This window comes from Bombus vancouverensis, chromosome 14 (genome assembly GCF_051014615.1).
Source record: "Bombus vancouverensis nearcticus chromosome 14, iyBomVanc1_principal, whole genome shotgun sequence".
In the NCBI taxonomy this organism is placed as follows: Eukaryota; Metazoa; Arthropoda; class Insecta; order Hymenoptera; family Apidae; genus Bombus; species Bombus vancouverensis.
The window spans coordinates 5974922-6396909 of NC_134924.1; the positions used below are offsets into that span (position 1 = coordinate 5974922).

Here is a 421988-nt window from a genome sequence, read left to right on the forward strand (position 1 = left end):
AGATCACCGAAGTTCATTTCACGCTCATCACGGTAAATTACTTAATTATGATTCGCTTAATTATGAAATCTTTGATTTAATCTCATTCTATCATTAAAGTTACTTAACTACGATCGTTTTGATCCTCGACGGCGACGTGATATTACACTAGAAATTATGCTTCGTTTGCTTCCTCCTTAATTTATATGAATTATGCATCGTATTATTATATCACTGCGTTCGAACAAGGTCCAAACCAGCAAAATATTTGTTTTCGCTTCTATCAGGTCGTCCCAAGAGTTTCTTTCGCTTTAGAAACAAGTAACAGATGCACAACATTTTTTCCAATAGAAGAAAATGGATCATACGCGATCGAATAAAATATTAGGTTGCCCGAAAAGTTTCTTTCGTTTTACGAGGAAATAATAGACGCACAAGGTTTTTCGTTTTATATTATTTTGTCGAATTACGTACGATCCATTTTGTTCTGTCGAGATAAACACCGCGACACTTCACAGACTTGGTTTCTCGTTTTGTATGAAGGTGCACTGTTGTAAAAAGCACGTTTGCGAAAGAAAGACACTTTTCAAACAACCTAATATTATAAAAGAATAAATGTTGTACATCTATTATTTCCTTATAAAAGGAAAGAAACTTTTACCTTAACTTTAATAATATCTGACAAAAGTAATTACATTTCTTTGTCCTTAGCAATGCCAAGGGCTATTATCTAAATTACACGACGTCCTGCTTAACCGCAACGATCAGCATGAAGGTTGTTAACGGAAATACGATTATTGGGCTGAAGTTCTTGCCAATTCGACCGACAGTGGTTTCGTTCCCGCAACTTTATCCCCCACTGTTTGCGCAAACATGGAAATTCGCTGTGAATCACGGACGAGCTCGTCATATACGTACATTCATTTGATTACAATTCCAATTAAATCGTGACGAAACGGAAAACCACGCCGTGATGGAGAAATTGGCATGACGATTGGTACAATTGGATTATTCGTAGTAGCATGAAGCGAGCAATCCTTCACCTGCCCGAATCCTAATTTGGCATTCGTGTTTTTACCTACTTGTTCCAACGACTGTACTTGAATAACGCTGTTGTTTAACGCTTAAAATATTTCGTCCTAAATCTACAAACCTAGTCTTCTAATAGCCACGACTATTATGCACGAGGAAGTCAACAACTTTGTGAAGACACGATCGATGTGGTGTTTTTCAACCGTATCTCCGACATCGACCGTGTCGTTTAAACGTAATCGTTAATAAACCATCGACGTTACGCTTCTATTGGCGTTGCGTTAAAAGGCAGCGCATTAGCCGTGAAGCAGCGGCAGACAAGTCTAAAAGCAGTCGTGTCGTGGCGCGACGTCAATTAACGCTCGGAACATGTCTTTGAATGAACCGAAACATTCCTCAATGAGACGGTTCGCTGCTAACAATCGATCCACTCGTCACCGTGGCAACACGATTATGGGAAAGTCGAATTATCCTTCAGTGCAGTCCATTTCACCGGGATATTCGATTGTTTCACCTTTCAAGCACATTTTCTCTTCCGTCTAAAGAAATACGATCGATTTCTATGTCATTCAGTCGTTTAACACTTTGACCGCCACACCGAAATCACATGTTTCACTGAGGATGACATGGGAGTATTTTTATTATTCAAAGCATGTAACGGCAAAATAATAATAAATTGACGATGTAAGACAACATTCTTCCCCAATCGACCGTTTATCTTATTGGTGGTCACGGGTGACCACCGTAGCGCCTTGGTAACAGTTGATAGCGACGTATTATAACGAGGCTTCGTTTATTTCGACAAACCATTCGCATTCGTTGTTTCGTCGTAAGCAAAACGTGCAGAATATATCGTTGAAACCTGTAGAAGATATTAGTAAACAGTATTTGCTCGTTCTATGTATAATAGTAAGGTATGTGCACACTTCTAACTTCAATTATACGATTATAAAGCAGCATTTACAATTCTTTTCTAAGGTGTGTTTATAATAATATTCGTAGATCAGCCCTCGCAGATATGGATGCAAACACAGTGCACCGTTAGATGCAAGATTTGTTCTCATTTCCTTTTTATTGATGTTCTAGTAAAAATGTTTAATCGTTCAATGGGGCACTTTTTATTTCAAAGCATCTTCTATTTATCGGTTATATCCAAAATGCCCTAACTGTCAATTTTCATTCAATTTTTACAATTGCAACAAGTTGAAGCGCTCCGGTCACCAATGACCAATGTGGTGTCACAGGAGAAACCATATTTGACCAACGTGGCAGTCAAAGTGTTAAGAGCGTCGCTTGGTAGCTAAGGTCGATGCTTGTCCAAAGTAGTTTAAAGAGTCTTCCAAAAGTAGACGATAAATTTACTATACTCTGATAATCGATATTTTTGAAACGTTCCATCTTCGTTTCCTAATCCCACGATCAAATGAAGAGACAGCTTCGGTAACACGGACTTTATTAATTAAAATTGCTTATCAATTTTATGGATTTGTATGGGAACAATCGATCTTTCAACTGTCCCAAGTTGTTTCCTTAAGATGCAAAGAAAGTTTCAAGGTATAGTTGCTCAGTGGTAGGTGAAGTTTTGATCGACGATGGCGAATCCCGTGTTCGCAAGGCTGAGAGTTTCACGCGGTTAGAGGCGAGGGCCGATTACATTGGTCGAATGCGTAGCGACGATGACGAGGGTTCGTTCGAGCATAATCAGAAAGCCCGCGGAGAACTTGTTAATGAGGAATATATCTATCGTTCGTGCTATTTGCGTCGGGTAAGCGTGCACGTGACGTTCCATTAGAAGTTTACTCTCGCCTCCTGTGGCTTCGTCCCAGTTAAACGAGGATTATCGCGGCTCAACATCACGATCGCGTTGTCTGCTTGATATTATAGTACATCCCGTGATTGACATCGATATCCGCTTTCAATTTTCGTTACCATTTGTACCAAAATGAAATACTGCGGATAAGACGAGCAGTAAGAATTCTTACATCATTTTTATTACATGGATACATCTTCCATTCAAACATACAATATCCGGTCTAAAGGCAACAGCAACTTGGAAAAATCCTAAACTAAAAACCTTTAAATAGCTGGTACCCGATGGTAACTGTGGTGGCTTTGCCTAGTTTTCACAAGATTGCCGGTACCGTAGCACGCTATGAGACGATATAATTGATTTTTACGAATCAATATGCACTAAGAAAATTACTTCTTGCGTCATATGGTCGCTCAAATACGAAGATTCATCAAAACCACAACTTACGGAACTTTCTAATTACTTATTCGAGGTTCATCGACGTGGTTGGTCGATTGTACTCGCTCGCGCTTCCGTCAAACGTAACGTACATTTTAAGAATACGTCGGGAATGTAACGTTGAGATTTAAAGTTTATTGAGTCCAGAAAATACAGTTTTAGGTACATTATTCACAATAAACATGAATTTTTGTAATGGTATGTTAGGCAAAGGTACCGATACGCGGCGGTACGACGTAGCCATGCTGTATTATGTGTCGGCGCTTTACATTTTTCGTTGTATGATACAGTTTTTGGGTTTGAGCGTCTGGGGAGCGGAGCTTTTTTATGTATTTTTTTTTTATTTTTTTCTGTCCTGAAAATTTGGTCGCAAAACTGAAAACTTGGTCGCAAAACTCGGGAATGTAACGTTGTACCTGGTCCAGTGACTTTTCGCGGCGAGGGAACAATGGCGATGAAGGAACGCGGCGAGCTATAAAATGTACAAGTTCGTAGACGGCGCGTATGCGGGCATTGTGTACAATTCAATAACCACGGATCGCTTAAATAATATGCAAATTTGATTTGCGCGAATCCGCGGTCGAGCATCTATTTCGAACGTGCGCACCGTGGCGCCGGACACGGCAAATAATTTATCGGCGAACTCGAACGGAAATCGACTGAATTCGATAATCCGCCGGCGGTCTGTGTAATTTCGAATGGAGGATCGTGCTTTTTCATATTGATGAGTCGTTAATGAGCATCGCTTAATGCGCCACGCTTCATGGATAAACTATACGGAAGGAAACAGGCAAACTCTTGTTCGAATGTTAAATCAAATCGCCGTCTGGAAACCTCGCCTACACGAGAAATATGTAGCTTTATCCATCGGCACGAACACCTCCGACACGATCATCGAAAATTGCCGATTGTTTGAACTGTGATCGATTCTGAGATCAATTATTCCACCGGCACAAATATCAAATTATTTTACTCTATTCGTACGTGACCAATATTCGATGTATTAATTTCAACGCTGGAATAAATCAGCATTTGCACATTGGAAATATTCGCCGTGGTGTTATCACGCGTATATCGTAGAAAATGCAAGCCTTCACGATACAAAGAATTTCGTTTACGTTGCGATTTATTTATCGTAGGTGAAATATAGATAGCACATTACATCGCGTTATAGCTTCACCTACCGATAACAAATATCAACATTTCTATATGTAAATTCTCGCGATTTGAATCACTATCCATTTACAGACGAAGCATTTATCTTATATCCTAATCTATGTCGTTCGAATCAACGGTTAAATTCCCGCCAAGAGCGTCTAATTTTCCTACGCTTAGTATACAACATTAATCAGATTCGAAGCGTGGAAACGCTGAAACGTTCTAAAACACGAAGCGCCGCATGGTATAGAGTTAGAAACTTCTGTCGAGTCGACTAATCGAATTCTAGTGACTCGAAGATGAGCAGTGCCAACGTGGCTTTAAATAACTTTCCACTTCTCGAATATCCAGAACCGAGCCGCGAATACTTCAAGCGGCAACGAACGTTCGTTGCAGAGAAAACCAGCGAAACCAATCGATCTGCCACTCGATCCTGACCAAAAATTTGATTGAAATGCCTTTCGGATGCGAAACGATACCGACCGGACTCGTCCCAGTCCACGATGTCGGATGCAAGCGAATTTCTCGCGTTGCATCCGCGAGAACCTCCCGGTAGCCAAACAATCTGCCGTGTTATTGCGATGTTCGGCCACCGATCGTCTACGATATTTGATTCGAGCTTTCGCGAACACGCGGAGAGGCTGCTGCAACGTGTGCGCACGAGAACCTGGCCATTCACCCCGGCAGTCTCAGAATAACTGCATACCTATTTGCCCCGAGTAAGCAGACAGTGGCGCACACGCGAAATTATCCCCCGAGGAATGCGCGATGTCGCAGGCACAAAGAACAGCCGATCGAGCAGCGATACGTTGCTGGCTGAGAGAGGATGACTCGGTGACAGCAGCGAATGAGAATCGCTGACAACGACAACGAAAGGGTGCGAGGGATTATTTTTACTGTTGTTTTTCTTGCAAACTGCGTATCGAGGGACGCACCCCTTGTTCGCGACACGATTTTCTTCGCCGGTGAAAAATTCGTTTCGAGGCAGATTACGGTAAAATATTGATTTTTGCTGTTTACAGGTGAAAGGTGCTAGGATTGTGAAATTGAATATATTTGGAAATACGAGCTGGGCAGTTTCACGATACAGGGTAGCCTCCAATTGGTGGAAACGGAGTAATTCTATATGGGAAAATTGAGAACACACGAACACCATAGACGAGAAGCAGAATAAATCGATGTTTCTTGTTTCCCGTAAAGGAACAGCTTCACAATTCGTTACGTCGCCGAGCAATTCCACGAAACCATTTCCTTCTATGATTCTCCATTTGATTGGAACATTTAGGAGATATTAGTAATCTCTCTAATTAATCAGAGAATTAACTTCGCATCGTTGTTATCATCGATTAGTTGGATGGAATCGTAGAGATTTTTTCGTTTCGGATAAATCTGATAATTCTCAGCGATCTTCGTATTGAGGCTGGTGAAGGTGCCCACAAAAAATACTCTTGATGTTCAACAAAAAGGGTTTATTAAACCATTAGCAATCAACAGTCAACAATTTACGATCAACAATCATCGATCAACTATCAACAATAATTAACGATTAACAATCAAGAGTTAATAATCACGTGTCTCGGCTTGTGTTTGCTTCGCTATGACGCTAAACCTTTCGCACTTCGCAGCTCGGGGCAGAATGAATCTTTGTTCGAAACTAAACAGATTCTTCTGTTTCTTGCATTCTTTCGAATGTTTGGCGAAAGAACCGTAGGGATATCGATGGTACATTAGGCATGTTGACCTTACGCTTTGAAGCCGCTGGAAAGCTCCGTGGTCGAGTGCCGCCACAGTATTACGGAACGATTCCTGTACAGATTTCGTCTGATTTCTTCAGCTTCTTCATATCCGTTTCTTTACAAGAAACTGACATGTGTCGAAAAGTTAACGGGCATTGGCGCGCGTTGCAACGAGATGGAAGTATTCTCTTCAAGAGGAATTCTTCCGCCAAAGGATAGAAGCATAGACGAACAAACTAACTTAGTTGTGCAACTTAATCGGTCATTTTCGAAACGCTTACGAAATGGGACTTATCCGAGAAATCATGCTAGTTCGTTGCTGAGTGAATTCTCGCTGCTCCGTAAGACGAAACGAGCTATCGCTTTGGAGATGTTAAACCGCGTGGACCGGCCACCACACTTGGACAAATATTCGGTTGATTTTGAGTGAAAAAATTTGAAATCGGAAATTGGAGCTGAACGAATAACGGGAACAGGATCAAGGGGGGAGGTGGGATCGTGTCGGAGTTCAAAGAGGGTGACAGGGGGATGAGAGTGGTATCGAGTGGCGAATGTAATGAAACGCGGTTTCCGGTAACGCGGTATGGGAAAACTTTTGTGTAATTTACTGTGCAAACTAGTCACGTGTTTGCCCGTGGAAAATTCGCGGGATAGTATAACGCATTCCGCTCTAGAAATCAGCTCGACCGGCACTCGTCGTTATTTGCTCTAATGAAACAACCGGCACCGGTAATTAAATCTAATTCGAACCGGCCCTGAATGCGTCCTGCGCAAAATGCTTTATCGTGTTTTGTGTAGGCCACGTGAACAGAAACGAATCCCTATGGCTCCGTGAACAATTCGCGTTTCCAACAATGGGATCCTCTGTACACCCTTCATGAAACAATAAAATTCTCTAGTTTACGTGGTATGAACCTATCGTACGTTATACGTACTGGTCCCCTTATTTAAAATGTCCCATCTTTTGAAAAACCATATAAGAAAATCAAAGTTAAAGTTAAGTTGTTACTTGAGACGTTAGACGCACAGGACATTGCAAATGCTTTAATCGTATTTTGAAAAACGAGCAAGTGCTAGATGGGACGTTTTAACAGAGAAAGGTAGGAGAGTATTCGATGGACTGGGATCGTTTGAACATCTGCAAGATAACGTGAAAGAGGGAAGCCATAAGTTTGGAACGAGTACCTGTTGCGTAACTTGTAAAAATTTGCAAAATATCGACGTAGAACTTTGTTACCATTAAATTGATGTCGGCATGCGTAATCTTGAAATTCTTATAAAAATCGATTCGTTAGATAGGATAATTAGTGACAAAAATGAGCACAAGATTTTCAGCTATCTCGACTAATGTTTCTCACCGACTAGGAAAGTGTTGCTAAATTTTTCATCGATAGATATATGCGGCGAACGACTGAAATCGAAGGAGGAAGTGTCAGAAACATTTGGGAGACCAGTCGGAACGATATCGAAATTATGGAGGCAGTGACAGACTGTAAATGAGAAAATAAGGGATAGAGAGATTCCGATGCGTGCTGAGAACCTCTAGGCATCAAAAAGACCACGTGAAACCTGTCACGGACATTGCTTGAGACGTATTCGAAATACAATACACCGATGGTCTTCGAAAAGCACCAACGTTGACACGTTCCGATAGAGGAAAAACGAGATTGTCAGAGGCATACGACGCGACTTGAAACTAACGTTGGAACGTTCTGCTTGTCTGAGTTGTGCAACGGGAAAAAATGCTGTTCTAAGAAAACACGCCTAGAAACTATAAAGCTAGAGACCTGAGCGAAAATCGTAAAAAATTCTTCGACAAAATACGTTTGTTGATACCGGTGAAGCTTCAGCTTCAGCGATAAAGCCTTCTCTCCTACGGCAGACAACATCGTGTTAGATTACATAAATATACGTGTCGTGTCTTAGATTATATTGCACCTTCAACATGATAATTTTAGTAGTAAACGACAGCCAATCTGTTTCTTTCAATTTTCTGATAATATGGCAGAACAGGTATCTAAAACTTGATCCTAGTCATTAGATTCTAGATGTAAACTCTAGATACGAATCACGTTTCGTATTTTCTGTAACGTTCCATTTTCTGCTTTCTTTCGTCTATTATCTTTAAACGCTGTAACGATCGACGAATCACGTTATAAATTTTGTATCGGACGAATCAAAATGAAAGGTGTACGAGAAAGTAAATAACGCAAGGAAAAAGTCAGTCCGGTTGCAAAGGATATTTAATTGTTTAAAAATCTTGGAAAACGTTCTTTTATAAATGTGGAAAGGAAACATAGCGAGCCATTGATACAATAAGTTTGGAAGAGCCACTTAGTTGCCAACCCAATACAATGAATTTGGAAAGCGATTCGAACGAGTGGAAATTAAATTAGATTTTAATTAGAATTAGAATCGGAAACTAAATTAGACTTCTCGAATGTTTAGTAATTCAGTAAGAAAAAGGGGTAAAAATTCTCCAGAGGATCGTAGACAGTCGCGTTTTCTTCATTCATCAAGACTGAGGCATCAAGACATTCATCTGGGACGAGACTCTTAACGTTTGCCTACTCACTCGTGTTAAATACACGCGAACTTTCTTCTCTGGGCGAGAACTCAAACATTCGTTCTGCTAGGAAATTCGTAATTGAATTTTCGAGACGTTTCACCAACGAGAAAAAGTCGTAAAATGTAAATCCACTGGCTCATCGAATATGATATTACCCGATGAAAGATATATTTGTAAATGTTATTACGTTGCTCTCTTATTAACGTAGCTTCAAAAGCAAAATAGGAATATTCTTAAAAATTGTATTGTCGTTAGTATAGTACAACCTTGGATGCTTCATAAATGGAACCATATCGCGATCTTCAAATCAATTTTTCTATCTCGTTCTCACTTTCAACGAATAATAAGATCTTTCACGTTTTATGAAACGCTGCTCGCAAGTCACGCATCAACAACGATTCCTTCGTATCTGCCTCAAAGTAGAACGCTTTTCAACGGCAGAAAAATCAAACTTTTCAATGACAAACTACCCAAGGAACGGTGGTAAAGTTAAAGGATAAACGCATCAAGTGAAAATTGACTATCTAATACAACGTGTCTTCCTGTGAACCTGGAAACTTCCTTGTAGCAGAACGTGCATCGCTGTACCAAAGTCCAGAACCTCTTTCCTCGAATCCAGTTACAGCGACACATATGTCCAGCAAACATCGAGAAACTCCGTAGCCAACTGATATTTAATGTACAGACAACGACTAGAATTTAATCTGCTGCAGCGGCGAGTGTCTGTAGCGACTAAATACAGCGAGGAAATACTGGCCAAACAGAGAGTTACGCAGTTGAGAATCGCTGGTGGCTGTGAAAATGAAATTACAGGCAGGACATTATGCGAAACGCGTTTAAAAGCATTACGAGAGGCTGGCGACGCGACGGTCTAAAATAAGCTGCTTTGCCCGTGGCCGAGATCGTAAAGCTCCGAGTTGAAGACCGCTGCCGCTTCCGCGACGCGATATTACGCCGAGCGTATTTCAATCCTGGCCATAGTGCACGCGTTGCGTACACGCGCCCTCCGACGAATTTCCGGGGTGGTGTCGATAAACCTCACTCGAGCGTACAACCGCTGAGAACCGCTGGGAGCATCCAAACGATGCGACGTAGCCGTCTGGGACGTCGGTACAAGTTCGGAGCTGTCTCGACGTATCGGTAGAGGAACAAATAATACGCAACCCTCTATCGACGAGTTGCCTAATGCTCGTACGAGGGATGGAAAAAAAGAAAAGGAAGATGTGGAGAGAGGCGACGACGACACGGTGAAAGAGGGAAAGGTTACTTCGTGAAATTCTGCGCCAGGGCTCGATGAACTCGACTGTTATCGGTGAGCTAGGACACTTGGTTTTTACGTATTTAACGTTACGTAACGTTGTATGCTTTAAACATAGAAGACTAAATGAAATGGTATATTCTAAGATTAATTATCATTGAATCGATACGAAAAAAGGAGAGAATCAAAGAGTTTGTCGTGAAATTCTCGCATTTTGGAACATAGGACACTTGGCTTTTGGATATTTCATTTTATTTAATGTTCCACATTCCAAGTATAGGAAATTGAATAAAATCCTATACTCTAAAACGAAATACTCAAACTGCCGCGATCAGTTGATGATTCAATGATACAAATTTTGTGAACAGTCTTGTTCTACATACTTTCTGCACAATAACTTACCAATCTATTGCACTTCTCCGATTTTATCGAGAATTTCTAGCTTGTGACTTACAATGTGAGAACCAGGGAGATGAACATGAAACGTTTGCGATATTATTCGCGACGAGTACGAAGAAGTCACGAAAACGTATCGGCGATCCGTGAAACGATGAAAAATCGGGGCACGTGCAGTTTGCACCCCTCGTATCCTTCAAGAATGGTGGCTCGCTCGAGTGTTACACACGAACGCTAACAAGGGGAACGCAGACCAACTTGTTCGAAATTAATGAAACTTGGAAGGTTCGCGCACGTCAATGCCTACAGTCGGACGATCGATATAATCGTTCCTTTTCTGCATTATTTTTACCAGCTACATATTGTATATATAAAACGGCCTTTCCTTTTCCGTTCGATTTAACGCTTCGTTCAACATTGCGTGACATGAAAAAATCACGCGTGTTCATAGAATTGATTACGATAGGCGTTACGTGGATACACGTGGTAATAAGAGCGGAGGAAGGGTAACAATTTCTCTGGCAATGACATCAGCGGCAAGGAAATAGGTATGCCTTCTGGCCTAGTCGGGAATAACTCATCCCTAATTACGTCATTAGACATGGGACGGCGGGGCTGTGCAACGTCTTTCAGTTCGTGATTATGCGATCGATTTTCCTCGACGCTGAAACGCACAGCCTAACCGTTTACCGTTTTACAATCTTTCACGTTGCTTCGTTTTCCTTTACTTTTACATAATTCATCGATATTTACGTAGTTAGCGTTCATTTGTAGAGGATGGTTGGTCGTGTCGTTTAAATGACCAGATAACTCCATGTTGAAACCGTCAAATATATTTAAAAATAATTAATAAATACAGAGAACGTTCGCTAAGATGCTTGCTGCTAACTGATTCGCCAAAGACTGTGTATTGATCGCTAATAAAATCGCTCGAGACTGAGACTAAAAAACTGATCACCTTACGAACGCGTTCGTTTATTTATACTGGTCGCCGAAAAATTTAAATTCGACTTTGTTTGGCGGTTGCACGTAGTGGCGACATTGTTTTGCTCGGAGTTTATTTATTATTACATTATGTATGTCCTAACGATGTTGATACTCCAAGGTAAAACAACAACATGATTCGAATTGTCCTCTAGCTCATGTGTCGCGGCACATTTAATATTTTTAACTTTGGCAAACTTGGTACATCGTGTCGATGCTATTGAGCCTCGTTCGGATTAGTCAAGCTATCTAAATTCTGAACTCCATGTTGAGTCGTATGAACGCAAAGTCGAAGTTCAGTTACTTGACGCGTATGAGCATAAACTTGAAAATTAAGGCTCCAGCTAATCCGAATATGGCACTACGTTCCTCTGTTTGCTCGGATTATTAAACCTTTGCGCGGTACTGTTACGAAACAGCATTTTACATAATCCAGTATTTATGTAACGTCATGGTGGTTTGAAAAAGACGAGAAAATTTGATTTGTAAAATTTGATTTCAAACTATCTCTGTGCGAAAAAACTGAAAAGATCTTGCTTTCAATTGTAAACATGAGATCAGTTTTCCCTTCGTTCGACAAACCGCGTGTATAAACAGTTTCTACGTGGAAAAATTTAAACGCCAAACCGACCACGAATTCGTACAAGCGAAAGAAAAAAGAGATGCGAAGAGAAACATTGATTTGGAGATCACACTGTAGACGATTCCGATGAAAAGTCAGCGGGCTGTTGCACGCTCGTCTCTCGTTTGCCGCGGGATTCTTAAACGTTTGCGTCGGTCGCGCTGAATACTAAAGATTGCCGCATCCGCCGCACTTCCCTTTAAATTCTCGCGTATTCATTCGGGGGAGCTTTGTTTAGTGTCTGCGCAGTGCCGTCTACGCAGAGGCCTGTATCCCTCACAAATCTCGTGGACCGTGAATACTGCGATTCCTTTTCATCGTGGAAACCGCGCGAGCAAACCGCGGCACGCGTGCACGCGTTTCTAAAGTCGAAATACGCTTTTCCACCGGCGTTACGGTTCGCAACTTCGTCTTTCGTTGCACGACACGTTCTACTTTTGCCGCAGACTCTATTCATCCCGCCAGTTCCAAGAAACCGAGCCCGACTTTGGCAGACCATTTATGAGCTTCGCGAAGTTTTCCACTTCGAAGGTCGTCCCTATGTTCCGCCAAGTTGCTTTGTTTCCTAGCCACAGTTGAAATAATTGAGATATTTGTACCTTGGAGAAAATTGAAATTTTGTACCAGGTTTAGGTAGCATTTATATCGAGGACTTTGAAGCTTTGCATATGTTGAACGGTTAGAGAAGCAGAGAGCAGTTTGTTGGTTAACCGGTTAAGGAATTACCAAGCAGTAAAGTACCGTGTAAATATTGGGCAACAGCTACGGTAAAATTTTTTACATTACAGAAGCCCGTTATGCGGCATAAAAAGAATTTCTATAATTTGATGAAAAACTCGATCGCATAAAACGAAGCTTCGTAAAATTGTACGACCAGATGGAAGAAGAAACGGCAATGGAAAAATAAATGTAGTGGTCAAATTCTCTAAATTCCTTTTCGTAATTGCTAAGCGGACTAAATAGAATCTAATTGTGTGCACTGTACATTTGACCGAAAACGAACGGAACGTTGCGTTAATGGAACTTGGCTCCTTAATGGGTTAAACAAATTAAGCGGAAGGCACGATGTGTGGGCACCTTAATTATTTTGCGTACATGTTGGTATATGTACTACGTGACTCAAGACCAGCTCCGTTATGTGCAGTTTACTTGAGGCGCACGGTGATTCATAACGAGCGAACCGTGATACTTTTAGATTCCATAGCGCGGGGTTATATTTGAAGCTCGCGAACAACGAGATCGGCGCGTTTATAAAGCACGAGAGATAGATGAGGACAGGCGGAACGACCTCAACTTTCAAGCAGGACCGTGGACAATAGCAACATTGGCGAAATAACCTCTTCTTTATGCCCTTTCACGAAATTTCTCGCCAAAGTGCTTGCATGATCATCGTCGTCCAAAAACGATCCCGAGTCCACTAGGGGAACCTCGATTTATCTATTTGCGTATTAGGTCGTCCGGAAAGTTCCTTTCGTTTTATACGGAAATAATGGATGCACTACATTTTCCGTTTTATATTATTTTATCCAATTACGTATGATCCATTTTGTTCTATCAAAATAAAGATCACAACGTTCGACAGATTAGGTTTCATGTTTGTCTAAGGATGCATCGTTGTAAAAGACGGGTCTGTAAAAGAAAGACACTTCTCGGACAAGCTAATACAAGAGGCTCGGACAGAGAACGAACTTGCCGTGATGTCACGGCCGCGAATTAAAACATTCGCAACGTTCTTGCGGTTCTTGAGTTCTAGCGCCGGAAAGTTAAAAAATATCTCAAATTTGAGCAACGTACGAAGGAGTCACGTAGAGTTGCTTGTTCGAACTGCATCAAAAGATGAAATATTACAAATGACGATGACATTGAAATATAAAGAATCAAAGATCGTAGCAGGGTTGAACGTATAGCCTAAGTGTAGCTTGAAATATAATTAAATATACGCTTCAACATTGAATACTCGACAAAGCTGTGCGTCTCCCAAATATAAATTAGTTGAACAACGTTCATCGATTTCCAAAGTCGTTGAAGTAACTACGAAGGGTAGTACGCGTGATTTACGGCGAATAAATTAAACGACCATCTCAAAACGAGAAAAACAAGTTATTTTCAAAGGTCGGTTAATGTTTCCTCGAAACTTCAAAGAGACAGAGACCTTCCTACGAAATCCTACGAGTTTACACCATCAACTTCGTTATTTCGCTACGTCGTACAATAGCGTCTCGAGTAAAGTATAGCGCGAACACTCGATGACGCTTTTCCTTGCCGAACTTCTTGCTCGAGACGCGTCTGGCCAGAGTGCGCGTATTATTTATGGTTTCTATAAACGTTGGCTGATTCATTAGACGGTTCAGAGTTCACGGGAACGATCACGTCACTGGGTGAGAATTGGTTCAACTCGAGACGCTCATCTCGAGCGTTAAGTGCCACTGCACCTCTCTTATCCGCCCCTCTCATTTTCCTTCCAAGTCTCCCTTTTCCCCGGTGAAACCTGTCCATCGTTTCTCGCTTCTCTTTCTCCCTGCCCCGTACCTTTTTGTTTCTATTCGTTCTACGCTTTACTCCCCTTCGTTTTCACAGTGAACTCCCACCGACACCTACGCGTCCTTTCTTCCCTTTTTCCTCTCCCTATTTATTCGTACTTTTTCTGCGCGCTCTCTTTCCTTTTTCATCTCTTCCTCTGTATAGTACGTTCGCTACTGGTCGTGTCCTCCGTCACGGTTTCAGCGGTTTCACGCGGCAAGAATGTTTATGACGATGCCAGATGTCCCAGCCTGGCATTGACGCATCGTCGTTTTTCTGCTCCACGATTCGGTTTCCGTTCGAAAAAATCGGTCCGACGACTACATATACATCTTCGATCATAAGTACGTATTTGGTCACATGACAGACGCGTTATACTCGGTTGCTAGTGTCAAATACAGCGTACACAATTCATTTTCCCTTACGGTGGACCATGTCTACCGTAATGCACTCTGAATTTTGGAAAATATATTTCTCCGGGGATATGAGACAATGAACTCGCCTTCTGCTATCAAATACGGCGCGCATAATTCGTTTTGCCTTAGGTGTACAGCGAATATGCATATGCAGTTAGGGAAAGTCAGAGACGAACACGGGGAACGAAATCGTGGAAATGTGCAAGATCATCGGCGTTGATAACTCGTAGGTTACGACCTGTGAAATTTCACTGACAACGCTAACCGAATTACGCAAGAGAGACCTAAGCAAGTGTCCTAATATTTCTGAACGAGAGTGTACGCGTCGCTCGTCGGCGAAGGATGACAACGAAGACCATCGCACACGATGAAGAGGGACGTGGACCGGCCGAAACAGAGGCGAACGTTGTAGGACCAGACGAAAAACGAGTGAAGGCGTCGAATGAAGATAGATGAAAGGCAAAGGATGGTGTAATGCATCTTGTAAACGTCATTCCTCTTTTTGTTGTCGCCGCTGATTAATTATACAAGCAAGATCAACGCGCAGATGTTTCACGATATTCGTAGGTGGTTTTAGAACGCGACGAAAATCGACCGTTGTTATTTATTGTGATTCGAAGTACCGAATCCCAGAGAGAATGATGTGACTGTAAGTTAATAACGTAAGAGTGGAAACGAAATACTAAGGGTGGAATCAATTAGCGGGTATTAGAGAGATGGAATCTTCGTAAGCGAGCGACGATAAGCGATCAGGGTTAAGTGGACAGCGACCTAATTGCAATAGCCATTCGAGATTTTATGATTTCACCGAGTAAGCAGTGCTCGTAATAGTTCTTACGTAGACGGCAAGCGCAGCGATAAGTGTTTTTTGGTTAGATTTGCAATTAATGGAAGTTCTTGCTGTGAGAAGCTTATACCAAGTATAGATCATTTATGGGGCTAAAAGTGTTGATTGAATTATGGTAAAAAAAATGTAGTGTCAAAGTAATGGATTCAGAATGAGGATTTAAAGTTAAGTGGGAAAATAAAGCATACGAAGTACGTGAAGCGTATACTACTTATCATTATCCTTCTTTCTCGCCTCTTCATTCTCTTTCAGATACGAACGTAAATGAGGACATTTCCTCTCGTAAACGTTACTCGTTTAACAATAAATACCAATTAAATTGTGAATAATTATTATTTAAAAACATCGTTGCACTGTTTACGCGTATCATACGTTTACTCGCGTCGTCCGCACATTGTACAATATAAATTGAAATGTTCTGTATACGATATAGGAATTCGTGGCCAATATGAAATTTAATTTCAACGTATCGTATCGAATGAGAGACATTTCCGATGAAAATATCCTGCCATTGCACGATAAGGATCGAGAATAAAACGCGAAACGCGTTCTACGAATACGCGCGCTAACAGTAATTAATTCACGACGGACGCAGTGAAAACGCGAGCAATGCGAGCAGATGCCAAAAGGGAAAGACCGACAGCCAACTCTATTGCTTCATTATGCCTGGAATTTGATTCGAGTCCGCGCGCAACGGGCTTGCAATAACATTCCATCCAGTCGATATAAGCATTTGCGGGCTTAGCAACGGCGTAAAACATAACCGTTATGGCCGTTGCAAAATAAAATCTCACGATTGAATCAGGCAGCTGGACGAACCTTTCTACCGGCTTTCGAAACTCGATAAGGCAGCCTCTCTCGGCTGCTCGTAACGAGATCACCGGGAACGAGTTATATCGATGCTTCTAACGTCGTGTTTGACCCCGTAACAAGTATCGTTGTCGGCCACGAACAACGGACAATTTTATCATCGTCCACTTTCATCCGAACTAGCGTAACGAGCACCGCAAACTAATAAAGAATTTTATTAGCCAACGATAACGGGCGAATTTTATGGGAATGTTAATTATTTGAGAAACCAGACACGAAACGCGCCATGTCGTGACGCGACGCGATGAAGCATCGCCGTGGGAAATAACGTCGTCGAAAGTTAATCCATCATCCGGAATGGCCATGCCGAGCAACGTAGCGAAAATACGAACGCTTTAGAAAAGAGCAACCTAGGAAACATAGAGGCACATATACGATTCTCTGTGTATACACCTAGAAGATTGAATTCAACCTTTGGCTCGCTTCAGGAACGACGGGAACGACGTCTACTTTCTACGTGCAAGAAGAAAAGAAGAAGCGTCTATCGTGATCCAAGGAGTCCTCGAGGATTCTAAGACTTGAATCGTCAAGCGGTTTCGAGAAACCAAAGTACTTTTCGCGGACGGAGACAAGAAAGCCATCTCCGCCTCGCGTGCGGCATGAAAACGTGGTGGTTCGCGAATAGCGCGTCCCTTCTTTGGTGGAAAGTAGGCGAAAGTCGTGGCACGATGCGCGATGAATTATACTTTTCAAACAGGCGTTAACGTCGTCTAAACATATTTCGTCGTCTTAGTTTAGGTAACGGTACGTTCGACACGCTAGGTTCGTTGCTTGTGTCAAAAGTTTGTAATAAATAGACCGCCAATGCTTATACGCTACCCACGAAAAATTTCAAGCCACTGCGTGTTTCATAAAGCTAAAGCATCTCGGAAGAAGTCAGTTTGAGGATTGTTTTATGTTGGAATATTTGTTAGCAGACGGAGAAAAAGTTTAGAATTTTGAATCGATGGCGATATCGATAGTGAATTCCATACGAGTATGAGTAGGTACGTGATCATCCACGAGTCATGCAGATCAGTTAGAACGAATCCATTTCCTGGTTCTGTTAAAAATAATGGAGCTATTTCAGCATGAGATACAGTGTAGTACTACTATTCTTCTATCGAAGCTGGCGTTCCAAAACGTAACTCACAGGACGACCTAATGCTTCAACTGCTGGTAATCGCGAATGCAAAAGTATTGAAATTAAAACGAGTCCGAACTGGGTCAGCTATTCGGTCCATTCGATGTTCGATTGCCAGGTATAATGAATGCAAGCGTGTCACGATGGGTCGGGTAAACGACTCGTTGAACAGAGAACGACTTACGCGCCGAGGATGATAATAATGGAAGTCTTCAGGGACAATGGACTCGTAAATCTGAGAATTTTAATAAATCACGTTCTGCATAACTTTCGACGTTTCGAGCAACTTTTTGTATTAAAGGAAACGTCAAGATATCGTATCTATGGGAGCCGTAACTTTCGGGCCCTTATACATACATAATCCTAGATTACTTTTCTTGTCAGGAAAACCAACAACGAAGAAGACGTAGTAAATCTGCACCGCAGTTTTATGCTTGTTCCGCATATTACTTTTTACGAATGTACATATCGCAAGATGGGAACTGAGCAAAGCTTCTAACAGAGGCAGTATTCATCCGCGACTCTGCTGCGATCCTACCTTCCTTATAACAACGTATCGCTTCACCACGTTCACGGCTGTGAACAGTTAATTGTCGAGTTGGTTCGAGACTCGCGTAGCTCCATTTATCTGTATTCGAGGAACACAGATCGATTAGCAAATCTCTCACGACTGTTCAAGCTCTGCACCTTGTAAATCTAACGATGGAAAAACGGTTCGCTTCGAGTATGAATTGCGTTAAGGAAATAAAATTCGGATTTTTCAGTTACTCCTGATTCTCCGCATTTTCGTCGAACTACCTGAATCACAGCCCCTTGCAGTTACAGGTAAGTTAGAATTTAGGTCACACGGAGGAGCGTACAGTTAGACTTTAGCAAATAGACTTTCGAGAGATTGTGAATTTTATTTCAAAAAATTGTGTCTTCTCAGATTTGCGTTGTACCGTGAGACTGAAAAGTATCGAGTATAGGAAACTCAAATTCTCGAAAGGTTTCACGTTCTGAACGTCAGGAACATTATACACACGCTACGAAAACGAAAGAAACCTTCGACGAAATGTAAGCGTCCGATTGCACAAATCGTAAAAGAATGAGAAGCGGAGGCAGAGACGAAGGTTTTCTCACATTTTCTCGCGTCGGGTTTATTTCTGAAGGAAATAAATAGGTCGAGCATCCAGCGGCTGAAAAATAAATCGTACGTCTTCGTTTCTTTTCGACTAACGCTAAGCAGAATATTAAAAAGTATGCAAGTGGAAGTTGAGACGCAACAACGTAACTTCTATTTTGGCACTTCCAGAAGATAACGGAGCTTTTAATCGAATTCAACGCTTCACGGTGCATACATCGAGCATACGACTATCTCAGCCGAACGATTGAACGTGGTTCGTAAACTATGGCAAACGTTGTAATCTTCTTATCGAAATTAATTACCCGATACTAATTATCTGGCCGGAAAACCGATTACGATTTGGAAAGTGGAACGCCGGAGGTAAACGATGCTTTTGTTCGAGAACGCTACAGACTGTTTTAGAATCACTGTTTGACTATGAAAAATCACCGGATACCGCGTAGACTAACATCAGCTCTTATCTGACTATTCGACTCGGTACAATACCGGAACACATATGTATTCGTTCACTGCACGATACACAGCGAACTTCAAAACTGCAAAAGTACAACGCGTAACATTTAAGTTCTACGAGAACTGAATCCGAACTATGAGATAGCAGTGAAATATCGATCAATTCATATCAATTTGCACAGTTTTATTTAAAACCACGAACCAATATCCTGTCCACGAGGCTCCGGAATTTAAGCGATTACTCAAGACAAAGAATATTCCAATTAATGATACTTACGAATGCAGAAGCTCGAAGAAGCTGAGAATCAAGTAAGAGAAAATGATTAAAATTACTATTCTGCCCACTGAGACGGCGAAACGCCTGTTCCTAAGCCCTGTTCACCATATTGTACGTCGATCGAACTTTCTCGCTCTCCTTCCATATTCTCTCTATTGAGACACGAAATTTAAGCAGTTCGATGCTACCGTTGAATATCGACGGAATATTTAAACGATTCGACGTTAGTCCCGACGTTACAAACGGACCTCCGCATTCGTGTCACGCGCCACCGAACATCCGGTCATAGTTTCCTGCCGGTGTACATCTCAGCCACGATTGCCGCCTATTTTTGTATTTCGCTCGGCGACGGTCTCGCGCAGCAGCCTCGAAGGGCGATTCTCAATTGTCGCGAGCAACCGCTCGGCGTGCATTTTAACGATGGCGATTTCTTCGTGGAAGAAATGGAAGAACCGGACGAGCGCGTGTGCCCGCACTATGAAAAACAAGAAAACCAGCAGACCGCTACATCAGTCGATTTTATCGCTCGAAACGAGCGTCCCCGTTCCTTCGAGCGAGTCTTTTAAAGAGGAAGAGGCTGCCAGAGGAGAAGCTGCAGGAAACGATTCCTCTCTGTTCGAGGTGGTTAATTGTTTCGGACAGAAATTCACGACTGCGCCGGTTCCGCCGGCCTCTCCACCCGATTCGGATATTTAGGTCGCGGATGAAGGGCTGTGAGAGCGTTTCTTTCCAGGTGAAATCCTGAGAGACGCGCGCCTATCTACTGGTAAAAAATTTGTGTGCCGCGATAGGGGATATCCATCTTCGGCGAGAAACGATGTTCCATGTAGGCTCGAACGCGCAATTTATGGATACGTAAGAACGATTACTTCTCGTGTTCCATAGAAAACCATGGGCTCGAGCGGAGATCGAAATCAATGTAAGAAATTGCGGAGAATCTAAGTACATACTCCTTGAATTTTAATCCACAGCATTTGATAATTGTTCAAGTATAAACGATTATATATTGTATCTTAAAATAACGTGTACAAACGCGTTGATATTTGCTTGCGGTTTATCCTAAACTATAGCTGCGATTAAATCGCTATTCTACGAAATTCTATTGGCTTGGTAACTAAGTGGTTGCGCATTTTGTCAATACCGTCTAATGACAAAATCCGCAATCACTTAGTTGCCAAGCCAATATATACGTCTTATCAGTAGAGCCTCTTAATCATTTTTCTATCGTTCTTTAAGTATGATTATAGTCATCTAATATTATTAGGTTGTCCGAGAAGTGTCTTTCTTTTACAGACACGTCTTTTACAACGCAATGCATCTTTATACAAATATGAAACTCAATCTGTCGAACGTCGTGATCTTTATTTTGATAGAACAAAATGGACCATACGTAATTCGGTAAAATAATATGAAACGAAAAATGTTGTGCATCTATTATTTCCTTATAAAACGAAAAAAACATTTCGGACGATCTAATATTCAATTAGTAACATGAACAGTTAATATCAATTGACTATTTACATACATAGCGAAACTTGTGTATGTGCTACTAATGTAACTTCCCTACATCGATCGACAACGACTATACAAAACGATCATCCAAAAAGACCGCGGGCAAACCAGCTGGAGTTCATCTCATTGAAAAATCTTGCAAACAAAAGAGGCGTTTTGAAACTCGAGGCACGCATTCGCACGCGTGGCCTCGCGTGCGAAATAACGCGGCCCACGTTTGTAAAGAAGCGTTTCGCGGAATCGTTAGGAAGATGGTCGAAAAAGACACGCGATTAAGGTCAATTCCGGTCGCGCGGTTTTAATAAACGAGACCTTGTGCCGACACAGGTTTTAACGCACCCCAGAAACGCGCGCACTTAATCGGAATGACCTGTATTTCAACGTCGTTTCTTTCTATTGTCTCTTTCTCTCTTTCTCCCTTTGCATTTGTTCGAGCAGCACAGCTACGGTTTTTATTAAAGTCTCTTTCCGATTCGCGGGGATATAGCCGTGCCGTGTAAATAGCGTCGATAAGAGGCAGGCACTCGCGACGAGAACGCGAAGTAACCCTTTGCGTCTTCAAACGAGCGTATTCCGGCTCAGGGACGCATCATCGAGAAACGAGTACAACCGAGGAACGTTCAGCTCGCAAATTAATTATACTTTTGTAAGGAGTTCCTTTTTCTTTCTATGACAGTCGCTCGTTTGTAAATCGTGACACAATTCCTTCGTTGACGATTTACTAACTCGTTATGTTGCACCAAAACGAGAGGAATTTCGATAACACAGATCCCCCACCCTCCTATCCCATTTATTAACAAGTTTGAACCGTTGCCTCATCGATGATCGATATCGAACTTGGCGTTTCAGTCGCGTGCGTGACCGATATCGGACGGTTTAATTAAAAAATTTTGCAGAACGGACGATTTCAGCCGCGAGTGCTGCCAGCGATAATAAAAAGATGCATCCGACGTAAAATGCTTCATATAGGATATAGATTGCCTCGGTTTTTCGAAAATTAAAATGCTTTTTTTCGTAAATATCTATTTTCCAAACTGAAGCAACGTTTGATACAAACAATTCGTTCCATGTCGACATATTATTTTTCTATAAAGGTTATATATTCTGAACTGCCCTCTGTAGGTACGTAACTGACTGGTTTCTCGAATATCGATAACGTTCGATAATCGAAATAACGGAATAAGGAATAGAGTTTCCGGTTTTGAATGCGTATTGAAAATATATACCTTAACTACACGTATACACGTGTATTTTAGGTATGCGTGAAATCGAGATCTGTAGTAAGGAAGATTTGGCGCCAAAATTGTTAATGGCGACTTCATATACATTCTGCATGTACATATATATAACTAATGTCATATTCACGCAAGCTCTCAACTTTCAGAAAGAGAAACTTTAACAATTAATCGAACGAAGCTGTTTGTAATATTCATTTGGCGCCATAATATCATCCCAAGGGTTGGTTAAGCGCATACGAATCGCGTACGAATTGCATTGTATATCCGTTGTATTGATGTCACGTATTTTGAAATAAACCGCACGACCGATATGCATGCCCAAACATAGTAAAGAATCGGCAATCGTGTGCTACGTTGAATTATCCGATTCTTACATATACGGATATAGAGAACGAATTATTCTTACTTGGCTTTCAAATTGCCTTCCAGCACATCGGCGCCTCCGCCTTTCCTTGTGGTCGGGAAATTCTATCATGGAAACTTGCGATCATACGTGCGTGAAAACTTGTCACTTGCATTTCATTCCGCATTCGATACCGTGTACGTAGTAAGAATAAAACTACACCTTACTCGAGTTTTAACAGAAACATATCGCCATTTCGGAGCACTCTCGAATGTACTATATCGCCATCTCTCGTAGCGAGTGAAATTACAGTCGATAGATTGGCTATGATCGATACGGTTTCATTTTACGGTGCTTCTCTTGAGACGCCATTTTCCAAAAATTTGAATTTACAACACATTCGCGGGAGTATCGTGTTTGGTAACGGTTCGTGACTCGACAAAGTGGATGCTATTGAAATTGTAACAGAGCGTGACGACGGTGCTGAATTGAAATGTGTTGGCGTTTATGTTTGTAGTCGCAATTGGGTTCAAGTGGTAAAGGTAATTTAATGAAATACTTAATTCAAGAAATGTGAATACAGCTTCTTTTATACTTATGAAAAGTTCTCGAACATCTCATGTTGCTATATACGTATGTATACCTACATTATATGCTCTCCATATAATATTACCTGGTATTACATTTATTCCTTTTAAGCTAGACGAGAATATATATTTTTTATTATACGTACGTACATAACGTACACAACGGCATAATTATAAGTACATCTTGTACGTATTTTTAGAATATGGAGATTGTTAAATAATTTCGTTATTGATCAATTTCAGTATTTAAAGAAATGAAAATGGAAAATGAGAAAGATTCAATTCTTTAATTTTCAATGATATTCAATTCAAATATGAAAATTTGCAAATTGTAGTTCCTTATTCTTTAATCTGTATTGAATTGCGAGCGTTCGATGCATACCATATCTCAATATGTAGAATTTTATTTCTTCCCAGTTTAGAGGTCGCCATGTTCCATGCGCACGGCGCCATCTGCCATTCGTCGCGAATTATCGTCAAGAATTCATTCAAGTTGCGCGCGTTCTCTCCATTTGACAAGTGTTTCATGTTGTGTAGCCCGGTGAATTCTAGCGTAGAACGATCCAAAAGAAAATGGGTGTTACTGTGTAAGTAAATTTACAACTAAAAATATTTCTCCTGTTTACCCTTATTTACAATTTGAACGATCGTGGACACTTAATTTTATATACTATACGTATTCGCTTTAACTTTTGACATTTAGAGGTTATGTCGAAATAGCACATGTTAGAATAGAACGAGCGTTCTAGAATGTTTTGTCTCAATTGTTATGATATTCTCTTAATATTGCGGTCGTCACAAGTATTTTTACTTCTCTAAATACAAAACTAACGCTCTTCAGTATCTCGTTAGTAACCGGCGTTTTGTATTTATCAGTTTGCAGCAATATCCGATGACAGAAAACAAAACCGGACCGCAAACGATCGAGTTTCTGACAAAACGAGTCGTCGCTCTTGGTGCAGTGCAAACCGGCCAATTTTTAGTGGACTGTGAGACGTACGTTTCGGTGCCGCAGTTGGGTGAGTGTTTTCACATTTTGAAATTGAATTTTCGTCATGTTAGTTGCTCAAATGCAGCGTAGTACGTCGTCTTGAGCACAGATGGCTATAATTGTACGTCTGCAGAAGAAGCTTCACAAAATGAACAAAATTTATCATCTTTTATTGTGATATATTGCGATATACATATAGGCAAAGTAATAAGGGCAAAAAGATCATATCTCTTAATCTGTGAAAGTATTATATGTCTATGAAGATATAGGATCGTTTAGTATACTACATGTAGGAAATGTTGGTAAGAAGAGAATAAGAAAAACGATCGTTTGACGATTATATCTGCTTTTTCTTTTGGCATTTTATGTAGGTGTATATGGATTTCTATACAAACACGCAAGTAGTTGGTTCCGCCGAAGGTCATTTAGCGCTTGGATCATCCGTTATTTCTAGAGAGGTACAAATGCAGACGCTAACGAATTACGATTTTTAAGTACATACTCATTCGTAGCTCAAATACAAGATATACTCGTTCGATACGTGCACGTCTTTTTGAATGCAAATTCTCATACCACCGTGTCGGCAGGATTGTTTTGTGCTATTATTCGTATCTCTTCGATCGACTTTGCCCCGTTCAAGAAATATCCACAGATAACGTGTGATTACTTCTGTCTATTTTTAGAATCGTTCTCGTAACTAAATTAGCCTAATTATATGTATGTATGATGTAATCAAAGGAATCCGTAATAGAAATGTGATAAGCATAAGTCGAAGTTCAATCGAAGAACCACGAACTCTTACAGCAGCGTATTTTATATTACAGTTTGCGTATCGTGTTCGATCGTGGATCGCGATCTTTTTTACGGTGGTCGTAATGCGAATTAATCGTCCCGCTTTGATTCGAATTCCGCGCATCACTGATCGATCGTAAAGATGATGCGCGAACATATAAACGCGTTTCTTAATTCGCGAAGGTACAAACGAGCTACGTCTAAGCGTCATTACAAAAATATTAAATCTAGCAAGCGAAGCTAGGCGCGGACCTTCCAGGCTAGGTCAGGTATATGTTTATATATATATGTCGGAGATGGAAGGATATCGGGGTTTCCCTTTTGGAATGTTGGGAAAAACCCCAATACCCTAGTCCAGATTTTTACTATAGCTACACTTAAGTAATAAAACTAAGAAATAGTTTTAATGTTCTAATTCAATTTTATGACGATGGGCTTGGGCTCGAAGTGACATAACGGATCACTGGACGTAGCCATGGTCAACGGGATGACGAATGCGATGTGATACACGTCTGACTCAATGTATAAGTCAAACTTATCTGACTGAACTGATCCGCAGTCCAAGTGGAACTGCCGTTATATATTCTTCTCCCCACCTCTCAGGTCAATCTTTGTTTTTAAGAAGAGCTATATAATTATTCCATCCTCTGTTTGGGACACGTCCCTCCCTTGACCGTCCAGTGACCCGTTATGTCACTTCGAGCCCAAGCCCATCGTCATAAAATTGAATTAGAACATTAAAACTATTTTTTAGTTTCAACATTCGAAAAGGGAAACCCCGATGTCCTTCCATCTCCGACATATATTATATATATATTATATATAATATACATACATGTAAGTTCATATTACTCTATATATATCCTTAATGTATGCAGCTTTTGAAAAATACGTTCTGTCGGAATATTCTCTTCCCTGATTAGCTTTATCTACATACAAACGTTCGAACATCCCATTCGGTGACGGCCAGCGCTTCCTTCGAATGTCCTTTCTTCTTTTATTGTCGATAACTTGTAAATAGTTCGCGTTTAATTTATTGTCGATATATAGAAGACGTAATTATGTATAATGTATATAGAGGCTACTTAACAGACCGTGGCGTTCTCAATGCCCGGATGCACTACCATTTTTGCTTTGCAAATTTTTCATTCTTTAACATATTCCATTAATGTTTCTATTTCTTTTCTCATTTCATAATAACAGACTTTCCAAACTTCAGCAACTTGTATTATCCTTATATCAATTTCAATGCACACATTTACAAGCAACTTTCATTGTCCTTGTTCTGATACATGTATATACAGCGTACACGCACATACACACTCACGCACGATATACGCACACAAATATGTATACGAACGCGTGTTTGATGCGGGCCACAGAATTTTTCGAAATAAATATTTTTATCCAAGCCGTGATGAAAAAGATAATTCGATCGGCCATTTCACCAACTCCATCGATGCGTTAATAAATTTTTTGATTGCACTTTGCTCAATGTGTACCGTAAACCCAATGTTTCTCCTTGCATTTTTGCCTTTCTCGCGTTTTTTCTTTTTTTGTTTTGTTTAATGAACAAATCATTTCCGCTAAATGTCAGTATCACACCACGGCCTGCGTCATCAAACTCACGGTCTTTCAAATAATAATTGCATAGCTACGCGTGCATTATGTAATACGAATTCTAATCTGACTTTCCACTCGCTGTTTACTACGTCTACGGATTACGATAATACCTTCAATTCACGAAAGTGCACAGTGCAGATTTTTATTTTTTACTCTTTTTTTTTTTTTTCTTGTTTCCTTTACGTTATTTCGCTCGCTGCGTGTCTGTGTATATTATTTTACTTAGCTATTAACTAGCCGAAAGAGAGGTGTTCCGATTAATTAGGAAAGATGTGAGGGTGTTTATCGCTACTACTTGTACAGTTGTTCCGGAGAATTTATACCTCTACACCTATTCAGCCCTTCTAGACCATATTCTTAAAACATTTATATACTTATCGTTCGGCGCAGTACACTAAGGAAAAAGGAGATAGTCTCACGATGGTCGAAGAATTATTCTGTACAATTTATAATGTGTATATATTTATATATTCATATATAGAATCCCGGAGTATCTTTTCTTTTTTTTTTTTCTTTTTGATTTATTTTTATTCTTATTCTATGTGCACCCGTTTCACGAGTATTGCACCTGCGTTAACTTAATTGTAAAGTTTCATTTATTCAATACTGCGTCCAAGCCCTTGAGCATTATAAGGTTCATTTAGATGGTAGGTTTGAGATTCGAAGATGCTGCGCTCTCGTTTCTATTTGTAGACAGTGACACGCGTCAGGAAAATTTGATGAAACTCTACGTTAACTTTTGAAGAAATTTATTTTTATTGTTAGTATGCTCGGTATCTAACGGAAAGGTGGCAAATGGAAGTAATTGGAGTTACGTTTAAAGCGAAAGGGAGAGACATCGATCACCGTCCACAAAAGTAACCGATCCGTTCTTTCCTTCCCTCTTTCCTCTGAACATTTTAAGTACAAGTTTCCCTATTTCTATTGTACGTCGGAGGACCCAGCACTCTTCGTTAGAATATTGGATATGGCAGGGATATGACTCACGGGGTTATAAACGATTACAGATATAAGAAATCCTGCCGATAGACTACACGGAAAAAAATATCGTTTGACTCTATTATTTTATTACCAATGAATGAAGCATCTGTTTAAATGAAATTCGTAATTAATTTGATGAAAACTAGATGCTCCTGATATGTCGATATCGATTTAATATCCCTGATATCGGGCGCTTAATTAATTGGAATTCGTTAAATCTATGATTAAACAGCGACATTTTTTAGAAAAATATCAGAACGACTGAACGTAAACTCTTAACGAATGGAACTTCTTCGTTCTATAGATACATGGAATCTCTTCTTTTCTCACGTGAAACGATAATAACTCGTGATGAATATTTTCATCCGTGAAGACCAGGCGTTCGATCACAGAGTGCAGAAATCATTTCTGCAAAGTCGACGCTGACGAGTTCTACAAACTATATAAAAATACAAAATACAAATGCCGTTTTCTCGAATACCTTCCCTCAAAAGACTCCTCTCTCGGGTTCCAGATTCGACGATATCATTGCACGAATCTTACCCTATACACCAAACGCTTATCTCATCGAAAATTGTAGAAAAATTCATCATCGATCACAGTCGTATCCTCGATCGAACTCGCATACTATGTTCAAAAGAGTCACGACTGTCATCCACGTTACAATAGGACAAGCTTTTCAAGTTTCCATCTACGCACGCGTGTCTCGTGAGTTTGGCAATGGTTAGTTACAGTATTGTCGCAAAAATGTTGTTCACCACGTCCGAACAGTTGTACGATCGGTATTACATAAGTGTTCGTACTGGTAATATGTATATAATGTACAATAATAGTCGATTTATACAATAGGTACTTAAGTATGAAAGATAGTACGCGTAATATGTATAATATATCTACAGTTAATAATATTGTCATCATTAAGTCAATAGTGGCCATTGTTAGAAACGTGGAACGAGCCTCCCTCCTCCGTGTGTTTATACTTATAGCCGCGACAAGTAAAATATTCTCTGTTCTGTCGTGTCTAAGTTATTTTCTCTCTCTTCTACATTCTTTCCTCGGCGATAGAGTTTACGTCACGATTTACGTTCACGGTGTATATAATACACCGTATATCAGGGTCGTGCGAATAGCGTTAAATTGGCGGAAAAGCAAGGAACACTTCCTCGGCCACGCTCAGTCGATCACATCATCTGGTTACGTTCCAGTCGTTTCGTTTCATACGATCGTCGTATTGAATAAAAAATACATATATCCTTCGTTCGTTGGTGCACGTTCATCACGTGGAGTAGAAATTTCCATTATTTTCCCATCGATTTAACAGGAACAGCGTGTATCGTATTTCAATGGAGAAACAACTTGTTCCACGTTCTCCTTGGCGTTCTTACTTGGCCAACGAAACTGCTAAAACCACTAGGTTTGAACATCAGTCAGTCATACGCGCTTTCGAAACAACAAGAACTTGCTTTCTGGAAGAAAAGTGGAATTTTCCGTTTGTTATACTATCACGTTCTATTTAGTTAATTAGCTTTTCACGTGTTAGCCACGATTCGAAACTCGAAGACGTAAGTTGAAAATATCACGGTGAATCTTGAAGTGTTTAGAGAAACGTCGACGACAATCGACGGACCAGTCTATCGATTCTATTCTAAACAATTTATATTAATATATATATATATATGTATATATATACGACTATTATTTTTTCCTGCTTGTTTCTTCTTTTGTTTATATATATTTATACATGTACGTACGTATTCTGCGTTATTATCTGTACGTCTATATTTGCGTGCTCTCAGAAAAGGCACGTTGCACGGAAGAGCGTTCTTTATCTTTTTTTTCTTTTTCTTTTGTTTTTTTTTTTTTGTATTGTTTCGACGAGATCCATCTTTCTTTTCGGGTGCGTGTAATTCGCAAGTATTCGTTCTACGTAGTTTCGATAATTACGGAAAATAACGTATGCTAATTTAATGCGCTTCTTGGTCAAAATATCGTTCAACGTTTCACAAGGCAAATCACGAAGATGGTTATCTAATACGAATTTATGTAATTCAGTCGTGTCGTTTGAAAACAGATCTTATTCCTTCATTTAACGATTTATAATATCGAAAGTGAGCATAAAACTGGTCAGAGAGAGGAGAAATTAACACTCGAACGTCTCGCTGCGTTCTTCAATTTCTAACAAGTTACCCGCTATTAATCGTTAACCTCTATTCTACGTTCATATAAATTGTACCTTTTTTGATTACTCGATACAAGTCTTTTAGAATGTTTTACACGTCAAGTATTCGAAGATGATTAGAAAGGGAGACTCGACGCGTTCGTTCGATCGAATGTACGCGTTTCTGACCAATCTTATACGCTAGCTGATGAATCATGAAATATTACGTACATATTCATTTCTATCATCTCGTCAACTGAAAAAAGCTCGTATCAAATCGATCAAGGAACTCAATAATCTAACGTCATTGCTAATGAGATCTTGCTGTGGTAAAAATCAAGTCGTTTCAATACCCTTCGATGTAGCAAATAAACAATTATCTCTGTTACCAGAGACTCTCGGTGGTTCGTCGTGGAAAGAAAATCTTCTAATACTTAAATATATTCTAAACGTCGCGAAAACATCACGATTCCAATTCGCGTCAATCGAAAGCTTAATCGGAAAAATACATCGGAAGAACGAGCGTCGTGAAAATCAGGTCACCAAGCTTCCTCGTTCTCAACGAATCATTAAGCATATCGGGTAGACGATGATCCATCGACGAAGAACGTTTTGATCGACTATTATCGTCAACCCTATTGCGTTTCTTCGTGCATCACAAGTAGCACGTTTTGTAATAAATGAAAGCAACCGTGTCCTTGCCAAATGTCCTGCATTCTCTCTCGTAGTGTACCTGGCCGGGCTCGTACTTGCCACCCTGCGGATATCTGTTCAGCCTGGACAAACTTCTGTAGAGTCTCAAATAATCATCTTCGAGTTGGTCCTCCCGATATCTTCGACGTCTGTAACCATCGTCCAGCAGCCTGTCGTTTCTCCATTCCCTGTTCGACGATAGAAGAGACGAATCGCCTGAATCTCGTATTCTATCGTCCAGCTCGAGGTCCGAGAGGTCCTGCAAGCTTCTCGGGTAGCTACGCCGCGATTCGAGGGAATTGGCCGGCTGATCTCTGAAATTGATGGTTCTACTTCGTCTGGGCAAAGTCGAGCTGTAAAGCCTCTCGCCCCTTCCGTGACTAATGCCGTTCCTCAGGATCGGCTTAGACCCGTTTAAATCACTCGAGACGTCCCTCCAGCTGTTGTCCTCGTACGCAGCCGTGTAATCGCGATGCCTAACTCGTCGAGGCTGCATCTCCATGTCGCGATTTACGTAATTCGAATCGATGCTTCTTTCTTCTCGATACGTATCCTTTGGATATACGTCCTTTGGGTAGGCACATCTATCTCGGCGATTTCGTCCGTTCCGACCATAACGATGCTGATTCTCCTCGAGTACTTCAGGTCGTTCGTTCAGCCGATCGGAGAATCGATAATCGTTTCGGATCACGTCTCCGTTGCTTCTATGAGTTGTGGTCGCGTTGCTGCGCGAACTTTCGTCGGTGGAACGACGCGCCGTGAAGAATCCACGGGACTGCATGAAACTCTCCACGTTTCTACCGATTCTGTTAGTTTTCTCGGCGAAGATGTTGCAATAATCGGATAATTTGCGATGATTACTCCTGTAGTTCGGTATGTGACAAGACGTCGTTGGAATATCCGTAGCTGGATTCGAATTATACAGCTCTCTCGGATCGTGTTGATTCGGATAAGCTCCTCCTGGTAGGGGTTTGTTGGATTTCTCCAGGTTCGACAAACCCCCCGTTAACGAGGCCTTATACTACCGTGCCTGTGCGTAGTCTGGATTCATCTCGTCCAGTTGTTTCCCTTTGGTCTCGGGCACGCAGCATACTACGAAACATAGTCCGCATACCGCGACTGCTGCGTAGAACCAGAATGCTCCGTGTAGACCAAACGTCTGTAACGTGATTTGGAAATATTTAACGTCGTGTCACATATGAAATGCCGTGATACGGTATATGAATAATATTATCTAATCTCGTAAGATTCTAATCCGCAAGACGACGCACAGACCCATTTCACGATATCAGTTTCAAGAATTACGCAATGAGAATAACGACAATCGGTTAAAGAAGCGTAATCTCCGTTAGTTAGCTAGTTTTAGTTAGTTAGTTAATCAGGCAATAAACTACTGCATTAATGATATTTTAGTACCATACACTCATTTGGATACTATGGCAGATAAGTACCGAGGTATTTCAATTACGCACCGAAGCATGATCAGATACTGCGCTCGATTGTAGTTTATCGATCGAGCTTCTAATTAAATACCATATAGCTGGAATACCCAGACACTCGATATGCGTTAACCCGAAAGCGGTTGACGTTCTGCGCGACGTTGCGATCATACGTGATTAGGGCGTCTCACCTGCTGAAAATCCATGAAGAGCTTAATGCCGACGAACGCGCAGAAGTAGTTGAAGCTCATGCTGATGCTGGAGCCGAGGCCACGATACTGCAGGGGAAAGAGCTCGCCAATCAATAACCACGAAATTGGCGATATGCCCAAAGCTAGAGCGGTCGTGAAGACGAGCACGCAGAGCAACGGTATCCAGTCGTGCTGACCGACCACCGCCGTATCCGGATAGCCCAGATTTTGCGTCTGCGACATGTAATAGGCATAACTGCCGAAACCTGCTAACGCCAACGACATGAACACGGTACTGGCAATCAGCAGCGGTAGCCTACCCACGATGTCGATCAGGAATCCTGTAAAACGCAACAAAACGATGAACGAAACGTTAGGAAGTCGATGGATTTCGTTGTGCGCGTGAAAAATGGAATTTCTCTCGAATATTTTCTTTTATTCTCGTCGTTTGACGAATGCGTACAACGACAACCAGAGGCTCGGGCTACCGTACCTGATAACATAGAAGCCAATAATTGCACAAAGCCAATTGCAATGGTCGCGCCGTGAGGATTCATGCCGCCCAGAGTCTGACGGAATATAATGACCGCGTAATAATTGAACGCGTTCGCTCCAGAAAATCGCTGGAAGAACATTAACCCGCACGTGATGGCGATTGGCTTGTACAGCTCAGGTGTGAACATGCTGTTCTTGAGCGTCTGCTCGTACTGCTTCGCTCGTGACGCCAGGATATTCGTTTTGATCACCTGCAACAATCGGATAATCGAAGTTTGTAGTGCCGTGATGAATCGCTTGAAAATAGAGAAGCTACACGAGCGAAGTTCCGTTGAATCGTCGTCTGATTACGATGTAATACAATTTGCTGTACGACGAGAAGGAATGCCGATCGCATAAAAGAGGTATTCATAAGGCGAAGTATCTTTGAAATTACCTGCAGTTCGTGACGTATGTCGACCTGATCACCGCGCAGCCATTGCAAGCTCTTGGCAGCTTCGTCGTCTTTGCCATTCAGAACGAGGTACGATGGCGTCTCGGGTATAAAGAAAGTACCTAGAAAGAGCATCGACGGCGCTATGGCTACCAGCAGTGCGCTCTGTCGCCAGTTCAGGTACGTGCCTGCGATGTACGACAATAACACGCCAACGTTACCGACCACTTTCAGCATCGCCGATAGACAGCCCCTGATTCCCGGCATCGAGATTTCTGATATGTATACCTGAACGAAACGATTATTTGTTAGTAGAGGCCTCGTTTGCAATAATAAACCATAAACGGAAGAGTAAAACCGGCGAAGAATATGTAAGTACCAGAAGAGAATATTTTTAACGAAAAGAAAGGAAACGTAATCATTTCTGTTAATAATTACTTATTCAATCTCTGTACATCGAACAGGTTAACAGATTTAGAAAAGCTAAATAAATATCGTAAAACATGTCTAATTGGCACTTACGATTATAGTTCTATGTTATACTGGCGCTAACAGATAAATTATAGTCTAACATCATTTATACGATCTCCGTTTATTGGGACGAGACTTTAGTGTCCCATTAAATGAACTCCTGCCGATTATATCCACTTGTTCGAACGCAAACTCGTATTATATGGAGGGAAAGTCACAGATAATGGGGAAATTCAGTGAACTTTTACCACGCGTATGGACTCTAATAATTATACAAATTGTTTGTCTTCTTATATCGAATTTCTATACGCCAAGTTACATGCACCACGTGAATTAGCTCCGTAAATTCAAAGATACAGAGAATTAAATGACACACTGTGTGTTTTAAATGTTACTTATTTCTAGTCTTGGTATCGTATAGAAAGATAAAGGACGCTATACCTGAGCTACCATAACGATCATGCAGCAGCAAAGGCCTCCGATGAAGCTCGTGACGTATACCAATTCCAAGCAGGGTGCGATGCCCGTAAGGACCCATACGGCGGCCAGAGGCAAAGACGTGACACGGAGCGCCAATCTACGACCCCTCCTCATTATCCAATCGCCGATCATAGCACCGAACCATGCGCCCAGCATCGACAACGACGCTACCCACGAGGCTTCTTGTTGCGTCACCGAGAAAGCCGACCTGCGACAAATGGCAATACGGTTACAGATGACAGGAACTAACGTTATGCGAGGACCTAATCGTTCCCTAATACCAGGCCGCCTACTCTGGCCCTCTTCTCTCTCTCTCTCTCTCTCTCTGTCTCTCTCTCTCTCCTTCTGTCGTGTGGTTTTGATTAAGTCGCTGAACACGATCGATCGTTAGATCGGTCCTTGTAACGCATCGATCTTCGTAACCGGTTCAAGGATAGCTAACCAGTTGATGTGCTCTATTCCGACCAATATGTTGCCTTATTCGTCGATTAATTCGAGCCAATTATGCATCGTTTATGCGTTATAACCTATTTTATATGGTAAAAGAAAACCGTGAAAGGTTGTTAACTGAAGGAGTTGATATAATACGATAATGATGATGAGTTATCATTTTTGGAGCAGAGATCTGTGTATCGTGGTTGAATGTCATCTTAGACTCGGTGCAAATTAGTCGTGCAAATATTTTAAAATGTCTTAGATTGTCCGAAAAGTGTCTTTCTTTTACAGACACGTCTTTTACAACGACGCATCTTTGTACAAACATGAAACCTAATCCGTCAAACGTTATGATCTTTATCTTGATAGAACAAAGTGGATCATACGTAATTTGTAAAATAATATAAAACGGAAAATGTGCATCCATTATTTCCTTATAAAGAAACTTTTCGGACGACCTAATACTTAAAGATTTCTCGCATATATTCGCTGAATCTATATCTCAATTACAGTGACGAATGAAGCGTGTGACAACCGAAATGCATATACCGATAAGAAGCCATATATTTGTTCGCCCTGACATTTTCATTATAGCTTTATAATCGATTTTGTAGCGTTTAGTTGCGATTAAAAACACAAATCGTTCGTCGTAAATTTCGTGGTTACGTAAAGAATGTAAACAGTCGAATAATATTGAAGGCATATAGCTAATGAACACAGTATTCTCGCCACTTTATGTGGCGTGCTTCGTTTATAATGCAACGTGATAAAACCGAGCACTATCGCGGGGAAAGTGTGCGACAGCCAGCTCGAAACGGAACAGAGTGACGTTAATGCATTTGTTAAGTGAATTATCTAAGACCCAAGATATTCGCCCGCGCTTTATTACGACCCGGCGAAGTATCTCGTCGGGTTTATTTAATTTGCTTATCTACCGACCGACGCTAATCGTTACCGGACACGACACATCTAACTCACAATTACTTATGAAGTTTCACTTTTCCTGTTTGCACATTAACGCCCGTGTTACGCTGCTCTGCGTCTACGTCGTTTCTTAATGCAACTTACACGCTGCTCGCTATGATCTAAATCGCGTAGAACTTTTGCGCGTGAAAAGATTACTTACCCAGTGTCGTTGTTTGATGTTTGATAAAGGTGAGGTGGTTGGTTGTCTAGAATGGAGTCCAAGGCTGGTGAGGTGTAACCCTTTGCCAGGCCTGAGGACAGTGTTCCCATAGACAGCGCTAGGGTGGCCAACACCTACGAAGATATGCAAATTTGTTATGTTAATTCTTCGCTTGCCAAATCGCTTTAAAGTGTCTGTCGTTTTGAGATTACGCGTGAAATAGGAACTGCTGTGTTTTAGGTATTCAACGGTTTAGGTTTTCAGTTTTATAATCTTTACTATCTTTGATATATCTCGTAAACTGTGGTAAGTGTGTAAACATTATTTGTTTCTGGTGGTAGAGTGTATAAAATATATTAGATCAATTTAGTTCAAATTGGAAATACAGAAGAACAAAAAACAGTTCGAATAAAATAGAATCTATAACAGAATTTCTTTTCCATAGACATTACTCCCTAATAGAACTTATAGAAAATATCGTAGGTTACCATAAACAAAGTCATTCCTAATATTCTTCATCTGTTTACTAAACTTTTCATTCTCTCCCGTTCTTTCCACGTCTATTAATAACAAGAACGTCACTTGCCCCGAACCAAAAAGATCCAGTAGGTACGTAGGCAAAAATTGTAAAAAAATCTCAGCGCTAGAAATTAATCAAGACACAAATTTCAATAAAAAAAAAAACACGACAAATTATAGGTCGGAAAGTACTTGTGCGGATTTATCAGAAATTTAGGAATCCGGAAGGATTTATCAGGTCTATGAAGATCGTAAGTTTCGTAAGTTAAGGGTAGTCGGAGGGTTGCGAATTCCTTCATTGGCAAATATAGCAATGCCAGCGATGTATATCGCGGAGGCTGCATATCGCAGGTTGCAATCGTCGGACAAATTGTTGGCCGCAAACTGAAAGCAGATCTCTACCCTCGCAAGGAATACTGAACATTTCGCATTGGGCCAGGCTCGTGCACACGCATCCTCGGCAACGATCGAGCCGAGCGCGTGACAATGCTCGAGAACGCTCGAGTTCCTCGTGTGTAGAAACCACCGATTTTATGGTGCAGGGAGCCGAAATTACGGCGCGATGGAATCTCGCGCGGAGGAATGCGAAACGTTGTTGCAACCAATCTCTCTATCTCTCTCACTCGCTCGCTCATTCACTCGTTCACTCATTCTCTTTCTCATGAATCCTCGAGCCTTTGCGATGAAAGGCTAGCGTTCGCGCGTTTCGATAAACCTCAGAGAACAGATTTCCTCTGCTGGCCGATCTCGTTTCCGCGTGGAAATGGATCGTAAAATCGTTGAAAAAGCAAACCTGCGTGGTTGTTGATTAATCGCAGTAGTCTAGTTACTTAGGAACGATGGATTTGCGACACGGTCGTTTATAAACGTTGCAAATTATTCATCCCATGTGTGCACAGATCTAAGCGCCACGACCGCTTTTCACAATATCTCTTCCTCGGTTGCGTCACCGCGCGTGCCTCGTTTGTGTTACTGCAAAGTAAAATACACAAACATGGTGGCAGTAAAATACACTCGCGGATAGCCACTGCTCGTGCTGCAGCTTCTGCAACCATTAAGTTCTTGAAACTTCCGGGATTCTCCAGCTTTGCTGCCCTTCATACCTACGTCTGGAATACCGAAAATCCTCGATATCCAAGAGGACTCTGCACGTAGACTTCTATAGAATTCTCAGTTATATACATAATACGTGTGTCTAGTGTTTAGCATCGTCAATTCGACCTCCAAAGTCGTAATTTCTGTTTCCTTTTCCTTACTTTTCAGCGTGTATAGTTAGACAGTGTTTATACTCGAACAGCTACTGTAGCGTAATATACATTCGCACCTTTGATTTTACGATTTGTTGAATGACAACAGAAACCCACTCGACCGTGTAAATCATTCTCGTGCTATTCGAATCTGTACTTTTTACGCGGGAAATCCAATTTTATTGGCAGTATCTGTTCCGGCAAGTCGATCTGCTAGATAGTGTAGAACTACTTATTCGTGCGAATAAGAAATAGAGATGACATCAACCGCTCGAGCCAGACAGCATGTGAAAAATATTCGTGTCGAGGTATTCGATATTCTTTTCCGAGCGAATTTTTCCGCTCTTATGTCGGTCAGCTCACCGAGAATATAATTATTTATGAGCTATAATTGTAGGTAATGCAGGGTGTGCCTGCAATTATTGTGCAATTTCGTGATCTCGACGAGGTTGCTTCGCGTAAAATAAATTGCCACGTTTAAAGATCGCGAGATAAATGCATTAATTCATCGTGAAAGAGGGCAAAATTGTCCGCTTATTGAATTATGGCCAGCAGATAATTCAATTGCCGCGTAATGCAGTATTGATCGGTGGCTGTCAAAAATAATGATCGCTGCCCCATTCGATTCTCATCTCCGATTGCGGATAGAGACATCCGCTCTTAATTAGTCGTTCAGTTAGTTCCTATGCTTTCAAATAATACATCATTTTCTTGCGTAATTCGGTCATAAATTTGAAATAATTAAAATAAACTAGACTTAAGACTAAATGAAATACTCTTGTACACTGTTCCTCGGTTGTTGTCTCTGTTAACTTATCGACTACCTTTAACGAACTTTTCTAAGGTGACACTAATATCAGGAAAGTAAGAAAAAGATTTGAAACTCTCGCAAATCTCTAAAATTTTAATCCGCCACTTCCTCTCGCGATAAATCTCCCGAACAAAATAACGAACACGTCGGAAGCAACCGGAAGGCGTGGCGGAAAAATTGCAAATGCGATGGTCGCGAACGAGTTCACCGTAACGCGGTGTCGCGGTACAGCTTTGCCGCTGAATCCGTAAAGCCGTGTCACTCGCACCTGTTCTAAAATCCTGTCGATATTTTATATTAAACTCTAGCGAGCACACACGTGTCGCCTGTTGTGTTTCATCCACACACACACACACACACACACTTGTGTTTCGTCGCTATTTGGACGTTGAATCTCTGTTACAGTTCGCAGCATTACTTAGGAATTTTCTGTCGCGTGTATTTTGTTCGTGAACACGTCCAAAAATCACACGCACACTGCGTGTTTCATTGCTGGTCCGACATTAAAATTTTGTTCTACTGTGGAAAAGAAATTTTGCGTCGCGTGTCTGGCATCCGCGAAAATATCCAAAAATCACACGCGCACGGTATACGTCATCATAGTTTCAATGAATTTCACTGAGATTGTTATAGTTCGCAGCGTCGCTTAAAAGGAATTTTAAAAGACACGCGTCCTATGCCGATCCCACATAAATTTGCATAAACTTTCGATATTCCGCCGGCGTATTAGAGGCTATTAAACGCGACACAGCGATAACCTTTCCGCCAGAGACGTCGATATGCTGGCTCTGCGAACAATGATGCGTGGGTCGCGAACCGCTTTTCAAAGCTTTTTATTGCAGCGACATGGATCGTGCGAAAATCGTGCAGCTACTTAAATACGATCTTGATTAAACGACCAATCATTCTGGCGTGAGTCACTGCACTCGCGGAGTCTCGCTGGTCGATATTTCTGATACCCGTTATCAGTCGGGATCCGAGCTTTGGCTAGAGTTGCTGATCGAAAAATCGTAATTGATCGGGTTGATCTATAATTGAGTCAGTCAGAAGCTGTACCGGCCGGCATTATACATTGAGAAATAGAAGAAAATAATACGATACATATTATTGATATTTATCTTGGAATTTATCGTTATTCACGCTACTTGCTTGCGAAAAATCGTGATCGATAATAATTTGGTTTTTCGGAAAGTTGAATATTAATAACGCAATAGTATTGTTAATAATGGGATTACGAGGCTAAAAGCGAGGCTGAGCAATTTTAGTTTCTCAAGGAATCAATTACCGATAAACTGTTCCTGTTTTATCGTTATTTCTCATATTAGCTTGATCTGCGTAATTATTTTGGGAATGCAACGATCGATAGCTGTATCGTTACACGGCAATTGATACTTGTGACGTTAACTTGCAAAATTTTGAAAGTATGGAAAATCGTAAAGAATTATCTTTGGACATAATCGATCGCCTTCATCCAGGCTGGAAATTGCCTGAAAGCAGTGACACGATGAACGCAGCGTGTCGAGCGGATCCCGGTAGTAGCCAGTTACTCTTGTCGACGCGTTAGTCTGGTGCAATTACTCGAATACGAAATCGGGCATCAGCATGAAGGAGAAGCAACGACGCTACGTGACTCACCAGCGGTTTACGACATTCGACAGTGCGATGCTGCTGTAAACCAGCCGGTGGCTCGCGTCGCTCTCCGCTAGTATCGCGTCCAGCTGGTGACCCAGCTTGGGCCCAGCGTTTAACCCTTTTGATGCTGACTTTCAATCTAACACGCTGACCATTTATAGTCACAGCGCGTTAAACTCATCTGTCAAACGTTCGTCTACGTACGTTGAAACGCCACTTGGGGGAAACGCGATCGAACAATCCGGATCGACATTAAACTGAAACTCGAAACCCCGAGTAACCGAATTATCCTATCTGTTAGGTTTGATAGGAGAGAAACAATATAGATCATGTTTGTTGTTACTAACTATAATATTGGATCTGGCAATTCCGTTATAACGTTGCATGTAGACTAATTTACATACGACCTCGTCGGCTTTATATGACGTACGTGGCGTGTGCAATGAGCAAGATGTCGTGAAATTAGAGCGAGACGTATTGTCGTTAATTGAGCAACTCGCGGTGAATGCGATATAAATGATAGAATCTTTGATTTGGCAAAATTCTGCATATACGTAGATTCTAATGATTTAATGTCGTGGTTGTGGACGCGTATGGTGTGTCATTTCGATTACACAAATAACACTGCGAACGCTTGTACGACTCTCAACGAGAAAAATTTGTTGTAACAAACGTTGCTGAAACGAAGCACAAAAAAGAAATTTGTACGATTCCACACATTAAGATACATTGGATACTGCGTCCAGTAAAGTGAAAATTTGTAAGATAATTCTCTAGATAAATATGGATCTTGTCTTTGAAAAGGTATGATCAGTTTCTTATTTACTAATTACGAAAACTAATTTACGAGAAATAACGTAACGAGTTTATGAACCGAGCAATAGCATTGTGATTGTCAGCCAGTCGTACAATTATACGGGGCTCGTACGTTGATAATCGAATGAAAAGCTGCAAGATATAACGAAACGAGGTTCGCTTTCTACTCGAAATCCAATAACACGGATACCTAGTTACTATGCCGGATGCGATTATCCTCGCCGACTAATTGGTGTATAATGGACAGCGTCAAAGTTAGAAACAGCGTGAACGAATCCGGGTAATTTCAGTTCGGCCGTATCGTGGAAACAGGGGTTGAGCCACGAAGGGCCGGCTACGCGATTCCGTTTTGATGCACGACCTGCATTCGATAATCCTGAAATCTAATTCTCGTTCGCGTGCACAGCAAGGATGGTAAATGGATTTGTATCGCAGCGCGTACGTTCAGTTTGTTTTCGGTGTGCAAATATTGATGGCGCCGTTCGAACCACCAACGATAATAAAATGGCGTTATACCGAGCGCGAGCCTTTTATCGGCCGCAATATCTGGCCGACCGTTGATCGCGGCAAGATGCGGCCTAATGGAAATCGCTTTAGCACCGACCAACCGCTTCCATAATCTGGCCAATCGATTCCACGAATTCTCAACCACTTTCCCTTTCTTTTCTTTTTGATTCTACAGCCTGAATATAGTGGGATCGAAAAAGGGCAGAGGTAGTTCTATGTGAAAAAAGAAGTGAAAAGTTCGTAAAAGAAATCGTATATTGTGTACGCTATGTCATTATTCTCTGATATAATCGAGGGAAAGTTCTTGATCGTGAACGAGAAAATCAGGCGAATCTCTTCAATGGTAGGATTAACTTAGGCGAATAAAGCGATCGACTGATCTTTGAAAAATTGACAGAGACTGGGAAACTCGTATCCCTAGGAAACTGTTGGAAAACAATTGAGAAATTGTCAACGTGGCAATCCGATACGAGTTTTCAAAGTAATTTGTCAAAAGATAGATACGAAGAGGATTGGAACGAAAATGGTAGCCTCTGCGGGATCTGTCGCGAGTCTCGTAAAGCTTTCGCGGTGACCGCGGTTAGTCGAAGTGAAATGCCCCGGTGCAAAAGCAACTTCGACCCGCCGTCGCAGCACCATTTCACGCTGAAAGTTCGGATGAACAGTCTCTGCTAGTGGTATGAATATCCCTGTTACGTGGAAGCTTCCTCCGTGCGTTTCTTCTGCTACGACGTTAAAAGCTCGTTTACGCGGCCCAAGGATGTGCCCCGAGTTAGGTCAGAGTTAACTAGGAGAGCCATTAGCTTAAAACTATTAGACGATGGTGCGCGGGCGAAGCAGGGGAAAAGAGGAAAGAAGGAGGGAAATAGAGCTTTGAAAGTCTTTAGAGTGGCGGTATTATGAAAATGGCTGGTCAGTCCGGGATAGCCAAGTGCACGTCATTGTATACAGGCGAGGAAGAAAAAGGAAAGAAGGTGGAAAGAGAGCTTCGGCCGAAACAGCCCGCTCGATATGCATTTTAAGCTCGGGACACTCGATTAAGCTAGCGGGTGTCTTTGGTATTTGCATATCAATATGGACCTATGCCAAGAAGGAGATGTTCGCTACGCTTACTGGATTTGGATTATTCGGCAACCGGAGTGCACGGCGAAATGGGTACGAGATAAAGTCCATCTTGATTGCTAATAATCGCGCTTGCACCAAATTTTGACTCGCTGTTTGCCAACTGTTCGTTTACTACTCTCACGCAAACTAGGTTGGAAACTATTTTTAAGAGTAGTAAATTTTATAAAATAGAATTTCTGATGCATTCGTGAGAGAATATGATCTACAGGGATTTATGGTTCTTACATTTCCTACAAACTCAGAGCTACTACACGAGAAAAAAGAAAAGCAGTTCGAGTGTATCCATTGAATCATTGCGTTCTGAACGAATAAACAATAAAATATAACAATTCGGATAAGCTGATAAGAAGAGAAGGATCGATACCTGCGACATGTGCTGCGGTCTGGTCGCCGTCGAAGTCATGTGTACCACAGAAGCTCTGGGCATTTTAAAACTGTTCTCGCCCTCGTCCGGCACAGTCGTTACCTGCAACATAAAAAAGATACCGATGATACAACCGATACGAAGCTTCCACGATGGTATTTCTTACGCAGCATCCTGCATCGAAACACTAAGCCAAAAAAGTTTCCTCCTTCGACCCTGTGTGTCCACTCGAGTCTTCCTCAAACGGACGCACTTTTATCGAGAGAATTTGATTTTCCACTTTCGACCAACTATAGATCTTACTCAACAGTCAGATTAGTCACGCGTTCCCTGAATACCATTAGTCCAGCTCTATGTTATCTTCTGCCCTCTTCCAAAGAACGCGTCCACGTATCGTCCGGGTGTACATTGTTTTCGCTATTTGTACACAAATATTGACACGATATTCTATTGTCAAGCGAGATCCGTCGTTCTGAAGTCGCTCGTAAATTTCCATTTAGTTGGCGAGCCTATGCGAATAACCTTAGTAATCGAATGGCATTCGACGAGAAAAACGGCGACTTGAACTTTACGAGCTTCCAGAAACTACAAAGGGGAACGTTGAACGTGTTGCGAGTAACGCAACCAACCCACGATAAGGCTTTCCGTGGCTACCATTGTCTAGGGGAGCCGGACAGATAATTGTCCTCGGGTTCTACGTCCAATTGTATCGCCTACGCGGTGTTCCTGGCCACGGAAAACGTGCAGAATCTTTTTTGCGTCTGGCAGGCCGTCAAGTTAGTCGGCCGAGGACCATGTTACGTCTAAATCCTCTGGCGGTGTCCACTCTTGGCCGCTCGAATGCGGATTGTTGCACGCCTGCCGGCCTGTTTATTTACATCCACCTGACCAGCAAATCGTAGTCGGGACTGGTCTGGTTTCGCGACTACGCGTGTCCACCGGTTGCTGTACGAGCTACGTTCAAATCCGTGACACCGGGGACGCGTGTGTTTTACACGATATTGGACGAGAATGGTAAGACCCCTGCTGCGATTCTTTGGCCTTCTTAGATATCGAATGAACGATGGTAACGGTTGTCCGACCTGTCCGTTCCATTCACGCCTTTCGTGATTTACTGCCAACTGGTTTCGTCGATCGACAAAATTTTGTAGCCGTTGTAAGCCAGTACCCGCATACTCGGCAAGCTACCGTAAAATTGTATACATAATACTTTAGAATTCTGTTTTTCGCTGTAGGCTGTACATACAGCGATTGGTAAAAGCGTCCTGACAAACCAGATTTTCTTGTAAGCTAACGCGCGTATCTGTAAGACGAACGATTCTTTATCTAGATTTTTGTGAAGTACAATATTCGTCATTCGTTATCGCGAAGCAACCGTACGAAACAAACGATAAAGATAAATAATGAAAACTATAAAACGGACACAACGCTGAGAAACTTCTTCCTCGCTTATTTACCTTGCTTATTTATTTAATAACAAAGTGGCACGAAATGGATATAACTATTTCCAACCTTTGTTCTCGACTTATGCGAATTTTAAACTCGAAAGTTGTGTTTCACCTAAAAATTCCATAAAAAGAATCGTGATCCTCATCCCTTCCTTATTTTATTATTTATTTAAGTTTATTTAGTTAATAACAAAGTGTCCCAAAAGTTGTGTTTCACCTAAAAAATTCCATAAGGAAAATCATGTTTCTCATCCCTTTCTTATTTATTTAATAACAAAGTGTCTCGAAATGGATATCATAACTATTTCCAACCTTTGTTCTCGAGGTATGTGAATTTTAAACTCGAAAGTTGTGTTCCACCTACAAGATTCCATAAGAAGAATCATGTTCCTTATTCCTTCCTTATTTATTTAACAACAAAGTGTCTCGAAAGTTGTGTTTCACCTAAAAAATTCCATAGGGAAAATCATGTTCCTTATCCCTTCCTTATTTTATTATTACTTATTTATTTATTATTTATTTATGTTTATTTATTTAATAACAAAGTGTCTCGAAAGTTGTGTTTCACCTAAAAAATTTCATAAGGAAAATCATGTTCCTCATCCCTTTCTTATTTATTGAATAACAAAGTGTCTCGAAATGGATATCATAACTATTTCCAACCTTTGTTCCCGACGTATGTGGATTTTAAACTCGGAAGTTGTGTTTCAGCTAAAAATTTCCATAAGAAAAATCATGGTCCTTATCCCGATTGAAACAGAACAGCTGATCTGTAACGATACTTTTGTTCGCCACTGCACATGAATACGGTTGTTTCGCCACGTTCGCTTCTATCGATCTTCGTATGATTTATGTTAGAATGGTTCTCCAACTCGTGTATCGTTCCCTCCTTTAAACGCGTGGGCTCTGATAAGGAAATTTAGGAGGCGTGTACTCGCACGCCGACGGGAGTAGTACGTCTGCGATATTCCCTTTCCAGCTATCTCGCGTCTCTCGCGTCGCGAGAGGAACGCGCCGCGCCGCGCCGCGCCGTCTTTTTATAACCATTGTTTATTGCGATAGGTTCAAGTTCTTCGACTTCCCCCGAGATACTCGACGAGGTCGGATAATTATAGGCGAACGTTCAAGACGAGGCTAGATACCTCTTATAATTGAGATACCGCTAGAACTACGGATATTCCTTAGTCCTGCGCACAATGGACGGTTTAAATCACTCGCCCGTACTCTCTACCACCCACTCATGCCCGCCTTCCTCCCAAGTTGAACACTTTCCGATGGTCTAACGATTCAGGCCTCCTTCACTCCCGATTCCGAAATCCACGAACGAAAATCGTTACGAAGAAAGCACGACGAACGTACTCGAGCCTGAACCCACGAGAATCGTAAACACCTACAGGTGCCACCTTTTAGATATTCTATTATGCGAGCAAATTGATAGTTGATGGTTTCTAATGTATTCTGACTCGGATGATTAGTGGGATATTCATCTTAACGCGTTGATTCGCCATATAACAGTCACAATGCATCGGTTTCGCTCGTCTCGTTGTTCCATTGCTTTTAGCAATTTTTTGTAGGAAAAAGCCTGTTGTTTGACTAATTTTCTCGTTAGAATGGTAAGAGGAAGTAGATTAGATCATTACGTATATTGTAGTACTATATTATGCACATAGTAATTAGCGAATACTAATTAGACCGTGAATATTTATGCATATTCAGGTTTTTACGAACGCCGGTAAAAGATCAACGCCTAGATAGAAATTTGTTCGTCTACTAAATGCACGTGCAATCAACAAGAATTCGTTCAATCAACGACTAAAATTTCGTTGGGAAAAATGAAGTTATCCAGATAAGTGGGATTCCCCTGTGTAACAAAATTTCCTGCGTTGCATTAAAATCCATGAAAATTGGTGGGCTAACGCTGTTACTTGATTATTCCCTCGCGAGTAATCTCCCTTTCCATTTTTCCCCTCTTTATCCGCACTCCTGCTTGATGCTCGCATATTGTCCCGCTATCTGCAGTCCGATTCGACGACACTTTGTCCCCGGTTGCCGGTTGGACTAGCAGAGACGAGCAACCCGATTTTCAATAACCGACAAGATAGCGGATAAGCTCGTCGGCTACCCTCACTTGCGATTTCTCACGTTTTCTACCGCGCTCTCCCGAGGGATTTATCCCTCGAACGTTCGCCTCCAGGTTTGTGGAGCACCGTGGCTCCGAATCGCGGCCGAAATCAATATCTTCGAAACGCCTGGCAAGTTCCGAGCGATCCTGTTGAAAACGATTTCGCTGTCTAATCGAACGAAGCCTCGCTCCCTCCTCACCGAGGGTTTCTTGCACAAGGAATGTTAAATGAAAAGCTTCGTGATTCTGTTGACGAGCTGCGAATTTTTATCCGGCACGATGAAATAAATTATGTTTTTTTGTGACAAAGGCACCAGATATGCTGTGAATTTATTTTCCATACAAACGCGAGCTTTTGCTCTTCTCTGGATTTTTGTACAAAGCCGAAAGTACATGGGCATGAGAGGAAAAAGAGGCGATTGGTACGGCTTTGTTGATATTCTGATTTTAATGTTACTTTATGATTAAATGGCAGCATTTTAATACGACATAATCGAATACAACCCTTAGCTCCGAAAATGTGGCTCTCTTAGATACAGTTGATAAATATAGTTTGATAGTGCCGAGTGTCATGGATTTATCATCTAATTATAGCCAAAAAGATATACATATATATTAGGTTGTCGCAAAAATTTCTCTCGTTTTCTAAAGAAAATAAAATACTGAGTTGGCAACTAAGTGATTGCGGATTTTGTTATTAAGCGATAATGATAAAATCATTTAGTTGCCAACCCAATAATATAGAACAAAAGATGACGTGCTATTTCCTCGTGAAACGACCGAAACTTTTGGGACAACCTGATGTATAGAATTATACACGTATATATAACCTGTATTATTAGATATACGAGAGGACTTGTATGTTTGGGATGGGAATGTGAATGGGTGTGGATGTTTGGAGGTGATGGATGCTCTAAGAGTTGCATGGGAATGAGTAGGAGTCAGAAATATACAGCTAAGCCAAGTTCTTTTTTCGGACTGTGAGCACGAAAAATAAATTATATATATTTCTAAAAGGATTACATATATCTCCGAACCAAATGGATTGTTCCTTTCTCTAACCATGTTATATTATGGTACATCCTTCTAATCGCTAACCAACACGGAAATAAAACAATCAACAAAATTCTACTCGTCGTATTTTTCTCTTTCTCTTTCACATACATCAGTGTCGAACGTGGATACAGAAAATCGTTACCTATCGGAAGATAAAGGACGAGAACGTAACGCCTGCAACGTGATAAAAAAATGCATCAAGGAGGGGAAAGTTTACGTAACGTTAATCGTATCGGGAAAGATTGCGGAAAATGAAAAGGGCAGGCTTGGAATTTATATCCGCAGAGGGAGCAGGGGGATTAATCTGAATAGATGAATCTGAATTCGAGGGAGTATTCCAGGGCACGGCGCGCGTGCATACAGAGCACTGAGTTGGATAATATTTTCCCTAGACGTTAGCCCCGAATAAAGGCGAAGCATGTGCCTGGAAGGATCGTCGACGCCACGATAGTGCACGCTTAATAATAATTTCATGCCGAGATTTAATAAGAGATGCCTTGGAGAACGACTGCCGCGAGCCAAGCAGGGGTTGGGCCTCGTGTTGTCTTCGAATCGTTGCATCGGCCCCTATACAGGGGGAAACGCAACCTAATTACCGATATTTCTGATAAACATAAACGCTTTCGTGCTCTACAAGCACAGGAAGTTACGTATCTGCTAAGAAATCATAACGCTTTCCCTGGAAAGGTAAATTGCTATCCACAATTCTGTCTCTGGAATTCATTTAGTTTCTTTCGAATAAAATTTGATAAAAATGTAGCTTCTAAAAAGCATCGAATATATGGTCAAAACAATTGACACGTAATTGAATGTATTTTTCCAATGGTTCATTAATTTCATTATTTCAGATGATGAAAACTGTCGGTTGTAGAATTCAAGAGCTTTCGGAGTACAGTTATTCGTGCAATAACAAATTGTCTATCAACGTTCGTCACGCTTCTTCCAAATTTCAACTCAATTATAAAAATCACACGAATATTCTATTATTCGTAACGATCGTTAACGATGTCTCGATTTTTTCCATTATAAATTTCTTTGAAATTCATTACACCTGACTTATAAAGGTGTATGCCAATATTCGTTCTCATTTCCTTTCTCCACTTACTTTCATAGGTTCTGTGCGAATCGCTGTATGGGTAAATTATAAACGTTATTAAACCTGTGATCGAAACGATTCAGGATGCATCAATACCGATGGGATGAAACGCATCAAATTATCGAGCATAATAACGATACTTCATGCGAGTTAGGAAATCGAACAACCAATTTGTTCGTTCAGACCGTTGCATTGCTCAATTACGATGCTCTCACGGTACTTCTGCCAGCCTTACGCGGACTCTTTCCTCTTTCACATAGATTTTGCCTTATTGAATACACCGGCACTACTTCAGATACTCATTTATAATCGTCAATGTAACCCTGGCGATATATTAGCATCTAACGCCACTTTTGACTACGTTAAAATATCTCGACGATAAAGTGTCACTCGTTAACTCGATAATTCCCTGCTGGCTTTCTCATTTTCGATTTCGACACGGCGCGAAAATCCACGCACCAATTATCCATCCATCCATCTATCTATCTCTATTGCGCTGTACGTCTATCGTTGCTACGAACGGGTTGCTCAATAACGAGCGTTAACGCGAATGCATCGAGCAATCGACAACGATTCGAGGCGCCATTAATTATATCGAGTCTCGACCAACGAAATAATCCGTTCTCTGGATCGTAGGCGGTGTCCGGTACCAGTCGCCGTGTAATTTCTTATAATTGTAGCGTGTAAATTGGTTTGTCGCCATGAATCAGTGCTCAATAAGGACAGAAGCGTTCGATTAATATACCAAGTCTGTCAGGAGGCAGAATAACTGACTCGCTGTCTCTTGTACATATTTCTCAGTTTCGTTACCCAGGTACTCTGTTTAATGTTTAATTTTCGAACACTTCCGTCAGTTTAGTATTTATGTCCAACCCTTTGAAACGGCCTATAAAGCCCCATAAAGCTACTACAGAGCCATATAGATCTCGAGATAAATTTTGAAAAATGATACTTGCAAATTTTCTCTGTTTCCCAGTTTTGGAGTTGGTCAATATCGTTCATAGAATAACAAATTGTCTATCGACGTTCGTAAAGCTTCTTCCAAATTTCAACTGAATTAGAAAAATCATATGAAAATTCTACGATCGCTAACGATGTCTCGATCTTTTCCATTATAAATTTCTTTGAAATTCATTCCACGTGACTTGTGTATCCTCATTTTTTCCCACTTACTTTCATAGGTTCTGTGTGAAACCACCGCTGAAAAATTCTACCTCTCATTTTTAATAAAACTTGGGTATTTGGCGTGGATTGTGAGTGTCAAAGTGGCTGCATCTTTTAATAAAATCGTTAATATATTTAGTAGCGTGTACTCTCTTCGTTATATAAAGTCGCACATATAATTGAATGCTTTATCTATCGCTGGATAATTCATCAATCATTTTTTCCAATTTTCATACGAGTAGAAAACTTTCGATCCGACTTGATCGATGGAATACGAGACTAACACTTTTGAACAAGCGTGTACTCGATGCAAGAAAGACGTTTCGCAGACAGAAACATAGTCGTGCAATCCTGGCGTTGATTCCGTCACGAATTTCTCTCTCATCGCGACCACTTGGCGTAAATGAATCGCGGGTCCATCCCATGTGTTCACATGGAAGAATCGATCGTTAGGTTTGCCGAAGCCACCCATCCCTAGGCTAGTCGTATGCAAAACGCGAGTTCTGCATACGAAGCGCTGGCCGCTTTACGGAAGCGGTCGTTCTCTTGTTAGTTAAAGTACCAGGCTTGAATATTCGATCGAACTGTGAAGCAGGAAGCGCGATGCTGGGTGTCAGGCCACTTCTGAAACGCCGTTGAAAAACACGGACACTGTTTTTTCACCGTTTGCGCCGTGACTCGTTCTCATTCACTTTGCCTTCGCACCTGTTCTCTAAGCTCGCACGTTCGCGTCTTGTTCGCTCGTGCTTGTCAGTCGCTCAATCAGGTCGGAAAAACCACGCGTAGCCACGGTCCGCGGTTTGCTGCATACGTGAGTGATTTTGAATTAGTGTCTTTGATAACGTTTGCTTTGCCTCGCTTATATTCTTTCAAGTCTGCGTGCACGCGAGACAGCCTTTCGTTTCTCCAAAGCTCCATTCTCATCGCTCACTGTCCGGATCCTAAGAGCACGTCGTCGGTTCACGTTCAAGAGAACCTACTACGTCTCTCTCTTGTCAACCACTGCCGTGTGCACGCGTGCATTCTCTTGTCCCTGACTTTCCATATAAAACAGCTAAAGTTAGCCGGTCTTCTTTCTTCCTCGAACAAATTTCGTTCTTGCTTCTCCGTAAAGAAGAGGCGCGATAATACGATAAATTGGTATATTTATTTATTTATATATATTTATTTTACTGGACCACAATTTTCTAATTTTCAATTCCCATCTTTCTACGTTATACGTGTTTCTTGCGTCACAACGTGGAGTCGAGTGATGGCTCGACGAAGAGACGGATTTCATTAACGAGAGCGGCCTTTGCGTCTTCCACGAAAACGCGAGTCAAGGGAACGCCGGATCGTTCGCCGAAGCTCTTTATGAAATTACAGCCGCGTTTCGAGAAAGAGAAAGAGTGTCCTCCCGACCAAGGACGCTCGTTTAATTTCTTTCGAAAGAACGCCACCGAATTTTTCTACGTTCCACCGACCACGTTGCACATCCTGGCAACCCTTATTCGGACGATGCGAGGGCAGACTAAAGGGTAGAAGACGAAAAAAATTGAGAAAATTAATATTCACGGTCGAACTGGCACGAAACGTATCGAAGTGGCCAAGTTATCGCCACGTTAATTAAATACCGCGCATATTATCAGCCGTTGCGGTGCTATAATTCTTCGCGACAAGATAATATCGCGTTTACTTAATCGTAGCTCGCCTTTAAACTCGTACCAATTAATTACCTGCGCGGCCCCTCTCTCTCTCTTTCCTTTTCGGTTGTACGTTCGATTAAACCCGGCCATGATCGCCGCTGATTTATTCGAAAGTTTCGTCCGTGCTCGCGCGCCAGTTTCCACTCCTACCTTCCCCTTTCACGGTTACTAACGATCGTTCTTTCCTCGACGAAGAGGAAACAACGTCGTACATTTCCTCCGCAACGTTGAAATTCGCCCCCGTGGCCAATCGATCGAGCCGAAACCTCCGCAGGTCGCTACCTCGCGATCGTTTCTCAAGTTTTTCTCGTGGAATCTGCACCGGTGCCGTTCTTCGTCTCGCAACTCGGGTAAAAAGAGACGCCGATATCAGGCCGTGGTTTTGCAACTGTGTAACGAAGTGTAGAAAATTTCGGCCGATTCGTTACTAACAGGTTTTTATAAAACAGACATTGTCTCTCTTATAAATTTGATGGGATTTCGATGTTCTTGTTTGACGCTGGGATTATCGAACTTGTATGTTACGATAAATATACCAGGGTTAGGTAATCACAATGAAAATGACGCGACGATGATAATCACGCTTCTATGGAAACATTAATTTTACCGAAAGTAGCTGTATGTTTCAACTAAATGCAAAGACAAAATACGTAAAAAGATAGTTTCAGCTATGAAGCTACACAATTTTATACACAATCTTCTCGACCCTACACCGTAGTAATTTCTTCGCGTGAAAAATTAAACGACAAAAAGCTACGATATTTTCGAAAGAAATAATAGCTAACGTGAAGTGAAACAAAACCGAGCAGAGGATACGGTGTACTCCAGTGTGGTTGAAAGAAACTGTGTGCTCGCTATAAAATGCATCCTTATTTTAACCGTTCCACTTTTCATCCGTGGGAAAAAAAAGGAAAAAAGAAATAACGCTAAAGTAAGGAACGGCCACGATGAATTTTCCCGCGATAAATCGTCCAGACGAATTTTCCCCGGGATATCTCTCTGGTCGTGTTTCGAGTTGCAACGCGATCACGATCGATCTACTGGCCGGGAAAGGGAAAAAGGAAATGGTCAATAGAGAGGAACGATGTGCGCGAAGGAAGACGTATCAATTCGAACCGGGAGAAAATGCACCCCCGTGCAGTCAGCTCGCAGTAATGAAATGCAGCTTACACCCCGTATTTTATGTTTTATTAGGCTTCTCCCTCCCCCGCTTCGCTGCTTTTGCCCGAGCATTCGGGTCAAGTGGCTATGAATATCTGTATCCAACTGTGGCCGTCTAAAGCAACCAACCAATTTGTCTGTCGTATTTCACCGCCTTCCAGCCACCCTATTTTTTTCCTTATGGTCCTTTTTTTTTTACCTCCTCCGAAGGGTCCTTTTATCGCGTTCTTTCGCGAGACGTCCGTCGTCGTCGTCGTCGTCGTCGTCGCGGCAAGTGGGAAAACAAGCAGCGGACAGGGTATAAGCTATTTCCGGTCGTGTAAGCAAATTTCACTGAAAAACAGTGCATTAAACGGCGGAGATAAAAATTGTTCCACTTTGAGGATAAACTTTTCGTCGGAAGCAGAAACAAAGATAAACAACTAATCGATGGTTTTTTAGTTCCATTGCTCTTTAAACGAAATCATTCTTGCATGTCATTTATCTCTACGTTTCTAGTATCATTTATCGTCGATTTCTTCGTTTCGTAATCCTTGTACACGCCAAAGAATTGCAGAATAGTTTTATATTACAATTAAGTACTTTTTATAACAAAAATTGGGTTGGCAACCAAGTGGTTGCGGATTTTGTCGTTACCACCTGATGACAAAAGCCGCAATCACATAGTTGCCATCCCAATAGTTTTGCTTAATCAAAAATTTCTACGATCACAGGATTAAAAGCTAGTAAAAATTGAATGGAAGATAAAAGTTTCGTTTCAATTCTATGAAACCCGTTCGGAAATTTGCGCGCGATGGTATCGTTGCTAGAATGGCTCATCCATCGCAGCCAGAGCTTAATTGGCCGCGATAAACTTTTATTCGCCACTCGAACACGTCTTCGAGGAACAATTAGCTCCCACCACCTCCGTGCACCGATTTTGCTCCAACTTCCGCCCTCGGCCGGGAAAGGCAATCGAGAGAGGTGGACGAAGAGGTAGAATGGAAAGAGAAGAATCGTTTCAAAGTTAAAAGGAGGATATATCTCGGTCTACGGGGTGGTAATAAATTCTCGTAGAATTATGAATCCACGCACTAAGGATGATTCGATATACCAAGAGGTACATGTACCCGGTAATCCCTGAGTGGCGCGATGCATTTCGACTGGAACTCGAAGGGTAATGACCAGAACTCGATCGAAGTCACGATCCAGGGTTACGAGCCTTACCTTAGGCTCTTTCAGTCTGCATCTTACGGCCTCTGTTGTTGTAGCGCCCCCTCGTATTTTTCCTGGACGTTTAAGAACCCATACGACATTCAAAAGAAGCGAGCTGCGCTTGAAAAAAAAAATAGAAAGGTCCCGTCCCTGTTTGATCTCTTAATCACTTTAACTTCTTTCCATATTTTCCGAACTATCCTTTTTATTATTTCTTTAATATACTCAAATACTTGTTGGTTAAAAAATTATTACGAAATTATCGCACGAGTCATTGACAAATATTATTGGAAGAATAAGAATAAGACTAGTTTGTAATTTTGGAGTATAGAGAAAATATAAAAATCTCACGCGATTCGTATCATTCGTATTCTTATCCGCTTTACGCGTGTCAGATTTTTAACACTTTGACCACTGTTACTACTCCGATTAATTTTAGAAGATTTCAACGTTTCTAACGAGACGAGATCGTAAAAATTCCACAATAATAAGATCTTAATTTACCATCGTCCATAATTTCTGCGTCCATAATTCCTTTCGTCGTACATTTATGTCTTTATTGATATAACTTTTTATTAAGATTCAATACTTATCGATATATAAACGCAAAATTCTACTCGACTAATAATCTTCGTGACAATGTGGGTTAATCGTCAGGTTTTGAACGGGACTGAACCGTCGTAATTCTCGTACACAGGGTTGTAGGTGTCGTTTAAGAACAGTTTTAGTCACGCTCGTTTATCAAGCGTCCGAACATTTGCTAGGGTAATCGATCCAAGAAGAGAAACGACCGCTAAAATGTTGGTCATTTCGCGCGACCGCGCAATTTAACGGCCGCAGCCAATTTCTGCCTTGGATTATTCTCGACACACCTTTTGCGTGCGCGACAAGCTCCAGAATACAATCTCACTGTTTGGTGCACCTCTCTTGCCTCAGACGTGATACAATCGCTAGTTCGCATAATCCCTCGATCTCGCTGCCATACGGTTAATTTCAACCTTTGGCCTTGAACAGTCGCGACCAGACGATCGTCTATGAATAATACAAGCTACGTGTCCAGTATTCCTATGCTTCGAACCGAGTACGGGGTATAAATCATCTTCAGTAACTCTACCCTTTTCATCGCTTCTATTTCGGTATATTTCGGTGTACTCTTAGGCAAACATCATCAAGACTCACGGACCATTCATCGATTTATACGAAAATATACTGCGAGAAAGTCTCTGCCGGACAAGTTTCATTTTTTAATTTAATTTTAACGAATTACTAATATTTGTTCCAACTATCGTCGGTATCCTCGCTACCCCGAGATCATTTTCACATCGGTTACTTGTATATTCGTATTAAATTGTTCGAGAAGTTAATGATGCAATTCGAGAAAAATTTACCGCTTTATCAAATACACAGTACATTTTCGTGATAAGAAAAATATTTCGTAAAATCTGTAACATCGTGTCGTTGGCAAATTCCCTTCTCGTGAAGTGTGTACAGGGTGTGAATAAACAGGCGAAACACGCGATGAGAGAATCGATTCCACATGGACACCATCGCGAAGAGAAAAGCTGATACGTAAAAGTATCGATGAAGACTTACTTTCAAAGTTACAAATATTTTCGCTAGAAGTTACTCTCGCTACTCTGACTAAAAAGTAAATAAGCTTTGTACGCTGCTAGAAAGATCGTTTTCCTAGTGACTTGATAGAACTTGGTTGCACTTGGTCCGCGTGGTCACCGGCAGCCAGCCTTTTGTTCCTCTACCAAAAAGAAGCTGCACTGCAGAAATCCGAGCCAAGAATAGCTTACGTTGCGGGTGCCACGTGCCGTGTTACTCTTCTACTAGTCGTCTGTAGACAGCTGAAACTTGTACTCGCGCTGTTACCGTCGCGCGCCACTACGATTTCGCGCTCTATTATTACGAGTTTCGCGAGACTGCCTCACGAGTGTCTAACAGTCTCTTCCTCTTCTTCTTTTTCATTCTCCATCGTGTTTGACTCTTTGATTATCGCGTATCGTATTTCCATAATTTCCCGCCATCAATTTCACCCGTCTGGAACGTTTGGATCGTCGCAAGACTAGCGAGCACGCAGCTTAGGCTGCAATTAAACGGCGAGATGGTATCGTTACTACGATATCGACTAAGTATAATCTTCTGCTACGAATAGACATAATGGTATGTTCACACTGGTGCGGGTAATCCGCTAACAGATCGTGGTCGTTGGCAGTGTGGACACTTGGACACTTTCGTGAGCAATGAGCAGCGAACACTGGCCAGGAAACGATACATCAAACGGTCTGCTTGCGACTGTGTTCTTGCCTCGCTGTATACTATTGTCTACTTGTGATCTGCTCGCAGCTATTTGTAAGCATCAGCGTGGATAAACGAGAACAATTATGAGAGTAGCATGAGAGCAGTATTAGAGGAATTTAGTAGCAGAGAGAATTTATGAATTTAATGGATTGACTCTACGTTGTTAACACGTTCAATGCACAAAGCGTTGCATTCGTTTTTCATATAAATGTAAGATGTATGTCGACCGCACTTGAAAGTACATTTCGGTAACTTCATTATTCATATCGTTAAGATACTACGAACGTTCAAAAAATAAGAAATTTCTTCCTGTTTAAAAAATCAATAATCTTCTTAAGGCGAATTCGATAAATTGCACGTTCGTCGAATACGGAATACAACCTGCCTTTGTCTTCTATCTCTAAACGCAAAGCGAAATAAAAACAACGCTGGATGCATAGGTGGGCGTGCACAGCGCGTGGTAAACAATTTTTCGAAATTCATATATGGATTCACAGTGACGAAAGACTATTCAAGGCTTCCGGGTATAAGCCGTGACCAGAAGGAATTATAAGCATCGTAGTTAGCTTCTTCAGCAGGTCGACCAACACATCGACACTTTCCTGTAGTACATATACATGTACGTATATGTGTATACCTGTATATATACCAATATATTACACGTATACACAAACTCACGTATTCGTCTGGCGAATCATTGATCGATCAGCCGACGTCATACTAAATTACTCACATGAGTAATTAAGAAACGTTGGGAAACAATTCTGGTCACGGTGAAGCAGGCATAACGATGCAAAGCATCGACAGTCGTATACTGGAAACGTTTCCACGACAGAGAATTCATCAACACGTACGTTTAACGGACTCGCGACGGGTTCGCGTGCAATATTTAACTGAATCCGCTTGGCATGCACACGAGACTGGTTTCAAGGCAAGACACGAGAGCAGAGAACAAGTCACACGTCCGAGTCTCGAGCTGACCGTAGCGACGAATTATCCGTCCACGTGGCTCCTGATCCATGAATAAACGGCCCGGTCTACCGTCGTGGACGTCGCTTTGGGCACCCGGTGTCTCTTCTGCCGATAAGTAATCGCTGGTCCGACCGCGTGAACCACCGCGAAAGAGAGAAAAAGCTCGTAAAGCGAGTGCTTTGCCGTTTGTCCCGTTGATACATCGAGGACTCTGCTGCTGCACTCGGTTGCTCGCGTAGAAAAACGAGTCGCGTGCTGATAGCAACACCGATCGGTTAATTAATTATCCGCGCGAGACAGCCGACTTCGTTCGAACCTTCGTTGTTTTTAGCATACTTTTTGCGTTTGAAGTTATCCTCGAACTGGAGGCTCGCGGCACACCCAAGGGTATCAGGTTTGCCGTGCTAATTGTCAGCTTGATATTACGATCCTGTCGTGTCAGTCTCGTTCAAGTCGCTGAATTCGTTGAAAGAACGTTTACTTGTCCTTTTAAAGAGCCTGCGTTCGGAACGACTTGCGTTGCTCGATGATTAATTTGTTAGCGATGTTGAAGTGGCTTTAACTTGTCGTGAAGTTTTAACTCTGACACGAGAGAAATTAATAGGCAGTTGTCTTCGTTGGTTCCGAAGTAAGAAACTGCCTTTGTTTCTCTGTAGAAACTGCTTGTTTCCGCACGTGGTCAGACAAAACAGTTTACGCGAACTTGGTCGTCGAACCTTTCTAGCTTCGGCTCTCGCGTCGTTCATTTTTTCCAGCAAAGGGTCGAAGAAAGAAGAACGTTTGCTGCCTTCGAGTTCAGACTCGTTAGAACCCTACATCCTCCAATTATATCACGCCACTGTCGAAACAGTCAAATCGTTTCGATGAAATCCATCGAACGATCGAACGACGTTAATTGCTTTGACTAAAAATCTACGGCCCAACAAACCATCCCGAAACTCTCCACCAATCAGCGTGCCAATAATCGATCCTTCCATTCTTCTAATTTATTTTCGCCACAAAACCAAAACGACTCATTAAAACGTACAAAAGTCACACGAAAGCGACGAGTTAATACGTCTGTCCCCAGTTAACAGTTTAATTGCGCTACGTGAGCTCGAGTCGTGGATCGTTGAATCGACGAGTGTTTCTCGTTTCACAGGGCCCGTTAGACGATCGCTGCACGGTTCCACGCTTGTTTCGCATTCTACCGGCGCGACACACCACGCGAGTATCGCTTACAGCGCACGTAACACCACGTAGCTATGTAATTTCTCTGTCAGCCAGGGACACGCGGCTCTGCGTCGTCGTCGTGGTCGTCGCGACGCCCTTTCGTTCCTCTTTCTCCAGCTACATTTCTAGGGTTATACCGCTGGTCGTCGACGTCGTCGTGTACGTACGGATTCGGCACGTTCTTCGTGCGGCGCGTCGACCTTTCGCACCCACGTCCGGATCGGTGTTCCATTTCGACGTCTCTCGTGACGCTCGCTGTCCAAACGAACGTACAGCCAAGCCATTCGTTCTCTCTAGTTCGAATTACGTCGCTGGTCCGCGAAATTGGACGGATATCTCGCGGTCGGATCGCTCGAAATCGACGACTGTGACGCCTCTTCGATTACGACCCAACCTGGAATTCGAACGCTTCCCGGTGTTTCCAGCGAAATTAGAACGAACGTTTACAGAGGTTTGGCCGCGGATGCTTCTGAATCGGTCGTGAAATTTTTTTCTTTCACGAGAATCAAACACGTGCCGGTTTGCGTGTTTCGATGGAATATCTTGGATGTTGCAGGTGCAAGCGAAGTGATATCGGTTTCGATTGAATTAGGTGACCCGTTTTGTGTATAAATGTAAGCTTCTTCGAATCCGACCAACATTTCGACATTGAACGTTGCGTGTCTCTGCTCGTTGCGTAAATGTCGTACTATTGCGTGCCTATCGTCGATGAGTTCGTAAGAAGATGTACCGCTTTTTGTCGAATTGTATCTTGTATTTTTAATCGCGATTTGTGTATACATTAGTATCCAATTGCTTGTCTCGTAAATTTTTGTTCCATTTACCACAGAGGATGATTAAATTTGCCTTTAGCGATAAATACCATTAACGATAAAAATGTGCGTACACGAACTACTATTAGATTGTTCGAAACGTGTCTTTGTTTTACAGGTACGTCTTTTACAACGATGCATCTTTATACAAACATGAAATCCAATCTGTCGAACGTTGTGATTTTTATTTTGATAGAACAAACGTAATTCGAGAAAATAATATAAAACGGAAAATGTGCATCCATTATTTCCTTATAAAACGAAAGAAACTTTTCGGACGACCTAATACTTACGGGCGGAAAATTTCTTAATTTTAATAATTGAATATCAATTAATTAATCAAATAATTCACTACGATGAAAATTATCGGCTGGATTTTCAAGCAGTTCGTCTTTCGTGTAAAATACGTATATAGCTGATGTTAGCTTGAATGCAGAAAGATCAATGGATAAAACGATTGACTAAATCAAAGACGAACTGCGTTCCTATATATCAGAGTGGTGAGCTTCGAGCGGTTAAGAGAGTATCTGAATCAGAGCACGCATTCTTCGAATAGCGACACAATTCTGTCCCATCTTTTCTCTCGTAAATTCTCCTTCCATTTATGAAAATTCCCAGTTTCAGCGAACATAAGCGATAAGTCGAGGGGCAACGTTAATCGCTTCGAACGAGAACAGTCGGACTGGAATTGTGACAAACAGTTCGGTGTTGCGTTGGGCGCCTATAGGCGAACTCGTTTAAAAATAAATCACAGTAGCATCTCAGCAGCACATCACAGATACGAAAGCGACGGAATGTCGAGTTGCTCCAAATTAGATCGCGACTTATCTAAAAGCGCGGTTTAACCCATTTAACGTTAATTTGATGTGTGCACCTGTGCGCAAGGGGCAATGGATCCCCGGGATCCTGTTAAAGGTATTAAAAATCCGCGGATTTTTCCACAGCTTCAGCGCGGAAACGCGATCGCGTTCTCCTCGCCGAGGCACTTTGTCAGCAAAAATACGTCGAACAGCTACTTTACCGAAACGCCAGTCTTTGCAACAAATCGGTAGAAATGGAATATTCCTGTGTGTAAGATTAAATCGTAGCTTTTAGTTTCGTCATCGACTTCTCTTAGACGCTTCGTTTGAAAAATAGAAATAATAAAGGAAATAAAATATCGTACTTGAACGCGTAATGGACAGATAATGATTTCAGGTAGCGTATTTTGCTCGTTCACTCGTGCAAAAATTGATCAGCAATAACAACTCAATTATAGAGTGACAACAGGTGAGAATATACTTAATGTTCAAAACATGTGCAAAAACACGATTGGCTAGTGGATGTGGTTAGCTGTAAAATGGCTGATTCGTAGTGTCTTAACTTTCTCATCTCGCGTGATAGAACAGCAATAGGGAGCCGCTGCTTTCGCGTTTGATGCCTCATTAATGCGTAGTTTGCGAAATACGCGAATATATAAAACGAAATAAGATACTTGCCTATCACTGTATATCATCTAAATCCACTTCATAGAAAAGTAGTAAAGAAACTCGTTTACTACGTTCTATGTGTCCCAAGTTTACGTTTCGAAGAGAGAAAGCAGCAGACAATGCGTGAAACATAATAGAACGTTCCACCTGCAACTCCGTTTAATAGAAGCATAGTAAAAGAATTTCTATTACAACGTTCAAAAATAGACCATTCTGCCAAAAATTTCGCAGAGAGCCAGAAAATTTTTTCAATTTCAACGAACTGTATCTTACTAAAAAAAAAAAAAAAAAAAAATAGCCAAAAGCTTCTAGTAGTATTACGTTCGATATTTCCTAACCGCAAATTCCGTGAGAGAAAAAAATACTGAAAATAACGATCGAGATAAAATGTTGCACCGGAGTGTTAGCAAAAATTTCACGGAAATATTGTCCAATTCCAACTTCCAATTCCACTTCGTAAAAAGATAATAAAAAGCTTCCACTATCGTCGTCTCTTATCGTAAAATTTCGAAAGAAGGAATACTGCAAATCACAATGCGTGTAAAATATTCTGTATTATTAAAAATTTCGCGAGAAACCAAGAAATATCGCAATATGCCAACGATCGGTTCACCGATCGTTTCGGGCAGTTCGACATGAAAAAATCCTGCAACGCGGTGTTCGTACGTTTTCCACGCGGCGGGCAAATATTTGCGGCTTCCGTAGCCAAGATGGTTTCCTCGTGTTTCCCAAAGAAACACGGAAATCTCGGTGGCAAACAGCGGCTTTCCTTTCGGAGACGATCGAGTCGTTCGCGGTTTTTCACGAGTCTCGTCGATCATCCTAAAATTTGTTAGAGAACGCCCACCAGGCACAAGCGCTTCCACCTCGCGTGTCTTGGATATTTACACACGAAATTAGACCCGAGTTCCGCGAGCATCGCTCGCAGACACGTCCTCTTCCTCTTTCGCTTCTTCTTCTTCTTCCTCTTCTTCTTCTTTGTCTCTGGTGTTCCCGCGCCAGTTCGTTAAATTTTCATTAGACCGGACCACAATACGCAATTTGTCAGCTTTATAAATATGGAGCGACGCGATGGCAGAACGTTTTTAGATGGCTCAAAGAGTGGTAATGAATATGTGATTCGTACGTGTTTGAATCGGTCGACGACGCTTGTACGTGGGTGTTCCAGTTATTTATTCTACATTCTTGCATTGATTCATTGGTGTAAGTTGATTAGAAGTTTGTTAAAGCCCACGCGTCGTCTCTTTAGTTCGAAATAAAAAACATAATTGACAAAAGTTTATCGCTTTGTGTTGACTCATCTCGTAAATAGTGTGGTTTTTCTCAGTGTTTGTCGTAAGTCATCGCCGTAGACGTTTTGTGAAATTTGTAGAGAAAACGTTCACAGAGGAACATAGAGTAGCATAAGAAATGCCGGCCGATTGCCAATAGCTAATTTTCTGTTGGCGCTGGTAAATATTTACGAAGTGTGTGAACTTGAAAAGCGCCTGTACCGTTGCTAAACTGCCATTTATGTAAAATTAAACTGCAATAGACTGCACGACCTATTCGCCAATAAGAGAAGCGATATATGTATTTACACGAAGGAGCTAATGAATCATATTCTCTTCATATTGACTCGTGCAGAGTCCATTTTTGGCTAAGTGAAAGTATCTATCGTGTTTTTATGACGCGCCAGAGAAGAGGAATTATGCAACAGCAGATATTACGTTCGTAAATCAAATTCGAGAGATTTGTTATGCAAATATGCGTGACATGTAATTTTGGAGTAGACGGACGTGTTCTTGGGCGTGGAGAGATGGAAACCGATGCGCCGATGTCGGGTGTCACGCAGATTAAAGTGAAATGGCGTTCACACAGCAACGGAAGTCATTCACTAGCTGCGCAGACGGGATACACTAAATGTGGAACGTCGAGTGGTCGTCGACTTGAATAAATAATCGGCTTTTACGAGCGGAGAATTGTTTGCAGCCGTTTCTCATCGATGACCGTCCATCGAATTTCCAAAAAGTAACCTTGACGATCGTTCCATCACGATCTATCAGGAAAATAAACTTTCTCGTTCATTTAAATCGTGAATATGAAATCTCACGAACTTACGTTTAAAAAAGTGACTTGTTGGAAATACAAGTTAAACATTTGAGAAATCTCAGAAATATCTTCTATCCCGTCTAGACAATGAACGAATCGTGTAGAAATCTCTTCGATGAAATACACATTGTTCGAAAGGAAGCGCAATGAAATTTTTATTTGAAAAAGGAAACCACGTCCCACCGACCTAATATCTTCGAGAAAAAAGCATCGTGTTTTTTTTCATTTCGAAAAAATCCAGCAGCAGCGTGGAAGTTGGTAAAATCGATGGAACGTCGGTTCCGAGCGTCATCGGGCCATCGTCGCGCCGACAGATAACTGCTGAGAATAACGTTTTCCGTGTCCTCGTTTGAATGGTAATCGTACTTTTGGTTTCTTCTATTCAGCATTGTGCAGGGCCGAGCTATCGTGCGCATAGGAACGCCACGCCACGTACATACACCATGCTCGTACAATCGGGAACTTGCAAATGGCAGTGGCACTTTTACTCGAGACCTGGACGCGCAGCCCCTATTGTTCTAGCCGAGTTTTAAAGTGCGCCGTTCGAACTCTGACATTGGCCTCCGCTCGACTCGGTTTTAGTAGCCAACTATGCGGTTATAAGCGAGGGTGCTCATATCGCCTGTCGAACTTGTCTCGCGGACCCCTGCCGTACCAGAACCCTTCCTCGCCGTCTGAATGCAATTTGCTCGCCAGGCAATTACAACTGTTTCCTTTCGGGGTGACAGCGCGTGAAAAATTGCTGGAAATATCCTTTGCTATTACTCGCTTGTGCTATTCTAGTCACTGGAGATAAAGATGAGAAAATATTAGCAAAGATTTTACTACCGATGACTCACCGCCTTGTCCCTGGGCCATAATAGAAATAGAAAGCAGCAACTATAGGAAGAGAAACGAATCAAAGAGGAAAACGTTAAAGATAACGAAACTACCGTCTATTTAACAGTTTCCACGGTGAATAGCTATGATCTTTCAATCACTTGCAGCTGCCAGTGTTCCTCAAACCGAAGCGAAAATCTATCTCGACCAGCTACGTGCCCGTGTTATAGAAAGTACGAGTAACACTGGCAGGATCTTATTTTCCTGTAAAACGATACAGTTGCACGTATCCTAGACACGTCTGAGCACCGCTGAACCCTAGATACGTCTCGTATATACGCGTCCGATGTATTCAAAGGTGCAACCCTTTCATTAGCGTGTGGGCCACGCGCTCTATTATCCCCAACAAAACATCCGATTCCATTGTCAGGCGTGGAACAATGCCGTGCCGCGGTCACGTGTTCTACTTTCGATCATTATTCGCGAAGTGTGCATAAAATTGGCAAATTGCGCGTGGATCCTCTTCTCCTCGTCTGGCTTGTCGTCCGAGGAAATTTTTCCATCGATACTCCGCCGCTTCTTCTTCTCCCTCGGCCGATGACAGCTGTCGCGCCTTCGTCGAGATCCTACTCCAGAAAGACAAAAAGATCGAAAGACAAAGATCGAGGAGAAAACGATCCTCTCTCTACGCTCTACACGCCTCTTCCCCTGTCCGCGTCTCGTTTCTCCCTGTCGACTCGGATCGATTCGAGTGCTAGCACGCTTCTGGGTTGCCGCCCCTTATTCCGTCCGACGATACAATGGGCCGTGTATCGAGAATTAAAGGTCGATTAAATGGAAAAATCGTCACTGCCGCCGCTGGCAGCGCCGCGCGGGGGTACAATTTGCCCGAATAAATTGGACGAAGTGTTTGATTGATCGGATTTTATTGGAGCGCATTGCCGCGCCTCTCGCCCCGGCCAACCTACCCCGACTTCTCCTGACAGTTTTGACAGCTGTCGCGGTGCAGTCGTGTCTCCTGGTTAGATAAAAGCCTTACGAAACGATCATTTCCTCTGTTTCGATCGGCAAACGCGTCGCGTTTCAATTGGACACGTTCAACAGCCTCGTGAGATCCTTCCTGGAGGCCGCGTTTTCCAATCGACCTGTCGCCGTCCATTGAAATTCAAACGCCGACGAAATCTCCGGGGGGTGGAATTTATTTGTCCACGATGTTTTCTTGATAAACGTTATATTGGCCTTGTGTAGCCTGATCTTGTATACGATCTTGTACACGATGCATGGACCGTTCAAGGGTTCGACCGGTTCCAGATCTCTCTGCCCCTCGATTTCGAATAAAAGGGACCCGGAGAAGAGGGTGGGCGCGCGAGCGTCATCGACGCGATGAATATGCAGAAATTTCGTAGCTTTGTCCCAGTAATAGCAGTGGCCAAAAAAAAAGAGAGAGAGAGAGAGAGAGGAGCGAGAAAGGTTTGGAAAAAAAAGAGGCAGAACGAGGAGGACGCTTCCTAGAAAAGCTTGGCACGTGCTTCGTTTCGGACAAGAGGCAAATTACGAGGAGGCGACCAGTTTGCAAACATCCTTCTGTCGTAATAATTAGAGACAATGAAATCTGCAAAGGGAGGAGGAACAACGAAAATATTAGGCCACAATACGAGCGCATTCTTCCACGGATTACCTGTTTGCCTCTCGCTTCCATACCGCTCTGTCCTTTCTACGGTTTTGGCCTTCGAACGAATTCACCGCCACTTCAGCATCGATTGTTCCACTGTTATGCAAATTTCACTGGCGCGCGCTGTCGCCACTGATTAACCAAGCGAATTCTATTTCCCCGTAGGCAGTTTTAGCCAATTGTCTTTCATCGATAGTATTTCTTTTTTTCTTTTTTTCTCTTTTAATTCCTCGTAAATTAAACAAGACTCTGACGCTTTAAACGTTGATCCACGTATTAACACGTTGACCGCCACGACACCCGTATTCCGGTGTCAGCAAAGTTTCTGCTCAGGCCACGCAATCCATATTAGGGTGTCGCTTATTTGACTACTTGCGAAGGATCGTCGTAGGTATTTGAAAAGATATTCCATAATAATAAATTGTTAATTAATAATTAATTGTAATAATAGTTGAATTGTTATAAAATAAAAATACGAAAATGGTTTGTTAAAAGAATTATTTAGAATGTAAAACTTTAAAGCATTCTATACATAATCGAAGTTGGTCGGCACAATTTGGACAATAAGTTGTTGTTTTCTTCAAATTCTTTTGTGCCTTTGTTCGGTCCATTCGACGTCTTTTATTTGCATAACATAGTTTACACGCGCTTCTAATGCTTCTTCCGGAATCATTTTTCCGAACGACGATATTATGCTGACTCCGTCGAAGACAAGGATTTTTTGCATTTTCGGACAACCCTAATAATTTTGCAACTAATAATCGTCTAAATATTCTAATATTTATATTTTTTCTTGTTGCAATTTTGTAAACCGTCAAAGCGTTTACAACAGAAATTCGCAGAAAGAATCGAATGCCAAGTTTTCTGTACCATTTGATTCCTTTTCTAATTGTGGTGGCATAAGAAACCATTTGGTCGGAATAATCTATACCACACTTTCCTTCGTTATATTCAACAACAGCTAGTGGATTTAATGTTGCGAACAAATGAAACGAAAGATCATTCTTGAGACCTCCGCTTGAGCGATTCGCATTACTAAAATATCGATGGGAGCACCTAGCAGAGGACGCTTGGTACTGCTGTACGCGTGGCCTGACGGAGATTTCTTTGAAAACACGCGTGGCATTCAACGCGTTAATCAAACCCTAAAAGTATGTCCTAGATTCGTTAAGAATATTTCAAGTCAAATTCCACGCGGAAAATTGAAACAAACTCACCGTAACAATTTATCAAATGGAATTGTTTCGCAACTTTGCTACCCTCGTTCGTTAACGACTACTATTTCTCCGATTTATTCACCGTTTCCGCCAGCGTCCATCTCCAGGCAACGTTTCACACCACGTAACGTAACGATGCGAGGATCAAGCGATACGAATCCACGGACACGGTTCTATCACAATAGGAAGCGGTCGTCGAGTGATACTTCCGACAAGGCAATCCACTGAAATAGATGAAGATACTCGTCGCAGCGCGCGTCACTCCTCGCCGTACGCACGTGCGAAAAGCGATCTCTCCTCTTCCTGATCGTCTCCACCGACTCTATTGCAACCACTATTATCGCGTAATCTCTTCTTCGCGAGCCTAACACCGAGCGTCATTTACCGATAAACGAAAGATTCTTTTACCTACATACTCCTGAAATTCCTCATTTGCCAATTATTAAAATCTTAATGTCAAATTTCCAACGTTACAAATCTCTCATACTTGCAGCGTAGATGGAAACACGGCCAACACCTTCAAACCTAAATTATCGAAGCTATCCATTTTGATCGAGAAAATACCAAACGATTTAAACCTCGTCAATATCCATTAAAAAAAAAAAAAAAACAACATCGATAAGTTTCGATAATGGAAGGTCTTCTCCAGTCGCTAATCCGGCAGTTTCGATCTCGATAATTTTACGATACAAAGGCGCCTATAGCTTCGATTATCGGATGCTTTGTTTCCCATACGAAGCTTGGATTCCGTGATCGAAGTAAATTCGTGGAACGTTCGATGCAACGACCAAGTTGCATTACGTAGCTCGTTCATTCACTGGTTTCATTCAGCGGGGTGTTTCACTGGCCGAGCCACAGCGTCCACGTTGAATGAAAACGCGTGGAATTGATCTGGTTGATTTATTCGCTCGGTGGGAAGTCTGGTATTAGAAATACTCGGTGAATTGTTCTTGTGATGTTTCGCCTGCAAGATTTATAGTAGCCATCCTGCCTCTACGTTTCTCTGATTATCAATAACGGAAAAAGACGAGCATAAGTATCAAGAGTAGATGAAATTGATCGACTATAGACGTTTTCTTGTCGTTACAGCAACGTATGAAATTAATCTGTTTTAATAAATACCGGCGCGAGCAAGTCAGATATCGCAGGATTTATGGAGTTGTCATTAAGGCAAGGGACGAACGGGAATCGGCGAGTTTGTTTTTGTCGAACGAACGAGCAGATACAGCCAAGTGCAAGGAATCGAATCGGTTTGTTTGTGTTTTCTCGTTCGCCGTGGCTCGCAAGATTTATGGAATCGGCGCTGTCAAACGAAATTTAAGATACCGGGGAATTTATGACGATGATGCTTTAAATATCTCTGGCCACAGATAATTTTGGAAAACTTGGTTACAAAGGATCGACTCGCTTTCGTTTATCACGTGCAAGTTTGCTTAGAGAAAAGATCAACAACAGAATTCTCGTTACGCTGTGCTTTTTTTTACGAGGCTCTTGGGCGAAAGAGGTTTTTGCGTTCGAAACACAGGAAACGACGCTCATTGGTTTCGAGTACAGAAGTGTTTTCGACTGCGGTACATGTGTCTTGAGGAAAAAGTTCGACAGCCAACCGGCAGCCGCGCTCTCCCTCTTTTTCCACGGACTCCGTGTTTTCGGTAACTTCACGGAATCAAAAAATGTAAACTCTAGCGAGAAATTACGTCCGCTTCTTGTTGACAGTTTTTTCTTCCTAGTCGAGAGCGATGCTCGACGTTTGTTTTCCTCGTTGCAACATATTTTATCGTTGGAACTAGCAGCTCTAAAATATCAAGTAAAAATAAGCTTAATTGAATTAATTGAAAGGAGGAAGTAAGACATTATCTATACGTAGACTTTACGGATAATTATTCAAATTATCAAGAATGTTGTAAATCTGTGAAATTTCTAGGAAAATTTATGAATTGGTCATGTTGACACTCTGATAATTTTGGTGTTAACGAGACGCGAGAGCTTTCTATACGACAAAACCGTCTCGACACTTTTTTTTCAGTAAACACGGGGCGACACTGTTTTCTGTTAAATTAACAGATTTGCAGCTTTGAAGATAGCTTCGTTTGATCTACTCTTTAGCGTGGCGTTCGCGAGATTACTGAGAAGTAGGTTACGACATTTTTCTTCAAACGATTTATGTTCCACCACTTTGTATCTCGAACCAAAAGCAATTCCACAGAATCGATAAATATGGAACTCGATCCGGTTTCACCGAGTATCAACGTGTAACAAGATTTTTTACGTATTCCCGGGTTTAGAACGTTTTTAAGAACACCGGCAAAAAGATTGTCGATTAAAAATTCGAAAAAAAAAAAAAATTGTACAATCTCGATGCTGATTCGATCTCAGAAAGCAGAGCATCGGTCAATTATATCGGCTGTTTTCGTACGATTGTTCTAAACACGTGCGCTCGAACGTCCCCAAGGAACCTGACTCACGAAACCCTCTCATATCGCATTCCAAAGGAAAACAAGTCGAATTCAGAAGCCCGACACCCTTGCCTCTTCAAAGCTTCCCACAGTCCTTAATCTCCCTCGCTTACTCGATAAATTACGTACAATATTGTACAAAAGTCTTAGACCATCCGTGATACTAGTCTCGTAATAGCGACTAGAGATACTGTTAGGGAATATTTCACGAATTAGACATTTCTATTCGGTTTGTACGAAATTACTCCAAAAAGATATTCCGCTCAATTTGCTTAAAATAACAGAACCGAATACCTTTCTGTCTATGAGCTTGTCCCAAAAGTTTCTTTCGTTCCATAAATGAAATAATAGACGCACAACATATTTTATTTTATACTGTTTGATGGATTTACGTATCATCCATTTTGTAGCAATAGAATAAAATGGATCAAACGTAATTCGATGAAACAATATAAAACAAAAAGCGTTGTGCATCTACTACTTCCTTACAAAACGAAAGGAACTTTTCGGACAACCTAATGCGCGTAAAAGTAAAAAATTTAGAAAATTCCAATTCGTCGGTTGGACTAAAACTATCACGCGACATCGTGTCGTATATTCCTTTCACAGGATTTCAGGATTTTATAGAAAAAGGACTGTTCGTTCAAATAGCCTGTCGAATTTCATCGCTTTTTTTTCACTAGAGCGAAAGGCAATTGCTTTTAATCGACGATCGGAAACGAGCATCGTCGATTGTGCGTGGCGTTCGCTAATTTCCGCCGTCGAACGATATAATATCTACCGGGCGACAATTAAAAGCGAAACCACCCTGTTCGCGCGTGAACAGCCACGGAAACGAACTTATCACGTGATATAAGTGGGAGTGCGTTAAATTACGTTCGGCCGAGAAATTATACGACCGAGTGGACTGCTAACTAACGCAGGCCTCGGAACAGGCCATTCACACCGAGACAGCCGTTCCTTCTCTCCTATGTAGATCGTACCGTTTTAAAAGCCTGCCCGCGGCTTTTTCAGCGACACGATCAACCGAATCGATCGCCACTCGTTTCAAAGCCTCGATCCGGCCTGTGACACATACAGACACACCGTCTGCAAGACAGTCTATCTTCTCCTTCTCCTCTCTGGCTCTCTTTCGAGCTTCCTTCTTTTTCTTCTTCTTCTATCTAGCATCGCTTCACCGCGACGTTTTAAGGTCGAGTCAAAGTCTAGCTTCTGTAACTTAGTCGTTCGAACCAGATCGATTCCATTAACAGTCGACTAGCGAAGGTTCGATCGATCGTCACGAACGTCGAACGGTTGATTTTCGAGTAATACGAAGAATTATCGTTGTAATGTTTCACCAGATACGCGGCAATTATTCAGGGACACCCTAGACGTCGAATCGACGAAGAAAGTTAATGTATTAGGTTGTCCGGGAAGTGTCTTTCTTTGGCAAACGGGTTTTTTAACAATGCACCTTCGTACAAACGTGAAATCAAGCCTGTGAAATGTGATTATCTCAACAGAACAAAATGGATCGTACGTAATTCGACGTGTGAGGGTTAAGGGCGCCAAGGAATTATAATGGCCAAGGATCATAATGATGGGAGAATGGAAAAAGATTCGTGTCACCGTGGTAGAATTATTTTTCTCGATTATCGCGTTATCGCCAGGCCAGTCGAGTCGCTCCGTTTCACGATAACGCTGTATCTTAATACGTCTCGAGTACGTAATTATTCATGCCGCTCTTAAATAATAAGATTACGTATCGAGACGCCGCCGCGCCGCTCTATCGCGAGACGACGCTTCTGGAGGATAGCAGGGTATGGATCGACTGTTTGTACACGCTCGATTTTATACCAGTTACAGTTGTCGATACGTTTATAGTATGTTGCGCGGTGTACCTTTGATCCGGCTAACTGCCGTGCCAGAAAAACGAAACGTAAACTACAGCATAACGCGCGACAATATTTACAAATACTCAAATACATGTAAACATACATGTATTTGCAGATACGCAAATACATGTAAACATACATGTAAAAATACATTTCATAGGTCAAACAAAAAAGATGTTGTCAATTTGTTGAAATTATATCGTATCGTCATGGGAAACGAGCGCGTGTGCCAAATTTCAGATTTCCAGTTGGTCGGGAAGTGGGTGAAATTTCGCTTAGAGAATTCAACCCCGTTGAATCTAACCCCAACCTAACCCCGTCAGACAGACAGATAGAAAACTAAGCCAGAAAAAAAAAGGAGAACACTCGTAGGAACGAAACGCATTTCGTATAAACAACTTACAGTGAAAAGCAGTCTCGCTGTCACAAGCCACGTGGTTTACGCCGGAATACGCCGCAAGCACGTGTTACTTTGCCGCTGGTACCTAGACTGCTCGGTCTCGCTCACGATCTTCAACCCTTTCCAGTCTTTTACCCCGATCTATGTCCAACTACCCGATGCTTCCATCAAACACCAAGTTTCCCGCCTTTTTTTCTACGCACTTTCGAGTGAAATCCTCTGCTTCGCCTCTGCCAAATTCGATCCGATTGGATCCGGTAGCGCGACCGTACGACGAAGGATTCTGCCGTTGTTCCTCGCGGCTCACTGTTTTCCCCCGTTAATCAATCCCGCGGCGACGAAAATAAATTCGTATATCAACCGTGACACAATTACCCGGCATTCTGCCGGAGGGAAGCACGATGATTTACGAGCCACGGACCGCAGACGGTCAATGACAGTGCATGTGCGCGGCCACGGCAGACAGCGAATCGTCTTAATTAGGCGCGATTAAGCGAGACACGCGTTTCCCTCCCGCTGTATCGTGTACACGGCTGCCTTGCTTCGTATTCCTGCGTGTCTGTCCCCGTGCCAGACGACCGATGGATGGACCGAAGCGCGACAGAAACGATGGAGCCTCGTTGCACCGCGCGACTTGTCCGCCTGCTGACCATCGTAACACTGAGCTCTCTTTCCGAGCGACGAGCATAGGGCTTCGAGCAACGACAGCCTCACCGTCCCGCGCTGCCACCGAACTACCGCCGTCTTGCTCGCTCGTAAACGCTTAACACGCCCGTCTTCTCTCTTACTCTATGCCGGTATTTCTGCCCCACGTGTGTACGCACGTGGCCGCGCGCACACCAGCCAATGCTCCGTCAAGTCGATCGTCGTGAATCCTTCGGAACGCCATCAACTCCACGAGGACTCTTCCGGGACGCTGGGACAGGAACGCTGTTCCAGGGAGAGGACGTTTTGAACAAGGTGACTCGAGAGGTACTCTACCGAGACGTATTCGCCCGCGTGGTTACGGCAGATCGATCGTGGGTGCAACGCTGGTTTCGTGGTACACGGGGCTTATTATCGTAACATTTGTGGGTTGAATTCTTTATTGCGTCACTTTCAGCGGGCGGGAGATCAGGGTGTTTGGTATAGGTTGTGCTAGGTTTTACGGGCTAACTGTTTAGAACTACCACATCGGTCAAATTGACTGCTTTTACAATTTTATTTTAAAATTCCTACTTAATTAATTCCTAATATAATGAATTTCATTTTGTTTTTTATACATTCGAACTGAAAATAATTTTGTATCGAGGCTACTTATACCAATACCAGTCAAAGTGGTACTTGTCAAAGTTTAAAAGGGTCCTGCAATCTGTTTATCGAACCTCAATTAACCAGTTTCCTCGTTTTGCACAACTTTCCACACGTTTTTACAATTTTCACTGCGTATCATTCGATACGACGATATCGGTTATCAGGAAAATTCCCGGTCGATCGCTAGATCGCTAGATACTAACGCTAGAAATACCACACCAGTCAAAATGATTGGTTCTACGATTTTATAAATGTGTCAACCATCGTTTAGGGATCATGGTCCCAGATGGATTAATAATACCAAAAATAATGAATTATTAAAATTAATTAAATAACAATTAATAATACCAAACATAACATGGAATTGCTTCTGTAAGAAAGTAATAAATCAATAAATATACAAATATTCTATTATTACGTATTTTTTAAAGGCCAGTCATTTTCACTGGTTTTTGGTAGAAATAGCTTCGTGTTGACTATCGCTGATTCTAGCGTTAAGTTGTTTTGGGTTGCCAGATGCGTGAATTTTGTTTATGGTCGCGTGGTCTTGAATTTCCACCGTTTGCAAATATTTATCGCAGGTTGTGATAGACTTTCGAGTAGCTTCAGATATTCCCTCGTCTCGCAAAACCGTGGAATATCGAGCGATCTGTTGTGCGCGAGATGTTCTGCCATTACGTGTAAGCTTTAGGATAAGTTTAAATATTCTGCCGTCTCGGAGTTACAAGCATTGTCTCGTACGTCAAAGCTGAAACAACGCGCGAGGACTCTTGTGAACAATTTGCTAGACAAAGAAACACGATGTCAGGTATCTTCTCGGTTTCGTCGAGGGATCTGACCCGTTTAATCCGAATATATCTTCGTTTCAGAAGATCGACGCCTCTTTCGAAACAAAGAAAACCTTTCTTCTGGATTTACGAAAGTCTTAATCGCGTTTCACCCTGCTTGCTTCGATAAGCAAAACGATTTTGATTTTTCGAGAGAAACTTTCTCAAAATTACGCGCATTATTCTCTCGTTTTCAATAGTAGAAATTGTTCGATGTATCGAGACAAACTTGAGGAAGATAACGATTCTTTCGTTTCCAACAAAGGAAAATGCATGATTGCAGATGATAAATTACTTTAAAAAGAGTTTGAAATACTTTACTCGTCTCTAGTTATCGTATGTCACACTTTGAATGCGCATCTCAAATATGAAACCAGGCATAATCGCGTGAAATTGCTTGAAAGTGTGCGACACAAATTTCCATGATACATCGTCTTCGAGTTTAACAAAACCGATACCCAAAACTTGCCACAATCATAAAAATATTCTTAACACTTTAAATATGCTCGATCTTGAACAACGTAAAAGCAGACTTTGGTCTTTTCTTCTTCTTTTCTTAAAATCCTCAGTCGGCCGAACGACTGTCTAGAAATTCTTGAACTTCTTAAATTATACGCATTCCCCGGATGGCGGCAACTGTTTCGCATCGAACTGGCTCAGGTAACTCCGATTGTATCAATAGACTTTGCCCAACCTCGAGCGAGACTGTACCTCGGACGAAATTTAAAAAATCGTCAGATAAATCGTTAGTCCACGTTCCTTTTTACTTCGGTTCGTGCATCCGACACCGAAAGACCTACACCCGTTAAACGAATAAAAAGAAATAATAATAAATGATGCAAAGAACGTGGCTTAGAAATTTCGAAGATCTCGAGAACGTTTGGATGTTTCGCTTTAGTCGTAGAAAAGCATCGAGTTCCGGGGGAAGCAACCCCCACTCGAGAAAGATATCGGCACAAACGGTGCAAAGTTTGAGGACACAGAACGTAATTTCCCGTGCAAGCTATCATTACACAAGAACTCGCTTTTTCGTGGAAACTTCGAAGCGAGCGGCGGGAGAATCGTCGGTATCTGAAAGTTTGTCGACAGTTTCGCCGGGGAATCGATAGTCGAGCGTGCAAAGTCGAATCGAAAGGTTCCGAGAAACCCCTGCGAGCTCGTGGCTATTCCTCGAACGAATATACGTTTCATTAAAGCGACTGGCCGCCCCCTTTTTTCGCAAACTTTCAATTACTCCGATGATTAAGAGCTTCGAACGCGAAATTATCAGCTATCGCAACTCTCGTGCGATCGAACACGCGTGAAAAGCTTCCTCAGACTAATAGCTTCATTTCTAACCGTGAGACACGAACGTTCATAATTTTCGCGGCTCATGAAATTTTCATTCGCCGCGAATAGCATCGATTCGCTTAATTACTCGATACAGCACGTTTCATTACTCGACTGTCGCTGTGTAGATCGCATAATATGATAAATTATTGACGTTATATACCCGAGAGGACGATCGCGAAGTAACTGGTTTTATTTCGCCAATTAGCATTATCCTGATTAACCTTCTTCAGATAGGATGGCTATTTAAGCCATTTTAATTATGAGAATTTAATTAATCGTCTAATTCAGAACTGGAGGAAAAATTGTATTATTTTAAGAAATATGAAACGACGATTCGAAGTTATCGTGTGAGAAAAATAAAAATCTGATGAAAATCGTAAAAACTTTTGCGAGAATATTACATATTGCGTTGACAACTAAGTGATTGCGGATTTTGTCATTAATAATCACTTAGTTGCCAACTCAATAATATTCATCTCGTAATGGAAAATAAAACGAAGCAAATCTTATTAACAGCTGGTAAATCGAGAATATAATATCAAAGGTCGATCGTGCAATACTGTTATTTTATTCGGCTCAGCCTGTAATCGTTTAATAAAGACCGTACAGCTTCGTTTTCGCAAATCATTCGACAAGCCATTACGATTCTCGTGCGCTCGACGATGCACGCGAATAAGTGGATACCTGTTCATTAATTATTTGTACCTCACAAAGGAGGTTCGAGATCGCAACAGTTTTCATTCGTTTCAGCCGCCAGACTCTACGCGATCGTGTAATTGCGATTACATCAAAGCTTGTCGAACGGTGAAGAGCCTCGTTTCTGCGTATCACTCAGCGATTCGTCGAAGCTCGGCTGTGACTACTTTTATTAATTGTTCGGATAAACGTTATATTCGAAGATAAACAACTTCATTCTCGCGAATCACGCCATAATTTATTTCGTACGTTTTACCGTACTCGATGATTAAACGTGTTCATCGTCCGCTTATACAACGTGTCAAGAAATGTTTTGATACTTTCTACAAAAGTAAACCCTTTCGGATGTGTCACGTTCCTTGTGGAAAGCATTTTGAAATGTTGTTAACACCAGTTTGAAAGAAGTCTGAAGACGCAGGCGAAAGTTACAAAATATTTGTCGCGAGCTGTTCGCCATAGGATTAGAATCGCCAGTCTTCCGAGTCTCTTAGCTTCCGAGGAAAAGTCATCAGTTTCTCGAGGCCCGTCGCAGAATCGGCCGTGTTTGGCGTGCGCCGAAGAATTCCTTGAAACGTTAAAAGTCATTCTGTTGGTGAAATATCGCGCGCGTTTATCAAACATCGAGCAACAAGAACGACATTGGCGCATCAAAATTCGCTGGCAAGGTCAACCAGAGGTTCAGCGCTGTTCGTTTTTATCCATTTCCTGCGTCATCGAGCCTCGCGGAGATCGATAAGAAGCTTTGAAATGGAGAATCAATGGTTGGTCGCTGCTTGCATCGATCGAAACCTGCGAGTACATTTAACAAGTATCGAGGGAGAACGGGACGACGCGATGCGGCCAATGAATCATCCGCTCGATATGCGCGCGAAAAGGCGGAGGATTGTCGTGCGAGACGTCGGAGAGAAGAGATTCCTTCTTGGCGAATTTTTGCGCGAGAACTTTGATCCGTCTGGTATCCCGACGTTTCCACCCCACAAGGATTAAAAATATTCGGTGAAACCGCGCGTGAAACTCGAATCGCGCGGCGTGGCCCGACCGCGGTGATTATGCGACGCGGACGCACGACAACCGCTCACAATGGGTCGACGCATCGTGACAGGACAAATCTAAATGCAAATCGATAAATACTCGCATAATCTCGAAAGGCGGCGAGACGTTATGGATGCAGCAACGAGTTCTGCAGACAGACGTCGCAACACGTGCAATCGAGTTTCAAGGAGAACAAGAGAGGAAAGGGAATCGCCGGGCGAAAGATCGGCCAGAGTTTATTTATAAGAGACATTTGTTTAACCATTAACAGACGATTGATCAGCGTTACGGCGAGCAATTACGTTAACAACGATAGCAACATTGTCGTGAAACGTGCCAAGCTTTTGGAACGAAGAGCAGAGTTGGTCGGTTTGGGTTCTGAGAGATTCGATCATATTAGGTTTCGTTTTATAGGGAAATAATGGACGCACTATGTTTTAATTTAATGACAATTTAAACGACAGAAAGGTCATTGTCGGTAAAAGACAGTCGTCTGATCGCATTTATCAGGTTGTCCGAAAAGTTTCTTCCGTTTCGTAAGGTGATAATAGATGGACAAGAATTTCTGATCCATTTCGCTCTGTTTCTATCGTTACGTTCGTGCATAATTCAATAAACTAATATAAACAAAATACAATGTGCGTCTATTATTTCCTTATAAAACGAAAGGAACATTTCGAACAACCTAATATGTTCCGTAAAAAATAATTAAAATGTCTCATCGATAAATAATCTGGATCGAATATAAAAAATTAAGCATTGGAATTAGATATATGAATACGATAAGAGAAAGATGTTTGCGAAGATGAGAGACGTAGAAGTTAAGTCACAATTAAAAGATAAAGGTTGAATCGAATTGACAAAGACCGTGTCCATCTAACTATCGATTGTTTCGAAATCGATTTGACACAGAGCGTGAAGGAGAAGCTGTCTGAAATGAAATTCCATTAACGACGGTAACTCGACGAACGTTCGTCGACTGACTGATGGTCAACCTGCTGGCTGATATGTATGCGCACCTGTGCCCTTTTACTTATGCGTGTTGCGCTCTCCGCGTTAAACGCCTCGCGACGAAACAGACACGCGATTTCCGACCGACGCGCGACGTCTCAACGTCAGGATGCCGTAAAAACGGATTTTCACCACGGGGACGGATTTTTTCGTTGCTACGTCGGATGCTTGTTTTCCTTACTCCTTTTCTCCTGCCATTTCCTCCCTTTTACACGGTCTATTTTTGACCAAATATTCGTATAGTCGATTCGGAATTTCTCAAAGTGTTGTTCGTTGATTTTTCACTGAACGTTCGTCCGATGGTTCTGTGATAGAACTTTGACAAAATTCCATTAGAAAGAGGGAGAAAAGAAAAAGATGGCATACAGAAACATGGTTTAATTTTCAAATTAAAAACAATTTTACTTCTCGCTCGCGAGCCTTGTATTTTGAGCTTCCTGTTTGCGATGAAATTTCTCGTTAAAAAAGAGATTACAAGCGTCGATGGATTTTCGTGTATACGCGGTAGCCCTCTTCTCGATTTCGTTTCTTACCGATAAAAAGGAAAGCAAGTGAATAATTCACGCGTTATTAATGTCGTCAAGATATCCATGATTGGAGTGTAAAGGGTAAACCGTCGGTGTTTCAGCAATAAACGGATCATAAAGCGAGCTGTTGTGAAAACATGCGCGTGAATGGCTCTAGTCAGAATAATCGAAACGTTTGTTTAAGCCATAACAATGAAACAAACGCAAACGCGATTACTTCTCCCTTTTGTGCCCTCGCCAAACCTTCTACAGTCTCGTTTCGCATTCGGTGTTCGCCCTTAAATTTCACCCCCAAGTACTCGTAGCTGCCACTTAAACCACTCTGTTACACCCTTGCCGAATCTTTCTGCTCTAAACGTGGCATTCATACTTGGTGCTTAGAGAGAATGGCGTAATTATCTGCAGACGCGTGTTATCGATCCGCGAACGAGGTTTATCTTTCACCTAAAACAGCCAAGCGTCAGAGACTTTTGAAACAAGCGGCACAACCGTTCTTCCACTATTCCTCAACATTCGAAATATCCTCACGTCCAACTGTGACGAAAAATCTTGACATCGCGTGATACGGTTCACGCGGCACTGACTTTCGATTTCTCGCGGAAAGAAAAAATAAACGAATGGCGGTTGTCAGCGGCGATAAAACATTTGGCACGTTCGAGAACGCCGGTAGGATTGGCGAGCGAATGCCACGTGGCTGGCAGCTGCAAAACTGTTGCTCGTGCTCAAGTTAATTGCTTCCAAATCGTCCCGAAAAAAGAATCCTATGCAGAATAAACAGAAAAATTCGTGGAACCCTCGGTGCCCACCTTTAATTCGAGAGAAAGTAGCGCGTAAACCTCGAGGCTTTGGTATTTCGTCGGGACATGTCGCTGAAAGATCGTGAAATATTATTAAAAATTGCAAATGGAGGAAAGCTTGCAGCAAGCGAGTAAAGATTATGTCGTAAATAAGCAGAGAGAAGTTGGTACGATTTTTAATTTGATTCGGTATCGCTCGAGACAAGAAGAAGCACGTAATAAGAGAGTTATATATAACGACGATCGCCGGTAGTTATGGTATAATACATAACAGTGTTTCGTTTATCGCAACAACACGTGTGGCGATTATATCAATTTCGCGACTGCTCTAATGGATTCGTTTCTACGTACGTACCCGCTATGTATCTGATGATATTAAGTCGTCGGAAAAGTTTCTTTCGTTTTGTAAGAAAATAATGGATTCACAACATTTTCCGTTTTGTATTATTTTATCAAGTTGCATTTTGTTCTATCGAAATAAAGATCACAACGTTCGACGGATTAGGTTTCATTTTTGTATAAAGATGCGTCGTTGTAAAAGACGTGTCTGTAGAAGAAATACACTTTTCGGACAATCTGATATTTTCTTCGAAAAAAAAAAAGAAAAAGACGATTAATTAAAATCCCCATCGTATCTAATCCATCGCCTCTTCGCGAATACCTCGTACCGCTTATTTTAAGAAGCATACCGCGCCTCGAAATTATCGAGGAACGTGCGAAAGAAAAATAACCCGAGCAACGAGCTTCCACGAAAATGTATACAAGCCACTCGATCGCGATTCGAAGACGCTTTGGAAAAATTTCTGTGCAAGATGGCTTCGTCTGACGGAATAATTGGAATGTTCCGAGGAAAGCTTGGTTGCGCGTTCCATTCATAGGCTCTCAGGGCTTCTGTTTTCAATATTTCCTGCTTAACGATGGGATGTAGCGCGAGTATCGACAGAACGTGACAAGGAGTACGAAAACTGACGGAAAAATAACGCTCTCGAGTTTCCACTCGTTTGGCGAATAATCCTGAATAATCAGCGTACACACAGAGAGAAAAAGAACAAGTGGCGCGGGTTATTACGAGTTAACCTTTAGCCAAAGCTCGAAGTAGTCGATTAATCTTACTAGCAACGGTTTCTTATTTACCGGGTGTCGCCTTTTCTATTTTAATCCCGTAAGCAGAGTGGGTCGGTGTGGCTCGATCCATAGATAAGGATTAACCGCGCGTGCCACACGCGGATTAAAGGTAATTGATCAAGATGATCGATGCTGTACGCGTATACCACCGTCCTTTCTCTTGCTCCGTTCAAGAAAAACGTTCCTCTCCTTTTCGGCGCGGATGACGACTGATTTACTGGTTCAACGAAATCACTCGCTCGCCTGGTTAAATATATCCCTGGAAAGAAAATAAAGAGCGGCTCGGGGCCACAAGGTGAGAGAATCCGTGGACCACGTTCGAGGAATCGAATCGCGCTTTTTCGGTCCACCGAGGGTTTACTCGGGTTCACCGAAGCTCGTTCTTTCGAGCGTAGCCTTCTCTCGCGTTCAAGATCATTCGACGTTTCCTTGGAATTTCACAGACTCTCAAAGCTGCTCGATATTCGTCACAAGTTCTTTGCAGCTCGCGTTGCAAACGATCGTGCTGTATCCTATTTTCTTATTGCTGCGAGACCGGGCTTCGTATCAGGGATCGTAATCAGCCAGAGATTTCTACGATCCTCGTGGATATCGCGCTTCTTCCATCTACGCGTTTCAGCGATCGTAAATTTTCTCCAATTGGATCTTGTTATCCGGTGTTCTCTCGCGATGGACATCGAGATCGAGGCTCGATCAAAGATGAAAACGATAAATGTCGGTCAAAGGGGATCCTGGTTGTTCACGGCGGAACGAAGGCGCGTAGATACGAGTTGGAACGTCCCAAAGATAATATTTGTCGTAATAACATCTCTCGACTTGTACGCGTTTGAAGAAGCTCGACGAGCCTCTTGGAGAACCGCCCTTCCGGAACGCTTTCAACGCTTGCAACACGCGGCTCGAGCCGGTGTTTGATTTGATTTTCTGTCTCGAGACGAACGTTGACGAGGGTCCTATCGCGGCAGCTGAATTACACGAGACCCGTTGCCCCATTTTCTTCGTCGCCGTGTCGAAAACGGAAGTCTCGGCAAGAGCCTCGGACCAAGCAATCCTTCGCTTCGCTCCATCCGATTCCCAGACCGCGAGGTCTCAAGTAGCATGGTGAAACTAGCGTGTTCAGGATGGAACGCAACGTATGAGAGACGTGAAGAGCAGCTTGCGACATTTCTGTGCTTTCTCCCGTGACTAGCGGCAATTCGATTCACGGTCCTCGAATAGGGAAATTAACCTCTCAGCTTGGCGGAAGTTCGTGTCATTCGCTGATTATCGTGCGCGGTCGTTTCACGTATCGTCGTCTGTTTGGGGAAATTCTTCCAAGGAGAAAGTTGGGATGTTGAAAGACGACGAGAAAACCAAACTTACAGGGTTGGTTTCCAACATTTGAAATTTGAAAAAAAAAACGAGACGAGAATATTCCACTTGGAGATTCCTCAGAAGGAAAAGGAAATCCTACAAAGTCATCCGATCGCGAATATTTGTCTTCGTTAAAATCGGACAAACTATTCGGAGAAAGATCGCTGATTTCGCAGAGTTGTGACTTTCTGGCTCTTTTATACCAATGGTATGATATCGTTTAGCAAGGAAATTCTTCGAAATAAAATGTAGAAACGGCAGGATCGAAATTCAGCGAATTAATTTTTCTCGCTAACTCTTAAACGCGTGCGAAAAATAGCTGGTTGATTTCCTTACAGTACGTTCGAAGGATATTTCGATCGCTGCCCAGAAGATTCGTATCGTCGTCGAGTCAATTGCCTCCGAAAGAACAAACTTATCGCGCTATCGTACTCGAATATCTATTCACCAAGCGTGCGAGCTGTTCATTTCACGGTGGAACGAAGAAGACAAGAGAGAAACAGCTGTATCGCCGGGCGCATTTTTTAATCGTCTTCGCAAGAGAGGAACCCATCGAAAGAACGGGCCAGAAGGGTGAAAGCCCTTCCCTTTCCCCGTGTTTTTAATATCCATGCCGCGTGTAGTCGTTTTCCGTGCACGTGACGACACCGAAACGATGGCTGGCCTGGGTGCAACGCGTGTTCCATGAATATTAATTACTTTTCCGTCGCTCGATTCTTCGGAAACTCGTCCACCATCGAAATCTTGTTCCTCCAGGCAGAACGTAATTTACGTAATAATCTTTCGAGATAATGGGACACGCGTGATTCGAATACGCTATCTTTTTAGCCTAACTCCTTGCCAACGAATGACGTATTGGTCCTCGTAACGTCTCACCGGTCATTTTTCTGAACGACGTGTTGATACGTCGAAAGTTCGCCGGTTATTTTCGTATAGCAACCACTCGGAATGATAACCGATCGATTCTAATAATTTAAAAAATACGGTAGAACGTAGATTTAACCGACGATCTTTATGCATTTTCATATTTTTATGAACGTAAGTTAAACAAAAATTCGTGAAATATTGTTGCTACGAGCATTTTATCTCCGGATATTTTGTCTTCAAATATTTTTGTGTATTTGCGCACGTCACGTGCATTTTCCAGGCTTTTACACTCTTGAATTTTTCATAAACGTACGAATACGATCCACGGTCTAGCGTGGATGTTACAAACGTTATCTTTTTAAATTCAATTGGAAACTTACGATCGTTTACCCGTGTTATCTTTTTACGAGCGATACAGGCGCTCATGGAAGTAAATCATTCGCTTTTCTTTCGTTTTTTCTCTTTTTGCGAAACTCGACAGATGCAGGCACTGTTGCTTAGAATACACAAGGCTGGAGATAAATTCAAATCAATTCACTTTTACTTGGGAAGGGAAAAAAAACTTCATTAACAAACACGCATAGTAATAATAGCTGGCAATCAATTCTCAAGTAGCGACTGCGTGTTTACACTCGTTACGCTGTCTCAGGCAGCACGCTATCGCTCTCGTTGCGAATGGGTTAACGCGCTTACATAAACGACCAAGCTTACATAAATAACCGGGGGAGAGTTTTCGACGGACGAATTTATTTCCAGATCGACGTCCCCGCTGACATTTACCGTTCTAACGATATTTCACCCGTTCACGTGCATTTATCCTATACGCAAAGTTCATCAACATTTTCTAAGTTTCCAGCGTGTCCATGTTCCGTGAGATCGAAAGGAGAAAAAGAAATTCAAGATTAGAATTGATAAAGTATATGATAGGAGTTTTAGCGTCTTCGTGTTATTCAACTGTTGCTAGCAAGGCTATTAGTGTTTCTAAGATAGAATATTGTTACGTGGCTGTTAAGACCAACGGTATATACGGACAGTTACACGCGTGAACGGAAACGCCTGAATGGAAAATATATGGGTGTTAATTGGTCGTCCAAGTGAATTCACTATCGCTTATGTAGCTACGTATGTCGTTGGGTTCAGCGGAGAGAAAGTAGGATACAATGGGTCTTTGTCCTTTTACGTTTAGTTTATTATAAAATATCGCACGAAATAGGTTACATGATAATTAGATGCGGTTCAAGTCGATAAGATTTTGGGTCGCGTGCCTTTCGTACGACTTAAAGTGCGAATGATTGGACGATAGCGCGCCAACAATACAGCGCAATGCATTTTTCGTGAAGCCAACATGATACGTTTGATAAGGGTCCGATTGCTATATCTTAGACATAATATGTTTTCTTCCACGTGCTGTTCATTTCTGCTATTCAGAGAGTTTCACTTCTCACTAGCTGTCTTTGATACGCTTACAATGCAAGACCAGTTGTTAGTCAAGTTGCATGTTTGTTGACTCTTAATTTATCGCTTATTTATCAACGACCTGATTGCACTGTGTCGGTTGAAAGTTGATCGTGCTTCTTATCCTCGCACGAGTCCTAATACGCTGTATACTGCTAATCGTTCGCAAACTCGCCATACACGAGAGTCAAAAGTTTCTCCAGTGAAACTGTAGTTACTGGAAGGAGATTTCAGTTATCGGACGACTAAGTAAACTGCTGCGTGGATTCTGAACTCTTTTAGAATAATTTTTTTTTAATAATTAAGAGAGTCGTGAAACTGAAAATACGAATCCTGAGGAGCGGGCAAATGGAACTGTACCGTGACATCGAGGCTGCTGATCGGGTTCTTAAATGGTTGTCGCAAGATAAGAATCCTCCGTGACTGTCATGAGCCAAAACCGGAAACTCGAATCTTCCATTTACCTGGACGATCTCTTCGGATTCGAAGATGAAAGATCGTTCCTGTCATGGCAAGCGCAACGTCTTCCAGAAATAGAGCGATTCAAGAGCACCTTTTCCTAGAAAGAGAAGGAAGTAGGAAAATCTAACATGCCACTTTAGCGTGGAGGAAGAAAATCGTCCGCGATAAATAAGCACCGTTAAGAAAGCAGAAACGAAAACGAAACGTCTGCAGGCTTTAATCCTCGAGGGAACGCTACGTTCTGGACAAATTGATTCGTATTGTCATCTTCGAGGCTGTCCAGGAGTGTGCAGAGGGATCTGCATCCACAGACCACTTTGGCGCCGGCTAAAAGCGAGCCTGTCAACCAAACGAACGATCGTAGCCAGTGGAAAACTTGACGGTGGCGGCTTCAAAGGTTAGCCGCGTTCGATGAAACGCTTGTTCGCTCGCTCGTGAGCATAAGTTAGACTGTTTAGCGACACGATAATTCCAGCTTCTTTATTACGAGGCTGAAAGTAAACGCGTATTCTCTCGATAATCGCAGCCACCGCTACTAAATTTTATCCGGTTTGGATTTCAGATCAAACGACCAGAACATCAATGGTCCACTGGATTTCCTTTCTGAAATCCTTCGTGTTCGTTTGATCCTACAATGTTCGCTACTTCTACACGATTCCGACAGCTTCTTCTTGTAGCGAGTAATATTTTTGGTTACTCATTAATCGTCTACAACTGGAATTTTTTTCATTTCCTTACAGTTTCCAATAAACTAAGAGTTACCATTAGATAAACCGTTTCGTGTTAAGATAATAGCTGTCAGGATAATAGTTCCGAGTCACATTCGTCACGAGGGTTTGAGGCAAATAAACATGTTAGGCTGTTAAATCATGGACAAAAGATAAATATAACGATCTAGAGAAAGTGGAAAGTGTCAGAAAAACTATGGAACAACGTGTGTGTTCCAGGGCTAAATATGATACCCTATCTTAAAGCCAGAAAAAGGACCACTGCTGCATTCTCTAACGTACTTGAATAATTAGACGAAATTCTTAATTTAACTTGGAGTTTCCCGATCGTAGAACGAAATCAGCAGTCGCACCACACCTCGCGCAGAAGGTCGTGGACAATCTTGGCGGTCCGCTTCTTACCTTGACGCATGAAGATTTCTAAATCGTAAAGAAATCGTAAAAACGCCCCGCCACGCAGTCTGGCCTGGGCGTATGATTTTTATTTCACCGAACAGACGAGTTTAAGCGTCCCTGTGTGTCTCGAAACGATCGACGAAGGAAATACATAAAAGATCGAAGCTGTCAATATATTCCAGGCAATAACGAGGATATAGCCCTTTGTCCAAAGGAATCATCGATCAACCACCATGGGACAGAGACGAGTGGTAATGCTACTTTACGGCCTGTTTAAGAGCCGCGTTGAAACGCGCGCACCAGCCCTTGACCTTTGGTCAACTGTAATTTCGAACGCCGGTTTGACGACCCCCTCGTCAGCTCGCAGGAAAAAATCAGAGGCAGACAGCGAACGCGGTGACAGAATCTTAATCGTTTCTTAACGCATTCTATACCACGCTGTTTTCACGTCGCCGTTGAGCCAACAATGGTGTTGCACATTAGGACGACAAATTGTTGTTACGTATAGAAGATCGTCCTCTGTCTTGCTTTTATCTTTAACTGCGCTCCTTCTACTTACTACATCATTCTCTGTTGTTATTGTTTGAAAGTGAACCTTCATTAACACTAGAGCTACCACACCAGTCAAATTGACTGGGTTTACAATTTCATTTTAAAATTCCTACTTTATGTTATATTTTCTTCCGCGATGATGTAATGACTTTCACAACGATAACCAAAAGGATAATATAATGAATTTCTGGTTTCATGTGTTTGAATTGAAAATGATTTTGCATCGAAGCTACTTATACCAATACCAGTCAAAATGGTACTTGTCAAAGTGTAAAAGGGTTCTGCAATCTGTTTATCGAACCTCAATTAACCAGTTTCCTCGTTTTCTACAACTTGCCACACGTTTTTAAAATTTTCACTGCGTATCATTCGATACGACGATATCCAGATCGATTGCTAGATCGCTAGATGCTAACACTAGAAATACAACATCAATCAAAATGATTGGTTTTGCAATTTTATAATTGTGTCAACCATCGTTTAGGAATCATGGTCCCAGATGGATTAATAATACCAAAAATAATGAATTATTAAAATTAATTAAATAATAATTAATAATACCAAACATAACATGGAATTCCTTCTATAAGAAAGTAATAAATCAATAAATATAAAAATATTCTATCATCACATATTTTTTAAAGTCCAGTTATTTTGACTGCTTTTGATAAAAATAATTTCATGTTAACTAACAGCAGTTCTAGTGTTAAATCTCACAGCATCGAATAATAACGTTGATCCATCGAGTCTACAGAGATTCTTTATTTTCGTCTACTTGGTTTGATAATGGCGATCCTCCAATTGTATTAACGCGTTCATCATCCTACAATCGTTTGTATTAGACACCTACACCATGGAATTGGTCACATGGTATTGAATTTCTTGTTTACGTTCGGCAATTGTTTGTTTACATTTGGGAATTTCTGTTTACACCCGGAAGGTGCTATTTGGAAGTTGTCTGTTTACATTGAATGTTTGTTTATATTAGGGAATTCACTGTTTGCATTCCTCGTGCGTCAGAGGGTAGTGGATGAAACGCACGTACACATTTAATAGTAAAGTCTCGTCACTCGAATGACTCAGGGGAGTCGAATCGCCATGGACGATAGGTGGTTCGAATGAAATACGAAGAGGATGATAGCCGCGTGGCAAACGGGAACTTTTCAACGGTTCCACGGTTCAGGAAATGACCGATATCGTTCTCTTCCGTTCCCCACTGTACGTTCCTCATTATCGCCTCTCTTTTTCTTCGCACTTCCCTCTCGTGCAGTTTCCGCGACTCTGGTCCCACTCGTTAGCGAACGACGACCGCCGCTCTGACACACTTTTTCCCTTGATTACCGCGATGTCGATTGATTAGTCGACGCTAAGGTCTTCCTTTCTCCATTCTGCCCTCGCTCAACGCCCTCTCTTCTTCCTCCCGCCAACCACCTTCCGACTTCTCGCAGTGCCATTGTCGTAAAAGTTTTAATTAAATCCGGCCGGCGAAACCGTAGCCGATTTCACGATCGAGAATAAACTTTTCCTCCTGCGCTCGACGCGACCAGGCTAAACGACAACCGTTTCCAGCCGGAATTCACGGTTTCTACGACGCGGAAGAGGACCTCCAGGCCGCCGAATGCGATCTCTTTCGATAGGTCGGTTCTTCCCCGGAGCAGCCACTGCACTTTGCCCCAAAATTATGTCCACGTGGCTTTCCGAACGTTGCTGTGAAAATTGCTGCGCGCATCGAGCGAAGGAACGGGACGATATTCAGGACGAAGCGTATGCAACGTGCTCTCGCTAAGAGAAACTTTAAAGTCACATTACGACTGCGCGTCGTATCTTTCCTGAGAAGTTGACGAGCTTTCGCATTGTAGCATATTTATGCGAGTCAGACGTAGACACCACGTCATCACTCGTTGGCTAACTAGAATTACGAGCAGCGCTCGTAGTACTACGTTTATATAGCGAGTAACAACGAGTGATTACATACTACGGCGACAGTTTCCAAGGATCGAACGGAAAGCTTTCGACGACGATAGTAAAACTTGGTAAATTATCGGGTACTGGTATCATACGTAACCGTTGTGCTAGGAAAAATTTGCAACGACGACACAAGGTACGCGATACTCGGAACCTGAAGAATACGAGCGTGTTGGAGAATATACGAGCTGTACATGCTTAACAGTAGCGTGGCCAGGCAGGTACCCATTTCTGAGCTTCAGCCAGCAATTTCTTTTATTCTCTACCCACAAATTTTACATTAGACGTATTTTTGAACGTTTGCGCGTTGAACTCTGTACAGGAATTTTAATCGTCGCATTCACTTGTACATTTTAGTCAAACTCGAAGACGGTATCCCGCTGGAAGTAGCCATCCACGCGTTACTTAGCAATTAAGTTAGAAAAATTGACCGAATGTCCAGCTGGACAAATTGTAAAGTACAGATTAAATAATAAAAGAAAAACTTGTACATTTGTCGCAGCGTCGCAGTATTTCCATCGCCCAACAATGAAAACGACAAACGTATGGCAAATTTTTAACGCTTCTAATTTCAAAGGCAGTCTGTATATTTGCCTGTCTTCGTGGACAAGTATCGAAATTTTGGAACACTGCTAACTACAGCTATTTTACGATATATCTTCCTCGAAATACATCACACGTTTTTTCGTGTTCTCGATACCGTCCAGCTGGCAGACGTTTGACGAGTACGAGTTTCCGCTGTTCAGTTTTAAGAGCTGGCCAAAGATCGTTCGAGTGGGCAGGAACGAACGGAGAGAAAAAGACGAGTCGAGGGATTCGGAACGCAAAAAGAAGGGGATTTTTATAGCAAGAAGCCCGGAGAATGATCCACCGGCTCGATTGTGTTATTACACGTCATAAAGCTGAGAATATCCAGGCATCAGGAGCGGCGGAGATCCTCTCGCGACCACTTTTTTGTATCAGCGTGTATAATCTCAAGCGTGAAATGACCTATAAGAAAGAGTCTCGGGCAACACGAGTCCCCCGTCGTTGTGTGCGCACGGTCGTTTATTCGCACTTGAGAAACGAGTCGCCATTCTTCAGCGAGCGCCAAGTGAAATTTCTTCATTTATCCGGTCATTAAGCATAGGCACGCGCGATCGTTGATGTTATCGTACGTCAAGCAGACGCGTGGTTTATAATCGAATTGATCAACGAGCCTTTCGTTTCGTATTCATTCTTTACAGGATTATGTACTTCTTTACATCGTTTTCGATTTTTACGTTTTATCGTTTAATCGTACTCGTGTAGAACACGTAGTTAAGGCGTGAAATATTTCCCGAAATATCTCACATCTTGAATTATAGAAAGAAGACTGCGCATGACGTTGTGACAGGTTGTCTAACAGGTTGTAAGTTTGCCTCGACACTGTAACGTACGAATAGAGAAACCACGAGACACTATCTCTATCAGAAATTAATGAAATACATGAAATCTGGCAAGTCATCTTTCTGCTAGCTATTTATAATTGACCGTTAGCCATTCCCACTTGTAACACGGCCGCCTGCTACGAAATATTGGAACATCGCGCGCCATTTCCCTTCAGAGATCATCCATGCGAATGATCAAATTTTATTCCCAACTTTCTTACGAATTAACATCAACCTTTGTAATTACGATCGCGTATTTGACACGTTTGACAAGGCAAGAGGTTAATCGTGCCAATCAGAAGCCAAAGTGACCACAATTACGCGATAATAATGGGACGGATCAATTTCGCTTCCCGGTGACTCGATTATAATTCTAACGAACACGAACGATATATTCGTACTTAAACAGTGTTGATCTAACGACGATCTAATCGTCATAATGATGATCTAACAGAGATTCTTGTTACTTTGTCGGACATGGATCAGATCGAAAGACTTTAGTCGATCGATGGTACCGATCCCTCCCAAATTTTATTCTCTCGCTAAAGAAGATCTTGCACGAAACCGTCCTGAGGGGGCAGGCGAATAAGGCCGTGCGTCGACGTGAACGTTTCCATTAAGCTGAGTTTAGGGTCCGCTGCGTGACTTTGACGAGGATATCCGTGCCAGTCTTTTTCTTCGCCTCTACCTTTTTCGTAGCCGAGTTATTCGGCAACTCGCCTGGGAGGTCTATATTATCCAGGAATTCTTCTTTCCTTCTGCACCGTGTTCGTGTATTTTCTAGGGCCTGACGCTATCGTACGTGTATCGTACACAAACGTTCTCGTTGGCGTTTCGGTGTCTACCGATAACGACGAGCAGATCGTCAGGTAACCGCTTAGCTCGCTCAAAGGTCCCCCGGGGTTTCCATTCAATTTCACGCCTATCCACTTGTATCCAATTTACTCGGCAGAATATTCCGTCACGAAGAAACGCGTGACTTTGATAAGTGTGCACCGCGACGCGTCGCGTCCACGGATAGACGTGGAAACCTGTCTGTTGATTCAAGTAGATGCGTCGCGCGTTTCGTCCTCCACGTAGAGCCTTGGAATTCCACACTCGTTTAGAATTCAGAGTTCAACGACGGATCTACGCTTCACCGTTGCCGGCACTCTCCGTTCTACGTGAGAGACGTCGATTCAAGGTGGCACTGTGTCATCGAATATCTTCTACGTTCATTTGCATAAGAGGGAAATAGGATGGAAAGGCATTTGGGACGCTGAGTCGCGCGCGCTTATATTCGATCGTGTTAGAAACAGGTTAGATTCGCCGTGAAAAACGTGGTCCCAATCCTGCGCCGGTTCGCTGCACCGGCGAAATGGAAAACGTTCGTCGTACCGGCTAATCCGCTAATAATCCCGCGTAGTCGTCCAATAACTTGCGACAGGACACGCGAATTCCACTGGTCAAGCACGAACCGCCAGGAAAACAGGAGATTTGCGCGATATTACTCGGTCTGTCCTGATCCTAAGCACCGTGTATCGTCGCAAATCTTGCAATATTCATCGACTCATCCGCGGTATCTTTTCATTGTTAGCTGCAGATCAGTGTGATTCATGAAACGATGCGTGCTGCAAGACTGGCGCATCTGAAAATAGAATCTTTCGAATGGGTTCTAGTGGAAGTTACGATGTCGAGTTCTTGGTGAGTCACAGAAGGGCAGAAGAATCCCTGGGACTCCGTCTTTCACTCGCTTGCAGAAAACTACAAACTGGAAGTAGAATTCTTAACAACTGTTCCTCTAACCATCTTATCTTACCCATCCTGTAACGCGCCTGCTACAGTAACCGCGAGTCCAATAGCAGTTTATTTCACTTGAACCGTCAACATCGCTGATACTTGCAAGCTTCGTAACATTTAATCAACGCGAGAAAGCAATACGATAAAGCGTCATCGTTACAGATGCAACGCCGTATCCAACACTCTTTCTACACTGACGCATAGATAGGTGCGAAAGAAGCATAGCCAACCTTGGAAACGCACTTTTCCTTGCTTCGATTCTATCGTTACACCGCGATCCGACGAAATTCCGATAAATCTGCGCAAAAGCTACATCGTATTTGTCTGGCTGAACTCTGTCGATACGGAGAGTTGGATATATAGAGAAGTTGGTAAGAGTCAGCCAACAATTGGAAAGTGGTGCGCAGTGCGAAACAGCCGCGGCGAAACGCACCACGGTGAAATATACGAAGAAAATCGCGTTTGCCATTGGCGTACAGAGGATCGGAAGAGGCGAGGAGTACGCAGGCCGAGGTGCGCCATCCGGCTGTTAATATCGCGCGAGCTGGTGCCATTGTCGGCCTGCGAAACGGTAATTGGTTACAGCGATAATACGAGAAAAGAAGGCTCGTTCAACGTACTCGCTGAACGGCCATTATGCTAAAACGCTGACAATTAAGTCAGCGGCTCTCCGCTTTTGTTCCACGCTAGTGAAACTCGACGAGCGTTTTCCAAGAAGCCGCGTCGCTGACGCGCGTGCTATTGACAGGTGTCGACGGGTTGTTGGTTGCTTTCCAGCGTTCCACGCGGACCAACGACAATGGAGACACGTCCCTGATGCCGTTGTGTAGGATTCGATGTGTCGTAGGAGAGGACTGAGTGAAACCTGCCGGGTGTTTGAAGAGCGCACATGTTAATTTGCGTTTCGTAAGCCGTCACGAACGCATCTGAACAAACCGAGTTGGAAAAGATTGCCAGGGTATGGGCGTTGACTTCGACGTATAAAGGAATAATTAGCTACTCCCCATGCCGTGTACACGAAATGGTGTACGCTTATCGCGTGTGCGTGTTGGGTAAAACGAGGGGATAAATCGAGGGTGGGCCGTGTGCATTGTATCGTCGTGGTGTTTAATGGATAGTTGGTGGTGTCGTAGCTGGGCAACTGCAATATCCTTGTATTATAGGTTTACGCGTATTATCGAATGTATTATAGCGGTTAAAGAACATTGCTAGCACCTATTCCATGTTCTTTGAAACACCCTATTAAATCTATATATATCTTAGGGTTAACGTATGTGAACGTTATTGTAGTATATCGTTAGGTAAATATTTAAATGCATAGTACAGTTTAATAAATTCGTGGTACAAGTAGAGATAGGCAGACTGTACGGCACGAAATAAGATGAAAATCGAGAATAACAGGACTGCAGGTTGGAGGGCTCGTTTTCGATAAGTGTCGGATATGCTCCTATTGAATATCGAGGTTCGTTAGTGCAGCGAATAGTTATCTGTGTTTAAATACTTCTATGGTTTGTAATCTTTCGAGATATTTTCAAATTTCTTTCAAATTATACCAGTATGATCGCGATAGTCGCGTCTCGAGTAGCAGTGCTAATAAACGTTCAAAGTATTTCCTACAGTGAACATAATATTAGCTTGTCCGGAGAGTGTCTTTCTTTCGCAAACGTGTTTTTTACAACAGTGTATCTTCATAGAAACGTGAAACCAAGTCTGTGAAATGTCTCAACAGAATAAAATGGACCGTACGTAATTCGACAAAATAATATAAAACAAAAAACGTCGTGCTATTATTTGCTGATTAAACGGAAGAAACTTTTCGGACAACCTAATAATAACGTATTCATGGAAGGTGTGCACATGTGTTGGGATATTGTCGTAAACCTACGTACATCGTTATTATCTAGACATTTGTATCTACCGATGTAATTGCTCTGGATCGAACGTTGCCTCGTAATAAACCTACTACTACTCCGTCGTCATAATACCGCGAAACAATGCCACTTGGAGTATTCATCGCATTCACCCTCGTATCAAGAACCCGTAATAACGATCAAATAATTTTCAGAGAGCCCTAGAAATCGGCATGATAAAACGCTTGAATTTGTCATGGAACGCGTTCGACCGACCAGTTGGTCGCGAGAAGATGAGAACCCCAGTCGCATAATCGACACCGCCAGCGTAAAGCCTCTTTCTCTCGGGGGGCGTCTATTTCTCACGCTGAACTATTATCGCGTCAAAGCTCGTGCCCGACTGTTTTTTCATGGCTGGCACGTCGCGAGCCACGCTAAGGTCGAGCATCGCGTAAATTTTCAAGGAAACGAAGATAAGCTGCTGAATGGCGCGGTCTGTCCACCGTCAACGTCCAAATAAAAGTGTCGATCGAGTCGTAAATATGGCCAGCTCCGAGAAAGACGATACGGTTTCGCCAACACGTTCGCTTTTCACTCTGGTTCTGCTCGGCACTAGCTTTGTCTTCGCTCCAGACGCGGCGCCTCTAATAATCCGGACCACCCGGATCGCTCCAGAAATTCTACCTTTCGCTCCAACATACGAGAAAACGATCCGATTGAAAAAAAAAAGAAAAAAGCGCCAACTATCCGGAAGTCGTCATTATCATTTTCGGCTAATATACCGTTCGAAGGAGAACGAGGTCTCGTTCCGTGATTTCTCTGAATCTTCAAAACGGAATCGAACGTCTTGCGGTGAGATGGAATTGTGAAACAGAGTTCAGTTACTGTGCCGAGTGATTTAACGTGATATTCTCTTGCTCGAACGCTATAAATGCTAAGATCGTTGGTATGTCCAAATTGTAAAATGCAAATTAAACAATAAAAAGAAAAAAAACGTGGTTAGTAGACTGCAGATATCGATGCGATTTCATATTTTCATCCTAAATATTCATCCATATATTCATCCTAACAATTAAATCCTAAATAATTTCGTCCTAAATATTGCAACGAATACTTTGCCCTGAATATCGAAGGTATTTTCGCCCATTGTGCGCATTTTCTACATTTTTATGCAAAGTTTCGCGTAAGTGCATCTACCGAGTAGCGACCAAGCTCCATTGGAAAGTGTTAGGATTTGCGAGAGAATAGCCTGCGAATAATCGATATATAGAGGGCGTCGCTCATAGTCGTTTTCGAAGAACGCGAAAAGAGAGCTATTTAAGTCTCGCCGTTCGTTTTAATCAGAGACCTATTTTATCTTTTTCCTCTTGAAATTAAAGAAGTCACAAAGGAATACCGGACACTAGTGGAAATTTTACATCATCTCCGTTTCGTTCAAAACCCAACGGTGGAAAATTCAACGAGGGACAATTACAGTCGCTGGTGGTTCTTGAAGAACGCGTATAAAAATTTGACCCTCGCCATTCTTTTTAATTAAACACCCGCCCTGTCTTCCTCCCTCCGTCGCATTAAAAATTCTACGTGAAAAATTCTCGATATTAGCGTAGTCTTCGTATCATCTTCGTTTCGCTTAAAATTTAAACACAGAGTTTGGGAAATTAGAACGCGTATAAATATTTGACCTCGGCCATTTTTTCTTTTTTCTTTGTTTTTTTAATTAAACACCCATTTTATCTTCCTTTTTTTTATCGCATTGAAAATCCCAGATGAAAAATGCTAGATATAAGCGCGGACTTTATATCATCTTCGCGACGCTTAAAACTCAACAGTTTTCACAAAGGCAATTACAGCCGGTGGTGGTTGTTAAAGAACGCGGCTGAGAAGTTGGCCCTCGGTCGGAAAAAATTCAAGTGGCGACCGACAAGAGGGACGGTCACGTAACCCATGGAGAAAGGGAGAGAATGACTGGGGATTTATAAGACGCTTAAGGAGATTTCCAGAAGTCCCATTCAGAACCTTTGGCGTCGTCTTACGAGCACTGTAAAGGGACGTATTTCAACCGAAAATGGTACTGTTCGTCTCTCTGTTCCTCTTGCGGCACACGCACGCCGATTTCTTCCTCCGTCTTAAATTATGCACCCTTATCTCAAGGGCCGAAATAAGCTCGCGGCCGTTTCCTCGCCGAATTTATAGGCTGCCGGGTCTCGGTTAAATAAATATCGAAGATATCTCGCGACTTACGAAGCGCTAAATCTGTCATTGCGTGCGCACCAAAGAAGTTTAGAAAAACAAGGTTCGACGAAGGAAACACGAGAAACGATGGCCGTGCACTGGCAGAAATTCCGTGAGTCGATCCTATCCAGATTTCTATGCCACATCCGATCCCTTAGCGATGTATTTACGATTGCTCTTCGTCCAGTTTTGTGGATCGATTTCTCTCGCGCGATCATTTAGTTTCGTTTAGTTTAGGATTTTTATTTTAGAATTGTACGTCGAGTAAAACGATCGAATGACCGGTAGTTTTTTTCAATTTCCTTTGTTTTATCGACAAACTCGGTACCTTTGTTCTTTGTTCGCTTGTGAACTATTCGATTCGTAATTTTTTCATGGAAATATTATAAGTTCGCCATAACGCGTACTCCTTTTCTGCATCTTCTTTAACACTTTTACTGCCACGCCGAAATCACATGTTTCGCTCAGGACGCCGTGTATCTCGAGACTTCTCCGTTTCTACTGTAGCGACACGTGAGTCAGCGGAACATACGAATCGGGAGACACTCGCGTTATTGTGCTTTGGAATGCCAACGTTGTTTTGGCTTGCCAGGTTCAAAGGTAAACAAACTCCGGACAAAATATTATTTGTAATCGTCAAACGGAGTTACATTTGTACTTTGCATGGTAACACCTGTCGATACAAATAGACGAACGTGCTCTCTAGGACAGTCATAACAGCGAGTCATTGAATAGTACTGTGCTTGTACTTGAAGTGATTTTAATATAATTGACTATTACAATTTGATCACTCGTCTCTGTAACACCTTGACTGCCACGCCGAAATCACACGAGGACGCCACGGGAGTATTTTTATTATTCGAAGCATATAATGGCAAAATAATAATAAATTGATGATGCAAGACAACGTTCTTCCCCGATGGACCGTTTATCTTATTGGTGGTCACGGGTGACCTCCGTGGCGCCTTGGTAACAGTTGATAGCGACATATTATAACGAGGCTTCGTTTATTTCAACGAACCATTCGCATTCGTTGTTTCGTCGTAAGCAAAACGCGCAGAATATATCGTCGAAACGTGTAGAAGATATTAGTAAACAGTATTTGCTCGTTCTATGTATAATAGTAAGGTATGTTCACACTTCTAACTTCAATTACACGATTATAAAGCAGCATTTACGATTATTTTCTAAGGTGTGTTTATAATAATATTCGTAGATTAGCCCACAAAGATATGGATGCAAACACAGTGCACCGTTAGATGCAAGATTCGTTCTCATTTTTTTTTTTTTTTTATTGATGTTCCAATAAAAATGTTTAATCGTTCAATGGGGCACGTTTTATTTCAAAGTATCTTCTGTTTATCGATTATAATTCAATATTCATTCAATTTTTACAATTGCAAGAACTTCAAGCGGTTACCAATAACCACCGTGCCGTCGTAGGAGAAAGTGTTAGTGTAGTAGATAAAAGACTTGTTTGTAATTCCATTGTAGTAGAATTCGTATACTTCACTCGGTAGTATTGTTGGCAGATTTTGCGTTAAAATCGCAGTTGCTGAAAATTGCGAATGCTTAATTGTTTTAATGTTCTCGTCGTTGTGATTTCTCGCTGAGGCTTCTAATCAGAGTAAGTGGCAGTTTCTTTATGGAGTGCTACTTTTCCATCCGCGTTCGCGGGCTTTCCGTCGCAAAAAGGCTTGCACTGGAATACGAAACGTCGTCGCGAGAGACCTGTTATCGCGGTTGCCTTTTTCTCAGCCGAGGTAAGGGGACTCGAAAAGAGAGAAAATGAAAATGTCAAGGAAAGTTTTCGCGAGGGAAAAAGACGCAGTCGTTTTGCTAATGAACAAAAAGCTACCAGAGCCCCTTTGAATTTTCCACGAGCCGGTTTCTTGTATTTAATGATGCTCGCCAGCCGTGAAGGAACTCCGCCAACGATAATGGATCGAGGAATGCTCGTTGCTTACGTGCTCCTCGCGCCATGAACTTTTCCTAATAAAAACACCGGATATTAATAGCGCAATTAATAGAACGCCCCATTGGATGTTTCTAATTTCCCATAGATATTTATTATCCATAATCAAACCGCGCTCACGTTAACATTGCTCGTTCATGTTGTGAGTTCGAATTATTTAAGAAGCAATTAGCCGCTTGAAATACGCGTGATACCGAAAAAATATAAATTAATAGAACGTCAGTTTGCTAACAAGCGCATTTGTTGCGAACTTTCATTCGCTTTCTGACGGCCGCTAATATTATTAGCTGAATCGACTATGAAAGAAATATTTTTCTTTTCGCGTTTGAGTCCAAGCGACGAGAAACGTCGGCAAAGCGTTGGTAAAAATAAAAGAAAGTCTAAGGACTGGGAATTTATTGAACATGCACAAGGATCTGAAACATCATGGTAATGATTCGCTTTCCATAAGGTTCAGAGACCCTCCTCGCGCGCCCCATTGCCAAAATCTTCTAAACGTGTCTGCGTGGAATCAGACAGCGCCGTTGGCGGTACAAAACGAAGGGGGATTCTGCGAAAAGGGCTCCGACAAATTCTAATTGCCGCTATTTCCAAGCTTCTGCTCGCGGCAGTCTCGCGAACGAAAAAGGAGCGAAAGGTACAATGGGCTGGCCATTTGGACAAATTGGCCCATCCCGATGCACCTTAGAACCCCTTTTCTTGGTCGGACCGGGTCGTAATTATCGAATTATAAATGGATATTTACGAGGCTATCTAATATTCGTCGTGCACCGAAGACCGCGTTTCTGGCATTTTTATCGGCTCGGTTCCACCTACCATGCGACTCCTATTCGTCAAAAATTGACAGCCATTTGTCTTCATTCGACGGAGAAGAATCGATTTCGCGTAGGGAGGTCTGCCGTGTTTCAACGATACTTTTCCTTAATCCTTTGCACTCTGAATTTTATTTCAATTTCGTTACCAGTAGCTCCTAACGTTTTTAAGTGTTTTATTCGAAATTTACTTCGACTAAGATATAAGACAATTTAAATAAATAAAGGAAGAAAGAAATTCGCTTAAATACCAGTTTTATTCACACTATCGTTGTATTTTCTAATTTTTGAGTGTATGATATATCTTGAAGCAATTTCCAGGATGCAATCCTGATTTTCTTTCACACGTTTCACGAAGAAAAGGTGGCGCTCGACGAAGGAGCTCCTGACATAAAAACTAGGAGTGCAAAGGGTTAATGTTGGAACTGGCGACGACTAAAGTATGACAGCAAATGTATATGAGAAAATACAATAAATAATACGATAGAACGCGTGTCTTTATACGCGTAGTTATTTTATCAAAAGTCATTCGAATCTCCAACAGAGTATCGTAATTGTAAGCCCGTAATTGGAAGTCTCTTAATGATAATTCGATTTGAGCGTTTGATACGACGATTGGTTCGAACAGATAATTTTCATCGTCGTCGCTTCTAACAGGACGAAACGTCCATTTAAGGAAAGCAATTAAGAACGTACAAGACGAGACCCGTTAAGAAACAGTGTGACAAAAGCTCTCGCCCAGGCTGACAAGATGAGAAGCTCTATACAATTACCTCGTTAATTAACGAAGAATTTAATTAGCCAGAAACGACGGCCGGACCCGGTTCCTACGGTCAAAAAGACACTCGGCGGCCTGAAAGATCGCAGCCAGAGGAACTCTGCCGCTCTTGGCCATTCGAAACGCTGCAGAAAATCTTGCGATCCGCTTGCGATTCCTCAACGCCGCCCGATTTCTGCGGAATTTCCGCAGGCGCGCGTCCTAATTTCCCAGTTCTCCTGCTCTACGAGCGCATTCGCTACTCCCTATCCTCTGTTCTATTGTGGAAGCCAGGATTCGTCTGGATGACGATCGAGAATCGAACGAACATTTGTGGAATACGAGTCGCGCGAAAGTAAAGATTTAGGTAGATCAATAGAGAACTTTTATGGACATTCGCTACAGACTACGTTGATTGTCGATGGGTACAATGGCGACACGATGTGATACATCAAATTTCGAGAATTTATTTGGCGGAGAATTTCGAGAGTTGGCAGAATTCGGAAAATTGAGAAATTTTAGGCAGAAAAGAGGACGATGGAAATTGCCAAATTTAACACGAGTCAACGATGATAGAATAAGGATAACACTGTTCGAAGAGCGGTATAAAAATCACTCGGCTCGCTCGTTCGGTTATTTTCAGAGTAGGAAGCGAAAATATTCGAAAATTACAACAATTCGACGGGGAGGACATCGCGAATATCCTAGACGCCGGAGTATCGGTAACAAGTGAGGAGAGATTCGAAGAATGCACAGATGCCACGTAGGATAGCGCCGCAAGAAAATTCGGCTGCATGTGGCAAGAATGCGTGTTATGCTTGTGAGATGTATAAGAATGCGATGTGACCAAGACGCGACACAGTTCTCTATGAATCGTTGAACAGCTGCGAGACTCGCTTGAAATCCAATGAAAGATTTTTTCTTATTATTTAATTTGTACTTTACAATTTGATAAATTTTTCTAACTTGATCGTTAAATAACATGTGGATGACTACTCCCAGCTAGATAGTCGAGTTTGACTATTTTATTCCTTCAGTGAGGTCAGTGGGGTGTTTTCTTTTTAGTCTTCTTTCTATGAGAGTTTTGCTCGCTTCAACAGCCAGCTGGGAAATTTTTTTTTTTGTTTTCTTCTTATTTGGTAGACTTTTTACAATCAATTCTCATTGAAAATTATAAGTAAATTATCTTGGCGTGATACTGTAACTTGGATTGTAAGAGTTTATAGTATGTTTGATTCTAGTTGAATCTAATGCTTCGATCTAAAGGGTGTTGTCTTTTTAGTCTGCGGATCTGTCAAGTAATTGGGTAACTAATAGGTTTTAGTTTTTATCTGTTTCTCAATTTCGATATTTCTTCTTTAACTGTGGCTATCTTAAGGTCGCGATGTATTGTTTCGTTGGTAACATACTAAGGTGCATCTATTAAGAATCTTAGAGTTTTTGATTGGAATCGTCGGAGATTTTCTACCTTGGAATTACTCGCTATTCCCCATAGTTGGATCCCATCGAAACAGGTTTCAATATGGCTTTATATAGCATTATCTGGGAAATGAAAGATGAAAGAGCGAACGACAGTTCTGATCACTGTCAAAATGATCGTTATTACATTGTTTTTCAATTCCACGAAATATTCGGATTATTAATCGAATATTATCAGCTTCAACAAAGTCTACAGACTGTGTACGTTTGGTCGAAGCTTTCCCCTTCGGCTCGTTATTTCTAGAATGCCAAGTGTACACATGCTTGAACGAGTAAAGAAACGGAAAGCTTTAATCCGCGCGACGATTGATTCGATTTAACCAGCTCCTTTCGAATTCCAGACGAATTTTTGCCGCGCTCTCCATACGGTTCTAGCTCTGTCGCTCTTAATAATTTAGCGTTGATAAATTTGCCAAGCCTCAAGCCCCAAAACCTCTACACATTCTCAGTTGCCCCTAGACGTTCTAATCTCGCGTACTCCTCGTGTGTTTATGGAAATTGTTATGTCTCGCTATAAAAAAAAAAAAAAAATGGAAAATACGAGCGAGTTTCATTATGGAGAATATGTGTGGCTCAGGAGGTGGATCGTTAAGATCTCCTATCTCCTTAACCCCTTGGAATTCCTTCACGATCTCGCCTATTCCTATGACTATCCTTTTTTTTTTTCGTTTTTCTTTCTTTCCACTTTTTCTCGTGTCTCTCCGCGTTGTCAGAAGTCTTTAGATTGGGAGAAATTCTATTCCTCCGTGGATGTGTTTCGCCCTGCAGAGAAATGCCGCCGCCGCGTTTCGCCATCCGGTTACGCCAAAGCGAGACGAGCAATAGAAAGACACGAAAAACGCGTAAGAAAGTTTTTCGCTGCTCGAAGCGTCGCTCTATTTTCTGTTGGCGCAAAGCTCACGACGCTTGGATAGCGCACGCGTGTGTTAGCCCGCGTAGAATCCGTGTCATTAACATCTCCGTTCGCACGCATTCCGCGGCAATATCGCTCGCGAATATCGTTATCCGCCTCGTGAACAGCGGTTCAGTCGTGAGAACGATCGAAAGTACAGTGAATAGATTAAAGGGAAATTTCGCGTGCAAGATACTTTCGCAATTTACGAGGTATCGCGATTGCAATTATGCAGAGATACGTAAAACGTACAAAGCGTAGTGAGCAATCGTTATAATATTTCACGAGTGAAAGTGCTTGGGTACTTTGGTATTCTTAAAAATACAAATTTGCATAAATATTCGCATTCTAATAATCAAACGTGAAAACACTGAATGCATAGCAGCTGACACACTAATAACTTATTCTTCGGGTTCTTGTCGCTTTCGTGTCTAGGACACGACCACGATAATCCAACCACGAAGCATTTTTATTTCCATTTCTCTGTTAATTCGGCAGTGGAATACGCAGGATGTCAGCGATAAAATGCTACAAATTGTTTCCCCTTTGAGCGTAAGAAATTTTGCGATTGAGTCTCCCAGCGGTCTTCTCTCGTCCAAAAATTTTCTCAAATGGAACGACATGTTAGCTTTTCGTTTGTGGTGGACGGTGAGACGCGTTGTCGGTTAAATTAATAACGAGACGAGTTGATTTCGTTAACTATATTTACAGATATTCTAAAATGTAAAATACAAAGTTAATCGCAAACGTTGCTCGCTCGATGATATTCGCGATACCGCGGTACTGATCCTAATTCTTATGCCGATTCGCTAGACACATTCGTGATACTTATTCGCTCGATTGATGATCTTGATGACTCGATACTGATATTAATTCGCGCGACTGACTGACTGACTATGTCTGGAGAACATGGTCATCTATTTATACTGATCGAGAGAGGGAGTACCGGAAGGTTTGAACTTGTCGCCGGTTGTCGATTGCACGTAGCAGCGAAATTGCTTTGTCCAGAGTTTGTTTATTACATCATGTACGTCGTACAGTGTTAATCCTCTGTGGCAAAGAACTACGCGAGGCCTCTTCGAATCGAAACGTCCTTAGACGCTTATACCGCTACGCGTTATTCGGATAATTTATCCGAAACGTTTTCCTTTTATTCTACATAGTTGATCCTCCCTGTGCAACCTTACTTTTATCGACGTGATGTGCATACCAAGTGCTTCAAATCGGTGCATTCATTTTTAGGTCTGCGTGTTTTAAAAATTCGCAGAAAATTCTTGAATACCCTCCAAGCTTCTAGAATAATGAAAATTTATTTAAAATGTCGGAATGGACATAACAAGGTATACCTCTTTCCCCGGAGTAACTTTTGCACAAGTGAAAAGATGTGGAAATTAACATTAACGACTAAACAATTCCTAACAATATGTACTCGCGATGGAATCGATGAAACAGCCTGTACAACAAGATGGTTTGACACAGAAGCACACGCGCACACATCGCTTCGACGACGTGCAAGCGCAAAGCGCTTATACGCATACTGTGATTATAGCCGTGAGCTACAGCGCGTTAGAAGACCGAGGTTCGCTTTGATCTACGCGTTCACCGACATTACGCACCGTATTGATCCTGTAAACGACTGTCTTAAACGCTCTCCGCCGAGCTCCGAATTAAGACGAAAAGACGCGCGAGTTTTGCCACATGCTAATAGCAGGCGAATAAATTTTGCTCCGCCTCTCTACATGCTAACTCTAGACTTCTACCCTCCGGCGTAGAAATTGAGACGCTTTTACGATAGTAATTTCTGACGTCTCTGGATCATCGCAATAATATTTTCATCTTAATTGACACCGTATATTACCGTCATAAATTACCACGCAGTCAAATGGATACGGCGATTATCGTAAATTGGGAACGGAAATCTGAAAGCTGTCCTTTCGCCGCTGTCCATCGAATATCATAGCGGAACGCTGAATTCACTGATTAATGTGGTTTTAGCTACTTCTAGCATATGCTGGATTTTTCTTATTTATGTTTCTTGGCAATATCCGAACGCGAATCGAAAACCGCTCGCTAGGTTTAAAATCGTTCGAGGCGTTTTATCGATAAAAGTATGTTTGTCGTTCGTTTAATGTTAGAACGACGGTGGCCAAGTCTCTTTTACTTTACTTTGCTTTGCTTCGATCCTTGGTAATTTAGTAAACGCTGAAAATAAAAATATGAAAATTGGTGTTTAATCCCTTGCATGTCGAGGAAGGCAGGAAACGTCGGTATCGTCGGAAGGGTGGTATTTTTCAGCCGGGGTAAGTCGGTTCGCTAGCAATAGGGGAACGTGTCGGAACTTTAGGGTGTATTGTTCGTGACTTGGTAGCTTGCCAGTTGCGAGTTCCTGGCCTGGTGGCCGGCACCACCGTCTCACCCTGCGATCTCCTTATTAATGAGCTCTACCCATTTTCACTGGTGATTTACCGTTTCCCTTTGTATCGTCATCCCCCTTTTCCTAGCTGCCACGATGTTCAATGCGTGTTCGCGTGGCCCGCCGCCAGTGTCATCGGACATCGAATATATTTTCTCTCGTTTGATCGTTTGTTTTATCAGACGGTGCTTGTCTTCCAAATGACCACGAATCTTCATCCTGTTGGTGACTTGTGTAGCTTACCGAGTTCATGTTGCGAATAAATATCTGCAAATTCGCAATCTCTTCTTTTTTATTCCTCTTTGTCTTTTTAATCGAGTTATCCCTGAACAAAATTGTATAATTAGTATAATTAGGAAAATTCAGAAGTGCAAAACAATATACACAAAAATATATGAAACATGTGAAAGATTTTTTTTCGTTCTTATTTAATTTGTATTTTAGAATTGGTCCAGCTGGACATTTGGTCAATTTTTCTAACTTAATTGCTAAATAACATGTGGATGGCTACCTTCAGCGGGATACCAGCTTCGAGTTTGACTATTTTATTTCTTTAGCGAGGTCAGTGCGGTGTACATGAAAATTTCTCCATTTCTCAGTCTTCAGAGAAATATAAATTTGCATAAATATGCGCGGTCTAACGATTGGATGGAATACAGAATTGAAATTCCAAAAGTATATTGTAGTATCGTAAACTATTATGATTAGTTTATTAATAATAAATGGATTAAGCAGATTAGATGTTGATTAACCAGGAAACGATGGTTATTTAACACGAACAACGTATTATAATTAATACAACTAGATAATTAATTAACAACTCTCAACAACGCTAGCAACATTATCTCGACAGCGCAAATCGCACTCTCTGCTTTCTCAACTCATATTGCTATTAATTCGTTTATGTCCCTAATCAACCCCTCGTCTTTTGTCTCAGCCCCACCACGCACATGCTCAGCAACCGCTTGTTTATAATTCGCACGACACTCCCCCCCCCCAGCCCCTCGTTCACGATACTACAATATATATATATTTTAATTAAAAAAATTATTAGGGAGCTTCAGAGGAGCTACGATGAACGTTGAAAGATAAATTTATGCTGGGTAAAGAAACGTCATCGTGGACGCCAGGGACGTAATAACGATCGATCCGAATTAAGGTACAAGTTTTGGCTGGGAGGCGCGCGAAATGGCGAGATGGCATGGACGAGGCGCTTTGTATTTCCTGCGGCAAGGAATCGTACATCGAGGCGAATTAACGCGGCGACACGTAATCATCGCTCGAATTCACATTTATCGGCGAAACGGTGCGCGTGCAATTTCGACGACGCGATGTATCCGTCTCGTTCTACCGGCAATTGCAGCGTAAAAATGAAACATTTCTCATTCGCCACGCTGCTATTCGAACCGTTGAATAGATTTTTATTCATTTTTGAGCGTTCTCGCAATCGCCACAACCCGCCGTGCAATTATTAAAAACCAGGTCGCGGCATTGCGTAGCTTTATTTATCCGATCGCGATGAAAAAGCACGAGGCGAAACGGAATGATTAAAAGCAGGCAAACGTTATTCACGTGCTCGAACCCGATACACACCATTATGTTCACCAGAACGCTGGTCATCGTTTAATCGGCTTTTTTTTTTTAGCAAAAAGATGTACATTATCCTAGATTTTACCTTCTCTTTTTCTCTATTCGTTTTTCCTTTTTGCTCCCTTCCCTTTCTCTGCGTATTCCATTGATAAGCGTGAGCTTATCGGAGAACAAAGTAACGCGAACAGGAGTCTCGCTACTCGATGGTTTTAATCCTCTCAGCGCGTGTTTCGGTTCATTAAATTTACGGAATCGTAACTGAAAAGCCCGGAAACCCGGCCTGCAAAGGGATTGTTCGAACATTTCCCAGGAAATAATTAATACGCCCCAGTAGAGAGTCCGCCGCTGGATGACGCAGTGGTACAGTTTTTAATATGAAACACCGCAGGTCCTTTAAAAGCTAGAATTTCTCTTCGCCAGTTAAAATACCTTTAATCTAATTCTCTTGAATAGCCTGTACCGCGTGTTTACGTAGACGACTCGTAAGTCAGATATTTAGGTGTGTATTTATAGTCTACTATGTCGGTTCTAAGCAGATAGACGAAGAGCAGAATGGCTTATGGCTACTGTATCTTCCATCCATAATCAGATTTAATGCCAGTAATTTAATACGTCTTTTGTTTCACTCGATTCCTCCAATTCCATCTTCCACCAATACAATCATACATTTTATTCGATATTACAAGCATGACGTTTAATGTAGTACTAGATGTGTACTGCACATAATACTACGTTCGAGACCGTGGTACTATAGCTTGCATTTTATTCAACTCCCAATTTCCATTAACACAATGCAAAACTTTCGTCCGTATTACAGCCACGATCTCCGGCATAATACCGCGACTACCGTTTTATTCATCTCTCAATTTCCATTAACCCAATACCAAACTCTCTTCCACGACGCAACTTCATTACAGAAATTTATTAAAATATTATTAACTTATTGCTCGTTCTAATTAATATTACATTCGTTCTCGCAAACTTCATCCACACTTGCCGATTTATGCTCATCGCGATACGCTTTGTTACCTGCCAGGGGATCAACGAACTAACGACAAACCAGTAAACATACATAAACGACACAATGATAATTCGTTCGGCAACCAGTTTGTTAATATTTTAAATAAGCATCGCAGCATGTATCTCGCGTTTCTACTGTAGCGGCACGTGAGTCAACGGAACATCTGAATCGGGAGACATTCGCGTTATTGTGCTTTGGAATACCAACGTTGTTTTACTTTGCTAGGTTCAAAGGTAAACGAACTCCGGACAAAATATTATTTGTAATCGTCAAGCGGAGTTACATTTGCACTTTTCATGGTAACACCTGTCGATACAAATAGACGAACGTGCTCTCTAGGACAGTCATAATAGCGAGTCATTGAATAGTACTGTACTTGTACTTGAAGTGATTTTAATATAATTGACTATTACAATTTGATCACTCGTCTCTGTAACACCTTGACTGCCACGCCGAAGTCACACGAGGACGCCACGGGAGTATTTTTATTATTCGAAGCATATAATGGCAAAATAATAATAAATTGATGATGCAAGACGACATTCTTCCCCGATGGACCGTTTATCTTATTGGTGGTCACGGATGACCTCCGTGGCGCCTTGGTAACTGTTGATAGCGACATATTATAACGAGGCTTCGTTTATTTCAACGAACCATTCGCATTCGTTGTTTCGTCGTAAGCAAAACGCGCGGAATATATCGTTGAAACGTGTAGAAGATATTAGTAAACAGTATTTGCTCGTTCTATATATAATAGTAAGGTATGTGCACACTTCTAACTTCGATTATACGATTATAATGCAGCATTTACGATTATTTTCTAAGGTGTGTTTAGAATAATATTCGTAGATTAGCCCTCGAAGATTTGGATGCAAACACAGTGCACCGTTAGGTGCAAGATTCGTTCTCATTTTCTTTTTTATTGATGTTCTAATAAAAATGTTTAATCGTTCAATGGGGCACTTTTTATTTCAAAGTATCTTTTATTTATCGGTTATAATTCAATTTTCGTACAATTTTTACAATTGCAAGAAGTTGAAGCGCTCCGGTCACCAATGACCAACGTGGCAGTCAGAGTGTTAACAAACCAACCAACATGTTTAATAATAATATCCTTTATTTCTATTCTGAATTAGGTATATTCACACTGATCTTAGGTACTGTATAGAAGCAAAGGGTATATACAGTATAATAGAACAAGACCGGTTTATTAAGAACTATAATTTCTCTGTTGTATGATCATACAATTTAAAATTACATGCTATACAAAGTACTTAATTTCTGCTAGTTTACATAAATTGCAGAAGTTAGAATTAAGTTCGATAGAGTTATTATTATTTCAACTCGGATGATTTTCTTATACTGTACACACCATTAATACTTAAAGAAGAATTGTAACAGTAAGATTTTATGTTTTACGTATTTAGATACATTTTTCTAACTCTAAATCTAACTCAATAATAATATCCACCTCACTACGAAAGTTCCTTTCCAATTCGTCCATCGAGAAGATTTATGCGTCGTCGTTCGCCCCCATGTTTTACGCAAACGTATAAAACGCAACGAGCACAGCAAAGTCCGGATCCAGTGGACGACGATATTCGATCCGGCGAATAATAGCGACACGAGGTGGAATTGTCTGGCGACTGGAACACGAGTTTAATCGCGCCTCACCGGTCGGATAATTAATTCCCTCTCGTCGTGTCTCACTCGCTTGTTCTTCTTCGCCGTATCCCCGATCGTTCTTCACCTATCACGCTGGCCATTGCTAATTAATCGATTTCTCGTTATGGAGCTCGCGGAAATTAATCCGTCGCCTTTGTTGGCTACGCTACGCGCAGCGGGACAAAACGATCATCTCGCCGCGGGTTTCTTCCAGTCTAACGGGACACGATGATGCGATCCGACAGCTTCTCGCTTTATTGTCCGCGGGAACGTCTTAAACACGCTATCTCCCGTGAGAACTCTGACCTACCTATTTTTAGAGTGCATTAAATTCTGCATAATTTATGACTGCTGTTTTCTGTTATGATACACCGACGAGTAACCTTCCCGCATTTTCCTGCTTTTATTTAATCCACAATTGTTACGAATGATATCGCGCATATACGTACACCGAAAGTTTTCCACGTCTCTGTACCAAATCTTATAGAGCGCAATTGAAATTCAAGAGAAACATCGGACTAAAATTCTATTAACTCGGGGAACGCCTTCCAAATAAAAGCTCAAGTTCTCAATAAGAAGGTCTGCGTTATCGAACGTTGAAACACTTACAGGCAAATCAGACAGAGGTATCTTTCAAAAATCTCCGGATAGATACGAAATTTATTTAGCAAATGTCCAGCTGGACAAATTGTAAGGTACAAATTAAAGAACAAAAATATATTGGTACATAAAAAGAAAAGAGATACGAAATTCACCGTTCATCCAGCTTCAAAGGAATGACACACTCGCGCTGCTTTTCGACCAACGCATTGTGAACAGGAAAACGAAGAAAAAAGAGGGGAGAAAAATTAGACGAAATGTACGATTCGTTAATACGCGTGTTCGTGCGGATAAAGAAAGTGGAAAAACGGACGGCAGAGGAAGAAAGCAATGGAAGCTAAAACCCGAGGAGGAAAAATGGCTCGCATTGGAGGCTGCGTTCCTCGTCGACTGCCGGCCCGTGTATCTGACACGTGTTTTAACGCGTATCGTTCGACGAGGCTCGTGGCATCTGGGTCACGCTCACCCCAAAGCGTTTTCCAAAGTCCTTCGTGCTCTGCACTGCGGCGTTTTTACGGCCACTGCGGCGCACGACCGCCAGGATCGCGACGTCGGCCGGTCGTTGGAAAGCCGGCTGCACGGACAACGGAGGTTAGGGAAGAAGATGGAAGGTGGCGGAAGGGTAAAAGAGGGTTGATATCGAGGGGTGGAAAAGTGTAAAACAAACCGTCGTTGGAACACCCACTTTCTCTCGTATTCGCGGTGAAAAGCTGGAAATTTCTGTCGAGAGTCAGCGAAACAAAAGGATCGCGGAGATGAAAGGGTGGTTGGTCCGGGCAATTTATAGCGTTTTCAGGAGTGGAGCAGCGGTACACGGGTATCGAACAGTTTTAAGGATAATGGCGGAATATGTTTCCGCCGCGTTCGTTGCTGTACGTCGAATATTTGTATCGTCGACGACCGTAAAAATATTTTCAAAATATTCGCACAGTACAGTCGTCTGTGCGAAACATTCTCGGAACATTCGTCCTTCGTGGTAGTTCGTCAGAGAAACGATAAAAGGAGAATCATCTTGTCCATCTACGTGTGTCCTCGTTTCAAGTCGTATCGTAAACGCAATTTTAGTTAAAATTCGTATTTTCTCATTAATGAAATTTTTCCGGCGGAATATTGTTTTATCTATTCTTATAAAATTGCCATCTATGCAGCTCTATATATATACCTATTAGGAGATAGATTTACAGCATAGATAGCTGTAGCGAAAGAATGGAAGATCTACGATAGAAAACAGACCCGAAACGAGCTAATTCTTGTTCAGTCGTGCGTCGAAAACGTCGGTCGACTTCGCTGCGAAACCCATTTCGGGTACCTGACGGACAAGTTATCGAGAAAAATGTTCCATCACGACCGAGTCGTTCGAAATTTCCACCTCTACGTGCAGGAAAGAAAAGGAAGACTCAGCAGCTTGCTTGGTTCTCCGCATCTGGGAATATTTGTGACGCGGCGAAGCCGAGTTCCAAGGTTAATATCACCGAAGATACATTTCCTGGTGATTTATATTTAAGAGAACGGAGCGGAAAACCGCGCAGTCAGGACAGCTCGTGCTTGCAGCACGGTGGCCACGTACTTTTTACATTCCTCCGCGCGAGTGATAACGATTTCTTCGGTGGCGGTCTTATCGTCGCTACGTCGTCGCCACAACGTCGACACGAGGGGACGAGAGGCGGTGAAAAACGAGGCAATGCGGCTCAGAGGAGTCCCTTACACCGATACCAGAGGCCACAGGAGCGTAGACACTTAGAACGAGCAACGGAGACGAAGAAAAAAGAAGCTGCGAGAGCTTAGGACAAAGTGGAACGACGACGAACGATCGGGACGACAGAGAATGGAGGAAACTGGAAGGATGAAAGAGCGAAATGGAAGGGTTAGACGAGCTTAGAGGGGACACAGCGTTTGCTTTGTGCGATACTTTGCCTTGTTCTCCCCTTTTTGCGCGGGTTAAACGTGACTGCTGCTTCGTGCCCCAAGAAGGGACAGAAATAGCGGTAGAAATCGTAGCGCGGAAACGGAAGAACAGACAGAGAGATCACGCAACGATACCAAGAGACAAAAAGGCCAAGGGGAGAGTTGCAAAAACCAATAATTAATTCGGTCACGCGGTGCTGCCCCATTCCCCTAACTGTACCACCCTTTCATCCTCTCTTCTCTTTGTTCGTTCTTAGTGCTCTGCCTCTGTTCGTTTAAAACCGAGCAAATCGTCGGCGTTCCCCCGCAGCTCGATTGAAACGTCCAGTCGTCCATTCCGATTGGAATTCGAAAGAGTTTGCCGGCTAGCCCTCCATTAGGCTGCTCTAGAGGACGCCGTCGAATTATCGCCGGACGCGTGTTCGCCGATCGATTTTTTTATGGGAGTTTGGACGTTCTATCGCGTACACCGTTGCCCGGCTTTGTCCGCGAATCCTCTTTGATCCTCCGGTTCAATTCTGGCTTCGACGGTCATTTTTATTCAACGCCTCTCCCTCTTTACTCGCTGAAAGTCCGCCCCATTCGAGGAATCGCTCGCGACGAAACACGGCGCCGATCACCGATCCGCCATGCATATGCACGAGCTCCGATCGTTTAGGCTGCAGCAGCCTATCATCGAACATCGAAACGCGCTTAATTGTTTTTGGGTAATTCTCGTCCTTGCAAGTGGATGCTGTGTTATCCGTGTGTGTGTTGGAATTAGGACACCAGAGGCTGCAACTTCAAAGGGTTTTTATATCGTGTTTGACATACTTCAGGATTCGGGAGCTCAGCAAATTTCTTGGATACACGTACCTATTTCTATGCTCTTTTCCGCGTAGCCTAAACCTTGTCGTAGATGCGCAACATTGAAAGCGTCGCTTTTCCTAGTCGATAATATGATACGCTAATGTTCGGCTTAATCCAACTAATTAGCATAAACTTGGAATCGAGACGAGCCACCTCGTTAAGAATTAATCCGTTCGATAATCTTTCTTTCCTGCGTATCGTAAGCTTCAAGCACGTAATTCACGAACAACGTAAAACGTGCGATCTATCGATTTGAAATCTTGAAATCGTACACCGAGTTTAACGCGATCGTAACATCTGTCACCAAGTTCGAGAACCATCGTTAAAAGCTGGCCCGCTGGTTGTTCGTTCCGGATGAAACTGAAACCTCGTCGCGAAAGCAGGTCCACGCGACGTCCACCACACATTCGCTGTTCCGGAGGCCAGGATATTAGACGCGTCTCCGTCCCACCAGCAGAAACGAAAGTGGACGTGCAATTCCAGCGAGATTCCGGTCGTAAAACGGGGACCGATCGATGGACGAAGGTCGAGTGACCCGAATAACCCGCCGATTGAATTTCAGCGCGATTATTTATTTAGGTGAGTTTCTCGTCGGGTAGCGAGCAATCTCGAGGCGTCTCGATAGCAGCAAGATGAAGACAGAGGCCGGAGAAAGGCTGAAGAGAGGACGGGGAAACGATCCCGCGGAGATACGGCCGGGCAATGATCGATTTTAATTTCCGTTCCGCCCAAGGGAAAATAAATTGAAATTGTCTGTAGCGGGACCTTCGTACCGACCCTATGCGACGCTCTATATACACCAAGCGATACACGTTCAGCAGTCATTACGCGTTTACATCTTTTTCTCTTCATTTTTCTTTTTCATCTTTCCACCGTGATAGCTAGTTAAAGTTATGTTCTTCTTCGTGTCGTGTTTTCCTTCTTCGTTCGTTTATTCTAAGATCTTCGTACGGGCGATAAGCGAAAAGATATTCATGGAACAAGTTACTTAAAGGAAGAATATGCCGAGGAACAGTAAATTGCTGTATCGTTATCACAATGGCCTTTTTTATAGATTCTAAATAAGTTATGCAGAGGCTAAGAGATTATTCGTCTGCTTTTCGAAGAATCGAACGTGAATCGTGGAGCTAGAAAGATGTTAAGAAGATGCAGAGGAAGAATCGTTTAGAAACGTTTGACTAGGCTAAATCAATTCTCTGCGAGCTAATCCAAGTCTGATCGAGCCAACGAAATTTGGAAATTTTTACGGAACAAGGTTAACGATTTATAGTTCGATACTTCGCTCTTCCGATTTTTATTATCGGACGGGTAGCTTGATTTCTGCGAAACTAAAGCTATTTCAGCAACAGTTGCGTATCTGCGATCGCGGTTACGACGGGCAATGGATATCTCGCGCGCTAATTCGCCACTTATCAGCCATAATTTCCACGATGACGCGGTCCCGGCAAAATGTTTACGATCTTTTACATTCTGTCGATAACAACCGAATCGTGTTTGCGGATTCGAGTAACAGATACCAGTTAAACAGGTCATATATCAACGGGATGGTGTGCACGTTGGTTTTACTGTGGCCGACGATGGCCGGGCAACGCAATCATCGGCGGATGAGTCAGTGAGTGGGGAAATTTTCAAGCGACATCGCGACACCGCGAACTCCATTTTCCCTCGGGGCGTAAATTTCGTTTCGGCCAGGAAATAGCTTGACACTGAGCGATTTAGAAATAAATGAAGTCGCGAAAAAGGTTAAACCCTGCGGTGCTCGTTCGAAATAGAAATTGTTATTGGAAGAAAGTCGTTGCCAGCATCCTATTGCCATTCGCGCTGCTATTAGTACAACTAACAGCGTTCTAATATTATCCCGATCGAATGGAGTTCGGCTTTTGTGCGAAAAATCGATTGGATTCCTCCGCTTACGACTTCCTGCTTTCTAGGAATATGCAGGAAAATTACCAACGCGCTTCCATTTCTGTCATTAAAAAGTTAATTAGAATTTGGTGCAACTACGATTACCGTAGCGTGTACTCGTAACGTATATCTTGTACGTAAGCGTTTCAGAATACGCTTCCACCTGTTGTTGTACGAATACGAACTTTCAAATATTTCCTTTCTGATATCACCGATTTATGGTTTCCTCCATTTTGCATTTTTCTTCTTTTTTTTTTTTGAGAACGTCGCAATATTGCAATTTTCTAAAAACGATCTGCATATTCGTTATAGTGAGAATAAAAAATAATAAATCGTAAGTCGAGCACTGCGTATTCTCAAGAAAATGTACATCAACTTTAGCACAAATGATCGCACGAATCGAAATATTCGCAGCTCTCGTAAACGACTGGTTTTTGAAACTCTGTTATCGAGATGTCGTGCCTCACACGGGAAGCCTTCGAGTTTAGAAAGCGTTGGAGGCTTCTTACGAAAAATCGTGCACGAGCGTAGAAACGCACGTTACGATCTACTTTGCATTCTGCAGAAATAATCGTAACGAAATAACAAAGAAGCGGACCAGTTTGCACGGTAGAATGGCTGGAAGCGTTTCAGCGGTGCTTAAACAAGGAAATCTTGTTTTGCAACCGCATACATCTGCGGGGAGTTGCCGACGAGCCAACAGGACCGCGTTCTGAAGGAGCTTGTTGACAGACACACCCAGCCCGCTATATTCGCAAGTTCAAAGCCTATCGTACTAGATTCGAGGTTCCGCGTGAAATATTTGCTGTGTAAGTGCACGACCGGACTCCACCTCGATGCATTCGTTCGTTTGCTCGTGCAAACACGACCAGCACGTGACACCAACTTACACTTGTCGCGTTGAAGACAATCGATCCATCGAATCTGTCCGTGTAAATTACGAAATTCCAAAGCGTTCAGCCTCTTCTCATGCACGTACGCTCTTTTCGTATACCTGTCGCATTCCTCTTTCCTCTAATAGATTATCTGCTTGAATCAAAGGTTAATCGACGTCGTGCATACTTTATATTCGTGAACATACACTTAAGTATCGCGAAATGCGCTATTCATTACCCAAAGGGCGAAGCTACTAAGTCTGGTCGGTCTAAAAGTCCCGCTAACGAAAGCTCTTGCATTCTCCACGCCTTTGTATTTCATTCTATAATATTACGAGGATTAGCACAGTGGCTGAGCAAAATGTGCCAACTTGTCATCGGATGGTAATGACAAAATCAGCAATCACTTAGTTGCCAAGCCAATAATACCCGGAGATCGATGCTTTTGGAGAGGTTTGAAACCGATTATTTCTGATTCAAAAGTATCTTTCAAGAGAATCAACCAACGTAAACACAGTTTTGGTAATATGCAATCGATCGATCTTTGCCCTGTCTTCTCCGCGATCTTCGTACGTCTATCAATTTAATAGTTGAAATGTGTATTTTCAACCATAAGCGCGTCAACGGGAGTCGTAAATTCCCGTTACGATATACAATCGACGCTACGAAACTGATCGATCTCCTATTTCGTTTATGACGATAGAGTCAGTCGAATGCTTTGTAACGCTAAGGTAACAGATTATAATGTGTTCTTTATTCCAACAACAATTGTAGACAAGATGATTACGCTCGTTGCGTGTATATATGTCGGAGATGAAAGAACATCGGGGCTTCTCTTTTGGAATTTTCGGGAAGATCCCCAATACTTTAGTCTAGATCTTTCATTATAGCTGTACCTAAATAATAAAACTTAGAAGTAGTTGTTTATGATTTAATCCGATTACGTGTGCCGAGATTTATGGCGGTGGGCTTGGACTCGAAGTGACACAACGGGTCGCTGAACGTAGTCACGGCCACGGGGTGGACGTTTTTACCTAACAAAGGTATGGAGTAATTGTATAGCTCTTCTTAAAAATATAGTTGAAGGGTACAGAGAGGTACGGAGAAAAGTATATAAGTGCAGTTCCACTTGGACTGGCAGTTCAGTCCAAGAACTGTGGACAAGTAAGTTGAGTCACACTTGAACTGTGGACCAGTAAATTCAGTTCGACTTAGACTTTGCAAGAAATCGCACTTGCTATCCCGTTGACTGTGGATTCGTTATTGAACCTAAGATCATTGTCAGTAGCATCTCGAGTATCTAATTACCACGGTTACTTGTCAAATTCTGTAATAATCATATTTGCACTAGTAAATATCTTCTCTATCGCATAACAACAATGTCCAATCCAAAGGAAGATTCGTTACACGCCCCTAACCCTAATGACAATATATATGTTAATATATATGTGTTAATTCGACATATATATGCTAATTAGATGAGTTATCAAAAGTAGATATAGTTAATGAATATTATGAACATTATGATATATAATGAATGTTGACAGAGTTAAAGTAGTGAACCCAAAGCAGAGATGTTGACTGATCTGCAGTCGTAGACCCATTAAAGTAAGCTGTCGCGGAAGGAGGAAAACTCTCGCTGGGTGTTGGCCGCTCCACCACCGGTCGCTTACAGTGAAAACCCACGTTTCCCCACTTTTTATGGACCAATAACCATAAGAAAGATCTTGACTGCAAGGTGTTTTGTACCACTTAAATCAAATGGAAATGCTTAGTTTTACGACAGTTCCTTATGATTATTACGATCCAACTAATTACATTGACGTGGCCACTTCGACCGAGGGATGGTTTCTCGGCTAGAGTCCGGACGAAAGAAAATACGTTTAAAAAGAGAAGACAGAAGTTGTTTCGCGAGAGATTCAACGTTAAGAGACCGCTCTTGCTCTCACGGTGGATAAGTTTCAAGGTAGATAAAGTCTGGGGCTACGGGAAATCGTTCCATAAATCACGTGTTACGTTCTCGGCCTAACCCCGTTCCTCCTGCTGTGTAGACCTCGTTACTTTGGCGACGCATCCTCGCTACTCGCACAACCGTCGGCCTCCTTTTCTCCTCGGCGAACCTTTCAAAGGACTCTTATTCCCCGTCGAATGGAGATGATAACGACCTCCGTGGACAATGAGCGAAGAGGCCTCGTACAATACGCGAGCCCGCGACCCGCGAACAGCCGAGATTGGAAAAATCATCGGATCGGCTGCCATTGTGGTCCTCGTCGATTGAATACTTTATCACGGCAACCAGCAGTATTTAGAACAACGAATCAAAGGATCGATATCGTGGTTTAAATTGATCGAACCTGGCGATCCTCGTTTAAATTGGAACTTCTCGTTAATTCTATCGGCGTTTACTCGTTCCTTCGTCTTACTTTCTTCTTTTTTTCTTCCTCTGAGAAGATGGTTTTATAGAAAGACGTGGCTCGATAAAGGTGGAGAAAATTTTTGGACAAAGGATTGCAGTACGGTGATTATCGAGCGAATCGTGGATTAGTTCTGTTTGAACGATCCACTCGTTTTCGACGTGGAAATTCGAAGCTCGCAGACCCGGGAAACCGCTGTGGATACACCCAGAATTTATCGGATTTCACGTTTTCCATCGAACTCGTTTTTGCTTTCTATTATTTCCCAGCGTGCAGCTCTTCCAATGTTTACCACGCCACGAGCGTTCGTTAGTATTTTGTTCTTTGCTGCTTTTCATCGAGCGGAGGATAAAAAGAAAAAATAGGAAGAATGCGAGCTCGATTTAAACGAGTCGATCAAAGAGTGGTGTGCTCGTCAAGAAGCAACTCGGCTTCTTCTTCCTCTCTTAGCAAAATGGAGTAACGAGAGCTCAGGAAAGGTAATCTGGACATTGTCTGGATTTAATTGGTCCCGAAACGATTTCAGAACTTCCTTGTTCTCGCCTCGTCGCGAAAACGCGATAACGACCAGCCGCCTCTCTAACGTTCTCCTTTAATCTAATTGATCCTCCGGCAAAAGCTTGATCGAGTCTACGGCACGATTTTCCACACTCCAGACTTGTTCTTTGTCTATTATTTTTGAAAAATGTTACGTCTCTGTTGCACTGGAATTCTACAGAATGATGGAAACGAGGGTCTAAAACATCTAGCGAGGTTATAAAACGTTTAATCGATATGGACTCTAAGAGAAAAGAAATGGCCAATTTTATGTGAAAAATATAATAAGATTTATAATAAATAGAGAATAGATAGAGAAATATAATAAATAGAGAGCTGATCTATATTTGTGAGTCGTAGATCGACGTAATTTCGGATATTCCTTCCGTGTCTCGTATTACATGACACGCGTTTTCCATTCGTTGCTTCAAGTCTGGCACGTTATTTATAGCCGATGAATAAAGCAAAGTCTAGGGTCGTCAGGTAATGGAGGAAATTTTGCCAGATGTCCTCGTTCTATCAATATCTTATTGGACGTCCGATTACAATGAAATTAAACGTTACGCGTTAATTGAGAAATATGATACAATTTTCGATACGACGATTCGAGCGAACGATCTCTCAGAATCCATCGTGATTACACGTTCCTCGTTGTTTTCGATAAATAGCAGCGCCAGAAAGTTGCGAATGCTGTTTCTGCTCGTCTTACGCAATGTCTATATAACTTCGTTAATAAAAAGGACAAAGGAGGATTCTTCATCAAAGATTCATCAATCAGAGCGCAAAAGCAGATATTAAAATTCCACGCTGTCCTCGATACCGGGCGCTAAATAAAAAGATGATTCGAAAATAGCGTTAAAGACGATCTTTGAAGTCACCGATCCGCCCTGGCTGCTAATCAACCCAGTTATGTCACAGACAATCGCCGGCCGTAAATCAAAATTCCATCGACTGCAATTAACGCGCAACATAGTCGCACTTTCTCCCCTTTCGATCGGTGGAAAATATCGCCACGTGTATGCCAGTTCGTCGTGTCGTTGTTATCAGTCATAAAGTGGACACTTTCACCGGTGTCAGCGTGATTATCCGGTCGAATTTGTCGGGCGACGAGCTCGCCGTAGATGGGCGAATACTCGTCGATAACCGTCAGACCAAGAGATCGCGGCTACCACTTTCACTCTTTATCGCGAATCACGCTGCTTGTTTATCTTAATTAGAAACGATATTCTGTATCGCTTTTCTTTCAATTACAAAACGCCACGATAACCGCTGACGCATAATTCAATCAGGCCATAAGAGGATAAAGAAAATCGTTTCCGCGAACGTGTTTCTCGCGCTTTAATTCGTCGCCTGATTTTTTCTCCTCTCACGTCGTGTAAACGTGTACCGTTGCGAGCTTTCAGCAGGAAATTCTAATCTTCCTTTTTACTGTTCGATCGTTTCGGTTGCAACTGACAGTTACGTAAAAGTAAAACAAATAAATATAGAATAGCAGGTAGTCGAGTAACCGTATGGCTAGCGTACAAGTACGCGAACATCGAGTATCCAGTCTAAATTAATAAACAAAGTGTCAACGCACTACCCTGGCTGTTAAATACCGTGGAACCAGAATGACTACATTCTGTAAGGAAACTGTAATTTTATCGAGCGATTCGAAAGCAGATAATTATTGATCTTAGACCCCCGCTCATCGAACGCTCATTTTAACTAGATCGCAAGTATATTTTATTTCATGATACACACGATATAAGTTGATTTGTCCTAATCATGTCACGTATCAAAGCACGAGAATTAATATGCCAACTCGTAGCTCCGGCTCGATTAAGCACTCTTTGATCGATAACCGCATTCCAGTATCGCAACACAATCCATTGCATTCATCAAGTATGATAAGTCTTAGACTTTCCATGTCAAGAGATTACTAAAAAAATGCAAATAACAATGCTACCGTCTCTTACAACGAGAAACAGCCAAAGCAAAAAGTAGCGAAAAAATGCGATACTCCAAGGTGCCGTTCCAAAAATAACAGATCTAATGTAATATCGTAAATTCTGTAACCAACGAAGCTTCTTCTTATCTTCGTAGTTTCAGGAGCCATGATCCTCGAAGAAATCGAGTCTCCATCCTACAAAATTTTACTTGAGAGACCAACGTCTTTTCGTAGACTGTTCCACGCTAGATGCAACTCACGAATGAAATAAATGTAAGGGAATGTAAATTAATTAACAGCGCGCCTAATCGGTTGCCAAATACCATCGGTTGTTGGCAAGCTGGCCACTGTCCCATTCTCGTCGCCATGATGGTACCGGAGGTTGCAGAGAACAGGAAGAAAATTATGAACACAACCGTGGCAAACTTCTAGTCGTTCCTCCGGTTAGGATCCAGCTGTTCACCGTGTTCCTTTCCGGCGTCGTTCGAACGTTAACGGGAGCAACCCTCTCGACGTCCTGACCCAGCTGCGCTGGATCTTGGCACCCTGGCCAATCCCTCGTTTCCTTTTTTTCCTCTCGCTCGATGACCCTCTAGGCCTATTATCGACAGATTGTTAAGGCGGGATTACGTCGACAGGTTCGCCTCGTCTCGCGTTTTCTTTCTCTCGAAAGCTGAAGAGAGAGAGAGAGAGAGAGAGAGGTTCGCGTTTAAAGCGTCACGTACCCGCGCGACGTCGTGCATAAGAAGCTAAATTTACGAAGCGTGCCCTAAATTTCGCACGAACGTCGCAGATCGAGATTTATCTTGGGGAAATCTGGATGAATTCTACGCGAATTTCAGAAATCTGACTGGTCATTTGATCTTCTGTTTTTGCTCAGATTTTCAGCGATAGCTTCTTTGGTGTTTCATAGGATTAGGGAACGATATGATCGGCGTGTTTGACGAGAAACTAGGTAATTTCCCTGCAAAGAGATTTCATTTTTCTTGCATTTGTAGATCACCAGGGTAACTCATTGGTCCGGTTGCACGTATTCACCGTGTTCCGCAACACTGACCTAGTCCAATCTTGGCACATTGACCAATCACGTCAGCGATTTCGTGCTACACGAAACTCGTGTTTGCGGTTTTCCCTGACGATTCGACGTCGATACCTCCGGAATTTTAGATTCTGAGAGAGGTGGTCGTGCCTGGCCATCGACGAACGCTCGATTTTCTGCGTCGCGAATGGTCTTCGACGATCTCACGGGCTCCTTTATGTCACAACCAAAATTTATACGGTCGATGAAAGAGAGCGAAGCTGTAAGATTCGTCAACAGTTTGTAGTTAACGTGTGTGATATCGAAACAAACAATTCGAAACGTTATACGAATACAACGTGCAATTGAAATCACTCAAACAACAGGTTCACGGACGTTTCAAGCTGTTTCAATTGAAAGCGTTCGAGTTAAGCAACTTGTACGACCACAACCTTGAATTCCAGTTACTTGAAGCGAAACGACTTGACCGACCGAACCAGACTCTTCGAACTTGTACGATGCCAACTGGAAATTGCGTGTTTCGGTATGTAAAACGTGCGTCTTAATTTTTAACAATCGCAAATTAAAAGAGGAACTAACAAGAACGTACCATCGTACAGATTTTAGTGAAACTTTGTAAGGGCTTTTCCAGCCTATTCAAGGGACTTGCATAGGACGCGTGCAATTTCAGAAACTGCTATATCGATGCTCTGTCGTTACTCAACGCTCCTTTTATTTTATTTGATTTATAACTTCGATATATCTTTCCCGCTGACTATACGACGCGAGACTCGCTTATTTGCAGAAATCAGTATTTCACAGAGAATATAGCGAAAGTATAGGAAGAAAGTAACGAGAAAAATAGTTAGGAGCATCGTGGTTACGACAACGCAGATTCACCCTGCCACGATCTTGCACGTAACGGCATTAAATTTTATAAGATACGAAGTCCTATAACCAAGCGCTACATTTAGAACAGTAATATGCATAAACGGATTGTCCCACAAACTTGTAAGGGTTAAGTTTACCATGACGGCTGATTAACCGGGAGCAGAATAGCCGGCGTTAAAAGTCCGCGTCGCTGGACTCTGTCCAGTCATCTCGTTAGGCCAGCAAGTTTATGATTATCATAACTTGCGACCGCTTGCTTAATGCGTCTGCTAATTGGCCACCGCAGGGACTCTATTTCATTTATACATGAACACATCCATATAGAATTACAGAAGTATTTCATTTTCGAGGGATAAGCGTCGTTGCTTTAATTAAAGGGACAATCCGATCTCCCCTGTGATCCACGAATTTCCATATCATCTTGTTGCCATTTTAGCAAACAGAAAGAATCTGTAAGAAAATTCAACATGAAATTCAAGCGACATATCGTGCATACTACCTAAGAGCGTTTTTCCATCCCTGTGAGATTATATTTTTTTCGTCGATGGAGAACTACGAGAAAGGACGAACGAATGGATGAAAGAACAGCGTAAAGAAGTCGTAAAATATTCGAAGACCGCAACACGTTTATCTGTCCCAAGTTATAGCTCGCGATAGTACGCCATAAACTAATTACATATAGTATTATCGCCTCGTGTAACTCGTCCTCGTTCCGTCAAACCTACAAGATACTATAGTCACGTTACAAGTTTCAATCTGAAGGAAATAAAAAAAAAAAGCTTAATTTGTACTACGCCGTGAGTCACGAAAGTGCGAACACAGAAATTGCATGGCAGACCGACGAGAGCCGGTTCGAGCGGTCGAGGCGTCGAGCCGCGCGATTCTATTTCGAGCGGCACGCACCGCTCGAATCCTCGTGTTCCATCAACTTCTTCCGCGTTTGTCGCGCGGGTGGAAGCGCGCTCTTCGTTCATCCAGCCCGTAGTATGCGTGCGCGTGCACTAGAGCGAGATAGAACGCGCGCGTGTCCGCGCGGAAGATTTCACGGCGCACGCACGCGCGCCTACGAATGCGGCATTTGCAGGTTTGGCAGGCTGCATCGCGAGTTGACGCCGCTGCTGTGCGATGAAATGTGGGGCTGGACACCGGATCGAAATTAAAGAGCCCAAGAAGTGGCAAGGAGGAGGAGAGGAGGGTGAAAATGGAAGGAAGATTAAGGGCTGGATTGGGAGGAGGTTGCGGGAGATTTCCAGCTTTCTAATAACTTTTCCGCTATTTTACTTTGCTCGGCGGACAGCTAAAGTATAAAATTCGTACTGAAGAAGAGGGAAGATCCTCGTCTACGTGCTGAAAAATCGCAGCATGTGGTCGAGAATGAGGAGATACGATAATTGCAAGTCCATGCAATTTTTCTGAAGAATTACCAGTCACGAAGAATCACAACTAAGCTGTGTATGTCGATGCAAATTCACATTCTCGTGCAGACGTTTGAAGCAACTGAATCCGAACGTGCAGATAGACTTAACAAAGAGTATTCCATACAACAAACAAAGGTTTCCTACAAACGCTTCTACGAAAACACCGACTGCGTAGGAAACGTTCCGACGACAGAACCCTCTTCTCCGGCGATCATCCGCCAAGAAATTATAATTTATAAAAGAAGAGAAGCGGCAAGAGTAACTAAGAGCTGTAAATCTGGGTGACGACGCGCGTTATCGAAAGCAGAATCCGGGAGGATGAGTAGCAAGAAGCGGAGAAGTCGCAGTCGATGAGCGAAAGAAGGACAAACTCGACTGAAGAAAGAGGGTGAAGAAATAGGAAGAAGATAGAAGACTCACTGTAACGCAGTGAACGTAACACAGGGAGTGGGCTGGCTCCCTCTCTCTCTCTCTCTCTCTCTCTCTCACTCATTCTTGTTCCGTCTCTGTCTGGCCTTCTAACTGCACCCTTTCTCCCTCTGGTTATGTGTGTCGGTGGGTCGATCGGTATCTGGGTCGCGGGTTTTGGCAGTGCGAGCCCAAACCCCCTCTTTCGTTCGCGATCATCCCTCCACTTGAGGACGCGCCACTCTCTGCTGGTACTGCCGGTTGCGGATTTACGCAGAGTTTCATTTCGCTTGTTCGCTGCTCTGTGCCGCGCACCACTGCCAGCAAGATCGATTAATCTCGGTAAACAATCGAGCTTCGACCGGAATCGACGAGTGCCAGGCTCGATTTCAGCCGGATTAGCGAGTCTGCTGTTGGAATACGTGGTCGTGATGCAGGTTCGGCCCGAGGTGTGCTCCAGAGTGGCGATTTTGGAAGTTGTTTAGAGGATCAACGGCGGATAATTTGCTGCAAGTTATTAGGGCGATCGGAAACTTCTGACGCCAGATTTCCAGCGTGCAAACCATCGAAACAACAGCGAAGGTGCCGGAGCAATGAAACGCTATTGAAAATTCGATCGATGAATCGTTACAGAAGACAGCGCGTTCTACGCGACGCAGCATAGAGAAATTTCCTGGCAAGTTTTCTCTTTCCGATGGATCGCTGGTCTGCTTAGAGTCGCGGTCAATCTCTTGTCGAGAAAAATATTTGGTATCGAGGACTTTGAAATGTGTCAGTCCAAACAGATTAAAAGACGTAACAGAGTAAATATTGGTACGAACGGATTGATATAGTCAGCAGAAGTTCATTGACGCGGAGACATGTTCCGCGAGGAAAGCTTGAGATTTGTCATCCGATGGAGGAAACTTGACAAGAATTTTCTTATTTACTGTTGATTGATTTATTCTTTCACCAGAGACTAATCTCGTCGGACGTCGAGCACGACCGAAACGAGGGGCTGTTGATCCCAGCACGGCCGCTTTACAAACACACGTCACACTTTGAAACAGCTCCTTAACAAGATTAATGATTTCCACCGGGGATCAGCGTGACGCGGTCTTAAGCGATCGATGCGTGAACTTTTTAGCCGGCGCCTACGATTAATTTATTAGCGGTCGATACCTTCACCTCTCCTGTTTCATCATTCGCGGGATTTCCTTCGTCGCCGTTCAGGATTGCTCATATCGATCGGAAAAATTGCGAAATATCCAGACTTTCCCGCTTTTAGACGATTTTAATTCCATCTTAATCCTGGAATTATAAAAAAATATGCAAAAAAAGAAGAATATCTTTGCAATTAAAAATTACAGAAGAAGAACGGAGATTCGACGATTTTAAGATACACGAAATTCTCTATTTTCGTTCCAAGGGTGTGAAGGAAGTCTGAATCAAAGTCTGGCATTCTCATAGTCCGCGACGTGAACAGAAAAAGAATGTAATGTCGTCGGAATTAAAAATCACGGGAGGAGAACGAAAACTCGAAGATTTCAGGATTGAAAAATTGACGTTCGAGGTTGTCAAGCAATTCAGGATCTCAAAATCTCTCATTTTTATAGGCTGAGACGCGAGTGGACGCGAACGGTGCTTGTAATCATATGGGCGACCTTGACATCGACAGAGAACGAGAAACGTCGCGAAAGGATCAACCGGACGACTCGAAAAATCTCGCTAAAGGATATTTCCGTGATAGAGAACGTACTGTACGATCCTACTGTTTCGCTGGATCCAAATTTTCCTGCTCCTAGTCGAAAGTTCGCATTTTGACGCGCCAACAGTTAAACGCAGCGTGGCGTAATCGTAAATTGCTCGTTGCGCTTTTTATCGTTTCTGGAGTCGAATGAGATGAATTTAAGGGGGAAAGGCAGGGGGGAAAGATAGAACGAGTTCGATTGGCGAGAAAACTCGGAAAGAAGCGGATGAATCGACGTGCTCTCAGCACGAACAAATACTATGAAAAGCTTCGCTGGCAGACTCGCAGAGGATTCCGTTGGATCTCGTTGGGGAGAACAGTTCTGCGATCGTAAATTAAGTGAAATATTCCACGATGGATCGAGGAAAAAAGCTAGAAAGAAGAAAAAGCTGCGCGGATTTCTAGATGTTTGCGGATCTAGCGAGGAGGAAAGAAGGAGAGAAGAGAAAAGTCTCGTTAAAGATACATTTCCTCGATGCCATCGCGAGTATGGATCTTCTTGCTTCCTGGCGGAAGTTGGAATTCCACTTGGTCAAACTCGACCAAACTTGGCAATAAGCGCTCCTGGCGATCATAAATTACTCCGCGAGCCTACGTATCCTTTGTTCGATCCAACAGATAAGAAATGAAGCGTTAATCCGCAGCACGGCCAACACGCGAGATAAATCAGTATCGTGTATCGATTTCATTGCTCGTTGTATACGGCGAAGCGAAGAGGCGCAGCTGGTCTCCTTCTAAGGAAACCTGGAAATCTGATGACATTGAATAAATTGGAGAACTTTCGAGGCTTCTCGTGAAATGCTAGAAGAGGTAGAATTATTCGAAAGTTCTTCCGGCTGAATTCGCGATGGATGCAGCCGCTTTCCGAGCTAGTCACACGGTCCGCGATCATCCGAGATTTTCCACGAGCAAAGGATAAACTCGTCGTTCGTAGGTTCAGCGGTTCTTCTCTGAGAATTCGATTCTTCAGTTTCGATTTTTCGTTACAGCGTATGTATCGTCGAAAAATGTTTGGGAAGGACGCTTTCACTCGCGCGCAATCTGGCACCCATTCTCGCGTGCGAATGACGAAAGAAGGTACAGTTGTACAAATGTCAGCGACTTGTTTTGTCAGCGCAGTCGCGAGCGGACTAATTCTCGCTCGTATCTCTCGAGATGCGACAAACGGCGCGAGTAACTCAGAGAAGAAATTCATATTCCCGACGATAAGCTCGGCTTAGTGTCGTCTGCAACAAATTCACCTCGTAGTCTGTCTGGTCGTAATTCATCTGGTCTAATTGGTCGACGTAACGCGAATCAAACGCCAACAGACGTTCGATCGCGCTTCTGACAAAGCGAAAAACACAGTGCGTCGAATATGGCAAGAAGAAATTATACGTTTGATCGACGATTTGTCTCGTTCTGACAGAATTGATAGAGCTATAGCGAATTCTACCGAGAGCCTCGAATCAATTATTCGACGATCAATCATCTTATTGCGCGTATCGTAAAGAACATTACGCAATCGAATCTGTTAACCAACAACTTTCCCCACCGAATAATCCAACGGCTTGTCGCGTTAAAAATCGGTTATCACCTAAATCTGTCGCTCGATTTGTTGCTTAATCAACCGGCTAACACAACGATCGGACGTGGCAGGCGGTCGATGTTCGCCGAGAGAAACAAGGGATTACGAGGAACGAGCAAGCCGATTAATTCACGAGGCGGTGGCAAAAAGAAGTCGAACGAGGCGCTGGCGATGTGTCTGGGGCCTTGATGGTCGCGAACAAAAATTCTCCGACCGGCGGACGAGCAAGGAAAACGATCGCGTAGGCGTCTACGAATAGAGGAGGTGATTCAGTACGGTCGATGGTTCAGTCAGCAGCAAAAGGAGAGATCGCACGAGATCGCACGTGCGTTTTGTGCCTCTCGGCGATGCACGTGAATCGACGCTATGAATAAACCCGGCCACTGCATCCTCTGAATGAATCCATTTCTTCTTTTCTCTCGTACTGTGATCTGCTTTATTAGGAGGCGACTTTTAAACAAAGTTGCAGCGAATTTCTCTATACTTCGAATCTGTAGATTTCTGTTCATGGGGTTGAGCAAAAATTAGATTAGGTCAAGTTTCCTGTACGGCCATGTTGCGTTCTCTGCAACACGATAGATCAATTCTGTATTTTATCGGCGATATTATAAAGCTTTTATATATACGAGATATCTGGCAGCCAGACGAGCGTGCTACGAATTCTCCGATGAAATCTATGCGAATTCCGAAGCGGATGTCTAACAATATGATTGCAAGCGCAACGCCAAAATTGCTTCTGAAGCCATTGGCCTAGAAAATCTGTTTTTCTTGCGCGCCCGCCAGGGTGCCAAAGGCCCCACCCAAGCCTCTGATTTATCGCGTTACAACGCGTTACCGTGCGGTGGGTCCCAAGAAATTGTAACAAACTGCAGACCAGTTTTCTCGCTGATGGAGGACGCTTAAAGTTGCTAACTGAAGGAAATTTTACAGACACCAGAGTTCGATTGTCGTTTAGATATATGTCATAGAGCAAAGGTTTCTCTCTGCATCATTTTCTATGAGAAATAGTTAGACACGTTGAGATTTAATTTTCGTTTTAATATGATCGCAGAATGCAATTTCATGTTGCGTCTATTTATTCTTTTTTTTTTTTATTACCAACATAGCGAAACATAAATAGAAGTAATAACCAGCCTGGCATTGATAGATTATGGAAGAGGCTAGAGAAATTTATCCAATCTATTTATTCAAAGCACTATAACTCGGAGACATCTATTCTGAGATTTTCCTTCGAGCATGAAAGTCGTATCCCTGGGAAGCTAGTCTTACCTCCCGCTCCCAGATCGTTAAATTTTACATCTCTCGATCTTTCTTATTGCAACTTTCGAATAGTCAAAGAGAATATCTTGATTATTCCGGTAACCACTTTTTTTTGGAATAATTTAAACGTCCATAAAACAATAAAGCCTGGACGATAAAACGGGAAAAAGGAAATATTCGAAGCCGGAGAAACATCGGTCGCAGCCTTTAAACGAACAGCCGCGCGAGATCCCCTTTAACATCTTGAACTCGGCTAGAAGGTGAGCTATAAGAGAAAAGGGGTAGCCATATATCAATAATTTATTCGCCCAGAAACGGTAGTGATTTTTCCAACGCGTCAGCAATACTTTTACCGCCGGTACTCGCCGCATTTTTCATGCTCCACCTGTTCCCTCCATTTTAATATTATTCCCTTTTCTGCCGGCTCAAATAAAACCACAACCTCTCTATTTTTCTTTCTTAAACGTATAATAGATACGTCATTCTTCAGCTTCGCGTATCAATCCTTAACCTCTTAGGTTGAATTCTCTTTCTCTGTACGGAAGAGTTTCACGCGAATTACGCGTAAACGACACAGCACTGCAACGTGTGAAGGATAATGCTGTTCTCTACGCAAGCACATTGGAAAGATGTTTTTGATAATTAAATTATAATTTTTCTTAAACGTACGGCGCATATACTTGAAGTTTAATCATTTACTTTAATAATTAATAATACAATTGAGTGTGATATATTTCAAAGCATGTTGACTCATAGACCCACGTCACAATTTTCACACTTATAACGCGACAGTGTTTTCCAAATTGCTCTTCGTTTTCTATTTTGTAGCGACATTTTGAGCTTGAAGATTCTACAAAATTATAAGGATACGGATCAGCATGTTGAAAACTTATTTGAACGGAAAGCAACAATTGATATCTGACACTGGTGTATCAAGAGCAAAGACTATATATTCTGTCTGTGTATTGTTAACACTAAAACTGCGAAGCAAGACGAATGAAAAAGATCGTTTAGTTGAAACGGTGAGCGAATGAGTAGCAGAGTGAGCCACTATAGTGGCGCATCGTACCTAAGAGGTTAAATATCCATCGATCCGATCGTTCAAACTAAATCGTGTTAATTCCAACTTGCGCACTGCAGTCCCTTTGCTATTTTCGAAATCGATGCTTAACGCGCCGATCCTTCAAACCTACGATGAAGTCTCCTTTTTTAATTTACGAAACGATAAATTCGGATGAACGCAATTAAAAAGTTTCGCCGTTGTTTTGCTGTTTGCAACGTTTTAAAATTTCCATGATATTTTGAACGACGACCACGTTCAAACAAAATTCGTCGAGCTTCGCGCACGGTGTCCATTGATTCCTAAAAGGATAAAGCGATCAGTTTCGCTCACGACAGTTCGAATAACATTCGAGGATGATTTTTCACTTTCCTAGAGGAAAATTATTTTATGACTGGGTTTCTTCCAGTCACCGGACAGCGTGATACGGTAATGTATGATAAAACGATGCAAACGACGAGGCAGTTAGTGCAGCGGAAACCGTGACGCGTTCCGCTTTAACTTGGTTACGCCAGGATCTGATCCTCTGACAAGATCACACATATGCGTGCGGGATACCTCGGATCCTTAGGGATGTAATTTATCGCCTGGTACGCGATGGTAAGTGTTCCAAAGCATCAGCCATACTCTCGCTACTGTGCTTTTAACACTGACGCGCAGCGTGTCTCGAAACGTGTAATAGAATTTTGCGAGATAATAGCGCCACTTCCTTGATACGTTGCGTGGAAAGAAACCACATATGGTTCACCGTGCAAAAACATAACATTCCATGCTAAGATTGCCATCTCTGCATTTCGATCGGTCAATCACTGTGGGATGCAAAGTTTCATGCGAATGAAATGAACATCCAGCGATCGAGAGATAAATTAGAAGCGCCATAGTACATAAAATATAATTTCCACGGTTTCCTTTATCGAATCTTCGTGCAAATCCATATCTTTACGAGCGCACCGAAAGAGATCTTAAACGAGTCTAAATAGAATCTAAGGAATCTGAATAGAAATCTCATTCGTCGCCTGCTAAATATTTTACAGCGAATGCTTTACTTTCCATATCATATCCTAAACGTTTTCATTTCTCCGCAATCCATAAATATCCAATTTATTTGCCGATTATAATATTCGATAGGATGGAACTTGCAGCGGCACATGAATCAGAGGACAATGTTGTTGTTTTGCCTCGGAGTATCAAGATCGTTAGGATACACGTAATGTAAGAATAAATAAACTACGGGCAAAACAATGTCGCCGCTACGTGCAACCGTCGAACAAAGACGAATTCGAATTTTCCCACTCTCCCTCGACCAGTATAAATAAACGGACGCGATCGCGAGCGAATCAGTTATACGAGTTATACGAGTTATACGAGTTATCGATTAATATCTACAGTATCTTTGCGACTTTGGACATTGTCTATATTTATTTATAATTTATTTAATTTATTTCAAATATATTCGACGGGTTGCAGCAGCAAGTTCTCGTTACCTATTTATCAATCCTCTAGAATTCCACTACGAACTTTCAGTGAAAACTAAGAGGATATTTCATACGGTTGTTGTTAGTCAACATCCAACAGTAATTCTCTTCATCCTCGTAGCATCGCCGTATGCTTCTTCGCTAATTTTCGTCACCGGTGGCCACTCAAATCGTCTTCAATTTGTCCCTGGGAACGGTACGGTCTCGTGTCGCTACAAGCGTAATCTCGGCAAACGTTTCGTTCACTATAGGGTCGTGAAATTACACGCCGAGCGACAAGAAGCTCGCGCAAGAAGCCCAAGAGGAATTCATGCACGTTCGTTGGCACAATGGATCCTCGAAGGATTAGAACGTTGCTCCGGCGAGATAACAGTTTTCTGTTATCCTTCGGCTTGTTTAATTTTCAAACACAATGGAATAGTAGGTATCGGGATATCGATCGTCTAGGAAAAGTTCAGGGTAGCGAGTTTATCCGACGATCAAATTGGCATATTGCTGACTGACGATAAGTTACACCTTTGTTTTTCCGGCTTCAGCGGTGAGCAATGATTTTGACCGCACGAAACCTGTGACTCAGTTACATCTCTGCTATTCGGTGCTCCGATATCCATTGTGTCGTCTCTTATCTTCTCCTCGCACCTAGTAAATCGTCAACGAGGAAAGGACAGTATCTGGACAGTGGGAAAATTGTTCAGATAAAAGCGAAATAGGATAATGGTTATACAAACAGTACGAATAATTGCTTCGACGAATCTAATGGAAACGGATATCTCTTCTTCGATGCTTCACAGATTCTATCACGCAGAGTAAATAGAAACTCATCGTTTCTCAAGAATAGTCATTTGGTCGGATCCAAGACCAAAATCTTGATAACATTCGACAAATCTCGATAAACAATTCCGTTGATTCGTTGGTTTATCGTAGCTGACTAAGAGCAACAACTTTCTAAACAAAGCGACAGATCTCACCGCGTAATCGAAGATGTGTCTGTTAAAACTCTGTTATCACAGTGTATCGATTCTCCAGTTACAAGGAATTCGCGTTGTATAATTAACAGAAAGAAAAAGAAAAGGGAAAGGGAAACGACTAAACAAGACAAAAAATTATATAATTCCAGAAAATCTACTATTATTCGTAATACGTTGGTACAATGGACGTCTGTTTAAAGTAAAAAAAGGAGAAAACATCGAGATAATTTGGAACTGCAAATCGATGTGGAATTCTACCAGGTTTCTGATAACTGCACGTTAACAAGATGGCTGGCTCCGCGAGGCATCATCGGAAGCGAATATTTTAGTTAAACCGCGGCAGCCAGCGTTTGTCTTTCGCTTTCGGAACGATATCAACCCAGTAACCGACTTTCCAGTTGGCGGCAACTCCTTCGGGGCTCTTAAGACTGAAAAGTTCCGCCTACGGAAAGAGGAGAAATAACAGCGGTCCTATCAATCCGTGAAAACATCTTAAGCGTGGGCTCCGCAGTGAAGAAGAAATATTATCGGAAGTGGAATAACGTTTATCGGAGCACGGCTCCTTTATTCCCGTTCGAGATTCGCCCAGGAGGATGAGTAGCTGGCGATTTTTCTTTCGTCGGCAAGCTAATGGCCCTCTCATCCTTCGTTTTCTCTTATTTTTTTCCATTTTTCTTTTTTTGTTTTCGTTGTTAATATCGCGACACCATTTTGTAGACGCCGTGAATAATACAGGCATAAGTAGGATATTTTATTAGGAAAAAAAATTCATGTTTATATTTTTAAGTACTCGCTGTACTATCATATTTTTTTATTGTGCGCGTTCAAAATTTGAAAATTATAATTTTATTAAATAAGGCAGATGCGTTAACGCTAAAATTATCGGCGATCGAAACGTAAAAAAGAACTTGCAGCCGGAAATCAGGAAGAGAAACATAAAAATACACAAAGTTTCATCCATAGTTATCGTTAGACTATCCGTAGGTTATCGCACATCGATAAAACATCTATGAATAGTGATGAACGTACAGTTGCAGCGTTGAAGGGAAACAAAAGATTGAAGAGTACTAAAACTAATTCTATTTTCCAATCAAAGGAAAGAAAGAAAAAAAAGAGGAGGAAAATGAAAACCCCTGAAAGAAACCATGCTCGATACTCACGTAATATCTGTGATTCAAAGACATCTCTTGGCTTCTATGGTTCCTCTTGCGCCGTACTTTTTCTAAATTAGAAGCCTCTGCGGAAGTTTGGCAAGATGCTCGCAGAAACGTTTCTGTACATCTTCTTTCTTCTCTAATCCCTGGCGCATCCGCGCTGTGTCTTCTCCTGTCGAAAATGGATCACGAAAATATACGACGTTTCTTATCCACGGCTCGCTACGTCCTCTTCCTCTCTTCTCTATTTTCTCTCCCCGTTTCCTTCGCTTTCCTTCTACTCCCGCCTGCTAATCGATCCGCGTCAGTCTTACGTGTTTATTGTCGAGGTTGCAGTTAATGTCTGGTCTCCTCATTATTGTCGTTTTTTCCCTGGAATTCGTGTCGCGTGCGCATCTGGGTCACCTGGGCCGCGGCTCCCTTCCGTCGTTGGCAATTCGGCTCGGATTTTCCTTTCAGACCCGGAGAATCCTCCTATGGAAAGCATCCACCGTTTGATAACGTAAATTGGCGAGCCGATCGGGGCCGATCGAGTCGCGGAATCACGAACGAGCCAACGATTCTCAACGCCGACTATGTAAAGTTACATGAGCATAAACGACTGAAAGAGAGATTCGGTAAATTAGAAGGAGCAAGAGAGACGAGTTGCAAAAAGAAAACAGGCTCCTAGTCTCGGTGGCTCCTGTGGCGTGGCCATGACTCGAAGAAGAATCAGGAAAGCAACGTGACTGGAAGAAATCCGAGGCGAAACAGTCGGAAAAGAAGCTTAGAATTAATCGTACGGCGAGGCAAGCTACCGAATTTCTAGCCTAGTTACCGTGCACAGAGGAGTTCGCGCGAAACATCCTCGAATCTGCTTCCGGATTACACAATGAAAATTTGGAAACCGACGAGGATCGCAGGATTCCAGTACGAAGATGGAAACGAAATTAATTTTGCCTCGTGGCAAACAGTCGAACTTGCTGTTTTCTCTCTAATTCTAACTGCATCGCTTAAAGAATCTTCGCAGTGTACTAACAGGAAGATTCCAGCAAACGAACGTAACTAGTCTAGCAGAGATACTTTTCCCAAGTGCACTTCTCGCACGAGCGAGTTCCACGTACACCCTCGTTCGTAAGCAGCTTTCTCGTGTTCTCTAGTTGCTTCGATCAATCCTGGCGCTCGTCTTGTTAACATCCCTATCCAATATCTCTGTCTTTTCGTATTTCGTTGCAACCTTCGATACGGATTCTACGCCGAACCATCCGGTTCGCGATATTTTTCCACGGGATGCGAGCTAGAAACGACTGCAAGGGCGAACTCGCGCGATTCTTAATTACGTTCCTCCTCGAATTCTGGCGGATAGATTTTCTCGATTGTTTTGCATCGTTGTCCCGCGTGAATGCTAGATCGTGGTGAATCGATCGCGTTAAAGTTCTGGAGACCAGGTGTTCTAGTACTTGTGAATGGAAGAGTACATACGCCACGCGGTATGAATTCTACTTAGGTGGCTCGTTCTTCAACTAATCTTTCTTCCGACCATTGAAACAAAAAAAATACCTCCACGTATGCCGAGAGACATCTGTCCGAGTTCCTTCTGAAAACTCGCTCGATCTTGTCTCGCTGTCTCGCTTGGCCTTCTATTATGCGTTCGCCGCGCGAGAATGTGCTCGTTCTGCCAAGTCGATCCGCATTCTGCAGGTCGACCGCTCGGCCGCGCGAATCTCTGAATTCCAAGGCGGTTGTCGCGCGGCTTGGAAAAAAATGATTTTAAAGGACGCGTTCCACGACTCAAGAACAAGATGCTGCCAGCGGAATGCATATTTACGGTCATTTTTCCATACCACGACCGGCTCGAGCTATCCTCTCTATGTGTGTGTGTGTTCCTTCTTTTTCGTCGCGAATCCGCCGCGCATTTCAACGCGATTCCCAGGCAAAATATGGAAAATCGTCGTGTGGCTTTCGCCTCGTGCCATAACACTCTTGTAGGATAGTGAGCTATCCATAGCGAATATATGCATCTTCCTCTTTTCTTTTTTTTTCCTTTTTACCTTTTTTTTTTTTCAAGAGCATTTCATAACGAAAGCTACGGGCGAATGTAATCGGTTATTGAACGCGGATGATCGCGCGCAAATATAGAGGCGAACGCTGGTTAAGAGGAGAACGCGAACTTTGCATATGAAAGGACCTGCAAGATTCTAGGCAAGCTCGAAAGTGTGACGAGGAAACGCGTTTTCACGATAGAAACGCGGATCTTTGCTTTAAACGAGGCGCGGACGAAAAAGCGTTTAACGGTGGATGGACGTTAACTTTGCACGACTAATCGTATTTTGTTGCAAAGAACGACCGGTTAGCGAGTTTCTCTGATGAGAGGAAAAATTCACGGTGTGTCATTTCGGAGCCCTTTGAACCGCTGCAAGTGAATTTTCTTTTGAAAGCTGACTGCGCAGCCAGTTTTTTACGACGCAGTTTCCCTTTTAGAAGCAGCTACCAGCGAGAAGGTGCTCTTTATATTCTAATTTCAATGGAAAGAACGTTGGACCAAGGTGCCCTGATAATACGTAACTCTTCTTCCCTCTGTGTTTGCGGAACATCTTATCGACGTCGTAATAGCTCGGAATTATCCTAAAGTTCAACCTTAACGTCAACTCTCCTTCTGTCCTTTCGCTTTATTACACCGTTCGAAACAATTAGCGGACGTCGCGAATGATTTTATCGCGCCATTCACGCGTATAGAAGCGGAGAATCGCTCGCAGACTCGATAAGTTATGTATTATTCAGGCGATGGTTTTACGCTGTAGCTTCGAAAGAGGAAAGAAAAGGCGAGACGTGTGGTCTAAATATTCTATCGTTGCCGCTATAATACGTTCTATCACAGTTGGAAGTTGTTTCATGACTGTAATAAACTTCGACTTTAAGACGATCGTTAAAAGGATATCAATGCGAGAATCGAAACCACATAGAAAATAATCCTTTAAATCTATCTAATCCTCCAAATAAGAAAATAATCCCAAGTCTATGATTCTTCAAAATACGATATTTGTCTAACTTCTTAAACTGCTGTAAATTTGCCTAAAAAAAGGAAACAAAAATACACGTCGCGGAAAGTACGAGCGACCGCAATGTCTCGATCGAACCTGACACGAATTATCTTCAGCGGTGTATAATTCGACGACGTTTTTAAACGAATGTCAGACGCCTTTTGTGTAAAGTAATATTTTATCGACGTTAATCTTCGCTTTTCCAATCAAAATAGAGGAATCAAGGGAGAAGACGAGTCGTCGACAGGATGCTGGAAATTCCTACGGCTCGATCGAACCGGAAATCGCGGCCTTTGGACGCTCGCGTTCGCGCGCTGTCGCGAGCTTATCGCGCGACGAGCAATAGCAGCCGGTCGCGAACGCGCTGTGCAAAGAATAAATAGCTTGCACGCGAAACGTCACTTTTATGGGCCGGAGCTTTTAGTCCCCGCTGTAAAAACGTCGCAGTCCATTAGTACTCGCGACGATACGAACGTCACCGCGGCTCGCTGCGCATGCAAAAATTCACCGGCCGCTTAATAACATTTTCTCGTTCGAACGTCTCGACGGATAGGCCATGACCATGTACCGGGTGTTGGGAATACTTTTTCGTAAGTAACTACATAGTAAAACTGAACTTGGACACGTCTGCTGTAAACAGAGATTTCGCGTTTAAATTTTAAATGTCGATACTGGTAAACGAGGGAAGATGGTAATCTTTATGGCTACTATCTTCGCATTCGCATGCAAATCTCGTCGATCGTTCACTGTTTTTAAGTGAGCGAATGAGTTATCGGAAATGGAAACGGGATTTTTAGTCTCCGCGTGTGTTGCTTGCTCGATGCTTTAAGGCTATTTATACTATCGCTCGTAAATGTTAGGACATTCGTGGAAAATGAGCTACAATCATTAGGAAATTATTGAAATCTCTTAGAATTACTATCCCGGTTGGCATCTTAGAGTATAAGGAAGTTGTGTACACCCGGAGTATGAAGAAGTACACGTTCAATAAAATGTTGGAATAAGTATCTCATCAACTGTGTATAACAATAAAATAAAATTCTTGCTCGCTTCTACGTGTGCACACACCGTGACACATTCAGCTTATCCGTTTCAGTTTTCTACCCTATTTATCCTCAATTTCTCGCACATTTTATCTAACATTTATCCTACGATTTCTACCAACTTTTTGCTCCCGCAGCTTCTCAATACCATATTTCAATTACCATATTTTCTACTAAACCAAACATCTCGATACTTAGAAACGAATATACCTACATAATTCCACGTTAACTCGTGGATGACTCAAGGGAGCAGCGAAAGCTCAGTCCGCGATGCTACCAATTGCGATCAAAGAACGCACCAACGTCGCAAAATCGATGACACCTTCCACCCCCATTTTCACGATTCCCTAATTTCCCCCTAAAAGACGAAAAAAGCAGAAAAATACGTAAAAAGAGGGAGAATTGGCGTGCAAAGGGGGGGGAAACGTTGGAAAAGGAGGAATAGAATCGAAGCAATTTTTCTGCGATCTCTTGTGTGTGGACGATGCAACGAGTGCTGGCCCATATCGCGTCTATTTTCGCGCACGATGCGATCGTTTCGCGCGAACGAAGGTCTCGAGGGTGGTTGGTCGGGTGAGCCGCGAGGCAAGGGGTTGGTTCACGGTGGCCCGGTGGCACGATCAAGGGGAAACTCGACGGAAAGTTGGGCAAAAGCAAAAGGGAGCGCCGCGGCCGGAGATAGCGGTGGCACACACGCCGCTGCTCCTATTGTTCTTCGTTTCTGAGAGGCCGAAGCGCTGCCAATATCGGAGCGTTCCGGCGCAATATCGGGTCACGAGGTCCGGCCCTGTTTCTGGCAGACGGTGATAACTCAGTCGACGACGCACCCACGCCGCACAACCGTCCTCCTCGCCGTCGCCGTGATTCAATTTACCGTAATTACCCACGGATTAGCCTTTCGATACGCGACCCTTGCAACGCGTCCGCCGGATTAGAGAAGAACGAGTCTTCCTCGACGAGGATCATCTTTGGCAACAGTGGCAACTTTGGTCCTGGTTTTCAACTTCTCTCGGTACAGGTGCAATTTGTAATTGAAAAGTTAAATAGATGCGAGCGAAAATTTCGCGCCATGGCAAATAACAGGAATTTGATCGCACAGCAAACTTTAATCCCCGAGTTTTCAAGTTTTTGGCTAATTTTTTATTTAGATATTGCATATGGAAATTAAGCGAGTCGTATGATTTGCACGTACATGGAATGGTAACAGGGCGAACGTTCGTTCTATCTTTGAAGTTATTTTTTAGCAGATCGTTGAAAATCAAACAATGGGACAGAGTGAGTTTTATGATACAGTACGACATTAAAGTTGGAACTCTCGAACAAGACTCGGGACCTACACGCTTGCTGTATACCGAAATCATTCGATGAATCCGCATCTATTTATCAAAGTCGACAAAGAATTCTCTGTCTACCTAACTAGAACCTCATCTCTGCTGCAGCTCACGATCGTGCGACAAGCAAAGATCCACGCTGTTAGTCGCCAGCAGCTATTTCAATCTCGTCGTCCTCCATGCAAACTCGATAGCCGATGTTATTCGATTGGGGGCGAGAAGCTCTCGCGTCTTCTTAGTCGACCGATCGGTGGTGGGTCCTTGATCTCCCTTGGCGAAAGAGCGAGAGGAGGAAAACGAGCAGGAGACGTGGGTGCGGCTTAAGACTCTCGTTGCGGGAAAGAGGGATCAAAAAGTTTTTATCCAGCCGCCGTTTCATAACTTATTCCTGTGTACGAGCGACGGGTACACTTTGTGAAGGCTGGCAGCGAGCACAAAGAGGATCCTCTTTTTATTCGCCGCGGCCCCCGCCACAAATCCTACAAACGAGCCGGGACAAATTATGTTCTCTCGCTCATTTTTTCCTTTCTCCCTCGTTCTCCGGTTCCTTTTCTAATTACCCATCGGAAGGAATTACTCGTCGCAAGGATAGCGTACGCCAAAGGCTGAAGAAACGATGACTGAGCAGAGAATAAGCGCGGAAGTTTAAATTTCAGATCAAATTGTCGTGTCTCGAGACAGATGCTAAAAAATAGTATGATTATGGGGACCATTGTTTAAGCGGAAGAACGTGATGGATCCGTTTGAAGTGGAAAGTGGAATATCTCGAGCATTTTTCTTCCGTCTTCGCTTTAAAAAAGATAACTCGACCTAGTTTCTCACAAGTATCTCTGTATATGCACGCATGCTGGATAATAAAAGACGAAGGAGATAAAACGGTGAATAAAAAAATGGGGGAAAGAGGGAATGGGATGATAATTAGGACGAAGGATGAAGGAAAAGTGAAGGAGTGGGAGGAAAGGAACGAAAGTAAAGGAGACGAGATATACTGACGGAGAAAGTCCTAGGAAGTAGGTAAATTAATCCTAAGTCCCGAGGAAATTTTATGTGCTGCAAGTGCCTAAAATAAAAACCCACGACTTACTAGCTTCATGGCAGAATGGTTTAGTTCGAGACTACCACGAAGAAAACCAGTGTTCGAGCCTCGCTTTTATAATCCTCCGAACATTTTTCACGATAATTAACGATCCTAATCGAGGCTTCCGACCTTTCCCACTAACACTTTTATAGAGCAATAAAATCTCGGCTATAAAATTTAATTGACAATCTAAATGGCGAATTCAGTTCTAAAGTTGCTGCAGAGTTTCTGTATCTAAGTTTCTCACGGAGTAAATTAAGTCCAAGTTCCGAAACAAGTATCGCGAAGTTGGAGTTGCAGAAATTTCTTCGAATTAAAATACCGTAGTCTAACAAGATAGTAGAAAGGTGGTGTACGAGGGAGGGGGGTAGTAGAATAATTCTAAACTACGACTGTAACGAGATCTCGAAATTTTCAGTTAAAAAAAGTATGCGAAACATGGAAGGAAAATATTAAAAGCAAATAAGAATTTCTCAATGAAGTTAAGGAAAATAGAAGATTTTCTTCTCAGATCACTGGCGGAATTGCGAAAGAGCACGAGATAAAAGAGGATTCATTTAGAAAGAACAAGTATAAAAAGTTTTCAAAATACTTGAGAAGAAAATAAGAATGAGACGAAGAACGAGTAAAAAGTACAAAATATATTAAAAATGGAAACGAGCAGAGAGGGGGGGGGGGATAGAACCGAGCAAAGTGTAAAAAATATTCCATGTACAAGAGGGAAACTAAAGACAAGAAATACAAAGCAGAGCATCCATAACTGGAGAGTAAGTAAAAAATGTAAATGTAGAAAAAGGGAACAAGAAAAGCAGGATAAAATAGCAAGAAAAATGGGGAATTTAACGTTTATAGAAAAAGATAATAAAACGCACCATTAAATGCATGCTTTAGATACTGTAAAAAATTTGAAAAAGTAGCGGATCAAAGTGGAACAACGAAATACGATTGAAAAATAAAAATCGTGAGAAATACGAGTTCGATAATGTCCTGATTAACATGCAAACGCTTACTTTAATACGCTTGTTTTTAAAGCGGTTCGTCTCGACGCGGGAAGAATTTAGTCCGAAGAATTCGACGAATTAACGATCAAATTTGCCGGTGGATGTTGCAGAAAACGTGCTCTGTTTCTGACAGGGTCTCCTGCCTCGTGTAATTGATGGGCTCTGATCGATGCAATTGCAGTCACGAAGACCATCTTGTTCAACGCGGCGCCATTCAATCTTTCATTATGCAAATTCATTCGGTCATTCAACGAAAATCAACACACTTCATAACTCTTGCTTCCTTCTTTATTCTAAAAATAGCACTTGCTCTTTTCTTAAAATGAACTTTCATCGCAAACATTCTGCGAACGTTGCGAACGTTGGCAAAAAAAAAAAAAAAAAGAAAAAAGAAAATTCGTGACAGCCGATCGACACAGTCGAAGGCCAACAAATAACGAGAAATTCGTAATTAAAGGCTATTCAACGGCAAAAGCGGAACGATTGGGCGCTTCAGGAAACGGCTTAATGAACCTATAACGCAGCGGTTTATTGGCGGAAAAAGTCTACTAAGCGCGTCCCTGAAATTGCTTCCTGATCGAAACTAATTGACCGTCGAACAGCTGCGCTGTCGCGCGTGTTTTTCCACGTCGAATCGAATAACGCGCGACATAAACCGCGATTATGTCGTACGATGTTTCGCGGATTGACTTCCGCGTCGCTTCATTCAGCAAGCCGACTTTGATTCACTGTAACATTTATTAAATCGTTCGTCGTCGGGAAGATATATTAAATACTTAGAGTACATCCAAATAACGAACAGAAGCTGAAGCACGATATTATTTAATGTTCGGTATATATCTCGGCCTTATACAGGACAAGGATTCAGAGTGCTCTCTTTACCAGGAAATTAAACCTCGCTTCAAACGAAGTCTACAAAGTGCCTCGTTCCTCCAGATTTACCTATTAAACAACATAGAAAGATCTTCCGATACTTTCAACACAGGATTCCAGTCCTTTGAATATATTGCCTGTTACTAAAGTTACCTTTATTCCTCACCAGCAACATATTCTTTTAGCAACTCAGTTCTTCGCAGTAAACGCGTCTTGCATTCACATTGTCGTATCAGTTTCAAATTTTACGAATACGATCAGAACAGTCGTGTTTCGTTACAGTGCTGATCAAGTTTCACGATCTTCCGTACAACACGAGCTTTCTACCATAAGAATCGAAATACTTTGGCGAGTCGCTGTATATGTATACCTCTGGCTTGCCGTTTTCTTTCGAAAAGAGAGAAGAGAAAAGTTCGAGACACTGGTTATCCGGCGCGCAATGATAGCAAGTGTGTCAGAGGGGCAAAGAGGCGCGGGTCGAAGAATTTTCTGACCGCGGCACGCTGATCTTGACCCGCCCTAAGCCAATGTAAAACGAATGCACGCTTTTAGTCTCGTCTGCCTTTGCGAAGCTCGACTTCTTCTTATCGTCGAAGAACCACGTCTCCCCAAACACGTTGCTCGAGTGAAACAGAATTCACCAGGAAACTGCATCGTCCACGACCACAAATCGGGAATTTATGGAGCGCGCACGAACGCTTCCGGTCCTCCGCGTTCGTTTCGATTCGCATCGATCGACCGGTGCCAAGCGCAATTTACGCGCCGCTATTCGCACGCGAGTCCACCGATATTGTTGTCGTTTCGCTCGCAGCTACTCGTACCAGCTCGTGCCGAGACCCTTTTAAAGGGAATAGCCTCGAAAGAACGAGCCCCGACCAGCCAATTTTCCCTTCACCCTCTATACCGGGTGTGACGTGGTTTAATCTGTAAATGGAGGTACCTGTGCTTCGGAATACAGTGGAAAATGGAGTGGAATCTGCTATTCGAATGTTCTACCGCTTCAACAAACTGCTATTTCGTACTGCCATCTCTCTCTCTCTCTCCCTCATTTTTCCTGTGATCGTAGGTTGCAGGATTTTTCTCCTCCCCTGTTTTTTGACACGATAAGGGTGGGTAGAGAGTTAAAAAAAAAATAAATAAAAGAAGATAAACGCGCGAGAGTGTGTTCGGGTGTGTTTGTCAACGAGTGAAACAGAATTTTAGCAGATTCACCGATGCACCGGCAAGTTTTAAAGAATTTCCACGTAATCTACGCTGTCTATCTGCTTTACGTTCGTCGAATTTAAATGTGAAAGAATATTGCTTTAAACGCGAAAATAAGTAATAAATTATGAAAATTAGCAACATCTAATGTTCTGTGGAACGTGAAAAGTATTTCTATTATGTGAAGCGCGTCAGACTTTCTATAGGATAGTATTAATATTAATAAGCATATTCGATCATCATAATTCAAAGACATTTATGCAGATGACTTTGGATAGGCATTCTTTCTCTATCGCCGTGAAATTTTTAATTAAATCGAGGAAGAAAGGAAGTTTCACGGTCTCGCGCGGGCAATTCGCGCGGACAGCGTGCAACGCGGCGAATTCTCGCAGGTACACCCTGTGCACGGCTAATCTGTAAGTGTCTCCATTGTAAATGGATGCTGTCTTGCGCGTGAATTGCCGTAACTCATCGTGAGTCGCGCGCTGAACGTGTCAGCGCCTAGATTAAGCCGCGCATTAAATCAGTTGTATCTGCGCCGGTGATTAATTTCAATTATTGTACGCCGCTGGGAATTCCGTGGCCAAGTTCGGCATTCTGTAATTGAACGGGCCTATTTGAAAAACCAGAGACGATGACGAACAACTTTAAGATCGAAAAGTTCTGCATCTTTCATTGCAGGTTTCCTAGACTTTCGAAGACCAATGTGCACTTTTAGTCACAGGAAAATAGTAAACCTTCGCAGAGATTTCAATCTATCTAATAAATCTTTCGAAAGGGAAAAGAGACACCGAGGAATTTGGCAGTAGAAAAGCTTGGAACAGTCGTCATTTCCATTTTCAATAGCTGATCAATTAAATTTCTATAGGCTGACGTGCAAAAATTTACTAAAAATAGCAAAATCGTGGAACTTTGTCGGCAGAGATAGAGATTGAAAATTTGGAATCTGTTAAATACAATCCATCTGGAGATTTGACAAATGTTTCGAAAAAGACGATCGAATCCAATTGATCAGATTTCTATCGATCGAAACTCCGATTAATAATCGATGTATTAGGTTGTCCGAAAAGTTTCGTTCGTTTTTCGTTTTATATTAGTTTATTGAATTATGCACGAATATAATAATAGAAATAGAACGAAATAGATCATACGTAATTGAATAAAATAATATAAAACAGAAATTGTTGTTCATCTATTATCACCTTACGAAACGAAAGAAACTTTTCGGACAACCTAATAAACGACAGTGTTTGCGTAGAACGTTGTTGTTGAACAATTTAACTGTCGCGTGCCGACTGGAAGCCCGTGTCAAGGCTTACAGTCGTAACTGCGACGAGAACACAATCGAAGGCTCGTGAACCGTAATCAATTATGTAATCGAGTAAAATTAGCTCGTAGTGTGTTCCACATAAATAGACTTGGCAGGAAGTTCTTGAAAGTTGGAGAATCTGCGAGTTCCGAACGGTCCAAGCGATTCTCCTCTGTGCTTCCTAAATAAGGACAAGTTAATCGAGATATTCGAATTCTGTCATCGAAATACGTAATACTTTTGATCGTAATAACGTTACGAAGATTTAAAGAAGCTCCGCTGATGTAATATTATTGAGCGACTCTTTCGTAACTCTATTTTCACAGCCAGGACTGTAAAAAGTAAATTAAGCGAACGTTCAACGATATGTAAAATCAGCTAGAGAGTTTGACAGGGAATCTCTTGAAAGCATAACCGAAGGCGCGCTTTCACCGAAGGATCCAAAATGCAAACAATCGTCACGGGACGACGAATAAGGGGAAGAAGCAGATCAGTGGCCGCTATTGATAACGCTAGACCATCCGCTGTTTGCGCAGATTAAATTCATCGATCGATCGTACAACGCGAAACGAAAGCCTCTCTGCACAACGTGGAAGATGGCTACGGTCCTCTCTCGCCAACGTTCCAATAATCCTCCCATACGGTCGTTAAATCGTATAATAAACGCTGTTCCATCCTCTCGTACAAAATAGGAAATCCCTGCGTCTATGTAATGATAACAATGTCGAAGAAAATTCCTCAACTAAATAGGTTCCTCGACTAATCTGTTTCTCCATGCTGAGGTACTCTAATTTTACATATTTGATTAGTAGAATACGATAAATTCAAACCGTTAACTTTCTTTAGTCTTTGCTTAAAATTATTATAGTTTTGTCTAAAATTATTTAGATAAACTAAGATACTGGTACGTTTGTTACGTAAAGCTCAGAGAATTATATGGAATTCTTCTCAATCAGAATTTATATTTTCCTACAACAATCGCCTATTGACCTATTTTTTACTCCAACTTCTAATTGAAAATTTCGAACGAGAGTATCGAAGCTCGAACGATTTTCTAATTGAAATATCCTTTTTTAAAAATCTATGGATCGTATATACCAGTTTGTGCTTTGTTTTCGTTCAGCTGTAAACTTCAATTACAATCTGTTACGATAGAATCAAATGAAAATTTAGTTTTCAATTTCAAGAGGCTTACGGGCCAATGGAAAAGAATAGCAACATCATTGTCTGTAAATTTACTTCCTATAAAATCCACAAAACCGAGATTACTTTCCCATCGACCCGATATTCCTGTACTCCGGATGAAACATTAAAAATGAAAATACATTCCATCGATAAATCACCATCGTTCGTTCGTTCAAACGTTCAAGACAGTATTAATCGTGCAATGCTTTAAAGATCTAAAAAGAGTCGTCACGAAATCGATCTTCGTTCGTGATTCCACGCAATTCCATGATTTCTTGCCTTTCCGTGGACGTCATTCAACCCGCAGTCTGGGTCAGGCCGTTGACTGATTCGAAAGAAGCACGAAGCTGACGAGAATCACGTCGACGAACCGTGCAGTCCGGCTGCATCGACTCGTCAACGTATCCGCAGTGACGATTAATCACCTCGCCCCGGTTTCGATAAGACGCACCACCCCGTATCGGCATCAGAGTTCACGGCGAGCCACGCGACAACGATTCCATTTCATTTTGGAACTTCCACCAGTGATGTCCTACTAATGTTATATTCTAATACGATATTCTACGCTACACACTTGAACTCCTTACGAATATCTTTTTCCCAATTTTTCTCCAGTTTTTTCGATTCTCAGCTCTCAACTCGCAGTCCTCGGATCTCTCAGTTCCCAGTTTCTTAATTTTCAATTCTCAGACCTCAACTTTCAATTCCCAGTTCTCGATTCGCAATATACGGTTTTCAGTTCTTAATTTTCAATTCTCAGCTTGCAGCTTCGAGTTTTTAATTCGCAGCAGTCAGTTCGCAATATACAGTTTTCTGTTCTTAATCTTTAATTCTCAGCCTGCAACTTCGAGTTTTCAATTCTCAGACCTCAACTTTCAATTCCCAGTTCTCGATTCGCAATATACGGTTTTCAGTTCTTAATTTTCAATTCTCAGCTTGCAGCTTCGAGTTTTTAATTCGCAGCTGTCAGTTCGCAATATACAGTTTTCAGTTCTTAATCTTTAATTCTCAGCCTGCAACTTCGAGTTTTCAATTCTCAGGCCTCAACTTTCAATTCCCAGTTCTCAGTTCGCAATGTACAGTTCTCAGCTATTAATTTTCAATTCTCAGCTTGCAACTTCGAGTTTTCAATTCTCAGGCCTCAACTTTCAATTCCCAGTTCTCGATTCGCAATATACGGTTTTCAGTTCTTAATTTTCAATTCTCAGCTTGCAGCTTCGAGTTTTCAATTCTCAGGCCTCAACTTTCAATTCCCAGTTCTCAGTTCGCAATGTACAGTTCTCAGCTATTAATTTTCAATTCTCAGCTTGCAACTTCGAGTTTTCAATTCTCAGGCCTCAACTTTCAATTCCCAGTTCTCGATTCGCAATATACAGACTCAGCTCTTAATTTTCAATTCTCAGCTTTTCACTCCGAATTCTCAACTCTCAACTCTTTTGACAATTCTCTCGATTCTCAAATTTCTACCAGTTCTTAATTTTTCCGGTCAATTCTCGGCTCTCGCATCTCAATTCTCAAAATTCTCGATTCTTAGTTTTCAATTCTCGGTCCTCCCGAAAATATTCCCCCAATGATATTTCTTCTCGCAATATTCCGCGTAGAATCGTCGTGCAATGATTCGTATCACGAAGATTCGGGTGTAAAAAGTTTTATCGTTTACGATCGGACGTTGTTCTTGCATTTGCCAAGCAGATGGCCCGGAAAATGTTTATGCACCGTGTTCCGTCGATGCACTCGCCACCAACGTCCCTCAAGTTCGCCAGTTACGAACTTTCTTTCCCCCTCGGTACTGACCTACTAAAAACGATGCATGTTCGACACACGTTTTTCACCGGGTGCACCACTGTGTCTTCAGATCGACTGCCTCCAAACTTGTCTCCTCTATATTAAATTACATCCAGACCATCTTTCTTCTCCTATCAAGAGTTTTACTCCTTTTCTTTTCCTTTTCTTTATCTACGTTCTACTTTTTGTTATTTTTTTTTTTTTTTTTTTTTAAAGAAAAATGAATTTCATGGAATTTTCGAGAGACACGATGCAGTTACGTTTGTTTATTCAGCGGTGTGTGCTCGATGGTAGAACGTTTTCACGGCTAGACGCGTACATTCGGGCCTGTCCGTTGCAGTTGCGAGAAAAATCCGTCTGATATGTTGACTGAAGCGTGGCGAGCATCTCTACCGTTGTACCAGATATCCCAGGATATGTAAAAACTCTGAAGGAATTTCGCGATCTTGCGGAAATAGCAAAAATAATACTCCTTCTGATATTTCGAATCTCGATAAATAAAATTGACGAAGAAAATAGACAAATCTATATCGTTCTATCGGTACCGTAACCAGTTCGTTCCAGTGAACATGTCTCGATAAATCAATTAAACGCTGCAAATAATTTGACGTTATTAAGCGCACAGTTATTTACATAAAATCGACCAAACGCACCGTATTTATTCGTCGACGATTAATCATTGATCCGTCAAACTACCATCGTACTTCCATCATTCGAAGCTGTCGTCAATATCATTTAAAAGAAAATCGTCGATAAACCGTTCTCCGTTATCGTTAACAGCGACCCACGATCATTCGTATCACTTTAAAAGATCCTCCATTAACATCTACATTCCGATCTTCAAACGCAGGCCACTTTCCACTTCCTTGCCCTTTTCGAACGTAATCTCGACAAACTCGTCGATGCCTCAGTCGATGGTCGCTCGACGATTTCCTCGCAGGTCACTGGAACGAAACATCATCTAAGAATTTCTCGTCGATAGAACATAAATCCCTCGAGATATCGCGTGTCTGTTGCACGTTCTACAGAAGAATAAACGAAGGATCGGTGATCGATCGGCTCAGGAATCGCGCGTCCCTTTCATTCTCGAGACGATCAGCCGCGACGTTGTTCGAGCACGCAGTGCAACCCTTTCACGATGCATTACCGGTAGAGAAGCGACCGTTCAACCGTGGAGGAGACTGCTGCATCGGCTTTAGCAATTATCGTCGAAGCTGCGATCGATTGTTCGATGTGGCCTCTTCCTCCAGACGTCTCATCCTCTCCTCGGGCTTGCAGCTCGGCTGTGCCTCGAGTTTCCACCGGGATATTCCGCTTCCGCCAGTTCAACATTCCCATAGCCCTGACCCTGTTCCGTCCATGTTGTCTTAGGTCCCGTGGCAGCTCGGCAAACTCGATTTTATCGAGCTCGATGATAGACGACGATAGGCAGAGACTTCATCGTGGACAGGTTGAGATTGATACGAAGGAAGCTGGCTGATGTTCATTGATTTCCTCGGTTCGGTTAGACAACTCGATAGAATGCAGAGGATTTAAAGAAAGATTCGCCAGCAAGCAGAACTGTATTTAGACGAAGGAAAAATAAATCGAACAGCGTTACGATTATTGACCGGTTCGACGGGGTTAATCCGCGTAACGGACGGCCGAAATTGAAAATTATTTCGCTGGCCGAAATGCACGTTCCCATTCGAGCGCTCTAGGAGAGCAGCGGATCGGAACGGGTTGGCAAACGAGTCAAGCGATCGCGCGCTAGTTCCTCTTTAACGCAATCAATCTTTCGCCACCGCGTATACCCCGGAACACACAGACAGTAGCCGCGACTGTGCGTCACGATGGAAATAACTGGCCCGTTCTGCTTCTTATTTATACCCCGATCGGCTCTCGTCGGATCCTAACCGATTGGGATCCCTCGAGGGCTGCCTTGGCTATCTCGGGATCAGTCAAACTCTCCCAATTATCCGTGACATTCGTGACTTATCCATCTAGTTAAATCACCGATCCAACGAATTTGAAACATCCGATAACGACCCGAGTATAAGGATACGTAGATCCGGCACCACGTATCACACCGATCTAAACGTCCTGCGATTCTCTGATCCAATAGAAACCCCTATCCTGTTTCTCTTACACTTCCCTCTTAGATACTAACTGCGCTAACACTGTCTCCTTCGACTCTCGCACACTTCTCTACGATTATACTCGAAACGAGCCGCACCAACAATATCAGTTTTGGAATAAGAAGAACGCGAACTCGCCGATATTCGATTATTCAGACGTCGACGCACTGTGATTTACTGTCACGAGAATACGCAAAGGAAGGGAGCGGGATTTTCGACGAAGAAGACGATCCGTAGGAAACGTTGCTCGTGACAATCGCCGTGTTTTCGCGTCGGTCGAACCGCGACGAGCGGGACATACACCCGACGCTGAATCGCGGCCAACTGAGAGGGAGAAAACAGCCCCCTAGATACTAGCGTCGGTTGGCTGTGGCATCGCGCACAGAAACCCCCTGCGCAACGTTCGCCCCAACCCTCGTGCACGAGAGCGCGACGAGCACCGAGTTACTACGGCGAAACCGGGAATCTTCGATGCTCACTTTCGCACTCGTTTATGATCAGTAACAAGTGTAGCAGATATAATGGGGACTGGATCGACTGGTTCGGGGAAACAGGGTGCATCGTGTCGTATCGACGTCGAAACCGACCGGTGCTACAGAGGTGATATTCGTATTTTTAATTTCCGACTTTCGAGGGTGGGTTCTTTGAGCGAAGATTATTTAGATTCCCCGTTTCTTTCGTTTCGATTGTGAAATATCTCGTATAAGTAGGTTCTCAGATTTTTCATCACGCAGTGAAATGTACGATGTATGATTGTTAACATCTGTTAAGTTATTAATTAAGTTAATTAGATAGTCATTTTTGAATATTGAAATTACTAACGTGGATCATTGATACTTAATGATATATATTATTACGTGCTAATTATTAATAGCAATGAGAGTAGGAGAAGCAGTAAAACTGTATACTTCTATCATTCCATCACCTGCACTGCAAAATCTTCAAAACAATATCCGACTGTTCATAATGGAACTACAAAGCACTTTCAAGGTACGATGTATCCCATACATAGTTGCAAGATATTTTATAAAGCTTGGAAACCAAAAGAATTCTTCGAACGTATAAGTAAGAGGCAAACCCCTTTGTCGTTTCTCCTCGCGAAACAAACACACATTGGAGAAAAAACTATAAAGCGCAAGAGGCTTCAGAGCAGCCATACTCTCGAACGTCCCTTCAAAGGAAACCTATCAAAGAAAAATATATGGACGGAGAGGCGAAGGATCTGACAGACGCAATTCCCGCAAAAGCAACGCAATCTCATGCACGCGGAATCGCGGAACCAGCGCAATGGACTTAGCAAAGCAATCAGTGAATGAAGCTCGTCAATCTGGAATCGGTTTTAATACACTCGATTGTGCCGGATCGAGAGAGTTCAAAGCGGCCGAAATTCACCGCGATACACCGTGGATTTCAACGAGGTTTCACCCTCGAATTGCCGGTGAAACGCGACCAGCTCTTGATGTCGACTCTCCGTGGTGCAACAGACGTTGCAACGCGAACGATGCAACCGAGCAGCGAGAAACGTGGAACAGAAGGAGAGGAGGCGGAAGAGCTGAATGGCGAAGCGAACGTTGCGGCTTTTCACGGGGTCAATCGGTTTTAATTGCGTACTCCGGCCACTTGACTAATTGCTTAGATTGCTTGTCAGATGTTATGGCCGGCCTAATGAAACGGCGGCCTTGCTCCATGCTTTTCAATGGACTCAATGGAGGAATCCGAGGATGAAAGTAGCGTCTCTCATTGGAAACTGCAATTTGCCGATCAGTGAAAAAGGGACAATTAGACGACTCGTCGACCAACCGACTGAATGTACGTTACCATTCGTAAAATCTGGCTACTTCGGTCGTCTTGCAGTCTCGGTGTGTGCGAGTTTTACCGGAACGTACAGTACAACGTCAGCAGAGAGTTTAACAATTTGGATCAGCTGTTGCACACATTCAAATTACCTGAACTGTTGCATCTATTTGCATATGTTCGTATCGAAAGACTTCCCGTCACCGTGCAGATATACCCTCGATCGTCTGGTTTATAAATAAGAAATGAAAAACGCCGAAGATACGTAGCTTGTCAAATGATCGCAATAACAGCAATCGCAAACCTGACTAAGAGGTTGAATTGAACCTGAAGAATATACCCGGTCGAACATATGCATACGCTCTTCAACGTTAACGCAATTTGAATATAATCGTCATCAGAAAAAGGTAACATCCTGGCAGAAAATTCGTCGAAGAAAGAAATAAAGGGAAGAAAAAGTGCAAGCGTTGTTTTGCATGGAGACTGCAGCGTCCGAACGATGGAGCGACCGGTGCGCCAAACATTGAAAACGACCCAGGAGCATCAGCGCGTTCGATCGAGCGAAATCACGAGGCTGCACAACAGGGAACGAGACCGCGTCGAATTAAGGGCCGCAATAAAATACGATTCCACAACACTCATCTGGCCCGGGGCACGCCCAAAAAAGGATTCAACGTATCGGTCGTACGGCTGAATGCAGGATAAATTGCTCGACAATGAAGTCCTCCCCCCTCGTTCCCCACGGCACCAACCGACGAGATTTTTCGTTTCGACCCCGTGCGGCGGAGGGATGCCAGGATACAATGGAATCGTGGTCCGGTCTGTTTGCGTCACGAGAGCTCTCTGCAACTAGGGGAGCCGAGCAACGTGGAAACACGAGAGCCACGTCGACGACTGTGACTCGCGCGCCTCTCGTTGTCCATGTTCCACGGAACGAATTCCACAAGCCAGAACGAAGGAAGCGACACACGAGTGTGTCGGACTGTGCCGTGGCGCTTTTCCCCATTAATCATCGACATCGACCCCGATTTGTCAGGATTCTTAAAACGACAGCATAAACACGCAAGCAAGCAATGGGCCTGCAGGTTCAGAGAGAATAAAACGTAGCCGATAGTCGTTACGATCTTCTCTTTCAACCGGAATATCGATCTTTCGACGGGCCTACCTCATTTTCCCAGTTGCTTAATTTAACGTCAAGGTGGTACGATGATAATAGAAGGATTACGTAAGCCGAAGAGGAAACATAATCTCGTGTCGGTGGTTGATTTAGAGAGACACAGATTTAAAAGGATAGGCAATAGGTGGAGCGAGGCTGGTGAGAAATTAGAAGGCGTAACAAACACGAGGTCCTTATCGATCAGCCGGGACGCTTAACTCGGTCCACGTCGTTCCAACTTTCTCCTTAAACCCTAACATTATTATCAAAGTCAATAGTTGGCCAAACTATTCGTACAAATACCCTTATGCCGGTGTAATCGAAGGGAGAATGAGACACGGTGGTACGGTGAGAAGGAGCCGATGATAAAGAAAGGAGAGAGGGTCGCGTTTCAAGAGGGTCACTTTTCTCTTGCTGCTCGTTCGATCGGCCGACAAGATTTGCGATCGCTTTATTAAAAGTTGCAGCTGCTGCCAGCCGATCGACGATGCCCGGTCAAAGTTTATAAACTCGATATCCTTATACTTATTAGCGAGAAACAAGAGAAAGACGAAAATGATAAAAGGAATAAGTTTGCTCTGTGAAAGCCTCTGTCGGAAGTATTTCGATATTCCCATCTCTCTTCTTTCGTCGATACGAATGCACTCGCGGAATTTCCTCCTCGGCGTCATACAAGATATACTGTATTTCTGCAAAAAAAAAGCAAGAACAGAATAGAAGCTTGGTTGTCTTTTTGCAACTTTTAATATCCATCGCGTTAGTGGATGGAAATTCTCGCATTGGAAGGACGAAACGCGCTCATCTTACGATTTGCCAAATCCGTATTTCTCTTTTCTTCTTCCACTCTCTTTCTGCCACTGTATCGTAAAATGTTTAGTTTGAAAAATAATAGCGATCACGAGGCGACGTCGTGAGAAAACGACCGTTTAAGAGGGTCCATCGATGAACGACAATCTCGATAGATAAGTCTCAATCTTCTAGTCGTTGTTAACGAGAACACGAAGCTGTTGGTTTACTTGGCTCATAAACCTACATAAAATGACAAATCGACTATCTCCTTGCGAAATATCTTTACAAGCGATAATATCTTTAACAGCGTACACTGGTCGGGAGAGCCTATTAGCGATCTAATATCAGGGATAGACGTTATTCGTTTCGCATACCGAGTTAAATACGTTACCAGCCAAAGATAGATCCGTCTCGTCGATCTTAACAAATGACAGCCATTTGTCAAAGATACTTTTCAGCCTAATAAATATTACGCCCGTAGAAATGCTGAAATGTAAAATTAAATCCTACGTCATCCCACACCCTGAATACGCTACGTGTTCTTCGTGACTCAACTAGCGTACATCGCTTGAATTAACACGTCCGAAACCATCTGGCAATAGGACAACAATGAAACAACATATACATAATGTGTACCGTGTGTTCCGTGTGGTCATTGAAATCGTATTTCTATCGCATCGTTGATTTACGATTTATTTTCGCACAGGACAATGCCACCATTATTCGACCCACAAAGCTGTCCGTCTACGCGAAAAATACCGCTGCGCGTACTTTTAATGGCGGACTGCCATCCGAAGCCAGCATTATTTTTATTTAAAAGTTACCACGAAACCAGAACGTATTTCAGCCTGCCACGCGCGCTTCTAAATTCGACGCGTTTGAAAAAAGAAAATCGATAACTCGATCGTAAATTCGTTGGAACGTTGAAAGCCCGCGAAAAGATAGCGTGACAAAATGGTCGAGCCAGGGCCAGCGACGTCGTAGCTGAGAAAAGGCCCTCTGAGAGATGAGAAACGTCGAGGGGCATTAATTTACGTCCGAGTTTCGCCAACGTTTCTCTGTTAAAGAATATAAATTCGCGATCTCGCGCCGCGCGGTTAATGGAGCATCGATACTTGAAACGCATAAAGATTAAGCATCGTCTACCACTGTCGCGTTCCTTCTCAAGTCCGACGCTTTTAGTCGTCCGTTCAAATTCCTCGAACAAGTCGGTTTCGTCTGTAAATCGTTTAAATTTCTATTGTATCTCCTGCAAATAATACGAAGATCTTATTCTTATGATAGCACGATTTCCGAAACACAGTCTCAATTTGTACGGTACGTGTCGAAAGCAAAGAAAAAGCGTTTGATCAGAATGAAAAGTCAAGAAATCGATATATGACAATTGTTATTTCCATCTCAATCTATTTATTCTGATCTACGTAATTATATAATTCAGCCTTGTTTCATGCTCCTAGGTAAACTATTTCTTATCGCATCGTACACAATTGAACATCTATTACGTTTAATTCTAACTGCTGCAAGTGAAACCACTTTAGAAGCGACTTGTACACAGTGCAAGAACCTCTCCGCGTCCAGTTGCAAAACTCTCGGCGAACAGCCAGACTTCGGCGTGACTATCGAGGCAGCAATATTACCGATATTTTATCATAGACGTTTCAAACTAGAGCGACGCGATCCGCTGACCCGATACGTGCAAGTGCCTCGATATGGACAATAAATTAGAGATGGACGTTCCATCCAGTGCGTATTAATTCGTCGACCGCGGCACTTGAACGATTCGGGGGAAAGATGAAAATTCGCGGGCCACGTTCACGCGATCCACGGTGCGGCATTTGAACGAGGATCCGGGACAAATATCGAAAAACGTATATTACGTGCAATTTTCCTAAAACTTGATGTCGGAAGATCAGAAGCGAGTGAAAGTATGTTTATCAAATCTCTGTTAGTATTTTCCCCAGTCTCTGGCTCGGTTCAAATATCCTGGACATTTATTCCTTCGTGTAACCACACACGGTGACGTTCAAATTGATAGCGCGGATGTCGGGAACGATATTCCCATTTTTTCGTAAGTACAGAAATCATTTATCCTCTCTTTCCTTTACTTAGATATCGCGCTGACACTTAGTAAAGCACAGAGTTTCGGCGTAACCTTTGCAATTTTCTTGCAATACATCAACCGAGTCGCGAGTGCGAATGGATTTTATTAAAAAAATAGGAATGAAATCCGGTATGAAAGTTTACAGGAGAAAAGAATTACATATACAATATCTTCTTGACACGTAACAATCAAAATTACAGGGTGGTTTGAATCGCTTTTTAAAACTGCCCTTCAAGGAAAAAGGGAAATTTTCAATTGGAAATCATATTTTCCAAACGATTAGATTTTCATGTACAAACGATTTTTTACTAATCCTCTATCGATTTTGGAATTGTTATATTTATTTACATTTATATCATTCACTTACAGACTGGTCGATATCATCGATAATATAATAAGATGAAAATCGGAAAAGCCGCATTGTGAGCCGGGCCAGCACGTAACTCCATTTATCGACCAAATAATTCGCCGCTTCGTACAGTAACGCTCCGTTAATAATTTCCAGCGGCCACGTGAGCAACCGTGAAGCAAAATGCTCGCGGATCCGCGATGTTCTCGCCCCGAAATTCGATTAACGCGGCTGATAACTGCGGACAAAGACAGGTGCAATCTCAGCGGCGCGATCGCTCAATGAGAGTAATAATTAATGGCCACGTCTGGACCTGCATCGTAACGATAAAACTCAAACGCGATAGATTGCGAGAATGGTGTATAACAGGGCGAAGAAGAACAACCCTGGGATAGAAAGTGAAACGATTTCAGATAAAGGCAAGGATAGAACGGAAGGAAATGGCAGAGGAATAAAAACAAAGGAACGAAACGCGATGAGAAGAGGTAACGGATCGCAAATACGTTTGGCGGGGTGGTATTACAGTCGAAGAATTTGCGGGCTGAGATGGGAACCGCGTGGTCGATACCCTGACCAACTTTATCTCGTAATTCGTTACTAACTGCCGTTTTTTATGAGACCTATTTCACGGCTATCGGACGTGCTGCGATAACGAGCTGCAATTGCGAAGCTGGACGTGCAGAGTGCCGAATACACCCGATATCCCCGATTACCTTCTCTGGCGATCGATGGACAGATTAATTTTTTGCCACACGCAATTCAACGCGTGGGTGGCAAATCTGCGTGCCTCTTTCGTTTTTCCCTTTCGCGATTGCAGGTTGTGGTATTCTTCCAAACTATTGAACTTCTCAAGTTTCGTTGTACGAAAATTACGTTTAACGTGTCTTGTAATAATAGTTACTCTTCGATCGCAAGCTTCCCTATTTAAAAATATTTATTGTCGAAAGATATCATATGTCAGATACGTGCGTACTGCACGACAGATCAATCGCGACACTCGCAAGGTTAGTCAGCAATTTCCAGGAATTTCTACACGTTGCCACCGTTTGTCAGGACGTTTACATCTACAAATATCTGGTCATCCGAATGTCTGAACATCGTCATTTATAAGTGGCTCACTCAGAGACCAGGCTGATCAACCCTGAGAATTGTTTCTTTTTCAATTCACCTTGATATTTACTGTTCATCGTATGACAGATACGTGCGTACTGCACAACAGATCAATCGCTACACTCGCAAGGTTAGTCAGCAATTTCCAGGAATTTCTACACGTTGCCACTGTTTGTCAGGACGTTTACATCTACAGATATCTGGTCATCCGAATGTCTGAACATCGTCATTTATAAGTGGCTCACTCAGAGACCAGGCTGATCAACCCTGAGAATTGTTTCTTTTTCAATTCACCTTGATATTTACTGTTATTTCAACTATCGACATACTTTTTTATCTTTCTTTTTTTACGTGGGTAAATCCTCATGGAAACCCCGCCGCTCCCAGAAGAGCGGCGAGGTGATGTCGGACTCTCACCGACTAAAACCCCACAGTGGCCTACCTAACGCCTGAGAGGAGTGCTCCGGGACCTCTTTCGAATTGCTGCCGGAGCACTCCTGCGTCTTCTCCCTTTCAAACTATCGACATACTGCATGTAGAATGACTCCTTGTACGGTAGAACCTCGCTCATCCGCACCTCGTTCATGCAAACAAATTCAGACGCAACTTCCGATAAACGAACTCCTAAGTGAGTCTCTATTATCCCAACTATCCGGTTATGCAAACTACCGTCACCCTCGAACTATTCGGACAAACGAGGTTCTACCGTAATAAAATAAATTCACGAGGTCAACCCGTCTATCTTTTAGAACGCTAAATGCAGTTATGTATTGATCTAGACATTTTTTAAACACGCTGTTTAAACATTAAGCAAATTACTATCTAATAATTGGGAATTTCGTCAAAAACGAAGCAGACACTGGCTACTGGCAGAGGCTGAGGTATCTTTGATCGAACAGAAACGACTAACTGATAACTGTACTAATAACTTTGATTAAATTGTATGAATTAGTCGAAGGATCAGTTTGGCTGTAACGTAGCCGCTACAAATTTATTTCGGGGTCATTACACCGATAAGATGTTATTGCTCCTGTTAGCGATCCTTGCGGATGCTGGGGGTGGCGGGTCACATTTGCGGCTCCTGCAGCTGCCGTACATCCGTGTCGCGATGCATACGTGCGATGCAGACGATGCGGAATGCGGCATGCGGCGCGTCACAGGGCCGTACACGGTCGCTGGCGTGAATTACCCCGCAGAAAGCGGCGGAGGAGCGGAAAGGATGTTTCTAATCAGCCTGTTCGTTAATCCGAATTGCCGCCCGTGCGTTCCCATTGTTTTCGGGAAATTATGGAAGCGGAAATAGGTCGCAGCTCTTGCACGCCGCGCGCGTACGTTGTATCGACAAAATCTCCCCTTTCGAAGCTCACTTTCGACGAATCCTTCTCGTTACGCAACGCACGATTCTGACGCGTACATCGTGCCCATGTGATTATCTTAATTATTACATTGCACAGGCCTTTCGTTTAATTACCTGTACATGGATTTTATTTAATTTCCACTTCACTTGCTTTTACCACATTTTCAGAAAATTACGCGTATCTTTCTCACACTTGGCTTCACGCGCACGAAGTTCATTAAAAACTAAGGCTGTGTAGCAGCTTAGACTTTTCTCAACAGACGTATCTCTGTAAAGACTATAACACGATATCGATTACCTTTGGCTTAGATTTAGATTATTCCTTGTACCCGGTTTCACACCTTTTGCATAATTAATAACGTTCATTGGCAAGCTAAAGTCAAAATTCAACTATCACCAGTTTCGATCCTTAAGAGTGTCATCCATTTAGCTTCGTAATTAATTCATTTTAATTTTATCATCTGTCGCGATAGGTTTTCGTAACCTGAGAAAATACAGCGAATCTTTACGAAAGGTAATCCTCAGCTATCGATTTGCCAGGTTACAAATCGACAGTTTACAGACCTCTCGAACGCAACTCTACGCTTTTACATCTCGCGTAGACATGTGGATAATCAAACGACTATTCTATTCGTAAAATCGATGCGTTAAATATCGCCGTTTGAAACAAACATCTCATCCTGATATAAGATAAAACGTGGAAGGATTGTGGGCATCCTTACTTCGTATCTTACTTCGTATCTTGCCAGAAGACGCGGTCGTCCCTTTATTAAAGCGAGAAAACAGATAAAAACGATTACGTTTACGTTATTATGTACAACCGGCGGCAATAAATAAGGGCGTAAAGTGGTGTGCAATTAAAGAGCATAAAACTGTCCGCGGATTCCGCGATCCGTAATTAAGAATTTTGTCATTTGACGGCGCGTAGAGGGTGTGTTATAATTTAAGCCGTAAATAATTCATGCGTTTGCACGCGGCAATGGCCTGTTATTATGGTGGACAAACCAGGTGAGGGGTTATGTCGGATGAATTATGAATATTCAGTGGAGTTCGCACGTCGTATGTCTCTGTCTGGCCTGGTATTAATCTTGATACACGCGAGATCCGGCGCATCACGCGGCGAATTACTCGTAATCGAATCTTTCTTTCACCTCGTTCTATCGTACGAGATTTGAGGGAGGATCGTGGCGTCGCGTGATTACAAAAAGTAATACGGTTTCGTTAAACAAAGCACTAACATACCACAGAGTAGAATTTTGGATCCCAACAAATGCCACCATGTGTCGGGGAATTAATTTCATTGAGAGCAGAGACGCGCACCAGCTACCATACGTAATTGCAAAAAACGTTACGAATCTGTTGAATAAAGCTGGACGAATTTAGCGGCCGTAAAAAGGGAATTTATACGTTGCACGATGGAAAAAAAGAAAGGAAAGGCGTAGAATGAAAAAGTTGTAAATGACTGACAAAAGCAACGCGCGGCGCTGCATAGAATTGTCATTGTAAACGCATTATCGCTTGCTGTTAATTTCAATTCTGAAAACGGCAAAATAATCTCATTTCACATAACGAAATGCAGCTTCGAACCTGTCAGATTTCCATTTCACCCCGCGTATAAATCGATCCTGTCTGATTTTATTATTCGCTGCATCAAGCTCCAACTACATTATCATCTTCTGTCGGCTTCAATTGATCGACTTTAATCCCCTCGTATTACGCGAAATCGCGGATGACGGTATAATTGTTTACATCCAACCGACTGATTGAAACGTGAAAATGATGGAATCGGCTCGTCCGCGCCGCGTTTCTCGTTTTCTCTCGATTGTTCGCCTGAACAGAATCATTTTTTCACGGAATTTGTATATTCCAGCGGGTAACTTGCAATAAGAAAAACTTGACGACAGTCCTTAAAAATATCGAGCAAATTAGCGACAAATACTGTGACACGATCAACGTGACCGATATTGCTTCCTTCCAATTAATATCGAGCGTCGAGTATATCAAAATATATAATCCGTGCAAAGGGAGGATTAATAAAAATTGCTTCGTTTTTTAAAAATTATTCAAAGGCAATCTCGATCTTGCATGAAAGATACGCCGAACTTACGATTCCAAGTTCCCCGAAAAATATCATTTCCAGATATTTCCCTAGCTTTGGAAGAACATAGTTATGATAAATCACTGACGGAAAGCGGACGAGAAAGTTTGTTTTCCTCCTGTTAGGCAGAGAAGAGGAAGTCGCAGGAAATAGGCGAATCGACTAAACCGCGGATATTAGTTCTCGTTAACTAGCCGTCTGGGGAATTGGAAATTTATCGGAAAACGAGGGGATAGAGATCGTCGTGCCGGCCAATCCCGATAGTTTTCGCGTCCGGAGATTCATCGTACAAGTTGACAACATACGAGCCCGGATAGAAGTTGCACGTAGCCTCGGCTGAACTTCAAGTTGCGTCCAAGTTTAGCTCGGTCGCGTTATATCCACGTGCATACCGGTGTAAACAGAAGCAACTTGCAGCATACTAAGCCTGGACGTACATCATCGAGCGCGATTCCACGTCTCTGTTGCACTTGCTTCCCGTACAGTCTATCTTAAGAGCAATTGTCAACGCGCTGTCATACGTAAGACACGAACGTCTAAGAAGTGACCTAAAAGTTTCTACCGTCGCAGAGCAAGTCGTTACAGCGTATACGACAAAGTAACACGAGAAAATGACAGACTATCGAAATAAATGTACGTATGAATTTGTCGGATGTTAAATCGGCCAGCTGTGTCTTTTATCAATTTGATTAATCTCGTTAGACAAACGGGTACGCGATTGACACTCGATTGTGAAAGAACAAAGGAATTTTCAATGGAGAATCGCTCGTGGTACGAACTGAAAGTTCACGACTGTGTCTAATATCCGCACGAAAGAATTAAACAATTTATCGAATATCCTCGTAGCAAATTATTTATATTTGTATATTTGCATTTATACGAAAAAGGAGGGGAAAAGCTGGCTTCCGTGCATGTTAGAAAAGTTGATTCTATGTTTTTCTTTTTTTATTTGTCGAAGGTGCTCAACGAACTCTCCACGTCCTGCACAACTCGGAGCAGCCAGCGTCAGCCTTCGCGATTCTAGAATCGGGGAACAAAGTGGTGCCACTGATAGCGGATGGTCTGTTCGATCTCTTAATGTACAAGATGTCGAGCGTCTACACGAACAAAATGCAAAAGATGGAATCGAAGGGACCGCGATTCGAGATCGGCGATTTCTGCGTGAAACTCGGCAGCGTGACGATTAATCAGAACTTCAAAGGCGTTCTGGTCGAGGTAAGCGATATCTACAAGCGGAACCAAATGAGATTGATGGATTCTAAGCGATCTTTAATCCCGAAGGAAGCTAATTAACCCCGAAAATAAGGAAGAACTCCGAAATGAAACGACGTCTTTTCCATTTCTTCGCGGTGGCAGAGTTTCGCAACTTTTCATAGCAGGCAGAGAGAACTTTCGGCCAGATAATCGGTTGAATTAATAATCGCGGCAGATGTCTAGCTCGGGTGATATTCGCGAAACTCGTTACCAGGCTAGCCGACTGCCGCGTTGCCAAGGGATTGCGAAGGATCACGCCAGCTAATTAACTGGCGATTAAACTTGGAAACCGGCGAAATAGCCTGCGCTACTTCACAACGCCTTGTCGATCACACGACGGTCGCAGTAATATCGATCGACAGTTTTAGCCCACCGTGAGATTCGTTGTACACGCGTGAATTACCTCTGTTCGTTACGAGCGTCACCAAAGGCGGACCTTCCTTTTCTATTTCGATCGAGCTTCGATGAAACTTCGATTAAATGTTCGCGAAAGCGTGCGGACTATCGAGAATATTGGAAGGATTCGATTTGTACGATCAATTGGCCGCAGATGATTGCCCACAACTGCAATATCGCGTCGACTGACAACGTCGAAATATCACACGTTTGCCCACGAAAGAATATCCCAACACTTGCAGATAAATTTTACGAATATACAACGTTACGTGGCTTCGTAGGAAACATTAAGAGATTTAGAATAAAATACGAAGCATTGAAATACTGTCACGTCGATAGAGCTTCTCTTTTAAATTGCAAGTGCATCGGGTTTGAACAGAGATTTAATAAAAATTGAGTTTCCGTAGAACGCGTTTCGGTTGCTCTCGACTCGTTTCTGACCGCGGCGTTTCATACTGTCGCGCACGAGGATTTCGTTCGCCTGATACCGCAAACGCGTTTCTGTGAAATTCTAGCTGCGAACGTACGATAGGTGCACGGGATAGGTGAATCGATACGAGGAAATATCAGAAAATTTGCGGTAAAATACTGGAATCTCGTTTGAAGGATATTCGAAAATATACCCCCGTCGATGCTCCGAGTTATAAAAGAAATCTTCTTTAATTAAAACGAAAAACTGAAGTTACACGCTTCTTGTTTTAATTACTGCTATCTAGAATTCAGTTAGCTCGAAAAATTAATTAAACGGCATCCGGGCAAATTCTAAGTGCAAAGAATTCAACTTTTGAAATTTCCATTATTAACCATTTGATTTACGGTTTCTTTAATATTATTTAATGAATCTCGTTGTTAAAGAAGTTGAAAGAACGATGATTAATCCACCTATAGTAACCAGAGTTTTTAACGCGAGGATGTTTCTCGGTCATCGGACGTCGCCTCGCAATAGCGTGAAAATGGTGTAACTTCCATTCTACAAGGTGGACCAACGATGCGGTCCTTCGACCGATCCACCAGCCATTTGTATCGGTAACAGCGCCGTTTGTACTCTACCACGACGTCGAATATGTTACGATAAAGCCCCTGTTCCCCCATTAATTTCCAGAGAGAAAATACCACGCCGTAGAACCGTACTAACTCACGCTCCTCCGCGTCACCATCTTCCTTGTTTCTACGTTCTTTCGCGTTCTCTGCGACGCAAGAAAAACCGTCGCGCGTACATGTTTACTTCTTCATAAAAAGATGATCCTATGGTCGTTGCAGGTTTCACGACCTGTAAACTTGCGATGTTTCTTAATTTACGATTTTGAAAGCTTATACGTTTAAAAAACTGGGAATAAAATGATACGAAATTTATAGCTCCGCAATTTCTTAGCTTCGGATTCGTAATTTTTCAATTTGTTAACTTCGACCTCGTAACTTCTCAATTTGTAAGCTATGACTTGATAGCTTGGCGATCTCTGAGCTCTGAGCTCGGAATTCGCAACTTCCCGCTTTCTAAGTTTTGAATTCGTAATTTTCCAATTTCTAAACTCTGAATCCGTAGGCTGCCGATCTCTGAGCTCTGGATTCGTAACTTCCTGATTTCTAAGCTTTAAATTACTTTTAAATTTCATCTCGAATCGCAAATTGATAAATAAAGATGAGATAAAAATGGAATCGATTTCGATAAAAATGATACCTGAGCTGATCTTGATCGGCGAACGCGAAGCAAAGAGAAACGAGCAACGAAAAGAGCGAATGGTTCACGGTCGCGATCGATTCTTCCCGCAAACTGCATTCAGAGGGACGTTGTTTCAATTTCTTTCAATTTCAATTTCAATTTCACGCGGGTAACATAATACTCCGCGACATTTACACGCTTTCACAATATCGACGATTTTGCTGCGATAAAAGATGAAATATTTCACCTTTTACGTGACGACTTTCTGTCACCACGTTCTTTATTGTACATTTAAATCAGCCTCATTTGCAGTCAAATCAAATCAGCCTGTTAATCATAACGCACCACGAGGCGCTTTCGATCAGAGAATTACTTGCTAAACAAGTTCGTGGAGCAAGAAAAGCGTGTCGGTGGTTGACGTATGCCGCAAACCGGAAGACGTTCCCTCGAGCGTTCGCGCTTTCTTCGAACCGGAGATATCCTGTCGTCAGGGCGAGAAACAAGCTTAACTTTCGATTGCGTTAATCACGTCCTGTTATCGTTTCTTTCCACTTGCATTCTGTGTCTTTACTTTTTCACAGATTTCCTCTTTCCGTCGTTTCGATTGCGTCTGGAAATAATTTCTCTGAAAATAAGACATATCGAGGCAAAATAAAAGAACCGTGGTGAAAAATCGAAAAAGGTACATCAAGTACCGTGTACCTGTTGATTATTTCTGAATATATATTGAATAATTGTTTTCCATGTTTCATAGGTGGAATATAGACCCTGCGTGGTTCCCGGAAGTGCATGGGAATTGATGCGTGAATTTTTACAAGGATTCCTCGGATCTACCGTGTCCAATCAAGCACCGCAGTATTTGCAGGTAATTTAATGAATAACATGCTTTTTCGGAGAGACAGCGTGCGTCAACACTGTTTGCTTTCGATAGTCAACAATGTTCTCCGCTGAAAAAATAATTCAAGTTTCTCGTCTTTTTATAGAACCGAATGAACGATATTTATCAACCATTGGATACGATACAACAGTATCTGGAACATTTCGGTCAGTATAGGAAAGCCACTGGTGTAATTTAAGGAAATTTTAAATTTATCGTTCTTCGTATCGAGATAATCCGTATCAAGAACGCGTCGATAATTTTAATGGTCGTATCATTTGGTAATTTTATGCTACCAAATCTTACTGGTAATCTACTTCTGTAACAATAAATTTCACTTAACAAAATATCTCTTATTTTTATCACAAACTCTATTAACAAAATCCTTATTATTTTAACTAACAAAATTATGAAGATGATCTACTCTCGGCTCTATATGCCATATATGTGTGTATATACATTTACATTTTAGCATTAAATTAAAAAATATATATGCATGAATATGTGTACCGTATACACATAGTCTTTATCAAGTAAGTAGTATTCTTGACAGAAACCAGTTACCGACGGAGCCATCTCACCGCCAGTTATTGCCAGTCATTGAATAAATACATGCATTGACTAAGGACAGGATAAACGTAACATTAAGTGGCATGTTATACATACGAATTATCACAGACGACTCGTCAGTGATTATACCAGCAACCTACAGAATAGACGTGACTTTTGTAACATCAGCTTACCGACGTCATGCTGTTTTATCGATATAATTACTAAGAACTTCCGTATCTATCGCTGCTCCTTATTTAAACACCCGAGATATGCAAACGCGAGCCCTGATATCAACAATCATCAAAGAAGAAGTTGTACCTTCATGTAGAGTCAGGGCCGGCGCAAAACAGGTTTAGCGCGTTTGCCGGAATCCGGTAAAAGGTGCGAAAAAAGGCAACGCGACCATCGAGTGGTCGGTACAAATCGAAAACAGTTTTCGCGAATCGAAACGTGCTCTCGCTGACGCCACAATGTTGGTACATCAAATTCAAATTGGCAAATCCATAGGAACGGTTCTACAACAACGCGTCAGCGACAAATGCCAGCCGCTAGGATTCGTTACCAAATCCTAGACCCTCGTGCAGAAAAAATACAGTTGCACCCGTAATCTTGTCATAAAACATAATCCATCCCTCGACTAAGATGGCCATCAGCTGTCAAGATATATCAATTCAGGCTCATAATAATCCTAAGGAACCGCCATAAAATTTAGCATTTTTTACAGTCCATTGTTACAAACATTTTAAAAGTCGAGAAGTTTCTTAGGGTTATTGCTCATCGCTATAAAACACGGGAAAAACTTTCCCAACTGCATCCTCGAGTAACCGTTGGTGGAGAACGGCCAATACTTATCAATATTTTTGTATAAATATCGCCGTCACAGACTATATTCTAACTTGCTATTGTCCTTTCGACTAGAATACATCTCAGTCTGTTAATCAATTAGTCGACATCTAAACTTGTTATCTCTAAAACTCAGACAGAAAGCATCTCAGAGCGTTTTATGTAAAGTTGTTATAAAAGGAAAAGTAAAGCATATCAAATTTGACAATAATTTTGTATTCCGTACATGGTATTATTCCGTGATAAATGTTTACCCTAGACGTGTGAAGACATTTAAAAAAAAAAATTATTAAAAAAAAAATTACGGACATAGAAGAAGACCGTTCAGTGTGCGATGAACAAGAAACTTCAGCAACTGAAGACGGCATGGAAACACATGAAAAGCTATTTACAACCGAATCAGAGTTGAATATTATAAATAAGTCCAGGGCAAAAAGGAAAAAGGAAATTATCGTTGACAGCAAAAGGTGAGACTGATGTAGAGAACCAACGTATCGAAACTGGAACCAATGGGACAGTTTGGAGAGAAATAGATGCAAGTCCCAAACCTGCCTGTCCGTTTGAAAAATCTTAATTACCGAAAAAACCCAGGTTTTATAGCGGGTCCTCGGGCTAACTGAACTTGTGCTATGTAAGTGCCTCAACATCTGGTATTCATTGTCCGAAGGAACCGTTGGCATGTTTTACTGCCAGGTACCTCTATGGGTATTTCCTTTAATGAGGGTCATAATATCACTCCATACCTTTGTTAGACAAAGCGTCCGTCCCGTTGACCACGGCTACGTTCGGCGGCTGATGGTCGCCTTGAGCCCAAGTTTATTATCACAAATCGCAACCAAGTACAATTGGGCAGAATGACGGCAAATTGTTTAATTACAACTGTAAGCTTTAATTACAATTTTACGGATTTTCCCGAAGTTCCAGAGGGAAGGCTCCGGTGTCCTTTCATCTCCGACATACAATTAGTTATAAATTAACCATTATCTAGGTTAAATTATAAAAACTATTACTTCTTTAATCATTATTTTGACCGCACACGGTAGGAATAGACATACACGAAGTGTCGATAGGTTTAGTGTTAAAAACCCCTGGCACTAAAACGGTTAAAGAGGATCTGAATGCAACGGTTGCTATCATATCTTTTATAGTCTTATACAATATTTTACTAGAAAATCTAATGTTTTAATCTTAATTTAGTTATAATATATTAAAATTAATGACACAAATATGTTTAGTAGAAAAATTTCATTTTATTGTATCTCATATATAAATAAAGATGAATATAAATATTATCCAATTAGCTATTTCATTGTTGTTAATCCAGCTGTAAATAAAAAGAGATTGATTTAGATATAATATTTAATCGTTATATATATTAGAAATATATCTGTAAACATAGAAGAATTCAAATTTTATACCTTTTTAAAGCCAATGTCGGCAGCATATTCGCGAAAACATTGGCGACAGATGTTTAATCCATATTTTCTTATCAAACCATGCTTGTTCGCACAAGCACGACTGTAAAATAACATAATATGATTAATTACACATTGAAAGAACGCTATTATAAATAGACTACGGCAGTCTAATAATAAGTATAAATACTATGCATAATACATACTACATTGAGGTTATGGTCGAAAAATGTAGAAATCATATTTTTAAGCAAGATATGAATTTTCTTTTTAATTATAGTGATAATAAAGTAGTTCATATTTTTAAATTATCTTAAATAACCTACACTAAAAGCTATAAAAATATCTTCTTTTACTGGGAAAATATAAACGTGGACACACGGTCTATTGCATATATGTAACTTTATGATATAAATTGATTTGTCTACAATTTAAAAATATAATACAAAATAGTAATACTTACCAGGATCTAGATCCTTGTCCATATTTTCTTGGGTGCGAGTACCAAATATTTTGAAAACCCATTTTTCAGATTACCAAACTGTAATCGTCTAAAATTCTAACCTCTTCTTCTAACGTCCACTTCTTCGTCTAAAATCGAAATGGCAAGAAATGGCCAGAAACCTCTGCGACGCAACGTTAGGCACACTAGCGTACTCTAGAACGATTCTCGCCAATGTTTGAACGTTATTCAATATAAACTTCTCAACGCGAGAATTGATTGTAATTTTAATAAATAAATAAAAAAAAATTCAATATAAACATCACATAACATCAAAAAGAACTTGTACTTATTACATGTCTTTATTGTTATAATATACATATATACTATTATTATTATTATTGAACTGTGGATATTTATGTAATTTTATACTTTTACGGACCGTCATTTATAACAATGGAACTTAGCAGAGATTTTTCCACATTGTAAGTATCCTAAACTTTTTTACATTTTTAGGTTTTCTATAAATACATAAAAAGCCGCAGTCTAATTTTTATATAAAAATATGTACATATAGTCAGGGCCGTCGCAAGGCAGGTTCAGCGCGTTCACTGAAACCCAGCCCCGCATTTTGAGAGACCCCGCGGTCTACGAAAATTACCCAATTAAAAAACACCGATTTTGTTTAACTTTTTACAGAATGATGATACCATTAACAGATGCAAGACATTTTTTTAGTAGCGATGATTCAGTTTAAAGGAGTGACAAATATCATCGAAGTTCAGTGTAACTTCATAAAAATTCAGACGCTTTCAGAGAAATATACTTTTTATAGAAATTAAACTACATCAATAGTTTTTTGCAAAAGTCATACACGGTCACAGATTTCGTAGTTTCATTGAATTTATTGCCCCTTGAAAGTGAATTATGGATGCGAAAAAATATTACTTGGATTTGTTTAAAAAACTGTTTAATAAAAAATAGAGATAAGAGTCACCCAATTTTGGAATTTACGAGTTTGGATTTTACGAGTTTGTACCAGAATTACGACTTTAATCAGTTGCAGAAGTATAGGATTCTATACTTTCTTTGCAAGCTGTCCTATTATACATCTTATTTGTAATTTCATAGGAAAATATAGTTTCGATTCAACCCACTACTATACTGAATCGATAACGTCACATGCAACACGAAGAAGAATCGCATATCACATCTATTTTATTGTCTATGGTCTAGTCTTCGATGTCACCGTAGAAATCTACATTGTGAAAGGTATAGTAGCGACATCTAAGAATAATATCTTAAACAATTTATATGCATATTATCAGTAAAACATTGCAAATTAATAAACATACATTTCTTAACATATAAGAAATTCTTATTAATTCTTATATATATATATTAACTTTTTTAACTACTCTAAATAAATTCCATTTGCATCAATTTTTGATTTTCTACGCAATCTATAAATACCACCTTCGGTGTTAATTAATGTTAACATATTTTACAAATACTTTTGTCGTAAGAACTCTTATATGTATGTCTCAGACACAAAAATAACATAAATGTCTTTTTGTGATCGTCTTATATCAACTTTAGAAATGCAGAATATGAAAAATAGTACAATGTATTTACAAAGGAAATATCATTAATATAAATTGTTGCAAATATTTCGAAATGTTAAAGAATATAAGTACTGACAATTTTCAATAATATCATGAATGTCATTTTAAAAATTATACGTGAAAAGAATTCATTGGTCATCAGAAAAAAATTGAACTTTGTACAATTGAAATTAAACGATCACAGCGCTGCATTATACATTTTTCTCTGACCTGGCCGTAAGCGCAGTATGTAGTGTAGTGTTCTGGAAGTAGTAGTAGTCGTTCAGTTCTTCACACAGTGGAGTTACAAAGTCTTTATTAATTAATAAAGAATTATTATATATCGACAATGGAGGTATTTATTATATGTATAAATATGTATATGTATTAAAATCAATAATAAACGAGTTCTTATTTAAAAGAATCTATAATTCAATGTATCTTTTTTATATTTTTAGATTCAAATATTGACCGCGAAGTCATCAAAATTCATAACAAATGTATCCGTAAGTAAATGAACAAGTAAAAATGAAATAAATATTTTCATACATTATTATTTGTAGCTTCTAACAAATATATTAAACTTATCAACCATTACTTTTATGTAATAGATAATGTATGCGATACTCAATAATTCATAATAGTCTGATTAATATGCATGAATTTCTAGCGATATACATAAACTTGAATTTCTAATACAAAAGTTTTCTTGAATGACGTATTTTACTTTACATTTTTATAGGTGAAACCTACTACAACTATAAAAGAAATTAAAGAAGAATTATTTAAACTAAAAAAAGCACCACATATTCACAGACAATGTTTAAGACTAGATGCTAAGGGAAAAGCTTTATCTGATTCAGATACATTGAAGAATTTATCTATTTCTAGTGGTGGAAAGTTATACTTTAAAGATCTTGGACCACAGATTAGTTGGAAAACTGTATTTTTAGTGGAATATGCTGGTCCATTATTTCTATATTTATGGATATATCAACGTGCATGGATTTTTTATGGTGATGCAACTGCATCTGAAATTAATAATGTAGTCCAGTAAGTTTATTTAACAAATTCTTCTTAATAAATTTTATCCTAATATTTCATTACCTTTTTTTCTTAGAGGTTGAATGATATAATGATAAGAGATCAATTATTATTGTGTAAATATAAGTTACAGTTAAATTATCAGTATGTTACTTTTAAACTGCTATATAGCTGTATGAAACTAGTTATGATGCTTATAAAATATTAACACAAAACCAACAAGAATAACTATATAGAGTTAGAATATTAAAACCTAAAATTGTAAATTTTTATTTCAGTGTAGCAGCAATTTGTTGGTCTATACATTATGCAAAAAGACTTCTAGAAACATTGTTCATACACCGTTTCAGTCATGCAACAATGCCACTGCGCAATCTCTTTAAAAACTGTTCATACTATTGGCTGTTTGCTATGTATGTAGCATACCATGTAAATCATCCTTTGTATACAGCTCCGAATCAAATGCAGTTTCTGACTGGACTAGTAATATTTGCACTTTGTGAAGTGGGAAACTTGAGTATTCATGTGGCTCTAAGAAATTTGAGACCAGCAGGAAGTACTGTAAGAAAAATACCAGTACCCACTGGCAATCCTTTTACTATATTGTTTAATCTTGTATCATGCCCAAATTATACTTATGAGATTGGCAGTTGGATTGGTTTTACTATCATGACCTCATGTTTGCCAGGTATAAATATACTTCTTATTCTATCAGTAAAATACTAAATATAATGTATACTATATGTAACTATCATATTCTTTCAGCTGCTCTCTTTACCTTAGCTGGTGCATATCAAATGACTATATGGGCATTAGGAAAACATAAAGCGTATAAGAAAGAATTTTCCCAATATCCGAAAAATAGAAAATCTATCATTCCATTTGTTCTTTAAATAAGGCAATATTAATTTAAGAAAATTGTGTTGGTAATTATTGTTATAACATTTCTTCGTTCCAATTTGTTAATAATATTTCTTTTCCTTAAATAAATAATTTACGATAGGAAAACGATTTAATAATATACTACACATAACTTGTATAAAAAAAATTTATTTAGTATTTAAAGCTTTCACTTACTCATGGTAAGCACATCTAAAAAGTTATTTTAGTTTCTGCTTCTTCACAAGGTAGTTTGCTTATCAATTTATACATATCGTCTTTTAAAGCAATTATTATATTTTGGCACTCTTGCATTTGAAATCTGTATTCAATTCGCAATTGTTCATGGTCATATAACGCTTCTTCCATCTTTCTTTTTGCTTCTGACGGCTTTATATCCTTTACCGTTAAACCTAACAGACCTTCCATATGCTGTACGTGTTTTCTTGCATCTTTCAATTCTTCCCTCAAAGCATTTAATTCTGTGATCAAAATAATATTTTCTTCCACCGTTTTATCTATATCTTTGCCACTGCCTATTCTGTCTTGGAAAACTTGTCTCTTAAGGGAAGCTATTGTCCTTTCTAAATGATCCCTCTGCTTTATAAATTCACATTGCGCATCTAAATCCGCTTTTCGGCTACGCAAAAATTCATCGCTTGAACTATACTTGTGATACAATTTTGTGATAGCAATTTTTAATGCCTGTGGTTCTTGCACAAGCCCTGAAGCATCATGCAAATCTATCCGTATCCTTTTTAAAAGTTGTTGACATCTTTTATTTCGATGCATTTCATTTTGAAGTTCATGTCTTGCAGCTCCTAATTTTTCCCTCAATTCATGTAATTGTAATTCTAAACTAATAGTTGTTTTATGCAAATTTACAAGTTCCGTTTCCATATCTCGGATTTTCTCTTTGAGCTCTTTGATTTCTTGATCCCGCGGTTCTATTTGATTTTTCAATTCTGTAATCTTGTAATTCAAAACGAATTTGAACTTCTCCAGTTCCTGATTTGTACGCTTTAATTCATATATCTGACGTTCTCTATCTTGAATCGTGATATCCCTTTCATTTATTTCGATTTTCAAATCATCTTTATCTTTTTCTAATTCTTGAATAGTCTTTTGGAAATACCCATATTCGCTTTGAACTTGTTGCAGTTGTCTCTTCAATTCTTCAACATCTTTTAAACTAGCCATATATCTATTGCGCAACATCCCAGCTTCTCCTTTCAGCCGTATATTTGCCTCCTTTTCTTCATGTAGCAATGTTTCATAATTTGTTTTTAGCTCCAATATTTCCTTATCGACATCGTCTTCAACTTGCGTCATCATCTCCTCGTGTACTCGCGCCTGCTGTGTTATTTCATCTTGACTTTCTTCTAATTGCAATTTCTTCTCATGAAGAAGAGCCTCATATTTAGTTGTTGCATTTTGTAATTCTTCAATGCCATGCTTCTCTACTTCTTCCAAACGTTTCTCATAATTTTGACGCATATTATTCATTGTATTTTCAAGCGCTAAATATCTATCGTATTCTGTAATAAGTTTAGCATTATAATTTGTTTCCATTTGCTTCATAGTTTCTTCGTGTTTCTCTTTCATTTTAAGTATTTCGATGTTAATAGTGTTCAGTTCATTCTTGTGATCTTCTTGTAATCTACTTATCCTATCTCTTAGCTCTTCGATAGCTTGCAAATATCCTTGATGTATATCCCGTACTTTGTCATTATGTACTACCTCTATTTGACGCATTTTATAAGCATGTTCAGTTTCCAGTTCCCTCATTCTAACGTTCAAATCGACTATCATTTGTATTTTCTCTTGCAAGTCATCTTTATTAATTAACACTTCATTCGTATATGTGAGCTCTTTTGCAGTCTTTCCTTTTCCTTCAGGGTATATTACTTTCCAAATACATAAACTACCATCTATTCCAGTAGATATCAAGAACTGCTCATTATAAGGAAGGACAATCTGCAAAATATACAGCATGATTACTTTATACTTTACTTTATACATTTAAATCATTTACTATACAAGATCTTACCTTTGCAATATTAGCAGAATGAATGTGAAAAGTTATGTACTGTACTGGATCTTGAAGTGGACATACTACTGATAAAATAATACCACCAGGACAAATAAGAAACAAAGCTTGATCTTCTTTTCCTAATACCATGCAATACATGTTTGCATCTGGAATATTATGTTGTCTCGTCTAACATGGATAATATACTAAATTATCTTCTGTTTCTCTGTTCATAAAATTGTAGAAAAATTAAATTATGTATTACCGTATTGTCTTTTATCTCGTATATATTATTATCATCAGCAATGCAATAGGTAATCTGTTCATCAGCAGAAAGAGCAATGTCATGTAAAACAATCCCTTTTAAAATTATCTCAGCAGAACGGCGACCAGTACTCATATCCCACTGATATATAGTACCTTCTGCACCTAACGTAAGTAGCTTTGTATCTGTTTGTGACCATAGTAAAGTCTTTACTCTATTAGTATGCCCTTTTAAAATGAAAGTGCTAATAAAACCAATAGTGCAATAAATCTGTACAACATTTCCATTAACAGCGGCAAAGAAATGACCAGCATTACTAAATTTTACAGTTTTACAACATCTTATAGAAAATTCCTCCATAGGTAATAAATCATCTATTAATATGCTCATGAAACGTAATTTATCACTAAAACCAATCACACAGAAAAGGCCTGTAGGATGCAAAGCAATTCCACAAATATCTTCTGTATATTGTTTGTGTAGAATTAATCTTCCTGATTCAAAATCCCACAACCTTACACTATGGTCGAGTTCTCCGCAAGTCATGAAAGTTGATTTCCAACCACAGACAGAAATATCTCTTATAGGTCCAAAATGCAATGATTGACCCATGATCTTTAATTCTTGTGGTTCTGGATCTACATTTAAGTCTGGTCCCCATAACTTTGCATAAAATAATTGAGGCCAACCAGTTGTAATTAACAAACGATCTGAACTTAAATTAACACTTATGCTGTTGATTTGATATAAATCTTCATTCTCTTGCTTTGATATTTGAGTTGGTATTATATAAATATTTCTTTTTGTATATTTATGCAGGCCCTCTGTTTCAAAAACCACAATTGTTCTTGAGCCAAATGCAAATGCAAAACCTCTGTGAAATGCAATTAAACAACGAATATTGTTTTCCCATGGAATGTCTTCTTTTGAGTCCATGGCTGTAATTGAACTACTAGCTTGTATAACATATTCTTCGCGAATTTTCAGATTCATAAATAATGTATCAGTCATATTATAGATATTTTTTAAATCACCATTCTCTAAGTAAAGTATTTTACCATCCTTAGTTCCAAGTAATAATCTATCCGAATCCAACCAAGTCATAGAACATGTAAGTATATTGTCTGCTTTAGAAAATCCATATGGCCTCCATATAGTATCAGAAAGAGTTAAGAATTTAAATGTGTGTAGACCACCAAGTGCAACTACACCTGCATCAGATGGATTGCAAGCTAATACTTGTACAATGGCCAATGGATTCTGAGGAGTCCCTACTTTTATACTGGATTCTACTTTTCCCTTTTCCCAATTATAAAAAAGCATTGTTTGATCAGGTTCTCCTGTAACTGCTGCTAGATGCTTATTATCAAAAGTAAATCCTATGCAAGTAAATTTTGTTACATCAGGGGCTTCATATGGTATCCCAAGAAGTTTTCTTCTTTTCAATGTTTGAACATCATAAATAGATATAGTAGGTTTTTCTCCAACTTCACATGTTGCAATATACTTCCTTTATAAAAAGGGATTGGAAAGATAATGTGTAACTTTATATTAGAGGATACAAACATTAACTACATACATAAAAACCTACTTGTTGTATGTAACTGTAATTATATTTATCTGTTGTTTATCAGATAAACGTATGAATCTTTGTCGATATTGCGGAATATTATGAAGTGCTATTACATTTCCAACGGGATACAGAATTTCTGCATCCGAAATATAATGTGCGTTTGAGATTATATCAGTTTTTAAACCATAAAATACTCTGCTTTGTAAATGAATAACCATTCTGAGAATTCTTTCTACCTTTTTATTTAAAAAGTACGAAAGTAATTTTCGAATTTTATACACAGAATATATACATATACATATTTTCAAAGGTCTATACCTCCGTTGTTTATACTTCCATAGCAACAAACATGATCAATATCCAGAGATTGTTATTTATGAGACTGAATACAGGAATGCTTGACTTACTTCTGATAATTAGAAATAACATTGTTAATAAAAAGTCAAGTCATTCGTATATTATAATTATATTATTATATTATTATATTATATTATTATTATATATATTATATTATTCGTATATTATAATTTACATTAAATAAAAAAGTTTACAATTTCTATTTATATTTTTTATATTTGGTTTTATATTTGAGTCAACACTCATTTATAAATTTCCCGCCAATTGTTATGCGCGACTATATTCGGATAATTAGAAGTAAAGTGTGAACTTATTGCAAACTATACAAAAAAGTAACCTCAATGTGATCAGTATATAAATAATAATTATTAATGATATAGTATCTTAAAATATTCATATTTTAGAGTAATAATTACATTTTATGGACAAATGTATTTAAATAAATGGGTGCATAAAATAGACTGTTTTATTTTAAATATCTAACTTAGATCCAGAAATTATATTTTAATAAATAAGCAATGGCAGATATAAATAATGAGAAAGACAGCAAATTTAAAACAGAATCTGTTGATCACTCTGCAACAGAATGTTGCAAGAATTGTGGACATTTATGTGATCCATACAGTAAACCAGCATTATGTTGCAATGAATGTTTAGGAAAGATCCATATAGAATGTTTAAAACGTGGGAGCGTTCCAGTATCATTTATAGGGGATGTATTTTTTGACTTGACTTGTTTCCATTGTAGTCCTTTTGGTGAAGAAATAGTAGCACGTAATAGGATGCCTTGGCTGAATGTAATTATATTAACATTATATAATTTACGTGAAAAGTCAAGTGGTATTAGTAAAAGAGGATACTTTCATTGGAAATCTGACATTAGTACATTTGTAGATCGTAACTGGGATTGTTTGTTCAAGAAAACAGTGTAAGATATTGTACTGGAAAGCTGACCAAAATTGAGATTCATCATAAAATCTATATATGTAATTTAATTTTTATTATTTTTTAGTAAAAGGAAGAAGAATTGGATTGGTACAATATCTGGAACTCTTTCTCATTATAGCGGAATTTTTTTTAAATCGGGAACTACAGAATTGGGAGAATCTGGATGGTGGAGACTGATAGACAATGATCCTCCTGAAGTTCTTATTGCTAAAAGTAATCAACAATACCTATAATTTTCATCTAACATAGTTATATAATATTCAAAGATTATTTATATTTTTTAATTATAGATGAAAAAATGATATTGGATCGTAAAAAACAAGTTGGTAATCAAGTAAAAACAGCAAGTAAATTACATGTTAGTCCAACTCCATCAGAATCAAGTATTTCAGTTGGGGAGGATAACAGTTATGGAAATGGATCAACAAAGAATCAAGATTGTCCTGCATATTCACAAGCATATGTTCAACCTGATAAAACATTATTTGATCTTTTACTTGAAGAAGATGAGCTAAATAGTATGTACTTGTACAATATAGGTGAAATACAATATAGAAAATTCTATAATATTAATACAACATTAATATTATTTGACTTTAGATATGGAAATTGAAGATGATATAATGTCTACTGAACAAAGTGATACACCATCATTGTCTGATTTAATAAGAGACTGTCAGTATCAAACCAATAATTTTCACTTTTCACAATTATTGGATGATTTTACATCAGAATGGACATCTACTACAGATGCTGTATCAGAAAATCTTAATATTAAAACAGATCAGATAAAGGAAGATGAAGAAGATGAACAATACGAAGAAGATAGTAATGATAGTTTAAGTTCTACTCAAGAACAACCACCCGTTTCTTTATTTAAGATTACGCGACGACGCCCATGGCCCTGGCAGAAAAATCACACTAATAGTATATATATCTTTTATCATATATTTACAATATAATTCATTTCCAATAATTATTTTCAAATATCATTTTAGAAGAAAAGATTCCACGTATGACACATCAGGAAGAAGCATATTTATTACAACAAGTTAATAAATCGACTCTTAATTCTGCACCCTCAGAGATCAGACGATTTTATCGAAAACTAGCTGTACGAAAATTAAAACGAGAATATGGTTTACCAATACTGGATATTGATAATTTTGGTTTTAAGACAGAAATACTTGAGAAACCTTTAAAAGATTCTGGCAGAGTTTTGGATCGATTTTTTGGCGATGATCTAAGTTTGTTTGAACAAAGACTACAAGGATACAATGAACCCACATCTGTGCATAGTCCATACACAAATAGACTTTTAAAACCATTTATAAGAAGAGATACTTCATGCCGTCCTTTATGGGTGAAAGTAATGGAAGAGCTTCGTGTTAAAGTCAATAAATCTAATCCTAAATGGAAAGCACCGCCGACAGCGCCGATTGATTACTCATATGTGAGGCCTCAGCACATTCCCGCGATTAATAGTCTGTGTAGCCAATTCTTTTGGCCGGGCATTGATTGTGAGTGAACACAACGATTATATAATGGTTTGATGCAAGATTATCTTTTATAAAAAAATTTATATAAAAAATTCTTATGTTTTCAGTGACAGAGTGCTTGCAGTACCCTGACTTTAGCTGTGTGGTTTTGTACAAAAAGTTAATTATAGGATTTGCAATTTTAGTTCCCGATGTTGGTTACAACGAAGCTTACATATCATTTTTTCTAACTCGTCCTGAATGGCGTAGATCTGGCATAGGAACATTTATGCTGTATCATTTAATCCAAACGTGTATGGGCAAAGATGTTACGTTACACGTTTCAGCTACTAACCCAGCGTTAATTTTATATCAGAAATTCGGTTTTAAAGTAGAAGAATTTGTTCAAGATTTTTATGACAAATACATGCCACCGAATTCACGAGAATGTAGACACGCGCTGTTCTTACGATTGAGCAGATAAATACATATATTGAATAGTGTATTTGTTGTGCATATATGAAATACACGTGATGCTAATTAAATCAATTTGACTTTCGTGTAATGATGTATGTAATGTATATATAAACAATAATACGTTTATTTGTTACGTACAAAGGAATATTTTCGATTTTGTACGGGATATGAACTATACTATGTAAATATTCGTACAATAAATGCAATCTTAATAAATTTATTTTAAAAATTATCAAATTATTTGTTCCACATGATAATGCAGTACGCTCCTTATAGGATTAATTATAATTTCTGCAGAGGAAAGTGAAATGGAATTTGTACAAATGGCCAGTACTATTAACTTACTATTAAAAATATAAATTATTAAGTACTATTAAAAAAAAAACTATAGTTTCTCTTCTAGCAAAAACAAATCTCAGTTATTATTGCATCTTGTATAATTATTATTATATTACAGAATTCAACAGTTGGCGCAACTAATAAAATAATGATCCATATACTATTTTATCGATTATAAAAATTCATTCGATGGTAATATTTAAATGTCCTCAAACTTCATAAATGCATTATATGTATGTATGCATAGAATTAATATCCACAATTACGTTCATCAAGTATATCAATAGCATACTCGGCTAAGTTCAGATCGTAACGAGAACAATATTTCACTTATCTTTTTCCGTCCAATAGAGTTAAATGTGCAAAATTATTGTTATTTGCCAAAGTAATATAAACTTTATTCAATATATATTGCTAGTATATTATTTACTGAATATATCGTTTATTTATCATGGTGTCGATATTACGTTTCATAAAGCGCGCGCGATTTTCGGTCGCGTTTTCGATCTATAACTAGGAGTGGGGATTACTGACGTCATTAAATAAGTGCTACGGAACTGCCGTCGACCCATTCTCGAAAGTTCCGGAAGCCACTAGAAGGAAAGTTTGTATATATGGACTGCACAGCTTACGCGACACTTTAGTACGTAAAGAGAGGTGTTAAATGTTGTTTCATCCAATCTGTCAGAAACAAACATTTCATCAAACTGCATAACGTTTTTTCAGAAATCTCAGTGAATTTAGTGCCAATTGGATTTTCTAATTTATCAAGCGATAACAAGAACAGCAACGGTAAGTGTCGAATGAAAATCATCAACGATAAATACTACCGTAGGGTGTTCCTTGGATTCTGTCAGATGTTCGTGAGGAAATAAAATGGGCGATCCGCGATGGGGAGTCATTCGAGTATATTCGTAGCATAATTTTATGATAGATAAATGCTTCAAGGTGGAGATTAGGGAAGCCATCGTGGACACAGTAGAATTTATTTTTACGCTGCTCGCAATCGTTGCACGTTTGTAGAAGCGGACACGTTCGTCGCTTGTACGCGCTCATCATTGCCAGAAATAGATATCGGTGAAATACATACGTGGGTGTGCGTTAGAGAGACATCCATACTTCTTTTCTCGAGAATATGCGAAAAAATGGCAGATCATTGGCATTATCGTATTTAGTACCTATATACCATTGTTCAGTCTCCGTCTCTCGATAGTTGGGAGAACGGAACAGGTTTTCTACTCTTGTGCTTTTACCAGTTTAATTCGATAATAAATGCTATCTGATATAAAACCAACTGTTCTTCAAACTTTCAAATTTCCAGAGTTATGTAGCCTTTTCACAATTACTTGTTTTCTCGATTGCAAAACCTATACGTCATATAATAGTAGTATTAGTACTAGGATGCAAAGTTTGACCGTACCGTAAAAGATTTCGATAAAGCACTCAAGATTTCGTTTGATAAATTTTTGTAGACATTTCGTTAGTCTAAATCAATAACCTCCAATACAATTATGTAAAGTTATGTAAATAGAAAAGTAAGATGGAACTGAAAAATGATTTTGATATATGTATATAATAAAAAAGAATATATTTTGTATTTCCTAAAGTGATTTGTAAAAGACAAAAACAGTTCTTTGTGTTGTATGACGTCGAATCGTACTTGAAACTTCAGAAAGAGCCGCACTTTTATGGTCACGTTGCGTTAAACATCGTTTCCCAAATCGTCGATATAGAACATTATACGGACCCTCGAAAAACGTGTTTTGCAATGATGTAATATTTCACTTGGATCACACATTGTTATGTATGTAATGTTCGCGATATATGCAACAGTATAATTTTGAATAGAATGTAATATGTATGATATACTTTCCATAAAAAAATAACTTACAAAATGCTTCATATATGTCATAAATCTACTTATAGTTTAATAGAAAACAATTTAAGTAAATTGAAGTAATTTCTTATAATTAGATGATATAATGATTTAGAAAAATACCATAAAAAGGGATCAATGAAATGTAATTTGATAATTGTAAATAAAAGACAATAAATTGATTCTTTGTTTCAACAAATTTGTATTTTTCATTTTTACACAAACAATATATCAATCTTCCTTTTATTTAAATTGTTCCAGATCTGTAACCAATGGGGAAAGATTACTATAAAATATTAGGCATAAGCAAAATTGCCAGTGACGATGAGATCAAAAAAGCCTACAGAAAGTTAGCTTTAAAGTATCATCCTGATAAAAACAGGAGTGCTGGGGCAGAGGAGAAGTTCAAGGAAATAGCTGAAGCTTATGAAGTACTTTCTGATGCTAAAAAGAGGGAAGTATATGACAAGTTTGGAGAGGAAGGATTAAAGGGAGGAGCTGGAACAGCAGGAGGAGGTGGCGGTGGCACGACATATACTTTCCATGGAGATCCAAAAGCAACGTTTGCTCAATTCTTTGGTTCTGCTAGTCCTTTCCAAACATTTTTTGAATTTGGAGGCCCTATAGGAAACCGGGTTTTCACTTTCCACGATGATGATATGGACATAGACGATCCACTTGGATTGGGAGTTGGACCACAACGTCAAGGTCAAGGTGGAGCTTTTAGGTCACATTCTTTCAACTTTGTGGGGTCTAATTCTGGCAGAGGAGGCAATAAAGACCGCGCTCAAGACCCTGCTATCGAGCATGATCTGTATATCAGCTTAGAAGAGATTCTACGTGGTTGTACAAAGAAAATGAAAATCTCCAAACGAGTTGTTCAGCCAGATGGTTCTACCAAAAAAGAAGACAAGGTTCTCACAATTAATGTAAAACCTGGATGGAAAGCTGGCACTAAGATAACGTTCCAAAAAGAAGGTGACCAGGGCCGTGGAAAGGTTCCAGCAGATATTGTTTTCATCATCAGAGATAAACCACATCCTCTTTTTAGAAGGGAAGGAAGTGATATACGATACACTTGCAAACTAAGTCTGAAACAAGCTTTATGCGGTACTATCATTGAAGTTCCTACGCTTACTGGCGAAAAAATCAACTTAAATTTGACAAGAGAAATTGTAAAACCCAATATGGTTAGGAGGATTCAGGGTCATGGCCTACCATTCCCAAAGGAACCATCAAGGAAAGGTGATCTCCTGGTCTCATTCGACATCAAATTTCCTGACACATTAACGCAAAGTGCGAGGGACATATTGTACGATACTCTACCGAATTGAACACAGAATTGAGAACGAAAAAAAGCATGGATAATTGTCATCACAACGACAGTCCTCTAATCGTCCCAATTGACGAGAATAAACACTCGTGTACGTTCTAGTACATAAATGCGTGGTTAGAGAGCTGTGAACAAATATTTGTTGAGACGATGCAAATAATAACTTTATCTTCTAGCTAGGAAAATGTGGTTTTCGATTAGTCAAATGTAAATCAGATTTTTGATTTGGGTTTAGGCAAATTTATGTTTGTTATAATTCGAAAGAGTAAAACAAATGACCATTGCTTTCGTAGTGCAGTGAAACGTATTTTGCCTTTACATGCGGGAAGAAAGATCCTAAAATATTGAATAAGACCGAATATATTTACGTTAAGTTATATGATTTAACAGTGCGAGTCCGTTAGAATGCAGCTCTGTATGAATGTGACTTGCTTAATTTTGTTTATTCTGTACATTCAGAGTATGTATTATGTATACAATTATGGTGAATGAATGCGTTTGCGTATGCGTATATGGTCTGTAAGTATTCTTTAATGTAAATGTGTCTAGTGTGCCTGGTTTGTGTGAACGGTAAATCTGCGGAAGTATGACAAATTGCCACCATCATTGTGTTCCAATCATCTTATTTTGCCTTTTGTTCTCTTATTCCATCATTCATATATATATTGTAATTTGGTTCTTTCCCATTTTCAATGAATTACAAGTACGTACATAGATACGTAAGTATATAGTAGAACAAATTAAATTTGTATATTCAAACAACAAATTGTACCTTGCTCATTAATTTCCTTCAATTTCACGGTGACTGGATGGAGGTTTTTGTCATATGAAAGCACATGTATGTATAAACAACTATTTGTAATATCGAGCTGATTGTTTTCTTATGTAACGCGTTTTCTTAATTTTAATGGTTGGTTAATTATTTGTACGCTAAAATAATATCGATACAATTAAGTGACACGATTTTGTATTTTTATTCAATCCTTTTGTCTCATGATCGCTCCTACGCTGGATATAACATCGGGACACTCCTAAAATAGACAGCGAAGTAGATGACGTCATCGTCCTATCTCCCGAGGCCTGAGATACTTTCACATACAATTGCGTAGTGAAACAGTAGAATTTCTGTGTAAATATGCATATACATATATATTCACGTATGAGGTTTACACCCTTCATTTTTCTACGTGTGTTTCTCATACCTACATACATATGTATATTGGTGTATAATTTATTGGTATATTTATATTTATACTGCATTATATAAAGTAGGGAATACGATTGAATAATAATGAGGAGAACACTTGAACACTTTGCTTTTAATATTAATAATTCGAATTCTCTTAGAAACTTTTCTTTTTCTTTCTTTTTTATCGATCTTTTTTACATTAATCAGTAATTAGACTTGATATCGTTATCTTATCAATCACCTATGTTAAAGATTGACACGATAAAGAAATACTTCAATAACTATAATTTATCAAAATTAGATGAAGGTACTGAAATCAATAAAAAAATACTTAACAAAAATAAATAAAAGAGTTAGACAAAATGAAAAAAAATTATTCTCTTATCCGATACGATGACTCAAAGGAAGTTTCTTCCGTTGGTTTCATCAGTTCTACGTAATCTTTATCGATCCACTCATCCTCGTCTGGCGGAAACCCAATACCGTACGACAAGGAAGTCAAGAGGGGCAACCCGTCGGGGCCCAGGCTCAAATACTTAATCACCTGATTGTCAAGACGAAGCCTTCCGGCGTGTGCATTTTGAGGGCCGAACTCAATGTCGTCGTTCCTCTGTCGATCATTTTGCAGCGTTTTATCGGAACGAATACTCTCTGGTAGACAGTGGTGCTGGCGACAAAAATAATTTTGTCCCTCCTCGACATGACACCATGTCCCATCTGGAAAGTATGGGTCAAGGCCAAGGTCGTTTAATTCCACGCGCGGCGTGTAATAAGATGCTATGTCTTTTCGCCGACAGAATATAGCGCAGGCCATCCATGGCCTTTCGCGTTCGTGCGGCGCTTGTAGCCCGCCACCCTTCGCATCCAATTCTGGCAATCTTTCGCTGAACTCTCCGCACCTCAGTGCCGCGAACTCGCTCATGCTCTTGCGCTTCTTCTTGCATAGATTATCGTCTTTGCAAAGAACTACGTCATAGTGCAATCCTTGGCAACCGGTTTCTGTGTTCTTTGGCATTGGCCTGTCGCAGTATCGTCGTCTAGTTTGAGCGCCGGTCGATTTCATCAAGCATCCACTTTTACAGGACCCTGTTTTCCATTCACTCCATCCTCCCTGTTGAATAAAATCGGGGTACATTTGTAGGGCGTTTTTACATTCACCACCGCGGCACTCTTTGCCTGGTGCACAGTAAGTTCCATCTAGAGCAGGTCCAGCGAAATAGTATCCGTTTCTATGCGGAGTCTTACACTGTAGCGACTCGCAGACTTTATACAACGTGGCTACAGTAGCGTCTTTATCGCGGAGTAGCACTTCACATTGTCTTTTAGCGGTCCATTCTCTGCCTGGTAGATTGAAGAACTTGCTGTGATCCAATCGACTGCTTATAGGTGAAGTTGGCCTGTCTTTCAGACAGGGTTTCGTATATGGAAGATTTTGAACCACATCGCGACTGCATTCTGACCAAGCGGTCTCGCCATTGATACCTCTACTAGGAGACATTATGTAGCCATCCCTTGGACACGTGTTTCCAACCGAATCGTGATGCATCCCTAAACTTTTTAGGAGAGAATCGTTAATCAATGTTATCCAGATATTTCTTCTTAACATTTTTGTAGGAAAATGTCGTTTAAGTTCGTTCGTGTTGAGAGATTTCAAAAATTAGAGAAGAGAACTAGATTAAGAGAACGAATGAACTTACTTATGTCCGATTTCGTGAGCTGCTATATAAACAGACGTGAACCCTGCCGATGGAAATGGTTTTCCAAATTGATTCGTCACGCCTAACTCAGCAATAACGCAAGAATATTGTTTGATGCACAATCCACCTACTACTGCCAGACCCATAGTGGCACTATTTTTTTGCCCAGCCTCCACAACATAGAAATCCAAACCAGAAACGTACAAACCCATGTCCCAATGATCAGGATGAAATTCATCCTCCGGATTCTCCTTCATCGCGTAATTGCAAAAAGAATCCAATAATTTTCCTCGTTCGCCATCGTGATGCGGTAGAACACGTGGCTGTTTTTGCATAATCTCCAATCTAACGAGGGAAATATCGATTGCAATTCCTAAACTGGGATGATGATAAATTGCCTGTACACCGTTTACGTAAGCTAATAGCATGTCGATGATCTTCTCGTCGTTCTTATCAAAAAATGGTGAAAAGATATTGTAGCCAGTCTCGTCAAAGAACAATGCCAATTCTAATGTCAAAGCATCGTTTATGTTATTTCTGTTGACATTTTCAAATGGTTCTCTGATCTCATTTCCATCTGTTAAATAATTATGAAGTTGAGTAGAATAATCTGAATCATCTTCGAAAAACGTGAAAGAACTGTAAGTTCTTCTGACGATATGAGGCTCTCCCAACATTTCTGAACGTCGTCGTATGTAATGATCATGGAAAAATGAGATATCCTGACTCTGAAGCGGTGTAATCTCTAATGTGGTGTTATTTAGAAAAATGAGACCATGCTGTGATAAAAAAGCGCTTGTTTTACGAAATGTCTTTCTTTTTAATGTTTCGGAATTTCAATACTGACCACACCATGCTCTCCACAAAGACTCACAGCAGCGGAACTAAGATCATCTCGATGAAGGTAATGACACGAGATTGGTTTACTAAGCTCTAACTCTTCCATGATATCTGTATCGCTGTGCTTCCAAATTTTAAATTGAGGTGCTGTGATTTTATCGTTTCTGTGTAACATTAGTTCAACCGATTGGTCGAACGCTTTGAAGCTTAGAGGCATCTGTAATTTACCGATGAAGTAACTTATAACGTACAATGATGTTAGCTTTATAGAAGGAATATTATTAATCTAATAAACTATATTAATAAAATTATTTTACTATAAAACTTATTTTGAAAATGTCGCGTTTTTTAATTTGCGTATCGCATGCAAATTACAAAAAGGCAAGTGTTGACTTTAATCCAATGCGCATACAGTGAACGTGCAAATTTTGTAAATTATATACGTATATAAAAATAAAGATGTTGCAATAGATAACTACCTCTGCGCTATCTTCCGCATTCCATAATGGCAATAAAACAATTTCAATGTCCTGCATGTTTCGAGCGTAAGCTAATCGGAATAAAAGCAGTAGAACAGTTTCTAATACGAAGGCCATGGTGCACGTTATAAAATTCAAGTTCAAGTACATAGAAGAGCGACAAACTTGTTCTTATATACGCGCGTGAGTGCATGGGTTGCGAAACCCGTATATCATTTATCTTTTGCAAAAGCATAATATATATACAATACGAGATGCATGCTGGCACCTGTATTGCCAATGTCATTGACACTGAGATTTGAATGAATTATGTAATAATAATGTAGGAGTTCTACGTGAATGTTCATCGAGGTGCATAGGAAACGGAATTCATAGGAAGTTGATAACTTTTTTTTGTCGTAAATACCGTTTTCTATATAACTTACATGTATACATTAAATGATAGTACAGAATATACAGCTTCTTTTTTTTTTAATGAACGTGATAATAGCATTGTCAATGGAACGATTAAAGATTTAATAAATTAAGATAAAAATGTGGTATATTTCAATGCATTGGTTACTCGATGTACAAAACAGATACTGTATGAAATATAATCTGTTCAGGTAGAACTTTGTACTTTGTTGCATTATATCTACAGATACTGTTTACATCTGTTTCTCGGTTCTATAAAATCGTGTTATGATCATTTCTTGTGTATATATGTATATTTCAACCATTGTTCGCTCACGCAGCAAATCAACGAATTACCCTAACAAACCTACTAACGTGTCCTTTCGTTTACAACAAAAGTGTGTATTATTGCATAGATAACAATTAACATAATCAGGCAACATCGTAATAAATTTCTTTTACCCCCATTGATATACGCTTAAAAATGCATTTATCATTCTATACTGTTTTTCTCTCTTATTACCTCAACAAAATGGTAACAATACAACATCGGTATTATTTTCATTTTATCACCATTCCTTAAGTTTCGTTTTGTTCTTCTTCTTTTATTACTGCAGTGATAAATCACGCAAATGGAAGGTAGGAATGAAAGAGAAAATATGCTTGTTACAAAAACCTTAGTATTAAAATATTTCAATAGAAACAATAAATAATAATAATGATCAATAATAAAATTAAAGAAGTTTTTCGGCAGTGTATATAACATGCTAAACTTGGCAGGTGCCTACATCGTTATTTAATTATATCGTACTAATGTATAAGAGGATTATTAAATAATTTGATAACTAATTACAATCATGTACGAGGAGTGGTCGATTTTCTTCTAAACTCCATTTTGTTTTCTTTTTTCTTACATTTCAATTGTTGACAGTTACTCGGTTGTTCCTTTCTCTCATTTTTACAAACTTTCTGCTATATTTACGACACAATGACTAAAAAATCTTTTATACAATGTAGATGCGCGTATTTTTTAAAAGGTACGTCGCATTTTATTTACACGTCGAATCTCGTATTCACCAGCGAGATTATTTCAAGTCTGATCAAACTCTGCTGGGAAAATTTCTTTACTTAAACTCTCATGGAGAGGTCGTTCTTTGGATTATTTTGCACAATCTTAAAAATCAGTGGCTAAATTTGTGCCAAAAAAAGAAACAAAAACAAAAAAGAAAGATGAGTTAGATTTAACTTGCGGTTAGTGAAATGACTATTCTTCGCTGTCTGTCGTCATATTCGTTTATGAGCAACAGTGAACACTTCGATAACTGCATCCTCCGGAAACAATTGGGGGATACAGAGCTGCGTATAAAATATGCAGCGAATATTTGCTACGAACACACATAGGTTTTGGTAGCTTCTTTTCTTCCCTTTTTGTGAGCTAGTTACGTTAGCTACGACGCCCATAATATATGTTAGATTTTTTACACAGCACTTTTCTTTAACTTACTACATTTTATATGTGATAGTCACATACCATAATTATAGACGAATCCATTTACAAATTGTTTAACTTTTCCTTTTCTTTTTTTTTACGGAATATAATCTCTATGGTATTAGCATATATTTTATGAAGGCAAACACATTCTCACCGTATGTCCATATATCAAATCGACAATGATTATCTTCTAAATTGTTTTTTTTCTTTCATCAAAAAATGTAGTAGTTAATATTAACTTCAAATGCTTATCAGTGAGTAATGTATAACAGCGTCTTTGACGTTCTTCGGTACTTCACGTTTTAATATACGCGTGAGTATACAGTTAAATATTAAATAGATTTTACTATCGAAATGTAGCATTCCGAAAAAATTTCATAATACTTTTAGCCTTGTGATCAAGGCCTCCGTTAAATAAATAAATATTTGGATGAAACATATAAAAGGCAAATTATAGAACATCTCACTTCACTGAGTCATTTCTTATTCTTTAGTCCAAAGGAAAAAAATAATTAAAGAAGAAAAATTTTTAAGTCGAATACAAGTACCACTTCGAACTGAATCACAAAAAGTGTCTTATACTGCAACAATATACATGTATGTTCCAAAATAATTTAGAATTGTCTTAAACGCTACATTACGAAGAGCAAAAAGGAAAGCAGAAAATAATATTTCTACTATGAAATGAAATAATACACGAATAAAACTCTATTTATCTGAATCCACGTAGAAACAAACAGTTCAGTTCAATTGCAGTTATGCAGTTCACTGACTCTTCCTACTACCTACGATTTCATTCAAATAATATGATTTCATACTCATGGATAAATAGAACGTAAATAAAACTCGGATACATAGAATCGCTAAATAAAGCTTCGTCGCAAAGATGGTGTTCGATAAATGGAGTTTTATTGCATCTGTAAATAAAGAAATATAGACTTGCATTCAACTTATTTCTGTCAATCAAACCATAAGGTACAACCCGTTAAAAAGCTTAACATACTAGCTTATGAAGACACGCTGTATAAAAAATTGATTAAGATTGTTCGTCATTCGAAGGCCATTGTCCTGAATGATTCCAATCCCAATCCTTGCCTTTAGGACGAAACTTACTGGTACTCCCAGAGTTGTTCCAATCTCTATGAAAAAACTTTTTCTTAAAATGATGTCGTTCCGGATCTGGATGACGTTGATATTTTAGAGGCACCGAAGATGTGCTACTGCTACTACTGCTGTTACTGCTCGTACTACTACTGTTGGAGGGATTCGGTGGGCGAGGACTGGTCGGTGAAGGTGTACGTGGAGGTCCCAGTGCTTCATCTGGCGACGGAATCACCGGTGGAGGTCCCGTCACCGTGCTGTCCGATCCTAAACCGCTGTCAGGACTTGTATTTACTCCCTCTGTAGATCTTCTTCGCTTGTCCAACTCCGTCGACGCGAATGCAACCAATCTATCAAATCCAGAACTGATACGATCTTGCCAATCCGCTTCTCCGTCTGCAAAATGAACTCCACTTAGATACACTGCTTACACGCTCTAAGACGGTACAACGTATTTTCATAAAAATAAGCCAATAACCCTTTTCAATAATCGTACAGTAAAGTATATTTGTATAATTGTAATTGTTACTTTGTCATTACTTATATGCACTATGCACATACGTGTTAAATCATAGTTATTGTGTAATAAAACGATTCTATTGGTAAAATAGTATATTATCTGTATTGTGTATGGAGATAGTAAATATTATTTTAAAGATAGTGTATAAAAAGCAGTACTGCTTGAAATATAGTTGTCATTAAAGATAAATGCTACGATGTAAATGTTCATCATGTAATTAGTAAGTGTCATTTGTTTTATTTTTGTTATGCAAATAAAAAATATGTGCGATATTTATCATGTACAGTACCTTGTAAAATCCACTTCATCTTTTCTTGTACAACGCATATAACTACTCAATGAAAGAAACACTACATTAATCGCATTTTATATATTATGCTATCATGCAGAAAAGCATGCACCAAAAATTACAAAAACCCATCAAGTAAAGATACAGTATTTTTATATAAATTTAACATGCTCCATCTGTTCTTAAGTTCCTTGTTATGCATAAGTAGGCTGTAAATTGTGAAATAACCTTTATTATTGTTTTTACCAAAAAAATTTCTTGAGTCTGGCTTATTTTCATGGAAAATTTATTATATTATATAGATAATATGTCTAATATTTATATAATATAAAAAATATATAAGAAAGCTAAAAATCTAAATCTGCATTTTATCGAATGGCTGTAATAACACTAATATAAAAAAGGAATTTTGGACAACTCCTGTGGGATAACTCACCAGCAACCACGAACCAACCCACAGGCAGCCGTACTTTTTGATTTCTCCCTCTGAATGTGTCTCAATCTCTAATAAAACAAGCTTCAAGGGTTGTGAGTGAGATTGAGTATGTGACAGACAGATCTAACCAACAAACAGCTACAGTGCATCTAACAAATACAGCAAACAACAACAAAAATAAATATAAATAAAGATCAAGTACCAGCTCCATAAGATAAGGGAAACCATAGACAATGATTGTAAACCATTAGTGCATAAAAAAACTAATAAAAGGTGCGTAGCAGAAATTAATACGATAGTATCTTAAGAAAGATAAAGCAAGGTGTTTAGAGTATAGGTTCTATATAGTAAAGATTTAGAGTATTGATGAGTAGAGCAAATACACTTTGTGTACAGTAAAGTCAAAATGCTAATTGTGGAATGTAAAAGGGAAATATTTGCATTAATTTCAAGATATTTTTTTCCATTTTGTTGCTGGATTGATAACTTGTATTGCTATTTTATATTGCTGTGATCACATTGTAAAAATTAGTCTTTAGTATTTAGAAATATTTCAAAATTTCAAATATACTCATATTTTTTCTTACAGCCAGTGTGAAAAGCATATTTTAAAACTTAGATATATACATTCCAAAGCATTTCCTACTCTAATACTTTGACAGAATGCATAATAGAAGGAGTAAAATTGAAATATAGAACGTTCTGCTCACCGTCATCGCCAATACCATTTCGTTGTCTCTGCGTTGTCATTTGGGGCTCATCAACTAGCGGCGTGGACGTATTAGAATGTGGTTCCACAAGAGGACTCAATGGCGCTCCGCTTGTGCTTACTGATGATACCACTGCCTCTGTTTTTAGTGACATCGAAGGTTGTGATTGACAAATGGCTGTCACCATACCATTTGTTGTTGTACTGCCATTATTGTTGCTACTGGTTGCATATCGAGGATATGGTTGAAATCTATTACGATAGAACTATATGGGTCAAATCACTTTTCCTAACACAAAAGAAAGGAAAAGGAAAACTAAATAAAATTTTAATACCTTCTATTTGTAGTCAGTATTGGCTCGGTTTTTGTGTTGTGATTATTTAAAATACGAGCATGTAAAGATGCAGCTAATCCTTCTACTGGCAAAAGCTCGCCGTTTGATGTTGCCTGTGATGTATGTAATGGTGGTGGCGGATGGGCCTGTGTGAGTGACTGAGAAGGATTGTCAGAGAAATACGATTCATGATACGGTTTGATATCTGCACGAGGTAACTGGACTGGTGTGTATCTAAATAAGGAAAAATGAATTATAAAATAGAACTTCTAATTTATAAGAACACAATTACTGCTAGATAAGCGTATAATATAATACCTTTGTGGTTGTGTTACTGGAGTAAATAACACAGATGATCTTGAAGTAGTGGTAGGAGTACATGTTGAAATGGCAGAAGAAGTTGGAGCGTAACTTGCTACGTGCGCCAGAGTTGATAAGCCAGCATCACCTTCTGCACTAGCTGGTCTACTGATAGGAGAATATACATTTTCTGGCCTTACAATTGCGCTCATATCAACAGCAGCATTTATTATAGATTGGTTGGATATTTCTAGCGTTCTCTCTATTTCTCCACTGACTAAATCACCGATTGTTCTAGTGCCGAGCAATCCATTTCCTCCTGTTACAATACGATTATCATGACTCGATTGCCTCGAGTCGATTGTTGGCCTATCAGATGGTGTTAAATGAGAGGAAAGACGTTCTTGAGAGAGGTGACGACGAAGTGCTAACTTCGCAGGTGAAACCTATAGAAAAATGGTTTACATATTAGATAAAATAATTGAGATAAAATTATTATAATATTACCTGTGTATAATCAGGAGTAGAAACATTTTGTGGCAATGCAATTCGTTTTCTATCTTGCTCAGTCTGATTTTGTAATTGCACCTGTAGTTGCATTTGTTGTTGCTTATTTCTATTTTGCTGATCTTCATTTAAAACACTCGTAATGATACTCTTTAATCTATCTTCGAAATTTGCAACCCTAGGAGGTTCCTGAGTTCTATTTGTTGTCTCCTTATTATTTATTTGCGATTGTGAGGATGAAATGGATGGTGAAGTAGTAGAAAAACTGAGAGATGCTTGTGGCAGTCTGGTTCTAGAATTAGTACTGGTATTAGTATTTTGTCTGTTTAATATTCGGCCAGCTTCTATTTGTCTGCCGGTTTCCAAGATCTTTTGCGCTAATATTTCTGGATTATTTTCCTGTATTTTCCCAATATCAGGAACATCAGGCCATTCTTGCGATCTAGAACGTCCTTCTCTATTTTTTCGTGACGATCCGCTCTTTCCATTTTGCTGCTGATGATGATGTTGACTTTGCGAGTGTTTAGAACCTAGTGCCTCTCTTTGTTGCTGAGCTATTGCAGCAACTTGTTTTTCATTACTTGCTCTTTCCAGAACATTTAGTTCATGTTCCAATTTGGATACCTGTAAATTTATTAGAACTCAATTTATGTATTTAAACATTTGTTTGTATTTAATTGTATAGTATATATTTTAATAATAAAAATGATAATAAGAACATTCTACCAACCTGACAATGTAATCTTTTACGTTGAGACAAAGTTGCAGAAATTTCTTTCAATATGTAATCCTGAGTAAGTGGTTGTGATGGATTTGATATGCTATTCGTATTTGTGAGACTACTATACTTTTCTTGTAATTCTTGATGTCTAAGCGCAGTTAATCTCGATTGTTCATTTTCCATAGATCCAACCTGGGCCTGTAGCTTACTTGCTTTAGCTTGCAACTGTTTGTGTCTAAGAACTATCTCCTTAGCCTTTGCAAGTAAATCTCCAGGCGATGTCGCATTTATACCTAACTCGGTCATTCTTGCTTTTAAAAGTGCTACACTATCATCAATTAATACCTTTATTTGTTTTTCTAATTGCGCCGCTCTCGATTGTAACTTTGAATTTCTTTCTCTTTCTTTTGCAATATCTGTATTGACTGACACTCTGTACGAAGGAGTTCTCATTGATTCTAACATGAGCATAAATTGGTCCCTGCGTACGAAAATGTATTTGTATAAAGAAATACGTATACAAACAGCATACATATATGTATATTTTACAGAAAGCAAAGATACCTGTACAAGTCCAAAAGTATTTGTAATGCGTACGGAGTGGCGGACGGAGCAGGTGGTATACTAAGTTCTTCATGCACAGAGGTGGAATGTGACTGTAATGAAAGTGATAATGAAGACAGCTGTTGATCCACGCAACCGGGTGCGGGCGGTGGTTTCTTTCCCAAAGCTTGTGGAGATGTACTCAGTAATGTTTGACTATGCAATAAGTCCAAACCAGAAATATTAATTGCTTTCTTGGGCTTTGATTTCTTCACGCCTCTTCCCCTCTGTCTCCCTCTAGCTGGGGGTCTTATACTATTTGATTTTCTATTTAGTTTTCTACGGATCTTATTTGATTGCCGACGATTTTTAATGTTATTCTCATCTGCATCAGAATCGCTATTCGTTCCTTGTTGCTCCGAATGATTCGGGCTTTCTAACTGCCTCGAAAGATCCCGTTTAGCTCTATCACCTCTCTCACCTCTATTTGTAACCTTATTATTATTGTTGGCAGTGTTGTTTATCACAGAATCAGAATTTTCGTCGCCACCTTGTTTGTTATTCTTTAAACGGTGGAAATAACGTTCTAACTTAGTACGATCAATTACATGTAAATAATAAGATACCGGTTTACCAGTCCACGAGACAGAACCCTTTAGTGGTGACATCTCTGATACATGCATTATTGTACCAATATCTGTAAATAAAAAAGATATGTTTGTGATGTAGCACGTATATTGCGTCTTTTATAAAAATATGATACATTACCACTGAGATTTCTATCCGTTATGCGAAAGTTGAGGGGGCAAAATGATTTTGACGATACGATTCGTGCTCCATCCCGTAAATCAGCAAATCGTTCTTTCAGTTGATGGTCCACCGTTGGGCCGAATGCAAAATTATTAACAAACACTATCGTAGCTCCAGTAATGCTTTCACGATGTTCATCAGCTAAAAAATCGCCTTTTACCAAACGATATTCACCGCATCTTTTCCCATACCAATTCAACCATTTACGAAAGTTTACTTCCATACTCTAATATTTGACAAAAATAAGACTTGTACAGATAATATTAATTATTAATTCAACAGTACCGTCTCCAAAATATCTTAAAGAAGTAATGTACCTGTGCATATCTTGATGGTACATCAGCTCTTTCAACTCCAATACAAATTTTGCATAAAGTTGCTGCAGCCATTTGAAGAACCACTTGCCCAACTCCAGATCCCAAGTCAACAAATACATCATCTTCTGTTACATCAATTTGATCAATCATTTGACACACAAGTTCATAACTAGTTTCTCCATACACTTCTGGTGAAAATGGCTCATACTGATTTAATTTGTCTGGTTCCACTACTGCTTGATTATATGTTTGCTGAAGTATATGCCTAAGTAAACCTCGACTAGGTCTTTTATTCAATCTTTGAGATGGTAAACTAGTGCCTTTCTCCTATGTCAAATTATGCTCAATTATTATAAATAAATTATGGATTTAATTAAATATAACTAATTATTTTACTTACCAGTTGAACTAAACTATCAATTGCTCTATTAAATTTGTCACATAAATTTTTCATACTTTCATAATCTCTTGTGTCATAATCACATAAAATGTTATTTTCTAATGGTAGCTTTAGATCTGGCAAATCCTCACAAACCCATCTCATTGTTTCAACAACATCAAGTGCACCATCATGACGATCCTATAATTAATTAATAAAATCCATTTGATTCTCTTTCAAATATATAATTTTCATAAACATTATGTAAAATTCTGTTTCATCTTTTCCTTTTTTAATAAACTTATTCAGTAACTTAAACATAAATATAAAAATATTTTTTATCTGTCAATATTTTCCAACTTTAGAATTTATACCCTAAATATATTTTATAAAACCATATACAAAAGAATGTATAGGAAATAGAGAATATGTTATATACTAATGAAGATTTATAACCTGCAATAAGGATGACCTCCTATTTGAGATTTCCTACTGTCATAAATCAGTATCCTTTGATTTATGACTCTAATACAAATGTTTTTAAATGTATTTAAACAAATAAATGTCTACAAATTAAAGTCAATAAAATAATCATTATAACATCAAAATTATATTACTACATTTGTAATTTAACACAGATAACTTATAATTTATGACAATATCCATATTTTATTATTATCTTTATTTACAATAAAGAAACGATTAACCTACAATAAATAATTTATACGAGGAATTTAAAGGAAACTATTTTGTTTGGAAAAACCAAAGAATCATTTTTTTCTCTACATACATATGTACACAGAGTATACAGTGAACAATTAAGAACCTCATATATAATAACAAATAATTACAAATAAATACACGATGTAGAGAATTCGATAATTAAAAAAACTTTCCGACAGAGTAAAATAAACGTGACAACGAGATGAAATAAAGGTGGGAAAAAATCGCGTCGTGCGGTACATATACGATCAGCTGTGAGAGTGAGGGATAAAAGACAGGTCACGTACCAGCATTTTATGTATTTCCAACAATATCACGTAGTATTTCCCAAAGATAGAACAATCACAAGTACGTAATTAGGAAGGTCCACTACTCACAGATCCGGATCCGGAGGTAAGGGGCCATTGATAGACGATCGGTTCTGCTCCGGCTGGCGAGTGCAGGCGCAGCTCCATTTTAGCAGGCCCGTCGTCCTCGTCCCCGTCGTCGTCGCCTTCCACTTCTTTAGTAAGTCGTTTCTTTCGAAAGCCCAGCTCAGGATCGTGTGTGACGTAACCACTTGGATTAACCGTTCGGTGGAGGATCGTGGTCGCTCGTCCTCCCCGCACTAGGACACTACCACCACGTAGACGACGCTCGCGGATCCCCCCGCTCTGCGGTTACATCGCCAGACATGAAAAGACACGAAGGGCCACCTCCAGCGACCGTCAATCCACGAGGGCAATCGTTAGTCCAAAAGGCAAGCATCCAACATTCGACGCGACGATGGGGAGGACGAAATGGAGCACGCCAAAACGGCCACCGAAAGGAACACGGAACACGAGGCGCACAACAGAAAAACACTGACAGACTATTGTGCTACTCGAGAAACAGCGGTTTGGGGGGGGATGACGACATCAAAACATGGCGTCATGTCTCTTCCTTCTACCGTATCGTGCTCGTGCGGCAGCACATCCGGGTGTTCCGCGCTAACTTACTTTACTGCGCATGCGCCTCTGGAACCGTTGAACTTTCGACCGCGGATACAACTTTCTTGTTGTGTTGTTATTATTTCACATTTTTTTTCAATGTCGCTTTGTTCATTTTACATTTACAAGGAAATAAACTGAGTAGAGGTGAATTTTCGTCTGTTGATGAAATTAATCAGACCACCAGAGCATATTGTTTTTTATATTATATATATATGCTATAATATAAGGAGTTAATAACGAATTGACGATTAGAAAAATTCAGTTTACTGAATAAAGTTTGGGATGTAATATACATATAATGTTTAGGACCGTTATTCCTTTTAGTATATATAATAATGTTTCGTTTTAAATAAGAGGATAATCTATATACATGGTTACGTATATATGAGAGCGAAAGTTACGATATCGATACTTCTAGAAGCGCAATTACATTTACGGGATGACCTATTGATAGAACATGGTATTTGTCACGTAGGCAGTCCACACAAGAATCAGCGCCTCTGTAGATAATGTACAGAACTTTAGTTCTGCTATTTAAGGTCATCATGTTGAGTAGTAAAGTCAAAGATGTACTGGACGCCGTATGTACATTTGAAAAAATTGTGTAACATGAGGTCAAAATAAAAAGAACATATACTTAGTAAAATATTAACAAGAAAGTTGTACTAAATGTTCCATATACTTGTGAGAATATCTACCGATGTTTTGATTCACCTTACGGAGTTTATGCGAACTAAAAAGTACAGTTACCACTGAATGACGTGTTGCACATATTTTTTGATTGTAAATTGTAAATATATTAAAACTAGGTTAATTAGGTAACACAATAAACGTGTAGCCATGTCGGACGAATTGAAACTAGATCACCGTGCGAAAAAAAGGATCAAAGAGGTTAAAAGGAAAGCTAGACCAGGTAAACATGTCATAACCTAATTTTATAACCTATACGTTGACGTGATATGGGCGTAAATTACTTTTAACAGACAATTATTCTTGACGAATTATTTTATATTGCTAGTATGACTAGAAGTAATTGAGACACCGTTTGTCTTCTTGTGACGCTCGTCGTTATAAACAGAATTTGGATATGTGATACAAGACCGAACTATCTTTGCCGACCTTGGATGATGTAACTCCAAATTTCCTGAAAGTATTGCGATAATAATATAATATAATGCACTTATACGTAAATAGTTTACCGTTTAAATTGCTGTATAAACATTAAATATAATAAATTATATAGTGTCAGTAATATATACAAATCTTAATAAACCTTCATTGTTTACATAATATATTTTATTATTTTTATATTATTCAAACGTTTCATTCTTTCAAAAATCGTTCCTATTCTTTTCTTTACAATAGTTAAATGTTTCTTCTAGAACTTGGTGATAAGGCTGCTTGGATCCAACATGGCTATAGTAAAAAATTTGAATCATTTTGGAATTTCATTGATAACGTGGATCGTATTGACGAATCTAAAGTATCTACAGAAGAATTTATAGAAAAATATGAGAAACCTTACAAACCTGTGATAATACAAGGTGTTCAAAATGGTTGGAAAGCCCAGTATAAATGGACTATAGAGGTACATGTTTTTTAAATTAATTACAAAATATATTATTATCTATGACTAATAATTTTCCATTAAAATGCAGAGATTAGTAAAAAAATACAGAAATCAAAAGTTTAAATGTGGTGAAGACAATGAAGGATATAGTGTAAAAATGAAAATGAAATATTATGTACGCTATATGCTTAATAATGAAGATGATTCACCTTTGTATATCTTTGATAGTTCCTTTGGTGAACACCCTAGACGAAAAAAATTACTAGAGGATTATGTTATTCCTAAATATTTCCGTGATGATTTGTTTCAATATGCTGGAGAACATAGAAGACCACCATATCGTTGGTTTGTTATGGGACCTGCTAGGTCTGGTAAGTATTTTAATTACTTTCATAAAATCATAAAAAATTACAGTAATGATATTACCTGCTTTAAAAGGTATCTATATAAATAACTGCTTTATCTAAACAATTATTTTAGACTACGTTATGAATAAGTAATGTGAATACAGGTACAGGCATACACATAGATCCATTAGGAACAAGTGCCTGGAATGCACTGATTTCTGGGCATAAAAGGTGGTGTTTATTTCCTACACATACTCCGCGAGAACTTCTTAAGGTATCTGCGACTGAGGGTGGTAAACAAAGAGATGAAGCTATTACATGGTTTTCTGTTATTTATCCACGTACAAAATTGCCTACCTGGCCACAAGATTGTTTGCCAATAGAGATTTTACAAAATCCTGGTGAAACTGTTTTTGTTCCTGGCGGTTGGTGGCATGTTGTTTTAAATCTTGATGAAACTATAGCAGTTACTCAAAATTTCTGTTCCCGTACGAATTTTCCAGTAGTGTGGCATAAAACAGTAAGAATTTATGTATAAAACAATGAATTTACAATAAAATAATATACATGCTGTATAATAATATACGTATGTTTTAATAATTTTGCTATAGGTACGGGGGAGACCAAAATTATCACGTAAATGGTTAAAAGTACTCAGGGATAAAGAACCAGAATTAGCAGCATTAGCTGAAACTATAGATGTAAAAGAAGATACAGGTGTTGCCAGTGATTCTTCTAGTGGTTCTTCAAGTAGTTCTTCAAGTACTAGTAGTAGTAGTCAATCAGAAGACAGTGCAGATGACAGTGGTCAAGAATCATTGACAACACATAAAAAGAAAAAAAGGTAGGAACTTGTTGTTTTATTATATGTAGTTTTCGGACTGAAAGAAAACCATATTTAATATTATTATTAGTCCATTTATTTTTTGTAATTATAAGTATAATAAGACATAATACTGTTTTTAAATTTTTAGAAGAAAACTAAATAACAGCCAACCCTGACAATATCAAGCATATGGGACCTACAGAGACCTCAGACTGTACAGTATTAACCAACAATTGTTTGTACTAAGAATAAATATTATAATTATTACGACCTTTATGTTCATAATAAAATAAATGCTAGATAATACCAAATTTGTTCTTATTAAGTAAATTTGTTTAAATACTATACTTAATCCACGATAATGCACTTAATTTTTGCTGAATCAATTTTTTTAATAATACATCTTTGGACTTCATATTTCTATATACTATAGAATCGTTTTGTTATTTAAAAATTACATTTATAAATTTTATACATGTGTTAAATGCTTATATCCATTAAGGCAGTACACGTAAAACTTGTTATAAAATATTTAAAGTGTCAAACACATCATACATATATGATCTCAAACATAAAATATCGAAATTAACACATCAGCAGGCAATAGTCAGGTGCATTATCATTACAAATCCTCGAATTAATTATCCATTGTGTTATAAATTAATACAAATTAACAAATAAATAAAAAAATATAATTACAAAATAAATACAACATTTCCAATGAGTGCATGTATTAGCTTTTCAATGAGTTGCTTCTCTGGAAAGTTCTTGCATCTCTCTTATAGTAGCTCCACAGCCTCACTGTTGCATCACTTCACGTTGACATCATATTGCATGCACCATATTGGAGTGTAAATAACATAGAAGCAAAGTAATACAAGAAATTAAATTAAATTTTCATATTCGTTAAGTTATACAAGTCAATGATTATGACAAGTATTATTTTCTACTACAACTTCATTCAATCAAACAAATGTTTTACATAGAATACATTCATAACTGCAACCACACTATTAATGACAAATTTTTGCTAAAAACTTGCATAAATACTTTCAAAAAGCAATACACACAGCTTTGATAGAAACGAATGAGAATTGATCAGTAAAAGAAATATGAAATTTTAAAGAAATATCATTACGTTATTCTTTCATGTTCAATAACTAATCTACCATGTAATATCAATAAACAATTTTACAGAAATTTAAAGCGCATTTCCGATTTTCATTACATTCGATGGTAATTACATGTCAAAGCGTTTGAGGCAGAAAATTAAAGTTACTATTATTTTATGATTTATCTTTTCATTGTATGGAATAATAATTTCGAAACTATAATAAACAAGTATGTAGGTGTGTAAGCAAACGAACTGTTGTCTGTTTTTTTATAAATATTTACCAGCTGAAAAGTTAAAATTTTATCAAATAAAATTCATGGTATGTATTTATGATAAACATGTCCACACACTTTTATAAAACAGCTGAGTGGACAAGCATGCGCATTACCACACCAAAAAATTATAAATGCAAAGGAATATTATGCAGCAAAATAGAAAAATAAGTTAAAGGGAAACTGTGGAAATAGACATGGATAATGAGGAATCGGGAATACGCCACAGCTTCACCTCTCCAGAGCTGCAATCAACATTTTAGATGTTATTCCGTTCAAGAAAGTTATGTCAAGTACTGAACCCGAGCACATATTTTAACTTAAAATAATTTATCTAATAAAGTCCTCAAAGTTAATTTAGAATAATGTAAAATTTGTATGTTATTGCAGCTTATATTTCCAATATGCTTCGGGTCAGTTTAGTATGAGCAACAATACAAAAATGCATACTTACTTGCTTGCAGTAAAAACGTGTTGCTGATTAGTTGTTACAGCATTGATAGCAGTACCGTGTGCTCGAACTTCTCCTATTGGAGTACATTCTGCTTGATCCTTTGGTACAGACCAGGCTTTTAACACACCCCCTCTGCATCCAGATATCATTACAGATCCATTATTAATCATACACAAACCCAAAATCCAATCTTTGTGAGCATTATTTAGTGATTGAACTAGTTCCATTCTGCTCAAATCCCATCGTTTAATACACATATCCCTTGATCCTAAAAAAAGTTTATTATAAATTTTAAAAATATCTCGAATGTATTAAAGGCCATAATTATGTTAGAAACCTGATTTTAAAAATACTTGCCAGAAAACAATGTCGATTCGTAAGTTGTCAAACATTGAACACCATCATAATGTGGAGGTGCCAGACTGACCGATTGCCCGGATGCATTTGGTTCAACAAGAGATATCAGATGATCTTTGCTACCTGTTATCACCCTTCCATCATCTGCGACAGCTAAACACATTACTGCTGCCGTATGTGGTGTACTTAATCTTCCAGTGTGTGTTAATTTACGGAGATCCCATACTCTGACTTTATCGCTAGACGCGGTATATAATTCTTGCTCATCTATACTGAGCACTAAATCATTGATGGTTGTTTCACCAACAGGAACTTGAAGCACTCTAGATGGAGTTGATAATGCGAGTGGTCCACTTTGAGCTTGACCAGATGAAAATAAAGTTTTCACGCAGCTGTTTCCTGTACGCAAATCCCAAACTTTTACATATGCTGAAGAAACACTGAATAATAAATTATGCATTGGTGAATATTTCACCGCTACGACGTTGTTCGGATGACCACTTAATGTGAGATTCTCAATTCCTGTCCCTAAATCCCATACTTTGACAGTTCGATCTAAAAATTTTATACATAATTAATGTATAAAGAATATTAATAGAGAGAGAGAGAGAGAGAGAGAGAGAGAGAGAAATGTAGGATACTTTTAAAGATGTTAAATATTTGTTTTACGTCTGATACCTTTTGAACCACTGAAGAGCAAATCAGAAGTTACACATATAGTCAGTACTGCTTTGCTATGTCCTTCGGCAACGTGAGTGCATTGCAAAACAGCTCGTGGCTGTGTCTGAAAAAAATATATATCATGTACAACTAATAGAATGCAGTATTCATACTGTATTTACCTTGCCTTGATATTGAGAAATAATTCCTTTCATAGGTTGTGGATCTGTAGATGTTGGTTGTCTACTTGCAGTTAGTCTAGAGAAAACGTTTTCTTCTCGACTATTGAACCGTCGGTATGTAGTCGGAGATCCAGGAGGTGATGACACATCTGTATGTGCTACTTGTTCCCTAGTTGAGGGTTTGTTATGTTAGCGTGTTAGTTAGCCGGAAATCTTGTCAATTTTAATCCGAGGTAAGCTATATTGGCTCAATACAATATGGATCATGCAAGTGCATTATTATAAGATATAATTGTAAATTGATTTTATTATAATTAGTAACAGTGTTGCTGAATTATAAATATATTAATCTGTATAACATTAAATATATTACTGTATAAGAAAATATTACACATTGATATTTGGAAAATAAAAACTATAATAATAAATGGTTAATTTATGAGAAAACTGTAATTAATGCACATCATGATTCATTACAGAAAATGTTTAAAGAAATTTAAACAAAAAACAAAAAACAGAATGATCCACCAAGGGGCTTTTTAAAAGTATTTTCATAGAACAGTGTACCTTAAGTGTTTGTGCTTTTATTTATTAATTGTCATGTATACAAAATAACTGCTTACATATATACAAATTCATGATTCTTTTGCGAAACAATGTGTTTTATACAAATAGAAAATTTTGCGACATTTATACATATTTATATTAGAGAGAGATAGAAATGTATATAATACATTGAATAAATTGTTTGGCATTAAAACAATCTTAATAAGGTACCTGTAGTAAGAACAATAAATAAAATGTTATTATTACCAAATTTCCCGAAAACTAACGAATTTTCAAATGCATTTCGTATGAGATATAAAATTTTGTACAAATTGTATCTTCTTGCCTAATGCAACAATTTGTATGTTAGTAATCTTATTTTGTAAATTATTAACGTAAGCAAAATGTGAAAAAAAAACAAAATATAGAATCAAAAGAAATAATTTTTAATAAAGTCAATTCCATTAATACATACTTTCTTGTGTTTATAACAAAAGAAATTATGTCACTGGTATACCTTTTCTGGCTATAGTTCAAACAAAATTAAAATCTCATGATGAAAATATTATTAAATGCACTTGTCGAGAATGACATAGATCTTTTTAAGAAAAAAAATTAACCAGTAGTGCATGAAACAAGGCGTCAAGACAAAGATATACAAAGAATATAAAAATTAGGACGTGCTGCAGGATTATCACTCACATGGAGCCTCCACCAGGATGAAGCGGTCGTCGCAGCGGCCTTGGCGATGTACTATCACGTCGACTTAGAGTCGGGGATCCACCACTTATGCTACCATGACTTCTGGTTAAAACCAATCCTCTTACGAAAGAAAAATGTTCATTTTATATTTCACATTACATGATTATGTTATTGGAGAATAACTGTACTTACTTTAAACTACCAGGTGCACTAGGCACCCTCGTAAGTGGATGATTATGACTTTGATTTTGTTCTTCTGTCTTTAAATTATCTGGATTAGCTTGAACTCCATAAAGGAGCTCTTGAGGTTGTGTAGTCCTTCTGCGTACTTTATTGTTACGTTGTTTTTCCTCTCCAACAATAACTTGAGTGTAATTTTCACTAATATTTCAAATTAAATAAATATTACTAATAGATATTGCTAAGAGGTATTAAAAAAATAGTGTATGACTTACTTATCTGGTGATGAACTCCTAGAACTAGGTGGACTATAATTCATAGTACTATGATTATTCGTAAGCGATAAAAGATCTCTGTCTCGCAACACGTGCTCCAATAATTGATGTTGCACATCACTTTCTTGCGCAACTTGATTTAGTCTTGATTCCATGTCTCGGACTTCAAGCTGCTTTTGTGCAGCCACGCAACTTTGCTCGACAGTAAAAGCTAGCATTCTTTGTAATAAATATTGAGCCTCATCTACCGACTGAATCGTTGATATAAGAGCTTCAACACCAGGTTCCCCTTCGCCTTCACCATCTCCCATTTCCATCATATCACGTTGACATTCAGAGATACTATCCTGTAAAGAATAACTTGAAGAACAAAGCAACATTAACTTGGCTAATATAAGAAAAGAAAGTTACCTGTAGATAGCTAATTTTACTTCTCACATTATCAATTTCTTCATCTATGTCGATTGTGTCACCTCTCGAACTTTCTATAACATTTCTGTGTTTTTGAAGCTTTTCAAGTTCTCTACCTAGTTCTTCTCGTTCTTGAAGAAGTCTTTCCATTTCTCTCTCCGTTTCTGCAGCTGCCTGTTTAGCCAATGCTTGCTTAGCAATGGTTCTTTCAAATGTTTGCCACCTTTGTTTTAATGCTTTTGGGTTAATTGGTTTAGGTGGTGCTCTACCGGCAGCCTTTTGGCTTAGACCTCTGTCTCGTTTTCTTAACGCTGAAACTTCTTCTTGTTTGCGTCTAAGAACTACTTCTTTCATTCTTTTATCTGCCTCAAGCGTTCGAATCGTATTTGCATTCTTCCTACTTTCCTTACGCAATTGTGCTATTTCTCTATTACGTCTCAACTCATTTTCTTTATGTCTCTGTGCTTCTTCGCGCATTTTATTCAGAAGTTTTACTTTTGCTCGCTTCATCTCTGCCAGTTCATTTCGAAGCCCTCTTAACCTGTTCTCATTCTGAGATTGACTCTTAAGTAGCCTCGCATGTTCCTTCTTTGCAGATTGCAAAAGTCGTACTTCTTTTTGCATAGCAGAAAGTTTCTTTTCATATTCATCGCGTAATTTTTTCACTTTTTCTGTTGGTGGTATTGGTTGTTGTTGTAATGATTGCAACACCTTATCTCTTTCTTCTTGGGTATTTCTGATTCGAGCTTGTAATTGAGCAAGTTTATCTTCGTAATGTTGCTTCATAGTTTGTAAACGTCGTTGAGAAAGTTCAAGTTCTTGTATTAGTCGTTGTTTTACATCAATATCTGACGTTAAAGCTTCCAATTCACGACCCATAGCTGCTTCTTCTTCGTCTTCTTCTACAAAACATTATATTATATATGTCGGGTTTATATTAGAATTAGAGTTAGGGGCGTGAAACGAATCTTCGTTCGGATTACACGTTGTCGTTATGCAATAGAGAAGACATTGACTAGTGCAAATACGATTATTATAGAATTGGACAAGTAACCGTGGTAATTAGATACTCAAGAAACTAATGACAATGATCGTAGGTTCAATAACGAATCCGCGGTCAACGGGATGCTAGATGAACATGCTCACAATATCTAAGTCGGACTCTTTGTTAAAACGTGGAATATCCACTAAGCGTACAGACACTAAGTAACTCGCTAATACAACCTCACGAGAGAATGACTTTCCGTCGCGATGATGCTGCGGAGGAAAACTATGATGGGGTGTGTCTAAGGACACAAGATCATCGGATTCGTCGAGGATAGCCTTCGTTCAGAAGGCGAGGGAAATTGGCATTGCTGCTAATTGGTCAATCTCCATATTGGTGGTGAGAAAAAGATGCTAGCCGCCCTCAAGGGAAAGTTGCTAGTGGGAGATGCCGTTCGTTGAAAAATAGGTCTCTCCTATCTTCCCGTAGCTGGGACAAAGACTGTTTGTTTGAAAGACTTTAGTCAACTAAATCTTAAGATTTATAACGGGCCCTCAGGCTAGCTGAACATGTACTGCGGAGACGCATCGACATCTGGCAATCATCTTACTCGAAGAATAGGGTCTGCGTGTGGCGACCCACGGGACAGAAACCGTTGGAATGTTTACTGTCGCGTGCCGCTACAAATATTTCTTTTAAGGAGAGCTATAGAATTACTCCGTACCTTTGTTAGACAAAGCGTTCATCCCGTGACCGCGGCTACGTTCGGCGACTGGCTGTCGCCTCGAGACCAAGCTCATTATCACAAATCTCGAACAAATACAATCGGATCGAAAGACGACAATTGTTTAATTACGCCTATGATAGAATCTAGATTACGGTGTTAGGGGACTATCCCGAAGTTCCAAAGGGGAGGCTTCGATGTCCTTTCATTTCCGACATATATATGTCGGAGATGAAAGGAAAGCCGAAGCCTTTCCTTGGAAATTTTGGGAACATCCTCTAGTACCTTAGCCTAGATTTTATTATAGTTGTAATTGCTTAAGATTTGTAATAAGCGAGATTGGGTTCGAGGTGACAATCGGTCGCTGAACGTAGCCACGGTCACGGGATGGATGTTTTATCTAACGGAGGTTTGGAGTGGTTGTATGTGTTTTCCGAGAAATGTGGTTGTGGCGGCATGCGGCCTCGAGAGCGGGCCTAGCCACGTGTGATGTTGCCTTGGAGGTGCCGATGCAATGGGACATACATTGTATTAGTAATCAAAACTCCAGGCAGAAACTGCCTAGCAACGGCGTTTGGAACTTTCTCGATGCTTCCAACGAGTGTGCCTAGCAACGGCGTTTGGAACCTTCTCGATGCTTCCAAACGGGTATAGAAAACAAAATGCAATTGTACAGGGAGAAAAATCTCCACGAGGCTGGCATTCTTGCGATTGCCTTGGAGAGTGATACATCGAGCATTTTCGACGATCGCATTTGCGTCTAAGTTAGTTTCGCTTAGTAAGGAGTTATCCCGGTAACCGTGGATTCGTTTGAACTCAAACATTGCTAATAGTATTATTTAATTTAATTATTCGTAGATCGTATTATTCATTAGGCTTAGTGTTTGTTAGACTTATTATTAGTTGTACTTATTATTTGTTAAGCTTAGTGATAGACCTGTATATACGTGTAAATAAAATCTCGGCTTTGTGAAACGATGGCTAGTCCACATGAAGAGTCGTCGCGCGCCCAAAATTCGAATCGTGATCCGACATATAATTATATATTATCTAAATTATACATATAATTATAATTATATATATATACCTTTTCTATCGGAATCATCATCTGAATCATCTTCGCTCACAGAATCCTGCCCTGCTTCTGTATCATCACCTTCTGTTTCATCTCCTGTTTTTCCAGCAATATTGGAAGTATGTCCATGCTGTTCCTTTAATGCAGTTAATGTTTCAATTTCTTTTTGTAGTTCTTTCTTAGCATCATTTAATACTGATGTAGAGTCACTATGAAATATGTATCCAGAATCACCATAAGGGTTGGCAGCATTAACCTGTGTGAATTGAAACACCATTCGAAAATCAATTGCTACATAGGTTAATAACGTATGTATCTGCTATTACTATATGCCTTACAACTATCTATGTGCTATTATACCTGTATTTGACGTTTCTTCAATTGCTGATACATAGCTTCTGCTTCTAAAAGACGAGCTCTTAGTTCTTCTATTTCTTGCAAATATCCTTGTATTAAACTCGTCACTTCAGGATTTTCACCTGTTGATGACAACCATTGACCGGTATCTTTTTCTGCCTGCAGAAGAACATTCTTTGCTGTCAATGCTTCAACTGTTTCTGAAAGGGCTTTTACTCTAGTACGAAGACTCTGTAATTCACTGTTCAACATTTGATTTTCATGCCAAGCATCGTTTATACCATCTTCACCAACAACTCTTTTTCCTAATAAAAAATAAATAACAAATTAAAATTTTAACTTTTCATAATAAATTTGATATGTTATAAATACCAATTCTCCATATCCATATAATATTTTACACATTTACCTTGCCTATATTCCATTAATTCTAATTGAAGCTGCTGTATTTCTCTTCTAAGAGAAGCAATTGTTCTTGAACTCTTATCTTGATTAATTGTAACTTTATTCTTTATGTTCCTTGCTCTGTTTGCATACTTCAGAGTACTTAAAGTTTCCATAAAATCTCTATCACTTGGTGATACACAGGCTATCATAACAGTTTGACTGTTACCTACAACCATTGTACATAAATATTTATTGATAAATTAATACAATTAGAATAAAAGTATGTATTTTATAAATATATTTATGATTCTATTACCTCCTAGTGAATCTTGAAGCAGCCTTGTTAGCTTTGAATCTCTGTATGGTACATGTAAAGCTCTTTTCGTCTTATCGCCAAGTGCAGAAATTACATTACCTAAAGCCAACTATAATGCAAAAAATAATTGTTCTGATGGTAATTACAATATTGTGTAGTTCTCCTATAAAATTATCAATACATTACCAATCCACAATTTATAGAAATCCCTTCTTTTGCTCTATCTCCAGTAGCACCAGTTCTTTTTAGCCTTTCTGATCCAGCTAAATCTACAAAATGAAATTTTGCAGTTAATGTTTCAAATTCACCAGCAGGTTCAGAGCCACTTGTATCAACATCAGCATCTGGATCTTCAACTTTTACGTATCTTTGCTGCTTTATATATAGTGTAAATATTGCATGTGATCTTGATGACTGGGTATTCATTTGGGTAGATCCAGTTGTACGTGACAATGCTCCTAATCTTAAATACTCTAATGCTTCCTCTGGACTAGTAACAATTCGTGGTTCCACTCCAGCTAAATGAATATTGCCTGAGGGATCTTCATGAATACGAGCACCACCCCTAGGACCACCAGGTCCTAGTAAATCTTTCAAGTCCTCATTATACAATTCCAAAAATTGTGCAGTAACCTATTATAACACATAAAGAAAACAATTTATATAGAAGAAACATTTTATCTTATGAAATATTAAATTTCACTCATAAGTAGAATAATTTATTTCAGTGAAGTAACATGGATTTAGAATTGTATACAAATTTTCTTTGCAAACCTTAAATTCCGGAGGCATTTGTGCACGTTCTCTAGCCTGCTGTTGTTTTTCCGCAATACCATTGAACAGGTGTCTAATAGCTCTTGGAATAATTCCAACTACAGCTTCACCTACTTCCACATCAAATCCAGTACCCATAGTATATGTTTTACCAGACCCAGTTTGACCATATGCAAGAACAGTTGCATTATATCCATCTAATGCACCTTCTACCAAACGTGCAACACATGTTTCATGAATTGTGCTTTGTCCAACACCAGTATCAAAAACATAATCATATGTAAAGGCCTTGTCTGGTCCAAGAAAGACTTGGGGTTCTCCTGGAGGTACTTGAGTACAAATTCTACACATGTCAATTACTTCACGTGCTACTTGAGGCCTTATTCTGTGATTAATAACAATAAATTATGAATTACCGACATTTCTTAATATTTCGATAGAAGAAAATTAAATATTAAAGATTAAATACGAATATAAACAATGAATATGAAAAAGAAAAAGTACAAATGATTTTTATTTTTCATATATAAATTATGTTTAATCAATTCGTATTCGTATTCATATATAATGTATTACGTTGTAGTCACATTTAATGTGTTATAATCAACATCATCGTACATAACGCATCAGCTGTTACTGTAATAAAAATCCCGCGCGATGGTAAGAAGAAATATATACAACAAAATCCATAAAGAATGCAGCTAAAGAGCAATTTGAAAATATTCAAATAAGGAAAAGACCAGATGGTTAAATGTAGGAATGACTAATATAAACAATTGGAAATTGAATAAATTATGAAGAAACGAAGAAAATATGGTGGGGGAGGAAAAATTCATTCATCAGAAATCGAGATGCATGTTCGTCGTTCGGTATACAACCGGTAATAAAGCCTACGACCTACGCATCCAATTCTTTAAAAGGAGATATTATGCGATTAAAGTACGCAATGCAGTACTGCGTAAAAAAGAATGCTGACGGCATTTCAATTATAAAATAACTTTATCGAAAAATAACAGGGAGATTTGGAAGATAAAAACGAAAAATATTAATGACAAATATCGCATTTACATATCGTTATGAGTTTGTTAATAAAATAAATAATTTTAAAGAAGTGAATAAAAAATTAAGGATATTAAGAAACATATGAATATGTCGATAGTTAATTCGTGTAACTGTTTTAGTAAGGATATTCGGAGAAATCTGTAATCATGTTGAAACGGTCTAAATAGAGGAATTTTCTAAAATCGTGAAAGTGTAACAGGAATCAATGCCTTTCGCAATTCTAATCATTGGATTCGTAACAATGGATCCCAAGTGAAAGAAAAAATACATATCTATAGTAATAGATAAGATACACCGGGAAAGAATATATAATGACAATACGCGTAAATTACGGAAACATTGGAAAAGTACAGCATTTTTTACAGCAAAATTTTTACGTTTTGAATTCGAATAATACTTCCCGCGAATCTTACAGTTATTATTAACTGTATCACATCGGTGATATAAGCTGTCACCGCGTATGTCGTTTTAGTAGCTTAGTTTGCGACAATGTAGCCTACTTGACAGAGTGTCTTGCACAAAAACAATTTGATGAATTGATGTTTTAATAGAAAACCTGGACTTACCGTACGGCAACGCGTACACTCGTATCATCAGACATCTCGATATTGAATATTGTGTAACTCTTTAGGATGTGAAAGCAGAAAGAACAAAATCTCACTGGAGAAATCAACGAGAAATTGGTGCGATTAGGCCGAAACTATTAGGCGATGGGGCTATAATTTTTCGATATACAGATATACTGAATGCGCACGCGTTATTAGATGCGGCGACCGTGAAAATTCCGCATTTTTCGTCGTGGACGCGCGCACAGACAATTGTGAAATCCACTCAAACATTTCTCATAACGAAAGAAAAATCTCTACGCTAGTCGCGTCGGCCCAAGGACTGTACAGATCTTGGATTGAAATCATACGTGACAGACATCTTTGATTCTTTATGGCATAAACCGATTATGTAGCACTATCTGTTGACAATTCTCGAAACTGTTAACGATTCTCTGTCACTCAGAAATTATATTACATATATCATTTGTTGGTAAGTTCTTATTTGTTGTATATTGAGTCGATAATACTGAGAATGATGGTAAAATAATAAGGGGCCTCTATTCCTTTGTTCTATACTTTGTGTTATCGTGATATTATCCAAATTGTAATAGAATCCGTCTATATTTAATAACTAGTATTTTTCAATTACATTTTTAGATTTCCAGCAGTTATTTAAACACTACATTGATTACAACATATGTACAAGAGATAATATATTCGATGATGTAATTTTCTACCTATCATGACTGAATTAAAATACAGTGTGATTAGTATTTAAATCTGAAAGTGTATATCCTATTTATAATATTAAAATTTTACTTCAATCAAACTATTTTCTTTTTGGATGAAAAAGTTAGTGACATTAACATAAGTGTAACTAATTACTGAGTGACATCGGGTATCAAACTGCATAGTTCGATTTTGATGTCTAATTATCGTGAAGTGAATTATACATATAATATACGTAGAAAAGATAGTAGAACCACGGTTTATGCGACCGTGAGTGGAACGTTGTGATTCTCCTATTACATTATTGGGTAATCAGAAATTTTCTTGTTATTTTTTATTTCAAATTAAAGTTTATTATATCTTTTTCTTTATTTTATCGGTGACTGTGCTTCATTTTTTCAGGCTTATATCGTCTTTGATTAGAAGTTTAGATAACGTAGATAATGGATCATCAAATATTTAAAATATACAACCAGGAAGACTTTAACAGAATCACAAAGGGTATTAAAGTTGCACAATGTATGCAATCGCGATCGTCATCTGGTAATTAAGCTTAGGATATATATCTATTTTTATTTAAATGCTATTTGATACGAATTTATGTTTGTATGTAGATACTTACTATTAAAATTTTTATTTATATTTTTTAAAGCTAAGGATATCTATTAATCACTTTAACTATTTTGTTTATTCCCTGTTTAATTACGTCATTCGAGTTGATTGATGTTTCAGAATTTTCAAATATATAGAAACCATATGTTTCTAAGGTTAAAGCATTTTCTTTCTACGAATTCGAAAATTGCAAATGATTAAGAACGATATTATTGATAATATAATAGACGAATTTATGAAGTGAAGTTAAAAGCACTATTATATTAGTTTCAGGAAGTGAGAGAATGATAAGTCAACTTGATGATTTAGTTGTATCAGATTCCTTAAGTTGTTCATTTTGTAATACTATATTTGAAGACAAAGCACAACAAAGACTGCATTATAAGTTAGATTGGCACCGGTATAATTTAAAACAGCGTTTGAATGGATTAAGACCTATTAATGAAGATAAATTTAATCTTTTAGCTGATGAAGGTATTACCAAAGAACTTAGCTTTTTTTGTATACTTAATGTATACTATGAAAAACATATCGTTGTTAACATTGTAGGCAATGTTTCGAGTTTATCTGGAAGTGATGTAGAATCTGAAAATGAAGATGAGACATATGCCTCAGAAACAGGATCTGGTCATTGTGAAAGTAAAATCTCCATTAAAAATAAGAAAATTGAGAAAAAAGGAAAAAATACAGAGTCAGTTTCTGATAGTTCTGATACAGAATATTGTGATGATATTATCAAAGAGAAAAAAGTTGAGGCTTTATTAGTCATTGCAAATCGTCATTCAAAAGTTTTTTTTGAGAATGATGATGGAAATATATTTAGTATATATAGATGCTTACTTCACAATAAGAAGGTCTGTTTATTTATAGTAATAGACATGCTTGTCTATGATATTATTCTGTAATTTGATCTACTTTGTTAGAATCACTTGGCGTGTCTATACTTGCCAGATCAGGAGAGATGCAATTACATTTTAGGAAATTCCAGAGGTAGACAATGAGATGATTGCTCAGGCACTGGACAGTGGGAGAAAAACAACATGGACTGTCATCATGATTGGTGGAGGACATTTTGCTGCAGCTGTGTTTCAAGGTATTAGTTTTAATATATAAAGAAATATTTTATATACCGGAATTATAAAGAAGTATCTACCTGCTTTAGATGGAGAACCTATTGTGCACAAAACATTTCATTCTTATACAGTACGCGCAAAACAGGGCTTTGCTCAAAGTTCACGTACAACAGCTAATCATCCAAAGAGTGCTGGAGCTGGTTTACGTCGTTATAATGAAGCATCTCTCCTTCAGGTATATAGATAGTAAATTTAGATAGGGACTATTTTCATCATATTCATTAACTATTTATTTTCAGCATGTGCAAGATATACTTGAATCATGGTCATCTCATATCAGTAATTCCTCTCTAATTTTATATAGAGCAGTTGGTCCATATAATCGTACTGTATTATTTGGAGGAAAAAATCCACCTTTAGATAAGAATGACTTAAGATTGAGGCCACTACCTTTTCCTACTCGTAGAGCAACATTTAGTGAAGTTAAAAGAGTGTATGACATTTTAAGTTCCATGGAAATTTATGGTATGATTTTGACATTGTGTTTCAAATATTAAAATATATTCATGTTTATCTTACTAATGATGTATGTTACAGGCTCTGCATCTGATTTTACAGATTCTTTTCCTATTTCACCACGACAACCTCTTAGAAAAAAAGTTTCAAAAGCTGATGTATCTAGCGAAATTCCGGAGAAAATAGAGGATGTAGAGTATGATTCTAATGCTACCAATAACGTACGTAATCCACAAGATAGCGATAAGAATAAAATTCCCGCTCAAGCATCTCCCGAAAGACAACATAAGAATTCTCGATCTCATATAGATAGAGCAAAACCAAGAAAAAGTCCATGTCGCCCTTTACCCGGTACGAAAATTAAAATATTTTGAATATGAGATACAATTAAATAATTAATTGAATTTTCATTTGATCTTGTATTACAGATATCATTGCTAGGTTAGCACGATCGTCTTCAGAATCAGAATTGGATCAAACAGGAACTTCTAATATTCCAATGGATGTTTCATTAATTGAACAAGAATTGGAAGTAGAATTTAATGAAAATTTACTCGCCTTTCAAGATACTGTGCCAAGATATATGAAGAATAAAAAAGCTCGTCGTCAGAAGAAAAAGACGAAAAAAGATGGTGAATACATGTATATATATTATGTTCTTTTAATGATCATATCTTTTTACATATATAAAAATACTTGCATTTTCAGAATGCGTACTGAACGAAACTTTAACCAATGCTAAAGTTAAATTATGGTCTGCATGTAAATTAGGTGATGATGAATTATTATCATCTGTAATTAATGATCTCGTAATTCAAGTAAAAAAGTTTGTGAAGTTGGAAGAACAAAATCAAGAGGACGTAACTGTAGATTTTAATTCAATTGTAAACAAAGATGATGTGAAGAAATTGGTAAATGATGCTAATGAAGATGGTAATACGATGTTACATGTAGCAGCTTTGGGTGGACACTTGAAATTAGTGTGGTATATTAGTAGTTAGAAATTAGTATGCTGATGTAACTATTGTTTTGTTTCACAAAATTTTTATCAAGTTTACCTGTTTTAGGCAATTACTAGAAATTGGATCAGATCCTTGCAATAAAAATAAGAAGCTACAAACACCATATGCTGCGACAAATGATAAGGAAACCAGAAATACTTTTAGAAGATTTATGGGCGCTTATCCTGACAAGTTCAATTATAGCAAAGTATTTACTATATATTTCTCTATATTTCATTTATTAAGATGTTATTATTACGTATAAAATTATATGTGTTTGTTATAAAGTCTCAAATACCTGGCCCACTTACTGATGAAACAGAACAAGAGGAATTAGAAAAAAGGAGACAACAAAAAAAAATAAAACGGAAGAAAGATAAATTGAAGAGAAAAGAATTTGAACTTAAAAAACAAGAAGAAGATACAAAGCAAAGATATCTTAGTCTTAGTGACAGAGAAAAGGTACATATTTTAAAGATTAATTGTACAGCTATTTAGTACTAATAAATTAAATCGTTAAACGTTTCTATCACAGAGAGCTTTGGCTGCAGAGCAACGTATTTTAAACCAAGGATGCACCATAATTTCACGATGCTTTCAATGTGGTGTGAATATGGCAGGTCAAGTGCCTTTTGAGTATAATTCCAATCGTTTCTGTTCTATGCCGTGCCTAAAGGAACATCGCCTTCACAACAAAGTTGTTATCTGATGGCGCTTTTTTGTATTTGAAACCGCAATTTATGTACGTTTTCACGATCTAGCTTTATTTTTTTATCAAGTACAGGTTACGAAAATGACGTATTTCTTATAAAGGATTAGATTTAAATGTATGTATACTTCTTTCAATAATGAAAAAAGAATTGAATAATCATAATATAATGATCGAAATTTAGGCACTCTGTGTTCAAAATAATATGGATATGTAAATTTAGAGTATTGTATGTTCTGCAATACACGTGATGCATATTTATTGTGTTGTTCAGATAAAATTTCTTGCATGTATGTTTCAAGTTTTGGGAAGAGATTATAAAATGCCACTTGATGTACGTACAGGAATTTTTATAATAATATATGGATTTTAGCAAGAATATGATGAAATGTTTTATAATTCATGAATTTCATTCATCTTCCTTTTTGAAAATATGAGATATGCCGAACTCATATTTGTTAAAAATTAAATACATTTCATATACTTTTCACTTTGGTTACATCTTTGGTATAACATTTTTAATTATATACTAAATGACATACATAAAGAACTAACATTTTATGTTTACGATAAACAGTAACTAATTTTCACATTCATGACCGCAATATTACATTCATTCCGAGTTTACGATATTATAACATTACATCGATTACGTTTTACCATTATAATATCATAACATTGCAGTACATATCAATATATAATGTAACGTTCATGCGAAGAACGAGCCATTTGGATTATTTTTATAAGGTTGAAATTTAATAGGAATTTGAGATGGCATTCACACGTGAGTCTCATTGTTGACTAGTATAGAAAAAAAAGAAAATATAAATTTTCCAACACTCATACTGTAAAATCGTGGGAATTTAATATCGGTGGTATATTGACGAGAAAATGTACATTTCATACGGTTTATGTATCTGACGTGCTAACAGTAGCTAGAATATGCTTTCATTGACTTTTCATTCACAGCAGTAAGCGTTAAAAACTTTTATGTTTTAGACACGAATTATGAATAACGAAAATAAAATAGAAACCGGTGTTTGGAATTCCTCTAAAATTTGTTAGCTATGCATTTTGTAGTAAGCATGATTGAATATAATTCAAGTATTTACAAGTTATCTTAATTTTATTCGGATAGAAACAACACTCTTTGATTCGAATGAAAATAATACATAGAAATCCAAAAGTTGTCTTCATAAATATAAATCTTTTTCCAGTTGATTTCTATCGGTCGCAATTATTAGTTCATGGTGTAAATAACAATATGGGAAAATATTTGAGATCAGCATGTCAGTTTTCGTTATTTCGTTCTCAAAGTGTGCTTTAGGCTAATCAAACTGTTACCTATTAAAATGGTCTTTGATTGGTAACTACTGAAAATATTAATTTTCATAAAATTGATACCGTTTGAATGGTTTAAGTACAGAATACGAAATTTTTGTTAATCTTTCACTGCATCAATTTATAAATGTCATAGATTAGTTGGATAAAATTTTCTTGTTTTATCTATTCTATCGTTATGATTAGTATCGTTAGTTCAATTTAAATGGACGTGGAATCATCGGAATCCGTATCGTCGCATTCATCGCCATACAGTCCCTGAATATTTCCATCGATCCAGTTGTTATCTACCTTTACTTCATACTTGTTCTCTTGAATTTTATTCGAGGGGAGAATTCTTACGTACGTGTTCTTCATGTTCTTCAATTCGGACTGTATGCCGGTGTTCTTCAGCATCGGACTCCTTTCACCGCTACTCACCGACTTCGAACGAACTTTATCTGTAATTTTCTCGCCTTCCACCGATTCCAAAGAGCTTTTCCTTCGACTATTTCTTCTGTTAGACTTTTCTTTGTTGCTCGTCGTCTTTCTTCCTACTTTTGGACTTTCGCTTTCTAAATACTTTCTAATCCACTTCGGGGTCTCGCTCGAGTAAGACGATTTCTTCACGTACTTTGGATTGGCTATAATCATTGGTACGTCTGTTTCTATCACCGTAGTGATTACCTGTTCGTTTTCATCAAAATTACTTTCTAAATACTTCTTCTTCGGTATCGCGGACATGCTTATCTTTCCAAGTATCGAGGAATTGTCATCTGTTTCGTACGTGTACGAGTAATGTTTCTGAATATGTTTAGGTTCATCAACAATATCGATAAGAGCTTCCGAATTCGAAATTTCGTTCTTCCGATTTTCTTCTTTCTCATCCTTGCGAAATCTTTCCAGAGCCTCCTCGAATAAATGTTTCGGTGATTTTCTGCCAAAGTCGAGAGGTTTGATCGGAGAAATTATACTCTGCCTCAGATTGCCTGTAATACTGTGTCTTTGCCTTGTTGGCGGATCAAGCAATCGACGCAGACTCGAATTCCTTATTTCGGGCACCGACATTCTTTCCCTGTTAGGAATCGGTGAGACTGATCTGTGAAGTTTGCTTGTCCTAAGCGTCGTCTGACTCTTCTGTTGTGTTGTAGCTGGTGGTGTCGAAGCAATTGCAGTCGTTATTTTATTTAATTCAGCTGATAATAATTGTCTTTCGCTTGATGGTAGGATCGGAGTTGTGCTTGCCACAAGTACACTTCCAAGGCCTTCTCTAGCGGGACTTTTGAGTTTACCTCCAGGAATTCCTACTTGTTCGTCGATCTTAGGTTGCTGGTGTTCACTGATAGGTGAACTAGCTATCGGTAATAGTCTGGACCGAGTCACATCCTGATTACGTGTCAGTTGACTGTCCAAACTAAATCTTTGCTTCGGCGTGCCTGCTATTAATCTAAGATCGTTTTGCGTCTCTAGTTCCGGTATTGAAAATCTATCTCGATTAAATTTCGTCACAGCCGACTCCTTGAAGTTCCTATATTTAGCACCAATGTCCAACTGCGACAGACGATCCCTCTGGCTAGCGTGTATGGCAGGAGAAAATCTTTTATGCTTGGTAGGCGGTGGAGAGGGAGAATGGAAAACCATTGTGGGTAAATTGAGATCTTTCCCTGTACTTAGGCAAGGTTGAGATAATCTCTGTTGACCACGACCAGGATGGTAATCACCGATAACTAAAGTGGATTGAGAAAGGCGATCTCGTTTCCCTGGTACATCCTGACGCAAGATAAATCTTGTTACGTCCGGTTGAGACAATCTCGAGGTACCTTGATCCATCGTTAAGCTTCCTCTCGAGCTTCCTCCGCCGAACGGCGCGCTTCGTGCTGATAATCTCTCTTCTTCATTAATACTATTATCCCCGGAAGCTGCTTTAAGACTTGTGTAAGACAATCTAGAGCTACGATTCATTCCGACAAAATTGATACCGCTGAAGCTCAAGTTCAACGTAGGTTGAGACATTCTTATACGGCGGTCGGCCGAACCTCCGGATCTTTTGTCGTGGGATATCAGAAGAGTGGGTAGATTCGGTTGAGAATAACGACTTCGTTGACTCGCAGGAGAATAACTCGGTGGGCAAGGTGTCGTTGATTGAGTTCCTTCGTATGTTACGGAGTCCTGAGACTCGATACTGGACTGCGATTGAGGTGGTGGTTTCACGGGAGTAATATGAAGATTCGGATGAGACAGTCGGTTCTTACGACCTTGAGTGGGTTTCTTTAAGTGGTCGATAAGGTTGGGTTGCGAAAGACGGATATAAGGAGTAGGTGGTCGGTTCAGGTACCAGAGGTCCCGTCGGGAATACGGTTCGCATCAAAGGGTACCCTCTTCGCGTAAACGGCGTATGAAAACTGGTCGCACATCTTCGAAGAACGAGGGCAGATCTAATTCCGCTGCCCGTGCGATTCCGCCGTCTTTGCATTCCAGCCAGTACGTATCCATTAATCCCTTCCCCTACGAAATTAATTTCATTCAAGGGCGTTGTCCGATTATAAATTTTACATAAAATATCTACCTTGACATCTACCAAACCGCGATGTGCGATTTTGAAACCTCCTACCGCATCCAAAGCTTTTTTCATTTCTAGGCTAATATGTATTCGTAGCGCTTCGTATAAAACAAATGAAAATTAAAATTAAGTTGTAGAAAAATATGCGTTTAATACCAAAAAGAAAATAAGGAACTTGACGAGATACCTTCCCCAGTTGATTCCATACGACTGGCCGTATTCACAGTATCCCCGAAGAGACAATAACGGGGCATTTTGCTTCCCACGATTCCAGCAACTACGGGCCCTGTATGAGCACCGCTTCGTATTTGAAGACGTTCACCGGGCCGCTTTGGTACTTGAAATACCGATGAAGCTGCTAGAAGATCGAGGGCCATTGTCGCTATTTCAGATACGTGTTTGTCCCCTTTAAAATTTCGTGTCATAAATTTTTTTATTATATTATAATAAGTAGAATTTAAACAACAAACTTGTGTAGGAAAGGATTTCACCATTTCTAACAGGCAAGCCAGAGGCGACCATATATGAATCGCCAATAGTTTCAACTTTGTACACGTCGTAACATTCGATACGCGCATCGAATAACTTGTAGATCGAATTTAGAAAAGTGACAACCTGGAAAAGCGTAATAATTTAAAATACAGATAAATCGAGGATAATTTTATACATGGTAGGGAAGAATTTTACCTCTAAGGGAGTATTCTCCGCAGCAATTTCTGTGAACCCAACAATATCGCTGAAGTATACGGTTACTGCTTCGTAATATTCCGCTGGAACCTGCGGAACAAAGGAAACGTTTGTATATCAACAACGTAATATTTTTCAAACGCAATTGTTAATTACCTGTTGAGTTTGCTTCAATTGCTGTGCGACGCTAGGAGGCAACATTTGAAAAAGCAACGTGTCACTCTTCCCTTTTTCCTGCTTCAGTTCCCGAGCCTTTTGCGCTAAATTGGCTGCGTACATCTAAAATATTCCAACGAAACATCTAATTACCAACGCATACGGAATCGGTTTATCACCCATTAGAATCGTTAATGGCGGTGAGGATTAAAAAAAATGAGATCAAGCGGTGATGAAAGTCTTTAATTTCATTATCTTGCTATATTGCGAAGTAAAAGAATTATACCGTTGTATCGGTATTCGATTGAAAGGAACAGAAGTACACATCACTTAATTGGAATTGTCGATGCTGCAGCCAATAAAATACTTCTTTCGCTTGGAACATTGAATATTTCCAAACGTTACAAGCAGATAAATAAATTGAAGTTTAAACCTAATTACATTACAATTATGAAAGGAATCAATTATATAAATACTATATCAAGTAAATATGTGTATTTACTTACTTGTATCGTCGCAACCGCATTACGTACTAGCATTATAATGATAGGAGAAACGACCAATACTAGTGCGAGTATAGCTATCCCAGCAACTTCTTTGTTACTCGCATCTTGTAAAGTTGAATTCACATAATCCCTGTTCAATTACAATTACACTATTCAAGTTATCATATAAAAAATATATTTTTCCATTACTCTTATAAAGATTTACCGGATCATGTGACGTAATTCTCGTTGAAGTTTACGCAGCTCATCCACATAAGTAGCCATTGAATCGAAATAAGCGATAGCATCATCAACACTCGGTTTCCTCTTCTGGTTCTGGAGGATTTCATCTCGTCTGTAATGTATGTTTTCCAAACAAACCTTTCTCCCTTATTTCATGCATTTTATACGCCGACGCTCCAACTTTTCACTCATTCATTCTATTATAGAAGTTACGCTTATATTTTGAAAGTCTTTTCTAGCTGTTCGACAAGTCGAAAGTTTGCCTAGACTTAAAAAGCCTCTTCCCTCTCTCTCTCTTTTTTTTTGCTCTTTTAAATAGTTTTCTTAATATGGTCGTTGCATACCTAGATTTAATTCTTCCATAGTCTGACATGGAGTTGGTGAGTTCGGCGTAAAAATGTTTGAGAGAAGGCACGTATGTGAGAGATCCAGAGAGGAGATCACGTCCAAGAATATCGTGGCGAACGTAGCTGACGTAATTGTCCCCCACAAGGGTTCCACGTCCAAAGTAATTGATTCCGTACACGGAAGAAATACCCAAGCTCTCAATACTCTTCAGCAAATTTTTAAAAGCAATCAGATACCTGAAATGTGCCGAGATATGTCCAATTGCACGAATTCAAATATTTTTTACGTAATTCTTGAATCGTCAACATATATACATATATAAAGAGGAAAAAAGACAAATTTTACTATGTTACGAACTTTAAAATTGATTTTTATTTTCGAAAAGCTTCGAGAAACTCGATGCACTTTATAACTCTCTATCCCACTTTTATAAACTTTCTTTCTGTTAACTGAAAAATTGATTTACTTAACTGAATCCTGAAGTTATCTACCCTCCCCTTATACTTTCTGTCTCATGTTACTAAAGAAATGTAATAATATTGGTATTTTACGAGAAATGTGTATGTAACGTACACGTGCTCGGTGTGTTTTACGATAATGTCAACGATAAAATTTTTTCTTTACCTCCAAACTCCACTATTATCCGTCTCTTTGATCTGATTAGTCAGATGGTCTAACATCGCCGCGTTCACGCTCGTATACCACGCCATCACTTCGGTAATGCTGCTCTCTTCTGAACTTATCTTCTGCCTGAGAAATGAACAAAACTTTGTACTCAGACTCGGCTAACTCCCACTATCCATAGGTTAGAAATTGAATGATGGTGTATCCATCGTTTCTTATAGACGCTTTAAGGATGAAACCTAACAAGTAGGGGTTGTATCGATTTTCCGAATTCTTTTATTGCTGGACAATATTTTCTCTTTCATAGAATTCCCTGCTTTTCTCTCAATTCATTAGGCATAGTAGAATGTACGACTATCATGAGTAATGAATGGGAACGGAACTCTGAACAGAGATTCTTGTTAAGGAGAGATACGTGGCAGAGGAAAGTTGAATCGAGTCGACAGATAGTGGAGGTATTCGTTGTATCGAAGTGGGCTTTTAGTCAGAGACATGATAGTCATAGAACGGCAAAGAGAAAGCAGAGGAGAAGTGGAAAGAGGGAGGTGGGCAGAGGGGTCTAAAAATATTGTCTACTGCTCCAAATGGGCGGTCACGCGCTCATGTGTGACAACCTCATCCATTGCTCATAAAGGTAGTTCGACAGAGAAGGCCGAGGAGCGAAAGAGGAAAAATGACGTACGATTTCTTTGAGCCAATTTATTACAGCTCCGTACTTGTGTGTTATTCTCATTTGACATTTTAATGAGACGCGAACATCCACTATACGGGGTACAAACCTCAAACTTCCTTAAACATTAGTATTCTAAACGAGTGAGTACTTAGACTGCCTGTTATAGGTATGGTAACGCAAATCAAGATTTTGAGAATTTAGATTTAGCCATCTGTTTCAACTCCTAAAAGTACCATTACCCTTTAGGTAATGTGAGGTACTAAATAAAGTACAATTTGTTTGAGTTTTCCAATAAATGAAACAAGTAAGGGTTCTAATATTTACGATTAGCAAGAATTTTTCAGTTTGCACACTTTCCTTAATTAATACCCAACAGCATTTAACAATCACTGCAAATTATGCGACTAATTGTTGTTTCAGAAGTTGTCGATAGTTCAATTACATGTTGCAGCCTCCGTTGCACGGATGCAGTATGAAACAAATGTCATTAGATCGTTAATTGGTCGAGATGAGACTAGCCATGACGATAGAAGCTAGTTAGTACATTGAAAATAATCACTTAAATAGCTATCCTAATTAATTCGGTTGACAACTGATGGATCGACAAGCCGAAGATTAATAGAACATCGAGAATCGAACTGTGTCATTTCGTCTTCGATGAAATCGAGTTAACACGGATCCTTTTCCTCCTCGTCATCTTTGTCAGCCACATAATATCTTCGCTGGCAAAAGAAAAGGATTGTTAGCAGCTTGTTACCGGTGCTCCCGCTGACAGAAATGCGTTCTATTATCTGACATATGTTCGTGTAATAGCCAACGCGAAAACCACAAACCCTCGAGTCGATCAATGGAGAATTTCCTATACAAGAATGCCTAGAATCCGATTTCTAGATGCCTAGAAACCGTTTTGGTATTGCAAGAAATCAAAATCCTTCATATTCTTCGATTAGTTTGTTCCTTAATCGAAATTCTCTTTCGGGTCCTAGAGAATTTTTTATACAAAATGTCGGAAAGTGTATTTTTTTGTTTAATATTCGACAAGAATTTGTAACAGAAATTGTTTGTACAATGAAGGTAGATGGAAAATGAAATAAATAAGGGTTGATATAATATCTGTCGGTTATTAACGAGCTTCGAAAATTGTTACATGAGAACAATGTACATTTGCGGTCACGTAGAATGGGAAATTTCCACTACATTAACACGTCATCCTACATAATTTATACGGGAAATATGACGCCCTTAATTAGTATCGTTCGTGGGATAGATTAGTAATGTGTTATTACTAAGGCTCTAAATCTAATTCTTTCCTTAATCTCTTCTCGATATTTTGTAAGAAGATATCGTAGACCAATCTTTATTCAAATTTCACGAGTTTTCATGCCTTTGTATAACAAATCAATTTTGGGAACTACGGGTGGAAATTATTCATAACGGATACTTTGACTCTTGGGCTTTTATCGATTTATCGGGTACCCAGTAACGGAGCCTCCCGTCGTTTTCAGTTCGACAGAATGAAAAACATGTCTTCTGTAAATATTCTTGTATTCGCATATTAATGTCATTTCATCGTGTTTCCGTTGAGATGCAATGAGATGTAATCTTATTTTTGTATCTTGGCAACCTTAACATAGATATCGATGACACGATAGTTCGAAGAAAACGAAAGTTAATAAATTTTCGATAATGGAATGCTTATTTGCTTTTTTCGTCGAGATGTAGCGATCGCTCGTCTTAGACTCGGTCTTGGAAAAACTGGATCCTGGTTACGTATTTTTATAATCGATCGATATACCAAGACAAATGCGACACGACGGTGCTATTATAAAAGCATACACCGTTTTACCATACGTTCCACACCATGCGGATTATCTTTGCCGCACCTTTTGGCTCTCCCCTTCTAATTAGATGATCGAGTAATATCTACTATTGTAATATCACATGCTGTATTTGTAGGTGTAGAATAATTTTAATACCCTAATATTCTATGCGACACGAACAGGGGAAATATGATCGATTGGTGAAATTTCGTATCGCTTGATGTATCAGCATTTTTTCTTCTTTTATGTATATACACGCGATATTAACGTTAAAATATCGCTATTTTTATCGCATCATGTTTCATGTATCGTGTCTAAATTATTAATATTATTAAAATTTCTTCAATTCTATTTTTGCTAATGAGTACTAATTATTGTTGCATATATCGTAGATTATAATAGAAATGAAAATTTACGAGCGTTAAAAGCAAAATACTGGATTGATCGGATATCGAAAAAGGAAGTTCTTATATTATCGAGCTGCAAGGAGAGGTACGCGGAAGAGGAAAATTGTCCACTTCGAGGTTGAATGGAAATTCAACAAGTGTCGGAACGGAGACCGGAGGGAATAGAGGATTGCGCCGTAACTTTCCATATAATCATATGTTGCTAAGACAAAGACTAACATCAGAAGTGCGCGAGTATACTTCCATTAAATCCTTTTTATCTTGCTATCAGCTTTAAAATAATCTTCCCCTTTGACACATCGCGAATGACTAAATCAGATCCTCCGCTTTAAATTTCCAACAGCTTAATTTAGCAGTGGTTGCCAAAAGAGATGTTGAAGCCAAGGATGAAGAAAATCGTTATTGTTTAATCGATTACGTCAAGGAAGTTATGGTAATTCAGGTAAAAGCCATTAGACACATAACGGATCTTCTGACGTCATTAGTGATGCACGTGGATTCTGTCTGGAGTAAAGAGGGCCGGTGTCGAGTATTTGCTAATCGATTCCTTACCTGAAATCCTCGAGGCGTGCTTGGAAGGCCTCTTTGCTGACCACGTCATAGGTTTGCGTCTTGCTCTCATCCCTCGGTACCGAGACCAGGGGCCACGTAGTCATGTTATGAAGAGCTTGATCGGTTATGGCGAACCTCTGCGTCAAGTTCGACCTTCAACAGACGCAAGAGACCATGGCGTATTAGTACTGCGTCGATAAATTGGCGGAGAGGCTGTGGTTATTTATTTGTTTTAGTTCGCGTTGCCATTCACAAAGCCGAGACGTTCCTGAAGGATTATGGAATTATTTTTACCAGGGAAATTTCGTTAATATTTTACAGAGTTTCCCTCAGTTCTATCAAAGAATCGAAGCGGAAGGGTCAGGTCAATATGTCACGTTTCACCGATCATGCGACTCTAATCGCTGAAACCTTGAATTTACGAATACCAATAAGTACAAATCGAAAGCAAATTAAGATTTAGAAAATCGTTTAGATTAATCTCATGTGATTTCTGTACTCGTTATAATTCCCCTGGCGTGAATCTTTATTTCGATTGGAAACTATTTAGGTCGAAGACTGTTTTCGCATTCTGTGGAGCGACTGTTTTCTCGAAATGCTAAGAAAAGTGTATCGCGTCTGTGGTGCCTTGATTAGAGGATATCCTGCTTGCTCATCTGTTTTCATTGGCCTGTACGTTAAAGGGTTCCTCCTCTTTGGACAAATAGCTTTTGTCACTAAGTCACGTATACCGAAAGATCAAGCGATCTTAAAGGCTTCTGGTGAACAGTAAAACGATTGTACAGCATCGTGTACGAATCTAATGCATTTCGTATGATACTTTGCGACACAAATTCAAATCGTATATCTTTGATATTGATTCAAGAGAAAGCTTAATAACAGGCTGCATGATAATACCTTAGAGTGCTGCCATTAGTGTAAATAAAGAATGCAACCTCAGATCTTTCGAGCTGCATCCGCGTGACAACCTTCCCTAAGTCTGTGGCGATTGTTACCTGTAAAAAGTTAAGAACCATAATCAATCAACGTTTGACAAGAAAAGAATAAAAAATAAACAAATTATTAGAAGAAGTTGCAAACACGTGACAACATCGAGGACCAAATATCCTCTTAAAAATTATTACATAGTGTATTACCGTAACTATATCGCTGAACAATTAAAATATCAAAATGCATGAAGACCAAAGCCTTGTCAATGTTGCCGCCGAGCTCGTGAAACTTCCGGAAGGAGATGAAACTAATCGTAAGGGAAGGACAAAGTGGACAGAATAGGGCGAGTGAATACCTCTTAGGTACACATTGTCTGGTCACTCGAACTTCTAAGTACCTAAATGGCCTTCTGTTATACTTGCGACGCTTCTACGTTTCATACAGCATTTCAGCAATTATAGATCGGCTGTCGTGATAAAGCGTCGCAAAAAATGATGGTGAAATACCGCCTCTTTTTCACATTTCAGGATACGAAGAAGCGACATTTTAAAACGAATGGACGTTGGAATTTCTCGATTAATGCATAATAATGAATAGTCGACGAGTCTCTAAAATTAATTTAATCTTTATCGTTTTCAGTGCCATCTAACAATTTTCAATAATGTACAGAGTGTTGTTGACACATTCGTTCATCGAGAATGGGGGAAATTCGAACGAAATAATGTCAGGTTTGCACGTCTGGTATACTAACGTTTTATAGCCAGTACGTCAGAATTAATCGCGACAACAGACGTTCTCCGACTGTATCGACTGAATACTGAATCTCCGTCACGATAATCTCCATCGTGGATTAAAAGTTGCGAAATTATTAAAAATTCCGAAAGCTTCTCTCTTCTATAATACGCACTTCTAAAAGTGAAATTGAGGTCGTTATACAAAAAAATGATCTCTCCGTAAACAAATTTAATCATTCCGTGGTATCATAAACAATTTAATTTTTATCAATAAAGTATAAGAAAAGGGCGATGACTTTAAAAGGCAAATGAAATTCGTTCTCTTCGGTTTTCCTATAGGTTTTAATTATGGAGGGCGTGGCAGAGCGGCAACGCGAACGAGTATAAAACTCTCGACACGCTTAGCAGGACGACAGCAAACACTGGGAACGATGAAGATAGGGACGAGGACAAGCAAGGAGGAGAATGCGTCCATTCTTTTCTGCCTTTCCTCATGCCACGCCACCGTGCTCGTCAAACAAGTAACTCAAGATCGAACGGTGCACTCGAGACTACACCCCGTTTCGATAAATTTCGATCGGATCTACCACTCTCCTTCTTCGTCAACTTGTCCAGTACTACGCTACAATAATGATCATCCAAGAACCAGGCGAGGCTACTTCATTCTAGTATGGAAATTTTTTCGACGATAGCTAAGGGTAGAATTGACATGTTCACTGCGTACGGCGTGGATCTTAATCGGCATGTATCTAGATTATGTATAGTATCGACTGGCATGTGAACTAAAAATCACGGAACTATGAAAAAATATTTTATGTCGATCTACATCAAACGCATATTTAAAGTCTCACGATACAAAGACGGGTATTGTATGAAAATTATTTGTCAGCATATAATATTTTACGAAATGAAAATCGTATCTTTAATTAACCATTATCGATTACTTATGTAACGATCGGCTTCTCTGTTGACAAGATTTTTGATTTCATGGAAGACAAGAATCGAAACTCGGAAAAGGGGAGGGAAGTTCAAATAATTTTTCGGGTCTGTTTCGAAAAGATTGCACGCCATATGTTTTTATAGTTGTGACGAAATAAAAGAGTAAAAGAGTTGTTGACTCCTCCATTAACTGGAATTCCATTTTCGTGGATCGATCGTTTACTGGTAACAATACGGTTCTGTATGAAGAACCATTGTGAAAAACTCGATGCACCATGAAACAATACCTATGTACCCTTGTTGATGACCAATGTATTGTGTTATGATAGAATGGGCTATTGCTAGTTATTTACATCACAATAGAAAATATCATCGTTGATGGTACGTAATCGATAGATCGATATTGACGACTAACGAATCGGAACGAAAAAGTATCCTTTCCTAAAGAACACTGTCACCGATCGTACCATAAAAAAACTTATTAACGCATTTTAATTCCCCCTGAGAAGGCGATCATGCCTCTGGATATGTTCTCTCGCCGATCAGTATATTGAGAGAGAAACACCAGCTTCGACGCGCAATATTCGTTACTGTGCACCGTTTTAATTTACCAACAACATGCCAATCGAAAGAATCGCTTTAAAAAACAGATTGATTAGAAACTCAAGTATCGATTACGAGCATTGGTAATCAACCAGTGTAACCCATGGCGTGATTATTGAACTCGCTATCGAACAAATATTAACGCCAAAAATCGAATATTACCGCGTTTCATGTTTGTAGAACTGGCAATGAGTCTCGTTAAAATTTAGCGTGGCCGGCATTAAGGAAAACGAATATGTATTAAAGAAGGTACTGAGCCGGAAAATGAAGAATCGGGGTCAACCATAAAAGGATTTATACCGATTTGATAATCGTCCTCTGCAGTAAGGAGACTCTTATCCGTTTAGAAGGAGCGCAACGCGGTATGGCGGATAGAATACCAGGGAATAGAGATAAAAATTTCCTAAATTACATCGTATTTTTCATGTAAACAGAACAGTTGTATATCCGATATTTTTCAGTGTAGATAACCCCACACCGAAAAATATTTCCGACCATTTTTGATAAACGCATGGAATCCTTGGAATCACGATAAATAACAGTTGACAGGCATCCCCAGTCGTGCAACATGCAGTGCCACGCAATTTATGTCTCCAATTTAACAAGTGTGTGTAATCGATTTTTGAGAAGTTACTCCGCTATAAAGGTATTAAAAATCATTGTAAATTATAGGCAAAGGGTTTGCAAACCGATACGTTATCATGACTTATATGCCTTTTTTGTTGGAACAATTGGAGAAATGGATGTAGAATGCATCGACCACGCTTGAAAGAATGAGTACGTAGGTGTGGTGCATATTTACTCACTCCTTCGTTACTGTTGGATAGTTCGTTGATCGATTATTACCATTAATCGTACGTAATACTACGCCACTATGTGTATGCCGAGAAAAAACGAATGTTAAGAAATGCTACTTTCCGATCCATAAATTTACGTGATCTTAAATCTCGGATGAATTTAGAAAAACTTAAGGTGAATTGAAAAAACAATTACGAAAGTTTAGAAAACTAATCCACGGTGCGAATAAAATATTTGGTTTAAGAAACATCTAGCCCCTAGATTACCTGCGTTTCAATGTCAGAGACCTCCTGCCGATAGATCAGAATGTCATGGAGGGTGTTAGCTGTCTGAACGATCAACGCTAGGATCGGTATGAATGGTAGCGCCAGCATTTGTAGCAGTTGAATTCGTCGTCCACGGCGATGAGCCGGATTCGTGGCACGTGTCCAGCAGGACTTCTTTCGGTTCGTCTTCGTCGCCGAGACATCGTCCGACGAGAGACTCCTCACCGAGCTTACTTCCGCCACGCACGAGCCATTACGCGGTGACATGCTGAAATAATTTCACCGTTTCCCTGAATTCCTAGCCGAAAGCGAGTCATTTACTTTGATCGTGGTCACAACAATACAGTAACTACGACAGACAGCATAGTGCGTTTCATTAGAACAATACTAATGAAAAATATCAATTAAAAATTCCGTGATGCCTTCCCATGTCACGCACGATATTCGATTTTTCGTCTAAAGGAGCATCGTTGATGGTATAACGCCTTGGTTAATGGCAGGTGCAGAACATGCATATACGCATTGAAACGTTTTTGAACACGAAACGATGGTTGTGTAAGTGAGCGTGCGTGTACGCGCTGCAAGCGGGGCAAGTATTGTAATTAAACTATGCAAGCTATTTTACACTTAACTACATTAAAAGAAGACTATTTACGCTCAACTACACGACACACAAGAGCTAACCTGTGAGAGTAGATTACGAGTAGTTCTACACCAGCGTGCGCGTGCAACGTTATACACTACTCTTGCGCTCGTGTATAATTCGATACGAGGCCACGAATTTAATGGCTGACAAAATGTCACTATATCCGTTGAGCTTTTGACTATCGAACTATCACATATCGATGTTTTATCCTGTACGAATTTATATCAATTTATTTTTCCAAATTATTTCTTTGCCTATGCATAAAAATATACATGTCGTTCGTGTCGTGTCCTTTTAACGCTCGATTACGATATATGCATCTTTTGATGACTTTTCAATGCCACAGGCTACCTTTGTTTCCTCCTAATTCGCTAGGGAAACTAAATAATCGAGCAAACGAATAATGAACGGGGATGGCCTCGAGAAGAAAGGAAGCCTTTGACATCGGCGTGCACGAGCGACTCCTTTGATACACGTGTCTTTCCTCTGTACATCATGAAAGAAAATCAAGCGTCTAAGGAGAGGATCGAACGAACGGTTGAATAGTAGACTGATTGTCACAAGTATACCGTCAGACACAAATTAGTAAGTCTACTCCCACCTTTTTGATCTCTAACCAAATGCTTGCAATCGCGGCGATTTGTTTTTATCTTCTTCGCTGCGAAACGCAGGCTACGAACGATAGTTCAGTATGAAAACACGGGATGTGCATTAAAGCTTCTCTTCCCCTCCGGTTTGCTTTTCCAGTTCGATGCATCTTTCGATTCAATTAATTCGCAGGATCGGGAAACAACGTTTAACCATCGAAGAACGCGCGATAGAACAGCAACAGAGAAACATTGCTTACAGCTGACTTCCGTAAACCGCAGCCTGAACAAAATGATCGTCGCTGACGCGCATTGCCTGTTGTTCTCTGAATACAAGGTAATAGTCTCACAACAGCCAAGTAAGTTTAAGACCATAAGACCCTTTTCTTTCTCTAAACTTTGCACACAATGAAACTAACTGCCGTGAAATCAAATCTTTAAGGGTGGAAAGCTTCCACAATACTGTTATTACACTCTCTGCAGTTTCTTTAATTTCCGGAAATAACGATAAGGATGATTCGAGTCAAATGGACCATGGAAAAGGTCACAGGCTTGTCTCTTTCGTAAAAATTTCTTCTAACAAAAAGCTCGTCGGTGTAAAAATTTATAGACGAGCTATTATCCAGCATCTTAAGCAATACTTCACAATACATATTCCTGCAAACGACTGCAAGTGAATTGAGTATTAATTCGAACAAATACGAAAGCATCACGCGAAGCACTTATTGACACAGAACAGCAACGAGGCTCAAGAGACCAGGAGAAAGACAAATTCACCTGTACATGTATTAGATATATGTTTAATGGAGAACAAAAACTTCGATGCCAGGAATAGGTACTGTGCCTCAAAGAAAATATGTCAAACTGTACGTTGAACAGAGAAAAACGATTGCATAAAGCGAGGGAAGAATGTAGGAAGCAATCTTGTGAACTGCTCTCGTCGTAGATTGCTTCTACTATAAATTTTGCATAGTAACCTGTAACATAGTTTGGAATCTTTCATGAATTCGGGCGAATTCCAATATAAAGACTCCCATGCATTGTGCAAAGCAGAATCGAAGTGGAGGAAACTCGATCCACGCATGAATTATTATTATCAGACACGACGGTCGATCAACGTCCTCATCGAGGAAGAAACTGGAAGAATAAAAGGGATCCGTAACAAAGAAAGCTCATAGCCTCCTACAGGTTTCCTTCGAGAATGTAGACATGTTGCAGATACGTGTAACGAGGCTTTCCCTTCCAACCCCTAGTTGTTGTTGTCGCTTGGACGATCGGAATAACGCCATGCTAGTCGAGAGAGCAAGCTGCAATTAATGAACCACAGGGAGGCATGGTGCAAGCCTGTCCCATACTTGTCGTAGGAGGCAACCCACCATTAGATTATGCACCGTTACTGTAGTGGTTTATTGCCATGTTACTACACACGATGTAAAGGGAATCCACGTCGACTCGAAGAACCACATCACGGTATCTACTCGGAACCGCACCTTTATAATTGCGTATGTCGTGTTACGCTATAAGCGAAACCTCGTGAAACGATTTACACTCTACTAAAACTTCAAAACATATGAATGACTCTAAATGGATCCATGATTTACGTGAAATTTGTCGAGTGACGGAGATTAAAAGGCCAGAATAGATGTACAACTTGGAATAAGGATTTGCTAGATTTTATGGGAACCTGTAAAAAAAAAAGTAGGATTATCGGTAAATGGCTGGGTTGAAATATCGTTATTCGATATACCGGTTATGAAGGAACTAACTTATCGAAAATCGTATAATCGCAAAGCCACGTAATCGGTTACTTCTGAGGCTTTCCACGTACTGGTTTATGAGGTCTATCGCTAAACCGCATAATCACCACGAAACCATAAATCCATCAACAAAGAAGGTAGACGAGTATGATTCTTTCATCGCTGAAAGGAAGTTTAAAGAGTAGATGAATGCATTGAGCTAGGCGACGCTGCTTTATTTCGTGTAAAAAGAAGATTCCCCTCTGCGGAAGGGGAAAGTCGAAATTAACAAGTGGAATTTTCTTAAAGTGCATATGCTTGGATATTAAGTACGTGGAGTACCAAACTTTTAGATAAGTGAAAAGTAAATTCGTTTAGCAAGCATGAACAACGACGCGTATAAAAATAAAACGAAGGAAATTACGGGAGTGAAAAGTTTGGACAAGAAATCGTCAAGGGGAAGCCTGCTGTTCTCGATTTAGCCAGAGAATATTTGCTTATTCCTCGGCTGCATAAGCTTGGTAACTGTTGAAAAGTCACGAATCGACCGACGACCCCTGAAACCATGATCAAAAGCTCGAAGCAGGAAGCATCGGTACGGCAGCGATTTCTGAAAAGCTAGAGGAGGTAAAAGCACGATAGTGGAAGATATCCACGGATGCATCGATGCAGCCGAAGTATCGTGTAGCTACTCAATCGCATGCAAACCGATATACTCACTCGTTTTGTATGGTGAGCATGACTGCAGGGGCCACGGTGTCCACCCTCACCTCGCGCGATCTCTCGCGATTCGATGGATCCGACTTCGGGCCTGAATGACTTAGGTACAACCAGGCGTATTATCTCATAGAGGAGGCTGCTCTCTCTGTCCATTCAGTCTCGATATAAAGGTACGCGGGGAAGGGGCTACTATCAAACCATCTCAATGGCAACGACTACAAATAATCTACGAGCTGCAATCTTACGTACATTCGTTGCGCTCCGCTATCTTGTATGCACGACTAAATGCTATCGTTTTTTTTCATTTCGGATTCACAAGATTCTCCTCCATTTCTATCAATTCGATCGATCGTCGTCACATTACGCATTTCCACGGAATCCCGTGCCGTTAATGGGGAAAATCATTGTTATCCTTCCTCCTTCCTCTCCTCCTTTTTTGTCTTCTTTTTCTTTTCTTTTTTAATGAAAGAATTCTGATACCAGGGAAAACTCGGCAGACTCGCGGGAAAAATATATCAAGTAACTTTTTGCCTGTGATTTATGTCACATCGGAAGAAGTAAATAGAATTCGATATAATCAACTTAAATTTGATTTTGTTCTCGGAAGAAATTTAGATTCATCTGAAATTTGACTCGTAAGCGGAGTAACTAACAAGTGATCTTTGAATCTAGGTATACAAAATAATGGCCGTTTTGTGGCGGTTTTACATTACAATTAAAAAAATATTATAGCTGCAAGAATTTTGCGAAACTCAAGAATTGTGAGAAAGAACAGATAGAAGGAAATAGGAACAATTATTTCACAGGCATTAACGAGGTACAGTTTGATCCGCAGCATGCAAAATTTTAGAATTTGGCTAGAATATAACAACACTTAGGTTAATTGCATGCTACAGTGATAAAGGGAAAGGAGAATGTGAACGGGGTAAATGATTACATTAACATCGAAGGAAGATACATACGAAAAAAATTAAATAGACATTTGATTTTAAAAAGATCGCATGCCGGTTCCTATTCGTGAATAGATCCGTGGCAAAGAAACAAGAGTATCCATCAGTACGAGCAACCACGAACAACCGGTGTACGTCAATAGAGAAAATTGCTCTTACGCGTGTTTAAACGAGGACCACGAGAGACACGTGGTTGAAGTCACGAGGACGTTCCTCTCTCGTGGTTAAAACTATCCTCGTCTCCTTCGCTCTTTCTTTCAGTTTTCGCTTCCTCTTCCCGCTCAACGGTACTTTGTACCTGTATTTTGTTTGTTATTCGGTTACACCGATCGTATCTAATAATTCTTTCTCTCCTTTGATCACAATGGATAATTTTCAGAACTATTCTGTTAATTCTTTAATCTTCCTTTTAAGCATTTAATAATATTTAAGGATTTTTTGATCGAAATATTTTGGTACTTTTCTTTTTCTCTCACCCTCTCTTTTCTTTTCGATTGTTCTCTTACTTCGATCTTAATTCAAAGATTTTGAATATAAATATTCTCTATGATTTTTTCTTCTGTTCCTGATTTTTAAATATTTGGTGATTGTATTAAATTATAAGTAAACACGATGAGAAGTATTCGACGTGATTTGAGATTAAAAAGCCGATGTAGAAGCCGAAAGAACAAACAGGTGCTTCCGCATGGAATGCGCGACCGCATACTGACGATGTGATCCAGGAACGTTAGCTGATACACGATAGACTCCTTCGACGTCCAATGCGCATCCACGACAACCCTACCGAACACCAACGTGTTCCAACCCTCTTTTCTGACTTTTACATCGGATCCCTTCGACATAAGGCTGACACAAGTTAAATTATAAATTCTCTTGCAAATTCAATTTATCTGTAATGTAGTAGAAAATAAAAAAGTATAGTACTCCTCATTCCCAAACTTCCAATTCTATTAATATAACTATTAAAAATCTTACTTACTTACTTAGCATATGCATCGGAACATCATGCATAGAAATATTTTAAGAAGTTTGTAACACATTTTTCTATTTGTATACATAAAAGTGCATAAACTGCAGGATTGATTTGAAATATAATATTGTAATTATCGATACGAGAACTTATAAACAAATATCAATATCATTTAATGAATTTTTATTTAGATTTCGTTGTTTGACACATGCGAATATTTCAATACTCCAATAAAACTGCATTGTGTTGCCATCTCTGAAGGAAACTATAAGTAATTTATAACACGAAAGTTTTTGACGTCAATCGACAATTTTGCTATCTTATCTGTTTTGTACTTGACATTTTCTCTTTGTAAACTTCATTTATCTTTTTTGCTCGCACTTATTTTCATCTTCAATAAAAATACAAGACTGTATGGAACTTCCCTATACTTATTATCTTCAATATAATTTAGTTATATAATTTTCTAAAAAATTTGACAAATATTCCATAGATCTGCTTCTGCCTTATTACTATATTATTTGTTTTAAATTGTTTAATTCATTAATATCCGAATTTGGTGAAACATAAAAGCTTTTTATTCTTATAAAAACTTCAAAAATTATTTTTTTGATTCGGCAGTGGTAATGTCATGTAAATCTTTCGCCAATATTTTTACATATTAAGAAATACACGTTATATTGAACATAACTATAAATTATTCTACATATCTCTATAACGGAGATTCCGTATAGGACTTATTATAATTGAATATATATATGTATATGTAAGGAACTGATTTATTACACTCTTATGAAATAAAAGGTCATGCTCAAACACATGATTAGATAAATCAAGTTTCGCTTGACGAACTACATTCAAGATCTTATATACGTACTACGTTTCTTTCATTTACTCTCTTTAATTCAGTTCTTATTTACAGGTAACTTCAACTATATTTTTACTTATATTTGAATTATTACAAATCTATAGTAATATCGTAAAAACAAACTTTTAGGTAATTTTATATATCAATATATCGATTATGACTACTTTAAATCCCAATGAACTTACCATAGTAAAAAGAGACCTACATGTTCCTTCTCTTGATGAAATAAAAGATGGTAATTCATAACTGAAATATAATCTCTATTTATAAAAAGATTTTGTAATGTAATATAAATACACATATTTTTTTTAATAGTCTTAAAAGAAGGATTGATTAAAAATTTCGCGGATGTAGAAGTAGAAGTTGTTGATTGTCCAGATTTAACGAAAGAACCTTTCACACTTGCTGCGCCAGGTAACTAATATTTTAAATATTAAATATCTTTTGTATTATTTTAAATTAATATATGAAGTTGAATATTCAGGATTAGCTGGCAACCCAACATTACTAGAAATTGGTGGACCAGCATTTCTTCTTCCTACTGTACAAAAAAATAAATTATATGACATCCAACAACTTTTGAATCACTTACAATACAAAGAAGATTCTTTTGTTGTTGGAGCAGGAGCTGGTCCATGGCCATATCTAAATTCCAATTGTGAGGTATAACAATTACAGTAAACTCTTAGTTATAAATTTACATATTCAATTTAATTATTTCCTTGATAAATAATTTACTTTCTTCTAGCTTATAATGAATTTAAGTGTTTCACCATCCAGTGTGCAAAATGAAACTCGTATTTCATCTGTCAATACAACAAATGGAAATTGTGTGCTTCAAACATTACCTAATACTGAAACAAGACTCGCTTTATTAGCTAATTTATTTGTTACTGGAGGGAAACCAGGTAAAGTTTTAAAAGTCCATGCTACAAGACGTACTGGAAATGATGATTTTATTGCATCTATGCAAAAAGCAATTGCTCTGCATTATCCAAATAATCTTGTTGGTAAGAAATTCTATTATTAATAAATATACTTGTGATGGATGCAGTTAAATTTTTGTATTAAATTTGTACAATTATAGGATTAGGAGGAACGTTTTTAATGAAAGATGGAAAAGTTAAACAGCATGTTATGGCAGACTTCTCAAAAACTCCATTAAAGACGGAAGCACAACTTAATAATTGGTTACACTTCTATAATATGTCAACACCCCTAATAGCTGTTGGTACATTTGTCAGTTCTGAAAGTGTAAGTAAAGTTATATAAAAGTAGATGTTTTATAGTTACAGGATAAAGTATCTAAACTTCATTTTAATATTGATAATAAATGATCTAAAATCTTATTTAATCTATTATGTGTAATTGTTTCACATTATATCGCGTATGAATTGTAATTTTAGGATTTAGATCTTCGTGTTCAGCATTTCCACAGCTTTTCCCATCACGGAGAAGGTGGACATTATCATATTGATACAACACCGGAAACTATTGAATACTTGGGATATTTCAACTTGGGTATTACACTTTACCGTGTAGATAAACCACTAACTGGTATTCAGTTTGGAAAGGATTAATTGCTGTTATATAATTGTATATACATTTTGTCTAAAAAGTGATGCATAAATGTTTATGGTATAATAATCTTATGAACATATTTCTTTTCTAACTATATAATTCAAATTATTCGAAAGGAAAAATATATTTTTCAAATTATTTTACTATCATAATAAAAATAATCACTGAAATAAATCTATAAGGTGTATGAATGTATCTACAGGCTCCTTCAATATCATAATTCATTTAACAAAAAATATAGATTCCAGTTATTTGTATTAAGTTACATAATTATGAATAGATGTACTTATTTCAGTTATATTAATGAATACATTAATTTTAAAATAAAAAATATCTTTAAATAAATGTAAAGAGAACCATATTTTTATAACAAATTTGATCTTATAATTAACATTTTTTTACTGTTTTACATACAGACGAATTTCAATTCGATCATTACATTTTCCAAATCTTCCTACCAGCATTAATCTGTAATAAGCTGTTTGACGTGCAAAGCTGTATGTTAATTTTATCAGACAGCAGCTGTATTAGCGGTAAACGGTAGTATATCGCAAATGTCTCGTTCAGTATAATCGTGTATTGTAGCTGTAAAATAGCCAAAGAATGAAGTTCAGCATTGAATCTACTGCTTCTTATAACAGTATACATCCAGAATATCATTACACTGAACAATTCGCCAATAATGCTGAAACATATCAAGAGGGTACCAAATGGTATGGAGTATTTTTGGCATTTCTATCAGGTACATTTTTTACAATTAGTTCTGCATTAGTCAAAGCAGTAGAAAACGTACATCCTATGGTATTACTGGCTATCAGATCTGTTCTACAAATGTTAGTTATGGCTACTGTAGCACTTAAAGTTTCCAAAAGTCTTTTTGGACCCAAAGGGCAAAGAATGCTCTTACATTTGCAAGTATGTTAACTATAAAATTAATAATAGTTATATAATATTCTATATAATAATAAATAAAAATAATCTAATAAAGTATATCATCTTTTCTTAGGGAATAGTAGGTGGTGCAACTTTATCATTATTATATTATAGTTTTCGAAAATTACCTATAGGAGATGCTACAACAATCATATTTAGTTCTCCAGTGATTGTTATTGCACTATCTTTCATTTTGTTAAAAGAACCTTGTGGAATATTACGTGTGATAGTTATGTGTGCACTCTTTGCAGGTGTTGTTTTTGTATCTAAACCACCATTTCTATTTCAGGTAAAAGAACAACATTTTTTATACTTCTGTAAATAAATAATTTGATATAAAGTATTTCTTTTTTAGATATATAGAGCTGAATCGTACAATGTGATGGGATATGTATGTGCTATCTTAGCAACCCTGTTTACAGCTCTTAACATAGTTATTATGAGGAAGTGTTCGAAAATCCATTATTCAACAATAATCTTCAACCTATCTTGGTATTCACTCATTACAGCAATATTTTTCTTCTTCCTTGTGTCAGATAATCACGAACAAAAATCAAAGTTGCCACATGATTGGATTACCTGGAGTAAAATATTGTTAGTAGCACTAACTGGATTATCAGGTCAAATTTTAGTAACTAATGCATTAAAGATAGAAGGTGCTGGAAAAGTATCAGTGACTAGATCTTTAGATATTATTTTAGCTTATATTGTACAAATATATTTTTTTGGAGATCAGCCTACATCAACCAGTATCATTGGAGCATTTCTAATCATAGTCTCTGTTATATGTATGGGATTTGAGAAAGAAATTTATAATATTTGTGATTTTATTCCCTAATTAAAGATACAGTACCTTAAATTATATACCTGCTCTTAGCATAAACATAGATAATATTATACATATTTTTATGAATGGTGAAAACATTGTTGTTATACTATTATTATGATTTCCATAATATAAAGTTTTAAGACTTTATACAGTATAATATTAAATTATATATAACTACCATCCATTTACATAATTTTTTCAACCGCATTAATTTGTATATTTTGTATAAGTTTTAATTCAAAATAAAAACAAAAGCAACAAGTATTTGATAGTGTAACTTAAATCGATTCTATCGAATCTGTACCATTTTTTTTAAACTTGTCACTAGATAGAAATGACACAACTTTAAAGTATACAAATGAATACATATTTACAATTGTACACACATCATTACTATATGTACTTCGAATTATCCGTGACTTTGTGCGGACGTAATTAATTATATCTTTATTATTGACGCGGTTTGTTAAAAAAAAAAATATATATATATATAACTACGATTAACAACACCATACCATATCCAAGATAATAGTATGTACACTTTCTTTCTTTAGCTACTTTATCTCTGATAGATATAAACAATTCTATCGAGAAAATGCTAATTTAGAGCTTATAGATCTATACATATTCTTAAGTTTTATATAGTTTACAACTTAAGTAATACATATACGAATTTTTCAGCAACTGTTTAAGATTTTATCATGCAACATAGTATTGTATGCTACACTATTTATTTTAGATTAATTATCGGTAGAAAGAAGCCACGGATACTTACATGCAATCAATCTTCTTATAGTTGAAAAAACAAAAAACTTATGTACATGTTCTTGTCTGTACCACTTTTTAAATATTTTATTTCGAAATTTCATCCATTTGCATTTCTTTGCAATTATTGCCACCTGCACTAGCTGCTCTATGCACGCGTTAACTAAATCAATTTTCGAATCTTTTGTGTTATGCTTAAATAATATTAAAGCTACCGTTAAACGGGAATGTAATTATGTGTAATATTGAAATAAGAATTATTTATACATAATATATCAACCTTTGTCCGAGATTTTTGATGTTTTTTTATGTAAATTTATATTTACATAGTTCTTACCCAAAAATTGTAACTTTACATTGGTCACATATGAATTTTTCTAAATTTATAAGACATCTCTAAATGTCTTGTATCATAATTCCGAAACAGTACAAAGTCTAGTTTGTATTCTGTGAATTTAAGTAGTTTTAAACTGGGTTTAATTGTTTCTTTAGCATTACATCATTAATATGATTACATATACTACTAAAAAAATTAATCACTATTCAAGTATGTACATAACATACAAAATATGATGCTGTCCCATGAATATAATTATTAAACGCATTCTCTATTACTTTCTCTCTGAATGTTTCTCTCTGAATGTTTCTCTCTTAATGTTTCTCTCTTAATGTTTCTCTGAAAAGTGTCTTTTTTCCTTAAACAATATTACCAATATCTTTTAATTTACTTGTTGAATTTTTTCAAATAATTTCGTTTATATATAAAAATATAGAAACAAATGAATAGTGGGCATTGTGCACCATTTCTATAAAGACAGATAAAAATATCAAATAATAATATATATATATGTATATACACACATTGTTTTGCAAAATGTTACAAATGGTATCAGAATTTTTATTATATTCTTCATTATATTCAAAATATCTCTTAGTTATAAAAATAGAGCACACACTGGTTTTGATTGATTGCCTCATATAATGCCATTGAAATACAATTAATTTAACTTTTGAATACATATATACATATATATATACGTATATATATATACAATCACGCATATACACATATATCACCTCGAAGCTAAGAAAGATATTACAAAAGTCTACAGTATCTTGGATTAAATATAATAAAATTATTGTATGTTACTTTATACAAGAAAATATATATATATTTTAAATAATTTTTAAAACATAATATTCAATTATACGACCTTGCAGACTTTACACAATTTGGAACATTAATTAGATGTTTTTTTATTATTTAACATAATACTAGATATTAATTAGTAAAATATAAAACATCTGCAAAGCAATAAAAATCTTGAATATTTATAACATGTAATTTAGTAAACAGCAAATATTATTTTATATAAAATAATTTCAAATTTAATTTAATACAACTTTTTGAGATGAAATATGTTTCTTATTAATAAAAATTGTATTCAGAGTATTCGAACAGAAAAAAAAATGACAAGAGATAATTAAAAATTAATTGAACTATTTTTATCTGAAAATAAATAAAATTATTAAATCTCTTTAGTAATAATTAGAAAGAAAACTTTAATATCTGTGTATAATTATTTATTTTTATGGAACAAAAATGCGATGTTGCAAAAGCTACTTGTCAATATATCTAAAATATTTGTATGATAGTATATACACTATCTCCAATACTCAAATCTTTACTCTGTAACATTAAACTTTTATGAGCTTATAGTAATATGTAAATTTATATTAACCAAAACAAAATATAATTCTGCTCTTTCCTCTATGGTACTGTTTAATGTAATGCTATAATAGCATTCATCAGTTATAATAACATCATCAGCTATAAATAATATACAACTGATGAATGATATCACATCTAATGAAATATATATTTTCAACATGTAATGTAAGTAAATAAATAAGATAATAGATACACTAGAATTTTGTCCTTCTTTTAAGTTTGAAATTCATATTTGATTCTGCATATTATACCAGCATTTAAATTAAAATAATTAGGGAGCTTATAACATTTAAGCTTTAATGTTTCCTTTTTCATCAAATTCTACACGTTTCATATAATTACATATAATGCCAAATGTATTAAAATGGTTTTCTAATTTTAAAAAACCATTCAGATATGTTAGTATAAACAAAGTATACCATAATAATAATTATATTTTTATTATGAATACTATTAAATAGTAATAATGCTTTCGTGTTTCTTGTGTTACAGAATGCTCCAAAATATGAAAATTAATTTGTACAAATATGTTTCCATTGCATCTTGTGAAAAGTAAATGTATTATTACATGTTACAATGTTACAGGTATTTGATTCAAGACAAATTTATAAGTATAATCTCTTTTTTCTTCAAATATGAATCAAATAGTTAATACCTAATTTCCCAATTATGCTATGTTGACTTCTACGTATTGTTATAAGTAAAAAATTAATGAAAAACAATCCGGGTTCAGATGGTAATATTGCATACAAATTATTTATCATAACACTTCAATGCATTGGCTGTCATGTATCTAATTACTTAGGAGCTAAAAGCAATGTACGAAGTAGATTTAATTCATATAAATGAATAATATATATTATAAAATACACTCGCATTAATATTTAGAATATCTTAATATTTTATGTACACAGCGTGCCATTATTTCATTTTTTGTTAAATTTCATTATAAAATTGTGGATTGTAAAAGAATGGTCTAAGATTTCAATCCTTTGACAGGGGTAGGTGACTTTGTAAATTGTAAACATATAAAATATTTATAACATTACTCATTGTATCATGATTCAATATGAATTTTGAGCCAAACAGCTTTGTTAAAGAGAAACACGAATAGTATAAAAAGGATATAATAATAATGTTAATTGAAAACGATTATGTTTGAAAGTTTCTGCATACCATACATAGAATGACGTAATATAAACTAAAGACAGCATCAACTTTTAAAATATATGTTAAACACAAACATCTGGTGCACTTCATAGAGCAACGAGTAGAGGACATTTTGGCATAATAACATAATGTCAATTGAAATAAACATATAAACTTTCATTGACCATTGTTAAAATATTGCTTAATTAATCAAATATTCTTAAAATTGAACAAATTTTGCATACCTCATTAACTTCATTGAACAAATTAAATCAAATGTGTATTGGAACATGGACCAATAATTCTGCCCGGCTGGAAAATACTGCAGAACACATTTCACATGTATATTCTACAGCATCTGGTATTATAGTTTCTGGAATATCATCCACAGGGGCTATAACGCTATGAACAGCCAACATTCTTTGAGGTGTTGACTCAACTTTTACACTAAGTTTTACATTTCCAGTACCCACATCTTCGGTATTATTTGCTTCACCTACATCAGGAAGTATATTTTCTTCCTCGGTTGTAACACTTGCCTCGAACGCGACTTCTAAATTACTTCCATCCACTGAATGATCCATTAATCTTTCTGAATCCGTATTTTCTGTATTATTATTATTTTGTATTTCCTCGTGGTCAATATCTATTGGTTCTTGCTTAATTACATCTTTCTGTTTTTTAATTTTTCTCAAGACACCTGATTTTTTTCTAGGTGTTGGCTCCATTTTTTCATTATTAATAGCAAGAATATTGCCATTATTATTTCTGTGATTATTATTTGACGTTTTTTGTAAGTTAGGTTCTATTTTTATATTGGTTAATAGCGATTGATGATGTATTGGTGTTGGAGGTAATAAAGTTTCTTCCTTTTGTTTTGGGAATGTTGCAGGTGTTGGTTGAAGTTTCCCTTCAATGTGATAACTAACGTTTTTTGTTCTTGGTCTGTTCCTTTCCCCGCCCGGGAAAACACCTAACTTGTGCTCTTGTGGCATCATTTTAGGTGTCCTTGTTACCATTGTTTTAGTTTTCTGTCCCTTTTTAACTCCATCACCACCAATTTCTACAGGCACTCTTGTTTTTTGGGTATGAATCATTTTTGGTCTACCAGGTTGACACGAAGCTTCAGCTTCACTTTTTTTTTCTTCTTTCCTAAGCTTCTTCTTAGAAAGCTTTGATTTTCCAGGATTTAACTTTGAATTGCTGACGATTGAATTTATATTTTGTAAAGAGTTTTCAAAACTTTTAAGAACATTCTGATAACCTTCTTCAACGTTCGATCGATGTTGCTTATTTTTTCTTCCAAGCTTTCTTTTTGTATTATCATCTGAATCAGAACCTCCTTCCATATCATACTGCTCAGTCATACGCAACATCGTGTTGGTTTCATGGGTTTTTAATTTACGTCTTCTTTTATATTTACGTGGTCCAGTTTGTGGTTGACGTCTTAATGCGGTATTATCATCACAATGTTGCACAATATGAGCAACTATTTCTTCCGATGTTCCATATGCATCACCACATACTTTACATAAGTATGGTGTAATACTACCTACACATTTTGGATCAGGACCTGAATGATGAGCACGAACATGTTCTCTAAGAACAACCTAAGGTAATAAAAAAGAAGTAATAGAAAATTAAGATATAATGTATTTAAATGGAATAGTAAAGTATATTTTAATTAAGCTGCCTTACTCTTTGATTAAAAGCACGTGGACAAATTGCGCATCCATATGGCTTTTCTCCTGTATGGATACGTTCGTGTTTTCTTAAAGTTCCGCCATCAGCAAATGCTTTCCAACAAAATCTACAACCATATGGTCTTTCTCCAGTGTGAATGCGAATATGAATTTGCTGTGAACTACGACTACCAAATGTTTTTCCACATTCTCGACATGGGAAAGAACGACCACCTAGATCTTTATTATGTGAATGACGGTGGCTAACCAAAGCTCTACCATCAGGAAACTCTTCTCCACACTCGTCACAAGCTACCATCTTATTGCGATGTGATACCATATGTCTAAAACGAGGTTGTAGTAAGTAAAAGATTGGGGTTACAGACATATAAGAACAATTACAATAAGTACCTTCGTAATCTAGCTTTGCTATGAAAACGTTTCCCACATTTTGTACATCCAAAAGTTTTATCGACATTATGAACCCATGAATGCTTTAATAAACTGCGTTTATCTTTACACGTTTTTCCACAAAGAGTACATGTATTCGGAGGAGCATCTTCAGCATGATTTTGTCGAACATGTTCAGCAACTTCAGCATCATCACGACATCTTTCCCCACACAGTAAACATCGATGACCGGGTGATCTAGACAGGTTAAACAATCTTTTATAGTAATATTCATTTAAATATACAATATAAATAAATTTAGAATAATATAAATTTTCAAAAATATTATTATCCTACAGATCCAAACTTTAATTAAAAAGAAATCTTAGTTAAATAGTACCTAGCATGAAGTTCAGCATGTGCTAACAATGCCAAAGCTTCCTCAAACCATTCACCACAAACATTACAAACATGAAGTCGACTTGGACCTTCCATCATATCAGCAGCCTCCTGTTTCACATGAATCCTAATGCAATCAACATTAAAATTAATATCACATTGTAATTAATTTTCTTGCAAATTGGTCAAGCATTGAGACAAAATGCAGTTTTAGCCAGTATATGCAATCTTAATAAATAAATATAGTTTGTCCACTAGCATAAAGTTATCTTACTTTTGATGGCGTTTAAGTAAATCCAAACGATGAAAAGGAACACCACAAGTATTACAATAGAATTCCCCAAATCTTTCATCTCCTGTATATGTGGCATCATTATCATATTCCTCTGTATCAGATTGTACTGTACCACCATGTTTGATACGAACATGTTCCCTTAAACTATTAACATCCCAAAACATATCACCACAAGACGTACATTCAAATGGACTATCACCACCATGTATGCGTGCATGAGAAGCAAGTGCTTTTTCCCTTGCAAAACCAACACCACAATACTGACACACATATGGTTTTGTTGGATCAGTTATAGGCCACCGTGGTGTTTGAACTTCATTTGATACAGGTGACATCTGTTCAGTCCATCTTGAACTTGAAGCATAGTTACTAGTGCGCGCAGAATTTCTACTAGTCATTTCCTCCAAAAGGCGCATATCTTCGTCAACATAATCATAAGATTTACTGACGTACTTGCCCATTTCCATTTTATTATCTTCCATATTGCGTTTTGAAATAGAATTATTTTTGCGTTTTCTTGGTACGCTTGATTGTACCTTTTTACGTCTACCTTTAGTAGATTCCTCTTCTTCTGGTGCCAATGAATCATCATCATTTAAATCATCTTCTAAACCATCTCGTGGTGGTGCATAAGCATGAATCTTTAAATGATTCATAAGATCACATTTTCTTGCATAACGTGCTCCACATAAATTACAACCATGAGGTCGATCTGTTTGATGTGTTACCATATGATTCATTAAGTTTGCTTTCTTTCTGAACCTCCTACTACAGAAATCACATGGATAAGGTCTGCTATTTGTATATGAATCTTGATCAATTGGCAATGGTATCTCCATATCATCATATTCCAGTAAATTTTCATGAGATACTTTTACTTCTGATATTTCAATTCTTCAAAATGTAAAATTAATTCATTATTCAATTTACTAAATTTAACTTAAAAAGATATTTTATTTAAACTTACCCATCTTCTGGTCCAGATCTATCCCAATTATCTGCAATTACTTCTTCTGTAACCTGTATGTTCAAATAATCATGACCTTGATCTTGTGGAACTATGTAAATAGATTCCATGTCGTTGGATTGTGGTACCATTAATATTTCTGACCCTGTCGTAGAAGTAACATTGGGAACTGACTCTACTGTTTCTTCTATTGTAACTTCTTCGCAAGCTCCTATCACTTCCTCTTCTGCTCCAACAAGTTGTGCTTCTAAACCACATATTACCTCTTCGTGAATAACATTTCCTACCTCCTCCACCCACTGTAGTGTTAAGTCTCCAGCAACATCCATTTTGTTATAATCTAAACTTATTTGATCACTGAAATCACTAAAATATAAAAATTACTCTTAATCTTAAAGTTGTTATAGTGATCATTTTAATTTCTTTTATTTCATTACTTTGATATGTTATTTATACAATATCTATATATCATCTACCAGTATATACATAATACACAGAACATATAAATACATAAACATCAAAAATGTATTATATGAGGTTAAATACTGACACAATTAATTTAAATCTAAAGAGATATGGTTTAAATTCAAAAGAAAACTTTCTTTTTAATAGATGATTATCTACTTAATTTTTAAGTAAAAATAAAACATTGTGAATTAAAGAATTGTTTTCACAGAAAGTCTTCTATCTATAATAACTATCTTTGTAGTAAGAAAATAATTACTTTCATTCTTAATTACAAATTGTTAACGAAAGATTCCTCTTTACACATTTCCTATCGAAAATGAATTAAATTTATTTAATAATATATAATATTAAATAACATAAGGTGCAATGTTGAAAGTTGCGTGTGAAACTAACTTAGAAGATACAGTAAGAGTCATTCAAAATTATTTATCAATTATGGATTTAAGATTTTCTAAGAGCGTTTTCACTAAACTTTTTAAACAACGATATTTAAAATGTTGACATCTAAGGTTATATTATATAGGTTATGACTTTAGAGGTTATAAGAAGCATTTCGAAATAGAAAATTGTTTTACGCGAATGAACCAATTGATAGAAGTGCCAAATAGATGGGTAATGAAAAACAATGGGTGGCCGATAGGGTAACAGTATTTTACATATGATCAAAGCAGTAGCCATAGCCTCTCTTTATTCTGAGCCTCCTTCCATCCAATTACACATTACGAACTATGCTAAAGTGGCACTTGTTCGCGTAGAAATTTTCTGTCTCAATTCAATGTTGATAGAAATAGACGCAATCACAATAATTTACTTACTGTTAAATATCCTCTACACAGCTATTAACCTAACCAAAAATACTTTATCGAGATTAAGAACAGCGTCAACCTTCGGTTGTTTTCAATTTGGAGGGGATACGTTTAGAAATAAATTTAACAAAATGGCCGACAGATGTGACTTTGGGGAATAGCCAACTATAGATAAGAAATCTGCGCAAAACCTTTCACATTTGCATAGTACTTGCCTGTAACAAGTAATTAATCGTGTAGTGTACATTATATACATAAGTATCCATAAAAAATATTGCTATTCAATATATAACTTTTATTTCTATCTTGTGGATTTAGAATTATAAATTAAACGCGCGATATGTAAAATGTAAGTTCACAACTTTTCATTGGTGTATGCCATGCTTGCACAATGTAAATGCGCCATTCCATATAACTAAAACATGATTTGTCGCTTACGAATCTATTCATTATTGCGTTTCATGATTAAAATCCGTTAAATTCTAAGAAATTTGAATTTGTTTATATACATTATCTTTACATTTGTACTTTATTTATGTTTATAGTGTAATTGTTAAAAGCATTTAATTATTGTAGTACATTATATGAAGTAAGAATGGATAAAATAAGTAAAAAGCAACTTGTGGTATAAATTATAATGTGAAAGATATAATATTTTGATACATTAATACTCAATCCAGAATTAAAAATAATGCCTATTACATCTAGTTCAACAGTGGGTGTAAATTAAATTTTGTAATATATAAAAAGTCTACATAAATGATATACATGATTACATATTTTCTTTCAGGGTAAATCCAAAGTTAAGCGACCACAGTCAAAAAGGATGACAGAATATTCAACATGTTCAAAATTACTATCAAACAGTGTACATAAAAAAGGTAATTTCGCTATAATATAATTTTCGTACATAAATCAAATAGTCCTACTAATTAAGTTTTTATTTTATAGACTATGAAAGGCCTCAACCAATTAAAATTGCACAATTGCTTCGTCTACCTGAACATGTAAAAGGCATTCCTCAAGACAGTGGTACATATATATATTCTGTCCTTAATCTTTTTTATGTAAGTGTTATATATTCATAAAAATAAACGAATTTCAGTACGTAAAAGAACACAACCAGAAAGATTGGGTGCACTTTCAAATAAAAAAAATATAAGGGCAAATGTGGAACAAAGTGGTTAGTATATATTAGTATCTTTAATTAAATATTTATAATAACATACAATTTTATTTTTGTTAGGTATTCAAATTGAATCCTCTAAGAAGCATGTACGTAGATTTCTTAATTTTAATGGTACTCCTATTAATGCTACAAAAAATAACAATGAAAATAAAACTCAACCAGACAAATCTGAGCAGTTTCACCATAAGATTTCTAAACCAATAAAGAAAAGAAGTTTATTACTACCACCAAATGCTATAAAAGATAAATATTTAGAAAAATGTAATGTGAATATAACTAGGCAGTCAACAATATATGAAATATCAAAAGAAATAGATGAAGTAAACACTGACTCTAAGAATGAAAATAAAATCACAAGTGAATCCTTAGCTGTTAATATTAATTCTGCAGTACCATCTAAGAATAGGCAAATATATAATGAACAGAAAATTGTTCAATGTTCTAATCATTCAAAACCAAATCCTATTGATGTAAATCATGTACAACGTTTGGAAACATCGCATGTAGCATTAAAATCCTCTCAACAAATAGTAACAAATAATGAGAATCATGTGTTTACACAAAATAATTCAATACATGAGAAATTTATTCCAAACAAGAGTGCTTTAAAATGTGACATATCATCAAAACCAAAAGAAACAGATAACTGTATTCAAAATTTATATAATGATATTAAAGATATAAAATTAGTGGCTTCTGAAAAGTGTACAGATGTGGAATCATCTGAAATGATCTGTATAAATAAAGATAAAATTATTCGATTGGAACATGACTTAAAAGATTTATTAAAAGAAACAGAGGAAAGCATAACTAAATTAAGATCAGTGTTAATACATGTCACAGAATTACTTGTAAAAGAGAGAGATATTACTTCTGATATTGAGAATAGAAGTAATAAAATGATGGACAAAGGAGTTCAAGTAGAAGCTTGTTGCAAATCAGTACAATATTCAGAAGAACAGTTGAAGACACCTATTACACATATACCACAAATTACAGTAATAAACAAAAAGGATTCAAATGAAAGTAAGTCAACTGCAAATGATGAAAATAAAGAAAATGACAGAGGTTTCAATATAAGAAGAATGTCTGATACTGCAGTAGCTGATGGAAGTTTTCTAGAATTAGAAAATCAACTTAATATTATGCACGCAAAACCTATTCAGAATTACTTATCTAAACCAAAGACTCCTAAAAGTCTAAAAAAATGTAAGCAGAATCGATCACTCAGAGAATATATGGCTTTAAAATCAAATATAAATTTTTTAGAAACTCCGGATGGTAAAAAGTTCAGATCTTTATGCCAAGTAGATAGCATAGACAAATCTGTTAATGTATCATATATATCAAATAAACTGCTCACGGATCTTCAGAATTTATACTCTGAATCACCAGATTCTTAAATATGAATTTCTTTACTTAATGATATTGAATTGAAAGATATTGATAAATATATGTATTTAATTTATATACAAACGCTATACAATAATCTAAAATATTATATGTAGTAAAATTATGATTAGTTAATGTAAGTTTTATAATTGTGTATGTGTATGTTAATGTGTGCATGTTTAAATTTTAATGAAAAAATTGTTGCAAATTTACATAAAAAATTTAAATATAAAATAAATATATGTATATTTTTTATTAAATAGAAATTAATAAATATATTTTCGTGTATTTATTAAAATACCAATTTTAACAAGAAAATTGAAGTTATCATTCAAATTTAATTTCATAGATTTTGTATAAATTACAAATATAAGTATAAAATAAAATTTCTTATAATATCGTTAAAAATATATAAGTTTTTGAAATACATGTAAAAAGAATATTTAATATAACGTAAAAATGGAATAGGTTAGAATAAAATAATGTAAGCAAAAGTGTATCGTATGATTGCATATCTTTTAGGATGCTCGATCAATGGTGCCACTACCTCAAGCTAGCTTGGGATGATTTCTGTCACAGTGAAATCATTAAATATATAATGACATCCAAATTAAGAATTCTTATTTCTAAATTGGTTTTCGATGTTATTATTTTTAAAAGAACCTGTGCATTATGTTACGCCTTTTAAACTTCTCATAACAAGTCTAACTACCGTACTTTAACGAAATAAAGGTAAAGAGAATGGCTCGGCCAAAGCATAGAGTTAACACGGATATATGCGCTGATTGCGGAGCACTCGGTAAATGCATTCTTTTCTTTTAATGATTTATTTCACATACGATCTTTATTAAATATATTTAATTTCTTACTAATATTGTGTAATCACATGTTAATAAAAAATTGTTTTCAAATTGATTAAAACTAATTACATTTTCTATATACTTTTTCACATGTCTATGTTATATAAGGTAACTAATTTATGTACCAGAAAATTATATTTTATTCATAATTTTTATGTAATTACCGAATTTTATAATGTATATTATATTAACTTTGAGAAAAAATTATTGTTATTTGTGATTTTATTCATGTAATTTCTTTCTATTTATTACAATTTTTATTTATATTTTATCATAAAAATTACTTGGAAATAAATTTTAAAATTGCTTTTAGAACCAGGATGGGCTTCATTGAACAGAGCAATTTTATTATGTGATGACTGTTGTGGTGTACATCGTAGCCTTGGTCGTCATATATCTCAAATAAAATCACTTCATAAGAGCATTTGGCATGCAAACCTTCTTAATGTTAGTAAAGATAAGTACAAATTTAGTCAGAAAGTTTCTAGTTTAAAAAATAATGATTATTAACTTATAGATGGTACATACATTGAATGATAATGGAGCAAACAGTATTTGGGAACATTCCCTTTTAGATCCTAGTAATTCGAAAATTAGTAGAAGAAAGCCTCAAGCTAAGGATCCACTACAGTTAGTATAAAATATTTTATAACAAAATATGAGATATAAAATTTTAATAGTGATTAAATTATTTTTATAGCCCAACAAAAGCTGATTTTATTAAATCAAAACATCAACATTTAGCATTCATATTACGTCCAAGTAAAGAAGAATGTTGTAGTGAAGAAGAATTAAGTAGACAGTTGCATAGTAGTGTTCGTACGAGTAATTTAGAAACTTCTTTGAGATTACTTGCACAAGGTGCTAATCCAAGTTATTTTTACAAGGTAGTTTTAAACAAACCATTATTATGCAGTTTAATGGTAGAAACATATCATACAATATTTTATTTTACAGGAAAAGGGTACAACACCTTTACATGTAGCTGCTAGAGCTGGTCAAGCTTTGCAATTAGAGCTTTTAATAGCTAATGGTGGTAATCCTAGCATAATTGATTCAAATGGGCAGACACCTGCTGAAATTGCCAAGTATGTAACTATTAGGTTGGCAACTAAGTGATTACGGGTTTTGTCAATACCACCTAATGACAAAATCCGCAATTACTTAGTTGCCAACCCAATATATGCATACGCTTATTTTGCATATGAAGAAACATTACTTATATATGATTGTCATATTTTGTTATTTAGAATGGCAGGACATATGGACTTATCTGACCGCCTAATTGAATGCATGTATGAATTAACAGATAGACTAACATCCTTTATATGTTCACGTAAACCAAACCATAGACTGGATGAGCATATAATTATACCTGAATGTACATTATTATTGGAACAAAGTGATCTGTGTTTAGAAGGAAGGAATAAGTTACAAATGGTAAGTGTACTTTATCAAAGTATAAATATATTTATTATATGAACCTCCTTTTTTTAGTTATCGAATCATTTGTTGGAAGAATTGGCAATGGATGTTTATGATGAAGTAGATCGTCGAGAAAATGAAGAAAGTAAGGACATAATTGCATTATATAAATCATTTCCAGAAATGAATAGATTAGTATCTGAAAATAATTCTACATTATTTATAATTTTGAAGTTTTATATATAGTTCTTTGTAATATACGAATATATGTATATTCATATATATAACTGATTTTATAGAAATTAAGTATACACAAAACAAATATATTACATTAATTCATGTTTTTTCATATATTATGCTATTAATATGCATGCTTTTTTTATTGCATCATTTTAAAGGAGAGGTGAGTTGAATTTAAAAGTTTTAATTTTATTTTAATATATGCATGATTTGAATAATAAAATAATTGTTATAAATACATATTATATTTTAATCACTTGATAATTGACAATATTAATTATTTTTTACTTTATGTTCTTGAAATAGTTTGGTTTGCATCTGCATCCTTACCAGAAAAATGTACAGTGCCTTTCCTACCAGTGAACCCACAGCTATCATCAACAAGAAATCAAGGTAGACAAAAACTAGCAAGATTTACACCAAAGGAGTTTGCTACACTTATTATAGATTTTCTCATTGAGGCTCGCAGAAGACATATGCTTGCAAATAATGCACCATTACAAGGTTTGTAAGAAATTGTATAAATTAATTTCTTTAATTTATTCATTGTATCAACATGTGTAGTATTTCTAGATCCAGCTATTTCTATACTTCGTAAAGAGCAACATGGAAAGTATGGATCACAAATGTCTGATGATGAACCATTGTATGATAGTGTTGCTTCTGATGATGATTATGCATTGACATCATCTGACAATGCAGTGCCTGAATATTCCGCACAGTTTAAAATGGATAACGAGGTACGTATTAAATTAACTTTAATTAATTAAATTAAATTACTTTAACATAAAGATAAAAAAGTAGTTATAAATACGGAAAGTATGGTATAAGATATAAAAAAGATGGACAATAAGTTACATGCTAAAAATAGATAAAATTGTATGGTAACGTATTAAAGGTACCAGCTCTAGTAACGAAAAGAAGAATAAGGAATCGGCTAAGTACATGGCTCTTCTGTAGACAGTGCTATTAGGCAAGTGCACAGGTCTGTTAGTGCATGTGCAGCCTTTGCCAGAGAATGCTATATAGTTCACTAAAATTTATAACATGATCATACTGATTATGTGTTTTGTTTTGTAACAACCATATAACTTCTAAAAGTTCTCTCTTTTTTTTTTACTTTTTTCTTGGCATAGAAGTGAAATTTCATTGTGTATGTTAAAATGTTATTACAGGAAGCTTTTGCACCATTAGCTAAGGGACTTCCATCTGTCGTTGAAGTTTTAAAAAAACAATTAACTCTCTCCGAATCTACTATCAAGGATCTCCGTGAGCAGATTCGTACTCTGCAGAGTACTGTAGAACAACTGACACATGAAAATAATGAACTGAAGCAAATGATTCATGTAAGATAAATATTTAATATCTTTATGATATATTGCAAATTAAAATCTGATGTACAAAAAATATAGGTAAAAGAATCTACTGATGGAGTTATTAATGGTCATGTTAGTGGAGAACAAGAGCCAGAACTAGAACCAGTGCTTGATATAAAAACATCTCTTAATAGGAGCAATCAACGTCCTGCGTCTATGTATGAAACACGAGAAGGTTTGCGAAAACCAAATTCGTGGTCAACGTCTATTTGTCAGGTAATAATTTGATGAAAATTTCTTTGATTTATGTTTCTTAATCTTATTGCATAAAATTTGATTGATACAGGCAAAACGAGATTCAGAGACAATATCTCGCAATAACACACAAAGTTTATGGGAATGCGATGCTCCTAACCTTCCCCCTAGCGAGGAAGTTACTCGAAGAACTGAACAAGTTACAAGAAGAATTCAGGAACTGTGGATGGCCATGCAAGATCCAAAACAACGAGAAGCTTTTGTACCTTGTGCAGAAAGAATTCGTGTTGCTGTTGCTGAACTCACAGCTATATTTCCCCAAGTAAGATGTGCATTTCTTCTTTAAATGTAAACATAAATTTATATTAAACACATTCAAATTATGTTGTAGAATCCTATTGAGGAAAACATCAGATCTGCTCTGCGACAATTAAATGGTAATACAGGTAGACTTCAAGCAGAATGTTCTGGTCTTCAGAGATGTACTAGTGATATAGAACATATGGACAGATGCCTTCAGCAAGTACGTTCATGTGCTTATGATATTGCCAAAGCAACAAAGCTTCTTGTTACCCAATTTTAAACATAACAGATCAAAGGCAAAGTATTACAAATTAAATAATTCTTTCATATTTGATGTATATAAATTGTACAGACGCTTAATATCCTAATACTCAAAATCATCACAGATTAATACATTGAATAAGTATTCGTCTTATATTACATAACAATAATTTGTTGTCTAATATTCTTATTTTTATTGTAATGTAAATAAGAAGCAAATTTTAACACATGAATATTCTTATAGTTTGTTAAATCGTATAAAACATGACACGTTTCAAGATTCGATATAATATTTACGTAACTTTTAACGTATGATAAAGACTGAATAGCCATGAACCAATGAATTTTATTAATATGCAATTTTAGTTTCTATACTTGGTTTTACAAACATACTTTTTGCTCATATAAGCTGGCATATAAGAAACAATTATAAATGTGAAAAAATTTATTGCATTCGTGTGAGTAAAAAAAGTATTAAGTGCAATACCAAAAGATTTAAAGTATCTTAAAGTTATTATTAAAACCAGGTAAAAATTTTATGCATTTTTAGTGCCAATAAAAAAATTTATTTTGCGATATCACTAAATAATTATTTACCATAAAAATGTATAATTAAAAGATTAATTAATAAAAATGTGTTTTTATCGATAACTTATAAGTGATGAAATATTTATAAAGAATCCATTTTGTACGTTTAAATATTATATTCTATTATATATGTTGGAGATGGAAGGACAGCGGGATTTCCCGTCCGGAATGTTGGGAAAAACCCCGATACCCTAGTCCAGACTTTTACTATAGCTGCACTTAAGTAATAAAAATAAGGAATAGTTTTAATGTTCCAATCTGACTTTATGACGACGGGTTCGGGCTCGAAGTGACATGGCAAGTCACCGGACGTAGCCACGGTCACGGGAGGGGGATGTATGAAATGATTATATGGCTCTCCTTAAAACAAAGATTAACCCGAAAAGCGGGGACAGGAGTATATAAGGGCAGTTTCTTTTGGATGAAGAGAGTTAGTTTGTTAGTTAGTCATTGGACGAATTACTGGTTGAGTTACCCGGATCGAGTAGTACGTTGATACTTTCCCTCCCGTGAACCGTGACTACGTCTAGTGACCCGCTATGTCACTTCGAGCCCAAACCCATCGTCATAAAGTCAGATTGGAACATTAAAACTATTCCTTATTTTTATTACTTAAATGCAGCTATAGTAAAAGTCTGGACTAGGGTATCGGGGTTTTTCCGGACGGGAAATCCCGCTGTCCTTCCATCTCCGACATATATATAAAAAACCAGCTTATATTAAAGCATTACAAATAAGTGAGAATTTTGTCGCCAGTAAAAGAAGAAATGTTTTACTATTATTATTATTATTATTATTATTATTATTATTATTATTATTATTATTATATTAATGTGATCAATACATATGTAACAATGAAAGTTTATATTGATAATGCATTAATTATTTTACTTCAGGTATTTTCATCAAGAATTGCTCTTACTGTATTATTGGTATTAAGAATATATGTTTAATAGTTAAATAAAATTTAAATATATTATCGTTGATGCAAACTACATGATATATTTACTGGCAAATATAATTATCAAATTGAAATCGTTTTTAAATACTTTTATTTATCCAAAGACTAATGTTTCATATTTATGAAACTGCTGTGTAATGATAGTTTAAAGTGCATGAATCATCATTATTTCTTATAACATAATCGTTTACATTTTTTGACTTCAGAATATTCATTTGGCGCGATGCGTTTTAAAATGAACAATAAAATCATCTTACATATTGTAAATGTTTCTGTAGACTAACCCTTATTTATATGATAAATGATTGTACTTTACAATATAGAGAGTGTATAGATTATACAACCTATCATAATTTATTTGATATTATTTTAATTATTTCTTAAATTTTATTCTTTTTTTTATATTTTAATCTTAATAGAAAAAAATGAAACTTAATAACAATTATTTTCCAATGTGATATATATTTCTCATGGAAATGACTAAAACATAAGTTCTCAACTATTACATATGATATTAAAATTGATTAGTTTTAATGATATTAAAGATTTAATATTAAAGATCATTATAGTCAATTACTGTCACCTTGTGAAGGATAAATAATATCAACATTGTATTAAGAAAAAATTAAAATTTAATGGAAGCGAACCTTAAAAAAGTAATTGTCTAGTGAATTTTGTAGGCCAATGATTCACAAGCGTTTTCGCGCTACCTGTTATGAAATCTTCGACGGATGATACAAAAACACGTGTTCTTTACACTTTAGCTGACAAAGTTTTGAGTAATTCGGGTAAATTTAAGAAAGTTTAGGTGGGTAGGTAAAAGAAAGTGAACAGGCGTGAAGCAAGGGTAGTTTTAAGTAAGTCAATCGGTAGAATCGGAAAGTTTATGTGGATGATTGAAGGGAAAGTAGTGAAGCAGGAGAGCGGCCATTTTATGTTAGTATGACGTAGAGGCTGGGTGTAGCTTCGCGTTCAACCGTCCGTGTTCTTTGGAAAAGGCGAGAAAATCTGAATTCTGATGCTGGGGTCGAGGTAAATGCACGTACCACGCACTGAACGTGTGAACCGTAAATTAAGCCGAAGGAAAGTAAGGAAATTAGTTAAATAAGGAAGTACAGGCGTCGTGAAAGAGCGAGCATGAGCGAAGAAAGCAATCCGCGAACGCTCTATGTGGGAAATCTAGACACTTCGGTGTCGGAGGAACTATTGTGCGCACTTTTTTCACAAATAGGTGCAGTTAAAGGATGCAAGATTATACGAGAACCAGGGAACGACCCATATGCATTCGTCGAATTTACGAATCATCAATGCGCGGCTACAGCGCTAGCCGCCATGAACAAGCGATCCTTCCTGAATAAGGAAATGAAGGTTAACTGGGCAACGAGCCCTGGAAATCAGCCGAAGTTGGACACAAGTAATCATCATCACATATTTGTCGGCGACCTGTCGCCAGAAATCGAAACACAAACTTTGAAAGAAGCATTCGCGCCTTTTGGCGAAATTAGCAATTGTAGAATTGTCCGCGATCCACAAACTATGAAAAGTAAAGGATATGCTTTTGTATCATTTGTCAAAAAGTCTGAAGCTGAGGCAGCGATAGCAGCTATGAATGGTCAGTGGCTTGGATCTAGAAGCATCAGGACAAATTGGTCGACTAGAAAACCGCCACCACCAAGATCCGAAAGGCCACGACATTCAAATAATAGTAAACCTAACTATGAAGAGGTATGTTTCAAATTTCAATAGTGGTCACCTATCAATTTCCTTACCCTTGTTTCTAATTAAGATCTATAGAAGTTACATATAGCTCACTTGTTGACAACATAACTAATTTTGTTTATTTTCTAATTTGTGTATATTATCATTAATAGGTATATAACCAAAGTAGTCCAACTAATTGCACAGTATACTGTGGAGGTTTTACAAATGGCATTACAGATGACCTGATAACCAAAACATTTTCTCCCTTTGGTACTATACAAGATATAAGAGTATTTAAGGATAAAGGATATGCATTCATAAAATTTACTACTAAGGAAGCTGCAACACATGCCATAGAATCAACACATAACACAGAAATTAATGGTAGCATTGTTAAATGTTTCTGGGGAAAAGAAAATGGAGATCCTAATAGTGTGGGCCCAAATGCAAATCACCAAGCTCAACAGGTTATTTTAATGCGTATATTTTTTATTTTGATGATCCATATCTCTTTTCTTTAACAAATTAAAAAAATAATAAATATTAAAATATATATTGTCTTTTTTGTTTAATAGGTTACAGCTGGGGCTGGACAATATGCATATGGATATGGCCAGCAAATGAGTTACTGGTATCCTCAAGGATATCCACAAATGCAAGGTCAATTTTTACAGCCTGCTCAGTACTATGGTCAATATTATGGACAACAGGCTCAATATATGAATAGCATGCGAATGCCTGCTCCTGGTGCAGGTACATGGCAACCAGCACAAGCGACCGCCGCACCGCCGACTGCAACTGCACCATTGCCACCAGGTCAGCAACCTGCAATGGTAACATATACCATGCCACAATACCCCACGCAATGAAACTGATCATTGATCAACATCAACTAATTGTTACATATGATACATTTGCCCTTGGGGCGTTCGCAAAATCTGTTCTGTCATATACCTATTCCAACAAGTTTATTGGTATTTTGACTGCAGCATCATATGTACAAATTTTCCAGTTGTACTTCGATTGAAGTATTATACAAAAAGAAATCCTCAAATTTGGTTGTATCAATATCGATTGGTATTATATTTCAAAAGACTTTATCAAAAGTTCAAAGTGATATATATATTGAATATATACACTGAGATATTTAAATATACATCTTTCTTATGTTTTCCTTGCCAAACAATAGAAACGTATACCATTGTAACAAATACAAATATATCTTGCAATTTTCATTGAAAAAGGAAATATCATAGCAGTCGATCCATCAGTGTAATATAACAATTTTTTCAAGACGATTTTTATGCTGTTGAATGAGGTATATTTCTGAATTTAAAATTGCAGCCCCTTGATGAGCCCTGCATTCGTTGTGCTGCGTAAGGTGTACGTATGTATGCGAACATTGCGTTGTTATATTTTTAATATTTTTGCCACAATTACCAATCTTTAGTTTATTTCAAATCATTAATGAACAGAGATAAATGTTCATTTATGGTAAACACAAAGTATGACATTGAACATAGTATAAGATAGGGATTATAGGTAGACACGGCGCCTGTGATGTAGCTAGATTTGGATGCATGCTTTGACGTGTGCAGGGCCCTTAATTAAAGTAAACTATGCGAGTGGATAAACGAGTTGTAAACTTTTCTCGTTTTGTGATATTTATCGTCGGTGGTAAATGTACAAAAAACATTCTTATAACAAATTTTAAGAAAATACTTCTGGAAGTGTCAAAAATGAAATATTTTATGCTGAATTTAACTTAATTGAATATACTTTGTTATATTGCTTAGTGACTCCTCTCCATTTGTACAAAGAAATAGCGAATCTTGATGTAATTATTACAATGTAATTTAAGTATAATGGTAATGATAATGGTGAACACTTCCACTAAGAGTTGGAGTCACTATTGTTCTACCTTTATTGATTTGTATATCAATAGTTGAAATTATGTTCCTTTAAATACGTTGTAAAATATTCAGTTCTTTTCTTGTAATAATTAGTATATCAATTGACAATCACATTTGATGTTATTTGATATTTTGACATTATTGCAATTATCACATGGCACGATACATATGCCTTCGTGTCTTCCAAATACTATACAGGTGAAAATTATTGCAGGACTTTAATATTTTCAATTTTCAATAAAGTTAGGTTTAATATTTGTTTATTACGTTTTTTAAGAATTTATCATTTTCATTCTGATTATTTCTTGAAAACTTATTTTCCAAAATACGTTTCATTAAGTTAATAAATAAATAATAAACAAATTAGAGTGAGTTAGAGTAAAATTTATCGATACTTCGCTTCACCACCGACGATAATAAGCCATAAACCTTTCAAAACCAATTTGTATAAAGTCAGTACTGAATGTAATAACAGAAGAAACATAAAATCGAATATAGCAATGATTGACTGCGATAAGTGATATCGAACTATGGAGAGCCAATTTAAGAAAAAAAACTTGTCTATGGATTAATAATAATCAGTGAACCGATGGAAGACATAAAAAAAAATGTTATATAAAAAGTAATTTAGGTACAGTAGGGTGCGAAGCCCTCGAAGATGCTTAGGATAATGTTATCTTATAATAAAAACAAATTGTCCTTTGAATGAAAAAAAAGGAATAAATATTTAAAATACACAATATTTTGTATTATTTCATAGCCCACGTTATTATAAAATATAAAGTTATGAAATAATAACAAAAGTGACTTTTTAAATTTATAAGAAACGTAGTACCTTCGTTTATAACTGGTTAAATGTAAAAATAATATAATAAGTTTTTTAAGTACATACAAGGTAATTTTATTTTACAGCCGACATACTTTTACAATAATTGTTTACGTTAACCGAGCATATTTTTTTCTGCAAACTATCTCGTCAAGCACTTAAAACACTTGATGACTTATGTAGAAGATATAATTCTGACTGATTTTTTGACACAATAAAATTTAACGTTAAGTACAATGTTTGCGATTTATTGAAGGAAACACAACTTCTGTATAAAAGGGGCGTCGTTATGTTCGATTTAAACGGAAAACATTACGCTGGTTATACCATTACTATAAAATAAAAATATTTCTTTGGTGAATATTATAGCAATGTCAAGTTAGAATATTTTAATACTTTAATTAAAACTGAATTCGGTAATACTGTGAATAATTTAATTAATTTTCACGTGAAAATTGCGAGCATTCCTTTTCTAAAATGAAATGCGCTAGAATAATTTGTACTGTACACTTTATTACACAATACATGCGTTCCTCGATCTCGATCACACGGCGGCAAAATACTAAGTAGGATATCTTGTATTTTTGTACAATAAGTGACACTATACTATTCAGTTACATTCGAAAATTACTATTTAATTGCATGATGTCACTGAGTATATAGATGTTAATTAAATATGTATTTGTTAATTGTTTCATCAAGCGAACTAGGATATAATATATTAAAAGAAGGAGTTGCTCAACGAAAATTTTAGTTTGCAATCTACAATTATAATCTGTCTACCTTGTTCTACATATTTTTTTACGTAATTTATGATATTGTTGAGAAATATAGATTTGGCATTTAATCAAAGTATAATTGAAAAAAGATCTATGAAAAACATCATTCACGAAATAAAAATAAGTTTTGTAAGTTTTATGTTACGTTTTATCAAATCAGTTACTACTTATTTTGCAAACATCACTATCATTTTAGTAAAATTGCATATTAGTGCATATTAAAAGTGGTTTGAAATATCTTAAAATCAATTTTATACCAAATAACTTTTATCCTTTTGTAATATCGAGAAAAAGAGGGTTGAAACTTACAATTAAGGAAACATAATTTGTGTAGTCATGCACAGACATTTCTTATAATTAATTCACATTTGATTACTTTTAATTTACGCAGCAATAATTAATATTAGCATTATTATTTGCTTATATTCTTAAGAAATTTCCTATTACAAGTTTTTATAAAAGTAGCAAAATAACTTAATTGAGGCTGAGCGTGTTTTTAACATGGAAGGCCAGGGTTGTAAATAGAGATATACCCATATTAATAACAGTCTGTTGTGCAAGATCATCGATAAAATTCGGGCAAAAATATTTTACTTATGCTTACCATAAATTATTTAACGCCGAAAAACTTTACATATAACCAAAACTTCAATACAGTTCATATTATACTTTTGCAACATAAATGGTTTTAACATTGACTTAACATCAAGTTCATAAATTTTTCAATCAAAATTCGTTTCATACAGCATTCAGCAATACATATTGAACTTAGTACATCTACATTGATATAATGCTGAGATTGGACTTTGACATTATTTGTAACTTCAGTTATGTTCGTATATTCAATAATAAAGAGGTGCGCAACTTTGCGCAAGTGCAAATTTATACTTTGTACAACTATTACCATTTTTCTATCAGTGCATCAGTCGTAACTGATATTAAAAATTGTAACAAGTGAAACGGGCAATCCTTGTTTCATTACATGACAAAAATTAAAAAGAAATTTTTAACATCATTTTACGTAATATGTTATGCATAGATTATACTATACTACATGGGTCAGTATTAACTAGTGATCACACAAGAGAAGCTTCGAACTCGTTGCATTATCGTTATTGAAAAGCAAGGATTGTAACGAGTTACAAGGTGAAGAAATAATTACTCCACGCTTCTCTTATAAGCAAATACATGTACGTCGAGTAAAATTAGGAGGTTCTTATTAACTAATTTCAAATTGAAACAATATCAGACTAGTATCGAAGCTTAGTATTATGGTTTTGCAATAAATGTGTTTTTAAATCAGTGATTATATCGTACAAGCACAATCACCTTTTAGTTGAGCATTTGAAGCAGTAGATGAATATCAAAAACTTTTATATATCCAACTTCCTTTTGTAGCATACCTTTATCATAACATTAATTTTTTACTGATAATATTTACCTATAAATAATAAATATTTTTAATTTCACGAAGTTCAAATATATAATTCCAGTTCGTTGTCTCATAGAAATCTCATCAAATCAAAAATTGATATATATTTTGATAAGCATAATACCCCCTGTTAAAAGATCTTAATTATATAATTTCATTTTAACAATTATCAAACGAATATCTGAAATGTTACCAAACATAACATGAATAATATTTTCCCCCAATATGTTATACAATATGCAATTTGTTATTTTTACAAAACTCACGTGCCTAAAACGATTTTATCTGCATACTTTACTTTTAGCACGTGCTTGTGCAAAACCAAGATATTCATTCATTTTTATGCTTATTTGATAACATAATTATAGCAGTAGTTAATCCTTTACACCCAATTACAGTAATTGTTTTATTATCTGATTGGACGTGAGCTGTTTCATATGCAAATACAGTCTTCCTGCTAACATTATTCAAATCAATTGTGCTTGAATGGTAATTAAGTATTTACATTACTCTTTTTATTATAAAGTGCATATTGTAATTGCTAATTGTAGAATTACATTCTTCTTTGCATTATTAGAATAATTTATACTAAACTTATTAGCGCATAACCGTATAACAAGAAAGTAAATAATAATAAATTAATGTTCATGATTTACCAAAATATGAAATAAAAAGTTACCAAAATCTACATAGACAGTATAACTACAAACATTGGAATTCTAATATCAACATCTTTAGAGTGTAGTAATATAAGTATGAAGTAATATCAACTTAAACTTAAATCTATAATACCTGATTGCTGGATGGAGTATAGAATGTATTATATATGTAATATAAAGCTAGTAATATTACAGTGTTACTGCTGTAATATGATTTAAAAAACAGTACTTAGCAAGAGTGCCTTTTGCAATATCATAACATTTTCTTTTTGTATATAGATGTCATTTATAAATTAGCTTAGAAAATGTAAAAGCTGATATATTTACACTCTGTAATAATTAATATCGCAGAAAATCATTTTTGTTGCATTTTCCGTCATTAAGTTCCTTTTTTCTTTTTTTTTTTAGAATGTGCAGATATTTTAGTGTAACTTATTTTCCAGCCTTGTGCATCAACTAATTCTTAAAAATCATAGACTTACATCACCATATTCGAAGCTCCACTTTTCATAAGCTGCTAAACTTGCAGGTGACACTGATCTACGAATTCTTTTAAGCGAATCACGAAAATCTTGCATTGTAATATTGCGTACGGAATTAAGGTCCAATTCTTTTACTTGATCTGGATTAAGTTCTGTACAATATTAATACATCTTTTTTTACAAACTTTACGATATATCGTTTATACATACTTAATAATGATTAATTTATTTGTTAGACTATCTGGTCAAAATCTTTCATATCCATTCAGTCTAAGTAAGCATAATGGAAAATGTGTAATAGAAACTTTATATTTTATCTTACCTCTAATAGGGCCAAGTGCTGCATCCTTTGCTAAACCCGTTAAATCGCTTCCAGAATAGCCCTGGGTTAAAACTGCCATCTCATTTAGTTCTTCTGGTGTTAAAGGATCATTATGTTTAGCTAAAAGTCGCTTCAGTAACATAATTCTTGTTCGTAAATCTGGCAACGTAACATATACTCGCTTTGTGAATCTCCTTAATGCAGCTTCATCCAATTCTTGAGGTCTATTTGTAGCAGCCATAACTAATACCCTTTCTTCTGGATTACATGGCAAACCATCAAATTCAACTAAAAATTCCGTCTTCAATCGCCTATGTAATAATTGTCAATTAGATAAATATTAATCATTTTACATAAATGTCAAAACTTGAACAGATCTACCGTGAAGCTTCATGTTCATTATCTCTACGTTCACTTAACAACGAATCCACTTCGTCAACAAAGATCACAGATGGCTGTAATTCTCGTGCTATAGCAAAAAGAGCTCGTACTAGCTTTTCTCCTTCTCCAACATATTTCGATGTAAGACTAGCAGCAGATATTGAAAAAAATGTAGCGTTGCACTGGGTAGCCACAGCACGTGCAAGCAATGTCTTTCCATTTCCTGGTGGACCAAATAATAATAAACCTCTTGCCGGTGTTCGTAAGCCAGTAAATAATTCTGGTCTTAATGAAGGCAAGATGACTATCTCTTGTAATGCTTGCTTTGCAGTCTGTTTTATAAAAGAAAATATAAAATTGTAAGTTTATCTACTATATTATGCATTTTTCCTTATTTAACAATTTATAGATATAATAGCTACAGACTTCTTGACCAGCAATGTCCTCCCAATGTACTGCTGCACCTCCTTCTAAAATCTCATCTAAAATTACTTGTGCAAGTTTCGGATCTACACCTTTTAAAAGAGGTACTTTTCTTGTAGGTGTTCCTCTATTACTGTTTGATGTAGTTGGTGTTCCTGGTCTCCTAACAGGTGAACCATTTCCAGGTACTGATAATTGTCTTTTTACAGAAGGTGGCGTAGATGATGGTTTAATAGGTGTAACTCTATGACAAGATTGTACTGGTGTTGAGCGTCCCATGCTGCGTGGTAATGTTTGACTTTTGCTTATAACTGTCCCCACTCTTTTTCCAGGAACAGATAATTTTCTTCCAGATGCTATAACAACATAAAACAAATAATACCCAAATAATAAACACATAAAAATGAAACTATTAGTACTTTTAAATATGAATCTCTGTTAACTCTATTATATAGTACTATTACAAGGAATAAAATACAAGACAAACGCTTTGCAATGAAAGAAGTAATTATTAATAATTTCAATCAATATAAAAAGAATTAAATATATTTGTCAAACTAGTATGCATGTGATATAATTAGACTACATTTATAATACATATGTAATATATGATTAAAATATTAAGAGCATACATTACATTGTTAATATTTCATATATATAAAATATTTTATATTGTTAAAAAGTCATATATAGTAGTGAACAAATGATATCTGAGCACTAAATATGAGATTACAAAATAAACATAAAAATGTTTTTTAGAATATAAATGTAACAAATACTTTTTAGACTACTCTAATGTTTTTTTCAAATAAAACTTTAAATGTTTATATGAAGCATACATTCATGCATATAAACTAATTTGTCTTCTTAATTCATTGTTTCATATAAAGTATATATACACATGCACATAGTATCATATATATATATATATATATATGTATGTATGTGTGTGTGTGTGTAGTCTCATATATACCTACATATAAATAATTCTATTTCTTTTTAAATTACTTCATTCTAAATTCAGATAAATATATTACATTACAAAGTGTGGCAAAACTATGTTAATCATAGCAAATAATATAACATGCTTGCATTTATTACTTGTTGTATTACATCAAAAACTAATAATAGATGCATGTGTTAACAATGGAATAGAAACAACAGTTTTACAGAAGCAATTATCAAATTTACATTCAAAATCTGCATTGTAAGCCCAAAACTTCAGACAAACAGTACCTTCAGAATGGGCAGAATAGTTTTTTGGTGAACGTGGCCTTAACTTGGGAATTTGGGTACATGTATTCTGCCCTATGTTCACTGTTTGTGTACTGTTTGTGTTTTTAGTATGATTTGTATTTAAAGAAGATCGAGTTGTTTGTAATGTGTGTATATTGCGTCGGACCCTCAGATTCTTTCCTGGATGTTCGTTGTCCATTTTATTTCCAGGAGCACGATATTCATTGCAGATATCCAGTTTTTTCAGCTCACACACACTCACTACAAAAAGGAAAAACATTCTCTGCCATGCTGCAGTAGGCTAAATAGCTAAGTACAGTTTGAACCCATAAATTTCGTTAACTTTTGTCCAAATTGTAAACTATATAATTAGTACTTAGATTTGAAATGAATGCTCAGATGGCTGTTAGGAACGCTACTATATGAAGTTTGGCTACTAATTTGTACATAAAAATTTGCGTCGCTTATGAAAAAAACATATTGTGCCAAAAATGAAACCATTAAAAAAAGGGATAACGCGCGCATGCATACACGCACGAGTACATTCACGCATAAATACTCTCGCGCAGACACACACATACACACAGATGCACACATACGCGTGAACAATATAGAACAATTAACACATGAGCATGCTAAATACATAAATATTGTATTATTCTTAAGCTGTACCATAACTTTATTTAAGAATACGTTATAATTATAAAAAAAATTTATAAATAAGTGATATATAATTTTGTTAATGCAAGTGGAACAGCTTAAGAAATATGCCATGTATTTAAAATATTTGTTTACAAACCAAGAAAATCAAGTCTATCCTTTGCCATTGCCAAATTAGTGCGCATTTTATCATGAAGTCTTTGTGCATGTTCCCATACTTCTCCTCGACCACCATTACATTCTATAGCTATTCCTTTTTCTAATTCTCCAATTCCCTTCTTATAAAGTTCAATTGCCATTTCTTTCTGGCCTAATAAAAGTAGTATTGAAAATGAAATATCAAAAAGAAACAAATTATAAGAAACAGGTAATCTAGATATATCTAGGAATACCTTCATTATCTTCGTCAATCTTAAGTGCTTTACTAATAAATTCAAAAGCTCTACGATGATGATGTTTTTGTTTTGCAAGTAATGGGTCTCCAGGGCCAGGACCAACCTGCCTTCTAGGCACTTGCGACATTCCCTCGTTCTCGGTTTGCCCAGGATTATTTAAATTATTATTTAAATTTTCACTAGACTTTTGACCAACTACGATCTCTAGCTGGCAGGTCTGCTTGCAAGCTTGTCTTCGTTGAATCAGCTGAGATGTAGATGTATATAAGTACTTAAATACCACAAATAACTGATAAAGAAGTGTCCTCAGAACATTGAACAGCAGTATCAAAGGAAAAGAAACAATATAGAGATTACGTTTGTGTACTGACGGCTGAGGGGTGTCGAGAAAGCGATGATTATGATGGTAATGATTATGGTGATGATTATTGCAGTTAATGGTTGTTGTTGTTTTATCACTATTTTCATTCTTCGTCACGCATAACTTTTTCGGCGACTTTGTGCCATACTTCCGAATTGGACGCCCGCCATCACTGTAAGACATTTCCTATCGCAAATTTTTGAATTCGTATATTCGTATGCTACAAAATACACACTTATTATCGCCAAATACAGGTTGAGTTAAACATTCTGACATTCCCAATGTTGCATAAATGTTGAAAATGAAAGACGATTTTCAAGTTGTCTTAGATCATCTTCTTAAAAAACATTTCGGAAGCTCAACAACTTAATCTTCCTAGAAACAGTTGCAGATTGAAGACGACGATTGTTTTCACTGGCGATTTGGCGAACGAGATAAAAGAAAAGAACGACAAGATTCGGAATTCCGTGGTGTTTGGGATTGGTAAATCATGAACGAAATAGAATGATCCGCGATCTTCTTCAGCATCGCTTGTTTTGATTCACGTTTAACTCGGAACATCAACGTGTAATATGGATTTACAAACATCAACAAACGTTGTTTTACAAAATCGTGTATACAAAAATATATACATAGAGAATCTTGTATTACATACATGCACCTCTGTATTTACTTCGTTTAATATGTGTTCTACATTCCACACGAGATAGATTACTTTATGCACTTGCGCTCTTTATCGGATTCTCTTGCACATGCGTGTATTTGTATATCCTTAATAATCCTGCTCAAACAATCTTTGATTCTATATATATATATATTTTATTTTTACTCATTTGTTATTTCATTTTAAAAAGTTTTAAGGTTTGCCCAGCGAATAGGTAATGGGGTTTTTTTATATTTATGAATGCATTTGCATATATATGTACTTTTAAGATGCAACTTTCATAATATACAATAAAAATATGTAGCACTAAAAGAATTATTATTTTTTTGAATTCTTTGATTCTTTTAATTTTTAAACATATGAAGTCACAAAAAAATAATGTTTATAATATGTACATATATGTCGGAGAGGGAAAGACAGCGGGATTTCCCGTCCGGAATGTTGGAAAAAACCCCAATACACTAGTCCAGACTTTTACTATAGCCGCCCTTAAGTAATAAAAATAAGAAATAGTCTTAATGTTCCAATCTGACTTTATGACGATGGGTTTGGGCTCGAAGTGACATGGCAGGTCACCGGACGTAGCCACGGTCACGGGAGGGACATGTACCTGACAGAGGTATGAAATGATTATATGGCTCTCCTTAAAACAAAGATTAACCCGAGAGGCGGAGACAGGAGTATATAAGGGCAGCCTCTTTTGGATTAAGTGAGTTAGAGTTAGAGTTAGAGTTAGTTAGTTGGTTAGTGAGTCGTTGGACGAATTGCCGATTGAGTTATCGGGAAGTTACCCGAATGGAGTAGCATGTTGATACTAGTCCTTCCATGGACCGTGGATTCGTTATCGAACCTGAATTCGTTGTCACCTCACCTGTCTCGACCATCCTATTACCATTACTCGTAGCCTCTGGTAGTGTCCACATTATAAATAACGGCTGATAAATGTCGGCTACATTCGCGACGGTAAAGTAAGTAAAGGTTCATCAAACGCCCCAAAATGCCAACCTGACTCCGACATATATATACATACATGTTTTCTTATATTTCCCGGTACAATTTATTATTGATTGGTGATAAAATGGTTTGTCAGTTTATCATTTGTATCATATTAGTTCATAAGTTTCTGAGAGAGGGCCTCTCTTAGTATTCTGCCGCCATTTTCTTCATCAGTTCTGCGTTTTACATTCCAGAGATTGTATCAAGGCAAAATGTCGTCCGCAAGTGGTGATGAAAGTGAGATCACTTTAAATGAACCCGGTAAGATGATATTTCTGAAAGAAACTGTATACAACATGACATAATATTGTTATTCATTTATATTTTTATACATTTACATAAAACGAAACAAAAATATTAATACACCCGGCAGCTGAGCAAAGACTTGCGAACCGCCATTAAACGAATGGCGTCTCGCACACGCATCTAACGTAAATATTTCATTCAAATTTTGCATTTTTTTAAATATTTTTATTTTTTTTAGTACGACGTACGAGATCTAGCCGTGCACGTAAAACTACTGTGGTAGCGAAAAAATCTCCTGTAAAGAAACTTCTAGCAAGAGCTACACGTTCTCCGAAAAAAGTGCAAGAGATCGAAGAAGTGGAGGTGCGTAAATTCCATAATACTGCAGATAGTTCTAGCAATCATCAATGTATGTAATCGACATTTTATTCAATAGAGGTAACTAATTGCAATTTTTCAGGAGGAGGTGCCTGTATTACAAGAAGAAGTTGTAATGGAAAGCATTCCAGAGAATGGAGTGCAAAGATTTGGTGACATTATCATTGAACAGCATAATGAAGAAGATTCTTCTATGTTACATTTGGAATTGGAAGATTCTAGTGATACTACTATTCATGAAATTAATATGAATCAGAGTGTACAAATAGAAGTTCAAGAAAATGTACCTGATTTAGAAACATCTACATCTCAAATTGTAAATAATACATAATATTTTGTTCTTTTAAGTCATATATACAGAATTTTACCTCGGAGGAATTATGTTTTATTTTTACTTTAGGATCATTCTAATACAGTATCAGATTGTATGATCATAGAAGAAAGTAGTATGGATAAAGTTGATATGTTGAATGAACGCGAACAAATGGATATGGAAGGACAAGATATTAGTAATGATGAAACAAATCAACGTGTATTAATAGATTTCCAAGAAGTTATGAATGATGATGGGGAAACAATAACACAAGTAACAGAAATCTTAGAAACAGAGGAAATTGAATCTGAAACTGTTATAAATGAAGGTACTGGAATTGAAGTTATGGAGGTAGATAGTCAACAAGAAACATCAGAAAGTATAGAAAATATTACGGAAAAAACTGTGCCTGATTATGATATGACAGGAATGGTGGAGATGACAGAAACAACAGAGGGTGATATGGAATGTTTACCTGAGAATGCTATTAAGAAAACAGAACCCGATACAGAAGCTGTATCTGAAGACGAATTGCCTACTGAAGCTGCAACAAAGGTATTTTATTATCAAAACGATAAAGAGTAAATATACATTTTTTTGTATCTATTTGTATATATACATATGTGTATCTGCAGTATATAATATTTTATCATTAACATATAGGAACCTGAAACAGAAGCAGTATCTGATGAAGAATTGCCAGCAGCAGCTCCTGCAGATTTAGGAGAAACTGAATCAGTTTCTGAAGATGAATTGCCATTAGACAGTGAAAAGAAGAAGAAAAGTGGAACAAAGACAATGAGTAAAACCCTGGAAAAGAAGAATAAAATAGAAGGAACAAGTAAGCGCAAAGAAGAAAATGTTTACTTAACAAACTTTTTTATTTTGTACTTAAATCTTTTTACCTTGTGCGACGTTCACTTTTACAGATAAACGTAAGTTAAATGCAGAAGGAGAGTATGATCCTAGTTCACCAACATCTGAAAATAATGACGAAACACCAGCAAAAAAAGTTGCGCTTTCAACGGAAGCAGATCCAGGGGACAATAAACAAGAAACTAAACCAGCATCACCAAAGAAAAAGACCTTACCGGAATTAGAAAAATACTGGAAAGCTGTTAATGAAGATCCATCAGATTTCACGGGATGGACATATCTTCTTCAGTATGTCGATCAAGAGGTAATTCGAAAAGCAAAAAATATATATATTGTCAAAATTATATCAAAATCATCCGTAATACTTGTTTATCATACAGAATGATGCTGAAGCTGCACGTGAGGCTTATGCGAAATTTTTGGAGCGTTATCCATATTGCTACGGTTACTGGAGAAAGTTTGCAGATTACGAGAAGAAGAAAGGCAACCCCGAAAATGTCCAAAGGGTGAGTCAATTCGTTTACCATATCTATTAGGTCTATTTCTCATTATGATATCATTTAATTAACGCAATCTAATGAAAATAGCTCGAGTTAGGAAGACGCGTGGGCAGTGTGCACGCACGTAAATATGGTTTTCCCTTCCAACAGCCTAGCACGTCTTGCGGCACCTATACGACTCTCTCCGTTTACCAAATAGCTAGTTACTTAATTATTCTGCGATATCTACAATATTATTGCGTATATTAATGTTTTACTTATACCGTTATATCAATATTCTACATATGATACGTAAGTCAAGCGAAGGCTAGTTGTTTCAATTTGCGATATTATCGTGCAAGAAATTGTGTGTAATATTTACTGTAAGCATTTGTACACATAGCTTACTACAGAAAGTATTGTAACTTAAGCATAAGATGCGGTACCTTACTTAATGTAAGTAAGATTGGGTTGGGTGTTAAATCAAAGTCAGAAACAAAGACTTAGGACGTGAACATGCCAGAGAGGGAGCAAGAAAAAGTGGCGGAAGACACAGAGGCACCCAGATCGGAACACTCCTTGACTTTAAGGTGAATGCACAATGCTCTGCAATCTCTGTGTTAATTAAATCTCTTTATTTACAGTACGCGTATGATATGTGAGTATACGTTGCTAAAAAACTGTAATGCTTATCGAAAGCTAAAAAAAAACAAAAAACAAAAAAGAAATAGGTATAAGTCTACCCACCACCAGCCCAATCATTTGTAAATCGTTCTAAGTGTGATTGCAAACCATTACTACAGGTATTCGACCAAGGTTTGAAAGCCATTTCGCTCAGTGTCGACCTTTGGCTTCATTACATCAATCACTGCAAAACCGTCTATGAAAAAGATGAAGAAAAACTACGAGAACAATATGAAAGAGCTATTGAGGCTTGTGGTCTTGAATTCAGGTACAAATTGGTTTCTATTTTATATATATGCTTACCTACTTGGATACTTATAATATTCTTTTTTGTTAAGATCTGATCGTCTTTGGGAAAGCTATATAAAGTGGGAATTGGAGGGCAAACGTCTAAGCAGAGTAACAGCATTATATGATCGCCTATTATGTACTCCAACACTTGGTTATATTTCTCATTTCGATGCATTTCAAGAGTTCGTCTCTTCAAACTTACCCAATCGTATTTTAAATGTTGACGATTTTCTTGCATTGCGTGCTGAAGTGAAAGCTCTTTTGAAGTCGGATGACAGTACTTCTACTTCAGCAGCAGATGATGCACCACCTGGAGAAGAACCGCCGCCACATGAACTTCCACCAACTGATGAGGAGACCCGTGCTATTAGAGAAAAAATCATTAGTAGTAGACGTAAAATGCACAAAGCTAATATTAATGCAGTTGCTGCAAGATGGTCATATGAGGAAGGTGTAAGTATGCATATTATATAATTTAGTGTAGCATTTATTACTTAATATTTAATCTCCATTCATAGATTAAGAGGCCATATTTCCACGTTAAACCTTTAGAACGATGTCAATTAAAAAATTGGAAAGAATATTTAGACTTTGAAATTGAACAAAAAGATCAGAATCGGATAATCATCTTATTTGAAAGATGTTTAATAGCGTGTGCTTTATATGATGAGTTCTGGATGAGAGTAAGTTTTATTTATTTTTCTCTAATTGAAAAAATCTCTACATTGAATGCTTTAAATATTTTTTAATTTCTTCATAGTTCGTTCGTTATCTGGAATCTTTGAAAGGTGATAATGTGGAAAAAATTAGAGATGTATATACGAGAGCTTGTATGGTGCATCACCCGAAGAAACCAAATTTACATCTACAATGGGCAACATTTGAAGAGGGTCAGGGCAATTTTGAGAAGGCAGCAAATATATTGGAAAATATTGATAATGTAATACCAAATATGTTACAAGTGGCATATCGAAGAATAAATTTGGAGCGTAGAAGAGGAGATTTAGATAAAGCTTGTACATTGTATGAAAATTATATTAGCAATAGTAAGAATAGAACCATTGCGAATAATATTGTAGTAAAATATGCACGATTTTTGTGTAAAGTAAAGAGTGATGTGGATAAAGCAATTAAAGTATTATTGAAGGTATGTTCATGTGAATTTCTGAAATACGTTTTACAAATTTGTTTTTTCTCATATGACTACATTTTATGCATTATGTAAATTATACATTTTTAGGCAACAGAAAAAGATAAAGATAATCCAAGGCTTTATTTACAATTGATTGATTTGGGAATGCAAAGGACTCCTGTTGATACTCAAGAAATTGTAGGATATATGGATATGTTTATAGAACGAGAACACGCGGATCTTGAACAAAGAGTACTTTTTGCACAACGTAAAGTAGAATTTCTCGAAGATTTTAGTCCAGATATTCGACAAGTGTTAAAAGCGCATGAGCAATTTCAAAAATGTATTAAACAAGCAAAGGAACGGAAAAAGACAAAGAATGACGACACAAAAACGTAAGTATTATTTTTATAAAAAAGGTGCTTAAACTGTCCTCAATTAAATGTATTAAATAATTTTAATTTTATGTTCTGCAGAGATACTTCTCCTCCAAAGAAAGTTAAAACTGGAGATCAATCTAATGTACCACCTCCGCCTTCTGTAAGTTCGCAATCATCATACCAATACAGCAGCGGCCCAAGTGGACCATATCAGTCACAACAACAATTTCAAAGTGGTCAATACGGTGGTCAAGGCGGATATCAACAGGGTTATCAACAGTATCCACCTCCTTCCGATCCGAACTATGCCAATTATCAGAATTGGCAATATGGACAAGGAGGGCCACAGGCATACGGACCGTACAATCAATGGGGATCTTACAATTACTATTAGAGGATAATACAAAATTTGTCTTGTATCAGCTTTCATTGCGTTGTTGTATCTACTGTACATTTTATAATTATTTTTTCATCTGAGGATGAGATAAAAAAAGAAAATTGTTTCAAGTTCCAATGACACATCAGTAACCTGACACGAATAATAGTAATAAATGTCGTACTGATGCTTCTTTCAACAATTCTTTGCATGAAACTCTTTCTTAATACATTTTAAATAATAGCACAGAAAATTGTACGCGAAAGTGCAGGAAATACTAAAGAATTTTCAACTGATGTTGAATATATTATTACAAACATAACATGATACAGGTAGTTGATAAAGATTGCCATACAGTATGAACACAAAGTACATTATGTGAGATATTTCCCAACTACACTATCTGCATTGAATTTGTATAATGCAATATTATGTTTAATTTTATTCCGTGACATTATATTATTTTTTCAACAGAAAAGCAGCAATTCATAAACGTTACCTATATATTGTAATAAGTATTTTTTTCGCGTACTTAGTTTATAATATCATAGATTTTTTTGCTGATGTGCGTTGAACGTATCGCTTAATAAAATTAAGATATACATGTAAATGGAAAGATAGATATTTGAATATTTTACAAATGCTACGTAAGCGCACTTTATGAGATATTCACGGAATAAATATTGTTAACATTTGTCAGTACATTTTGATAAATAATAAATTAAAGAACAGACTATGTTTCTACAACATATTTAGTTATAGAAATTATGGTTGGAATCCTATTTTCATGTTTGCATATGTTATAATTTCGTATTTGTAACTAGAATCCGAATTTTGTCGTGAATCGGCATAGATGTCATATATATTAACCCTTTGCGGACGGGACGGTTCGAATTTAACCGTACCGTGGGACCGAGCTGCTGCCGCGATAGTCATTTAAAATTGCCAGCGCACATTTCTGCTTAGACGTGCTTTTCGTTCATAAATGTTAAATTCTAGACATATGTACATGCACAGATTCTCCACAGGATAAATAAAATAACACACATATGAATCTTTTGGTTCTATCAGTTGTTTTCGCCAAACGCATATATGAGTTCCTCGGCCAAATTGATGGCTTACGCATAATGCATACATGCGGCAGTAGTCCGCAAGGGGTTAACACGTTCAGTGTGAAATCGATACATGTATTGAGGAAGAGGAATCTCTTCAGTGACGATGTCAATGTATCGATATCACTTTTTTTTATTATGTATATTTTTCAACAGTCTGACTTGTATTCTAGCCATTTTTTAAGAAAAACCAAATGAAAAAATTGTTTCCAATCTTTTTCAATATAAAATATAGAGATCGCAGAAATCCTTTCGCATTGAATGTGTTAAAGACATCTTTTTCCGTATGTGAAATTTTATAATTTCTAATAAATGAAATTGGAAAAGTATATGAATACCTCTGATAATAACAGTGTATTGCTTGCATTAATTTAGAATTTGAACGAAATATATTTATGACTGACAAATAAGAGAAATATAATTTTTAATTATGTTCTGAATTGATGTTTCAATTCATTTGCTACTAAATTAACCATTACGTTTAATAAATTTTCGATATTCGAAGGTTGCCGTTATGAAGATTACTTATGCAAATTATTAAATTATAAGGAAATGTCGGATATTAAGATAAAAATATGAATATTTATAACAAATATGTTTTTTATTATGAAAACATTATTACGATTCCAAACAATTATAATTGCGAAATGCAGTTTTACTTACGAAACAAAATGCCTATGATAATCAATAAAACATGTTATAAGAAACTTTTTAAAATACAAGCAATTAACATTCATATTGCATTAGTAAAAAAAATATAATTTTTTTCAAAGAAGTTGAATATTATTATTAAAGGCATTAATTTCTTAAATATATTCGTTATGCAACTACAGCGCTTGTAGCCATTGTGTTAACCCCACAGGTACCATCTCCTCTATAAACTCTGTAATAACCACGCTCGCCCCATCGTGGGCCCCAACTATTCTTTATTATCCAATATGGTAATTCTTTATGGAAAAGAGGATATTCTGGAAAAAGATCTTATATAAAAATGTGTAAAAATTAATATATTTAAAAGATATATAAAAATGTACGTACTGCTAATGCCATATCCCACAATTAAAACGCCATGATCTAAATTTTTAGGATTGCATAAGAAGTTAAGTGGGTGTGAAACTCCTCCAAAATAAAACTGCATGGCATTGGCGTTAATTCCAACAGAAATTGGGCCGTTTTTAACTAGCCATTGTGCCATTCTCTTTTCATCTGATGTAATATTTACAGCACTGACAACTTGTACCTTAGCCTTATTTTGAAGGAAGTGGCATTTTTCATCTTTAGCATCATAAGGATAATCTGATTCTAATTCAAGACCTCCTAATCTTTCTATAGCTTTATAAGCATTTTCCATATCTCCTCCATTGCATCCTTCATCTAAAGAATCACAATCTACTAATTCCTGTTCGGATAAAGATAACAATTGATTATGTTTAATTGCGTATTGTCCTTCCACGTTTCCAGTTACAGAAAACGCCCAGCATGATCCACATTGGCCTTGATCTTTCACAGGTGTAACTACACTGTGATCGCGCCAGTCGAATTTAAGTGGTAAAGAAACATCTGGTATTTCAGCTTCAGAAAGAGGTATTTCGTTTTCGTGTTTTAGTTCGGGACGAAGACCTAAATAACGAGCTTTAAATTCTTTAGGCGTGAGATCTGCAAACATTGTAACACCATATTCAGCTGTTCCTCGTTCGAACGTCTGTAGTTCTTCAATAATTTTTAAATTTTGTTTAAATATTTTAAAACGATCTAGTTTCTCATCGGCTGAATTGTATGTTTTTCCAAATTTCTTGATAAAAGCTTCGAATAATGTCTCATCTTTTATTTCTTCAGCTAGCTTTAACATTTTTTGATTATATCGACTACCTCGTAAAGATCGCTTTCGGCGTTTATTTGAATCACAATTGATAGTAATATCTGGAGATCCTTTATCTAACCATACCTGAGACCATATAGTAAACAAACATTCTTTAATTTCAGTTCCTTCTTTCAATTGACAACCATCTTTTTTACCTTTTGGACAGTTGCTTGTACCCAATTTGACCCTTATTTTATATAACAATCCAGATACTACTTGTTTTGAGGCGTCAACAATTTCTACTATTATAGGTTCATTTGAACCTTCAGAATTTTCTGAAAATTTCCTAAGACCTTTATCTGCAAGTTCTTTAATGGTAGAATCATTAACATTTTCATTAATAGGTGCGCCTGGAAGACCTGACCTTTTCTTTCTATACATTGTGTGTGATTTATTAATCATAGAGTCTACCTTTCTTGGATAAATGATTTCTTCTTTAACTTCTTCTCTGTTTATTTCTGGATCTAATTGAGTTTGTCTTGTAGGCAAATCAAAATCTTTCAAAAATTCACCAAATTCTTTTACCTTATCTTCAAACCCTTGAGGTTTAACATCATCATCACTTCTGTTTATGGAAATTTTTAGAATAGGATGTTCTGTCACTTCTGATTGTTCTGATTCTTCTGATTTTTTAGTTGTGATATAAGTATAATTATCCAGAACATCTTTTAAATTTTCTAGAACTTCCCATTTTTCATCATTTGTTTCTGCATTGTTGGGTGTTGGTGTTACAAGTGATTCGCTGTTTAATGTTGAATAAGAATTAACATTCTCTTTAATCTCTTCATTAGCAACCATAGTGCAGTTATTCTTTACTATTTTACGGCTAGATTGCTGCCAAGGTTGTTCTTTGAATGTTACCAAGCATACCTTGACAGGAAGATTTGACTGTATAGAGCATTCTAATTGCTCTATTGCATTTTTCAAGCAGTCAGATTCTCCTATACGTAATAAAATTTGATATTGTATAATATTAGATGAAGGTGGAACAACACGAGTTACTTTGACAATATCAATTACTTTATGCTTGAAATCATTTTGTATCAATTCATCCATTGATTTTATTACTTGTTCTCCAAAAGCAACAAATCCAGGCAAATTTGGATTTAACTCATATGGACATCCTGGACAATAATTAGGACTAGAAGCTCTCATTGCTATGAATGGTCTCTCATTATGATCTCCATTCTTTTGAATTTCATGATCTAGCTCAACACTTTGATTGTTAATAATTTGCTTGTCTAAATTTTCAATAACATGATCCTGATCCTGATTATTTTCTTGTAATTGCAATGGATCATCCTGTACTGACTGAGGATACAAATACATACATTGTATAGATTCTCTTAAAACATTTATATGTCCAAGTTCATGTTGTTTCACTTCCACAGTACATGCTTCTCGAGGACAAGGTTCTAATGCTTCTTTGCAAGTAGGAGTTAAGTCAAATGTCAGTCTGTATATTACATATGGAGATTCTTCCTGAAGGTTAAAAAAGTAAACAATATTTTAAATCTAAGCTAGTACAGACAAATAATTAAAAAATTTCGATTATTATGTAATCAATACTTGATTTTTAGAAAGTTTATAGAAAACATACCAATTTTTGCGCGCTAATCAGGTTACCGCCCTTATATGTATGGTGCGTTGGAGAATCCTGATTCAATGAATTCAAGGCACTTTGAATTAAAGGCTCCGGGACATTTTGTACTGGTTTGTTAGTGGGACCAGAAGATACAAGGATTGAATTAAAGACAAATAGAAATAAAATGCGCGTTACACGCAGCAGTAAGCCTGCCATCTTACTGCATACACTGCACGATGTTGACCTCCAACTGACGCAATTGACTCTTTGGTTGAGGTTTTAAATTCCTTTATATTACTGAATTAAGAATGATAATCAATTCTTAAAACTTCCGATCGCTAAATGAAAACTTTGATTTTGATCGTTCTACTTTTTATATAAATATTTATGTGACGTAAGCGAAAATAACAGATTTCGAAAAGAACGGTAAATAAAGTAACTTGTACAATATAAATAGAAATGACAGATTAGAAAGTATATACTGGCTGGTACTCGTAATCGTTTACGCTAAAAAACATGGATTTTTCTCTTCGACTGTGAACTTATTATATATATCTTTTCCGAAGCATTTTTATTGCACCAAAGATAAGATAAACCTTATAATTTAATATGCAACTAACTGATATTCTATTAATTCTTGTAATTAACATTATAATGTAATATTAACAATAATTTCATGTGATTGTAAAATTAAAATATTTTGTTGTTTTGTATTTCTAACTGAAAATATTTAGTAATTTAATATATAAAGTATATAGATTCGAATTTCAAAATTGGAACATTCATGATAACGTGTATATAACAATAAATATGTGGATAATGAGAAGAAACTAAAAAGTGTTCATAGCTTTGAATAATTTTGAATAAAATTTGACAATTTATAATTATATTTGAAAGTTTAGAATCTGGATATATAATTCAGTATGAAATATTCATGATGCAGTATCAGTTAGACTCAGTTTTATGTAGTGCAGGGTGAATAATGCAAAGTATTACAAATATTTTGTAATGTCTGTATAAAATATTGAGAAAATAAGGCCAATAGTTGCTTATGTTTGTTAATTTGACACGATATTTTTTCATGTTTAAATAAAAGTTACGTGACACACACACTCTATCATACAATTTTAGATATGATATGCACTAAATAAAACATCTTGGAAATATTTCTCCATATTATTTGAAAATTGGTTATATATTTCTATGTTCAAGTTTTCGCGCCATTTTAAAAACTGATGTTAACCATTTTCAAGTTCCGGTTGTCAAAAAAGCAGCAGCTGTTTCACTGTATCGATGTGATCACCAGTGATTGCAGCAGTATTCTCGAAAAGACAAGACATTAACCGAATTACAGGATAGTTCATTCGTGGCATATGATAAGTCCTTGATTATCATTGGTGAGCAAATATACTACTTATTTCAATACACTTTAGACGAAAGTTATATAGGTAGAAACTAACAAAGTACTACATTGCAGTGAAGTTATATCGATTTTCTACTTTACTCTAGCTATCGTTTAACTCACGTTAAAATACGTAACTTGTGTTACTAGCTTTATTGAATTTGGAATTTTATAACGACTTTTGGTTTTCTTACTCCAAAAATTTTTTCTTTCTACTTTGATATCTTATTTTGTAATACAGTAATACATATGCATTCAATTGTAGCACATAGTTACATATTTGGATCTCCACTCATATCTTTTGCATTTTTGCACAACATTATTTCTGTCAATTAATTACTCACTTATTTTTCAATTTTTTCAGACAACATTATATTAGATAAAATAGATAAAATGAAAAACATAGTTGCAGATATACATCTTTGCCTTAAAAAAAAGATCATTTAACAATTTGCATTTTTTAAGATATTGACCAATGTTTAACCTCAATTATAATGGATAATTTTGATGATGATGAGGTGATGATACATTCCTACTATAGAATTACTAAAAACTTATTGAGAGATATTTGAAAATTATTATAATAATGAAATGAAAGTAGATTAATACATATTATAAATAGAATTTCAACTTATTTCGATGAATTAACTTTTTTTCATTAGCACATTTGCTTGTAGTATATACATATATATATATATACATTTTTATATATTGTTTTCATAACATTATGTGTTTCTATATTTCTTTCATCAATCCATATACTGAATTATGTATAAGACACATGATTCATTATATATATTTTCGATATACATTGTAACTCGAAAGTTGTTTCCTTAATACTATCGCGATATCATATTTGAAAGTCGGCATAATGAATCAGTGGTTCTCAAACCATATGAGTATCATATTTACATCGCAATCATCATGTAATTGATTTGAATTAACATTCGTTAAGAGCTATAATTAGTCATTAGAAGAAACAAATAGTATATTATGTAAAATCTGTTATGAAAAAGTATATATTTCAATATAAAATAAGTATTCCCGCGCCTGGAGTTTGCAGCTTTATAATCCGGTTTTCCTATTGGTGGTTTTCTTTGTCGACGACATTTTACCCCCACTACAAGGCAAGCGCTGTTCTGAAACTCTGCGACTGCTCGTTGCTCAGTAGCTGATTGTGAGTACTAATCTTTCAGTCGGAGAGAACGTAGCTTCGTGAATTTTTCTCAGGATTCTACCGGTTTTTTTACACTTTTATAGAAAAAAGTGTCAGTGATCATCAGGAAATTTTGTATTCCCGATTCTTCTTCAAACAAGCCAATTATAGAGTTCACTACCGGCGGAAACACCCATCGAAGACAACTTTATTGACGAGTACGGTTAGTAATAATAGCTAGACCGGTGATACTGTATATTTTTTTCCTTTGTATCTTACGTTACCACGCATTGATACGGTAGGGCATTCTGTCATTTCAATTAACCTTAATGATTATTATCTTGTATTTTTTTCACAAATTTATATTATTCGTATGGCATTCGAATTCTATAAGTAATGTATTTGACCTAGAAATTTTCTTTTCGTGACATACCAACGTAGAGAGACGACAGTCATCAATGGAAATGATGACTTTAAACCACTGCTCACCACGATTCATATTTATCATATAGATGAAAGTATTTCAAATAGCTTTGAATTCCTTGTGCAGGGAGAAAATCGGAAACCAGGCAGACGTCATTAAAGATTTACTTAATGTTACAGGTTAATTAGATTTTATCGTGGATTTATTGCTTTCAAGAAACAAGATAGGTTTAACATTTAAAGCGTGCGTTGCAGAGGAGGTTTCCGTGCTTGTGTTGCATTTCATCCTTCGAGGAATGCACCTCATGACGTAAAAGCGAATTTGTTCAAGAGAAAATTTAACATACATTTCATTGTAATATTTATATTTATTTCGAGAAAGAGGGATAACGTCGCATTAACATTATAGTCTCTAACCGGCTATTTTATTTATTGATTTCTTAATGTCATACGTATGCGCGGTCTACTTAATGCGTACGTAAAACTTTATAAATTAATATTTTCTATTCTTTGATTTGACTGTAGAAATTCGAATTCATCGAAAAACGACAAGCATTTTCGACCAAGTAAGCTCTTGACACTTTTTCTACCGGCATTAACAGCTGAGCGTCATTGATGAAAAACATCTGAGTTTGTGTGTGTATGATAAGAGGGCGCTGGCGCGCGCACGTACACAGATACTTACACGTCATTTCGTGCGCGTGTGTGCGAGAAGAACGAGGGAGTATGTATGACGTCAGAATACTTGTATTTTATATTTATTCTTTGACGTAAGATGGGACTATGTAATTATAATGATGCATATTTGAGTAATCAGATGCAGAAATGCACTGAAATATCTATTTCCTTATCTACCTAATCGCCATCGCGATTACTTTTTATTCAGAACCTCTTGATTTTTCATTAAAGTTTCATAATGTGAATAACGCTCCGTATATTGGAATTTATATATTAATATTACCTGTAATGGTAGGTAAAAATTAAAACATCCATCCGAGTAGCTCGAACTTTAACATTCAAGCTTCAAGTGCATTTATATCGAGCCACTGTATTTTGTATATCTACGTAAAAATTCATATTCTTTTCCGACGAAGCATTCTGATTCGTCACTCTCGGAATTAATTCATCTATTGTTTTCTCACCAGCATCATCCATTCGATATGACTTCCTCGATACTTCCTGTCGACCTAGGGAACGTTTTCATTACACATTGACTACGTTTCGCGTTCGAGGAACGTTAGACCTCGAACCACTCTAAACAGGAAGGCGCGTGTCAAGACATTCGTGCAATACGCAAGCAACCTGTATTATATATGTATGTATATACCTGCAGGCGTGCAGATTGAAGTACGCGTCATGACATGGCCGCATTATCTTACCGGCATCCGGCACGTTGCGCTGCGCGATCGACATTTCCTACAAAGCGCATCTACATGTGTGTCCATCCTTCCACGTGATCACTAGAGATCATCATTATTCTGAGTATGACTTTCACGACCAAATATCTCTCAAGAATATGAAGCTCGTTCTCTTGGTACGCTTTGAAGGCAAATCTGGAGTTACGACATAAGTTGCAACGAATCGCAACCACGAGGCAATGCTTTTGTCTATTGTCTCGTAATTTTCTATTTTAAACCTTTATCCGATGATTTGAAACCACCTAAAGCTATTCGTCATGCTGTCAATAAGTTAAGCAATACTTATCTGAAGAATGCGAATGAGAATATACCGATCAACTCGATAGCTTTTACGTTTACGTTAGCCTAACGTTTTAATCAAAGATTCCGTTTGGGATTCATATCTTGTCATGCATGAAAGAATCTGTTCTGAAACGACGTCCAAGGATGTCGTTGGTATTGGTACGGTTTCTGAATGTACCTACGTAGCTCGAGAACATTTCCTCGGTGGTCGGTATTGATTTCTGAACACGATTTCCTTCGAATGCTCTTCATTTTTGTTTTATCGAACACCAATATCTGTTTGTTTGCGATTTGAGAGGGTATACAAGCAGCGTCCTCCAGGTCTGTCTAGTCGTCCGTGATCTTGGCGAGGTGTACCGTGACCAGGAGAAGCGACGCGATACCTTTCGCCCTGGAAACGAGCCAACTTCGTCTCGAGGGCAAGGACAGCTTCAGTCAATTGATCACGCCATAATTTCTCCTACATACGTACGAAATCACCGACCACGGAGGTCGCCGTAATTTTATCACGCACGGTTTATTATACGTGTGAACTAATTTCCCAGAGATTACATAGGAATATGTATTACATCGTTAATACCTTTTCATATTCTCTTCTCTGTCTTAGCTGGTATTCATGTCTCTGTTACAACTCATTTGTCGGTAATTAAATTTACAAGTGCCAATTACTAGGCTCTCGCGCTGTCTTAATGCATTAACAAGGTGTTCCGCGCGCTTTGAATTCTACGCGAGTCTTCCTCTCAATAGGAATCTTCCCTGAATGGATCGCCTCAAAATAGACGAGGAAGATTTATTTTCGAATAATACCTTTGCATCAATTGTTCAAGAACCTTTAGCCCGGAAACCTAATATTCTGATTCAATATTCACTTCTTTCAGATAGAAATTTAACAAAGAACTTTAAAGAAAGTTATACTGACGCACTTAGTTACCGTAACCTTTGACAAAGCTTCGATGCACATGACGAAACTTTCCCCTAACCGTTGAAAGCGTTATTTACGACAGCAGGGAGATCGTTTGGAAGGCTGTCGAAATATCGTAGGGTATAAAAAAGACGCTTATTTATGGAAGCTCGTTAAGGTGGATGCATCGATGTTTGAAAACATGCTTTCGATGTTTCTCAGAGCAAGCCACATACATACATCGTAGAGCTCAGCTGATCGGTTCTCGTGGTGGTGCTTTGGATTGAAGAACTGGTGGGTGGTCGTCCAGGTGGTAGATGCGCGCGGAGAAGAGTTTGCAAAAGGGGTTGGTTATAGGAGGGTTGGAGACAGGAAGCACGAAGTACGGCGTGGAGAAGGCGCGGTCGTGTGCGTCTGCGCGCGATTCGGTCGGTGGGTCGGTCGGTCGGTCGGTCGGTCGGTCGTTGGGTATTGATTTTCATAGGAGCACCGGCACACACGTAATTCCACCACGTAAACGCGTATACATGCATTCACGACTATTGACTGGTTGGCTGCTTTTGCCAAATATCTGCGTAAAATTTCACAATCGCAGATTCTCCACACGCTGAATCGACTCATTCCAGTGTTACGCCTGCGAGAGAATTGCAAAACTTTGTTGATCTTTGACCTTGCTCGTCTTGTATCGTCTTTATCTGTTCGTTAGCATATCTTGTGGTTCTTCTTTTCGAAAGTACGTAACTCTCCTTTATTCTGTTCTCTCATTCTCTCTTAAAAATGCATGTGTACATCTGCTGGGTATTTGTGTTTCTCGGTCCAGTATGTACACGTGACGTAAACTAAAGCAATTGACAATCGTTCGATAGAAAACAGACCTTAATTTCGTTACTGATATTTCGCAATTACCTGGATTTAATTAAGCCACCGGGTAACTCGATTATATTCATGGAGCCGTGTTCGAGGTTTTTTTAGTTAGAATGTAGAGAAGCATTTTAAGAATGGTCGTTTAATCTGTCGTTTACTCTTCAACGTTGCAGAACGTTCCAGCCCACAAACAAGGAGCTGCGCGGGCTACACAGCGAGTCAAGAGGAAGTGCGATCGTAGAAGATAGTTAAATCGTCAGGTACCCGACAAGATGCCTGCTCCGGCACCAACGCAGGGTACGGTGGAGGGCGGCCCACCTCGCACCGAATTGCAGGAATTACAATTAAAGGCCGATCAAACTACAGATGAGGTAGGTGTACCCCTTGATACTTGATATTCTTTCGACGTCTTTCATAATGATTGATTCTTTCAATTGATTCATTTAGGAAATCCGTGGTATTACGTATCAATGAGATTTTGCAATGTTCCACATTAGAGAAGATTCATCTACCGTTTGACAATGATGCAATTTTTTTTTATTAATTCTTCGTTTAACACGTGCATTGTCCGTTGCTCCAAATACTTATTTACTCATTAATTTGTTTGTTTGCGTTGGAACTCACATTGTAATTTATACTTTGTATTTGTAATTTATACGCATTGCTTAATCCACGTGACGCGTTCTGTTTCAGTCCTTGGAAAGTACGAGGCGTATGCTGGCACTATGCGAGGAGGTGAGTTCGTCTCATCCCTATGAAACTATTCTCTTCTATTTACGCATTAACCTTCATCCTCGATCATCCTCGGTACTAATCCTCGATCCTCGTTACTATAGCGATTTATTCCCGGAGTTTTTACTCCCAGATTTTGTATCATAGAAATTATAGAAGTCTAATTGTCGCTGGTAAAATCGTTGCGTGTTATATCGCGGCAAAGATGGGCGTCATGGTCAATCCCCGGGTGAACTTGACGGTGTGCAGTTGAAGGGACAAAGTCAGACAAAAAGGAATAAAAAAAAAAGGATGAAAACGCGCTGGAGAGAGGTGGGCCAAACGCTATTTCGGCTAGCCCGAATAGAAACACTGAAGTTGTATTATACTTTTATGTATACGAGAGAGAAACAAGTGCAAGTTGCATTCGAACGAACGTAACAAAGATCTTTCTACATATAGCGAAGACAGATAAATTTTATGTAGCGTTAAAGAATCTTGAAATAGTATTTGACCCAGCTCTGGCGCCAAAAGCATTCTTCGTTCCTATAATACTTCTATAAATTTTGAACAGTATGTAGTCAGCGGAAGTAAATAATAGCCATATCCGGGATAGCGTGGCTTTGTAACGTGGATTTTTTCGTTACGAAAGCAAAAAGAGACATTTTCCTCTTAAAGAAAGAAGTGGAGAAAAAAGAAAGTTATCGCACGGCTGCCAAGCAATTTATATGTCCGTTCCCATTGGGATCACCGTGAATGTACTCGGAAGAATTGTAAGACGACGCATCGACGCGGTCCGAGACGGTAATCCGCAGCACGAATGCACGCGATAACAATGTCATGTCATTATAAATTCGCTTCGTGTTAACCTTGATACATCGCACGCGAAATATCTCTTGTCCATCAGTCACGGAATGAGGAAGATATCAAGCTGATAAAAAATCTATCGAAAGTAAAATGAAACGTGTGCGTTCGTGCGCGTGTTTTCGTGTGTTCTGTCTACGTTCTTCAGCTCCGCATTTTTCTTCCCATGCATAATTATTCGTTGTCTATGCTCGTATCTTGGATATCTATTCTCGATATATGTATGTTACGTCTCTATAAGTGTGTGCGGAACTATTACTGTGTACATCCGATGTCTTCATTCTTTTCCCGTTTAACTTGTCATTTATTGTCGAAGGAGCGGACGTAATCGACACCTAATAACCCGGATGTAAATTATCTCTTATTCGTGTGATCTTCATTTTATTCAGGAAAACGATTCTTTCAAAGACAACATATCTCTGAATCGTGTTTTAAAATGTTCCTTTACACCATGTGGAATATTAAAATCCATAGGTGAAGAGATCAAGATGCGATGAGGTTAAAAGGTTGTTGCGTCGCTCCATTCCAATTTCTTTTGCTACTTATTTGTGGCTGCACTAATTAGCACGTGTCGCATTTCGAGCACTGGAGACGTCAACAACTATTTAGTGTACGTACATACTTTATACGCGGGATGCCATTAAAAGAAAGCCACCCGTACTTATAAATATATATATATTTTTTTTTATATATATACGTATATGAAATTGCTGTCAATGTCAGTCAATTTGATCGAGATATTCGAGCTTCGAGAGGCTTCGAATGTGCAAAGACAATTAGGACAAGTAGAAAAAAGTTAGACAAAAAAAAAAAAGATGAGAAAAGGTCTCTTAATGTTACCAGTGGTGGAGCATATCTTTTTTCAGCAACGGTGAATTCCAACGCACGCACTGGGTCTTCTGGAAAGGACGCTATGGAAAACAGAGAACGTTTTTGATACGATAAAAGATTTAGAAAGAATGAAGGAACATCGATGATTGCGCGGTATTATTTAATAATTTTATCGTACCGTATACGTGTCGTAACGTATACGTAAAGATGACGTGGTTCAATCTTTCTATACGTTGCGTGGAACATTCTCGATGATTACAGTCGTAGCGATTAAGACAGAGGGTAATAGGGCTTTTTTGTGCGATCTCCTATTCTTGTATCTCTTTCGCTCTTTTCTATTCTTCCTACAACCTCTCCCTGTTCTTTCTTTCTTTTTTGTTTCGAATTCTTCTCGATCTGTCTTGTCCATTTCTTGCCTGTTTTCAATGAAATCAAGACGAGGATAAAAGAGTTTCTTCGCGTCGATTTTTAATTAATATCGTTGAAACGGTCGAGAAGGATGTGTTCAACTTTCGGAACACGAAGATATCGGAAGAATATAACGATCCTCTTGTATGTACGTGCACAATCCTCTTTCAGTTGCTTCCGTCTCCCCCTTCCTCTTTTCTGTTATTCTTTATCTTTGTCTCGATGCAACTTGTATGCAAACATGCAACGTTTTCTTTCCCATTGTGAATCACATTCAAGAAAATATCGAGTCGACGATCGTATATAAGGAATTCTTTTACACTTTTTCTATAAACGTGTTTCCAAGTTATTTAAACGTGGAAATTTCGAGGTATTTGACAAATCTTTAATGAACGAACCCTTTAAGGAATTAATTCGACAATGTATTAGGAAGAAGAAAGAATCGATCGTCGAGTCGAAAACAAAAGGGCTCGCCTCGACTGAAGCGTGAAAGCCACTAGGGAACGTCTATGATTCTCTCTTCTCATAGTTTGTCAAGCGATTGTCTATTAGAGGCTGGCCGAGACAGGTAAACGACAGTAAAACAACAGCTCTGATCTCGACGAAAGAAAGAAGGATCGTTTCTCGATTTTTGGTCTGCGAATCGAGAAAAGAGCGCGCATAATCGGCAACTTCTGTCGCTGCTACCAATGTAATCCGTGTTGCTGGCTGAACCGGGCATTTATCAATATTGTCCGTGTTGCTGGCTGTGTATGTATGTGTTTTCACGTGTGCGGTGTGTGCCCACGTGTGTGTTTGCTTGCTTAAAATTCAACAACTACACTCGCTTGCTCGATCGCCCGCCTGCTTGCCATCGCAAACTTCCTCAAACGAGATGTATACCGGAAATTTATATTATATTATATTTTTACAAGGCACACGTTAGTTATTAATACTGATTATTTCTCGATCGATTAATTCCAACAAAAGTAGTTTAACTTTCATACGATCGATTTTTCTAATGTCGCCGGTATACTTTTCTAAGTTCTGGAGAAGTTTGTTGCCTATTCGCTTGCAGAGTTCCCGAAGCAAAGTTAAATCGAGGACGCGATGTCCTCCAGTGACATTGGTTGCGTGAATGTAGGTTGTCATACAGGATAGCTTGTTACAATTTCCCCTGTGAGAGAGAACATCGATCGTCTGATAAATAGTCTTATTTTCGCAAAAACCGATGGCTGTTATCATCTTCGCGAACTTTGCTTCCTATCTGCCTTGGCTGTATGGCTGCCTGTGTGTGTTTGCCTGTCCTCCGCGAGAACACTCTTCATTTTCTCTCTATCTCTCTTCTTTTTCAATGCATCGTGCTGTCACTTTTCTGGCCCGGTATCATTCTATATCGATACTCCGTTGATCTCTGTTGCGCACAATCACAATTCACTCACCACTCACAGAAACACAGCTCGCATACGAGAGATTCGTACGCGAACAGAGAGGTAGCCCGTTGACAATCGAAATTTTCTATCTGCCCGATCGATCTCGTTCGGTCTCAGGGGGAAAGCTACTTTGCTGTTCGTACAGAGTCATCGATGCCATGCGAGTCTCCATGCCATCCCCTTATTCTCCTCGTTTCTTTCGTTCTTTTATTTGGTATGCTTTCAGCCGCGGTCTCGTCGCGACTCTAGCCGATCGTTCTCGTCTTGTTTGTCGTTTGTTCCGTGTCACCGTGTAGAAAAGATGCCATTCACATGCCTATGCATCATCCACCACCACCACCACCACCACCACCACCACTACTACCACCGCCACCACCACCGCCACCACCATACGACCGATCAAAAACTCTTCCACTTCTCGTTCTTAACTCTTTCTTTATATATGCACCCGATATTCGACTAAAGAGTATTTACCCGAGTAAAAGAGCGTAACGACGCGACGGTATTTTTCAGTGATACTCACGAGTAGAAACGTAGCGAGGATAAATTGAATATCCGGTAAATACTCGAAAACCAAAACTTGAAATTCAACGGCTCGCTCTATCTCGTTTTGATTTTCTTTCTCTCTTTTTCTGAAACTTCATGCACATTTCCTACGTGGATGAATGCGCACGCTTCTCTTTCAAGCTGAACGAGGAAAGGAGCAAAGAACTTCTTTTGTTTCCGTTCTCGTGACCGACTAAATAAAAGCGTTCTGGAGAAGCTCATCCTTAATTAGTTCCGCCGGCTACTATCGAACATTAATGTGGATGATAATTATATAGCACGATTCCCTTGCAGTCTCCAGTTTAATATTTTTTGTCTTTTTTTTTTCTCTTTGGAAGTCTACTTTCTGTATCTTTCGCGATTCGTTTGAATCAGAGCTCGTTCGTTTGGCTGAAACGAGAGAGCATAAGAACGAACGCGTCGGGATTAATGTCGATCTCCAGCTCTCTTGCTGGGAGGCTTGCTTCGAACTGCAAAGGAAGAAGATAAGCATCGTTTGTTGAAAACGACGATCACGGCAACGTTTCCTCCTTCGTTGGGTTTACCCAGTCGAAAAGCACGGCTCCTTTTCTTTGCTCATCTGGTCATTCGCCGCTCTCTTCATGCTCTCCCTTCCGTTCCTTTCCATTTCTCTGTGTGCGTGTGTTCTACTTTGTATTTATTTAAGTGTCTTTCGTCCGTTTGAGTCCCGAGAGTTCTCGTATCTGGAACACGAGAGAAACGGTTTCCCAGAGAATCGACAAATTTGGTATCTTTTTACATTCTTCCGGTGATATTCGACGCTTATCTTTGAAAAATGACCAACATTCTCGCGACTCAAAATGTGACCGAGACCTTTCGTTTTTGTATTGCGCATTTTCGATTTACTTTACCTCTCCATAGAAAAAAAAAAAGAAAAAATGCTATATATTATGTATCGTTCTGTATTCTGCGGTACTTTCTTTACATACACTATATATATATATGTATTGTGAATTTCCTTTTCATTCGTGTATATTCAGTCTCCTAGACTCTTCGAGTAGTATCTTCTCTATTTCTCTGACTCTGTTTTTTTTCTCTTTTTTTCTATCTGTTTCTCTTTTTTTCTTGCTCGACCTCTCTTCTTCGCGTGGATTTCCTTTTCTTCCTTCCATTCGGTGAACGGAGGAAGAACGGTGGAATGACCGGCGACGGAAGAGAACGAGATTCCTCCCAACGAAAAAAAGAGCGGTTCTTTTTAACCCGTCACGCGCTACTGAAACAGAACAAAATGAGTACGTACAAAAAAACATTAAACGAAAGTAACTTAATAATAATAACAATACAGAGAAAAGAATCAAAATCAGTGCGAGCCTTCACGCTTGTAATGAAATCTCGATTAGCCAGAAGGAAGATCTGACAAATAATAATAATAATAGAAAAAAAGTAAAGTAAATAAATAAACCTACAACAACGGCGACGACAGTTACAGAGCAACAGGAACAACAACAACTACAACAACAACAACATCGTCATGATCGATAACAACATCAAGAACAACAACAGCAACAACAAGCGACAAGCCTAATCTAGAGATCGAGAAATATACTCATTCGAACCATAAAATAATAATGCCAGTAACGTGTTAGTCCGTAAACGTTTCGTTACGTGTCCACCTGTCTGCCCACCTGTCTTTGCATCACAGGCAGGATAATATATATATATATGTAAATATATAAACACGTGTGTATATATATATTATTACAATCGTCTACGTCGTGAGCGCGTCAAAGGCTTTAACAAATCCGCAGATATTAAAAAAAGCGTCGGATCTAGACCCATCGAGAACGAAACTGATAAACATGAAAAAAAAAGAAAAAACGAACGAGATACTATTAAAACTAATCGATTTTTCTCGTCTTTTTCGTTGATGTCGCGGATACTTAGCCCGATCCGGTCACGATATATATCCAGCACAGTTTTGTCAAAATATACCTTAACTTGTTTTGCCCACTTCTATCCATCGACTTCCGTTACAGTTCCGACTCTCCGTTTTCTACCTACCGTAATACTATTATACTACTAATATACTACTAATATTACTATACTATATACTTACTAAAAAAAAAAAAGAAAAAAAAACAACTCTCTAACACTGGTGGTGGTTGTCTGTGTTGTGCTGCCTCTGTCTGTCGTAGAGCAAGGAGGCTGGCATCCGTACTCTGGTCGCACTCGATGACCAGGGAGGTGAGTGAATCGCTTTTTAGCCATATAAGTAAAACAACATGAAGGAACCTCGGCTTTTTCTCACAGATTACATAACAATTGAACTGTGTCTCGTGGCACACCCGACCTCAGCACAAAATTGTACCTTTCCTCTCTCCTTCCGGTGTCCTTCGATCGTTCCTGTGGTGAAAATCTCACTGCTCGCACGGAAGATCACGGGGGGAATACCGAATATCGCGTGGATCCCTCGAGGACACCCTTTCCACCATCTTGTCTTCTGCCGTCCAATCGGCCGCGTTCCTTATCTATATATTTTCCTCTTCTCTTTTCTATGTTTCGTCTCTATTCCTTTTTCCATTTTATCGTCCAACATTGTTCTCGACGATTCCGTTTCCCCGTACTCTTTCAACTCTGGCTCTAAAAATCGATAGGTACTTCGCCACGGTCGCTTATCTCGAGAACACTCGTGACCTCCTGACCTTTTTTTTCGCAGAGAGAGATTCGTTAACACGTCTCTACGCGTCTCTATCCGTTCTCTTTTTCATTTTCACCTTTCTCCGATAATAAGTCGAAAGGTATTTTATGATTTTGCGTTTCGCGTCGCCGATCGATACGCATCGTCGAAGGTATCTATCCTCGTTAGCTATGGTCGATACGGGTTTAAGTGTCGACTTTACGTGTCACGGTTCGCCGGCTGGTTACGGCCGAAGAGACCGAAAGCGAATTACCAAGCCGATCGATCGATCTGCTCGTGATGTATACTATCCATCTTTCCTTCTCAGTTTTTTGCCCTTTCTATTTTTCAACCGGTCTGTTTATTCGTTATACGGGTCGTAGGAAGGCATCCTTTTAATAGAGTATTCTGTGTACCGTGAAGCGCGAAGAAACACCCTCGATCGCATTTCCGATCGATCGTGCTCCACCTCGCACGCTTTTGCTACGACGAACCAGATATATCTCCCCTTGGTTTGTCTCTTGAAATTCTTCCGCGAATTGACCTGTTCTTGGCTAATCGACCCGATCAAAGTTTCTCGCGTTCGACCAGCGGACGTTCTCTTTCTATATTTTTCTTTTTCCGTTCTCTCTCTCTCTCTCTCTTATTTCTCTTTTTTTCTCCACCTACTACTACGTCGTATATACACTGTCATGAAAACTTCTAGAATTATACACGCAACTCCCTGCTCGGTGAAGTATTTTGCAACGAGAAAGTAGCGGTAGATTTGCTTTTTAAATGCGGGTTAGAATATACATATAGCGGAAGTATCGAACGAGACAGTGCGAATTCGCGGTTGACGATGAAAAGCGACAGCCAACTACCACTGTACAGCTGTACTATACAAAATACTACTACTATTAATACTACTACTTAGTACTACTACTATGTTATTACCGTTACTACGATCACTAGTATTACACCATCAACACTACTAATACTGTTTTGTTCTTTACAATTGGTCAAGTGCAAAAGTATTGGGAAACAATATTATTCGAATGTTCTTCAAAAGATTGTATTAAGATTACATTTAAAGTAGCATTTAAGAATGCTTAGAATAAAGTAACTCTGTTAAAAGGCAATCGATTTCCCTAGATTTTTGTACAGATAACTAGAATACGACACTGCTCACTAATTACTTACTTATGCGACAAAGACACTGACTATCACAAACACTTAATTGCTGGTGCTGCTATTGCTGCTGCTGCTGTCAGTACACGAATATTCGATATCCGAGAACGCTGTTATCGAATCAAATCTGTACAGAGCATCATGCGCGGGATCAAGTTGACTCGTTTATAACGCCCTGTTTTGTTTCTTCGTCCCTTTGTGTGTCTACGATATTTTTCTCCTTTTCGCCCTTCTACGGTCTTTCTACTTACTAATAACCCTTTCTTCGTGTGTCCATTTCTCTCATTTTCTCTTTATATATCTATATATGTATATCTTTATTTCCCTATTTCTCGACAGCCTCCTCTCTTTTTCTATACACAGCGATAAAGTACTCGAACCGTAGACGTGTATCTCGTGTATATATGTATGCATCTCGACTAGACGCATACGTATGTATTTTGTCAGTTTCTCTCTCTCTCTTTCTCTCTCTCTCTCTCTCTTTCTCTTCCTTACTTCTCACAAATACACACGTTCTTTCTTGGATTGTGTATCTTTTTTTACTTCGTAGCCAAACACGAAGCTTCTAGCTGTGTCGCTTTATCAGTCAACGTGTAATACGTACATATTGTTTATATATCTATTCATATATATGAATATACGTATCGAATCTATAGATAATGTTATATACATATATCACGTATGTGTATGTATATAAAACCTATGTACCTCATATTCTTTAGTGTACAAAACCCAAAACAAGTACTTAATGAAGCTCCCTATCTATCTTTTTCTTCTCACCTTCTGTGTATATATATATATGTATATATGTACTTTACACGTACACATGTCTGTATGTACATACATATATGTATACACGTACGTATATTCTAACTCTGTTTTTGATTTCTTTTTACCTTGATTTATACCCTTCTGCATCAAATGTAGGTACTTTTTGTCGACCGTCGTCTTACCAAGCAGGTGTTATATTGTCCTCCGCTTTTTATCTGCGAGTTTACAGACGCCGTCGTGTACATACTATTATTATGATTATTATTATTATTATTATTATTATTATTTTTATTATTATCATTAATATCATTATTATTATTACCATCATCATCATTATTATTATTATTATAATTACTATTGCTTTGTTACTATTATGTATCGTGCATATAATACTAGCGATTGTGCGATTATAGTTATCGATTCAAGGTCGGATAAAAGTAGCGCGCGATTCGTGTAATGCTTTTCACTGATCGAGACAGAGATGCAACGACGAAGGGGAAAAAAAGAAGTAAGAAAGCGGCGAGACTCGAAACATTTTCTCACCGCCCGTTCTTTCCTGTTGTATCATAGTTGTGCTTCGTCAGCTCGGTATATTTATACCCACGTAGAATTCTGATTTTCTTATATACGTAGGTCTCCGCTACGTTCTCATCTTCGAAGCTGCCAAATATCAGTATTATATATCGGTGTCCCTTGCGAAAATCACCTTACGTATATATACTTAGCAGTGCGATGCGCATGGTGCAAGCAGACGCGTCGACGTCGACGTCGTCGTCGTCGTGTGGAAGTTTGACGAAATTCATGTAAATTTTCTAGCGCTAGTATAACTCGCTCCCAGTTGTTTCGCTCTGATTAGCTACGATCTCATTATTATCATTCTCATCGTTCTTTTATACGCGCCACCACTCCTTTATCTTTTCGTCGTTATTATTGTATTCTCATATGTTATGTTCTAATTTACCATCGCGTTCAAGGTGTCCGTCCATGAGAGATTATCTGAACCGATATCAGAAATCGAGGGAAACGTTTCTTTTCACAGTCATTTTCGTGGACGTACATCTTGGACATAACCATTTTCTTTCGTAGATAAATATGAAATTTTTATTTTATTACAACCTGGCACGTTTTGTCACACGACTCGGGTTTCGTGGAATTCCATCGAATTTCACGAGCCAGAAGAAAATAGATACGAGAAATGAGGCGCGGCTTCGAGTTGAGATCATCGTTTGGTATTTCATAGAAGAAAAAGGAGAATATAAATGTGATCCATGTGGCAAGACGTGCCCGGCGGTTTGCTTGTTTGTCTCTGACTTAATTTCGCAGTTGTTCTCGCGCATCACTGAACGATCTTTCATTTCCGTTAACGTGTGGGCCCTTCGACCCTGTCGTAGAGCGAGGAGGTCGCAGCGAACACTCTGACGATGTTAGACCATCAAGGCGGTAAGCAGTTCCCTCAGCAATAAACAAAACAACAGAAAAAAGAATTTTAAGAAAAGTAAATTATCTTCTTGAAAAATGAGTCGAGAATATTAAAAAAAGAAAAGAAAGGCGAGAGCAAAGTGACGAGAAATGAAAGGAAACGGAACATTGAAAAAAGGAACAAAAAAGTTATAGAATACGGACGAACAAAGTTTTTTTTTACTTTATTCGATTTCGAATGGTTAGATAATTTCTTTCTCTTTTTTTTTATTTTTCTTTGCTTCAAAGAGAACAGAAGAAAGTAAAAAGAAAAGACAGATCTTTTCGTACACTTTCCACGGTTGGCGGGATTAGATCGTTAAAATAGGACACACTTTGACACGTATTTACGCGTACCATTCGGCGGTGTTCGTTTTTTAATGTCAAAAATTCGCGACTATGAGTCCTGTCGGTTCACAGGTTATTTTAATTTCCCTGGCAAACGTGCCCGTGTTCTTTGATAAGGGAACAACGCTCGAGTTTCGTTAAAAATTACGTGGTTTCGATTTCTGATCTACTAAAAGAAAAAGAATCGCTGGAAGTGAAGTAGCTTTTTGAAAATCGTCCGAAGACTGAACCGGATATCGACAGATTAACACAACGACTACATATAACGACTATAGAAGTGTATTTCCGCCTGTCTGTTCGGGAACTGAACGCGCGTTTTATTCTCTGGTTCTGATCTCTTTCTCTGTCCTTTAGCTAAAACAATCTTCTAATTCTGTATCTTACAGCGCCACGGTACTCTGAGTGCCTACACTGGAAACGAAGCGTGTCTTTTTCTTCCTTTAATCTGCTTCTACGCCTTTGTCTGCTCCTATTTAACATTCGACTTCTCGCATCATCGCCACCGCGCCACTCGCCCTTAATTCGATTCGGTTCATCGATTAAATCCATTTTGTTCTCCCTCATCCTCGTTCATCCCCTCACTGTTACTCTATCGTAGACTCGATTATCCAGCTCCTCGACGAGACTTTAAGCCACCCACTCCATAATAACAGAAATATATAGTAGAGCGTGTAACCACGTTTCGCCGTTAGATAATGCTATTAATAATTTTTAACTGGCTAATCTTTGCTCTTGGAAATTTCACAGATCGACGTGCAATATAATAAATTCCCCAAAAATCCAATCTAGAATTCTTCGATCCCCGGGAAACGTTGGATTTACCAACCGTTCGATCGACGATCATATTTAAGAATCGTCGGCCCTCTTAGCTTCTTCGCTTCGTCGATCGAATCGATGAAAAATTCATTCTTTGGTTCGTTATCTCATTTTTCAGCGAGTGTTTTCCAGTTCTCGAGAATACTTTGGCTGTTTCGCTCCGTGCATTGTAGTACACGAAGCAGAGGAGCGATCAGAGGAGGACGATGTCTGTTCCGCGTTAGACGCTCGACAAGTTTCCCATTCCGCGGTGGAGCCAATTATTTTTCAAGACGCTTCACCACGCGTCTCTCTCTCTCTCTCTCTCTTTTTCTCTCTCCTTCTGGCTCTCTCTATTCATCCAACACTATGTTCCGTGTCGCCGTTTCGCAGTTGGTAAATCCAACTTCACATCGATTCTACTCGCTATTACGAGTGCAAAAAGATCCTAGTCCTCCAGCAGCCTGACCCGCAATAGAATTAATAATCAGGATAAAATATCGTCGTACGCGCCCTCTCGCTCCTCCGATATATCATCAAGATATGATGGACGAAAAAGTGTAATTGCTATCCACGATGAATCTGACTTCCTCGGCTCTACCAAGAGATCGAAATCCAATGAGAACGAAAAGAATGAAAAAGAAAGGAACAGACAGCGAAGGAAAGGAAAACACAAAGGAAAAGATGGACACAGATGGTGGTTGTCAATTTATGTTACAGTGTTACGTAGTCAGATAGAATGGAAAGACGGAAAGTAGTGCGAAGAGCTTTGAGTTAGTTTAGTTCGATCAGTAACCCGTAGTTTGCCCGTCCTTTTTTCTTTAGAGCGTCCCTCTAGGTAAAGAGGGTTTTGTGGACACAGGGTGAGTCCGATTCCTCGTTGATTAGCGTCCGAAGTAAAGAAGTTTAAGGGTCAACTGTCGCGTCTCTGTTTGGCCCGTGGTTCAGTCACGGGACGAGGGAGACACAGCTAGAAAAATGTTTTCTCGTGGAGCGAAGCGAGGGAGCGTTTCGACGGTGCTTCCTGTACCTCACGTTTAACAAGCCGCTGATTGGTCGGTTGCCTGTTTAGAGCCACGAGGTCGGGATGAAAACCCTCGTAATGCTGGACGAGCAAGGCGGTAAGCCATTTCAATCTAGACATACAAACATTAAACTTACGTAAACCGTCTCTTACAAAAAAGATATATATTTATCTGGTCTCGACTGACACAAAAGCCAACGATCGACGACCATATATATTCTATATGTATTCTATTATATGTTCTCCATACGTTCTCCACCCGTCGATGTATATAATATTTATATATAGTCATTATATGTATATAGTTATTATATATAGATATTATATATATATATATATATGCATATACGACACTAATTGCGTGTAATAATCGTCCAGACACTAATGCAACCCTGTGTACGTCGGAATTAAATTTCGATCGAACGGCTGATACTAACCAAAATGCACCAAAAGACAACAGATTCGTTCTTTCGACATCTCTTCACATTCCTTCAACGTTCAGATCGTTTACGTTCGAACAATCATCAATTACTTTTCTCCTCTTGTTCTTACGTTTCTATTGTCCTGAATATTGCATCTTGTTTGATACCTTGATTATCTATCGCCTATGACCATAATATTTCCTTCCAGTTGCATTCACGATTCTCTCTCCTCGATTTTCCTCGCTCTTGTTTCTTTCGATCATCGCTCTGCTCTCTTCCATCGCCTTATCCTATATATTTCTCTTATTTCTAGTACTTCCTCTGCCACTCTATCTTTCTCTTTCTCTCTGCGTCCTATCGTTCTCTCCGCCTGCTTCCTCCTATTCTTATCTTCGCTTCCTTCCGTGAACGTAATCTCACGAAGGCGAACGAACAAAAACAGAGAAATACAGAAACAAAACAAGTAGACGAACAAACAAACCCAAGTAAAAGAAAACAAATATTAAAAGTAAAAAAAGAAAAAGAATACGCGCTCCACGTTTTAAACGCATCCCTCCGGTACTTCCGGCACGGTGTAAGTCAAAGCCTATTAAATCTACTATTGTATTTGTTGACCGGCACATTTGCATCAGCGCGTTACTCTTCGTGAATATATTTGGTTCAATTCGTACCCAGTACCCTTAGAATCCACCGTACACCCCAGTACATACAGAATTACTCACCCGATCTTAGGATCTTAGGTTACCCTTAGTAGGGAGACTCTTTGCTTAGCTGTTGCACTTTCGTTGCACTCGTTTTTTTTCTTTTCCGAGGATCCTTCGTCGAGAGAAAGATTCGTTTACTACATTTTTAACAAATAAATCTACCAATTATCATCGCAAATATTTTTGTAATGTATCTTTTTTCTTTGTTTGGGCGTAGAACTTTGCATTGTATTGTAGTTCGAATTCTATAGTTACGCTAAATCTTAATATAGTGGAGTCTCTCGATGAATCCTCGTAGAGTATTACGAAACCACCAATCGTCATTTAGTATAAGGGAATAGTGCGTTAAATATTTTGGAACTAATTTAACCTTTAATTCGTTTAAGGATAATTTAACGTTATCTGAGAAAGAATTGAACAAATAGTGCTCTATTCCCTGATCGTTTAAAAAATGACGATTCACTTCAATTTTTGAGGAAGTATTCCGATCCTCGAAAGAGAATAGGACAGCGTGTCCCCCTTCCTTATTTTTCATTTCTCGAGTATCCAATTTTTAGCAAACAAATTTCTGTTTGGTTATTTACAAGCGAGATGTAGAGGTACAGCGACTAACGCGATTTTTATTTTTACGTCGGCTGTCTGCTCTCTTTCGGGACGCTACGTTAAAGATGCGATAGGAAAGATGTTAACAATGTTCTCTCGTACAATGAAACAGAGCAACTGGACAGAATCGAGGAGGGTATGGACCAAATCAACGCCGACATGCGCGAGGCCGAGAAAAATCTCACTGGAATGGAAAAGTGCTGCGGTCTCTGCGTTCTCCCATGCAACAAGTAGGGCTGTCCCGAATCGTTTTACGCTTCTTACCCTTTCAAATCTTATCTTCTACTTTACAGCGCACTCTCTAATCGAGAAATTCTATCCTCGATCTTTAACGCTTCGTTTCTACCTCTATTTCGTAAAGAAACTAAAGATAAAATTTACCCTGTGTAACTAAACTGTGAAGTCAATTCTTATGGAACAAAAATTTCTGTCGACTCTGCAAATCTTGAAATACCTTCGGAATTTTAAGAAGCGAAAAATGTTTGAAGCAAAATACGAAAGATATTTCTTTATTCGATGTATCTTGTTCCTTTGAATTATCTATGTATAACAGAGATTTGCTAATGGAACGTTCATCTTTCACAGAGGTGCCAGCTTCAAGGAAGATGAAGGCACGTGGAAGGGAAACGATGACGGCAAGGTAGTTAACAACCAACCTCAACGGGTGATGGACGATCGCAATGGACTTGGTCCTCAAGGCGGCTACATCGCCAAGATTACAAACGATGCTCGTGAAGGAGAGATGGAAGAGAATATGGGTCAGGTGAACACAATGATCGGTAATTTGAGAAACATGGCGATCGACATGGGCAGCGAATTGGAGAATCAGAATCGGCAAATCGACAGGATTAATCGCAAGGTGAGGAGACGATTCGCCAGTCTACGAGTTCAAAGATTTGAGTTCAGAAAAATCACCGAATCGTCCACCTTCAGACTTCCCTCTATCCGTTTCATTTCGAGTTATTTATATCTTAACCTACCATGATCTAACATGATCATATTCGATATAAGATTCTCTTATAAAGTGACTATTATAATGGTTACATATTAATTAAGTAGACTCAAGTATATGAAATTTTCTATCGCATAATGGTAAAAAACTTTGATATTATGAGAATGAAATGGAAACCCGATAAAAGAACGCTTCGTTGGAAGATAAGGGCATGTTGCATTATGTTTCTGCAATATCGTGTTTTGTAGTCGCATAATTTAATAATAAAGTTATTGTTCAATTTATTAAACGATATTAGAACGAGGAAGGTCTGAAGTAGTGGAACGAGTTGTTGATTGAAATGATGATTGAAAACACGTACGATTAGCTCCGCTATATTTTTCTCTCCACGGAGCATGCGTGGATTATTTATCTCACGATGCACGCGCTCAGAGCGATGCACAACACGTTCGTTGTCGCTTTCGCTTTCTTACATGCCCTTCGATCTACCTAGCCGTCCATGTTTCCCTTCGTTCCTGGCGCGGTCCCAAAAGTCGGGTCGACGTTTCACGTGTCCTTGGGAATTCCGTTTCGTTCTGACACGTCCTACATGTACAGTGCTCGTGCCAGATCTTGTTTTCCGCTGAAATCGAATTACTGGAACGAAAAACTGGCGCACGGTAGATTTCAGGTGAAAAGATAACGCGAAAGATTTTAGCGTGCAATATTGTATTCTGTATAAAGACGGGGCGTTTCATGAGAAGTCGGCTTCGTGTAAGAATTCGTGGTTTCTTTGACGATATTGTCCGATTGCAAGACTTCTGGCCGCCGACGATGGGCAACGTGTCGTACGAGTATACGCTCTACTTGGTAGCATTGTTGTTCCCTTTTCCTCGTACATGCATCCTTCAGCCCCGAGTCATTGTTCCTCAACATAGAAGAAGACTTCTAAGTCGGGATTATCTCACCTTTCAGGAGAACGTACTGGATAGAACGTTCTCTCTTCTTCTATATATACTTCTATAAATCCTACACATTATTTTTGTATTCGCACGGAAATTCTATTTACCGAAGACGAAACGATTGTTGTTGAAAGAGAGGGAGGGAGGGAGAGAGAGAGAGAGAGAGAGAAAGAGATTGCACTACAGGAACCGATTAAAACGAAATACGATACGCGTCGTTATTTAAAATAGTAGATAAACGATCGTTTCGTTTTCGTGTTGGCATGCGTACGCACGTGCACCGCACGACTAGCCATCCCTTTAATTATCCCCTTCTTCGTCATCGCACCACCGGCGTCATTCGACATTTTGCCACCCTCACGGGCTGTCTTTTGTGTTCGGCAATATTGCAATCATAAATCCAAAAAGAAACAATGGAAAAAAAATAAAAAGAGAGAGCATATGTTAGAGTATATAAGAAACGAGTAATGTATAAAACGAGACGAGAAAAGAAATGCAAGAATAAAAGAAACAAATTGAAAATTACATTGCACCAAATATTAGCTATCGGCCGATCCTGACCGTGTCTCACACGCTTTGTTGGCCCTTTTTTCTGTCTTTCTCTATTTTTGTCTTTTCTTTCTCTGTTTCTTCTTGCCTTACGTTCAATTGATGATTCTCTTATTTTATACCACCTGTGACCAAATCCAAACTATGATAATCCGCAGGGCGAGTCAAACGAAACGAGGATAGCCGTGGCGAATCAGCGTGCGCACGCTCTACTCAAGTAAAATGCGTCACTCTGCCCACGTACCCGTCTCCTCCGAGCCCTAAATAGTCAAACAATAAATGAATATATATATATATATACATATACGTATATATATACACACACATATATATATATATAATATGTATATCAGCTCCAAAATATTGTACGCTCACACGCCCACGACCCTTTCTTCTGCCTTCTCGTCGTCGGTCGGACACCGCCAACCCGTCAACCCAACTCGATCCACCTGTTTGTGCTACAACGAAATCATCGAGCCTTCCGGTTACATCGATTTATATATTACGTGTGTCTTATATCTCGTGTACTTAGTGCAATCTCCTATTATTATACACGTCGTTTAGTTCTTACACCCCTTGTAACCGTGTTATCTTTTTTACCGCTCTTCTTGTTGTGTCCAGCTCGTTTTTTTACTCTGGTTTCACCGATATGATTATACCGTATGTAGTATATTATACATATACATACGTATATATCTATATACACGCGCTTATATTAACGTCTAATCTTTTTGGAATCTTATTTGTCGGATGAAACCCCGCAGTATCGTCGCCGCGTTCGTCGTTGTCGTGACGACTATGCACGAGTTTTGTTTCTTTCTTATCGCTGCTGTATTCCTTTCGATTCGATTGAATATTCAATCTGGCACTTCTCGCGTTCGATCAAAGAATCCGCGGTATCGTCTAGATTACTGCATCGATTCTGCCAATCGGGCAGAATTTAAATCAGAATGGAAATCGGCCGCAGCAGCGATCGGGCTCAAGTACGAAGTAGTACGAGTCAACGATGACGACGAACGACGAGGCGAGAGAATAAAAAGCGCAGAATAATCGAAGTTAAACGAGGTCGACGATTACATGATCTTGATACACGCTTAAGTTTGAGTTACGATCTTCCGTTTGTTTGTTTTTTTGGTACGCAGGGCGAATCGAACGAGACGAGGATAAAGGTGGCCAACGAGCGAGCCCATCAGCTACTCAAGTAAGGCCACTCTCGACCACTTGCACCCCGTCGGCCACCAACAGCAACAAATACTACCATCACCACTATCACAACCACAACTACACTATCACTGACAACAACAACAACAACAATAACACTAGCAACTACAACAAAAGACCAGGGCTATCAGCTACAGATACACACGATCAGTTGTTACTCTCAGTTAATCGTGTTCATGTACTTGCAATTTATTTATTACGATTTTCTTATATCTCGAATCACCGTGAAACTTTATTACAGACGAGTTGACAAATAGACGATCGAAAGAACGAAATGCAACTTCTATATCACATATGTTCTTTTTTCCGTCCTACGTTCGAATCTTTTACGTTCTTCGCTCTGTTCGATTTATAGTGTATATTTGTAGACAGTGAACGCGTACGTTATAGAAAACGCCCAAGAGAGAATCGTTCTCATCGGTTTTCGTACGTATTTACTCGCAGTTAGTCTATTTATTGTTGTTCGTGCAACGCGTCGAAAGAGTTATTGCGTTCTGGGAAATAAATTGTACCATCTTACCCTGTTGTGCACTTTATTTTCGGCGAACGTTAGAAGTAAATTCTATTTGAATATATTACTTGTATCTTTATTGCCGTCGTTAGTATATCATCCAAATAGCTCCATTCTCTAGCGACTATACCTTTTTTTTTTTATTGTGAATCTTTGATTCCTCCTTTCGGTCAACTATCTTCGAATGGTCCTTCAGCGAATCTGCTCGGGCGTACTTACGAACATCATCTTTAACCCTTAAGAGAGCAAATTTTCATCTTTAAGACATAGAAATATTTAGGAGGAAAGTAGAAGAGAAAAAAAAAAGTTAGTTTATTTACGAATAATGTTTACATGTAACGAAGATGTCGACGCAACGTCGTCAAGTCAATTCAGTGATCCGATAGAGTTTTTTAAAAGACGAGCCAGATGTTTACAAGGAAAATGATAAGAAAGGGAGAAAGTAGAGAGCAAATGATGAAAAAGAGGATACAAAAGTCTAAAGATTTTTTCGTCTTAATTGCACGTTTATCCAAGTTCTTCCTCTCGTGATATAGCGTTTACACTTTTAACGATTTATCTAAAAAGTTTCTAAAATAAGAAGAGTTATTAACAGAGAAAATACAAAAATAAGAATACAGAATACAACAAATACTAGAGATCCATTAGTTAAAAAAAAAAAAAAAGAAATAACGAATCGCAAGTATCGCGCGCCTGTTTAAGGGTTAAAGATTACCCACAGTTAACGAAAATAAAAGCATATACACAGGAAACGACAATGTCAGTTGGACGGGAGCGCACACACGCTGTAGTTCTCTGCATCGTTACACACACACACACACGCGCAAAATCCAAACGACCCTGTATACATACATACACATATATAGATACACATACATGTAGCCATGTTCAGGTATACAGAGAAAAATCTGGAATACAGCCACATACAGCGAACAATACAAAAGAGAAAAGGGAGAGTAGTATAGATCACACAGCGTGTGGGAGTGCACATGTGAACGATACATACGCACAGCGAGCCCTCTTTAGGTAATACATACCATGTAATTTGTTATCACGATTAGCGTTACGACCAAAATATCCGTGTACAGTAGATCGATACGTAGATAGACATCAGAGATGCGTGTGTATGTGTGTATGTGTGTGTGTGTGTGTGTGTCAGAGCACACGCGCGTGTCGCGCGGTAATTCCAAGCAGTAGTAGGTCGTAGCAAGCGTGCTAGCCGAGGAGCAGCCTCGAGACATATATGTATGATGTACGAGATTACCATGTTTGAAAACGCGAATGTATATCGAATGGATCAAGGGAGCTTACCCGTAAATGGCAAATAATATTAGGTTCCTCCCGAAAGTGGTCGTTACTCGCTTACCTTTTTCTCGATACATACGCTCTACGTCGAACATCGTGCGATCAACGAAATATCTCGCTTCCCGAGAGAACACGAGAAACCGGAGGGGATCACGACAGACGGGGCGAGGTAAAAAGCAGAGGAGGACGTTTAGCGCGGCAGCAAGTTGATGTTTACGAAGAAGAAAAGGGAGAGGAGAGAGCGTAGTGGTTCCTCCCGTGTGTAGAGTAGGAGGAAGGGAGGAGAAAAATATAAGAGCAAAATGATGGGAAAGGTACGAGAGTGAGGGAGAGGTGGAGATAAAACTGGAAGAAGAATTTGATAAACCAATGCAACGAAGTGGATGTCGTAGCGAGAAAGTCTGGAAGAAAGAAAGAGGGAAACGGAATGAGAAAGCGAGAGGGGAGAAAAGAAAGGAAGGAGGTGTTAAATGTGTAGATAGAATTTTGTTCATCGTTTTATCTGTCGACTCACCATAGAGCGTAGATCGATTCCGTTTCTTGCGGTCCCGCGCACGCTCAACGCGCCGGGTTTGTCACTGTAAGGTTTAACTCCAAGTGAAAGAAATCACGAATGCGATAGAGAGAGCAAGAAGAATACGACAAAAGATTTAAACAAAGATTGTACATTATTATATTTACACGAAGCGAAGTACCTCTACTTTGTACTATAGCGAGCGAAAGAACGAATGAACGAATAATCCATTGTACGTCGTGTCACCACGGCGCCCTGGGATTCTCCTGGTTACGTTTCTGTTTCGCGGTCTGCGAGTATCCACATTCCAGCATTTATCTCTTATTCAGAATCTTTATCTTATTGAACCGTGATCGTTGTTTACGCGGAATAAGTTTGCGATCGTTCTGACAATGAGTCGATATCTTTTCTTTCATTTCTCTTTGCTAGAGGACTGCAAATTTGCAAATACGTAGAAGTAGCGTACTACTATATAATAATTTGTAACTTGAAATAGAGATAGACATGACGTGGTTACCGCGGATTAGATCCAACGCTGCAGACAAGGGATGTTTCTCGAAGCAGCTGTCAGCCTTAACAGTATTCGCATCTTTACACTTACCTCTTTAGCTTTAAGAGAATGCATAGAGACAGAGAGCAGAGATGCTGTCAGCGCTGACGTGATCCCTCAAATCAGTAGCATCAAAATTAGTCCGTAGAAAAGAGAGAGCGAGCGAGAGAGAGAGAGAGAGAGAGAAGGTGAACAAACAATAAGTATGAGGAAATTTTGTCGCGTAGAGATTTTTTTATGTAGACCACATTTGGCAAAGAGAAAAAGAAAATACGTGTACACCGCATTTAGCATATCGTCGATAAGCATGAAATGATTTCGATACACGTATTACTTATTATACATTCATGTAAACTTTATTTTGGATTTAACGAATTAACCATATATATATATATATATATATATAACGATATTGTATAAACATTGTAAAGGGTATCGCCGTCGAGTCGCGTGTTGTATTAAGAATGGAGCACAAAAAGAAGGAAAGGGATATATTACGAGTAATTCCTTTCGATTTCGCTTGTTTGTTTGCTTTTCTCATTAACGTAGTAATGCAGTTATGATCGGTGGCTTGCAAAAATTCTTGGACGCTTCGCCGGACGAACGTACTAAGAGGAATAAAAGAGAGAATGTTAAGGGAAATTTGGTGAACGAAGGAACAGAGCAAATGGATGTATGAGAGGGAGAGAGAGGAAGTAATATTAGAGAGCAAGTGTGTGATATTTGATGATGATAATGATTATGATTGTTACTCGAGATCGTTAGGCCTATCGTAATTATTTACTTTGTCAGAGGAAAGATATACGAACGATTATAAATAGGTATAAATATATATATATATATAGATTATATATATATATATATATATATAAATATAAATACGATACAAACATATTACATGCATATATTTACGGAACGAGCGCGGTGAGCCCCCTTCTTATGTAGACCTCTAAAATAGAGAAAAAAAAAACGAAAAAACGAGAGGAAAAAGAGAGCGAAAGAATCTACTTTATTTGCGAGCGGATAATGTTGTTATATTATCATAAATATTATATATATATTATACAATACGGAATCGAGCAATATTGTATTGTTACTTCGTCGTTAACATTTATCACCGCCTATTCGAAGAATTATATTATGTACCTATTTTACAAAATAATCCCTCGTATCTGAAACGAGTAACTCATATCGAACCTGTTATAGGTCTATGTGGTACGCGTAATTTTAAATATTCACAGAATTGTATAGAACACGCAGATTTAAGTAGATAGACGCGTAGATAGGTCAAAATAGACGAAGTAGCCTGCGGAAAAGGGAAATGGTTTACGGTGTGAATGAGAGATCGAGTGAACGAGATGAAATTATAAACCGATTAATTGAACAGCAGTCTTCTTATAAAATGGAAAACTGTGAGAACAGCGACCACAAAACAAAAGAAAGAAAAAAAAAAAAAAAAAGAAGAAGAGACGGAGAGAGGCGAAAGCTCGCGAAAGATCGTGTGCAACCGATTCGAAGATTCGCTGTTGATGCATTGTTCTATTTGGTTGACGTATTCGTAAAGTTTACGGTGGTTGCGTGCAATTTTTCTCGAGTCGATCTTTAAGAAAGGAGAAGTTTCGTGCGAAACTCGTCGTTCGAAATTTATCTTTCGACTGTCTCCTGACGAAGTTATTGCGGTATAGAGCGGTATTGTAAAGCGAGACAATGAGAACTGCGTGCACCGACGTCTAACGTTTGCAATAACAAGAGTACGATCGCGATTATTAACACAAATTGGGACCACCGTGCAAAAGTGCAAGGTGCCGAGATGAAAACGACTACGGCGCGACGAGTACCACAAAGCTCGACGCTGTTAATTTCTTTTGTTTTTCGACTACGACGAACGTCGAACACCTCGTCGTTGCCGGCCGCTTTCCGATTCTTCGAAGCGACGATAAAAACGAGACGAGAAATCGCGAATATTCAGTAGAGTAAACCACGAAGCCTGACAAAGAAGTTAGAACAAACGTAAAAAAGAAAAAATACTGAAAAATAATGAAAAAAAAAAAAAGAAAAAACATAAGGATGGCGAAAGATAGAGGGAAAGTACGCGAACATTGTAAAGTATTTGGTAAACAGACAAATTGATGAAAAAATCAGCTTTTCTCTTTTTAGTACTGATGTATTGTCGCTAGATGTATTACAGAAACGTAAGAAGTATTCTTCGGCAGTACTATTATAACAAATGCCTATGTATTTTACTTCTCGGCAAATAAACCATCAAGTATTGTATGACTGCTGTTTCTTCTACCTTGGATTCTCATCTTCAGTGACACTGCCAGGTATCGTTTTTCTATTCTCTATTCTTTTCTACTTATATTTACATTTTTACATCCAACTCGCTTCCAATCATGATCATTACTGATTACTACGGCAACAGTTTACAGAGAATCAGTTGAAGAATCGAGTTATCTACGTTGGACGGATTTAGAAAGGGGAGTAGATCGATTCCAAGACGCGTAATCTCCTCTTAGAAACTCCCTATGCCGCGAGAACGTGGCGCGAGCTTTTCTTCGAGCTGAAGCAGAAAATGTTCGAGCATCCTTACGAACTTCAACGAGAGATTCGCGAGAAGAAGAGCTAGGGCTTTGCTCGACTGGACGATTGCAAATGCTGCATTGGCGTTGTTCTCGCGGTAATGCCTTTGTTTCACAAATTCTCTCTGAATTTCTGCTCCATTTGATCGGATTTGGCGAAGAAAGTGGAGGTAGAGGCGGAGGCGGAGGCGGAGGTGGAGGTGGAGGAGGAAGAGAAAGAGGTGGAGGTGGAAGTGGAGGAAGAAGTGAAAGAGGTGGAGATGATGGAAGAGGAGGAACGGACAATTGTATCGGATGTGGTTGAAAAATTGGTCTTGTGTGGAGCTCGAAATCTGCCAGTAAACGATAAGAAGGAGGAACATTTTTGCTTCGTATCCTAGCTAGAATATTGCTTCTTCTGATTTCCAGTTTCATCCGACTTTTGGGACTATAAAGTTTTGTCGATCCATTTCGAGCTCTAATGGCCTCTCTTCTAGCCAGAGTGTGCTGAAGAGTACCACGGAATCTATTGTAAACGTCCGTTGAACTTAGCCTTGTACGAACTTCGCTTCTTGAACAATCGTATCTCAAATTGCTACTCGAAATATCTGCTCCTCCGCTTTCCCTATGCTGAGTGCCTCTATCAATACGTTCCCAGATTTGACCAAATTTTTCTAATACTTTTATGCGTCTGCCAGAGTTCTGATTTGTAATTACGTTTTGTATCGATGGTACATTAACTTTTGTTATATTGGAGGACTTTGAAGGCACGATTTCGGAAAGAAGTTGATCTTCCTCTTCGTCTTCTACATCAAGATTTAGTACAAAAGGAGGTGGAGGTGGCGGCGGCGGCGGTAAATTCGTCGAGGAATCGTCCGATAATAATGAAAAAACAGAGAGATGATCTTTTTTCATAACAATCTCAGATCTCGTTTTATGTTCTGACAAAAGTCTCGTTTCTTCTTCCGGTTGCTCATCTTCTTCCTCGCCGATTTCTCTCGACCGTTGCGCGCTTCGTTTCTTTCCTCGAGAATTGTTAGAAAAGAAAGTAGGTCTAATAGTAGGTAGGCTTTTCGATTTAACGGAGGAGATTTTCGAACGAATCTTCGTTAAAACTTTCATGCTTCCCTTCCTGTTTTTACGACGCTGAGAACTCGTTTCCTCCTCGTCCCAACTTTTCGAGAACGTAGAGGCTAACTTTAGTTTCGATCGTTTTCTCTGAGGACGCATTCGCTCGCTTCTTCGCTCGTTTCCAGGTAAATCTTCCGGCTTGAAGAATATCCAGACGTGGTAACGAGTCTTCTGAGGTCCTATGTACAGCTCGTTGCTATAGGCTGTTTGCAATAATCGAGACACGTACGACAAAATTACCTGAAAACCAAAAATGAACTTTATTCTCGAAAGACTTTTCACCGTGTTTTTATACGAATTCCTAATTTTATTCTTTTTACACGTACCTGATATAGGGATAAAAGAGCAAGATATCCTGTCAAGTACGTTTTGATAACTTCACCTCGACTTATAATCTTCGATCTGCACCCATTAGTGGAGATGGTTAAATGTTTAGGATCGTAGTTGTAGACGGCACTGGGGCTGAGAATATCGTGATGAACACAAGGTTTCGGAATGTCATTGGAACAACAGGAGAAAGGTACATCCACGGGCGTGGAAGTTTCTTCTTCTCGCTCTTCTGGTACTGATCTTTATCACACAATCAATGCATTCAAGCATTAAGATAGATTAAGAGAACTTACTAAAAATGCTAATACCTCCTTTTAAAACACACAAAAGTAAATGGGTAAAGCTGAGATTAAACGGGATTATCTACGTTCTCCTAAAATCGTTCGACAATCATCATATTTTAAGGAACATTCTGAAAAAATATTTAGGAGCCACATGGTAAACACATTTATAGGTGCCGAGTGAAGCGCTATGTTCGTATTTATTCTGTAAATATAAAGCAAGAAAAAATTCTTCAAGACCACTATAATTATCGATAATTAAACGTAGCTGCTATTTAGAAACTAGTATTAAAGTGCAATTTCCTTAATTCACGATGTAATTTCGTAGTTCATTTTCTCAGAAAGTTCCTCGATTATCCTTTTAACCATTTCTCATATTTATTGCTAACACTTTGTTTCCTTTTCTACACTAGCGTGCACGATGGTCACTAACCATTTAATTCTTGTTATTAACAATAATAAATGGTAATTGGTTCGATTATACCCACTGCCCTTCCAGTCGAGGACCGTTCTCCATATCCTCGGGTCCCTCCATCGACAGTTTCAGCCACGGAATTCGAAACCAATCTTCGTAACTATTATCCCCGCAACATTCGAGTTCGGTTTGAAGAGCGTCCACCCTCGCTTTCACAGCGACGTCAATTCCATATTTCTCCATGGCTTCTATCAAGCCATCGCGGCTTTTTTGCTGAAATCCGCTCAACAGAATCAAGTAAGTGGCATTTAGAATAGCTACCAAGAATCCTGACAGCAGACAGGCAATCACGTGGAAGAATAGAAGCCGATTCACATCGTGAGGATCTACGTTGTCGTCTACTTTGTGTTGATCCTCTAAATCGTTTCTAGCTGGTTCTAGTTTCAGGTAGAGCCAGCACTTAATTCCCAGGATATAGGCAGGGGAACAGCAAACGCCAGCAGACACGATGATCGCGGTCCACACGTGACCGTCACCTGCTCGTCGTGATCCGCTCGTTAACCCACACAATAAAAAAAAAAAAGCGAATTCTAAAAAATTCGTCGTATGACCATCACCGAGAAATGGGAGAATTTTTTAGCGCTAGTCGTGCCTGACGATAGTAAAATATTATGTGACTCTGCTGCAAAATGTCATTTTCCATTCTTAATAAGTTATTTTAGTTTCACGAGTTATTCTTGTTGCGATATTTCATGCATAATTCTCCGAACGTTCAGAGTCGTTTTATATGTTGAAATAATGGTAATATCAAAATTGCAGCAGTGTCAATATATACACTAACGTTCATAAGTGACGAGAAAATCGCCCGTTTGAAACACTATCTTTAATAAAACAGATCTGTAATTAATATACGTGATAATATCTGTGAAATATAAATAGTATGACCTAGACGCCGTTAACAAGTTTATTTTGCAATTACGGCTATCCCAAATATGCTAAATCTTCCCTGATTTATTGACGATAGAGTACATTTCAGTGTACAGCAGAACTCCATTTATCTAAATTATGTTTCAGTTAATTTCTGTTCAACCGAAGCCCAGCTGATTAAATCTTCTTATCTGGACATCAACTCTGGCTATGTGAACGAAAAATAATAGATAGTAGGAAGAATTAATATACTTCAATTACGTGTTTATCACGATGAGTTCAGATAAATGAAATTCTGTGTATCATTAATACGATCGCTAATTCCATAGATAAACGCTCGATACCTGATTAAATTGGAAAAAGATTCGATAGATTTAAGGCCGTATTTTAGAAAACTGCTACGAAATACAATCAGAAAATCTCCGGAAATCAGAGGATGAAACGAGTCAGAATTAAAGGCAGTTCTTCCACAAACGACTGTTATCGATTGTTGTAAATGGTTTTCGTACGTGGACTAACCAGGGGTGATAAGATTCAGGTAATCGGCAAAGCCTCTTTCGAATCGTACGGCCCAGAAAATGGCCAGAATGACGGCTAAAAGGCCAGCCAGGTTCATGGAGAAAACAATACAGTAGAGTACTTTCACGGAGGGCCAGCAATAAACGGCATTTACTAAGCCCATGTATCGTTCGCTTTGTGATGGATAATCTTCATTGATATCCAAGGGCCAGTCATCGTAAATAGTTTTGTGTGATTTCCCTAATTATCTCCTCTAAAGGGTTACAATACAAAATAGCTTTATTGCCAAGATATTGAAACCTGAAGTGCCATGCGATAATGCTATTTCTTTCGGTGCTATCTTTGCACTGCAAGTTTCATATAGATTGTTAATAATTTCAAGATATATTCGATTAAAAATTTGACACACGTCACATCATTTTATCTGTTGCAAGCTATCATGAAAATTCATAGCAGCGCATCTTTCTTAAATTAAGGAACTAATGAAATTGAACAAGCGGAATTAAATCGGACGAAGAGTAGAAAAATCATTGTTTGCAGCTGTCGCAACTAACGATATTACGACGGTATTATTACAGAACGATAATACTAAACCAAAGGTCGTATGGGATGAAACTTCGCTTATAATAGTTATAAAGGCTTAAATGAGGCTTATAAAGGCTCAAATATTTTAGACAATGAATCATTTTGTTTTTTCGAGTATTAGAATTAGTCAACGTTAGATAAGACAAATAGTGAAATATTAGAAAGATTATTTATTTATTTACTTATAACACTTTTTTTCTCATGATAATATTGATCTATATCAACACTGTAATATAGATAGGATTATTAGTAATAACCATAGATGTTACGGTAATAAAAATACAGAGATGATAATAAAGTAATAAAATTAGATATTACTATAGTGATTGTAATCAATAAGTGAATAAGTAAAAATATACATATATATATGTATGCTATCTTAGAATTTATAATATTTCTTAATACATGTGCACAGAACGATAATACGATAATATGGTAATAACAACTGATTCTTGGGTTGGCCTCGTTAAAAACTATAAAAAACAGTAACAACGACGGCAAGGATCGCGATAAACGCTATCAGCTCGCCATAAATGCCGTATCAATCGGCTGTAATATAGAAAACGAGTGCCGCATGTGTTCCACATTCACACATCCTCATCGTATTTACCGTATATATATCATATATTTTTTCTCTCAATTAACAATGTCCTCCGTCGCCTTCTCTTTTGCCTCGAATTTCTATGCATCGTCAAATTATCAACAATTCAAATCAATGAACAGCGAAACTCGTGGACTCGAATATATTTGTCTGAATGAGGTAAAATCATTGTATATAGAGAGAATTATGCTCTATTATATTCGAACCGAATCCCCGTTCGATTTATTCATAAAACAATATTATACCATACAGGTAGATCTGTTCTCTCATTATCCTTTATACTACAAGACTTAACGGCTAACGTCCTAAAAATGCATTGGCACTTTCATATGAGAAAAACTATCATCACGAATCCATACGGCACGTTATACATAGCACAATTACCAATGAAAAAATATTGATATATTTGCACGATACGCGCTATCAAATCGTGCAAGATAAACACCCTGAATCATCTGCAACTGCGTCGCTTTAGCATTTCATTGCCCCGTAACAAACTGATCTTCCATTATCTCGCTCTAGATACTGCATTTCTTCTTTTTTTTTTTTTTTAATCCTCTCCTTTTTAATCCCCACGAAATCCGATCAACTCGATTGCGGAGTCGGCTTGTATTCGGATTAAACACGACTGCTTAAACGAGATTCCGATTCAGTAGACTTCCAAATAGGTCCGGTTCCACTTGAAGCAAACCACTAGCCGACATACTCGTATCATAATCAAAATTATCGAATGGCATCATCGGTGAGGATGGCGACGACTCGATTGATCCTCCTCCAGTTATAAATGTATTGTTGGATAGTTGCTTTCTCGCAGCGGGGCTCAGCTGGTCGAAGGATACGCTAGACCCTCTGGAATCCGGACATTGAGGCACCATTTGGTGGTTCTCCAGGTTCACAGACAGTGGAGACATCAGGCTTTTAGGGTATATGGACGGCACGTTCCGCGAGTCCATTAGGTTTTCCTAAATAATTTATACCAATCATTATGCTTCGTTCACAGATTTCTAGAGTATGATGGGTGTGTGGTTAAATATCGCGTGACTCTTGATATTTTAATCAACCCTCCGCGAGGGTAATATACTGTAACACGTTACGTAACTGATAGGATGAAGTCAGTATACTAACCAGATAGCTATAATTATATGCTTTTATAAGGAATGGAAACTTTGAGATAAGAAATAATGCAATTACTGCAGTTTATTTTTAATGTCTTTTAACTGAAATTTTGTGATTAAACGATAAATATTAATGGACAAAGTGCGGGCTTTTATGCACTTAAGAACGATTTCAAAGACGGGAAAATGCACGTAATAAACTATATATAGCGAAGATTATATCGTGTTCTTAAAAATATAAATTTGGGTAAAAATTCGCAGTTTATTCAGAATAAAGATATGAGGCTAACATATGAATCAACACGAATCCTGACTCCATCTTACTGATTCAACGTCAAATATTCTCTTTTTATTTATTCTGAAAATAAACCTCAGCCCTCCAAATATGAGCATGTCTCCACAATGTTGTATGTTTTTCAACGCGTCACGGTCTCGAAAGCGTGTTGCTGCGTTTCGTATGAAAGACTAGGAAATTGGGAAACATTTCTAACTACGAAAGAAGTCAAATAGAAAATGTTACTTCTGTACTTGTTACTTGCATTCACACGATCGTTTCAAAGTTTTAAAATACATACAGATTCGTCAGCTTTGGTACAGATCCTGATCTAAACAACACATTTCTAATCGACTAGCATCTTTTTTAAATTGTAAAAACAATGATTGATATATTGATAAATGAAATGTGAAACGCATAAATTTTTCTCATAAATTCCAAGAAATTTCATACGCGACGAAATTATATTTTATCATGTATGTTAAACGTTATTCGCTTTTTCAAATTACGCAAAGCAATCGATGCAATATCTTTGAAAATAATCTCGTCACTACCGACAGATGTAAAAAAAGGTAGAATAATCAGCATTATCGGTAATGTTCGATTGTTTCTTCGATGTTGTTCATGATACATCGTTCAAAAGCAAAAGCATCGTTCGTTGAAACGTCGCTTGGTATACTCAGCACGTGGACGTAGCATTAATATCAAGACTACGATGGAAGGCGATTGGAGCGGAAGGATGAGAAAGGAGGAAACGAAACGCAGCAGTTCAGATGATTCGATGTTCAATGTTCAATGTATTTGGACAATCTTCAATCAACAATTTTATATACTTTGAAGTAGAATACATAACGTGACGTTAAACAGCGACACGGTTAAACGAACTACGGCCGAGCGAAGTTACATCTCTCGTCTCGCCTAACAGATCCCCCGTGTATCCTTCGAAGACACGGGAGACGCGCGCGTGCTCTGTACTCTATCAACATCGTCCTGAATATTTTGTACTTTCGTCATCTCGACTCTCTAAATATTCTCCCTCTTTATCTTTCTCTCTTAAGACCCCTCGTTCACTCGATCTTCCTTTCTGCCTTTCTCTCTCTCTCTCTCACTCTCTCGGCGATCATATTTGCGAGTACCGAATCGAGTATCGCGATAATAACTTTCCTAGGAAACTTGTAAATCCATCGTTGTCCGCATCGCGGGAAAAATTACACGAAGTTCGGAAGCATCGTCTGGTGAACTGCCAACTAACTCTTCGCGTTAATCCTTTATCGGTTGATCGGCCCAGCCTCGGAAAATATCGCGTCTAACTGTCTCAGACTGTCGCGAAACGCTGTCGAGAGTTAAAAAAAAAAAAAAGAAAGAAAGATAAAAAGAATCGATCGACGATCAAACGTAGGAAGCGTTCGTAAGATCGGTGGACGGTCGACCCATCGCGACGCGATGTTTCGTTGATGTTCATGTACTGGAACTAACTCGGCAATGATAGCTGAGACGCTGAGAACGCGGCTCACGACCTATGAAAGACCCAACGTTCCAGGCAGAAGACATATCGTAAAACGATCGCGAGTTCGAACAGTCGCCTGCTTCACGTGCTCGCTATGCTTTTGGAGGACTTCGGTTTCGCGAAACAAACGTATCCCGCACTCACGTCGCAGCCGGATACCAGGAGATTCATTAGCACGCTGTTGCACGCCGGATTCCGCTGAGAGACCTGACTGATCGCGTCGCCGTTTTCTACGCCGCTTCGACGACACCTTCCTTCGTTCGTTTCGACTTTTCTTCCTCCGCCATCGTTAACTCCACCTCCGCCACCACTGTCTCCTTCGCCATCCTCCGCATTCAGATTCCCTTCTAATCGATTAACGCTCTGTCGACCTTTTACCGTACTGTCGTACGATTCGTTTGCGAAATTATTCCGCAGAACGTTCTGTTGAGACACCAGGCGACGCAACAGTTGACTGTTGCCCAAGTTCGACGATTTTCTCGAAGACGGCTGCTGCTTTGTTAACAGGTGATCCTCTAGACTAAGGTGATCGCTACATTTCGCGGATTCGTCACATCTGATGCGCTTATTGTCGTTCCCTGCGTCTACGGAGGCAGTGTGAATACGCTTCGTTGGTCTGTCCATTTTGGAGGACCAATGGCAGTTATCTAGATTTATATCTGAGACAGGATAATAATAATCAATCTCTCGACGAAGCCTTAAGTCATCCAGATAGAAAACACTTAATAGTTTCATATACTTGTTATTGGTAGAGTTGTACTAGTAGATAGAAGAAGGGACTTACTCTTCCTAGGGATCTGACCGAGAACTTGTACTGGATTCACCAAACCTCCTCCATGGTCGTTGTATTTTCTGGAGACGACCTGATCCATTTTCAATAATTGCGCTAAACTAGAATCTGTCGTTCGTTGCTCCTTTTCCGTTAACGTCCTGTAAACAATACATAAAGATTCACGGTTCTCGTGCTGGTTCTCGTAATTATAATTTTCGTCCCGTCATTTCGTACCATTTTAGACAACTTTTGTGATCTGTCGTCTGTGGCGGACTCCACATAACCATATCATTGCTTATAAGCAAATCCAGAGCCTCATCCTGATCCGACATTGGGATATAAGGTGCTCTAAATTCCAACTCGTCGTCGCCTATACTATCGTTCAGGCCTAACATTAACATCTCGTCCTCCGATAAACCGTCCGCACCGCTACCTCCTGTCGGGCTACCCAACGAATCTATACTTCGTTCTGGACTCTGAAATATAATACGCAACGGGATTAAGCAATGTTTTACTACAATTACGATATTTAGAAGTACTTGGAAATATTTGGCAACGCTTGGAAACACTTGGAAACGTTGTATGGAAATACTTGGAAATACTTGAAAATATTTACGAATACTTGGAAATATTTGCAAGTGGTTGAAAATATTTGGGAATATTCATAGTATATTTGAGAAGATCTGAGAATATTTGTGTAATGTCTGCAAGTGTGTGAAGGAATCGAGAAAATCGGCTCACTTGACGGTACTTGGTGAGCGGCGGTGAAACCGCGCTGGGATCGATGCTACATGGACTGCTCGGTGAATCTCCGTACATGAACGGATCGCTATCGGCCAGAGACTCCCCTAGATCCTTGCTCCTCGAGGTGTCTCCCAACTCGGCATCTTTGAGAGAGTCAGTGAAATCTGTGGAGCGTAATTCAGGTGCTAGGGTTCCATCGGGGCTCAGTAGGGGACAATAGTTGTCGCTGCCAAGAATAAACTCGTCGAGCATGTCCGTAAGGAAAGGCGTGTCTTCGAGGGGGACGCATACGTCGCCAGGTGTAGGCGCCAGATGTGTTAGATCCTCCGGTTCGTCCTTCAGCACTGTAACATTCCATAGATGAAATTCAAATACCTTCAAGGGTACACCGACCGTTGTTTACTTCCGCATTATAACAAATATGGGTTATTCTAAGCGAAAATTGAAGGGAACATACACAATAAGACGTATCTTCTGTATTTTACAAAAAAAGCAATTTTTAAGTTAAGTTTATGTATTGTCATCAATTGCATATTATCTAATCTGTCGTTTCAATTGCTTTCAGAATTAAACGTGCTCGTGTCTATTCTTCTGTATATCTGTCTACGTACCTATCTATCTATTCTTGAACATTGAAGAAAAATTGATTGTCGAACGTCATATAACGTTAGCTACTTTGTTGCTTTTAAGAGAGAAACTTCTTACATTTATTATCTAATTCTAAAAGATAATATATCTCTTTACACAGCAAATCGTTTTTCTCTTCGACTAAGTAATATTGAAATCTTAGTCGCTATATAAAAGTGGAAAAATTAACAAATATAATCTTATCATGCTGTTTCCATGTGCTCGTCATTTGATCCTAAATGTTCGCAATATCGTATCTCGTGTGATAGGCAAGATTTACTGTCTACCTACGAAGTTTTTCTTGTATAACGAGTACTTCTCCCTCACCTAATTATTATTTTCTCTCTCTCTCTCTCTCTTTCTCTTTTCATACTCTTCATCGTTATCGACCGAAGTCGCGTGTTACGACATTTATCTCTCGATTATTGCGCGAATAGCAACGAGTTTAAAGAGATAGGCAAACGAGTGAAACGTAAAGATACAAGACGAGGAAAAACAAGACTCGTTGCGAAACAATACGAAGGAAGAGATGAATGACACCCACTCGTAAGGCCTGGATGATCCTCGCTGAAAGTCAAGAAGCCTTTGTTCATGTCCTCGGTACGAGGAGCGAAGATACTCGCTGTCGCTGTCTGTGGCGGTGGTCTGCAGGTGATCTGGTCTTGCTGTTGTTGTTGTTGTTGTTGTTGTTGTTGCGTCGCAATAGAAGCGAACAGGTGTCTGGTAACGACGTGTGGCCTGTCCTGACGAACCGTTGTCTCCGGATCGTATTCCACCGCGGGTTTGCCCTAGAAGATCATTTCCATCAACGCCAAAATTCTTTTCACTTTCTTTCTCAAAGTGAACACACTCCCCTCTCTACAAAACGTATACTTGAAGAATATAGCGAGGTCGTGAAATTGATCAGTGGCTATCGTTCACAGCTTTGGATGGCCAATGAGTCAATGAGCAATTAACGATCAATTAATACAAGATGTTATCTATTCGCAAGGATAAAGATAATTTCTAGTAACGCGGATAAACCAAATAAAAATCAACTGCAAATCGATCAAAACTAAACCATATTGCTGTTTCATAAGATACGTGCAATTTTATAAAACTCCTTATAGTAACAATTTCTATTGTCTGAAGACCTAATGGAGCGACCCAATAAATGAGCCACTCTGACGCCACATTGATCAACTGCAGAATTAAAAATCAAATAAAAGAGATATCATTCGATCCTCTGTTTCTCTTAAGTTTACCTTGGAATTTACTATAACTTATACGTTATATCTTTGCAATAAATCTACAGAAGTAAATCGTTTCTTTTTTTAAAGTTGTACGCTAATCCTACGATAAACCCGAGCAACAAAATAAAGAAACTAAGAAACAAGAAAGTGGCGACAAGTTAGTCGTTCTAAAAGCCTCGTATATTAGAACTCTGCCTGTTTATCACTGCAAGCCTCTTCGACTACCAATCCTACCGAAATTTAACTGTTTTACAGCCTCGCTATATTCTCCTTCCTCGTATCATACCTGGAACACGAACGGAGCGCGGCTAGCAGCAGATTGCTGGCGGCACCGTTGCTTCCGTTTTGGCCCGTTGTTCTCCTTCAGCGACTCTTCCAGCGATTCTTTCAAAGCCTGTACACCGACGAACGATTTCTCTGTAGACTGGACCGGTCTCGGGAAGGTGTTATCCTTCCGCGAGCCGTCCTGAAGTTGAACAGGCTCCTTCTTCGCTTTGTTGTTCGCCGCGCGGAAGATCGAACTGGTCACTGTCAACGGTTTCGCGCGATTGGAAGAGCCGGTAGTCGCTGGTTTCGATTTTGTAGCAGGTAACGATAATTGTTGCTGGTTCCCCTCGAGCGCTGTATCCTCGAGCTTCTTGCTGTTCACTTGCACTCGAACACGAAGCTTCGTGGTAGCTTGAAGAGGTGGAAGTTGGACAACGTCGCTCGTGGCAGCCGGTTTCTCCTCCGGCTTCACGGCCTCCTCGCTGTCACGTGCTGCGAGCTGCCGCGCGCTGTACACCTCATCCTCGCGTTCCACGCCGCTGAAAGCAGAAATCCTACCTGGTGGAAACTGCCGCGCCATCGACGATCCTGTTTCTACGTGTGACCGACCACTTTCTCTCTCGATTCATTTAATAAACCTGCGTTTTCTAATAGCTAACTGTTGCACGAAGTCTGAGTGAATTTCGGTTCATACAGCGATATTATGTCTGGCGTTTCTTATTTTCCAAATTTCACCCGGTCAGACTGGCTCGCAAGTTCATATTCTATTCTGAACCGGCGTTCTAAGGGACTTCAACTGATATTACGTAATTACATAACAGCCTTCGTTTGTTGTATTATATTCTCTTACTTGCCGCAGTGAAAATTCCCTTAGATAGCGCTTCAGGAATACAAAGCGAAATTCACTCTCGTTTATGCCAGCTTTCTGCGATAAACGATCCTACGGAAGCGAGTCACTCGTCGCTTAAGAATCGACCATTAATCGCGTACTTGTGTAATGGAATTGAAAAATCGACGAATATTTCCCAGAGACTCAAATATACCGGCAGGTCCGTACATTCTACGCTCGTAACAACAAATTATCCACCCTCTGCCGAGAGTTAACTCGTACGAAACGTTGCGCGATAAAGTAAAGTACGTACCACTGCCACTCCTCAGCGATCGAGAAAGAAAGATCGGTCGACGAAAGATCAAAATCCGCGAAAACTCCCAATCACGGTGACCAAGAACCACGTTTACCAGAGTATCGAGGGAAATGTGAAACGTACCAAAGAACGACCGGCTTATGCTATTCGAACGCGAATAGGTTGGATGATCAACTGAGATGGTACTAGCCGTCTTCGACGGCCTAGTTAGACGTTCGAACGGGCGCACCGCTCGTGTTCCCCCCTCGTGTACTCCGGTTCGTTCGTTCGTTCGGGTCCTGACCCTCGTACGCGAGAGAGCGAAGCACATGGCCACGGTTTTTAGCTCGCGAGCCCCCCTTGCATAACAATTACCGTTTGATGGGCCGGGAAGCTGCGAACGCGTGCTGGAACGAAGCGAATTCCTTCGAACCAACATGGAACCAACCAACCGATCGGGCCGAAGCTCAATGAATGTGTACTTCTTCTTTTCGTGTAGATGCAGGCGAATGGCAGCAGTTGACTCGAGGTCGATCCTCGAGTTTGCCATTACCACGGCCAGATTTTATGGCTTTAGAAATCGTGTGACGACTTGAACACAAGACGCCTGCCAAAACCGATCTCTAGATACCGTTCTTACCAAAGTGCTTTCGTTTCCGACGAATTTTAATCGCCGCACGTGAAAAGACGAACAGACTTTGGGATAATTTTGTCCTCGTAACTCGTTGATCTTACGGAGGAGACTCGAGTGTCGTCTTGGCAATTTTCTTGCGCCCGCCAGTTTGTTTTTCATATTTATATAAGTGGGAATGATTTTATTAGGTTGTCTTATATATCCGTCCTATTTTCGTCCTATTTACAAACAGAGAATACGAAACAAATATAGGAGCCACACTGGGAAGTCGAACTGGGAAGTCGAACTAACCAGGTTCGTTCTTTAAAAGTTTCTTGCGATTTTAGAATCGAGAAGTTACGACCGATGTTTAATTCTTCGAGAGCCAAATATAACTAACCTCGATGGAGTTGCTCGTCAGTTTGACGTCCGAGTGGCTCGTATATTATCGACCTAATAATTACTCGAAGCGACGAACAACCTTTGGGAAATGTACATCTATACCTATATCTATAATTAATTGTACGAGAAGATGCAAATTCGATCTTCGTCGTTTTCTCCTATCTCGGAACGTTCGAATATCTGTAGTAGGTTTCACGACCTCGAGATAAAGACAAGAATCGTCCAATCGGATATGACAAAACTATGTGTCGAAAATAAGATAAAGCTTGCACATTGTAATCATTATGAAACTCGATCGCGCCGTTAAATTCTTGCAAATCGTTCTCCCGCGAGCGAAATAAGCTTGGTTCGTTGGAAAACGGATCAGTACGATAGAGGAGGTGTCAAGCGATTCTAATGCCACAGTGACACCTCGATCGGCCAAAATGCGTCAGGGACATCGTAGAAAAGCGACTACACGCCGATCTCTGGCGAGGAGCCGTGGCTTTCTCGCCTCTCTGCTCTCGATGTAGGTTATCGCGAAGGTTAAGGCTGCTAGCGCTAGCAGCCGATTCGACGACGAGCGTGATCGAGCGCGTGTGAGCCGTCAATTTTCACGGACGAAAAAAAAAAGGGGGGGGGGGAAAGAAAAAAGAAAGGAAAGAGTAGAGAAGAACTCGTTAGCCGCGGATTTTCGACTACGGAAACGAAAAATTCGAAATCGTTTTTTATAATTGCGTAGATAAGTTACAGAAATTTAAAACGAAAGACAGATATAGAACTTCTAATCTCGATGCTAAATTCGCTGATAACAGAACTACACATAGCGGATACCTCCTTAGGGCACGCCACGATTCAAGGATTAACTCATTAACCTATTAAGAATCAACGTTGCATCGACATAACGCTACATGCGCAATTTGTTGTTTTCCGTCAATTTATGTAACTTGATTATGATTACGAGTTATAATTTACATAACGAAATTTTGAATTGTGATTGTGAAAGGAGATTTCCAACGCTTCGCCTCGTACTTCTTTCCTCGCTTCGCCGTATTTCCTTCTTTCGCCTACGGTCTACTGTTTCATGAGACTTGAAGAAGTCGAGCTGTTCGTACGACGTACAAGCTGTCTCATAGATCGAAGGAAAGCTCCTTTAAGCTTCTGCGAGAAACTTATGTAGCGTACGCGGGACGATAACTATAATTTACATTGTCTGTATTTCTTTTTATAATATTGGAAACTTCACGCTGTCTGGATCGACGACTAAGCGCAACGAAACACTGTACTAAAACAGTGCACACTTGTTGCGAACTTTCAAATTGGACATCCAAATTTCACCGCTGACGATCGAACGATGAAAATAAAGTGACTTGTATAGAAATATATATATCGGACCTTTGCAATTCCTTTTTATATCCAGAACGTCGAAGGAAAGAATTTGATGACATAGAGCGACTAAAAGGAAAAAGCTGCGAACGAAATGTTGCGTTAATGCAACGTTGTTCCTTAATGAATTAAATGCCACGAGAAGAAGAGAGAGCGACAGAGGGTTTGAAGGGGAAACGGTGAGACGTCTGACGCTGCGTTACCGTATACAACAGTATAGGCCGAGTCGAGCACTAACTAACTTTAACCAGTCACAACGGCTCGGTAATTGTCGCAAATTGACCAGCGGGACCCCAAACGTGGAACGGCAGGAGCGTCGTCGCAGTCGCCTCGTGGTTGCGTGCAAATCACGCGAGAGAATCTCAACGGGAATACCTACGCTTGTAAGCGAAGAACGTGGCTTCTTTCATAAATACAGAAGCGATGGAAATAAAGATAAAGAGTCGCGTGACTATCCATTCGAGTTCTTCTCCTTTGACAATTTGAATTTCCCGCCTTTGTCAACCTGTTAACGGAGAAGAACGAGATACATAGCTCGCAACTAGGATCCTCAAAGAAATAATAATTTCTCCGTAGAGAAATTTCTTCTACTTTCCGACATTTTCTATTACCCTCTTTATTACGAGAAAACGATCTTTTAATGTGTCAAGAGAAAAAAAAAATAAAACGGAGAGTCACATACATCGATGATCGTTCTTTCGTATTTTCCTGAAATTTCTGAAGCTTTGTAACGACGAGAATATTATTCGGTAAAAATGACCCACAGTGTACGTTATATCGTAATTTATATTGACGAATACTTAAATCGTTTCCAATATGAAATATAATTTGTCTCTATTAACTGCTATGTTCACTTTAATCTCTAAAGTATTCGATGATTACGAGAGCTGTGATTAAAAAATGACCTGGTTAACAGAGTAATCTCGAGATTAAAAAAAAAAAATTCACGAAATCCCGGGATCTTTGGGTCGTTTGGTTATCGTAGAGCGAACAAGCTTAATGAACTCGAACCGGTGGGCGCGGCGAGGTTTCGGAGCGTAGGATTTCGTGAGCCGTTCCGACCGATCGCGGGCCCGCGAATTCACTTGCATAACGGCGCGTTGCACGATAAAAAATGCGGCTTCGAGCGGGGCTTATTTTTAGTTGGCCACGGTTCGTTCGTCTTCGACTGTTTCGAGTTTGGCGAGCGAGATGAATTCTGCCGAGCCGCTCAAGTAGGAAAATAAACGGCGCGACCTCGTACACGATGATATCACTTCGCGACAAGGTGTTCGACCCGCGAATTCGAAACTGCCGAGTTCTTTTTTCTCGGCATTTGTTTTACTCGCGTCGAACATTGCCACGGTTTTCTGTAGATTATTATCCATAGAGCTCATCCATCTCCGACGCCTAATTGACTCTCGTTTAAAAATTTCGATGTGAGAGAGAGATGGACGTACCAGAGCGATTCCCCACCGGTCTGATTTGTAATAATCACATATAACGAAATAATTTGTAACAATATACGTTGTAAAGATTGTATTCTCTACCTACATATCCTTAAATTCTAAGGAAGCATTTGTCGGCCTTCACTTTCATACCATTAAACGTTCGCGCACTCGTACGAAACTAAACTACTAAACGATATTTCGTAATCTCGAACCTAATTATTCGATATAGAATAGACGCACTTTCTGTATGCACCGTACGTTATTCTCAATGGTAGCGAAACTTTATAATTTTGTGCTCGATGACGCTAGTTTACATACACGATACACGTCGGCTCACTACCACCTAGGCAATGCCCCAAATTTATGCCCCATCTCTTTGACAGGGGAAGTGACGACAAGAATCCGCGGGTTTGAACGTTTAGGCGGAGAAAACGACGAACGGTCATGTGAACCGTGCGACGAAACGATAGGGAATTTAGGAGAGAAAGAGACGCACAGAGAGAGAAAGAGCGATTAGGTTGAGTTAGGTGCAAGTTAAATATGCGGCCGGTATTGTTAAAAATAGAGTGACGGCCGACCGCCCGGTTACTTGTGCAATCGAGCACGTGGGATCAGTCCCCTCTTCTCTTCGGTTTCCATCTGGTATACCCATGGCCCCCTGCTGTTTTTCTATTCCTCCTGTACGTCAACCATCCTCATCCCCGCGCGGAAAATTTGTCGCCCACGCGTCAATCGCTCTTTCCCTCGACTGCTGTTCGTTTCTCTTCGCGATGTGTGTCTCGAAGGGGGGCAAGCAAGAAGCGAACAGAGAGCGAGAAAGAGAGGAGGGCTTTGCTTTGCCAATGATTTTGGCACGAATCGAACTCAGCACGCGTTCTGCTTCGCGGCCTTTGCCTCGTTCGCGCTTCTCGCCCCGAAGAAAAGGGATTCGTGCTCTGTCTTCGCTTTGACGTCGATCGAGAGAACAATAGGACGATTCAGTGAGTGGCTGGACAAACAAAGCGACGAGATCAGAAGCCCGGAGAACGAGGCAGATACTGGGAACGAGTGAAAGTGGGTCCTAACGAAATTCTTGTCTTTGAATCTTGTCGAGATACGAATTACACAATATACAGCTGTTAGACATTAGAAGCACAAGAACGTAGAGACGCGTGTGTATTGGAGTTTATAGGAATTTAGAGTTGTGGAGATAGACGTTAGGATTCTGTCACTCAAACGGGAGAAGACGTTTTGTTTTCAGACGAACTGGCTGCGATCAAACTCGCTATCCATTAGCATCCAATATCCACTCTATCACCAGCGAGGATTCAAAGTGTCTTCCTAAGATCCAAGGCGCTAACGAGGGCTGCCCTTGAGGCGGAAAACACGGCGCGCGCGTCCGTTCACCAGGCGCGAAAATAACGTTCGTAACTCGTCAACGCGATGGCAAGGATTTTGGCTGGGATACAACGAACGAGCCTCCGTGCGCGTTTGACGTCCACAGCTGAAGATCGTCACGATTATGGACGACGACGTAAACGTGTTTATTCACGTTGCGAGGAAAAACGTAATATTACATGGTGGAGAAAAAAAAACGTGTAGTGTCCGGTTTCGCGGCCGATACACAGCGGGAAGAAATTGCGTGCCCCGTGTGTGTTTGCCAGTGGTTTGCCGTTTGAATAGCGGTTCGTTATGTAACGAACCGAAACACGATCAACGCTCGTCTATCAGCCACCCTTCCTGTGAAAATTGATCGATCGTACGATCCGAGAGATCATTCTCTCTCTCTCGGCTATCCCTCGCCTATCGTCGGATGTTTTAACGCGGGACAAAAATGAATAAACCGAAGAATCGCGACGAATAACGAGCGATTGCCCGTTGCTGCGCTTTGTCACGTTGGTCTGACGTTTCGCGGCTTACAGCGGTACCTCGGTCTCGGAAACCTGTTGGCGATTCCGGGAATTTCGATACCTTGTGTGTAAACTTCGGAGAAATCTATATGAGACGGGAGGATCCTCTTGTTAACTGCAACTTGCGCTCCTTTCCCTTCATCGAATCGGAAGTATCACAGCAATTAACGATCTTGCAGTATACTCGCTTGCGAACGATATCTTTGCGAATCTACATCTTCCGAATCTACATGCGAAGTTTCAACTTGCCGGATTTAATTGCAAATCGCCAGTTCTCAGCGCCGAGTTACGTTCCAACATCTCTTTCAAGAGCGGAAACGAAAAGGCCGCGATGTCGAAGCGAGTGAAAAGGAAAACGAGACGAATGGGAGAAGAGAAGAGGATGCGGCGCGAGACAGAGGCGAACACGCGATCTCCCGACGCGAATGTTCCGGCAAATGTCCGAACGACGCCCGATTGGCACTGGCACTGACACTAACAGCAGAAACGTTGCACTCGCACTGGCGAGACTGGCTCGGAAGATCGCGCTTGCTGCATTTGCTGCAACGGCCGCGCGAGCGTGTGCGTCGGCGAGTCAGCCTCGCGTCACCCGTTCCTCATTCACCCGTTCGATTTGCAAATCGCGATTCCGCTCTTTCGATCGTTCGGTTCTGGCTGTTACCCGGCGATACACGAGCTAATTCCACGCGACCACGCTTTGTCACTGGATCGGTTATCTATCTCTTTCTATCCGAACGTGCTTCAATCGTACGACGATGTACGCGATAACTGACCGATAACAAGCAGACGAGTAAATTACGCTGATCGATTTATACGAACTACGACGAACATCGATAAATTGGTAGGAATAGATTGGATAAAGAGGAACTCTAACGAGTACTCTAACTTTTCGAAGTGGCCGGTAAAATTATGAAAAATCGAAATGTCGCGTATACGGAGCGAAGTGTATACGACGAATTAAAGCTTGCCGGCGATTTCTAATTTTTAATTTTTAATATTCCAACTTTTATATTCCAATCCCGGTTTCGTTTTAGCAGAAGGAAGAGATCCTGCGTGTTGTAGGAAAATGTTCGCCGAGAAATTGAAATAAAACATCGTACACAACAGCTTTTTGATGTTTCGCTGGAGCTTGCGGTATTTTTTAATGTTGGAAAAATGAATTTCGCTCGAGAGACATTCCCTTGACGTATTTACTCGATGCATTTTAATGTCGTTTTCCGTTCGTTCCTCCAATAAATAAATTAGTTGCTTCGAGTATCCGAGATTGTCTGTACGATGATTTTTGCCCCTAAATCAACTCTTCCGGATTAACGGAAAAAATTTGCCGAGATGTGCAGCTCGGAAGGCCAATGTAGAATGCGCGTACATTATCGGCGATTCTTTGAATATTCATAGTTACGAATGTCGTAAGAAGTTGAGTTACCAGTAACGTAAGAGATGACGTTAAACGAAAACGTTTTGAGAATAAAAAAGAAGGCAGTTACGTGAACAACGTTTTGGAATTCGACTATTACGCGGTAGGACTAAAATTCCACAAAATACAAAGGTCTGACGCGTCACGCTGCGGAAACGCAGATTAGTTTTATCGTGGAATTTCATGACAAGCCGATCGCGTGATTTTCGCGTGAATTTCCGATATATTCATCCGGAAATTACTACGTGATGAATCGCACGATCGACTGGCGAGAGAAAAAAAAGAACAGATTCGAAAAGAGGAAACAACAAAATATCAAACAAACCTAACTATTGTTTTACTGTTACAAGATCCACCAATTTTTCACTCCGATCTTCCGTTCCAATTTTCTGGCCGCGCACCTCGACTCTTATCAACGAGTCAATAGCTTAATGCACTCCAACGAAATACTCTTAATTCCAACGATCAAGCAAACGAAGACGATATTCACTGGATACAAGCAACGACAAGTTTTCTGAATTGGACTGCCAGCCGCGCGATCGCCGACAATATTGATCGAATCTATAGACACTGCTGATCTCTATACGCTATCAAACACGGTGACGTGCGGTCGAGCGACTGCCGCGAAAAAGAAGGCTTTCTCTCGCGCACGAGGTACGGCGATTCACTAGCGCGGGCGTCGCGCCGCGTCGCGGCACGACGCAGTGTAAAGCTCGCGACAGATTATCTACCAGTCGAAGATAAACCTTTACTCGTTACGAAATCTTCAGTGGCAAAAGAGAAGAGGTGGAGACGACTGGCAAGAAGAGTTCGATAGCTGGACGTGACAAGAACAGCGTTGGCCGGTGTTGTTACTCGATAATTAGTTCATAAAGAACGGTTGATATATAGCAGAAACTATTATTAAACTGACAAGAGGAAGAAACAGCGAAGCGATATAGGTCAACGGAAAAATGCGTGAACGATGAAAAAGAAATAGATAAATTGGTCGGTAGAGATGTGTGACAAATACGTGGGTTGGCAATCTAGAAAAACGAATAAAAAAAACTGTAGCCAGGGGAGAACGCTTTCTGGTCGAAACGAAAATACTCTATGCTCAGTGCCCCTTTCCCTACGTTCCCGCGATAATTTACGTGGGTTCGATGCTCTTATCGCTCCACATCCTCGAACTACACATGCGTCACGGCGAGCTTTTGCGACCTCCTTTCGATTCGATTTCGGTTCTTTGAATTTCAATAGGAATTACGGTGTTTTGGTTAACTGGCTACAGAATGGGACGCTATCTGGTCGGTTATCGAGCTATGTATATCTGTGGGAAATACCGAGTATTCTGTCGTTAAATGCAAATGACATACAGGTACCTGACGTATCGTTTTACGTAACATCGGAATATGGTGGATGGGCAATTGTCACTGCAACTACAAAATCAGTTGAAATCGACTGATACTGTTTGTTTCTACAGATTCCTAGGATGTGCCAACGTTCTTGCTCGCGTTAATATTAACTTTTATAAAAACGTATAAACAGAGAAAATTTGTACGCCAGATTCGGTTGGTAATTATTTACATCGTCTCGGGATAGAATAAGAAATGCACTTGCACGTGCAATATTACAGAAACCAAGTAAAGATAAAACTTCTCGTAGTATAATTAGTTGAGCTTACCATTTCTCTATTTATATACTCGCTCGCTACTGTTTCGATTCTAATTGGCTATATATAACCCAGTATAAGTGGATAGTTTTAACGTAGCGTTAGCGGAGTCTGTATCCTTTCCACCTCCTTTCTGACCTATATTCCGCACGCGTATCCTGGACTATTCGCCTGCGATCCTCTTCCGTGTTTTTGTCGCGAGACTCGGAGCAAGTACGCGCGGTCGATTTTTTCGTGGGAAAGCCGAACGCAAGAAAGTACGGTCCGCTGGGATCGAGTTAATCCCAGCCGGGGATCGAGATAAAAGCCTGGTCCCCCCTTTTATAGTCGTTTACGACGTCGATGGTAAGGAAAGCCCACCATTCTAACAAGAAAAACGAGCCAGTCTTCCGCGTCTTCGTCCTCGTATCCTACTATCTATTGACAGAAAGAAAATTCCCTCCTTTGTACCAATTGTAATTTCAAGAACTTCATTTCGTCCTATGTACGCAAGTGCTCGACAAACGTGTCCACCGTGGCGACCATAGCCTGCATCAATCTTTACTGTATATACCTTGGTATTTATCTTTGTATATCGCGCGTTACTTAATCACACATAAGCACAGATATCCGAAACTCGACTTTTTCTCGGATATATTTGCCGTGTCAAGTTCGATAAAAGAGACTGCGCCGATATCTATATCGGGTAGAAGAATTTTGGACCTCGTTTTTTCTTTCGTTTACACAGCTTAGAATAGGGAAATTTATCTGTCGAAATTTACCTTCCACTTGTTGAAAAGTGGAGATAAATAAACGTTCGATGAGTCAGATCATTGACTGGTTTGTTACTTTACTGCTTGAATCGCGTGACTGGACAATGAAATTGAGAAACTGATAGAAGGTAGAATTAATTAGAGAAACGTAACAGGGCCGTACATATCGTCCTTTTAAAATTTATGATTCCGATTTACGATTGTTCGTAACATCGCTCAGAGAGGGATGTACGCGAATAGTTTGAGTAGCTTCAAAAGGTCGAATATCAATCGCGCGTCGGTGTAATGAAATTGAGAAATTGATAAAAAGTGACGTTGATTGGTTCGTCTTTTGAAAGGCTCGTATATTTTGCAACCCATTAACCCGTTTCTCGCGAGCATCTCTTTGGAAAAAAACTTTATAGTGTTCAAACTGGCACCGACGTCTCGTATATCGCGGTTATCGTGGACGAACTTAAAAATATCCAGCCGGCGTAGAAACGCTTTAATCGAGGACGTCGAACTTGCGCGCCAACTCTCGTGGCCGACACGCGGCTTCCATCGCGAATACCTGAAACACGCGCGACGATCCACGCGCGATCATTAACGCGATCCCGTCACGCAACACGCCGTGTTGTTGCACCGTATTTTCTTCAACAACTCCGCGTTCCATGTCCAAGCGATTTCGATAGGCGTCCAATTTGGCAAGTTCCTCGCGGTTCGATCTAAACAACGCTGGCTGGCTCGCGAAAAAGCTCGCGAAGAAGCTCGTGAAAAAGCTCGCGAAGGACGCCTCCTTGTTTCGTTTGTAATTCCTTCGTGCCAAAACAGGGAAAGTATAGTAATATCTCGTGTTACAAATAAAATCGAACTGATGGGATTTACGAATGCTCTGTAACTAATAAAGCTGGAAAGTGTTGGAAAAGTTACCCCTTTTTTTATACTAATTTTCTTTAAATATAAGATTTTTGTATAATAATAACGATACAATTCCCTTGCTACCCGAAGAGACCAAGTTTCTATTACTCGCGCCCGAATAGACCACACGAAAATTTTCCACTTGCGTCTATTAACAAAGGACCGATCTCCCCTATGTGAAGAATGCAACGTACCAGTCACAATGGACCAACTTATTTTAGACTGCGCGGAAGCATACGACACGATAATCGTATCGTGATAGAAACTGAAACGGTGCATCAGAGACAACGTCAACAGGAATAAAATCTCACGATCCGCCAAAATTCGATAAGGAAAGAAAAATAATTGACGCGACGTTTTAAGCATATCCGGTCGTGTGACGTTAAATCTGTGTATAACAGAAAGTAGCCTGTTATCGGTCGTTCTACGTACGAGTTAAGAATAGACTAAAATCTTCCATCGTTTTTCTATTTTCTAGCGAATATATAGCTAGAAAATAAAATAACGTTTGTGCAAAGTATCAGCGAGTTTCTCGAAACCTATAACACGATATATAACGGCAGCAGATTGAAGAGCGGTCCCCTCGAACCCGATAATAAATTATTAAGTTTCATGCGGGCTATAAAATTGCTGGAAGCTCGACTGGGCTGTGCACTGTGTGGGCATATTTAAGTTAAAAATATTTAGCGGTGCCAGTGATGCGTATTGCGTAATGTGTTGGAAACCGAACGATAACGTACATCGTTCCGAACCTTAAATGTGTGCCGCGGTCTCCCCCGAAAGCTATTTAGCTTCAACGTTTTATAATACCGCGGGTTATAATACCGCGGCAGAGGTTGTACAAACACTATTTCATCCTCCTTCGAAAAGGATTCGTCCGTAGAAGAAACGAAAAGAAAAAAAGGATCTTTCGAAAGAAGATGAATTCCTCTTCCTTCGTATTCGCCATTTATACAATCATAATGTAACGTAGACGAAACAGAATTCGCTAGCGAACTAGATCACGAAACGTTGATATGGTTTCGACATCGTTTACGACGACCTAAATCAATTCAAAATAATTCACGATCTTGCTGCAATTTATATCCATTTGTCGACGATCCTGGTTTTCCAATCCATACGTGAATACATTTACTTTCGTCGTTGTAGGATTAAATTCGAGTGGCGAATTGGGCAAATATTAATAGCCCTTTATAGCTAGCGTTAATTTATTTCGGTGTGCTTTGGCCTTGCTCTCGATCCACCTATCAATCGAATCGCCTTCTCACGCCTCTTTTTAAAGATTTAACTTTTCCCCTCGCTATCGCTGTTTTCCTATACAGATATACGCACACACTTCCAGCACCGTTTTATCAACGTCCAGCCAGCTTTTGCATGTTTAATTCGATTGAATTTCATTTCTATTAACTCGAACCTTCCACAAAACTTCGCGTCCAAACATTCCATCGATCGTACTACTATCAAGAATCGGGACAGACTACACGGGCACGTGTGCTTTACCGTGACAAACTCGAAGTGACGAAGCGCGACAATTGCGCGAACAGTAACTGCGATTCTCCGAAGGATGCAGCGATCTATCGAGATCGCGATACACGAGCAAATCCGAGGATCACTGACGGTGAGTGTCGCGCCAACTCTCAAATCGTTCCAATACGTTTCCCCTCCTTCTGTCAGCCAACAACAGGATCGTTCGATTTGTTGCGATCTAATTGTTACTCTTGTGCACACAAATGCCCCCTTCTTCTTCTTCTCGGTGGTGGTACGCACGTAATCCGTCACTACTCGCCGACGACGCTCTAAAATGTGTGTCACGAGACGCTAATCCGAGGAAATCTCGCTTGCTGATCGCTCGCGTCATCGGCTTCCGCGACGTTCTTCTCTCTTTCTTCTTCCGTCTATCTTTCTTTCGAACACAAGGATTCTCTTCGACCGTTCTTACGTCTCTTCCGATCGACTCGGAGATTGTCAATGGTTTAATTCGCATGGGTTCCTATCGCAGTTGCAGCGTGGTTATCGCGTTTGTTAGAATTAGTGCTGATCGCGTAAGACGATTCAATTGTACAAGTTTCCTTAGATCGAAGGAGGCGACGAAGGAAAGGAGAGAAGTGGCAGTTTGGTAAAAATTATTCGAACGAACTTCATAAATTTTCCTCGCTAATTTCACGTTCGAATAAACGAGAAGCGACTAACAGGAGTTCAATTGGATGGGTACTGATTAAAATTTTGTTTCTATAAATCGAACTCCACATAGTACGTACGAACTGTTTGTCCCATTATGAGTTTGGATAAATGAAATTCTACGCATCATTCGTACGATCGTTATAATTCGACGAGTATTAAAAAGTAGCTTTGATCTTCTTTCCGCATGATTTTAATATCAAAGGAACTTCTCTTTTTATTCCTCCAGGTTTACTTAACTCCTGATTTTTTCTGTCGAAAATAGGATACCCCTACTACCTGTCCCGATTAAATCGTAGCACAGTTACATCGTTATGGTACTTGAATAAATTCTTAGAACATACTGAATCACTTTCTCACTTCGCGATTCTTTCCTGCCGCTTCGATAAGAAATTCATCACCGGCTGGCGTCGACATTTCCCGATAAAGCCAAGTATAATTCATCTATCGAAAGAAGGTAGGGATCGTGTTATCTGAAATAGAGGACGCACACATTAGTAGAATGGCGTATACGAACGGGACAATTGACCACCATTTACCAACAACGTGCGCAAATCGTGAATGTTGACAGCAAGGCCTTTTTTAGATAAGAAATTGATGGAAATTTACGAAGTTGGGCAGGATACGAATCTCTCGAACGTATCGACGATACACCGATTTCTACAAACGGCTGTTGATCCGATTCTCAAATATGTTTTTCTAAATCTAGATGCTGACTTGAAATGTTGTTGATATCAATGAAAGAAGAATTGCTGTTTGAGTTGGATCGTCAGGAGCAAAAAAAATAGTACTGTCCACTGTAGTTTAGTAATAGATATCGATCAATATGTAGTCGATCGGATCTATCTACCCCACCTCGTGCCACTCCTATCGTCACTGAAAACGATCCTTATGCAATCGAGCCGGCTGGCAGTCAAGGTCGCTCGCATGACGCGCCACGCGATTCTCGCCTCTGCGCCCGCGAAAACCGAGCAACGTCTTTTATGAAACTCACTTCTCACAATCAAGCCAAATCATACGAGCAAATCTAAACAGGAGTTAATCACATAGTCGTTAGTCTGAAACTTAAAGAAACGCATCTTTTAATTTAAGACTGCTACTACGAATTCAACTGCGCGCTACTGTTCCAGCTTCTTACGCCGCAGCCTCGCGTTAGCTTCAACCGAGCAAAGAATTTTTCATAATTTACCAATTAGCAGATTGGCGGACTGCGGATATTTATGTAAATTCGTATTTTTCCAGAGATAATTAGGAAATAATGGACAGAAAGTAGTTTTGCCCAGCGAATACGTATTCCCGGATTCTTTCCATATTTTTGCATGTTACGTGTCAAATAGTAAGGTAAAAATTCATGATCTATTTATTCATTAGCATAGAATGGGAACTAGAAATCACGCTACAAGTTATAATAATAATCTTCTTCCTTAAGAATCTTTTTTCAATTTATACGATTCTATCGCATTTTCCTTGAATTTAAATAACCCTGCAGTAGAAAAACGCGATTGCATCTAAAGCGATCGGAAGTTTGCGGGCAAAGTTTTGAAAATTGCTTCGCACTGTACGTGTGTATTCTGGCTCGTTGAGTCATAGAGAAAAAGGACTACGTATGTAGAAATTCAATTGCCCAATTTTGTATCCGATCACGTGACGAAAATATGATCGATCTGTAGTGCGCGATACGCGTATCTTCGTCGCTGGCTACCGTGTAAATGTTATCTACATCGTTGCATAACGCGTGCGTATTGTTAGCTTCCTATTTGGAAGTCGTAAACACCGATGATATAAGAAACGAAACAAGACGAAACGAGACGAGAGGGAGCCTCGAGATGGAAAAGACCCGTACGTTTCCCCCAAGGCATGGTGCGAGTATCGCCTGTTCTCTGGCTGGCCTATAGGCAGGCGAGAAAACTGAAAAATAAAACGATAAGGGAAAAAGAGCGTGGCTGGCTGTATTCGGTTGGACATTGTCGCGTTTCAACGCACCGTGATCGGATCGAGGCAAGTCGTAATCGCTAAATCGCGTAATCGGCTCGAGATCGAAACAGCGTGGTTATCGCGCGACAGCAGCATCACCGGCTGCAAGGACGTTGATTAATTATCCTCGTCGCGTTTCTGATATTTGAACATCTGATCGGAAAATATTCCTGCAAATTAGAGCAACGGGGGTTTAATGGCAGTAATTTTGTCATCTTTGGGACTTTGACTTCGGCGAAGTATAAATAAAACGTTGAAATGAAACATGAGAAATTTGAATGAAGTAATTTATTACGTAATTTGTTATGTATGTTACAGCATTGTAAATAAATTTCAATTGTTTTAAGTCGTGTCGAAGAAAGGAAACGGACGAACGTACTAACTGATAAAAATACGTATTAAACAAATCCTTGAAAGTCTTTTTCATAATAAATGTAAATTAACTGGAAAGAATTGCAAATGAAATGTATTAACGCAATATCGTCTCTTAATGGGTTAATCACACAGTAAGCTGTATTTCTGGTTCTGCTTTGCTCTCTCGGCTATGACAAATTTATATTTATCTCCGGCCGATGATAACCACAATTATCACCGATTAGGTATTTATATTGCAACAACTTGACAATCCAAAGAAACTCCATTTATTCCTTTTCCGATCAAACACTTTTGAATCTTAATGCACACCATTGCAAATTCCCCTTTTTTTATAACGGTATAAGGATAACGATTAGACGAACGTTTGAAATATCATTTCAAGCAAATTGAACCACGATATTATGGCTTTTTTCGAATAGATTTTCAAGCAGAAGATCGTGCATTAGACTATCTACATTTGTATGTTCAATGCGTTTGCCCACGCGTCAGGATGTACCGAGAGATACTATTCCGACAAGCAGCAGGAAGTCTCGCTTCCCACAGGCTCGTATAGTCAAGAAACTTGAATATCCATTCGAATCGCACGGTAACGTTAGCACTCGGAGATCTAGTCCGCTATCGCGTGTCCACCAGACGTCATGTATCCGCACGTGTAAGTACGTATATGTTCGAAGCGGTGTACTTCCGGCGCGTTTCCTATTCGCCTTTTAAGAAACGGTACTATCGCCAATACGGTCACTTTACATCGCTGCATACTACATTCTATTTCGATGAATCTTTAGAATCTTCCAAGAAATGCTACTATCACGCGGTAAAATCACTTTGCATCGCTCGATTGCAAAGTTGTAAATTCTACTTCAATAAATCTTTATTACGTATAATCAAATCCTTATGTCGGGATAGTTGAACGCAACGTTCTTCGACGGTTTCCTCGCGAACGATAAATAAACAACCGCTAACGTCAAACACCAAGAGATTCATCATCGCCACTGTAATCCACGGAAGAGATACATTTCTACACAGAAGATTGCGAAAATATCGTGAGCAAACGTTGATATTGAAACGCAAAAGTACGAATCAACGGTAGCTGAACAGCGATGAATGAACACATAGCACAATCGACGTCCTCGTTTCCCTCATACATACCCTTTACGAGGATCGATCCTACCAACCGAAACAGCCCCTCCAAAAAGCTCGAGCCTCAAACACCAAACCTACCCTCCGTCCCTAGAACCCGCCTGTCACTTGGAATCTCACAACCCCGTTTGTTTCGATTCCAACGCCACTTCCGCAGCACCGTGACCCCTCTACAACCGAAAGATGCGTCACCTTTGCCACTTGCCGTACCGCTCGGTCAGTCGCTCAGCAGATGTTCCGAAAACTAGCCGCGACTTCTCAATGAAGCGTCGACTGCGCGATAGCCCGCCGTGCCCTGATGCATCGATCGATCCGCGCGTGTATCAGATACGATGCACAACAGCCCCGTTTTTCGAGCGAGCCCACGATCAATTCGAGACGCAGAATTATCCTCGACTCGTAGAGGATCGAAGATGATGTTCGAGCGAACTTTTGGGACGAGACACGCGCTGCTACTTACACTCGAGAGAACGATAAGCGCGACGAACACCGTGGTTCGTTCGCTGGGTGGAATTGCGTTCGTAGAATTGTTACGGGCTGCTGATGGCGAGGGAACCACGCGACCGAGTTTGCGCGCTCGACCGACTTTCTCCCCTTCAACTGACTGCTCTCACTTTCGTTCGGGGTCGCGCCAACTGACACTGCTGAACAAGAGCAGTATCGACGACCGCGAGAGGAACGCGGCTAACGGAGGACGAGCCGCGAGATACGCAAGTCGCGCAAGCGCCGCGACGCCACGCGCCCTGCTGCCCTAACATTCGGACATCGGAGCTTTCACTCTCTGGGTACGGGCAACCCACTTTTTTCGACTGCTCGTTAGCTCCCCCAACCCAACCACCTACGCGATTTTCTGGGTGCTTCAATCGATGTATTACAGGGAACTGTGAAATTTTGTACATTCAGAGGAGCGCAATCTGTTTCCAGGGGAATCGAAAGTTGCGAGATATTTCGAATTTGGCAAATAGAATTCAGGAACTTGAGAATTTAGTGGCTGGAAATTTTTCCGAGAAATTGTAAGTCGGGAGAAATTTCTGTTCCAATGTCGAATCGAAAGTTCCCGTCTGAAATAAAGCTAAGCAAATAGAATCCAGAGATGTAGAAACTCGGTACATAGAATTTACTTCAAACTAGAATAGAAAGTTCCTGTTTCGAGCAATCACAGAGAAACTCCAAGTTTCAAATACATGGAATTTGAAAACGTTGAATTTTTTGCAGAAATTCTGGTACAGAGAAACGTAGGCGTGGTTTGTTTGAATTGAATGCTTGGTAACGCTTGCACAAATGCACTTTTCTCGGGATAATAAAAAAGACTTCACAGGGATGGAAAATTGAAATTCCGCGTTCAAGACCACTTTCATCTCTGCTTTAAAAGAGCTGACCTTCTAGCGCGACAAGACCCGCGAAGATCGATGAAAAATAGTAGAGCGAGAAAGTGTCACCGCAGGTTTACGAAGAAACTTATCCTTCTCTTTCATCCTCGAGAAGAGCTTCGAAAGTATGTACTCCGAATCGTAAGGAACTGATAATGTTTCGTAAAAATGTTGGTTCGTTCCTAGATATCGTATGCACGACGCGTAAAAAACTAATCGTTCTTTCATAAGAACAGCTTAAAAAGAGTTAAACTCGAAACGTGTGTATCACCCGTTTCATAATTACGATATGGCTTGCGGCTCGGGCTTACGATATTCCGAGTTACGAAACGTAAATTGGCGCGTTCAAAAAATTTGGCACGTCGCGAATCGCGCACGCTTTTCTGCCTGCATAAACAATTTCGCGTCCACTCAGCAATAATACCGATGCAATGAACGTCATATTATTCGTTTCGCTTAAACACGAGGTTTTTCGCTCACCGTTTATCTTCGATAAAAGTTTCCCTTCCGCGACTTAAAGCGTGTCTCATAACCGCATCGATTTCGAATTTTCCACGACGATAAAACCGACGCGACAAAAATCGGGCAAATACTCCGGGGAGCGATAAACCGCAAACCAAATCCGGAAGCAAGCAGCAGAATGCTCAGCAAAAAGAGAAGAGGGAAAAATGAAATCTGGTTTGTCTGGCACAATTCGTAAAATTCTATATTATTCGTGAAATTTCACGAATCATCTTTATTGATAAATATTTTCACATATCGTTACCAAGTTTGCTAACGAAACAGATGAAAGAGTAAATTGTATAAATTTTAAGTAAAAAAAAAAAAAAAGAAAAAAAAAAGAATCTACAGCCTGCAAATTGTAACTTAACAATTTGCTAATATTACCGATTAGTGGATTATCGTGAAAAAGTTCCACGATAAGGAAAATTCCGAAAAGGAAGAGAACTAGACGAATAGAGGTAAGGACGAGATTCGTCCAGATGGCAAGCTCGTATCGACTAAAGTAAGGAGGAGCCAGTAAGGGAAGACGAAGGGTGTCAGGAACCTCTTTATATGGGCCACGAGATCCGGCTTGCCCCACGATCATTTTACTCCTCCGAGGGACGGGCTGGTTCAACGCGTGTTACGCTAGAAGAGAAGGGTGAGACGCGCGAAGGGGATGCCACTGACTCGAAATTACCGTGGGGGATAAATGCGGAAGACGAAGGAAGAAACGGTAGCCGTTTTATTTGTTTTCCGATAGAGAAACTACTGAATGCCAACGTGCCTGTTTGTTTGACTGGTTACACAGACTTTTTATGATTCTTCTACCTCTTTTATTCGTTGTTTATCTTCTCAATAGATGATACGTAATTGTAAAAAATCGTTTTACTATTCTTATCCTCGAATAAACCGTCCTACCTACCATTCCAAAATTACACTTTCCCGCTCTGCTCTCCTCCGTTCGACATAAAATATCGAATCGTTACTTTGTAACAGCCTGTATAATTTTACCTCAAAGATAAAAACACGACGAACTCAAAGTATTTCAACGTATCTCGAAAAATAAAAGAACGTTATATGGATTAAGAATAACAGACTTCTTAAATAATCAGGCACTGTCGTATTTAAATTAATGTTACGCTGGTACGACGTAGTAATGCGACGAGCAAAAGTCGCGTAGTTCATTGCCAGAGCTCACTTGAACGCCACGTTGCGTCACAATTATCGCCGGTTGCCACTAACGAAAGCCGTTTCACGCTTCGCGGAAAAACGGCTACAGCTCGTGCGTATCACGCACCTGGAATTCGCTTGAAAAGTAACGTACGCATTAATCACAAGTCACCGCACCAATCTCCCTATGTCCGAGAATCTGACGCAAACGTTGGAAGATGTTGCTCTCTATAGTTCTCCATAGCTATGTGAGGGGCAAGAAGAGAAAAAAAGGCGGATCTAGTGGGCTAGAACCCTTGATTCTCGCGATAAATCCGCCTCGTAAAACGTACAGCGCGGAGAAATCAGTGATAGTCAGAAGTATCTTCCGTAAACGAAAGGGGGAAAACAACGGACGAAATGGACATCAGATTCTGGTCGATAAACGAGATCTGTCTGCATGCAAGCGTGAGAAAAACATGCGGAGCACTTACCTTGCGTGATTAGCGGCGCGATCGCTTGGTCTATCTAAAAGAGTTCGTTGAACGAAAAACGCGTAATCTGGTGGCGGAGATAAATTGAAGATATTAAGAGGCGAGCGGAACTTAACTTCTTTCATCACGAACACGCGATACTTCTTTCGTCACTCGAAAAAAATCACACGTTTCGCTTTCGTCATTGATCGGGCTATATTAACGTTTAAATTCCACTTAATACTGCTCCATCTTTCAGGTATAAGTTTATCGAGGGAAATTCTTGCGTAAGATAAAACCGCAAATCGTACACGTATAAATAGCATGCGACACAAAAATAAGCAGGATGGAAGATACTCTGTGAGACAATCATACTGATGGACATGAACGACGAAAGATCGATTAGTCCTACCTTAGGACGTAATTCACGCAGACGACGGAAAGTGGCTTTTGCTGTTTGGTGCAGTGGATCAGGGTGGCTTGTGTCACGACCCACGCGTAGCCTCCTCGTTTCCCAAGAAATCTGTAGGCCACTGTCTCACACTGACCCTTGCTGAACACTGAAACAACGCGAAGTTGGGATATCAGTGATGTTGCAAGGACTCGTGAATCTGCCAGGACTCATACTGCATCACATGCGATCTACCCTATATAACCGCGTGACGTGCGGATACTGCGTACGCAACAGTTCCTACATGACGAAATTTTCGCGCTAGTATTGCCAATCCTTCCCCACCTCCAATTTCTCGCGCGTATTCGGTTGAACGTGAAATTCTGATCGAGTAGGATGAGGCAATAGTGAATGCAATTATAGTCACATAGGTAGCTACAACTACGGAAAATCCCATAATTTCTTGATATCAGTGACCTTATCGAGATCGTTCGTACGACAAGGAGAATTTTTTCCACGCTATCGCTACTTTCCGAGAAACCGATCAGGATTACTTGAAATTTGCACCGTAAATTTTTATACCACTCATGGGTCGGCTTATCGAGGTTTATGTGTGGTCTGGATGGTTCCTCGAAGGTTCCATTATCGCGATTCGCAGGAAGGACGGAACGCATGTGTCACTGATCCCTTCGCGTAAATCAACGGACGAGAGACAAAATTATCGTGGTCTGGGCACAACGATGCAGAATCTCAAGAACATAGAAAGATTATATATATATATATATATATATATATATATATATATATATATACATAAGTACGTACGATAAAACAATGAAGTTGTTAAAAAAGATTGTATTGTTTAATAGAAGAAAAAAAAAGGAAGATTGAGCGTTGTATGATAACACGTCAGTATGTTTTGATCAGAAGAATCATTTTGTATGTTATCTTAAGATAACAAAAAGCTAAATCACGTACAAACAGTTATTGTCCTAGCTACCAATTAAATGTAGTGACTCGTAAAATATGTTAGCTCCTGAAATCTTGTTAAGAGGATCGCTGCCCTTGAAATGGTTCTTTTTACGGTGTCGTTCACCCGACCCGACAAGCCCATACCAACCGGCACTCTCTTCCCGCCCAACGCCTACGACTCAACCTTTTTTCCACGGCAGCCACATCGATCGGTGCCAGCGCATGACTTTCTTCCGTATTAGATGCATAACATTAGGACGAGAAGGGATCAGAAGAGATTCCGCTCGAAACGAGATCACATGCAAGATTTAAATCCCATCGTATAAGCATAATTTATAAAACGAATTCTCTTTTTACTTTTAAAGTATTAAAACATTTTTAAAAGTGTTATCCAAATGTTATCGAACGTTATTTGCTATCTTTTTAAAACTTATATTTCGATTAATTCGACTGATCAAGTCACGAATTGAAATTCTTTGTGCACGCAGGCAAATAAAACATTTGCAGCCCGCTCCTGAAATAGCGAGTGGGTCGTGAACGATCGCGTTTATTCAAATGACTGTCAATTGGCTTCTACTCACGTGATTTAAAACATTTATCCAGAGCCAAATTATCGAGGGCGTGATAGAACTCGAAAACGGATTGTCCCACTAACTCCTCGCTGTTCCAACCCAGATATTCAGCCAATCTAACGTGTGAAATAAAAAAAAAGGACATACAAAAAACATTTTTTTACAATCGAACATCGTTTTATTATCCATAACTTTCATAATCTGTAAACGTACTCACTTTTCGTCAGTGTATGTGAACTTCATACTAAGGCTGTGCTTCGAGAGGAAAGTGTGCCGTCCCAACGGTATCTCTATATTGCTGGGATGCGGTATGGGACATCCCAGTAGCACCAACGAGGCTCCAGTGTCTCGTTCATTTCCATCATCGTCGCTTTCGTGTTCCGCGTCGCTAGTTTCCGATGAATTCGACACTGGATTGCGGATATATGTTAACCTACCGGTACAATGAATCACCTGACAAAAGAAAACATTGCGTAATCGATATGTACATACTGTTACACTTTTTTACACATCATACAGCAGCTGACTAAATTTATTTACCGTTGGAAAAAGCGATTTACCTTGTAGGAAGCGCTCTTTAGATTGACCTTCCTCCCTTTGCTGGTCAATGTGCATTTAAGTCGTAGAAAAAAACTACAAGCACGCTTGTCGCTTTGCTCAGCCGGTTTCGAGGACAGGCATTCCCGCAATTCGTCGTGATCGCATGGGTGACTGTACTCGTACACGCTCTGACCCATCATGTCCATCTAAAACGAACAAGAACAGATTTCCTTAAAAAATCGGCTCTCTTTCCTTCTTTTCCATCGTTGGCAAATGCTTTTTCGTATCAGACAAACGCACCTGAGAAACACCAAGGTAATCACTGACATTCTCCGACAGATAGATCATGTTACCATCGTTGGATAGCACCAACATGAACCCGTTTAGAGCTTTGGAGAATAATTCGTCCATGTGATTCAATGTTTCGGATTTGGTCAGTGTGCCTGGAACTAAAGGAATAACGAGAGGATAGATCGATATTGAAGATTGAAACGTTGTGAGTAAAGAAAATGTTGTTGAACTCAATGTAAACACTTACAGGAATCAACCACTGAGCGCACTTTGAGATACGCGATTGCTAGTCTCATAACACTGGCCTTATCTAAGTGAGATGCCTGTTCCGATGGCAATGGAAGAGCGGCAGCTAGATCCGAGAAAATGTCAGTCTCTTTGCTCCGACGGTATCGTGCAGCATCACGAGACTTTTCCTTCCTTTTCTCGTTACACCTACAGCATAAACATATATTCTATCCTTAATGCAATCTCGTATCTCGTTAACCCTGCTATTCTCACAATCACGTTCTTATACACATTTCGTTCTCAAATTCTGAAATACTCTGCTCATGAAAGGCGTTTTCGTGTTCTATGGAATTTTGCATTATTGCACGCTAAAACCAAATATTTAAACATACTTTATTCGTTATCTGCGTCTTAATAATATTTGTTGAAATATGATTTCCATTTAGAAGAATGATCAAACAGTCCCAAGGAGGACAATAGGATTAAACCTTTGTCCGAGAAGAATCTCGTGCAAAGTTGCCCAGGTACTTTCGCAATTTCGCTAACTGCTTACAAATTAAACGTGAGAAGTACCTGATAGAGTAATTTTTTCAATTCTCTGTTACGTGACTTTGACACGATCTAATAACTGAGATTATGAGAATAACAAGCACGGTACTGCATGAAGTATCGTGGGTCCTAACGAAACAGCAGAAGCATGTTAATGTTCAATCACAGATTTACACCTACTTCTGTGAGTCACTCGAAATTTGACGTCAATATGACTGATAATTATCGACCATCTGTTACTTACAATTTCGTGCCTTTTAATTGACTATAACAAATCGAGTATATATATATATACATATGGAACGACGTAAATAACGGGGAGAAGGTGAGATTTACATCAAACACACGTTTTGTCACGTCTCGACTATCTCAAATGGTTGTTATCTCTCGCATGAAATGACCTTCGAACAGTGTTCTCTCCATTCCTTGAAAATGCTATTATAGTCGTGCCATCCACAGTTTTCTTTCCTACTACGTATTCCCTTCGAAACGATAAGCCTCTTATCGACGTCGCTAGACACGAAAATTCAGAATGTCCTGGATACTTGTACCGTCATACACCATCATGGAACGAAACGACCGCATTTTTCCAATCCCACGCATATTTCACTTAATTGGAAGTTCATCGTTTAATCTTCGCTATGATCACTAGACTGAGGATATTTATACAACTTCGTACATGAATCATCCACAATTACAAAGTACAACCCAAGTAGAAACCTTTTGTTACCCAGTAATTGCTATGACGTTTACTGCACACTGAAGGAAAAGAGATTTTGGAACCTAACGGTGATTAAACAGAATTACAGAACTTTAAAGCAGTTTCCTTACAAAAGTAGAAACAAGAAACGCGACTTATTATTATTTTTGCATATTACATGCATTCTGCGTATGTAAATTTCCCATAAATGCATAAAAATTCACAGTCTACTGAACACAAACGAACACAGAGATTATCGTAGAAGCTGCAATAAAATCCTCCAGAGAGAAACCTATCTATAAGCTACCTTATAGTGCCATTCATTGATATTTGAGTAATCAAAAGAAAGATAACTTATTCCTTTGAATATTCATGTATGCACTACGTTATTAGAACGAACGAACAACGAAGACGCCATTCGAATATATTCACACTTGCAATCCTTGCAATGCCAAACCCTATACCTACCATACCATAGGAGCAAACAAATAAGGAACGAAACTTCGAACCTCCGTTGCCCGGTGAACCGAGCACTTACAAATAATCCTCGAGTAGCTGTTCGTCCTCGTTGTACTCGTATTGGTAATACTCGTTTCGCAGATCCAGGCACGGTGGCAGGACGTTTTGCCCATACGAGTAGGTGGTGTCGTACAGAGGGCAACGATCGCTTTCTGGACACTGAAGCCATCGTTCTTCGGTGCAAAAAGCAAACGGTTGAGAAAAGTAGCCACAGAATTGTTCACCGAACCAATCCATACGCGGTAGATCACTGGACGAGACATCCATCAACGAAAATCCAGGCTGTTCAAATTGTTTGTCGTCCGTCAAGGAACCTGGATAGGGACCGTATCTCGTTGCTTTTACGCGACGACGAAAGTTCGACGAACTACTCGGTCGATAAACTCGTAATGAGCAATTCGTCTGTGGCTTATCGGATTCGAAACATAGAGCCAAATCTTCGACGTCCACCGGACCCAGCTGGCAATTCTTAGCGCCTTTAGGCGTAATATTTTGCGCGCAGTCTCGAAACTGGCTACATTGAGACTGTGGTTGAGGTTGCAATAGCTCGATAGGGATCGACGATTCCATGCATGGGAGGAAAACTTGAGCGTTAGACGTTCCAACGTCCGCAGAGCGGGATTCGAACGGATTCTTGCCTTGGTCATTGTAAGATCTGTCCACGCAGGGATTAAGGGAATGATGATAATCGTCGACTGAAAGGGGTTGAATCTGTGCGCGAGCGAATTGGCAAGACGGTAAGGTGGATTGATCGTCATAGAAACTCGCGTTGTCTGACTGTCTGGCGATCCAATCGGAGCAACGACCGGGTTCATTATCGGCCAGCGTATCGATCGGCTGGACACGTGACGCGATCATCGCGCTCGATCGTTTCCGTGTCCCTTAAGAAGCAACCGGTTCGACGAGAAGAATGTGGCCAATGAAGGAAGGATGGATCGTTTGACTTATCCAGATTTTTACGATGCTCGAAACGCCGGCGCCGAGTATCGTCGCAGTCCTCTTCTTCTCCTTCACCGTTACTCGTTACGTCGACAACCAAGAGACGACAAATAAAACTTTGGCCCGATTTTGCTTCCCCCTCTCTATGGTGTGCACCTTCTTTTTCTTCCTTTTTCTGCGACTCCTCCTCCTATGGCGTGATCTTTTTTTATCATCAACCGCTTGCTGCTGTAACTGGCCACGCGTGTTCCTTTCTTCGATTCTTTCTTTTTCTATGACGTTCCTTTCCACCACGAGAGAGACTGGCCCCAGATGAACCACTGCTCTCGTTCGTCTTCCCTCTTCTTCTCAATTCTCGTAACTTCTGTTAGGTTCCCTCGCTTAAAATGACTTTCCTTCCTTTCGTTTTTACAAATTTCTTTTCGTTTCGAAGATCTTTCTTACATGGACAGACTGTTGTCAAATAGATAATACACGTATGGTCGGTTAAAACTCACGAGAACATACACGTGTCGCATTTGGTATAACCGTAACATACTCAATCCCATGGAAGACTATCCTGTGGACGATTGCACTCAAGCGACATTCTCGTGGCTCATCTAGAAACGTACTTCGAAATCGTTCACAGCAAGATCGAATTTTCGCTGAGTCGACTGTTCACGCGATACTAGACCCGAGAATACAAAACCTTGTTGTCTTGCACACTTGGAACGATGGCTATCTTCCGACGATAACGATACTACCTATCACGATACGCCAGTTTCCCTCGATTTCGTTCCCCAACGAATCAGAGCTAATCTTCCAATTACGTTAATCTATCTTCTACAAACGGCGATCAAAAAATCGACCGATTTTGACTAAAAATGTTCGACGTTTACTTTGATATCGAATGAATCGCGCAACGAGATAGTATATTAGATTAAGACGCATTACACATTGAAATATCTAGTAGAAGAAAACATACATATTTGTAAATTCTGCATTCTTAAAATGAAACATTCATAAAATCATCATTTCGATCTATTTTCACACGTAGAATAAGTTACTACCGATTGTCCATTCTTATCAACTCGGGGACTAACCAAGTTCAAGTATATTTGATACGAGTTCTCAAATGTAATTTTCTTAAAAACAGATCGTTATACGAAAAAATGTTATTCCATATTTTCAACTTATTTTTACTACGATTTCGGAAGCATTCTGTATATTTTTGTTCTTGATATAAATCGACCGAGTTTATTGTAAGTATTGGTCGAATAGATCAGATCGAATTAAGATAGTTAATCATCCTGATAGAGGCATATATTCTCCACGCTTTCGCGATTTTCCAACGCGCTAGATCGTCGTAGATCTAGTAAAGGAATGGGTATCACGTGCCGATCTACGACACGCTACGGCAATCGACCTTGATCGACGAAACTATAGCTCCCGCAAATGCGGAAATGATACCTGATTCTGAGTAGTTAATGATTAACACATTACTCATGTACGATATGCATTTACAATAAACTATTGTTTATTGAAGAAATGCAAAGAAGCATGTAACGGCAGATTTCTGATTAATGTATGAGATCTATTTCAAACATTTCATAAGTGCGTGTTAGCAAAATAAAAACTTTAAAAGTCGATCAAGAAAAGTACATGTTACATAATTTGTCCGCTTCAGACAGAGATCAGTTGTTTACCAATCCCTACTAACAGAATCGCTTAGAACCAAAACGACTGCACACGTTAACATAGAGAATAAATTTCTTTATTGTACTAAATTGTGTATTGTAATAATTGCCGAAATATAAAATTATATAGAATATATTATTCGCGTATCGCTCAACTATCTCTGTGTATCATCAATAGTATACGTATTACAAAATAGTTAAGAATCACAGGGAAATTTTTCGAGAATTATCAAACTAATAATATTATCGTAAATCGATCGATAAAGAAAATTGGTTTCTGAATATTACGTCCTTTCGGTCAGAATTAATTTTCTCAGCGTTGGTTAATGAACGAATATAGGCCTATCTTACCCAACGATACATAGATATTTTTCGCTGCTCTTAATTATTTCAGTTCGAGGAAATCCGATTAAACGTAATCGGGTGTCACAGAAAAATTTCTTGAAATCGACGTGAAGATAAATTGGACGTATTACAGGCGAGGTTACTAAAAATAGCTTAGGATTTGATAATTCCACGAACATATAAACAACCTATTAATATATGGAACTAATTGGAAAAAGAAAGTTTCCAGAAGGTCGCATGTCGGCTCAACATTCGAATACACTACAATGCTACCAAACGAAACGATGGTGTGCGTGCCTCTATCGCACCGTGCAAGAGATACATCCACACCTACACAAGCATATACTACGTATCTACGTAGCCTCAAGCAGAGAGAGTTCTTCTTTTCCTCCAAATGGGGTTACACGAAGAACCGAACTATCATTATGAATTCACGTAATAACGCGCTACTACATTCATGCACATATAAATATATGATATATATCTGTATATATGTAGACACATTGTGATACACTACGTACACAACATATACACATAAAACGCTATGCACATGGGCATCTTTCGAACGTCACAGTGATCGAGATATGATAACTATTGTTTACGTAGCCAGTGATTGTTAAGAAGCAATTTGGTCGTTTGTTGATCGTTTGTCGAACGAAATTAATCTATTAATGCATTTTATAAGTAGACTTTTATCAGTTGAACGACCATTCGGTAAGTTAAACAAATTTGGAAAATATGTATATCTTATATGGAAAAGCCACAAGCCCGAAATACGTACACAAGGGTACCATAACTCTTTATCTCCGTGTGGGTTGGTTTCTTTGATTATGCCGCTCAATATTAACATACATACATACATAATACGCGTAATACTAACGCTTTTGATTTATCTGAATTTTAATGATTTCGAGAAGACGAGCTGACTATTTTTGCGACGAGTCTGATTTATCTGTCACGTACATCGTGTACCATTTTCGCGTTAGTTTCGTATCTTAGAAAAGCTACTGTGAGAAAATAAATATATGATATATGATATCGTAGTACATGATATCGTGTATATGTAAATACACATACAGTAAGTTTTCATGGTAATCGTGAATTTTTAGGTTATAACTATCATTTCCTTTTTTAAATTTTATAAGTTTACTGTATTGAATACAACTGATGCCGTTCTAACAAAGTAAATATATACAACACGAAACTTGCCATTAGAATGAATACCTTGTGCACATGTGGAAAAAACGAAAACAAGTACAGAGTACGATTTATGTACAGTGTAGTTTGTTTTTCTACCGCGATACAACACAACGTATACAAAAAAGCAACAAAGTTCACTCTTTGGCCTTAGAATGGAATTATCCCAAAGGAACACGATATCGCAAGGACATCTACATCAAATGTAACAATGCTCGATTCGAGTGCATGTAATTTCGTTTGAATGACGCGCGATTTAGATGAAAGGAAAAAGAATTCGTTATATCCCCGCCCAGGTTTTTGAGGCCCTATGGGTTTTACCGATCTAACGTGGCAGTCTACGTAAAAACCAAAGTCTGAATCAAGTTGGTGAATTACCGCATTTCCTTGTACGCGAAACTTTTTTTTACTTTGATTGTCCCGCTTAAACAGTATACGCAATCGCAGCTGGAGAACAAATGAAAAGAGATCGAATTATTAGAGGGAAGAGACATAAAGTAATCTTGTAACGTAGGGTAGAGAGAAAAAGATATCGGTAATGGAAGAGGAACAAAAAGAGTATAAGAGGAACAGAGAGAGAGGGGGGAACTCAACTCGGAGGAAACGCGATTGCGTCAAACACGCACGCACTCACTCACGCATATGCAACGCGAAATGCGCGCGCGCGATTCACTGAATTTGTCTTTGGAGTTCGTCAATTCCAAGAGCTGAACAGTGCCTGTCTACGTACAATCATGCCATCGAACAGAGTAGAATATCGCAGCTAACGGCATGCCTGGAATTTTCTCGTGAAAATTAGGGAAACTTTAGGTAGAAGCAGTAATGTCCATACGGGTGCTCTGAGCTTTAATGTTACGATTCACTTACCTTCTTTTCTCCTTGTGTTTCTTCTCTTTCTTCGGTGGATCCATAACTCGGCGAAAAATTTTAAAGAAAGTTTTCTCAAATGGTACAACACTGTGGGATAGTCTCAGTCACTGCTAAGTAACGTATTTAACTTACAGCCCGACGCAGGCTCGTCACAAAATTCTTCGTGCTTGACTGTCTCTGCCGTACTTTGCTCGCACCGACTCTCTCGTGTTCTCCCGTTATCAAAATCGATGCACCAACATACGTTCTTCACACGGTATGCGACGTCACCTCTGCTCAGTTACTTTCATTAGCGTGATGAAACGAAAACACATTGTGCTTCTCTATACGTACGAAACGCTCGACGAACGCCAAACTCATGGTGTGATGGCGATGATGATGACGATGGTGAAGGTAGTAGTGTAGTAGTAGTGAGATTCGTTACAACAGTGGTGGTGGTAAACGACCGCGGCGTGGTGGTAGAGGTTGTATACACGAGACCGACTATCCCAAGGGTTGGAACGAAAGAGGGGAGGCCGTGAAGTTGACGTCACAACACAGGTTCCATCTTTCTCGTAGAGAAAGATCGCACCGCCATCAAACGGCCGTGACGTCAACCATTTTGTTGCCGCGCTATAAAGTAGGACATTCAAAACTTGATGTCACAATAAGAAAAAATTATCTCTCTTCCTAACTTGTGCGTCACAAGTGAAAGGAGAAGGCAATAATGTATTAATTCGAGAAACTATTTATTATTTATTACGCACAAAGTATATACAATCGATTGAGATACAGTGAACAAAAGCGAGAAATAAAACTATTAATTGCATGTTTAAGTAATTTGCTTTAACTTTTAAATGAAAAATAATACGTATATCTGCCTGATGAGGTTCAGATTTCTTGAAATAAAATGAAAGTTGCAATCAAATAGATTGGTTTCTCCTCGTTAACAACATGTTGTAAATGTTGTGAATGCCATGAATTATTGTACTAGAGGTTTAAAACAGATAGGTAAAAAGCAGCATTTAGGAGTACTTTATTTTGTACAAGAATGCTTTCTTACACAACCTATTTTTTATAAAATTATCAGAGATCTTCTTTCATTAAGTCTTGGTGAAAATTTACTCTCACTATGCTACGCAAATACATTAATTATTTATTCACTGGCAACAAATGTTCACTTAACATTAGATTGTTCTATTCCCGTTCCAATACTGGATGTACGGGGTAACTCTTTTACTTTTGATTCTAAGTGAGAATCTTTGTTATCAACCTCTAAATTTTTTTTATGCTCGTCCATTGGATCTTCGCCATCTTCCAAATCCTCCAAAGATCCTCCTCTCTTTCCATATAATGCTGGATATTGTACCATGCATGTTTGCATGGTTTTAAATGCATTGTAACAGTCTGAACCTTTCGGTTCTGCAGTTGAGTAATGGAAACAAGAAAAGGCCTCACGGAATTCCAAACCACATGGTCCAGTAGCCATACCTCCCAAACATGGACAATTCCAATTAATTTCTCCGCTGGATAATAAGAGACCAGGACTTGGTTCTGGTTCTGGAAGTTCTATTTTACTAGGCGTTGCATGATCTTCCTTTGAAGCAAAGATTATAGTATCTTTACCTTCTTTGTGAATGAATGGCATCATTAACTAATTCATAAAAATGCAAAAGGCAAAGATATGAACTTGTTCTTTAAAAAAGAAAATAGAAATATATAATGTTGAATTTTTCCAACTTCAATTTGTTCTAAATCTTTGTACTTTAATGTTGATAATTCCGACTATTTGCACTAAATGATAATAAATTTGCCGAAGCACGATGAATAGCATAGATGCAAGTATGCCCTTCGTATTTTCCAGCTACGACTAAAGCTGCCCGAAGACGTACATAACAATCATCAGTGCACCTTAGAACACATCTGTGTTCCTTTGAATCAAATTTTAGGATATCTATGGTACCCTTGGTTCCTTCTTCGCCGAACAATTGTTTTATTGATTGAAGAATGTTCTTCTTTAGATAGACCTCTGTGATTTCAAGACTAGGGCTATCTGGCAGTATTCTACAAATAAAAAAACATATTCTGAGTATACAGATTTTTCCTTATAAATGTAAAGTATAGTCACTGAAGTTATGAATAGAAGGACAAATCGCATAAACATCTACAAATTACAAATGAAAAATTATTTCATCAGATTGCACAGTAAACGAATATAATTAAATCACAAAAGTAAAAAATGTAAATCATGAATGAAATAGAATACATTTTCTTAAAATAAGATAGCTAACTGTATTTTCAAAACGCATGTACTTAATTAACTCATATTTAACTTTTTACTGCAATCTTTATTCATATAGATTATATCACTCTCGAAATCTAGGTTAGGTTATATGTGTAAAGATAAAGATCTTAAAAACTGATTGAATGTACTAACAGAGAAACGTCTAAATAATACATAGTACACACAACACTAACTCCCGACTCACATTTGATATCTACGAATTTAAAACAGCACTTCTGAAGAGGTTCCGTATAAATACTGCGGCACTTCATTCATGCCTTTCCATCAAAGCTAGAACAACGCATTGTGCGAAAAATAGATGGCGCTATCAGTCGGTGACATCGCAATTTTTAACTTTAAGTACTGTATTTTATTATCAGTGTCTGATTTTTTATGATACATTGTCATGCGTTAATTTTCAATCGGAACTATAGTAATAAGAAAAGTATACTATCTTGAAAATTATTATCTAGAAATACTTATAGGGGAATTATTGAAAGAACGATATAACTGACTATAAACGTTATCCAATGAAATGATTGGATTCCTAGGAAATGTCTTAATGCGATTGCTAGTTATAAAATGGTTATACAAATTCAAGGTAGTCGATAAACTAGCCTTTATCCTGTGAAATTCTGCAAGACATTAGGGTGGATAAAGAATTTGTCGACATAAACCTAAAGCGTCTTATATATCAATAGTTAACCCTCATTCTACCTTTAAAATCTTGTCAACTAAAAATTTTAAATCTTAATTTTTAATCACTTAATGACTTATAAGGTAGTACGTATTCGTTTTCTTTTATAAAATGGTAATTTACTACATATTTCCCAATTAATAACTTTCTAATACATTTAACAATGATTTCGGTAAATTCTTTAATGCGTCAGTATCTTTAAATAATAACAAACGAAATTAAAAAATAATTACATCGAGAGTTTAGGAAATTATTTTAACTGGACTCGAAAGCGCAACTTCTTCGCGCAAGGTCAATGCTAATGTCAATAGCCAAGGTTAAAAGCGGTTACAAAGAGAACTTTGAACTTTCACTGAAAGTAGCTACATTTTTATGACATTTCAGTAGTTTCCTGATTGTAAAAAAAGTGAAGTTATCTTGTTCATTTTTTTCTTTCTCTATCTTTTACCGTATCATGGGATTATATTGCTGATATCGGAGGAGAAAAAAAAACGATCGTGCATTGTGACGTTGAACCCTAATATCGATTGAGACATGAAAGAAGAACGGAAGTACATTAGATTTCGTACTTGCTGTAACATTTACGCTTCTCTTTTGACACTCGGAACATCTGTCCTCCTTTTCTTCAATACCGACTGATTTTGACAAATTCAGGGATACATTCGAATGTGCGATCTGCGAAAGAATTGATGCTTAGGTTACCTGGAGCATTATTCGAGTCTCTGAGCAATTGCGAATCCAGCGACTGGGCTATCCAAGACCCTTGTGCTTATCCTTTTCACTGTTCCATGTGGGTCCTGTATACAAGGCCTCCCCATTGGCGTAACGCGAAGAGAATAGGATTAGAGCATTATCCATAAATCAGCCATACAGGTCAAAAATTTTTGTTTCATGGCACAAACCTGAAAAATCTTTTTATCATTGGGACCGTCATTACGCTATAATGGTCATGGGATTTTCATTATTTCATGCGGACTATTTATATAGGCGCTAATCCAATGATGTAGAAGGGTGGAAGCACTCTCGTAGAGTGTTTCATTATTTCAAAATATTTTAAGAATGGATAGACTTTCTCGTTTCTCCATAAACTTCTAGGATACCTGGCGAAAATTTCCAAGTAAAAGAATACTTTTTACTCGGCGAAGAAATGGATAAGTCAAGCAAAGAATGGTACATATACGATGGCCGGAATGTGTGGCGTAGCAACTTGCGGTGCGCTAAAAGGAAATCGCAGGAACATGTGAAAATTTACAACTCGAAAATATCGATGCGCTTTACGTGGTTACGCTCTCTGGCCATCTTTCTAGCCCCATTGCAGTCGAAGATGCAATCAAACCGGACTTCTTTTATTTAAGGAGACGATCGATGATGCGATGCTTGAAACACGCGCGCGTGTGCATCAAAAACCCTGAGCTTTAATTTCGTTCGTACATAACGTATCAATTGTGAAAAAGCATGTATACATGGAACGCATAAAGATACGCTCGTATAACGCGTATCATATACAACTACATAAGTCCTACATTTGCCAGCGCGATAATGAAATTTTTTAAATGACAACATTTTACGTTTTATTGGTCACAAGTGATTCGATAGATTTTATGAGGAAATTTATGGAAGTTTTGGAAAATACGTTTCGCGATACGCGTCTGTGAAACGTTGCAGAATAATCTACAATTCCCCCTTAGCGGCTATAATTTCGTATCGAGTTCGATAGAAACGTGTCATCGAATACAATAGAAGACTAATGACGTCACGGCAACTATACTACGGAAAGTGGTGTATTCGCCGGAATGTCATGAATAACAAAGAATCGTAAAGTCATCGTATTTATACGGCTGTATTTAATCGCGGACTCGTCGATACTTTCAAAAAAAAAAAAAAAAATAAAAAAAAAAGTAGAAAAAGAAGAAAGCATTCGCAACGAAATATTTCACGCGCGATGGAACATTATCGGGCGAGGCTCTCACTGAAAAACAATGCATGGTATCAGACCGAAGGAATGTTAAATAGAATGAAACGTCATGACAAAAATAATGGCAACAAAAGGTTGAAATTGCACCAGGAAGCGTGGTTCCTGTACTTCATTGTGACTGCCCGGGGTCGCACACCTTCTGTATGCAAGTTTATTCAGTTCGAACGGGAGGTTACGCGCTCAAAGGTTAAAAGATCTTGCACCTACCGTGCGTAAACGCTTTTAAAATACACGTGATATACCATGCGACATTTCTTTTTTCTTTCCTTTTTTTTACGACGTGGCAAATCGTAATTCAATGTCCGGACTACCGGGATGGCGCATAATTTATTTGATGAGCGCGTGCGCGTTACGCAATCCATCGAGAATGAGGAAAACGGAAGAAGACAGCAAGATGCAACGAAAATAAGAACATTCCTCATGATCATTAAACTCCGTACCTACACGAGCCGCCGATGGGACTGGTTCTCCTTGACGATACCGCACGCGTCATATTGCCGTTAGTGAAATCTGTCGATTCAGTTCTCTGAAAATCACTGTTACAAACGATCTCCCCTTCTTTCTGTTGCCTTCCAGTTTCACGATAGGCGACAAGCGACAACACAAGCGTGTCTTTCTTTCGCACCCTACACGCTGTGTCACCGTAGGAGTCCAAGAACCACGATGGACAAGGAGTCATTTCACTGCAGATATTTTGCACAGCCAAACTCGATTAGCTTGTGTATAAAGTGGAAATAAGATGGAACTAGAAATGAATAGTAGTAGAAGTTGTTTTAACATGAAATATAAATATATTTGGGTGGTATTGTACAGTCAGTGATTCGTTCGTATATACAGAATTATGTACATGCCGAACAGTACGTTCTCGAATACTCTGCGCGTAATCTCACACATGCATACATTTGACGAATCGGTCGACCCACACGTGTTTTTTTTTTCTGAAATAGCCATCTATTCACTCGGATCCACACATCCATCTCATCCATTTCTTGGATCCGCAAATCTCTCTCTCTCTCTCTCTCTTTCTCTCTCTCTCTCACTCGCGCGCGCGCTCTAGATTTTCTTTTTTTTTTATTATCCTGTGTTTTATAAGCCCAACGGTATTTCCTTTGGCGGTCGTTTACAATTTCAACGTTGCGATTAATTAGGACGTCGGCCGCCGGACAATTCCTTTCTACGAGTACACTGGCGCCTTTTTGCGAGCTTTTTATCGCTTGATTTCCTTTTTCTCAGTCTAAGGTCAACCTAAGCGGATTTTTTTGATCATTTACTGTCGTTACTTCATGACTTTTTTTCTTCTTTACGTAACTCGTCTTTTTTTATCTTTAGCCTGCAATTTGTTATCATTTATTTACTGTTACAGAACTACTTGTTACTTGTATTTTTATTTTTATTTTTTTTACTTTTTAGTCCGCGTTACAAACCACAACGAGGTATCGTTACTTTAGACTTCATGACTACAGTTAAGAGAATAAGCGTAGAAATGTATCACACTAGAGACTTGTACATTATCTTAAATGCGTAGGTATGTTCTGTTTTTTTTTTCATTTTCTTTTTACTGATAATACAGTAGTAGTTGGTTAGCTAGCTTTACCCCCCAGAAAACGAAGATCCCGTAGTCGTTCGAGAACCGAGCAGAGGATCGTCAAACGCCGAGCGCGTCTACGACGGCAATGGCGGCGATGGATAAACAAGGCGACACACGTGGCGCGTTTAGCAAAAGGTAGACGCTCAGTGCGCACATATAAACATTTTACTCACACTCATGCATTCTCTCTCTCTCTCTCTCTCTCTCTCTCTGTTCCTCGTAAAAGCTCTCCAAAGTCCAACACACAACACCATGACGGGAAGAAATAACAGGCGCTTCGGCTCGAATTTTAACGAACGATCGAGCAAAGTAAACATACACGCGCACACACGCTGCTCTAACGAACGCTCCAGCCAACAGACACGCGGTAGGTAGTGGCTTCAGCGATCAGAAACTTTCGATTAATCACGAAATCAAGGAACTAGAAGGAGAACAATCGCTCGTTAAGTTACACGCTTTTGGTGCAAACAGTCGGAGAAACGTAGGAAGCGAACAAACGGTACGTGGGGTCCAACCGTGGCCGCGCAAAGAGAAAGACTTTGTCTCCGGCAAATCGATCGTTCGCCACGTCGATGAGCCGTATCGCGATAAAGAGAGCCATTTCTTCCTTTCTTTCTCTCCTTTTTTTTTTTTCATTCGAAGGAATGCGATCGAACCAGTGCGACACGGCTGTCTATTTGACAGAAACCCATTCCTTCGTCCTTCTTTAAAATCGAAGGGGGGAAGGAAAAATGTCGGTTCTTGAAGATGAAAAAGAAGGATAGAGGAAGAAGGTATAGGTAGTAAAAATAGGAGAAGGAAGAGAGAAATAACAGGGAGAAACGTCGCGGAGGCTGTCAAACGGAAGAGGCACACGGTATGGTATCGATTGGCCGGAGAGGCAGGCCTCGGGTCGCTCCAGGGGCGTATTCAGTTGTCCCGTTTCGTGCTCGACTTTTGCGGTGGTAATTTTTGCCAGCTTGTCGCGAGTAAAGGATCGATCGTGGAGAGTTCGTCGAAGCGGAGATGGCAGACTGAGGGCGTGGTCCATCGTTTCGAATCGTTCGAACTATCCATAGATAGACAGAGTAACCTATAATATCCTGACGTCCGTGACACATGGACGTGTGTCTCTCCTCTTTATGGCCACGCGGTGCTCATTCCAGGATCGAGACTCTCCACCCTCTGATTCTTTCTTTCTTGCGCGCGTTATGGTCTATCTATCGCTTATGCCGCTATCTCCCCTCGAGTTCAACTATCGCAAGACCGCAGCAACCCCCTGGCACGACTATGTTTTCGACACAACTCCACCGTATATACCAGAGAGATTCGAGCGATTCGGTTGCAGAGACGACGATATTGCTTTTGCTGTAACGACGCGATCGAAATATCGAGAATTCGCGAGTGCAAAAAATTCACAAAGAGACGAGATAGAACGTATCGTAGAATAGGATGGAGAAAAAGAAAGAGTATCGCAGGATGGATGGATCGAGATTGAAAAAGATTCGGTAACTCGAAGCGAATTATAGGGGTAAGGAAGGAGTGGCGAGCTCGGCTGAGATCGAGCCGTGCCCCCGTATATAAACCGGGTACGCGCTGAAGCGCGTACAAAGAATAGCGTAAAATAGCGCACGTTATATTTGCCGAATCAGCTGGTGTACTCTGATATAGGAACAATTCGTGCGTCAGAGGTGGGTAGGGTCATTGTTAGATGCATACCGCGCAGCTTCTTAAGTGCTTTTCATTCGCCGGCTGACAGCACACAGTCCTCTCTACCTCTCTCTGTTCCTGCTCGAAGGCTAAGATCTGGGCCTGGTCGGAGAGAGAGATCATTCATCGAGAGAGGGGTAGACGATTTAAGAAAAATTCACGTAGAGCCGAGAAGGTGGTCCACCCACGGTGAGGCCCGCACGAGGAGCGCACATTGTAATTCGGGGTCTCGGCTGGAAGCAGAGAGAGGATCGTGGATCAAAAATGGCTTCGGGTCGGTCTTTATACAGCCGGTGCTTTCTGGCGTGCAACTACCTGCCAGAGAGCCACGGTTGGCACACGGCTCGTTCGCTCGTTCGCTGCTTCGCGTCCCTTTGCAAGCGTTTTACCTTTACCACACCACGTACCTGGCCAACCAGCCGGTCGCTCGCTAGCTCGCTCGCTCGCTCGCTCGTTCATTCGCTCGTTCACCCGTCCATCTACACGCTCCGTCGTCGTTTCTGCCCCAGTGTTCCTGGACCGGGTGTTCGGAGGGGTCCAGAGTTCCACAGAAAAAGCCTTGGGTATATCTTTACGAGCGGAGCCATAAAAGCCGTAGGAGTTCGTCGGTTTCTCGATTAACTCTCGCGGGGTATGGATCGTGTTCGACCGGCTACGATCCTTATTGTCGTGTATATTCTTCAAGCCCGTATAATGCATGAACGGAAGAACTACCGTCCTTCGAAACACCCAGTCATCCCGTCATCGTCATTGTCATCGTAATCGTCATCGTCTCCGTAGTCATTGTCAGTTTCTAAAAGATGGAGCCGAGAGGACATCGATGATGATTTTGATTTCCCCAATCAAATTTTTCTCGTCTCTATTTCGTCGTTTCGCTTCTTTCCCTACCTATGTTTCAATCTCGTCGTGTCTTACCAAAATGTCTCTTTTGGTCGCGTTTTCCTATGTCCTTTTTTGTTAACCATGTCTACCTTCGAGTGGTCTCCTCGCTTATCTGAATCATCTCGTCCGCGACAACAACGAGATCTCGTCGTTTGTTTCGTAGCAGCCTCGACGATCTGCTGTACCCCTCTTCTGCCCTTCTACATTCTCTTTTCCTATTCTTTTTCCTCTTCCCTTTGCTCAGGTATCATATACATGGGATGTGTATGTGTATGTGTGTGTGTGTGTGTGCGTGTGTGTGTGCGTGCGTGCGTGTGTGTGTGTCTGTCTGTCTGCGTGTTCGTTCACATATGCTGCTATCGGTTCACAGTGAAGAACGGAAAAAAATGATTTTCCTTTCTTTCGATAAATCACGATCAATGAGGACAACGTCACCGGGTTAGATCGATACATTTCTCTAAGTTGTCCTCTGCGATCTATCCGCTCTCACATTATATTATACACACGCTCGCTCGCAATGCGCGAATAGTTTCCGTTTAAGAAAGCGCTACACACAGCGCCCTTCTTTTTCTCTCTTCGTCTTTCTCCTTCATCTCGCTGAACGCACACGTTATACGCGCTCTTTCCGATCGATCGTTATCTATATATCCCCCGTTCTTCTTCGTTTCGCTCGTTTTTCTCTGCCGCCGGACTCGTGATCGCGTAACTCTACTCGCTGGATGCGGCGATCGAGCAACTTATCTCAGCCGCGATCCCCTTTTTCTTTAATACTACATAATTATACACAGGATTAGGCGTTTCGTTATTCATTCAGTCGAAGTGTAAGTGAGGGCGCTAGCTCGTTTAATATATTAATTATTTGAGGCAGTTTACGTCATTTTGTTTAAGGCCGAGTTAATAGTAGTGAACTATGTTTTTTGAGAAGGTGTACGCACGCGTTTAAGCCGCGCCGCGCCACGCCATTCTTCGTGGCTGATTCACGGTGAACGGACAACCAGGAGGAGTATATACCACTTTGTGTCCCTGGTCTGCTGTCTTGCGAAAATCTACTGGCAATTTAATTTAATTTCGAACGGCTGATGAATACTCTTTTTCTCGTTGGGAACAGGAACCCGTCGGGGCCCCTCGCCATCGAAAGTGGCATACTTTGAGCTCTCTTATCTTTAACGGGCCTCTTTTTCTCGTTTCCTCTTTCCTTGTTGTCCGTCGAACGTGAATCGAGCTTTTATCCGGTGCGCGTCTACTGTATACGCACAAAAGTACGTTCGTATATAGTGGAGGGCGAGGCACGTTCGAGCACAGATTCTCTATTTTTCTTTCATTTCTTTCGCTTCTTTTCATCTTTCTCTTTCATTCTTTCTTTCTCTCTCTCTCTCTCCATCAAACGACGCGATGCACACGTATCTCGAGAATAAGCTTGACCGTATATTTTACGTATAGTTCGTTACGCGCGACGTAGGACAAAATATTTGATGCCAGACTTTTTTTTCTTTTTCTCGTACCCGCTTACGGAGGAAGCACGTTTTATTACAGAGTAAATATATGCCTTGTTCTCGCCGACTACAAACGCGATAAACAACCGAAGAAGAAGACTGTTTCTGCGGATCGATCGAAAGAAAAAGAAAAAATAAAAGGGAAACGGAGAAATAAGAGAGAGAAACAAAAGAAAAAACGAGAAGGAAAAGGGGTAAAGGAACACTGAACGGAGAAAATAATCGGTTCGGTGTACAAATGCATTCACTGAATGCAACGTTAAATAAAAAAATTACCGGAACGACCGCACATGCCGTGTATTATTTCCTTCGAGTTACACACGTGTCGCGTCGTGTTGAGTTGTGTGGGATTGTGTGTACTCTGGCTGTCTCGGTGGGTACGTTCACATTCGCTCTTTATAACGTAGAACCAGCGGACGCACGATGCTCTTTGAAAATATATCTTCGATCGCAACGTTCCTAACCTAATTGAACGCAACACGGTAGAATAGAGAGACCGAGGATGAAATTTCAGTGGAACGGAAAGAGATTTCGCCACCACAGAACCACGAATAACCGTGTGTTCCGTGAGAAGTGGAGAATCGTGAAATCGAACACAAAAAAAAAGGGGGCAACTGGTGATGCACGTTGTGCACGCGTATCTAGAGAGATCGAGCTGATGGCAACTTTCAACAACTGGGAGAGAAGAGGAGCGCCTCTATCGCGTTATCTCCCCTAGAAGATGCGCGCAGCCCGGAAAGTCGTTCGACGTTCCCCTTACGTAATGTTCCTAGGTTTTTTCTCAGATAGTAATAACGATAATACTTGATCGATGTAAACGGTGAATTCACCTGGGGTACGATGATATAAATGTAATACTGACACGGAAAGAAAAGTTTGTACAAGCGTTCGGCAGAAGTATGTAAACATTTTGGAATAATTGAACAGCAGAGGCACACGAGGGACAGAATACGTTACAAAAAAAAATGCGTTTGGCACACGAAACATCGTTCAAAAGTTTACTCGCATATGTTTCTCATGAATCGCGTAATCATCAACGGCGAGGCACTTTTAAGCGTCGATCCCTGATATGCGCGAGGTGAAAAGTTAAAGGCGTAACTCTTGATCGTATCAGCCTCTACTCTGCTTGACATTCGACCGTGTCTCGTCGCTGCGACGCTACAATGCCCCCCCGACCAACGGAGTTTCGTTCGTTCGCTTGCTCGTTCGCGAGGCCCCCTTTTTTTCTTCTTCTTTCGACACACCGACCGACGACAATCGAATTCTACGAGCGTACCCTTTGCATAGTAAGCGGTTCACGATAAACGGTGGAACATACGACGGAACATACAACGAAACATACGACGAATAGGAGGAGACGAGAGGAAGTTATGTATGTATATACAGGTTGATGGCAGATTACGAAGAAGCTAGAGAAATTCAATGGAAGGAGGGAAAGGAATGCTATTTCTAACCTGTCGATGTTTAACGTTTCAATATTCTATTTGAGAAAATTATCTATATAAATATTCGATCAGATCGTTCAACTTTAACTAACTAAAACATATTGTTGGAATTTTGTTGCAAGATTTGTTGATTTATAGGAATTTGCAGAAAAGCAGAAGAAAGAGTAACGCGAAAAGCTCCCGCCGTCGACGATACGTCGGACCACAGTCCAAGTAACTCTATTTAGGCCCTGTATCCGTTTAGCCTTCCCTCTACTTTGCCGCTAAGAGGATCGTTCCCTTTGAACGAGCAAAAACACCGGGGCGGAAATGCTCGGCCGAGATGGAAGGCGAAGGGTAAGTGGTGCCAGGAACGAACTCTGCTCTCGACAACCGGGTCGTCTCTGCCAACAAATTTTACCAGGAACGAAGTGACTACACACACGAAGCTGAAAATTTCTACGTGGCGTCCGTGTTTCGATTTGGAACGACATTCGAATCAGGATTCGATGCGTGAACCATTGTACCCGATGTCGATTTAACATGCTACAAGGCCGAAACGAACGTTGTGAAAATCCGTTGCTGGGGAACGAGGGATCGTACGAAAGTGGAATGCTCCGCGAGGAATAGTTTAGTGGACGTAATGTGAAATTTAAAAATAACGTTCCGACGAATTTTTTTCTCTACCCGACCGTGGAAGAGGAGCGAAAAAGACGGCTAGAAAACCGACAAACGAGCCGGTGAAACCTTTTCAAAGTCACTAGCCAACGTTTCTGCTTGCGACGCTTCCTAATTACCTGATGTCGACGTCACATTATATAACGAGTTCGACGGGGGTTTCAACGAGGCACAATAATGCCCTCCTTCCTTCCACGTCGTATAAATATCTATCAGTGGATGAAGTTTAACCCTCTGACGAGCGGGCGGCCGATCTATAACTAGCAAACGTATTTACTATCGACCCGGTTGTGTACGAAGAAGCTACGATTGCGCCTGGTCTATTTGATTCAACTACATCGAACCCTATACGTGTCGCGTCAAACGCAGTACGCGTTAGAAACGCGATGCGCACTTTCCCCTCCATCCTCATGTATAACTCCGTCGTTTTATTCAAATCAATTCCACGAATCACTTTTCGGAGAGACGTCGCACAAAAGTACGCATTTCCTACAAAAATAAACGTTCCTCCGCGAGCAGTCTTGTCAGCGCACCCTTCGAGGAACGGAGTTTAACGAATTCCGCAAAACGGTAGGGAAAACAGATCGTTAAAGACAGCCACACGCTATAACTTCGAGGGCGAGAGCTAGACACAAATTTACGAAACGAGATTTATTAGATCTATCGAGAAGCTATATAGTTTCCCGTTATCGAACGTAACAAAGTGCCTTCCGTGACTTTCATATTTTTTTTTTTTATTTCGGTATCCGACGAGTAGAACGCAGGAGGTACTTTCCATCTAATTTCCCCGAAACTCTCCTCATTTAGTCATTTTTCCAAAGCTCCGCGAGGCGCGACGAGTGGAAATTATAGGAGCCAGAGTCGCGCAGGTTCGCATTAGCGACTGTTAATCTAACGTCTATCCTATGCACATGGTCGTCAGTGTTTTCGGAGTACGAGTCGACGCATCCTGCTCCCTCCGATGCGTGCGAGCCGTCTCTCGGTTTCGTCTCTGCCGATCCCCATCTTGACCGCGCCCCCTTCGCGTCTGGTCTGGTCGCGTCCCTCGTTCTCCTCTCGTCCCGTAACCGCCCAGATCCGTTCCGTCCCGTCCCGTGTGCCGTCCCCGTCCCGTTCGTCCCATCCCGACCCGTCCCGACTCGTCGTCTCGTTTCGCCTCGTCTCGCTTCGTCTCGCTTCGCCACGGCTCGCCCGTACCGCCGGTGCGGTCGTGCGGTCACGTTGATCGATCGTTACCGTGTAACGAAATACGGTCCCCGTCCGTTTCTCCTTGAGCGCGCTCTTTGAAAAGGGCGCAGGACAAAAAAGAAGAAATCCTGCCCCGGCTCGGACCTCGAGTTTCTAGAGATGTTCCCGACGAGAAACCGACAGAGACGGAGAAAAAGACAAAGAGAGGGCCGCGGAGGAACGAATAACGCTAGAGAAAGACGGGGAACAGAGTCATTCGTGGTGGTGAAAGGGCGAGAGGGACGTTCCGCTAGAGAAGGATAACTGCAATCGCGGCACACCGCCGTTTCCTGTGTGCGCTTGCATCGCGAAATGAAAAGCAGAATCGAGAAAAACTAGTACTGTACATATGGTCTATTTGGCAAAGATGCGCTTGCACCCTGTTGGGTAACGTTCGTTCGTGAGGTTGCGTTCGGGTTTTGGCACTTGCGATTGCGATGATTGTCGATCCGGTTTGGGTATATCTGTAAGCGGAGAAGACAGATGGTCGAAGCGAGGATGTTGTAAAGCTTAGAGGCAAAATATCGGCAAGGAAAGTTGTAACTATGAATCGCGTAAATCGTTAGAAAAAATATCTAATGTTATAAGTACATACATAAGGGAATCGATCGTAAACCTTAAAAATACTATTGTCCATCTATGTATTCGCGATCCGCTGGTATTTGAGAGCCGATGATGGGAAAAAGAGCGAAAGGGCCGCCGCCACGGCGGTGGTATACAACGAGAGACGACCGCGTGTACATGATGTTTGCCCGGCGAAGAAAGGCATCCGACTTTCAGGAATTTACGCGAAGAAAACTCATGGTCTCTATGTCTGAAAGCGTGCGCCGGTTAAAAATACAAAGGGCCTAAGCAAATGGATTTTTATACCTGAACATAATGTACACGTATCGCAGGTGGATGAAATCGCTCGATGCGTATAGACGGACGACCATTTCAGTTGCTGGTACTTCCCTCCATCTGTCCCTGGCTCGAACGTATATCTGTGTGTGACGGTGATAGTAGTGATGATGGTGTGTATGCGTCGTGTGTTTATTCTGTGGGTTTCTGCTCGTCCGTTCGTCCGGCCACCCGCACACTGCTGCCAACAACGAAGAGCACGGCACGTACGGTCGTTGCGTCGACGACGATACGTACATAGACGTATATACGTATGCATACAGATCCATGTATATACAGTGGAATATACACGTAGATAGAAGTAGCGTGTACGTCGCAGAGATAGATGTATCCCGAGTGTACTAGGCAGAGTTTAGACCAACCCGTATGCTCTTTAACGAGTATGGAAGATAAGTCGTACAATAGGGAAGAGAGAGCACACAGCTTTGCAGCCGGATTAGGTGAATAAATGAACGGTGGTGGCAACGGGGTCGGTCTCGAACGGGTTAACGTTGGTGCTGCTGCCGATGCCGGTGGACACCTAACTCTGCGGCAAAAGCGCATGATAACCGGGCGTTTCGTAAAAACCGGCTGCCTGGAGGGCGTGTAGCGAGGTCGCGTGATGCCTGTGTATCGTACTCGCGTATACGCTGGAAACGCCGCTGGAGGAAACACCGCTGGAAGCACCGATCGACGTCGAGGAGGAAGAAGAGGACGAGGAAGATGAGGAAGAAGCCTGCTGACCAACGTGTGACGCTGTACGTGACAGTAACGTCGCCGACGGCCGTCTATACGGGTGATGCCCGACAACCGAGGCCGTCGCTGCTCGCAGATGACTCGACGAATTCGAACTCGCGTTATACGTCTGTTGATACGTCTGCCGTAGAATGCCAGAGATCGACGTGGCCGTCGGCGTCACTGACGAGGAGGAACTTCGGTCGCTTTGGTGAGGTTGATGATGAAGTTGATGAGTCGTTCGATGTTGCTGTGTCGCTTGCTGCTGTGGTTGTTGCTGCTGCCGATGCTGATGATTGTGAGCGCGCATCGCGCGAAAGTAGTGCTGATAAATACCTGATATGACTGCTTTTTCATCAGCAGAAATCAGTTCGGTTCCGGAGGAGGTCGACGTAACCGAACTAGCTTGCTGCTGCTGCTGCTGCGGTTGCTGTTGACCGTGATGGGGGTGAGCGTGAGGACGATGATGATGATGGTGAGTTTGTTGCTGTTGCTGCGGCGGAGGCGGCTGCGGCGGTTGTTGTTGCTGCGGATGATGACGTCTTTGTTGTTGTTGTTGTTGGGAGAGAGTCGCGGCGGCGTTTAGAGCCGCACGATACGAAGCTGCCATGGCCGCGGCGGACATTTGACCGGTTGTAGAAACTAAATTCGATCCGGAATCGGCTGTTGAGACAACGGCTGCGGTTGCCGATAAGACAGCCGCAGCTGCGGCGACAGCAGAACTCGAAGATGACACGGTCGAAGTAGAAACGGCGACAACCGTAGACGACGATGCGACAACGGACGCAGTGGAGGACACCGACGCGGAGACTGTGGCCGCGTTGGCAACGACTGCGGCGGCTGATGCACTTCGCCTGCTGCTTCGCCTAGAGGATGAAATCGGCGCGTTCGCTGGCGGTGGTAGATTGTTGACAAAAGGACTTCTCCTCTCGCGTTCAGCGCGTCGGTAGTAGCACGGGTGTATCATAAGAAGGGGTTCGCCTCCTCCAGGTGGTGGTTTTGCCTGGCTGGGTAGCTCATACTCCACGCTGCAATCGACGTGGAGCGGTTGCGAGTAGTCCTTGTAGTCCTTGTAGGTGGTGACCGCAACCGCAGCGGCTGCCGCCGCGGCCGTCGCTGCGGCCGTCGCGGCCGCAACAGCTGCCGCGGTCGCGGTGGCGGCGGCCGGATTCGAATTCGTGCTGGAGCCGACGTTAGCGGCAGCAGCAGCAGCAGCAGCGGCGGTGGTGGTGTCGATAATGCTGGTCGATGCGGCCGGTAGGACGGTTTGCTGTCCGGTTGGGCCCGTCGCAGCAGCCGTGGCAGCCGCGGCGCCGCCGCCGCCGGTAGACCCGCCGGCGATTCCATGATGGTGATGGTGATGGTGATGATGATGGTGGTGGTGATGGTGATGACCGTGTCCATGCATAGCGGCACCTACCACCACTTCCTTTTCGTAGCAGGCAGCGGCCATGTTGGAAACCTCCTACTATCCAGGCTTCCGTCGCCGAACCGTCCCTTCTTGCACGCCCGCTGACCAACGACCCACCTCGAACGCTAGGCTCTCATTTCGTGGGATCCTCGTGATTATTCTCCCCGATGACGACCACGATCCTTTGCTCTCCGTCTCGCCCAGCGTTGAGATTACCCGATCTTTTGTTACACAGCCGGAGACGCGAGTTCGCGATCCTCCGGCACTTTTTTCTTTTCCTTCCTTTCCTCAGCTAACCCTCTTCTTTTCTTTCTTCTTCTTCCTCCTCTTCTTTCCTAGACTTCCCTTCTCGCTTTGTTTTCTATCTCCTTTCGAATCGCATTTACCTGTGCGACTGTCTTAATGATTATAGCAGTCCTCGCTGTTACAGACATACCTTGAAACGAGGCGAGAAAGAATGGTTACGGTTCATCGCAGTGAAAGAGGGTTGCCTTTTCCAGGGGTTGGACCAATCAGCTATTATATCCAACACCGAGGAAAGCCCTCGAGGCAGAAGCCCGCAATGTACAGCAATGAAACGGTTATTGCATATTTCGAGAAAGGGAAGGGAAAAAGAGTCCTAGGTAAAGAGCTTACAAGCGACTATAAATTCAAACACTACCGGCCCTGACTCGTTTGACACCGGCTTCCTTGCAACATCGACCTTTCCCTTTTATAATCTTTTGTTTCTCGATGTATTTGTCTTCGATCTTTCGTCCCTACCTCCAAATTATTCCGTTTTTTTAATAAATGCGTATTTTATCCTCCCCTTTCCTTGCAATCTCTTGTTACATAGGATTAATCTACTTCACTTTGTCACAAGCCGTTTGTATGTGTCATTCCGGTTGCTACATCTGTGTATTGTGTTTCCATTTAAATGATGTCATATTTTCACTTTAATGAATTTCCTCTTCGCACGTTTTCGTTGATAAAGCTTTAAACCACGTTCGTGAGAACGCTAAACCGAATGGTGTATCAGACTCAGTAATACGGCTTAGACGTGATCCGGCTGGGCGTAACGTTTCGTTCGGTCGTTCGTTTCGGCAAGGCTGAAACACCCTAATACGCCGACGTCGTTTCGCAAATCTATCATGGACTTACATGTTCCATTTTTTACTCGGATTATCTGTCTTTCTTACACACAGCACACACAGCGGCACAAAGGAATATTCGACGACAGAGAACACGTTCAGGCTTCTTCAAAGGGGTACGCCATTGCTGCGCGTGTGTCAATTCGTCCGGCGTATCGGTTACTAGTACACACGCGGAGACTGCGCCTATGAACACTAATACATATACCGTACGCGATATATACATAAACTGCACAGCGTAGTAAGTGTAACTCGATTGTCTCGTACAGACTGCCGAGCTGCGACTGAAAGCCAAGTCCTGTCGAACCCTCGTGTCGGCTCGCCACATTTTGCAACGCCATCTTCCTTGCGTTGCTTCCTTCTTACTCATTCGATTCTGCTTCCTCGTCTACACCGTGTGGTCGATTTCGTAGATTAATGGCTAGTATCTATGAAATGCGACGCGCGATGCACCACCGGGATAGCCAACCTGACGTGCCCATTTAGTTTCCTTTCATGCAAAAATCTCTGATTGGTTTCTGCATCGAAAAATATAGTTTACATTCCTTACACATTGATTAAATTTTGCTATTGAATTCTAATATCTCCTAATAATCACGCAAATAACGTTGTCTTCTATTGAATTGTTTAAGTTCGTAGATGAACTTCTTGTTTGAATCGTATAGCTTTTTGTTTTTGACAATCTGCAATATTGACTGTTATGCAATAATCTTTGTTCTGTTGATAAGTAGGTAATCTGTAATGTCTACACAGTAGATAGATGTCGCCACTCTACTAGCCACTGTAATAGCTTGAAAATTTTGGCACGCATCTTTTTACAAGCCTATATTAAATGCATTTTATGTCAGTTATTTCACTTTGTTTTCTTGCTTATAAAATCCTGTATATCGTAATAAATTATAGTTTTTTTTCATATAGTCGTTTTCTCCTTTACAAATACGTTGAGATACGTAGCGTGATTAGAATTTCATTTACGTTCTTCACATATGCTCAGTAGACATTCGATGAATATCTTACAAACATCAATGAAACTTTTAATTATATCTTCCATCAACTGTAACTAATAAATTTCCCATTAAATGATGTAAGCTTCCTATAATTTAACGAGATTCGAAAAATAATATCAAAAGCTTATAGAATGACATCATAATTTTTACATAGAGAATGTTTCTAAGAGATTACAAGCATGGTAGTTTATAGGTAGAGCTTGTGTGGTAGGTGGAACCGCCGTAAAAAAGTGATGCTATGTGAATGATGCGATAGTACCGTATGGGATGACGTCAGTGAGATGTAATTGTTGGTTCCATGTAGTAGTGGAAGAATATGTGAAGAAGCACGGACGCGGCGACCAATAACGGTTCTCCACATGTAACGTTCCTGGTCTCAGCCAGTCACATTAAAGGCTGATGCAAGTGTGGTTCTAGGATGTTCTGCAGTCACTGAAATGTTGCAGCTCGTCAGTACGATTACATCAGTTAGAAAAAGCGTTCGGAGTTTACATTCTATCCTTCGGTGTTATGTATTGGATCAGTCGGCGTCCGGCACTCGGTGGTTCCAGAAGTTGGACAAACGATAGATAGGGGTGGTGAAGTTCTAAAGCAAGTGACAATAGTAAATCCATTCCATATTTTATGGCTGATTATGAGCGTACTGAAAAGTGTTATCATCACGTTGCCTAAAGGCCTGCCGTCGAAGACGCCTGGCGTTATATCGGCAACGGAATTAACAAAATCTGTGCAGAAATTAAATTTTTCCGCTACCTTATTAACCGATAAAACGAGAATGGATCCAAAGAAAATGACTAAGCACGAGGAAATTCAGGATGACGGTTCATCGTTCAAAACAGATGTATGCGTTCGTGGAAAAAAACGGCGGCTAGATCACTTGACATGGGAGGAAAAACTACAGAGAAAGTACGCTGATAAGAAATGAAAATTATAAATAAAAATCAGAGTACATATATAGATACGTTATCGAAATATGATAAATCCATTTCTATTGATTTTCCGACTTAAAATTGAATTTTTCATATAATTTGGTGACTAAAAAGAAGTATTTTAGTATGAAATAATTGAAGAAGGAAATATCTTAATCGAGTTTTCTACGATGTTTTTTAAGACACGAATAATATTAGTTTAACTGTTATGTTAATTTAACTTAATCAATATTAGACTGCATAACTAATTTTATATTGATATTATTTTAACGTTCAAGAACTTGGCGAAATTACATATTGAATTTTAAAATTGGTTTTTTATAAAAGGCGGTAAATGTCATGTTTATAATAATGTCCTATGTTTTTTGTTCATAATGTGATTAGAAAACATTCGAAACTATTGTTGAATTAATCCGAAATGATATTTTATAGGAAATTAAAAAATAGGGTAGCAGCTCAAACTTCTCGGGATCGTAAAAAAGCGAAACTTGACGAATTGGAAGAAACTGTTCGAACTTTAAGGGAACAAAATGAACTGTTGACGCAAGAATGTTCGATGTTAAGATCGCAAAACGAAATATTAGTCACAGAAACGAAAAGATTGAGGAAGGAAAGAGAGACCAAGAACGCGGGAGAATTTGTTTGTTCCATGTGCCAGAATCGTGTCGGCTGTGCTGTGTCCTCGCTGGGATCTACAGTGTCCCCCACTCACCCTCTGCAGCAGGGTGGAACAACACAGCTGGCACCGTCGCTGACGCTAACCCCAGGAGCAACAATTCTCCTGAAGATACTGACCATTTACCTCCTCTTGAAGAATTATTTGGCGACTTCCAAGGAGACGATTACATCGAACGACTTGAAGAACTTGCAGAAAGCCTTCTACGGGAGGTTACAGCAGAAGTGGAAGCAAATCCTCATAGGACAAATGAACAAGTGAGTATTATTGATCATTATTGATCTGTCAAGCAACTACATCATATAATTTGATTTTATTGCTTTAGACTTTAGGAATGAATGATTTGTTCGAAAGAATAGAAGCATTTTGATATATTCTGAAATCCATAGGAAATCATTGATTATTAATAATTAAGCTGCAAATCTTGAATATTGTTAAACATTTCATTCGTTTCTGAATTTATATTTTTCATTTGCAACTCAGTCTTCCTTTCGTTAATGACATAATGATTGTGTCTTGTGTAGGTGCCAGTTAAGGAAAATACCACTGAGAAATGTCACTATTCAAAAAGAATGGTGGGGCAGACATCAAAAGATGTGGAAACCAATGGAACCTGTAGAAGCATGAATACACATCAACCATGGCATTCTGTTTCTAGCACAGCCAGTACACCTTATACCACAAACACAACCGCACCAGCGTCAATAAAGTCAGAGGTCGAAGTAAAACAAGAAGTCGAAACACAGGAGTTAGACACTATTTATGGTACCTACGATGAGGCAACCAATTCCGTAATGATCATTTATCCAGGAGATGAAAGCAACGTAAGCATTCAAGAATGCGTTCAAGAAGTAGTTACGGATGGTATTTGTACGGATGGTGTTTGTTCGAACGAAGATTCAACGTGCATAACACCGAATTATTATTCCAATCAGTTATCACCATGTTACACAAATACGGATTCTATGTCGCCGGCGAGTATACATTCCGAAGATGTGGATGTTAGTTACACACATACGAAATTAGATTCTAACGCGTCCGATTATGGATACGAATCGCACGGTTCTCCAAATTCTGATATACGACTTGAAAAAAGTAACATAGGTCTGTCGGATCTTTGGCACGAAAGTTTCTCTGAATTATTTCCAACATTAGCATGACAATTTCCTCAAAAAAGTAAATCCAAAAGACAATATCTGTGATACGCGTTAATCATACTTGTGGACTTGCGGGAAAGCATTCGTATGATTAGATAGTTACTTCTTATTTTCTTATTTTGTCGGCAATAATATGTATAGCGCAAACTATGACACTTTATAAACCAATAACACATCTAAGTGTACATTTCCATTCGTACTTTTATACGTGTATTCTTAAAGTTAAAACATTATAGTTTAAAACACATTTTTTCTGATTTATCTCGATATAGAGATTCGCACGGTAATGATAAAACACGGAATGAATGTTACTGTATATAGTATCTCTTAAATGTTTATTAGTGAAACAATATGAATACTGCTGTGCAACAGTATGCCAAATAAACAGACTATAAAAAAAGCTCTTGTCTATTTTTGGATTTTATCCTAGTCTTTATATAGAAAAAGTAGGAAATAGGAAGCGTTCAAGAAAAAATACTACAAAAATTAATCTTTAATTCATATTTTTACTGCTCTTACATTATGCACTTATGGAATATTTTGCTTTTGATTAATTTATGTCATATTTATCGATATTTGTAATATTGTATTTCTTGTGGATATTCAAATACCTGGCAAATACTAACCTGTATAGAAACTTCTATATTGGAAAATACAACTTGCATCATTGCGATCGTAAATATAAATATTTTATAAACACGTATCAAATCTATCAGAATTGTAAACATTTGGTAGTGTTCCGATTTCATAAATATCTTTTTTAATTGGCAGCTTTTTTCTTCGATATATCTCTCAAAGATTACATTAGTGGTAAAAATAAACTACTAATTAGCACCCTTTAATAATCCTTAGATTGTAGGTCAATGTGAAATACGTAATATAAAATATTCGTGAAAATATTAGCAACGTGCCCTTATTAAGGACAATGGAAGATAATAACGACCACAGTTATCCTATTACCTTATTCTTATGATAAGAATGCATAAGAATAAACAACGATACGTGATATAATTGAATTGTTGCACCATTTGCATATTGAGATTTATAAAAATTTCCAAAGGCTGCTTCGGGTTACGATACGAAGCTTGAATCGTGGAATATCGGTACTTGTGTATGATGACTAAAGCGATTACATATTCTACGCGGTATAGACATATGTGAGCAGCCTATAAAAATTGTAAGTAATACCAAGCGAAACAGCGCCTGTTCGTCTTTATGTTACAAATACGAATACTTTGCGGTAGATTTTTAACCGAATAATTTGTCGAAACACCCGTGGCAATATGGTTTATCGTTTTGTTCCTTAAAAGTACCTTTGTTCAATTGCTTTAAACAGAACGCGCATACAAAATGCTCGGGGTGGAACTTCCGGAACATTGCGGTTATGCAACGACCTGAAAGAAGATAACGTTTATTTACGGGATTAGTGGTTACCGGCATAATGATTATTAGTAGAAGGTATGAAAGCGCAGGTACCTGTAATTGGTTTATGGCACCCTGCGCATAGGGACCCTCTCTTAGCGTGGTAATGAGTTTCACAATAGGGTAAACCTTCGTGATCAAAGAACGATCCACCTTGAAACTTTTGTCTACAATCCTGTGAATACAAAACAAAAGAAGCGTGTACATCAACTAGAAATATTTTTCACGAGAAAAGAAATATATGACTGTATTGAACATGACCACAGAGAATAGAAAAGACAGTACTATACGATAATGTCGTTTCTTTAGTCCCTGTTCATTTATGAATGAATGTAGAACGACTACTCCATAATATGGAAGAACGACTCAACGAGACAAGTATACATTACGCGTATTCAAGCACGCGTATATCTGCTGTACGTGTATGTATATGGGATAATGTATAGCTAATATATGAGTAGCCCGTGAAATTTACAGATCGTAATTTGTAGTGGATCTACGCGTTGACAAACATCATTAGATCAATATAGGATGCCGGCGTCCGACACACCTGCCTTCAACGAAGACACGTGGCAAGCGGCAGCATCCGAGTCACGAGCTAACTCTTTGTGTTGTGTGTGTTTTTTTTGTTTTTTTTCCTAATTTATTTTTATTTCGCATACAATACTAGCAATTGACATCAGCGTAACGATCGATTATTAATAATATTTATCTATCTAGAGAACGTAATTTAACAGCAAAAATTTAATTCCGGCTGCATCGAATAATTTCTCGTAGAATCCTATTGTAATCCTAACGACGCCCTAGCTGTTTGTAATGTGTACCGTACATTTATCCGTGTGTATGTGTGTGTATGTGTGCGTGTATGTGTTCGTGTACGTAAATGAATAGGAATTTCGAGAGAGACAGATAACGATGGGGATGAAGTCGAATCGGTGCATTCTTCCTTTCTGGGCCACCTAAATCACCTGTTGAAAAAAGATGGGAAGAAGGGGGAAGAGTCAGGATCATAAACTTTTGCAGCCTGACAGCATAAAGAGGGGAACAATAGGGCTTTTCACATAAGAAATCGAAGCAACGCAATGGCTCGCCATCGCCTATGCTTCTTCCTCTTCCTCTTCATCATCATCGACACCAACGCATTTCGGGCAAACGGGTTTGCCCTCCATCGCATAAAACGACTTCCCAGATACCGGCTTCTTGCAATCCTGCAAGTTTTACATTTTAAAGCTACTGAACCGTGCAAACAGTTCATCGATACTTCGCATTAATCCTGAAGCGTTGCTGCAAATGGAAACGATTTGTTACGGATAAATATCGACAGGCAAAAAACCTACCCTGCAGACGAAACAATCCGGATGCCACTGACTGTTTAGAGCGGAGATATAATTCTCCATAATAGCACGATTACATCCGCCGCACTTCGGCGCGAACATGTCGAAGTAATCCTCCCGACAGTACGGCTTTCCGTCCCGCTCGTGGAACCCCTCTTCACCAAACTGTTTGCCACACTGAGCGCAAAAGAAGTGCTCCGTGTGCCAAGTTTTTTCCAACGCGGTTACGCATTTCTGAAAATAACAAGAACCTGCTGTAATCCTAGATCGAAACACCGCGTGTGGGTTTCGTTGGACGCCTTACATCCAGAATGGGACCGTTGCAGTAGGCGCAGCGTGGTGAGAAAAGATTATGATAATCGGGCTCGCAATAAGGATGACCCTCCCTTTCGAAGAAATTTCTTGTGCCCAATTCCTGGTTGCAGTGCGTGCATGTGAAGTGTTCAGGGTGCCACGTTTTTCCTAGAGCGGTGATCACCTGTAAGAGGCATAATTTATCACTTGATTATATACAAATTTTGTCGACAAATTTGGCATGATCCAAACGGCGATTGAGTTGGATTTACTTGTCCCACGATTGGTTTCTCGCAAGCGCTGCAGCATCCCTTCTGAGTAGTGTTCACTCCTTGACGACTCATATCGGCTTGAAGGTTTCCTAGCATAGAATCCAACTGATTCTGTTTGGTTTGAGTCGCTGGCTGCGGTGGATAAGGCTCTCCGTGTTGTTGCTGGTGGTGATGAGTAGTGTGAGTCTCGGTGATATGAATTCGAGTTTGCGTGCCCTCGGGTGGCAACGGGCTTTGCGAACTCTTGGTCGCCTTGTTCGGCTTGGCGTATGGAGAATCGGTCACTGTTTGAAGCTGATGAGAACTACTATTGATCTGCAAATGTACGACATATAATTAAAAAAAAAAAAGCCAGTCGGTGCAGGGTGGCGAAGCACATGATGTTTCAGAATATTCTCACAAATCAAGCAGGATGAAGAGCAATGAAAGAGCATGGAAAGCGAACGATATTTCGCTGCAAGATGTTAAGATGAAAGAAAATTGAGAAATCGGCGAGGTATGTTATTAGAGGCGGAGTGTCAAGGTAGCGAAAATTTGAAATTTGAAAACTGAAAAATATTAAGGACCCGCGAGAGATGTCGATTGGCAGAGGCGAGCTTGCAGACTGGCTGAAAGCTTTGAGAGATTTCGTGGATCACTATATTCCCCACCTTCTATATTTTCCCTCTCCTACCACGGAAAATCGGTGAACATGAAGAAAAGGAGAGAGAGAGAGAAAGAGAGAGAAGAGGAGTAGATGGTCGAATAGTGGTAGATGGTGGATGGTGGAATGGAAGTTATTTTGGTAACTTAGGGAGCCAAGAATGGGCAGGGATAGTTTTAACGGCACTGTTTTCTCATTCTGTAGTGATTTTAATAGTAAGCAAACATTACAAACGCTTATTGCACCCGGTGTCGAGGAATCTATGAATTACGTAATTGTTCTTAGGTGGTAGGAGATCTGACGATTGCGCTGACGCGTCAGACAAGATATAAGAGACAAATTTCCTGATATACACCGTACCTTAAATTCGGAGAGAGAAGCCATTAAATCGTCAAGCTCCTTGGTAGCGTTGCTGGCGGTGTGACCATTGGTATAACTCTTCTGGGCCTCGCTGCGATTCAACGATCCGTGCTGTCTAGGAGGATAACCATCGTACACGGGTTGCACCTCCGTGGACGTTTCTTGAATGGTAACTTTCACTCTACCATCGGCAGGATAATCCCTGACGAAGAAGATCGCGTTAAAATCAACTCCGAAGTACCGTGTTCAAATTGCAAACTTCTCAACTTTATCTTTTCCTCCTCCTTCTCGTTCGTTCGTGATTTTTCCAAGAATAAAAGAGTAACGCTTACCCGTTCGGTACCGCGGTGCTCAATTCTTCGAGCAACGAATCGACGGTGGGCCTTGAAGCTGACATGCTACTCGGAGAACGAAGCATCGGACTAGAATCACCATTCATTCCTCCCGAGGAAACGCGATTCTCTACGGTCATCGATATTTCGATCATCGTCGTTGCACAGTTTTCGTCAAATTCTAATTTAGCGTATCTGATCGAAACTGATGTAAACGAAAGACATGAAAATAGGATGCTGACCTCTTTCCTGATAGTGAGCATTGTAACGAGCGTTGCTCAGATCTTGCAACAACGTGTCCAACTCCGACAGATTGTTGTTCAGGGAAGGCATCTTCCCTCCGCCGCTGCCTTTCGCGATGCTCTCCTCGATGGCCTCGCGGTTCTGATAAGTCGGCTGCAACAGCAGTTCGTCGTTCGCTATCGATCCTTTTTAACTTTATTTATCATCGATATTTAACTCATCCAATTTTTACACCTAATATGTCCATTTCTCGACAGATTTTTCCAGGATTATCGCGGAATAGCAATTTCTCGTTGGTTGTAATGTTCGTTTGTTCGATTGGTCTGAATATTTGCGTTAACAGGCGGATGAGAATCAACTAGGAGAGTTGTGTCAAGTGCGTGTGCGTACGTTACTCGGGGGAAGAACGAGGGAAAAAAGTGTCGCGGACAAGAGACAGATGCCAAGTAGCCGCAAAAGCGGTATTATTTCAAAACATGATGTCATTAGATGCTGCGCGGAATTTGTAAATACATTATCAATTAGGTGGTCGCGCGGAGGACAAGGCGTCATGCACTTTTAATAGAAACCTGCCCGCCAAACCGACCAACATTACTCGTTTGTTGCAAAATCCTCGAGCAAGAGAGAAGCACCGCGAATTTGTTCCGGCGATTCAACGAGCAACGACCAGAACCGAATCAACTTTGCTCCAACTTGATCTTCGGCCGATTAAATCGCTGATAATTAATCAACTACGTAGGAAGACACGTTTATCAGATAACGTTCGGTTAAGATCGTCTGATACGTCTTATTATTCAGATCTAATATATTCTTTCGTCTTTCGTCATCATCATGAAGTGATACGGAACGATACATCCTGATGGTGGAAACTAGGTTGCTCAGTGAGTTGTCGTTCCAAAAATATCCATAGCGAACCACCGACGGAAAGAAAATGTCGCAGTACGTCCGACAATCCTGCAGAACCCTGGTCGAAGTTTCTTCCACTGATCCCTCGAACGTGGAATCGTAGCCTGCGAAACGCTTTGCTCGTCAAGGCTGGTCGATCAAAAAATAAACACGGACCTATAAACCGCCGCGATCTACAATGACACAGGGAACTTCATAAATCACCGATTCACCAAACTTGCGAAAATAGGCCGAACGCAAACTTTCCTGTGGAGATTTCCTCCGTGCTTCCCAACTTCGTCTAATATTCATCCAGTAGAAGACGAAGAGGACGTGTCTTAAGAGAGAAGTATGTAAAATTAATTCTTAAAGATTGTCGTGGGTGAAAGTTCGTCGCAGTATATCTTCCTTGAATGAAGAAATTAATAAATAGATGGAGTTCGATATCTTCATTGTTAGTTACTAGACGAAGAGTAGAAAAATCATTGTTCGCGGTGATTACAAAAATAATTCCATTGCGATGGTACTTCTACGAGATGCCAAAAAATTTCCATGTGGTAGATTTTAAAAGTTACATATTTTCATCCGAGAATCACGTATCGTCTGAGAATCGATGAACTGCGTACCGATTTCCTTTTCCAATGTCAGCCAGTACTCAACGGCTAACAAGAAATATTTTATTTAAGAAGAATAGATTCGAAAGTAAATTGTATCATTGGAAGAATCGCGAATTTTTCCAGAATCAACGAATCGCGTATGATTAAAGAAAACGCTGTAAGTGTCAAGAAACAAGTTTTTCAGGAGAAAAAGGAAGCTTATGTATTTTAACGTAGTCCAAGTTCGTTCAAAAAGGGAAGCGTATCCGTAGAGAATCCTGTATGTGCAATTGTCTTAGTTGTAAAGAAAACTCGATGTTCCATTCGTTTAGACAGACGGCATAAAGAAAAGTAAAATATCAGACAACTAACGTTTATTGCAACTTATACATTTTTTTACAGGCGCAACGTTGCTGCGACACCATCTTTTAGCATTGTCGGTAAATTATTTAAAAAGGGAAATTACATTTAAGATATATTCGAATAAAGAACAAAGTTTTTTAATTTTGGCATTTACAGTGTCTTCTCGATCGTTTCTTGCAATATTATTTAACACTGAACCGCGAAAGAAAGTCGCGTTTGAGGAGCAAAGATTCGAGAAACGAAAGGAAGATTCAAAGTCGAATATTTCCTTTAAAAGGATTGCGCGTGGTTCGAGAGTCGCGCACGGTTTACGCAACGCTCTCGAGAATCGCATTGGAACCCGTACGAATACGTAACACGGTTCGTTTCGTGCTAAATTCGCATCAAAGGAAAATAGTGCGCGATTCGACAGGTTTTCGCCAACTTTTCGTTTATCGTGGCCGAAAGCTCAACGCGAGAACGCCAATCAGCGTCACCCAGCGGCAGTGTTTCGCGACATTGCAAGTGTTCCAAGAAGAAGAGCACGACGTTATGATTTATTTCACGCCAGCGTCGTCTAGTAAAACTATGAAAAATTATGCTCGCCACAGACATAAATCTCCAATGGTCTACACGTGTTTCGTTATCGCCAGTGATTTCTCGCGAAACCATTATTCTCCTTGGATTTGGTTCTTCCTTTGTAGGTTGATAGCAGCAAATGGAACATGACGATTTTCATAGGTGCAATAAAATCTATTTATAAGACGAAGCTCCAGGAATGTTCGAAAAGATATCCGCTATATTCACGGCAATTTCGAGCAAGCCTCTAGCGGGGTTTCTGAGTACTGAATATCCTTGTTTAGTAGTGAAAAAATTGTTTCTTCGATCGAATGGTAAAACACGCTAGGTGAAACAGAAACCGTGTGACGTATCTATCTATGCACAGCCGTTATGCCTCGGTCTTTTCTCATGTGCTTGCATATGACGGGAAAGAAGAAGACCAGTGATTGTACAATGACACCGACGATCGATAAAATATACGAAGGCTCAGCGAAAAAGTGTATGGAGAATGTTGCCCTGAATATCTAAAGTTTTATGAATACGTGTAGTAATTTACTATGAAGTTGAATTTCTTTCTTTTTTTCTTTAAATTCAACTTCTATCTGAAAAAATTGTGGATAAAGTTGATAAAGCTAATATAAAAAACTTATAGTTAAGTAAATTTTACCGACGGTATTTTTCTATCGAAGATGGATTTTACCTAGAATTAGCTCAATTTAAAGTTGAATAGTAATGAAGATAATCTATGTATAAATGTTTCTGAACATTAAAACGAGCTTTGAAAATTCGAAATAGAATTCTTTTTCAATCGAGCCTTTTCATTTATCTTAATCGAGGAAATTATGAACAAAGATGTATCGCCAGATGTATCGTTTCTCTGTTTTCACCGCTTTCAACGCTGTTTAAGCGAATGAATTTCAATTAAATTCCGCTAGGTGATACGCCTGTCATTTGCAATAGACGTTTGGTATTCGGTGAATGCGTTTCCTGTTCAATATGCCGATAAATCTTGGCTATGTCTCAAACATCAACTGCCCGACTATATCAATATCTCCATTAAACTAACTATTTGATAACGTAATTAGAAATGATGGAATGAAACCGCGTCGTCATGTCGTTTCTTTTTTCTAAATGATTATAGCTGTGAGATGTTAAATGCTATTTGTCGTGGAATATTCTAGCAAGGAGGAGTTACCACTCTAAGGATGACTCGGTGGAACGCCTAAAGCGACCACGTGTTACGCAACAAGGGAATACTCGAAACGATCAAGAAATATGGCGACGGAACCAGGCAATTAAATCTCGGATGAAGTTGTACTTTATAGCAGGAATCGGATTTGGCAATTGGTTACTGTGCAGTTGGCGCGATGGAAACCGTGTTGCACGCGAACCGGGAAACTTTGCAGCCAACTCAAACGTCGAGAACCTGAATAATTGATGCATCGTTGCTTCCACTGGGAAATAATCGATAATACCACCGGGGAACGTAACAAATATTCCGCGGCAAAGATCGATAAGCGTGCGAGTCCAACTCGAGAACTCTTAGTTTCCAACCTTCGTATCGTTTTACATTTCTTCCTACTCGAAAGATATTTTTGCTTCTCTTTTCTTTTCTTTTTTCTTTTTTGTGACCGATTACGAAATAAAAAACTACAGCAGCTCTCTCGAGAACAGATCTATGACAATAGAACGGTGGATCAGGCAAAGTGTCTTGGTCTTAGTTACAGTTTTTTCATACGATTTAAAACTACTGGGGGGGGGGCACAAGTTATGGTATTATATATCGTCTTCTCAACATGCGAGAAATGTATCAGAGAATAAACGATGGAATATTTTACGAAAGCCAAAAGTTCAAATCAAAAATATAATACGACTTTTCGTGATATCGGAAGAAAATAGTTACCGTAACGTTAGACTTTAGTGGATTAAAGTACTATGTATTTATAGGTACACAATAAATATAGATTCCATAATGATTTAACTATTTGACTATGAAATATTATACTTGGCAGCCACATATTTCCAATAACTCTATGTATTTTTTTGAAAACCTCCTCAATTATTTTACAGTGATCTATAACAATTGCTGACGAAAGCCTAGCGTTGTTTTTAGAATCTAAATTTGGAAACGACTCGATTTACATATATATATACATTAAATACGTAATAATAAATGTGACTGTACTGTAGGTAGGTAATTGGTCAATTTCCTGCGAAATGATCGAATGCCGCCCGTTAATAGTTTCGGATAGTAATGCTCGCGATCCGGAATCCGATACGATTCATCATCGTGGAACATATTTCAGAGTCGATTAACCATGAAATTACGGATCGATGATTAAGTCATTGGACATCTTTTCGCGGCAATAAACGATCGCAGGTTTAAAAGGATCCGATTGGACGCACGTAATACGAGCTCGTTTCTCGTGATATATCCATTTTTTTCACGGATCTATAGCTTTTTTGCAGCTTGACGACTCTCGACTGGTTAATTTTAGAGGCGATATCGGTTCTAATTTTAGTCGATTCTTTGCGTCACACCAACCACTGGAATGTAACTATTTTGCATGGTTGCTCGTTTGCGAACATCTCTTTAGAATTTCGTCTGAAATTGGAAGAAAAGGTTTACCTCTGTTTCGACTTTATTTTGAACGCATGACGCGAGATCACTCGTGTTGGACAAGTTCTAGCAACGCGTTTCCACGGCCGCCTCTAAAAATATGTTACAAGAATGATCGTGATACAAAGTTGGCTTCGATAGATACATAAACATAAGATAGATAGAAAAATACAACTGATTGACCGTGTCTGCCAATTTGTCCGATTAAACGAGGAAATCATAATCGTAAATTCTAGGTTATTTTCAGAGTCGTCCAACTGCCATTTTTCAGCGAAGCGCTAGCATACGTTTGATCGTTTCGTTTCGTGAGATTATGGAAACTCGAGAGAAGGTCACCGTAAAATTTAAAATGGAACCGCGAGAAAAGCGTGCCGCGCCGAACATATCACACTCGCCATCTATCTTAGCAAACCGCAACCTAAAGCAACTAAGTCTCTCTAATCATCTGCGAATAAAACGCGATATCGATAAGACAGTTAGTTTTCACAATTTATCACTAATAGAACAAATTTACGATTTATAAAAAAACAGAAATTTGATCCACCCCCTAAATATTATAAAAAATATTTCCTTTGAATATCTTCTATGTTTTTGCACATTTAAGTATCTCATAAATACATAAACACCTATAGTTTAATAACGAATATTGCAATTTAATGTTCTATTAAATACTTTGCCAATTTTGTCAAATAATTATCACTCTCCGTTTATTACAGAAACCGAGATATACGAATATTCGTGTATCGAAGCATTGTTCAACAATAATGTACCGTGACTGTGTTATAAGTACGTCACACAAATATTTCTCCCATTGTAAATGATACGAAATTAGTTTTCACATTTGACAGCGCTGTTAATTGAATCCATTGGCGTAAATGGAGAAGAATAAAATTTTTCCTATTGAAATATAACAAAGAAAATTTACATACCGATTGCGGCGGAAGCGGAGAAGTTCGATTATCGTAGGATCTATAGGCGGTGGTTCTCGCGCCGTTCAGCGATCCATAACCAGGAGTGGCGTTACTACCGACATGATTTCCTTCCGATGACACTGTGTTTTGCAGGTCTGCCAATAGCGCATCTGAAATCAAGAAATAATTGCTGTAAAACGTCGCTGAGAAGTATCTTCAATTATCCCTAATGATTTCAAGAAGGCAATTGAATTATGGACCTCTTTGCAAGAATAAAACAAATTGGCCAATTTCACGTAGAAGATATTAGTAAGAGGCATAGCTTGTTATTTTTCTTCAGATATTGCTTCAGGTGTATCAGAATTTTTGTATACATTTATCGCAAACAGTAATAAAATGGCTGCCTGTGTTGTTTAAATAACGAGAATGGTGTCAACGACACCGATAAGCACATTAAGTTTTCATCGAAGCGACTAACGAGCGCTGCTAACATCGAGTCAGTATAAATTTAGGCAAGTTCATTGGAAAACAGTATCAAGATGAACTAGTTCAGTAAGTAAACCACTTTAACATTGCTCGTTTATTCACACATTTTTATATTCCATGATAAAAACTGTCTTTCCTTTACGATAATAAAATGAGGAACTTTTTTTCTCGCTTACCACCTGGAAATATCGATTGATCATCAACGCTTGCGCTCTATGTGAAGATGTTTTTGCGCTGAAAATATGCACACTCAAATATTTTCGATATTTCATGGCAGAATAACAAAGAAAAAAAGACGATGACGTGAGCGTTGTTTAACGAGCAAAGCTTAGAGATAAGCGTACAAGGTAAACCTCCGTGAACGTCGTAAAGTCACGTATAAAAGAATCATTTACCAAGACTGAGAAGATTTGTTTCCGTTTTCTCGGTATTGTAGGACTCATAGAGATTATCGGCCCCAGCCTGCGACTCACATCCTGTTTCCATCGCGAGACAAACTGCGACACACCCACTGTTCCGAGAACGTCGAACTTCGCCACCAATTTCCAGTCGAATCGAAAGCAACGCGTGTGGGATATTCGCGAGATCGTGTAGTTTCCACACTTCTATTCACAACTGTGCAATTACTCTCTAATCGAGAGAGGGAAACGAAACTGATCGACGTCGAAATCGTCGACGATTTGACACTGATAATATCGCAGACCTCGCGAAATTTTCAACTAACGTCCGTGTAAATACTTTATACACGTTCGCCTTTCAATAATCGCGTGCAACACCAACGATGCATTCCTTTCTATTTGTTTATCTCTGTCCAATACTCTCCCCTGGGCGATGTAAAATCACGATATAGAGAACAAACTGTCACGTGCTTATCGGATCGGCGAGATTTGCGCACGTGAACCTGTGATGATCGGCAAAACGGTACTGATTGTCAATCAAGTTCTCGGTAAAGCGACCGGCTTCGAAGCCGGAGAATAGAAGCCTGGAGGAGGCAAGCTGGTCTGGAGAAGGAGAAGGAACAGGAGATGGAGGGAGTATTCTCACAACAAGGGAAGTAGAAACTCGAGGCTGGTTCGCGAAGCCAAGGAAAACCAACCTAGCCAGCTACGAAGAAATGGTTCGCGGGTAGAACCTGAACTAGACAGTTACTTGTGAATCGGATGGATGTGCTCTTTCGCGGAAATTGAAATGTTCCTTGAATTGGACCCTCGATATCGTAACTTAAAGGTTAGAAGACGATAAGAAAACGAATATAATAATTCAAATATTGCGTTCTTGCTTTGTCGATAAAGTAGATCTTTAAGGGAAAGGTGATCAATTTTTATACATTATGAAACAAGAATGTTAATGCAGTAGTATTTTTTAATTAATGATGAATTATTGAGTTTCAGATCTAGTTCGTGTCGACTTTGAATCAATATAACAACGCGTTTGAATGAAATTCGTGGTTGGCAGGAAGCCTACCGAGCTCCCCCGGATCTATTTTATACTGCTGAATCATACAGTCAATTTGGACATTAATATTGCACGATATGCGTAACGCACTTTCGTCATAAATTTCAGGGAAATTGGACACATACGATAATGACTCTAGACACTTAATAAATCATATAGAAGTATTACAGTCGCAGGTATTTAAATCAAAATGTTTCTGCTTTCAATGTATTACATCGAATATGTATTATTACTATTAACATCTGATTAAGCAAAACAAAAACGTGGTCGCAAAAAAGCACGTAATTATAATTAGGATTCGATGCAATCATAATTTCCATCGATCTCTGCATAGACAAAGTTAGTGATTACTATCATTAACTCGCATTACCATTGGCACCAAATTTACTTACTTATATACTGTTCCCAGCGTGCGTGTCGTTGGATCGTTGCCAAACGAGCCGGTGTAATCGGCGATACAGGTCTCGTAATGTCGGTCATAGTCATATCATTGTGTTTTCAACGACATGACACTGAATCAAATGACACTAGAAATTGGAGTTTAATATATCACCGAAGAACAGAATGAGAATTGAAATTTTAAGAGTGTAATCCTTATGATTAACTCGAGAGTAACCTATCCAAATATTGATGATGATATGAAGACTGACCTCCGGTCCTGTTTACGAACAGTGGGACACAAACACAAATGAAGAACGACAACGATTATACGATTCTAATTTGGCTAATGAAAATATTCGAAACATTCTATACATACAATAGATCCCTTCCCTGACAATTATTACTTAGTATGTACTTACTCTTTTGGTACAATTATACACACGTACGGATAAACATTTATCTTGTAGACATAATTATATTATTTAATAATGACGATATGCTTTGACACTTCAGATAATTGTTATTGTATTACAATTAATCTATATGATTACAAAAAATGAAATTAAATTATTTCATACCACATTAAATTATCGCCACGTGCAAGTGTCGAAGGTAATGAACAAACGAAGATATGATGGCTAGGAGGCACGTATGTGTTGCGAGATCAGGTAGGACTGCCAGCACGTGTTTTCTCAGTTTGCATCTACAGAATCTGTGTTACGTGAACCCATCTCCTCCTTCCTTTGTCCCTCTTCTCCTTCCTCCCTCTTTTCAACCTCGTTCTTCGTCTCTGTTTCGCACCTTCTTTCACGCGATGCATATATATGTTTACATCTAGATTCATGACGACAAAATACCCAAGAATAACTTCGACTACCTATCATCTTTTGCCACGGTTTTCTCTTACTATTTTGGATTTTGTACTTCCTTCGGGAGAGCGGTATCTTCCAATCAGAGGATTTACGAATTTGTTCGTAACACAAGAGTAAAAAAATTGTAGATCGTTTTGTGAAAATAGAATGGATCACGTTAATCCTATTCGAGTCATGTATGCCAGTTGTAAGCGTAGGAAGTTAAATCACACACTGTCGTGCCTCATATGGATATGTATAAATCAAACCAAGGTTTGTTCAAGGAAGAGATTCCTACGCACACATTGGATCATTATATGAGCTTTTATGCAATGGAATGCATGATAAATAAGCGCAGTTTCCTGTATCTCTAAAAAAGCTAGTGCATTACGACTAGAAATGTAATAATGCATATTGATGATAACAACTTTCATATTGCTGTTCATTGTATTCATCGTATAAACATGTACATACATATGTTTGATTTTCTTTATAAAACTCATATAAAATAAATTACTAAATTATTTGGCAAGAAAAAATTGGTAGTGCATATAAATATGCATTTATAAGTCTTTCACATTAGAAATGGAAAAGGAATCTTTAAGAATTAATAATTAATTATGTACATATATAGTGACAGAGGCACTACCGATAAAATTGATCCCTTGTGTCGATACATCAGCACCTTGTCTCCTGTGTGATCAAACAGATGACGCCACTCGAAAATATCGACACAATATTTTTAATTCAAATTTCTTTCGAAACAAATAAAAATGAACTATGTATCACATTCTTTTATAGATTTCCATAAAAAGATCGTCCGTAAATAATGACTTCGAGAATTATTTCAGAAAGTTTAGTGTCAAGGCGACCCACATTGTAGGTGAAAGGTATTCCAAAAAAAATGATGTGATCTGTTGCATCATGAGTCATCCCTTCAGTCCGAATTAAATGTGCATTTTAAAAATAATTTAAATCCACATATAGTGTGATTGCACATGCGAAAAAGTCAAAACATGTACACTTTTTAATTTTAGAAGATTTCTTTAAAAAATGTTTCAAATAATAATAATTAATTTTTTTAATTTATAGCAGTAGTCTTTTCATAAATTACGAAAACGATTTGAAGTTCCGTATCTTTAAGGTTGGCTACTTTATATATTAACCTTTGAAAATATGCCAGAGATTCATTTCCGCCAACGATTCAAGACTATTATAAATTTATCAAAACATGAAATGGTAAATTAGTAATTAGTAAATTAGTTACTGAAAAATAGTAAACAAAAAAGACACGCGTGAATAAAATTAACCCATCCTTTTATATTTATAAATGTAATCTAACTAAAATGTAAACTAGCTAATTTTAATAATTATTTATATTTATAAAACCATTTAAGGATGACACGACTAATTCATCCCTTTCAAAACGTTTTAACGCACTCTATGAACTGACGAAAAATAATACCGTCAGAAGCAATTGAGCTTAATTTGAAAGTTCATATTACGTTATCGCGCAAAGTTGCGTGAACACAACCAACGCAGACATAGATACTAAATCGATATATTAACTAATGTCTCTAATTTTAATTCTATGAAAAGAAAGCATATCAAGAACAATTTTTAATTAGTAATCCAGACCGGTATTCTAATTACATATGCAAAAAGGTCGCATATATGCACGTATGCATCCGTAATCATTAGAAATAATTTCATATCATCGTTCTATTTTAAAGTTATAGAACAAAGCATTAAAATCACGCAAAATTAAAAGGGTTAAAAACATAAAAAGAATTATCGACTCACATCCTGGTGGTGAACCTTTTGTGATGGTGATTTTATAGGGCTGATAAATAGCGCTTGGTTCTACTTTTCCGTACATTGTTCGATCCATAGCCATTTTTTTAACGTACCACTTGAAAATATAATCACACTTATATCCGTTTACTTATTTTATGTTAGTTCATACGAAATCACGAATTCATCGCGTACAAGCATGTATGCTATTATGTAGCACTTTTACTGCGGTAATGCTTCTCTTCACTGTCTATCGCGAACGACCGAGCTGTGTAGACGATCGATTAGTGGTGGGGATGATGCACACACCACACGACCACTTGTTGAATGCCGTCTGTGAATTTTATACATACGAATCCACAAATAGGAGAATAATCTATTAGGTTTAAAAAAAAAGAAGAGAAAAGAGCATCAAGGGTAAGCAACTTTATAAATAGTAGTAGTCTATCGATCGTTATCTCATTTATACTTTCAATTATTTTGCGCTCACGTTTAAATACACTGCTACAATCAACAGATTTACTCACGCACACACAACGTATTATTGAGATTTTATGCGAGAAGCTGAATGAATACGTTTTTTATTGTCTATGATTGTAGAATGAATTGTCACCGCTTGTTGAAATACAACAGAGCAAGAATCGTGGTATCAATACTCTGTGAATAGAGTGAATTCGACGGGAGGAAAACAAGAAGTTCAAATGTACAAGTATATTTCAGGCGCTCGCCCGCACTCACGACTTCCATCCTCTCCGAGCAATGCTAAAACAAGAGGACAACGGTGCCGTGAAATACACTAAAAATACGTAGAATCGTTGGCACACGATAACCCAGAGCGCACTTGCGATATTATGCGGATTTTGGAAAATCTCTTCCGGTATAAATAAATACACCACGTGCAACCATCCGTGTTCCTCAAATTTTTCGCAGTTTTTTAAATTAACTTAGAAGCTTTTATTTATAGAGGTGCTTAGAAATTCTAATTTTATTAAAAAATAGAGATCATTACATTGCAATTGCGTAATTTTATCTCAAAATGATAATCGATGATAGTAACGCTACTTATTAACATTATAGTTTGCACTTGAAGGTATAAATACGTAATGATATAAACTCATTGCGATCGCATATGATTATGACAAACATATAATTAACACTGATTATATAGATATTATAAATGATGCGTTAAGCAAATCAAAATGGAAGAATTTGTGGAAAAAGATTTATAATTAAAACCTGTATCGCGATTAATAAAGTTACTGGGGATGAACGAACTAACATGTGATGCATTTAACGGTGACGCAACAAAATGTTACCATGGTAATACAGATAACAGTTACGTACTTCACCTCGCCTGGTACTCGTAAATTCGTAATATTACAGCATGCCATCTATATTTTGCAACTAAATCTAGTCCTAATCAATTTTCATCTAAATACATTATGTAAAATACTACTGCGAAAGGAATACGTATACATAATGATACAACTTTGGTTACAAATAATAAGATGTATACCTTTTATATTTACGAATGTACATATATAAATAATAACAAAAGTGAAATATAATAGAATTAAGATTGTCACGTCATATTTAGATGTATTAGAAAGAAATTGCATTTTTGATTTTCTTTAGCATTCCTTATCAATAATACTTGTTCACATATAAATATTATATTAAGTGTGTGTGAACAAATAAATATACATATATAATTATAACATCGATTTATTAATATCATATTTGAAAAATTTAAAATAAAATTAGAGAAGTGATATTTCACAATTTCCATATTTTTTAAATTTTTAAAGCAAAAATTAAAGTTAGAACTCAAAAAAGATATAAATAATACACATGATTAGATGATAATATGTTATAAGTATTCTTATAAACATAAATGTTTCTGACAGTATGATCGATTCAAATTTGAGGTTATTTCATCAATTGAATATTTAAAATTCATTTTACTCACCTAGATCATCCATGTTTAATATATATTAACCCTGTAGATATTGTTGCACAAATTACACTCAACCCGTGATAATTTTCAATTAAAATGACGGTAAAAAGTGTCAAAATTGAATGATCAATTTACGTCCCTCAGTTGGGCAATGCAAACATCAAATATGGAGAACCCGGTTCTCTCACTTCATAGCTTCCAGCATTCATTGTCTAACCTTTATATGTGTATATAAGCAGATGTATCATCTCTGGTATAATATATTGAACTTTTCATTCGTTTAGAATAATATATTTAAGTATAATTTTTACTGTAACAAAGTAATTATCTATAATGTCTATGAAAAAAAGAAACTTTTTTTTCTTCATTATTTATATACATACATGTTTATAATTAAATCACATTCCTTTCAGTACATTCTATATATCATAAGGGAGCAATATATATATATCATAATGGGAGCAATAAAAATATATAGATTATGGTTTAATTCCTTATAGTCATAAAAATTATTTACATTTATAGAGTATGAAGTGAAATTGAAATCTATACTATAGAATTTCAAATAACCTATACTTGTTACATAGTTTCTTCATAATTTATATAGCTACCAAGACGAAAAATCACCAAATGAGTTTGTTACGATTTTTCTCTTTTTAATTATAGGTGATATACTTGATTCCTCTTTCATGATCCTGCAAATAAAATTAACAATTAATATTGCTGTAAAAATGTATATATACATAGCGACAAATATATGTAATGCGATTTTACTTGTCTTCTTCGTTGTTCGGTTTTATATATTTTCCTACGCCTGATCGATATACTTTTAACACGTCATTCTTTCCTGCTTCATTATCTGATTTATTTTTCGCAGCTTCTTGAGCCAATCGTTCAATTTCGGCTGCACGTTCTGCAGCTAATTGTTCATCTGCTTCTTGAAAAGGATCAACAAACACTTGTGCTTTTTGTATTATTATATCTTCTATTGGTCTGTCTTTGTTATCTACTTCAATTTTTTCAATGGCATTTAACGTTTCTAATCCACCTACTATTTTTCCAAAAACTGTATGTTTGCGATCTAAGTGTCTACACGATCGGAACGTAATGAAACTGTAATTAAATGGAACGGAATTATTAGATTTTAATGAAATTCCATTTGTAAATGTATGTAAACATGAAATACGATATATACAATTGCGATCCATTTGTGTTTGATCCAGCATTTGCCATTGATAAAATTCCTCTTCCTTGATGAACTAAATTTGGTTTGAATTCATCTTCAAATGTTTTACCCCAAATAGATGTTCCTCCATTACCAGTATTTGTAGGATCACCTCCTTGTATCTAAGTAAAATACAATGTTAACATTTTTATTATTTATAAACCTCTTACTCAAAATAGCCATATATTTACCATAAAATTTCGTATGGATCTATGAAACTTTGTTCCATCATAGTAACCATTCTGACAGTGTTTTATAAAATTTTCACAAGTTTTTGGTACAAGATCACAATGCAGTTCTAAATTTAAAGCACCAAAATTCATGACTAATCTTACATATCCTGAAAAAAAAAGAAAAAATGTTTCAGTCGAACAAAATATAAAGATATATATAGTAATAATTGTGTTCATACCTTTCTTTCGAACTCTTTCATATCGTACTAAATCTTCTGCAATAACTGCTGCTTGGTGTGTAGTTTCTGTTGGCATTACTGTTGATGTAAAGCCAGCTGCAACCGCACCAGTGGAGTAATGTGCCTATATTTATAAGTTTCTATTTTCAAATGTTATATTTTATATATATATATATATATATATATATATATATATAACATTTGAAAATATAATATAACTTATATTAATATACAAACCGCATTAAATTTGTCTGCTTTTGGTTTAGAGATTTCTTTTTTAGTCTCAGTCTGTTTATAATCTCTATCTAATTCAGCTAATATTTCTTTAGTTTCCATAGATACAGTTTTCAATTTTGCATTTGGATCATTACGTTCCCTTATCATTTCTAGAATAATTATCAGTATCTATATCATATTTATTCATATTAGTATATATAAAAGTGTTATTGCAATAAATGAAAATTTCTATTTTGAAATGTACTTGTAAGATATTACCTTCATCTTCAAGTTTTATATTATTTTTAATATGGTGGAATGTAGATAAATTGAATTTCATTGCATTGTTTGGATCTTGTACTATGATAATGTCCTTCCTCGTAAAAGGTTGATCGTTTATTAAATCTTTCCAATTACGTGCCTTTATATTCAACTGCTCTATTGCCTAAAAAAATATTGCTATATATCACGAATAAAAGTTTTCTATCTTAATGAACACTTACCTCATATGAAAATACATTTCCAGTTGTTTTGATAGCAACAATATGAGAGTGTTTAGTGAATAATTTGAAAAGAACTGGACAATGATATTGTCCTTCTGAATTCTTATGAAAATTAAGTTTTATTAAAGTTTTTGTGTCTAATGGCTTTCCTGTAACTGGATTATGCTTAAGTTTTTTTATATATTCTAATATTGCTTCTAATTCAAAAATGTTTCCTTGTGGATCACAATAAGGGTGCTGGAAAGGTTGTAAAGTTAAACAACAATGATCATAAGGCAAGCGACGAAATGTTGTATCTTCAGTTGCTTCAGAACTTCCAGACTTTTTTCCACCATATAATGTTGTCCATTCTGTATATGTTAAATACCTGGAAGAATAATAAATACAAACAATTTAATTCGATAAATGCAAAATATAAAATTATAACCTAAATAATATTTTTAAAAATCTTACATCTTATCTTTCTGATGCTGACGTTTACCCATTTTGATTGTGTTATTGATTAGTTATCTTTATAAAAGACTTATAATGATTATATCTATTTAATTCAATAATATTTTTAAATTATTTAATACTTATTTGCACTGACATATACCAAAATAATTGATATGTATTTATACTATAGCATAGTAAACTTCCTTTTCAAGCTTGGCCAACCTGATAAAATAACTATATTATTTTATTACTACATAAAACGTTTGGAATACAAAACTTGAACTTATTTGATACGAATAAAGGCTGAACTTCGCTTTAATGGAAATAAAATTATTGCCCCTTTTATTGCAATTTAATGGTTTTCAATGCATAGAATCCAAAAATGCTAATCTTAATTTATCTAGTAGTAGTTAAGTTATCTAGTAGTAGGAATCTAGTAGTTAAAAAGTTATCCGTATATAAAATTGAGTGTTTTTAGCGTATTTGACAGTTTACATTAACATCATGTTGGCTTCTATCTACAATTCGTCCAATGAGTGGAGTCGCTGGCTGTATCAAATGCAGGTGGATGTTAATCATTTTATGGCGGGATTTTGAATCGTGAGTATTGGAATAGGCAGAGAAGAAATTTCCTCTCCGGATTAGGTTTGGATTATGCCTTATCCTCATACAAATACAAACTAATACTCAACGATATTCAGTTTAATGCTCATTTATGTAGACCAATCGGATTACGAATAGGAGCAATATGGTGCCATACTAACCTCTAAAATACGCTAAAACTGATGAGTTTTACGTAGGTATAACTCTGGAACCGCTGATTTCTTAAAATTAAGACTTGCATTTTTGGATTCTATGCATTGAAAGCTATTGAATAGTAATAAAGAAATATAACAATTTTATATCCATCAAATCGAAATTAAACTTGAATAAATTAAGTTTAAATAGATTAAAGCAGTTGAATAAAAGTCTACAGAGATGTCTAAGGCAATTAAAAAAGGGAAAATGCTCAAGAAAGTACTACCAAAGGTAGAACACCCTTCACCTTTACGGGTAACTATACCCGCAGGAATGGCAAATGCTAAACCACCATTGGGATCACAACTAGGACAGGTTAAAATATTTTATATTTAAAATTTAGGGTATTTTACGACGTCGTAAGTTGACATCGTAATTTATTATGTGCGGTAACTGTACTAAACAATCCAACTGTTTTAAGTTTTATAAAAAATATATAGGTTTTTGATGAAAAATTTACATTATTACTTTTAGAGGAATATTAATGTAGCGAACTTTTGCAAAGATTTTAATACAAAAACTGAGAATATTAAAGAAGGCATACCTTTACCATGTCGTGTTAAAGTCAGATCTGATAGGAGTTATGATTTAGTAATACACAAACCACCAGCAACATATTTCTTGAAACAAGCAGCTGGGATTGAAAAAGGAAAAATAAAAACAGGTAAATGTTATATTGTAAAATATGAATATGTAGATATACATTAAATAAATTATAATATTCTTCAGGGGAAGTAGCAGGAAAAATAACATTTAAACACTTATACGAGATTGCCTGTATTAAATCAGAAGATCCACCTTTGGCATTATTAAGCTTACAACAAATTTGTCAAATGCTTGTTGGTGTAGCTCGATCATGTGGTATTCAAATTGTACATAAATTAGATCCAGAAGAACATGCACAATTTATGAAAGAGAGAAAAGAAAATGTTAAGAAATTCATGGAAGAATTAGAGGCTGCTAGAGAAACCAAAATACTTAGAGCAGTTTAAATTAATGTATTAAGACAAATTTACTGTACATAATTAATAAAAGCAAGGTAGTTTATTTAAATACAATCTAACAAGATATTATATAATCTTTTCCTTTTATATTTATCCCAGTTAATATCTTATATAGATTCGTATAATTTCTAGAAGTAATAGCACATTTCATATGTATATGTATGTAAAGATCTTAAAACCACCTTAAACTTTAAGGATAAAATCTTACATATAGAGTCTTATGATTACATAATATTAAATTCTTTGAACCTCTTAAAAGTAATGTCTATTATAAAAAGAAATACTAGAAATTAGGAAACATGATGACGCGAGTTTACATTTTTTAACAATTTCATAATGATTATACAAATGAATTTCATATAGTTATAATTTACTGCTTATGAAGTACATGTACAATCGGAACTCGAAAAAAATATTTTTCATCTTGTAAACATATTTTTTTTTAAACATTGAAATCATATAAACAAATACAAGAAAATATATGGTAATCTACTCATTAATATACACTATTTAGAATTTTTAATATCTTCTAGACGTACGGAGAATTGTGTAAGAAAAATTTATTTATTATTTATTTGTAAAACAATATTAATTTTTCTTATACTGCGTATGTACATTGCGATGCTGTTCGAAGATGCAGTTTTGAAGATCGAAGAATAATGTATCGATGATGTATCGTTAGCGCGGAATAATCGTTTGACGGTTATTAGCTAACTTCAGAGCGATTTGCTGACGTTCTACTCAAAGATGGCGGTGATGAGTACGCCATGTTTTTTGTGATGTTCGCGCATTAGGCAAATTTTTTGAGAATTGTAATCTGTATGAGCAAAATGGCTGATGATGATCTGTGGTTATTAAAGGAAGACGGTTACTTAAATGTGGATACTGAGTGTAAAAGTATAATTTATCATGCTAATCTAAATGTGTTACTAATTACCACTGGCAGTGCGCAAGTATATGTATTTGATGTCAACTCAGGAGTAATTTTGCAAAAAAGTTCTTTATCCGGTAAGCATTTCGATTCGTTTGTTTCTTATAAAGGAGAATTTCATATCCATGATAAATCATTATATTAAAAATCTTGTAGGTAATTGATTTGTAATATTCAATCACGCCTCATGGTCAAGGTCGTATACGCGTACAAAACGTCAGGCGTGACTCAAACTTGTATAATCTCACAGATTTTAATATGATCAATTTTTATTATTAACTAATCGTTATCATTTGTTTATCACCGTTTGAGATATAACCAAGTTCTTAGAGTCATTTGACTATCTTCTAAACTGTTCCTATTATTACTCCATTTACAATCATGTTTCTTTTTGGGGAAGATGTTTTTGCTATTTGTTGATTGATTAAAGTCTTGTAGTCTTTATAAGAAGTATATCAACTTCTACAATTGTACCAATCATTATGTAATAATAATTTTTGAAAATGTAAATTGTACAAGATATCTATTGATATTTATTTTATAGTGCTATATAAATGTCTTTGTTTTTTGTGTTGTCTTTGTTGATATTTTTAAAGTTCACCTTTGATAAAAAAATAAATTCTGTTTGCTTAATCTTTTTTAATAGATTAAAGTAATTAGATATAATAATTTTTATTTTTACAGGAAAATTAAATGGAAGACTTCAAGGTACATATTTGTCAAATGGTGTAGATAAAATATTATATACAGATGGAAGAGGAATTGGAGTACGTAGTGATTATAATGGTGTACTCTTTTTGGACACTCTTTTACAAACACCTGTTTCAAGAAGTGAAGAAATTGTAAAATTGGAGTTATTGTTTTCTGAAGCTACTTTATTATATCAGTGTCTACGATGTGTAGAGTTACCAGGAATAGATCATGTGCAAGAAGTAAAAGATGAATTAATAAGTAAAACGTTTACAGTAGAAGCAAACCAGAAAAAGGGAATTAAGGCCCAAAAAGTATGTATAACAAATAAATAGATACCAAAAATTTTGAACTACTGAATGAACTAATATTTATTTAAATATTAATTTATCTTGTTCTCAACAGTGGAATACAGTATGTTTGGAACTACCACACAGTTCTCTGAAACTTGTGTGTTCAGGATTAGTAACTGAATTGAAGAGATTAAGCAGATATATTCCGGCATTGCCAATTGCTTCTGCCATTAATGAACGATTAAATGGCCTATTACCAGGTCTGCCATTAGAAGGAGGTCCTGCTGATAAAGCATTAATGTTTAGTGAAGCTACACGTCGAGATACTTTTTCAAAATGGCCACACATGAATTACAAGTATAACACTTAAATCATTGGTTTTTATTGGATAATAATTGAACAGATTTATCATATGTATATTGTTCTTTAGATGGGCTTTACCAGATCAAATGGCTCAGGCTGGTTTTTATCATCAGCCAAATGCAACAGGTGACGATAGGATAATGTGTTTTACATGTAATGTGTGTTTAGTTTGTTGGGAACCAACAGACGAACCTTGGTCAGAACATGAACGTCATTCTCCAGCATGTCCATTTGTCAAAGGAGAATATACACAAAATGTTCCTTTGTCTGTTATCCTTGCTACTGCTCCTGCACGTGAGGCTGGTGATACTGTAGATGTAATTAGCACTACAAATGTCAGTGGCCTTGTAGCTACAGCTTCCAGTGGAGGTTTTATTAATGTCTGGAATGTAACAAATCAATTAAAGGTAATATATAATAATTATAACAATGATAATAGTAACATGTTAATTGATGCTTTTCATGTAAAAGTATTCTCATTTAATGTATTTTTTACAGAGGGAGGTATCATTTTATGTGGCTCCTATAGATCAAGAAATAAATAATAAAGACTCTATTCAGTTTGGTTCCACAAGAAATTTGACATCATATTTAAGGACACTTAATTCAGAAGCAGATTCCCTTTCTGATTTTAAGCATCCAGGTTCTCATAAAGTACAAGTCACAGCATTGTCTGTAGTAGGTTCTCCCGTATCTCAAAACAGTGAAGCAAAAATATCTGGTTCTACGCTTTTACCTGTAGAGACATCAGACTCTAAAATCAGGCCATGTGTAGTGTGTGCTGTTACTGTGACAGTTAGTAATCCATCACAATTAAGGACTTTAGAAAATGTGTGGGCTACTTCAGCAGATCTAGCTTCATCATCTCTCGTTCGTGCAATGAACAGTGTAAATAGTGCTACCAGTGACACTTTAGATATAATGAAGGTAGCAGGTGATAAATACACACCATCAAGATTGCACTATTTAGTATTTTATGATTTTCATCACAAAATTGCAACACAATCAATTAAAGAAGATAATACTAAGGATTCTAAGGCTAAAAAGACATTATCTGGAACAGGCACCAGTGCTAGTTCAAACGGTGAACGTCAAGAAAATTTATATCAAGAATTTTTGGTTGGTAAATTTTTTTATGAAGTTCCAGTAATAGAGGATGTAGATTCAGAGGTAGTTGGTCCACATTTTGATGGTATTTTTCCAACATCTGCTCTTACTGCATCATCTTCCAATGGGATCTACTCAAATCCAATTGGTATCACAGTACCCCCAACATCCAGTTCATTTGATGCCAATTTTAATCCTATAAATGGTCCAGAACATTTTGCATCAACATCTGATCTAACAACTGCGAATAAGAAAAGTTTGGATATTATGAAAATAACAAAGACTGAACCAGTTGTTATAAAGACATTACGTATTGAAGCCCCTGATTTTGTTAAAATTACACACATTGAACCATCTAAAGATGGAAGACATTTGTATGTTGCTATGTGTCCTACAACAGATAACACAGATTCGTTAATTTCAAATAATAATCAGATGGATATCGATGAAGATAGCGAATTTTTCGCACAGAAAGGTTATGTGTATTGGGACCATAATGATACACAGTCTGATAGACTAATAAATGGTAAAATACCTGATGATATAAATAATATAAATACCGTTTTACTTGTGTATGCTTTGGATTTTTCGGGGCAAGTGGTAAAAGTATTTTCTGAACCAGTAGCAAAACGAGAGTTATCTGCAGATGAAGCTCCTGTTGAACATGTGTTTTTACCTCTTCAAGAGAAAAATAAATATACACCATCTGATGAAAATTTTAGTAGAAATTCTACTAGTAATTCAAGTGCATCAGCACCTATAGGACAAGTAGCTCTAGTATGCAGAGATGGTGTTATCAGAGTATTAAATTTAGATTCATTAAAAACTATTACTGAAGCAAGAGTAGAAGGCAAAAAGTTTGTTTCTGCAACTTATTGTACCAGTAAGTTGTAATATTTATTCATATTTCTATTAATAGTTTTTATTTTTGTACAATATAATCTTTCCAGGCTTAGAGAGATTGTGTGCATGTACAAGTGATGGCGCTCTTCACTTTTTTATTACTGCAGATGAAGAAGATTCCATGGAAGACAAAGAGGATATTGAGGATATTAATATGATGACAACTGAAGAAAGTAGTAATAAAAGTACAATTCCTAGCACGTCAACGTCATCTAGTTTTCAGTAAGATTAAAGATGAAATTAAAATAACGATGTAAAAATATTTTAAAACATGAAATATTATATTTTTTTAGAGACCAATTAATTTCGCACAAATTGAATTTCTCGTATTCGGATTTACGTTCTCTTTATGAATTGACACGATTTGATCATCACTCTCCCGCATATGGTGCTACCGTTCCTCCTTGTTGGAATGAAATGATGCAAGCTCAACGACAGCGTCGTCATCCCCAGCATTTTCATCAGTCAGAAGATCAACATCATACCCGTACATGGCGTTTACATAATGAACGGTATGTATAAATATAGATATATACAGATATTTAGAAGGTATAATTTTATTTTATATTTTATCTTTGTTGATTACTTTATAAATTATAGAAATACTTGGGACGAGCACATATTTGAATTGACTCTCCCTCGAAGTGCTGCAGGACGTATTGGTCATGTAGATGTACGGTACAGTTTGCATTCAGTTTGTCAAGAATTGCCATCAATTCAAATTACTTTACTAAAGCAAAATATTAAAAGAATTGGTCATCATGAGCCTTTATTAACTCCTGTGGATGAAAGAATAGATTTTAACATAGGTAATGAACAGAAGGGAGAAAATCCTGTGGTCACAGAGGAGTTTCAGCGGCAACATAATACGGAGATTTTATGTGGACCGATTGATTTACATCGTAGTTTGGACTTATCTTGGCGTTCTGGTTGTGTTACACTGACTAGCCCAAAATTGTTTCGTTCTAAAGCCAGAACGCTTCTTGTTCATATGAAGGCTCTAATCGATCCTACGAAAGATAATGTAAGTACTTATTTAAAGTGCGTATTGAAATTTAAATACAATATACATGATAAATGTCATTTTCCTTTATTTCTAGGCAACGCCAAAATCGAAAACAAACTCATCAGACAACAAACCTCCTACATCTAAAAAGTTGAGGATAGTCGAAGTGCGTCGATTTGTAGAAGGTACAAGTAATAAGAAATTAGACGTTTACATCGGTAGGTACAATTTTTCTTACTGATTTATTATATATATATCAACTCCTGTGATTAATTCCTTTTTCTCCATATTTATTTAAGGTTGTGATTGTATTTATGAAATATCAATTACCGTTCGAACAGTATATCCTACTAATATACCAAATGAAAGGGCGCAGCGATGCGCTATGCTAGAATCTAAAAGTTGCTTTGAAAATTTATTAAGTGTTGCTTGTTTAGAGACGCTTGATAAGTAAGTTTTATAACAATTATAAATGGTATTACTTATATTTATTATACGCATAACGTTATAACACATTGAAATGTTACAGATCGCCTATTGCACAATCACTGGCATTAGATGTTCTTGTATGGATAGCCTCTATCAGATTGACGAGACTTCGTAACAATCAAAATAATATCGAAATAAAAAGTTTCCAGTTGGAAACAATTCGTTCAGTACAAGCACGGCTATCTAATTTATTAAGAACTTGCCTTTTGCATGCTGGTCGAAGTATAGCGCACAAGTGTATAAAATTAATTATGCTTTGTAATATGTAAGTTAACGATGCAATAACTTTTGCGTAAATAATACGTAAAATTTATTCTATAATGCTACAAATTGTTTTCAGTGGTTTTTATAATTTGAATGATCCTCCATCTCAATCTTTCGACGAAGCTTTGGTGTCTGTTTTAGTAATGTTGTTACCATCAATAGTAGAAGTTGAATGGGCTGGTTCGCTACGTTGGCTACAATTATTAATAAATAGAACTTTAATACGAGATAGAAATCACAGTATTGCTCAACAATGTGTTTCTTTAATACAACAAATAGCTGCTGAAATATCGAATCGTGTAAATCCATATCATTTATTACTCGCGACAAGGTATGATTAAATATCTTAATGTAATATGTTTTATTGAAATGATTTAATACAACATCAACAGAAGTTTCCAATTTTTTTATAGATTTGGTTTGTATAATTCTCCATTTGAGACCGAATTGTTCGACTTGGAATCGCCGATGCCTCCCAAATATAGTCCTATACCTCCCACATATGTGTCAGCTGTAGCTAATGAACAGACGGGACCGTCAGCTGCTTCATCAAGTTCCATGTATTCTCAGGATGCTATTGATTTGAGGGACCTACTTACACTGCCTACACATCCAACTAGTGAACTTGTGGTATCTAGCAAGTTGAAGGCTTTATGTGCTAATCATAATATGAAAGGACTTTTAGAGGTGATTTATTGATATTATGAAGAACTAGAATATAGCATATCAATAATATTTGATTACAAAAATGGATAAAAATTGTAAAACCTCAGGTTGAGCCTCTCCACTTCACTTGTCTTGCTGCTTCTGATGGTACCAAGATGGAGAAAATTGACCCATGCATGAATACAAGTAATATTGGAGCACCTCTTTATGATAGCACAGCTACAAATAACAATGGTGTACCTGACATCAAAACCATTCATCACACTTACGTAAGTTCTCGCAATCTATCTACCTTTTTTATATTAATATATCAACAGTTCCTACATCTTTTCTGTTTTCCTTTTTCTATTACACTCTAAATCTAACGATTTCATGGAGCATGCAATTATTTCAAATTTTATGTAAACGTGACAATACTCACATTAGTAAAAACAAACAAACGTTATCTACAAAGCAACATGGTAAAATGAAACAGGGAGTTTACCAATTTCTGCTTTTTAATTAAAAGGGTTAAAGCTGTTACAATCATTTAGCATTGAACATTAAACCTAAATGGTATAGATGTTTTTTCAAATAGAGGAAACATAATCTAGATAGAAATCATTGTACATTGTAGAACTTGGATGCTGGATCGTTAGGAGCAGATGTTCAGGCTAAGCCAACACCTATGTTAAGCGATCTACTTAGTCTATGTACAGGAAGAATGTTAAAGAACCCTGCTCCACAACTGATATTCACACCTGATGATCAATCAGACTGTGATGAAGCTAACGATATGCCTATCAACAGTCAGACATGGCATAATACACAAAATGATATGCCTACTTCACGTATATTAAGTTCTACTGTAACGAAAGAAAAATCGTCTGTACAAAATATCAATACTACTATAAACAAAGTTGAAGACAGCAATTCTAAAAAGGTAGATTACATAGATGAAAAATTGCACTTTTTCTTTCTGTTTCTCAGTTCGACGATTTCCTGTCGTTACCATAAATTTTTATAGCTTTATTAATATGCTGTTTGTAACTGAGTTTATATAATTTCGTTAATTGTCAGATACAAAGCTAGATACATAAATTGCAAATTGCATGACAGCCTTAGGATACCATGCATTTAACATAAATGTCATTTTCATATTATATTATCATATTGCACATTTTCCCATTTATATTTATCTACAAGATTTATAAAACATAGGTGTGATAAAAACGCTATCCAGTTACACAGGTCTTATTGTACTGAATGATTTGTTTTGATTTCCACGCACGAGCAAATATTTTAATGATACGAGGTTGTCTACATCTACTTTCATGATTTAATTTTGCAAGTATAATATCGTTTCCAGTTTTATTTCGCACATACACAAACACACTTACACGCGGGCGCATACACTTTTGCTTTATAGATTTAATTAAATGAGACATGTAGAATTGATTCCTACTTAATGCTTTTAATGTTATATATATAAACGCATATATTCCCTCCTACACCATGAAATTTTGGGTAAGAATATAGGAATAATTTGAATAACAAAATTATTTTTACCATGAAATGTATGGAATGTGGAAGTGAATTGTATAGAGCGATATCTAAAAAAATGATTTTACCCAAATTTCTAATTCTTACAAATATTCAGTCTTAATGTACTGTTTTGTAAGATGAACTGATTTATTTTTGCATTTTCATGTATTTGTTTGAATGATTATGATCCATTTCATAACAAAGTAGAAACGAAGTAGATGTTTAACAATTATCAAAATAAGTATTATTAAAGAACTCTCTTTATTATCTGTATATATTACAGCGAAAAGATGTTACATTCCCATGGGGAAGATTATTGTGTTGGCCACCACAACAGGCACTGGTGGTCGATCGAATGCATTCTGGTGCTCGCCGATTTGTTATTCTCGATTTTGGATCACCTGTATTACTTACGGATTTGATTATTCCTTGCTGCAGTGATTTAGCATCACTGTCTATAGATATATGGACAAAAAAGGAAGAAGTTGATGGTACACGACTCATTGTTGCTGGTGATATTGGAAATAGGTCATTGGTTGTATGTGATCTTCAACCACCACCTGTTTGTAGATATCTAAAGGTATTTAATAATATTCACTATATTTTACTATAATAAAAGAACTTATTCATTTCATTTAGCTTAATTTATTTACTCATTTATATTATAACAAAAAATTGTCTTATTGCTTTCAGATTATAATCATAGGTCGGTATGGAATGTCTCCTACAATGTGTAAAATTCCATTAGGAATTTTCTATGGGCACATGATGGTCTTACCTGGAGAAGATTATGCGGAATTAAATAGTAGTTCAGTAGCTTGCGACAACACCTTTGATTCTAATGTGCAAGCTACTATCAATACGCAGTGCAATATATTGTCAGCTCTTGCAGAAGATGTGCAGTGCAGGTACTTACAATATATTTGTTTGAAAGTATAAATTTTGTTTATTATGTTTTATACAGTTTATGATTAACATTTATTCTCTTATTCTTCTAGATTTAGCCTAGCTACTGAAAAACTAAAAAGCCTATTAGATCCACTGTTGTGTTCAGAAACTACTAATGTTATGCATATGCAACACTATCTTTCTTTTAATAAAGTACCTAATGAAAATAAAGAACAGCCATCTGCAAAAATATTGGCTACTTATCAAGTAAGTTAAATTAAGTATTTTAATATAAAGACTCATTACATGCATAAAAAATGTACATGTTGAATATTATAGGAATGCGTAATGTTTCAACATCAACTAAATGTTGTCCGAGGTGTATGGAGACGATTGGAATCGTGGAAAGGTTCTCGAACCATACCTACAATGTCTTTAGCGAATGCACCTACCGACAAATTGCGAGCCCTTGGAGAAACTTTACTCGATATTCTACTGTTTGCAGTATATGAAATTGGTCCAATACCTAGCGTATGTTTCTTAATTTTTATGTACTATAATTGTATATATGACATTATGATCGTTTAGAATTTTGTATATATATATTTTTTCTTTTTCTTTTAGATACCGTTATCAATATGCGATGTTTTTACACCAACCGTTTGTGAAAAGTTTTTTCATTCGATTTGTGTTGTTACACCAGCTCCGCGTTTACAACTACAAGCGGTTGCACTTCTAACACGTATGGCTGGTCATCAACCTTGGTGGGGAAATTTTTTGTCTAATGTTTTAATTAATCTCTATTCGTCGTCATCTACGCACATATTTCCACAAGACAGGTACGACAATATGTAGTGTTTAGAACTTTTTAATAAAAATTAAAAACGTTATATAAATCGGAAATTCCTTGTTTAATTTTTTAGAGTATTTATTTTGCTAACACTTCTCGGACGTAAATCATTGATTGCTGGCGTCAATAGATCTTCTGTAATAGATGCTATGGTTCGAACGCTAGGCAAATTATTGGCACCATTGTCAAATCCTCAAACATCAGATACAAATCACTTGGACGTAACACTTATTGGCTGGGTACTGCTTTTCCTGTCAGTATGTTTGGATACTATAGCGATACCACCTACTTGCTTGGAAGAGAATAATGAAAAAACTAAAGAACAAGGTACTACATATACGCGTGAATATTTCATATAGATGGTAGTACCAACATTTTAAATGTTGATTATCATAAAAATTCGTTTACAAGGTTTATCATCTCGCTGGGAATTTATTCAAGGAGAATCTGCAATGCAGAGGAAATATGGTAATGCCAATCGTTCTCTAACTTTTAGTTATCGTAAAAAATTACAGAAACATATAATGCATCACAAGCAACAACTTCAAGAGTTAGAGCAAGCAAAAAAAGTGTTCCATACGTCATCGCAGGTATGAAAGTACTCTCATCTTATAGTAATAAATATAGTAAGCATTTAAAGAATTAATATGTTGTATGAATTTTAAAGGGGTGGACTAATCTTTCACATACTGCTTCATTGTGTAGTAAAATGAAAGCAACATTAAAATCGCAGGAGCAGTTTTTTAAGAAAACATTAAGACAAAATTCTGCCAAGCATTTCAAAGATATTCTTAGTATTCGCAAAAGTGATACACAACATACTTCCCGTAGTTTACAATCACAAGCAAACGCAAGGTTTGTAATGGAAATTTATATAACAGTTTCATCTATCTCTTTTTAAGATTTTATAATAACTTAAATGTATTATATAAGTTCCAGTAAATCGGAAACAACGGACGCGGATGTTGAATATATATCCAACTTATCACATCAACATGTTTTGCCTGTTGCACGTGGGCTCATTGCTCTTATTTTATATAATTCTGCTAATGTGGATATGTTCCTATTAGCTTGCAAGGTAAGGAAATTCAAAAATATGATATGTATTTGTCGAGTTTTTGTTTTGTTTCCTTTTTTCTTTTTTGATGTAAAAAGTACTATAAATTTTATCTTCATTATATATTATTTATTTATAAACGAAATATAACTGATAAAATTAGTTCATTAATGCTCTATTTGTACCAATGCTTAGTACTATGATTTACAATCAAAACATTACTAGCTTGTAGATATAGTTGATAATTTTTAATATATAATAAGCTTTATGCTTTTTATGGGGCAACTGTTTGAATTATTGTATCATGTACCATATAGGTAGTCGCTAGGCTAGTGATATCTACACGTCCTGCAATTAGCTTGTGTGAGCTTATGAGTGAAGAACAGCTCCTAAAATTAGTCAGATTGGCAACGGGTACTTCTGACGCGGCCTGGTCTTCGCATGCAGTTTCGTGCCTTTTGCAGGATTTATTAGAAGGTATAATACAGTTTTTATTGCATTACTACTCTGAAATACGATTGTAATATCTATTATTTATATGTATTTTTCTTTTTGGTCTTCATTAATCATTTTGCAGGTGGAAAATTAATTCCAAAAACGTGTTCTACTCATGAAGGAAGTCCTTCCGAGGAAAACTTCGAATCTCTTGTTACGGAAAAGAGTCGAACACCAGAAGAAGAATATGTTAGTGCTGCTGAAACAAGTAATACTACTGTTCCACTTGGTAATGATGAAGGATTTGCGGAAGGTGAAGGAGAAGAAGATGCTCAAGATGGTATAATGGTGATGTCTGCAGCTGCATCAACATCAAAGTCCAATGGATTTTTGCCTTCCCTTTTAGAGTCTGATGACAGTGAATTTGAAGATTTCTTAGATGATATTTTAGAACGTGGTAGAAATACGTTGAAGAAAGGTCATCCATTACCTAAGAATGTAGACATATCTGGGTATGTAATATATATGTAAATACTTGAATATAATCCAACTGTTCGAAATATTAAATTAACTGAAAATTTTTATAGGATTTCTTTGGCAATGGATGCAAGATTGGAATATGGGGTGGAAATGGGAATAGAGTTATCACTAAGGATATTGTCTATGTTCAGCATGTATAATTTACCTTATAGTATAAGTACCACAATACATGTAAGTTGGTGATGTTTAATTTATATTTATTTCTAGCATAATTTGGATAAAATTTATTTTTATTTTCTTATATAAAAGGTTCCACCAGAGTCAAGTCGATATCCTCAACAATCAACTTCCAAAGCAGAACCTAACTGGAATGAGAGAAGTCAAGACATTTGGAACTCGCCTGACACAACTTTTTCGAGTTTAATAATGTTAACGAGATGTTTTGACAAAATATTCGCGGAATTATATTTACAGGTAATATTAATTAAGCAGCAACGCTACTACTCATATAATATCCACTACTTATACCCAGTGAACTAAAGGGTAAACTAAAAATTATTTCTATTTCGCAACAGAGCGTGGAAACAAATCTGGAACTTATCCTTCAACTTTGGCTAACATTGAATTTAGATGCTTCTACAGAACAATCAAATTCCCCAAATCAATTTGATCCTTCACTTACACCTGTTATACCTTTAAGTTCAACAGCTATTTCAAATCTTATATCTGCATTATCTTGGTAAATACAAAATTCATTTTAACAATAATCATTTTTTATTTGAAGTTTTCAGTAATAAAAATCAATTTGTAGGCATCCAGGAGTTTCTTTACGAGCCTGGTGTCTCGCTCTCCAATGTTTGACTCTGGCAAATAATCAACCATTACAGACAAATCCTGCAGAAGCTGCAAATAGTAGACAACCACTAGAGGGTCTTCTGGGTGGTATGGCCGGATGTATTGTAAAAGAACGTAACATGGGCCCTATGCTTTTGCGTTTACTTTCTGGAAGCGGATTAAATGTTAACGCTATGGACAAACAATATATTATGGTATGTTGATATGCCTTCTCAAATATTAGATACTTTGCAATATTCTGTAATTTCGTATTTCAATATATGATTTTTAGGCTGGACCTACTGTTTGCCAAGCACTACAATATTTTTTAGTTAGATTAAAAATGAGATGCGACGTGATTACGCCTGGCAGTACTTTAGGGAATGCATTAAAGGAACTCTTGCTATGGGTAGTATATCAACTTGTACAACCTGGTGGAGCTCTGTCTACAAGAAGAGGACCCTTAGACGCACAGTACAAACTTATAACATCCTTAACAAATCTAAATTTTACCAACACAGATTTAGGAACTGCAATGAGTATAACAGAATGCGTTGGAGTGCTAGTTTCTACTTATGTTAGGGGTTCTGAAGGTACTTTTATGAACCAATATAAAGTATCATATTACTGAATTGTCATATAGTTCCATTTTCCATTTTCCCGTTTTATAACAGTTGGAGCTCAATGTGGTGGCACTGGTGATTTAGCAAATTCATCTGGAGGATTTGGAAGTTTATTTGCTTGTGTATTCGGTGGAGATACCAGACAAGATCATCCTACATCATGGGATACTTTAGTCGTAGCTCTTATTAAATTAGTATACCGACTTATTCAAACACCTTTACCAGAGGTACACATTATTGTTTAAAATGTTTCATATCGAATAGATATTTAGAATTTATTTTCATATTACAATATTTTATATTTCCAGCCCTGCCCAGGTCGATCTGACGGCCCAATAAGAATCGATCTATGTGAAACAAATTTCGATGCAAATATTGATATCAATGATACTCAAATGAAAGTAAATATTTCACAAACGGATGAAAGTAAAGTTGCAGAACAACAGTCTTCATCACGCTTACAACAATGTACATCTAATAAACCTCGTGTACGATGTGTTGCAGATACGGGTATGTATCAAAATGCAATAAGTTTGTTCTAATCAAATATTAATTAATGAAATGTTATGATTTTCAGTTTTGCAACATGAACCTACCATGATGCGTTTGCTAGGAGCTCTAGGCCATAGTACCGGTTCATCTCTAGCTATGCTTTTAGGTGAAAGTGCTGGTGCAGGAACAGCAACTGAACTTGGTGATCCCGCTTCGATACCAGACGCTACATTTCAACTTTTGACTACTCTTACTAAAAAAGCAAGCAATCGCTCTTTAGTTCTCAATCCACTTTATCAATACCTTTCCTCTTGTAAGTCATATTATTTTCAGGAATTTCAATTTCTGGAGGAACATGTTTTCATATTTAATATGTTATATTTTTGCAGCATGTGAACAAAGAGAATTAAATCGACAGTTGGGTGTTATGCAATTGTCAGAGCCTCTTCTTTGGTATATCTTAAGGGTTTTGGACAATGAAGTATCATTGGCAATGTTTACAGCGATGGGTGGAGTGAAAGTACTTTGTGAAAATTTAGTAAAATCAAGTAACAGTGGCAACACTAACTCTGCTTCGCCTGATGTGATTGCATTAGTAATGGAACATCTTTCGAATGTTCCTAATGTGTTACCAGTAGCGTCTTCAAGTAGCAAAAAGTCCATGAATACTCTAGAGACTTATGAAGATGGATTATTAAACTTTGCTCCTTTGGGTATTATATCTTGGTTTAATCCTGCTGCACAACCGGCAGATGTTCTCATACAAAATTCCACGCCACATAAGCGAGCCAGGACAGCTGCATGGTTATATCACTGTTTCCCTGATGAGGCATGGGTTGATCTTGCGATCACTTTACCTTGTGCTATATTATTGAGAAAAGTGGAACTTCAACCGCATCTTACGTCTTTAGCTAGTAAGATATATAAACACAATATTAATGGACAGTACATGCTATATTTTGATATTATAATATTACTATCTTATAGCGTGTCCGTCGGCTGTGGCTATCGAAGTTTCGAGAGAAAGTAACAGTCCTCTAACACCTGTTTGTCCACCGATGCCTACGGCAGGCTTGACATTTATTCGTATCACTTTATCTCAGCCAGAAGTAGCAACATCTGTACTCGTACGACTATACAAGCCGCGCGACTCAAGAAATATAAGTTTAAGTCAGATTAGATTATTAGGTACCACAGCATTCGGTGAAATAAAAACGAATCACGATACAATAGACGAAGAACAACTTACCAAGACAAGGTAATTATTTACTGATTGCCTAAATCGTACATTTATTGATATAATTTTCAATCGTATTCACTGTGAAGCGAACACTTCTATGATTTCATCAGTCCAAATACAATTTTACGTATCAATTTAACGTATCTGTCTAGCTTGGGTTGGTTGCGATTGTTGCATCAATGTCTATCCGTAAGCACGTTGAACAGCAATCTTGCTGTTAAAGTGCTTAATTCTGCGGCTTCAGTTGAAGGACTGGTTGAGGCATGTTGTAATCTTCTGTTACTCCCAGCACCATCTCTTTTTACTCCCAATCTGGAGAGGGTTCTTTTGCAACTAGGCTTACATTCTCGAGAGCTTGGACTTCGACTCATTGGTCTTTTACTCAACAACAGGTCTACTTCTTTCTTTCAAGGTACTGCTTTTCTTGGGAATCGATTCTATTCTTTTTTTTTCAAGTGTATTTTTCTGAATACATGAATTGAAATCGAACCGGTTGGTATTTTACAGGTGCCACAACTACACAAGAAACATCAACTGTCCAATTGGTTGTAGAATTATTGCAGCAACTATGTTCCATTCAAGATTCTTGCACGGAAGCTCGTATGACAGCGGTGTTATCGTGGCTCCATGCATCAGCAGTAAATGGAATTTCTCGGCCCAGTAATGGTCCTAATGCTATTAATCCGCCTGCTGTATATATTCATTGTGTGTCTTCTATTATATGGGAAGCACATCAACAGCAAAATCTTAATTATGATTTACAGGCTTTATTGACCGACGAACTTTTTAAGTAAGTTGTATTCTCGATATATTTAATTTTTTTTCCATTTGATAGTTTTTAATATAAGCTATCTTTTCAATTAGTGCTTTGTATCAGTGGACTTTGGTTTTGGGAACGAGTTCTGCCTTAAAACAGGCGATTGATTCTGCTCTTTGTGCGTTTTGCTACGTGAGACCCTCACTATTCCCTTTGCTTCTTCAAAGAGTACGAATTTTGGTACCTAATATGGCAACAGATCATTCTGCATCTATATCGGATGATCGTAAGGAAAGAGAGAGTCAAACAGATGATAGGAAGAGTGAATTTAATGGCGAAGAATGGTACTATCGTTATGTGTTATCAGAATATAAACGATTAAATTTAACAGAAGGGCAGTTGCTTACTGTAGCTGCAGCCGCTCGGTCTCCACCAGGTATTCAACAATTGATTGATTCTGGACTTCCTGCTTCGTTGACAATGTTAATTATCGGTGAGAGATTATTTTGTGAGATTATTATTCTAGAATTGGACAAATTTCTAAAGGGCGATACTTCTATGTAGATTTTTGTAATCTGGAAAGTTCACGACCAGAGCAACCGCAAAGTAGACGAATATCAACGAAGGGTAGCTGTCAAAGTAACTTAGGAAGTTTAACTGATAATGATAAAGCTGGTGAAAGTTCCATGGATACAAATAATTATGTTGGTAAGTGTGTTATTTGGAAAAGTTGTAATTTTTACAATCTAATAACTTTTTTTTTACAATCTTTATAAACGGTATTATGATGATCATTATTTAGGTGAGTTGTGTATGACAGAACCGGAAAGTATAGCAATGGTGTTAGAATTTTTGACCCTTGTCTGCTCGGAAGGTAGAATGCGTGATTGGCTTGGTAAAGAAGGACGTGGATTTTGGTTACCCCTTCTTTCACTTCTCAGTAATCGACCCGTAGAAAATCCATCTTTATCCTCTTTGAGGTAGTTATACACACTTCATTTATGGTACAAATATAAAAGAAAATTTGATACTAAAAAGATTTTTATTTTACAGATGTTCTAAAACAAGTATATCATATGCATCATTAGAAAGTGCAATGATTAAATTTTTATCTAGGTGTTGTTGGTGTCATCTTGAAAATCAAAAGTTATTAGCCGAGTTATTAACCGACGTTATTTCTCAACAACGAACAACTTCCAGTAAGAGACGATTATTTTTAATTTAGTTTAGATTTATTTTATTTCATGTAGTATACAACATTTTTGTCGGACAGATGTGCGCTATCTTCATGGAATTTCGGGTTTCACGAGACGACTGATTTTGCAATTATTATTGGAAGGTGAAAAGGTATTAGTGTCTGTAACTTCCGATGCACCGATGAAAGTTTCAAATACAGCAGTCAATTATAGCATGTTGGCTATGCCACCGCATCCAGCTCATCCGCTCGGTCATTATCATCAATTACTGTACATGTCTACTCAATCAACTGTTGCGGATATATTACAACAAGTCTCTGGTGAGTTAAGTTTCAGTATTCTTTTCTTCAATTAGTAATAATCATATGCTCAATATGGTTCTAATAAAATTTGGAATGTTTTTCAAAGGTACATGGCTTTTTTTATTGTTGCCAAATACATATAAGGGCAATGAAACTGGAACGAATAATAATCGATCTAGAGAGCTTTGGGAATCTGGTATGGCTTTCATAGTAGATACTCTTAGCGTAGCTGCGGGAAATACAGCGAAAGACAAGAGGGCTAAAGAGGCATCTAACAGATCACAAGCTCGTGGTCCTGTTATAAGAAAGTCGCGAATAAATTCTGGCAAGTCATTCGTTATTTATGATATATTATAATATATGACATATGAGCAAATTTTAATTATTCTACTTGAAATTTCGTATTAATAGACGGAGCGGCTAGTACGAGCAAAACATCGACTAATAATGTTCAGCAGAATTCTACCAATCCTACTAATCAACAATATTTGATACATTCATCACGTCCAAATACTCCTTTACCACCGCAGTTGACCATTGCTCAGCTTTTGGCTATTGCCGAAGATAGCGGAATATCTTTATCAGAACCTTGTTTGCATCTTATATTGCGTCAACGTAATAAAGATTCAAAAGGTATGTATTAAGTGAAAGTCATTAGTTTGGAGGAATGTTTATAGATAACTGTTCTCTTATCTTCCAGATGACATAACGAAACAAAACGACAGCGAGTTATTAAATTATAGAAGCATAGAAAGTTCATTAGGAGTGTTCAGCGCAGGTGGTGGTTTAGCGGTGTTAGCTCGACATTTACCGCTTGTGTATCCGGATTCTAGACCACCACCCGTCCCGTTACCTTCGCCAGAACAAACATACGAGGAGTGGGTCAAATTAGGAATCAGCGACGATGCTTGTGAAGTCGTGGAAGAAAGTGGAAATAACTCTTCTTCATGGGCATCATCACCGGCTGCTTACGTGCCACCACATTCCCTTGCTGCTTTTGGTTTGTTCCTCAGACTTCCAGGTTATGCGGAAGTACTATTAAGAGACCGAAAACGAGCACAGTGTTTGTTACGTCTTGCATTAGGCGTTTCGGACGATGGCGAAGGTGGAGACGTTTTAACGTCACCGTTGGCTGCGTTGTTACCAACCTTGCCATTCCAAGTGTTAAAGCAATTACTTGATGCTACACCTGCGACCACAGACGATGGTCTTCTTTTACGTAAAACAACCATCGAAGTGGGTGCTATGCTTCTGTTGTTGAATTGTTTAGCCGTATTTACCCACCAAACGAACCAGAACGAAAATTCGGAGCAGAAAGTAGTTGGCAACCAGGGTGAAGCAGGACGTAGCGACGATAATTCGCATTTGTACTGGGCGAAAGGTACAGGGTTTGGTACCGGGTCTACACAACAATCGTGGAATGTCGAACAAGCTTTGATGCGACAGAGATCCGAAGAAGAGCACGTTACAGTATTACTGCAAGTTTTAGCAAGTTACATTGGCTCCGGTGGACAAACACAAAGAGAACTGCCAGCATCTTTTCCCGATCTACTAGCCCGATCCTGTTTACTTCCAGCCCTATCTTCGTATTTGAGAAACGATTCGGTGTTAGACATGGCGAGGCACATTCCTTTGTATCGAGCAGTATTGCAACTGCTCAGAGCTATGGCTTTATCGAATCAATTAGTTCCGCTTTTATTACCTAGAGGCGGAAAGTCTGGCGATCCATCCGTTGTATCACTTTTATCCGGTATGAGAGTTTGCGTGGATACGTACGTTCACAAGATTAATCGCACTAGGAGTAATAAGTCGAAGACGTTATTCAAGTATCCTGACGATACTGAGCAAGACGAAGGTCTAGCGACATTGATCCCTGATATTCAAGAGAGTGCTACTATAGTGCAAAATGCTACCTCTAGATTGTCAGGAATCGAAGAAGAACTACCTGGTCCAAGTCCCACAGCTCCAGAATTACCTCTGCTTTCTATCGAACAACGATACATAGAAGTTATGAAAAATTTACAATTTGGTAAGAAAATGTGTTTCTTTTAGATCTTATCATTTTTTATATACATATATTATTTTATGTTAATATATTACTTACAATTGTAGATACATATGAGATGATTACTGAAAATCCAGAAGCTGGTGGATATAAGTTTGCTGTTTCATATCATTTTGAATCCACTATGAGAGCAGCTGGCGAAAGAAGTCACCCCATGAGGGTCAAGAGATTAGCTCAAGAAGCTGTCACACTTTCTACGGCGCTACCTTTGTCGTACAGTAGTAGTGTTTTCGTTAGGTGCGACACAGATAGATTAGACGTAATGAAGGTAACTACATGAATGAATGAGACAAATAACTAACGTAACATAATTATTAATTATACTTTGTATTGTGAACATTGAAATTCTTTTTTTAGGTACTCATAACAGGGCCGGAGGAAACACCATATGCCAACGGGTGTTTCGAGTTTGACGTGTACTTTCCTCCGGATTATCCTAACAGTCCGATGTTAATAAACTTAGAAACTACAGGTCGTCATACCGTACGATTTAACCCAAATTTGTACAACGATGGAAAAGTCTGCTTGAGTGTATTGAATACTTGGCACGGTCGTCCTGAAGAAAAATGGAATGCGCATACTAGTAGTTTCCTGCAGGTAAGTGTTAATATTAATAAAGCGTAGATCAAGTTTGCGTTTTGGATCACTAACTAACTAAATGTTAAAACAGGTCTTAGTATCAATACAATCGCTGATTTTGGTATCAGAACCTTATTTCAACGAACCAGGATACGAACGATCACGAGGTACGGCGAGTGGGGCACAATCTAGTCTGGAGTACAATGTGAACATTTGTCAGGCTACTGCTAAGTGGGCGATGCTTGATCAAATACGTAATCCATGTCCTTGTTTCAAAGAGGTAATTACATTTGGATATTCGCATATTATGCAAAAACTGGATTCTTACATTCGTGTTTGGCGACTATAGGTTATACACACTCACTTTTGGATAAAAAGGCACGAAATTGTTGCACAACTAGAAGGATGGATAAGGGATATGGAATTATACGGATCAGATCGCAGGATTGGCCGCACTCTTTCTTTGAACGCATTAGCTTTAAGGGTAATTAATTAGTTTTACATATGCTATTATTTCAACTTAGGTATGTTAGGATAACGTGTTGCAATCTTATTTTATACTATCTTACAGAGACATTACAGTTTGTTGAGAGAAGAACTGAGTAAACTGCCAACTCCTGAAGGTTTAGAGGATTTGGTGGAACCACTCGCGTCACCAGACTTGCCGATCGAACTTACCAGCACTCCTGGCACCCCGTGTTTGGACACGCCATCAGCGACAATGCTACCTCCAACCAGCACGCCAATTACTAACTCTGTCGATACTATTAACAATGCCAGTGCTAGTAATCACGTACACCACGACATCGACACGGACGTTGAGATGGAGAAGATGGTTTCAAAAGTGTGTGAATAGCTAAAGGATGTTAATAGACATTGTTGGACATTTTAAAAAGTCTATATTGTTTGTGTTATGACGGACAAATAACGGACGGACCGAAGATGAAAGGAAATCCTAGTACATGGGCAAATTTCAGTTTATTGACGGATGATTAGGTGAATGAAAGATTATTGTATCTTTTCGTTGAACACATGACGATATCGATAAAATGAAAATCCGAGAAACGAAGGGAATAAATGTATGCGTGCGTGTATGAGATACATATTGATGAGAGGTACGGTAAAAAAGTAAAAATGCGCGAGAGACAACGAGACGAAAGAACCGGTAAAGTAGAATGGATACGAAGAATGAGTGTGGAGGAATGAAAGAAATGAATGGGTAGGCTGAATCGATAAGAAAGGAAAAGGAATATCTAGTGATTATAAAATCTAGTATGAATGTGACAAACTCGTACGTAGTAGGTACTCTCTGTGGCAACTGCTATGCTATATGTACGCTGCATTCTACTACTTCGTATTATCATAAGTAACAACTGTTATTCGATATTTATTATACGTGTTCCTCGTTTACGTAGCCGGTAATCCCCCCTCCCCGCTCACCCCAATAGCAATGCGACTGACTTTAAACGACATGTGTTCCAGCAAAATGAGACGATGTTGATAATGAACGCAAAACAATACGAAACAATGATATGAACTTTATTTAGCGAAAAACAGCGTAACAGTCACTCGTAAATATGAGTGGAATATGTACCTATACGACGTAATTTTATGCGAATCGCTTTTCCGTTATATAACATTTCGTTTCGTTCCTCGTTGCTATTCACTGTATTTTTTCCTTGCAAAATCGTCTCAATCGTTTAGCTCAGCGTCGCATTGCCCCCGATTTACGAGTAGAAAACAATGCGGAAAATTGCTCTATAACGCATCATGCAGTTAGCACTTGATACGTGTGCGCAGTGTGATTTAATATTTATCGTGCCTGTATTGATTACGGTCCGTATTGTATTTTTTACCGGAAATAATAGTATGACGTGTTCGGCTTAAAAACGATTGCATATTTTTCAATACCGAATTCCTTTCGACGACTTCATCGAAAAAACAAGAAGACCAGATTTATATCGAACAGCCTTCATTTTAAAAAGAATTGAGATCTGCATATCGAGCGACGATACATTTTTTTTCTCTTTCAAGCATTCTTTTATCTTTTCCTTTGTATTGTCCTTTTCCATTTCCTTTTTCTATTTTAGAAGATTTCAATGTATCAAACCGATTGAGAGCGAAGAGAACGGAAGAAAAGATGGTATTAAATCCAGTAATTTTCCATAAATTAAAGAGGGCAAACTACGGACATTCGAATAACTTGAAATACCGTTGCATTTGATATAATTAAGAAAAAAAAAAGAAGGAAAAAAAGAAACCGACGATTATAACCGGCATTATCGAAGACGCAGTAATCCCCCAAGCTGTCGCGATTCAAAACGCGATCTCGCTTGGATTCCTGCTCGTATAGTATTGTCCCATTTCTCTTATCAGCGAATAATTACGGTTAGTTGTAAAATTACTGGTCGAATTACAGCGCCAGTACCGATGATCGTTCTATCTGTAAATAATCGTCACACGAATAATCGCATTAAAAGTAAATGTTTGTAATTCCTAAGTAACTGGATAAAATGCTCCATTGTAACGTATACTATTGCATGGATTCCTAAGCAATGAACGAAGCGAAACAAAACACGTCAGATGATGATGTACCCGACAAGACAACGTGTTAATAGTTATTTATAATAAACGATTATTATCACGCTATTCTCAACTTTCTTTTATATCGTTTATTTATAGTAACCCCTCTAACGTAAAAAACCTCGAATACACCCACCTGTCGACGTTGAAACATTCTTTTAAACTGAGATGTCTATTTAATATCGCAAATATTTTCGTACGGGATATCGCTATTATATTATTATTTTCCAATTGCATTTTTCTTCTCTCGTAAGTAAGGAGCAAGATTTATCCGATAATTTTCCACGTGAAACGTATACTGGTCATTTTGCAAACTCCGTAAGTGCAAACGCGATCTGATTTATGTCGAAATTCTTCGCAGCGAAATTAGAAAAATCGTGCGTTTTCCGGTCAATTCCCGTGCCAATTTGTCACGGGTTTCTATATTGGTCGGGGGCCGTGGCAGGAAACCATTTCCCGTTTTCTTTCGTACTGCATTCACGCGTTGCCCTTTCCGGTGAAATATTAAATTTTCTGCAATTTTACGAAACCGGTGAACACGTGCATCCGTTATATACTAGAAGGAGGCTTGCAACTGTAAATTAAAACTGTGATGCGAATTCGAATCCTCTTGAAGCATGGTTTGGAAGTTCTATCTTTTACAGTCCAATCACGTCTAAATTTCATCCGATGTATCTCTGAAAACTAGCCAAGTGAAAGCGATTTAGTATGAGTTATGCAGAGCTCACGAAAGTATGTAAGCAGTGAATGATTTCATTATATTGACAAAGCCCAACATTCAGTATGGAACCATATTTAATACCTTGTTGTATACCTTAAGATGGCTGTATACTAATATGTTTTATTAAATATATGTTTACAATTGAAATCTTATAAATTAAAAATATTTTTGTGAGCACTACCTTTCAGGCAATAAGTGAGATTCATAGTTGATTATCGAACGAAAAAGGAAACAGATGATATCTCGAATACCGATCGCCGAGAGGGAGAAAGAAAGCACGAAGGGGTAAAAAGCGTATGGCCGAGCATACACGGGGGTGGATTTGATTTATAACCTTGCCCACCGTAACATGCTATGAAATTTCATCCGTGACGCTGATACGAACACGCCAGTTTCTATATTAAACGATGCCACTACGGTGACACGTAGAGTTCGCGTACGCAGCACAGATGTGTGCGCATCCGCTCGAGTGCGTGTCGCCGAGTAGTTTCGTACAATTAAATCAGTGCCGAGAGCAAGCCCATCGTTGAACGCGTCATTGCACATCCGTAATCATTTTAGCATACTTCGTCCCCCGTCACTGCTATCAACGCAATCTATTTTAGCGTATTCCTCCGTCACGTGTCTAAGCGCCGGATGTTCCGTTATCGTCCAGCTGCCGCGTGAAATCTAGAGGAGACGATTTTATGTCACTGGTCACACCTGGATACAGAATATTGGAACGTGGGTATGATCATTATATCGCGAGAATAATAATTAAAGCTAAAATTCTTTTCTAAAATAATACTAACGAAAATGATAACAAAATCGATATAATAGCGCAGAAAGACAAGAAAGACGAGGAAGAAGAAGCTTCATCCCTGACTCGAGTGTTCCAAGGATGAAAAAGACGAAGTTTGTCCTTCGAATTTTCACTATGACTATTGAATTTAATTTTAAATTCGGAGACGCGTGTTTCAGGCGTTTTGAATACATACCGGATTCCTCGGCAGCAGGAGTCCGCTACGCCATTTACAATTTCATTTGCGGCACGTTCTATTAATTGCAGTAGTAAGTTGATCTCTCGACTTTGCGTTAATATCGCGGCGAGTATTCTTTCACGAAAGCTCCGATTATAAATTAAAGGCAAGAACCAAGTCATAGTTAAAAATATAGGGAGGTGAAGAATGCCGAAGGAATTGTGGCGAAATGAGAGGACCGAAGAAAAGGTAGCACATATATCTTGGCGAAACGTTGAACTGAGATGGAGGCAAGTAATTGGAAACGGGCAGGATGCGAAAGCTTGAAATATGGTGATACTTATATCCAAAGTAGGAAAATGAGTAGGAGGATGAGGAAAGCGTTGGAATTAGCCAATTTCGCAGGAACGATCGGTTCCTAAGCTGTCAGCAAGTAAACGGAAGTAGGGAAATTCCATTGGGGAAATGTTGACACGGCACACAATACCAGGGATAGGTTAAACGATATAGGTGTGTTTTGAAAAGCCATCATTGCGGAGTGATCGAGTAGTAGACGCGACACCGCTGGTGTCAGATGCAGCTGCCTCGTTAATTGTCCTTCGGCTCTATTCCATCCTTGCCCTCGTTCGATGACGTTTCATCCGGTTAAATCGATGTTTCGTGTTTCCGATTTAAAAACCACGTGAAACGGCAGACTGTTGCGGGTGTAAAATTCCGCCAACCGAGCGATATGTTTCTGAGGTAATCGGCGAATCGTAATCGTAATTCTATTTAGTTATAAATTATATAGTTGGATAAAATTGCGAAGATTTACAAAAATTAAAGATCTTCGGGATTCAGGTTCGTTATGTAAGTGCTTTCATTATCCAAATTCCTTTATTCCTCGGAGCTACGTAGCACGGCTTAATCGTATGCGACAATGGGGTTCGAAGGGGGTGGAGCCAGAGAAATTAGGATTAACGACACATAGGAATTTTTCCCGATCGCCTTCCTAAAATTCCTAACGAACCAACCCTAACGACGAAACGATCGCGTCAGCTTAAATCGACGTTCCACGCGGTGTTTTATCTTAAATCGACCTTCGAATTGGGGTGAGTTGGTTGGACAGAAAAAGGGACGATGGAAGAAGGAGAAAAAGAGCAAAAGATCCATATGGACAAGAGCGGTACGTGAGAGAAAAGCTCTTTTTTTATTTGAAAGGTTTGTTCGGATCTGTTTTTGATAGATTTCAATCGATTCGTGGCAATGCGTAATTCAAGTTAAAATTGAAATTACAAGACAAAGAAACCGATGGAATATTTCGCTAGCTGTCAGCAGTTTACGAACGTGTACTTTTGAATAGCTTGCCAGTGGAATTAATATCGGTGTATTTTGCCAGCGTTTCGCTCTGTTGAATAAACAATTGTTCCGTAAATATCTGTTTTACGTGTTTCTCTGCGTCCCGGTGACGTTCAACGCGTTTCGTGTTTAACGTTCGCGAAAATCGCGAAAATTGAAAACCAATAGACATCACCGTGCGTGCAAAATTCGTCTTGTGTAAGACCGGAAAATACTGCTCTGCGAGTGCATTCCTGAATTTTATATTTTGAAAAATGTACTCTTTTTTCCCCGTATTCTGGTGTCCTATAAAAATCGATTCGTCCCTCCAGGGACGTCCCATCGATCACTAGGCATGGATGCCTCTGTACGTTGTACAAATCAATTGACGCGTCGAGCAGAAGCGGAAGGAAAAATATCCCGAATGGCACGGAGGGAGTAGCAAAGGTATAATGTATCATGGGACATTAAAGGTGTTCGAGCCGAGGCGAGAAGTCACGCTGACTAAAAGAAAAAGAAGCGACACGGAGAAGAAGAATGAAGGTGCGCGGGAGAGACCACCGGGAGCAGGAAGAAGAATCGATCCCTCCTCCTTTTTTGCCTAACTACCTACCAATCGCCTCTCTCTTCTTCTTCTCTTCTCTCTCTTCCTCCTTTTCCTCCCTTTCTTTCTTTCGTCCCTCTTTCGCTCCCTTCGTCCCTCGTTCCAAGCTGACTCGTTACTATCTACTACCGACGACTTTCCTTTCGCAATCTTGCAACAAATCAGACTTATTCCACGACTACTCACACCCAACCCATTGCTCCAAGTGTCGAGAAAAACCTCTGCTCTTTTGATCTCGACTGTCCGCCGGACAAAAAATTCGTTTGCAGTTTTTCACGGCGAAATCATTTGCCAGGGCTACGCGTTCTTACTTGTTACGCGGTTTGAGCCCAAGTTTCTTTCTCGCCGGATAGCTTCGAGGACAAAAAAACTGGGAATTTATGCGAAACACGGAACCTCAATTTTTTTCATACTCAATTCCTGTTCGTCGAGCTAAAAATTAAATAAAAATATAGAAGACCGGATAGACCGGATATATTCTACAGGGTGGTCCGTACAGTCCGTTGATGGGTACAATTGGCTACCGTGGTTGTTCTACGTGGAAAAACAAGTCGAAAATGCGAAATAACATTTTTTCATATTTTGTTTCTGAGAAAATCGAATTCGGAAATTTATCAAGTATAATAATCTTTGTTAACCTATCGATTTGGTACGAGAAAACAATCAGCGGTAGATTATTATACATGTGAAATGAACGTTTTCCTTTTAAGATCTCATCTCAAAGCAAATCAAGTTTGACTATGTTCAGTTAAGAACTGGTCTGATACACGCGCATGATACATCTTCAAGTTTGTTTCTCTCGAAAACACAGCGTCTTATGAAAAACTGTACTCTATACTTTCGACATATTTCTTACATACATACTTAAGCTCCTGTTGAAGCAAATTTTGGAAGCTCGATTTTTTTCGGAAAATTTTCGCCTTATTCTTTCTCGTTTCGTGATCAACTGTACCAAGTATTACGGATCACCCTGTATATTTATACACCATACTAGATTATACTACAAAATTATGAAACCCGTATCACTCTATATTTGTATCGTGTAATGACATGTATCCATGATTTTGCGAGGCAAAGATATCGGATAGATCGATCTTGTTTGCCGAAGGAAAGAGGGACACAACGCGAAGGATCAAGTTCGCCGGTCTTCGTATTCCCAACGTAGCGAGCTGCAAGCGTTAATCGAGAATCGGAGGATTTGCCGGGTAGATGGCGGGCAAACGATCGTCAGCGATGCTTACGGAGGAAAAACAGGAGGGTGGAAACAACGAAGGCATCGTAATGGACTTTGCGGGTGTCGATGGGCGACGGTGTTAATTGCACCGCCTCACCTAATGGCTCGAAACGTCCGCAAATGCTCTGGAGACTCGACTTTCCCGCCTCCTACCCACCGTGGAATCGAGCCTTTTAAACCGACCATTTCTGCGCGTCTTTTATCCGCCTCCCGTGGGCTAACCTTCCCCTTCCGGCTTACTTATTTTTGCCCACTTTTCATACGAGTGAAAGATGGCACGCGAATTCAAACGAACCTACCTACACTGACCTAATTAAACGAGACCTTGTTCTCTTTATCTACGAGGTCGAGAGACGTGAAGAGATTCTCTAAGTGCTTTAGTGGCGGACGTTTGTGATTAAGCAGAACAGCGATGAGCCCCTGTGACCAGGCAGTAGTATAAACCGGTAGTTTATCAGACGCGATCGATACCAATTATGGAAAGGAATTCTTTCTGCAAAAATTTATGCTTTGTAGATAAACGTTAATGTATTGCTATCGTTCAGGCGATGAAATGTACCTTTGCAGATAAGTATAATAACTGTTACAAATAATTTTAACAAATCTTCTCTACGTGTGGCGACTTTGCTTGAATTGCACAATTCTACACGATTACTCGTGTCCTTGGTAGTTTAGAGTTTTATATACGGAACCAGGAGCTGTTCTACTTATAAACGATTGTGTGTTCCAATGAAACGTTACAAGAGTGTTTAATTAAATGTATAAATTTCTACCGTTTCGACGTCGGTGGTCGGACGAAACACAGTGCATGAAATACGCGTTCTTTTTTTCGCGGTCAGGGCAGGCCGTAAAATTTAACGTTGACGCGACGCTTGACAATTTCATTAAGATTCTCGCGCATCGTCCCTTTCCGGGACTCTCGTTAACGCCATCGCTGGAAATTGCTGGTTGCACAGCACGAAGTGCGCCCGAGTAATTGCATCGTCGCCAGCATTGCGACAGA

At 38.7% G+C, this 421988-nt stretch overlaps 32 protein-coding genes and 2 long non-coding RNA genes across 78 annotated transcripts; 17 read left to right on the forward strand and 17 right to left on the reverse strand.

Annotated features, from left to right (window-relative positions):
* The first annotated feature begins 23761 nt into the window (after positions 1-23761).
* LOC117157507 (trans-2,3-enoyl-CoA reductase Sc2) lies at positions 23762-168899 on the forward strand. Of its 2 annotated transcripts, XM_033335558.2 has the most exons (8): positions 23762-23881; positions 24171-24313; positions 158763-159019; positions 161869-161979; positions 162098-162181; positions 167590-167900; positions 168170-168579; positions 168657-168899. In XM_033335558.2, exons 1-8 carry the CDS (start codon positions 23868-23870, stop codon positions 168782-168784), a joined length of 1458 nt encoding a protein of 485 aa, XP_033191449.2. In that variant the 5' UTR covers positions 23762-23867; the 3' UTR covers positions 168785-168899. The 2 variants fall into 2 exon arrangements, with proteins under 2 accessions (XP_033191449.2, XP_033191448.2); XM_033335557.2 differs by lacking the exons at positions 23762-23881; positions 24171-24313; positions 158763-159019; positions 161869-161979; positions 162098-162181 and adding exons at positions 167046-167202; positions 167306-167353.
* Positions 24615-71523, reverse strand: LOC117157506 (facilitated trehalose transporter Tret1-2 homolog). Its single transcript, XM_033335556.2, has 8 exons — positions 70857-71523; positions 42624-42725; positions 35603-35736; positions 34003-34249; positions 33094-33378; positions 32656-32908; positions 32163-32503; positions 24615-31691 (listed from the first exon to the last, which is right to left on the reverse strand). The coding sequence occupies exons 2-8, from the start codon at positions 42684-42686 to the stop codon at positions 31554-31556; spliced, it is 1461 nt and encodes a 486-aa protein (XP_033191447.1). The 5' UTR covers positions 42687-42725; positions 70857-71523; the 3' UTR covers positions 24615-31553.
* On the reverse strand, positions 164617-165423 carry LOC117157508 (small ribosomal subunit protein uS14). Of its 2 annotated transcripts, XM_033335559.2 has the most exons (3): positions 165265-165423; positions 164805-164904; positions 164617-164710 (listed from the first exon to the last, which is right to left on the reverse strand). In XM_033335559.2, the coding sequence occupies exons 1-3, from the start codon at positions 165324-165326 to the stop codon at positions 164702-164704; spliced, it is 171 nt and encodes a 56-aa protein (XP_033191450.1). In that variant the 5' UTR covers positions 165327-165423; the 3' UTR covers positions 164617-164701. The 2 variants fall into 2 exon arrangements, with proteins under 2 accessions (XP_033191450.1, XP_033191452.1); XM_033335561.2 differs by lacking the exon at positions 164617-164710 and having other exon boundaries at positions 164799-164904.
* An 84-nt stretch (positions 168900-168983) lies between the features above and the next one.
* Positions 168984-173031, reverse strand: tous (testes of unusual size). Its single transcript, XM_033335551.2, has 4 exons — positions 172659-173031; positions 171068-172577; positions 170821-170991; positions 168984-170747 (listed from the first exon to the last, which is right to left on the reverse strand). The coding sequence occupies exons 1-4, from the start codon at positions 172856-172858 to the stop codon at positions 168984-168986; spliced, it is 3645 nt and encodes a 1214-aa protein (XP_033191442.1). The 5' UTR covers positions 172859-173031.
* Positions 173032-173312: 281 nt separating this feature from the next.
* Atac2 (Ada2a-containing complex component 2) lies at positions 173313-176129 on the forward strand. Its single transcript, XM_033335568.2, has 6 exons — positions 173313-173925; positions 174010-174158; positions 174236-174463; positions 174546-174872; positions 174944-175465; positions 175552-176129. Exons 1-6 carry the CDS (start codon positions 173516-173518, stop codon positions 175905-175907), a joined length of 1992 nt encoding a protein of 663 aa, XP_033191459.1. The 5' UTR covers positions 173313-173515; the 3' UTR covers positions 175908-176129.
* A 643-nt stretch (positions 176130-176772) lies between these two features.
* On the forward strand, positions 176773-180408 carry LOC117157527 (dnaJ protein homolog 1). The gene is made up of 3 exons (XM_076624306.1): positions 176773-176882; positions 176966-177031; positions 178377-180408. Exon 3 carries the CDS (start codon positions 178388-178390, stop codon positions 179447-179449), a length of 1062 nt encoding a protein of 353 aa, XP_076480421.1. The 5' UTR covers positions 176773-176882; positions 176966-177031; positions 178377-178387; the 3' UTR covers positions 179450-180408.
* Positions 179334-184046, reverse strand: stl (ADAMTS metallopeptidase stall). The gene is made up of 4 exons (XM_033335598.2): positions 183654-184046; positions 183182-183391; positions 182335-183113; positions 179334-182190 (listed from the first exon to the last, which is right to left on the reverse strand). The coding sequence occupies exons 1-4, from the start codon at positions 183801-183803 to the stop codon at positions 181011-181013; spliced, it is 2319 nt and encodes a 772-aa protein (XP_033191489.2). The 5' UTR covers positions 183804-184046; the 3' UTR covers positions 179334-181010.
* Positions 184047-184176: 130 nt separating this feature from the next.
* gpp (DOT1 like histone lysine methyltransferase grappa) lies at positions 184177-194085 on the reverse strand. Of its 4 annotated transcripts, none has more exons than XR_004464294.2 (12): positions 193606-194085; positions 192527-192706; positions 192127-192453; positions 191768-192035; positions 191021-191696; positions 190466-190937; positions 189736-190359; positions 189247-189674; positions 188929-189162; positions 188595-188845; positions 187885-188033; positions 186895-187035 (listed from the first exon to the last, which is right to left on the reverse strand). XR_004464294.2 is itself a non-coding variant. In XM_033335572.2 (11 exons), exons 1-11 carry the CDS (start codon positions 193681-193683, stop codon positions 186575-186577), a joined length of 3969 nt encoding a protein of 1322 aa, XP_033191463.2. In that variant the 5' UTR covers positions 193684-194084; the 3' UTR covers positions 184177-186574. The 4 variants fall into 4 exon arrangements, 2 of the variants coding, with proteins under 2 accessions (XP_033191463.2, XP_033191462.2); XR_013060072.1 differs by lacking the exon at positions 186895-187035 and adding an exon at positions 187042-187657; XM_033335572.2 differs by lacking the exon at positions 187885-188033 and having other exon boundaries at positions 184177-187035; positions 188595-188815; positions 193606-194084.
* Positions 194086-194341: 256 nt separating this feature from the next.
* PSR (bifunctional arginine demethylase and lysyl-hydroxylase PSR) lies at positions 194342-197253 on the forward strand. Its single transcript, XM_033335593.2, has 6 exons — positions 194342-195112; positions 195582-195787; positions 195858-196140; positions 196281-196636; positions 196728-196960; positions 197091-197253. Exons 1-6 carry the CDS (start codon positions 195040-195042, stop codon positions 197116-197118), a joined length of 1179 nt encoding a protein of 392 aa, XP_033191484.1. The 5' UTR covers positions 194342-195039; the 3' UTR covers positions 197119-197253.
* On the reverse strand, positions 196834-208723 carry Klp31E (kinesin-like protein 31E). 2 transcript variants are annotated; one of them, XM_033335569.2, is made up of 16 exons: positions 208342-208723; positions 206714-207098; positions 206126-206572; positions 205940-206048; positions 205646-205849; positions 205240-205541; positions 204892-205135; positions 202096-202997; positions 201685-202031; positions 201422-201610; positions 201230-201349; positions 199982-200150; positions 199818-199923; positions 199140-199694; positions 198783-199050; positions 196834-197754 (listed from the first exon to the last, which is right to left on the reverse strand). In XM_033335569.2, exons 1-16 carry the CDS (start codon positions 208374-208376, stop codon positions 197676-197678), a joined length of 4461 nt encoding a protein of 1486 aa, XP_033191460.1. In that variant the 5' UTR covers positions 208377-208723; the 3' UTR covers positions 196834-197675. The 2 variants fall into 2 exon arrangements, with proteins under 2 accessions (XP_033191460.1, XP_033191461.1); XM_033335570.2 differs by having other exon boundaries at positions 196834-198573.
* Positions 208724-209037: 314 nt separating this feature from the next.
* Positions 209038-213342, forward strand: LOC117157519 (tRNA endonuclease ANKZF1). 2 transcript variants are annotated; one of them, XM_076624294.1, is made up of 13 exons: positions 209038-209360; positions 209455-209595; positions 209932-210138; positions 210214-210518; positions 210643-210757; positions 210827-210972; positions 211037-211262; positions 211356-211604; positions 211682-211885; positions 211962-212238; positions 212321-212462; positions 212543-212716; positions 212790-213342. In XM_076624294.1, exons 2-13 carry the CDS (start codon positions 209496-209498, stop codon positions 212961-212963), a joined length of 2319 nt encoding a protein of 772 aa, XP_076480409.1. In that variant the 5' UTR covers positions 209038-209360; positions 209455-209495; the 3' UTR covers positions 212964-213342. The 2 variants fall into 2 exon arrangements, with proteins under 2 accessions (XP_076480409.1, XP_033191472.1); XM_033335581.2 differs by having other exon boundaries at positions 209041-209360; positions 211335-211604.
* LOC117157523 (uncharacterized) lies at positions 213040-232917 on the reverse strand. 2 transcript variants are annotated; one of them, XM_033335589.2, is made up of 16 exons: positions 232727-232912; positions 230798-232637; positions 227109-227376; positions 223736-223833; positions 222839-222991; positions 219387-219512; positions 218759-218998; positions 218398-218526; positions 218193-218322; positions 217687-217809; positions 217531-217620; positions 217335-217458; positions 217031-217249; positions 216850-216941; positions 216659-216788; positions 213040-216538 (listed from the first exon to the last, which is right to left on the reverse strand). In XM_033335589.2, exons 2-16 carry the CDS (start codon positions 230815-230817, stop codon positions 214506-214508), a joined length of 3975 nt encoding a protein of 1324 aa, XP_033191480.1. In that variant the 5' UTR covers positions 230818-232637; positions 232727-232912; the 3' UTR covers positions 213040-214505. The 2 variants fall into 2 exon arrangements, with proteins under 2 accessions (XP_033191480.1, XP_076480417.1); XM_076624302.1 differs by having other exon boundaries at positions 216508-216788; positions 231907-232637; positions 232727-232917.
* Positions 232918-233356: 439 nt separating this feature from the next.
* Positions 233357-235340, forward strand: LOC117157530 (ester hydrolase C11orf54 homolog). The gene is made up of 7 exons (XM_033335597.2): positions 233357-233639; positions 233715-233820; positions 233901-233999; positions 234070-234248; positions 234334-234595; positions 234673-234839; positions 234992-235340. The coding sequence occupies exons 2-7, from the start codon at positions 233742-233744 to the stop codon at positions 235163-235165; spliced, it is 960 nt and encodes a 319-aa protein (XP_033191488.1). The 5' UTR covers positions 233357-233639; positions 233715-233741; the 3' UTR covers positions 235166-235340.
* On the reverse strand, positions 235246-245698 carry LOC117157516 (uncharacterized). Of its 2 annotated transcripts, XM_076624292.1 has the most exons (8): positions 245591-245698; positions 244308-244673; positions 243320-244234; positions 243047-243172; positions 242668-242904; positions 242273-242600; positions 240820-242184; positions 235246-236678 (listed from the first exon to the last, which is right to left on the reverse strand). In XM_076624292.1, exons 2-7 carry the CDS (start codon positions 244634-244636, stop codon positions 240847-240849), a joined length of 3273 nt encoding a protein of 1090 aa, XP_076480407.1. In that variant the 5' UTR covers positions 244637-244673; positions 245591-245698; the 3' UTR covers positions 235246-236678; positions 240820-240846. The 2 variants fall into 2 exon arrangements, with proteins under 2 accessions (XP_076480407.1, XP_033191467.2); XM_033335576.2 differs by lacking the exon at positions 235246-236678 and having other exon boundaries at positions 237398-242184.
* Positions 235770-237092, forward strand: LOC117157529 (solute carrier family 35 member G1). The gene is made up of 3 exons (XM_033335596.2): positions 235770-236081; positions 236173-236388; positions 236455-237092. The coding sequence occupies exons 1-3, from the start codon at positions 235770-235772 to the stop codon at positions 236935-236937; spliced, it is 1011 nt and encodes a 336-aa protein (XP_033191487.1). The 3' UTR covers positions 236938-237092.
* Positions 245699-245790: 92 nt separating the features above from the next.
* LOC117157524 (uncharacterized) lies at positions 245791-248440 on the forward strand. 2 transcript variants are annotated; one of them, XM_033335592.2, is made up of 5 exons: positions 245791-245930; positions 246372-246462; positions 246533-246613; positions 246687-246764; positions 246828-248440. In XM_033335592.2, exons 2-5 carry the CDS (start codon positions 246408-246410, stop codon positions 248171-248173), a joined length of 1560 nt encoding a protein of 519 aa, XP_033191483.1. In that variant the 5' UTR covers positions 245791-245930; positions 246372-246407; the 3' UTR covers positions 248174-248440. The 2 variants fall into 2 exon arrangements, with proteins under 2 accessions (XP_033191483.1, XP_033191481.1); XM_033335590.2 differs by lacking the exon at positions 245791-245930 and adding an exon at positions 246031-246296.
* A 231-nt stretch (positions 248441-248671) lies between these two features.
* Git (ARF GTPase-activating protein GIT1) lies at positions 248672-254445 on the forward strand. Of its 2 annotated transcripts, none has more exons than XM_076624250.1 (13): positions 248672-248961; positions 249336-249469; positions 249540-249652; positions 249723-249909; positions 249980-250110; positions 250273-250462; positions 250520-250592; positions 250994-251191; positions 251252-251427; positions 251863-252033; positions 252100-252279; positions 252350-252580; positions 252650-254445. In XM_076624250.1, the coding sequence occupies exons 1-13, from the start codon at positions 248904-248906 to the stop codon at positions 252839-252841; spliced, it is 2034 nt and encodes a 677-aa protein (XP_076480365.1). In that variant the 5' UTR covers positions 248672-248903; the 3' UTR covers positions 252842-254445. The 2 variants fall into 2 exon arrangements, with proteins under 2 accessions (XP_076480365.1, XP_033191477.1); XM_033335586.2 differs by having other exon boundaries at positions 251261-251427.
* Positions 254446-255077: 632 nt separating this feature from the next.
* Positions 255078-258725, forward strand: Rox8 (TIA1 cytotoxic granule associated RNA binding protein Rox8). 2 transcript variants are annotated; one of them, XM_076624305.1, is made up of 4 exons: positions 255078-256096; positions 256243-256539; positions 256648-256888; positions 257417-258725. In XM_076624305.1, the coding sequence occupies exons 1-4, from the start codon at positions 255509-255511 to the stop codon at positions 257422-257424; spliced, it is 1134 nt and encodes a 377-aa protein (XP_076480420.1). In that variant the 5' UTR covers positions 255078-255508; the 3' UTR covers positions 257425-258725. The 2 variants fall into 2 exon arrangements, with proteins under 2 accessions (XP_076480420.1, XP_033191485.1); XM_033335594.2 differs by having other exon boundaries at positions 256648-258725.
* A 306-nt stretch (positions 258726-259031) lies between these two features.
* On the reverse strand, positions 259032-267574 carry spas (spastin). 10 transcript variants are annotated; one of them, XM_076624300.1, is made up of 9 exons: positions 267477-267574; positions 265578-265827; positions 265325-265495; positions 264526-264786; positions 263293-263645; positions 262867-263198; positions 262486-262796; positions 262164-262315; positions 259032-261031 (listed from the first exon to the last, which is right to left on the reverse strand). In XM_076624300.1, exons 1-9 carry the CDS (start codon positions 267498-267500, stop codon positions 260999-261001), a joined length of 1887 nt encoding a protein of 628 aa, XP_076480415.1. In that variant the 5' UTR covers positions 267501-267574; the 3' UTR covers positions 259032-260998. The 10 variants fall into 10 exon arrangements, 8 of the variants coding, with proteins under 8 accessions (XP_076480415.1, XP_076480410.1, XP_076480416.1 ...); XM_076624295.1 differs by lacking the exon at positions 267477-267574 and adding an exon at positions 266177-266734 and having other exon boundaries at positions 265578-266127; XM_076624301.1 differs by lacking the exon at positions 267477-267574 and adding an exon at positions 265952-266084.
* On the forward strand, positions 267195-272958 carry Prp39 (pre-mRNA processing factor 39). 2 transcript variants are annotated; one of them, XM_076624293.1, is made up of 15 exons: positions 267195-267224; positions 267796-267862; positions 268086-268210; positions 268308-268541; positions 268626-268866; positions 268966-269093; positions 269202-269379; positions 269468-269718; positions 269795-269920; positions 270697-270845; positions 270916-271321; positions 271387-271551; positions 271629-272015; positions 272109-272395; positions 272477-272958. In XM_076624293.1, the coding sequence occupies exons 1-15, from the start codon at positions 267210-267212 to the stop codon at positions 272772-272774; spliced, it is 3057 nt and encodes a 1018-aa protein (XP_076480408.1). In that variant the 5' UTR covers positions 267195-267209; the 3' UTR covers positions 272775-272958. The 2 variants fall into 2 exon arrangements, with proteins under 2 accessions (XP_076480408.1, XP_033191470.2); XM_033335579.2 differs by having other exon boundaries at positions 268626-269093.
* Positions 272959-274450: 1492 nt separating this feature from the next.
* Positions 274451-277736, reverse strand: LOC117157518 (uncharacterized). The gene is made up of 3 exons (XM_033335580.2): positions 277330-277736; positions 274907-277211; positions 274451-274836 (listed from the first exon to the last, which is right to left on the reverse strand). Exons 1-3 carry the CDS (start codon positions 277528-277530, stop codon positions 274688-274690), a joined length of 2655 nt encoding a protein of 884 aa, XP_033191471.1. The 5' UTR covers positions 277531-277736; the 3' UTR covers positions 274451-274687.
* An 820-nt stretch (positions 277737-278556) lies between these two features.
* Snap25 (Synaptosomal-associated protein 25kDa) lies at positions 278557-307282 on the forward strand. Of its 10 annotated transcripts, none has more exons than XM_033335635.2 (7): positions 278557-278711; positions 283934-284131; positions 284454-284495; positions 294503-294551; positions 298578-298695; positions 299051-299324; positions 302050-307282. In XM_033335635.2, exons 2-7 carry the CDS (start codon positions 284033-284035, stop codon positions 302110-302112), a joined length of 645 nt encoding a protein of 214 aa, XP_033191526.1. In that variant the 5' UTR covers positions 278557-278711; positions 283934-284032; the 3' UTR covers positions 302113-307282. The 10 variants fall into 10 exon arrangements, with proteins under 10 accessions (XP_033191526.1, XP_033191518.1, XP_033191525.1 ...); XM_033335627.2 differs by lacking the exons at positions 278557-278711; positions 294503-294551; positions 302050-307282 and adding exons at positions 279882-280095; positions 290689-290737; positions 301066-302043; XM_033335634.2 differs by lacking the exons at positions 278557-278711; positions 294503-294551; positions 302050-307282 and adding exons at positions 279882-280095; positions 296785-296833; positions 301066-302043.
* Positions 306971-311166, reverse strand: LOC117157542 (uncharacterized). Of its 2 annotated transcripts, XM_076624304.1 has the most exons (4): positions 309797-311166; positions 309024-309267; positions 307842-308937; positions 306971-307808 (listed from the first exon to the last, which is right to left on the reverse strand). In XM_076624304.1, exons 1-4 carry the CDS (start codon positions 309964-309966, stop codon positions 307459-307461), a joined length of 1860 nt encoding a protein of 619 aa, XP_076480419.1. In that variant the 5' UTR covers positions 309967-311166; the 3' UTR covers positions 306971-307458. The 2 variants fall into 2 exon arrangements, with proteins under 2 accessions (XP_076480419.1, XP_033191516.2); XM_033335625.2 differs by having other exon boundaries at positions 306971-308937.
* A 735-nt stretch (positions 311167-311901) lies between these two features.
* Positions 311902-349772, reverse strand: sima (HIF-1 transcription factor component sima). Of its 2 annotated transcripts, none has more exons than XM_033335622.2 (14): positions 349359-349772; positions 342586-342773; positions 342348-342496; positions 342068-342253; positions 341725-341960; positions 341517-341623; positions 339985-340132; positions 318913-319432; positions 317939-318182; positions 316765-317111; positions 316258-316499; positions 316036-316181; positions 315396-315910; positions 311902-313317 (listed from the first exon to the last, which is right to left on the reverse strand). In XM_033335622.2, the coding sequence occupies exons 1-14, from the start codon at positions 349400-349402 to the stop codon at positions 312988-312990; spliced, it is 3402 nt and encodes a 1133-aa protein (XP_033191513.2). In that variant the 5' UTR covers positions 349403-349772; the 3' UTR covers positions 311902-312987. The 2 variants fall into 2 exon arrangements, with proteins under 2 accessions (XP_033191513.2, XP_033191511.2); XM_033335620.2 differs by lacking the exon at positions 349359-349772 and adding an exon at positions 344354-345912.
* Positions 349773-350076: 304 nt separating this feature from the next.
* LOC143302385 (mitochondrial intermembrane space import and assembly protein 40-B) lies at positions 350077-350991 on the reverse strand. The gene has a single exon (XM_076624280.1). The coding sequence runs from the start codon at positions 350989-350991 to the stop codon at positions 350518-350520; it is 474 nt and encodes a 157-aa protein (XP_076480395.1). The 3' UTR covers positions 350077-350517.
* Positions 350992-351106: 115 nt separating this feature from the next.
* On the reverse strand, positions 351107-351967 carry LOC117157545 (ribonuclease P protein subunit p14-like). 2 transcript variants are annotated; one of them, XM_033335638.2, is made up of 2 exons: positions 351778-351967; positions 351107-351404 (listed from the first exon to the last, which is right to left on the reverse strand). In XM_033335638.2, the coding sequence occupies exons 1-2, from the start codon at positions 351894-351896 to the stop codon at positions 351107-351109; spliced, it is 417 nt and encodes a 138-aa protein (XP_033191529.1). In that variant the 5' UTR covers positions 351897-351967. The 2 variants fall into 2 exon arrangements, 1 of the variants encoding a protein (XP_033191529.1); XR_013060069.1 differs by having other exon boundaries at positions 351267-351404; positions 351830-351926.
* Positions 351968-355064: 3097 nt separating this feature from the next.
* LOC117157541 (uncharacterized) lies at positions 355065-367752 on the reverse strand. 2 transcript variants are annotated; one of them, XM_076624176.1, is made up of 2 exons: positions 364148-367752; positions 355065-364091 (listed from the first exon to the last, which is right to left on the reverse strand). In XM_076624176.1, the coding sequence occupies exon 1, from the start codon at positions 366342-366344 to the stop codon at positions 364698-364700; it is 1647 nt and encodes a 548-aa protein (XP_076480291.1). In that variant the 5' UTR covers positions 366345-367752; the 3' UTR covers positions 355065-364091; positions 364148-364697. The 2 variants fall into 2 exon arrangements, with proteins under 2 accessions (XP_076480291.1, XP_033191514.2); XM_033335623.2 differs by having other exon boundaries at positions 355065-357806; positions 357981-367752.
* Positions 367753-368841: 1089 nt separating this feature from the next.
* On the forward strand, positions 368842-372918 carry Xbp1 (X box binding protein 1). The gene is given in 4 exon segments (XM_033335618.2): positions 368842-369345; positions 369801-370164; positions 370167-370301; positions 370569-372918. Coding segments are annotated over 4 exon segments (1407 nt in total). The 5' UTR covers positions 368842-369073; the 3' UTR covers positions 371205-372918.
* Positions 371688-389100, reverse strand: Pax (paxillin). 9 transcript variants are annotated; one of them, XM_033335615.2, is made up of 11 exons: positions 386993-387124; positions 382035-382186; positions 376101-376254; positions 375859-375988; positions 375527-375728; positions 374524-374838; positions 374262-374435; positions 373961-374191; positions 373727-373831; positions 372678-372798; positions 371688-372595 (listed from the first exon to the last, which is right to left on the reverse strand). In XM_033335615.2, the coding sequence occupies exons 1-11, from the start codon at positions 387084-387086 to the stop codon at positions 372450-372452; spliced, it is 1824 nt and encodes a 607-aa protein (XP_033191506.1). In that variant the 5' UTR covers positions 387087-387124; the 3' UTR covers positions 371688-372449. The 9 variants fall into 9 exon arrangements, with proteins under 9 accessions (XP_033191506.1, XP_033191507.1, XP_033191501.1 ...); XM_033335616.2 differs by lacking the exon at positions 386993-387124 and adding an exon at positions 382898-383028; XM_033335610.2 differs by lacking the exons at positions 373727-373831; positions 386993-387124 and adding an exon at positions 388953-389100.
* LOC143303610 (uncharacterized) lies at positions 374871-380466 on the forward strand. The gene is made up of 3 exons (XR_013060102.1): positions 374871-375381; positions 375452-377335; positions 379667-380466. It is a non-coding gene; the product is annotated as an uncharacterized LOC143303610 (long non-coding RNA).
* On the forward strand, positions 382180-384845 carry LOC143303609 (uncharacterized). The gene is made up of 5 exons (XR_013060101.1): positions 382180-382568; positions 382726-382849; positions 382939-383812; positions 383894-384133; positions 384367-384845. It is a non-coding gene; the product is annotated as an uncharacterized LOC143303609 (long non-coding RNA).
* Positions 389101-389413: 313 nt separating the features above from the next.
* Positions 389414-391919, reverse strand: LOC117157536 (RING-type E3 ubiquitin-protein ligase PPIL2). The gene is made up of 9 exons (XM_033335617.2): positions 391750-391919; positions 391297-391663; positions 391073-391238; positions 390815-390963; positions 390578-390701; positions 390357-390505; positions 390136-390287; positions 389715-390053; positions 389414-389635 (listed from the first exon to the last, which is right to left on the reverse strand). The coding sequence occupies exons 1-9, from the start codon at positions 391779-391781 to the stop codon at positions 389548-389550; spliced, it is 1566 nt and encodes a 521-aa protein (XP_033191508.1). The 5' UTR covers positions 391782-391919; the 3' UTR covers positions 389414-389547.
* Positions 391920-392301: 382 nt separating this feature from the next.
* Positions 392302-393587, forward strand: mRpL11 (mitochondrial ribosomal protein L11). Its single transcript, XM_033335619.2, has 3 exons — positions 392302-392844; positions 393004-393193; positions 393259-393587. The coding sequence occupies exons 1-3, from the start codon at positions 392710-392712 to the stop codon at positions 393519-393521; spliced, it is 588 nt and encodes a 195-aa protein (XP_033191510.1). The 5' UTR covers positions 392302-392709; the 3' UTR covers positions 393522-393587.
* Positions 393588-394289: 702 nt separating this feature from the next.
* Positions 394290-416216, forward strand: Bruce (BIR repeat containing ubiquitin-conjugating enzyme). Of its 2 annotated transcripts, XM_033335602.2 has the most exons (51): positions 394290-394541; positions 395149-395468; positions 395560-395804; positions 395878-396217; positions 396309-397800; positions 397868-398042; positions 398114-398332; positions 398421-398844; positions 398921-399044; positions 399126-399276; positions 399356-399580; positions 399656-399910; positions 399993-400266; positions 400353-400514; positions 400862-401167; positions 402053-402349; positions 402463-402677; positions 402768-402924; positions 402997-403188; positions 403282-403496; positions 403581-403834; positions 403919-404097; positions 404175-404362; positions 404441-404585; positions 404882-405041; positions 405142-405511; positions 405587-405710; positions 405789-405953; positions 406055-406218; positions 406291-406528; positions 406606-406906; positions 406988-407163; positions 407245-407446; positions 407514-407741; positions 407818-408342; positions 408416-408686; positions 408821-409080; positions 409176-409458; positions 409533-409918; positions 409990-410133; positions 410228-410405; positions 410479-410624; positions 410699-410941; positions 411030-411248; positions 411335-411556; positions 411624-412952; positions 413036-413256; positions 413346-413585; positions 413659-413847; positions 413917-414051; positions 414139-416216. In XM_033335602.2, exons 1-51 carry the CDS (start codon positions 394355-394357, stop codon positions 414421-414423), a joined length of 14145 nt encoding a protein of 4714 aa, XP_033191493.1. In that variant the 5' UTR covers positions 394290-394354; the 3' UTR covers positions 414424-416216. The 2 variants fall into 2 exon arrangements, with proteins under 2 accessions (XP_033191493.1, XP_033191494.1); XM_033335603.2 differs by lacking the exon at positions 400862-401167.
* Positions 416217-421988: the final 5772 nt, after the last annotated feature.

Coding starts and splice junctions, on each gene's coding strand:
- LOC117157507 (XM_033335558.2), top strand. Junction 161,980..162,097: donor AAGCACCGCAGTATTTGCAG/GTAATTTAATGA, acceptor GTCTTTTTATAG/AACCGAATGAACGATATTTA. Junction 162,182..167,589: donor AGTATAGGAAAGCCACTGGT/GTAATTTAAGGA, acceptor ACATTTTTATAG/GTGAAACCTACTACAACTAT.
- LOC117157506 (XM_033335556.2), bottom strand. CDS start 42,686: ATGCCCAGAGCTTCTGTGGTACACATGACTTCGACGGCGACCAGACCG. Junction 34,250..35,602: donor ACATCAAACAACGACACTGG/GTAAGTAATCTT, acceptor CATTTGTCGCAG/GTCGGCTTTCTCGGTGACGC. Junction 33,379..34,002: donor TGATCGTTATGGTAGCTCAG/GTATAGCGTCCT, acceptor CGTTTCGTTCAG/GTATACATATCAGAAATCTC.
- LOC117157508 (XM_033335559.2), bottom strand. CDS start 165,326: ATGGGTTTTCAAAATATTTGGTACTCGCACCCAAGAAAATATGGACAA. Junction 164,905..165,264: donor GGACAAGGATCTAGATCCTG/GTAAGTATTACT, acceptor GTTATTTTACAG/TCGTGCTTGTGCGAACAAGC.
- tous (XM_033335551.2), bottom strand. CDS start 172,858: ATGGTTATTCATTTACAAAGCAGAGTATTTTATGGTTTAAAAACTGAT. Junction 172,578..172,658: donor ATTACAGTTACATACAACAA/GTAGGTTTTTAT, acceptor CTTTTTATAAAG/GAAGTATATTGCAACATGTG. Junction 170,992..171,067: donor ACGAGATAAAAGACAATACG/GTAATACATAAT, acceptor TATCCATGTTAG/ACGAGACAACATAATATTCC.
- Atac2 (XM_033335568.2), top strand. CDS start 173,516: ATGGCAGATATAAATAATGAGAAAGACAGCAAATTTAAAACAGAATCT. Junction 174,159..174,235: donor TGAAGTTCTTATTGCTAAAA/GTAATCAACAAT, acceptor TTTTAATTATAG/ATGAAAAAATGATATTGGAT. Junction 174,873..174,943: donor GCAGAAAAATCACACTAATA/GTATATATATCT, acceptor ATATCATTTTAG/AAGAAAAGATTCCACGTATG.
- LOC117157527 (XM_076624306.1), top strand. CDS start 178,388: ATGGGGAAAGATTACTATAAAATATTAGGCATAAGCAAAATTGCCAGT.
- stl (XM_033335598.2), bottom strand. CDS start 183,803: ATGTACTTGAACTTGAATTTTATAACGTGCACCATGGCCTTCGTATTA. Junction 183,392..183,653: donor ATGCGGAAGATAGCGCAGAG/GTAGTTATCTAT, acceptor GGTAAATTACAG/ATGCCTCTAAGCTTCAAAGC. Junction 183,114..183,181: donor TTTGTGGAGAGCATGGTGTG/GTCAGTATTGAA, acceptor TTTTTATCACAG/CATGGTCTCATTTTTCTAAA.
- gpp (XM_033335571.2), bottom strand. CDS start 193,683: ATGGAGCTGCGCCTGCACTCGCCAGCCGGAGCAGAACCGATCGTCTAT. Junction 192,454..192,526: donor TTGATAGTTTAGTTCAACTG/GTAAGTAAAATA, acceptor AATTTGACATAG/GAGAAAGGCACTAGTTTACC. Junction 191,697..191,767: donor AACGGATAGAAATCTCAGTG/GTAATGTATCAT, acceptor TTTTATTTACAG/ATATTGGTACAATAATGCAT.
- PSR (XM_033335593.2), top strand. CDS start 195,040: ATGTCGGACGAATTGAAACTAGATCACCGTGCGAAAAAAAGGATCAAA. Junction 195,788..195,857: donor AGTATAAATGGACTATAGAG/GTACATGTTTTT, acceptor ATTAAAATGCAG/AGATTAGTAAAAAAATACAG. Junction 196,961..197,090: donor ACACATAAAAAGAAAAAAAG/GTAGGAACTTGT, acceptor TTAAATTTTTAG/AAGAAAACTAAATAACAGCC.
- Klp31E (XM_033335569.2), bottom strand. CDS start 208,376: ATGTCTGATGATACGAGTGTACGCGTTGCCGTACG. Junction 206,049..206,125: donor TTTCTATAAATTGTGGATTG/GTAATGTATTGA, acceptor TTTGCATTATAG/TTGGCTTTAGGTAATGTAAT. Junction 201,611..201,684: donor AGGAGTTCATCACCAGATAA/GTAAGTCATACA, acceptor TTGAAATATTAG/TGAAAATTACACTCAAGTTA.
- LOC117157519 (XM_033335581.2), top strand. CDS start 209,496: ATGGATCATCAAATATTTAAAATATACAACCAGGAAGACTTTAACAGA. Junction 211,263..211,334: donor AAGTTCCATGGAAATTTATG/GTATGATTTTGA, acceptor TGTATGTTACAG/GCTCTGCATCTGATTTTACA. Junction 211,605..211,681: donor TCCATGTCGCCCTTTACCCG/GTACGAAAATTA, acceptor CTTGTATTACAG/ATATCATTGCTAGGTTAGCA.
- LOC117157523 (XM_033335589.2), bottom strand. CDS start 230,817: ATGCTCACCATACAAAACGA. Junction 227,377..230,797: donor ATGCTCACCATACAAAACGA/GTGAGTATATCG, acceptor AAATTATTTCAG/CATGTCACCGCGTAATGGCT. Junction 216,789..216,849: donor GCGGTTTGGTAGATGTCAAG/GTAGATATTTTA, acceptor TTAATTTCGTAG/GGGAAGGGATTAATGGATAC.
- LOC117157530 (XM_033335597.2), top strand. CDS start 233,742: ATGACTACTTTAAATCCCAATGAACTTACCATAGTAAAAAGAGACCTA. Junction 234,000..234,069: donor TTTCACACTTGCTGCGCCAG/GTAACTAATATT, acceptor TTGAATATTCAG/GATTAGCTGGCAACCCAACA. Junction 234,249..234,333: donor ATCTAAATTCCAATTGTGAG/GTATAACAATTA, acceptor ACTTTCTTCTAG/CTTATAATGAATTTAAGTGT.
- LOC117157529 (XM_033335596.2), top strand. CDS start 235,770: ATGAAGTTCAGCATTGAATCTACTGCTTCTTATAACAGTATACATCCA. Junction 236,082..236,172: donor GAATGCTCTTACATTTGCAA/GTATGTTAACTA, acceptor ATCTTTTCTTAG/GGAATAGTAGGTGGTGCAAC. Junction 236,389..236,454: donor AACCACCATTTCTATTTCAG/GTAAAAGAACAA, acceptor TTTCTTTTTTAG/ATATATAGAGCTGAATCGTA.
- LOC117157516 (XM_076624292.1), bottom strand. CDS start 244,636: ATGGATGTTGCTGGAGACTTAACACTACAGTGGGTGGAGGAGGTAGGA. Junction 242,601..242,667: donor AGCAAAGCTAGATTACGAAG/GTACTTATTGTA, acceptor ACCTCGTTTTAG/ACATATGGTATCACATCGCA. Junction 242,185..242,272: donor CACGTGCTTTTAATCAAAGA/GTAAGGCAGCTT, acceptor TTATTACCTTAG/GTTGTTCTTAGAGAACATGT.
- LOC117157524 (XM_033335590.2), top strand. CDS start 246,273: ATGCCTATTACATCTAGTTCAACA. Junction 246,463..246,532: donor AAACAGTGTACATAAAAAAG/GTAATTTCGCTA, acceptor TTTATTTTATAG/ACTATGAAAGGCCTCAACCA. Junction 246,614..246,686: donor AGGCATTCCTCAAGACAGTG/GTACATATATAT, acceptor AACGAATTTCAG/TACGTAAAAGAACACAACCA.
- Git (XM_076624250.1), top strand. CDS start 248,904: ATGGCTCGGCCAAAGCATAGAGTTAACACGGATATATGCGCTGATTGC. Junction 250,111..250,272: donor ACACCTGCTGAAATTGCCAA/GTATGTAACTAT, acceptor TTTGTTATTTAG/AATGGCAGGACATATGGACT. Junction 252,280..252,349: donor GGTCAACGTCTATTTGTCAG/GTAATAATTTGA, acceptor TGATTGATACAG/GCAAAACGAGATTCAGAGAC.
- Rox8 (XM_033335594.2), top strand. CDS start 255,509: ATGAGCGAAGAAAGCAATCCGCGAACGCTCTATGTGGGAAATCTAGAC. Junction 256,097..256,242: donor GTAAACCTAACTATGAAGAG/GTATGTTTCAAA, acceptor TATCATTAATAG/GTATATAACCAAAGTAGTCC. Junction 256,540..256,647: donor CAAATCACCAAGCTCAACAG/GTTATTTTAATG, acceptor TTTGTTTAATAG/GTTACAGCTGGGGCTGGACA.
- spas (XM_076624295.1), bottom strand. CDS start 266,124: ATGTCTTACAGTGATGGCGGGCGTCCAATTCGGAAGTATGGCACAAAG. Junction 264,787..265,324: donor GGATAGACTTGATTTTCTTG/GTTTGTAAACAA, acceptor TCCTTTTTGTAG/TGAGTGTGTGTGAGCTGAAA. Junction 263,199..263,292: donor AGGACATTGCTGGTCAAGAA/GTCTGTAGCTAT, acceptor TTTATAAAACAG/ACTGCAAAGCAAGCATTACA.
- Prp39 (XM_033335579.2), top strand. Junction 268,211..268,307: donor AAGAGATCGAAGAAGTGGAG/GTGCGTAAATTC, acceptor GCAATTTTTCAG/GAGGAGGTGCCTGTATTACA. Junction 269,380..269,467: donor GAATAAAATAGAAGGAACAA/GTAAGCGCAAAG, acceptor TCACTTTTACAG/ATAAACGTAAGTTAAATGCA.
- LOC117157518 (XM_033335580.2), bottom strand. CDS start 277,530: ATGGCAGGCTTACTGCTGCGTGTAACGCGCATTTTATTTCTATTTGTC. Junction 277,212..277,329: donor TGATTAGCGCGCAAAAATTG/GTATGTTTTCTA, acceptor TTTAACCTTCAG/GAAGAATCTCCATATGTAAT. Junction 274,837..274,906: donor TGTGGGATATGGCATTAGCA/GTACGTACATTT, acceptor ATCTTTTTCCAG/AATATCCTCTTTTCCATAAA.
- Snap25 (XM_033335635.2), top strand. CDS start 284,033: ATGCCTGCTCCGGCACCAACGCAGGGTACGGTGGAGGGCGGCCCACCT. Junction 284,132..284,453: donor CCGATCAAACTACAGATGAG/GTAGGTGTACCC, acceptor GTTCTGTTTCAG/TCCTTGGAAAGTACGAGGCG. Junction 298,696..299,050: donor TGCGTTCTCCCATGCAACAA/GTAGGGCTGTCC, acceptor CATCTTTCACAG/AGGTGCCAGCTTCAAGGAAG.
- LOC117157542 (XM_033335625.2), bottom strand. CDS start 309,966: ATGGAGAAATATGGAATTGACGTCGCTGTGAAAGCGAGGGTGGACGCT. Junction 309,268..309,796: donor GGTCCTCGACTGGAAGGGCA/GTGGGTATAATC, acceptor TGTGTGATAAAG/ATCAGTACCAGAAGAGCGAG. Junction 308,938..309,023: donor CTCTTTTATCCCTATATCAG/GTACGTGTAAAA, acceptor TTTGGTTTTCAG/GTAATTTTGTCGTACGTGTC.
- sima (XM_033335620.2), bottom strand. CDS start 345,192: ATGATCGCGTCACGTGTCCAGCCGATCGATACGCTGGCCGATAATGAA. Junction 342,774..344,353: donor CAGCTACTCGAGGATTATTT/GTAAGTGCTCGG, acceptor TTTATGCTGTAG/GTGTAACGAGAAAAGGAAGG. Junction 315,911..316,035: donor CGGTCAGATCCCTAGGAAGA/GTAAGTCCCTTC, acceptor ATCCTGTCTCAG/ATATAAATCTAGATAACTGC.
- LOC143302385 (XM_076624280.1), bottom strand. CDS start 350,991: ATGATGCCATTCATTCACAAAGAAGGTAAAGATACTATAATCTTTGCT.
- LOC117157545 (XM_033335638.2), bottom strand. CDS start 351,896: ATGAAGTGCCGCAGTATTTATACGGAACCTCTTCAGAAGTGCTGTTTT. Junction 351,405..351,777: donor TATTATTTAGACGTTTCTCT/GTTAGTACATTC, acceptor TTTTATTTGTAG/AATACTGCCAGATAGCCCTA.
- LOC117157541 (XM_076624176.1), bottom strand. CDS start 366,344: ATGGCCGCTGCCTGCTACGAAAAGGAAGTGGTGGTAGGTGCCGCTATG.
- Pax (XM_033335615.2), bottom strand. CDS start 387,086: ATGGCTATGGATCGAACAATGTACGGAAAAGTAGAACCAAGCGCTATT. Junction 382,187..386,992: donor AAAAGGTTCACCACCAGGAT/GTGAGTCGATAA, acceptor TCTTGATTTCAG/ATGCGCTATTGGCAGACCTG. Junction 372,799..373,726: donor ATGAAGAGGAAGAGGAAGAA/GCATAGGCGATG, acceptor TTGTATTCACAG/GATTGTAGACAAAAGTTTCA.
- LOC117157536 (XM_033335617.2), bottom strand. CDS start 391,781: ATGGGTAAACGTCAGCATCAGAAAGATAAGAT. Junction 391,239..391,296: donor GAAATGTATTTTCATATGAG/GTAAGTGTTCAT, acceptor ATATTTTTTTAG/GCAATAGAGCAGTTGAATAT. Junction 390,702..390,814: donor AAGCAGACAAATTTAATGCG/GTTTGTATATTA, acceptor TTATAAATATAG/GCACATTACTCCACTGGTGC.
- mRpL11 (XM_033335619.2), top strand. CDS start 392,710: ATGTCTAAGGCAATTAAAAAAGGGAAAATGCTCAAGAAAGTACTACCA. Junction 392,845..393,003: donor TGGGATCACAACTAGGACAG/GTTAAAATATTT, acceptor TATTACTTTTAG/AGGAATATTAATGTAGCGAA. Junction 393,194..393,258: donor AAAAGGAAAAATAAAAACAG/GTAAATGTTATA, acceptor AATATTCTTCAG/GGGAAGTAGCAGGAAAAATA.
- Bruce (XM_033335602.2), top strand. CDS start 394,355: ATGAGCAAAATGGCTGATGATGATCTGTGGTTATTAAAGGAAGACGGT. Junction 395,805..395,877: donor TGGCCACACATGAATTACAA/GTATAACACTTA, acceptor ATTGTTCTTTAG/ATGGGCTTTACCAGATCAAA. Junction 405,512..405,586: donor AAGAATGTAGACATATCTGG/GTATGTAATATA, acceptor AAATTTTTATAG/GATTTCTTTGGCAATGGATG.